Source organism: Bubalus bubalis, chromosome 1 (genome assembly GCF_019923935.1).
Source record: "Bubalus bubalis isolate 160015118507 breed Murrah chromosome 1, NDDB_SH_1, whole genome shotgun sequence".
NCBI lineage: Eukaryota > Metazoa > Chordata > Mammalia > Artiodactyla > Bovidae > Bubalus > Bubalus bubalis.
The window spans coordinates 151368430-151945145 of NC_059157.1; the positions used below are offsets into that span (position 1 = coordinate 151368430).

Here is a 576716-nt window from a genome sequence, read left to right on the forward strand (position 1 = left end):
TTTCTGCTTTATTGACTATGCCAAAGCCTTTGACTGTGTGGATCACAATAAACAGTGGAAAATTCTGAAAGAGATGGGAATACCAGACCACCTGATCTGCCTCTTGAGAAATTTGTATGCAGGTCAGGAAGCAACAGTTAAAACTGCACATGGAACAACAGACTGGTTCCCAATAGGAAAAGGAGTTCTTCAAGGCTGTATATTGTCACCCTGCTTATTTAACTTCTATGCAGAGTACATCATGAGAAACGATGGACTGGAAGAAACACAAACTGGAATCAAGATTGCCAGGAGAACTCTCAATAACCTCAGATATGCAGATGATACCACCCTTATGGCAGAAAGTGAAGAGGAACTAAAAAGCCTCTTGATGAAAGTGAAAGAGGAGAGTGAAAAAGTTGGCTTAAAGCTCAACATTCAGAAAACCAAGATCATGGCATCTGGTCCCACCACTTCATGGGAAATAGATGGGGAAACAGTGGAAACAGTGTCAGACATTATTTTTCTGGGCTCCAAAATCACTACAGATGGTGACTGCAGCCATGAAATTAAAAGACGCTTACTCCTTGGAAGCAAAGTTATGACCAACCTAGATAGCATATTCAAAAGCAGAGACATTACTTTGCCAACAAAGGTCCGTCTAGTCAAGGCTATGGTTTTTCCTGTGGTCATGTATGGATGTGAGAGTTGGACTGTGAAGAAGGCTGAGCACTGAAGAATTGATGCTTTAGAACTGTGGTGTTGGAGAAGACTCTTGAGAGTCCCTTGGACTGCAAGGAGATCCAACCAGTCCATTCTGAAGGAGATCAGCTCTGGGATTTCTTTGGAAGGAATGATGCTAAAGCTGAAACTCCAGTACTTTGGCCACCTCATGTGAAGAGTTGACTCATTGGAAAAGACTCTGATGCTGGGAGGGATTGGGGGCAGGAGGAGAAGGGGATGACAGAGGATGAGGTGGCTAGATGGCATCACTGACTCGATGGACATGAGTTTGAGTGAACTCCAGGAGTTGGTGATGGACAGGGAGGCCTGGCGTGCTGCGATTCATGGGGTCACAAAGAGTCGGACACGACTGAGCAACTGATCTGATCTGATCTGATCTAGTAACCTCCAGTGATAACCAGTGTGTGTGTGTTTTATTGGAGTATAGTTGATTTATAATGTTGTATTTTAGGTGTGCAGCAATGTGAATCAGTTATACATATATCCACTCTTTTTTTTTTTAAGATTCTTTTTCTATATAGGCCACTACAGAGTATTGAGTAGAGTTCCTTGTGCTATATACAGGGAAAACAGGTAACTATATACGTTAGTTATGTATTTTATATATAGTAATGTATATATATCAATCCCAATCTCCCAATTTATCCCTCCCCCCTTATCCCCTAGTAACCATATGTTTGTTTTCTATATGCATAACTGTACTTCTGTTTTGTAAATAGGTTCATTTGTACCTTTTTAATTTTTTTAGATTCCAATTATTAGTGGTATCATATGATATTTGTCTTTCTGTGTCTGACTTACTTCACTCGGTATGACAATCTCTAGGTCCATTCATGCTGCTACAAATGGCATTAGGTAACCAGTGTGGTTTTGTTTTTTAACTTTTGTAATGGAAAATACATTTAAAATTTTTCTTTTGTTTATTTGTATTCAAAAAGAAGCCATAAGTAGAGGTTTAGATTAAGTAAGTAAGAAGAGTTGAATTCCATGTGCAGAGGAGCCTGGTGGTCTGCAGTCCATGGGGTCGCTAAGAGTTGGACATGACTGAGCGACTTCACTTTCAGTTTTCACTTTCATGCACTGGAGAAGGAAATGGCAACCCACTCCAGTGTTCTTGCCCTGGAGAATCCCAGGGACGGGGGAGCCTGGTGGGCTGCTGTCTATGGGGTCGCACAGAGTCGGACACGACTGAAGCGACTTAGCAGCAGCAGCAGCAGCAAAAAGAGTTTAACCACAAAAATTGCTTCCTTAGGGAGGTAAAAGACTATGGTAATTAAAATAACTAGTGTGTTTTTGAAGCATTATCTTGAACTCAGATTTATTTGTATTTGACATTTCGATCCACTGCAGTCATTATCCTGTTTTCACTTAACTTTTAAAGTTTTACACTTGTATCTCTTTTACTGTGCAAATCTCAGTTTCTAATAGCATTAACACAAGTATTTACTTGAGTTCCTTTTTTTTCTTACATCATGTGGCTGTTAGTGTTACAATAGGAACATGGTACCACTGGACCACCAGGGAAGTCCTACATTTTAAATAAGGGATTATTTTCTCTGTGCAGTTGTGGCCAAAACTGATATATGGTTAGGTTCATTTGTTTCCAATTTGTTAGGGATTTTTTTCCCCACCATCTTTGAATTATATAAACAGCTGGTAAAAATCTGCCTGCAATGCGGGAGACCTGGGTTCAGTCCCTGGGTTGGGAAGATCCCCTGGAGAAGGGAAAAGCTACCCACTCCAGTATTCTGGCCTGGAGAATTCCATGGACACGGGGTCTCAAAGAGTCCGACAGGACTGAGTAACTTTCACTTTCACTTTATATGGTTCCCCAGCCACAAAATGCACCCATACGACTTTTTCTACTCTCCTTGCCCCTTCATCCTGCACCCTCTTTCACAACCTAGGAAACCATTTTTATTAGTTTTTGACATACACTCATTGTTATTTCTTGAAAAATATAACAAATATGTTTCTTTTCCACCATTTCTCACACAAAAGGTAGCATAAGATAAACACTGTCTAGTATTTTGCTTTAATTCACTTAACAATCACCAGTCATAGTTCTTGCCTGGAGAATCCCAAGGATGGGGGAGCCTGGTGGGCTGCCGTCTATGGGGTCACACAGAGTCGGACACGACTGAAGTGACTTAGCAGCAGCAGCAGTCATAGCTCTGTACCAATACATGCAGGTCTTCCTCATTCCTTTTTATGGTTGTATGGTTCTTCACTATTTGGATGCCCCAGAGTTGACTAAACCACTTCCCTATCACTGAACATTTGGATTGTTTCTAGTTCTTAGGTTTTTTTCCTACTATAGCAAATAATGCCACCATAATTAGCTCTATGCCTACTCCAATAATTTATAAGTTATAACAATTTTGTATTTTTGCAAGGATATCTTCAGGAGATATTCCTGAAGGTGAGTGAATGTTGGGTCAAAGGGTAAGTGCTCATGTTATTTTTCAACACATTGCCAAACTTGCCACCAGAGGGGTTATACTATGTTTCTTTTTGCCTTGCCACTAACAATAAGAAGGCCTGTTTCCTCACAGCTTCACAGGATCAAACTCAGACTTCTGTCAATCTAATGGGTGAGAAATTGCATCTCAGTGTGGTTTTCATTAGCATTTCTTTTTTTTTTTAACTTATTTTTTACTTCTTAAAATATTTTTCATTGTGGCAAAATATACATGTTTTATCTTTTTAACCACTTTTAAGTGTACAGTTCAGTGGCATTAAGTATATTCACACGACCGTGCAATCACCACTGTCCATCTACAGAACTTTCATAAAGCTGAAGCTCTATACTCATTAAATAATAACTCCTCACTCCTTCTTTCCCTCATCCCTTGTAACCTCTGTTCTACCTTTTGTCTCTTCCTATCTGAGTGTTTTAGATACGTATTTAGATAGTATTTTAGATACATATTCCATGTAAGTGGAATCTTAAAGTATCGGTACATCTGTATCTAGTCTATTTCACTTAACAGTATATCCTCAAGGTTCCGCCATGCTGCAGCATGTATTAGAACTTCATTCCTTTCTATGGTCGAATCATATTCCATAGTATGCATATACCTCACTTTGCTTATTTATGCATCCACTGACAGACACTGGGGTTGTTTCCATCTTTCATCTATTGTGAATAATGCTGCTATGAACATTAGGTAACTAATATCGGTTCAAATCCTTGCTTTCAATTCTTTTGTATATATACCTAGTAGAATTGTTAGCAATATACATGCATCTATATACTGATGTTTGCAATTTCTTTCGGAGAAGGCAATGGCACCCCACTCCAGTACTTTTGCCTGGAAAATCCCATGGACAGAGGAGCCTGGTAGGCTGCAGTCCATGGGGTCGCTACAGTCGGACATGATTGAGCGTCTTTACTTTCACTTTTCACTTTCATGCATTGGAGAAGGAAATGGCAACCCACTCCAGTGTTCTTGCCAGGAGAATCCCAGGGACGGGGAAGCCTGGTGGGCTGCCATCTATGGGGTCGCACAGAGTTGGACACAACTGAAGTGACTTAGCAGCAGCAGCAGCAGCAGCAATTTCTTTTGAAATGCACCAAAAATTAATATGGATTGACAGATGGATAGAGAGAAATTATATAAGTGATAAAGCAAGTATAGTAAAACATTGATGGCAGAATCTAGGTGGTATGTGTTTTCCACAAAAGTTTTTCAGATTTGCTATACGTTTGAAAATGTTTAAAACTGTGCTCATTTTACCAGCACATATACAAATGGAAAATACATTTGGGGAAAATATTTGCTCGTTAATGGTAGACATTACAAATATTTTCTCCAAGTTGTCAGGAGTTTTCACTTGCTCGTAGTTTTTTCCTCATGAAAAGTGGTTTTTTTTTTAACTTATATATAAATGCATTTATGTATCTTTTATTGCTTCTTAATTTTGAATCATATTTTATGGAGTTTTCTCTTTCTTATGTCATATAGCAATTCATTCATGCCTTTTAATACTACCTGCATTATTTTCTTTGTGTGCATTTAAGTCATTGATTTTTAAGAAATAAATCACTGTAGATTCAGTGATCTGCCCTCTGTCACGCTAGTCTAGTCTTTGACCCCTTACCCCTCATTAGAGGTAATCAGTCCTGTGTTTGGTTTTGTATGTTTTATTATATATGATATATGTTTATAATACACATATATATTTACAAACAATTATAACTATGATTTTCACATTTATAAAACATTATAAATTATATAAATTTTAAAACATTATAAAACATCCATAAATAACACCTTTCTGGAACTTGCTTTCTCTGATCAACATTATATATTTTAAATTTATCCAAACTGAGAAATATAGCTCTAATTCATTCATTTTAAATTATTACATGAAATTCTTCCTAAAGCATGCTGCATTTATTTATCATTCCTCCCATTTGTGCATATTAGTTTGTTTCAGATGCCTTTCAGTTAAAAGAAAGCTACCATAAACATTGTTGTACACACCTTCTCATGCACACATGCAAGTTTCTCCAGGGAGGACATCTAAGAGTAGAACCACTGGATTACAGGATATGCACATTTTCAGTTTTACTAGAGAAGTGATTTATATAATCAGCAGTGATTACATCCTGACAACTTGATATTATTGGACTTTCAAATTTCTGACAATAAGTAGGTATGAAATTGTATATCATTGTGGCTTTAATTTGCATTTCCCTGGTTCCTAGGAAAATGTACATCTTTTCAGATATTTACTGGCCTTGTAGATTTCCTCTTCTGTAAATTACTTCCTCATATCCTTTGTGAATTTTTCTACAAGTCTAAACAGGGCTATTTGCATGGGCCTGGAAACTGCATAGTCACACAGGGCCCTGCACTTAAAAGGGCACTGTATTTTGTATAATGTTCTGCTGTTATTGTTTTGAAATTCTTAATAATTTTTTTACAAACAGTCCTGTATTTCATTTTGCACTGGGCTCCATGAATTATGTAGCTGGTCTTTAGGCTGAACCATGTTTGAACTGAGTTTTAACAGATGAAAAGGGACTCATATAGATCTGTATTATTCAATATGGTAGGGATTCATACAGAAAGGTATTATTCAATATGGTGGCTACTTAAATTTAAAGTAAGTAAAATTAAAAATCCATTTCCTCCATGTCATTAGCTACACTGCATGGCTCAGTAGTTACAAATGATTAGTGCCTATGGTACTGGAAAGCAGAGAGCATTTTTATCATCACAGATAGTTCGACAGAGGATGAGATGGTTGATGGCATCATCAACTCAATGTTCATGAGTTTGAGTAACTCCAGGAGATAGTGAAGGACAGGGAAGCTTGGTGTGCTGCAGTCCATGGGGTTGCAAAGAGTCCAGCATGACTGAGTGACTTAACAACCACAACAAATGGTTCTATTAGATGGCACAGTTCTAGACTCTTGCTGGAGTTAGATTTGAGAAGTACTACTATAGAAGTTGTGAGCCTTGGGTGAGGCAGGTGGTGTGGCTCTGGGGTGCAGGGAATCAGGAAGTGAAAGTGTATTCTGATGGGGAGGTGGGTACAAAGACAGGTGCATGAAAATGGACTGAGAGCAGGAACCAGAACAGCAGGAGTTTGCTGACTGAGCCAGAATAAAGAGCTTTGTAACCCTTTAGACCGTGCCCTGTGGAGAGCCACTGACCTATTTAAAACCAGAAGTGCATGGAAAGATGTGAGTTTAAGGAAGACAGTCCTCATAGTAATGAGAAGGATCGGATGGGCAACTCAGAAGTCAGAGGAACAGACAGAAAGCTCTAACACAAACCCAAGTGAAAAATGAGGTTTTCTGGGGAGCAGGGGATGGATCAGAAGGTCCGGTTTCAGAGAGAAAGAGAATCCACAGGGTCTTGGTGACTGTTCTTGTGGAGTAATGCAGAGGGAAGAATTAAGGATCAAACTTGGAAGACTGATAAATGAGACTGCTTTAACCGAATTTGGAATCTAGGAGAATAAACAGGTTTTATGGGAAGGTACTGAGGTTAACTCGAACACATTCAATTTGAAATATTCTAGAATATTTGTTTATCAGTCTCCCCACCTGCCAAATGAGGTGGTGGTAGCATCATCCCACAGGACTGATGTATTAATAATCAACTGACAGAGTATATGTGAATATACTTTGTTCATGCCTAAGTGCCATGGACTTGTTATCTAGCATCAGTCCTGTATGTATCTGTGGTCTGATGGAAAGAAGCAGCAGGGGAGTGCAAAATGCCTGCGTTTGCACAAAAGCAGCACCATCCATCTAGTTCAGTAAGACAGGAGACACTGAGGAAAATGCCAAAGAGAATGATAAATGTGGACAGTCAAGTAAGAAATATCGGATAACAAATCATCAATTAGAAATACACCCCAGCTGCTTCTAAACATAATAAATTGTCAAAGCTTTCCATCAAGTGGGAGAAGACAAGTGGAGTTACAATGAGATCTTGGAGAAAACACATATTGAAAAATTCAACTGAGTAATTAGTAGCAGCATTTACTGCAGATTAGATACCTTCTCCAGAATTAGTTCTGCCTTGGAACATACACAGCCTATATATTATAAACTGCTGTTACTTTTTGATTTTCATCTGCAGACACATTTAAAGTTAAATGTAATATGTCCTTAAAGATGGTTGCTAGTTCAAACTTGTCATTAAGCATACTGCTTCTTAACACTTAATTATATGTTTGAAAAACTGTTAGGAACCTTAACTATCTGATTAGATGGTATTCCGGTGTGAAACGTGACTCTTTGATACATGATGTTCTTTCAGAATTTGGAGGCAGTGTAAGACTCTTAAATTAGTTTTGCTTTTGCAAAGTAAGCAAATAACCTGATGTTAAACCTCAGTTGCTGCTGCTGCTGCTAAGTCACTTCAGTCATGTCCAACTCTGTGCGACCACATAGACGGCAGCCCACCAGCCTCCCCCGTCCCTGGGATTCTCCAGGCAAGAACACTGGAGTGGGTAAACCTCAGTTAGGTTATTTAATTAAATTTCGTATCTATCTGTTGAAGATTTGTCACAGTAAGGCAGAGTGGTCGGGTGTGGTCCTTCCTTCATGGAGCTGGTATCTCCTAGCAGAGACACCTGTAAACTGGTACAAGGGAAAATGAGTGAGTGCTCACAGAATTTGAAACAGGCTGGGGTGATAAGGGCAAACAAGAGCTTAAGAGCAGTATCTGCCATCAGAGGTTATAAATCCACAGTTTTATGACTCAATCTGAAGTTATCTGAATAAGGCTCTGAGAGCCAATCTAATGTCAAGGTGTCAGCATCAGCCTTCCATCTCCCAGGGTGGTGCAGACAGTAGAAATCTTCCACTTAGTTTAGCTAGCTGTGGCCCCAATATCCACAGCTGTTCCTGCTGACAGGGAATCTAGTAGCCCATCCCTTCAATCTGGGTTGGCCTCATGGTCTCTTCTGATCTACAGAATGTGGCATATGTGACCCTGTGTGACTTCCCAGCTATGCCCTAACTCTGACCACTTCCACCTTCATACTCTTGGGTGCTGCCCACAGACTGAGAATGGAGCACATGGAGGATGAGAAGCCCTGAAGATGCTCCAGAAGAATCATGGCCAGCAGTGGATGGCATCACCAACTGCCAGACACATGCTGAAGCCACCTTGGACTTTCAGCTTAGCTGACTCTCCAGTTCAGGGGTTGGCAAACTATTAATACAAACATGACCCTCAGCCTGTTTCTATGTAGGGCCCTTGAGCTAAGAATAACTTTTGCTTTTTAAAGGCTTATAAAAAAATTAATAAACAACAGAAGAATATGAACTGAAGTGAAAGTCGTTCAGTTGTGTCCAACTCTTTGCAGACCCCATGGATTGTACTCTGCCAGGCTCCTCTGTCCATGGGATTTCCCAGGCAAGAATACTGGAGCAGGTTGCCACTTCTTTCTCCAGGGAATCTTCCAGACTCCAGGGATCGAACCCAGGTCTCCCATGTTGTGGGCAGACTTTTTACTGTTTGGGCCACCAGGGAAGGCCAATGAGACAGAAACAAAAGCTAAAATGTGCACAATCTACCACCCTTTGCAGAAACTTCTGCTGACTCATCAACATAACTATGTGAGTAAATCCAGATAAAACCACAGAGGAGTCAAGCAACCAACCCTAAGAATTGTGAGGAATATTAAATGGATATTTTCAATATATGGGATGCAATCAGTTCAGTTCATTTGCTCAGTTGTGTCTGGTTCTTTGTGACCCCACGAACCGCAGCACGGCAGGTCTCCCTGTCCATCACCAACTCCCGGAGTTTACCCAAACTTATGTCCATCGAGTTGGTGATGCCATCCAACCATCCCATCCTCTGCTGTCCCCTTCTCCTCCCGCTGTCAATCTTTCCCAGCATCAGGGTCTCTTCAAATGATTCAGCTCTTCACATCAGGTGGCCAAAGTATTTGAGTTTCAGCTTCAACATCAGTCCTTCCAATGAACACCCAGGACTGATCTCCTTTAGGATGGACTGGTTGGAGCTCCTTGCAGTCCAAGGGACTCTCAAGAGTCTTCTCCAACACCACAGTTCAAAAGCAGCAATTCTTTGGCGCTCAGCTTTCTTTATAGTCTAACTCTCACATCCATACATGACCACAGGAAAAACCATAGCCTTGACTAGACGGACCTTTGTTGGCAAAGTAATGTCTCTGCTTTTGAATATGCTATCTAGGTTGGTCATAACTTTCCTTCCAAGGAGTAATCGTCTTTTAATTTCATGGCTGCAGTCACCATCTGCAGTGATTTTGGAGCCCCAAAAAATAAAGCCAGCCACTGTTTCCACTGTTTCCCCATCTAATGGGATGCAACAAGATAACTGAATCACACACTGAATAAATGCTACACAAAGAAATAGGAAACTGCCTTGAAGGAAATAATCTTTTGAAGGTTTTGCAACTTTTCTTCTCACTTATTTCACTTGGGAGGATTTCTTCCCCCTAGTCTGCTGTCCATGGCTCTGTTTCACATCCTGGGGAGGTTTTGCCATCTATGAGCACATATACCCACTCATTATTCATGGGACATTCAAAACATTTTAAAAACAGGAATTGGAATATAACTTTTCAAAAATAAAAATACAGAATTCGTAAGATACAGTATAAGTGTCCTAAAGCATCCTTCCAAATACAGAGGCTGATTTTTTTTTTCCCCATATATTACTGTATTTGCAATGGAGCCTTCCTAGTTTTGTTACCAGTGGACTTTCTTTACTTGGTGAGGTGAGCTGTCAGCCAAGGTGAGGTGAAGAATGGCTATGATAAAGGCACCAGCAGGCAGCAATCACTTTACATTTTGCAAAGGGCACAACTACCTGCCAGGGCTGGAGCAGGAAAAGAATCATAACCACAGCTTCCAATCTGAATATTTACAGAGTGTCAACCAAGTCCAGTGTTTGGACCTACACTGCTACTATCCGAAAATAATTTTGTCGTACACCCATTTTTAACTCCTATATCCAACTCAAATCACCATAAATAATTTTTAAGTGTATATTTCACATCCGTATTCTTCCTCTTCTGTAGGGGAAAAAAAATCCACTTTGATAAAGGAGAAGCAGTTGAACCAAAGAATCTGTAAACAAAAAGAAATATGGCCCCATATCTATAGTGTTGATGAAAATATATAGATCACAGTTGGGAGTGGGTAGTTATGACTAGTGTGAGTGTGTGATTAGTTGCCCAGTCGTGTCCAACTGTTTGTGATTCCATGGACTGTAGCCCACCAGGCTCCTCTGTCCATGGGATTCTCCAGGCAAGAATACTGGAGTGGGTTGCCATTCCATTCTCCAGGGGATCTTCCCAACCCAGGGATTGAACCCACGTCTCCTGCATTACAGGCAGATTCTTCACCAACTGAGCCACCAGGGAAGCCCCGGTTATGACTAGGTTTGAAGTTAAATAGATGATCCAGCCCCACCTGATTTTAAGCAAAGGACCACTATGATGAAGACTACACATTTAAGTTTGCATTTGGCCGAGAGGACTGTGGTAGCTCCTTTCCAAATATGTTCCCTCCCCACCCCGACAATGAGCCTCATCTCCTGTTTATGCCTTGTCTGATCTTCTCCCCTTGAATCTTTTTTTTCTCTCCTTGAATCTTGAATAGTCCTATGCTTGCTATTGATCAATAAAATGTTATCTAAAATGATGTTACATAACTTTCAAGGCTAGCTTCTTTTTTATTTTTGGCTGTGTTCCATCTTCATTCCTGCATGGGCTTTTCTCTAGTTGCAGCAAGCAGGGGTAACTCTTCATTGCAGCACACAGATTCTCATCGCAGCGGCTTCTCCTGTTGTGGAGCACGGGCTCTAGGGCTCATGGGCTTCAGTAGTTGCGGTTCCTAGGTTCTAGACCACAGGCTCAATAGATGTGGCCCACAGGCTTAGTGGCTCCGAGACCTGTGGGATCTTCCCGACCCAGGGATCTAACCTGTGTCTCCTGCATTGGCAGCAGATTCTTTACCACTGAGCTACCAGAGAAGCCCCAAGGCTAGCTTCTGCCTTGGACTCTTAGAAAGCTGACTCTGATAAAATTCAGATCAACTGGCAGAGGGATGAGCAGACACTCATTTGCTGATGCAAACAAAAACCATTGATATGATCCACTGACTTAGACTGACTTACTAAAAATTGTCGAAGTGGCCATTGTTATACAGTGTAAACTTGACCTAGATCTCACCCAGTGGAGCTTATGAGCATAAATGGATGAGCTCACACTCCTGGGTATTTATGATATGAGCCACAGACTGAGACTACATATATATATATTATATATTCTTGAGATTTGTTTCTGTTATTGGAATGGAACTGGGAGTTTAGTTCAGGTTTGCTCAGTTAAATACAGGAAACTTCCCTTGGATTTTATCAAGTCTTCTTAAAACATCACAAGATGTCTTCTTAAATACATCACAAGACCTTGTAGAAAGTATCACTATTTTTTACCAGTGAGCGAGTGAAAGTCAATCGGTCATGTCCGACTCTTTGCTATCCCATGTACTACACAGCCCATGGAATTCTCCAGGCAAGAATACTGTAGTGGGTAGCCTTTCCCTTGAATTATCCATAAGAATGGGCTTCCCAGGTGGCACTAGTGGTAAAGAACCTTTCTGCTAATGCAGGAGACAAGAGATATGGCTTCAATCCCTGGCTAGGGAAGATCCCCTGGCGAAGGAAATGGGAACCCACTCCAGTATTCTTGCCTGGAGAATCCCATGGAGAGAGGAGCCTGGAGAGTTACAGTCCATGGGGTTGCAAAGAGTTGGACACAGGAGCCTGGAGAGTTACAGTCCACGGGGTACAAAGAGTTGGAGACAACTAAAGCAACTTAGCATGCACACATACATCCAAAAGAACTCTAAGGTGGCTCAAACTTCACCAAGTACAGAATTTTACTGTTCTTTGAATGAAGTGAGTATGTAATTTAATGAGGCTTTTAACATTAGGTGATCTGAAATAGGAGGTACCAGAATAATCCAAATGATTACTCCATCTGCCTAGGTGAGTAGATTTGTAACCTATGTTCTCCTTGCAGGGATCTAGGACCTTCTCCTCCAAACATTTCCAAAGTCCCCACTCCACTGATCACTCATTAACTACAAAAGAGTAAATGGACTTTAATAGAGAATCTGGAGAACACTTCAGATTTCAGTGACCACTGATACTGGTACAACTTAATATTATGCATATAAGAATAACAGGTGCTTAATATTTAAAATGTTCTTCCTGAAGGAAAACAATAAGAAGAGCACCTCATAAAGTGTGCCATCTTATAAGGGTTCTTGCCATCTAATCAAACCAAAGAATTGATGCTCTCAAATTGTGGTGCTAGAGAAGACTCTTAAGAGTCCCTTGGACAGTAAGAAGATCAAACCAGTCAGTCCTAAAAGAAATCAACCCTGAATATTCATCAGAAGGACTGATACTGAAGCTCCAATACTTTGGCCACCTGATTCAAAGAGCTAACTCATTGGAAAAGACCCTGATGCTGGGAAAGATTGAGGGCAGGGGGAGAAAGGGGCAGCAGAGGATGAGATGGTTGGATAGCATCATCAACTCAATGGACATGACTTTGCGCAAACTCCAGGAGATAGTGAAGGACAGGGAAGCCTGTCGTTCTGCAGTCCATGGGGTTGCAAAGAGTAGGACGTGACTTTGTGATTGAACAACAACAATCAAACCTCTTAACCTTTCTTCAAGCTTACAGGCAAAGTGGTATCTAATTTTTTAGAGAAAAAAATGAAATGACATCAGAAGGAAAACAAAGTCAGACAAATTAAGAAAGAATCCTTTGGTTAAATAATTGGCACACACTCTTCAAAAACGTAATACCACAAAAACAGGTAGAGGGTTTATTTTCTATTTATCCTCCAATAAAACAGACAACCATAACAACAAAAGCATGCATGACTCTTTATTGGGCTATTTCTCCATAAAACCAAGACAAAACTTTTTTGAAAACTGTATAAATTTGCAAATGGGCTAGATATTCAGTTCAGTTCAGTCGCTCAGTTGTTTCCAACTCTTTGTGACCCCATGAATTGCAGCACTCCAGGCCTCCCTGTCCATCACCAACTCCCGGAGTTCACTCAGACTCATGTCCATCGAGTCGGTAATGCCATCCAGCCATCTCATCCTCTGTCGTCCCCTTTTCCTCCTGCCCCCAATCCCTCACAGCATCAGAATCTTTTCCAATGAGTCAACTCTTTGCATGAGGTGGCCAAAGTACTGGAGTTTCAGTTTTAGCATCATTCCTTCCAAAGAAATCCCAGGGCTGATCTCCTTCAGAATGGACTGGTGATATTAGGTGATATCAAATTACCAAGTTTCTTAGATGTGATTTAGTTTCTAATGTGGTTGCACTGAAGAATGTCTTTGTCTTTATTTAGGCAAGAGACAGCATAGAAAGAAAGCAAAATGTTAAGAGTTACTCATTTCTTGGAGGAATGGACATGGGCGTTCACTGAACTATTCTTCCAGCTTTTCACACTGCAATGGTGCAGCCAAACGGTTCACAGTACAACAGAATGGGAAGCAGTTTTCAGATGGCACTACGTAAGGGTGCCAAGAGAAGAGAGGAAATACTATTCCTGTGTTAATTCAACAACCACCACCCAGAGATGGGTACAACCAGAGGCATGCCTCAAAAACAGCACACTCAGCTCCCACGCCTCAAAGCCTCTCCATTCCTCCCAGGGAGCAGCAGTTTGGTGGGACAGACTTCCTCTGAATTCTCCAGGGCAAAGGAAGAGTCAGTTCAGTTCAGTTCAGTCGCTCAGTCGTGTAGGACTCTTTGCGACCCCATGAATCGCAGCATGCCAGGCCTCCCTGTCCATCACTATCTCCCGGAGTTCACTCAGACTCATGTCCATCGAGTCAGTGATGCCATCCAGCCATTTCATCCTCTGTTGTCCCCTTCTCCTCCTGCCCCCAATCCCTCCCAGCATCAGAGTCTTTTCCAATGAGTCAACTCTTCGCATGAGGTGGCCAAAGTACTGGAGTTTCAGTTTTAGCATCATTCCTTTCAAAGAACACCCAGAGCTGATCTCCTTCAGAATGGACTGGTTGGATCTCCTTGCAGTCCAAGGGACTCTCAAAAGTCTTCTCCAACACCACAGTTCAAAAGCATCAATTCATTGGCACTCAGCTTTCTTCATAGTCCAATTCTCACATCCATACATGACCACTGGAAAAACCATAGCCTTGACTAGACAGACCTTTGTTGGCAAAGTAATGTCTCTGCTTTTGAATATGCTATCTAGGCTGGTCATAACTTTTCTTCCAAGGAGTAAGCGTCTTTTAATTTCATGACTGCAATCACCATCTGCAGTGATTTTGGAGCCCCCAAAAATAAAGTCTAACACTGTTTCCACTGTTTCCCCATCTATTTCCCATGAAGTGATGGGACCAGATGCCAAGAGTACTGAGCGGCATTTCACCAGAGCGCGCGACGCCAGGGACTTATGTTCACACCCTGGACCATTGTAACCCCGACGTATCCCCACCCTCCGTTTTCTATAGATTCTAAAAGGAAAACGTGCATTTCTTACGCGAGAGCAAAAGAACCCCCCAGGGTTTCTTCTTTCCTTCCTAGCTCTGTGCGGAGTGCAATAAGTAAATCCCTCCCAGATTGCCTCGAGGCCGGACATTTACGCAACTTGAAAATAGGGCTAGGAGAGCAAATAGGAGCGTGTCTTAAATCGAAATCCTTTCCGAAGTCGGCCACTACATCGACTCACCCCGGCTAGGCTCAACTGTAAATTGCCTACCTAGCAACCCGGTGCGTGACATGCAAACTGATGGCGAGGATCCAGAGCGCGCGCCCGGACCACCGCGGAGGGCTGGAGGCAGATCCCCGCGCTCTCTAGCTGGGTTCGGGGCTCGCGCGTGCGTACGAGCGAGCTAGCGAGGGGCTCCCGGGCGCCGCGCGTGGTCTGCGCGCGCCCGGCCGTGCGTGTGGCTGCGGGAGGCTGCGTGTGCGCGCAGGGAGGGACAGTCCGCCGTCCGCCCGCGTCGGAGCAGGGTGCGCGCCCTGCGCGGGAGGTGAGTGTGGGCAGGGGCTCTACGGAGGCGCGGAAGCCTTGGAGAGCACACCCTCCCGCCCCGACTCCCCGGGTTGGGTGGCGGGCGTGGCCCTAGGGCCCGCTCATTCCGCGCCGCGCCCTCTTCAGGGACACCCGGGCCGGGGCGGCTCGGCTGAGAGGCGGGCAGGGCGGTGCTCCCTACTCCTCAGGCCCTCTCCCGGAGCGCGGCTGGGGTGGAACCGCGATCAGCCGAGCCCTGGGGCTCTGGCCTCCTCGACGTTCAGCTGCCCCACAGGGTGAGCGCGGGAGATGGGGCCCCGTGGGGCTGTGGGCGACATCGCGGAGCGCCGGGCTGCGTGGTGGGGCCAGGCCGAGGCTAGAAGGAGCCCGCTGTCCTCCCTGACCCGCCCCAGGGCGCAACCCGCCCCAGCCCGTCGCCTTGGGCCGCTCAGGTGGCACATTCTAGGAGCAGCCGGTGGCTCTTTGGCCGAGTCGGCGGGGGAGGAGACGGGACGGTGTTTCGGTGTCGGATTCCCCAGCAGGCCTGGGGTAATTCATTGCCCAGACTCTGGGGAAGGGCCCAGAAGCCGAATTGTGGGAATCCCTCCCTCCCTGGGGACGGATCGGAAAGAATATGGACCTAAGAAGGATGGGCGGGCTAATTGGCAAGAGGGAGGAGGAAACCTCCAGGGGCTGGGGCTATGTGATTTTTAAGAGGCGGTCTTAGCAAGCCTACAAGTCATTTTAAAGGAAACCTTGAAGGTGTAATGGAGCCTCACTTTTTCAAGCAGTAAGTAATGATACCAGCAAGAAGCAGGAGTAGCATTCCGTAGTCCTTCTTTCTCTTCCACTTCTCACTGCTTTTCTAGGAGGGAAATTTGCAAAGCAGAGATGGTTTTCTTTCCTCTCTAGCGTTTAGGAGGTGGCTTCTTTGTCAGCCACAAGTTTTTTTTTTTTTTTTTCCCTTCTGTTTTTAGAGTTAAGGAAGATTTGAGTTTGCAGTCCTCAGCTGGGAACGGCTTTGTGTTTGGCCCTTTTTTCCCCAGGCGGCTTAGACAGAGGTAGGGAGCTGAGTTTTTGCTCTCAAAATGTGTTGATGCCTGATAAAAGCATACGTTGAACCTGTATCAGTGTAGAGAAAGGAACTATTTACTATTTAGAGGTAAGAGTCTAAGACTCTTTTTTTCTCCTCAACAGAAAGTTCATTCAAACGAATGGTTGTTGGGTAATTTCAGTCCTGAAAATAAAACCTGTTATCTAGACAGTTGTTCAGTTGCTCAGTGGTGTCAGACTCTTTGCGATCCCATGGATTGCAGCACGCCGGACTTCCCTGTCATTCACCATCTCCCAGAGCTTGCTCAAACTCAGTGTCCATCAAGTCGGTGATGCCATCCAACCATCTCATCCTCCGTCATCCCCTTCTCCTCCTGCCTTCAATCTTTCCCAGCATCAAGGTCTTTTCCAGTGAGTCAGTTCTTCACATCAGGTGGCCAAAGTATTGGAGCTTCAGATTCAGCATCAGTCCTTCTGGTGAATATTCGGTACTGATTTCCTTTAGAATTTACTGGCTTGATCTCCTTGCATTCCAAGCGACTCTCCAATACCACAGTTTAAAAGCATCAATTCCTCACTGCTCAGCCTTCTTCACTGTCCAACTCTCATATCCATACATGACCCCTGGAAAAACCATTGCTTTGACTAGATGGACCTTTGTTGGCAAAGTAATGTCTCTGCTTTTTAATATGCTGTCTAGGTTTGTCATAGCTTTTCTTCCAAGGAGTAACCATCTTTTAATTTCATGGCTGCAGTCACCATCTGCAGTGATTTTGGAGCCCAGGAAAAGAAAGTCTGTCACTGTTTCCATTGTTTCCCCATCTATTTGTCATGAAGTGATGGGACCAGATGCCATGATCTTTGTTTTTTAAATGTTGAGTTTTAAACCAGCTTTTTCATGCTCCTCTTTTGCTTTCATCAAGGGGCTCTTTAGTTTCTCTTCGCTTTCTGCCATAAGGGGTGGTGTCATCTGCATATCTAAAGTTATTGATATTTCTCCCGGCAGTCTTTGATTCCAACTTGTGCTTCATCCAGCTCAACATTTTGCATGATGAACTTTGCATATAAGTTAAATAGTAGGTTGACAATAATCAGCCTTCATGTACCCCTTTTCCAACTTGGAACCAGTCCGTTGTTCCATATCCAGTTCTAATTGTTGCTTCCTGACCTGCATACAGGTTTCTTAGGAGGCAGGTAAGGTGGTCTGGTATTCCCATCTCTTTCAGAATTTTCCACAGTTTGTTGTGATCCACACAGTCAAAGGGTTTAGCATAGTCAGTGAAGCAGAAGTAGATGTTTTTCTGAAATTCTCTTGCTTTTTCTATGATCCACCGGATGTTGGCAATTTGACCTCTGATTCCTCTGTCTTTTCTAAATCCATCTTGAACATCTGGAAGTTTGTGGTTCACCTACTGTTAAAGCCTAGCTTGGAGGATTTTGAGAATTACTTTGCTAGCATGTGAGATGAGTGCAATTTTGCGGTAGTTTGAACATTCTTTGGCATTGCCCTTCTCTGGGATTGGAATGAAAACTTGCTAAATTTTCCAAATTTTGAGTGCTGGTATATTGAGTGCAGCACTTTCACAATATCATCTCTTAGGATTTGAAGTAGCTCAGCTGGAATTCCATCACCTCCACTAGCTTTGTTTGTAGTGATCAAGACAGTGGCCAAATATAAATCCAGATGAGATGCATGAAGTGATTTGAGAGCAAGGAGAAAGAGAGGATCAAAGCTTTAACAGAAATGAAAATAATGTTGATAATAGGTATAGAGCATTAATTTTATGAATTTTTTAAACATTTTATTTTGTTTGGGGATGTAGCTGATTAATAATGTTATGATAGTTTCAGGTGAACAGCAGAGGGACTCAGACATACATATACATGAATCCATTCTCCCCCAAACTCCTCTCCCATCCAGGCTGCCACATACCATTGAGCAGAGTTCCATGTTCCTTACAGGAATAGGTGCTTGTTGCTTATCCATATAGCAGTGTGTACATGTTGATCCCAAAATCCCCAACTATCCCTCCCCTTCCCCCACAACCATAAGTTCGTAGAACATTAATTTTAGATGTTATCATGTCCAGTGTTGTTATGACTGAAATAAATTCTTTTTCTGTTCTTCTGTTCAGTAGTTCATGGCAAACCTTGTAATTAAAGCATGGAATATGGAAAACAAAACACTTCAGCTGGTACTTTAGTCTCATGTGAAATTCTACAGGTAAGCCCATCTTATTTTAATTGAGAAATTATCCATATTGGTTAAAATTGCATATAATAGTCTCCTTTATAAGATTTTAAGGATCATTTATGCAGCTGCAAGTTTTGTTGTATATTCTAATATATTTCTTTCCCTAAAAGATTTGAGGAGTTTAAAGAGTTAAGCTCAATTAAACCATTTAAGATTATATAAAGATATATGTGTGTGTGTGTGTGTGTGTGTGTGTATATATATATATATATATAATCATCATAAAACACCATGGTATCTCAGGAAAACATAGCTATATATACACTAAATTTAGTGGTCATATTCAACTCAAGATCAGACTCAACTCTCTTTTTCCCTAAAAAAATACTCCATTGAATATTTCTCTCTTTTTCTTCCCTTTCGCATGATTTGCCTTGTCTCTGTGTCCAGTCTTCAGCTCTGTTCTGTTCACTATTGGATAATATAGGTAGAACCCTGTTTTAGGAAATGCCTTTATCCCTTCTGCCACCATATATAATGTCCAGGCCAAATACACTTTTCTGTTGCATCTCTAACAGCTATCATCGCTCAGCCCTGCTCACTGTGTAGTAGGTACCCACGCTACAACTTCATGAATGAGATTCACAATGGGAGAGTCAAACAGGGTGCTTTTAAATGGCCTGGCACAACAGATTCAAGAGTTGCAATCTGTTTAATAGGCTCTTTGGCAAATATCTATTTTGAGTCTATGAGCATTGATTTTGTTTTAGTACACTGCTGCATATAATAAATATTGATTTGCTTTTGCAACCAGAGCTTTTGATACATTGTGAATTAGAAGAGAAGGGAAGGCATGGTAAAGCTAGAAGTGACTTGTAGGGGGTCTTCCTCCATCTTCTCCAGGTGGGCTTTGCTCATAATGTTCAGTCTGTTGTGAACCTTCCTCTACACTCTGCATTGTGTTTGAAACTTGAGGGCCAGGCAGCCCAGTCTCTGTCATAGGTCCAGCGTATTGAATGAATGAATGAAATACATTCAGATAGCTAAGGACAAGAGAAGCGGTAACTTGGTTTGACAGACAAGAGTGACAAGAGATCTGTTAATACTCCTCATCTAGGGCCACAATGGGAAGAAGTATTAACTAGAGCAGCTTTCACTGTCTATTCCTCCAACGAGTGAAGCTCTAACAAAACAGAGACAGGCAGCCAAGCTGTCAAGTCAGCCTTGGTGCTACTCTGCCTGACTTGCTACTCAGTCTTTGCTGCACTGGCTACTTGCTACTCAATCTTTGCTACACTTCCAGTTTTTCTAGCTTTTCTGGACCTGGTTATCCTGTTGCTTCTTCCCACAGGCTACTCTGTCATGTGACTCCCTCAGACTGCCCACCACTCAGGGCAGAGTTGTGTCAACTTTTTTGTACACTTTGTTCCCGGCACCAGAATCTGGAAAGGCTGTGAGGTTGGACTCTTCTATAGGCCTGTGCTCTAGAGAAGGATCATAGCATTTAGAGTTGAACCTGAACTTGGGTTCCAGGTCCACCTGTTCTTGGGCTGCAGTGGTCTCTGAAAAAATGACATGGTGACACCCATTTTACCATGTTGTGAAATGTGCTTTGTAAATTGCTATTAAGCCCAAATGTCCACTTAACCTTAAAACAAACAAACCCTGCTGACAACATTGTAAATCAACTATACTTCAATTCAAAAAATAATTAAAAAAATGTTTTAAACCCTGCTTAAAATTCTAACATGTATTACAAATTACAAAAAGTACACTCTGTGTGTGTATGTGTGTGTGTTGGATACAGTTGCATATAGGGCAAAAGCAAAGAGAAAATTGCAAATGAAAAGCAAAGAGAAATTGCAAATGAAAAGCAAAGAGAAAATTGCAGATTGGCAGGTCCTGCTACTTTTGACCGCTCTTCAGGTCCTGCTGCTTTTGACTGCTCTTCATCTTTCTCAGCCTAAAGATCCTACACTCCACAACTGCAGAAATCTGTGAAATACAGATGTCCTCTATCTGCAGTTCTAGGGCTTCCTCAGATACCAAAATGCATCACAAGTCCTTAAGATGGCATAATAGTTGCATATAATCCATGCACATCCTCCATATACTTTAAATCATCTCTAGGTTACTTCTAATACCTAATATAAATGTTATGTAAATGATAACATTTAGTTATGTTATTTGTAAATACAAGGTAAATTATATGTAAATAGTTGCCAGTGCACATGGCAAATTCAAGTTTTGCTTTTGGGAACTTTTTGAATTTTTTTTTTTTACATTTTTAATCAAAAATTAGTGGAGCCCATGGCTGCAGAGCGCTGTATTCCCTCCTATTGTTATTCCTACACTAAAATACCTTGTTTATAAACAGTGTATGCCTTTTTAAAATATGTTTTTAAAAGCCCAGGTGTCTTCTACCTCAATAGGCAGAAGACTGGAGGCTTCTACTCTAATGAGGCTGGAATGAAGGGCATTCCTCCCACACATCTGAGTATCTGAAGGTGGTACTGCTGCCACCTGCAGGGGGTGCAAGGGCAGAATGGGGCAATGGTAATGAAGCTTTAGGTATTTATACTCACTGTCTACCTCAAACTGTATAACAACCACAGAGTTAGGCTTAATATGAATGGTTTTCTTGAACTCATTGTACTTCAAATCCATTCTTAAAAATGGAACAACTTTAAACTGTTATGCAAAATGAAGCCTTTTCTATATCCTACATTTTATTTTATTTTTAACGTTTATTTATTTATTTGGCTGTCCTTGGCCTTAGTTAACGGCATGCGGGATCTAGTTCTCTGACCAGGGATCAAACCTGGATCCCCTGCATTGGGAGTGGGGAATCTTAGCCACTGGACCACCAGAGAAATCCTCTATATACTACATTTTAAACATGAATAGCAAAGTTATGGAATCTTGAAGTTGGAAGGGACCTTAGAAGTTATCTAAAATAACTTAAAATTCAGTAAGGAATTAATCTTTGAAAATTTCTGCCTACTGCTTCAAGATTTCTGTTGGTGAGGAGCAGCCCCTTCTAGTACAGTCGTCTGTACTGAATCTTCCCACTGATTTTTATCCTTAGGCTTCCATCTGCCCCCCAGAGTTATACTGATGTATTGTTCAAAGTATCTGAAAGCATCTATCATGGTCCTTCTAAGCTTTTGTTTTCCCCAGAACAGAATATGCCCCAGTTGCTTCAGCCACTACTTCATACAGTCCTTATTATGGGAGATGATAAACCCCTAACCTTCCTCTGCACTAAATCTAACTTGTCAGTTTTCTTTTTAAAATGGAACATATATGTGGCTATAGGATTATGATCCCTTTTGCCCAGACTTTTTCCTGTTTCTTGAACCTAAGAGTGTATTAGGGGTTTTAGTGTGTGTGTGTTTTGGCAGGACACATTATGGTATTAACTTGTAGAATTTCTGTAAGCATTGTCATTCATTTACAAGCACTTGGGAAATGCTTTCTGTCCTAGACATTGGGGACTCAGCAGCTGTAAAAATGAACATTGTCTGTGTTCTGCTGGAACTAGACAGGGCCTGAGAAGTATCTGGCCCACTCTCTTAAAGATTCTAATGAGAGAAGCAACGCCCAAAATTCAGTAACTTGTCCCCTTCTTCAGCCCTTGGAACTAGAATCCTTGTGTCCTCAATATCCAGTTACTCCTTTACATCACCAGCTTTCTTCATATTGAGTGCACACTCAACTAAAACATTTAAGTCTTCATAACTTCGACTGCTGTTAAAATGATCTCCCATCCTTTCTTGTACAGTTGGTTCTTTGAACTCTGACACAGATCAGTAAATTTGTTTTCACCAGATTTCATCTTGCTTTGGTTCTATTCTAAGCTGTTGAAAGTTTTTTAGATTGTAATTATATCTTCTAATGAATATGCTATTTTTTCCCTGCTTTCTCCTGTCTTCAAAATTGAACATTATCTTTCAGCTTTTATTGTCTTTGTTTTTGCATTCACAGTTCTCTGATGAACATACATTTGTAATTAGAAACATTGTATATGTTTTTTAAATAATTAAATTAATTTTCACTTTGCAGAAAATAAGCAATGTTTTTGTACCCCAGGGAAGAATATCAGATTATTTTGGCTTAAATAATTATACCATTGCCATAATGCTCTTTTCCATTTCCCTGGAACCCTTGTATTTGACCTGATCCCTCCACCCATGCCTCCAGTTTATTTTCTTGTACCCAGCATGTTTCTGATGCAAAATGAAAGGTCCATACCTGCATGAATTGTTAGTTATTATTTTTGACTGTTATTAATAACTCATATGTCAGGTTTTGAGAATGGGCATCTTGAGTCTTGCTGTATAAAGATGGTAAGGCTGTGATGCCACTTTACTGTTTCTCTCAAGGTTCAGTGATTAGAAGATGTTTCACCCCACTCAGGGTAGCTCTGGTCATGAGGGTTGCAGCAGATGCCCGAGGATAGGAAGGGCAGTGGCCAGGAATGTGAGGTTTGGAGTTCTATTTGATTTTGGTTCTACCTGTGTTTGTATCTGTGTTTACCTTTGTTTATAGCCTGTGACTTTGGGCAAGATATCAAGTCTTCCCTAAGCCTTAGTTTACTCACCTGTTAAATGTGAACAGTAAAGGTCCTAAAAGCTCCTTAAATCGTAGACTCTCTTGAAGATGACATGACTTAGTGCCTGGTGCTCTTCCCACAGTTGGGACACCCAGGGCCAGCGTATCGTGTGGACACCTGCCTACATAGATTGCACACGGTATCTGAATAAACAGATAACTGATTGAACTGCCAAGCTCTTTTTACCTTTCTGTTGGAGTATGGTGTGCAAAAAGAAAAGTGTACAAGTTAGAAGATAAATTATTAGAGTGACCACACCTGTAGCCACCATCTAGATACAGAAATAGCACATGGCCAGCACCCCTAAAGGTCCTCTCCAGACTCTCTCAATTGTATTTCCTCCCTCTCCTCAGGGGTTACCACTGTCCTGAATTCTAACACCATAGATTACTTCTTGGAGAAGGCAATGGCAACCCACTCCAGTACTCTTGCCTGGAAAATCCCATGGACAGAGGAGCCTGGAAGGCTGTAGTCCATGGGGTCGCTGAGGGTCGGACACGACTGAGCGACTTCACTTTCACTTTTCACTTTCATGCATTGGAGAAGGAAATAGCAACCCATTCCAGTGTTCTTGCCTGGAGAATCCCAGGGACGGGGGAGCCTGATGGGCTGCCGTCTATGGGGTCGCACAGAGTTGGACACGGCTGAAGTGACTTAGCAGCAGCAGCAGATTACTTCAGCCTGCTTTTCAACTTTGTGTAAACAGCATCATAATGTCTCTTCTTCAGGCACCTGGCTTCTTTAGCTCACCATTATGGTTGAGAGATTCTCCATGGTGTCATGGGAGGTTGTAGTTTGTCTTCATTTTGCATAAAGTGCTATTCTCTAAATTTCTTTCTCCTATCATGGGTTGTTTCCAGGTTGGGGCTGTTATGAATAGTGTGCTATTAAGAACTTTCATGAACATTTTTGGGTGTCCTTAAACAGACGTACCCATTGTTGCCTGTTCTACCTGAGGTATAGTAGCCATGTCATTGGGCTACTCAGTTGTATCTCAGTGAAGATTTTTCAGTTTCCATTAATTGAATCAGTTTGTTCAGCTTTTTGTTTTTGTTTTTATTTCAACTATTTAAATATTTATTTGTTAAATTATTAAAATTAGTTTCACAATTCAGTGAATACAAGATGTTCTAGGACAGGATTTCCCGAAATGCAAAATTCTAGTCTTGCCAGAGGCTGTGAAATTTAAAATAGGTTCTTTGTTCAGATAAGTTTGAGAAACGTTGCACAACATATCCTCTTCTCAGAAAATGTACATTAATATGTTAAGAACTCTGAAAAACTCTCCATATGTACACTACTGTGTGTAAAATGGATAGCTAGTGGGAAGCTCTGTACAGCCCAGGGAGTTCAGCTCGGTGCTCTGTGGTGACCTATGAGAGTGGGATAGGGGGTGGGAGGGAGGTTGAGGAAGTGACAGTCTCTAAGTTATGTCCAACTCTTTGCAACCCCATGGAATATATGGTCCATGGAATTCTCCAGGCCAGAATACTGGATTGGGTAGCCTATCCCTTCTCCAGGGGATCTTCCTGAGCCAGGAACTGAACCACAGTCTCCTGCATTGCAGGTGGATTGTTTACCAGCTGAGCTAAAGTTGAGGAGATAGGAGATATATGTATAGTTATAGCTGATTCACTTTATTGTATACCAGAAACCAATACAATTGTAAAGCAACTACACCCCAATAAAAAAATAGTAATAATAGTTTGAACGAAAAAAAAAATAGTTTGAATGATTTCCAGTCTTTTTGTCACAGCCCTTGTGAGGTTCTGTAACCCCTGAAGGTAAGACACAGATGCAGCCATCTTTGGCTGCCATAAAGTCCTATGCTTAATAACTGAGGCACCAGTTCCTTCTCTGAGGATGGTGGTTTGGATATTTAAAGTATTTGCATACTTAATAATCTAGAAGCTGACCACTGTTTTGTCTCTGGAGGTTTTCTGGGCTTTTCTATCATTTGAGATTTGTCTTCAGCTGTCGTAGTGATGATAATGCTGAGTTGCTTCAGTCATGTCCGACTCTGCAACGCTATGGGCTGTAGCCCACCAGGGTCAGGCTCCTCTGTCCATGGGATTCTCCAGGCATGAGTACTGGAGTGGGTTGCCATTTCCTTCTCCAAGGGATCTTCCTGACACAGGGATCAAACCCGAGTCTTTTATGTGTCCTGCTTTGGCAGGTGGTTTTTTACCACTAGCACCCCCTGGGAAGCTGTCGTACTCCAACCACCAAATCAACAAGTAATTAGTGGTAACCTGCTGTGTACCCAGCATTGTGCTAGACTTGTGAGACAGAGAAGATGGTTTGCTTAGTGTAAATTATTTAGAGTCTAGTTGGTGAATGCCTGTGCAGTTAATACAATCACAAGTTTATTTTTTTTTAAATGGAAAGTATTTTAAAATTATAATTTATTTCTTGACGGTGAAAAGTGATATTATTATTTAAGAAGTCAGTAATAAAATCATAGTGTCCATGTTGGGCCCTTTTGTGTTTTTCTATGCATTAATGTTTTAGGTTTTTCTTTCTGTCCCTGTCTTTGGGCATGGGGTTTAGAACAGTGTCAGTGTTCATCAAGCCTCCTGCTCAGCCTTCCTAAGTTGCCCCAGCTGTCACAGTATAAGCTGCTTCCAGAGCTCAGGTGGGGCCAGCTGGATTTCTGCAGCATTACAGTATAGGCCTTTGTCTGCATGGCTGGATGTCATTTACCTTCAGAAACTGCTGAGTGCCCCAGTGCTGACTGGTTAATTCATGCTCCCCACGTAAACCTCATAATAACCAAATTGGTATCAATGCTTGATTTATATCTGGAAGAAGATGCTTTTGAGAAGTTAACTTCTCCAAGGTCACGCAGCCATTAAGTGCTGCAACCAAGATGGACAGTGAGCCGTCTAATTGCATTTTTGTTATTTTTTTTCCTGTTTTGATAATTTGAAATACAAAGAAAACTATGAACATAAGAGAAAACCTGCATGTCTATCACCCTGGGTTAACAACTGCTAATACTTTATAGTATTTGTGTCTAATCTACTTTTTCCCATGTTTCCCACATGCCTCCTTCATTTTTTCATAGTAACACCCACACTGCTTAGTGTGGAAGGTGTTCCTTTAAAAAACAGTTTTATAGCTGCTTCTAAAAACTCGCTCTTTCCCGTGTACAGTTTACAACTGTTTATCTAAATGGTATTATATATGGTGTATATATAATGGTGTAATCATTCAACTTATATTTTTACTCAACATTTTAATTTTGAGAACTGTTCAAATGAACACACTATGTGCAAATCCAGTTCATTTCTTTTAACTGTCTTGTCGGATTCCACTGAAAGACACACAGGTTTTATCTGTTATCTTTTGTTCATTGTTTAGTTGCTAAGTTATCCTTATTGGTTTTTTGTTTTTCATTATTTTCTATCTTATTATTCCTTTTATTTTCTTAGTAGTAACATCGGAATTTTTTGAACTTCTTGTACTCAGATCATTTATTTTCAATCTGTTTTTTAAAATAGTGAAAGTGAAAGTTGCTCAGTTGTGTCCAACCCTTTGCTTCTCTATCCATGGAATGCCCCAGGCAAGAATTCTGGACTGGGTTGAAGTGAAGATTCTCTTCTGCAGGGATCAAACCTGGGTCTCCCACATTGCTGGCAGATTCTTTACCATCTGAGCCATTATGTTATCTGTTAATGCTGATGAAAGAAGACATACTAAAAAAAGTCTTCATAACATTTTATTTCATTTATGTGCTTTCTGGTAAAGACAAAACTATAGGGATGAAAAAATCAGTTGTCGCCTGGGGATTGGGGGAAGAATTGATTACAAAGGAACGCTAGTAGATTGTTGTGATGGAGCTGTTTGGGATCTTGATTGTGTTGGTGGTTACATGAGCATCAAAACTTACAGAATAGTACAATAAAAATGATGAACTTTATGTAAACTATATGCCAGTGAAAATATATCACATGGATACAAAAAATACATAAAGTAATACTACTTTTTTTTGAAAAAAGTACGTTATTTTTAAAAGTTAATTTTCTGTAAGGATTGTTTTAGTTATACCCAGTGCATTCTTATAAGCAGCACTTTTTTAAATGGGGAGGGAAAAATTTTATTTTCCTTGTTTTGAATTGTAATGTATTCAAGTATCAAGAATCAAAATGATATTTAAAATATGTATAAGTAATGATGTAATATAACAATATAATATTACAGTTAGTAGTTATAATATTAGTGGTGATGGTTTAGTCCCTAAGTCATGTCTGACTCTTGTAACTCCATGGAGTGTAGCCCCCCAGGCTCCTCTGTCCATGAGATTCTCCAGGCAAGAATACTGAAGTGGGTTGCCACTTCCTTCTCCAGGGGATCTTCCCCACCCAGGAATTGAATCCCGGTCTCCTGCATTGCAGGCAGATTCTTTCCCAACTGAGCTATAAGGGAAGCCCCATAATATTAGTAATTAATTGTTACTAAATTACATTGTTACTTAGTAATTGCATTGTTAATGTAAAAGTAATATTACAAAGTAATACAAAGTTGGATTGAGTAATCTAACAAAGTGATAGCAAGTAGTGTAACAAAGGAGTACAAAAAGGAGTGCTCTCACCTTTCTTTCTTCTCTACCCTGTTCCTCTCTGTTCACTATATGTGTATCTGGACTGTTTTTCTTATGTACATACAAATGTTTGCTCTCTTTCTTCTTCCTTTGTAACACAAAAGTTAACATAAACATTGTTCTATACTTCTTCACTTATATATATTCCATGTCAGTTCTTAGAGAATACGGGCTTCCCAGGTGGTTCAGTGGTAAAGAATCCACCTGCCAATGGAGGAGCCGCAGAAGACGCAGGTTTGATTCTTGGGTCGGGAAGATGCCCTGAAGGAGGAAATGGCAGCCCACTCCAGCGTTCCTGCCTGGAGAATCCCATGGACAGAGGAGCCTGGTGGGTTACAGTCCAGAGAGTCGCAAAGAGTCAGACACAACTGAGCACAAGCATATTGAATATAGTTCTCTGTTATGTAGTAAGCCCTTGTTGTTTATCTGCTTTACATATAGTTGTTTGTATCTGCCAGTCCCAGACTCCTCATTTATCTCCTATCCCTCTTCCCCTTTGGTAATCATAAGTTTGTTTTCTATGTCTTTGAGTCTGTTTCTGTTTTGTAAATAAGTTCATTTGTATCCTCTTTGAGATTCCACATATAAATAATGCCAGATGGTATTTGTCTTTCTCTGACTTCACTTAGTGTGATAATCTCTAGGTCCATTCAGGTTGCTGTGGTTAGCATTATTTTATTCTTCTTTACGGCTGATAATTGTCCACATTTTTTTTTTAATTCATTCCTATTTTGGTGGACATTTAGTTTGCTTCCATGTCTTGGCTATTGTAAATAGTGCTGTTATAAACACTGGGCTTCATGTATCTTTTCAAGTTAGAGTTTTTTCTGGGTATATGCCAAGGAGTAGAGTTGCTGGATCATATTGTAACTCTAGTTTTAGTTTTGTGAGGAAGTTCCATGCTGCTTTCTATAGTGGCTGTACCAATTTGCATTCCCACCAACAGTATGGAGAGTTCCCTTTTCACTATACCTCTTCAGCATTTGTTACATATAGACTTTTTAATGACCTGTTGAAGCGATACCTAATTGTAGTTTTGATTTGCTGTTCTTTAATAATTAGCAAAATTGAACATCTTTTCATGTGCCTGTTGGCCATCTGTGTGTGTTCATTAGAGAAATGTCGATTTAGGTCTGCCCATTTTTGGATTGCATTTCCTTTTTTGTTATTGAGTTGTGTGAGCAGTTCGTGTATTTTGGAAATTAAGCCCTTGTCAGTTGCATCATTTGCAAATATCTTTCTCAGTCTTGGGTTTGTCTTTGCATTTTGTTTACAGTTTCCTTTCTTTGCAAAAACTTGTAAGTTTAATTAGATCCCATTCATTTATTTTTGTTTTTATTTCTATTGCCTTAGGAGACAGACCTAAGAAAATATTGCTACAGTTTATGTTAGAGAATGTGTTGCCAGTGTTCTCTTTTAGGAGATTTATTGTGTCATGTCTTGGGCTTCCCTTGTGGCTCAGCTGGTAAAGAATCCACCTGCAATGTGGGTAGACCTGGGTTCAATCCCTAGGTTGGGAAGATCCCCTGGAGAAGGGAAAGGCTACCCACTCCAGTATTCTGGCCTGGAGAACTCCATAGATTACAGCCCATGGGGTTGCAAAGAGTTGGTCATGACTAAGCAACTTTCACTTCACTTATATTTAAGTCTTTAAGCTGTTTTGAGTTGTATTTTGGTGTATGATGTGAGGGAGTATTCTAATCTCTTTGGTTTACATGCAGCTTTCCAGCTATCTCAACACAATTTGCTGAAAAAACTATATTTCCTCCATAATATATTTATTCTTGCTTCCTTTGTCAAAGATTCAACAACCATAGGTGTATGGATTTATTTCTGGCTCTCTATTCTGTTCCATTGATTCATATATCTATTTTTGTGCCAATACCATGTTGTTTTGAACATTGTCACTTTGTAATATTGCCTGAAGCCTGGGAGGGTTAAGCCTCCAGTTTTGATCTTTTTCCTCAGGATTGCTTTGGTAATTCTGGGTCTTCTGTGAGTCCATATAAATTTTAGGATTATTTGTTCTAGTTGTGTAAAAAATGTCATGTGTAATTTAACAGAGATAACAGTCCTGTAGATTGCTTTGGGTATGGTCATTTTAACAATATTAATTCTTCCCATCCAAAAGCATGGGCTTTATTTCTTTGAATCAGCCTCAGTTTCTTTTAGCAATGTCTTATAATTCTCCACCTGTAAGTCTTTAACCTCCTTGGTCAAAGTTTTTTTGTTTGTTTTTGATGTGATTTTAAAAGTTACACTGTCAGTGTGAAGAAATGCAGGTCTCCCACATTGCAGGCAGATCCTTTACCAACTGAGCCACCAGGGAAGCCCAGTGTAAAGAAATGCAGCAGATTTCTGTATGGTAATTTTGTATCCTGTTACTTTACTGAGTTTGTTTATCTAGTAGTTTTTGTGTGGCGTCTTTAGGGTTTTCTATATATAGAATCATGTCATCTGCCTATAATGACAGTTTTACCTCTTCCCTTCTAATCTGGGGACTTCCCTGGTGGCTCAGACAGTAAAGCGTCTGTCTGCAATACAGGAGATCCGGTTTCAATCCCTGGGTTGGGAAGATTCCCTGGAGAAGGAAATGGGAGCTCACTCCAGTATTCTTGCCTGGAAAATCCCATGGACCGTGGAGCCTGGTAGGCTACCATCCATGGGGTCGCAAAGAGTTGGACATGACTGAGCGACTTCACTTTCACTTTTCTAATCTGGATACCTTTTGTATCCTTTTCTTGTCTGACTGCTGTGGGTAGAACTTCCAATACTATATTGAATAGAAGTGGTGAGACTGGGCATCCTTGTCTTATTACAGATTTTAGTGAGGGATGGCTTTTAGCTTTTCACTGTTGAGTATTATGTTGACTGTGGGCTTGTAATAAACAGTTTCTATTATATTGAGATGTGTTCCCTTAACACCCACTTTGATAAAGAGTTTTTGTCATGAATGGATGTCGAATTTTATCAGATGCTTTTTCTGCATCTGTTGAAATGATTATGTGGTTTTCTCTTTTCTTTTGTTGATGCGGTGTATCACATTGATTGATTTGCGTACATTGAGCCATCCTTGTGACTTGGGGATAAATCCAATATGATTATCTCATATGATCTTTTTCTTGGATTTGATTTGCTAATTTTTGTTGAGAATTTTTGCATCTGTATTCATCCAAGATATCAGCCTGTAATTTTCTTTTTTGGTATCATCTGGTTTTGGTATCAGGGTGATATGATGACTTAAGTTCTTCTTTATATGTTTAGTAGAATTCCCCAGTGAAGCCACCTCCATGTTCTGAATTCTTAAATAAAGTGTTATATAGCCTGTGTCAGTACTTTCTTTTTATAGCTGAATAGTATTCCATTGTGTGGATTCTCAGTTAACATTCAGTTCAGTTCAGTTGCTCAGTCGTGCCCGACTCTTTGCAACCCCATGAGTCGCAGCACGCCAGGCCTCCCTACCATCACCAACTCCCGGAGTTCACTCAGACTCATGTCCATCGAGTCAGTGATGCCATCCAGCCATCTCATCCTCTGTTGTCCCCTTTTCCTCTTGCCCCCAGTCCTCCCAGCATCAGAGTCTTTTCCAATGAGTCAACTCTTCGTATGAGGTGGCAAAGTACTGGAGTTTCAGCTTTAGCATCATTCCTTCCAAAGAAATCCCAGGGCTGATCTCCTTCAGAATGGACTGGTTGGATCTCCTTGCAGTCCAAGGGACTCTCAAGAGTCTTCTCCAACACCACAGTTCTAAAGCATCAATTCTTCGGCGCTCAGCCTTCTTCACAGTCCAACTCTCACGTCCATACATGACCACTGGAAAAACCATAGCCTTGACTAGACAGACCTTTGTTGGCAAAATAATGTCTCTGCTTTTCAATATGCTATCTAGGTTGGTCATCACTTCTCTTCCAAGGAGTAAGCGTCTTTTAATTTCATGGCTGCAGTCACCATCTGCAGTGATTTTGGAGCCCCAAAAAATAAAGTCTGACACTGTTTCTGCTGTTTCCCCATGCATTTCCCATGAAGTGATGGGACCAGATGCCATGATCTTCGTTTTCTGAATGTTGAGCTTTAAGCCAACTTTTTCACTCTCCACTTTCACTTTCATCAAGAGGCTCTTTAGTTCCTCTTCACTTTCTGCCATAAGAGTGGTGTCATCTGCATATCTGAGGTTATTGATATTTCTCCCAGCAATCTTGATACCAGCTTGTGCTTCTTCCAGCCCAGCGTTTCTCATGATGTACTCTGCATACAAGTTAAATAAGCAGGGTGACAATATACAGCCTTGCCATACTTCTTTTCCTATTTGGAACCAGTCTGTTGTTCCATGTCTACCGGGGTCCAGCCCCGGTTGGATCCAGGGGTTCCCTCAGGAGAACTGCATCAGCGAAAGGATAGCAAAGGGGAGGGAAAGGGGAAAGAGGCTTGATCTCACTGGTTTACGCGGAAAGCCAATAAAGCCCATGACACCGGACTTGCACTGACCACGGAGGCCACAGGAGCCCTCTCGAATAGCTGAAGGTGCCCCACCTTAAGCACCTTCTCGAGTGGGTCTTAGAAGCCAGGGCAGGTAAGTGGTCTCAGAGGGCCCCCACGCTCCAATTAGTCATCCTGAAGGAAGAACAGAGAAGAATAGGAGAGAAAAGGAAACAAGAACGACACAGGGAGACCAAGCCTGATGAGCAAGGTCCATAGCTTTATTTTCAAAAGGAGCTTTTATACCCTAAATTGTACATAGAGGATAATAGGGGGTGTAGAGTCATGCAAGGTCAGCAGTCCTTGACCCTTATCGAAACCAGGCTTTCTTTCTGCAAACTTATAATATACAAAGGCTTTAGGTGATTTACATCATCTTCTGGTCAGGAGGCCTGTTAACATTTTTCTTCTGATAAAGGTTGGTCAACCAGAAAAACTTATTTTCTCCAAAGGTGATTTTTCTAAAGTTTGGTACCACTCCCTGAAAGCACTAGATAGAGTTGCATTCCTATCGGGCAAAGGTGCAGTGGGGGATAACAAGGAAATAATTTATTGACTCAAGAGTCTAAGGTTGTTAACATCAAAGCTACTACTTATGTTTCTATATACCAACTATATTAATCAATACACTCCCAAGGACATAGTGGGTAAGGGATACGGAAACTTGGCAGCAAGCATTAGCTCAACAAAGAAATCCTCTACTAGTTCTATTCTAATAATTTTAACTCTCCAAGAAGCTCTGCATTGTTAGAATATTTTAAGCTTCCCGTGCCTCTCGTGGTTCGGAGGCTGTGAACAATCACATGCGTAGCTGTAGGAGTCCGGAAACCTGTCAGGCAAGTTAGAAAGCTATCCGAGGGATTTGCATTGGAACACACCTATTGAACCCAGGAGACTTATTAACTACAGCTCTAAGTTGATTTCCTTCAGAGAAAGGTGGTCGGGGATAGCCCCCTGTTAAAATTAGAGGAGTTGATGAAAGTTGTAAAATAGTAAAACAGACAGATTCTGGTTTTGGGGTAGATGCTCAGACAGGTCCAGGGGGCCCCGTCGAGTCCTGACTTGCCTTGCCCATCAGGCCTCTCCCACATGACCTTGTCATGGGTGGGAACTCCCGTGCTGGCTCCCGGCACATGTCCAGCTCTAACTGGTGCTTCCTGACCTGCATATAGGTTTCTCAAGAGGCAGGTCAGGTGGTCTGCTTTCCCATCTCTTTCAGAATTTTCCACAGTTTATTGTGATCCACACAGTCAAAGGCTTTGGCATAGTCAATAAAGCAGAAATAGATGTTTTTCTGGAACTCTCTTGCTTTTTCCATGATCCAGCAGATGTTGCAATTTGATCTCTGGTTCCTCTGCCTTTTCTAAAACCAGCCTGAACATCTGGAAGTTCATGGTTCACATATTGCTGAAGCCTGGCTTGGAGAATTTTGAGCATTACTTTACTAGCGTGTGAGATGAGTGCAATTGTGTGGTAGTTTGAGCATTCTTTGGCATTGCCTTTCTTTGGGATTAGAATGAAAACTGACCTTTTCCAGTCCTGTGGCCACTGCTGAGTTTTCCAAATTTGCTGGCATATTGAGTGCAGCACTTTCACAGCATCATCTTTCAGGATTTGAAATAGCTCCACTGGAATTCCATCACCTCCACTAGCTTTGTTTGTAGTGATGCTTTCTAAGGCCCACTTGACTTCACATTCCAGGATGTCTGGCTCTAGGTGAGTGATTACACCATTGTGATTATCTGGGTCATGAAGCTCTTTTTTGTATACAGTTCTTCTGTGTATTCTTGCCACCTCTTCTTAATATTTTCTGCTTCTGTTAGGTCCATACCATTTCTTGTCCTTTATTAGCCCATCTTTGCATGAAATGTTCCCTTGGTATCTCTAATTTTCTTGAAGAGATCTCTAGTCTTTCCCATTCTATTGTTTTCCTCTATTTTTTTGCATTGATCGCTGAGGAAGGCTTTCTTATCTCTTCTTGCCATTCTTTGGAACTCTGCATTCAGATGCTTATATCTTTCCTTTTCTCCTTTGCTTTTTGCTTCTTTTCTTTTCATGGCTATTTGTAAGGCCTCCCCAGACAGCCATTTTGCTTTTTTGCATTTCTTTTCCATGGGGATGGTCTTGATCCCTGTCTCCTGTACAATGTCACCAACCTCCATCCATAGTTCATCAGGCACTCTATCTATCATATCTAGTCCCTTAAATCTATTTCTCACTTCCACTGTATAATCATAAGGGATTTGATTTAGGTCATACCTGAATGGTCTAGTGGTTTTCCCTACTTTCTTCAATTTAAGTCTGAATTTGGTAATAAGGAGTTCATGATCTGAGCCACAGTCAGCTCCTGGTCTTGTTTTTGTTGACTGTATAGAGCTTCTCCATCTTTGGCTGCAAAGAATATAATCAATCCGATTTCAGTGTTGACCATCTGGGTGATGGTGATGTCCATGTGTCGAGTCTTCTCTTGTGTTGTTGGAAGAGGGTGTTTGCTATGACCGTGCATTTTCTTGGCAAAACTCTATTAGTCTTTGCCCTGCTTCATTCCATATTCCAAGGCCAAACTTGCCTGTTACTCCAGGTGTTTCTTGACTTCCTACTTTTGCATTTGAGTTCCCTGTAATGAAAAGGACATCTTTTTTGGGTGTTAGTTCTAAAAGGTCTTGGAGGTCTTCACAGAACCATTCGGCTTCAGCTTTCTTCAGCATTACTGGTTGGGGCATAGACTTGGATTACTGTGATATTGAATGGTTTGCCTTGGAAACAAACAGAGATCATTCTGTCGTTTTTGAGATTGCACTCATGTACTGCATTTCGGACTCTTTTGTTGACCATGATGGCTACTCCATTTCTTCTGAGGGATTCCTGCCCACAGTAGTAGATATAATGGTCATCTGAGTTAAATTCACCCATTCCAGTCCATTTTAGTTCGCTGATTCCTAGAATGTTAACGTTCACTCTTGCCATCTCTTATTTGACCACTTCCAATTTGCCTTGATTCATGGACCTGACATTCCAGGTTCGTATGCAATATTGCTCATTACAACATCGGACCTTGCTTCTATCACCCGTCACATCCACAGCTGGGTATTGTTTTTGCTTTGGCTCCATCCCTTCATTCTTTCTGGAGTTATTTCTCCACTGATCTCCAGTAGCATATTGGGCACCTACTGACCTGGGGAGTTCCTCTTTCAATATCCTATCATTTTGCCTTTTCATACTGTTCATGGGGTTCTCAAGGCAAGAATACTGAAGTGGTTTGCCATTCCCTTCTCCAGTGGACCACATTCTGTCAGACCTCTCCACCATGACCCGTCCATCTCGGGTGGCCCCATGGGCATGGCTTAGTTTCATTGAGTTAGACAAGGCTGTGGTCCTAGTGTGATTAGATTGACTAGTTTTCTGTGATTATGGTTTCAGTGTGTCTGCCCTCTGATGCCCTCTTGCAACACCTACCATCTTACTTGGGTTTCTCTTACCTTGGATGTGGGTTATCTCTTCACGGCTGCTCCAGCAAAGCGCAGCCACTGCTCCTTACCTTGGACAGGGGTATTTCCTCACTGCCGCCCCTCCTGACCTTGAACGTGGAATAGCTCCTCTAGGACCTCCTGCGCCCGCGTGGCCACCGCTCCTTGGACGTGGGGTAGCTCCTCCCGGCCGCCAACCCTGGCTTCGGACGTGGGGTAGCTCCTCTAGGCTGCTCCTGCGCTGTTGCAGCCTGGCACTCTCGGCTGCGCCCTGACCTTGGACACAGGGTAGCTCCTCTCGGCTGCCGCGCCTGACATTATCACACCTAACAAAATCAGTAATCCTTTTTGCATCACCTAATATCTTAATCGTCTTCAATTTCTCCAAGATCCAGTCTGGGATCATACATTGCGATTGTGTACATTCCCTTAATTTTCTTTACTCCAGAGTCATTCCTTGTTTTATGGGATTGACTAGCTGCAGACACCATGCTAGTTATCAAAGAATACTCCTGGGTTTGTTTGAGTGTTTCCTTGTGGAGTTCTTAGCTTTTTCTTCTGTCTTCTGTATTTCATATAAAATGTGATTAGATTCCTGTTAAACATTTTGGCTAGGATGTACACTTCATTGTATCTCATTGGGAAACATATGATATGTGTTTCATTATTTATAATGCTGAGATTAATGATTGAATGAGAGTGGTAGCAGTTTGATTCCTCCATTGTGAATTTTATCTTTTTTCAGTCCTTACAAGTAAGAAGTAATCTTTGTTGTATTACTTTGGTATCATACAATGTCTAATTCTCCATCAGTCTTTTGTTTGATAATTAAAACACTGATTGATAATCATTGCCTTAATCAGTAATTTCATGAAATATTGCAACATAATAATTTTCTTATTCTGTCATTCTACCTACATTCATAATTGTCATTTTTCTATAAAGAAGAGCTTTTCCTTTTTACTTGAAGCTGTCTGCCTCTCCTGAACCATAGATCACTCTTTGAAAGCAAAACAACAATCAAAATTTACTTGTCTTCTCCCCGGTAGATTTTAAGGAAAGGGTTGATGTTAATGCTGCCTCCTTGAAATTGAAATTGCTGGCATTCAGTTGCAGGCATTTTGGAATTACCACTGTGGTGTTCTGTTTAAGTTTATGGATTAGACAAAGGTTGGGTTTGTGAGAGTTTTGAGCTTCCAGACAGGTTTCTTTTTTTGTTTGTGTTTTTCAAGTTATGTTTTTTTTTTAATATAAATTTATTTATTTTAGTTGGAGGTTAATTACTTTACAATATTGTATTGGTTTTGCCATACATCAGCATGAATCTGCCACAGGTATACACGTGTTCCCCATCCTGAACCCCCCTCCTTCTTCCCTCCCTGTACCATCCCTCTGGGTCATCCCAGTGCACCAGCCCCAAGCAACCAGTATCATGCATCAAACTTGGACTGGCGATTCATTTCATATATGATATTATACATGTTTCAATGCCATTCTCCCAAATCATCCCACCCTCTCCCTCTCCCACAGAGTCCAACAGACTGTTCCATACATCTGTGTCTCTTTTGCTGTCTCGCATACAGGGTTATCATTACCATCTTTCTAAATTCCATATATATGCGTTAGTATACTGTATTGGTGTTTTTCTTTCTGGCTTACTTTACTCTGTATAATAGGCTCCAGTTTCATTCACCTCATTAGAACTGATTCAAATGTATTCTTTTTAATGGCTGAGTAATAGTCCATTGTGTATATGTACCACAGCTTTCTTATCCATTCATCTGCTGATGGACATCTAGGTTGCTTCCATGTCCTGGATATATTGTATAATATAATATATTTTATACAATATATAAAATATAATATATTTTATACAATACATATTATAGTGTATATATATTATACATTGTATTATATATTGTATATATTATACATTATATATATATGAAAATAATACTATGATCAGACTGGGGCCTGTGTTAAATTGAATTTCAAATTTTAGAGACAGCTTATGTAACCTAATATGATCAGTTTTTTAATTAATGTTTTCATGTGGTCTTGAAAAGAATATTCCTATTCTTTTTAATTGAATGAAAAGTCCTAAATCAAGACTATTAGTAATTTTAATAATGTTATTTGAAACACTCATATCCCTATTTTTTGTCTGCTTGATCTATTAGCCATTTAGAGAGATTTGTTAAAAATTTCCTATTAGGATTATAGATTTTTCCATTTGTACTCACACTTTTCAGGATTTACTTTATATATTTTGAGCCTATGTTTCTATCTTTATGTAGCTTCATGATTGTTAAATTATCTTTTGGGATGGTTCCTTTTATTAGCAACAAAATCTCCTTGTCTCTCTTTTAAATTTATTTATTTTTAAAATTTGTTTTTGGCTGTGCTTTGTTGCTGTGGGTTTTTCTCTAGTTGTGGTGAGTGGGCCGCTCTCCAGTTGCAGTGTGCAGGCTGCTCATTGTGGGGGCTTCTCTTGTAAAGCACAGGCTCTAGGCTGGAGGGCCTCAGTAGTTGCAGTACCTGGGCTCAGCAGTTGTGGCTCCCATGGTTTTGGAGCACAGACTCAGTAGTGGCTCACAGGTTTAGTTACTCTAAGGCTTGTGGGGTCTTCCTGGACCAGGGGTGGAACTCATGTCCCCTGCATTGGCAGGCAGATTCTTTACCACTGAGCCACCAGGGAGGCCTGCCTTGTCCCTTTTAAAAGCTGCTCATTTAAAATACATGATATTAATAAATAACCACAGCAGATTTCTGATGGGCATTTTCCTCATTTTTTAATTTTTGTGTTGTTTTGTTTTAGGCATGTGTCCTATAAACAGTATACAGCAGAATTTTAAGCCAATCTGAGAGTCTCTGTTTTTCAGTGAGTTTACATTTATATTTACTCTAATGATACATTTGAATTTAGTTTTCCCATTTTCTCTTGTGCTTTTCCATTTGCCATGCATTTTCTCTGCTTTTTTTTTTCCCTCTTCTCCTGTCCTCTGTTGAACTATTAGCTTGCTTTGTTTCTTTTATTTCTTAATTTGTGTGGAAATGTATATGTTCCATATCTGTTCTTTCAGTGGTCACTCTGAAGGTTAATATGCATTAAGTGAAACTCTCTTTGCAGCAACCATGTCATTTTTATATAGTTGGATTCACTTTTTAACCACACCAAAAAGTACTTATTGTGCTCTCTCTTTTACTCTGTATATTTGTTAGTTTTCATTATCTTTCAATAATCTCTTTATTTACCTTTGTTTCTTGTATTCCTTTCCTTCCTCCTGAGTTCATTTTTCTTCATACTAAAATACATTCCCTTGATACTTCTTTTAGCTAGAGTTTGTGCACTTTATAAGTCCTAATCTGTTTCAGAATGTTATTTCATCTTCATTTCACCTGAACTCTCTAACATTCACCTGTAAATTATGTACAGTAAAGCCAGTTGGCCCACAGTATAGGATTATTGAGAGTAACTAATAATATTTGTTGAAACACTTTATAAACTGTTTTGTGTGTATATATAATGCTATTATTATTAGCTCATAAACCTCCTGAAAGTGAAAGTGTTAGTCGCTCAGTTGTGTCCGATTTTTTGAGACTTCATGGACTGTAGCCCACCAGGCTCCTCTGTCCATGGAATTCTCCAGGCAAGAATACTGGAGTGGGTTGCTATTCTCTTCTCCAGGGGATCTGCCCAACTCAGGGATCGAACCCAAGTCTCCTGCACTGCAGCGAATTCTTTACCATCTGAGTTATCAGGGAAGCCCAATATATATCCTATTAGAGTTATATTAAAATTACTATGTTTTGAATGGATTTTAAAAAGCATCACTTACTGTATTGATACCATATTTACTAACATAAAAGAGAATAATAACTACTAGAAATACCATGAATTGTACTTCCTCACACCTTGGGAGAAGAGCAGCTGGGATAAGATGAAATTAGGGGTCCTAACTGTCAACTTGAAGAAGGCAATGGCACCCCACTCCAGTACTCTTGCCTGGAAAATCCCATGGACGGAGGAGCCTGGTAGGCTGCAGTCAATGGGGTCACTAGGAGTCGGACACGACTGAGAGACTTCATTTTCACTTTTCATTTTCATGCATTGGAGAAGGAAATGGCAACCCACTCCAGTGTTCATGCCTGGAGAATCCCAGGGACGGGGGAGCCTGGTGAGCTGCCGTCTCTGGGGTCGCACAGAGTAGGACACGACTGAAGTGACTTAGCAGCAGCAGCAGCAGCAGCAGCATCAACTGCCAACTTAGGGTTACTATCATTCAGTAGAACTTTGAGACATGCAAGCATGAAGTGCAATGTTTTTACTTTGTTTTTATCTACTTACAAAGACAATGCACAAAGGGTGTGGAAATTCATATGATAAGAAAAGAAGAGGAAAGAAAGAAATCTTTCCAGAAATCCCACAGAATTGAAACTGTTGACATATTGGAACACATACTTCTAGAACACATATTACTCTGCATGTGTAGCTATATGGATTTATAGAGACTTGCCTTTTCATCTTTCAAAAGTAATCAAATATGATTACTATAAAAGTACTATATATGCAGTTTTGCTACTGCATTTCTCACTTAGTAATTATCAAGGGAATATAAATGAACATCGTTGTATATAGCATTGAATAAATGTATAGGGTCAAGAAGATCTGGAGGAGGGCATGGCAACCCATGCCAGTATTCTTACCTGGAGAATCTCATGGACAGAGGAGCCTGGCAGGCTATAGTCCATAGGGTCGCAAAGAGTTGGACACAATTTAAGCAACATAGCATGCACATACTATTGTATGGATGTGTCATAATTTTATTTAATCCATTCCCTATTGTGAGGCTTTAAAATTATTTTTATTTTATAAAGTATGCACAGTTGCCTGAAAATGTCTTTAAGATAAATTGCTTGCAGTGATATTAGTCAAAGAGCATACACATTCACGTTTTTTCTACATATTTAATTTTTCTCTCCAGAAAGTGTCCAAGAATGTCTCTGTTCCTCACACAAACTGAGTATTGTCATTTTTTCCCTTTAAGTTTCCAGTTTGAGATTTTTATCAATATCTCTGCTTATTATCATTTGAATATCTTACTGAGTGAGTTTGAGTATCTTGTTTTATTGATCTTTTGTAATTATTTTGAAAATTTTCCTTTTGGCCATTTATTCTCTTTTTGCATTTATCCATTGCTTATTAAGCTATGTGGACCTTTTTCTTAATTTGGCTTATAAATTCTTTATTATAAATATCCTGTTTTTTTTTAATCTTTCAACTTTGTGCTTTTTATTATGTTACTGTTTTTTGTATTTTTGATTTTCAACCTTGTTCAAGAATTTTTTGAAATTTTTATTTGATCAAAATTTCCTTTATGAGTTCTGGGTTGTTTCCTTACATGGGATAACTGAAAGTTCTTCCCCACTTCAAAATTATTAGAATGTTCACTCATATTTTCTTTTCATGCTCTTACCAGTTTATTTCTCTCCCATTTAGAATCTTTAACCCACTTGGGGTGTTTTTGGTATAAGGAGTGATACATATATCAGTACCTTCCTGTTTTTGACATTGTGTTCTGCTTTTTAAACTTGACTGATGAAAATCAAAGTACATTGCGCGTCCTGAATCGTGGCAGGAAGTGAGATGTGCTGTATAGTTTTCAGTTTACTAATGTGTCTTGGGTATTTGTGAGCAGAATTGGAGGTTCAAAGCGGGAAAGAGTGGATTGGGAAGAAGTTGACAGTCTCATGTCTGGGTTACCTTATATGTATGTGTGTGAAAAAGAATTAAAGAGAGGATACAAGCAAAATGTCTCTTAGAAGTTTTGTGTTTCACTTCTTTTAGTGACCCTGAGTTCTTTATCAGGGCAAGTGGAACTGTGGTAGGATGACATGGGACACCAGCTGACGTGAGGACTTAGAGGGTTTGCGTCTTGAATACCAAGTGCCCTTCATGATGAATCCATGAACTTTCTGAATTCTGTGAACTGGTAGGGTTTTCTTTAACTATTTTTTCAGCACATGTTTCACTTTACAAACAAATTGGAATAGGGAAGGGGGTTCCCTTTCCCTCTCTGACCTCTGATCCCCTGACCTATAAGTAAATGCTTGTTACACTTCTTGTATATCTTACAGAAATTGCAAGCGTTATTTTGACTGCTACTTGCTATCAAATGCTCAGGTGGTGAAATTGAAGGTCTTTCACTCAGAAGAGAAAAATCAAGAAAGAAGGTAAGAAATAGAAATCTGTTTATGTCTTTGAAACATACATTTCTTCAAGTTAAGAAGAATTCATCAAGATAATTTCTTTAGGACAATCCCTTTCAACAATAAAAATCAATTTCATGAACATAAACAGGAAGAAACAGATGCCAAGGGTGGAATATGGCTCGTGATAACAGCCTCTGTTTGAGTGTACCTGACACTGGCCAGTGCTTTGCACACACTGTCACTAATTCACACCGTATTGAGATCTTCAGTGCAGAGATGAAGAAACTGGGGCTTCTAGAGAGAAATAACATGCCCCAAGCTTGCCCTGATTGGTAAAGGACAGAGCTGGATTTGGACTCTAGTCTTCACCTTTGGAGCCACCTGTGTTGTGGGTAACCTGAAGTCTGTTCCAGCCAGTCCTGAAAGACCTTCCCCCCACTTTTGGATTAGACCATTCCTTTTCTTTTTTCTGCTATTTTGTTCATAGGCCCATAAGCAATAGATGTAATAACACAGACACAATTTCACATTAGTGAACTATGGCTTGTAGAATGCATATAGGATAACTTTTATAGTAATATTTGCTGTTTTGAATTCTTCCCATCACTGAAGAGTATCTGGGTCTCCATTGCTGTATGTGCATTACTCAGGATCCTTCTATTTGTCCGTAATTTGTTATAATGTGTTGATTCATTAGGATGAGATGTAAAATTGCCATTTGATAACTGTTGTAATTAATGTACAGGCATCAGTGGCTGAGATTAGATGGTGCTCGCCCCCTAGGGTTATGCTGTGTCTAGTGGGCAGGTGGGGGAAAAGAGCAAGAAGATATTAATTTCTTCCATAATTCTCATTCAAGGTCTGTTCTGTTTCAGGTTTCTCTGGGAACTGGCTGGGTAAGACTATTAATGGGGAGAAGGAAGGATGGGGGTGGGATGGGCAGACCTATATTTTATCCTTATACAAATAGAAATGTCGTATCAAACAAGTCATTGTTCATTGCACTTCTACTGTAGGTCTCTCTGTCTTGTTCAGTTGTTAACTCATGTCTGACTCTTTGCTCATGGACTGCAGCACACCAGGCTCCTCTCCCTTCCTTCATTATCTTCCAGACTTTGCTCAAATTCATGTCCATTGAGTCGGTAATGCTGTCTAACCATCTCATCCTCTGCCGTCCTCTTTCCTTTTGCCTTCAAATTTTCTCAGCATCAGAGTCTTTCCCAATGAGTCAGCTCTTTTCATCAGGTGGCCAAAGTATTGGAGCTTCAGCTTCAGCATCAGTCCTTCCAGTGAATATTCAGGGTTGATTTCCTTTGAGATGGACTGGCCTGATCTCCTTGCAGTCCAGGGAACTGTGAAGAGTCTTCTCCAGCCCCCATAATTCAAAAGCATCAGTTCTTCAGCACTCAGCCTTTTTTATGGGCCAAATCTTATATCTGTACATGACTACTGGAAAAACCATAGCTTTGACTATACAGACCTTTGTCAGCAAAGTGGTATCTCTACTTTTTAATATGGTGTCTAGGTTTGTTATAGTTTTCCCTCCAAGGAGCAAGCGTTTTTTAATTTCATGGCTTCAGTCACCATCCGCAGTGATTTTGGACCCCAAGAAAATAAAATCTGTCACTGATTTTGCTTTTTCCCTTTCTATTTACTGTGAAGTTATGGGACCGGTTGCCACAATCTTAGTTTTTTTTCATGTTGAGTTTTAAGCAACTATTTTGACGCTTGTCAAAAGAAAAGCATTCTTTGCCAATAAGGTCATAGGATATAAGTAGAAAGGCAAGACACATAAACAAACATTAAACCAAACTAGAGAGTGTGCCGAAGCATTCTACTGTACTATGGGACTTAAAATATAAAAAACATTAGAGATAGGAAAGATTATTGGCCATAAGTAGTTAGGGCAGCTAAGATATGGCCAGATGGAAAGGAAAAGGAGTCTTGAGATCCTGTCATTTTTATATGTATTAAGAGACTGGAGAGGGGCTTCACCGATAGCTCAGTTGATAAAGAATCAACCTGCAATGCAAGAGATCCCGGTTTGATTCCTGGGTCAGGAAGATCCTCTGGAGAAGGGACAGGCTGCTCACTCCGGTATTCTTGGGCTTCCCTTGTGGCTCAGCTGGTAAACAATCTGGCTGCAATGCTAGAGACCTGGGTTCAATCCCTGGGTTGGGAAGATCCCCTGGAGAAGAGAAAGGCTACCCACTCCAGTATTCTGGCCTGGAGAATTCCATGGGCTGTATAGTCCATGGAGTTGCAGAGTTGGACACGACTGAGCAACTTGCACTTTCACTTTAAACAGACAGAAGAACTGTGTGTCCAACGACCTAAGGTAAACCCAAGGGTAGAACCCTTGGTAAACCAGTCTTTCTAAGTAATGACATTAATGTATGCCCTCCACAGCAAATTCCGGGTTCCCAGGAGCCCTTCCCCCAGATAACTGTAGGTGAAAGGTCATCATCAAGAAGCTTCCTCAGCCTGCCCTTTGTGTCGGTTGATCTGTCTTATTCTGAAGTCCCTTGGCCCTTGACGTAAACAGTTTGTACTACGTTATTGTGGCATGTTTATGTGTTGTTTTGGAATCTGTTCTCCTCCATTCCTTCTTCCTTTGGCCTCCTTAGTGCCTGGTGCAGTCTGTGGATGTAGAAGGTCTAATAACAGTGCATGAATGCCTTTGGACTGAGGCCCATGATCTTGGCACCAGGAAAGCCCTGTGGGGTCCCGAATTATAAACCAACTTCATCCTTGAGATCCAAAACAGAGCTGAGCTTGAGACTGTGAATGCACCATGTCTCCTAGCTCTGCTTTCTTGTCTCAGATGGAATTTCTGTGTTAGAGTTCTAAGAGATTCCATCCCATCCTATGCAGGATTTCTGAACAGATTAGAATGGGAAACATATGAAAACTCATACTACAGACAGACCTTTAATTTAAGCACTTGTTGTCCAGACTGATCATTGAGTTTAGCAAGTGAGTTAGAAAGGGGACTGGGGTGGTATTTGAGGCAAGAAAAAGCTATTTTATAGTCTTGTACATTAAAAACTCCAGAGATGGTTATTCTGTTTATGTTTAGAAGACTTGCCTTTCAGAGGAACTGTCTCCACTTTTATCTCATCCCATATCAAGCAGGTCACCAAGAACAATTGTAGCCCTTTTCTTACTCTAGATTTGCTAGAATCACATCAGATCACACAGCTGAGAAAAACCCTTGGTGTGTTAGGACATGTCGCTGATAATATCTCTTCATGTTAATGGTTTTGTTGCTGATTTCTTTGCAGTAATGATTTTATCCTGGATATCCAGAGGGACAGAAAGAGATGAGTAATGGGGGAGTAGAGTTACAAAATAAATCTACAGTAAAAATAAATTGCTTCTCTACTATTATGAAAAAGAAGTAAAGAATTATTTCAACAGTTATTTATGTCAAGCAGGAAGTATTAATTTTCAAATAATTAAGACTATGTTTTTAACATTGGTCTTGATATAAAATGCTGAAATATACTTTTGGTTGTGGGTATCCATTTGCTTATAGTTAAATGAAGTTAAGCAGACTCAGGTCAGGGTATTTGATTTTGCTTTGACGCATTTGTTTTCCCAGTTCTTTTTCTTTTAAGGAGGTGATCAGGTATCATTTGGAAATGTGTTTCAGGTGATGGCATACTAAGCAGGCCTTTGATAAATCTTCCAGAACCCAAGGCTTGCATGCTTCTGAGCTGCTGTGAATGGCCCCGGCACTCCTGACCACCCTTCCAGCTAGGATGTCACTCAGATCCCTGAAATGGAGCCTTCTGCTGCTGTCGCTGCTGAGTTTCCTGGTGATGTGGTACCTCAGTCTGCCGCACTACAACGTGGTAGAACGTGTGAACTGGATGTACTTCTATGAGTATGAGCCCATTTACAGACAAGACTTCCGCTTCACACTTCGAGAGCATTCAAATTGTTCTCATCAAAACCCATTTCTTGTCATCCTGGTGACCTCACACCCCTCAGATGTGAAAGCCAGGCAGGCCATTAGAGTTACTTGGGGTGAAAAGAAGTCTTGGTGGGGATATGAAGTTCTTACATTTTTCTTATTAGGCCAACAGGCTGAAAAGGAAGACAAAATGTTAGCATTATCCTTAGAGGATGAACACCTCCTTTATGGGGACATAATACGACAGGATTTTTTAGATACATACAATAATCTGACCTTGAAAACCATTATGGCATTTAGGTGGGTAACTGAGTTTTGCCCCAACGCCAGGTATATCATGAAGACAGACACTGATGTTTTCGTCAATACTGGCAATTTAGTGAAGTATCTTTTAAATTTAAACCACTCAGAGAAGTTTTACACAGGTTATCCTCTAATTGATAATTATTCCTATAGAGGATTTTACCAAAAAACCCATATTTCATACCAGGAATATCCCTTCAAGGTGTTCCCACCTTACTGCAGTGGGTTGGGTTATATAATGTCCAGAGATTTGGTGCCGAGAATCTATGAAATGATGAGTCACGTAAAACCCATCAAGTTTGAAGATGTTTATGTTGGGATCTGTTTGAATTTATTAAAAGTGGACATTCATATTCCAGAAGACACCAACCTTTTCTTTTTATATAGGATCCATTTGGATGTCTGTCAGCTCAGACGTGTGATTGCAGCCCATGGCTTTTCTTCCAAGGAAATCATCACATTTTGGCAGGTTATGCTAAGGAACACCACATGTCATTATTAATTTGACATTCTACCCAAAGCCTAGAGAAGGGAGGGATACTTTGTGGAAAGTGTTATTGTTAGACTATGAAATTGCCAATGAAAAACCCATGAGAAGGTCACTGTGTGGCTTACGCAAAGCTGAAACTCATGTAGAGCCTATAGACTGGAGACTGGAGGGTTGCGCTTGGCCTGTGGTTTATTATGACAACAATCAAGTCAAGCCTTTTAAAGGTGATATTCAGAGGAATGAAAATCTTATAAAGGAATGGGAGGGTTTTTTTTAATAAAACTAATAGGACCAAACAGTTTGAACGTGTCATTCTATAGTCTAGAGCTTCTTAAATGGGTTTCATTGAGTTATAAGCTAAAGGAATGGGAGGGTTTTTTTTAATAAAACTAATAGGACCAAACAGTTTGAACGTGTCATTCTATAGTCTAGAGCTTCTTAAATGGGTTTCATTGAGTTATAAGCTCATTTATCCATAACAACAAAACAGTGTGGAGTATTATTCATTGAGACATCTAGTCAGTTCAGGGTTTTGTGTGTATCTTACATGGATTACTAGTTTCTTTAAATATACAGTTTTGTGTAAAGAAACTGAAGTTATTTCTGAACAAAGTTTAATCTGTTTTTGGTCATTTGGAGATATTTCAAGATGTTGCAGTATTAAAGAGTTATTAATTATTATTATTACACTTTATGGATGTTTGAATGTTTTGGTTGTTTCAATACTGCATAAACAGAATAAACTTTTTTTCCAGTTACTTCAGTGATGAATTTATGATGAATAGCTCCATTAATGTATAGTCATTATTGTATATCAATAATCTCTTAGACTTTGATAAATATTTCATCGTGGTCATATAGAGAAGAATTAAAGCAAGAAGATCAAAATTATTGTCTTGTTTTTAAAAAACATAATCCCTGGTATTTTTAGATGTCACTTCATTTGTCTCATTTTTCTGCCTGGAAATTTGGAGTAATATAGAATGCCAGGTAGCATGTTTCCTTTTAGAAAGGACTCTGAAGCCCAAAAAGAACGAACGAACGTGATGGCCAGAATATCATGGAAAGGAGTATTGTATTTCAGTGCTTGAGTTGGAAAGAGAAGACTAATATTTGAGTTGCAGTTAACTGTTCTGTGTTTTTTTCATTAACAATCAGTTTGAGAATAAAAAAGAATAAAGAAAAAAGCACTGTTGCTGTTGTTACCAGTTTCACATCAAGAGGAAAGACCTACTACGTGGTCTAAAGTCAAGACTTAATTTTCATGTTGTAGAGAAATGCACTGTTTCATAGGAGTGGTGACGTAGGTCACCTTTGACCTACTCGGTCCAAGAAGAGCACTCCTTGCCCCCATATTCTTGGGGCTGTGCAGTTTCCCATTATGCCTGATATGGGACAAGTGACTCTTTCTCTGGATTACATGATGGCAAAAGATCAAATCTGTTGGGAGAAAATATGAACTTGAAAGTATATAGTCAGCTCTTAGAACACTCATACATTTGTAATTTTCCTGTAAAAAAGCTTAATTTGAATTAGAAGTGCCATAACGTGTGATTCCTTATAACAAGGCTGTTTCCATTTCCCTCATCTCAGACCTGATCCAATCACAATAAAATCATAAAATAAATTAAATATTCTGTGGAATCAATCCATGCCCTTGCTAATTCCCACCCATCTGGGAGTCACTTTCTCTTAAGACACAGGTGGTAGGTTTTTTTTTTTGTGGTAGGATTAGATTTGATTGAATTTGCGTTGTTTATATTCGTGTTTGGGAAGCTAACTCAAAGAAGTTTTAAAGAGAACTTGTGAAATAAAAGTGTCCCTTCACTTTTAAGACTAAAAAAAGAAGTAAAATGTAAATAATTGCCAAGTTTTAGAAGATTTTTCCTTTTCAACTACAGATTGGTGCTTAAGAAATCTCTAAAAAATTAAATGATTATGAAAAACATTAAGAGGTTGGGTCATTTTTTTTTGTTTTTAACTTCATGTTTGTTTCCAAGTAGTATTAGTCAGCTGTATTATTAAAATCTTGGCCTCTGATGTTTAACCACATCAGCAGCACTTTTTATTTTAACTGACAACAAAGTTCAATACTGGAGCCTAACCTCAGGCTGCTTCTCTTCTACCATCCACAGCCCTGCCATCCCCATGGTCTTACATACTCTCTGTGTCACTCATTTACTTTGCTTGCCCCATAAGCATTGAATGTGGGACCCAAGCATGTTAACTTCTGCCAGAGTATCCTGCAAGAACAGATCCCAGAAGTCGTTAACAACCGTGTGTCCTTTTCATTCATACTGCACGCCACTGGTTACCTTGCCATGCTGCTGGTTACTGTGTGTGTCTTCTCACCTCAGGGTGTGGTTGAAGGACAGCCCTTGTCTGGAGCATGATATCCTTATCAAGGGAAGGGAAAAAGAGCTGGTGGAAACGCTGGCATCTATATCCACTGACCAAAGCAAATCTCTTGCCAAGGCTAAGTGTCACTGGTGGCTAGGGATGGGGGGATTTAGTCTCACTGGAAATAGTACAAGTCATGTTTTGGCAGCCAGGAGTATTTTGTTCTTTTACAGGATGGGGAAGGGATAGTTGGGTCCAATAATCTGCTTCCCTGGTGGCTCAGATGATAGAGAATCTGCCTACAGTGCAGGAGACCTGGGTTCAATCCCTGGCTTGGGAAGATCCCTAGGAGGAAGGCATGGCAGCCCACTCCAGTATTCTTGCCTGGAGAATCCCATGGACAGAGGAGCCTGGCGGGCTACGTCCATGGGGTCCCAAAGAGTATGACATGACTGAGCGACTAAGCACAGCACAATCTGCCACACCTCGTGTGTGAAAAGGAGAAGGGGCTCAGGGATCTGGAATCTGGAATCTGAGGCCAGCCCCAGTGGACCAGAGGTTTTCTGGCTCACTTGGAGAGGGTGCTTTGAGCCCTTCCCTGAGAGGACTGCCTTTTCACCCTCCTTAATATCCCCCCAGCTCTTGCTTAAGTGATCTTGGCATTATCATGTTCCAATCAACTCGCCAGATGAAGAGCAGCCAGAGTTGAGCTATTTATAACAGTATTTCTGACTGTGAGGTTGGGGATAAAGCTCTCTTCTCTTGGGGTCTGATAGGCAGTTACTTCAGGATATGGAGTGGGAGAGAGAGGCATTGGAAGGGGGCCAGCTTTGAGGCTGGAAGGGTGAATGTAAAATGTAGCAGAACCCCATCTTTGGTGTTCTTTTTATCCACTGGGAATTTATCTTAAGCCAACTCCTTTGGATTTTGTGTAAGCCATTAGAACCCTCTCACAGTCTCTATCAGTTCCTATGTGTAGTTAATACAGGACAGATCCTTTAAGGAGTCAAAACACGTGGCCTGTGGTGATGGAGGTGTTGGTAGGAGACAGAAGCAAGCATGGGAATATGGGCCCTGAGAGGCAAGAGGCAGTTTGAGTGGGCAGTCCCTTGGCAGACCCTATGCCCATGGGAAGAGGCAACTCATGGGTCTTATAAAGTCAAAGGAGGGCCCAACAAGAACGGGTACCATCGCTCTGTATTTAAGGTAAATGACAGGCACAGAACTTGCACTCGGATAGTCTCCCCTCACATCTAACCTTTCTTCCACGTTTGCAAGCCCTTACCCCTCCTTTAGGTTTTCAATGAATAATTTCTACAATGTCTTGTCAACTTAGCCCTTTTCATGCTTTCCTCTCACCTGTGGGAGGAAGGGGGGAGGCCAGTGCTACACATTTTACCCTTCAAGGCCCCCTACACAACACTGTTCCAGATTAAAAACCAAAGTCCCTCATGGTGAATTACATCATTCCTTTAAAAGGTTGCAGCAGCTGCACCCAAGGTTTTAAATCACACTCTTCCCCTTCTCCCTAACACATGTAGAAACCACACACAAACAAGCAGAAGAAAACATCAAACTGGTAACAGGAATTGCCTCTCAACAACTTTGCTACCTTTAAAGTACCTTTTATCACTTCATTCTCAACAACAAGGATGAATTATTTTTATAACATAAATGTTTTAACCATATATTAACAAATTTGTTTTTGTGTTGTGCTTAGTTGCTCAGCTGTGTCTGACTCTTTGCAACCCCATAGAGCAAAGGCTATGTAGCCTGCCAGGCTCCTCTGTCCATGGGATTCTCCAGGCAAGAATACTGGAGTGGGTTGCATGCCCTCCTCCAGGGGATCTTCCCAACCCAGGGATCAAACCCAGATCTCCCACATTGTGGGTGGATTCTTTACCGTCTAAGCCACCAGAGAAGCCCATTAACAAATTTAGGAAAAGACAAAAAAGCAGGGTCAGAAAATGTCATGGTGAAAAGCTGGTGGGGTTCAAGGTCAAAGACTGGGCTTACTGCTGAGCCGCCAGGCCCTTCTGCCCCACCCCCTTTCTCCCACAGCTGAGGCTTGTGAACAAATCCGAACAAATCCAAGGCAGTAGGCTCCCAGGTGAAACCAAGCAACTCTGACTGGGACTTGAATGCACTTGTCTTTTAGTCAAAATTGCTCCTCTCGAGTCAGGACTTACTGAAGCTCAGGTTTTCTGTTCGCAGAAAGAGTTCAGTGAGAGACAAAGTGATAGGAAGAAGTGGATTTATTAAAAGAGATATATAGTCCACAGACAGAGCGTGCTCCGTCTCAAGGCACCAGGGTCTGGGATCATCTTGGAAAGTGAGAGCGGCCCTGGGAGAAACAGACTGCAAAGACAGAACCCAGACCGTCTCAAAAGGTAAGAGCATCCCTGGAAGTTAGTTTTTGTGGGCTGTGTCATTTCTTACGCTAACTACATTGGGAGGATTATTTCAAGTCTTTGGGAAAGGAGCAGAGATTTTCAGGATTTGGGCCACTGCCCACTTTTTGACCTTTTATGGTTGGCCTCAGAGATGTTATGGTGTTGGTGGTGTGTTATTTAGCTTGTGCTAATGTATTACAGTGAGTACATAATGAGGCTTAAGGTCTGTGGGAAGGTGAACCTTCCGCCATCTTGGGCCTAGTGGGTTTTAGCCAGTTTATGCCATATTTTCAAGGGCTGTGTTATTCTTTTAAAGGTTGTGCCCTGCCCGCTTCCCTCCTGTTTCACAGGGACTGTCTACTGGGCTCCTGTGGACTGTTCTGGCCTCATTAAAAAAAAAAAAAAACAATGCCTCCTTCTCCCTCATCAGTGGTTCCATCTACACTGTTTGGACCTGCAGCTTCCATGCTGATGCCTGAGGCTAAAGGCCAAGGCAGCAAGCTGAAGCGGCAAGCCTGGGCTGATATTCTTCTAGACTTTGGGGGTGTGTCATAACCAAACCTTGGGATGTAGTGGGTCCAGGGGTCAGTTCCTCACAGCTGAGGGGAACCTGACTAGGGACATGGGAACAGTTTACCTGCCCGGAGTGGGTTGTGCTCATGGTGAGTGGGAAGCTGTAAGAACATAAACATTCCTCTGGGGTAGAGAGGAAACGGCTGGTTCATGACTTGGGAGCTCTGGGGCTCCAGTGTGGATTGTGCTGGGAACCAGCACCCAGGCTGCAGGAAGCCCATGGAAATGCAGTGGGCACTTTTCTCTGGTGCTGGTCTACGAGGTAGGGCAGTGGGTCTGTGGGGGCAGGGGAACAGGAGGTCAGGGAGGGAGCCCTGAGGAGTCTTTATGCATCTCACCGTGAAGCCGGCTCTTCTCATTTGGGAGAAAAGATGTCAGGGCCTCATTTGTTTGCCTTTCATGGTTTACTCCCTGTGTCATCCGAGGAGGTTTGCTTTATGAACTTGGCACAAAGTAGTTTCAGGGTTTGATGATAATACCATTCACTCTGCCCTCTTCATAAATGAGAAGCCAGAAAATCTCTAGGTTTTGGTAAATTCACAATGAAATGACCAGTGCTCTGGACCCAGGTCTTGCCATTCTTCTGTGCCCCGGGACTGCTGTGATTTCTTTAAAATGGAAATGTCTCAAGGTTTCAGGAAAAGAACTCTTGAGAAACCATAAATGATTAACTTGGTGTTCAAAAGGTCAAGTGATAATCAAACCTGTCTCTTAGGTCAATGACTATGAGGAGGAGGAAAGTAACAACCTCACTTTTGTTATTGACTCTCTTTTTATATGAATCTTTAAAAATTTCTGCACATTTTGTTTCTCTTTCCTTTAGTGAACCTTAACATAAAAATGAAGTAAAATTTTAAAAAGCATTATATATGTAAAAATTAAAATTTTTATTTCTCAGCCTTAAATTCAAAAGCAAATGGACAGGCAGTTATTATTTTGTCTGTTGAACAACCTCCTGGAGAATTTCTACTTCTGAGAAATGTCTTCTCCACTAACTCCATCTGCATGGTCAGTACAGTGTGACTCAAGCCATGAGGATTCCCCCAGTCCTAAGATCCCAGCTCCCTGGAGACAGCCCAATGATCAGCTTGACATTATTGGGCAATTGCAGTTCCTCTCAAAGAATTTAGAATTAAGACTAAGCAATCTAAGTCTGAGCATTGTCTTCAACTAAGGAGATATAAATCTGGGAAATTTTGACATTTGTTGTTCAGTCACTAAGTCATGTCAGCTCTTTGTGACCCCATGGACTGCAGCATGCCAGGCTTCCCTGTCCTTCACCATCTCCCAGAGTTTGCTCAAACTCATATCCACTGAGTCGATGATGCCATTCAACCATCTCATCCTCCATCGTCCCCTTCTCCTCCTGCCTTCAATATTTCTCAGCATCAGGGTCTTTTCTAAATGAGTCAGTTCTTCACATCAGGTGGCCAAAGTATTGTAGTTTCAACTACAGCATCAGCCCTTCCAATGAATATTCAGGGTTGATTTTCTTTAGGATTGATTGGTCTGATCTCCTTGCTGTCCAAGGGACTCTCAAGGGCCTTCTCCAGCACCACAGCTCGAAAGCATCAATTCTGGAACACTCAGCCTTCTTTATGGTCCAACTCTCACATCCATACATGACTACTGGAAAAACCATAGCTTTGACTATTCAGACCCTTTTCAGCAAAGTAATGTCTCTATTTTTTTATATACTGTCTAGGTTTGTCATAGCTTTCCTTCCAAGGAGCAAGCATCTTTTTAATTTCATGGCTGCTGTCACCATGCACAGTGATTTTGGAGTCCAAGAAAATAAAGCTATTAAAAAATAATAATAAATTTCATTTTTTTAGAGCAATCTTAGTTTCACAGAAAAACTGAAAAGAAAGTATAAAGATTTCCATATACTCTCTGCCCCCACAGACACACACTCTCGCCCACCAGGAACATTCTCCACCAGAACAGTCCATGTATTACACTGGCTGTCATCACAGGGACACATCGTTATCACGCAAAGCCCACAGTTTACACTGAACTCTTGGTGGATTGTCAGTGAGGCTAAGACTATAATCCCTGGGGAAAGCTCCAGAGCTGAGGTCTTCAGCTAGTGGAAGGGCAGTAGTTTACAGAAACAAAAAAGGCTGACATTCAGATAAGCCCTTTGCCAGGGCCAGTCCCCTTTCCATGCCTGACCTAGGGCGGGGCTGGTGGACCTGCAAACCTCCAGACCTCACATGAGGCAGCAAGGCTTCCTATGGATGCCAACCCCAGGCTGGTGTCTGTACCAGGTGGCTGCTGCTGCTGCTAAGTCGCATCAGTTGTGTCCAACTCTGTGCGACCCCACAGACTGCAGCCCACCAGGCTCTCCCATCCCAGGTAGGCAGGAGGGCAAAAGGGTAAATTTGACATTTGGAGGTCAACAGCTTCAGGGGTTTGGTTTCGAACTGCAAATGAAGCCCAGCACTGCCCGCTCCCCGCCCCAACCTCCGCCCTGCGCCTCACACACCAGTCTTCTTCCACCCTGCCCTTTATTTCTCAGGTGCCCGAGGCCCATGTTGGCCCACCTGCCTTCATCTCAGCACTTTACCTGGAGTGTACTTTGCTTTTTCTGGGTCTCTATTTCCTCATCTGTAAAGAGGGATAGTATTAATAATTCTCATTCTCTTCAGAGTCAGATGATGATTTAAAGATGCTTGGGCCATCAACCTGGAGAAGAGAAAGGCTTGTGCAGAGAAAACAGCCAGAGTGACTCTGGAAAGTAGGACCAAGATAGTAGGGGGTGTTAGCAGGGAGAGATATTTTAGTGCAGGACCAGAGAAAGCCAGAGAGAGAGAAGGCTGCTTCAGGAAAGAGTGAATTCCCAACCTTAAAGGAAGTAAAAGAAGCTGGAGAGTCCTTTGGTAAGGACGCTGGAAGTGGAGAATAAGCAGGGTCTGGACTTAAAAAGTCTCCTCTGAGAGAAATACCAGTGTCAGCTTTGGAGTCGCACAGACCTGAGTTCAAATCTTAGTGCCACCTCTTACTAGCTGGGTTACCTTCTCTCAGCCTCATTTGCCTTAATGCACCAGGGAGGTAATAAGTGTGTCTGGCTTGTAGTGCTTTCTGCAAGAATTCACTGAAGTAGGAGATGGGACGGAGAAGGCAATGGCACCCCACTCCAGTACTCTTGCCTGGAAAATCCCATGGATGGAGGAGCCTGGTAGGCTGCAGTCCATGGGGTCGCTAAGAGTCAAACACGAAAGAGTGACTTCACTTTCACTTTTCACTTTCATGCATTGGAGAAAGAAATGGCAACCCACTCCAGTGTCCTTGCCTGGAGAATCCCAGGGACGGGGGAGCCTGGTGGGCTGCTGTCTATGGGGGTCACACAGAGTCAGACACGACTGAAGTGACTTAGCAGCAGGAGATGGGAAGGACCCTACGAAGTAGGTACTCAGTACCTGGGAAATTTCATTAAATCACCATTTGGTTCTAAAGAATGATTGTAAACAGTGGAGGGCACAATGGAGAAGACGTAGTTGCTGCTCCCAGGGCCAGAGTCTGGAAAGATTGCCAGCAGGAAGATAGAGATTGGAAGCAAGTAGTGTGTTCTTTGCAGAGGAACGAGGGAAAAATGAATGGGGAGATATGTATATTGACTTTTTTCCCCCTGAACTCTAATTCTGTTCCATAGCTCTGTAAATCTGCTTTTCCATCACTGCCATACTATCTTGATTACTCTGGCCATATACTAAGGTTTTTATTTTTTTAATTAAAAAATTTTTTTGGCTGTGCTGGGTCTCCGTTACTGTTTTCTCTAGTTGCGGTGAGCAAAGTTTACTCTCTAGTTGTGGTGCTTGGGTTTCTCACTATGGTGGCTTCTCTCATTGTGGAACTGGAGCACGGGCTCCAGGGCATAATGGCTTCAGTAGTTGCTGTGCATGGGCTCAGTAGTTGCGGCTCACTGAGGCTTAGTTGCCCCTTCAGTTCAGTTCAGTCACTCAGCCATGTCCAACTCTTTGCGACCCCATGGAGCAGCATGCCAGGCTTCCCTGTCCATCACCAACTCCTGGACCTTGTTCAAACTCATGTCCATTGAGTCAGTGATGCCATCCAACCATCTCATCCTCTGTCATCCCCTTTTCCTCCTGCCTTCAATCTTTCCCAGCATCAGGGTCTTTTCCAATGAGTCAGTTCTTCACATCAGGTGGCCAAAGTATTGGAGTTTCAGCTTCAGCATCAGTCCTTCCAATGAATATTCAGGACTGATTTAGTTGAGGGTTGACTGGTTTGATCTCCTTGCAGTCCAGGGGACTCACAATAGTCTTCTTCAACATTCAAAAGCATCAATTCTTCGGCGCTCAGCTTTCTTTAGAGTCCAACTCTCACATCCATACATGACTACTGGAAAAGCCATAGCTTTGACTAGGCGGACCTTTGTTGGCAAGGTAGTGTCTCTGCTTTTTAATATGCTGTCTAGGTTGCTCATTGCCCGGAGAATCCCAGGGTCGGTGGAGCCCGGTGGGCTGCTGTCTATGGGGTCACACAGAGTCGGACACTACTGAAGCAACTTAGCAGCAGCAGCAGCATGTTGCTCATAGCTTTTCTCCCAAGGAGCAAGCATCTTTTAATTTCATGGCTGCAGTCACCATCTGCAGTGATTTTGGAGCTCCCCAAAATAGTCTCTCACTGTTTCCTTTGTTTCCCTACCTATTTGCCATGAAGTGATGGGACTGGATGCCATGATCTGGTTACCCCTTGGTATTTTTTATGCTCCTGGTCTTCCCGGACCAGGGTTTGAACTTGTGTCTCTTGCATTGGTAGACAGATTCTTAACCACTGGACCACCAGGAAAGTCTGCTAGGTCTTAAGATCTGATAATATAGATCCTCCAACTTTCACAATGTTGTTTTTGGCTATTATATGACCTTTGAATTTTCATGAAAAGTTTGGAATCAGCTTGTCAGTTTCTATGACAGAGTTTTCCAGGCTTTTGATTAGAATTGTATTAAGTATAAAAAATGGGGGGAAAGGATATTTTCATACTATCGAGTCCACCAGTTTATGAATGTGGTCTATCTCTCCATTTATTCAGATTTCCTTTAATTTTTCTCAGCAATATTCTGAAGTTGGTAAAAATGTTACAATCTTGCATATATTTCATTAGATTTATTCCTAAGTATTTTATATATTTTGATGCTATTGTCAATGAAAGTTTTTATAGTGGTACAATTAACATACAATAAAATGTACAGAACTTAAGGGCTCAGTTCAATAACTTTAGACAGTTTTATACATCTGTACAGCCATCACCTAAAACAAGATATAGAACACTTACATCATCCCAGAAAGGTTTCTAATGCCACTTTCTAATCCCTACTCCTATGCCACCCCCACTATAGAGCAACCATTTCCTGGTCTCTTTCACTATAGATTTAGTCTTGCCTATTTGGGATTTCATATAAATGTATTCATGCAGTGTGTATTATTTGAAGTCTTGGTTCTTTGATTAAACATAATGTGCTTGACATTAATCCATGTTTTGTGTGTCAGAAATTTCTTTCAGTTGTTGAGTATTATTCCTTTACATGAGTGAATGGCAATTTGGCTATCCATATGGGTTGTTTCTAGTTTGCAGAGATTATGAATGACTGCTATAAAGATCTTTGTATTAGATTTTTTGTATATTTATATTTTCATTTCCCTCTGTAAACACCTAGGAATGGAATTGCAGGGTCATAGGGTGCATGCGTGGAGAAGGCAATGGCAATGCACTCCAGTGTTCTTGCCTGGAGAATCCCAGGGACAGAGGAGCCTAGTGGGCTGCCATCTGTGGGGTCACACAGAGTCGGACACGACTGAAGCGACTTAGCAGCGGCAGCAGGGTGCATGCGTGCTTTGGCACTTCAGTCGTGTCTGACTCTGCAACTCCATGGACCATAGCCAGCCGGGCTCCTTTTTTTACAGGATTTTCCCTGCAAGAATACTGGAGTGGGTTGCCATGCCCTCCTCCAGGGGATCTTCCCGACCTAGTCATCGAACCCAAGTCTCCTCCATTGCAGGTGGTTTCTTTTTTTTTTTTTTTTTTTTTTTAAACTTTACAATATTGTATTGGTTTTGCCAAATATCGAAATGAATCTGCCACAGGTATACCTGTGTTCCCCATCCTGAACCCTCCTCCCTCCTCCCTCCCCATACCATCCCTCTGGGTCGTCCCATTGCACCAGCCCCAAGCATCCAGTATCATGCATCGAACCTAGACTGGCGGATTCTTTACCACTGAGCAACCAGAGTTTTCTATGAGATGCCAAATAGTTCTCAAAAGTGTCTGTACAATTGTGTATTTCTACACAGTTTTTCTTTTATGGTTTATGCTTTTTGTGCCTCACCCAAGAAACCTTTACCTACTCCAAAGTGAGGGAGATCTTCTCCTATGTTTTCTTCCAGAAGTTTTATAGTTTTAGGACTTACATTTAGGTCTATGATCCATCTCCAATTAAAATTTTTATTCAGAGTGAGTGAGAAAGCATTTGAAATTCATTTCCCATGCAAATATCTAGTTTTTAAATATCAGCAGCATTAAAAAAAAAGACTTTCCACATTAGTGAGTGTTTAGTCCATTTTTATTTAATATAATTTTTATGATTGGTTTTAAGTGTACATTCTACTTTGCACCTCTGTGGACCCTTTCTTGCCTTCTTTTGAGTTAAGTGAGTAATCACTAGCTTATCATTTAATTTCCTTGATTGCTGTCTTAGCTATTCATTCTTATTTTTGAAATTAATTTTTTAATTGATTGCTTTAGAGCTAGACTTCTCAACCTTGGTACTATTGACATTTTGAGTCAGATAATTCTTTGTGGGTTGTGCTTTATTTGTATTTTGCTTCATTGTGGTTTGCTGATCTTGCTTGTTTCATACATTGATGTTTTTCATAACTTTGAGAATTCATGGTCACTATTTCTTCAGTTATTTTTCTGTCCCATCCTCACTCTTGACTCTTTCTGGTATTTGAGTAACGTGTAACTTACACTGTTTTATAGTCTCCTACATGTCTTTGTAAAATGTGTTCCATTAATTTTCCTTTAATCTTTTTTCTTCTTTTCTTCAGATCAGGTAATTTGTATTGATCAAATTCACTCACTCCTTCTTTGCCATCTCCAAGTTCTGTTAAGCCAGTTCAGTGAAATTTTCATTCCAGTTTTTTATTTAACTGTACGAGAATTCTTATTTTTAATTTTTCACTTCTCTATTTTATCTATTTTCTTATTAAGACCATAGTGGCCTTAAATTCTTTGATCATATTTATTGTTGCTGCTATAAAATCTACCAAGATCAATATCTAGGCTTCTCCAAGTTGAATACCATCAGCAGCTGTTTTTTTTTTGACTATCGTTCACATTTTCCTGTTTCTTTGCATGTCTAATAGTTTCTCAGGTTTATATTGTACTAGGAAAAGTGAGTAAGATGTTGAAAATCTGTAAATATTCTGGATTCTACTGTTTACCCCTGAAGATTTTTGATGTTTGATTTTTGTTCTAGTAAGTAGTTCAGTTACTATCTAGTCATCTTGATCTTTTTTTAAGTTTTTTTTGATGGAAGTAGCAGGGGGAACATGTTATAGTTTGTCTCAGCAAGTCTGTAAAAGCCTGAGGTGTTCCCAAGACCTTTCAGTTAGTTGTTACTCAGCTTCCCCATTTTCTCTTGTGGATCTTGTCAACACTTGAATTTAGGCTCAGTTAGGTCTGGAGAAGGCAATGGCAACCCACTGCAGTACTCTTGCCTGGAAAATCCCATGGACAGAGGAGCCTGGTAGGCTGCAGTCCATGGGGTCGCTAGGAGTTGGACACGACTGAGCGACTTCCCTTTCACTTTTCACTTTGATGCATTGGAGAAGGAAATGGCAACCCACTCCAGTGTTCTTGCCTGGAGAATTCTAGGGATGGCGGAGCCTGGTGGCCTGCTGTCTATGGTGTCGCACAGAGTCGGACACGACTGAAGCGACTTAGCAGCAGCAGCAGGCTAGATCTGAAATGGGCCTTCTTTGAGAGAGTGGTCCTTACTTCTAATACACAGCCTAAGTGTCTTCACTGGATGTCCCTCCACTCTGTTTTGGCCAGAACTTGATATTCCCCACAACACTCATTTACAGCGTCTCTATTCCACTCTCAGCCCCACAGCAGCCACTTGCAGCTGAGCCTTGGATTCTGGCCCCTGTGCACATCCAGTGATCCCTCAGCTAAGGGCTCATGAGGGGCCCACACGTAGACTTCCAGGGCTCCCCCTCTGTTAAGCTCTCCATAGACTCCAGCCACATCCTTTATCTTCACTTCAGTCTATCTCAGCTTGTACTCCAGGTTACTGTGCCACAGTCAGAAAAGTGTCTGCTCACAGAGAGCTGAGGTGATCATGAACTTGTGACTGCTTCGCCCAAGGATGCTCTCTTGCACTCCCTATAGTCCAGTGTTGCCCAATGTCTGAACACAGTTGCTTAGCACAGTTTATCCAGTTTCACAGTTTACTATTTACTGTGGATGGCCTAGTGCAATACCACTTAACCTGTGAGAGCTGGAAGAGGAAACCCCTGGAGACTCCTTGAAAGTTTTGAGTCTTGAGTGTGAATTGTTCCGGAGGCCTCACTGAATTCCACGAAAGGGAAAGTGTTAGTCGCTCAGTCGTGTCCGACTCTGCGACTGCATGGACTGTAGCCCACCAGGCTCCTCTGTCCATGAAATTCTCCAGGCAAAAATATTGGAGTAGGTTGCCATGCCCGTCTCCAGAGGATCTTCCCAACCTAGGGAAGATCCCAGGTCTCCCTCATTGAGGGCAGATTCTTTAGTGTTTGAGCTACCTGGATTCCATGAGGCACCACTAAAATCCTTAAAGTCCCCTTTCTGCTTAAACTACCAGGATCTGTAGCTGTTAACCTCAAAACTCTGAATAGATTGTCACCACTCTATTTCTAAAAATGGAAGAAAAGAGAGAGAATATAACCAGTCACTGAAGTGAAGGTGGGGTTTTGTAATTCTTGATTCCTATTTCCTTAGATCTGTGGTTGATGTTGGAAATGTCCATAGTTCTTACTCTAATCCAGATAACAAATGCCTGTCCCAGAACCTCTAATCACATCCTTCATATTATGTTAGAAACTTTCTATCCAGAGAAAGGAGTGGAAGACAAGACTTTGCAGACTGCATGTTCTAATCTGGCTATCAAATATTATTTTTAATGAAAAGGATAAAAATAATCCAAAGCCACATTTTTTTTTCCTGCTTTGTTATACCCAATTACAAATTTAGTAATCTGGTGATTAACTTTTATTGTTGTTCTTCCAAGTTTCAGGTGCTGTTCACATCTAAGCATTTCACCTAAACATAGTATTACAGGTGTGCATGGGTGTGTGTATATATTTATTCATCTCTAAATTCCACTGTTCCTTCCTGCATCTTGTGAAAACCTTTGCAGATGGATATTCTCTACTGAACAGTTTTCCCAGAAGTGTGACATGTCATGTTGCTGAAGTTTACATATGTGTATAGCTAATCTAACTTTATCACCTAATACCAGGTATATACTTTGTTATTGTGGTATAAAGCTGGGTGAAAGTTGTGTTAACCCTAAACAATTTTTATTGCATACATTTTTTAAAGTTATCTCATTTTGAGTCAAAGCCAGGCTTATTCCTGTTCCAAATGAAAGCACCCAAATTCTCGATACCTCCTATGCTTCTGTTATGCTTTTATCTTATCCTCAGGCCATGAACTCTTCTTTTTTCTATGTGGAATCCCAACTTAACGGCCACTCCGACCCAGAAGCATTGAGAAATTAGAAAATTCCAGGATAGGCATCAGAATGTAAAATGTGTTTAACCAAAAGAAAAAGAGCAGCAGTCTCATTTGTAAAGTCCAATAGCTTTAATGTGTTTACTCTTGCTTTAATCTGGTCATCAAGGGTGTATTTTTAGCTGTTCATTTGGTATACAACACAGAATCAGTGATTGCATGAACACATTAGTCTCTACAAGGCTAAACCTACCTCTAGCACACATCCAAGGGACCTGAGTGACATCCATGCATCTTCAGTGACCGTGCACTCCCATGTACTCCAAGCTTAGCACCAAACTGACATTTTAGCTTTATTTCAAATGTCTCTTAGAGACAAACATAGACTAGTAGGTATAAAAACCTCTGAAGAGTACCAAGAGCGATGAGGTTTTGCCAAGGTTTTGTTGTGTTTTATGGACAGTTTTCAGGGACTAACTTACCAGAAAGTCTGATGGATTTGAGCAGTCATTTTGATCTGTGATTTAATTATTAAAATACAGTTGGAAGGTTCCTAAAAGGAAACATGGTTGAATATATCCTGCTACCTTTTTATAAACCCATAATATCTTATGATTTTTAAAATAGCAAGAAAACACTGGTGGACAATTTTCCTTGATGTTAAAATGGGTATAGTAAATGCATTTGCAAAGTCCTGTTTCAAACTTCAGCAGGGAACAAGGGCAGAGCTTTTGAGATATACAGTTCATGAAAAATACTTGTCAGTTATGTGAGTTTTTTTTCTTACTCCATCCAACCCTCCTTTCCTTTCTTTATAACTGGACTCCCCCTATGGTTTTAATCTTAGCAAATCAGAAATTGGTTTCTTTTAATTTGCATTTCCTTTTGTATATTCTCTTGATTAAAAACAACAAAAATTCCACTGCTGTCCACAATGAGATATTCCCAATCTCTTACTTACTCTCTATTATTTTAATTCAATAGGATTCTAATGTAATTTGGCAACAGCTAATATTACTTGGATCAAGAAGCATTTGGCATAAACAGAAAGAGATGTCTAGGGAAGATGACCAAGCAAAGAATTTAGAAAGAAGGGATGGCCTCCGTGGTTAAAAATAAAAGTCTTTTTTTTTTTAATATTTTATTTATTAGTTATTTATTTATTTGACTGAACTGGGTCTTAGTTGTGGCATGTGGGATCTAGTTCCCTGACCAGGAATCGAACCCCAGGTCCTTTGCATTGGGAGCTCAGAGTCTTGGCCACTGGACCACTGGGGAAATCCCTAAAAATAAAAGTCTTGTATTCAGTTCTGCTTTACTGTGCAGAAAATAGATACTGTTGTTATTCAAAATATAAAACTTAAATCCCATGCTTAGATTCTGGAATATCTAAAGTAACTATGGATACCAAATTTATGATTAAAAACAAAATCTTACACTTAGTCTTCACATTTAAGATCAAGACATAATTGTATTTCTGAAATGTGTTAATTTTCTATATAATAAATTCGCTCATTTATCAAGGAATACTGATGATAAAAACTCAGTTATGGGTTCTCATCTGGGACATGAAGCTGGGACATAGCCTCTTGGGAATAAAAATAAAAACAGGTCGTGGAGAGGTGTTTCCTGTCTGCCTTTGCTGTAATTCTCTCTTTCCTCCAGAGGACCCTGTAGGGAGATCCCTGGCTTGGATCTCCTGCTGAGCCGTTGTATGGCTATTGTTCCAGTGGTTATTCCTCAGTGGGACAGCCCTACCCATGCCCACTCCCCAGAAGCTCCCTGTCTCACCTCCCCACTCCATACTTGGGAAACTAGATGATCTAATGTGGAGTAATTATCTGTGCAATTTGCTTGGGTGGTGGCAAGATATTCCCAATCTGTTACCATTTGCTGTCTGTCAAGTGTAATAAAGAATGACTCTAATTCTGCCTTGTCCTTACACAACTAAGTCACTGGAGAAAATCTTGAAAGATGTGTTTTTACCCCATTCAGCCAATACTGAGCATTGCAATATCCATGAAGCCTCCACAGGCCTGAAAGTGACAAGGCAGGAACGATGCCTGAGTGCTCACCTCTGGATACACTCCCTTAGGCTATCTGCACTTGGTAGGTGCTCAAAAAGGTCATAATAGTAATGGAAAGAATACACAAGCAGGTTTATTTACAGCAAAAATAGTGGCTTTCTCAACTAAATCTAGTGCAGATCAGTGTTTTATGAATCCAGTGATGCTTATGTGTGTGTGTATATATATTTATATATTTAAAAACTTATGTATTTGGTATATAGAATTATGTATGTAAGCATAATTCACATTGGGGTGTTTTGGAACAAACTGTTTCACTACTATTTTTCAGGCTTGTTAGAATAATTATTCTTTTGAACTCTAAAATGTCTTCTATTGCTTTTGTTTTCCTTTTCCTGGCTGACCAAAGGAATATTGAAGCATTGCAAAACAAATTTCAACTCTTTATAATCTGAACTGAAATTGTGTGAGTGCTATAAAGCAAAGCCACTGGCTTTAGTAATTGAAAGAGTAACAGTGTTCCAATGTGAACGTGTATTTCTGATAAAATGTTAAAAAAGCAAACTGCTTTCTAAAGGAGGAGCAAAAATTATTGGATCTTCTCCCATTCTTTATTTACTACTCCATTTTTCTGACTATATGCTTGAGATAAAGGGTAATCAAGATGAAAAATACATAGACACTTATAGTCTTGGAACCTGAATAGGGGGAGTATTCTTGCTTAAAGTCCCATGGTTATAGTTTTCCCCCATGGCAGGATTTATATCTTTTCATTATTACACTAAGCAGTCACTGTTTGTCTCTGCATACACTGGGAGACAGATGGGGATATCAAATGTGCACAGGAGATACCATTCTCTTTAGTTAGAGATGTCTAATACATCATTTCTATAGGATTTTAAAAAAATTATATGAGCAAACATGACCTTTGTAATTATATGAAAAAGTCTCTAGGAAGCAGGAACATTAAATAACCCTGTGCTTTGTCTTTGTGAAATGGTCAGTTTTAAATTGAATACTCACTGGCATTCATGTTGGTGTTTGAAAAATTATCAAATTTAGAACTCACCCCCAGATGTAGCTGTGAGCGACTTTATCTGACTTCAGTTTTACTGAGACACCCTAAAATATAGGGTCTATCATTTAGTGTCTCTTACTATTTGAAAAAAAAAAAATCTTGAAAGGAGTATTCCCTCCTTGAAATGCACAAATTCTTAGGATTCAGGGTAAACAATGTCTAGCATTTGGAATGGAGAAGGCGATGGCACCCCACTCCAGTACTTTTGCCTGGAAAATCCCATGGACGGAGGAGCCACCGGCTGCAGTCCATGGGGTCGCTAGGAGTCGGACACGACTGAGCGACTTCACTTTCGCTTTTCACTCTCATGCATTGGAGAAGGAAATGGAAACCCACTCCAGTGTTCTTGCCTGGAGAATCCAGGGACAGGGGAGCCTGGTGGGCTGCCGTCTATGGGGTCGCACAGAGTCGGACACGACTGAAGCAACTTAGCAGCAGCAGCAGCATTTGGAAAGCAAACAGTACTTAGGACAGTGAAAGTGGCTTAGGAGAGCAGTAAATAAGACCACGTGTATCTGTTTTCACTGGCAAAGAATGGAACAAGGGTGGTAATTTTACTAACTTTACAAATAACTCAGGATTCATTTTTACTTCAATGTTATCTACTTAACTTCAGAAAGAGCACAAATATTAGAATGATTCATGATGTTAATAAAATATAATGTCTCCTTAATTGAAAATATTTTATTTTTCTTCGGTTTTGTCTTAAATACTTTGTTGAAAATGCTATTCTTTACATTCTGACTTTGATCTCATTGGAAATTAATTGTTCACTTTTTAAAATTAAAAAAATGCTTCAAGCTATATTTTCCTTATATATTACTCTACCTAGGCCATCAGTCATACAAAAAGAAGATTTAGAATTGTATTTATTAACATGTAAGCAAAGCTTTAACCAGTACTGTAAATGGGAAGCCTTGAATTTGAGTAAGTGAAAAGTGAGAAAACCTGCTTTCTCAGGTCTATGTGCATGGGCGTACCAGGCAGCACAGTGGTAAAGAAGATGCCTGCCAGTGCAGGAGATGCAGGCTGGATCCCTGGGGCAGAAAGATCCCCTGGCATAGGAAACAGCAACCCACTCTACTATTCTTGCCTACAAGATTCCATGGACAGGAGTCTGGTGGGCTATAGTCCATGGGGTCACAGAGAGTCATATACAACTGAGCACATGGGTCTCTGTGCAGGGGTCAACAACTGCTATTAAATGCAACATATGCAAGTAAAATTCTAACAATCCAAATTTTTGGTAACCAACTTTTTACATTATTAATGTCGAAAAAGCAAGAGAGTTCCAGAAAAACATCTATTTCTGCTTTATTGACTAGCCAAAGCCTTTGACTGTGTGGATCACAATAAACTGTGGAAAATTCTGAAAGAGATGGGAATACCAGACCACCTGACCTGCCTCCTGAGAAATCTGTATGCAGATCAGGAAGCAACAGTTAGAACTGGACATGGAACAACGGACTGGTTCCAAATAGGAAAAGGAGTACGTCAAGGCTGTATATTGTCACCCTACTTATTTAACTTCTATGCAGAGTACATCATGAGAAACGCTGGGCTGGAGGAAGCACAAGCTGGAATCAAGATTGCCGGGAGAAATATCAATAACCTCAGATATGCAGATGACACCACCCTTATGGCAGAAAGTGAAGAGGAACTAAAAAGCCTCTTGATGAAAGTGAAAGAGGAGAGTGAAAAAGTTGGCTTACAGCTCAACATTCAGAAAACGAAGATCATGGCATCTGGTCCCATCACTTCATGGCAAATAGATGGGGAAACGGAAACACTGCCTGACTTTATTTTTCTGGGCTCCAAAATCACTTCAGATGGTGATTGCAGCCATGAAATTAAAAGATGCTTACTCCTTGGAAGGAAAGTTATGACCAACCTAGACAGCATATTAAAAAACAGAGACATTACTTTGCCAACAAAGGTCCGTCTAGTCAAGGCTATGGTTTTTCCAGTGGTCATGTATGGATGTGAGAGTTGGACTATAAAGAAAGCTGAGTGCTGAAGAATTGATGCTTTTGAACTGTGGTGTTGGAGAAGACTCTTGAGAGTCCCTTGGACTGCAAGGAGATCCAACCAGTCCACCCTAAAGGAGATGAGTCCTGGGTGTTCATTGGAAGGACTGATGTTGAAGCTGAAACTCCAATACTTTGGCCACCTGATGCGAGGAGCTGACTCATTTGAAAAGACCCTGATGCTGGGAAAGATTGAGGGTGAGAGGAGAAGGGGACGATAGAGGATGAGATGGATGGCATCACCGACTCAATGGACATGGGTTTGGGTGGACTCTGGGAGTTGGACAGGGAGGCCTGGTATGCTGCGGTTCATGGGGTTGCAGAGTCAGACACGACTGAGCTACTGAACTGAATGTCAGATTACTCTAAAGGTTTTTTTCTCCCTAGTTCCTTGACTATTACTTCTACCTTTGTTTCTGCATGAGCACGTTTAAAATTATGCCTTGTCTAATTAGTATAGAAATATGTTGAGATACTACTGCGTGGCCTCACATTTAACCTCTGAATTTCTTTATGACAAAAGGTAATGGGAGAATGTGGCTGAAACATGGTCCCTTTCCTATGAAGAAGTGACCCAGGCAGACTGCCCTGCCTCCTAACCCTCCCCCCACCACAATCTGCCATTGAAGCCCTCACAGTAGGGCTGTGCTCAAAGCTAGGGACTCTGGTTCTTAGAGGTTTTGAGATTAATTTGGATTCAGCAAATGTCAGAGGGGATTTCTGTGATAGTTAATGCCAGATTATAGGACTTCTAGAGTAAATAGGGACTTCCCTGGTAGCTCTGGAGAAGGCAATGGCAACGCACTCCAGAGCTCTTGCCTGGCAAATCCCATGGATGGAGGAGCCTGGTAGGCTGCAGTCCATGGGGTCGCTAGGAGTCGGACACGACTGAGTGACTTCACTTTTACTTTCATGCATTGGAGAAGGAAATGGCAACCCACTCCAGTGTTCTTGCCTGGAGAATCCCAGGGACGGGGGAGCCTGGTAGGCTGCCGTCTCTGGGGTCGCAGAGAGTTGGACACGACTGAAGCAACTTAGCAGCTGGTAGCTCAGATGGTAAAGCGTGTGCCTACAATGCAGAAGACCCGGGTTCAATCCCTGTGTTGGGAAGATCCTCTGGAGAAGGATATGGCACCCCACTCCAGTACTCTTGCCTGGAAAATCCCATGGACAGAGGAGCGTGGTAGGCTACAGTTCATGGGGTCGCAAAGAGTCAGACAAAACTGAGCAACGTCACTCGGTAAATAGAACCACATCTCTAAATATAATCCACATTTTTGCAACTTGCTTGCTTTTTGGTCATCATTTTTTTTTTCAACATTTTTTTTTAATTGTAAAATACACACAAAATGTGTCATCTTAACCGAGTTCCCTGTGCTGTACAGTAGATTCTCCTTAGTTATTTATAGCGTGTATATGTTAATCCCAGTCTCCCAATTCATCCCACCTCTCATCCCCACCTTGGTATCCATATGTTTGTCCTCTACATCTGTCTATTTCTGCTTTGCAAATAAGGACATCTATACCATTTTTCTAAATTCCATATATATAATATGATATTTGTTTTTCTGACTTACCTCACTCTGTATGGTAGGCTCTAGGGCCATCCATGTCTCTGCAAATGACACAATTTCTTTCCTTTATACGGCTAATATTCCAGTGTATATATGTATCACATCTTTTTTTAATCTGTTCCTCTGTTGATGGGCATTTAGGTTGCTTCCGTGTCCTGGTTATAGAATACAGTGCTGTAGTGAATACTGGGGTGCATGTATCTCTCTGAAGTATGCTTTTCTCTGGGTATATGCCTAGTAGGATTGCTGGGTCATTTGGTAATCCTATTTTTAGTTTTTTAAGGAACCTCCATACTGTTCTCCATAGAGGCTGTATCAATTTACATCTTTTTTGGTGGAGTTGTGAATTGTGCAAATGCCGGTGATGATCTGTTAAAATGAACAGTTACTACATGCTCTCTTCAAAGTCCTTAACTTGGATTTATTGAAGTGATTGTACAAATGAAGGTGTGGTTATTACTAAACACACGAACATGATCATAATCAACCCTTGGTTAAACAGTTTGCAGCTTAACAGTGGTAAAAATAAAAAATAATGGACAAAGCCTCAACATTATTAAGAATTAGCAAATAAACTTACATACTAGAAAACAAGTTTAGAATCAGGTATATAATGGAAACCTCACAATCACTTGCTCTGTGCAATCTGTCACCTAGTCTAAGTGGTCTTACTTTCAGTTTTATGCTATTTTGGATAAAAACGAAAGAGTGTATTCCTAAATACTGGCTGTAATTTTAAGATAATGACTTTACTGTAAATTCACTTTGTACCATGTTTTCAACTAGATTTATTTCCTCTGTGGTGTGGATTCTCTCTCAGAGCTTTCTGAACATATTACCCAGGCTGAGAGTGACAATTATGGAGCTATAGTCAAGCCTTACATTTTAGGCAAGAAATAACTTGCCAAACTTAATTATATATATAAAACGTGAAAGATGGGACAACATGGGATAGGGATTTTAGAATGAATAAGAAAAGAGAGTAAATAAATGTAAATAGTTTACATTTCCATTATTATACAATGGATACATAATTTTTAAAAGTCTAGTTAGAATTTAAAAAATGAATTAATACCAAATCTGCTATCCTCCCTTTTCTATTATTTTAAATAGATTTTCTTACTCTCACATAGTGATAAAATGTAAGTATTTATTTTGATTCTACCTGAAAAGCAAAGATAACTTCAAAAAAGCAACTAAAAGCTCTTGGAACGAATTTTAAAAATCCTTAGCTGTAGCAAGGTTTTTGCTTATTATTCATACAAAAAGAAGGGACCCCATGTTTAGAGTTTCAAGCAAGATCACCAAGCTTCTACTATCAATGTGAGGCTGCTGAAGGTCAAAGTAAATCATACTATTTCTTAATACTGCTTTCATTAACAAATCAGCCTCTTCCATGAAAGGATGAGTGCTTCTAAATATTTGGCAAACTATGCTGCAACCACTAAGAGTCACAGTGAATGAGAAAACAGTAATATTTCCATAGAGCAGAATTTCCCAAAGGGCTTCCTATGGAACACAGGCTTCTTGGAGTGTTACTAGGTATTACTCAAAAAAAAGTTTCCATGGTCAGATGAATCTGGCAAACACTAGAACTACATATGCGGTATTTTTTTTTTTTTTTTTTTAGCTTTCTTCAGAGGATATTTAAATTAGAACCTTCAATGTACTAACTTTCTAAGATAGTATGTTTTCCAAAATTCTTTTGACCCTGGAACCCTATATGAGGAAGAGTATCTTTGGAGCTTGTGTCCTGTGGAACATGCTGGGGGAACACTCCTGCAGTGCTCAACTAATTAGCTTCAAAGTCTAGATGTGAATGAGTTAATCCAGGGGCAATTAAAAAGGCTCTAGTCTAATGGGCTTCCCTGGTGGCTCAGACGGTAAAGCGTCTGTCTGCAATGCTGGAGACCATGGTTCGATCCCTGGGTTGGGAAGATCCCCTGGAGAAGGAAATGACAACCTACTCCAGTACTCTTGCCTGGAAAATCCCATGGACAGAGGAGCCTGGAAGGCTACAGTCCATGGGGTTGCAAAGAGTTGGACACGACTGAGCAAATTTATTTTACTTTACTTTATGGTATCTAATGGTCATGTCATTTCTGCAGAGCTAGGTCAGGAATGCTGGTGTGATGAGCTAAGGCAATTTAGGGGAACATCAAAATCAGTCTCATACTGGGTCGAAAGAAGGAAACAATTTTCTGAGATCACTGGAAAATAAAACCTTATCCAGAGTATGGATTACTGTACCTCCAAATGTACAATGAACTGTTGCCCTTTCTAAACTTTCTGTGTTCCCAGTTGCAAGAGAGTTAGATCTAGCATCAATTCGGGGGAGGGAGGGGGAGTCAGGAAAATCAAAGTATACTTGGCAAAGGAAGAAGTGATCACTCCCTTTGTGAATCCCTCATGTATGGATGAACATTCCAGTGATCCAATTCAATTGTGTAATCAACTTCCTAGAACCACTTGAGATAGGGTTGGTGATGCCATCACTCACATAATCCTGTCTGCACAAAATGTTCATGGGTTGAAATCACATCAGTTGTATGCAATAAGGCCCATTTTAAATATCCAAATTGCATGGGCTCCCTGGTGTTCAGACGGTAACGAATCCGCCTGCAATGCAGGGAACCCAGGTTTGATCTCTGGGTCAGGAAGATCTCTGGAGAAGGCAATGGCACCCCACTCCAGTACTCTTGCCTGGAGAATCCCATGGATAGAGGAGCCTGGGAGGCTCCAGTCCATGGGGTCGCAAAGAGTGGGACCCAACTGAGTGACTAACACTTTCACTTTCATATGCTCCTTCACTCTGTAAAACACTCTGTAATACTCTTACCACATAGACAAGACGCTAGAGGCCAATGCCTTCAGTCCAAGGCTAGGAACAGAATGTAGCCTTGGTTACCAGGAACATGTACAGTTATGCTGTGTTAGAATGGTGACCTCAGAGTCAAGTGCTTTGGGCAAGTTGGTCACATAAAATAAATGCTGGTCTTGGGAGCTAGTTTCAGAATTTTCCATGTAAGTATTATTTATTCCTTTCACTAGAGATCTGCAAATACAGTGACTTTTAAAAAAAAAGTTTCCGTGCCTTCTCCCCTCCCCGCCACCCCCCACCCCCCACCAAATTCTGAGCCGTTGTAAGAGTACAAATTGCCACCAGAGCAGCAGGAAAGCAGCGCATTAATGAAGACCTGGGCTTGGCATCTTGCTGGGGGGGTCATAAGCACATGATCATTGGTTCCCAGCTTCATTTCTTAAAGACTATAAAACCATTCCACAATTTGGCACCATGGGGGCTATTGGCAACGCGAACTCGGGCTGGGAAGCTGGGGTGATGGTTCCAAAGCTTTGGTAGTGCTATTTCAGGAAGCTTCACATGCAAACTTCTCAAGTCAGTTTCCCTAATTAGACTCAACCTTCCTGTCCCTAGAAAATGGGGCGGCTGGCTGAAGAGCCACAGGGCACCCCGGGTGAGGTCTGCAGACCCCCAGAGGCTGGAGGCAGCTGAGAGAGAGAGAGAGAGAGAGCTAACAAGCTCCAGGATAATGGGGGAGGGAACAAAGTAGCCTGACTTGAGACATAACTATTCATCAAATTGCAGCTATTTTTGCCTGTTTCAAAAATCTACAAGCCAAACTGGGAGAAAAAGAGGCAGTAAAAAATACACACACTACTTGGTTCAAGTCAGGAATGGGTTCATTTCTACAAAGAAAAGTTTAGAAGATGCCTTGTGAACCTCAGTCAGAGGGAAAGCCACACACTCCTGCACTCAGCACCATCTACTAAAACATTTCACAGGGCAGAGAAACACTGATTTACTAATTTAGTAGCTTTTCTTCTTCATCTTCACCAAAACAGTACCATTTTCATTTTACACAATAACAGTGATCACAGAACTTAAAAAGGTCTTTCCATGGTTATTTATGAATTCTGGGTTAAGTTAAAAATAGAAAAAGGAAAATTAACTATGTACTGTAACATGCTGACACTGGTTACTCCTGGACTCCAGGTAGAGGGTGGGCTCCAGTAACTTCATAATCAGAATGTCCCGAATCCCCAGACTCAGGCCACCTGGCCCGACCATCCCATCAATGGTCATAACCAGCATGTTTCCCACAACTCCCTCCCCACCCCCACCTCAAATACACACATCCAAACGTTGTGCCTCTCAAGAGGCAGAGACTCCAGTCTAACATGGAGGCAGGTATTTTGTACTGGAACATGCTACACTTAAAAAAACCAAAACCAAGGTTCTAATTCTAATATCGTAGATTCCAATGTTAGTTTACAAAAGTAAGTACATCGCTTGGGACACCATTATTCTTTCAGTTAAAGAAAGGTTAAGAGCTCAGAGGGATCCAGACAGATCCCAGTCCTCGGCAGCCACAAGGGGATCTTTGCATCCTCCCAAGTTCTCTCCTAGGACCTTCCACATTTGAAGAAGGCAGGGGATGAGGTGGTCAGCGAATGGGGCCTCGGAGAAGCCATAAAGACAAATGCCCACTCTGGAAGGACAAAACCAGGTGGATGCCCTGGTTTTTCAGACACAGACTGGGTGGGGATGCCATGAAAATCTTGTTTGGCTCTTTGAGCCCAGCATTTTCCATAATAAAATACTGAGATTGGAAACGTGACATTGGTGATAAGAAATGAAAAGTAGCAGGTCTGGCCCCAAAATAACTCAATGGTTTGCAACCAAACATTAAAGACTGCTGCCTTTCCACCATCTAGCAGAAGCACATCCCAGTAATTTACTACCAAATTCCAACAGGAGGCTGGGGACTCTGAATGGCTTCAGGGGGCACACATGCAGTTCTATGCAGCTGCTTCTCAGAACACTTGAGAGACACTCAAAAGCTACTTGGAGAGAAAGAAATGCACAAAACCGGGCAGCTGGCACTCAAGTCAGGAAGGCAACCTCAGTAGCCTTCTCTACCAATGCAAAGCAGCAAACTTCCCAGGGGATGCTGTGCCTTATTTGGCTGTGATTTCCCCATCTATCCTTAAAGGTAAAAGGAATTACGGTATTGCGATTTGCTTTTTTCCACTTGGTACTGTAAAAAAATCACGGTGTCTGGTGGTAAAGTTTAACAGCTGCCTATTCCATTAGGTAAGGTGTAAGCAAAAGGTTAAGGCCATGCACGATTAGGATAAACACACAAAGACTGGTTGGGTGGTATACAAAGTCTCTTTAACTAATGAAGGCGGGGGAAGGTGACTTCAGGGGTGCACGTGGTTCTCCTCCTCCCCACTTCCCTCAGCCTTCAAGAACAGCTGTGGAATAATAAACCATTTTCAAATCTGTTTCTGGGCTGCTGCAGAGCAGAAAAACTGGGCTTAGGAGGACAAAGCACCCTAGGGACAGCTCTGCCTCTCAGCAAGGGGCCACAGTGGCTCTGACTCATGAGTTACCCACAGCTTCTCCTGGGAGTCCTGCCCTGCTCATTGCTCCAGCGAGAGGACACAAAGTCTGATGATCGGAGGGCCCTGTAAGGGATCTTGAAAGCAAATGTCAAAGGAGAATATATGGCACATACACCTTTCACTTCATACATGGGACTCTACAGCTATATATATTTGGACATTGGATGAAAGAGTTGGGAAAACACGAAGAAACCACTTTCCAGCATCTCAACTACATTGGCCAAGAGCACCCTCTGTTCACACAGCACATAGACTTAAGACAGTTGGGGACGGGGAACCCCATGTCTGGGATGGATGATCCTAATTGTAACTCCACACCTTTCACTACATTAAAAGAGACCAGTGTGTTGAAAGTCCTTTAGTCTAAGGCAGCTGAGACCCCGAAGGGTTCACTGCTCTTCTGTTTTGCTGCTATTCCTGAACTTCACCACCATGACTGTTATATTGTCAGGGCAGCCTCTGTAAAAGGACTGTAAAACGATGCTCTTGGCCCCAAAGTGAGGTTCATCCAAGCGGTCCTTGATGAATCGAACAGCTTCCTCGTTGCTGAAAGCATCCCAGAGGCCATCTGATGCCAAGATCATGAACTCGGGCTGGAGCTTGTCCAAGTCAAAGGTCAGGATATCTGGGTCTGGGATGACCACATTGAGGTTTTTCAGTGGATAATCCCCCAGCGATCGAGACATGGCCAGGATCCCCTGGACCCTCCAGGAGCCATTGAAACTGATAAAACCACCTGGAAAGAGACAATGAGCCCATTAGCTTGAGCAGCTGTTCCCTCTCATCCTGGTGTGATTCGTGTGCACCTGCAAAGGGCTGACCTACTGTGTGTGACCTGTCATACGTGCTCCTGCTGGCACTGCCAGGAGGGAGCAGTGTTCCTCCTGCATGGCTTGACGTCTGATCCTCTACTAGTAGATCCTCAGGCCCTCATCCTTGGCATCTTAAAGGTCTTCAAGACTAAATCAGTAGGAATATTGAGGGCAGAAGGGATGGATGGGTGAGAGCATCAGTTTTTATTAATAACTAAAGGACAACTTAGCAGTTCAGTGACTGATAGTAGGGAGCCCCAGGGAGAGGACTCAGGGACAACAGCAGAATACCACCAAAAGGCATGTGGCTGGTACCAGATACAACCACTGGGATCCATCATTAGCATGAGGCCGCCCTTGGTTGTGCCTGTATTGATTGCAAACAGCTCCCCGACTAGGATAGAGATTAAAGAATGGTGTACTTAAGCACAGTTGTTAAAGGCTCAGGCTCTTGGGTCAGTCTACTAGGATCTGATTCCTGGCTCTGTTACTTCTAGCTCGAAGTGACTTTGGATGAGAAACTCTCTAATCCTTGGTTTCCCTGGTTGCAAAATTTGGACAATAATAGTATCTATTCCATCGAGAAGCTGTGAGAAATAGAGTTATTCTATATTAATCAGTTGGCACAGTGTCTGAAAATAACATGCACTCAGTATTACACAGTGGCTCAGATGGTAAAGAGTCTGCTTGCAATGAGGGAGACCTGAGTTCGATCCCTACCTAAGTCGGGAAGATCCCCTGGAGAAAGAAATGGCTACTCACTCCAGTACTCTTGCCTGGAAAATCCCATGGCCGGAGGAGCCTGGTGGGCTACAGTCCATAGGGTTGCAAGGAGTCAGACACTACTGAGCAACTTCACTTTCACAGTCCCTATCTATTATTATGTTTTCTTTAAGGGAACTAGAACTTTGTTCATTTGCATGTTATGTCAGATATTTATTAAATATATTCTCCATGCAGGGCAGTTTGCAGGCTATAAAGTTGGACAAGATCTAGACCTTTTCCTAAAGAAGCAGAGAGTCTGGCAGGAGGGGAAATCCACCTGCATTAACAGCTACAAGCACAGAGCAGTATTTTTTCAGGGAGAACCTAGCACCTGTTAAATGCTATAGGCAGATAGAAAAGAGAGGGACGATTTCCAGTTGTGATAATCAGGGCAGAGTGAGCATTAAAGCTCAGCTCTGAACAGAACGATAGGTAGGACTTCCATGAGCAGGGATGTACAAGAACATTCCAGGAAGAGTGGTTTCCCGGGCAAGAGTATGGGCTCTGGAGTCACTGGGGTTTCAATTCTGGTCTCACCATTCACTAGCTGTGTGTCCTTGGGCACACAAGCCTCTCTGAGACTCCATTTCTTTGGCTGTAAAATGAGAATAACATTATCAACCTCATAAGGTAGGGAAAGAGCAAGTGTATGTAAAGCACCCAGCTTAGCTCCCAGCACAGAGTGAATGCATGGTAAATGGCAGCTGACATCACTGCTGTTGTACAAACAGCTTAAGGCAGGGAGACGGAAAGATTGACGTGTATTTTGACCTAGACTGGTTGGAGGGTATTGCGACACCAAACAGGAGGGGGATAGGTGTCCAGAAAGGAAGGCTGAGGCCAGAGAAAACACACATAAATATAATAAAACCAATCATCGCTCATTAAGTCCTGCTGTAAAGTACACCCTCGACACAGCAGGTGAGATTAACCTCCTTGGAGACTCGGTCTGAATTTGCTCCTATAATCACTTCCGGGTGGGGGCAGGGAGGAGGAGAGAGGATAAAATGGGCTGACATGTCAGAAGAGAGCTTTAAGGTGGCTTCTCAGGTGTACCGTATACACATCCCCGCCGTGCTTCCTCAAGAGCAAGCTGACTGTATCCCAAGTCCAGGGTCACAGTGGATGACTGAGGAGATGCTGTCTTCATAAGCAAGGAAACTCATCAAAGCTTGACAGATGCTCTTAAAACACTGTGCCGTCCCATTGACAGAAAACCCGACCAGAGCTTTCATTAAAAATTATTCTGCATCTCAAGTAGTCACTGAAGCAGGAGGTTGTAATAAAATTCAACGATTTTGGATTCAACAGTACAGCTTCCCACTGTGAGAACTCAAATGTTGATTAGGTTCTGGGCAGAAGCTGGTATGCAGAGATTGAAGGTCAATCTGCAGACTCCCCCAGCGGGCAGGGGCACTTCTTGGGCAACCACCTGGGGGACCTGAGCTCCCTTGGACAACAGGGCCTGCCACATGGCATGCAACACAGGGGCTACAAGCTGTGGTGGTCAGTTTGGGGAGAGAAGGGGTCCTCCCCTGCACAGGTAGAAAAAACAAAAGTGTTAGTTGCTCAGTCGTGTCCAACTCTTTGCGACCCCATGGACTGGAGCCCACCAGGCTCCTCTGTCCATGGGATTCTCCAGGCAAGACTACTAGAGTGGGGTTCTATTCCCTTCTCCAGGAGATCTTCCTGACCCTGGGATCGAACTCAGGTCTCCTGCATTGCAGGTAGACTTTTTACTGTCTGAGCCACCAGGAAAGCCTACAGGTAGAAAAGAATCCCCCCAAATTAACTATGAAAATGTAATCATCAACTGATAATCTTTCTTCAAGTCTTTGCCAATGTCACCTTAGTGAGGCCCACACTGACCACCCCAACACTCCTCTTTCCCTAACTTGTTCTGTGTCTCTCCATAGCAGTTATCACCTTGTAATAGGCTAGATAATTTACCTGTTTTAACTTATTTATTAATAATGTCTGTCTACTCCATCCTCTACCCCATCTCAATCCCAGGATGTCCATTTGTACCTCCAGCCCCTAGATGCTGAAAAAATAAAAAAGGGATTCTCTCCCTCCTCCAACTGACATATATACTTGGATCAGGCATTGAGCTTGGAGTTGGGAGTATACAGATGAACACACCAAAGTTCCTGCCTTAAAGAACTCATGATCAGGAAGGCAAGACAGAGGAAAGGGCCAGATATGTCCACATCCTGCGAAAAGTGACCCAAGAGGTCCACACAGGATGCCAGGGAAAGACTGAAGGGGTACCTAAGCCAGACTGGGGAAGCCTTTGGCTCAGTGTGACAGGGAAGGCTGCCAAAGGACATCCCGAAACCAAGTCTTAAAGGGCAAGGTCATTATTGTCCACTGGACAGTGTGGGCAACACTTGCAAAGGCACAGACGTGTCAGCTCCATGGTTCATTTGGTGGTTAGTAGTTTGGCATGGCTGAAAGGAAGCAGAGTATGGCAAGCAATGGCCCAAAGATCTCATTAGCCTTTAAACTAAGGGCTTTTTTTGGCTGTTGTGGACACGTTGGCCATGAAGAAGGGCAAATTCAGTGGCCACGCATTTGATGGGAAATGTTACAAAGTCCAGTCCCAGCTGCCTCAGCCACAGCCTCTACACTGATTTGCTCTTCACTGGGTAAAGGAGTGTCTCTCCCAACCACCTTGGCCACTTGAACAAGACAACACACAGTCCTTGGAGGCACTGATAAGCTCACCGGCTCTCTTTATCCTCTTCCTCTCCTTCAGCTGGTAGGGTTTGTGATCATGAGACAAAGGAATGGCGTTCCCATCCTTGTCACATAGGACCCCACGCGAGTCACCCACGTTGGCCACAGTGAGGTCTTTATCTGATAGCAGAGCAATCAAACACGTTGTACCTGCAAAACAGAAGAGAGAGGCCACATGGGCGGTCAGCAGAGCTTTGAGGTTAAGCTGCTTCTCGAGGTTACTGGCGTCTTCAGGCATTAAGACCGCTCCTGCTGGGTGAGCATCTGACTCCAGCCACTCCGGGAAGGAGGGCTGTTCACTTCAACAACACTGATCATATCTGACAGTCAATTTTCTTAACCATGTTGGAGTGTCACTGAAATCGGCTAGGATAAGATGATCATTTTCCCAAATCATTGTTGTCTCTGGTTCTCTTGATTTAAGTGCATATCACACTTAAAAGGATTAGGAGAGAATCAGAATCGGCTTGAAGCTTCAGACAATGGATACTTATTTTCTGCTTCTTGTTGGTGCTTAGGTTCTGTGAAATCCCAGTTGAAAGTGGGAAGAATGGGGGGGGGGGGGGTCTCTCAGTGGGAGCACCTGGACAGACCAGCAAATGACAGATGCTATGGAGCCAGGGGCGCAGCCTATGCAAAGTAGTCTATACAGAGTCTTAGAGGAAAGAGCAGTGGCCAGAAATAGGTCGGCTCCAGGGTGTGATGTGGCAGACCATCGAGGGAGAGGCAGGAAAACCTACTGTGATGAAGGAAATGACACCTAGGCCAATAGGAGGTGGGGCTTGGAGGTGGTCAGAGTCAGAAGCGAAGTAAGAGTGAAGAGCTGTTTGCCTGGGGCCCAAAGACACAAAAGGACACGCTCCCTCTCCTCAAACTCTTCCTGGAACAAGAATGGATAAAAGCAATAGAACTACAGAGTCTGGTCTAGTTGGAGGTCATCCTTCTTACCTGCCCATTACCCTCTGTTTAGCCCCTCACCTTTCTCCCCCGGCCTTCTGACAGTGTCACTGAATATGCAAATACCTGCTGAAACACATAATCCATTAAGCTCTTGCTTCAAATTGATAATGACCTTCCTTGTTAAAATTATGCATCAATTAGTCTTCATTAATATTTAACCTCCTCATTAAGAAGGTCATATTTCCTAACAGAATGTAAACTGCATCTAAACAGCTCTTGCTCTTCATAGAACAACAGCAAAGGCTAAATTCTTAAATAGACATAAAGAATAAATACAGGTTGATATCAAGAGGGAGGAGAATAATCAGTATATTCAGCTATTATATAGTTCTATTCAAAATTCCATGCTAAAGCCTGTGTAGCTCAAAAGTGCCTTGATTAGAAATGGGAATGCATGAAATGTTGGTTGTCTCAGGATGTCTGATATGAAAGGCCTTGTGAAAGGAAAAAAGACTAATCTCAGGATTATCAAAGCAAATCACAAACCTTTCATCTTAAAAAAACTGTAAGAATGAACATGTAACCATAAGAACAATCCATATGATTAGAAATTGTTATTCTTAGTTTTTGATATTAGCTGCATTCTGGTGTTCAACTGGCCTCACTTTGTTTTCAAGCATCTGCTTGTGTTAACCTGGTGATCACAGACAGCACAAATTCTCCTAGAAGGCACACGCTCGGAAGTTTGAAAGGTGAAATGGAGACACTACGTTATTGGGGTACTGCATGGTTTGGGGGCATTATTCAACTCAAAGACCCCCTTTTCTTCTCACTTGGTGCACTTTGAGAAATCATAGCCCAGAAAGGACTTTGAGGTCCCCATATGAGGGAAGCAAAAGGATCCACTTGGATGAGCTATGAGCCCCTTCCACACCCTCATTTCAGTCATTGCAGCTCTATATCCATTGTTAGCTTAATTGAGCTGCCATGTATCTTTTTTTTTTTTTTTTTTTAAGAGGAGAGAGGTCATTCCTATGGTCAGAAAAAAAAAATTGAGATTTAATTGTATAAGGGTTTAAAAACCCCTGAAGGATTTTAAGCAGGATAGTGATATGATGAGATCTGTGTTCTATAAGATCACATCAGTGGCTTTGTGGAAGGTAAACTGGAAGCAGGGAGAACAGGGAGAGTTCATGAGAATCTGAATTACTGTCGTAAACAAAAGGATCGAGGATCAGTGACAGATTATTTAAAATCAGAATGGACAGGTCATAGAGAATAAGGACATAAAGGAGAAGGCAGAAGTCTAGAGTAATGTCCTGGTGTCTCGAAGACAGTGGGGAGGGGCACTGGGTGCTCAATGGACAAGCACTTAAGGAAATGTCTACTTGGGCTTCTGGGAAAGGCTTTCTCTCTTACTGAAGGAGACACCATGCAGAACGCAACCCATTTCCTTGGCCTCGTGTGGCTCCTGTGTTTCCTGGAGGGGTGGCAGCCATGTTGCACCAGGAGTGGCTACAGCTCAGAGTCAAGGCTCTGTGCCCAGGAAGGGGAGCCAAGGGGTGAGAACCTGAGTCCCTGAGACATCACAGGACTTCTGAACTAGCCTAGACTTGCCCTGTTCTTGTTCTTGGAGACACCAAATGTCCTTACGTTTTAAGGCTTTTTATGTTGGATTTTGTGGTTATTTCTTCTTGTGGTATCCTAACTGGTTCAAGGGCTCATTGTTCAATAAGGGGGTTTCTGGATGAGAGATTTAGTGTGACTGCTTTGCTTCCCTCACACATGAAGATTCATGGCTTGCCAACTTCTCTGTCAAGAAAACAATCCCATTGTTTCTATGGGTCAATAAAATCTACCTCCTGATGTGGATTTCAGGAATGTACAGCTTTGAGAAAGCGGAAACTGCCTGTGTCAACAATGGACTCTTAGACTGGGCGAAAGCGGTGAGCCCCAGATGGCAGAACGAGAGTTGCAGGCAGCACTGAGGATCACTGAAATGTTACCATTCTCCCTCCGCAGAAACCTGCCTGTGTCCTGGGTGGAGGCCCAAGCATGATCGGAAACAAAACACGATGCTTCACTATAAACAACTTGTTTGGAATCTTAGCCCAGGATTACAAGAGATAATTTATACTCTAATCTTACATAACAGCAGAATGTAACTACCTGGTGAATGAAAAAAATGCCAGAAAAACATTATGCCCAAGAGGAAACACGCCAAGCCTTTTGTCTTTGGGCCTCTGTGTTCCCTCTGCCTCGCACAGTGCCTGGTCCTTGACACTGGCTGAATGATTCAGTTCAAGCGTGACATCTTCAGAGGCCTTCTCTGATGGGGGATCTAATTTCCTCTTGATGTCCTTTATTGCCCTCAGAACACATAATTATGTAAATATCTTGTTTATTTCTTTAAGCAATTTATTTAATGCCAGTTTTCCCCTGTACAACGTAAACTTCACAAGAGTAAGAATATCACCTGTTTGTTCTTCCTCCTGTAATGCTGAAGTCTGGAATACCACAGACCTCGATATTTGCTGAATAAACACATTAACAGAGGAGTGATAAATAATCACACACTCTCTTTGGTCCTGATCTAATACGCTAAGCACCTGCCGTCTTGCTCTGAGTATATCAAACCAGTTCAACAGCACACTGTACAACATCTTCTAGATATTGCCACAGCAGGGAGATACCCAACTGTAGCAAAATACATTTTTTACACTGATAAAAACATAAGGACCCTCCTGTACATGTATAAGCATGCTCACAGGCACACTGTTAGCAAGCAGACCGAAGTTCAGCCTAGGCCTGGCCCTGGCTCTTTCCTCCAGTCCAGGCTCCTGGGCCAATGCAAATGAAACATGGGTAGGGTGCCCATCCTCAACAGCTTCCAAAGCCATAGCACATTGGGAAGCAATGAAAATGCATCATGGTGACCATTACATGAGCAATCTGTGTCTACTTCTGACCTCAATTTGTACTTCAACAAAGCAGGCACGTTTTTGTGTTGTTCTATTCTTGTTTTCCTTAGGGAAGAACACACAAAAGCCAATTACTCATTAGCCTATTCCTCTAAACCAGCATGTTCTCTCTTCATTTAATTTCTAGGATGCAAAGTAAAAGTACACAAGAAAATCTGTTCTGGACTTACCTAAATAATTTTTATTGGCTAACATTATTCAGTGAATTCATCTGATGAGTTGAGCTGGAGAAAAATGTAAATCTTAATGAGGGATCAGTAGTTTGGGACATCTCAGCCATCTTTTAAAACCCTAATTTAAAACTTTCCCAGTGAAACTAATAACAAAGTAGTAACAGTTTGTTCAGCACTATGAATGCCACTAGCGTCAGTCACTCGGTCGTGTCTGACTCTTTGCAACCCCATGGACTGTAGCCTACCTGGCAAAGAACACTAGAGTGGGTAGCCGTTCCCTCCTTCAGGGGATCTTTCCAACCCAGGGATCGAACCTGGGTCTCCCACAGTGCAGGCAAATTCTTTACCGTCTAAGCCACCAGGGAAGCCCATGAAACTACAAACACACTTGCAGTTGATTTCCTGACACCTTATGGTCGAGAAGAGGTAGGTATTATTCTTCCATTTAAGCAGATGAGAAAAATGGGACTCAGAGAATTCAAGTGTCATATCCATGATTACATGACTCAGTGCATATGTAATGAAAGACCAAACTGACTAAAAAACCAGGGAATCCAGAATTATTATTAGTAATAATAACAATGATAGACCTACTGTTTATGCATTTTACTATAATGCTAAGCGTTTTATTTATATTATGCAACTTAATCTGCATTACCTATCAGAAGGCATAATTATCTCCATCTTACAGATGGGGAAACTAGGTCTCAGACAGTACAGCAACCTGTCCAGGTCACTCCCGTGGACTGTCTGATTCCCTGGGCCAAACCTTTGATAACTGGCACTCCTTCTTGTTCTAAACTCTTCTCTTCCACCTCCAAGAAGGAATGACTTCTGTGGCCAGTTTCTGCATTTCTGTGTTTCGAATAGTCCCCATCAACTTGCCCCCTTTTGTAGTATAGACTAGTGCATGTTACAGAAATGTTTGTAAACCAGAAAAAATTCTGATTAGTGTGATATGAATTTCCTTTCATGTAACCGTAAGTCTGGATTAACTTAAAGCTGATACATTTCAAATTCTCAATAATGATCAATCAGAAAGTATCTGAATTTCTGCAGGTAAAAAGTAAGCAACTTGGATTAGCTTTAAATCCTTTCCAGCTTGAACATTTTGCTGGTTTTGAATAGGAACTGCAAACTCCTATGCCTTCAGGTATAAGAAAAAGCTTATGATCCTCTTGGAGTAGCTTTACTCCTGTACTTCTTACGGGATCCTGGGTTCTGAAGATGTTTTTCTACTCTAAGAATGGGCAAGCATGAAGATAAGAGACAACTGACATCAGGTTTCAGTGCTGGGTCCACAGCAAGCAGTGGTGGGGCTTGTGGCAAACTACAGAATGCATGCTATGGGGACGGCATTTCCTCTGCAATGAAAATGGCTGCCATGGGGGAATGAAGGCCCAATGCAAATAGTTATTCAGATTTTTCAAGAGAAGCTGTTTTTATGTGAACTCTGACTTATAATGTTGACCACTTTTATTTAAAAAGAACAATGCAGGCCACATAATGCTATATTTAAAATGGATAACCAACAAGGTCCTACTGTACGGCACAGGGCACTCTGCTCAGTGTTAGACGGCAGTCTGGATGGGAGGAGAGTTCAGGGGAGAATCGATATATGTATATGTGTGGCTGAGTCCCTCTGCTGTCCACTGGAAACTATCACAGCATTGTTAATTGGCTATACTCCAAAATAAAATAAAAAGTTAAAAATAATACAGATAACAACAATTAAAAAAAAACCCAATGCACGCCAAACAATAGGCAACTGTAGGTCAAATGATTCTTTGACCCATTAGACTGGTAACTTCTTTTTGACCCAGGGTGACACCTTATTTACTGCAGTATTCTTATCACAGTGCTTCGTACCCTGCACAGACCCTAATGTTGGGAGGGATGCTAAGGACTGAAGTGGTGGTAAAGAAAGTGGGGGTGCTTATCAATATACAACTTATACTAATTGTAGTATTTACATAATTCACATCTTCAGTTCAGTTCAGTCGCTCAGTCGTGTCTGACTCTTTGCGACCCCATAAATCGCAGCATGCCAGGCCTCCCTGTCCACCACCAACTCCTGGAGTTTACTCAAACTCATGTCCATTGAGTTGGTGATGCCATCCAGCCATCTCATCCTCTGTTGTCCCCTTCTCCTCCTGCCCCCAATCTCTCCCAGCATCAGGGTCTTTTCTAATGAGTCAACTCTTCACATGAGGTAGCCAAAGTACTGGAGTTTTAGCTTCAGCAGCATTCCTTCCAAAGAATACCCAGGACTGATCTCCTTTAGAATGGACTAGTTGGATCTCCTTGCAGTCCAAGGGACTCTCAAGAGTCTTCTCCAACACCACAGTTCTAAAGCATCAATTCTTCGGCGCTCAGCCTTCTTCACAGTCCAACTCTCACATCCATACATAACCACTGGAAAAACCATAGCCTTGACTAGATGGACCTTTGTTGGCAAAGTAATGTCTCTGCTTTTTAATATACTATCTAGGTTGGTCATAACTTTCCTTCCAAGGAGTAAGCATCTTTTAATTTCATGGCTGCAATCACCATCTGCAGTGATTTTGAAGCCCCCAAAATAAAGGTGTGAAAAAATTCACACCTTTGTCCTATGTAAATATATATACTGTTATTTTTTGAAAAATGTTAACAGTTATCCAGTTGATGAGATGTTAGACCACTTTGTTTTCCTCTTTATACTTTTCTGCATTAAGATGAATTTAACATTACTTAAAACCACAAATTATTCACAATGTTTCAGAAGGCATATCCCCTAAATTATTCACAACATTTCGGAAAGTATATCCACTGCACGAAGCAAAGTATTCAAGACATAAAACAGAAAAAGCAGAGCTGACAGTCATGGTATTAGGGTGGTACAGTTAGAAAAAAAGACACAGAGGAACAGCAGTAACAAACGATGACAGCACCACTGTTGATAATGGTCAAGTTCAAGTTCAGATCGGACCATCAGTGACTATCCATCAACGACTCAGTGACAGACAAGGGAACCTCAGCTGCCTTCAGGCTCCCTGCACAGCCTCACCTCACCTCTGCGCAGGGCTATCTACAATTTCTAATCAGAGCAAAACACCCAGCCCTGAAAGTGAAGGTGAAAGTGTTAGTCTTTCAGTCATGTCCAACTGCGACCCCACGGACTGCAGCCCACCGGGCTGCTCTGTGCATGGGATTCTCCAGGCAAGAATACTGCAGTGGGCAGCCATTCCCTTCTCAAGGGGATCTTCCCAACCCAGGGATTGAACCTAGGTCTCTCACACTGCAGGCAGATTCTTTAATGTCTGAGCTACCAGGGAAGCTCCACTAAGCCTTGAGTTCCCATCAAAAGACAATACCTTCAACCCTTTGCACTCCCCTCCCCCTCTTCCTGTATGCAGACAACTATGATTTTAAAAAGTGGAGTAATGAGAATCCCTATTTTATGCAAGTTCAGCTTACTGCAACATCTTATGTGCCTGATGCTTTAGTTTCACTTTTTCTGGTGAGGGAGTGGGAGGCTGGGCTGAGTGGAGAAAGCAGGAGGTGACTAGCTGGGTGCGATTAGCCGGTGCTTGCGTGCTTCAAAGCAGAGGATGTTTTCCTAGTGAGGCACCACACCCTGAATGCCACTCGCTCAAGCTAACAGTGATTTCCCTCTGTGACAGAAAGTCTTTTGTAAGAGAATTTAATTTTTTTCCTTTTTTTTTTTCTTCAGAAAAGAGAGAAAGAAATTGGGAGATAAGTGGAGAAGAGGTGACAAGGGGAAAGGGAAGGAAGTGGACACACACACACAGGAGCAGAGAGAGACTGAGAGAGAGAAACAGAAGGAGGGAGAGAGAATGAATGACTATTTCGGTGAAGGTGCTACAGCTGCCTAAAAGCCATTCTTTATACACAGCAAAGGAGAATCAATACATTCATATGATAAGCAAAGATAGGTTTATCTTGAAAAGGTTTGACAATGAATGTGAGTTAAATAACACAATTCCAGAGCCTAGATGACATCAAGGCCTGGTAACTGAAATTATATCGGTGGGCAACATATTGGAAAAAGAGCAGGCAAAGCCAGCCATTAATGAAAGCATTACAGGAAATGATAAGATCACTGTCGGCAGGGGCTTCTAGCCCCTACCTCCCACAGCCAACTTTGTGATGAGCCCTGAAACACAGATAAAGTGTCAGGCAGCTTGCAGATAAGGCTCCTGGGCCCCATCCCCCATCTGCACAATCTCTAAGTCAGCCAAAGTTTGACTTGCTTGGAGCCTGCTCACCAGTCCTGTAATTGTTAATTCCATGGCAGAGACACACCTGTCTGGGACAATCCATTGTCTGAAAAACTAAAGAGTAAGCTCTAATCTTTCCTTCTTTATTCCTTTTCTCTCATTATTGCCTGAGTCTTTGCATCCCATGCTCTAAATCCTCAGACCATCTTTAGAATTTTTATATTAATGTGCATGGCTACGGCTACTAAATTAATAGTAATTAACTTTTCAAACCATAAGTCAATAACTCTACTGTAATGAGTCTTGAGTTTGAAAGCTATTTTATGCTACGAGAGCCTTGAATGGAAAGCAACTGGAAAGAGATCTACGTGCAGAGAGACACGTGTAGGTCAAATTGTGAGAGCTGCTATATGCTGTCCATGCACCGTGAAAGCAAGTGAAAGTGTTAGTGCTCAGTCGTGTCTGACTCTTTGCGACCCCGTGGACTGTAGCTCACCAGGCTCCTCTGTCCATGGAATTCTCCAGGGAAGAATACTGGAGTGGATAGCCATTCCCCTCTCCAGGGGATCGATCTTCTCGATCGAGGGATTGAACCTGGGTCTCCCACATTGCAGGCGGATTCTTTACCATCTGAGCTACCAGAGAAGCCCCCATTTGCCATGTGCAGAGGTAATTTCTTTGATTCTAACAGCATATGAGGTACTATTGTCTCCATTTTACAGATGATAAAGCAGAGATTAAAAGATCAGCCCAAGATCAGGCGGCTAGTGAGGGACAGAATTTAACTAGTCTGTTGCCGGAGTGTTGCTTTCAACCTTGAAGCAGGCTGTGGCTAGCCCGTGGTTCTTGTTTCTGTGCAAACCAGATGCCTTAAGGCAACTCTTCCTTAAGAGATTTATTAAGGAGATTACCATCTTCAAAAAAGGGCCGTAGTACATGTTCAAGTTGACAATGACTACAGTGTGAACAGTGCCTCCTAGAACCTGTGGGCAAACAATGCATGGTGATGTGGGCAACCCTGCTTCTGGGCTATACCCTGGCCCCACCACCCCATACCCCCTGTCCCGGGAGGGAGGATACCAGACGAGAGGGTTGCTCAGTGAGGAGTTTCAGCAGAACAGCTGAACGTGAGAGGTTTTCAGCTTCACATGAAGACTAGCAGTAGTCCAGAAGCCCAAGCTGGAAGAGTGAAATAGTGACAGTAACACACATGCGGCCACATCTGGGTATTACCGAGAGTACATTAAGGCCTCTTCCATGAAGGCCTGAAGTATTAGTACTAAGAAGGCAAACTATCTCCGTGGCTTTCCAGACACAGAGAGCAGTGATAGGACGCACCACACAGAGAGAGAGGCTCATGTGAGCCCCCCCAGGCATGGCACCCTTTCGGGCCTCCTTTATAACCGAGGCTGTCTCAACTTCCCCTCATCACATGCTGGAGGGCAGAGTGGCAGAAATAACATCGTGTGAGAAAACAAGTTCTATTACCAATTGTAATTTTCTTTTCCTCTCTGAGACTTTTGCATAAGCAAAAATATCAGCCATTGAGTTTGACACTGGCTGACTGTGAGGCAATCAATTTGATGGCAAATTCTATTATTTTTAAACCCTAGGTAGTCTAATTCCAGATTTAGGTTTATTTGGGCTCTTCCTTGGCAGACATACAGTAATTAATAAAATGACAAGAAGAAATAAGAAACCATGTACAAGTGCCAGAAAGTTCTTTCCCACAAATGAGCTGTGCTATCCTAAATAAGATAATCTATTTTATGGGGGAGGGAGGTTAGGGCTAGGGTGTGTGATCCGTCACTTCAGTCATGTCTGACTCTTTGCGACCCTATGGACTATAGTCCTCCAGGCTTCTCTGTCAATGGGATTCTCCAGGCAAAAATACTGGGCTGGGTTGCCATGCCCTCCTCCAGGGGATCTACCCAACCCAGGGTAGATCTACCAAACCATCTGCTGCACTGCAGGTGGATTTTTTACCCACTGAACCACCTCAGTCAAACTTTTAGAATCCGATGGAGTATTCATTAAATTTTCACACCTCACCAAAGTTAAAATTACAGATACGTTGTCTGACCCTGTTGAATAGCATTTTAAAATTAAAGTGTTCTTCAACTTCACATTTCAACTGTAGTAGTTCAGTGTGGACATGTTGAAGAGTCACTTCCTGTTAAACTGGTCACATACTGGGGGGCCTTAGAAAACCACAGCAGCAGGTCCTCAGACTTGAGGAGCCTCCATCTTCCTCTCCGACGTGACTATTCTGAGGTATGAGTAAGCACACATGCTTTTCTGAAACTCATTAACATCCTGCTCATTATCATTACTCTGGCTGACATTTAGTTCAGATGATAACATGCTGCTGAAATTAATTTCTAATCATATAATCACAACCTGGATTCTAAGTTCTGTGTCTTTTAATGGTAAATAAAATCAATTTCATGGTTCTTTGACTCTTCCTACATAAGCCAGAGATGCAATACTATATTTTTTTCATGTCTTCATGTTATATCAGAATTCTTCAGTGAGATATTTCATTTCTTTTTAGGGCTCCCAGCCTTAAATTACAAGTACTGTTTCTGCTTCTTTATGAATGCTATGGGAACAAGGTACAATATGAACTTCTGAAATTGAGCTTTATTAAAAGGGGCATTTGCTTTTTAATAAAAGGCAGAGCAAAGAGGAGAAGGCTGGGAATAAGAGGTGCAGCCTGATTCATTTGGTGCTCGGCAGAGATTTGCACTTTCTTTGACCTTTTCTTTTTTTTCCTCAGTGCAGAATCAACCCTTTTCCCTATTCTTTCCATCAACAACAAACCTGATCTTTGAGGTTATTAAGCTGGAGCTTCCCTGGTGGTTCAGACAGTAAAGAATCTGCCTAAAATGCAGGAGACCCGAGTTTGATCCTTGGTTTGGGAAGATCCCCTGGAGAAGGAAATGGCAACCCACTTAAGTATTCTTGTCTGGAGAATTTCATGAACAGAGGAGCTTGATGGGCTACATTCCATTAGGTCTCAAAGCATCAGACACAACTGGAGGTTATTATCTTTACTTAAATTACCATATAGCTATCTACCTATCTACCTACGTACGTGTGCATGTGTCTGTGTCTGTCTGTGGGGGGGGTCCAGGTGTGTTGGAAGGATGACACCTGGAGATATTAATGGAAATTCCCGCCCCATGTATGGACGGAACCCTCTTTCACTCAGTGTGAGGCACTCATTGTCCCAGGAAAGATTAGCAGTACTGTGGTTGAAGTGCAAGGAGACAGAAGTAGTCAGATTTAGCTCCTAAGGTTCAAAGAGATTGGAAACTCACAAAAAGACAATGTTCTCAAGAGAAAAATCTTCTTGAGCATCCATCAGCCTTGGTTCTTGGATAAACCACAGGCATATGAAGGTGGAGCAAGTTCTCCTGCCCACAACTGCTCTCTTCCTGCTCCCCTGACATGTAAGGCTGGGCAGGCAGGAAGGTTGTGATGGGGGGAAGTGGAGGGAAGACAGAATCTTTGATGTGTGGAGCTCCAAGAATGATATGGTGCTCAAAGCACAAGAGACTTGACCTTGCTTTCCAGGGTAGAGTCCAAGGGTAGAAACCTCTGCCCCAGTGTAGAGAGGCAATGGCTGAAAGAGCCCACTGGGACAGCCCAGTGTGGAGCAGAGAGGACAGCTGAAGACTGCTGGGCTTGCCCTGAGGGAGGAAAGACACCTCTCAGGAGCATAAGATACTTCCAACCACAGGTCCTGGAGACCCTGGGTCATCCCAGCAAGTGCCAGGATAGTAACAACGACTTGATATGTAGATCACTCCTGGAGGAAAGGGGTGTGAGCACATGGCTCAACTTGGTATTTACACTTAAGAACCTGAGGAAAAATCAGGAAATTACAGCATATATCTGCTAATGAATATGGTAAGATTTTAGTAATAGATCCAATATGGACTCAAAATCTGTTACATTCAGTTCTATGGAGACAAATTAAGTTAAATTTCACGTTTATTTTGTAACTGTGCAATGTGTGTGTGTGTGTGTGCATGCGTGCATCTGCCTCTTTATTGGCTGTCGCACATTGCACACGTTAAATTTTACCCTGACTTCTGTTCAGTTCAGTCGCTCAGTCGTGTCTGACTCTTTGCTATCCCATGGACTACAGCACACCAGGCTTCCCTGTCCATCATCAACTCCCGGAGCTTGCTCAAACCTCATGTCCATCAAGTTGGTGATGCCATCCAACCATCTCATCCTCTATTGTCCCCTTCCCCTCCTGCCTTCAATCTTTCCCAGCATCAGGGTCTTTTCAAATGAGTCTGTTCTTCGCATCAGGTGGCCAAAGTATTGGAGCTTCAGCTTCAGCATCAGTCCTTCCAATGAATATTTAGGACTTATTTCTTTTGCTGCTGCTGCTGCTAAGTCGCTTCAGTCGTGTCCGACTCTGTGCGACCCCATAGACGGCAGCCCACCAGGCCCCGCGGTCCCTGGGATTCTCCAGGCAAGAACACTGGAGTGGGTTGCCATTTCCTTCTCCAATGCATGAAAGGAAAAGTGAGAGTGAAGTCGCTCAGTCGTGTCCAACTCTTAGCGACCCCATGGACTGCAGCCTACCAGGCTCCACCGTCCATGGGATTTTCCAGGCAAGAGTACTGGAGTGGGGTGCCATTGCCTTCTCCCTGAATTCCTTTAGGATGGACTGATTTGATCTCCTTGCAGTCCAAGGGACTCTCAATCTTCTCCAGCACCACAGTTTAAAAGCATCAATTCTTTGGCACTCAGCTTTCTTTATAGTCCAACTCTCACATCCATACATGACTACAGGGAAAACCATAGCTTTGATTAGATGGACCTTTGTTGGCAAAGTAATGTCTCTGCTTTTTACCCTGACTTAGTCATTATGAAATCAGCTAGTACCAACAATGTTTGACAACCAAACAAGACTTCCTTGGGCACTGAGTTAGTTAACACATATCTGAATTATTACTGTATTACTGTGTTGGTCACTCAGTCGTATCCAACTGTTTGCAATCCCATGAGCTGCAGCCCGCACCAGGCTCCTCTGTCCATGGAATTCTCCATGCAAGAATACTGTAGTGGGTAGCCATTCCCTTCTCCATTAACATATACCTATTACTGAGGAATTCCAGATGGAAGGTGAAATTGTTTCCAAAGACAAATTTGCCATTATTGTGAGGCACACCATTGGTAGGTTGTGCAGCTACACATAAGTTATTTTCAAATGATCTTTTCCATTCAAACAGAACATAGTCACTTATATCCCCATTTAAAGGGACAAAATAAAAGTTGTACAATTATGTTTATTTAGGATAATTAAATCTGATTTGGGGCTAATTTGATTCAATAAATATTAATTCTCCAGTTTGCTTTTGGTTCAGTGGACTACAAAACTGACTCTAAATCGACGTCTCCGGGAAAGCTGCATCTTCACAGATCTGATAAAATCCTGACTTTAATTCCATCTGGCCCATGCCCAAAAGTGATATTCCATCTCTATACCTATAGCCAAGAATATCCAACCATATTCCTTCATGATAATGACCATCTTTCTTCTCTTTCTCTCTCATACCTCTATGTTCTGTACCTAATAATAATAAGACTGGAAGTGTGTATGTGTTGATGAAATAGTTTTATGGCTTTTGTTCCCTTATTCTGTGCCTGTGTATGCATGTGTGCATGCTAAGTCGCTTCAGTCATGTCCTACTCTTTGCTGCCCTATGGACTGTATCCCTCTAGGCTCTTCTGTCCATGGGATTCTCCAGACATGAACACTGGTATGGGTTGCCATATTCTGTGCCTACTGTGTATAAGTTACTAGGTTTGGTGCAGGAACAATAAAAATGAACAAGATACAGTCCTTAACCCCCAGCACTTACTGCCCAATGGCAAGATGGAATTAGACACTTAGGATCCAGTATGGTGAACGCTCTGACAGTATTATGAATGGAGGAGGAAATGGCACCCACTCCAGTATCCTTGCCTGGAAAATCCCGAGGACAAAAGAGTCCGGCAGGCTACAGTCCACGGGGTCACAAAGAGTTGGACATGACTGAAGTGACTTAGCATGCACGTGCTGTGGGAGCTGGGATTGTGGGTGAGGTGACGATGGCAGAGGGGGCACGGCTCAGGCTACGGAGATGCTGGGTGGTGAGGAGATATGCAGGGAGGATGACTGGGAAGATGTGAAGCCTGAACGTTCTTGAAGATGCAACAGGGTAAGGAATTCGTGTAACTTAATTTGGTTCTTGGCACAAAGGAGGAAGTAAAGAAAGAATCTGTAGGGTAAAAATGGGTGATGAGAGTAGCTCTCTGAAGGAGATTTCTTTATAGTTCATTTCAAAACAAAGTCTAGAACAAACACTTGTTTATACTCTAACCTGATAATGCCAATTCTTGAATTTTTTTCCTAAGGAAATAATCAGAGATATGAACAGAGCTTCATATATAAGGATTAACCTCATAGAATTCAGACAAGACAATAGAAATAACCAAAATGAACAGATGTATAACACATCATGGAATATTCAAATAATAAAAGCACTCCAAGGACATTAAATATAGTGTTTCTGAAGAACATACACTGTGCTTATAAGTGAAAAATAAAAACTGTACATAAATTTCTTTAAAATATAACACATTAGCATTTTATTTGGAAAAAATGATATATATATAAAATATTTCAATTGCAATTACTCAATAAATACATGTGTGTAAATGTATGCAGAAAAATGTTAGAAGGAAACAAAAATAGATTATTAAAGTTTTTTTAAAAAGATTGTTCTGAATTTTCCTCAATTTTATTCATTTAATGTGACTCATTTATAGAAATTATTTCACTTTTTATCAGATTCAGTGCTTTTTACTTTCTTGTTCCTTTATGTTATTAGGCACTTTTATCCTTCCCACTGAGGGTCTTCTGTTTTAGTCTACAATGATTTGACTGGATTTTCAGTTGAGCTATTTGATTTTACTCACTGAACCAACTTGTTAACTAACAAGACTGCGGCTCTGCCTCCACTGGTTCCATTTTGGCTGACAGCTAATGCAGCTCTACAAAAAGAAGCAACAGTGTCGGGGGACACCAAGCCCCAGACTCATGACGGGTAGGGCTCAGAACGCTCCACGTTTGTGACACCACATTCGTGTGACACCATCATCCTACATGATTAGATGCTGTTGCTCAGAAAGTGACAAGGGATGACTGTAGAGGGCAGAGGGCAGCAGGAACAGGCTGATTATGACGCATTTCCTGCACAGGAAGCCTTGACCAGGGAGAGCCAGTTCCCCAAAGAACTGGCTTGGGGAGGTTAGGTCTATTCTTGTCTTAGCAGGTGGTTAGGTGTGTTCTTGTTCTCACCATTGCTGAGTGGGTGTCATATTACAGGAAGTGAGGCTGATGAGGGGAGCGGGGGAAGGAGGGGAGGGCAGGAGACAAAGAAAAGAGTCTCAAGATGCCCAAATCTCAAGTCACAAAGGAAAATGTCATTAACTAAACAAGTTACAGTGGGCCAGGCACTCTGCTTGCTGCTCACACATGCCTGACTTCATTTTATTTTCACAAAAATCCTGCAAGGTGTACACTGTTCTCATCACCGCCACCCCCATCTCTCCATTCTACAGATAAGACACAAGAGGCTCACCAAGGTCACACAGCGTTTGAGTGGAAGTATTGGAAATTGAACCCAGATCTGACACCCTCAATCAGGCTTTAAAAATATTCTCTCAGAAAATTTAATCAGGACTGTGACAAGGAAGCAGTCAGTTTTGCAAGCAAACAGCTTCATTTTAGGATTCTTTAAAGTTTACATTTGCTTCCATTGAGGAACAATACAGAGAAATACACAAACCAGATATTCAAAGAAACCTTTCTGGTACAGTATACAAATGATGTATAAAATATTTTTAAAACCTGTTTTCTAATTCATGACTGAGTTGGAAGATAAGTATGTGATTTTCCTGGAGGCTAGAAACAACATGAAGGGGAAAAGCCCAGTGAGGAAGAAAGATCTTCTCCGGTCAGTAAAGAGTAAGGAGATTCTATGATTAGTTAGAGAACACTGGGCTCTAAGTAGGTTTAAATCCCCTCTTGACCCCTGACTGCTTAATATGTGAACTGCAGGAGACATCTTGTGAACTGAAAAATAAGACCCCATCAAGGAGCATAACCTCCATTTGTTTAAACACTACTCTCAGGATTGCTACAAGGTCCTCCCTCCAGTTGATGGCTGAGAAGTGGAGCTTCTCACAGCCACACTGCCCTTCTGCACCAACCCTAAGTTGAACTGGCTTCTGAAGGCAGTTTTTTTCACTTGTCTCCAGTCTATTTTCCAGGCAAATGTGATGAAGTCACCTCTGACTTGAATACAAAACAAGGTTGTTATATATTAAGCACGATTCATGGAATTGAATTTTGCCTAAAAGGGCTTCCCTGGTAGCTCAGCTGGTAAAGAATCTGCCTGCAATGCAGGAGACCCCAGTTCAATTCCTGGGTCAGAAAGATCCCCTGACTGAGCAACTGACACACACATACCTCACCTCTGCATCCCAAATCAAGCTTTGCCTGGTAACACATGGAGTCACAAACAGACACGCCTGAGTGACTCAACAACAACAAAAGCCACACACACACACACACCCCTAACTCCAGTATTCTTGGGCTTCCCTGGTGGGTCAGCTGGTAAAGAATCCGCCTGCAATGATAGATTCAATCCCTGGGTTGGGAAGATCCCCTGGAGGAGGGCATAGCCACTCACTCCAGTATTCTTGCCTGGAGAATTCCACGGACAGAGAAGCCTGGCAGGGTGTACAATCCATGGGGCCACAAAGAGCTGGACATGACTGAGCGACTAAGCACAAGGTTGCTAAACATTAAGTACGATTCATGGAGTTGAATTCTGTCTAGGGCTCTTCCAAGGGGACTGCTTCTCTCTACCTACTTCATGGAGTTCCTGAATAAGCAAAAAGTCTGTAAGAGCCTCGCTCACACTGAGCTGGTTGTGGGTCTACAGACTGCGCAAAACTGGTAGGCAGCAGGGGGAGGTGGGAAGGCATGTGGTTTCGGTATTGGTTTGGCCTCATACAGCCTCTGAAGGTGCTCTAAACCTCAGGGTGGCACTGTCATAGACTTGCTGGGTTCCTACCACTCTGGCTGAGTTTATAAATGATGCTTATTTAGCCTCTGAACTCCTCTGCTACCTGGCCCAGAGGCTAGAGTTATTCATTCATTTAGAAGGCTTTTAACAAGCACTTTCTGCTGTGCTAGGCATTCTGATAGGAGCTGGGGACTCAAACAAAAGATGCAGTCTCTAAGTGAAGAAGTCAGAGGGGAGAGAAGAGAAAAACAATTCTATGATGGTTGGAAACCGAGAGAGGAAAGCACAGAAACCCACCTGCAATCATATGAAGAGCAGGGGTTTGAGCTGAGTTCTGAATGATGAACAGAAGTTAGCCAAAGTTGGCGGGGGAGGAGGGGAGGGGGGAGGGGAAGGAGGGGTGGGAGAGTGGTGGAGGGGGGCAGGGGGGAGGAGGGGTGGGGGAGGGGGGTGGGGGAGTGGTGGGGGGAAGGAAGGCTTTGACTTTGTGTGTCTTCCATGTGTCTATGTATAGAGTGGGGGGAGATGCATAAATAAATGAATGAAAGGGGACTTTTTTTTCTCTCCTACACTAGAGAAAGATTTTTAAAATATTCTTTTATTGTGATGAGTAGGACATCTGATTTAACATGAGTCCAAATATATCAAATCTCAATATGGAAATTAGTGACATTAAGAAATGTCAAAGCTCTCAAATGTTGCCGAGTTGCAAATATGATTATATAGACCCACATGCTGTTTAAGAAAATTATGTTTAGAAAGAAAACACAATAAAGAAGCAAATTCCCAACTTGACTTTAGAATGTTCACAAATCATCCATACGGAACTTTCTGTGATTACTTAATTAATAGTAAAGAGTCTCACCATATGCTAGAGTACCCCATTTCAGCACTGTAGATAGTCAATTATTGTACTTAATTTTGCTCTATTTTCAATTCATATGTTTATAGAGAGTTAGGGAACATGTGCTCTTCCTCGCTTGCAAATGGATGTGTAATGGGAAATCCCCGGCCTTGAAGAACTTAAATCAATAGCACATGTTGTATCATCCCTTGTTATGATGGCTGGATGACACCCAGCTGTGGAGTTCTGAAAAAGGAGGAGGAGTGTCTAAGCACCACTTATTAACTAAATCTCCAAGGCTATGGTTTAAAAGCAATTCTAAAAGTACTATGTATTGTATTTGAAAATCTTGATTAAAAATTGCTGAACTGTCACTCCTTGAAGAAATATCTTAAGGTAAAGAAGAAAGTAAAAGGTTATTCAGAGTTAAAAGAATGCATTTCAAAGCACCAAGCCATTGGCCAGCTAACACTTTTTAAAGTAGGATCATGAACTCTGGCAAATTCTTATCGCCTTATGATACACAAATGGCATAATCCATCTTAGACCCAAATCTGGTAGATTTATACTCAGTTTCCAAAAGGAGTATATATTGTATGAGATCCAGGATCAATTTTCCAGAAGTCAATGTTTAAAGATCTGAACACTTGTGGAATCAGATTTTAGCATTTATATTGGAGAAGTTTAAGTCAGGCTCCTTTTTGCTCAGCAGATGGGATGCAGTTTCGCTCAATGCTTTGTACCTAAATTTACCAAATGGTAGAAATTTAAAATATGATGAGGTATGAGCTTCATAAAATTCCAAGAGAGAAACTGAATGTTGGAAGTGCCAATGCTGAACAGCAAATGAAAAAAATCCATGACTCCTCCTGATGGCTTCCCCACTTAAACACCCTGCTTTCTAAGAGGGCAGGGCATTAAGAACTTAGATCATTTTTCCTGGAGAGTCCCCAGGGCTGTCTCCTAACTGATGAAAGGTGGAACTGCTGAAGAAAATGGAAGGATATTTGCATGACTTTCAGACTAATCACTGAAGAAGAAGACTGGGTTATAAAACATATCAAGAAAATATGCTTATGATTAAGAATGAAAAGATGTAATGATAGAATCAACTTTGCTTTTTAAAAGAAAATAAAACTCTTAAATATACCTGTTGTTATATATATGCAACCTAAAACTAGCCCTCTACTGAAAATTTATCTGAGGTGATGTGACTTAGTCTCTTGCTGAAGAAATGGACACAGGAATAAAAGTGTTAACCACTTGTATCTTGGCAGGAAAAATGTACTTGACACTTATAATCTTAATGAAATCCCTTAAAATCTCTGAATCTCTGCTCTGAAAGCACCCTTGAATTTGCAGCATTGTGCAAATCCATGTCTCTTAGTTCCCTGACCAGCGTTCAAACTTGGGCCCCCTGCATTCGGAACATGGAGTCTTAGACATTGGACCACCAGGGAAGTCCCACAAGAGGTCAGTTTTTAAAGTACTTTCTTTAACTAGTATCAGTCGATTTATCCAAATGGGTAAAGTGGAGCCAGGCCCTTTCCCCATAAGTGGAAGCAATGGAATTGCCTCCATTCCCTCCTGTTGGGTTGGGTATTCCAGTATTTCAAAGAGTTTCTACTCTCACTTTGGTTCATTGTCCATCACTCAATAGGTCACTCCTGCTGCTGTTGCTAAGTTGCTTCAGTCATGTCTGACTCTGTGCGACCCCAGAGACAGTGGCCCACCAGGCTCCCCTATCCCTGGGATTCTCCAGGCAAGGACACTGGAGTGGGTTGCCATTTCCTTCTCCAATGCATGAAAGTGAAAAGTGAAAGCAAAGTCCCTCAGTCGTGTCTGACTCTTAGCGACCCCATGGACTGCAGCCTACCAGGCTCCTTCGTCCATGGGATTTTCCAGGCAAGAGTACTGGAGTGGGTTGCCATTGCCTTCTCCAGGTCACTCCTGAGCAATCTGTAGATACCCAAAGTGATTCAGAATTTTATAACAAGGGCTTGAGGATTGCATTGCAGATTCCTGACCTAGTGTTGGTAGATCAACTTTCTATCACTCAGTGTTCACCTAATACCTAGGCTCTTCAAACTAAGGTAATAGCAATCCTAGGTGGGAGCTGTGGAGATGAAGGGTCAGAAAAGTGGGAGATTTTGGAGGCTTGGAGCATTGCTTGTGCAAACAAACCTGAATATAGCGGCTCAGTAGGCAGAAAACCCTTAAAGTGTTGGGTGCCAGGGGATGGAGATTTGATCTCTGGTTCCTCTGCCTTTTCTAAAACCAGCTTGAACATCTGGATATTCACGGTTCACATATTGCTGAAGCCTGGCTTGGAGAACTTTGAGCATTACTTTGCTAGCATGTGAGATGAGTACAATTGTGTGGTAGTTTGAGCATTCTTTGCACTGCCCATGAACAGTATGTATGCTCAGTCACGTCCAACTCTTGCGATCCTATAGACTGTAGCCCACTAGGCTTCTCTGTCCATGGGATTGTCCAGGCAAGAATACTGGAGTGGATTGACATTTCCTCCTCCATGGGATCTTCCTGATCCCAGGGACTGAATCCTCACCTTCCATGTCTCCTGCATTGGCAGGCAGATTCTTTACCACTGCCCTACCTGGGAAGCCCAACTATTTCTCTGTCAACAACTAAAAGAAGCTGGATCTTGTCTTTAAATTATGAGACACAACCAGCTGTCTGCACTTGTGAAGACAATCAAAACCACTTTCTAGTTACTTGAAAGCAACGTTACTTCTCTCAGAATTAGATCTTCCCCCTTTAGCCAAGGGGCCCTGTACCACATAAACCATGGAAACTCTATATGTGTTACATCAAGTTTAGAGCTTCCTGCATTGCCAGCCACTTTCTTTAATTTAGGTTTCTTACCTATTCAATATGCAGAAGCAAGCTCAGGCAAACTGTGAGGTGTCTTAATTTTGTCTCAAAGGATCTCATACTCTCTTTCCTCCTTGGAGGTGGCAGTGGGGTTGGGGTAGGGACCTTAATCCCATCCCCTGGCACCCAACACTTTAAGGGTTTTCTGCCTACTGAGCCGCTATATTCAGGTTTGTTTGCACAAGCAATGCTCCAAGCCTCCAAAATCTCCCACTTTTCTGACCCTTCATCTCCACAGCTCCCACCTAGGATTGCTATTACCTTAGTTTGAAGAGCCTAGGTATTAGGTGAACACTGAGTGATAGAAAGTTGATCTACCAACACTAGGTCAGGAATCTGCAATGCAATCCTCAAGCCCTTGTTATAAAATTCTGAATCACTTTGGGTATCTACAGATTGCTCAGGAGTGACCTGGAGAAGGCAATGGCAACCCACTCCAGTACTCTTGCCTGGAAAATCCCATGGACGAAGGAGCCTGGTAGGCTGCAGTCCATGGGGTCGCTAAGAGTCAGACACGACTGAGGGACTTTGCTTTCACTTTTCACTTTCATGCATTGGAGAAGGAAATGGCAACCCACTCCAGTGTCCTTGCCTGGAGAATCCCAGGGATAGGGGAGCCTGGTGGGCCACTGTCTCTGGGGTCGCACAGAGTCAGACATGACTGAAGCAACTTAGCAACAGCAGCAGGAGTGACCTATTGAGTGATGGACAATGAACCAAAGTGAGAGTAGAAACTCTTTGAAATACTGGAATACCCAACCCAACAGGAGGGAATGGAGGCAATTCCATTGCTTCCACTTATGGGGAAAGGGCCTGGCTCCACTTTACCCATTTGGATAAATCGACTGATACTAGTAAAAGAAAGTACTTTAAAAATTGACCTCTTGTGGGACTCCCTAGTGGTCCAATGTCTAAGACTCCATGTTCCGAATGCAGGGGGCCCAAGTTTGAACCCTGGTCAGAGAACTAAAGAGACATGGATTTGATCCCTGGGTCAGGAAAATGCCCTGGAGAAGGAAATGGCAACCCACTCTAGTATTCTGGCCTGGGAAATCCCACAGACAGAGGAGCCTGGCGGGCTACAGTCCATGGAGTTGCAAAGAGTCAGACACATCTGAGTGACTAAACAACAAAAACTAACATGGGGAACTAAATCCCACATGTTGCAACTAAAAATCCCACATGCCACAACAAAGATCAAAGATCCCTCCTGCCACAGCGAAAACCCAGTTCAGCCCCCGAAAGAAACAAAAAAAGACCTTTTGTGTTCAAGCCCTAAAATGAAATGGGCTGGGGGTAAATCAGAGTGGGGAGACAGATAAGGAGGAAGAAAGGCCAGCTCTGTTTGATTCCACTCTCTCTCCCCCTTTTCTCCCTAGGCAGAGAAAGATGCTACCAAAGCCCCACCCTCGTTGCCCTATTTCACAGGCCATGGCCCCCACAGATAAGCTGCTTGAGATGCAACAGCGCCATCAGCAGGTGGGCTAAATCGGCTGAACCCTCATCACAGAGTGCTGCTGCTGCTGCTGTTGCTGCACCAGGATGCACAACACAGGGCTACTATAAACAAAAACAGGGAAGAGCTGTTCCGCCGGAGAGTGACGGAGAGAACTGGAGCTTTAGATGGGACAGCCGAGCTTCACCATCTAGTTAAATACCCTCAGGCAAGTGAACCAAGCTCTCTCGGTTTCAGCAGTACACAGCAATGCCTGAGAAATTATCTGGCACAGTCTTTGCTCAGTGGTTGTTTGCTACCTGTGTTTTTCTCTCCAGATCATTACAAGGTCACCCTTACTGCCAGCTTGTACCTGTGGTATCTTCCAGAACTTTCTGCCTTCACTACACTTGACCTTTTGCCTGATGACACAGATAAAGGCCATTTGATTCTTCCTTAGTACTTCTCAGAAACATAAACTTCTTACCTGCCTGAATTCCTGCTGGAAGGGACCTGGTCGTCTAGTCTGTGATTATAGTTTATGAAGGTAAAGAAACAGAACAGGGGTGAATCATTTTGGTTCCCATTTCAGGAGGCAACCTGGAGTATAGTCTTTATGGTCAAGCCTACTTGCCTAAGATTTCTTTCTTCTGTTCTTTTACTCAAAGTCTGGTTTGACATCCTGATTCTTCTCTAAAGTCTGATGAATTACACCAAAGGAATGACCTCTGCTAACCTTCCTTTCTGGCTCAAAGGGGGGCTGTTTCTATAACCTGTATGATGATTAGTAAGTGCACTAGGGGCTGCTTTCTTTCATTTCATGTAATTTAGGATTTTGATATGTGGATTCTGCTTACGGGGAGGCCATATATAGCTTTGAAAAACACATTTGGAAGCAAAAATGTTGGAAGCCTGGGCCCATCCACAAGTCTGACTCTGGTAGTTCTCTAAATACCTAAATTCCTACTGTTGTATCTCTCTCTTTAAAAAAAGAAAAACAAACAAACAAACAAAAAAAAACAACTATTTGGCCCCACCAGGTCTTACTTGGGGCACAAGGGGCCTTCAATCTTCGTTGTGGCATGAATGATCTCTTAGTTGCGGTTTGTGGGATCTAGTTCCCTGACGAGGGATCAAACCTGGGCCCCCTGCATTGAGACCAAGGAGTCTTAGCCACTGGACCACCAGGGAAGTCCCACCCACTTCTGTATCTCTTGATAACAGATATGACTGTAATGGTGACAGGAAGCAATTGCTGATTGGTAAATGGAGAAGTTATTATAAAAGGGAAAACAGAGTCTGGAAGATTTTATTTGAGATTGGCATGAAACAGCTAACAGTGTGGTCTCATGGTATCAGTAGGCAAGAACTCAAGAAAGTATCCCAAGCCTCCAGGGTTAGTCTTTTTTTCCATTGTTTCCCAGGACCTCAGGGAGGCCCTAGGGTGGGAGTGGTGGGGGTCCTGATACCAGGAATCAAGTCACATCCTTTTGTAAAACAACCACCAAGGTAGAGGTTAAAGTCTCATTCTCTTTAGGTTTCTCTTCACCAGTACCACCATACATCCTAGCAGGATAGCCAGGAAGGGAGAAATGCTATGGAGTGTGTGTTAGTTAAGGGTCACGGTAGCAGTGGAGGGTCAAGGGGTGGTTTCCACAAAATGATTTGTATGAAACTGAGCTCCTGGGGTTAGCGATAAACAGCAAGGTCAAGCAATGGCAATATATTAAAATTCTCTTCTGGGCGAGGTGGGGCTAATAAGAATGTACTTTTAGAGATTATTTTGAAGTGTCTTTTATGTTTTCAGCTACTACTTTTGATGTTAATAATGGAAACTAAATATATCCTTCCTACATACGGCTTGTTTCTCTTAGTGCTTTCAGCTTCCTTATTTATTTGAATTTTATGATATACTTCTAAGGCAGGCAGTCTGATTTCATATGATTCCATCTTGGTGTCATTAGTGGAAATCATTAAGCTTTGAAGTGATATGGGCAAGTGTTTCAAATTTTAGCTCCTTATTTACTAGTTGTATGTCCCTGACCTTGGCAAGCTATCAGCCCTCTGAAACTCAACTTTATTTGTTCACTCAGTCTGGCTCCTCTCATAACTGCCTGAGAGGGTGCTCCAGGGGCTACAAGGAGATAACCTCTGTAAAATGCTGGCCACAATGAGCAATCAGTAATTGCTATTTCCCCTTTGCCGTCTCACACGCGAGCAGACTGCACGGTGAGGTTTTTTGTTTTCTGTGTGCTGGCTCTGACACTAGAATCGAGATGGGTGAACACCAATGCTCGCTAGGAATGCTTAATGCGCTGAGGGTAATAAAAACCACAAGCCATTGAATGGATGAATTAGACTTCTATTTGTACAGATGACCTCCCTGAATCCACAGACCAAAGTTCATCAAGATTACTGCTATCACATGGAGCCGCATGTTAGAGAGTACGATCTCACCAATTAAAAATTTGTAGGGTGTACACACTGAAAGTCTGTCAGCATCCTGATAACTTTTTATTAATGAGTGTCTCAGACTTAGGGCGCCCTCTCCATTGTGTGTCTGGGAGAACCTTCCTGTCTTTGGTCTCACGTAGCCCTATTTATCGGAGAAGGCAATGGCACCCCACTCCGGTACTCTTGCCTGGAAAATCCCACGGACGGAGGAGCCGGGTGGGCTGCAGTCCATGGGGTCGCTGAGGGTCGGATGCGACTGAGCGACTTCACTTTCACTTTTCACTTTCATGCATTGGAGAAGGAGATGGCAACCCACTCCAGCGTTCTTGCCTGGAGAATCCCAGGGACGGGGGAGCCTGGTGGGCTGCTGTCTATGGGGTCGCACAGAGTCGGACACGACTGAAGTGACTTAGCAGCAGCAGCAGCAGCCCTATTTATACACATATCTGTTTACTCATGTAGGGGAGATGGCAGGCAAAGGGATGGTTATCAGCCTCTGCAGGATCGATGATCTGCTCCTGGACTTCTGGGCCACACCTCCTTTCCTTTCCTCCTCTGTCTCTGCTCAGTGTCTTTTTCCAGTCCACTTTGCAGAACGTGTGTCCTCTACCAGTTCCCCAGGATTTTGTCCTCGGTTCTGTTTCTTTTTTTAAAATTTACTTTTAAAAAATTCTATTTATTTTTAATTGAAGGATAATTGCTTTACAGTATTGTGTTGGTTTCTGCCGTACATTAACATGAATCATGCTGATAGGTATACATATGTCCCTTCCCTCTTGAACCTCCCTCCTACCTCCCTCCCCAATAAATCTACTTATTTTCTTTAAATACTAGGAACTATTTAAAAATTTTAACACCACAGAGGTGGTTAGATGGCATCACCAACTCAATGGACACGAGTCTGCGCAAACTCCAGGAGATGGTAAAGGATAGGGAAGCCTGGCGTGCTTCAGCCCATGGGGTCGCAAACAGTTGGACACGACTGAGTAACTCAACAACAACAAAAGCCATACACACACACACACACACACACACACACACACAGCTCACCTCTGCATCCCAACCCAAGCTCTGCCTAGTACCCTATAGGAGCTTGCTGAACTGCCTGATCACCACACTGCAAAATAATGTCAGTCCCCTTTCTAGTCTTCTGTACTTGCAGAGGGTGGTCCAGCCATACCGGTACCTTTAGGCACACCCAACTGTTGATGTCTATTCACCATATCTGTATTTTCAGCTTGAGTATCCAACTTATCAAGGCTTTGTATTCTGATTTCCTACAGGGACCTCAGAGATTTATTTTAAAAATCTAAAAATTAATTTACAAATGTCTTTGCTTTACACTTGCTTCCTCACTGATGTAGCTTGAATCAAAGAAGCACATCAACATTAATCCACATTCAGAGACCTGGGAGTCAACATCAACACCTCCCTCCATGCCCAGAGCTAATTACCCAGTGCAGGCATGTGTGCTAAGTCCCTAAAGTCGTGTCTGACTCTTTGTGACCCTATGGACAGAAGCCACCAGGTTCCTCTGTCCATGGGATTCTCCAGGCAAAATACTGGAGTGGGTTGTCTTACCCTCTTCCAGGAGCTCTTCCTGGTCCAGGTATCAAACCCGAGTCTCTTATGTCTGCTGGCTCCTTACCACTAGCGCCACCTGGGAAGCCCAATTACCCAGTATATCTTGCTAATTCTATCCATTTACTGTCTATGAAATACCCCCTTTTCTCTTGGCACTTTCTGATTAGGAGAGGAAACCATAATGGGTTTGGGGCTGATTCCTAGGGTTTCTACTTAACAGCTGTGTGGTTATAAGCAAAGACCTTAGCCTTTCGGATCCTTGGTTTCTTCATCTGTAAAACACGAGTAACATCTGATTTGTTGTTTAAATGAGTTAGTGTTTGGTATGGAGGCCATGAAGAGCTCTGGACAGTTACATTTTGAATGGTTTCTCATGTCTTCTCAGTTACACCAGTGCTTTGACTTGGTTGCACATAAGATTCACCTGGAGGACCCCATCCTAGGAAATCTGTATATCTAACAAGTACCTAGGTGATGCTGATTCTGCAGCTCCCAGGCCCACACCTTGACTAAAGAGAGGCCCCTTGGCCTGCAACCTTGCCATTCCCAGCCCCACCTCCACCCTATACACAGCCATCTTTAACAAACATCCTCTGATCTTTACATAAAAATTACTTGAACTTCCTAGTAATTATTTAGCACTTTTTCTGCGCTCGAACTTCCAAGTAAGAGCTTAAATGAATGAGCTTATTCAAAGCTGGTAACAGCCTGTGAGTTGGTACCTCCATTCTACAGATGAGGAAGCTGAAGCACAGAGAGCTTAAGGAATCCGTCCAAGGTGACAAAGGTGGTAAGCCTCAGAGATGGAATTTGACACCAGATTCCAGCCCTTGACTCCAGAGGCCAGAATCTTTTAAAAAATTTATTTATTTGACTGCTCTGGGTCTTAGTTGTGGCATGTGGGATCTAGTTCCTGACCAGGGCTTGAAACCTGGGCCCCCTGCATTGGGAGCAGGAGTCTCAGCCACTGGACTACCGAGGAAGTCCCAGAGGCCAAAATCTTAAACACTGTACTCACTGCCTTTCTGCCTTGTCATTTCCTCATCTTAAGATCCTCCAAAAAACAACAGTCTACAGGATTTAAACCCATCGCTTTGCATAGCCTATGTGACCCCAAAGTCTCCTTCTGCACCACTCACCACCTTGTTCCCTGACCTCTAGACATCATAAACTAGTTTATTAAGTACACTTCCCCTGCATGAAACATCTCTCGACTACCTCTATTCATTCTTTACAAAGTTCAGCTAAGATATTACCTCTTTTGAGAAGTCTTCCCAGCTCTTCCTCACCAACTATGGATTAAAAGTCACTCTCTGAAAGCTCCCCTAGCACGTAGCTCTCTTGGAGCTACTCCACACACACTTGCTTACTGTTGGACCCTTTACCAAACAGTAAGCACCCAGTTCAGGGCACTGCAGACTCCTGTCAGTGCACCTAGAAGGCAGATCAAGACCACCTGTTCAGGAGTGACATAAACTACATCCAGTGGCACTCTCAGGCCCTCTCCTCTTAATTCTTCAGTGGGTTCTTCCTCTGGGCTCCCTCAGGCCTGTGTGAAAACCAGTCTTGATGACATTTCTTTAAAAGAGTTTTAACTTAGCTTTATTGTTGAGAATTTCCCTCAAGAATAAAAGTATTAATAGCAAATATCCATATACCTGCCACACAGCATTTTTTTTAATTAAAATACTTACCAATGTTTAAATTTACAATATTCTCTCTGTTATGATGTACAATATTGTGTTCATTTCAGGTGAAAAACAAAGCGATTCAGTTATGCATTTTCAGATTATTTTCCGTTATAGATTATTTCAAGGTACTGAATCTAGTTCCCTATGCTACACAATAAAGCCTGGTTGCTTCTCTATTTTATGTATAGTAGTTTGCATCTGTTAGTCCCACACTCCTAAATTATTCCTCCCTCACCCATTTCAATAACCATAAGTTGGTTTCCTATGTCTGTGAGTCTGTTCCTGTTTTGTATATAGATTCATTTGTATTATTTTTTACATTGCACATACAAATGATACCATATTTGTCTCCATCTGACTTCGGTTCAGTTCAGTTCAGTTCAGTTGCTTAGTCGTGTTCGACTCTTTGCGACCCCATGAATCGCAGTGCGCCAGGCCTCCCTGTCCATCACCAACTCCCGGAGTTCACTCAGACTCATGTCCATCGAGTCAGTGATGCCATCCAGTCATATCATCCTCCGTCGTCCCCTTCTCCTCCTGCCCCCAATGCCTCCCAGCATCACAGTCTTTTCCAATGAGTCAACTCTTTGCATGAGGTGGCCAAAGTACTGGAGTTTCAGCTTTAGCATCATTCCTTCCAAAGAAATCCCAGGGCTGATCTCCTTCAGAATGGACTGGTTGCATCTCCTTGCAGTCCAAGGGACTCACAAGAGTCTTCTCCAACACCACAGTTCAAAAGCAGCAATTCTTTGGCGCTCAGCCTTCTTCACAGTCCAACTCTCACATCCATACATGACCACAGGAAAAACCATAACCTTGACTAGACGAACCTTTGTTGGCAAAGTAATGTCTCTGCTTTTGAATATGCTATCTAGGTTGGTCATCACTTTCCTTCCAAGGAGTAAGCGCCTTTTAATTTCATGGCTGCAGTCACCATCTGCAGTGATTTTGGAGCCCCCCAAAATAAACTGTGACACTGTTTCCACTGTTTCCCCATCTATTTCCCATGAAGTGATGGGACCAGATGCCATGATCTTCGTTTTCTGAATGTTGAGCTTTAAGCCAACTTTTTCACTCTCCGCTTTCACTTTCATCAAGAGGCTTTTGAGTTCCTCTTCACTTTCTGCCATAAGGGTGGTGTCATCTGCATATCTGAGGTTATTGATATTACTCCAGGCAATCTTGATTCCAGCTTGTGTTTCTTCCAGTCCAGCGTTTCTCATGATGTACTCTGCATATAAGTTAAATAAGCAGGGTGACAATACAGAGACTTGACATACTCCTTTTCCTATTTGGAACCAGTCTGTTGTTCCATGTCCAGTTCTCACTGTTGCTTCCTGACCTGCATACAGGTTTCTCAAGAGGCAGGTCAGGTGGTCTGGTATTCCCATCTCTTTCAGAATTTTCCACAGTTGACTGTGATCCACACAAAGGCTTTGGCATATAAAGCAGAAATAGATGTTTTTCTGGAACTCTCTTGCTTTTTCCATGATCCATCGGATGTTGGCAATTTGATCTCTGGTTCCTCTGCCTTTTCTAAAACCAGCTTGAACATCTGGAAGTTCATGGTTCACATATTGCTGAAGCCTGGCTTGGAGAATTTTGAGCATTACTTTACTAGCATGTGAGACGAGTGCAATTGTGCAGTTGTCTGAGCATTCTTTGGCATTGCCTTTCTTTGGGATTGGAATGAAAACTGACCTTTTCCAGTCCTGTGGCCACTGCTGAGTTTTCCAAATTTGCTGGCATATTGAGTGCAGCACTTTCACAGCATCATCTTTCAGGATTTGAAATAGCTCAACTGTTATTCCATCACCTACACTAGCTTTGTTTGTAGTGATGCTTTCTAAGGTCCACTTGACTTCACGTTCCAGGATATCTGGCTCTAGGTGAGTGATCACACCATCGTGATTATCTGGGTCATGAAGATCTTTTTTGTACAGTTCTTCTGTGTATTTTTGCCGTCTCTTCTTAATATCTTCTGCTTCTGTTAGGTCCCTACCATTTCTGTCCTTAATTGAGCCCATCTTTGCATGAAATGTTCCCTTGGTATCTCTAGTCTTTCCCATTCTGTTGTTTTCCTCTTTTTCTTTGCATAGATCGCTGAGGAAGGCTTTCTTATCTCTTCTTGCCGTTCTTTGGAACTCTGCATTCAGATGTTTATATCTTTCCTTTTCTCCTTTGCTTTTTGCTTCTCTTCTTTTCACAGCTATTTGTAAGGCCTCCCCAGACAGCCATTTTGCTTTTTTGCATTTCTTTTCCATGGGGATGGTCTTGATCCTGTCTCCTGTACAATGTCACCAACCTCTGTCCATAGTTCATCAGGCACTCTATCTATCAGATCTAGGCCCTTAAATCTATTTCTCACTTCCACTGTATAATCATAAGGGATTTGATTTCGGTCATACCTGAATGGTCTAGTAGTTTCCCCTATTTTCTTCAATTTATGTCTGAATTTGGTAATAAGGAGTTCATGATCTGAGCCACAGTCAGCTCCTGGTCTTGTTTTTGTTGACTGTATAGAGCTTCTCCATCTTTGGCTGCAAAGAATATAATCAATCTGATTTCGGTGTTGACCATCTGGTGATGTCCATGTGTAGAGTCTTCCCTTGTGTTGTTGGAAGAAGGTGTTCTATGACCAGTGCATTTTCTTGGAAAAACTCTATTAGTCTTTGCCCTGCTTCATTCCGTATTCCAAGGCCTAATTTGCTTGTTACTCCAGGTGTTTCTTGACTTCCTACTTTTGCATTCCAGTCCCCTATAATGAAAAGGACATCTTTTTTGGGTGTTAGTTCTAAAAGGTCTTGGAGGTCTTCACAGAACCGTTCCACTTCAGCTTCTTCAGCATTACTGGTTGGGGCATAGACTTGGATTACTGTGATAATAAATGGTTTGCCTTGGAAATGAACAGAGATCATTCTGTCGTTTTTGAGATTGCATCCAAGTACTGCATTTCGGACTATCTTGTTGACCATGATGGCTACTCCATTTCTTCTAAGGGATTCCTGCCCGCAGTAGTAGATATAATGGTCATCTGAGTTAAATTCACCCATTCCAGTCCATTTTAGTTCGCTGATTCCTAGAATGTCAACGTTCACTCTTGCCATCTCTTGTTTGACCACTTCCAATTTGCCTTGATTCATGGACCTGACATTCCAGGTTCCTAGGCAATATTGCTCTTTACAGCATTGGACCTTGCTTCTATCACCAGTTTCATCCACAGCTGGGTACTGTTTTTGCTTTGGCTCCATCCATCTAACTTACTTCACTTAATATGATATTCTCTAGGTTTGCTCATGTTGGCCCAAATGGCAATATTTCATTCTTTTTTATAGCTAACATTCCATCATGTGTGTGTGTGTGTGTGTGTGTGTGTGTGTGCACGTGCACACATGCACACGTGTATGCCACATCTTCCTAACCAATTGTCTGTTGGTAGGACTTGGGTTGTTTCCATGTCTTGACTATTGTAAATAGTGCTGCTATGAACACTGGGGTGCATGTATCTTTTCAAATTCAAGTTTGCCTCTTTTCTGGAGGCATATATCTAGGAGTAGGATTGCTGGATCATATCTATTTTAGATTTTTAGGGAAACTCCATACTGTTTTGGAATATTATGTACCCTAATGGGTATACCAATTTACATTCTTATTAACAGCGCATGATGATTCCCTTTTCTTCATATCCTTGCCAAAACTTGTTATTTGCTGTCTGTTTGATAATACCAAGTCTGACAGTGAATGAGGTGATAATTCACTGTGGTTTCGACCTGCATTTCCCTGATAAGTGATACTGAGCATCCTTTCATGTGCCTGTTGGGCATCTATATGTCTTGTTTGAAGAGATGTCTGCTTAGGTCTTCTGCCCATTTTTCGGGGTGGGGGGTGTTATACTGAGTTATACAAGCTGCTTGTATGTTTTGGATATTAACCCATTGTTGGTCTCATTGCAAATATTTTCTCCCAATCTGTGGGTTTCTTTTTGGTTTAGTCACTAAGTCATATCCAACTCTTGAGACTTCATGGACTGTAGCCTGCAAGGCTCCTCTGTCCATGGGATTCTCCAGGCAAGAATACTGCAGTGGGTTGCCATTTCCTTCTCCAGGGGATCTTCCCGACCCAGGAATCGAACCGGGGTCTCCTGCATTGTAGGCAGATTCTTTACTGACTGAGCTATGAGAGTGTCTTTTAGGGGTGATGAAAATATTCTAAAATTGAAGAGAGGTGATAATTACACAACTCTGTTGTGTAATTGGACACTTAATTGGACACTTCAAAGGCACATATTTTATGGCTCAAAAATACAGTGGAGCTGTCTTAAAGATAAACAAAAAAACAAGCATGTATACTTCAAATTACTCTGGCATCTCCTGAGACCCTGAATAATACTTGCTAGGAGGCAAAAGTCAGACATCACATTTGTTCCTTTAGAAAACTAAATGTATTTGTCAACTAGAGGTTAAGCACCCCAACTAGAGGTCTGTGATGAGTTTGCTTTCATCATCTCACTCTTCCTGCAGCTGTTTACACTGACCATTTGGTTGATCCCCCTCAATCTGGACCACACACATTGTGCAGAGGCTGTCTCTCTCTTCCCCTTTCCCAGTCTACTTTCTGTGTGTCTAGTAGCCCAGGGCCACATTTATCCAACTTAAGTCAAATTCAAGAGGAGATGCAGAGGACTGTAACATCAGGAATGGCATCTGTAATTGAAGCCTGGATGGCAAAATGCTCACTGGAAAGCAAAACAAAAGAATCAATGTAAGTGAACCTTTATATGGTATTAATATCTTACAGAGTACAGTCAGGAAAGTGTTAGTGGTCGCTCAGTCGTGTCTGACTTTTTGTGACCCCATGGACTGTAGCCTGCCAGGCTCCTCTGTCCATAAGATTCTTCAGGCAACAATACTGGAGTGAGTTGCCATTCCCTTTTCCAGAGGATCTTCCCAACCCAGGGATTGAACCCCAGGTCTCCTGCATTGCAGGCTGATTCTTTACTGTCTGAGCCACTAGTCAGGAAAGCTCATTCCTAAATAGCAGAATGCTTTTGGGGGCCTTTTCACCTTCTGAATGTTCACTCCACAGAGGGACCAAGCAATTTATTTCTGAACACTGGTAAGAGGACAGCGATGAAACCAGTCCTTGAGCCAAAGGTCAAGATTAAGCTCTTTTCTATTACTGTCTTTATATTAGTTTTTTTTTTAGACATACCTCTAAGCAACTGAACATAGGTTTCAGGCTTTAAAGAGTAGAAAGGATGTTTGGGTTTGCTTAGTTCTGTGTTTGCTTTTCCTCAACTGTGATCCAGGGACTCTGACGGAACCCTATTTTCACTTGAAATTCTAAGTGCTTGTAAACAAATTCCTTTTGGTAGCAGTAACTTATTTTCATCACATTCATCTAATTTTGTCTCTGGTTGAAATAGCCCAGGTAGGCTGCCGCAATCTAGAGAACCTAATTGTTAGAAGAGCTGATGAGCAATGTCCTGTTGAACACGGCATTTCCAGGTATAAGACGTGCTTTGAGTGTAAAAAGCTCTAATTATAAAGCCCCGGGAGGGTCAACCACAGTAGCAGCTGCAGGTATTAGTGACGTGTGAGTGTTTTGTACTCCTGCCACTTCTAATGTTTCAGGGTGGTGTTTCTGGAATCACATTCAACTAACTGTTGCCAAGTCACTTCAGTTGTGTCTGACTCTGTGCAACCCCATAGATGGCAGCCCAGCAGGCTCCCCCGTTCATGGGATTCTCCAGGCAAGAACACTGGAGTGGGTTGCCATTTCCTTCTCCAATGCATGAAAGTGAAAAGTGAAAGTGAAGTCGCTCAGTTGTGTTCGACTCTTCGCAACCCCATGGACTGCAGCCTACCAGGCTCCTTCATCCATGGGGTTTTCCAGGCAAGAGTACTGGAGTGGGGTGCCATTGCCTTCTCCGAACTGACTGTTAGGATAAACAAATTCCACTTTTTGACAGCACATAAGATAACATCAATGGCCTGGCTCAAACGTACAGGGAAATGCAGGCCTAAAAACCTAATCTGCTTCCTCCACTACCTGCTTTCCTTGTACACATAATGATACATAAATCGGTTTAGAAGAACCTTATCATTTCTGAACAGCAATTTAGTAATTCAGACAGAGTATCAACTTCTAGTGAAACCCAAGATTTTATTTATGTAGGATGCTAATGAGTGTGTATGAGAAAATGGAAGAGTGGGTGTGTGACAACAGGGAAAGGAAGAGATTCCAGCATAATTACCTTCTCTCTCCCACTCCTGAGCTTTAGTCCAAGAGCAGAGAAATTACCATGTGGAAATTTGTCTCTACTGTTAAATAGCGAGCTCTTTAAAAAGACATTTTCTTTCACTGCAAGCATGGACATAGCACAGCGTCTGCACAAAAAAATGTTACTGAAGGAAGGGAAGAAAGGGAAAGACAGGTAAAAGGAAGGAAGCTTGATGTGTCTTGCCTAGTGACTGGTGTTAGCATTGATAGCCTCTCTCTGGCACATGATGAGGCTGTTTCTTGGGGAGAAAGGAAGAGAGAATGTCTAGAGTATAGGCTTTAAACAGTGGCATTCTTTTTTCTTTTTCATGATGAAAGAGATATCAGCTCTTACTTGGACCCAGAAACTGATAACTCTATGGAAATGTGGAGAAAGGAAAGAAAGGCAGGCCAAAATAGATTATATGAAACTAACTTTAGATACAAAGTTAGTTATTGGATCTAACTTTGCAGCAGTTAGATACAATAACAGAGGGTGTGGTCATTTTCCCTTGCTACATAAGAATTTACTGCAAATTCAGCAGCATAAAACATCACACAGCAGTTACTGCACAATTTATTTGGGTCCCCATGAGTTTGAATACAGCTCTATGGGGTCCTTCATGCAGAGTCTCCCAAGGATATAGCCAAGGTATCAACAGAACTGTGGTTCTCATCAAGACCTTGGTGTTCTCTCCAAGCTCATTCAGGCAGAATTCAATTCCTTGAAGTTGTAGGACTGAGGTTGTCATTGTATTGTTGGCTGTTGGAAGGGTAGGGGATGGAGCCCTCTTAACTCCTAGACCTCACTCTTAGTTCCAAGTAAATATACCCCTTCAAAATGGTAGCTTCAAAGCCAGCAGGAGCAGTAGTCTTATGTAACATAATATCACCCTGGTATGACTGCCCATCACCTTGGATTAAGATTTTCAGCATCATATATAGTATTATCTAAAGTTGGTAATCAACCAAATCTATCAAATAACCTTATATTACACTCCAGTGTTTCCTAAAGTAGTTTCCATGGAGTACCAGTTCAGCTTTATGTAAACAGAGGTCATTCACTTAAAAAGGTTCATGTCTTAGTAAGTTTGGGTAAATCAAGTTACCACAGTTAAAACAGTTAAACTAACAGTCTTTATAAAGCCTTTAATGTACTGTCCAACAGTGGATCCAAGTAGAAACATGGTTATGCAAGATACACCAAATGTTTTTCCTAGAACACCTGGGTCCCAAAGAATATACACTGGAAATGTGCACAGCTTCCTATTTGTAATAAGATTCAATAAATTTTCTTGACCATTAAGTTATACTTTAAAAGAAATATTATTCTTGGATATAAATTTTTTATCAGTTTTATAGTAATGGGCAGTGTGTAATAAATATTTACACTACAAGAAAAATATTCACACTCCTATAATTGTACAAACTTCCTTTTTAAAAGGATATTCAAATTCATTAAAATGCTAATTAAGTCTAATCCTAATTATTCTTTGTCATCAACTGCAGCTTGACTTTTATATAATACCAAATAATAAAAAGACCCAAAGCAATAATATTGGACTTTCATTTATAAAAGTAGTCATGTTATCTTGCCTGTTAATAGAAAAAATGAAAGAAGCTATGAAAAGTCACTCGATAGTATTACTTTTGAAGAAACAAAATACATTTGAAGATTTCTACTTGAAAATTCTTGCTTAGAGTCAATTTACTTGTAAAATGAGAAGAGTGCTTTTTAAAAATTGACTGTCATGGTCTTTTACATGTAAATCCAAATCCTGTATTTGTGATTTGCTATGGAGTATTCTTCTCTAAGGATGGTCCTTCCTGCTGCAGAGAATGGGTTAGCCACCACTTAATCTATGAGGAAGCAAGCACATTCACAGACAGTCTACAGGCAAACTTAATCTGGTTTATAATCTGCTCCATTTCTTTGAAGACTGATAGATGAATAATGTCAGGATATGTGCCCCATTTACTCTTATAAAGTCGGGCTGGCACCTTTGCACCAAGGACAGAATGGGACATAGCAGAGGATTTAAATGAGTTAATTACTCTCTCTCTCTTTGACCATTGAAATGTTTTCAACTTCCCATGACAATTCTAAGCTTAGTAAAATTGTAACACAGTAGGGCATTTACTTTGGAGGCTAGCATTTACATACAAAGGTAGAACCCAATGGACTTTCAATAAAACACCCAAATGTAGGCATATCATTAAGCTATGTGCTAGAATCGTGAGGGTCTTCGGAGAATAAGAAAATTGGTGAAGAAATGAAAATGCTACTGAAGAGCCAGTCAACATAATAAGCTGGGTCAAGATGCTCAGACTCCATGACTGGGCTTAAAAAAAAATTATAACCATACTCTATATCTAATCTCCCTCAAACTCCTTACAGTTCTGACAATTTGCTGTTTATTGTATTCTGCAGCATTGACATTCCCCTTTCTCTTTAATTTTCACCATGGCATTGATTCAAATGTTCTTTCACTTGGGATCATTTGGGAAGAGTTTTACCATGTTCCCTGAGCTAGCTGGAGACACACTCAACTCTCTCTTTCTAAAGAGTCACATGCAAAAATGAAAGCTATGAATCATCTCTATTCACAGTTCCACTTTAAAAATAATGACATATTCCATAAATCTATACCTTTCCAACTAGAAATACCAGCTGAAATATTTTAAACTAGTTCTTAATGATATGACAAGACAGGTATAAAAAGAAAAAAAGTGAACTGCGTTTGGTTCAGACAACATTCCAATCATCTTCTAGAAAACTGAGAAACAGACTCTTCTCTTTCAGATGAGTACTTAATCCATGTACTGTCCTTAAAGATTCATTTACTGTTTAACCTTTAGAAAGTTTCCAAATTATGGACATATCATTCTATATAGTGAAAGTGTTAGTCGCTCAGTCATATCTGACTCTTTTGCAACCTCATGGACTGTAGTCCACTAGGCTCCTCTGTCCATGGAATGCTCCAGGCAAGAATACTGGAGTGGATTTCCATTTCTTCCTCCAGGGGATCTTTCTGATCCAGGGATTGAACCCGGGTCTCCTGCATTTGCAGGTGGATTCTTTACTATCTGATCCAGCAGGGAACCCATCCTAATCAGGGCCTCCTCTACATAAAACAGACAGTAAAACTGTTCTCAACAAGTTCCCTGTTCCCTAACCCAGTGTCCTGTCACTGAGTTCTTCATGCTCAACCCCATCTCTCTCTTCTACCAAAACCTATTTGTACTATGCCTTACTTCAACAGAGACGTGAGGAAATAAGTTTCCTGTAAGAAGCAGTTCCTTGTGTGTTTCCTAAGCCCTATTTGGAACTGCCCACTAGACAACACAACCTGGATGCCCTGCAAGCACCTGAAACCCAAATGAACATCTCTCCCTGCATCCCACTTCAGCAACCTGTTCCTACTTCTGGGTTCTGGATCTTGGCTAAGGCATCATCATCCACTCATCTGCCTCATTGAGAAATCTGAGAGCCAACTGATCATGTCGTAGTAGAATTATTCGTTTGCATAAAAGTTTCATCCATAAGACTGTTTCTTTTTTTATTGTGATAAAATACACATATTTATCATTCTTTTTATTGAAGTATAGATGATTTACAATATTGTATTAGTTTCAGGTATGCAACAAAGTGATTTGGTTATATATATAGTCTTGATTCTTTTGCATTATAGTTTATTACAAGGTATTGAATATAGTTCCTTATGCTATATGGTAAATCCCTGCTATTTATTATACATGTATTAATGTGCATCTGTTAATCTCATACTCCCAATTTATCCCTCTTCCCCACTTCCCCTTTGATAACCTAAGTTTGCTTTCTATGTCTGTTTCTGTTTTTGTAAATAAGTTCATTGCTATTATTTTTTATTTTCTACATATAAATGATATCATGTAAGTTTTCCATTTTCTGTCTCACTCACTAAATATGACAATCTCTAGGTCCATCCCTGTGGCTGCCATTGTGTGTGCGTGTGTGTGTATATACACCACTTCTTTATCCATTCGTCTGTCAGTGGACACTTAGGTTGCTTCCATGTCTTGGCTATTGTAAACAGTGCTGCTATGAATACTGAGGTGCATGTATCTTTTTGAATTAGAGCTTTCTGGAAAAAACAAAAAGACTGTTAGTTCTTTAGAGAAATATGATAAGTCTCTCCCAGAATACAACACCAAACTATACTGCCTAAGTGAATATGTATTTAATGCTGATAGAGATCATAGTCAAATGCAGTTAACTATCATATATGTGTGTGTGTATATATGTGTGTGTGTGTATATATATATATATAGTTGTTATTTAGTTCCTCAGTTGTGTCCGACCAACTCTTTTTGCAACCCCATGGACTGTAGCCCACCAGGCTCCTCTGTCCATGAAATTTTCCAGGCAAGAATAATGGAGTGGGTTGCCATTTCCTTCTCCAGGGAATCTTCCTGACCCAGGGATCGAACCTAGATCTCCTGCAATGCCAGCAGATTCTTTACCACTGAGCCATTAGGGAAGCCCTTGGTCAATTTTTTAAGTTAGCAGCTAGAACGCCCTCAAAGGAATTACAGCATTGGTAAAGTTTTCATACCTGGGTACCCACTTTGCATGAAACCTTGATAAATGAGGATAAATGGCTAATTCCAAAGCATCTCAGGAGGCCAGATGTCATAGGTGGTACAGCCACATCTCCTGTTGCCCTGGCCAACCACGAAGTTAAAAGCAGGACAATCCTTTCCATAGGATTCGGTCAAGACTGGAAATTCTGGGCACTCCTCTTTCCAACTGGGGATATACTTTTCACAAGGGCATGCAATAAAAGGCAAATGCTGGATTCAGATTGAATGAGAGTAACTCACAATACCCATCTGTTCTAATCAATAAAAAAGGTACTCCAGTTCCATGAAGGGCAGTATTTGGCTTGGAGGCTGCCTGCATACATACTGATCAGGTTTTAATTAGCCACTCCAAACAGCAACTAGCTTGGTAAACTGATTCTTGCTGGCGAAATAAAGCAAACCAACCAGAAGACCACTGAATCAGTTGGATAAAAAAAGGCAGAACTAAAATATTTACTCTGACATAAAACAGGAGGGCCCAGACCAGGCTCAGCTGCATGACACAGGAAAGCCTTTGTCTGGAGACAGGTCCCAGGTGGTAGGTGTTGGAGCTAAGTCGGGGGATTTAATTAGGGAATGCAGCTGAAGGATATAAATAATGACCAGTTTAGAGATGCCGCTCGCATCTCCTGATCAGTTGGCGCCAGCATTAATAGAACACATCTGCTAGAAAATCCCCTTTAGGGTTTCAGATCACATTAGACAAATTGCTTTTACTATAACCGCATTATCTCCAGGCCCTGGCACAGAGGTTTTATGAAGAACTTGCACGTATCAGTGGCACAACCATATTTCAGGCCACCGCTCACGTCACTGAGGTACCCTGTAAATACCTAGTGTTCCAGCGAGTTTGGAAGTGAAAAAAGAATCACCAGCATCTTCTCAAAAATGAGACTGGGTCTGCAGTGAGATTCTGGGCTCAAACTGCTAATACCTGGAAAGCAGACTCAATATAGTGCATGAGAAGGCAATGGCACCCCACTCCAGTACTCTTGCCTGGAAAATCCCATGGATGGAGGAGCCTGGAGGGCTGCAGTCCATGGGGTCGCTGAGGGTCGGACACGACTGAGCGACTTCACTTTCACTTTTCACTTTCATTAATTGGAGAAGGAAATGGCAACCCACTCCAGTGTTCTTGCCTGGAGAATCCCAGGGACGGGGGAGCCTGCTGGGCTGCCGTCTATGGGGTCGCACAGAGTCGGACACGACTGAAGTGACTTAGCATAGCATATGTTATAATGCTTTTAGTGTGTGTGTGTGTATGGGGGAGGTTCTGCATCCAGTAACAATTTTCCCCCATTCACTCCCCCTTTGCTCCTCTACCAGCACACACCTAGATTTATTGCTCCTTGATTTATAACTGTGACTCTCCCCAGGGAGCAGCCGTCTCCTATGATAACTCCTTAAATATGGAAATAGAGTTGCCAGCACACAGCACAGGGGAAACTCAGGCACACTTCTTTTGCTCCAAGCCTGGTAGTATTCAACTGCTTAGAGGTGGTACACTATAACTCTCCCAGATATCCCCGGCCAGAAGATGAAGGCAAAGACAGAGAAAGATGAAGAGTTAGTGCTTATCCTACTTTCTACTACTATTAAAAATCTTAACTTGGAAAAAGGAAGTGATAGTGTTTGGCTTTATGAACCAATGGCATCAGTTTCCTAAATCTGAGAATCTGGAGCACAAAAACAACATGGATATTTAATATTTGGAGGTTGATGTCAGAAACAATTCTGTTCAGTGACACACCAAATTTGAATATCTTCTGTAGTAGAATTACAAGGAGAGATAAATCCTGGCAAGCATCGCTTTCTGTGCTGAACTAAAAGTGTGTAGCAAGCCAACAGGTTTGCTTTTCAGGTATAAAGGATTCAGTTGGACATACAGCTTGCAGCTGATTTTGAGCTTTGCTTCTGTGCCTTTTCAGTTTAAAAAAAAAAAAAGAAAAAACCTTTGGGAAATAATAGAAAAGGACTGCCTATAAATAGTCTTTTTATCTGACCACCTTTTCTGACTCAGACTAATTTGTGGTCAGAGGCAAAGGAGGGAGGTGGAAGGAATGAAATCAATAGGTTCTTACACTGTATTTTAAGAGGCTGCAGAAATGTGGTATTGACTTCAGAGGATGGGAGATGAATGACAGGAGGGGTTAGGTAACAAATCTGGTCAACCAGATTTCCAAACATTTTCATTGAGATAATGTAGAAGGTCGATTTGCATCCAATTAAGAAAAAAAATGAACAAACACTGCATCTTTAAATAGTATGGGTACTATGTGGTCATGTTTTTTGTTTTTTTTTTTTTTAATTTCTGAGTAAATTTAACTTTCTCTATATAAGCCTCGTGCTGCTACTGCTAAGTCGCTTCAGTCGTCTCCGACTCTGTGTGACCCCATAGACGGCAGCCCACCAGGTGCCCCCATCCCTGGGATTCTCCAGGCAAGAACACTGGAGTGGGTTGCCATTTCCTTCTCCAGTGCATGAAAGTGAAAAGTGAAAGTGAAGTCGCTCAGTCGCGCCTGACTCTTAGCGACCCCATGGACTGCAGCCCACCAGGCTCCTCCGCCCATGGGATTTTCCAGGCAAGAGTACTAGAGTGGGGTGCCATTGCCTGCATGGCACTGCCCAAAAAAATTAATTGAAAAAAAATATCATTACTCGTTCCCCCACTTTTACTGACTTTAGAAGAAGAGGGGAACCCTGAGACTAGTCTAGGCTCTCCCAGGTCATCATGCTACCCCATGTTGGCCCATTCCCCCAGGACCTCCCGTCTCTTAAGGTCCTGTTCACACCCTTGTTAGCAGTGGATCATTATGGGAATAGCAATAGGCAGCCATGATGGTGTGCCCACCTCCTGTGTTTGCACCCTCCTGCCCAGTGACACTCTCTGTTCCCAGCCTAACGGAAACAGAGAGTGTACATTACAGTAAATGTTTCATTCTGAAAAGGGGAAATTGAAACCACCTTTGGGGACAACACTGTGGGCAAACTAGCCAGCACACTGCAATTTCCCATTTATCACGACCACCCGGGCACTGGCAACTCACAACACACTATAGAAATTCCTACTAGGAGTCATTTGCAAAGGGATGTTTTCTGAGACATCCTCCTCCTTCACTGGCAGCTCCTCAAGCCTTGCAGCGTCTTCCTTATTTCCCCATGTTGAAGTGGGCAGTCTAGGGCTCAAGTCCACAGAACTCTTGCTCAGTTACACTTATGCCCTAGCTGATCACATCCAGTTTAATGGCTGTAAAATCCATCTCTCTGCAGGTGATTTCCAAACTTTTGTTTCCAGCCCTGATCTTTCTACTGAACTTCAGACTCATTCAATTACCTACTTAATCGAACTTAGCATCTCAGACTTAACACCTCCCAGACTAATATCCCGAGTATATTATTCCAGGAAATGTGTTGCTCTTGTATTCCCTGCCTCAGTACACAGTGACTCAGTACATAGCAGCTTGGGCCAAGACACCTGGAGTCATCCTAGACTCTTCTCTCTCACTGCACATCCAATCCATTAGAATCCCCACTGGCTCTACCTTCATAACCAGATCTCACACCTCTGTTGCTACCATTTGGTTTTAGTCACCTTTGTTTTCCTCCTGACTTGATTCTCTGCTTTCCTCTTCTCCCTCCTACAGTCCATTATCTGCTGCCAGAGAGACCATGTTGCTCAGCATTCCCCAATGGCTCCCATCTGATCATAGTGAAAACAAGGTCTATATAATAGCCCACAAGTGCCCTGCCCCCAGCTACTTCTCTGATCTAATCTCCGATTCCATCCCTTTCCCCCTTGCTCTCTCTCCTCAAGCTACTGGACTCCCTGACCTTCTCCCTCAAAATCAAGCTGCTCCTCCCTCTGGGCTTTCACCCTAGATGGTCCCTCTACATGGAAGAGTCTTTCCCCAGATAGCCACTGTTCATCTTCCTCTGTTTTCAAATATTCCTGCTCATGTCTTCTACATGAGGCTTTCCTTGGTTACACTATATATAATAGCATTCCTCTTTTGTCCTGGCATTCCTCCCTTCTCACCCCCAACAATCTTTTCTCGAGCGCCCTTAACACCATCTGGCATACTGTGTATTTACTTGTTTATTACCTGTCTCCCCCTATTAGGCTATAAGTCTGCAGGTGTAAGGATTTTGTTCTTACACAGTTAAATCCCTGTCTAAACAAATAGCACATAGCATGAGCTCAATAAATATTACATGACAGAATGACTGGGATGGTAAGAGGAGTAATTAAAAATGGCACATTTTCCTAATGGTAAAGGGAAGGCGTCGCATTGGAGAGGGTAGGATTTCAGAAGGTATTATATGGCACAAAAGCTTCAAGCACCAGAGTGAAGAAAAAAGAAATGGGATTTTTAAGGAAAATCAATTATTAAAAAATTTTTTCCACTTCACCTTCGGCATTCTTCAACATTTAGATTAAAAATAACTTTTTTAATTTAAAAAACTTACAAAATTCTCTCTCTAAACTGTTTCTTCATCATTTTTCTAAATTGTAGTTGATTTACAATATTGTGTTAGTTAGTTAGAAAGCACCCAGCATAGCCTTTAACATGGTCATTGATGGATCAAGGTATATAGCAAAGTGTTTTAGTTAAATATACATGCATATTTTCAGATTATTTTCCACTAGAGGTTATTATGGAGAAGGAAATGGCAACCTGCTCCAGTGTTCTTGCCTGGAGAATCCCAGGGATGGGGGAGCCTGGGGGACTGCCGTCTCTGGGGTCGCACAGAGTCGGACACGACTGACGTGACTTAGCAGCAGCGGCAGCAAGGCTGTTGAAGATCCCTTTTTAAATCCTCATGCTATACAACCCTCTCAACTACCACACTCTTTCCATAAAGCTTTCCCACATTGAGTTTGAGGTGGGTCTCTCCTTTCCCTAAACTCTAAAAAACCTGTTCTCACTTTTTAAAATCTTAGCTCATAAGTTAGTTGTATACATTTCACGCTACTTTAAAAAGTAGTAGCTTTCATATCTAATTCTCCTTATATTCCTCAAACTAGTATTATGCAGAAAGCTTACTAAATATTTATTGAGTGAATAAATACATAAGTTAGAAAAATACTTAAAATGTAAATACCTTAGGAGGGCTCATACAGAAATCACATTAAGTTATGAATAGGTGATAAAAGGTCCCTTCCATTACAAAGTAGGAGAGAGAAGAAAGCTTGAGGGCACTGATAGCTAATGATGTTTAGACAGAAGGAAAAAAGAAGGCCTGGAGGCATCTTAAATTACATTTAAGATTTATACACACACACACACACACACACACATATATATATGTATTGTTTTATGACTGGGCATTGATATATAAATATTGGGTTGGCCAAAAAGTTTGTTTGGGTTTTTCAGTTTTATATATTTTCCTATCATTGGGAAAAGCTGGGGTTGTTTGCTTTTAAACTATAGGGCTTTAGTTCCTAGGGTGTTTCTTCTGCAATCTAGTCTATAGGGTCCTCAGAGAATTGCCCGAACAGCAATTGGCTTGTGATTCATAGAAGAATAACAAGTGAAAGGAAGAAACAATTACTGTTATGGACAATCAGAAATTATAATTATTTATAGATGGTCTTAAATCTTAATAGTTTGAAGCAGACTCAAGCCATGTTCTTGAAAATAAATTCCTAGTAAGAGTTTATAATACACTTAGATTTGAGGAAGTAAAATTAATTCTTCAGTGAGTTGGTATCTTTTTCTCAACTGAGGTATAATTGACGTACGACACTATATTAATTTCAGGCGTATAATGTAATGATTTAACATTTATACATATTGCAAAATGATCACCACAGTAAGCTTAGCTAACATTCGTTGCCACCCAGATGTTTTTTCTTGTGAACACTTTTAAGACTTTCTTCACTTAGCAACTTCCAAGTATGCAATATAGTACTAACTAAATATTAACTACAGTTGTTATGCTGCATATAACTCTACCTCTACAACCACCAATCTGTTTTCTGTTTATATGAGCTTGTGGGTTTCATTTTTGATTCCTCATATAAGTGAGAAATAATCTGGTATTCTTATCATTCCCTGAAAGAAAGCACCCAGCATAGCCTTTAACATGGTCATTGATGGATCAAGGAGATTTTAATTAGCTGTATCTTTGAGCTCTGTAAAGTGTTGACAGAAAGAAAAAAAAAAATCCAGTGATTAAGTGATTTAAGAATGTGCTCTGCTCAATGTTATATGGCAGCCTGAATGGTAGGGGAGTTGGGGGAAAATGGGTACATGTATATGTATGGCTGGGTCCCTTCGCTGTTCACCAGAAACTATCACAACACTGTTGATCGGCAATACCCCAATACAAAATAAAAAGTTTTTTGTTTTTTTTTTTCTAAAAAGGGGTCAAAGGAGAAGAAGTCGGAGAAACTTATAATGGTATACAAAATATTTTTACCAACCTCAAAAATTAAATGCCAGTGGCATTAAAAAAATAAAATTCTTTCAGGGAAAAAAAAAAAAAACCAGGTGCTCTACACAAGGCTACTGTGTTTTAAGCAAAAGTCTTAAAATGATTCCAGGGGGAATCAATCCAAATGATTGTTTTTAATTGGTAAATATCTCCAGTGAGTCTTATAAAAATGGCAAAAGGCTACCTATCGGGAAACAGTTTTTGTTAGAAATCAACACAGTGAATATATATAAAAATGTGAAACAAATTATTTCACTGGAAATGTACTTTTAAAGGCCTCTAACAACATTTTGTTGTTGCCAAATTCACTGGCCTTCTTGCCTTTTTTCTTGATTTGCCTTATATATCTGATTATTTACTTGTCATGTGATTGTTGGATTTTACTGGTCACATTTGTGTGTGTCATTTTTTAAGTTGAAGTACAGTTGATTTACAGTGTTGTGTTAATATCTGCTGTATGACAAAGTAATTCAATTATACACATATGCATTCTTTTTTTTTTAATTCTTGTCCATTATGGCTTATCATAGGATACTGAACATAGATCTCTGTGCTATACTCGAAGGCCTTGTTGCTTATCCATTCTACATAGTAAAGCTTATATCTGCTAACCCCGACTTCCTATACCATCTTTCCCCCAACTCCTTCCTTCCTGGCAACCAAAAGTCTGTTCTCTGTATTTGTGTTTCTGTTTCAAATATTTGTTCATTTGTTATAATTTAGTTTCCACATATAAGTGATATCATATGGTATTTGTCTCTTTCTGACTTCACTGAGTATGATAAGCTCTAGCTGCATCCATTTTGCTGCAAATGGCATTCATTTGTTCTTCCTATGGCTGAGTTGTGTTCCATATGGACTCCAGCTTCTTCATCCATTCATCTGTTGATGGACATTTAGGTTGCTCCCGTGTCTTGGCTATTGTCAACAATGCTGCTGTGAACATAGAGGTTCATGTATCTTTTTGAATTACAGTTTTATGCCCAAAAATGGGATTGCTGGATCATACGGTAATTCTATTTTTAGCTTTCTGAGGACCTTCCTTATTGTTTTCCATAATAGCTGCATTAACTTGCATTCCCACTAACAGTGTAAGAGGGTTTCCTTTTCTCCACACCTCTCCAGCATTTATTATTTGTAGACTTTTTAATGATGGCCATTCTGACAGGTGTGAGGTCATTGTAGGTTTGATTTGCATTTCTCTAAGTTGATCATCTTTTCATGTGCCTATTGGCCATCTGCATGTCTTTTGAAGAAATGTCTATTTAGGTCTTCTGCCCATTTTTGGATAGGGTTGTTTGCTTTTTGGTTATTGAGTTGTATGAGCTGTTTATATATTTTGGAAATTAAGCCTTTGTCAATCACATCATTTACAAATATTTTCTCCCATTCCATAGGCTGTCTTTCGTGTTTATGCTTTCCTTTGCTGCACAGAAGCTTGTAAGTTTGTTTAGGTCCCGTTTGTTTAGTTTTGTTCTTATTTCTATTGCCTTGGGAGACTGTACTCGTCAGTTTTGAAACTCACTTCTTTCTTAGCTTCTGATAGATGCATGTTCTTAAACTGCTTCTAACTTCTCTGAATGCCACTTCACTAGCTCCTTTTACTAGATTACGTTCTCCTAAACTTTATGTGTTTTCTTCAAGTTTCACTCTTCTTCCCCATCCTTCACTGCTTTTCTTTTTAAGACATACTTTGAATTACAGCTTCAATTTCATATTCTTTATTGGAAATCTGAGAGTCTGTATGCATAGCTCTGATTTCTTATCCAATTTCTGACCTCTGACCTCTAATTATTTAAAGCACATGTGTATTTGTTCATTATCAACTTGCTGTATTAAAGAGTAATGACCTGTTTATTTAATCGTCTGTTCATACAGCAGACATTTACTAAATGTCTGTGCTAGATTATGTGGCTGCCGAGGTGAACACAACTGATCCTGTCCTGGAGTACTTCAGGCTTGGGAAGCAAAAATACCTAAATTAGTACTTAGAACACAAATATACATTTTAAGGATTACAATTAGAATTGGGCTGCACATCCTCTCTTGATTCTGGGAAGGAGATTTTTAGTGATCCAAATATAAGAATCTTTGCCTTGTTTTTGGTGAAAACCTGAACAAGCAAAATAACCCAAATTATAGAAGCTTCAGACCAAGGTATTAGCATCATAAGCTGGACAGGTGAACAGGACTTTGAAAGTTACTAGGTGAACTCTGAGGAATTACAGGAAGCTGTATCATTCCTGAGGTCTGAGTTGGGGGATTAAGGTGGCTGCTGCTGCTGCTAAGTTGCTTCAGTCATCTCCGACTCTGTGCGACCCCATACACAGCAGCCCATTAGGCTCCCCCGTCCCTGGGATTCTCCAGGCAAGAATACTGGAGTAGGTTGCCATTTCCTTCTCCAATGCATGAAAGTGAAAAGTGAAAGTGAAGTTGCTCAGTCGTGCCCAACTCTTAGCGACCCCATGGACTGCAGCCCAAGGTGGCTACATCCAATAAAAAATTATGCCTGGTTAGCAGCAATCTCCTCAGAGTGTGGCAGATGTGAGGCAGGAAGAAATTTTCCTCTACCTTCTAAATTCTTCTGGCTGGCCTAGGAATGAAATTGACAAGTGACAGATTAACAAGAGAAAATCAAACAAAAGTTTAATCAAGTGTATACTCAGACCTTCCAGGTGGCATTAGTGGTGAAGAACACTGCTGCCAATGCAAGAGATGTAAGAGATGGGGGTTTGATTCCTGGGTCAGGAAGATCCCCTGGAGGGAGGAAATGGCAACCCACTCCACTATTCTTGCCTGGAGAATCCCATGGACAGAGGAGCCTGGTGGGCTATAGTCCATAGGGTCGCAAAGAGTTAAACATAACTGAAGCAACTTAGCAGGCATGCATACATGGAAGAGACCCAGGAAAACTGAGTAACAATGGCTGAAACCCTCCCCTTAAATATCATCTTCAAGCTTAAACAAAAGATGTTGGGAGAGTGGTTTGGGACATCAAAGGGTAGGAAAGCAATTCATATGGAGATAAAAAAGCAAATGTTTGGTAAACAAAAGTCTGCTGGGCCTACAGAGACAATGGGACACACTGAGTTTCCCCCAGGACACAGGACCCATGTTCTCCACATGTGTCTCTGGTGGTGGCTTTATTCCAGGAACAGCTCCTGTATCCAGATTCTTTTAGGTGATTAAAGGACAGGTAACAAGACAGATTCTGTTCTGTTGTTGTTTTTTTTTTTTTAATAGTCAACCTAAATTAATCTTTATGCCAGAGAGACATATTTTGAGGTAGCCAATTTTCCTCCCTGAACAGAAATCATAGCAGCAAGGTGAGAAGGCTGGGAAGAAAACACTGAGCTCATGAGTAGCACATGTGAAGTGATACCCTGGGAAGTAGGAGTTGTGGCTTGAGGTTCTAATTGCCCTCTGTCCTGTTGGTACAATGATCTGGATTTAAAATGAATAATGAGTCAATAATAATGAAATATGGCTTCCTAAGTACAACACACTATGACATCAAGCTTTACTAGGCCTTAGGCTCTAGAACCAAACTGCTAGCAGTGGAAACCCAGATTGGCCACTTATAGATGGGTCATCTTGAGCAAGTAACTCTGCCTTTCCATGCTGCAGTCTCTTCATCCACAAAAATGAACATATTAGTTCGTCCTTCCTCATAGGGTGGCTGTGAAGATTAGACAAGCTACTACATCTAGAATGCATGATAGAAAGGCACATCGAATGTGCTAAAAAATCTAAGCTATTATTAGTAATGTTTGCATTTTATCCCACACTGCGTCATAATTGTTTTGCAAAGAGGTAGCAACTATGTCATATCTTGAGTGGCCTTTACTGTGAAAACATAGCTACTTTCACAACCAGCTTTTTAAAATTTCAGTAGAGTCATAAAAAGTAAAATCCATTCTCTTAGAGGGCAAGTAGTTTATTAAAAAGCCACATGCCTTTGTGAAGTGAAAGTCGCTCAGTCATTTCTGACTCTTTGTGACCACTATTCTCCAGGCCAGAATAGTGGAGTGGGTAGCCGTTCCCTTCTCCAAGGGATCTTCCTAACCCAAGGGTCAAACTCAGGTCTCCCGCATTGCAGGCGGATTCTTTACCAACTGAGCCACAAGTGAAGCCCACGTACCTTTGTAACTCACTATTAATAAGTCCAATTATGAAATAACTTTCTGGTCAACCCTGTCAGGCTACTGGGCTACTGGGATCATATCACTGTCTACCCACAGTGCTTCACAAATGATCCCTGTAATACAGTGCCAACTTAATGGTCAATATTTATTCTTGCTTCATAAAAATGTACACTAAAGAAAGGACTTTTAATAGTCTTGCTCATACTGTCAATGAATTTATTCACTCGTGCTCAATTTCCTAAAATGTCATGTAGGCACTCCAAGTCTCCCCAGACATCTCTTCAAAGATGCCTGTCAAAAATCTCCCTAAAAAAAGTCCTTGTGAATTTTGTGACTCTAATGAAGGTGATGACAAAGTCACCTTTGTGGTTTGCTACGAAAGAAAAAAAAAGGGAGGGAATGGAGAGTGAAGTATAAGAATAACAATGATAAGAGCCACATCAGATTAAATAATATTTTATGTGTTTTCTTCCAGTTATACTAATTTGTACATACTTTTTGTTATTTTGGAAAGTGAATACATATTCTAGCAGGGGTGATAATAAAAAACAGTAACAACCAGCAAAGCACAGATGCTAAACAATTAGAACAGATGCTGGCTGTAAACAACTGGAATAGTGAGTCCCAGGTGAAAATCAATTCTGTTGTACATTAGCATGGCATTTGTGGTCATTTCAGTACAATGTGGGGCACTTTCATTATGTTGGTTTCAACGTGGAAACTGGATTGTGGAAATGTTGTCCAACAGAGGGAAAATTTTCCAGTAATGTTATTTGTCTTGACTGCAAAAGCTACTTATATATTCAAAGTAATTTGACAGTAAGAGCTTTTAGTTACATATTACTTTCCTTCTATTATATTTTCTATTATATTCTATTATAGCCTTCTATTATATTTCCCCAATAGGCTCTGTGATATGCTCTTCTGAATTTTTTCATCAATTTTTTTGCTTCCTGTGGTCCTCAGTCATTCTAAGTCCTGGTAGGTTCTTAGCACATGAATAATTTTCTTTTGAGATTATTTGTAATAGGTTATTCTTATTTAATATAGAAGTAATTTATAATACTAGAAAAGCGAAACTGAAAGATAGGTCTGCTTCTTTGCTTCCTACTTTCCAGCTGACTTTTCCCCCCCTCTTTAATCTCATCAAGAGAATGTTCGAGCCAGAATAAAACCATCTACCAGACCTGGAGTTATTCAGTCTTATTCCAGCCTGACCTAAGGTTGTCCTTAAGATGACAAGTTAGTCATTAAACCAGCCCATTTGGCATCTGACAGTGTGACTTCTTGGAACCACCCAGGTTTCCTATACCTTACTTAAATAGCCATAACTGACACATGTAAGAGAATACAACAAAATAGCTTCCCAGTCTGTTTTTTTCTTGACAGCATCCTAACTGCTGCCAACAGCATTATCATTCTCCCTTTCACTCAAGGTCAAAAACTTGAAAGTCATCTCCAATGGATATTAAACAAATATGGAGATATTTATCACTTTAATAATAGGTGGGAGGCAGAGTCCACCCCCTGCTATTGACAATGAATAAGCCCAGATACTCACTTTCTTAACCTCCCTTTAGTGTCAGGAAACAAAATTTGCCACACCAAAATATCTCTTTGACATGCAGATTATTATGAGCTGAAAACAATCAAGACCCAAAAGACTCAGGAAGACTCAGGAACCTAGACCTTCTCCCTTGACTGCCTGAAAGAGTTTAAAATACAGGGCCTGTTCCTGGACTAAAACTTTCACCAGAGATATCTGCAAAAAATATGGGCCAAGTGTGGTGGGGTAAACAGCAAGGCCTAGAAATCAAGTCCATTTTATGTCCCCTTGTCTCTGTGGTCACCCAATAAACATTTGTGTACCAAACATCTGCATTTTCACCTTCATGTGAATTGCCTTCTTCCCCTTTGAGATCCCAAGCATCGTTTTTGATGTTTAGCTGACGACGATATCTAAGGGGAAGGCTTCAGCCATTGTTACTATTTTCCTGTTTTCCTGGGTCTCTAAGGACATTAGAAACTCGCTTAGCCAGCATATTTGAGACTGGTGCGTGCATGCTAAGTTGCTTCAGTTGTGTCCGACTCTGCGAACCCATGGACTATAGTCTGTCAGGTTCTGTCTGTCCATGGGATTCTTGAGGCAAGAATACTGGCGTGGGTTACCATGCCCTTCTCCAGGAGATCTTCCTGACCCAGGGATCGAACTTGCATCTCTTAGGTCTCCTGCATTGACAGGCGGGTTCTTTACCACTAGCACCACCCGGGAAGCCCTTTGAGACCAGTAGCTGCCTAATATCCCAGTTCCAGGTTGTCTTTTCACATAAACCATATCCATCAGATATTATCTAGGACAGTTCTTTTCAAAATGTGTTCCCTGGACTGGCAGAGTCAGTATCACCTGGGAATCTGACAGAAATATACATTTTCAAGGCTCACTCCAGACTTAAATCAAACCCCAAGGTGGGGCCTAGCTTTCCAGATGACCCTGAAGCATGCTAAAGTTTGAGAACCACTGGTCTTAACTATCTAGTTTCAGATTCTCTAAGCAGAGTAAAATGTCATCCCTTTAAAGACAAGAACAAAAAACAATCTGCAAGCAGAATACTTCTTGATTTTTTTTTTTTACATATTCCTCCTTATTTGTTCATTCAGTCATTTGATAAATGCCAAGCATGTTCTAAAGCACTTAGGATTTAAGTTAAATAAAACCAACAAAAGAACTAGCCCTGGTTGGAGCTGGCATTCCTGCAGACTATGTTCTAGAGAGCAGCTGTCTTCAGTGAGGATTCAGCTTCCCATGGGTGTTGGTCAGCATGTCTTAAATGAGGGCCAGAAACATTCAGTTAATCTGACAAGTCAATTGAGTGCATGTTAGTTAACAGAACCTCCTACATCAACTTAATTTTTAAAGTACTGACTTATTTATTTCTGATCTTTCACATAATTCCTAATTCATGTTTGACCAATTATTTCTGTGGTCAACAGTGAAAAGTAAGAGCAATCTAAATGTGTAACAGTAAAATGAATGAAGTGTGTGTGTGTGTGTATGTGTGTGTTTAGTTGCTCAGTTGTGTCTGACTCTTTGCAACCCCATGGACTGTAGCCCACAAGGCTCTTCTGCCCATGGGATTTTCCAGGCAAGAATACTAGAGTGGGGTGCCATTTCCTTTTCCAGGGGATCTTCCAACCCAGAGACTGAACCCGCATCTCCTACGTTGGCAGTGGATTCTTTACCACTGCACCACCTGGGAAGCCCCAAATGAATAAGTCACAACAAATTAAAGGTAATAGGGATTTGTTGTAATAACCAAAATACCCAAAATTAGTGGGTGACTTAAATAAATGATAGTTATAAAACATTACAGAATGATTCTGTTAGGTAGGTAGAATAGGGAAAAAGAGTCCAAAATGGCGGTGGCTAAAAGACAAGGAAGGGAAAAGCCTGCGAAAATAGAACAAAAGAAGGTCAGAGGACCGGAGTGAGGACCTCAGGTAAAACAAACAACACTCCCGGCTGGCCCAGGGAGAGATCAGGGAGAGATAAACATATACAATAGAAGAGCCAAAGCGAGCCCCACCCCGCTCTTCTCCTCCTCGTGTCTTTGGATCCACGTGCCCTCACTCCTCGAAAATGGATTTTCCTGCTATCTTCTAAATAAAATAGAGCTGTAACACTGAGCTGTAACACTGATTTGTCTAAGAGCTATAACATGGTCCATTCGAGACCTGAGAGCTATAACAAGGTCTATCCAAGACCTGAGAGCTGTGACAGGCCGAGGGGGCTTTAATGTCCGTCACTCCAAATCTTCGTTGTGATGAGACAAAGAGCCGAGGAACATACACTCACGTGACGATTCCAATTTTTAGAAAATAATAATATATAATCATGTACATATACAAAAAGGATTCTGGCAAAAAATATATATGATGGTAGAAGCACTATTAGTCTCTAAATAGAATTGTGGATTTTTAAATCTATGGTTGTCTGTATTTTCTGATTTCACTAGAACAAACTTCCATTGCTATAAATAAGATAAAGCATTAAAAAATGAACCACAACACCCCCACCCCTCTGCCAAATCTGAGCTTATAGGGGATTTGTAGTATGTTTTCTATTTTAAATGTTTTTGTAATTCACTTTAAGGCAACTACATTTTCTTGCGCTTATTTGTTTATATTTTCAAGTTTTATGTGTAAGGTTTTATGTATAAGGTTGAAGTACACTTAGGTCATTCTGATTTTCTGATTTTTAGACATTTTGTTTTTCCACCTAATCTCTTATTTTGAAGGACTGAAGTTGTTCTGACTAATCCTCAGTGAGTGGATTTTTGGCTTATTACAGGTCACTTTGAACCTTTAGCTTACTATAATTCTTCCCTACTGTTGGGCATGCATATTGCATGCATGACTTGATGCCATTGCATGCAGTCCAGAAATCTGTTGCATTTCTTTACACTAAGGATGAAATATCAGAAAGGGAATGTGAAAAAAACATACCTTTTAAAATCACACCAAAAAAAGGAAATAGAACAACTTAGGAATAAACCTGACCAAAGAGATGAAATGCCAAGAACTATAAATCATTAATAAGAGAAATACAAACATTATTCAAAGAAATGGAAAGATTATCCATGCTCCTGGATTGCAAGAATTAATATTGTTAAAATAGCCATATTACCCAAAGCAATCTACAGATTTAATGTGATCCCTATTGATTACCCATGACATTTTTTACAGAACTAGAGCAAATTATCCTAAAATTTACATGGAAGCACAAAACACCCAAAATTGCCAAAGCAATCCTGAGAAAAAAGAACAAAGCAGGAGGCATAACTCTCCTAGACTTCAGACAATATTACAAAGTTACAGAAATTAAAACTCTGTGGTATTGATACAAAAACAGATATATGGATCAATGGAACAGAATAGAGTCCAGAAATAGACTCATTCACCTAGTTCAATTAATCTTTTACAAAGGAGATAAGAGCATACAATAGGAAATAGTCTCTTCAACAAGTGGTGTTGGCAAAGTTGGACAGTTGCATGTAAACCAACCAAGTCACTACACACCCTCTTACCAAACACAAAAATAACTTCAAAATGACATACACTTAAATATAAGACATGATACCATAAGACTCCTAGAAGAGAATATAGACAAAACATTCTCTGACATAAATTGTACCAATGTTTTCTTAGGTCATTCTCCCAAGGCAATAGAAATAAAACCCAAAACAAATAGGATATAATCAAACTTACAAGCTTTTGCATAACAAAGGAAACCATAAAATGAAAATGCAACCTATGGAATGGGAGAAGAAATACGCAAATGATGCAACCAACAAGGGCTCAATTTCCAAAATATATAAACAGCTCATATAACTCAACGACAACAACAAAACAATCCAATTGAAAAATGGGCAGATCTAAATAGACATTTTTTCAAAGAAGATGTATAGATGGTCAAGAGGCACATGAAAAGATGCTCAACATCACTAATTATTAGGGAAATGCAAATCAAAACTACAATGAGGTACCACCTCACACCAATCAGAATGGTCATCATGGAAAAAAAAAACTACATAACAAATGCTGGAGAGAGTGTGAAGAAAAGGAAACCCTACCACACTGTTGGTGGGAATGAAAGTTGGTATAGCCACTACGGAAAACAGTATGGAGGTTCCTCAGAAAACTAAAAATAAAACTACCATACGATCCAGCAATCCCACTCCTGAGCATATATCTGGACAAAACTATAGTTCAAGAAGATACATGCAACCCTATGTTTATAGCAGCAACCAACCTAACTGTCCATGAACAGATGAATGGATAAAGAAGACATGGTATACATATAATACAATGAAATACTACTCAGTCATAAAAAAACTGTCATTTGCAGCAACATGGACAGACCTAGAGATTATCATATTAAATGAACTAAGTTAGACAAAGAAAAATATCATAAGTTATCACTTATATGTGGAATCTAAAAAAAATTAATACAAATGAACTTATTTACAAAACAAACAGACTCACAGACTTTGAAAACAGACATGGCTACCAAAGGGGAAAGGTGGGGAGGGAAGGTGTATTAAGAGTTTGGAATTAACAGATACACACTACTATATAAAATAATCAACAAGGACCTACTGTATAGCACAGGGAACTCAACTCAATATTCTGTAATAACCTAGAATCTGAAGAAAAAAAAAAGGATATATTTATAACTGAATCACTTTGTTATATACCTGAAATTAACACAATATTATAAATCAAATCAACTATATTCCAATACAAAATAAATACAAATTACTTAATATAAATAAAACATAACACAAACGAACCTAACACAAATGAACCTATCTACAAAACAGAAAACAGACACACAGACATAGAGAACAGATTTGTGGTTGCTGGGCTGGGGAGGGGCGGGAGTTTGGGGTTGGCAGATGCAAACCATTAAATTCAGAATGGATGAACAACAAGGTTGTACTGCATAGCACAGGGAACTATACTCAATATCCTGAGATAAACAATAATGGAAAATAATAAAAAATATGTATATACAGCTATATAAACACATTTATATGTATAGCTGAATCACTTTGCTGTACAGCAGAAACTAACACTGTAAATCAACTATATTTCAATTTTACAAAAATGAAAATATCACCATTCACCACTTTGTATATTCCTGTTTTCCCTGTCATCATAAAAAGTCCAAGCCTCGCTATCAGGACTCATCCCAATTTGCCTCTGTGTATCCCCTAAGCTGTCTCCCATCTTCTATTTCTCCCTTTGGCTATCTCTCTTCTAACCTTTCTACTACGTCCACTGGAACTTCTTACCAGAAAATTATCCTGATGCTGAAAACTCTTTTTTGATATTCTCTTCACCTCCTTGTTCCAGCTGAAGTCTGGCTCCATCTTCTCTCACACCCCCAACACTAAAGGCTCTAAGGGGAGGGCCCAGCTCTTCTTTGTCTCTTCCCTCAGGGCTGCTTCCACCCGACTTCCCTTCCTGCAAACACTGAGCTCCTAGGAAGAAGCGATAGGTAGACCATCCAAGCCCCCTGCTCTATGCTGCCTCCCGGTGGACAGGAGGGCGAGCACCTCTCCTTCTATCACCTCTCACCCGCTGCCACCATCACTGAGAAGCCCTGCCTCTTAGTGAACCTTGAACCACCTTGGGAATCTTGACTTGAAGCTTGTTTTTCTCCAACCACCACCTCCTAACTTTCCATATCATTCCCAGTGGCACTTGGACTCCAAAAATTCTTCAGCCAGCCAGATAGTCTATCAGCTCTATCCCTTTTGCACTGTCCCTCACATACCTGTACCCTGCCCAACATGGAAATTTTTCCTGTGTTCGTCACTCTGTTGCCCTGTCTGGAAAATCTCCAAATCTGGTTAATCCAACCCTCTTTTGACTTCATATGTGCACTTTATAAACAGAATTTTCCCTACTGTCTCACCTTGAATTTCTGATCATAAATCTCAGAACACTCATCACTGCATTTTCACTATATTACCCTAGTTAATTCAGTCTCTCCATCTCTGAGTGGACTATTTCATATATTTCCTTCTTTTCTCAGATTCCCCAAACCACTCTCTTTATCCTTATTCTCAACTCATGACCTCATCTATTTTACTAAGAAAAAAGATGCAATCTAAGAAAATGAAGCTATTCTCCCCATGATTAATTTATTAACCAAGAGAAGCAAGAAACTCTTGCCTGCCTTCTTGTTCCTATCTCTCTCACCTACTCAAGAGCTCTCATCTTATAATTATTAATATTATCCTCTCTCCTGCATCATCAATTTCTTCTATTCTAGAGGGTCATTCATTAGCATATCAGTATGCTTTTATTTCTATCATCTTAAAAAAAACTGTCTAAATATCTAAGACCCTCTCACTACTGGTACATCTTTTTGCTCATCTTTATGGCAAACTGCAAGAAAAACTCATCTTTACTTAAAATTTCCACTTTTTTACCTTCCACAATTTCCTCTTAACCCATTTAAAGAGGTTTTTGTTCTCACCAAAACTGCTCCTGTGGAGGAACTGACAACGTGTATTTTGTCAAAGCAACTGTCAACTTCTGTTTTTCATCTTATACCACCATGAAGTAACATTTGAAATAAGCCTCAGGACTCTCCTTGTCCCTCCAACCTTACATCCTACCATCCTCTGCCTTGCTCATTCTGTAATTCCTTGAACAAGGCACACTTATTCCTGCCTCAGGGTCCGTGTATTTGCTGGTCACTGGGCTTGGGGTGCTCTTCCTGCAGTTCTGAGAAGGGCTTACTCCTTCAGGCCATCAGGTCTTTCCCTGCCTGCTGCTCTTGGCCTCCCTGGACCTTGCTGACCAGCTCTGGTGCTCTGTCCCACCTTGTCTCTGCAGCGCTTACCTCCATTCTGCAGCGCTTACCTCCATTCTGGGTGCTGTCCGTTCATCATCACGCTGTCTCCTTCACTACACTGTAGGCTCCATGAGGGCAGGGAACGTGTCTGGCTCGCTCACAGCTGAATTTCTAGAACCTGTGCCTGGCACTTAGAAAGTGCCAAATAACTATTTTTTCAATGAATGAGTAAAATTTCTCAACTATGGTTAAGGTTATTTTTATTCCTGAATAAATAGAATATTTCCCCTCCCAAATCAATCTTGAGTAAGATTTGCAAAAAAAAAGAGACCAGAAAAGGTGTCAGGATGAATTTACTCATATGCATGAGAAAGAAAATGGAAATTAGCTGAACAGTGAAAGAAAAAAGGGGAAATGGAGTGGCAATTGGTACGGGGCAGGAAAAAGCAGGCCTCGTGTGTATCAGTCCCTGATGAGAGATAAATGAGCTAACAGTGTAGAATGGCTCTGTCTTCAAAATGAGGGACAGGAGAGAACTCCTCTACACCTGGTGATACCATTCGAAGGTTGTTTCTATGGCCTGAGTGTGCCTGAACTGCTGACCTGTGTTTGTACCATGGCATTGGCTCCTGTATAAATCACAGAGGTTGATTATTGTAGTTCTCATGTCTGGCTGCATACCACTCATCCTGTGAATCTGGGTCTCCAGGACCCAGATCAAGTCTACCAAATCAAGTCTCCAGGATTGAGGCCTGCGAGCTATAGTTTTAAAAAGCTCTCCCAGTCACCCAGTGTAGGCAGACTGCTGCTGATGGTTTAGAATCATTCGTATAGTACTTTCCAACTAGCAGACCTGGCGCAGGCAAGTGGCAGCTTTTCCACCACCTTGCGATCATCTCTACCCTGACCCTCTTCAGTATGAAATGTTATAGTTCAGGTCCCATATTTTCTGACCTGTTTTCCTTTTCCCCTACCCAGCTCTGTTGTAGAGAATCAGACAATTTATCAAACTCTAGAATTTAATCAAGATTAGGAAATCCTGCTCCATAATTCATCTAGTTGCTGACAAGCCTTGGGATATTGTTGCTAGGCATCCCCTGAGACCAGAATACACTGTAATTTTTCACTAGACATTCATTATTGAGGCAATAGCAGAAATATCACTTTTACTTATGAGCACAGAATAACATCAGCTAACAATGCCAGGCACTGTTTATAATTCTATATATTCATGTATAAAACAAAACAAAAGAAGAAACATCATTATAATGGAAGTAAACACTGCATTGTGGATCAGCAATTCAGGTACAGCTTGGAGATGCTGCGGCCTGGCAGTGCAGAAATAGTAGTCAGTCAATTTCTGGCTTAGTTTGTGTCCTGGAAACAATCACATGTTGTTTTGACCTATCCAGCATTGCTCTTCCCTAGGGAGCCACCTGTCTTCTAAGCCATGAGGCCCACTTTGCCTGCCTACCCTCCCACAGAAAGCTGAGGTGGATGAGCAAATGGATCAGGCTGGCCCGAGTTCTTCCTCCTTGGCCACAGCTGGTGGGTTCAAAGCTGAGCATGTGACCCACACCGGCCAATCAAAATCTTCCCTGTGGATACCAGAAAAGAGAGTCTCTAACACTGGAATCCGGAGAAGGCAATGGCACCCCACTCCAGTACTCTTGCCTGGAAAATCCCATGGATGGAGGAGCCTTGGTAGGCTGCAGTCCGAGGGGTTGCCAAGAGTCGGACATGACTGAGTGACTTCACTTTCACTTTTCACTTTCATGCATTGGAGAAGGAAATGGCAACCCGCTCCAGTGTTCTTGCCTGGAGAATCCCAGGGACGGGGGAGCCTGGTGGGCTGCCATCTATGGGGTCGCACAAAGTTGGACATGACTGAAGCGACTTAGCAGCAACACTGGAATCACAAGCTGTAAATATTTTTTGTGGCTCCAAGAAGGAAACTATTTTCAATAGACAAGAATAAGGTTAATATGCAAAGAGAAGCAGAGCTCAGGGAGAGAGAGAGAGCTTCGATATTCTTTGAGACTTGGATCAAACCATTTATAAATCAAGAGTATCTCCTGGACTTTTTCACTTATGAAATCAATAAATTTCACATTCCATTTTTTTTTCTTTGCTTAATTCAATTTCTGTCAATTGGAAAGGAGAGTCCAGGGCCCCAATTTTGATGAATCGAGTGAAGGTGACACTTGCCATTTTCACAGTTTTACAGATAGTTCTGTTCATGTGCTTCTGGTTACACTGAAATTAACAATGGGAGTTTTCTGTAGACACTTAAGGAATAAAGCTATAACCGCACTATCAGCTTTCTTAACCATTATCACCTCCAAACATTTAGCTTCATTAGACTTGGGAGCAGGATAAATTTAAAAGGTGCCTCTTTGTGTATTCTGAATTGCTAACCCATGTCCTCAGTCTTGCTGTTTCTTAAATATGTGTAGTATAATGGCTCAGAGCTCGGATTCCAGAAACAGACTGCCTGGGTTCAAGTTCTGGCTCTGCTACTTGCTAGTGAGGGAATCTTATGCAAGTTACCTAACCTCTTCATGCCTTAGTTTCCCAACATAAAAATTGCCCATGAAAAATAATGATACTTATGTTCTAGGGCTGTTGAGAGAATTAACCATGTGAAGTGCTTAGAACTGTATCCAGTACATAGAAGTAGTCAATAATTGTTTGTCATTATTGGTTACTATATTACCTAGGGAACCTAGAGATGGTGCTCTCTTCATAAATTTACTGTAAATGCATGTACATATATCTATAAATGCATATACTGACTGCAACATAATGAGATGGATGATACCTATTGATATTTTTAGACACTAGGCTGGTCAATTTCTAGGCAAGCACTTTGGGTTCTCATTAGTACATCAGTGGTTTCAGGCTCCTCCTGTGGGTCTCTCCTACAGGCCATAGCCCTTGGGCTACAGTTAAGGTCTAGGTTCCAAAAAGTGCACAGGAAATGAGACAGTGTTACCATCAGGAGATTCTAATAGACACACAGTGGATCTCCGAGTACTCCTAGAAAGATATATATACACTTTAATTTCATGAAATAGTTACATAATTGCCCAAGATACAACTGACTCCATTTTTTAGATTCCTTAAAATGGTGCTTAGGCTTGAACCAATATCTGCCATTGGGAATCCTCTTTCCCTAACCAAACCACAGGGATTCTAATGAAATAGATTTCTTAATATTTCTTAATCTGTTTACTTATCTGTCCATTTTTCTCTTTCCCCCTTTTAATTTTTATAGAACAAAATCCCATAAAACCAACATTTTGGTTGCCCTGTAATACATTCCTCTGTAGTGGGAAGTCAGAGAAAAACAATTTGAATATTTTTTTCCATTCTGTTAATACTCTAAAACAGTAATTCTCACCTAGATTAAGAAATATACTCAAATAGTTTTGTGAAAGCTATAAATTTAATGTGCTATATCTAAACAACATCTTTCTTTTTCCTGAGAAGATCTTATGCTCTGGAAGTTCCAATATTTGAAAATGGAACAGTGGGTCTCGCATTTCAAAGCCAAAGAAAATGAATCAAAAACATTCAAACTGTACTCAGAAAGACTAACATCTCTCACCTAAACTTAATTCTTCATTTTTGTTCCAGATTATCTAGAATACTGGCTCTAAATGGGGGCATTTTGAATATTTAGAGGTGCAGTTTCATTTGCCACAATGACTGCGTGTTACACACATACACACACATGCAAAGGATAGGGACAATAGAGTTCTTGCAACACAATTTACGGTCCTGCAAAACAAGGACTTTTCTACATCCCACACGATTTTCCAGTAACAGAGGTGAAAGCCTGTTTATAATCACATGAGCCTGGACCTTCTGTTTTATGTATAAACAAAATATATTTTTGGAATGGTTTTATTATACAATGAATTTTCCTGGAATGCAACTACTGTGTGAATTAAGACGAACTTGCACGTTGTTTAGAACTTTATGAAGAGTTAATCTCATCATGGAAAAATCACTTCACCAACAATAGCACCACTCATTGTATTGGAGTTGTCAAAGTAATCCACGGTCAGCCTGAGCCTGTAGCTGTTGTTCTGATGGAGGGAGCTCCGGCATCAGGTGCAGGCATCTGACAACGCCATTGTGATTTCTAATGTATCGGGGCCTGAATATTTATAAACTGAAATACATGCAATTTTACTATACATTCCTTTCCTTTGTTTTCCCCTTTGTATTATTAGGACATTTCAGTGACTTTTTAAAACATTATGCATATCAGTAGATTATATTATCTATGAATTTCATTTTGGGATGGTAAATAGAGTGCTAAAAAGTGGTTTTTTTTTTTTTTTTTAAAGTGCTGGTTTGTAAAGGTGAGAATTACTGTTTTAGAGTATTAACAGAATGGAAAGAAATACTCAAATTGTTTTTCTCTGACTTCCCACTACAGAGGAATGTATTACAGGGCAACCAAAATGTTGGTTTTATGGGATTTTGTTCTATAAAAATTAAAAGGGGGAAAGAGAAAAATGGACAGATAAGTAAACAGATTAAGAAATATTAAGAGGAAAAGAAAAACTGACTTCAGCATGAGGCAGTGAAGTCCTTATGCTCTTCAAGTGTCAGATTTTCCTAAGGAATTGTTCCTTTTGTTTCAGCCTGTTTTTTTCTTTCTTCCCCTTGACATAAGAAGTGAGTAACAGCATTCACTTAAATCAATACATTGAGTTTTATATTAGCCAGCTCTAGTTTGATCTGTTCTACAAAAGAATGATGACTTCTCCCTTCCATAGCAAAAACCTTTTTCTAGTAAAGGTCTGATTACCCTTAAAATCTGCTGCTCATGAGATCCGTAGAACTGGTTTATAAAATTGGAGACATTTCCTAGCTTCTTCTCAAGCATAAAGAATCATACTAACTGCACTAACATATAAATTCTATCTGAAGCAGGTTAGTAGTGCATAAACTCTGGCTCCCAGGATAGTTTCAGTAGTTAAGGACTATTTTCTTCTAAGTTGTTCAGAGATCTTGAGAAAGTTATTTAACCTCCCAAATTTGTTCTCCCAGGCAGAAAGACAGCTTAGAAAACATTCTTTTCTTCTTTAGAGCCCGCTCTTGTAGTATCACACCAAAATTAGAACCATGTTTCCCTGTGCTTACCACCTTAGGGTGCTCAGCTCAACTAAACTTACCAGATTAGGTAGCTTGAGAATCTCAGAGGAAAGATCTTTCATCCAATGCTGTTAACTATTGACTGGAACTGAAAGCCAAGAAAATCTGATATTTAACATCTGCCTCTACAAGTTGGAAATCTATAGCTGCTGTCAAATGGTTCTTTTGTTTTTTATTTTGCTCAAGGTCAAATTTGTTCTTGTTTCAAGAACAAGGTTGATTTTCTCATATCATTCACTTACTGCTTACCTAGAATGCTTCCAGACTTCACTTTCTTGTGGATGTCATATAAATAAATAACTCAAATGCCATGTTCCTGACAGAACTTATCTCCCATAGGTTTCCGTCACCCTATGGCATTTTCCTTATTTCTTTTCTCTTGCCCGGTTCCCTCTGTTCACCAAAGTACTTATGAAAGGAAATAATATGGTTGCCATTCTTGGCAGTGTCCACACTAGAGATCTCGTTATTTCTTCCTCAGTCTTGAACTCTTTTTAGAGAACCTGCCTATTTCAGAGCCAGAGAAAAGTTTTACTAAATGGGGAAGCCTGTCCCCTTTGCCAGAGCTGACAGGACAAGGGGAACTGATCCATATAATGAGATGAGTCAAGCAGGGTCTCTAGGTCAAGAATTTAAACCAAGAAACAAAGTGAAGCTTGTAGCCCAGAGTATCAGTTGTTTTAAATGGTACAAATGCTCTGATACTCCTCCCATGAAGAGGTGGAGCCTCTGTTCCCTCCTCTTGGACCTGGGTGGGCTTTTGACTGCCTCCACAAAGAGAATTTGGCAGAAGTGACTCCCAGGTTAGGTAAAAAAAGAAAAAAGGCATGCAACTTCTATCCGGAACTTTTGGGATAATTACTTCTTAGACCTTCCCTCTTAGGACACTCCCTCTCAAAACACTGCACTGCCAAATAAAGTCTATCTTTTGGCCTCCATATTAATAAGTCCATGTGTAGGCACTCAGGCCAACAGTCCCAAGGGAAGCCCAACACTTTCACAGTTCTTACCAAGAGGCCAAAAGTATGAATGAAGAAGCTATGTTGGAAGTGGCTTCTCCAGGCCCAGGTCCCCAGCCATTTGGGTCTCCCACAATCTCTTTAAAGAGGCTGGATGTTTTCCAGGGTTCCACAACCTGACCTCCACTAAGGCTTTGAAACAAGTGTGGAAGAGGACAGTTTTATTGTTTACTAGGTAGGTGTGTACTGGTTTTTATAAACGGAATGGTTTTTACTATATAGTAAATTGTTAGTAATAGACTACTTAGAGTAATTGTTCAATCTACCCTGTCAAAAGCTTTGAAGTGCATTTATGATTTTGGGGGTTTCCTGAAAACCTGCATCATCAATACAGGCATCTGAAATAAAAAGCTATACATTATAATAATAATACTTGGAGAATATATATCTGTTTAGCATGACTATCTATGCATTGGGAGACTCAGTTTTTGGTGAAAGAAAATAGTGAAGAATGGAGTACAAGGGCAAAAATTCGTATAAAATATTCTTAAGATAAGAGACTTAATATTCTATGCTTTGCACAGCACATCCATTCAGGTAGATACAAATGATGAGACTTGTTCATCAAGTAAAAAAGATACACGAGAAACCTCCAAGGGAAACAAATCAACAATATTCCAATCTCACTCCAAATGTTATCTGAGAGAACTTTATCCATTAAAACTACTAGTAAATACCTGCTATCACCACTTACCAGAAGGATAGAAAGAACCAAAGGAAACAAACTTCCAACATGGCAATGATAATAGCAGTGCCTCAAGTGTTAAGCATTGGCTTTAGAGAATATAAAATGTTGTTAAAAATTCATTTGAACCTTACTATCATACTATAATGGGACATTGCCCAACACATCAAACCATATCTTAACGATGTCCTTTCAGGTACTTGAACAAGGAAATTATCTGAGATGATGCCTAACCTAGTCTTGCCCTCTAAAAATGTTTGCTGTAGAGTAGGCAACCCACTCCAGTGTTCTTGCCTGGAGAATCCCAGGGACGGGGGAGCCTGGTGGGCTGCCGTCTATGGGGTCGCACAGAGTCGGACATGACTGAAGCGACTTAGCAGCAGCAGCAGCAGCAGTAGTTCTCAACCTTGGCTGTGTACTTGGATCACCTTGGAAGGTTTTAAAAATACTGAGGCCTGGGTCCCACTGCTCAAATACTCTGATTTAATGGACCAGGGTGCCAGACTGGGCATAACACTCCCCTCAGCCCCCACCCCTCACTGCCCTGCCCCAGGGAAGGTTGAGAAATATTGCTTCAAGTAGTTCTAAGACCTCAGCACTATCAACATTTACTAGTACAGTACAGTGCTAAGTTGCTTCAGTCATGTCTGACTCTTTGAGACCCTGTGGACTGTAGCCCTCCAGGCTCCTCCGTCCATGGGATTGTCCAGGCAAGAATACTGGAGCAGGTTGCCATTTTCTCCTCCAGGAGATCTTCCCTGACCCAGGGATCAAACCCGTGTCTCTAAGTCTCCTGCATTGCAAGCAGGTTCTTTACCACTAGGGCCACCTGGAAAGCCCCTGGTGGCCAACCTTTGGGGCCAGAGAATTCTTTACTACAAGGGCTGTCCTGTGCATTACAGCATATGTACCATCATCCCTGGCTTCTACCCACTAGATACCAGTAGCCCTCACTCCCACTCCCCTTCCTCCGTTGGGACAACAAAGAACACCTCTGCTGCTGCTGCTAAGTCACTTCAGTCATGTCCGACTCTGTGCGACCCCATAGATGGCAGCCCACCAGGCTCTCCCGTCCCTGGGATTCTCCAGGCAAGAATACTGGAGTGGGTTGCCATTTCCTTCTCCAATCCGTGAAAGTGAAAGGGAAGTCGCTCAGTCGGGTCCGACTCTTAGCGACCCCATGGACTGCAGCCTACCAGGCTCCTCCGCCCATGGGATTTTCCAGGCAAGAGTACTGAAGTGGGGTGCCATTGCCTTCTCCCAAGAACACCTCTAGGCATTGCCAAATGCTGGAGGAGGTGGAGGCAGGTTGGAAATTGAAAACCACAGCTGTATACAGAGACTACTATAGTACATGGATTTGATTACTTGAAGCCGGTAGAAAACAATTCCTGACAAATAAAAACAGAGTATAAGAGAAGCTCACTTTAGACTCCAGTTAAGTAGGACCCAGCGGGTACCAGGGAACAGGGCACTGATTGACAAAGCATAGAACACAACCGAGTGCCCCCAAAAGCTGCAGAGATGTGGAGAACTGCTGAAGACATCATAAATTCAGTAACTTTTCAAAGTCTCCATTTTAAAAATTAGCACAACTACAGGGATTTACAGATTAGAAGTGGATTTGACTGTATCTGTAGTATTTGAACTCATTCCATTTTGTAAAGCTTTTGTGTTAGTGGGGTGGGGTGGGAGTGAAGGAGTTGGAGGGTGGGGAATCTGCTAAAGTCTTATCAACAAGCAACTATTTTTAGACAAGCTCATTTTCTTTGGTGGCTCTGAAATACTGATTTTCCCTACAGGGGAAGGTTTACAAGGAAGTACAGTCAACCAAAGAGGTTACTGACATTATAACAAAAAGGGAAAATTAACCAACCTAATTGGGTTACCTAATTATACTCTGAGCACTAGAGCTTCCTGCATTTTATTTGCAAATGCAATTAAACCAGGCCCATAACACTCTCAGGTATGATTTTAAAACACATGCAGGCCTGAAGACAAGTAGGCAAATTTGGCTGTGTTTATTTCTTTCTATTTACATGGGCCAATACTTTTCACAAGCCAAATCTTAAGTGCAAAAATCAAATACATCTCTAATTCTGTGAGGGCATTTTCATTTTTCCTAGTTCCTAACCTCAGATTGAATTTTCTGTAGGTCAGAAAGCAACTTGAAGAATGGAAGGTTAAAAATATATGAGTTTTTCTCAAAACATTTTAAACAAATCTAGCCTCAAAGAAACAGTCCCTAGGAAATGAGGGGACAGTTACTTGTTAGTTCTATCCATGTTTTTTTCCTACAAATGCTGACACAATGAAAGACTCACTCATTTACTGCTGTTTTCTTTAAGAACAAAGAACTTAAGGTAGGAGTTCAGTAGAGAAGTAGAAGATCACAAAAAAAGGAAATCAGGGCATTGTAAACAGTGGAAGAGACAGCCAAGATCTTCAGTGACTTTCTCATTTTTACATCTTCACTTTTTTCTTATACTACAGAAGAAACAGCCAAGAAGCAATAAAGAAAGAACAGGAAACTTCTTTTTTTTCTTACCGAAGATAACAGCTGAGTCAAATACAAAAAAATTTTTATCATTATTCTACCCATCCATTTTAAAAATGAACAGAACAAGTCATCAACATTTTTAATAAATATAAAAATTAAAAATGTAATGAATTTTAGAACAGCCATTTAAATGAAAGAAACAAAGAGAAAAATAAGGCAAGGGGTGGGGAGTGAGAGATTGTTGAAAGCGAGAGAGAGAAAGAGATGGAGACGATGACGACATTACCAGCTAGAAGGTAATGGCTTAATTTGAAGGATTTAGTATACTGCTGAGAAAACTAAACTGCAATTTCACAATTGTTGAGGTACTCGGGTCCCAGGGTCTGAATGTTTGTATCCGCCCCATGAATTCTCAGGTTGAAGTCCTAATGCCCCCATGAAGGTATTACGAGATGGGCTTTTGGGGGCGATTAGGTCACGAGAGCAGAGCCCTCATAAATGGGATAAGTGCTCTTATAAAGGAGGCCTGAGAAAGCTACATAGCCTTTACTCCATGTGAGGACACAAGAAGTCAAAAGAGGGCCCTCAGCTGACCGTAAAACTACTCTATCTTGGACTTTCAGCCTTTAAAAACCATGCAAAATAAATTTCTATTGTTTATAAATCACTTACAATGGGGTTACATTCTGATCAGTCCACTGTAAACTGAAAATACCATTAAGTTGAAAATGCATTTAATACATCTACTGAACATCAAAGCCTGGTCTAGCCTACCCTAAAAATACTCAGAACACTTACATTAGCCTATGCTTAGTGGCTTTGTCATGTCCAACTCTTTGCGACCCCATGGACTGTAGCCCACCAGGCTCCTCTGTCCATGGAATTCTTCAGGCAAGAATACCAGAGTGAGTTGCTATTTCCTTGTCCATACATTAGCCTACAATTGGGCAAAATTATCTAATACAAAGCTGATTTTATAATAAAGTGTGAATATCTCATGTAACTTACTGAATACTGTACTGAAAGTGAATATCAGAATGGCTGTCAGCAAATTGGTCGTTCACTCTCACGATCGTGTGGCTGGCTGGGAGCTTCAGCTCGCTGCCCTACCCAGCCTCGTGAGAGAGAACCCTACTGTGTATGTCTAGCCTGGGAAAAGAGCAAAATGCAAAATAAAAGTCCAGTTTCTTCTGAATACATATCACTTTTGCACCATCATAAAGTCAAAAGATTGTAAGTCAAACCATCATAAGTTGTGGACTGTCTGTATTTTATTATAGCAGCCTGAACGGACTATAGCAGTGCTGCTGCTAAGTCGCTTCAGTCGTGTCCGACTCTGTGCGACCCCAGAGACGGCAGCCCACTAGGCTCCCGCGTCCCTGCGATTCTCCAGGCAAGAACACTGGAGTGGGTTGCCATTTCCTCCTCCAGGGGATCTTCCCAACCCAGGGATTGAACCCAGGTCTCCCACATCGCAGGTGAGTTCTTTACCATCTGAGCCACCAGGGAAGACTGGGGTTCAATCCCTGGGTCAGGAAGATCCCCTGGAGAAGGAAATGGCAACCCACTCCAGTATTCTTGCCTGGAAAATCTCATGAACAGAGGAGCCTGGCAGGCAGCTACAGCCTATGGGGTCTCAAGAGTCAGACACAACTTAGCAATTAAACTACCACCACCACCAGGATGCCCTCATGAGCACCACCTCCTGGCAGTCATACCCTTGTTTCTCCCCTCCCACAGTCAGTTAGTGTTGGGCTGTGTAACCAATGGCATATGAATTTGAATGAATCAGAAATTATAATATTTTACTTCTGATAAGAGATTATGCAAAACTTCAGTTCCATCTTGGGTTCTCCTGGGCTCTCTCAGGTCACTTACACCAAGGGAAGCCAGGTAGCAAACTGCCTTATGGAGAAGCCCATGTAGAAAGGAAGTGAGGCCTCCTGCCAAGAGCCACGTGAGTAAGCTCGCACTTCTAGCCTGCCTTTAAAGACTAGCTGACAGCTTGATTGCCACCTCATGAGAGAATCAGCCAGCATTCTGGGCCCTCAGAAGGTGTGTGAAATAATAGACATTTATTGTTTTAAGCTACTAAGTTTTGGTACTTTTAAATAAACTTGTAGATAAATAATTATTTATTGTTTTAAGATCCTAAGTCATTTATTAGAGAGCAGTGGTTAACTAACACATAGCATTAGAAAAAGTGAAAGCAAATATATAAAAACATAGTACACATACACTAAACTCAAGGGATTGCTTTTCCATCTAGGGCAGAGCATGGAATGAACAGAAGGTTGACTGAGCCATTATTTTGGTGATTGCAGTTGTGTCCTGGGTAAGAATCAAATTAATTTATGTGAAGTGCATAATAGTTAATCCTCTCTACCATGAAAGCGATTGGAAAATACACCTATATACCAAGCCAAGTATATGGCAAGTTAAGCGTATTTCCTATCAAGTTGTTTAAAGACTTCATTTTGATGCTCATACAGCACACCTCCTGCATAGCATTTCACACACTCTTGGTCCCAGCCACTGTAGAGGGACCAGAACAGCCAAATGCAGCCCTGACCTGAGCCCTTTATCCCTTGCTCCCTTCCCTGGAGCTTCCCTGATGCCAAGGTGGGCAATGTCCCCAGAACCCACGCAGCTCTCAGGCATACACAAGCCAGAAGTGTGGGTCAGCTAATGTCCATGGAGCTCCCCTTGACAAACAAGGGCACGAGACTAGATGTTAAATGCTTCTCCCTTCACCTCCTGGTAGACAGTTCTGAGATGCCACTCATAAGCTTCCTTAGTCAGGTACTAAGGAAGCCACACTCAGTGGAGACCAGCTTCATACTGTGTCCTCATGGTAGCTTCCCCTTCTCTTTCCCTTCCTTCCTGGTTCACTCCCAAGGGCTCACACTCCTGCCCCTTCGGTTACATTCTTAAATTGTGACACACACAGTAAAGAGTCCACCTGCAATGCAGGAGATTTAGGCTTGATCCCTGGGTCAGGAAGATCCCCTGGAGGAAGGCATGGCTACCCACTCCAGTATTCTTGCCTGGAGAAATCCATGGACAGAGGAGCCTTGCAGGCTACAGTGTATGGGGTCACACAGAGTCAGACAGGACTGAGCGACCAACACTTTTACTCTTGCCTTTTGTTTCAGCCTCTGCTCTGGGGAAACTCAAGCTGAGACAATGTTGCTCAATGTCCAAAGTACAAGGTACCTTGTGGTAAAGGCTCCACAAACTTCAGCTTTAGGAGTTGTCTCCATGGAAAAACTGTTTCATTTTGTCTTTTCTTTATGGTTAGTGCATTTGTTTCCTTCCTGGTTTTTGTCTTTGATCTTCTGTTTTTATTTTAACATTACTTCTGCATGTATGGCAAATCCTACTTTCAGGAAGCTGCTGCTGCTGCTGCTAAGTCGCCTCAGTCGTGTCCGACTCTGTGCGACCCCAGAGACGGCAGCCCACCAGGCTCCCCCGTCCCTGGGATTCTCCAGGATATAAATAACAGACATGTGATTTGTGTCACTTCCTTTAATAAGAAGGATTGAGATAAAAGGAACAGAAGGCCCTGGCTCAGAGAACGAAGAAGCCAGCTAAGGTGTCATTTTGAAGCACCTCTTAGAGGAAAGATTTATAGAGACAGTACTCAAGATGAGCAATAAATTCAAAAGGAAAAGACCTCTAACTCGACTGTCCTGCCCCATTTCTTAGATTCTCAGCACTTAGCCAGAACCTGGCACACAATAAATGTTTGTGTTGAATGAACAGTGATGGTCCTAGGGATTTCTCTGTAGCTGATATCATTTCCTTTGACTGACTGCAGAACTACAAGAGTACATTCAGGTGCTTCCTGAGAGTCTATACTACAGAAACTCCATCAAACCACCCTCAGAGATGGCCTCAGCCACACAGCCTTGTGACAAGGACATTAACAAAACAAGAAACACTGAGAGTATTCCTCTGGGCACTAGAAGGTGGCTTAAAAACAACACCGTTCAGGAGGCAATTTACCAGATGAGATGTCAGAGTATCCAGCAGCTCACCAAGATTGAACTTAACATTCTTGCAAAATGACATTAAATGGCAGTCCAGCTGCCTCCAATTACAGATCTTCTGAATTTGAAAGTCAGCCAGAGGATACATTTTCCTTACTTCTCACCACTACAAATGGACGGTCACAGTACATGAGAAATTCCAGTGCTTTAAAAACCACCTATCGTTCCCTTCATACTGAAAATCTTACGATTAACTTGGAGTTCATTAAAATTTATTACAAGCATTCCAACAAGGCCTCACAGAAGCTCGGTTACCAAACTCCCATGGTACAGAAAGGAAAAGATACAGATGGCATCGACACCCAGCCCCTAGCTGGTCAATGCAGTCTAAATGGTGACCACCTGGTACAATTATTTTCTTTGAAGTAAACACATTTTCTCCGGGCCTCGTAATCAAATACTACTTCAGAGCAGGTAGTAACATTACTTCCTTTGTGACAAACAATGACAACTTGATTAGGAAGATAAACACAGCTCCAGTCAAATGTGTTCATCACCAGAGGCGGCACATCTTGATTCTAAATCTCAGTGTTAGCCTGTAGTTTCCAGTATTCTCAGCAAAGTTCTCTAAAATTTAACATTTTGTTTGCCCACTGCAAAACTTGGATCAATGTATTCTCAAAGTGCATATGAGGCCTTTTATTAAAGATAAGATGAAGTTGGAAAAATGTGATTTAAAAACAAAATAACTTCCCATCATATTGTGTTTATAAAATTTAGTCTGAATTATCACTTTTTTTAAGGGGTAGGGGTGAGACCTCATAAGAAAACAGGTGATGCTGATAAGTATATTAATATAAGCTAATTAAGTTATGACCAACCTAGACAGCATATTAAAAAGCAGAGACATTACTTTGTCAACAAAGGTCCATCTAGTCAAAGCTATGGTTTTTCCTGTAGTCATGTATGGATATGAGAGTTGGACTATAAATAAAGCAGAGCGCCAAAGAATGGATGCTTTTGAACTGTGGTGTTGGAGAAGACTCTTGAGAGTCCCTTGGACTGCAAGGAGATCCAACCAATCCATCCTAATGGAAATCAGTCCTGAATATTCATTGGAAGGACTGATGCTGAAGCTGAAACTCCAATACTTTGGCCACCTTATGAGAAGAATTGACTCATTTGAAAAGATCCTGATGCTGGGAAAGATTGAAGGTAGGAGGAGAAGGGGACGACAGAGGATGAGATGGCTGGATGGCATCACCGACTTGACGGACATGAGTTTGAGCAAGCTCTGGGAGCTGGTGATAGACAGGGGAGCCTGGCATGCTGTAGTCCATGGGGTAGCAAAGAGTTGGACACAACTGAACGACTGAACTGAATTAATATAAACTAAAACTAGTTGGAGAGTGACATAGAATGTGGAAGGTGATGTTACAGCAAAGGTTAAGAATAGGTCTGTATAGATGGCCAATGCTGCTGCTGCTAAGTCACTTCAGTCATGTCCAACTCTGTGCAACCCCACAGATGAGAGCCCACCAGACTCCTCCAGCCATGGGATTTTCTAGGCAAGAGTACTGGAGTGGGGTGCCATTGCCTTCTCTGATAGATGGCCAATAGGCACATGAAAAGATGCTCAACCCCACTAATAATCAGAGAAATACAAATCAAAACTACAGTGAGGTACTATCTCATACCAGTCAGAATGACCATTATTAAAAAGTTTACAAATAATAAATGCTGGAGAGGATGTGAAGAAAACTCCTACATTATTGGTAGGAATGTAAATTGGTACAGCTACTATTGAGAACAGTATGGAGGTTCCTTAAAAAACTTAAAATAGAGTTACCATATGATCCAGCAATCCCACTGCTGGACATATATCTGGAGAAAACTCCAATTTGAAAAGAAACAGGTACCCCAGTGGTCATAGCAGCAATCTTTACAATAGCCAAGACATGGAAGCAACTTCAGTGTCCATCAACAGATGAATGGATAACGAAGATGTGGTATACATATACAATGGAATATTATTCAGCTATAAAAAGAATGAAATAACGCCATTTGCAGCAACATGGATGGACCTAGAGATTATCATACTAACTGAAGTAAGCCAGACAAAGACAAATATCATGTGATACTGCTTATCTATGAGTTAAAAAAAAAAGTATAAATGAACTCATTTGCTAAACAGAAAGAGACTCACAAATGTAGAAAACAAATTTATGGTTACCAAAGGGGAAAGGGAAGGGAAGGATAAATTAGGAGTTTGAGATTAATATATATATACTACTATACATAAAATAAAAAAGCCCTGCTGTATAGAATGGGGCACTATATGCAGTATCTTATAATAAACTACAATGGAAAAGATTATTAATATTATAAACTATAAAAGAACTACCTTGCTGTACACCAGAAACACAACATTGTAAATCAACTGTACGTCAATTTTAAAACATTTATTTTCAAAAGAATAGGTCTGTATAAGGTGCTGATACATAACCACGGTTACTGAGCAAAGAAAAAAAAAGCATCACTCACAATAAACCTGCCTTTAAAACATGCAACTGATGTTATAGTTCAAGATGAACAGTTCAAGAGACTTACAGGTTCTCTTACCACTTTCTGATTTATTTAAGAACTCTCCCAATCCCAGTTCCCTCCTCCTCTACCCATCACCATCCCCTGAGCACGCACCGTAGCACCAAGTGCACCGCACTGTAGTTATCTGTTCCCACCACTGCGTCTCTGGCCTCCCGCCCCCACACAAATGTGCACGCGTGCACACACACCTGGAGGGAAGGGCCATGTGGTCATCTGGGCATTCCCAGTGGCAGGCACGGTGCCTGGTTCCTGGGCACTTAGTCAGTGTTTACAGAGTAAAGAAATAAATGAACCAGTGAATGTTAAATGAACTGAAGACAAAAAATCACACACTGTTGAAGCTGGGAGAGCCATAAGGAAATATCCAATCCATTGTCCTTCTTTTTTTTTTTTTTTTACGGTAAATGAAACCAAGCAGAGATAGGTGCAATGTCTTGCCACAAAGATGGAAACCAATCCCAGCGCTGGTGAATCATGCATTTGGATCCTTCCCAACAGCCATGGCAGATAGTCCCCTAGTTTATAGATAGCAAAGTCACTCTGTTAAGTTGCTATTCCTTCGCCCTTTATCTTTTGGCCTTTAAAATCCATGCTATGATGGGAAAATATAAGAATTATATGAAATTCAAATCATCTTGGTTAAAAAGACTGGTATTATTGGCTATAAAAAAATTCAGTTTATAAATAGATTTTAACTAGCTATTTTCGTTCCCTGCTCCCACTGCTGTATGACTAACAATTGGCTGCCTTACAAAGTCTTCATCACGTTTTTGTTAGTCATACTACCATTCTCATCTTTTCAAGTAAGAAAGAGACCTCCAAATTCAGGGATTCTACATGGTGACAAGAACTAAAACAGGAATAAAAGAGAGGGGCCATGCTGAAAATGTTCAAAGGTTATGGGGACGGTAACTGTGGCAAATCCATTCAGTAGGATATTATGCAGTCTTTATCAATTACTTTTATGAGTAGCTTGTTAGAGCACTGAAAAATGCAATTATATTTCATTGTCAACTGAATAAAAGGTATCAAATGGGGCACAAATTATTAAAACGCAGCAAAGAAAAATGACTAGAAATAAATATACTAAAAGATGGTCATTATGTTTCGGTGGTAGAATTAGAGCTAATCTTTTCCTTTTCTATTTTTTCATAGTTTAAAAATGTTCTAAAACATATTTATATTACTCTCAAAATGGAAAAAGTGAACATATATAACTTTTTACAGAAATTTAGAAGTTTGTATCAGAGGTTACACAACCAATATGAAATTTTCCTTTACAACATTTTTCTTAAGTTTCCCTGTTTTTCTCTTCCTTCCAAATCCTGACAAAGCCTCTGGTGAGAATGTCTTCTGAGCTTGGAAATAAGGTTCTGATTGAAGACATAAATTAAGGAAACCTAAAGCCACCTTTTCCCTTAGGACGTGTTTGAGAAACATACTGAGAAATTCACTGTATTTATTAGAGTGAAGAACTTCCTGCAAAGGCCTTTTACTGCATTTTTTATGTTCTTGGAAAACTTGGAGGGCCCGAAATATTTCACAATCTCTTTCCTGGGTTTGGTTTCTCAATGTGTGTTCAATTTTTTTCTCCATGACGGTAAATGGCTTTCCTTTTGAGATCACTGATTACTCTGACAGTAATGGCTCAATTAAATCAGAGATATAACTTTTAGGTACCATCTATATTAAGAAGAAGAAAATAAGCTTGATAGGAGGGACCCCTCCAGCTACTTCCTAAATTTCTTACAGCACATTCGCCACGCTTTTAAAAAGCTATTTCTTAAAAAAGTACATTACAGTACTTGGTGTGTCTTCATGGCAGGTAGCTTTGCTGGGGCACAGCTCTCAGGAACTCCTACTGGAGGACCGCATCAGGCAATCACCAAGCAAAGGACAGCTTCATGCTGTTCCTCCTTCCTTACTTCCTCTGGGAAAGTTGTATGTGACTGCCTGACACTTGTCAATGGATCTGTGGGCCCCCAGCCTGAACTGATGCCCAGATGAACACAGTGAACAGCTGACTGAGTTCTTTCCCTACCTCATCTGCACTGTCTGGCCCATTTTTTACCTGTAAGTGCTTTTTCTACGTGGTAGACAGATGTGCTCCTTGGAAAGCTGTCTAGGTTTCTAGTGGACTGTAGGAACAGATAAAACCTTCACCAGTCTTAGGTTTAACTCTGAGAAAGAGATCAAAGCATCAATTTAGACAAATGTTTCCAGACCCAAAACAAGATTCCACTGCTGGACAGTCCACCCACTTACAGGCAGACTCAGCTCTTCCCAGAGGGAAAAGGAGGTGCTTTCTACTTCTGTTTCGCATGTCTTGGGGTTCTTGAGTGTGCAAAGAGTATCATTCTCAAATAAATGGACCTATTCTCACAATTCCCTCAAACACAAGGCATTATAAGTCACACTACTTTATCCTTAACAAGGGAATGTGTAGATTATTAATTCATGCCCAAACTTTAGAAAAAAATTATAAAAAATTTGAGGTTACTTAGAGAGACATGAGGAGAAGGCATTGGCAACCCACTCCAGTACTCTTGCCTGGAAAATCCCATGGACGGAGGAGCCTGGTAGGCTGCAGTTCATGGGGTCGCTAGGAGTTGGACACAACTGAGCGACTTCACTTTCACTTTTCACTTTTCTGCATTGGAGAAGGAAAAGGCAACCCACTCCAGTGTTCTTGCCTGGAGAATCCCAGGGATGGGGGAGCCTGATGGGCTGCCGTCTATGGGGTCACTCAGAGTCGGACACGACTGAAGCGACTTAGCAGCAGCAGAGAGACATGACCTGGATAATCAGGGTGGTGTGATCACTCACCTAGAGCCAAACAGTGTGCCACACTTGGAGAGCCACACTTGGAGTGTGAAGTCAAGTGGGCCTTAGGAAGCATCACTATGAACAAAGTGGAAGTGATAGAACTCCAACTGAGCTATTTCAAATCCTAAAAGATGATGCTGTGAAAGTGCTGCACTCAATATGCTAGCAAATTTGGAAAATGCAGCAGTGGCCACAGGACTGCAAAAGGTCAGTTTTCATTCTAGTCCCAAAGAATATTCAAACTACCACACAATTGTACTCATCTCACTTGCTAGCAAGGTCATGCTCGAAATTCTCCAAAATAAGCGTCATCAGTATATGAACTGAGAACTTCCAGATGTACAAGCTGGATTTAGAAAAGGCAGAGGAACCAGAGATCAAATTGACAACACCTGCTGGATCACAGAAAAAGCAAGGGGATTCTAGCAAAACATCTACTTATGCTTCACTGACTACACTAAAGCTTTTGATTGTGTGGATCAAAACAAACTGTGGAAAATTCTTAAAGAGATGGGAATACCAGACCACCTGACCTGCCTCCTGAGAAATCTGTATGCAGATCAAGAAGCAACAGTTAGAATCAGACATGGAATGATGGACTAGTTCAAAATTGGGAAAGGAGTATGTCAAAGCTGTATATTGTCACTCTGCTTATCTAACTTACATGAAGAGTACATTATGCAAAATGCCAGGCTGAATGAAGCACAAGCTGGAATCAAGGTTGCTGGGAGAATTTATCAATAACCTCAGACATGCAGAGGATCCCACCCTAATGGCAGAAAGTAAAGAGGAACAAAAAAGCCTCTTGATGAAAGTGAAAGAGGAGAGTGAAAAAGCTGGCTTTAAACTCAACATTCACAAAACGAAGATCATGGCATCTGGTCCCATCACTTCATGGCAAATAGATGGGGAAAAAATGGAAACAGTGACAGACTTTCTTTTCTTGGGCTCCAAAATCACTGCAGATGGTGATTGCAGCCATAAAATTAAAAGATGCTTGCTCCTTGGAAGAAAAGCTATGACAAACTTAGACAGCATATTAGAAAGCAGGGATATTTCTTTGTTGACAAAGGCCCTTCTCATCAAAGCTATGATTTTTTCAGTAGTCATGTACAGATGTGAGAGTTTGACCATTAAGAAAGTTGAGAACCAAAGAATTGATGCTTTTGAACTGTGGTGTTGGAGAAGACTCTTGAGAGTCCCTTGGAGATCAAACCAGTCAATCCTAAAGGAAATCAACCCTGAATATTCATTGGAAGGACTGATGCTGAAACTGAAGCTCCAATACTTTGGTCACCTGATGTGAAGAGTCAACTCACTAGGAAAGACGCTGATGCTGGGGAAGATTGAGAGCAGGAGGAGCAGGGGGTAACAGAGGATGAGATGGTTGCATGGCTTCATTGATTCAGTGGACATGAGATTGAGCAAACTCTGGGAGATAATGAAGGACAGAGAAGCCTGGCATGCTACAGTCCATGGGTCACAAAGAGTCGGACATGACTGAATGACTGAACAACAAAGAGAGACATGAATAACATATAAGCATAAAAGTAAATAATGAGGAAAAAAAATTCCCTCTCGGGCTATTTCAACCCTTCAACTTTTGCCCACTCTGTGAGTGTTAAATCGCTTCAGTCGTGTCTGACTCTCTGCAACCCTATAGACTGTATCCCACCAGACTTCTCTGTCCATGGGATTCTCCAGGCAAGAATACTGAGTGGGTTGCCATGCCCTCCTTCAGGGGATCTTCCTGACCCAGGGATCGAACCCACATCTCTTATGTCTCCTGCGTTGGCAAGTAGGTTCTTTACCACTATTGCCCACTATGATAAATACACTAAATACTTAGGTTAATGATGCTCTCTGAGACACTGTGGAATGCTATTTTGATCCCTTCAAATCATGCAGCTCTTTTCCTTGGAAATTTCTCTCTGCTAAATCCAATCTATTGAAATGTGTATGAACTTGTACCTCCCTTCAAATAAAAACATTAACGGATCAAAAGCTAACCATATCTTCTCATGCTAGATTTTGCTTAGTATTAATAAGTGCCAATAAAAAAAAATCTAAGCAGTCTTATCAAAAAGTCTACAAACAATAAATGCTGAGGAGGTGGCAGAGAAAAGGGAACCCTCTTACACTGTTGGTGGGAATGCAAACTAGTACAGCCACTATGGAGAACAGTGTGGAGATTCCTTAAAAAAACTGGAAATAGAACTGCCATACAACCCAGCAATCCCACTGCTGGGCATACACACCAAGGAGATCAGAATTGAAAGAGACACATGTACCCCAATGTTCATCTCAGGACTGTTTACAATAGCCAGGACATGGAAGCAACCTAGATGTCCATCAGCAGACGAATGGATGAGAAAGTTGCGGTACATATACACAATGGAATATTACTCAGCTATTAAAAAGAATGCATTTTAATCAGTTCTAATGAGGTGGATGAAACTGGAGCCTATTATACAGAGTGAAGTAAGTCAGAAAGAAAAACACCAATACAGTATATTAATGCATATATATGGAATTTAGAAAGATGGTAACAATGACCTTATATATGAGACAGCAAAAGAGATAAAAATGTAAAGAATAGACTTTTGGACTCTGTGGGAGAAGGCGAGGGTGGGATGATTTGAGAGAATAGCACTGAAACATGTATATTATCATATGTGAAACAGATCGCAAGTCCAGGTTCGATGCATGAGACAGGGTGCTCAGAGCTGGTGCACTGGGATGACCCTGAGGGATGGGATGGGGAGGGAGGTGGGAGCGGGGTTCAGGATGGGGAACACATGTACACCTGTGGCTGATTCATGTCAATGTATGGCAAAACTAATACAATATTGTAAAGTAATTAGCCTCCAATTAAAATAAATAAATAAATATTTTAAAAATCTAAGCAGTCTTAACAAGAATCCATGAATGATGGCTCAGAACCTTTCCTCCCAAAATCTGGTTTTGCCTCACTCATACAGTCTCACTCCCTATCTTACCAAAAAAAGCATGCCTGAGCAAATTCATGTGCACATGCCAAAAAAGCTAAGTGACAGTTGTCTTCTAGTCAGTTTTTAAACAAATTACATGGGATATCTGTGAAGAGAGGAGAAAGGCAAATGAGCAGGCAGAAGATTCATGAAGCAGCTACCTGCAACCTTCCAGAAACCATGGCTACCTGAGTTTTCGATGTCAAGAGACCAGAATCACAGTTTTAGAAACGGAAGACATCTATGAGATCCTGTTCACACCTTCCATTTCTAGGGAAATAGGCTTTAGGGAGGTTTGGTGACTTAATCAAGGTCACATACCTGGTTGGCAGCAGAGCTAGGAACAGAATCTGGGTCTTCTGGCTCCAAGAACTCTTTCAATTATACCAGAAAAATCTTTATTCCTATAACAGTCTGACTTAAAAATAAACCAACCAGATGAAAATCTAAAATGGTTTATATTCATACAATTCCTATTTTTATATACAGAATATAATTAACATTATTGAACCTTTTCTCTGTGAATGAAGGTCACTGTCAAGCAGACCAATGATGTCAGCTCTATAATGCAGGGTTTGTGAATGCTGATTTGAATTAGAGTGTAGCACCATATGATGACTACTTTTTATGGATTTACTTTTTGCTCTTATTCCTTGCTGCTCTGAGGCTCTGCTCTAAGCATCATCCCCTCCCCTACCTTCTAATTCTAAATTCATGTTTCTGAAAGTCTGTTCCCTAGAGTAATATGAAATGTAGACAAATGTTTATATTCATTGCAGCATTATTCATAATAGCAAAACCAAAAAACACCATAATCGTCCAACATAAGAAATGCTTAGTGAGTAGCAATTTCAAAGAATAGAACATTATGCAGCCATTAAAATTACCTTCCCATGAAGAGGTTTTAATAAAATGAATAGCCACTTTCACTGCTCCTTTTCTCCACATACCCTCAGCTTAACTTTAACAGATTATGGATATTATAGAGTGTACATATTCCAAATGGTCAGGAATTTTTCGCTAGAAGCCATAAATCTATGTTTTAACATAAACATAAAACATAAGTCTATGTTTTAGCTAGATTTCATTATGTAAGGTCTCTGTTTTCTATATCTCGATTCCTTTCTGCCCTTTCTATGCTTGTCCCTCTTTCTTACAACTGTCAAGCATATTGCTATGCATTCCACAAATGCCAACGGAGTGAGTGACAACCTGCACGAATATGGTGACAGCCCAGCTTGTTTAGTAGTTAGGAGACTGGAATTCCAGCTCTATAACTAACTGTGTTACTTTAGACAAGTCTCAGTTTTCTCATTATAGAATGGTAATGGGCAATCCTAAAATTTATATGGATGCATAAGACCCAGAATTACCAAAGCAATCCTTAAGGTGGAGGGTGGGGAGAAGCAGGAGGCATAACCCTCCCAGACTTCAGACAATACTACAAAGCTACAGTAATCAAAACTGCATGATATTGGCACAAAAACAGACATATGGATCAATGTAACAGAAGAGAAAGCCCAAATATCAACCCACACACTTATGGACAATTAATCTTTGACAAATGAGGCAAGAATATACAATGCAGAAAGGACAGTCTGTTCAAGTGGTGTTGGGAGGGTGGGACAGTCACATGTAAATCAATGAGGTTAGAACACATCCTTTCACCATACACAAAAATAAATTTAAAATGGCTTAATGAAATATAAGACATGACAGCGTAAAACTCTTTGAGGAGAACACAGGCAAAACATTCTCTGACATAAATTGTACCAATGTTTTCTTAGGTCAGTGTTCCAAGGCAATAGAAATATAAGCAAAAATAAACAAATGGAACCTAATCAAGCTTATACACCTTTGCACAGTAAAGGAAACTATAAACAGAACAAAAAGACAACCTATGGACTGGGAGAAAATATTTGCAAATGATGTGACCAGTGAGGGCTTAATTTCTAAAACAGATAAACAGTTCACATAATTCAATAACAAAAAAACCTAAGCAACTAAATTGAAAACTGTGCAGAAGACCTAAACAGACATTTCTCCAAAGAAGACATAAAGATAGCCAATAGACAGGTGAAAAGATGCTAATGCTGGAGAGGATGTGGCAAAAAGGGAATCCTTTTATACTGCTGGTGGGAATGTAAATTGGCACAGCCACTGTGGAAAAGTGTGGAGGTGCCCCTCCCCCCAAAAAAAACAGAGATGCCATATGATCCAGCAGTCCCACTCCTGGGCATATACCTACCCAAACAAAACTATAATTTGAAAATACAGATGCACCTCAGTATTCATAGCAGCACCATTTACAGTGGCCAAGACATGGAAACAACCTAAATGTCCACTGTCAGATGAATGGATAAAGATGTGGTATACATATACACACACACACACACACACACACAATGCAATGTTACTCAGCCATAAAAAAACAAAACAATGCCATTTTAGCAACATTAATGGACCTAGAGATTATCATACTAAATGAAGTAAGTCAGAAAAAGACAAATAGCATATGATATCACATATGTGTGGAATCTAAAATATGACACAAATGAACCTATTTATGAAACAGAAACAGACTTACAGACTTGGAGAACAGACTTGTGGTTGCCAAGGGGGAGGAAGAAGGGGTTGAATGAACTGAGAGTTTGGAAATAGTTGATGCAAACTAGTATATATAGAGATAGATAAACAATGTCCTACTATGTAGCACTAGGTACTATAATCAATTTCCTGTGATAAACCATAATGGAAATGAATATGAAAAAGAATATATATACACATATAACATAATCACTTTGCTGTACAGCAGAAATTAATACAATATTTAAATCATCTATACTTCAAATAAAATTTAAAAAATGGTTACGGGGACAGGAAGCAGATGGACTGTCTGAGTTCTATAATCTCTGAGAATCTTGAAACTTTAAAAATTATTCTGACAGGGCAAGGTACATAGCCTTACGTTACTCCAAGAGGCTGAGAGAGGAGATGACTGAGCATTCCAAAGAGAAGAATGTTAAAAACAAGACAAATACAGAGGCTAAATAACCAAAAGCCCAACAGGCAGAAGAAAGTCACCATGTCTTTCACACAATCAATAAAGCAAAGAAGAATCAGAGAGAGTAGTGATGTCCTGGGCAAGCCTAGACATGTGGATCTACCCTGTGAATATAAACAGGTTAGAGGTTTGAAGGAAAATGTGGACAGCTTAATCACCACAAAAGGTGCGTCGGTGGTTAGGCATGTGCAGAAAAAAATTTTTTAAGGTTTGCTCTTCTGTTTGTTATTTAAGCTTGAAGTCAAATGTTAAGAATGTCAGCACTGACACTGTTTAGATCATGTGAAAGAAAATAAGATGCATAATAACAATTCCTTTGTAGAAATAAAAACAGAAGATGCTGGCATTAAAAAGGGGATTAATACTACTAGTGTTTGACCATTAGAAACCTATTTTTCCATACTTCTTAATCCATTTTGTGGGAGGGTGGGATGCAGAGGTGGTATGATCATTTTAATCAAGATATTTCTCCTGAATAAGTTTAGTTTTATTAAAGACTTTAATAATTCCAAGTAATATGGCACTGGTTTCATTACAATTAGGTTTTAGCTGACAGACCATGTAATAGATAAAATGGTATTACAAGGGAGGTCAATCCAGGCCTTCACTAATAAGTTCCTTCATTAAAAAGCTCTTTTGGATAATATGAACTTACAGAAGGCAGTAAACCAAAGTGTCCAATGTGGTGTTACGGACTAGGATTCATCTGAGGAGCTAAAGGAAAAGAAAGTCAAGTTCAACTTGAAACTTCAGGGGCAAAAATGATACCTCTTCAGAAAAGAAAATTTCTGAAATTAAAAAATAATACTTGAAGCAACTAACACTTCTTGGATTATTGGATGTAAAAGTTTTCAGCTCACATCTAAAATTGAAGAGACACTTTAAAAGATTAAATCAGTAGAAGCATATTGCTGATAAAAGGCCAGAAAAATTCCATTTAAAAAAAGAGTAAAAAATTTTAACGGAATTTGATATTTAAGAGCCATTTTTAGAAATCTCTTGATTAAAGTCTTTGATACTAAAACTTCAGAGATGAAACTTACTGCTAATCCATGTTATATAACTTTGAATCCAGTCTGTCTTTCTTCTTCTATCAAAGAAAAGGACCTAAATGTAACCAAAATCTAAAAAAAAATTTCTTTAGAAGAAAGCATTGTATGTGTGCATGCATGTGTGTGCGTGTATGTATTAAAGACCAACATACCTGCTTCATCATAGGATACAGTCAATTTTTCTAGCATTTCTCGGTCAATTGATAGAATCTGCTGTTCAAGAATGGTCTGGTAAGACAATACACTATTTTCTTTGTCTTTCTCGTAGTCTTGAAGATGCTGCTTAAGGGCCTCTGGGAGTCGAGATTTTACATATTCAGCTGCTGTCTGCAGATAAAACAGAGAACTCCATTAGTATTTCTCAACTTAGGTTTTTCACTTCCCCTTAGGTGCTGTAGTGAGAACTCAAGAGTACTGTGGAACCAGCTCTTTACGCAAACACGTCCTCGTCACTGCCGTTGTCATTTGTAGACTCCACTGTACCAAGTCAAGATGCCAAATACACAAAATCACAGACTTTTAAGAGTTTTCCATCAGGTTTAAAGGTATAAAAGATGTGGACTGGCATTTAAGGAGTGAGAGCTCAGAGTTTCAACTATTCCACTGAACCTGGAAGACCCAGTGATAGTAATTCTACTGGGGATAATCTGACTCACCCTTGTCTAGAATTCAGAAGCTCGTAACTCATCAGAGCAGGAAGCCCTACCATGCTGTAGCATCCACATCTCTGCTTTGCTTTCTTGTTCTCTGCTCATTAATGCTTAGGCAGGAACTCTTGTGAAGCAAATAAAAAGGAAAGCCCTCTGCTAGGGTTAATAATGGAATAATAGGAGAAACAGAAAATGAAGAGATCTAAAACAATGATGCCTCCGTCTGAACAAAGAACTATTTACCACTAAAATACCTTGGCCTTTATATATATATACACACACACACATAAATGTATGTGTGTGTGTGTGTGTGTGTATATATATATATATATATACATATATAAAATATATTTTCTATTATATATAAATAATATATCTATATATTATTCTGAACTTTTTTTCATGCTTCTGGACTATCTGCGTAATAAACTCTCAACTAGTGACACCCAAAATTATACACAATGACTTTCAACCAAGTAAGCAAGCTTCCCTTAAGAGGTAGGAAGGAAGACATCTGAAAAAGATCTTCCCAAAGATTCTGATACATTCTTCTGCTGGACTGAGGCCATAGCACACTTTTCTCCCTTCCAGCTAAGAATCACAGTTAAAGTCAAGTAGAACTTCAAGGGAGAAATTAAGTAATAGAGCAGCATGTATGACTCAGAAGAACTGAGTTCTTAAATTCTTAAAACACATCTCTTGAGAATGCCAAGAGTTTTGGCATCTCCTTACAGTGCAGTCCTACATCATACGTAGAGGGTCTAAAGTTGATAAAATAAATGAAGGGATATATCAATAACCTCATATATGCAGATGACACCACCCTTATGGCACAAAGTGAAGAGGAACTCAAAAGCCTCTTGATGAAGGTGAAAGTGGAGAGTGAAAAAGTTGGCTTAAAGCTCAACATTCAGAAAACGAAGATCATGGCATCCGATCCCATCACTTCATGGGAAATAGATGGGGAAACAGTGGAAACACTGTCAGACTTTATTTTTTGGGGCTCCAAAATCACTGCTGATGGTGATTGCAGCCATGAAATTAAAAGACGCTTACTCCTTGCAAGGAAAGTTATGACCAACCTAGACAGCATATTCAAAAGCAGAGACATTACTTTGCCAACAAAGGTTCGTCTAGTCAAAGCTATGGTTTTTCCTGTGGTCATGTATGGATGTGAGAGTTGGACTGTGAATAAGGCTGAGCACCGAAGAATTGATGCTTTTGAACTGTGGTGTTGGAGAAGACTTGAGAGTCCGTTGGACTGCAAGGAGATCTAACCAGTCCATTCTAAAGGAGATCAGCCCTGGGATTTCTTTGGAAGGAATGATGCTAAAGCTGAAACTCCAGTAACTGGCCACCTTATGCGAAGAGTTGACTCATTGGAAAAGACTCTGATGCTGGGAGGGATTGGGGGCAAGAGGAGAAGGGGACGACAGAGGATGAGATGGCTGGATGGCATCACTGACTCGATGGACGTGAGTCTGAGTGAACTCCGGGAGTTGGTGATGGACAGGGAGGCCTGGCGTGCTGCAATTCATGGGGTTGCAAAGAGTCGGACACGACTGAGCAACTGATCTGATCTGATATATTATTTACAATTATATTCACAATTACTAGAAAACTAAAATAAGAGAAATTGTTAAACAGTATTGCCTCTGGGGTATGGGCGCAGAATAAGGTGAAGACACATTTACATATTTTTTTAATTCCCATAATTAAAAACATTATCTTTAAAATATGTTTTTTTGAGGGTAACTTTTGTAGTTTTCCTTCTAAAGGTTAGCACAATTTAGGATGAAAAAAAAATTGCCAGAAGAACGACAACTGACTCTCAGGAAAAACCCACTGGGAAGTGGTGGGAAAAGCTATATTTCAGTCTTCAGAGCAGCCAAATATAGCATACAACACTTCATTTCCAAATTTAAATTTAGATCCTCTAAATCGGTTGCTGATGAAATTGCAACTTTAAAATATCACCAAACACCGCTCATTTTCTCTGCCAGCCAGCTAGCTAGTGCAGAACAAATACAATTACTCCGAAAAATGTAAAAGGACTCAGCACATTAGTATAACATACTTAATTCTAGAGATTAATAACAATTTTCTCCTGACAATGGAAAATGAAGAAACATACTGCAGAATAACTATTTCAAAATTCATACTACCTTACTATTCAGTGTAACACGTGTCTTTGATTTTTTTCCCTTGGAAATACCTATGAAGTACAGGAAATAATTCTATAACGCACACGAAAAAGTATTGGTGTACTCAGTTTTACTGAAAGCAAACCACACATTTTCTTCCCACTGTGTCCACTGATATACTCTTCTAATTAAAAACGTGATGTAGGTCTTGGAACAGAGCCAATATTTTTTACTAAAGTGGAGTTACATTTTGGCATTTCATTTCTAAAGCAGTATCATTTCATGGACAGTCAGCCCTCTGTATCTGCTGCTGCTGCTGCTGCTAAGTCGCTTCTGTGCGACCCCACAGACAGCAGCCCACCAGGCTCCCCCGTCCCTGGGATTTTCCAGGCAAGAACACTGGAGTGGGTTGCCATTTCCTTCTCCAGTGCATGAAAGTGAAAAGTGGAAGTGAAGTCGCTCAGTAGTGTCTGACTCTTAGCGACCTCATGGACTGCAGCCTACCAGGCTCCTCCGTCCATGGGATTTTCCAGGCAAGAGTACTGGAGTGGGGTGCCATTGCCTTCTCCGGCCCTCTGTAGCTACAGGTTCCAAATCTGTGGATTCAATCAGCTGCAGGTGGAAAACATATGGAAAGAAACCTGCCCCACCAGTCTGGGTGAGTGCCCTCGGCCAGCACCAGGGCCCCTCCAACGTGGCCCACAAACTTGCCAGCCTGACTAGGCACCCTTGGTGGGCACCAGCATAGCCCCACAGTGGGTCTCACCCTAGGGGTCATACCAGAACATTTGCAACAGTGGCAACGAGGCCTTACGGCCAGCCCCAGCACCAGCATGCCCACAGGAAGAGGACCGTTGTCTTACACCATATACAATAATGAACTCAAAATGGATTACAGACTTTAAGGCCTGAGACCATAAAACCCCTAGGAGAAAACACAGTCAGTATGGTCTCTGACACTGATCTTAGCAATATTTTTTTGGCCCTGTCTCCTCAGGCCAGGGAAACAAAAGCACAAATAAAACTACATCAAAGTAGAAAGCTTTTGCACAGCAAAGGAAACCATCAACAAAACAAAAAGACAACCTACTAAACAGGAGAACATATTTGTAAATGGTGGATCCGATAAGGGGTTATTATCCAAAGTATATAAAGAAGTCGTACAATTCAATTTTTTAAAAATCCATTTAAAAAATGGGCAGAGAACCTGAATGGACATTTCTCCAAAGAAGACATACAGATGGCTGGCTAACAGACACATGAAAAGCTGCTCAAAGTCACTAATCATCAGGAAAATGCAAATCAAAATCACCATGAGCTATCACCTCACACCTGTCAGAATGGCTGTCGTCAAAAAGACAACAAATAACAACTGTTGGTGAGAATATGGAGAAAAGGGAACCCTTGAGCACTACTGAAGTGTAAGTTGGTGTACTCACTGTGGAAAACATGAAGGGTCCTTTAAAATTAAAAATAGAGCCCCTAGGCTTCCTGGTGGTCCAGTGGTTAACAGTCCACCTTGCAATGCAGGGGACATGGGTTCCATCCCTGGTCCATGAAGATCCCACATGCCACAGGGCAATTAAGTGTGTGTGCTGCACCTACTGAAGCCCAAATGCCTAGAGCCCATGCTCCACAACCAGTGAAGCCACCGCAGTGAGAAGCCTGTGCACCTCAACGAGAGAGTCGCCCCCTCTTTGCTGCAATTAGAGAAAAGCTTGTACCCAACAATGAACACCCAGCGCAGCCAAAGACAAAACAATAAATTAATTTAAAAATACTATTAAAAAGCTACCAAACAATCTAGAAATGCCACTTCTGAGTATTTAACCAAGGGGAGAAAAAACCCACTAACTCAAAAACAGCCCTATGTTCAGTGCAGTACTATTTACTATGGCCAAGATATGGAAGCAACCTAAATGTCTGTTGGATCACGGACAAATTCCACACAACCATAGGGACAGTTCCAGCAGCCTATCTTGTGTATTTGCGTGTGTGTGAGTCACTCGGCTGTGTCCGACTCTTTGCAACCCCATCCACTGTAGCCTGCCAAGCTCCTCTGTCCATGGGATCAAACCTAGGTCATCTGCATTGCAGGCAGACTCTACCATCGGAGCCACCAGGGAAGCATAGCCAAGATATGGAAGTAAACCAGAAGTTCATTGATAGAAGAATGGATAAAAGAAGATGTGGTATATATGTGCAAAGGAATATAACTCAGTCGTGAAAAAGAATAAAATTTTGCCAATTGCAGCAAAATGGTATTACGCTAAGTGAAATAAATTAGACAGAGAAAGACGAATACTATGTGATCTCATTTACATGTGGAATCTAAAAAACAAATGAACAAACCAAAGAAGAGAAAAACAAACTCATGGATATAGAGAGGTGGAAGAGACAGAGTGGGAGGTTAGGTGAAATAGGTAAAGGGGATTAAGAGGTGCAAACTTCAAGTGATAAATAAATCACGGAGATGTACTATACAACATAAGGAATATATAGGCATTCCTTGTTTTACTGTGCTATCATTTATTGACCTTTTTTTTTTTTTTAACAAATTGAAGGTTTGTGGCAGCCCTACATTGTACGATAGTGGTCAGCAATTTTTAGCAATACAGTATTTTTAAATTACTTTGCCAACAAAGGTCCATTTAGTCAAAGCTATGGTTTTTCCAGTAGTCATGTATCGATGTGAGAGTTGGACCATAAATAAGGCTGAGCACTGAAGAACTGATGCTTTTGAACTGTGGTGTTGGAGAAGACTCTTGAGAGTTTGTTGGACTGTGAGAAGATAAAACCAGTCAATTCTGAAGGAAATGAATACTGAATATTCATTTGAAGGACTGATGCTGAAGCTGAAGCTCCAGTACTTTGGCCACCTGATGCAAAAAGCCAACTCATTAGAAAAGATCCTGATGCTGGGAAAGATTGAAGGCAGGAGGAGAAGGGGACGACAGAAGAAGAGATGGTTGGACGGCATCACCGACTCAATCAATGGACATGAGTTTGAGCAAGCTCCAGGAGATGGTGAAGGACAGGGAAGCCTGGGTGCTGCAGTCCATGGGGTCACAAAGAGTCAGACACGACTGAGCAGTTGAACAACAACATTTTTTTAATAAAGGGTATGTACACTGTACTTTTTTTAGACATAATGCTACTGTATACTTAATAGACTATAATAACTTTTATATGCACTCAGAAACCAAAAAAAAATTGTATGGTTCACTTTATTGCAATATTAGCTTTATTTCAGTGGTCTGGAACCAAATCTGCATTATCTCAGAGCATGACTGTAGCAGATAACACTGTAATAATTTTGTGTGGTCACATGGTTACTGGACTTACTGTGGGGATCATTTTGTAATACATTTAATTGTCAAATGACTATGTTGGACACCTGAAACTAACATAATGTTGTGTGTTAACTATACTTCAATTTTTACAAGTTAAAAAAAAATTCAGAAAATTCCATAAAGCAAAACTTGAATCTGCCATGCCAGCAACTGTTTACATAGGATTTATATTTGTATCAACAACTATTTACATAGCATTTACATTATATTAGGTATTATAAGTGATCTACAGATGATTTAAAGCACATACATAAGTTATAGGTAAATACTACACCTTTTTATATGCAGCTTGAGTGACTTGGATTTTGGCATCTGAGAGGGTCCTGGAACTAATCCTCTGTGGACACTCAGGGACTACTACAGAGAGTTCTTTCCACTGGGAAAGATTTTTAAGAAGAACGGAAAGAAACAAGTCTAGCAAAATTTAGCTTCTTTCAAGATATTTCAAGAAATCACCTTTATACTGAGGTGATTCTCTAAGTGTATTCAAATGTCAGTTAAAACCTTACATTCTAGCAAAAACCTATGCTAAAAAGTAGGCTGGCTGTCATAAAAATACCACACGATCTCACGTGTGAAAAATAAAAACACAAAAACCAAACTCACAGATACAGAGAACAGATTGGTGGTTGCCAGTGGTGAGCAAAATGGGTGAAAGTAGCCAAAAGATACCAAACCTCCACTTATAAAATAAGTCCTGGGGTTATAATGTGCAGCATGGTGACCACAGTTAATAATGCTGCATTGCATCGTTGAAAGTTGATAAAACAGATTTTAAACGTTTTCATCAAGAGAAAAATATGCATAATGATGTGTGATTAACTAGACCTTACTGTGGTGATCATTTCACAATATACACAAATACTGAATCATTCTATTGTACATGTGAAACTAATAAGTCAATTATATCGCAATAAAAAACAGGTGTTCATAATAACTGAGACTAACTATTGCACAAGTAATCACACAAAGAGCAGCTCAAATTTTAAACTTTCACGAGTTCTAAAAGTGAAGTGAAAAACAAAATAAAAAAATAGGATTACTTATCTATTCTTTCATCATTGGTAAGTGCTACTGGAAATTTAAGTCCTAAACTAACTGTTCCAGAAATACTACTTTGTTACAATCTTGAGTCTTGCATTTGTGTGTTACTTAATGCTTTTCTCAGCAATTTAGGTTGCTAACATTCTGTGTCTTCACAATAACTTTGAGTGAAAGTAGGCAGAATATGGGCTTCCCTGGAGGCTTAGCTGGTAAAGAATCTGCCTGCAATGTAGGAGACCCCAGTTTGATTCCTAGGTTGGGAAGTTCCCCCGGAGAAGGGACAGGCTACCCGCTCCAGTATTCTTGGGCTTTCCTGGTGGCTCAGAGAGTAAAGAAACCACCTGCAATGTGGGAGACCTGGGTTTGACCCCTGGGTTGTTAGGAAGATCCCGCGAAGGAGGACATGGCAACCAACTCCAGTATTCTTGCCTGGAGAATCCCCATGGACGGGCTACAGTCCATGGGGTTGCAAAGAGTCAGACACGACTGAGTGACTAAGCACAGTACACAGGCAGATTATGGATTTGGCCAATCCTTCACATCCTTTAAAGTAGGCTCAAATGTTATAAATTCTGTTAGTGAACCCATCTAATAGCAGCCAATAGTCTTTCAAGTATTTATAGAGGTACAGGTATTTTAGCTCCCCAGTTTGGCTGATGTAAAGACTGTATCTTATACATCCTTGTATTCCCCCAGCACCAGGTTCAGTGCTCTCGACCACAGAAGCTTAATACCTTTACCATATCCAAGAATCAGGGACTTTGAAATCGCTTTCAGAGAAAACTTCCAGACAATTCATCATTCTTTGTTTGCAATCAGAACTTCCTTTCACGACTCAAGAAAGGTGTGGTCTTCTACTGGCAAATGGAACTACACTTTGTCTTTAATTATTATTGGAGCCATTATTTTTAGGAAGTAAACAACTTAACTCCACAACATCATCCACATGCCAACATGGTCAGTTATGTACTTCATATACCAAGCCGCATATGAAGCTCTATTTAACAACGTCCTCTCCATAGCTGTTTGATCTTGTCCATTCTTACCTTTATTTCTTCATTTGGGAATGAACTCAATTCTGGTAGGGGCTCTCTGAGCAGTCTATACATAGAGTCCCTCAGGATAGTGTTCCTGAGTGAAAGGTTGCCTTGCGGGGTGTTAAAGCAGCCCCGACATTCAGGTTTTGCTTATCTGAACTGCTGAGTAGGTTCACAAACATACTTCAGGAGGTGGCAGAGAAACCTCAGAGCAGAAAGTGGACGATACAGGTTCACAGGTTCTTTCGGTTATAACTGGGAAGATAGTGGAATAAAAAGATGGGCTAAAAGTTTTGAGGCCATGCACACAAGGTGCCCAAAACTGCTTCTTACGGACTTTGCATACATTTTTATTACCCATGCCAACTTCATTCTGGAAGACGGTAAAAAGCTGGAGTAAACCCTGTAAAAAGACTCAATGAATGAAAAAGATAAAAGAAGCAGAACAATTAAGGATCTAAATTCTGGGAACCTACCAGGTAGAATGCTCATACTGGTCATTATGCAAAAACACTACTAACTCTAACAGTTGTATGTTCTTTAAGAAATAACCAATTTCTATGAAATCATTTTGCAGGGGATGGGGAGGAGTATGCAAAAAAAAAAAAAAAAAAAAAAAAAACCTAGTGTATTTTAAAAGCTGCTAAATGCTTCACAGTTCATCTTAAAAAAGAAAACCTGTCAGCCAGCCAGTTCTAATTAACTGAGTGTCTGGTGAGTGAAGCACATTAGATTTGACACTGCTGGGAGAACAAACCTCTGCCACAAACCTGCAGTTTTAACATGCAAACAACACACAGGTGAAACACTAGAAAAACGCATTTCACAAACCAATACAAAAATAGATGTGAATCTTGAGATAAATTACCATTTGTTTAACATATGAGCTATGATAAGTGCCGAGCAGCCTTTAGGGAAAGAAATTAAAGAGGGCACAAGAAAAAGAATCAGGAAATCATGCTGATGGAGGATTAGTTTAAGGATCAGTTTTGAGGTTGAAAACTCTTGTTGGAGGAAAGAAAAACAATCTATAATGTAGTGAATGTGACTTCATGGGGAAGAATAATAAAAGAAGTTGATGAAACTAGGAGTATGAGACAGCCGGCAGGTGAAGAAGTTTCAACCCCCTGTTAAACCAGGGAGTTTTGACTTGTAGAGGTTAGTAAGAAGAAACAGCCGAAACATCAAAGAGAGTGAATAAATTATCAAATCTTGTTTGAGGAAGAATGTGCTTGAAATCAGAGTTTACAATGCATTGAAACAGAAAAACGATTAAAGCAAGGAGACAAAAAGCCTGAAGTAAAAGAAGACTGGCCTTCTACACTGTGATTGGAATATAAATCAGACAATCTTTTTGGACAAGCAAATGAAAAAGTGGAACCAAAACTTTAAAGTAGTTTACACTTTTAACTTAGTAATTGTCCTTCCAAGAATTTAAGAAAAAGTTAAAGATGAGCATAAAGAGTTGTGTAGCAAACTTGTTTATCAATCAAAGTATTATTCAAGATAATGAAAGTCTGTCTAGAAATTGGTTGATTACATTATGGGATGGCTGAGAAATGGAATACAATGCAGCTATTATTAAAAGTCATGTTATGAAAGAATACTAATAATGTGAGAAAACATTCATAATGAAAAACATTACAAAGCAGTTTGCTTACTACACATATGAGGGGGAAACGGCTGAATTACATTAACATGTATCATTAGTTATCTCAGACTAAAGAGTTTGGTTGATATTTCTCTATGCAGTTTTCTTCATTTTCCAAATTTTCTAAAATAAAAAACAGAAAAATGATTATTTTCCGTGTGCTAAGCACTGTGCTGAATGCTTCACACGTGTTTGCTTATTTCATCCTTACAACAACCCTTACTGGGTTTTTCTAGATGAGGAAACGGACTCAGAGAGGTTAACAAATTTATCCTTGGTATACAGTGAGTGGTGGACTGGAGCAGGAATCAACAAACACTTTTGAACCAGAACAGAAAAAAAAAAATCATATTTTACAAAGAAGACAATGCCTAATGTGGTCCCTTCTTTGTAGGGTAAAGCAGCCCAGGCTAGGCTAAAGCCCTTGACAAGAGAAGGAGAGCACAGAAGCAAAGCTTGGTGACTCATTGAAAAGAAAAACCCATAAAATGGTCTCAATGTTGCAAAACTGTTAGTTAAAGATGATGGAGATGCTATAGAATATAATGGGAAAAGAGAGTAAAGTGAACATTAAATTTACTTTGAACATTTAACTGTAAGCCTGAAAACGGTCCACCTCTGTATTTTACAGAATATCTACCACTCCCTAAAAAAGAAAAACTTCCAGGAGGAAAAGTATTAGACTTATTTTAGAAAACTCCAAAGAAAAATATAAGACTAATGATTTTGGTTATAAGTTTCCAAGAGGCAAAAGCTATTTTCAAGAAGATATTAAGTGATATTGAATTCAATTCTAATACAGCCTCCATTAGAGAAAGATCATGAGTAAATTAGCACTATGTTCAAATCACTCTTAGGATTTTTCTCTAGGAATCTGCAAAGAACAAGTTACTATTCATTTTAACTTTAATAGATATAAAAATAGGCCTCTGATGTCCTTAACTATGGAAATATGCCTTACAATTTTTATTTAATATTGCATATTTCATAGATGTGGGAAGCTTTTTTGCCACCTTCTTTTAAATCAAACGTTCTATTTTACGACCAACTCTAAGACCCTATCGGAGAAGGCAATGGCAACCCACTCCAGTACTCTTGCCTGGAAAATCCCATGGACGGAGGGGCCTGGAAGGCTGCAGTCCATGGCATCGCTGAGTCAGACATTACTGAGCAACTTCACTTTCACTTTTCACTTTCATGCATTGGAGAAGGAAATGGCAATCCACTCCAGTGTTCTTGCCTGGAGAACCCAGGGACGGCAGAGCCTGGTGGGCTGCCGTCTATGGGGTCTCACAGAGTCGGACACGACTGAAGCAACTTAGCAGCAGCAGCAGCAGCTAAGATCCTATATACAAAATCCAGTTTTACATTTAAAAAATTAGGTATGATATTTAAAGGAAATGTAGTGTTCAAACTCAATTCTCACTTAGAAGATATTTTCAAAGCCAAGGAATGGATTGTATCATTAAGTGTGTAATGAGTTGTGTTGTAAATGAGGATCCTGATGTAAAGACCCAATTTTAAGCAATTTTGAAAAACCAACAGATGAGATTCTAAGATTATTAAACCTGGAAATTCATCTTAAGAAGAAATAGCCACTTTTGCTTCAAGGATGGTCCAACTGTGCTTTGCCAAGATAAAAAAAAATAAAAAGTTCTGGAATTTTCCTATCTTTCAAATTATCTGATTTCATAAATTACCCTTCCCCTTTCATTTTATTTAATGTATGTATGTACACACATTCACACACACTGTAATTTGGCAGAGACACATCCTCAAGCTCCACTGAAATGAATGGGACCAATAATTGATGGCAGTGCCTTTCAGTTTATATTTACATGGCATGCATGCCTGCCTTGCAACACACACTGCTACTGTTTCTGATAGTGTCAATCATGGACAGACCCAGGCTTTTAAGACTGGATCAAAAGGAGACTAAAGCAAAGGGGCTGACCCTTGGACCCATGCTAAGGGTGAAGTGCACACTAATCCCCCACACAATAAGGTGCTATCTCTGGCTCTGAGTGCATCTGAGCAGTTGACCCTCTGGGGAGAGGAAGGCTTTGACACTGAGGATGACACAAGGGAGGTAAAGTGGGGGATCACTTCTGTAAATGCTGAGTAGAAAAGAGCTAAATTTTAGGAATAGTAACTCAGGGATGATGGCTATGCATTCAGCAGATAAAGGAGATGCTTCAAAATTCATGCCACAGGAAGACAGAGAGAGAAGGGAGTAATATTTTTATTTGCAGACAAGGTTGCCCTGCCCTTGAAGGGAGATGAACGTCCATGTGCTGAGTTGGCAGCAGCCAGCATGGACCACAGGTGAATTTACTTAGGTCCACCTTGACATCCATCTTTCTTGGGGGAACATATCATTAACTCTTGACAATAGCTCTTTGGCTGCAGACAGTTCAAAACAACATCAGAGTGAGTGTCCTTGCCCACCAGAAGAGGACAGAAGGCAAGGGAGTTGTTCCCATCTCTCACCTGCCAAGAGCATCATTTCTTGCCATTTTCAGTCTTTGCCACTTCTAACCTGGAGGGGTTATTTAAATAAGAAAAGCATCTTTCACAGGACCATCTTGCATTTCTGAATTCATAATTATGCCTCAAGGAGGCAAATTTGATTCCTTCTAGACACAAAGCATCAGGAAAAAGTCTCAGGCTTAAACCTGAAGTATGTAAAGGTTACCCTATGCTTATTATGGAGATTTGCAATTGCCCTGAAAAACCAAAGCTGTGGACCTGCAAATGCTAGTCAGTCGGGTGGCAAAATGACCACAGAGGGTGACTCAGTATGTTAGGGACATGGAGTCATATAATCTAACCTATTTAATATGGAAATTGAATTTTTCATTGATTTTAAATATTAAAATGATGACAGCTAAGTTATATGTTTTTCATGACAACTCCTCTGGGGTTCCTCAAGTGACAAACCTTTGATAAATAACTATCAGTCATCTGACTCATATGTATTCTGAGGCATAGTCATGTGGTAGTGCCAAGCATACCACAGTGTGAAAATATAATGCAAACTCCACCTCCTGAAGGACTGCTTCCCTGATGACAGATGGATGTTTTTATATAGGATGTTTTTAAATATATATATGTATATACACATACATATATAAATCACAATAAGGTATCAAATACTGTTTAGCCATGTGGTCCATTTTCCTAAGCTTATTATCTTGGTCAAATCTACATTCACACTCTAAGGGGTTCTATCTCTTTACAATCTAAAGAAAAGTGGAGGTTATTTCACCACTGCTGCTGCTGCTAAGTCGCTTCAGTCGTGTCCGACTCTGTGCGACCCCACAGATGGCAGCCCACCAGGCTCCCCCGTCCCTGGGATTCTCCAGGCAAGAACACTGGAGTGGGTTGCCATTTCCTTCTCCAATGTATGAAAGTGAAAAGTGAAAGTAAAGTCACTCAGTCGTGTCCGACTCTTTGCGACCCCATGGACTGCAGCCTACCAGGCTCCTCCGTCCATGGGATTTTCCAGGCAAGAGTACTGGAGTGGGGTGCCATCGCCTTCTCCGTATTTCACCACTACTACTTACCAAAGTGATGATTAATAAACTGGATCTCAGTTACCACACATATTCGAGAGTCACGGGACAGACCATACTGTACTAGTTCCATGACTATACTAGTTCCTTCGTTTTATTTTCTTAAAGCACATACACACATTCAAGTTCTCCTGAGAGATGGCAACATAAAAACAGCCAGCCAGTAGAGTTGTTTTTTTTTTAATAAATCTATTAAGAAAACAAGCAGAACCCAGTCAGAGTGGTCTTCTGTGTAATACGTGAGTCCCTATCTCTTCAGCAGTTATAAAAAGACATAATAAATTGTTTCATACTCTATATACTTGAGATCTATAGAAGAAAAATGTTTACAGACAGGAAAATGTTTCCTATTCAAAGGAAATTATGGTTAATCACTGATAAAATTCCCTTTCATTTCAGAATGTTGGGGCTAGAAAGCCTGAGGAAAATTTAACTTCTGTGAGCACTATTCAAGTGTATTCTAGAAAGTTCCATGCATAATGCTAACCAAAAAATGCCCTTGGTGATTCAGGAAGCCAATGGGACCAACTGTTACAAATGAATTATAAAACCCTCATGAACAATTCATTAAAAACAACTCTGTAGCTATGAAAATACAGCAGTCCCTCAGGGAGACAGCCGAAGCACAGTGAGACAAAATGCTCCTTGGCTGGCAACAGGGCCAGAGGACCCCTCTTGGAACTCATCTGACTCCTTCCCATGATATCCTATCAGGCTCTTTTGGGAGGACCTCCAGAGAGCTAGTGAGGCCACGGCAGCAGGGAAGCTGAAGACTGATGCCAGTCAGTGGATGTCCCCAGTCTGACATGCTTGGGGGAAGTGTCCTCAAAAGCAGCATGAGACTTAGGCTCCTTGTATGTGCAGTGGGGGATTGGATAAGGGTCCATCTTTCTGTCCAGGAATCTGGTCTTCTGTAATGTGATTTAAGGATCCCAAAAAGGACCTCTGCCCCCAAACCATTTTCTCTTTTGGCTTTGAACCCTGAAATTCTATCATTACAACTTTCAATCCCTGGTTTACATCAGTTCTTCCCCTTCCCAAAAGGCAAATATTCTAAAGAAAATTAATACAGTAAGAAATGTTCAGTCTTAGTGTGGACACGTTGATTAGATTTTTACACACAGGGAAGGGGAATGAGAGGGCTTCCCAGGTGATGCTTGTAGTAAAGAACCTGCCTGCCAATGCAGATAGGTGTAAGAGATGTGGGTTCGATCCCTTGGTCAGAAAGATCCTTGGAAAAGGAAATGGCAACCCACTCCAGTATTCTTGCCTGGAGAATCCCATGGACAGAGGAGCCTGGCGGGCTACGGTCCACAGGGTCGCAAAGAATCAGACACGACTGAAATGACAACATGCGCGCATGCAGGAAGGAGAATGAGAAGCAGAAAAGCACCCAGGGAAATTACTGGAAATAAGAGGTAAAATTGTCAAGTGAAGGTCAGGAAAGACAAACGTTGTCTACTCTGAAATTTAACCATGTACGGAGGGAAACACAATAATCTGTACTGTTTGAAGGTTTAATTTACTCTTCACCACCACTGGCTCCACCTGCAAGGCCAACTATCAAAACTATTTTAAGGTTAACCTGAGAAGGAAAACATAATTTGTTGCATTTCACATGTTGATCAATAAAGAATGCATTCAGTGACATCTACAGCACATTATTTTAAAAATTTTCTTGTTCAGATAGTAGGCATTGCTAATGCAGCACAAGTATCTTCTAGAACAAAAGCCACTGCTCCCTCAGCAGGGCTGCCACAGCACTGTCCTGCATCAGACCTCTCCTACAGTTCTCAGTCACTTCACAGTGTCTCCATCTAGCTATTTGGCTCCTCACTAGTTTGTGAGCAACTAGCAGGGAGGACAAAAGTCTTTCACATACAAAGATTTCCCCAACATCTAACCCAGTGCAGGGATGCCAGAAGAAAGTGATGGGGAAGGGGTGCTTCAAAACTAGGCTTAGAACCTTATGAGTGATAATCCTGTATAACCACAAACATGAAAAAAAGGACCAGGTTCCCTGTGTTTCCATCACTCTGACATTTGTCATAGGCTAGCAATGTTGTACTGTTTTATATTTCTTAAGCACCAAATCCTGTTTAATTCCACAGAAACAGGACAGCTGCTTTGGGCAGAGCCAAAGCTTGTTGTATCTCAAACCAAGAAAGTGTTCCCTGCTATTTTGGGATAATTTTGAACCTAAATGAAAATCTGATGAGTGCCATGGATCCTCTTCCTAAACATGTGTGCACACCCACACATACACACACATGTGCATGGGACTCTAGAGTTAGAGTCCCATTTTAGGAATCTGAGTATGAAGTTCATGAACCAGGTCACAGTGAAGGCTTATTAGATGCATGCATGCATGAGAGGGGCACTAGGTACAGGGCTGTAGTTTTTCTACAAAATGATGTGGTTAGACTTGATCGGTATTTCTCAAGGGTGGTACGCCAACCAACTGCTTCTGAAGCACCTGGGAGAGGGAAAGGGGTGTCTTAAAAATGCATAATATGGCTCCTGCTTCATATTCAGTAAGTCAAGGTATTTCATAAGGCACCCTAGAATCTGCTTTTTAAACTTGTGCTACATTTCAGCAAGCTTACTGAGGAGTGAAACCCACAACATCTACCCCTGAGAGTTGTGATTTTTTAACACCTAGTCACATATATTTTCACAAAGTTAGACAGCACATTCTGATGGACATCCAGAGTTGTACCAGATTCTCCACAATAAGAGCCCTCTGCATCCCCCAGGACTCAGTTTGGCAAGTAAGTATTTTTAATTCTTGTAATAACCTTGACGGTGTGCAGTGACATTCCCATACTGCCTGTCTACCCTCAGTGCCACAGGCTTTTCTTTTTCCTCCATCGAACTGCAAATCTGCTCAGCCTCTGAAAGGCTACCCCTCCCTAAAGCAAGCTAAGTGACCTTGAGTCTTTCTGATAGCAGCAGCACCTGGAACCCTTTTCCAACAGCTTGTGGCCAATCAAGCAGATCTCAGCAAGCTGTGTGAAACAGGCCACAGAATGACCTGTGGCAAAGCACCTTGAAAACACCATGATTTCCTCTTGACCAAGCCGGGCATGATCAGAACACTGAGCTGACCTCTGCTGGGGACAGTTAGTAGAATTGGGAAGCCTGGGGAAGAGCAACAAAATGCGGCAGAAAAGAAAGCAAATCAGCATTTCCAGCACTGTTGCAGAACTTTGCATACAGAGTTTGAAAGGTACCTTATTTTAGCAAGAGAAAAATGGAATACCTAATTGCATGGAAAAGCTATAATTTCAGCAGTGAACGCACCTGCTTGCGTAAATATAAAATGACATTTTAAAATCTGAATGAGCAAATAGCTGACAGAAAAATGTACCCTTTCGCAAGTCCTGCTTCAGTTCCACATGATGACAGCTGGATGGGCAGGCAAGCTGTAGTGGGGTAGAACTAAACCTTTCAATGAATACAGCAGGGTCCACTGTGTGCCAGGCACTGTGCCAGCTGCTAGGAATAAATGGTGGGTGCATATCAACAGGCCTCTGCCCTTAGGAAGTTTATCATCTAGTGGAGAGATAAGACTTAACCAAATAATCACTTACGTGTAGAAGCAGAAGTGCTCTAAGGAAAGGAACAAGGTTCTTTGAAAGGATCTAACAAAAGAATGGAAACAGCCTGCAAAGAGGTTTCCTGAGAGACTGACACTTAGTGGAGATCTAAGAAATGATGAGGAAGGTCACAGCTAAGGAGGGTCACAAGATGAAGGAAGGAAGAAGAGGCCAATACACGTGAGACACACAGTCTATTTTATTGATAGGAATTTGCCAAAATGTGGATAAATGAGAGCCACAGGTGAATGAAAGTTGAATTTAAGGATACAGGCCTTCAAGATGGACGTGTGCTCTGAGATGTTAAGATAACCAGTCACTGGGTCTGTTGGGGAACATGAGGGAGGGCTCCGTGTTCACTACACCTGCCCAAACAAAACCAGAAAAAACTTTCTGTTGTTGTGGGGGCGATATTAGTTTCTGAATTTCTTTTCATTAAAATAGCTTTTATAAAGAATCTGAGTTAAAACATCACTAATTATTAGAGAAATGCAAATCAAAACTACAATGAGGTATTACTTCACACTGATCAGAACGACCGTCATCAAAAAAATCTACAAACAACAAATGCTGGAGATGGTGTGGAGAAAAAGTAACCCTCCTACATTGTTGGTGGGAATGTAAACTGGTATAGCCACTATGGAGAACAGTATGGGGATTCCTTAAAAACTAAGAATAATTCAACTACCATACGACCCAGCAATCCCACTCCTGTGTGTATATCTGAAGAAAACCATAATTTGAAGGGATGCATGCCCACCAATGTTCATTGCAGTATTGTTTACAATAGCCAAGACATGGAAGCAACCTAGATGTCCATCAACAGAAGAATGGATAAAGAAGATGTGGTACATATATACAATGAAATATTGTGCTGCTACGTGTGTGCTCAGTAATGTTCGACTCTTTGTGAACCACAGAATTTGCCAGGCAAGAACACTGGAGTGGGTTGCCCTTTCCTTCTCCAGGGGATCTTCCCAACCTGGGGATCGAACTGGGGTCTCCCATGTTGCAGGCAGATTCTTTACCTTCTGAGACACCAGGGAAGCCTAGTGAGCAACTAGTGTGGTTTTATTTTCTCCTCCTCACCTCATCCTCACACTGTCACTTCTCTTTGTTTAATTCAGGCCACTGGTAGAGCCCTCAGCTCTCCTTCCATGTAAATTCAAACGTTGAATGTACACCAAGTTTTGACCTTCTTACAAAAATATTCAGAGTTATAACATATCTGGGTGTCTTATACAAGTGATTTCTTTCAAAAGTCAGCTAAAATAGCATCAATTGCTAAGTATAACTTGATTGGAATCATTTGTCCCAAGTTGTAAAATTTTTGCCCTCAAATTCAGAGGAATAAAACTAAAATGAGCTTTTCTCTTTTAAGAAATGTACGTCTCAGTAGGGTAAGAAGGAAGCCAAATGGCCTTTCCATTCCAAACTCCACTTTCATTATTCTGTGTTGATGTATGATCCTATTCCACGCATAAAGTTCCCCACAACCAGAAGAGTAGGAAAGAAGACTCAAATGCATAGTGTGGCCTAGTATTTCCCACAGAGACAGACTCAGAAAGATAAAATCTGAGTAACTGAGAGAGTGTTCCCATCTTTAGTGTTTCCGCCTACCAGGGAGAAGAGGCTGAAAAAAATCATAAGTAATGTAGTTCACCTTTCTAAGTGGGTTGGGCCAGCTCTTTAGTAAGCATATATTTAACAGCTACCATTTATTGAGTACTTACTGTGTGCCAGGTAGTATGTTTGGTCCTTTATATAAATTACTTTATTTAATTCTCACAACAACCCTGAAAGGTAGGTATACTTATAGATGTTTTACAGATGGGCCCCTGCATATTTCCTACAATCCTTTGCTCTTCAACAAAGTCTACAGTGTCATAAATATTTTGTGTAGGTAAATTTTAGGAAATTGAGACTAAGAAAAAAAGATAGTAAAGTTGAAATGAAGCCCAGGGATAAAGTTGAAACACAAAATATATGCCTTAAGATTCCTTTGATTTGTTAGTGATGAATTAAAATCTGAGTCCCCAGCACCCAAAGCAAAGAAATAAAGGCTATCATCTTTACAGGTCATAGTATCCTTAAAATATAGGAAGAATCAAAAAAATGCCTATGGGAGACAATATTAATCAATTAAAGAGCTATTTGCCATTGTGCCCAGACATACCCTGAGAATTCATCTCAATACAGTGCTCCAGGCAGCAACCAATCAACCAAAGTTAGCACAGGAGATAAAATGCGTTCATGAGCCTTGGTCTAAATCAAGGGTCGCAAACTACAGTAAAAAAACCTATTTTGTGAATAAAGTTTCATTGCAACATGGTCTCACTCAGTTGTTCACATATTGTGTATGGTTGCTTCTGAACTTCAGCGGAAGCATTGAGCTATTGAGAGAGAGTTTGTGAAACAAAGCCTAAAACATTTACTGTATGACTCCTTATAGAAAAAGTTTACTGAACCCTGATATAGATGCATTATCAAACTAAAGCAAAATTAGCAGGTCTGTGTGTATACAACTGACATTGTTTAACTTACATTTATTATTTCCCCTCAGGTATTGAACAATGTGTTGGGTTTCAGGTGTATGAAAATAAGTTGTACAGAGTTGTTACCATGAAAGAGTTCACAACCTAGTTACAGAAATAACTAAACATATAATCACAAGACAATTTGATTTGTTCTAAGATATAAGTCGGAGAAGGCAATGGCACCCTACTCCAGTACTCTTGCCTGGAAAATCCATGGACGGAGGAGCCTGGTAGGCTGCAGTCCATGGTTCTTTCACTCTGTTTCTGGAAACCAACATTAAACAGTGGGAAATTCCATATTAATGAGTAACAATCACTTTAACTTCCATATGGTTTTGGTTAAGCATGAGCCTTAGGCTCATGTGGTTTTGGTTAGCCTTAGACTCATATGGTTTTAGGCTCATATAGTTTTTGCTTAAGCATGAGCCTTAGGCTCATATGGCTTTGGTTAAGCATGAGCCATCAGGGTCTTGGAGACCCTGGTGCTGCAAAAGATTGAAGGCAGGAGGAGAAGGGGACGACAGAGGATGAGATGGTTGGATGGCATCACTGATTTGATGAATATGAGCAAGTTCCGGGAGTTGGCGATGGCCAGGGAAGTCTGGCGTGGGGCAGTCCATGGGGTGGACGACTGAGCAACAGAACTAACTGAAGCATGAGTCTGTAGTTACCCTTTTGTCCACCAGATGGCATTCATGAATCAAGAGAAATACCTAAATAAAATGATACTCGAGAGGAAAACAAAAAACAAAAAACAAAAAAAGGGGTCGCACAGAGTCAGACACGACTGAAGCAACTTAGCAGCAGCAGCAGTGAAGGATGGCTGTCCTCTTCTTGACCAGATGAGCTGTTGGTAAAATTCAATTATGATAAGCAGATACCTGTCTGTACTGGGCTGCAAAGCAAGCCTAGTAATTCACTCATCTATGTATTCTTATAACATAATGACCATGGGTTAACAATGCTCCTAGCATTATGGTGAATATAGAAAGCAAGAAAATCCTTGCCCTCAAAGAGCTTATGATTTAAGGAAGCAGATGAGTGGCAAATAGATAACCACAAACGAGAGTAGTAACTACAAACAATAAATTCTCTGAGAAGCCTTGGAGACACCATGTCACAAGGGATGTACGAGCTGAATCTTGAGAGATGCAAGGAATCAGCAGAACAATGGACTGTGTAGTAATCCAGGCAGAGATCACAGCCCACACAAAGACAGAGGCATGAAAAAGCCTAGTATGTTTCGGGCTAAAATTGGGTTCTAGGGCTGCAGTGGACTGTACCAAAGGGGAGGAAAACATGGAAGAAATAGAAGAAGATTAAGAACTAACAGCAGACTGGAACCACATATGTATACTTAGGAATTTTCATTTTAATTTTAATTCTATGAAAATAATAAGTAGGAATAGCTAATATTTATTAAAAATCTTTCTAATGCTGAACACTAGGCTAACACTCGAAATGTTTACTTCTTATTATAACTCTCAAAAATATGTACTATTTTTATACCTATTTTTCAAATAAGGCCAAAAATATTACTTAACTTGCTTAGCTTACTAAATGGTAAAGCTGGAATTTCAACCCAAGTCACTATTTGATTCTAGTCCAAATTATTAAATCCATAGCTTGAAAAGCTGGCAAGGTAATGCTCAAAATCCTTCAAGCTAGTTTTTAGCCGTATGTGAACCAAGAACTTCTAGATGGGCAAGCTGAATTTAGAAAAGGCAGAGGAACCAGAGATCAAATTGCCAACATCTGTTGGATCACAGAGAAAGCAAGGGAATTCCAAAAAAAAAAAAAAAATATGCTTCACTGACTACACTAAAGCCTTTGACTGAGTGGATCACAACAACAAACTGTGGAAAATTCTTCAAGAGATGGGAATATCAGACCACCTTACCTGTGTCCCCTGAGAAATCTGTGTTTGGGTCAAGAAGCAACAGTTAGAACCAGACATGGAACAACAGACCAGTTCAAAACCTGGAAAGGAGTATGACAAGGCTGTATATGGTCACCCTGCTTATTTAACTTGTATGCAGAGCACATCATGTGAAATGCCAGGCTGGATAAATCACAGACTGGAATCAAGATTGTTGGAAGAAGTATCAACAACCTCCAGATATGCAGATGATACCACTTTGATGGCAGAAAGTGAAGACAAACTAGTCTCTTGATAGAAGAGAAAGAGGAGAGTGAGACAGCTGGCTTAAAACTCAACTTTCAAAAAACTAAGATCATGGCATCCAGTCCCATCACTTTATGGCAATAGATAGGGAAAAAGAGGAAACAGTGACAGATTTTATTTTGGGGGGGCTCCAAAATCACTGTGGACAGTGACTGCAGCCATGAAATTTAAAGATGTTTGCTCCTTGGAAGGAAAGCTATGATAAACCTAGACAGAGTATTAAAAAACAGAGATATCACTTTGCCAACAAAGGTCTGTATAATCAAAGCCATGGTTTTTCCAGTAGACATGTACAGATGTGAGGGAGGGACCATAAAGAAGGCTGAGCATCAAAGAATTGATGCTTTTGAACTGTGGTGTTGGAGAAGACTCGTGAGAGTCCCTTGGATTGCAAGAAGATCCAACCAGTCAGTCTTAAAGGAAAGGAGATCAAACCAATCAATCCTAAAGGAAACCAACCTTGAATATTCATTGAAAGGACTGATGCTGAAGCTCCAATACTTTGGCCACCTGATGTGAAGAGCCGACTCACTAGAAAAGACCCTGATGCTGGGAAAGATTGAAGGCAGGAGGAGAAGTGGATGGCAGAGGATGAGATTGTTGGACGGCAACCACCTCAATGGACATGAGTTTGAGCAAACTCTGGGAGATAGTGAAGGACAGGGAAGCCTGGCATGCTGCAGTTCATGGGATTGCAAAGAGTTGGACATGCCTTAGCAACTGAACAACAAGCTTGAAAAAAGACTTCAAACCCCTAAAGTGTTTTAAACAAAAGAATGGACCACTACAACTGTGATTTAAAACAGCAAATGGGGCGGTAATGAGGAGGGTGCTATGATGTTTAAGAAGATTCTGCCAGAAAGGAAATCTGAGGTAGATAATACTAAGTTAATCATATTAAATTAGATAGAAACAGACAAATCATTTTCAAACACACTTGTCTAAGGATGCCTTAAACTTTGTCATATTGAGATTAAAATGTTGTTGTTGTTTTTTAAACAATTTCCAGACTCCACAGTTAACTATGCTTTGTTATTTTGTCACTAAGTCATGTCCAACTCTTTTTTAACCCCATGGACTGCAGCCTGCTAGGCTCCTCTGCCCATGGGATTTACCTGGCAAGAATACTGGAGTGGGTTGCTATTTCCTTCTCCAGGGCATCTTTCTGACCAGGGATCAAACCCAAGTCTCCTTGAGCCACAAGGGAAGCTCTAACTGTACTTTGGGGCCTTATAAAGTAAATATTTCTTAGAGAGATTCCAAGGTATTATGATTGAGTCAAGTTTCAGTTCAGTTCAGTTCAGTCGCTCAGTCGTGTCCGACTCTTTGCGACCACATGAACCAGAGCACGCCAGGCCTCCCTGTCCATCACCAACTCCCGGAGTTCACCCAAACCCATGTCCATCAAGTCAGTGATGCCATCCAACCATCTCATCCTCTGTCGTTCCCTTCTCCTTCCATCCTCAATCTTTCCCAGCATCAGGGTCTTTTCAAATGAGTCAACTCTTCGCATGAGGTGGCCAAAGTACTGGAGTTTCAGCTTCAACATCAGTCCTTCCAATGAACACCCAGGATTGGTCTCATTTAGGATGGACTAGTTGGATCTCCTTGCAGTCCAAGGGACTCTCAAGAGTCTTCAACACCACAGTTCAAAAGCATCAATTCTTCTGTACTCAGCTTTCTTTATAATCCAACTCTCACTGGAAAAACCATAGCCTTGACTAGACAGACCTTTGTTGGCAAAGTAATGTCTCTGCTTTTGAATATGCTGTCTAGGTTGGTCGTAACTTTCCTTCCAAGGAGTAAGAGTCTTTTAATTTCATGGCTGCAATCACCATCTGTAGTGATTTGGAACCCAGAAAAATAAAGTCAGGCACTGTTTCCACTGTTTCCCCATCTATTTGCCATGAAGTGATGGGACCGGATGCCATGATCTTAGTTTTCTGAATGTCGAGTTTTAAGCCAACTTTTACACTCTCCTCTTTCACTTTCATCAAGAGGCTCTTTAGTTCTTCTTTTTCTGCCATAAGGGTGGTGTCATCTGCATATCTGAGGTTATTGATATTTCTCCTGGCAATCTTGAGTCAAGTTCCAGTTGTTCTTTTTTTTTTTTTTTTCAGGTTGAGGTATAATCAACATGTAAATTTGTAAGATATTTAAAGTGTACATCATGGTGACTTGATATTTTTTTTTACAATGTGAAAGGATTCCTCCCATCTAGTTAATTAACACATCCATCACCTCATATTTTCCTCTTCCTTCTCCTCATCCCCTTTCTCGTCCTTCTTCTTTTGTGGGGGTGGGAACATTTAAGTTCTACTCTGTTAGCAAATTTCAACTATACAATCCAATTGTTCTTTAAGTGGGCAATAGTAGGGAAAGTGTGAGTCACTCAGTTATGTCAGACTCTTTTTGTGACTGACTCTTTTGTCACTCCATAAACTGTAGCCTGCCAGCCTCCTCTGTCCATTGAATTCTCCAGGCAAGGATACTGGAGTGGGTTCCCTTTCCCTTCACCAGGGGATCTTCCCAACCCAGGGATCAAATCCAGGTCTCCTGCATTGGCTGGCAGATTCTTTACCATCTAAATCAGGCAATAATTGGGAAGAAGTGACTTCCCAATTGTGACTTCCCAATATACGATAACTTACTTTTCTTATACACTTGGTGGTAGAAGGAAAAACTATAACATTCTTGTTGAGTTACCTCATAGATTTGTGAATCAAATATGATAGATGAATCTAAGTGAGACTGCATGAAGAAATGGAGTTATTTTCTCTATGACCTTAAAAGAATAGTTGAATCAATTTATGGATCTTACTTTAAAAAATAAATTTCCTAGCAAGTCCCCAGCATTCTAAACAGTATGTTGTTGGTCTGTCCTTAGGTTCCCACTGTGGACCCTCTGTAATAACTGTTTCTCCCTACCACCCACCTACTTTCAAAACCTTTGGAAATGGCTAGGCATGCTTTCCTTGGGGAAGTAATTCTACTTCACAGTAAACTATGGGACAATAAAGTTTTCCATTGTTCTAGTTTCCTCTGGAAGGAGTCCCCAGCAGGACTATGAAACACGGGTTCCTGTTCACATTGCAACTGGCCAGCTCTGTGGCTATGTGCTCCTGCACACAGACTAACCTCTCTGACCTTCGGTCCCCTCATCGATAAGATAGGGGAGTGGGCTGGAGGGAAAATACTGGGTTGGAGGATCTTCAAATTCCTTCCGGTCTTAAATTTTATTACATGAATTTTTAAAATATATGTATGTTTGCAAGTATTTAATGTTTCCCTCTGTCACACCAAGTGGTTCAGCGGTAAAGGACCCGCCTACCAACGCAAGAGATGGAGGAGATGTGGGTTCGATCCCTGGGTTGAGAAGATCCCCTGCAGGAGGTACTGGCAACCCACTCCAGCATTCTTGACAGGGAAATCCCATGGGCAGAGGAGCTGCTGGGCGGGCTACAGTCCATGGGGTTGCAAAGAGTCAGATACGACTGAGGGACTGAGCACACACTCACACACACATCTGTTAAACCATCCTATTTTGGAGGTGCTAATGAGTAATTTAAGGCAGGATACAAATTTAAAAATCTATAAAACCTATATAACCACAGAACCCGAGAATTCACTATAATTCAACAGACTAATCACAGAGAAAAAAAATAGTAGTTTACAAGCTGCTTACATCCATTTTGCAAACTTTCTGTTTTGCAGGTATACTAAGTAGTAATCTCTCAAAGTTAAATAGTACAAGCCTAATGAACAGAAGGCACATTGATTATCCAGATGGTTAAAAATATGCTCATATTTTTGTATATCATTGGAACAGAAGTATTTTAAAACCTCTGTTAACTTCAGTGACTTAGCAGCCATCCATTGGCAGTATTACTGAATTAACAGAACCAGCTCAGAAATCAGAAATCAGATGGCTTCAAATTCCTGCTGACAGCTAGCAACGATGAACAAATCCATTTATTAAATAACAGCAACTCTCTTGCTGAGTCTTAACTAAAGCAGCAAAAATGAGACATAGTGTGACTGATTTTCAATATTACGGGAGTATAGTGTTAATAAGCAGTCATGATTTAAGAATGAAGCAGAAAAATACTTGTAAGAATTTAAAAACAATACTTTAAGGCAAGCACTCAATACTAGTCTTTAAAAAAAAAAAGACTGACATACCAGACTTAAACCACACAACGCTTCATTTTAGGTAGATCTATACCTATAAAAGTATTCAGCAATAATTATGTATTGAAAAACTTAGAAAATATCCTGAACTTGTGACATAACACTTTCCATAGCTCAGTGATTCTCTATGCTAATTCATTGCCCCTTGGAGCATAAAACATTGTATGAATCTAGAATTTTAAAAATAGTACAAAGTACTGAAGTGCTTTAACCAGACAATAGGCATTTTTACCTATTGTGTCAAAGAGTTCCCTCATGTGGTTTTGCAATCTTTTATCATTAAAGAAAATGGATGATAAATGAAAAGAGTTTTAATTCACAGATGACTATGAAATGAATTTAAATTATTTTACTAGCTCCTGGGAAACACATTTTATTAAAATTTATTCAGAGTTCACTTTTAATTCTGTGAGACTCTGTAAATACTTGGAGATTTAATTATTTCAAACAAAAACATACAAGCTGCTGCTACTAGAGGTAAAAAAAAAAAAAATGAGCAGAAATATTTCAGTGAATATAATGAAAATGTTCACAAGTGCTACTACTTATTGAACATTCACTATGGGCCAGAAACTTAGCTAAGAAGTATACATGTATATTCCTGCAACGAAAGTAAACAAAAATTTAAGAAAAAAAATCTACTTGGCCAGTCCCAATATTACACTAGATTGGCTTTCTTGAGTGAAATTCATCCCACTTCAGAGTTATTCTATAAAACACTGCATAATTATTACTCCATATGGGGCTCCACCTACATGAAATAAAACAAAAAACAAGAGTAATTTAAAAGGTCATGATTAATAATTACGGTGACCAATAAATTAAACTCTCCTAAAAAAGAAATAAAATAATATTAGGCAGGATTTATTAAGTCCATTAAGTGAAAGTTGCTCAGTCATGTCTGACTCTTGGTGACCCCAGGGACTACACAGTTCATGGAATTCTCTAGGCCAGAATACTAGAGTGAGCAGCCTTTCCCTTCTCCAGGGGATCTTCCCAACCCAGGGATCGAACACTGGTCTCCTGCATTGCAGGTGGATTCTTTATCAATTGAGCTATCAGGGAAGCCCATTAAGTCCATTAGGAAACATAAATCGCACACTATTTCTAATACTTCATATTTTAGGATATTTTGCATTACAATGAACCTGCCAGTAGCTATCTGGTACAGTTACACAATACAATGACTTATATGTTAAGAAACAATTCTGTTGATGCTGCCACCATATTTCAAAACGTAAGACAAACACACCATTGGGAATACTAACCATCTGAGAAACTCTATTCACTTACAGCTGTTTAAAGAAGGCACCATATAAGTTTCTTCATGTGTTGTCAGACTGATAACTTAGGACTGAATGAATCTTGAGCCATTAAAACAATGTCAAAAAAATCAATGAAAATTCTCTCCCAATTCCCCATACATGACCGTTATAATAGAGGAGAGGAAGAAACAGACAAACAAAACACCTAGGTAGAATCCATCTCAAATGTGGCTCAGAGAGTCTTAGGTTATTACAGGACCTTCGAATATGTTTCTTCAATAGGACTTGTTAGCCACTGGGAGAGCAAGAGTGGCCTAGGACACAGCAGCTGGCACCTCCAACTTTACTGGACTGTCAAAATGTTTCTCTGATCTTTCTATCATACAATAAGATATGAACCATTCAAAGGGAAAAACGCATTTTTTACGAACAGATTTAGTGCAAGGGCCTGATGACATTTTCTAGCAGTGGAACAGCTAGTAATTAAATATCAAGAAGTTAATGACCTGGCTGACTCAACGAGCTTTGATTTGGTGCAATTAAGACTCCTTCACTAAGGCTCATTCTTCTCTGGGGTTTCTGAGGTTCAGAGCTCCAAGTCCCAGGACAAGTCGCTGGGAAAAGCAAACAGAGGAGCAGCAACTTCTACTGTTTATGCAACGCCGCTTCAGTTCTGCCTAGGCATACACCATCTCCATATTTTCCAGTGTCTCTGCTGCAGTGCAGATTTCTGGCCTGGCAAACTGGAACTGATGGATCACTATTCCTTCGACCACACAAAACCAAACATAAGAGCCATTTATATACATATGCATACACAAATGTATGCAGCTAGTCACTCCCAGCCTCCTTCCTGCCAGAAAGGTTACCCCACAGCTGTCACAAATCACATTATTCACAGATGGAGCTTGAGGAGAGATTAGATTAATGGATTAGAATCTAAACTACATCCTGTAAGATCAGAGAATTACGTGACTGTCAATATGAAGTTTATTTACAATGTAAAAAAAAGTTGAACAGTCCCACAGACGACACATTCTCATGACTTTAAGGAAAAAACATTGTACAGAAATTGTCTTGTTCACTTTGAGCAATGACAGTGAGAAACCCTATTCCCAGAAACTTGTTTTAGCCACGAAGGAAGGCACCAGACATGAAAAAGAAGAGATGGAACAATCCAGACTCTCCTCAAAGTCTTAGCAGTTCAGCTCCCTGGACATTCCAGCAGCCCAGGCTTCAGTGAGTTACACCCAGGTCTTCACAGGTGCATCAACTGTGCACTCACCCTTCCATGGCCTGTAACTTACCTTCAGAGTTTAGGGTGTAAGGCTTTTGTTTTCAAATAAATATGTTGTCCCTGTCTACATATATTTATATGATGGAACACAACACAACCATCAAAAATGATGTAAAAGAAGTTTTAATAATGTAAAAAATTTACAGTACTGCTCCCTGAAAAAATGTTTATCAAACTGTCACTCTGGTGTGAACTCACATACACATAAAACAAGGAGGTATACCACTACACAGAAGGACTCTCAACAGTGGTTGTCTCTGGGTAGAGGAATTACATGTGATTTTTTTTTTTTTTTTCCTCCTCAAAGTTTTTTGTATTTTTGAGGATTTCTACAATGAATACATATTACTTTAATAAAAAAAAAAAAAACATTGGATGAAAAAAAGGGGAAAAGGAAGAAAAAACAATAGGTAGATAGGAGGTACCATGGGAACACTGAATGTGCTATCTCTTAAATTAACCTCCTTAAATGTCAGGCTTCCCTCCTTTCCAATCATTTTGACTCTGGTCACAGCAGGAAATCTACCAAAAAGGCATGTGTGGTAGGGCAGAGCAGAACAGGAACAGATGTAACCCACAGAAAATCAAAGTCTAAAAACAGAAGAGGCAGCTGAGAAGTACACTATATAACACCAGCCCAGAGAGGGAAGGCATGAGGCATGTAGTTTAAACATAGCTTAATGGTTTTCACTTTTTAAGAAACTGATCTAGATTTCTTGTTTTTCATATCCTCATCTTGCCAACTTACATTTAAAATGAATAACATGCTGAAGTTGAAAACTTTAGGAAAAAAAATAAAAGACCAAAGACCAATTCCCTGTAGGAACAGGATTAATGACATATGGTAATTACACCAATAGGCTGAAATATCCATAACAACATAAACCTCCATTAAATACATTTCTCAAGAGGCACTGTTATTAAAGAGAGATTCAGCCATTTAAAATTCATAAACAGAAAGTTTTGGGTCAAAAAACCTTTTCTCTGTAATCAGACTGTCTGAAGTCATTTGTTCTAACATTCCTGGCCCAGATTTCAGATAAAGAGAGAAAGTTAGGTTACAGCCCAGGCAAGACAGTATGTGAAGCTCTCAATTCAGGAAAAATCGTCAAGGCAACAGAAAGAATGTACACTTTCTATTTGTGTGCTATAAATTCTTGGTCAGCTGTGGGTCATTTCCCACCAAACTCTCAGGCTCCCAAGTCTCCCATTCTTGCAAATGATGAGTGGGTTGGGCATATAGGGAGGTGAAGACACTTACAAGAAAGACAAGGAAAACTGACGGTCAAGAGACAAGAAATGCAACAAAGTAGCGCCCTCACTCTCCTCTTTCCTTGGAGGTCAGGTTTCCAAAAATAACTCCTTTTTGTTTTCTTTTGGTTTTCTAATAAATTTAATTTATTCTTTAAATTTTATTTTAAATTTATTTTTTACCTATCTGGTTTTTGTTCCAAGTTCCTTATTACTTTGTTTTCTATTTGTCTGAATTTTATAAACAATTTAAAACTTTTTCTTAAAATAGGTAAATTACTAATAAAAATCATTTATTTGGGTCATAACATTTCAAGTGCTAATAAAATCAAAATGAATTGTTTCCTATAATATTTCTAAACAACAGCTGTACTCAGTTCATAATCAGTACACAATACAAAACTACAACGTTTAAAAATATGATGTTATTAGAATCCCTTTTAAAATTCCATCAGAAAAATAAAACATTTAGGAATAAACCTGACCACAGAGGTGAAAGACTTACATGCTAAGAACTAGAAAACACTGACAAAAGAAACTGAAGATGATTTAAAGAAATGGAACAATATTCCATGCCTTTGGATTTGAAGAATTAATATTGTTTAAATGGCCATACGACCTAAAGCAATCTACAGATTTAATGTGATCCTTATCAAATATTCCATGCTGTTTGTCACAGAACTAGAACAAATAATCCTAAAATTTACTGCATAAATTGCACCAGTGTTTTCTTAGGTCAATCTCCCAAGGCAACATAAATACAGGCAAAAATAAACAAATGCAACCTAATCAAACTTATAAACTTTTGCATAGTGAAGGAAAAGATAAACAAAATGAAAAGACAACCTATGGAGTGGGAGAAAATATTAGCAAATGGTGCAACAGACAAGGGCTTAATTCTAAAACATACAAATAGCTTGTACAACTCAATAACAACAACAAAAAATCAGATAACCCAATCAAAAGAGGGCAGAAGATCTAAACAGACGTTTTTCCAAAGACAAACAGATAGCCAATAAGCACATGAAAGGATTTTCAACACTGTGAATTATCAGAGAAATGCAAATCAAAACTACAATGACGTACTAGCTCACACTGGTCAGAATGTCTATCATTAAAAAGTCACAACAAATGCTGGAGAGGGTATGGAGAAAGGGAACCCTTACACACTGTTGGTAGGAATGTAAATTAGTGCAACCATATGGAAAACAGTATGAAGATTCCTCAGAAAACTAAAAATTGAGTTGCGATATGATAAAAGAATCCCATTCCTGGACCTATATCTGGATGTAACCTTAATTTGAAAAGATATATGAAGCCCAATGTTCACTGAAGCAGTGTTTACAACAGCCAAGACATGGAAGCAACCTAAATGTCCATCAACAAATGAATGGATAAAGAAGATATGGTGTGTGTGTGTATTTTACACACACAATGGAATACTACTCGGCTACAAAAAGAAATAATTCCATTTGCAACAACATGGAGGGACCCAGAGATTATCATACTAAGTGAAGTAAGTCAGACAGAGAAAGACAAACATATGACATTGCCTATACATGGAGTCTAAAAAAAAAAAAAAAAGACACAAGTGAACTTATTTCCAAAATAAAAAGAAACTCACAGACACAAAAAAAACAAATTTCTGGTTACCAAAAAAGAAAGGAGGGTGGGGGAGGGATAAATTAGGAGTTTGGGACTAACATATACACACTACTATGTATAAAATAGATAGCAAACAAGGACCTACTATATCACAAGGGACTATGCTCAAAATTATGCAATAATCAGGGGAAAAAATCTGAAAAAGAATATATATATCAGTTCAGTACAGTTGCTCAGTCATCTCCAACTCTTTGCGACCCCCTGCAGCATACCAGGCTTCCCTGTCCATCATCAACACCCAGAGCTTACTCAAACTCGTGTCCATCAAGTGCGTGATGCAATCCAACCATCTCATCCTTTGTCATCCTCTTCTCCTCCCACCTTCAATCTTTCCCAGCATCAAGGTCTTTTCCAATGAGTCAGTTCTACACATAAGGTGGCCAAAGTATTGGAGTTTCAGCTTCAACAAAAGTCCTTCCAATGAATATTCAGGACTGACTTCCTTTAAGATTGACTGGTTGAATCTCCTTGCAGTCCAAGGGACTCTCAAGAGTCTTCTCCAACACCACAGTTCAAAAGCATCAATTCTTTGGTGCTCAGCTTTCTTTATAGTCCAACTCACACATCCACACATGACTACTGGAAAAACCATAGTTTTGACTAGATGGACCTTTGTTGACAAAGTAATGTCTCTGCTTTTTAATATGATGTCTAGGTTGGTCATAACTTTCCTTCCAAGGAGTGAGCACCTTTAATTTCATTGCTGCAGTCATCATCTGCAGTGATTTTTGGAGCCCAAGAAAATAAAGTCTGGCACTGTTTCCATTGTTTCCCCATCTATTTGCCATGAAGTGATGGGACCAGATGCCATGATTTTAGTTTTCTGAATGTTGAGCTTTAAGCCAACCTTTTCACTCTCCTCTTTCACTTTCATCAAGAAGCTTTTTAGTTCCTCTTCACTTTCTGCCATAAGGGTGGTGTCATCTGCATATCTGAGGTTATTGATATTTCTCCTGGCAATCTTGACTCCAGCTTGGGCTTCATCCAGCCTGGCATTTCACATGATGTACTCTGCATATAAGTTAAATAAGCAGGGTAACAATATACACTGTTGATGTACTCCTTCCCCAATCTGGAACCAGCCTGTTGTTCCATGTCCAGTTCTAACTGTTGCTTCTTGACCTGCATACAGATTTCTCAAGAGGCAGGTAAGGTGGTCTGGTATTTCCATCTCTTGAAGAATTTTCCAGTTTGTTGTGATCCACACAGTCAAAGGCTTTGATGTGGTCAATAAAGCAGAAGTAGATGTTTTTCTGGAACTCTTGCTTTTTCGATGATCCAACTGATGTTGGCTCTGAATTTGATCTCTGGTTCCTCTGCCCTTTATAAATCCAGCTTGAACATCTGGAAGTTCACAGTTCACATATTGCTGAAGCCTGGCTTGGAGAATTTTAAGCATTACTTTGCTAGCTTGTGAGATTAGTGCAATTGTGCGGTAGTTTGAGCATTCTTTGGCATCGCCTTTCTTTGGGATTGGAATGAAAACTGACCTTTTCCAGTCCTGTGGCCACTGCTGACTTCCAAACTTGCTGGCATATTGAGTGAAGTACTTTAACAACATCACCTTTTAGGATTTGAAATAGCTCAACTGGAATTCCATCATCTCCACTAGCTTTGTTCGTAGTGATGCTTCCTAAGGCCCACTTGACTTCGCATTCTACGATGTCTAGCTCTAGGTGAGTATCACATCATTGTGGTTATCTGCGTCATGAAGATCTTTTTTCTGTAGTTCTTCTGTGTATTCTTGCCATCTCTTCTTAATATCTTCTGCTTCTGTTAGCTCCATAACATTTCTGTTCTTTATTGTACCCATCTTTTCATGAAATATATATATATATAACTGAATCATATACATATAGTATGTATATATATGTATATACACACACACATAGCCTACAGGGCTTTCCTATATGTATGCGTGTGTGTGCGTGTATATATATATATATATATATATATGTGCATACATGTACACACACATAGCCTGTATATATACACACACAAACACACACATATATATATATGGGCTTCCCAGGTGGCACAATGATCAAGAATCCTCCTGCCAATGTAGGAGATGCAGCCTGAAACCCTGAGCCAGGAAGATCCCCTGGACTAGGAAATCGCAACCTGCTCCAGTATTATTGCTTGGGAAATCCCATGGACTAGCCTGGCAGTCCATGGGGTCGCAAATAGTCAGACATGATTGAGCACACATGGATACACACACACACATATATATATATATAGAGAGAGAGGCTTCTCTGACCAAATCTTTATGCTATATACCTAGAACTTACAGGATACTATAAATCAACTATACTTCAATTTTTTTTAAAGGATATATATACCCACAATGTTCATAGCACTATTTACAACAGCCAAGACATGGAAGCAACCTAAATGTCCAGAAATTAATGGATAAAGATGTGATATATACCATACGTAAAATAGATAGTCAGTGGGAATTTGCTGTATGAGTCAGGGAACTCAAACAGGGTCTCTGTAACAATCTGGAGGGGTGGGATGGAGAAGGAGATGGGAGGGAGGTTCAAGAGGGAGGGGACATGTATATACCTATGGCTGATTCATGTTGATACCTGACAGAAAACAACAAAATTTGGTAAAACAATTATCCTTCAAATATATGGTATATATCACCAATTGGAGAAGGAAATGGCAACCCCCTCCAGTACTCTTGCCTGGAGAGTCCCGTGGACAGAGAAGACTGGTGGGCTGCTGTCCATGAGGTCACACAGAATCAGACATGACTGAGGCAACTTAGCATGCATTGGAAAAGAAAATGGCAACCCACTCCAGTGTTCTTGCCTGGAGAATCCCAGGGACGCAGGAGCCTGGTGGGCTGCCGTCTATGGGGTCACACAGAGTCGGACACGACTGAAGCGACTTAGCTGCAGCAGCAGCAGCATATCACCAATCCAATGGACATGAACTTGGGCAAACTTGGCAGACAGTGAGGGACAGGGAGGCCTGGCGTGTGTGGTCTCTAAGAGCGAGACACCACTGGGCGACTGAACAACAACAACAGATACACACACACACACACACACACACACACACACACACAGCACAAGGAACTGAATTCAATATCCTGTAATAAGCCACAATGTTAAAGAATAAGCATATTTGTATAACTGAATCACTTCAGAAATGTACACCAGAAATGGATATGACATTGTAAATCAATTGTACTTTAATAAAAAAATAACAAAAAAAATATGCTGTTACTAGAAAACAAACGCAGATGTGCCTCACTTTCTCAGCTACAGTAAACTTAAAAAGAGAAACTGAATTTATGATAGTCATACCCCTTCATGAATGCTTTTATAGGGGAAAAAAAAACATGTTTTGCAAATATTAGGTTTCATAGGAGGGATTCCCCAGTGGATCAGATGATAAAGAATCTGTCTGCAATGCAGGCGACCCAGGTTCGATCCCTGGGTTGGGAAGATCCCCTGGAGAAGGAAATGGCTACCCACTCCAATATTCTTGCCTGGAGAATTCCATGGACACAGAGCCTGGTGGGCTTCAGTCCATGGGATTGCAAACAGTTGGACAGGACTGAGCAATTCACACACGCACACACAGGTTCCACAGTGGTAGTTTTTTTTTAAGGGGAAGAACACTAGCACTTAGGCTTTTAAGCCTATCATAACTAGCAGTGGGTTAGGTGCTTTCATCATTTTTATCACTTAACACTCAAAACCATTTCACAGAGGAACCTGAAGCACAGAAAGAGCAAAGTCCCCTAGGGTCATTTAGCAGTGACCGCTGGGGCTCAAATTCACACCCACTTCTTTTCTGCTTCAAAAGACAGACTTTTCTAATACACATGACTCTCAGGAATATTGCAACAGGAACAGTCACATCATAAGATGTTTACCCAACCAGGTACACAGGTAAGGTGTCATGAATCTTGGCCTCAGGATAAACAAGCTTGGGGACAACAGTTTTGTAGACGAAGATCCATCATAAGCATAAAACTCAAAACCAGCAAATGGCAATGATAATAATTCATCAGATGTGAAGGTTTTTATTATAAAAAAAATATTAAGGTTTCTTCAGTTCAGTCGCTCAGTCGTGTCCGACTCTTTGCGACCCCATGAACTGCAGCACGCCAGGCCTCTCTGTCCATCACCAACTCCAGGAGTTCACTCAGACTCACGTCCATCGAGTCAGTGATGCCATCCAGCCATCTCATCCTCTGTCGTCCACTTCTCCTCCTGCCCCCAATCCCTCCCAGCATCAGAGTCTTTTCCAATGAATCAACTCTTTGCATGAGGTGGCCAAAGTACTGGAGTTTCAGCTTTAGCATCATTCCTTCCAAAGAAATCCCAGGGCTGATCTCCTTCAGAATGGACTGGTTGGATCTCCTTGCAGTCCAAGGGACTCTCAAGAGTCTTCTCCAACACCAATTCTTCGATGCTCAGCCTTCTTCACAGTCCAACTCTCACATCCATACATGACCACAGGAAAAACTATAGCCTTGACTAGACGAACCTTTGTTGGCAAAGTAATGTCTCTGCTTTTGAATATGCTATCTAGGTTGGTCATAACTTTCCTTCTAAGGAGTAAGCATCTTTTAATTTCATGGCTGCAGTCACCATCTGCAGTGATTTTGGAGCCCAAAAAAATAAAGTCTGACACTGTTTCCCCATCTATTTCTCATGAAGCGATGGGACCAGATGCCATGATCTTTGTTTTCTGAATGTTGAGCTTTAAGCCAACTTTTTCACTCTCCACTTTCACTTTCATCAAGAGGCTTTTGAGTTCCTCTTCCCTTTCTGCCATAAGGGTGGTGTCATCTGCATATCTGAAGTTACTGATATTTCTCCTGGCAATCTTGATTCCAGCTTGTGTTTCTTCCAGTCCAGCGTTTCTCAAGATGTACTCTGCATATAAGTTAAATAAGTAGGGTGACAATATACAGCCTTCACGTACTCCTTTTCCTATTTGGAACCAGTCTGTTGTCTCATGTCCAGTTCTAACTGTTGCTTCCTGACCTGCATACAGATTTCTCAAGAGGCAGGTCAGGTGGTCTGGTATTCCCATCTCTTGAAGAATTTTCCACAGTTTATTGTGATCCACACAGTCAAAGGCTTTGGCATAGTCAATAAAGCAGAAATAGATGTTTTTCTGGAACTCTCTTGCTTTTTCCATGATCCAGCAGATGCTGGCAATTTGATCTCTGGTTCCTCTGCCTTTTCTAAAACCAGCTTGAATATCAGGAAGTTCACGGTTCATGTATTGCTGAAGCCTGGCTTGGAGAATTTTGAGCATTACTTTACTAGTGTGTGAGATGAGTGCAATTGTGCGGTAGTTTGAGCATTCTTTGGCATTGCCTTTCTTTGGGATTGGAATGCAAACTGACCTTTTCCAGTCCTGTGGCCACTGCTGAGTTTTCCAAATTTGCTGGCATATTGCGTGTAGCACTTTCACAGCATCATCTTTCAGGAATTGAAATAGCTCAACTGGAATTCCATCACCTCCACTAGCTTTGTTCATAGTGATGCTTTCTAAGGTCCACTTGACTTCACATTCCAGGATGTCTGGCTCTAGGTCAGTGATTACATCATCGTGATTATCTGGGTCATGAAGATCTTTTTTGTACAGTTCTTCTGTGTATTCTTGCCACCTCTTCCTAATATCTTCTGCTTCTGTTAGGTCCATACCATTTCTGTCCTTTATCGAGCCCATCTTTGCACAAAATGTTCCCTTGGTATCTCTAATTTTCTTGAAGAGATCTCTAGTCTTTCCCATTCTGTTGTTTTCCTCTATATCTTTGCATTGATCGCTGAAGAAGGCTTTCTTATCTCTCCTTGCTATTCTTTGGAACTCTACATTCAGATGTTTATATCTTTCCTTTTCTCCTTTGCTTTTCGCTTCTCTTCTTTTCACAGCTATTTGTAAGCCCTCCCCAGACAGCCAATTTGCTTTTTTGCATTTCTTTTCCATGGGGATGGTGTTGATCCCTGTCTCCTGTACAATGTCACAAACCTCATTCCATAGTTCATCACGCACTCTATCTATCAGATCTAGGCCCTTAAATCTATTTCTCACTTCCACTGTATAATCATAAGGGATTTGATTTAGGTCATACCTGTATGGTCTAGTGGTTTTCCATACTTTCTTCAATTTAAGTCTGAATTTGGCAATAAGGAGTTCATGATCTGAGCCACAGTCAGCTCCTGGTCTTGTTTTTGCTGACTGTATAGAGCTTCTCCATCTTTGGCTGCAAAGAATATAATCAGTCTGATTTCATTGTTGACCATCTGATGATATCCATGTGTAGAGTCTTCTCTTGTGTTGTTGTAAGAGGGTGTTTGTTATGACCAGTGCATTTTCTTGGAAAAACTCTATTAGTCTTTGCCCTGCTTCATTCCGTATTCCAAGGCCAAATTTGCCTGTTACTCCAGGAGTTTCTTGACTTCCTACTATCCCCATAACACTCCTGAGAGACAGTGAGGCAGGTTTTAACACTACCCTCCTTCTTGTAGCCAAGGAAACTGAGGTACAAGGCACCAAGTGACTATTCAAGAATAACCATTAGTGAGGGGCAAAGCAGGAGCCAGAACCCATGTTTCTTAATGTGCCATCCGTGCTACTTCTCCTGTGTCATACAGCATTCACAAAATGGTTTTTATCAAAATGAAACTGACAACTGACAGTCTCAACAGCTGTCAAGCATTCTCTGCAGTTCACACTTGAAGCAGGTTTTGCACTGCAGTGGAAATACAGGCTCTTTCTCAATTTAGCCCATGTCTGTCTAGCCAAATTGTTCTATTTCACAATATGCTCATAACCATATTCACTTTCTTGCTGTCTTGAAGAAAACCTCAGGTAATCTGTCTTGGAGAAAACATTATTATTAGTAAACTATTCATTGCCAAAGAGGCTTTCCTCATTCATCTTACTGACCCTCTCCATTCCCCTGGGATCCCTGCTATGAAGTAGAATAAATAGAGGGATTAACCACAGAGAATAAGAAAGCAGAAAACAAAAGAATGACTCCTCTGTGAGCACTCTTTAGGTTTCTGATGACAAGAAGCTCTGAGAGGCAGATTTGACCACTTAAGAAAAAATATGATACACAAACTTCTGTTCCAGTAAACACTGATGATTTCCAAAGTAGTCTTTTAAACAAATTCTAAGCTCTACTTGGGAAAAGAGTCAAGCACCATTTGAAGAAGACAACATTTTGGAGGAAAAGGCTTGAGTTGTACTCCTGTAAAACACTGCACTCTAATCAAATGGAATATTTCATTTAGTATTGCTGACTTGTTGTTCAGTCGTCATCTCTGACTCTTTGCAATCCCATGGACTGTAGCCTGCCAGTCTCCTCCATCGATGGAATTTTCCAGGCAAGAATACTGGAGTGGGTTGCCATTCCTTCTCCAGTGGATATTCCCAACCCAGGGATGGAACCTGGGTTTCCTGCATTGCAGGCGGATTCTTTACCATCTGAGCCACCAGGGAAGCCCATGAACTGCATACACAAACAGTGATCCCTACCCTTGATACTTCCTCTGCCAAGAATGTCTCCCTCAACCCCAGACTAAGATAGGTGATCCCGGCCCTCCACCCACCCCCTCTCCATGCTACCACTTTTTTCTTGCCCCTTGGCCCAATTTTCAATTGTGCCCTTAAGTGTTTGATGTTTGTTTCTATTTGTAAGTTCTGTCTGTTTAACTTATCCTACAGACCCAGTGTCTGGTATAAATGCCTGGGGAAACTAGATGTTCAGTAAATAATTGCTAAATAAACTTAATAGACAAAGGAGAGACATGTAAATTCCAAGGACAGGTGCAGCTTCCCACTGAATCTCTACTTTTTTCGGACAACTTCTCCAACCCTTGAATGAAGAACATTCTTCTCTGAGTCAGCTATGGACTGGAATCAGTCTGGGCATCTTGGCCAAGTACCACAACCATAGAAGCCTCCACTGAGCATGTGGACGTGGTGTGTATTTATGCAGACAGAAGGCTTCAGAAACTAAAAGGGAGAGAAATACCGGCTCCTTGGGTGACTCTCATTTTTCACTTTAAGTGTTTGTCCCCTACCGTCTTGATTACTGCCATGTATACGTTTAGTTGGGAGAGCAGCACAAATTGAAAGCTATGTATTATGAACAATTCTACCTTAACTAAGTAATAAAGCATGCGTTAATGAGACACAAAACAAAGTCCCCCCAACAACCTCTATAAATCTGTTGGAAATGTCTGCTTTGTCAAGGACAGCCACACTGTATTTTCTATTTCTGGCACATTCGGTCCCTGTAATGCATCAGAGCAAAGGGAGTCAATTCCCTACACTTGTGCAGCACTTCACGGTTTAGAGTAATTTTTTTTCCTAAGGTCTAAATCTAAATTGGAAGTTTCCACTGAGATACCATGTAAGTGAAATTCCCACTTGAATTCCAGGCCCATGGGCAAATTTGTAAAAGAAATTCTTAATAACTCACTTGTGATTCTAAATAGACCTAACCCATGTGCAAACTGAAAGGGTCAAGAGAATGACAATTAAGGGTTTCCAGGGAAGATTTCATGGGGCAGCACTGTTTCACATGTACCTTCCCACACATAACACAGAAGGTGGGTGCAGGTGGTGGGTACATCTCCTTTCACGTCATGTCACGAAAGAGGGGCTCCAAAATGTCATTTGGACAGCCTAGCATGTGTCCCCCCATTTGGAGTTTGGGCAAAGGAATGGCTGGCTCCCTCTTGAGAGAGCTAAGAGCACAAGAACTGAAGGAGAGGTGGGAGGACAAGGTGACCAAGCTGGCCTGGCCTGAGCCCCAGCACTTGTCACAGGATCCCCTCAAGTACTTCCTGTGGACAGATGTGAGCCCCAGGGCAAGAGAGCTAGTGGGAGAGAGAAGACAATGGGTCCTGCCCAGGAGGATGGCTTGCAGGGGCAAAAAGACTCCATACAGTCTGTATGATATGGACGACTGAGAACAGGAGGTAAGGGGAAAGCAATGCTTACAGCATAACTAAGTAAAATGTAAGGTCAGGTGAGAGGCTGAGAAACTCACACAAGTGGCCAGGGAAGAGAGAGTCTTCAGCTTTTAGGAGGCACTGAAAGCATGAAGCCATTTTGTGTCACCATCCATCAAGAGCACTTCCCTGCCCCTCCCTTTTCCTGCTTAGACCTTGGCAAGATGAGAAACTTAGAGCAGGGTTCCCAATCACAAAGGTCTTAGCTGAGTGAGGGAAACTGGAAGATCTCATTTCAAATCAAGTTTGAAGTTTTGATGACCTTATCAAACTGCTCATTTAATCCTCTGACCTGAGATTGTACTTGCAACTTAAAATTTCCCATAATCAAGGATGGGTACACACTGGGAAGTAGTGTTAGTCATTCAGTTGTGTCCGACTCTTTGTGACCGCAAGGACTGTAGCCTGCCAGGCTCCTCTGTCCATGGGACTTCCCAGGCAAGAATACTGGAATGGGTAGCCAGTCCCTTCTCCAGGGCATCTTTCTGACCAAGGGTTTGAACCCAGTCTCCTGCATTGCTGGCAGATTCTTTACCATCTGAGCCTGCCAGGGAAGCCCAATAATCAAGGATATTACTTGTAAATTGTCAGAAAGTCACAGGACTGCCTAAGTTTTCATCCCGGGGTAGGGGAAGAACTTCCCTCACCGAATACATTCTAACTGGACAGTGAGAAGCAAACATCAAGATGATTTCTGATTAGATTCCACCTTGTTTGTGGTTACTAAATTAACTGAAACTCTTTCAGTAGCAAGTCATACCTGAAACCCAACAAAATACCTTCCACAGACTGAGTTGTAGCCCCTACAACTTGTATGTTGAAATCCCAACTCTCTGTATATCAGAAAGTGGAGGTATTCAGAAATAAGGCCTTTAAAGAGGTAATGGAGTTAAAATTAGGTCATTTACATGGGCACTAATCCAATATGACTGAAGTCCTTACAAGAAGAGATTAGGACACAGACTCACACAGAGAAAAGACCCCTTGAAGACACAGGGAGAAGACAGCCAGGCGTGTGCAAGCCAAGGGGAGAGGCCTCAGAAGAAGCCAATCCTGTCAACACCTTCATTTTGACTTTCTAGCCTCTAGAATTGTGAGAAAACAAATTTCTGCTGTTTATTCCACACAGTATGCGATACTTTGTTACAGCAGGCTACAAAAATCACATAAAGTGGAACAGTTTTGCCACCAGCATGTATAAGTCTCCAACACAAAAAGAAAAAAATTCATCAGCATCAGAATGCAGACACAACTACAAAGTCAAGGTGGAAAACAAATTTTATGTAGGTTATTTTTTAGGACTTAAAATGTGGTTGTTCAAACAGTTCCTCTATTTATCACTTCATAATTCTCCCTATTTTAAAAATATCCACAGTAGGTATTAAATACCCATGCTATCACACCAGACAACTTCAAAGACAAAACTGGAAATTATTTTGCTTTTCCAACTGTACAGACAGTTGGAGCTTCTGGTTAGAAGAGATAACACAGCTGGCTTTGATTCTGGGCTTTTGCTGAGGTTGGGATATTAAAGCAACACAGGTTAGGATTTTCTAGCTTTACTTTCAGGCTTGGGACATTCCTTGTACACATATCTGGCAAAGGCAGAGATGCAGAAAAAGGCCTCCTGCCCCATCAACCTTCAGAGCATCTCTTTGATGACATCAACCCATTTGCCTTAGGTAGCAAACCTAACAACTTCCGCTTTCTTGATTCATCTGTAAAACAGAAATAGTTGCTGTGAGGCATCCTGGGAGGATCAATGATTATTTATAGGTCTATAACGAGCTCCTTGGAATATACTTGAAATAAAACAAGTGCGAGTGACTTGCTTCTTAAAGAAGTTCCTCCATCAATTCAGGCTCTACCCAACCGATATTCAAGTCAGGAGGGCCCAGAAGAATGTTGTCATGGTCCCCATCTATTTGGGTCAGAGTGCAGGCCTGAGACAACAGTATCTGACTTTTTAACCCATTACCCACAGCCACCATTGCCACAGCACATTCATAATGAAGACAGAAAAGAAACTTCTCAAACTGAAACAAATATCCTCCCACTTGGTTGAAGGGAGCCACACAGCCAGTACAGCTAGCAGAATGCTTTTGCTCTAAAGGCAACTCAGTATGCATTTCCATGACTGTGGAATTTTCCAGCACTGTGTAGCTATCCTGGGAAGGTCTAAGAAGTCCTTGTCCTCAAAGAGCTTAAATTCTTGGTATGGAGTCAGGCTTATTGAAATGAAATCTCAGAGAGCAATCACGTGCTGGAAAGAGATATAAAACACCTCTGGTCCCAGGCCTACTATATTTATTAGCTGTTTTGTCTCAAGTTTCCTCACTCCACTCACCTTTGAATAAAGAACCTGGCCTAATGGTCAGTAGACTTCAGTTCCCAAATTCTAGAACTCTAATCAAGCATCAAAATGCATGGTACAATCTATCATGGTTCAGAAGTCATAAAGTGAGATGCCACTGGGGCCCTCTAGAAATAGAGGGAATCGCTGAGTTGAGATATGAATTAGCAGAGAAAAGGAATCAGACTAAACTAGAGCAAAGGGGCACTAGTTACAGAGCCCGCCTTCCTGGCTCCTCAATGTTAGGTTCCTGAAGGAGCCTTGTCTCAAGGGCTGTATCTCTTATCCTGCTTCCGTCACCTGTACCTCCACTTCTGCCAGCATCAGGGGTCCTAGCTGCTAGAGTACTGAATCCAGAGGTTTATGGCCATGAAGTTAGCTTGCCTCACAGCTCCAGTAGGCTTAATTTTCCACCACCATCACCTTTGGCATGAGTATCCCATAAAGAATACTAGTGCCTTGTAAGAGAGGGATGAGCAGAACTAGAAGGTGGGATTTCTGTCCCCTCTGGCCCTACACTTCACTAACTCTTCAACCCTGGACCAGTCATTTAACCTCTCTAGACTTCAATTTACTCCCTCATAATATCTGCTTTCATTATGAAAATATCACCACTTTCATCTGAGGAAACTACCTGAGATAACAGGCATGATTAAACCTTAATTCTGGAAACATTAAGGTAGTTATTTTTATTCTTATTATTAGTGGCATGGATGTGAGGGCTTATTAAGGTGATGAATTAGAAGAGTTTGGTATTCTGCTTCCAGTAATAGTAGACTCGTTTACAGCAAAACCATCAGCCAGTGTCCTGAGAAAACAAGGACTCAGTAAAACACTTTATAACTGCTGAAAAAGTTGAAGACCACAAATTTTTGTTAATAATGACAAAATTAGAACAATTAGGCCAAACTCAATTGTTGTTTTGATCACCAAATGGGTAGTTTAAGTAAAACTATATTGCATTTCCATCTATGTGCTCTACAACATACACATACTACATAAATTAAAAATCTCTCAAAACTATAATGATTCCTACTTCCAAAACTCACTGGCAGCATGAACTGGAATGAGAAATTCAAATTTATGCATGCAAATGTGACACTTACAAATAGGGATTTTAGTGAACTGGTAAATCAGATTTGCCGAACAGCGGCTGTTGCAAATGGCCGTGACTGCTTCTTGTTTGATAACAACGTGTGGTTTCCACATTTAGAATTCGAAAAGCTGACTTCCATGATTAGAAGTAGCTTGCTGATTTTCAGAATTTTACAAGTTGAGTGTGTTTGTACAGAAGCAGTTTATTCTTAAACAGAATATAAAACAAACAGCAGAGAATAGTCATTTTTCTATTTTTGCTGAGCAAGATAAAAATGAACCTCAATGGGGTTTTATGTCAATAAACATCTGACAGAGAGTAACAGATCTGAAAGGAAATCTAAATGTGAATTATTTTGTATCATCAGACGTAAGTCAGAATCTAGCTTGTCACTTTGCAAGAATATCATGTCACTGACCTATCTTGGTCCCGTGTGGAGAAGTCAGTCCACTATACGACTGCTCTGTGCCTTACAGTATGTCACAAGGTGTTACATATTACATATTGATTGTGGCGGGCATATGCCAGTATCTCTACCAAGCCTTGAAATAGCAAATGTTTTCCAGGAAGCCTACTATACTTAGGACACTATATTTTTCTAACACTTATGCCCCATGGCTGCTTAAACTATTTTATTCTGTTCTTGAGAACAATATATAGTAGGTGCTGACTTCCATATCAAGAAGTTGCCGCATTCGTTATCAGGATAGATTTTGGCTGGTTAGACTTGATTCTTTCTCCCTAGAATAGAACTTGCCAAAACTAAAGATGATTTTGTCTCTGGGCTGGATCTTCCTTTAATTCTAGAAGTTTAAGAATATGAAGAGATGGAGAACAGCCAAAAGTTTTTTATGTTCCTCTCAAAAATAACACCAAGCTATTACCCACACTACTGTAACCCTCTGCAAGACTAGATTCTTCAATGTATCCAACATTTCTAGGCTTCAAGCTGATGTGGCTGGGTTTTCCTCATAACTAAGTGCTGTGGAATAGTCAATTGACTGTGCCTAAGACAATAATTTTTTTTCATAGGGCAGAAATCATGGCTCAATGACAATAACCAATCACATCCTCCTTTGTCATTTAGGAGAGAGGTTAGACCTTCACTAATTTCTTATCTAAAATAAACAGAGGACTTCCCTGGTGGCACAGTGGATAGGAATCTGCATAACAATTCAAGGAAAACTGGTTCAATCTCTGGTCTGGGAAGATTCCACATGCTGTGGAGCAACTAAGCCCTTGAACCACAGCTACTAAGCCCGAGGGCTGCAACTAGTGAAGCCCACGTGCCTAGAGCCTGTGCTCTGCAACGAGAGAAGCTACCATAGTGAGAGGCCTGCACAAGCCCCCACTCACTGCAACTAGAAAAAGCCCGCACAGAGACCCAGGGCAGCCAAAAACAAAGAAATTTAAAAAATTAACAGAATGAGTGAATATAACTTCTGAAGAAAGACCTTCAACAAGGCATGTGTAGGAAAATTTTTACCCCCTTTGCTCATTCTCTGGGAAAGGGGCATACAGTTCGTGGTTAGTATCAGATAACAGAGTTGGATAATTCCACCCACTTCCCTTGAGAAGAATAAAAAATCATCTTCTGAAAATGTTAGGAGTCCCAGAACCCAAGAAGATTGTCCTGAGACTTTATCATGCTCACAAGGTTCAACCACACCCAAACAAGCTTTGTGGAAAAAGACTATTTTGCCCAGCAGAGAATCATTCTGGGGTCATATCAAAAAAGGGTAGGCTCTCTTACACTGTCTGAATTTCCAACTCGGCTTCAATAGTCATTTAAAAGTGAGGGTCTGAGGGAAACTGGCATTTCCTTATGGCTAACTACTTTTTTTTTTTTTTTTTTAATGAAGTATAGCTAACTATTTTTCTATTTAATATTCTAGCACCCAGTCCAATATTCTTTGATGTGACATGCTTTGAGAGCAGTGGTGAGAGAAGAAAGCTATTTCACATGTTGTCATGAGTTAAACCCACTTAATAAACCAGCTGCGTGTACTATGCAATGACCTACAACTTGCTAAAATAAGGCCACATTTTCTAAGTCATCTGACTAACTCCTAAAGCCCTTTCTTAAGAATCAGGAAATAAAGCATATGGTTCTCATGAAGCTCTTCCAGAATGATAAAACATTCATTCAAAAAAAAAAAATATCTTAAAGTGGAAATAAGGCAGAAATCAGTCTAACTAGGTTCTGACTCATTCCAATTTCCTGACGGACTTCAAGGCAAGATGCCGAAACTCCTTATGATCAAGTTTTATTATGATATTTAAAGTGAGATCTTAAAAGGCAGATGACTTCATTTTAAAATAAAGCTCATCAATGAATAGGGAATATATCGATTGCTTTTAGAATTGGACTTGTTTCTTTGTTCCTTGAGGTTATTCTTGATGTAACCAGACAGAAATTGTAGTCACTTTGCCAGTAAAAATCTCTAAGTTAATTTTATAGCAACTGCAAATTGGACGGGCATTAGTTTCACTCCAGAGAAGGGGTAAATTAGTACCTTTGGACGTTTATTCATTGGGAATTTACTGTTAAAACAGGCCCAATATACAAATAACCTGTCCTTGTATTACCTGAATTTCACTTCTAGGATATGGTCAACCTCACTTTATCACATGCTTTATGAGGAGAGAATTCATGACTGTCTTCTTTTTGCCTAGCACAGAGCCTGACACATATACCAACTGTATAATAACTTTTATTTTTTAAGAATCATCTAAGTTTGCTTATCTGCACATACCAAAAATGCATAAATTCTTTCAGCTTTTACTGCTGTGGGAATGACTTCAAGGTACATACGAGATATCCAAATTCAATCTACATCAGTTAAGTATCTTTTAGAGTCGTATGGTCCTAAGACTATGAAAGACTATAAGATCCCATCAAGTTCTTTGATATAGATGGGAGGGTCAATTATATAATAGGAACCAGAAAGATGCAAGTGATGAACCTGGTAGATGACAGAGACATTTGGATCATGTACAGTCAGTTTCTAGTGTATGAAGACAGTCCGGGGAATGAGCAAAGTACCTTTATAATATCAGCATTCTGAGACAAAGATTCCCCCACCACCACCCTCTGATTTATAAAAGAGATTGTCCAAAACAAGCATTCTCAGGCCTTTAAAAATTGTGTGTGAGTGTGTGAGAGAGAGGGAGAATGGCACACCAGTCTCTTTTTAAGATTATATAACACACTTGCAAGGCATATGAGATCCTAAATTCTTAAGTTGCAGAGCATGCATAAGCCTTGCAAAAAACTTGGCGGGGGGGGGGGGGGGGAGGCGGGCATGGAATGTGAGTGACTGAGGATTTAATGTGGCAGGATATGAAAACTAAATGCATAAATGCAACTGCCGGGTTTCAGCTGTCTCAACAAAATATGCAGTTCACCCTTGGGGGATGGGAGACCATGATACTGCATTCCTAAAAACTAAAACCGTCTTATGCATAGGAAAGTAAAGAGGCTTTTGTGGTCCTAGAGTTTTATCCATTTAGAGCTTCCAGATGGGTCATAAACCTCATTGTAAAAGACAAGGCAAAGCAAAGTCCTTCCAGAGTGGAGATACCAGGAGCCTGCGGAGGGTGAGAGGCAGGCTGGGGATGCAGTGGATCCCTCAGGTCAGTCTGGAAGGCCTGGCCCTTATTTCCATAAAGCCCTCAGAGGTGGCAGACTTCTGAATAGAGTGACCACAATGAGTGTTCTAGCTCTGGGGCATACTGCCCTTGGCTGGCACCACAGAGCCTGTCTGCAGGGACAAAGACCATGGGTGGGCACTTCAGAGAGCCCCTCACAGTGATAGACCCAGGCAGGGGAGTGCTACTCCAGCCTTGGCAAAGTAAACAGAAGAAGCCATGGTGACCACGATGACAGGTGAAGGCCAGACTTCTCCTTGTGTTCCCAGGACCATTTAAACCCTGGGAGACCAGGACAAGACAGTGCACAGAGGGGTGGGCGGGGGGAGGTTGGCAGCAGCACTGGAGGAGAACCTCAATAACAACTGACATCAGATTCCTCACCAACCCTGACAAGAAGGGCTCAAAAACCAATTTAACTTGAGCGATAAAAATAAGGACAAGTAATATTTTCCTGAGCCCAAGTTTCATAGAGCAATTCACACCAGCTACTCACTTATTAACGTTCTAACACAAAACAGAACAAAGTATATATATGACATTTGGATGCAGCTACTTCCGCCAGGAGAAAAAAATTTTCTTCAGCCTGAAAGCAAACTATTAGACTTTTAGCTTTTGTATAACAGGCAGCTCTCCCTTTCTAACAGCCTTCTCTATGCTTGAGCTGATGAAGGTACCTACCATGAGCAGCATGAGAACACAGCCCAGGTATACCTATTAGAGCCATTGGTTATTTTTTTATCTTTAAGACAGCCTGTGAAATGGTCACAAGTAAATACCCTATTTTGTAAGAAAGCCCAGTTCTTAAGTTGCCTCAATTATGACCTCAGATAAATGAAAAAGCAGAACACAGTTGTCACAGGCCAAAGGGAGAGGAAAAGAGAAGAAGAAAAACGGCCCTCAGAAAAGGCTTCTCGGTCAGTCCTCCTGCTGAATCAAAGGATGCACAGAGCTGGCCCTAAAAATATCTAGTCTAACCAGACTCTTCCTGTCTTTAGTGGGTTTCACCAATTTTATTCTAAAGCTAAATAATACTGGTGGTTATGATTCTCATGCATATAAAAAAAGGGGGAATATTTCAAAGCCATTATCCTAGTCTGAGAAGATTTCACAATTTTTTTCACTAACTACCCAGGGTTTAATAACCCTTTGCTCTAATCTCTGTTTTATTCCTGGCACTAAACTTTAAACTCAACTTCCCTTCATTTGCATGTATCACTGTGCTTCTAGGTCTAATGACTTGAACATGGCATTTTGAAATTTAAGGCTATCACCTAACATTATCCGTGTCCTCTAATTTCTGATTATTAACAAACCTGTTAGTAATGAGTCTTGTCTCTTTGCTGGGTTAAAATTATTCCAAATGACAGTATTTTATTACTGACTAGATCTATAGCACATTTCTTATTGTTCTCTCTCAGTCAAGTCAATGGTGAACTATTCAAGGTTCTCAAAGTATCATTTTCCAAAATTATTTAATTATAGGAAAATAATCTATCCAATTGTGTGATGCGGTATGGGCATTTTTAATACCAAACAAAAACCATTAAGGACAGATACATTTAATCTATAATTCTTCTATTATGCTAGAATATTTACACATGGTACAACTTTTTAGATTCAGTTTGTCTTTCACATCTGAAAGACATCCCTGATCCTACTCTGAATTCTTATCTGCTGAGATTTGTGTAACAGATATTTCCATACAGATGAGAACACACATTTTCAAAAGGTTTGGGCAGGCTACTTTTCCAAAGTACTGTACAAACAAATCTTGGCTCAGTCCAGTTCAGTTCAGTCACTCAGTCGTGACCGACTCTTTGCGACCCCATGAATCACAGCACGCCAGGCATCCCTGTCCATCACCAACCCCCGGAGTTCACTCAAACTCATGTCCATCGAGTCGGTGATGCCATCCAGCCATCTTATCCTCTGTCATCCCCTTCTCCTCCTGCCCCCAATCCATCCCAGCATCAGAGTCTTTTCCAATGAGTCAACTCTTCGCATGAGGTGGCCAAAGTATTGGACTTTCAGCTTTAGCATCATTCCTTCCAAAGAACACCCAGGACTGATCTCCTTTAGAATGGACCCCAGAAGTTATTCTGGATTCATTCACATCTGTTCAGCCATTCATGTATTCAAGAACTATTTGTTAAGCATCTATTCTGTGCCAGTACTACTGCGCTAGGCATATATATCAGTGAATAGCTTTCAGTCTGGTGCAAAAGCTGAGCAAGTAAACGGGCAATTACCATATGGTGCTCTGAATGTCACGAAGATACATACAAGCAAAGGGTAATCAAAGAAGGGGCAGTTATATCAGTTTTCCTAAGGAAAACACCCTTAGCAGGTGAGTCCTGGATAAGCAGGAGTTAGTGTGCATAGTGTGTGTGTGCAGGGCATGGGGTCGGGGGGGCACAGAAGAATCAGGACAGGAAAGAGGAGAAAGTTTTCCTGATGGCCAAAGCCTTAAATCTTGATGTATAATAACATTTACTTAATGATTTTGGTTTGAAATCTACCTACAATTTTATTACAAAGAACACAGGATTGCTTAATATTTTCTTTATGACTCAAGACCATCACGTCACTGGTATGACTTATATCACAGGGATGTCCTTGGGGCCCAATGGGATTTGCTACATCCTACTATATGATCCCAAATTGGTTTTGAAAATCATGTCCTTTTTTTTAATATGATGGTCTCTTCCTCTGATCTGCTATCAGTGTTTCTGCATATAGGAGTCCCTCACCACCTCACCTTCCTTTTTGCTTTTAATAGCCGTGGACCTGGAAACCAGATAACCAGACTTATGAAAGTCATATTTAATAGAAAACATAAGCTCTGAGTGAAGCTAGAGGAATTCTGCTAGGCCTAAAGTCTGTGAGATAGGAGGAAAAGGTATCTATTTTAGTTATCCAGGAATCACATCACTTACTGTCCATTGATTAGATATATTCAAAGTAATCAAGGCCAGAAATATAAATTCTAGAAAGGTCAACAATTTCTAAAAGAAGAAACACTTTCACTGATCTGTCATTTTATAGTTTACATAACAATGCAAGTTTAGATGAAGCCAGCCAGAACAGCCTATACCTAGACTGGGAGGCTTCTTTAATACCTTTCAGCAACAGGGGGATCGTAAGACCAAATATGTCACACTAATGCACTGGCAGAATGCCTATTCCATCTCACTGAACCAAATACTGTCCTGTGAGCCACTATGTCAACAAGAGCAGATGACAATATGTGGCAGGAGGGACAGAAATGAATGGCATTAGAAGCATTCAAGAAGCCTAATTCCTTCTCTTGCCCTCAGCATCTGTTCTCTAAGTACTCTTGGGAATTATGTCTGTGTTCTCCACCATGAAGTTAGGCTTTAGGGCAATGTACAGAGACAGCACAAGGAACAGCTGATGAGCAAGTGGGTCACAAAGACTTGGACACAACTGAAGCAATTCAGCACAAGTGTTCCTATAGCTTAAAACTTAAAGTCGCTGACAGAAAAGAGGGATGGCACTATATGTTCCTAAGTCACTTTTTAAAAATTGGTAGCAGGAAAGTTCTTTTTTCCTTACTATTAGAAAGTGAACAGTTGGAGGGCATCACCGACTCAATGCACATGAGTTTGAGTGGACTCTGGGAGTTGGTGATGAACAGGGAGGCCTGGTGTGCTGCAGTCCATAAGGTCGCAAAGAGTCGGACACGACTGAGCGACTAAACTGAACTGAACTGAAAAAGTAAAAATCATTCAGTTGTCTCCAACTCTTGCAACCCCATAGACTGTAGCCCACCAGGCTCTTCTGTCCATGAAATTCTCCTGGCAAGAATACTGGAGTGGGTAGCCATTCCCTTCTCCAGGGGATCTTCCCAACCCAGGGATCAAACCCGGGTCTCCTGCATTGCAGGCAGATTCTTTACCATCTGAGCCACCAGGGAAGCCCTCCCTCCAACTTGGAGGGTCTGATTCCTCCAAGAAGCTCCATGAACTTAATCATGCACATAACCAGCCCAAGTGCCTTCCTGACACCTAGAAATGGAACAGGAGGCATATGGAGCAAAAAGCAGTGGCTGAAGTTGGAAGCATATGTTTCTCAAAGGTGTTGCCCGGGAAAAAATGGAATGTGAAATTAGAACTCAACTGGCAGCTGTCTAAAAAAATAGATACTTTAAAAAAAGGGTGGATTTCAGAGTGTACTGAAAAGCGATATGAAGACAGGCCTCTTGTTTGAAATCTGATATCATTAAATTGAAGATGACAAAAAGTATTTTTAATCTACATTTCTCTATTATACTCAAATGAGCTACATCAGAGCAAATGTATTACATTTTAGCAACCAGACCAATATTTTTATTTTGATTATGTATTGAAACCACTACTGTGGCAAGATTTTCAGTAATTTCTTATAGTCAAAAAGTACTTTGAATATTCATGATATCTAATAAAGAAGTTATATCTAGAATATATAAAGAATCATTACAACTCAACAAGAAAGTAAACAACATTATAAAAAAAATGACCAAAGACATGTCACTTCATAAAAGTAGATATATGCAAATAGACAACAAGCACATCATTAGTCACCAGGAAAACACAAATTAAAACCACAATAAAATACCACTACACGCCTAATATACTGGGTAAAATTTTGAAAGAATGACTATGCCAAGTGTTCACAAAGATGCAGGGAAACTTGAACTCTCACTCACTGCTGCAACAAAAAATGGTACAACCCCCTGGAAAACAGTTTTTCAGTTTCCTAGAAAGGTAGACATATACGTAGTATACAGCAAGCAATTCCACTCTTAGGTATTCATCCAAGAAAAATCAAAACATATTTCTAATCAAAAATTGTACATGGAAGCAACCTAAGTGTCCATCAACAGATGAATGGATAAAGAAGCTGCATTTTATATATATATATATATATATATATACACACACATACATACATACACACACACACACACATATATACACAGAGATATATATACATATACATGGAATATTAGTCAGCCATAAAAAATGAAATAATGCCATTTGCAGCGATATGGATGGACTTAGACATTATCATCGGAGAAGCCAATGGCACCCCACTCCAGTACTCTTGCCTGGAAAATCCCATGGATGGAGGAGCCTGGTGGGCTGCAGTCCATGGGGTCGCTAGGAGTCAGACACGACTGAGCGACTTCACTTTCAATTTTCACTTTCATGCATTGGAGAAGGAAATGGCAACCCACTCCAGTGTTCTTGACTGGAGAATCCCAGGGACCGGGAAGCCTGGTGGGCTACTGTCTATGGGGTCGCACAGAGTCGGACATGACTGGAGCGACTTAAGCAGCAGCAGCAGACATTATCATACTAAGCGAAGTAAGTCAGAGAAATAAGATAAGTCAGATAAGATATGATATCACTTATATGTGAAATCTAAAAAATAGACAAATGAACTTATTTATAAAACAGAAACAGACTCACAGACATAGAAATCAAACTATGGTTACCAAAGAGGATGGGGAGATATAGATAAATTGGGAGTATAGAATTAACATAGATATACTACCATATACAAAATAGACAGCAAGCCTTCACTGTATAGCACAGGGAGTTATGTTCAGTATCTTATAATAAATGATACTGGAAAAAATTGGGGAAAATAATATATATATATGTATAACACACTTTCCTGTACACCTGTTACCAATACAATATTTTAAATCAACTATATCTCAATAAAAAAAATTGTACATGAATGTTCACAGTAGCTTTATTAACAGTAGTCAAACATTGGAAACAACCCAAATATCCATGAGCAGCTGAATGGATACATACTTAGAAATGAAAAGGAAAGAATTGCTAATATACAGATCGACAGGACTGAATCTCAGAAACACGCTGAGCAAAAACAAGCCAGACAAAAAGAGTACATGTGGTACGACTCCTTTCAGATGAAATCCTAGAAAAGACCGATCTAATCTACAGTGACAGAAAGTGTATCAGCAGTTGCCTGGGGCCAAGAGCCAAGGTAGCAAATAACTGAAAAGGGGCACAAGGGAACTTTCTGGAGTGATGAAATATTCTATATTTTGATTGTGGTGATTACACAACTATACCAATTTACCAAAACCCACTGAAATATACTTATAATGGGTTTGCTTTATTGTAGATGTATTATGGGAGAAGGCAATGGCACCCCACTCCAGTACTCTTGCCCGGAAAATCCCATGGATGGAGGAGCCTGGTAGGCTGCAGTCCATGGGGTCGCTAAGAGTCAGACACGACTGAGCGACTTCACTTTCACTTTCCACTTTCATGCATTGGAGAAGGAAATGGCAACCCACTCCAGTGTTCTTGCCTGGAGAATCCCATGGACGGAGAAGCCTGGTAGGCTGCAGTCCATGGGGTCACACAGAGTCGGACACGACTGAAGCAACTTAGCAGCAGCAGCAGCAGATGTATTATACCTCAAAAAGGGTGATTTTAAAATGTTTCATGTTAAAACTAAAAATATTACTGAAATCATATTTTCTTCAACTTCTGACAATATGGTTCTCTACCTCTAAACAGCCTAGGTTCCCTACACTTGTCTGAAATAAAAAATTTACCCATTTTGCAGCCACCTAATTTCACTTTTTGTACATTACCACCCTCAAAACTCATGAATCCAACTCTACTAGCTGTTGAGGGGCCAAGAATTCCATACCCTTATTTGAACCTCTGCTCTTTCTCTTTTTAAACATAGCCCCGAGATAACTCAAATATTTTGAAAAATTCATAACGCATTTGCATGGAACATAGATATGTTATCCACAGAACATCTTAGCTACAGGGCATCCCGCTAAACATCCCATCTGTCCCCTGAAAACCTGGTTCATACTCAAGTTACCCCATCACAGAATGTAATGCTGTCAAATACACATCTCAAAATAGTTATCAAATCCAAGGTTTACAAGAAAACTCAGGGTTATTTCACTATTGGGGATATCCCAAATATCTCTCTCTCTCTGCTGGAGGGTCTCTGACTACATTATAAAATCATTTGGGAAGGAATCATTTATTATCTCCCATTTACCCAGGTGGCACGCACTAGTGGTAAAGAATCCACCTGCAGTGCACAAGACGCAGGTTTGATCCCACTCCGGTATTCTTGCTGGAAAATCCCATGGACAGATTAGCCTGGTGGGCTACAGCCCACAAGGTCACAACAGAGCTGAACACAATTGAGCATACACACACACACACTTCATGACTCACAGCACCCACAGCAGCCCTCTGAACTTCATAAATACTTAACAACCGTTTGTCATATCAATTAGTACATCGACCTATTAAACAACCTGCTGTAATTAACACTTCAACAATTTCTATCAGACACACTTCAATTTGAGCAAATAACTCTCCAGCATGGACAGTCACATTGTTATAGAAGGTCATAGGAGATTCAGAGACGTGAACTGGTAGAATTGGGGAAATTCCAGGCTTTAGTAGAGGAACAGGAATGCCTTCAGAATCCCTCTGACAATTGCCTCTCAGTATCTTTTCCCTATTTTTAAGAGTTTGCTCTCCCAGTGCAGAATCCTGTTAACAGAAGGCAGCTCTGTGGTGTTACAGAGTGCACCGATGCTAAATTTAAGGCTTTACTTAAAGTGTTTCGGTCTCTTCCTCTGTGATTAATGGGTAGGGTTAAAAGTTAAGGGGAAGCTCTTTGAAAACACAAAACCAGCAATTATAAAGGATTATTTTCTAACAAGTAAGAGGTGAAGAGGCATGGATTTGCTCAGAGAAGGCAAATAGACCCCAGCTTGCATAATAATTTGCCTGACTGAAGCACTTTTTTAGGAAAAGCTGAGAGTTGGGTTTGTCCCAGGATTTATTTAGGCTTTGTCCTTTAGGCTTGAAGAATAAAAACACCAGGTGATCTCTAAATTCCATTCAATTTTCAGGGCATGTGGTTCTATTTAAATCCCAACGATCCCTTCTCACTACTGATTTAACACAGATTAATCTCATAAACTGAGAAGTCTTTACCACCAGCTTCTCTGCTTTCCTTCCTGAATGTAGAGATACAAATAACCTGTAGGGGTTCAAGACTCTCCCTCCACCATCAAGAGCAGCAGAATTGGTATCGATATGAGATCAAAGCCAAATAGCCCCCGTGTTTGAAAATAGGACAGATCAAAGTTCTTGGTCTACTCTGCATGCCCCTTTTGTATTTCTCTACCAGAGTTTATGGGGCTTCCCAGGTGGCTCAGTGGTAAATAACCCACCTGTCAATGCAGAAGACTCGGGTTTGATCCCTAGGTCAGGAATATCTCCTGGAAAAGGAAATGGCAGCCCATTAAAATATTCTTGGCCTGGGAAATCCCGTGGACAGAGGAGCCTGGTGGCCTATAGTCCATGGGTCAAAAAGAGTCAGACACGACTGAGAACACATCACAGTCTATAGACGTTACTAATCCTCCCTTGAAGTGCCTTCTCTCATGTATAATAAGGCTGCTCCTGCCTTGGGAGGACCCTTGCCTCTCCTGTGCTATGATTACTGTTTCCAAACATAAGGTATGCTTTTTAAAAAGGAAAGTAGTCGTATGTAGATTACATATATAGTCACAACCTCTGTGCAGAGACTTTCTCCCCCATTTTCATGGGTATTTACAAAGTAGCATTCAGGGAAACTGAGAAACAACTATCCAACAAAAAGTATTTCTTTGTATAAATATCCCATCCATTTTTATTGGTCCAAATGTAATAAGGATCCATATTTCTTCTTTATACGTCATTTTAATGTCAAATATCCAAAGTAAAAGCCACTCTTAGGTCATGACTTCCATCATAAATAGAACCTAATAAAAACATGATCTAATACTTTAAAAAGCAGTTCTTGAGTTGGCTTTAACAATTTAATGGCCATTCAAGTTTGAAGACTAATAAAAACTGACAACTTTTTAAGGGCAAACACATTCAAATAGGTTTATATTTCAAACAAGAACCAAATAAAAAAATAAAAAGATTTTCCTTCTTTGCTGAATATTCTCCTTCTGTCCCTCCAGAATCATTCTCCACCCTCTATGGTGCTCTGTCCTGAGCTGCTGATCTGTACAGCCAGCAACAACTGGAGTCTCTTGCCTTCTAGATTCTCAATGGGTTTGACTAACGTAAAGTAGGAGATTTGACTAAGGGGACTGGAATGCAAAAGTAGGAAGTCAAGAAACACCTGGGATAACAGGCAAATTTGGCCTTGGAGTACAGAATGAAGCAGGGCAAAAGAGTTTTGCTAAGAGAACACACTGGTCATAGCAAACACCCTCTTCCAACAACACAAGAGAACACTCTACACACGTACATCACCAGATGGCCAACAATGAAATCAGATTGATTATACTCTTTGCAGCCAAAGATGGAAAAGCTCTACACAGTCAGCAAAAACAAGACAGGGAGCTGACTGTGGCTCAGATCATGAACTACTTATTGCCAAAATCAGACTTAAATTGAAGGAAGTGGAGAAAACCACTAGACCATTCAGGTATGACCTAAATCAAATCCCTTACGATTATACAGTGGAAGTGAGAAATAGATTTAAGGGCCTAGATCTGATAGATAGAGTGCCTGATGAACTATGGATGGAGGTTCGTGACAATGTACAGGAGACGGGAATCAAGACCATCCCTAAGAAAAAGAAATGCAAACAACCAAAACGGCTGTCTGAGGCCTTACAAATAGCTGTGAAAAGAAGAGAAGTGAATATCAAAGGAGCAAAGGAAAGATATAAGCATCTGAATGCAGAGTTCCAGAGAATAGCAAGGAGAGATAAGAAAGCCTTCCTCAGCGATCAATACAGAGAAATAGAGGAAAACAATAGAATGGGAAAGACTAGAGATCTCTTCAAGGAAATTAGAGATACTAAGGGAATATTTTATGCAAAGATGGGCTCAATAAAGGACAGAAATGATAGGGACCTAACAGTAGCAGAAGATATTAAGAAGAGGTGTCAAAAATACACAGAATAACTGTACAAAAAAGATCTTCACGAACCAGATAATCACGATGGTGTAATCACTCACCTAGAGCCAAACATCCTGGAATGTGAAGTCAAGTGGGCCTTAGGAAGCATCACTACGAACAAAGTTAGTGGAGGTGATGGAATTCCATTTGAGCAATTTCAAATCCTGAAAGACAATGCTGTGAAAGTGCTGCACTCAATATGCCAGCAAATTTGGAAAACTCAGCAGTGGCCACAGGACTGGAAAAGGTCAGTTTTCATTCCAGTAACAAAGAAAGGCAATGCCAAAGAATGCTCAAACTACCACACAATTGCACTCATCTCACACACTAGTAAAGTAATGCTCAAAGTTCTCCAAGCCAGGCTTCAGCAATATGTGAACCGTGAACTTTCAGATGCTCAAGCTGCTTTTAGGAAAGGCAGAGGAACCAGAGATCAAATTGCCAACATCCGCTGGATCATGGAAAAAGCAAGAGAGTTCCAGAAAAACATCTATTTCTGCTTTATTGACTATGCCAAAGCCTTTGATTGTGTGGATCACAATAAACTGTGGAAAATTCTTCAAGAGATGGGAATACCAGACCACCTGACCTGCCTCCTGAGAAATCTGTATGCAGGTCAGGAAGCAACAGTTAGAACTGGACATGGAACAACAGACTGGTTCCAAATAGGAAAGGAGTACATCAAGGCTGTATATTGTCACCCTACTTAGTTAACTTATATGCAGAGTACATCATGAGAAACGCTGGGCTGGAAAAAGCACAAGCTGGAATCAAGATTGCTGGGAGAAATACCAATAACCTCAGATATGCAGATGACACCACCCCTATGGCAGAAAGTGAAGAAGAACTAAAGAGCCTCTTGATGAAAGTGAGAGAGGAGAGTGAAAAAGTTGGCTTAAAGCTCAACATTCAGAAAACTAAGATCATGGCATACTGTCCCATCACTTCATGGAAAATAGATGGGGAAACAGTGGAAACAGCGGCTGACTTTCTTTTTCTGGGCTCCAAAATCACTTCAGATGGTGACTGCAGCCATGAAATTAAAACATGCTTACTCCCTGGAAGGAAAGATTTTTTTTGTTTTTTGTTTTTTTTTTACAGAGATTACACTCTTCTGATTTATTTCTTTTTTCTTTTTTTTAAATTTATTTTATTTTATTTTTATACTTTACCTAATTGTATTAGTTTTGCCAAATATCAAAATGAATCCGCCACAGGTATACATGTGTTCCCCATCCTGAACCCTCCTCCCTCCTCCCTCCCCATTCCATCCCTCCGGGTCGTCCCAGTGCACCAGCCCCAAGCATCCAGTATCGTGCATCGAACCTGGCCTGGCAAAGTTATGACCAACCTAGACAGCATATTAAAAAGCAGAGACATTACTTTGCCAACAAAGGTCCGTCTAGTCAAGGCTATGGTTTTTCCTGTGGTCATGTATGGATGTGAGACTTGGACTATAAAGAAAGCTGAGTGCAGAAGAATTGATGCTTTTGAACTGTGGTGTTGGAGAAGACTCTTGAGAGTCCCTTGGACTGCAAGGAGATCCAACCAGTCCATTCTGAAGGAGATGAGTCCTGGGTGTTCACTGGAAGGACTGATGTTAAAGCTGAAACTCCAATACTTTGGCCACGTGATACAAAGAGCTGACTCACTAGAAGAGACCCTGATGCTGGGAAAGACTGAGGGCAGGAGGAGAAGGGGACGACAGAGGATGAGATGGTTGGATGGCATCACCAACTCAATGGACAAGGGTCTGGGTGGACTTCAGGAGATGGTGATGGACAGGGAGGCCTGGCGTGCTCCGGTTCATGTGGTCACAAAGAGTCAGACACGACTGAGCGACTGAACTGAAGTGAACTGAAGAGGCTGAGAGGACAGTTAGGTTGAGACATTTATCTCCTTGGTCTCCTCCCTGTCAGACCACAGACTGGCAGTAGTTACATTCCTGTTCCTGTTGAACCGTCAGCTTCTCACATCTCCAGCTCTTGCTGGTTTCCAATAACAGGATACCTCTTCCCCTTAAGGCTTAGGAGTAGCATCAGCTTCCACTGTTGCTAGCTCAGGACTCCTTCACCATCCCTTTTTGATTTCTCTTGTCTCTGCCACACTGTTATAAATGGTCCTTTCATTAAATGGGCTTCCCTGGTAGCTCAGCTGGTAAAGAATCCACCTTCAATGTTGGAGACCTGGGTTTGCTCCCTGGGTTGGGAAGATCCCCTAGAGAAGGGAATGGCTACCCACTCCAGTATTCTGGCCTGGAGAATTCCACAGACTGTATAGTCCATTGGGTTTCAAAGAGCTGGACACGACTGAGCACCTTTCACTTTCACTTTTTCCTTAAACATAGTGACAATACTTGGAAAGGAATTGGCAAGATGTGATGAAGAAAATAAATGAATCTCAGCAATAAATATAACAAAATATAATACACACATGTGTGAGTGCTCAGTCACTCAGTCATGTCCAAGTCTTTGGACTGTAGCACGCCAGGCTCCTCTGTGCATAGGATTTCCCAGGCAAGAATACTGAAGTGGGCTGCCATTTCCTTCTCCAGGGGATCTTCCCAATCCAGGGATCAAACCCAGGTCTCTGGCACTGCAGGCGGATTCTTTATCACTGAGCCACCTGGGAAGCCCCAGTACATACATAACTAAGAGCAAAAATATTATATTGCCAATTCAGTAAAATGAAGAAGCACAGAACAAATAAAAAATATAAACCTGAGAGAAAAAGAAGCATGCAGATACTTTATATGATAACCTCCTAAATATTATTGCTTAATTATTCTTAGTTTTTGATGTGAAAGGTCAATATTCCACATTTATCAATGAACCAGTGTCAACTGTAAGAACATAATGATCCCAGGTGAACAGGATTCAGTGTGGAGTGTAACGAGATTGAGAATGACCAATGGACAGAACATGCTGTATAGAGCTGGAGTAGTAGGGCCACAACAAGAATATTTATCCAGAAAGACACTGTTGTATATTAGAACTGGAAGAGAAAATGCAAAAGAAATTCAGTAGAGGTTAGGTTAACCTTATATGAGGTTAGGTTACCAAATCACATAGTTAAAATTACCCTTAAGATCCTTAGAAAGGGTCAGAGAAACACAATAACGTCTCTGTTGAGTCCAAGTCAGCCAGCCTTTCCTCCAGCACTGGAACAGACCTTTATTTTTCTGCTGGGAACCAGATGAAAAAGTTGGAGCACGTTGTACAGAATCACATATCTTTCAACACCAAAATCACACCCAGCAAGGCAAGAAGTTCACAACCTAAGAGACACCAGGCCAGCAAGATGACTTAGGAACAGCAGGTACACATCTCATGTGACAGGTGCACTCCAGGAACAGCACAGGGGAATGAATGGCTCACACCATGAACGATGTTGCCTGTCTATCTCCCTCTCCTGTCTCTAACTCAGTCTCTGTCCCCCCACCACCCCGTTCCCTCCATTTCCTTCCTTCCCTTTCTCCCTCTCTCTCTCCACTCCCAAAATATAATGTGCATATGACAATAAGCTACTGCAGTCAAACATGGTGGAAAAGATCTAGTTATAATGACAGATGATAGCAATGTAGCACTGAAACTTTTAAAAGATAAGGTCAGTAAGAATTTGGCCCAATGATTTGAGCTCACCTTCCCAATGCAATAGACTGTATTCTTACCCTTATCATCTTTCCCTCTTCTACACTAGAATTCTACGAAATATTTCCCTGCAATGGAGGGGAGACACATCATGGTGCGGGAGGGTGGGGGGGCCGGTGGTGGTGGTATGGAAACACTATGGCTCTAAAAGTCAGGAGACCTGGGCTCCAGGACGGCTGCACCCTACTAGTTTTGTGAACACGAACATGTCCCAAGACTTTTCTAGGCCTCAGGTTTTTATTTTTAGAAATATAAGCGTATTATCCTAGACAGTGATTTCTCTACAGTAATTTTCAGCTCTGCATTATGCCTTTATTTCCCATACACCAAGTTTTGAAATCTTTTTTTCCTAGTACATAATGAATCTCTTGTGAAGTGTTACAGCCAAATGCTTAAGAGCTTGGGCTCTGAAGTACAAAAAATCTGGGTTCAAATCCCACCACTGTCACTTTCCGTGACAACAGGCAAGGTTGCTAACCTCTCTGACCTTGTGTTTTCCCTTCTAAGATGCAAGACAATGATATTCCTTTTGCAATAGGACTGCTATGAAGACAAAGAATACATATGAGTCACCTACTATAGTGTCTTGTAAGCTTTAAATAAATGTTATTATTGATGATGTTGTTGTTATTAGAATAAAAATGGATTAAATGTTCGGTTAAAATGAAGCCCCAGAGGAATGGGAAGCAAGTGATTCCTAGGGTATCAAACCAACACCCTTGCCTCATTAGCTCCTTGTGCCAATCCATTAAGCTCTCAGATCAAATCTTGTCCAAGATATTGTGTCTATTCTGGCTTCACAGTCTAGGATAGGCTTCCAAAATATGGACAGCAGTCTGTGCTTAAATGGAAGCAGAAAACCTATTTAAAACTGAGATTATTTGCTTGTATGAGAAGAGGTCAAATAAGGTTATCTAGGATTTTATTCTGCTATAAAAATCACACATACTCCTCGATTTTTCTTTTAAGTTTAAAAAGTATATTTTAAAAGAGAGAAAAAGAAAGAGGTGAAATACCTAGAATTCAACTTCTACTAATAGAAAGGTTGAGGACAAGAACTTACATGGCGTACAAGAGAGTTAATAAAAGATACAAATTATTTGGTATTATGATATTAAATGACATTAATAATATTAAATGATATTAAAGCATGTTTATTTTCATTAGCTCTTGCCCACTGAAGAGCAATTTAATCCCAAACACAGAATCACTTCAAATTTGAAGAAAGCTGAGCGCCGAAGAATTGATGCTTTTGAACTGTGGTGTTGGAGAAGACTCTTGAGAGTCCCTTGGACTGCAAGGAGATCCGACCAGTCCATCCTAAAGCAGATTGATCCTGGGTGTTCTTCGGAAGGACTGATGGTAAAGCTGAAACTCCAGTACTTTGGCCACCTCATGCAAAGAGTTGACTCATTGGAAAAGACTCTGATGCTGGGAGGGATTGGGGGCAGGAGGAAAGGGGGACGACAGAGGATGAGATGGCTGGATGGCATCACTGACTCGATGCACATGAGTTTGGGTGAACTCCGGGAGTTGGTGATGGACAGGGAGGCCTGGCGTGCTGCAGTTCATGGGGTCACAAAGAGTCGGACATGAATGAGCGACTGAACTGAAGTAATGGGGAACATTGAGAAGTGAGATGAAAAAGGAAAAACCTAAGAGGTGGGTCCATAGTGGAAAGCCATGGATACTGGAACTAAACAGACCTACCAAATCTGATTATTCTGAGTCTTCTTCCCCACCTCTATAATTCTGTACAACTGTTGTAAAGATTAGAAACTGGAAATACAAGACAGTTAGTAGGGAGTCTGGCAGATAATAAGTGCACATAAATAGTGACTCTTGTCATTACTCCCACATAGCCTCAATTGTGAGTCTTCATGAAGGACTGCTGAACTGAATTAGAACTTTATTGTCAGAATCTCACTTTGCTGTCCTACCAGGTGGCACTGTTGGAAAAGAATCTGTCTGCCAATGCAGGAGACACAAAAGACATGGGTTCAATCCCAGGATCAGGAAGATCCACTGGAGAAGGAAATGGCAACCCACTTCAGTATTCCTGCTTAGAAAATCCCGAGAATAAAGGAGCCTGGCATGCTACAGTCCACAGGGTCACCAAGAGTCAGACACGACTGAATATGCACATCACCGGGCACTTGGGTTAGCCTGGTCCCCTGATAACCCAACAAGAAAGAGAAATGACAGCAAGCTATCAATTTAGTGAGGCCAGGTCTCAAGACTCTATCCCAGTTTGTGCCTGTGGTTCAGCAGAGGTCAGAGTAACTGAGGCCTCAGGATTAAAAAGCAATCTCATGTGAGGCTGTTTCGCTGAATAATTTGTTAGGAATCCTTTTCGTGAAGTTAGATCATTTAAATTGGCACCACAGCCATGTCTGAGAGAGCCCAAGGCAGGTCTCACTCCTCATTAATATAAATTAAATTCCTCAGGAGACACTGTGAGTCTTCCCACCTGACAAACAGTGTTGACATTTGCTGGATTTCCCTCTGACCTTTCTGGACTTAAGAAATTTCTCCAAATATTAGCTATGAATAAGCTATTGCTTTGGTTTGTACTTCACCTCTATCCCTGAGAGTAAAGCATTTTTGTCAACTTTGTTTTTTTAGAATGACCCTTCATCTAATGTGTCACCTTCCTTTTATGCTCACACGTGAGGTCGTACATGCCAGAAGAGGAGCAAGTGTGAATGGAATAACAATTCTGAGGCATGATGCTTTATTGGAGATCTTTTTTTCCTCCATCAAGTAAAGACAGGTGATTTTTTTTTCTTCCTGAAAAGTCAAAGCTAAACATCTTTCATTTGGTATCTCAAATCCTAGAAGTAATATTAAAAGGTATATTAAAATAGCACCTTTTCTCCATTTTGTTGGTATTAATAGAGCTCATTAAATTACACAGTTGTAAAATGTTAACGGGGAGAAAGGTTCTTGCTAAGTGAGTGACTGGGTGGAGGTGGGATGCTGAGAATATTGTTACTAAAATATGCAAACATGAATGTTCACCGGGGATAGTGTCGACTAGAGCTTTTCGCAGTGCCATTTCCCTGTACCCAGCTATCAGTCTTGCTAATTATCACACCGCCATTCTGGTAGATGAATTTTGATGAATTATAAAAGAAGGGATCTTTGAGATCAGCTAATATAACCCACATATTACAAATCAGAAAGATGAAGTCTGAAGAGGAGAAGTCATTTGCTCAAAGCTTTAAAGCCCATTAGCTGTCACAGCCAGTGCCGGCACTGAGCTCTCTTGGTCTCTTTGCCCAATTCCACACTCCTTTATTATTAGGAATAAGGGTAAAGGCTATCTCCACTGTAGAAATGCATGGAGGTGTGGGGGTCAGGAGACTAAGAAAAGCAAAAAAGCACTATCTAATCAGAGACTTCAGAGGCATCATCTGATGATGAGGCCCTACAAAAGTCAATACTATGAGAAATGTCACCCATTCATCGTGACTAGGGTAGTAATCAACCCAGCTGTAAGAAGTGTTAACAGTCAAAGGAAGGGTGTACATAGAGCTACACTCACTGTGAGCACCCAACAGTAAAAACACAAAAAATAAAGCACTATTTCTACTTGGTCATGTAACCATCTGACTATCTAAATAAAATTTCCAAATGACCTTCTAATAAGGCTAGAGAAGACCATAATGATTCCCATTAATGTCAACTTGAATTATGATTGTGTCAAAATTTCCATCATAACTCCAGGCAAAGCATCAGAAACACAATGCTCTCAGCCAATAAATATCTTTCCATTTTTGACCATAATATTGTAAAGAATGATTTTTGTCATTTTAAAACATTTTAGTAGTGGAAAATGAAACGTAAAGCATCATTGCTCACAATGGCTCCTATACTTACTTTTTAAAGGGAGTAGGAAGGTTATAATCTCGAACATGTCATCAATCTTCATGATGACATATTTCTACCCTAAGATTTGATTTGCTATGAGTAAATGGAAGGAAACTTCCTTTAAAAAATAAATGTAATTTGATAAATTATTTGCCCAAGATTCAGTTCTTAACTTTGAATACTTAAGTACAATCACTAGAGAAAAAAGAAAAACACAAATGGAAAATAAAATTTAAGTTTTAATTAAAAAGATGTGCAGCTGAATTGATTTATAAAATAAACTATAATCCTCTAAAATACTACTTTTCTGCAACTTACAAAATTCAAGTTAATACACTGAAAGGCATTGGAAGTTAAAGTTTTTTTTCCTACACACTATTATTTGTATGTGTGCATGCAAGCTCACTCTCTCAGTCATGTCTGACTCTTTGTGACCCCATGGACTGTAGCCCACCAGGCTGCTCTGTCCATGGAATTTTCCAGGCAAGAATACTGGAGTGGGTAGCCATTTCCTACTCCAGGGGATCTTCCTGACCTAGGGATCGAACCCATGTCTCTTGCATCTCCTGCACTGGCTGGTGGATACTGCACCACCAGGGAAGACCCTCACACTATTGTTTAATTCTAGGTAAAATTATAAGGAAGGAATTGAGGGAAAAAATACTAAAAATGCATTTTCCCCAAAAATCAATTCAATATATATTACTGAACAAGCTATGACATGCAAAGCTTTCCTCTAGATATTTCATAAAATCCCTAAAGGAACTTTCAGTCTAGCTCTGGACTAAATTAAAAAATAATAGTAGTAATAACTATGATACTCAGTGTAACATGGGGGCGGGTGAGGTGATTCACCTTCTCTGAGGTGAATCAGAGAAGCTTAAAGAAAAAGCAGCATTGGAGAGGGGACTTTAGGAAGGTAGACATTAGTAAAGATAGGAGAGGACAACAAACAGCAAAGTGGAGCAACATCTTGGTACTCAGACAGCCATTAAAAACTTTGGCTGGGGCTTCCCTGGTGGCTCAGTGCTGAAGAGTCCACCTGCCAAGGCCAGTGCAGGAGACACGGGTTCAATCCCTGCTCCAGGAGGATCCCATGTGCCGCAGAGCAATTGAGCCCGTGTGCCACAACTATTGAGCCTGTGTTCTAGAGCCTGGGAGCTGCAACTATTGAGCCCATGAGCCACAACTATTGAGGTCCGAGAGCTCCTGCTCCACAAGAGAAGTCACTGCAATGACACTGTGCATCACCAATTAGAGAGCAGACCCCACTTGTAGCAACTAGAGAAAAGCTCAGGCGCAATGAAGACCCAGCACAGCCAAAATAAAAATAAGCAAATAAAATTATTTTTAGAAGTTTTGGTTGGTGGAGGAGGGTCCTGCTAACAATATTAGACCTTACACTGTTGTGAAACTACATTTCTCCATTTATAAAGCATTTTCTCCTTTTCTTCCCCCTCCACCTCCCCCTCTTCCCTATCCTTCTTCGTTAATAGATAGTAGGGGTTTGGGTGACACTCCTGATGTCCTTACTGAGACGGCATACCCAAAGGATCAAGAACCCCAAACAAAGCACTCTTCTAAAAATTTCTCAGAAACTCTATGAGTGTCACATTCTAAGGTACAGAATGGACAACTATTATTCCCACTGGCCACAAAACAAGTTCAGAAGGCACAGTGAGGACCCAAATGAAAGCTGTAGGTGAAGAGTAGCACTGCAGGAAATCTGGCAGGTCTTCAAAACTGACAACTTAAGAGCTTTTCCCACCAGGCTCACCAAAGTGAGGACAAAGTTCAGAGTGAGGCTTTACACAGTAAGGTCCCAAGACACATCTAACCCCTGTTCTTAAGCAATAACGTGAATGTAACATCAGATAGAAGCTATGAAAACTGACTTTACTCCCCCAAGGCACAGGGTAATAAAAGACACAGGAGGAAAAAAAAAAAGACATGTAGTTTGGCAAAAAGGAATAAAAATAGGTAATAATAAGTTAACAAGGTCTTATAAAGTGAATTACAATATCATAGTAATCTAGAATTTAAAAATCATTAGATCCATGTTTCTGAATTGATCATAATGCCTGGTTATGGGAAAATCAAATCCAACTGTAGCTCACCAGGCTCTTCTGTCCATGGGATTCTCCAGGCAAGAATACTGGAGTGGGTTGTCATGCCCTCCTCCAGGGGATCTTCCCAACCCAGGGATTGAACCCAGGTCTCCACAATGCAGGTGGACTGGACTGACAGGCATGTATATTTTTTATACAAAAAGAAAAAAGGTCACTAACAAAATGGGCAAAGCCAACGTCCTTTGTGGTTGTTTGCCCTGTTGCTAAACAAGATTCTATATCTATTGAACTGAAGAAATGAGTAGTATGCCAGGGATCTGGGGATTAGATGGTTCCTATCTCAGCTCCACTAACTGGCTTTGCAATCTTGGGCAAACTACCTCACCTCTTCAGGTCTTTGTTTCTGACCTGAAAAATGAAGCAATTCGCCTGAGTTATATTTATGGGTCCTCCTTCTCTAATGGAGTCTATTCATTCCCAAGTTTTTGGACATATGAGAAAGAATTCAAAAGATTACATGAGCCATTTTCCCTTAGTATATTATTACAAAACTTGTACATATGAAAATCTAAAATGCATACAGAACAGATGAGTCAAGCTCCACGGACCCAATATAACACCCAATACTTACATAGCACTTTAGCGTTTCAAAGTGCATTTTCATGCATCTCCCACACCTTAAAGGCACACTCATACATACTTGCAACAGAAACAGAAAGCAATCTACATTTTCCTTGCAACACTGGAGATATTAAAATAGCAATAGAATTTCAGTGTAGTGTTTCTATCAGTGCTAGAAGTGCATGCTACAAGGTCCATCATTTTTTACTTCATTTTTACACCATAATTTTACTTTGGCAAAATATACAAAACAAATTACATACCTCAGCTAAAATGTCCTTCAAGTATGGTACATTATCTTAAACTACACTGAAGGTTAAAGATAACTTAGACACTCATAGGGTCAAGCCTTTACTTTGGGATCATTGACCAACTTATTGGGGGATGGACAACAGGGGATAATCTTGGTCCATCAGTTTGACATAGGAAGCTCTATAAATAAAAACAATTTCATCCACGTTCACCTTCATATTTTGACATCTGGAGGCTGGTTTTGGAATCAGGAAAACGACAGATAAGACTGAAGAGGAAATGCTATTTGGTTCATGTCCCAGGGATATTATTTAACAAAAGGGCTGAGTGAGCTATTTCAATAGCTCAGCAAGAGAGAAGGCAAATGCACTATATGCTACTTACGATGCTTTTAGAAACATCCCAGGAGGTATCCATTTTGGCAACTTATACACATTCCTTTAGGCATTTTCCTGTATTGGTTCCCTGCCTTCTATATAGAGAAAAGTTTTATCCATTGCAAGAAAGAGAGGCAGCAAGAAGTATATGCATTTTGATGATGACAAGAAAGCAAGTGCAATATATTTTGAGATACATGGTCAGGAAGTGAAGATATCTTGCTTCTGTGACTTGCTGAACACAGCCTTCTTTGATCTGCTATGTGATATTTTACATGCATTGATTATATATATACATATTTTATAGGTTTATACATTATATGTTATATTATTACACAGTTTTACCTGAAAACTATTAAGAAAAAATTATGAGGATCTTTTTCAAAATACCAAAAACTTAGATTAAAAAATATATATAGTGATACAGCAAAAAAAATTTGATTTCTACTGAAATGACTGATATTTATTATCCTACTATCAATAAATTTCAGGAATCTAATTGTAATCTCCCCTGTTTCCAGAAATGAAGATATATGGTAAAAAACCTAAATTCTATCTTTCTAATCTCCTTGAAAGTGAAAGTGAAGTTGCTCAGTCGTGTCCAACTCTTTGCGACCCCATGGACTGTAGCCTAACAGGATCCTCTGTGCACGGAATTTTCCAGGCAAGAGTACTGAAGTGGGTTGCCATTTCCTTCTCTAATCTCCTTAAAAAGTTCTAAAAACTTAAAAGAAACATTCCAAGAGAAGTAATATCAGTTGCTGAGTAGATCCTTGATCATTCTGAGCCAAATGATAAATTTACTTTACTTAAAATCTGCAGCAGAGAGTTTTCTACACATTGCATTACTTGGTTTGAAGATACATTAATGTCGGTTTAAAATATCCATGAGATTTTCCTGGTAAAGAATCCGCCTGCAATGCAAGAGGCTTGGGTTCAATCCCTGGATTGGGAAGATCCCCTGGAGGAGGAAACGGCAACCCACTCTGGAATAATTGCCTGGAGAATCCCATGGACAGAGGAGCCTGGCAGGCTATAGCCCATGGGGTTGCAAGAGTCAGACATGACTTAGTGACTAAATAATGACAACCAAATATTCATAGAGAAGTTAATTAGGCTTAGAAATAAACTTATAAATTCTAAAATATATTTCCATCACATAATAACAGTCCAGGTATGCCACGTCCAGCTCTTTGCAACCCTACAGACTATAGCCCACCAACTACTGTGTCCATAGGATTCTCCAGGCAAGAATACTGCATTGGATTGTCATTTCCTACTCCAAGGGAGCTTCCCAACCTAGAGATGGAACTCCCGTCTCTAAAATCTACTGCATAGACAGGTGGGTTCTTTACCACTAGCGTCACCTGGGAAGACCCAGTCCAGGCACCTTACAATCTATTCTGATCAGTTCAGATTCTCAGTCATGTCTGATTCTTTGAAAACTCATGGACTGCAGCACACTAGGCTTCCCTGTCCATCACCATATCCTGGAGATTTTGCAAATTCATGCCCATAGAGTCAGTGATGCCATACAACCATCTCATCCCTGTTGTTCTTCTCCTCCTGCCTTCAATATTTGCCAGCATCAAGGTCTTTTCTAATAACCCTGCTCTTCACATCAGGTGGCCAAAGTAATGGAGCTTCAGCTTCATCATCAGTCCTTCCAATGAATATTCAAGACTGAAATCCTTGCTGTCCAAGAGATTCTCAAGAGTCTTCTTCAAAACCACAGTTCAAAAGCATCAATTCTTCAGTGTTCAGCTTTCTTTACGATCCAACTCTCACATCCATACATGACTACTGGAAAAACCATAGCTTTGACTAGATGGACCTTTGTCGGCAAAGTAATGTCTCTGCTTTTTAATATGCTGTCTAGGTTGGTCATAGCTTTCCTTCCAAGGAGGAAGCATCTTCTACTTTCATGGCTGCAGTCACCATCTGCGGTGATCTTGGAGCCCCCCAAAAATAAAGTCTGTCACTGTTTCCATTTTTTCCCCGTCTATTTACCATGAAGCGATGGGATTGAATGCCATGATCTTAGTTTTTTGAATGCTGAATTTTAAGCTGGCTTTTTCACTCTCCTCTTTCACTTTCATCAAGAGGCTCTTTAGTTCCTCTCCACTTTCTGCCGTAAGGGTGGTGTCATCTGCATATCTGAGGCTATAGATATTTCTCCCAGCAATCTTGATTCCAGCTTGTGTTTCATCCAGTCCAGCATTTCACATGATGTATTCTGCATATAAGTTAAGTAAGCAAAGTAAGTGTCACATACAACTAAGTGACAATATACAGCCTTGATGTATTCCTTTCCCAATCTGGAATCAGTATGTTGTTCATGTCTAGTTGTAACTGTTGCTTCTTGACCTGCATACAGATTTCTCAGGAGGCAGGTAAGGTGGTCTAATATTCCCATCTCTTGAAGAATTTACCACAGTGTGTTGTGATATACACAGTCAAAGGCTTTAGCGTAGTCAATGAAGCAGAAGTAGATTTTTTCTGGAACTCTCTTGCTTTTTGGATCATCCAACAGATGTTGGCAATTCAATCTCTTGTTCCTCTGCCTTTTCTAAACATGGCTTGAACATCTGGAAGTTCTCAATTCACAGACTTTTGAAGCCTGACTTGGAGAATTTTGAGCATTCTTTTAGTGTGTGAGATGAGTGCAATTGTGTGGCAGTTTGAACATTCTTTGGCATTGCTTTTCTTTGGGATTGGAATGAAAACTGACCTTTTCCAGTCCTGTGGCCACTGCTGACTTTTCCAAATTTGCTGGCATATTGAGTGCAGCACTTTCACAGCTTCATCTTTTAGGATTTGAAATAGCTCAGCTGGAATTCTATCATCTCCACTAACTTTGTTTGCAGTCATGCTTCCTAAGGCCTACTCGACTTTGCATTCTAGGATGTCTGGTTGTAGGTGAGTGATCATACCATCATGGTTATCTGGGTCACAAAGATCTATTTTGTATAGTTCTGCTGTGTATTCCTGCCACCTCTTCTTAATATCTTCTGCTTCTGTTAGGTCCCTACCATTTCTGTTCTTTATTGGGCCCATCTTTGCATGAAATGTTCCCTTGGTATCTCTAATTTTCTTGAAGAGATCTCTAGTCTTTCTCATTGCATTGTTTTCCTCTATTTCTTTGCATTAATCACTTAGGAAGGCTTTCTGTCTCTCCTCGCTATTCTTTGAAACTCTGCATTCAGATGGATATATCCTTCCTTTTCTCCTTTGCCTTTTGCTTCTCTTCTTTTCTCAGCTATTTGTAAGGGCTCCTCAGACAACCATTTTGCCTTTTTGCATTTCTTCTTCTTGGGGATGGTTTTGATCACTGCCTCCTGTACAATGTTACAAACCTCCTTCCATAGTTCTTCAGGCACTCTGTCAGATCTAATCCCCTGAATCTATTTGTCACTTCCACTGTAAAATCATAAGGGATTTAATTTAGGTCAGACCTGAATGGTCTAGTGGTTTTCCCTACTTTCCTCAATTTAAGTCTGAATTTTCTAATAAGGACTTCATGATCTGGGCCACAGTCAGCTCCCAGTCTTGTTTTTGCTGACTGTATAGAGCTTCTCCATCTTTGGCTACAAAGAATATAATCAATCTGATTTTGGTACTGACCATCCGGTAATGTCTATGTGTAGAGTTGTCTCTTGTGTTGTTGGAAGAGGGTGTTTTCCAATGATCTACTACTATTTTCTGGTGGCTCAGGCAGTCAAGAATCCTCCTGCAATGGAGGAGACCTGGGTTTGATCCCAGGTTGGGAAGGCCCCCTGCAGGAGGGCATGGTAACCCACTCTAGTATTCTTGCCTGGAGAATCCCCATTGACAGGAGCCTGGTGGGCTACAGTCCTTGGGGTCACAAAGAGTCAGACATGACTGACGACTAAGAACACAGCACTGCTAATCTAGAGGTGATCAATAACCTACTTGGCCTGCTTACATGTATATATTTATATTTTTCTTCACAAATGATTTTTGGACCACACCATGCTGCTTGTGGATCTTAATTCCCCAACCAGGGATTGAAACCCAGGCCCCAAGGATGAAACCCTGAAGTCCTAGGACTGCCAGGCTTCCCCGGTAACACTAGTGGTAAAGAACCTGCCTGCCAATGCAGGTTCGATCTCTGGGTCTGGAAGATCCCCTGCAGGGAGGGCATGGCAACCCACTCCAGTACTCTTGCCTAGAGAATCTCATGGACAGAGGAGCCTGGTGGGCTGCAGTCCATGGGGTCACAAAGAAGCGATATAGCATGCATGCATGTAGGGAACTCCCCACAACTTTTTAGTAAGGTTTTTATTATAAAATTTTAGCAATTAGGGATTAGGAGAGGGAGCCCTTACTGTTCATGCAACTGAAGAATAATTTATGATACGTTAGGTTGGGTCAGAGAAGGGGTGGAGATAGGGAGTGGGAGGCTGGAGGCATGGACAAAAGATATGAGGATGGCCAGGGTGCCCACATTGCTCCTGCCCTTTTGAGCACCTGTCCCACCCCTACCAGGCTCAAAATCTGATATGCTGGAGGGGATACAGGTAAGGGAAATGGTAAGCAAACCATGTGCTTTGTTAAAACTTTCATTTAATTGGCAGATAATTACTTTACAATATTGTGATGGTTTTTGCCATAGATCAACATGAATCACCCATAGCATACATGTGTCCCCTCCCCACTGAACCCCCTAACCTCTTCCCTCCCCACCCCATCCGTCCTGGTTGTCAGAGAGCACCAGCTTTGGGTGCCCTGCTTCATACATCAAACTTCCACTGGCTATCTATTTTACATATGGTAATGTATATATTTCAATCATACCACCCTCTCCTCCTCCCACTAAGTTCAGAAGTCTGTTCTTTACGTCTGTGCCCCCTTTGTTGCCCTATACATAGGATCATTGGTACCATCTCTCTAGATTCCATATATATACGTTGCTGCTGCTAAATCACTTCAGTCGTGTCCAACTCTGTGCGACCCTATAGACGGCAGCCCACCAGGCTTCCCCGTCCCTGGGATTCTCCAGGCAAGAACACTGGAGTGGGTTGCCATTTCCTTCTCCAATGCATGAAAGTGAAAAGTGAAAGTGAAGTTGCTCCGTCGTGTCCGACCCTTAGCATGGACTGCAGCCTACCAGGCTCCTCTGTCCATGGGATTTTCCGGGCAAGAGGACTGGAGTGGGGTGACATTGCCTTCTCTGCATATATAAGTTAATATATGATCTGATCTGACTGCTCAAGATTATAGGACCTCAGAACCCTTTGTTCCCTGAGTTTGTATTAACATCTCCCCAAGATGTTCTCTTCCAGTCATCAGGGTCAGTGTGGAGCTTTGTCAAAAGATGGAATATTACTCAGCCATAAAAAGGAACACATTTGAGTCAGTTCTAATGAGGTGGATGAACCTAGAGCCTATTATATAGAGCAAAGTAAGTCAGAAAGAGAAAGACAAATATCATATATTAATGTATATATATGTATATATTATATATATTAATGTATATATACATATACGTTATATATATTAATGTATGTATACGTATACGTTAATATATATAGGTATATATGTTAACGTATATATACGCATATGTTATATATATTAACGTATATATTAACGTATATATACCTATACATTATATATATTAACATATATATGTTAACGTATATATACATTAATATATGATACTTGTTTTTCTCTTTCTGACTTACTTTGCTCTGTATAATAGGCTCTAGGTTCATCCACCTCATTAGAACTGACTCAAATGTGTTCCTTTTTATGGCTGAGTAATATTCCATCTTTTGACAAAGCTCCACACTGACTCTGATGACTGGAAGAGAACATCTTGGGGAGATGTTAATACAAACTCAGAGAACAAAGGGTTCTGAGGTCCTACAATCTTGGGCAGTCAGATCAGATCAGATCAGTCGCTCAGTAGTGTCTGACTCTTTGCGACCCCGTGAATCGCAGCATGCCAGGCCTCCCTGTCCATCACCAACTCCCGGAGTTCACTGAGACTCACGTCCATAGAGTCAGTGATGCCATCCAGCCGTCTCATCCTCTGTCGTCCCCTTCTCCTCTTGCCCCTAATGCCTCCCAGCATCAGAGTCTTTTCCAATGAGTCAACTCTTCGCATGAGGTGGCCAAAGTACTGGAGTTCCAGCTTTAGCATCAGTCCTTCCAAAGAAATCCCAGGGCTGATCTCCTTCAGTATGGACTGGTAGGATCTCCTTGCAGTCCAAGGGACTCTCAAGAGTCTTCTCCAATACCACAGTTCAAAAGCATCAATTCTTCGGCGCTCAGCCTTCTTCACAGTCCAACTCTCACATCCATACATGACCACAGGAAAAACCATAGCCTTGACTAGACGGACCTTTGTTGGCAAAGTAATGTCTCTGCTTTTGAATATGCTATCTAGGTTGGTCATAACTTTCCTTCCAAGGAGAAAGCATCTTTTAATTTCATGGCTGCAGTCACCATCTGCAGTGATTTTGGAGCCCAGAAAAATAAAGTCTGACACTGTTTCCACTGTTTCCCCATCTATTTCCCATGAAGTGATGGGACCAGATGCCATGATCTTCGTTTTCTGAATGTTGAGCTTTAAGCCAATGTTTTCACTCTCCACTTTCACTTTCATCAAGAGGCTTTTGAGTTCCTCTTCCCTTTCTGCCATAAAGGTGGTGTCATCTGCATATCTGAGGTTACTGATATTTCTCCCAGCAATCTTGATACAAGCTTGTGTTTCTTTCAGTCCAGCGTTTCTCATGATGTCCTCTGCATATAAGTTAAATAAACAGGGTGACAATATACAGCCTTGACGTACTCCTTTTCCTATCTGGAACCAGTCTGTTGTTCCATGTCCAGTTCTAACTGTTGCTTCTTGACCTGTATACAAATTTCTCAAGAGGCAGATCAGGTGGTCTGGTATTCCCATCTCCTTCAGAATTTTCCACTGTTTATTGTGATCCACACAGTCAAAGGCTTTGGCATAGTCAATAAAGCAGAAATAGATGTTTTTCTGGAACTCTCTTGCTTTTTCCACGATCCAGCGGATGTTGGCAATTTGATCTCTGGTTTCTCTGCCTTTTCTGAAACCAGCTTGAATATCAGGAAGTTCATGGTTCACATATTGCTGAAGCCTGGCTTGGAGAATTTTGAGCATTATTTTACTAGTGTGAGAGATGAGTGCAATTGTGCGGTAGTTTGAGCATTCTTTGGCATTGCTTTTCTTTGGGATTGGAATGAAAACTGACCTTTTCCAGTCCTGTGGCCACTGCTGAGTTTTCCAAATTTGCTGGCATATTGAGTGCAGCACTTTCACAGCATCATCTTTCAGGATTTAGAATAGCTCAACTGGAATTCCATCACCTCCACTAGCTTTGTTCGTAGTGATGTTTTCTAAGGCCCACTTGACTTCACATTCCAGGATGTCTGGCTCTAGGTCAGTGATCACACCATCGCGATTATCTGGGTTGCGAAGATCTTTTTTGTACAGTTCTTCTGTGTATTCTTGCCACCTCTTCTTAGTATCTTCTGCTTCTGTTAGGTCCATACCATTTCTGTCCTTTATCAAGCCCATCTTTTCATGAAATATTCCTTTGGTATCTCTGATTTTCTTGAAGAGATCTCTAGTCTTTCCCATTCTGTTGTTTTCCTCTATTTCTTTGCATTGACCACTGAAGAAGGCTTTCTTATCTCTCCTTGCTATTCTTTGGAACTCTGCATTCAGATGTTTATGTCTTTCCTTTTCTCCTTTGCTTTTGCTTCTCTTCTTTTCACAGCTATTTGTAAGGCCTCCCAGACAGCCATTTTGCTTTTTTGCATTTCTTTTCCATGGGGATGGTCTTGATCCCTGTCTCCTGGACAATGTCACAAACCTCATTCCATAGTTCATCAGGCACTCTATCTATCAGATCTAGGCCCTTAAATCTATTTCTCACTTCCACTGTATAATCATAAGGGATTTGATTTAGGTCATACCTGAATGGTCTAGTGGTTTTCCCTACTTTCTTCAGTTTAAGTCTGAATTTGGCAATAAGGAGTTCATGATCTGAGCCACAGTCAGCTTCTGGTCTTGTTTTTGCTGACTGTATAGAGCTTCTCCATCTTTGGCTGCAAAGAATATAATCAATCTGATTTCGGTGTTGACCATCTGGTGATGTCCATGTATAGAGTCTTCTCTTGTGTTGTTGGAAGAGGGTGTTTCAGGAGGGTGTCCCTCCACGGGACTTGGCATATCAGCACAGTAAATTTTCCAAGGTTAACAATAAATCCTATTATGAGTATGGGTACTTTAGTAGAGTGACCAAACTTTTAAGAACATTAACTGAAAACTAAATTTTCTTCAAGTACAAGGTTATTTACTTGGTAATGGTGCCACAGAAAGTATTAAATGCATTAGTCTACTCAAGAGCCACCAACAGTCCTGCTAAAACAATCTCTACCACCGAGGTCCTACAGCACACAGGCCATAGAGCAAAATGACTGCTTAACTGCTAATGTCTCTGGAGAAATAAAGCCACCTGCTACTCCTTAAATGTCTTTTCTTTCCCGTCACCAAACCTTTGCTCTTGCTTTTTGCTCTGCCCCAAATGTACTCCCCTCTATTATGTCTCCAAATGTCAGTCTTACTTTCCTAACTCATATAGACCTGTCTACCTAAATGCCAGCTTCTCCATGAAGCTTTTCCAGATCGTCCACGATTGGTTGGCTTCTGCCTCCTTTAAAATACACCCCGGGACTTCCCTGGCAGTCCAGTGGTTAAGACTCCAAGTTTCCAATGCAGGCGGCATGGATTCAATCCTGGTCAGGGAAATTCCTCACGTCACGCGGCCAAAAGAATAAATAACTAGAAATCTAAAAATAAAACAGACCACCCCCTCCAACTACTGTGTCTATCTCTTAAAGCAATAATCTTATTCTTGTTTCATGACCACAGTTCTTCTAATCTCATCTTCCCATTAGATGATAAATTCTTTAGGGATAGGAACTATGTCTTCCCCCTATATAGATCAAGAAAAATGTAGCCGTAAGTAGTAGCACCAACTTCCATAGTTGCTCAGATGGTAAAGAATCTGCCTGCAATGCAGGAGACCCAAGTTCAATCCCTGGGTTGGGAAGATCCCCTGGAGAAAGGAATGTCTACCCACTCCAGTATTCTTGTCTGGAGAATGCCACGGACAGAGGAGCCTGGCAGGCTACAGTCCACCTGGTCACAAAGAGTTGGACGTAACTGAGCGACTTTCACTTTTCACATAACTAGTACATGGCAGTGTTGGGATTCACACTAGACCTGTCTAATCTCCAAACCCAGGCTCTTTCTCCTATCCTCTATCCTCTCATAACCTCTCAGACAGCAATGCAGTGGTTCCTATGGCAATAAAAAGAACACAGTCTCCTCCTATTAGGACAGGCGGGAGAAAAGTTCTACTTTTCTGTCCTAACGCAGTGCCTGGCTTCTGACTCAATGTTTTAACTCTACCTTCTGCTTTTAAACCTTTATTTCTCCAAACATATTCTGGAAAATAAAAGCAATGAGAGGTGTAATATTTTTTTAAATAACTTTATGAGCAACTGCAGGCTAAACAAAGTTAGACATGTTGATTGCTTACTGCAGAACTCTGCAGATCATTTAATATGCTAAAGGAGATCAGTTCTCTGTGTTCATTGGAAGGACTGATGTTGAAGCTGAAACTCCAATACATTGGCCACCTGATGCAAAGGGCTGACTCATTTGAAAAGACCCTGATGCTGGGAAAGATTGAGGGCAGGAGGAGAAGGGGACGACAGAGGATGAGATGGTTGGATGGCATCACTGACTCAATGGACATGGGTTTGGGTGGACTCCGGGAGTTGGTGATGGACAGGGAGGCCTGGTGTGCTGCGGTTCATGGGGTCACAAAGAGTCGGACACGACTGAGCGACTGAACTGAACTGAACTGATGCAGCATTATGCAGTTTTAGTATATATAATTTCTATTTTAGAAGGTATAGGATCTTAACACATATTTTATTATGTATGAATGAACAGAACTATCCTTCATCAATTTCACCTAATAGAGCTGTACTTTATTTTAACAGCATCATTTTACTACATAATAGCAACAAATTCATTTCAAAACCATTTAATGACACATATATAAACAAGAAACCCCATAACCAAATGCTGTAGGATTTAATATTACTAGTATTTAAAACTAGCAACAACCTACTTTGTGCCAGCAAGCGAGTGATTAAGTGCTACGCATACCATGTCTGACACTTAATGAGGGAGTCACATGGATATAGAATATGTTTCACTCCATGATTAATATAGGTTCACTATATTTAGTTTGTACTTGAACATTTCATCTTTTCTTCCCATCGCTGAACCCAGCCGAGGACATGGGATAAATGTGATGACTAAAATCAGGAAGTTTTGATGAATTAAACAGATGAGAAAAAGATTGACTCTTCAAGGAGAAAATGAGACTTTTCCCCCATTATCATTTTTAGACAAATTGCAGCTATTTAAAATAAACTAAAATAACATTGGTAACCTCTGAGGAGGGCAACTGAATGACCTGGGGATAGCAAGAGATATAAACTTTTCATATATACACTTTTATATCTGTATGGATAGAACTGTGGTCCCCTAAGAGAGATCTGTTCAAGTGTTAATACCCCCTGATATCTGTGAACATGAGGTCACAGTGCATTGAGGTGGGCCCTGATCCAATGACTGATGTCCTTATAAGAAGAGAAAACTAGATATGGACACAGAGTGGTGCACAGGGAGAACCCTTTTGGCTTGCTTAAGGATGTAAAAATATTTTTATTAGACTTTGTTTTTTTATTAGACTTTGTCAAAGGCAGAGACTGTGGTGATACAGTTGCAAGCCAGGGAACACCAAGAATACTGCTCAACCAGCAGAAGCTAGAAGGCAAAAGGAAAAATTCTTTACTAGAGCTTCTAGAGACCGGGGTCCTGCCAACATCTTGACTTCAGACTAGTAGCTTTCAGGACTCTGAGAGAAATTTCTGTCACTTAAAGCCACCCTACAGTCTGCGTTACTGTGTGTGGCAACCCTAAGAAACTAATACAAATGTTTTATACAAAGTGACAATACCATGTGTTCAAAAATTAATCAAATTAAGATAAAGTAAGCTCAAGGGAATGAAAACACAAGCCACAGACTAGGAGAAAATCAAAAAGATATATCTGATAAAAGACTTTACTAGAAATATACAAAGAACTCTTAAAATTAAACAATAAGAAAACAGACAATCTGACTAAAAATGGGCTAAAGACCTTAATAGACACCTCACAAAGAAGATATATAGATGGCAAATAAGTATATAAAACAGGCTCCATTCATATGTCCTCAGGGAAATGCAAATTTAAAAACAAGATACTGCTACATACCAATTTGAATAGCCATATCTGGGACAGTAACACCAGAGAAATACTGGTGAGGATGTCAAACAACAGAATTCTCATTCACTGCAGGCGGGAATGCAAAATCATATAGTCATTTTGAAAGACAGGCAACGTCTTACAGAACTAAATATACTTTTACCACACAGTCCAACAATCGTGCTACTTTGTATTTATCCAAAGGAGATGAAAATTATATCCAGACAAAAATGTGCATATGGACAGCTATAGTAGCTTTATTCATAATCACCAAAACTTGGAAGCAACCAAGATGTCCTTCAGTAGTTAAATAAATAAGCTATGGTACATCCAGACAATGGAATAGTATTCAGCACTAAAAAGAGAAGAGCTACCAAGCCATGAAAAGACATGGAGGAACCTTCAGTGTACATTACTAAGTGAAAGAAGCCAATCTGAAAAAGATTCCAACCATATGACATTCTGGAAAAGGTGAAACTCTGAAGACAACACAAAGATCAGTGATTGTCAAGGGTGAGGGGAGGGGGAGGAATGAACAGGCAGAGCACAGAGGGGTTTTAGGACATGAAACTCCTTTGTACGGTATTACCATGGTGGATGTATGTCATTACACATTACACATTTGTCCAAACCCACAGAATATACAACACTGAGGAGTAAACCCTAGTGCAAACTATGGACTCTGAGTGATGATGCGTCACTGTAGGTTCATTAATTGTAACAAATATATCACTCTGGTGGGTGATGTTGATGATGACAGAGCCATGCATGTGTAGAGACAGGGAGTGTATGGAAAATCTCTGTACTTTCTACTTAATTTTGCTGTAAATATGAAATTGCCCTAAAAAACAAAGTCTAATAAAAATATTTTTACATCCTTAAGCAAGCCAAAAGTTCTACCCATTTTTATACTACAGTTTAGTAATCATCTTGAACCCATGACTAAAATATGCATACTTTTTGTCAAAGCTTTCCATGTTCCTTTGTTCATTCATTCAAACTTCAACTAAGTACTTACTCTGGGCCAGATGTGGTAGACTGGAAAAGGTTCCAGAGAATCCAGAAATAAGATATTCCTGGTCCTTTAGAATGATGTCTACTCTTAAAAATAATCATAGAGGAAATACATCAATTTAGAAGCAAAAGCATTACTTATCTATCTTGGGGAATTAAAATAAAATTACACTGTTGGTGGGAATGCAAACTAGTACAGCCACTATGGAGAACAGTGTGGAGATTCCTTAAAAAACTGGAAATAGAACTGCCATATGACCCAGCAATCCCACTGCTGGGCATACACACCAAGGAAACCAGAAGGGAAAGAGACACGTGTACCCCAATGTTCATCACAGCACTGTTTATAATAGCCAGGACATGGAAGCAACCTAGATGCCCATCAGCAGATGAATGGATAAGAAAGCTGTGGTACATATACACAATGGAGTATTACTCAGCCATTAAAAAGAATACATTTGAATCAGTTCTAATGAGGTGGGTGAAACTGGAGCCTATTATACAGAGTGAAGTAAGCCAGAAAGAAAAACACCAATACAGTATACTAACGCATATATATGGAATTTAGAAAGATGGTAACGACAACCCTGTATGAGAGATAGCAAAAGAGACACAGATGTATAGAACAGTCTTTTGGACTCTGTGGGAGAGGGAGGGCGGGGGATGATTTGGGAGAATGCCATTAAAACATGTTTTTAACTATTAAAAAAATTTTTTTTCAAGTGCTATTCAACCATGTACATGAGACAGATTATATTTCTTCTCCCCTCTGCTCAAAGATTAATGATATCAAAAGTATACTATTTACTTGACTGGTTCAAGAAGCATCTTGGGCAATAAGACAAAAATTACAAGAAAGTGAGATCATTGGATATGTACCACGGCATGAAAACACTGAAGACCTCTGAAAAAGGAAGACGTTAAAAACAAAGCAACAAAAAAGCCACTTAAGAGAATAGTTCAAAATGGAATTAGACTCTGAAATCACTAAAATTCTACTGTTAGAGAATGAAAACTGGAGGTGAATGAGTCATATGACATTGGAGGATTCTTCTATATTAAAAAAGAAGGGAAGGAAGGTCTTAAAATTATTCTGAAAAGACACAGGTCAAGAACAGAATCAGGTACAAATCAGGCTCCACTGTCCTCCCCTAACCTTCTGTTCCCGTGCTCTTGTCAAATTAAGAAAAAATTGATAACTCGGTTTCCAGAAATTGACAGTAATAATTCATTCTCATGAAAAAAAAAAAAAAAATGGAAGGAAACATTTAGAAGAAATGTGACCCTCTCTTGGAACCAGGTCCTCAATCTTCTTAAAGGAAAAATAGAACAAAAGTAATAATGTAACACACATCTTCATATCCAAAAGATTACTGCTCAATCCTGTAGTTAAAATCTTTGCAAAAAAATAGCACAGTCCTCCTTAGTGCCTAATTAGATGTATGCATTGGTATGCTTCAAGATAAAGAAAAACACTACCTTAGAGAGAATGGTATTTTTTAAATGGCTAAGAAGAAAAAAAGCCCAAGCTACTCTTTATATTAAGAATCACATGCTAGCAAACATTTGAAAAATTACCATAAAGAAAAACACAGAACTACTGTCCTATGAAATATACACCAAGTTTCACTATATCCCCAAATCCTAGTATCACTATATCTAGGGAGTTGAAAGTGTATCACTGGAAGATAACAGAGGAAAGGGATAAAGCTGCAAACTGGGTTGGAGGGGAGGAGGGCTGTCGGGCTGCACTCCGCAGACCTACAAGGCTGTGCTTGCCCAGCTTCAAGACTGAAGAATGAGCCCAGGATCCTCAACAGAGACATTAACGGTTGAATATGGATGGGGGAGCTTACATGTCTGACGCAGGTCCTGGTGCAACACACCACCGTGTACAGCTAACAGCACGCAGGATATGGCAGCCATCTTGGCTCCCGGAGCAGGAAGGGGAGATTACCAGTTATAGTTATAGGGGAATTGATGTCAGGTGGGCTCATGAGTCACCAGAGAAAGCAACAGAGGGGCATGCCTCTCACTGTCCCTTTGATAAGAATGCTCATTCGCTGGGGTCTGGGGAAAGTCCATAGGAAGGTCAGTCATGTATCAGGGTATCAGTGAAGCAGGCACTGGTCAAGCAGGGGAATGTACAGAGAACAAGAGAGCAACCATCTTGAGGGGCCTGACCGTACAAGGACCTGTGGTAACGTTTTCTGGCTCAATATCAGCAATGCCCAGAATCAATTTTATTAGATCAACCTTAAACTGCTATCAGATTAAGAACTGGTTTCAGCAGAGGACAGAGATACTGTAGGAAAACTTTCTCTCTCTCTGTACTGGTATTTAATAGAAACTTCAGATATATCTAAGTAACAATTCAAGTACATTTAAGACTTCTTACTGTAAAAAAAACAAAAGAAAGAAAAGAAACTTCAGAATGCTCTTTCCCAACTAATACAAAGTAGTAGGAATACATATTTGGGAGCAGAATCATTTCAACTGCTAACTTAATAGCAATGAAACCTCCACTTTGCTGCTAGTAAAACATTATGGCAACCCCCCTTCCAGAGGCTGTTATTGCATTTCTCCTTCAGAAATGTATATAGTCAATCAGCAAGTGTTCTCAAAAAGTACCAAATAAGCCTTTCCAAGGAAGCTTGTTTTCTGAACTCTTCACCCTACATCATTTTTAATTTTTTTTCTCCTCTCCATTTTCCTAATTTTAACTTAATTGGGTGTGAATCCAAAAACATGTGTTTCCTATTTGCATTTGGCTGCAGAAAAAAATTCTTAATGTACTTTAGGGAATGTAGGGGTGAATGCTGAAAGTAAGAGAAAGTAAAAGAATAGTAACAGCTAAACAAAACCAAGAATACTGTTTCTCTCCTTCTACTTTGGCCAAGAATATGGCATAAATTTCCTCTCCCTGTGGAGAATTCCATAATTATAGGAAAAAGCAGGCTCCCTGCTTATGATATCAAAAGTGGATATTTCAGAGTGCTACAAGCTGTCCTCTTAAAATGAGGCCAGAAAAGAGAAGTGTGGTAACTGCAGTACTTGGGGGGATGGACCACCTCAGTACACATCAATCACACCTTTGTGTCACCTCTCTTTTCCCTGACCTCTGAGAGGAGCAGTTAGCATCATGGTCTTCAGGTCAGGAGCATCAGCACCAGCTGGGAACTTAGAAACCCAAGTCAGCAGGCCTCACCCTAGGCCTACCACCTAACCAGAAACTCTGGGGGTAGGACTCTGGAGTCTGTTTCAACAAGAATTCCATGGGATTCTGACCTGATGAACCATATCCAACAGAAACATGGGCTTCCCTGGTGGCTCAGTGGTAAAAAATCCACCTGCCAATGCAGGAGACACAGGTTTGATCCGTCAGTTGGGAAGATCCCCTGGAGAAGGAAATGGCAACCCACTCCAGTATTCTTGCCTGAAGAATCCCACGGACAGAGGAGCCTGGCGGGCTACAGTCCGTGGGGTCACAGAGTCGGACATGATTTAGCGACTAAATAACAGAAACTTACTATCTTCCAATTCATCCTGGCTTTTAATCACAAGCAACCAGAATTGTTACCAAACATTTTCATGTGTATACATTGTCCAACTAATTTATATGATTCTTGGGGCAAAAATTCTCTCTCTTCCCTTGTCCCCTTTGCTTTCCCTTGCCCACCAATATCCTACATGGAGCCAGTAAGCAAACGGAAACATAACGAGCATTCACAAAGACAGGAACAGGGGAGGGGTCCCCAAAGGAGAGCTCTCCTTTTGAATATGACATTCTCATCCAGCTGAGGCAGACCTATTTCCCTTAATTATGACCTAGGAACAAAAGGGCCCAGTTCCCCAATATAGTCTAGAGAGGATTCAGTCATTGTCAAGAAGGAACTGCTCAGCTTCAGAATTTGGGTAATCCAACTGAAAATCAAATTAAAAGTTGCACAAAATATTTCCCCCAAAAGGCTTGGCAACCTTGAATACAGAGTGAAAAAGGAGAGGTAACACTTCTTTTTCAGAAGCACACAGTAGGGGTCACATACATGGGAATGTTCATTAGTTACCACTGTGGCTGGATAAAACCTTCCAAACTCTTTTAATATGAAAATACCATTTTGTTTGCCTTCTCTTTCTTTGCCACGTCCAAAACATAAAAGGCAAATAGTTCCCCTCACACACAGGGTGCCCTCACTATCCTTGAGCAAAGTGGAACTAGTCATTTAGTTGCTAATGATTCAGGTTCTGAGTTGAATAAAAGTCAGAGCTTAGCGGTGGTGGTTCCTGCAGAGGCTTTAACCACAGGGGAATTCTTCCACCTGGCCTAAATAAATAAAATGTGGTCAAATGTGTTTGTTAGCACTGAGCATGTATCCTATTGAACTGAATGTGCAGAGATGTTCCACATTATGATAGAAAGAATCACCTGTGCTTCCCTTGTTCTGGACCTGATTTTTTTCCTGAGAATGGCAGGGGGTGAGATTTATACAATTTTTTTTTTTTTTTTTTTTTGTAATTGAAGTTAGTTGATTGACAATATTGTGTTAGTTTCAGGTGTACAGCAAAGTGGTTCAGTTGCATGTTTGAGTGCGTGTGTGTTCAGTCACTCAGTTGTATTCAACTCTTTTCAACCCCATGAACTGTAGCCCATCAGATTGTAATAACCTAAAATGGAAAAGAATCTGAAAGAATATATATGTGTGTGGGGGTATACATCTGAAAGAATATATATATATATATATGTATATATACACATATATATATGTATGTATATATATACATGTTTATATACATATATATAGATATATATACACACATATATTCTCTTTCAGATTCTTTTCCATTTTAGGTTATTACAAGATGTTGAATATAGTTTCCTGTGCTATACAGTATGGACCTGATATTTTTTAAAAGTATCTACACACTAAAGAGAGAGGCTTCCATTTCTAGGTTCTTCCATTTCTCCAATGAACACATCTGTAGGTTCTTCAAGACAATCTGAAAAGGGGCCCTATTTTGGACTAAATGTTTGTGTGCCCCCAAAATTTACATGTTGAAGCTCTAACCCCCACAGCATTTGGAAGTGGGGCCTTCAGGAGGTAATTAGATTTAGATGAGGTCATGAGGGTGGAGTCCTCATGATGGAATTAGTGCCCTAATAAGATTGCAGAGAATCAAGTCACACTGAGATCTCGCTCCCTCCACCACGTAAGGACAAAGCAAGAGGGTGGTTGTCTGTAAACCCAGAAGAGGGCTTTCACCAGCAACCAAATCTGCCAGGACCTTGATTATGGACTTCCCAGAACTGTGAGAAACTGATATTTGTGGTTTAAGCTACTTAATCCACTGTATACTGTTATAGCATTCTGCACAGACTAATATAGACCCCAGCCTGGAACTTTCCTTTCATGGCTTCTTGCTAGACCTCTGGCCCCAAATTCTTAGTAAAGATAGAAAAAGGTTTTGTTTGCATATGCTAGTGTACACATCATATGAGCTGACTCAGTTACATGCAGTCCAGGAGGGCCAACATAAGCCATGACTTCTGGAGAGAAGATGGTAGGCACTGAGTGCCTAGACTCAAAATACAAAATAATTTCCATGAGCCAGGCATAACCAGAAAGTCACAGAGCTGCCAGACCTGAAGAGGAAGTGCACACTGAGGTAAGAGGCATCTCAGCAGAAATCACTGCCATCTCCAGCTTGCCATGAACTTGGAGTTGGAAGAACTCTAAAACTGACAAAGGCCAAATTTCTCTGCAGCCTGGTGGAAACGGGGAAGGTCCTCTGCTGAAAATTAAGCTATTCAAAAAGAATTTTTTAATTGTGAATTTTCCTAACCAATCTGACTTTGAAGACTGATTTATACCTATGACACACATGGCTCATAATAAATAGCCCTTAGAGGAGTATTCATGTCAAATCTAGGTCTCTGCAGTGAAACACCAGAGCAAATAACAGACTGAAAAAAATACTGCAAAACTTTGTCCTTGGAGGGATTCTTGCAAACTTAGACTCTCTAGAATGTGGTAATGTCCCTTTCTCTATAGGTAATTAGTAGAATTTTCCTTTTCCTCTGTAGTTAGGGGTCTTCAGCCTGTGATTGGTTGTCTAGGTGCAGAAGTCATTCTCAAAGGATATAAAAAGAGCAACAACTTTTTGTCACTTGCTAGGCTCAAGTTCGGAGAAGGCAATGGCACCCCACTCCAGTACTCTTGCCTGGAAAATCCCATGGACGGAGGAGCCTGGTGGGCTGTAGTCCATGGGATCGCTAAGAGTCAGACACAACTGAGCGACTACACTTTCACTTTTCACTTTCACTTTTCACTTTCATGCATTGGAGAAGGAAATGGCAACCCACTCCAGTGTTCTTGCCTGGAGAATCCCAAGGACGGTGGAGCCTGGTGGGCTGCCGTCTATGGGGTCGCACAGAGTCAGACACGACTGAAACGACTTAGCGGCAGCAGCAGACTCAAGTTTGCTGTTTGAAGACAAAAACACAAAGTCGTTTTTCATTACCTTCTGCATCATTAGGGAAAATGGGATATACCCATCTCCCAGTAAGACAACTTTGACCATTGTGGCTACACCTTCATGAAGCATTTGTGTGGAAAGGACTTCTGGCAACTCAATGCTGAGTATTTAGAAGTGCTGAGCTTCCAGGGGCTTGTTGTTTGCTAGAAAATCAATTCCTCTAAGTATAAAATTCAGTGGTGCTGACATACATAATAGCATAGTGTCTGCAGTAATGTACAGGGGCACTTTCAGAGAGGAGATTCGGGTTTTGGCAAGGACCCTGATGTTGGGAAAGATTGAGGGCAGGAGGAGAAGGAAGCGACAGAGGATGAGATGATTGGATGGCATCACTGACTCAAAGGACATGAGTTTGAGCAAATTTCGGGAGACAGTGAAGGACAGGGAAACCTGGTGTGCTGCAGTCCATGGGGTTGCAAACAGTTGGATATGACTGAGCAAATGAACAACAGAGATGAATTTTTTCTAACATCTTGTTTGCCAATTTTCTCCTATAAATCATCTATGCTGAGGAAGCTAAGCATGATGTACATACTATAAACACACACACACACACTAAAGTAATCAGGATCAAGATACTTTTCTTTCTTCTCTCTTCTTAACTCTATGTCAGCATAGTTTGCTGACCTCGTTCCACACAACAAGTGTGGCGGGGAGAGAGCACACACACAACACACAGAACAATCGTCTCCATGTCCTTCCCTCAGAAGCCCTCAATCCCTTGAACGACTGTCACAAGTCACTCAAATTTGAAGTATTAGACATAGAAATCTTCTACCTGAAATACTTAACCATTAGTGTCATTATGAAGGATAAATTATTTTGCATCATTTGCATACAACTTGTACACTTCCTACACAAAGCAGACTTGATTCAAAGAACAGCTGGACACAGCTGCCACAGAGCCCATCAAGATTCCCATACAGTTTATGTTCTCACACTTTTCCTAAGAATGTGGAGCCGCTGAAAACATAGCAAGACCAGGGCTTGTGGCACATGGGAGAAGGTGTAAAAAGGGTATTTTTGATTCTGAAAGGGAAATGTATGAAAAGGGCGAGAGTGTGTGTGTGTGTGTGTGTGTGTGTGTGTACAGTCATTGGATACAGGGGCCTTAAAGGTAATCCTGAACAAGTAAGCTAAAATGCTGAAGCACCACTCATAGCCATTCTGGCTGTGCAGCATGGGGGTTACAAATACACTGACCCTAAAGACACATGCAGTCCTAGGTTCAAATCCCAGCTGATAGCTACGTGACCTGAGCAAGTTTTACTTCTCTAAAATGTGTTTCCTCACATGTAAAATGGAGTGCAAGTAATAAAATCTTCCTCATAAGATTGTTGTGATGACTAGATAAGCAGTCCTGGAGGCACTCAGCATAGTGCCTGGCACACAGAAAATCCTCAATAACTTTTAGAAATTAAATAAAATGAGCCAAAACTCCCTTTAAATTCTACTCTGTTAAGTGGGACATGCAACCCAAGAAAAGAGCTTTCATCTTGCTTTTTGAAAGATGTGTTAGAGTCTTAATAGAGGGCATGAATTTACATTTAAAGACATACACACAGGACACTGCCAAGCAACATTTTATCATGGCCATAATGGAATGAGATGTAAAGCTGCTACAAATATCCAGAAAACTACTATTTTTAACATCTCAATATTGAAGATAGTCTTGATATTTTATAAAGCTCTATAATATTATTCTAACCAAGTTTGCTCTACAAAAGACCAAACAAGTACCACTCTCTTAACCTATAAAATGCAAAAGGGAAAAACTAGATCAGTAAGTTCCTTGCATATCAATAACTCTGTCTTTTGAGAATCTTAAAGCATGATTCTATGCTAAGCATTAAAGCTCGGGTCTTCTAGTTGGAATAGCTATAATAGCCAGAGTTCTGGATACATAATGCTATATAATAAACCCAAAGTGGCTTCAAACAATAGCAATGTTTATTTTCTTCATGAATCTGCAATCTGTACAGGGCACAACCAAGACAGTTTATTTCTGCTCCACTCAACATCTGCCGGGCCAGCTTAAAGGCTGGTGGCTGAAATCCTCTGAAAAGCTTACCCGCTCTTCTGTCTTCTATGTCATCAAAACTGGGAAAACTGAACCAGCTAGCGGCTGGAACAGCTGGGGCTCTTCTGGCATCCCTTCAAACTCCAGGGAGTCCTCCCATGTGATCTCCCTAATATGATGGATTCAGGGTCTCTGGACTCAGGGCTCACAAGGCACAGGTCACAAGAAAGGAAGAGAACCAGGAGGAAACTATTGTCTCTCGTGGCCTCACCTAGAAAGTCACTCAGTAATTCCACTACATTCCATTAGTCCATCAGATTTAAGGAATGAGAACACAGATCCCCACTTCTCATGGAAGGACTGTGAAATTATACTGTAAGAGCATTATGTTGCTGTTTAGTCACTAAGTCATGTCTGACTCTTTGGCGACCCCATGGGCTGTATGTAGACTTGCCAGGTTCCTCTGTCCAAAAGATTTCCCAAGCAAGAATACTGGAGTGGGCTGCCATCTCCAGGGGATCTTCCCAACCCAGACATCAAACTTGTGTCCCCTGCATTGGCAGGTGGATTCTTTACCACTGAGTCATGTGGGCTTCCCAAGACAACATTATAAATCAATTATATTTTAATAAAAAGAAAAAAAAGCAGACAGTTTGCTCCACCTGATATAAGAACATAACACAATCTATAAAGCAATCCTGCAGGGAAGGAAGAAAATTTTAAACCATTAAGCCTCGGAGAAGGCGATGGCACCCCACTCCAGTACTCTTGCCTGGAAAATCCCATGGATGGAGGAGCCTGGTAGGCTGCAGTCCATGGGGTCGCGAAGAGTTGGACACGGCTGAGCGACTTCACTTTCACTTTTCACTTTCATGCATTGGAGAAGGAAATGGCAACCCACTCCAGTGTTCTTGCCTGGAGAATCCCAGGGACGGGGGAGCCTGGTGGGCTGCCGTCTATGGGGTCACACAGAGTCGGACACGACTGAAGTGACTTAGCAGCAAGCCTATAGAGTCAACTGTGAGCTTGCAGAAAATACAAAGAGAATAGAAGAACATGTTAAACTATACTATAGGAATGCAATCAGTAAAATCCAGACTGGGAAATTACAGGACTAACAATCCTTTGAGACATACCTAATCATCCCACATCAATTTAAAAGCTATCCAGGAAGATTCAACATTCTACAGTCTAGTCAGATTAATAGGGTAGAATTATCGGTATTCTTAGTCTTGTTTAAATGCTTGAGGTACTTAGTTAAACAAACAAGTATTTCTACAGGATTCCTTGTCTAATCTTAACCTCTCTGTATTTCAGTTTTAAAACAGTTTCCTTTTATTTTGCCCTTAGCAGAGATGAAGAACAACTGATCCTCAAAGGCTAAAATCAAAACACTTCATGCGTATGAAAGCTTTTATGATAACATATCACCTTTGTACTTTTGCTCTTCTGGTATAAATCAGATGTGTCCCTTCAACCTCTTTCTGTTTTGGTTTTTTAGACCCCATTGATAAATACTTCTTGATTCTTTCAAACCACCTTCTCCTCCCACTCAAGCTCAAATCCAAAAAAGAATAAGAACAGTGTCAATTATAAGAAAACAGTTTACAGAGGTATAACAGCAGATGTTGAAACTGAAGCCTTAATATTTACATATAAATATATTTTTAAATATATATATTTAAAGCTGAGGTAAAATGGGATAGAATTTCTAAAGCATCCCAGAAGAGATCTTTGGATTTCAAACCAATTACTTTTAAGTTACCTATTTAAATTTCCAGCTCTGGATTCAATCAAAGGGTCATGCTATTTAATTTCTGAGAAATTACAAAGATGTGCTCAATACATGAGTAGGCAAGACCCACTCATATACTGAGATTTAAAAATAACTACTCTTTAACATACCTGCCTTCACTTTTATGATTATTATTATTACTATTACAAGATTTGCCAAGAACTAAAACCATGCTACAACACTTGTTTAAATGAAATATTACAAATATAAATTTAAATAATTCTCTATTATTCTGTTTTCATAAACTGAGTATAAATGCCTGTCTTATGTGGGAGGACCTCAGGAAGTCTAATTATCAGCTTCAGACAACAAATTATAACCTTAAGCCTTTAGATTCAATGGCTATAAAGCTACCATTACCTGCCCAAACATGGAAATGACACAAAAATGTCACAGTTCATGAATTACTGTGAAGACACAGCAATGTTCCGTATGTGTCCACCACCATGTCTGTCTGTATTGTGGACCTTAGGCCACTATGACATCATCAGCTAATGATTTGTTAGTAGTTACTATGGCCTGTGCCAGAGCATGTGGCTTTTAATTATTATAATGGCATGATTTTTTTTTTAATGTATAATGAATTTAAAGACCTTTTTGAACTATTTAGACACTTCTAGTATCTTTCCTCACAAGGAAACAATCTTGTATTATATGTTTATATATTCTCAGGTTACTTTAGAAGGACAGTTGCTTGTTGGCCTTAGACCAACTTTGACTCAGTTTTGGTGAGGAAGGTAGGACAACTTTTTTACCGTGGTGAAAGGAAAGTTACAGCACTCTGCCCAGACAGCCTTTACCTGGTAACTCAGGCGGTAAAGCATCTGCCTGCTATGCAGGCAGACCGGGGTTTGATCCCAGGGTCAGGAAGATCCCCTTGAAAAGGGAATGGCTACCCACTACAGTTATTCTTGCCTGGAGATGAGGAGCCTGGCAGGCTACAGTCCATGGGATTGCAAAAGAGTCAGACATGACTGAGTGACTAACACACATTTTTGAGCCTTCTACTGTGAAGTCTGCTTTACAGAGTTCGTCATCTCCTCCCCCTCCTTCCCCCATACTTAGTGGCAGGTGCTGGCAATAAATACTAATCCAATCCTCAGGGCAGCTTCTGAATCGTTACTGACACAGAGATCCATATCAAGAGGGACCGAGTTACAGTGACCGCTGGACAAGAACAGCATGTGATTCTGGCAGCAACAGACAAAGCAAGACTAAAGCATCCCACAGCAATACCTGAAGTCCATGCCAGGGCTTCTGAGCTCTACGCAACTACATGCTTCCTAGAATTTTCTTGACTAGAGAGAACACTCACATACCCAATCCTGTCTGTAATATCTTTATTTTGAGTACTGAAAATAAGCCCAATTTACATACATACAAACATTTGTATACACACACACACACATACAAAACCAAAGGTAGGAACCATAAAAGAAAAGATTAGTATTCTATTTTATTGAATATGACTTGGCTTCTTCACACTTTGGACATCTCTAAAAGCAATATATGTCATATAGTTGACAGTTCTTATATCCAAAGAAAAGCAACATATCTCATGAAATGATAACAGCTTAAATTTCTACATGGCAGAAAACACCATATATACCGTGAAAAGCAAGGCAAAAAATATATATAACATGCCTAAACCTAAAACATTAAATATAACCTAAATCTACAGACATAAGGTTTATATCCTAAACAACCAGCAGCTTTTACAAATCAAACCCAAAATGAGCAAACAATAGGGAAATGGGCAAAGGATATGAACAGGAAATTCACAAAACAGAAGGCAGAAAATTTTATGTCTTGTTATGTTTTTACTATTATGATAATGTGGAGTAGGAAATGGCAACCCACTCCAATATTTTTGCCTGGAGAATTCCAAGGACAGAGGAGGCTGGTGGGCTATAATCCATGGGGTCGCAAATAGACACAGACACGACTGAGCATTATGATAATAATCATTTTAAAGCCCTCCCTTTACCCTAATGCTCCTAAAAGTCTAGTTATTAACGTAGGCTGGAGAAAAGAGAAAAAAGAAAGACCTTCTCTGTCCCAGGCACTGTACTACCAGATTTCATGAACACCAAGTTCATGAAAAACCTCACAACACCCTGAGGAGCTAGATATCACTGTACAGATGAGGAAATACGGCATTAGAGAAGCTCAAGGACTTAAGCAAATTGTCTAAGCAAGTGTGGTAAAGCCCAGGTTCAGAGCTTTCATACAGCTTCTGCTCACGGCATGACTAGAAATCCTATTCAGACAAAGGATTTCCCTGGAGAACAAGGGACTGGACCTCAGATTTTTAAACCCAAAGCACTTACTGAAGGTCAAAGGCATCAAGTTTCATGAATATGAAAAGCTAGTATCCAGCTACACAGGAGATTTCTTAAAGTCCTGTTTATAATTTTCTTACTTTGGAAAAGAAGAAATTAAGTGTCATAAAATATGTTTAGATGCAAAGATTAAGTACATTTGATTTAAAATACACATAACTTTGTACTATGAGTGAAACCATAACTTGAAAAAACAAAACAATTCTTAAGTGTTACTACAATTTGTCCACCTCAATAAGATAAAACAGTTGCAATTACCAGATCCCTCCCTATTCATTAGATTTAGTTTTAGGTAGAAATAGCAAAGAGGAACCAAAGGGCCGCTTGATGAAGGTGAGAAGTGAAAGTCTCTCAGTCATGTCCGACTCTCTGCAACCCCATGGACTATACAGTCCATGGAATTCTCCAGGCCAGAATACTGGAGTGGGTAGCCTTTCCCTTCTCCAGGGGATCTCCCCCACCCAGGAATCAAACTGGGGTCTCCTGCATTGCAGGCGGATTCTTTACCAGCTGAGCCACAAGGGAAGCCCAAGAATACTGGAATGGGTAGCCTATCCCTTCTCCAGCAGATCTTCCCCACCTAGGAATTGAACTGGGGTCTCCTGCATTACAGGCGGATTCTTTACAAACTGAGCTATCAGGGAAGCCTGATGAAGGTGAAAGAGAATGAAAAAGCTGACTTAAAACTCAACATTCAAAAAACAGTGACAGATTTTATTTTTCTTGGGCTCCAAAATCACTGCAGATGGTGACTGCAGCTATGAAATTAAAAGATGCTTGCTCCTTGGAAGAAAAGCTATGACAAACCTAGACAGTGTATTAAAAAGCAAAGACATTACTTTACCGACAAATGTTGGTAAAGTCAAAGCTATGTTTTTCCAGTAGTCATGCATGGATGTGACAGTTGTACCATAAACAAGGTTGAGCACCAAAGAATTGATGCTTTCGAATTGCGGTGTTGGAGAAGACCCCTGAGAGTCCCTTGGACTGCAAGGAGATCAAACCAGTCAATTCTAAAGGAAATCAATCCTGAACTGACATTGGAAGGACTGATGCTGAAAGCTGAAGCTCCAATAGTTAGGCCACCTGATGCGAAGAGCCAACTCATTGGAAAAGACCCTGATGCTGGGAAAGATTGAAGGCAAGAGAAAAAGGGGACAACAGAAGATGAGATGGTCGGAGCAATCAGAGCAGAAAAAGAAATAAAAGGAATCCAAATTGGAAAAGAAGAAGTAAAACTCTCACTGATTGCAGATGACATGATCCTCTACATAGAAAACCCTAAAGACTCCACAAGAAAATTACTAGAACTAATCAATGAATATAGTAAAGTTGCAGGATATAAAATCAATACACAGAAATCCCTTGCATTCCTATACACTCATAATGAGAAAACAGAAAGAGAGATTAAGGAAACAATTCCATTCACCATTGCAACGAAAAGAATAAAATACTTAGGAATATATCTACCTAAAGAAACTAAAGACCTATATATAGAAAACTATAAAACACTGGTGAAAGAAATCAAAGAGGACACTAATAGATGGAGAAATATACCATGTTCATGGATTGGAAGAATCAATATAGTGAAAATGAGTATACTACCCAAAGCAATTTATAGATTCAATGCAATCCCTATCAAGCTACCAACGGTATTCTTCACAGAGCTAGAACAAATAATTTCACAATTTGTATGGGAATACAAAAAACCTCGAATAGCCAAAGCTATCTTGAGAAAAAAGAATGGAACTGGAGGAATCAACCTGCCTGACTTCAGGCTCTACTACAAAGCCACAGTCATCAAGACAGTATGGTACTGGCACAAAGACAGAAATGTAGATCAATGGAACAAAATAGAAAGCCCAGAGATAAATCCACACACATATGGACACCTTATCTTTGACAAAGGAGGCAAGAATATACAATGGATTAAAGACAATCTCTTTAACAAGCGGTGCTGGGAAAACTGGTCAACCACTTGTAAAAGAATGAAACTAGAGCACTTTCTAACACCATACATAAAAATAAACTCAAAATGGATTAAAGATCTAAACGTAAGACCAGAAACTATAAAACTCCTAGAGGAGAACATAGGCAAAACACTCTCCGACATACATCACAGCAGGATCCTCTATGACCCACATCCCAGAATATTGGAAATAAAAGCAAATATAAACAAATGGGACCTAATTAAAATTAAAAGCTTCTGCACAACAAAGGAAACTATAAGCAAGGTCAAAAGACAGCCTTCAGAATGGGAGAAAATAATAGCAAATGAAGCGACTGAAAAACAACTAATCTCAAAAATATACAAGCAACTCCTACAGTTCAATTCCAGAAAAATAAATGACCCAATCAAAAAATGGGCCAAAGAATTAAATAGACATTTCTCCAAAGAAGACATACAGATGGCTAACAAACACATGAAAAGATGCTCAACATCACTCATGATCAGAGAAATGCAAATCAAAACCACTATGAGGTACCATTTCACGCCAGTCAGAATGGCTGCGATCCAAAAATCTACAAGCAATAAATGCTGGAGAGGGTGTAGAGAAAAGGGAACCCTCTTACACTGTTGGTGGGAATGCAAACTAGTACAGCCACTATGGAGAACAGTGTGGAGATTCCTTAAAAAACTGGAAATAGAACTGCCTTATGACCCAGCAATCCCACTGCTGGGCATACACACCAAGGAAACCAGAATTGAAAGAGACACGTGTACCCCAATGTTCATCGCAGCACTGTTTATAATAGCCAGGACATGGAAGCAACCTAGATGTCCATCAGTAGATGAATGGATAAGAAAGCTGTGGTACATATACACAATGGAGTATTTCTCAGCCATTAAAAAGAATACATTTGAACCAGTTCTAATGAGGTGGATGAAACTGGAGCCTATTATACAGAGTGAAGTAAGCCAGAAAGAAAAACACCAATACAGTATACTAACACATATATATGGAATTTAGAAAGATGGTAACAATAACCCTGTATAGGAGACAGCAAAAGAGACACTGATGTATAGAACAGTCTTTTGGACTCTGTGGGAGAGGAAGAGGGTGGGATGATTTGGGAGAATGGCATTGAAATATGTATAATATCATATATGAAATGAGTCGCCAGCCCAGGTTCGATGCACGATACTGGATGCTTGGGGCTGGTGCACTGGGACGACCCAGAGGGATGGTATGGGGAGAGAGGAGGGAGGAGGGTTCAGGATGGGGAACACATGTATGCCTGTGGCAGATTCATTTTGATATATTGCAAAACCAATACAGTATTGTAAAGTTAAATAAAATAAAATTAAAAAAAAAAAGAAGAAGATGAGATGGTTGGATGGCATCACCAATTCAATGGACATGAGTTTGAGCAAACTCTAGGAGATGGTGAAGGATAGGGAAGCCTGGCATGCTGTAGTCCATGGGTTCACAAAGAGTTGGACACGACTGAGTGAACAAAGCTAATGGGAGAAAAAATATACTTTTACTGAAACATATTCAAGGAAGAGGGACCAGTGACAATTAGGTCCTGCTCTAGTGTCCCAGAGGGAAGAATTTCTAAAGAAGGGCTGACACAGGCCAGGATTCCTCGAGGCAATGTTATGGTCTTGTTGCACAGGTAAGGCCTAAAACCTGACCCCAATGATCCAGCTTCCCCAACACTCAAGTCTTGGCTGGGCGCCTTATCCACAGTCCAGGAAGTCAACAATAGGACCTCTGCTGCCAGCCACCCCTCTCCCAAGGTGAAAAAACACAGAATCTTCATTCTCTGTGTCCAGGGTTAGGAGAACAGAGACAAGCAAGAGATGTCACTTGCATATCTGTCCACTGTACACAGAAAAATAGGTCTCTTATCCTTTCAAAAATACCAGGTGTTAAGGGTGCTCAGTATGATGTATGTGGCTGGGTTATAAAGGATTAAAACAGGATGCCTCCAATTTCCCAGTCTTAGAAGCCATTCTACAGTATCAGCCTAGGGTTTATATAATACTTGTCAACTTCCAATAAAGACTGATATTTCTCCCTAGTCTTTTTGTAGACCAGCCCACTCCTTTAAAAACCAATTTTATTTTTTCTGGACAATCAAAATGTAATCAATAGGAAATCAAGTAAGTTAGGTTTGTTTAGCTTGAATTCTGATCATTTTTGTGAATATGTTAAATGTGTAAAGTGTGGCAGGCATTCTGTCCTGAAACTCACCCTCCAAAAAAGTGGCCAGTTAAAAGGACTAAACCAAAATGACTCCTTTCAGCCCAGTTGTTTAAACTCTAAACTGAGAGCATGCCACCACTTGTGCTGTGTCAGCTGCATTTCACCAGCCATTCATCAAAATAGTATCATTATTTTTCAACCATCAAAACAAAGGAGAGAATAAATCCTATTTTCAAGTACTTTATCTACAAAGATGAAGTTTACGATTGTCTGTTTGTGACACTGCCTAAAAAATATTTTATTCAGGACAAAAGTTTCTTCTAGATTTAAATATTTAAGGAAAAGGGAAGGAAGGGAAGAAGGCTAAGAAATACAAGATCTCAAGAAAACTTAAAACACAATTGTAGTTACACCATAATAGTGCAGAGTGTATGTTGTGGGAAGGAGGAAGGTAAAGACAGAGAGCCTAGGGTAACACTTACATATATGTCCTCAAAATTTGAAATAAAAGGATAGAGATACAAACAGCTTAACAAGCCTATTTGCCCTACTGTAAGAAATAGAATGTGAAACTGATTTTGGGCCAAAATGTAAACAGGAATCTTATTCGAAGATTCCTGCTAAACCAATTAAGGCTACAGATACTTTTAAAAGTTCATGAAAAATTTTAAAACGGCCTAGTAATTTCCAGTAACAATATATTATTTGCTGATCATCTTTTCTTTCTGTTCTTTTATAAGTTGTAAGGTAAGTGGATTCTAAGAGTCTAAAAAGCCAATGAGAAAAAGCTTTTGTTTGAGTCTAGAAATTAATCTGAGAGAGTATAAATGAGAAAAAGAGAGGTAATCAGATGTCTTATTAGTTACTCAAAATACCTGATGATTAAAGATAAGGCACCTCTAATACAAGGGGGAATGAGTTCTTTGTGTGGGGACAGATGGTTTACAATTACCACATCTTTGTATGGTACCATGAATATCACTTTCAACTTTTAAGACAGATTTATTACAGTGGTTTTAAGATGAAAATCTTAAAGACATTCAATGCTTATATTGTGATGTGAAGTGAAAGTCGCTCAGTCGTGTCCGACTCTTTGCCACTCCATGGACTATATAGTCCATGAAATTCTTCAGGCCAGAATACTGTAGTAGGTAGCCTATCCCTTCTCCAGTGGATCTTCCCCACCCAGGAATTCAACCAGGGTCTCCTGCATTACAGGCAGATTCTTTACCAACTGAGCTATCAGGGAAGACCCATGCTTATATTATGTAGTGATATATATCATAATTTCAGTATTAACGTTTTCATCATGTATACATCATTATCTAGAACAGTAAGAATCAAGTACTGAATATTTCTAAAGGAAAAAGTCATAAAATGTGCATAGGGCACAAATCTTTACAACAAATAAGAATGAAATGAACAGCGGTCATATTTTCCTGAACTAGGGCCTCACCAGCTTGAGCCTATGATAAAATCTAGCAAACAACTCCACTGGCCTCTATAATTTATAAAACTAATAAAGTTAAATCATCCCATTAATATTAAAATCCCAAAAAGTTTGTCTTCATGACCATTCTGCGTAGCACTAAATACAAAGCAGATACTTTGTAAATACTGATATTCAGAAGGACTTTAGCCAAGTACCTTTCCTGAGCATGAAAAAGAGAAAAATTCCCCATGTCTGATAGGAGAAGGAAATTTAAAAAAAGCCACAGCAACTGTAATAGTTCAGGATAACATAAGAGATGCCTTATTGAATGAGACCAATAGTCAGCTTGGTATTTGGTCCTGGGCAGAAATATCAAAACACATTTTAAGAAAAAAATACATTGGCTCTCTATGACAACTTCTGATGCTAAGAGACACATATTTAACATGATCTATTTCTTTAATATTCCACAAGGAATCTACTATCCACATAAGTACATATCACCCACTGAGATAAAGAATTTCCTAGTTGTATCTTAAAATCTGCTAAAAGAGTCATTTACCATATAACTACATTCACAAAAAGGCAGAACAATTTTGAAACTAATCCAAGGGGGGTTAATTACTACAATAGCAAAAGATATTTATCCTAAAGTGGTTTCATCTTAGGCAATGTTACAGTTTAGACTTGAAAGTGTTAGTTGCTCAGTCATGTCCGACTCTTGGCAACCCCATGGACTTTAGCTTGCTAGGCTCCTCTGTCCGTGGAATTCTCCAGGCAAGAACACTGGAGAGGATAGCTATTCCCTTGCCCAAGGAATCTTCCTGACCCAGGGATCAAACCCAGGTCTCCAGTATTGCATGCAGATTCTTTACAGTCTGAGCCACCAGGGAAGCCCCAAGAACACTGGAATAGGTAGACATTCCCTTCTCCAGGGGATCTTCCCAACCAAGAGACGGAACCGGGTCTCCCACATCACAAGCAGATTCTTGGTGACTCAAATGGTAAAGAATCTGCCTGCAGTGTGGGAGACCAAGGTTCGATCCCTGGGTTGGGAAGATGCCCTGGAGAAGGGAATGGCTACCCACTCCAGTTTTCTTGCCTGGAGAACTCCTTGGACAGAGAAGCCTGGCAAGCTACAGACCATAAGGTTGCAAATAGTTGGACACAACTGAGAGACTAACATTTTTACTTTCAGACTTTAAAGCCAACAATAAAACACAATCTCCATGACTTTTCAAAGACCCTAAAGTCACTTTTTCAAAGTTTTAAAATATTTTTATAATTTGAGGAATAAGTTTATATTTGCCTTATTCACCTACCTCTTGATTTCATAAACCTGGCTCAGGTCTCCCCTGGGACTCTGTCTTTCTGGAAAGTCAGTCTTCTTGGTTAGTCTTTATACTGAAACTACTTTAAAGCCTCAATTATTGACTTTTCCAGAACACCACAGCTCTCTGCTTTCTGGTATTTGCCATCAGAACTGGATACCTTAGACATAAATTATGGCTAAGATAAAAATATTAGAACTTTTTAGATTTTCCTTTTTTTTTTTCTTCAAGAAAACACTTCTTTGGCTGGTTTTCACTAGTCTGTATAAACTGCTACAGTGTACTGTCTTTATCTGTAGATAACACTCAGTAGATTAAAGTGCTGGACTTTCACCTGAAGCTTAGACACTTGACAGATTAAAGCGCATCTTTTTGGATTTTTCAGAATATGCATTTATTCAAACTTGCAACTCTGAATTCATTACCAATTTATCTACCCACTCCTAAGATATAAACTTCCTAGACAATCTTGGTTAATACTTTATCCCGAAATTTCTGCAATCTGCTACCTCTTATTTCCTGTTGAGAATAAATTGCTCTAGTTTCCCCAGTGAAGACTCAGCCTTCCTTAGACTGTTCCCTGGGGATAGGTTGTATTTCCTCTTTCTTTCAGGAAATGGCACCATATCTGCAGTGACAGTGTCCATGAAGATAAGATTCATGTCTTATGGATCTGTTTATGCCCAGCACCAGCAAACAGTTGTTCAATAAAATAATTGCTAAAAGAATTGATCAAGATTCTAAATAAACTATATGAAGTAGAAATAAATGGATTATTCTGGAATTCTAGTATTTATTTATATAACCTTTGACACCTATCTTCTGGAGCACAAGCAAACAGTGGTCAAGAAAAACAGAGGAAAATGAGGTTCTAAGATCTTCTGGGGACGTGGCTTTAAAAAAAGTCAGCTGGACTCCTATAGTTCAATATGGGTCATGGGAGGCTATTTTGTCTTCTGTGCATTAATACCAACTCTTATGTGTTTCCCAAGTGGCACAGTGGTAAAGAATCCTCCTGCCAATGTAGGAGACTCAAGAGATGTGGGTTCAATACCCGAGTCAGGAAGATCCCCTGGAGTGGGAAATGGCAATCCACTCCAGCATTCCATGGACAGAGAATCCCATGGACAGAGGAGCCTGGTGGGCTACCGTCCATAAGTTTGCAAAGAGTCGGATATGACAGAGCACACACACTTCAATATAGAGTGGTAGCCAATGTAACAGAATTCTGAGTGAGGGAAGACCTGAGATGGTCTGTCAGGTTACTTTCAGGAAATTCTGAAATCACTTTCTTTACCTACTCAGGCTTCCTTCATCTTCCTACATCCGTCCAAATGATTTTTCAAACTCAAATATTTCAATCAGTTTAACTTCCTCACAGAATGAACATTCTCACCCTGAGTTCTCCTTGGGGGTTCCCAGGGAACAATGAAATCCCTAGAACTGTACCCTTGACACCTGGAGGAAATGACTTCTCCAGGAGAACAGAAGGGCCTAAGATTTCAAGCAGAAGGAAGAACTGCTTAGGAATTGGGCTTGTGTGATCAAAAAACCAACTACTGATGACAGACTGTTAAGGTTCAAACTGCAGCAACATACATGATAGCTGTCTAACCTATACAGTGCCCGATCAGTCTAATAACTTCACACTTTATGCAGGTGCCTGTTTAGTCGCTTCAGCCATGTCCAACTCTGTGACCCCATGGACTGTAGTCTGCCAGGCTCCTCTGTCCATGGGATTCTCCAGGTATGAATACTGGAGTGGATTGCCATGCCCTCCTGCTGTGTCTCTTATGTCTCCTGCATTGGCAGGAGTTCTTTACCACTAGCACCACCTGGGCTTCCCAGGTGGTGAGAAGGTCCCACATTTATGCAGGTCCCAGACACTTTTCACAACAGCACATGACCTAAATCAGGCCTAGGACTGGGGGCTGGAGCTTTAAGTAGAAATGTCAACCTGTTTCAACCACTGGGTGATGAGAGCAAAGCTTTCTCCAGATGGCAATCATGATGGATGGTGTTAAATTTCCGTAGGAAACAATAATTTTAAAATGAAAGGCATTTAGAAAGGTGACAGGGAATATACAAGGGCCAAGCAGAAACAAGTGGCTTTAGCTGACTGGTAGGTACTGATTCTGCAGAAGATTTCCTGATGCTGGGAAAAACTGAAGGCAAAAGGAGAAGAGGCGGCAGAGGATAAGATGGTTAGATAGCATCACTGACTCAATGGACATGAACTTGAGCGAACTCTAGGAGATAGTTGAGGACAGGGAAGCCTGGCTTGCTGCAGTCAATGGGGTCACAAAGAGTTGGACATGACTTAGTGACTAAACAACAGAAAGCACTGGGTAAACCAGGAGCTGAGAAAGAAGACTGGAAGGCTAAGGCAGAACCAGAAAACTGAGAGCCTCTGGTTTGATACAGAGTGCTCTGAATGTGGTCTTCAACTCTCCATTTTTTAAATGCTACAAACTTCACTTTAAAGTCACTGTTGTAATAGGTGGTCTTTTATTTGAAGTAAAAAAATAATTTATACTTGTCATAATTGACCAAAAAAACCCCATATGTGAAAATGTATCAGTGAAAGCATCTGACAAAATAGAAGTCATACAGGTATTGTGTCTAAGAAAGGCCAGTAAGAGAACGCATTGAGTGACTGTCAAATCACTGCAGTGTCCTCCTGCCATAGGACAATTTGTCGGATTTGTGTTTTTAAAGGAATTGACAGGTTGTTCTTTATTCTTCTCCTTAGCAGACCTATAATTTATAACAAAATGGAAAATTAAAGCAAGAGGTATCTTTACACTAGTGTTTTTAAAAAGCTAATCACCATTTTATTCTATTGTCATTTCACTCAAGCTTTTTTTTTTAACTACCTTCCCAATTATGACCTCTTCATTTAAAAAAAATTTATTTATTTATTTAGCTGTGTTGGGTCTTAGTTGTGGCATGCAGGATCTTTGATCGTGGTTGCAGCAGGTGGGATCTTTAGTTGTGGCATGTAGGATCGAGTTCCCTGACCAGGGATCAAACTCGGGGCCCCTGCATTGGGAGCGTATAGCCTTAGTCACTGGACCACCAGGGAAGTCCCAGACCTCTTCATTTTTTATCCATGGTTTTTCCTGCAAACTAAGACTCATTTAGGAATTTGACAAGATTACAGTTTCAACAGTCCATGGGGTCGCAAAGAGTAGGACATGACTTAGCAACTGAACAGTAACAGTTTCAGAAGTGTGTGTGTGTGTGTGTGTGTGCGTGCGTGTGCATAGAAACAGGGATAGAGACTAAAACTTTCTGTGCATCCTCTGTATAATACTGTCTTCTCAGTTCAATATTTCAAATATGGTTATTGACCCTCTGCTATGAACAGTTACTTTATCTCATTCTAAATCAAACCCTGCCTGGCTTCTCATCTCCTCATTGCCTTCTTTGTCACTTGTGCTAGATTGAGAGCTGGGTTTTTCTCCCAGAAAACATGATTGTACATTGCTGCCTTTTAATGCCTGAATCAAAAGGATGACGAATGTAAACATTCTATGACTTTCCAGGCAACCCTGTAAAGGAAGACATTTTCGATCGCAAGGTAAAGATGCTTTTATCAAACCAGAAGTGCCATTCTCTTATTAGGCCAGCCTGGCTCTTCTTATGTGCTTTTGGATAGAAGAACTTATTTTCTTTGATGAAATACTAGAAGAAATTTTGGGAACAACTGAAATATTAATAGGAGTAGCTACTATTCCTCATCATCTTCATTAGTATCATTATCATCAGTGTGGTAGGCAGAATAATGGTCCCCTGCTGCTACTGCTAAGTCACTTCAGTCGTGTCCAACTCTGTGCGACCCCACAGATGGCAGCCCACCAGGCTCCCCTGTCCCTGGGATTCTCCAGGCAAGAACACTGGAGCGGGTTGCCATTTCCTTCTCCAATGCATGAAAGTGAAAAGTGAAAGTGAAGTTGCTCAGTCGTGTCCGACTCCTAGCGACCCCAAGGACTGCAGCCTACCAGGCTCCTCCACCCATGGGATTTTCCAGGCAAGAGTAGTGGAGTGGGGTGCCATTGCCTTCTCCCATAATGGTCCCCAGAGATGTTCAAATCCTAACACCTGACACGGGTGCATGTCACCTCATATGGCAAATGGGACTCTACAGATGTGATGGTGTTAAGGATCTTGAGATGAAAGATTATCCTGGATTTTTTACATGGGCCCAAGATAATCACAAGGGTCCTTCTGAGAAGGAAGCAGGAATATAACAGCCAGAGGAAAATGTGATGACAGAAGCAGAAGTCGGAGTGACACCAGTGCTGGGAGGGGGCTATGAGCCAAAGAACGTGAGCAGTCTCTAGAAGTTGGAACAGGCAAGAAGAAAATTCACCCTTATTCTAAAGGAACACAGCCTTGCTAATCCTTTTAGCCCCATAAGATCCATTTTCAGAAGTCTGACCCCTAGAACTAAAACAATAAACTTGTATTTTCTTATTTAAGTGACTATATTTTTTAGTGATTTCTTCAGTAGAAAGAAACTAATGTTTCTAATAGGTGTATTAACTTCCAGAGCTTGCTCAAACTCATGTCCATTGAGTCAGTGATACCATCCAACCATCTCATCAGACAAGGAAACTAAGGCTCAAAGGCACTTCAGACAGCAAGTAACATAGCCAAGAATCAAATTCAGTACTGTTTGGCATCAAAACTCACATTCTAAATAAACAATTATACTATAATGGCTATAAGACCAGTTGGTAAGAGGAAAAAATGATTAAATATAAAGCATTTATATTTAATATAAAGCATTCTTTATACCAGCCACTAAGCCCTTGATAAGCCAGCTTTCCCCAGTCACCTACCCTATCTAAATGGCCCAATATCTTGGCCTTCTCATGTCAAAGATACATGAGAGTTGTCTCCATCCACTAGTAGGTAATTACACTATAGTCTGTGTAGTACATAGTTGATCCTCATCATAATCCTTACCGATATTAAAGTTTCCACTGTTAATAATCACACGAAGGTTGTATGGTGGAGAAGAAAGAACACTGGCCTTGGAGTCAGCAAATAAACATTCTATACCTAGTGCTGCAACTAACAACATACTATGTGACCTTCCACTTTGAGTCAACCTTTTAGCTAAAAAAAAAATCAAGACCAAATGATGTCTTAAGGACCTGCTATTGACTGAATATTTGTATACCCCATCCCTGACCAAATCCATTTGTTGAAGCCCTAATACCCATTGTGACAGTATCTGGAGATTGGGTCTTTGGGAGATAATCAAGTCATGAGGGTAGCACCTTATGCATGGGATAAGAGCCCTCAAAAGAGTCATGAAACAGCTAGCTTCTTCTCTTTCTTTTTGCCATGTGAAGCCATAGCAAGAAAGCAGCTATCTGCAAATCAGGAAGAGGGCTCTCACCAAACTTTGAGTCTATCAGGACTTCTGAGTAACTGTGAGAAATGTTTGCTACTTAAGCCATCCAAGTCTCTGGTTATTTCCTTATAGCAGCCAAACTGATTAACTTGCTTTGAGATACAAAGATTAATGACTTCATAACTTCTAGATCTATATACGGACTCCATTCCTCCTCTAAGTGCTATGTCTAAATCTGCAACTTCTGATGCAATCATCCCAGCTGGGTGTCTTATCACCCATCATGGACCCCTTATCAATCTGCCTCCTGTTAATAATACCACCACTATCCCAGTCTCTCAGATATATTTTGCCCAGTCCTATCTTCTGTTCTCCATATTTTATCAGACACCACTTTCAGCTGCCTTATTACATAATTAGGGTATATTATTTTAAGGAAGAAAAATGTGGCAATAGGATATTGGTTATAGAACAGACCGGCATCCACAAGGTGAGTCACGAGTTTGTACTGTTTGTGGGAACGAACAGACAAAATCAAAGTTTAAGATATGATCTGGAGGAAGATATCTGGAAGTAGTAACTAATATTTGCTTTTTTAAACAAGTTTAAACTCGTCAGCTGGATTTCAAAATCTGAAACTACCTTCATATCTATTCTTATTAGATATTTCCCAGATTAAGTCTTCATTGTTCAGATGGTTCGAACCCAGTCTCCTTTATCCAGAGATGTGTATAGAATCTAGCCCAGCCAATTAATTGCCAGTCTGCTACTCCTGTGGCCACTGTGGTTGGTTAGAGTTGACAAGAAACCCAGGCTGGATGAATCAAAAGTCAATTTCTGAGCTTTGTCTGGAACTGTTGAAAAGAAGCTTACTTTTCAATAAAGTTTCTTATATTTCCTAATCTGTCGCTTCTGGTACAATTCATCAATGAAACTCACTGAATAAACTAGGTACATTCATTCCTAAATGATCTCAGTCATCATCATGTTTTACATGCAAATGGCTTCCACAAACATTAAATACCACATCATCCTCATGAGTACCCAATATCTGAAAGATGAGCGAAGCCTATACAACTTGATCAAGGTTACCTGGGCTTCTGCATCCATGTTCTCTCCTTTCTGCTTCACTACCTCATGAACTTCTCATAAACGTTTATAAATTTTCACGCATGCCACAGGTGTTCTTTTCTCCATTCTTATGCAGTATTCTTAAAAAGTCATCATCACAAAACGCACATATTATCCTAAGGGTGGGGAGACTCAGAAAGGGATCAGTTCTGAATGTGATTCAGAAAGGGATAATTTTTCACATCAAGCAGAGTTTTGCTTTTCTTTTTTGTTTGCTTGTTTTATTTCATAGGGTCTAATGAATACAACTGGGCCAAGGGAGGGTAAGAGTCATAGAAGGTCAAGTATGCTATAAAATGAAGATAAATAAGATCAAAATCTAGATCAATTTGATAAAAATAAGATCAAAATGTAGAACAGCTACTCTTGACCTTCCACTTATAGTTCTCAGAATGGAGAAATTACTTCTGAGAATTTTCAGTTGTTACTTGCCTAACCTCTATCGATGAAAGTAATATAACTTGCATATGATACAGGAAGGCAGAGAATCATAGAACATTGAAATGGAAAGGCCATGGAGGTTAACTAACCCAACTGAATTAGCCTGGACCCTGCCGTTTGCATGTGGCAGAAGAAAGGACAATTCAAACTGATTTTAAAGCAACAACAAAAACCCATTATTGGTCAAGTATCTGAAAAAGCAATAGTAGCTCCAGGTATATCCTGGACCTGTTTTCCTCAATAAAATTTCCATCTCTAGTGCTCCTCCTGTGGAGCTTTCCCACAATTCCAGCCTTCCATTCTACTTAACTTAGGGACCTTATTGAAAAGTAAACTTCTCAATAGTGCAAGACAAAGCCCAGAAGTTGACTTCTGATTCCTCCAACCTGGGTTGCCTGTCGACTCTGTCCATCCATAGTGATGGGAGGAAGAAGCAGGTAATTGGCTGGACTGGGTCACATGTGCATCTCTGGATAAAAGGGACTGGGCTGGCCTGGAACCATCTGAACAGTAAGGATTCAATCTGAGAAAGCAGCAACTCCTTAAGGACAGTGAGGAATGGAAGCTGAGCAGAACAAACAAATGTCTACTACACTAACCCCTTATTAAAGATGAGAAAACTGAAGTGTCCAAGGTCAGAGGGTTAGGACTCTCCTTCACTCAGTAATTCATTCAGAATTTAAACAGAATTAATACCACCTACCCCTGGAGAAGGGCATGGCAATCCACTCCAGTATTCTTGCCTGGAGAATCCCATGGACAGGGGAGCCTGGCAAGCTAGTCCACAGGGTGGCAAAGAGTCGGACATGACTGAATGACTAACACACAATACCACCTACATAGACGACCTTGGATTTTATTTACCTGTGCTGCACTGTTTAGCAAACACTTTCTTAAAACTGTATTTTCACTAATGTAAGTAATATGAAATAAAGGTAGAGATTTACCTTTAAGGGTAATATATTCCCTTTCATTTAAAAAAAAAAAAAAATCATAAAAATAAAGAGCTAAGGCTCCACTATGAATCATTACACATGAAGCTGCTTTGAAAGTTATTTGTCCTAAAAGGGAGGCACTGCTTTACTTAAATGCATATACATGTGTGTGCATGTGTTTGTGTGTGTGTGTGTGTGTGTGTGCTTATACATATGTATCTGGTTCCATATTCTAAAAATAGTTCGCATCATATAATATGGATAAGTAGGACTGTAGGCTCTACCATGTTTCATATCAACTGCAACACCCTAAATGCTTCCGAAATAAGGAGAGACATTATTTTTCTCTCTGCTAACACTTAAAGGCAGAGCCAGGATATTAGACAGTGCTACCAAAAAGAAGAAGAGGAGATACAGGAAAAGGCTTTCACACCTAAAATGAGGAAACCTGGAGCAGAAAAGAATAAGCAAGCAATATCTCTATGTGTGTATCCAAAAAAACGTTGAGAGACAAGGAGAAAAGATCCACAGATAAAGATTCATAAATAATCAGTTGGGAAATGTGGGCTAGAGGGTTTAAGCAACAAGGAGGACTTTGTCTTATCACTATAACAGCATTTATTATTTTAGGCTGTAATTATTTGTTTATATGTCTGCCTCTCCCACAAGCCTCTTTAAGAGCAAGGATCATGCCTTTCATTTCTGTATTCATAGGACTGGCACAGAATAGAGACTCCACATGGGTTTCCCAGGTGGCACTGGTAGTAAAGAATCCACCTGCCAATGCCGGAGACATAAGACGCATGGGTTCAATCCCTGGGCTGGGAAGATCCCCTGGAGGAGTGCATGGCAACCCATTCCAGTATTCTTGCCAGGAGAATCCCGTGGACAGAGTAGCCTAGCTACAGTCCATGGGGTCAAAAAGTGTCGGACATGACTAAGCGTGTGGGCACGGCACAAGACACAGAACACCAAAGAACAAACAAATAAACAGAATGTAAATGGAGTCTACACAAAAAAGGACTTTAACACATATGAAGTTCAGAAAACAATATGGTCCCAGTTGCAAGACAAGAGATGACCAGTTATTTGCATTATATTTTTAAAGCAGCCACTTAAATTATACTACTCACAGAGTCTCCCCTTGATGATCCAACCAGAAACACAATTTTAGCTGTACATCAAAGTTGCGGTTCTGCTTTTTTATTTTTTTTTTAATTCCAAACTTGTGATTTTTCTGAATAATGGTTTAAGACCTAATGATTGTTAAAGCAAAAGATCAAATGTGTTGAATTTAATGAAAAATACATTTAAGAGTTATGATAGTACAAATTTCAGGGCCCACACTGTGAGGATTTTAATTAGAAGAAATCATGACCTTTTGGAAGCAAAATTTCCGTATTTTGTCTGAAACAAAAGGCATTTCTTAAAAAGAAGCATAACATAACATGAAGAACACTGACCTCTTTCTTTTTTTTTCAAGTGGTAAAACTTTCAAAATGGAAAGTTCAGGGTTTGTTTGTTACTTTTGGCAAAAAAAAAAAAAAAAAAAAAAAAAAGACTGGAATTCAGAATCAAAAATCAAAATACACTCTTGGAAAGGAGTTTCAGAAATTTGTTTAAAATTATAGAAAGGAAAAAACTACCAAAAAATCAACTATAAAAATAGTCTAAATAAATCTACTTTTGTGTAAAAGGAAATATATATGGAGGAAGAGATCACATGAAGAGGGAAAGGATTAGGAAAAGAAGAAAATCCACATTTCTAACCCTAGTATCCAAGGCTTTCCATGATCAGACTTCCAAGAATGGCTCCAGCCTTACCTTCCACTGTTCGCTACAAATGCCGTCTGTGGCCCCCAGACAGGCGTATCCTAAAAATACCTTTACCTTGTACACTTAACGCCTACATAAAAGGACTGGAAAAACACCACTCAGACAAGAGTATAAGATCAGACCCCAGAGATATACTAACTGGCTCTGGCTCCCTCAAATGTGTTCCCCGAACTTCAAGTAAACAAGGGCAACCGGGCAATTCTTTCCCCCGTCTTCATTTTTAAATTGACTGAACCCATAATGAGGGTTAAGATATCTGTCTGGTTTACACGTCTCAGACATTTCTACAGTCTAAAAGACAGATCTCTCCAATCAACTTGGCACTGCCGCCTAGCATGCCAAGATCACCTGAGAATTCAATAAACCTTACTAGCTGGGTACACACTAACTTGACACTGTTGTCAGCAACTGATATATGTGGATTGCAGTTATAAATAGCTGTAGAGAAGTCCAGACTTAGGCAGAGGGGTAAATTAAGGTTTAACATTACATGTTCTCTTCTTTCTGAGAACTATGAAAAGGAGAAGCGTTTTGCGGGCATCTGTCAAAAATGAATTAAACTAGAAACAAATCTAGTACAAACTATCTTTAGTTTCACAAATATTAATACTTTGTATTAAAATACTACTAATAACTCGATCATCATGTATGTACCTTTTGAATTATTTATTGACAAAATTTCAATCCAAAATAAATTATTCTCAACATTCATTCAATATAACCCAAATGTACCCTTTATCACCCAATATTTTCCAGATGTATAAATGATGGTAAGGATGATTTTAAATATTTTAATGATTAATATTGTCATACTTGTACAGTTGACCAAGATCAAATATAATGATACTAGGATTATTTTCCTTTGCATATTTTCTATTTTTAATTTCACTAGTATGATCTACAGCATGAAAAATTAAATCTAGGTTGATTACTGGGAAAGGTAAAAAGTTCATATTTTGATCTCTATCTGAACCTCAAGATTTAGAAAGATTATGATGGTATATTCCAAGTGTAGGTAGAATAGGTATATTGAATATTCCAAATCTTACAGACCAATAAGAAAGAAAAAAGCACTTTTTCTGAGAAAAAAAAAACCTTTTAATTTTGTACTGGGACTTCCCTGGTGGTTCAGATGATGAAGAATCTGCCTGCAATGCAGGAGACCTGGGTTTGATCCCTTGGCCAGGAAGATCCCCTGAAGAAGGGAAAGGCTACCTACTCCAATATTCTTGCCTGGAGAATTCCATGAACAGAGAAGCCTGGTGGGCCATAGTCCATGGGATCACAAAGAGTCGGACATGACTGAGCAACTAACAGCAACAACAAAGGCCTAATAACAATGTTGTGATAGTTTCAGGTAAACAGCAAAGGGACTCAGCTATACATATTCATGTATCCATTCTCCCCCAAACTCCCCTTTCATCCAGGCTGCTATATAACATTGAGCAGAGTTCCATATGCTATACAGTAGGTCCTTGTTGGTTACCATTTTAAATATAGCAGGATGTACATGTCCATCCCAAACTCCCTAACTATCCCTTCTCCTCATCCTTCCCTGGGGCAACCATGAGTTCATAGAAAGAACAAAGTACTTTCTTTGAACAATGCCCCCCCCCACCCCAAGAAAAAAAGATATGTCCATGTCTTAACCCTGAGCACATGTGACTTTTACTTTATAACCAATATGTATGATTAAGATTTTGAGAAGAGGGTGGATCATGAGGGTGGGCACTAAATGCAATCAGAGGGGATTTTCAGAGGAGGTAATATGACCATGGAGGCAGAGACTGGACTGATGTAGCCACAAGCCAGGGAATGCCAGGAGCTTGATGAAAAGGCAAGTAAAGGATGCAACTCTGGAGCTTTCACAGGGACCACTGCCGTGCCAACACCTTGATTTCAGACCTCTGGCCTCCAAAACAGTGAGAGAATTAATTCCTATTGTTTTAAGTCATCAACTTTATGATAATTTGGGAACAGCAGCCACAGGAAACAAACATAATTGAATTATAGTTAATTCACACTATTGTATTGGCTTCAGATGTGCAGCATATTGATCCAGGTATTTTTTTTCTGCTTATATTCCATTATAGAAATTCAGATCAGATCAGTCGCTCAGTCGTGTCCGACTCTTTGCGACCCCATGAATCGCAGCACGCCAGGCCTCCCTGTCCATCACCAACTCCCGGAGTTCACTCAGACTCACGTCCATCGAGTCAGTGATGCCATCCAGCCATCTCATCCTCTGTCGTCCCCTTCTCCTCTTGCCCCCAATCCCTCCCAGCATCAGAGTCTTTTCCAATGAGTCAACTCTTCGCATGAGGTAGCCAAAGTACTGGAGTTTCAGCTTTAGCATCATTCCTTTCAAAGAAATCCCAGGGCTGATCTCCTTCAGAATGGACTGGTTGGATCTCCTTGCAGTCCAAGGGACTCTCAAGAGTCTTCTCCAACACCACAGTTCAAAAGCATCAATTCTGCGGCACTCAGCTTTCTTCACAGTCCAACTCTCACATCCATACATGACCACAGGAAAAACCATAGCCTTGACTGGACGAACCTTTGTTGGCAAAGTAATGTCTCTGCTTTTGAATATGTTATCTAGGTTGGTCATAACTTTCCTTCCAAGGAGTAAGCGTCTTTTAATTTCATGGCTGCAGTCACCATCTGCAGAATTACACGATATTAAATATAATTCCCTGTGCTATATAGTAAATCCTTGTTGCTTATCTATTTTTATGTATTGTAACTTGCATCTGTTAATTCCATACCCCTGATTCATCCCTCTCTCCCTCTGCTTTAGTGACCATAAGTTTTCTATGTCTGTGAGTCAGTTTCTGTTTTGTACATGGATTCATTAGTAGTATAGTTTAGATCCCACACGTAAATGATATCACATAGTATTTGTCTTTCTCTGTCTGAGTATTAGGCATAATATTCTATATGTCAATAACATGAAACTTTGATGGGAGAAGAAAAGATCAAAATTTTAGAAAACAGGACTTTATAAAGTGGATATCTTGGATTAAGTGCTTAGTAGTACATTAGTTGGAGCCTCCCAGGTGGCTGGTAAAGAATCCACCTACTAATGCAGGAGATGTAGGTGTGATCCCTGGATTGGGAGAGATGCCCTGAAGAAGGAAATGGCAACTCACTCCAGTATTCTTGCCTCAGAAATCCCATGGACAGAGAAGCCTGGTGGGCTACAGTCCATGGGATAACAAAAGTCAGATACGACTTAGTGACTAAACCACCACCACAACAAGGACATTAGTTAGCTAGAGAGAAAGATCAGATACTTGGAGAATGGAGAGAGAAGAAGCCAGGAAAGGGGCAGGAAGGTGGGAAGGATACCCTGTCATTATTCCTTACAGTGAGCCTTGCTCCGTTCAGTTCGATTCAATTGCTCAGTCGTGTCCGACTCTTTGCGACCCCATGGACTACAGCATGCCAGGCCTCCCTGTCCATCACCAACTCCTTGCTGGAGCCTGTATTTTCTAAGCAAAGACTTAAATTCTATAATAAACCACCTGAAGTACCTAATTATTCACAGAATACAATTGGAGAAGTACAATATTAAAAGCAAAGTTGCTGACTGAGAGTCAGCAAAAAGCTGGGATCCTTTCAAATAATTTGTTCAAAGGAGATGAGCTGAGTTTTTTTGCAGTATAAGATAAAGGGTCTGATTTTTTGCATTCGGGTCATATGCTTCATTGGATGAACAAGGTCAAGAAAAAATAACCAACCCTCTAAATTCTAAATGAATAGATTACTCATACATAAGGGTTTTATTTGAGGGGGCAGAAATAATAAGACAACAATTGGGGGAAGCTTTCTCACTGGTATCCCTTGTCATTTAACTGTCTACATCATGAATTAACATGCTTCATTAAAAGAGTAGGCTTTTTAAAATTAAATATCTTCCTTAATTCCTTTGCAGAAGAAGACTACACAAATACATTTTTTTTTTTTTTTTTTTTTTGGTAACAGAAGACTGCACAAGAAAAATCTACTTGTCCCATTTGCCCTTGATTGTCCTGGAGGTTCAGATGCCCCAGGCTCTCTAGCTCCTGATGCTGCCATAAATCTTACTTCTCAGAATGGTTTCTTATCAACAGTTTCCTTCTGAGGAGCGATAACAGACAGCATCTTCCTTTATGAAACACTTGTCATGAACATTAGGCTTACAGAGTTTAATACATCCTAACTAATCTTCATTTGCCCCAAAGATTAAAGCTGAATTTCACTTGACGTTTCAGAAAATGATTATCTATAAAACAGACTATAGGACCTTTTCTTCATCAGAGAGTTCTAATTATCCATCCCTTGAGGGGGGAAGTGACATGATGTCAAAACCAACAATGAACTCATTGCCTTCTATGAAGAGCAAAACCAGAGCTAATACTTGTCAGAGAACAGAGGTCTTTGCTCAGAAAACACAGGCTCCAGCAAGGCTCACTGTAAGGAATAATGGCAGGGTATCTTGTCCTTGTTGTGGTTGCTGTTCAGTCACTAAGTCGTATCTGACTCTCGTTATCCCATGGACTGTAACCCACCAGGTTCCTCTGTCCAGGGGATTTCCGAGGCAAGAATACTAAAATGAGTTGCCATTCCCTTCTCCAGGGGCTCGTCCCAACTCAGGGATCAAACCCGCATCTCCTGCATTGCCAGGCGGATTCTGTACCACTGAGCTACCTGGGAAGCCCCAACTAGTGTCCTACTAAGCACTTAATTAAAAATACCCCCTTTATTAAAACTCCTGTTCTCTGAAATTTTGATCTTTTCTTCTCCCATCAAAGCTTCATGTTATCGATCTACAGAATACTATGCTTAATACAGTAAGTTAGACAGAGAAAGACAAATACTATATAATATCATTTACATGTGGGATCTAAACTATACTAAAAATGAATCTATATATAAAACAGAAACTGACTCACAGACATAGAAAACAAACTAAAGGTCACTAAAGCGGAGGGAGAGAGGGATGAATCAGGAGTATGGGATTAACAGATGCAAGTTACTATACATAGACTAGATAAGCAAGAAGAATTTAAGTGGCTCAGATGGTAAAAGTATCTGCCTGCAACACACGAGACCTGGGTTTGATCCCTTGGTCGGGAATATGCCCTGGAGAACCGACTCCAGTATTCTTGCCTAGAGAATCCCATGAACAGAGGAGTCTGGCGGACTACAGTCTGAGGGTTCCAAAAAGGCAGACACGACTGGGCAACTAACACTTTCACTTTCACAGGGAATTATATTTAACATTGTGCAATGCCTATAACGGAATTTAAGCAGAAAAAAATAACTGAATAGGTATTTTTCAGAAAAAATAACTGAATACGTCTGAAACCAACACAATAGTGTAAATCAACTATACTTCAATTTAAAAAAAATGTTTCTTAAAAAGTTTCATATTAGATGTTCAACAAATGTTTTTAATATTTTAATAAACCCTTTTATTCAAAGATGAAGTAGGTACCTCTTCCAGGAATATCTAACTTTCTAAAAGGAACAATTTACCTCAACTTGGAAAGCATTGTGCTGAAGCAAATTACCCCTGCCAAGCAGCCACGGAATCTACTGGCAGAGGTAATTTGCCTCTTAAAAAAAAAAAAAGGGCATCTGAATTGATGATTTTCACATAGTTTGGCCTTGTGCTTGGACACACACCTTAGCTTTTCAAAGAAAAGAAATAGTCCCTGCTTTGATGCCTTTTATAACCCTAGATGATCAGTTCAGTTCAGTCCCTCAGTTGCCCTAGATAATAGCCAATCAAAAACACATCTACTTAAGTAAATACAGATTAATCAGAAGCAGGTACTGTCTTTAATTTTTAATCATCTCTGATGGAAGGGGCTACACCTCTGACATTCTAAACAAGATTCCATTATCCCATTCTCCTATTAAAAAAAAAAAATTCTGCCTACAAGATCAGGGAAATTTAACATCTCTCAGGTCTTACAAGCTGTGCAATATTTCAAATCCTTTGTGATGGAAGGAGGAGAATAAAATAATGTGTAGAAGGACATTTACAAGGATGTCTCCTGAGGAGCGGGGACTGAGGAGATATCGAAACCCCTGCAGGAATGATTGGGTAAAGAAACTGCTCTCTGACAAGTATGGGGAAGGACAAAGAGAGAATGACGACCAAAACACAACCTTCCTGAAATCCAAAAGAGGAGAGGACATATGTTTGCGTATGGCTGACTCGCTTTACTGTACAGCAGAAACCGACACAGCAGTGTAAAGCAACTATGTTCCAATAAAAAAATCATAAATAGAATAAAGACAAAGAGCAACCCTCCTTAAAGTGCAGTAAGCTCCCTCCTCCTGTGGATTCAGCAATGAAGACATGACATGGTGTTACAGACTGAGGGCCAGCTAAGCAGTCCTGTTCCCCGAACGGCACAGGGGGGAAAAAAATTGAAACTATCCCCAATTCCCTGATAGCTCTGTTGGTAAAGAATCTGCCTGCAATGCAGGAGACTCTGGTTCGATTCTTGGGTCGGGAAGATCCACTAGAGAAGGGATAGGCTACCCACCCCTGTATTCTTGGGCTTCCCTTGTGGCTCAGCTGGTAAAGAATCTGCCTGCAATATGGGAGACCTGGGTTCAATTCTTGGGTTGGGAAGATCCCCTGGAGAAGGGAAAGGCTGCCCACTCCAGTATTCTGGCCTGGAGAATTTCATGGACTGTATAGTCCATGGGGTCACAAAGAGTCGGACATGACTGAGTGACTTTCACTTAACCCCAACGCCAGCCCAAGATCTGGGACAAACTAAATTGCAGGTCTCCTGGACATACCAGAGGCCTCTGCCTGCCACTCAAATACAGGGTATGCCAAAAACAAGAGACAGTCTTGAGAACATCCCTACTGGACAGGAAACATGGCTCTGGAAAAGATGAGAGTCTTTCTAGGTCTAGGGCAGCCCAGAGAATTCTAGGGCAGTCCAGGCCAGCCAGAAAATCATGAAATAGTGCACGGAGAAGTGAGGAGGAAAAAATATAGCGTGATCTCAGAAATGTGATGACTGGAAAACAACACATACACTGGTGATTAATACCTGCCCATATAATTGCTAAGTCTTAAATCACTAACCTGACATAAAAAATAAAGTCACCAGGCTGGGGAGTGTAAATTTCTCCACTCCCCAGAGGCACTGTCTACTCTACAGCAGTACTGCAGAGAGAAGACAGTAGTTTTGGAATAATGCAATTAATTTGTAAAATTTCTGGGAATGAAACTGAGAGGTCTTCATGGGCAATTTGAAAGGGATCACCAAGGAAGAAGAATCTTGGAGAAGAGCTAGATTTCTAGCTTCTGTAACTGAGTGGATGGTGGTTTCAACAATGGTGGAGAGCGATATAGGAGAAGAATGAATTCAGCAGGGAAGAATAGGAATTTCGTTTTAGATATGTAGGATCTGTGAAGCCTGGGACTATTCCAGGGCAACATCAAGGAGAGAGGTGCCAAGATTAGAAGGCTGCCCACTCAAGACCCCAATCTGAGGATTACAGTCAGAAAACAGAATCAGGGAGTGTGGCTGACATGCCCCAGTGTGTACACCAAAAGGCAGAAACCAAAGACACAACCTGGGGACACCACCAAAAACTTAAGATGCAGACAGAAGAAGAGGAGCCTGTAGGGACATGATGGTTGACATAAGGAGATGTGGGAGAGCACACTGTTCCACAAAGAAGAATGAAGAGCTACAAAGTGAAGAAGTTACAATAGCATCAGACACAGCAGACAGCTCTAGAAAAACAGCAACGAGGGGGAAAGACACAATGGATTTGGAAACTGGGTCACTGTTGGCCTGGCAAGAGCAATTTCAGTACTCTGTGACATGCTAGAAGCCTAACTGCAGTGCATTGAAGAGGGAATAAAATGTACAAAAACTCCATTTACCCTGAAATTTTTGAAAACATTTACCAAGGCCCCCAAACAGAATTATCTGCGAGGCCTGGCGTGCTGCGATTCATGGGGTCGCAAAGAGTCGGACACGACCGAATGACTGATCCTGTCCTATCCTATGCTCCACAAATGATTGTCACCTCATTCATTAATTCAAGAAAACATTCAGCAAATATCTACTATGTGTCAGAACCCATACAATGCACCAGGATATACAGATGAATAAAAGATGAGCCCTGCCTTTGACAGTCTACAGTAACAGAGACATACATCCACTATCAACCCACATGACTTAACCAGACTGCTTGAGACTCCACGGCGATACATTGTGCTAATTACAACAAATGCAGGAAGAAAGTACCTGGAGAACACAGCACAGGGAGACACCTCGACAGAAGTTACACATGAACTCAGAATGGAGGAAGGGGAGGGGATGGGGGAGACAGGAAGGGTCAGGTGGGGTTGACAGTGGGAACATTCCAGGCAGAAAGAATCTGGAAAGGACTGAATACTGACTAGTCCACATTTGTGAGAAATTTAGCAGATTTTTATACCAACCTAAGGATTTGGGGGTAGGGTTTAGGGGGATGGTGGGTTGTTTGGTTTGTGTGTGTGTTTTGTTTGGTATGCCAGAACTTCACCATTATTTCCAAAGTGGAAACACCAGTGGCAAAGACAGAACATGTGCTAGGAAAGGTAGAAGAGTTCCTAGGATCAGACCTTTTATAATTGAGATCAAGGGATGGTATGGGGAGGGAGGTGGGAGGAGGGTTCAGGATGGGGAACATGTGTATACCTGTGGCAGATTCATGTTGATATATGGCAAAACCAATACAATATTGTAAAGTTAAAAAAAAAATAAAATAAAATAGAGAAAAAAAAAGAACAACATTTATTTGAAATCTTATTTTGTATTTCATGCAAATTCTGCATTCTCCACTATATGGTAATGGTGGTGGTTTAGTCACTAAGTCGCGTCCAACTCTTGTGACCTCATGGACTGTAGTCTTCCAGGTTCCTCTGTCCATGGAATTATACCAGCAAGAATACTGGAGTGGGTTGCCATTCCCTTCTCCAGGGGATCTTCCACACCCAGGGATCGTACCCAGGTCTCCTGTCTTGCAGGCAGATTCTTTACCAACTGAGCCACCTGCGAAGCCCCTCCACACTTTATACATTGTCTATATTGAGAAATGTTTTAACTTAATATAAAATATTGGTTTTCCTCTAAAATTTTTAGGTAAAATTGATGTCACAAGCAAATGCACCATATTTACACCCTTCACACACACACCCCTACCCAGCCACCAGTTTCAATACACATCATCTTGAATGATCTCATATAACAATTTCAAACATGCCTTCTGATGGTGGGAAGCAAGAGGGAGTTTTAAAGAGGAAAGCACTGTGATGTGACTTGGTTTCAGGAATATAATTCTGTATCCTTAATAGAATATGAAACACTCCCTGTAGCTCAGACGATAAAGAATCTACCCGCAATGTGGGAGACCTGGGTTTGATCCCTGGGTCGGGAAGATCCCCTGGAGAAGGAAATGGCAACCCACTCCAGTATTCTTGCCTGGAGAATCCCATGGACAGAGGAGCCTGGTGGGCTACAATCCATGGGATTGCAGAGAGTCGGACACGACTGAGCAACTGACACTTACTTACTTACTTATCTAATAAGGAGTTTTAAACTTTGCTTAAAAGCAATATTACATTAGCTTCAGTGTGAGTTTTTAGTATATTTATTCCTCCCTTCCCACTAATTTTTTTAATTAGTTTATTTAATTGGAGGCTAATTACTTTACAATATTGTAGTGGTTTTTGCCATACACTGACATGAATCAGCCATGGTATACATGTGTCCCCCAACCTGAACCCCCCTTCCACATCCCTCCCCATCCCATCTCTCAGGGTTGTCCCCGTGCACCAGCTTTGAGTGCCCTGTTTCATGCATCAAACTTGGATTGATGATCTATTTCACATATGACAATATACATGTTTCAATGCTATTCTCCCAAATCATCCCACCCTCGCCTTCTCCCACAGAGTCCGGAAGTCTGTTCTTTACATCTGCATCTCTTTTGCAGTTTTGCATATAGGGTCATCGTTACCATCTTTCTAAATTCCATATATATGCGTTAACATACTGTATTGGGTGTTTTTCTTTCTGACTTACTTCACTTTGTATAATAGGCTCCAGTTTCATCCACCTCATTATAACTGATTCAAATAATGTTTCTGATCTCTTATACTAACCTTGTTATAAGCCTGTTGTAAACCACCTCAAATCTATGTTGAAGTAAACCAGACAAAATTAGCAAAACAAAGAAAATAAGTCATATGAGATTGGCAAATAATACCATGATGTTCTAGAATTAGATACTAGCGATGGCTGCACTGATTTGTAGATACACTAAAAACACTAAACCATACATTTTAAAAGGATAAATTTTATAGTATGCGAATTATAAAATTATATGCCAATAAAAAATCTTTTTAAAAAAAGAGCATAGCAAAAGCACCGTGCAATTGTTAATGTCAAATATATTTTATAACTAACCAACCAATTTCACTGATAACCCACCTACAGTTACACGGTAGTTTTCAGTTATTCAGCTATGCTATGTAACAACAGGAGGTTGTACTTTTAAAAGCTTATCTTAATGTCATAATCATTTTTTAAAATACCTGAATGATATGAACTTTTAAAGGAACACAATGAGTTATAAAGTCATCTAATGCATGACTGTAAATCTGCAGAGACAGTGAGTAATATGAAACAAATATAAAGTATCTTCAGAGGTTTCCCAAGACAAAAAGGCCAATTTTTATAAAACAGAAGTTTGTCTTAAAGCAAAATAACGACAAAGAAAGAGACAAAAAAACCCATGGAAAATTTATATTCTATTAATGAGGTATAACTTCACCATAGGTCCACCAACTGTTCACAAACTACCTAATTAAAGCCATGGATGAACAAAGTTCCAGACAAAAAGACTTGAAATATGAAAAGTCAAGTCTTTTTATTGTGGTTCATTATTTTAGCTTAAAGACTTTGGAACTTTTAAAATAATATCTGTGTTTTCATCTTCAAGGAGAAACTTGCTTTCCACTTTATGGGAAGATAATCTAATCAAATGCTATTCCATTTGTAAGACTTTCAAGTCACATTTATAAATAAATGGACCTTATAAAAAGAAATTGGTGTTTCTGATTTTAATGCTTATTTTTTTATTTTTACAAGAAGTAAGTATTATCTCCCTCTTGTAGGTGGAAAAACTGAGGGGCTTCATCTACATCTTAATTTCTTGACACCTCTACTTCCTATTTAGGTTTTTTTTTAGAGGCTAATAGTTGGACGATTCCATCTCAGATGTATTTCCTTCTCAGAAAGAAAACTAATTAGAAGTCTAACTGCATCTGAGACAGTTAAAATTTAACCTAAAGTCTGCAATCGAGTTCAACAAATGGTACTGGTACAACTGGACACACTTTTTACAAAAATTAACTCAAATGGGTAACAGATTTAACAAATACAATGAGTAAGTTCTGAGAATCTAGGGCACAGCATGGTGACTGCAGTTACCAATGTTATATTACCTGAAAGTTGCTGAGAGTGGATCTTGAACATTATCGCTACAAAGAAAAATTATAATTATGTGAGGTGATAGAAGTGTTAACTAACCTTATTGGGGTAATCATTTCACAGTACATATGTGTATCAAATCATCATGGACACCTTCAACTTACACGATGTTATATGTCAATTATATCTCAATACAGCTGGAAAAAAAATTTTTAAGTGTTAGAAATATTTACACCATACCCAAATTTAATTGAAAATGAACCATAGACCTAAATATAAATGTAAGAGTTAAAAATATAAAACTCTTAAAACATTGGAGGAAATTTGTGACACTGGATCAAGCAATGGATTCTTAGATATAACAACAAAAGTACCCACAGGACAAATATATATATATATATATATATATATATATATATATATATTCCCCAATGGACTTCAATGAAATTAAAAACTTTTGTCCTACAAACGATATCAAGAAAGTGAAAAGAGGGAGCTGCTGGAAGATGGCGGAGGAATAGGATGGGGAGACCACGTTCTCCCCCACAAATTCATCGAAAGAACATTTGAACACTGATTAAATTCCACAGAACAACTTCTGAATGTTGGTAGAGGACATCAGTCACCCAGAAAAACAGCCCATTGTCATCAAAAGGAGGTAAGAAAAAATATAAAAGATAAAAAGAGAGGCAAAAGAGATAGGGATGGAGATCCATCCCGAGAAGGGAGTCTTAAAAAAGAGAGAAGTTTCCAAATACCAGAAAACACTCGCACTGGCGAGTCTGTGGCAAACCTTGGAAGCTCAGAGGGCAACAAAACAGGGAGGTAAAATAAATAAATAATTAAAAGCCACAGATTACATGCCTAATGGCAACTTCCAGCAGAGAAGCAGCCTAGACGCTCACATCCCCCACTAGCAAGCAGGGGCTGGACAGGGGGGTGCAGGCTGCATTGATTAGAATAAGGACAGGGCCTGAACGCCCTGAGGGCAATCTGAGGGAACTAACTTGAGATAGCAAACCAGACTGTGGGATAGCTATCCCACAAAAAGCCCTAACCTAAGACACCACCAAAGCCTTTGACTGGTGTGGATCACAATAAACTGTGGAAAATTCTTCAAGAGATGGGAATACCAGATGACCTGACCTGCCTCTTGAGAAACCTATATGCAAGTCAGGAAGCAACAGTTAGAACTGGACATGGAACAACAGACTGGTTCCAAATACGAAAAGGAGTATGTCACGGCTGTATATTGTCACCCTGCTTATTTAACTTATATGCAGAGTACATCATGAGAAACGTTGAGCTGGAAGAAGCACAAGCTGGAAACAAGATTGCGAGGAGAAATATCAATAACCTCAGATATGCAGATGACACCATCTTTATGGCAGAAAGTGAAGAACTAAAGAGCCTCTTGATGAAAGTGAAAGAGGAGAGTGAAAAAGTTGGCTTAACGTTCAACATTCAGAAAACTAAGATCATGGCATCTGGTCCCATCGCTTCATGGGAAATAGATGGGGAAACAGTGGAAACAGTGTCAGACTTTATTTTTGGGGCTCCAAAATCACTGCAGATGGTGACTGCAGCCATGAAATTAAAAGACGCTTCCTCCTTGGAAGGAAAGTCATGACCAACCTAGATAGCATATTCTAAAGCAGAGATATTACTTTGCTAAAAAAAGGTCTGTCTAGTCAAGGCTATGGTTTTTCCAGTGGTCATGTATGGATGTGAGAGTTGGACTGTGAAGAAAGCTGAGCATCGAAGAATTGATGCTTTTGAACTGTGGTATTGGAGAAGACTCTTGAGAGTCCCTTGGACTGCAAGGAGATCCAACCAGTCCATTCTAAAGGAGATCAGTCCTGGGTGTTCATTGGAAGGACTGATGCTGAAGCTGAAACTCCAATACTTTGGCCACCTCATGCAAAGAGTTGACTCATTGGAAAAGACCCTGGGAGGGATTGGGGGCAGGAGGAGAAGGGGACGACAGAGGATAAGATGGCTGGATGGTATCACCAACTCGATGGACATGAGTCTGAGTGAACTCTGGGAGTTGGTGATGGACAGGGAGGCCTGGCATGCTGTGATTCATGGGGTTGCAAAGAGTGGGACACGACTGAGCGACTGAACTGAACTGAACAGGAGAAAAACTATTAAAAATTCCAACATATGGAGGCTGAACAACACACTCCTGAATAACCAACAAATCACAGAAGAAATCAAAATATGCATAGAAACAAATGAAAATGAAAACATAACCCAAAACCTGTGGGACACTGTAAAAGCAGTGCTAAGGGAAAGGTTCATAGCAATATAGGCATACCTCAAGAAACAAGAAAAATGTCAAATAAATGACCTAACTCTACACCTAAAGCAACTAGAAAAGAAAGAAATGAAGAACCCCAGGGTTAGTAGAAGGAAAGAAGTCTTAAAAATTAGGGCAGAAATAAATGCAAAAGAAACAAAAGACCACAGCAAAAATCAACAAAGCCAAAAGCTGGCTCTTTGAGAAGATAAAATTGACAAACCATTAGCCAGACTCATCAAGAAACAAAGGGAGAAAAATCAAATCAATAAAACTAGAAATGAAAATGGAGAGATCACAACAGACAACACAGAAATACAAAGGATCACAAGAGACTACGATTAGCAACTATATGCCAATAAAATGGACAACTTGGAAGAAATAGACAAATTCTTAGAAAAGTACAACTTTCCAAAACTGAACCAGAAGGAAATAGAAAATCTTAACAGACCCATCACAAGCACAGAAATTTAAACTGTAATCAGAAATCTTCCAGCAAACAAAAGCCCAGGACCAGACAGCTTCACAGCTGAATTCTACCAAAAATTTAGAGAAGAGCTAACACCTATCCTGCTCAAACTCTTCCAGAAAATTGCAGAAGGTAAACTTCCAAACTCATTCTATGAGGCCACCATCACCCTAATACCAAAACCAGACAAAGATGCCACAAAAAAAGAAAACTACAGGCCAATATCACTGATGAACACAGATGCAAAAATCCTTAACAAAATTCTAGCAAACAGAATCCAACAACATATTGAAAAGATCATACATCATGACCAAGTGAGCTTTATCCCAGGGATGCAAGGATTCTTCAATATCTGCCAGTCAATCAGTGTAATACACCACATTAACAAATTGAAAAATAAAAACCATATGATTATCTCAATAGATGCAGAGAAAGCCTTTGACAAAATTCAACATCCATTTATGATTAAAAAAAAAAAAAAAAAAACCCTCCAGAAAGCAGGAATAGAAGCAACATACCTCAACATAATAAAAGCTATATATGACAAACCCACAGCAAACATTATTCTCAATGGTGAAAAATTGAAAGCATTTCCCCTAAAGTCAGGAACAAGACAAGGGTGCCCACTCTCACCACTACTATTCAACATAGTTTTGGAAGTTTTGGCCACAGCAATCAGAGCAGAAAAAGAAATAAAAGGAATCCAAATTGGAAAAGAAGAAGTAAAATTCTCACTGTTTGCAGATGACATTGTCCTCTACATAGAAAACCCTAAAGACTCCACCAGAAAATTACTAGAGCTAATCAATGAATATAGTAAAGTTGCAGGATATAAAATCAACACACAGAAATCCCTTGCATTCCTATACATTAACAATGAGAAAGCAGAAAGAGAAATTAAGGAAACAATTCCATTCACCACTGCAATGAAAAGAATAAAATACATAGGAATATATCTACCTAAAGAAACAAAAGACCTATATATAGAAAACTATAAAACACTGGTGAAAGAAATCAAAGAGGACACAAATAGATGGAGAAATATACTGTGTTCATGGATCGGAAGAATCAATATAGTGAAAATGAGTATACTACTAAAAGCAATCTATAGATTCAATGCAATCCCTATCAAGCTACCAATGGTATTTTTCAGAGAACTAGAACAAATAATTTCACAATTTGTATGGAAATACAAAAAAAACTCGAATAGCCAAAGTAATCTTGAGAAAGAAGAATGGAACTGGAGGAATCAACCTGCCTGACTTCAGGCTCTACTACAAAGCCACAGTCATCAAGACAGTATGGTACTGGCACAAAGACAGAAATATAGATCAATGGAACAAAATAGAAAGTCCAGAGATAAATCCACACACCTATGGACACCTTATCTTTGACAAAGGAGGCAAGAATATACAATGGAGAAAAGACAATCTCTTTAACAAGTGGTGCTGGGAAAACTGTTCAACCACTTGGAAAAGAATGAAACTAGAACACTTTCTAACACCATACACAAAAATAAACTCAAAATGGATTAAAGATCTAAATGTAAGACCAGAAACTATAAAACTTCTAGAGGAAAACATAGGCAAAACACTCTCCAACATAAACCACAGTAGGATCCTCTATGACCCACCTCCCAAAATATTGGAAATAAATGCAAAAATAAACAAATGGGACCTAATTAAAATCTTCTGCACAACAAAGGAAACTATAAGCAAGGTCAAAAGACAGCCTTCAGAATGGGAGAAAATAATAGCAAACGAAGCAACTGACAAAGAATTAATCTCAAAGATATATAAGCAACTCCTGCAGGTCAACTCCAGAAAAATAAACGATCCAATCAAAAAATGGGCCAAAGAACTAAACAGACAGTTCTCCAAAGAAGACATACAGATGGCTAACAAACACATGAAAAGATGCTCAACATCACTCATTATCAGAGAAATGCAAATCAAAACCACAATAAGGTACCATTTCACGCCAGTCAGAATGGCTGCGATCCAAAAGTCTACAAGCAATAAATGCTGGAGAGGGTGTGGAGAAAAGGGAACCCTCTTACACTGTTGGTAGGAATGCAAACTAGTGCAGCCACTATGGAGAACAGTGTAGAGATTCCTTAAAAAACTGGAAATTGAACTGCCATATGGCCCAGCAATCCCACTGCTGGGCATACACACTGAGGAAACCAGAATTGAAAGAGACACATGTTCCCCAATGTCCATCACAGCACTGTTCATAAATGCCAGGACATGGAAGCAACCTAGATGTCCATCAGTGGATGAATGGATAAGAAAGCTGTGGTACATATACATAATGGAGTATTACTCAGACATTAAAAATAATGCATTTGAATCAGTTCTAATGAGGTGGATGAAACTGGAGCCTATTATACAGAGTGAAGTAAGCCAGAAAGAAAACAGCAATACAGCATACTAGCGCATATATATGGAATTTAGAAAGATGGTAATGATAACCCTGTGTGCGAGACAGCAAGAGAGACACAGATGTAAAGAACAGTCTTTTGGACTTTGTGGAAGAGAGCAAGGTGGGATGATTTGGGAAAATGGCATTGAAACATGTATATTATCATATGTGAAATGAATCACCAGTCCAGGTTCAATGCATGATACAGGATGCTCGGGGCAGATACACTGGGATGATCCAGAGGGATGGGATGGGGAGGGAGGTGGGAGGGGGGTTCAGGATGGGAAACACATGTACACCCGTGGAGGATTCATGTCAATGTATGGCAAGCCAATACAATATTATACAGTAATAAGCCTCCAATCAAAATAAATAAATTTATATTTTAAAAAAGAAAGTGAAAATAAAGCCCAAAGAATAGTAAAAAATATTGCAAATCATATATGTGATAAGATAATTATACCCAGAATATATAAAGAACACTTACAACTCAGCAATGAAAGGATAAATCAATTTAAAAATGGGCAAAGAAACTAAACAGACATTTCACCAAAGAAGATATACCATCTTTTCTTCATGTGCTTATTGTAGATGTACACCATCTTCTCTTCACGTGCTTATTGTAGATGTGCATGCACACACACACACACACAGAGATGGGGGGCATGGGTAGGGAGAGAAGGAGTCTCACTAAAGAAACATTAATCAAAATCTCAATAAGAGATCACTACCTGGCATTACTTTTCTCATAGGAATATAAAGTGCTCGAGCCTCCCTGGAAAAAGAGCATGGCAGTTTGCTGTAAAACTAAATATATACTTCTTACACAACAAAGCAATACACTCTTGAACATTTATCCCGCTGCTAAGTCACTTCAGCCATGTCCGACTCTGTGTGACCCCATAGACGGCAGCCCAGCAGGTCCCCCCATCCCTGGGATTCTCCAGGCAAGAACACTGGAGTGGGTTGCCATTTCCTTCTCCAATGCATGAAAGTGAAAAGTGAAAGTGAAGTCGCTCAGTCGTGTCCGACTCCTAGCGACCCCCTGGACTGCAGCCCACCAGGCTCCTCCGTCCATGGGATTTTCCAGGCAAGAGTTCTGGAGTGGGGGCCATTGCCTTCTCTGAACATTTATCCTACCGAAAAGAAAACTTATATTCATAAATGTTCATAGCAGCTTTACTTGTACTAGCTGAAAACTGAAAACAATACAAATATCCCTCCAAAGGGTGAATGGTTAAATGAAGTGTAGTATATTCACATCATGGAATACTACTCAGCAATAAAAAGGAATGAACTATGGATGTGCATAATTTGAATGTATCTCAAGGGAATTGTACCAAGTGAAAAATTCAATCTCAAAGCCTTATGTGTATAATTATCACAATAAAAATGTCAATTAACAAAAAACTAATGCGTACCATATTTATGTATTTTCATAAACAACTGTGTGAGGAGGGACGCTATCTAGAGCCTAGAGGATTACCTGTTCTTTGTCCTCTCTATGGTATATGACTAAGACTTAAACAGTGGTTCTGAGGCCTGGACTGCTTATCAGGAAAAAAAAAAAAGTAGATAACATACTGTATGGTCCCATTTATATAATATTCTTGAAATGGCAAAGATTGAGAACTGACTGGTGGTTGCCAGATTGAGAACTGACTGGTGGTTGCCAGAACTAGGGGGAAAGAAAGGAAAGAAGTAACTGCTAAAAAGGGTAACACAAAGGAGTCTTGTGTTGATGGTAGTGTACTGACAGTGGTGTAATCACATCAATCTATACATGTGATAAAACTGCACAGAATTACACATGCATATACACACTCACTCACTCACAAATGAGGACATATAAAGCTAATGAAATCGGCATAAGCCTTGTGGATTCCATTAAAGTCAATTTCCTCATTGTGATAGTATACTCTAGCTATTCAAGATGTTACTTTAGGGAGAAAACGGGTGAAGAGTATATGGGGTATCTCTGTATTGTTTCATACAACTGCCTGTGAATTTACAATTATCTCAAAATAAAAATCTTTTTAAAAATTCAGTTGAAAACCTAAACGGATGATGAAAAATAAAAAAAATCCACATGTTTTTGCAACAGCACATCTCATTACATGAAAGTATTTTTAGATATGTGGTCATTTTCATATATTTGTTGTGGCATATAAGCACTGTGATGTGGCATATATTTTACTGAGTCTGACCCTTGGAATTCTAGAGGTAATGACCTGTACAAGTATCTGTAACTGCAAAGCAGAAAGTAGCTCCAAGTGTGTGTCAATGGAGTCTGTGAGGGCATGCTCTGTTGAGATCATATCCCAAATTCTAAGACTTCACTACTATAAAATGAAATAAAGATAACAGACTGAATGATTACAGATAAAATCTTAACCTCTTTAATTGGAAGGTTAAAATGCATTACAGTAGATTAAAAACTAAGGGTAAAATATTCTATATAAGAATATCAGTGAAATTAAAACACATTTATGGAATATTTAAGATGGTTATATGTCCATGAGAAAAATATCACAATTGGTCTCATTTCCATGGTGACACTGGCCTAAGATACAGGAACATACTGAGGGGCTTGGCAGAGGTTGTTGGCTATCCATCAAAATCTTATCTTCCCTCTTCCACAGTAATAGCTATGCAGGCAGGAGACTACATTTCCCAGCATCCACTGCAGCCAGGCATAACCATGGGACTAAGTTCTGGCCAATGGGATGGAAGTACATTATGTGGTAGTTTCCTGGCACCTCCCTTAAAAGACAACTCTGATTCCTAAGGGTTTTTGTTTTTTCTTCTAGCTCAAGATCCTAGCCTCTGAACACATCCATACCCTACAGGGTAATAGAAAAGGAAATAAAGTATGTGGAAAAGAGTCGCACAGCTAAAAACCCAAATTAATGTAATTAAATTGCTGCTGCTACTAAGTTGCTTCAGTTGTTTCTGACTCTGTGCAACCCCATAGAGGGCAGCCCACCAGGCTCCCCCATCCCTGGGATTCTCCAGGCAAGAATACTGGAGTGGGTTGCCATTTCCTTCTCCAATGCATGAAAGTGAAAAGTGAAAGTGAAGTCACTAAGTCGTGTCCAACACCTAGCAACCCCATGGACTGCAGCCTACCAGGCTCCTCTGTCCATGGGGTCCGCCAGGCAAGAGTACTGGAGTGGGTTGCCATTGCCTTCTCCATAAATTAAACCTATCCAAATTCCACCAACCACAATACCAACAGCTACAATTCTACTGAGTGTCCTAACCAAGTGTGAATGAGTGAAAGTTGCTCAGTCATGACTGACTTTTTGTGACCCCACGAACTATACAATCCATGGAATTCTCCAGGCCAGAACACTGGAGTGAGTAGCTGTTCCCTTCTCCAGGGGATCTTCCCAACCCAGGGATCGAATCCAGATCTCCCACATTGCAGGCGGATTCTTTACCAGATGAGCTACCAGGGAAGCCTAGTCCTAACCTAACATTGTGCTAAATTATCCATTTTTATCTCCATAATAGCCCTACAAGGTAAGTAAGTATTATTCCTCATTTTAAAGGTGAAGAAGCTGAGGCTCAGAGATGACAAGGGCTTGGAATCTGGGGAGACATAACCTTTAATTCTGTTTTTACCCAGAGACTCTCTCTAGCTAGTCTGTATCCCAATAGGTCAAACAACATGTAGTAATAGTAATACACTCAGGTCACCCAGGGAGTGAGTGGCAGAATGGGGATGTAAAAACCAGATTTTTCTGACTCCAAAGCCTGCACTATGATCTACTTATACCCACATCACAACACCTGCTGCTAATATGGATGGTGTCCTTTAGAACTTAATTTTAGATGTTTAAAAGTCTAACTTCCATCAATGGCTTACACTTCAAAAAAATTCCATTTCTGTAACTTGTAAGATATGAAATAGGAGGCCCTGGAATTAAAAAAACTCTTTAAAGAATTGCTACCTAATATTTGGAGGAAGTCTTTTTATAACGTTTTAAGTATAGTGAAAGCCAAACACTACTCTAGAAAAAAAAAAAAAAAATTAGAGTGCAGAGGGATCTAAATATTCTTGGCTCTGGGTTATATGCCTTTTGAGTCTGAAAGATCCAGACAAATATTTAAGCAGAAAAGAAAAAAAAAACATATACTTTTACTTAAATGGTGAGAAAGATCTAGGCCACATTTCATTTTCATGTCCTGAAATGCTTAATTTAGAATTGGATTTTAAAAACAATCCTCCACAGGCCAGGTCTGCCCCTTCCAGTTGGCACCTGGACATCAAACTCATGACAATCTAGAACAACTGAAAATAGCTCTGGGTATTCAAACTATCATGCAGTAAGGAAGGTCAAATTTGAATTAATGTATTTTAAAAGCCTGAAAAGAGTTTATACAAGCCTTAAATGAGAACAGGAAAGATAAAGAGAGGAATGACAATTAAGCAGTCAACCCAACCTACATCCCCATCAGCAGTGAAGCCAGACCCTGCTCACATTTTCTCCACTGTCTGCATCAGAAGATACCACAGTTCACAGCTGTGTGCAGCTGCTCTAACTACAAAGCTGTTTCTTGCATTTTCTACTTATTCCTGTCCAACAAGTTTCACTATTTATATATCTTCTACCAAATAAAGTCCAAATTCCTTTGTCTAGAATTCAAACACTTTCCGATTTGAATTCAACCTACCTTTCCAACTTTATTTCCCATTATTCTTCATTAGTCCCCTATTAGATCCAAACAAGTCTACTCACTGTTGAAAAGGCAGGCACATTCCAGTCCAGCCATCTTTGGTAATGCCATCATCCCTCCTACCCTTGTCCTCCTGGCTGAATCCTTCCTATTTCCAAGGACCAACTCAAGGCCCAGCTCTTGTATGAGTCGTCACCAGCCACATCAGGATGCATAAAAAGTCTCTCTCCCTTTGAAGTCCTAAATTAGGTTATGTAATATTCAAAACCACTCATTTGGGGCTCAATATAAACTCTCTCATACTAATATTTCTTTATCCTATTTCTATGTCTTAAGTCCTCAAATAAATCTTAAGTTCCCTGAGGGAACAGACTTCAGTCTTCTTTTTCACTATATTTTATATTACCTCTAACCAGTAACAAATTAATATTACATGAGCTTCAGATAATAGGATTTTAAAGCATTCATGCCAGGATGCTAAGCAAGTTACTATTTGTAAGCCAAACACGGGAGTATATATCATCAGAAAATTTCATTATTTCATTGTTTCCACATGTCATAATATAGGACAACAGTTTCTTAAAATAAAACTATAGAAGTCCCAATGTGTTCTCAAGCCAGGAAAGGATAACTACTGAAGACAAAACTATTTCCACCTGCTGAAAAAAGCAGCAATAAGTTTAATCGCAGCAAGTAGTTTCTCTGCTTGACTCCACATAAAATATGACTGTGCTGCACCCTGCAGTCTATGGAAAAAAGGGATTATAAGAAAGCCTATTCAAAGATTAATCAATGTTTGGGCAGGAAATCATTTTCCTGCTGTTTTAGAAATACTAATCAATTTCCTTTCCAATGTTGTCATTACACACTGAGAATACACAAAGGAATTGTACCTGTAATCACCATTTCATGTTTGGAAATAAGAGTTCTACATTCATTTTCCTTATTCTAGAATCAAAGAAAATGAAATGAGTGTCTATAAAACCACATTACTCTATAATATGACCTTTGATCCTCTGAAAATAATCTCAATAGTTAACTACTGTGTTCACTAAGTCCTCCCTGTGAGAATACGGCTGAATTCTGGGAAAGGCCTTAACAAGCAACTTCCCAAGCTCTCTTTTAAGAAAGTATGCTATCAGGAGAAGAAATATACAGATAAAGGAAGTCTTGGACTCTGAGAACTCCACACTGACTTACAATCAGTTCAGTTCAGTTCAGTTCAGTAGCTCAGTCGTGTCTGACTCTTCGGGACCCCATGAATCGCAGCATGCCAGGCCTCCCTGTCCATCATCAACTTACAATACGTAGATCCAAATTCCCAACACCACGTTGCCAAATTCCATTTCTGCCCCGGGGGGCCACACTGGGATAATTCCATCTGGTAAGTAAATGGTATTCCTGTGGATTCCAGAACACTCAGGTAGACCTTAGGGAACCAGATGCAAACTGGGATTTAATAAAATGTCCCCAAGCTGTTCCATGTTTTCCACCTAAGAGGATTCCAGAAATACCTCATCAGTGCAAGCTTAACACCATGTTTTGCAACATAGTGTTTTCCAAAGTCACTGCCAAAGGAAAGATTTTAAAAGTATCATTAGCAAATGAAGTTGGTGTTCCTATTGAAGAACACTCTTTAAAAGGTATGTGAAATCTAAAAAAAAAAAAAAAAAATCATACAAATGAATCTATATACAAAACAAAAACAGACCCACAGACATAGAAAACAAACTTGCAGTTACCAAAGAAGAGGGGGCGTAAATAAGAAGTTAAGGATTAACATATATACACCCTCAGTTCAGTTCAGTTCAGTCGCTCATTCATGTCCAACTCTGTGACCCCATGAATCTCAGCACGCCAGGCCTCCCTGTCCATCACCAACTCCCGGAGTTCACTCAGACTCACGTCCATCGAGTCAGTGATGCCATCCAGCCATCTCATCCTCTGTCGTCCCCTTCTCCTCTTGCCCCCAATCCCTCCCAGCATCAGAGTCTTTTCCAATGAGTCAACTCTTTGCATGAGGTGGCCAAAGTACTGGAGTTTCCGCTTTAGCATCATTCCTTCCAAAGAAATCCCAGGGCTGATCTCCTTCAGAACGGACTGGTTGGATCTCTTTGCAGTCCAAGGGACTCTCAAGAGTCTTCTCCAACACCACAGTTCAAAAGCATCAATTCTGCGGCACTCAGCTTTCTTCACAGTCCAACTCTCACATCCATACATGACCACTGGAAAAACCATAGCCTTGACTAGACGGACCTTTGTTGGTAAAGTAATGTCTCTGCTTTTCAATATGCTATCTATATAAAATGAGATAACCAACAAGGACATACTGTATAGCACAGAGAACTATACTCAATATTTTGTAATAACCTATAAGGAAAAAGGATCTGAAAAAGTATGTGTATATCTGAATCACTTTGCTATACACCTGAAACTAACACAACATTGTAAACCAACTTTCGATAAACAAACAAATAGTTTTCCAAACAAAGCAGATGAAATGCTCTGGAAAAAGTCCTCCTAAGAGAAAACAACTTACGTTCACTTACGCCAGCATGTCCCCAGCTTATTTGAAATCCTACAAATACTTTGGACTTCCCTGTGGCTCAGACGGTAAAGCGTCTGCCTACAATGCAGGAGACCCAGGTTCAATCCCTGGGTCAAGAAGATCTCCTGGAGAAGGAAATGGCCCACTCCAGTATCCTTGCTTGGAAAATCCCATGGACGGAGGAGCCTGGTAGGGCTACAGTCCATGGGGTCCCAAAGAGCTCGACATGACTGAGCGACTTCACTTTCCTCCTTTCTTTTAGGGCTTCCCTGGTGGCTTAGAGGATGAAGCGTCTCCCTGCAATGCAGGAGATCTGGGTTCGATCCCTGGGTCGGGAAGATCCCCTGGAGAAGGAAATGGGAACCTACGCTGGTACTCTTGCTTGGAATATCCCACGGATGGAGAAGTCTGGTAGGCTACAGTCTATTGGACCACAAAATGTCGGACATGACTGAGCGACTTCACTTTCACTTTCAAGTATCTCATCTCTACTACTAACGAATTCAAATAGGAAAGATGCATACAGTCAAGTTATATTTTTAGTGTCACAGGGAAAAACTGACAAGGCAGCTCCCAAAGTGACATTCATTACTTTGGCAAATTTGCCATAGTATAGAGCCTGTGCGAATTCAAAACTGACTGTGTCAGAACACCAGAGAGATTCCGAATTTAACTGGCAGATCCACAGTATAACCATAGTCATAAGCACAAACCCAGAATGTCAATTTATTAAATTACAATTAGCAAGGGACTTCCCTGGTAGACCAGAGGTTAAGACTCCATGCTGCCAATGCAGGGGGGCCCAGGGTTCAATCCCTGGTCAGGGAACTAGATCTCAAATGCCACAACTAAGATCCAGCACAGCCAAATAAACACCTAAATAAATAATAAATACTGAAAAAATCAATCAATAAATTAAAAATTACACTTAACAATAAGTACTCACAGCAACACCAACATTCTAATCTGCAGAGCTTACCCACTGCCTTCCCTCTGGTAGATTCACTTTGGGAACCCAAATCATAAAAAATTGCTGAGCACACAAACGGGGGAAAAATGATTAGATGAATGCATTTTTAATGGCATCAGACTAAGAAAGAAAGTCCTAAAACTCTTCTGTCCATTCCTGCAGATGGGCAAACGTTGTCTTTGCAATCTTATCTAAAGTGTAGGGAAAATCATTAGAAAGCTGAGTTAATTTTTATGATCTATGTCATAAAATTTGAGTAAAAACAGTGAGTTTACTATGCAAACACAGCTCCAAAACAGGTCTCCCAAAACCAATCTTCTTGTTAAATCCCAAAGCCCCACCAATACAGAAAATTTGGAACTCCTTTTGTATCATAAACCTTAACATCTATTGGCAACTCTTGCTCAAATTCTATCTCCTTACTAGGGATGGCCTCATCAAAGATATTAAAGTTAGATCTATTACTATGGCTGCCTCCCCTAAAAAATTAATTTGGTCACGTCCCATGTTTACCTCTAGAAAACAAGATTGTTGTTTTTAAATGTCTATTTAAGGACTGAAATGAATTCAATTTGATAGTATTTTTCTTTAATTGGAAAATATCCCAGCCAAGGGACCTGCCTGGAGGTCCAGTAGTTAAGCATATGCATTGCAATGGCAGGGGATGAGGGTTGATCCCTGGGTGGGAAACTAATATCCCACATGATGCAAACCAATGAAACCCACCACCGCAACTACTGAGCCTGCCCACTCCAGAGCCCAACTGCCACACCTAAGACCCAACACAGCAGACAGAAGATAGACAAGTAGATAAATATAGATCACAGTCAAAAAAATCAAGGTTTATAGCTCATCCTACAGTATCTGATGGCCAAGGAGCTGTGGCTGTGCTGGCGAAGGAGGGCCGAAAGGACCTACTCCACGTTCAAGGTCAGGAGGGGTGCCCATGAGAAGTTACATTCGTCCAAGGTAACGAGCAGTGGCTGCGCTTTCCTGGAGCAGCCATGAAGAGATACCCCACGTCCAAGGTAAGAGAAACCCAAGTAAGACGGTAGGTGTTGCGAGAGGGCATCAGAGGGCAGACACACTGAAACCATAATCACAGAAAACTGCTGTTGCTAAGTCGCTTCAGTCGTGTCCGACTCTATGCGACCCCATAGAGAGCAGCCCACCAGGTTCCCCGCCCCTGGGATTCTCCAGGCAAGAACACTGGAGTGGGTTGCCATTTCCTTCTCCAATGCATGAAAGTGAAAAGTGAAAGTGAAGTCACTCAGTCGTGTCCAACTCTTCGTGACCCCATGGACTGCAGCCCACCAGGCTCCTCCATCCATGGGATTTTCCTGGCAAGAGTACTGGAGTGGGGTGCCATTGCCTTCTCAGAAAACTAGTCAATCTAATCACACGGACCACAGCCTTGTCTAACTCAATGAAACTAAGCCATGCTCTGTGGGGCCACCCAAGACAGGCAGGTCATGGTAGAGAGGTCTGACAGAATGTGGTCCACTGGAGAAGGGAATGGCAAACCACTTCAGTATTCTTGCCTTGAGAAACCCATGAATGCTATGAAAAGGCAAAATGATAGGACACTGAAAGATGAACTCCCCAGGTCAGTAGGTGCCCAATATGCTACTGGAGATCAGTGGAGAAATAACTCCAGAAAGAATGAAGGGATAGAGCCAAAGCAAAAACAATACCCAGTTGTGGATGTGACTGGTGATAGAAGCAAGGTCCAATGCTGTAAAGAGCAATATTGCATAGGAACCTGGAATGTCAGGTCCATGAATCAAGGCAAATTGGAAGTGGTCAAACAGGAGATGGCAAGAGTGAATGTCGACATTCTAGGAATCAGCAAAATAAAATGGACTGGAATGGGTGAATTTAACTTAGATGACCATTATAACTACTACTGTGGGCAGAAATCCCTTAGAAGAAATGGAGTAGCCACCATGGTCAACAAAAGAGTCTGAAATGCAGTACTTGGATGCAATCTCAAAAACGACAGAATGATCTCTGTTTGTTTCCAAGGCAAACCATTCAATATTATGGTAATCCAAGTCTATGCCCCAACCAGTAATGCTGAAGAAGCTGAAGTTGAAAGGTTCTATGAAGACCTACAAGACCTTTTAGAACACCCAAAAAAGATGTCCTTTTCATTATAGGGGACTGGAATGCAAAAGTAGGAAGTCAAGAAACACCTGGAGTTTTAGGCAAATTTGGCCTTGGACCATGGAATGAAGCAGGGCAAAGGCTAATAGAGTTTTGCCAGGAGAATGCACTGGTCATAGCAAACACCCTCTTCCAACAACACAAGAGAAGACTCTACACATGGATATCACCAGATGGTCAACACCGAAATCAGATTGATTACATTCTTGGCAGCCAAAGATGGAGAAGCTCTATACAGGCAGCAAAAATAAGACCAGGAGCTGACTGTGGCTCAGATCATGAACTCCTTATTGCCAAATTCAGACTTAAATTGAAGAAAGTAGGGAAAACCACTAGACCATTCAGGTATGACCTAAATCAAATCCCTTACGATTATACAGTGGAAGTGAGAAATAGATTTAAGGGACTAGATATGATAGATAGAGTGCCTGATGAACTATGGACGGAGGTTCGTGACACTGTAGAGGAGAGAGGGATCAAGACCATCCCCCAAAAGGAAAGGCAAAAAAGGAAAATGGCTGTCTGGAGAGACCTTGCAAATAGCTGTGAAAAGAAAAGAAGCGAAAAGCAAATGAGAAAAGGTAAGATATAAGCTTCTGAATGCAGAGTTCCAAAGAACAGCAAGAAGAGATAAGAAAGCCTTCCTCAGCGAGCAATGCAAAGAAATAGAGGAAAACAACACAATGGGAAAGACTAGAGATCTCTTCAAGAAAATTAGAGATACCAAGGGGACATTTCATGCAAAGACAAGCTCGATAAAGGACACAAATGGTATGGACCTAACAGAAGCAGTAGATATTAAGAAGAGGTGGCAGGAATACACAGAAGAACTGTACAAAAAAAGATCTTAATGACCAAGATAATCACGATGGTGTGATCACTCACCTAGAGCCAGACATCCTGGAATGTGAAGTCAAGTGGGCCTTAGAAAGCATCACTACGAACAAAGCTAGTGGAGGTGATGGAATTCCAGTTGAGCTATTTCAAATCCTGAAAGATGATGTTGTGAAAGTGCTACACTCAATATGCCAGCAAATTTGGAAAACTCAGCACTGGCCACAGGACTGGAAAAGGTCAGTTTTCATTCCAGTAACAAAGGCAATGCCAAAGAATGCTCAAACTACTGCACAATTGCACGCATCTCACACGCTAGTAAAGTAATGCTCAAAATTCTCCAAGCCAGGCTTCAGCAATACATAAACCGTGACATTTCAGATGTTCAAGCTGCTTTTAGAAAAGGCAGAAGAACCAGAGTTCAAATTGCCAACATCCACTGGATCATCAAAAAAGCAAGAGAGTTCCAGAAAAACATCTATTTCTGCTTTATTGACTATGCCAAAGCCTTTGACTGTGTGGATCACAATAAACTGTGGAAAATTCTGAAAGAGATGGGAATACCAGACCACCTGACCCGCCTCTTGAGAAACCTATATGCAGGTCAGAAAGCAACAGTTAGAACTGGACATGGAACAACAGACTGGTTCCAAAGAGGAAAAGGAGTATGTCAAGGCTGTATATTGTCACCCTGCTTATTTAACTTCTATGCAGAGTATATTATGAGAAACACTGGGCTGGAAGAAGCACAAGCTGGAATCAAGATTGCTGGGAGAAATCTCAATAACCTCAGATATGCAGATGACACCACCCTTATGGCAGAAAGTGAAGAGGAACTAAAAAGCCTCTTGATGAAAGTGAAAGAGGAGAGTGAAAAAGTTGGCTTAAAGCTCAACATTCAGAAAACGAAGATCATGGCATCTGGTCCCATCACTTCATGGGAAATAGATGGGGAAACAGTGGAAACAGTGTCAGACTTTATTTTGGGGGGCTCCAAAATCACTGTAGATGGTGATTGCAGCCTTGAAATTAAAAGACGCTTACTCCTTGGAAGGAAAGTTATGACCAACCTAGATAGCATATTGAAAAGCAGAGACATTACTTTGCCAACAACGGTCCATCTAGTCAAGGCTATGGTTTTTCCAGTGGTCACGTATGGATGTGAGAGTTGGACTGTGAAGAAGGCTGAGCACCAAAGAATTGCTGCTTTTGAACTGTGGTGTTGGAGAAGACTCTTGAGAGTCCCTTGGACTGCAAGGAGATCCAACCAGTCCATTCTAAAGGAGATCAGTCCTGGGTGTTCATTGGAAGGACTGATGCTAAAGCTGAAACTCCAGTACTTTGGTCACCTCATGTGAAGAGCTGACTCATTGGAAAAGACTCTGATGCTGGGAGGGACTGGGGGCAGGAGGAGAAAGGGACGACAGAGAATGAGATGGCTGGATGGCATCACTGACTCGATGGACATGAATTTGAGTGAACTCCGGGAGTTGGTGATGGACAGGGAGGCCTGGCATGCTGCAATTCATGGGGTCATGAAGAGTCAGACACGACTGAGCGACAGAACTGAACAGTATCTGAAGAGTTTATCCCCACTGGACAAAGACAAGGCTAAATACAACATGGCAATAACAAGCTGAAGCAGAACATTTTTCCCTTCATGTGCGTCGTGCTTTCTCTGGTGCTTACCCTGACTGCCCTCCACTCCCTGTTGTCTTACAGCCACTCTTGGTAGATATCTACACTTGCCAGCCTGTGCTTGATCCAACATGGGTTGATTGAATTCACAGATATTGTATGTATTATGGCTCAGATGGTAAAGATTCTGCCTGCAATGCAAGAGACTCAGGTTCAATCCCTGGGTCAGGAAGATCCCCTAGAGAAGGGAATGGCAACCCACTCCAGTATTCTTGCCTGAGAAATCCCATGGACAAAGAAGCCTGGTGTGCTACAGTCTATGGGGTCATAGAGTCGGACATGACTGAGCAATTAACACTATAACTTTCTATCTTCACTTGCAGTGTTTTCAAGTTCTTAAGGGTGAGTGCACTGCACTGCTTAAGTTTTCCTTATATAAATTGCACCATTCCCTCTGTTAATCTACAACCATGAAGGAAAGGCAGGAAGGCAGAAAGGCAACCAGACCACCTGGAAGTTTAAAGCAAAAGGAATCCTGGGATCCAGTGTTGGATCCCTTAAGCTAAGGTCAGTTAGAAGAGATCTACCACGTAGTAACCGAAACCTCCTTTTTGCCACTCATTTCTAACAAAATGATGTTTTGTTTGGGCCTTAAATGCCCAAATGCCCTTTTTTTTCCCCCCAAATGACTATTGCTTCTTTGAATAACTCTGGAGTCATAGACCATATAGATGTAAATGCCATGCTATACATCTTGTCAAGAAGGCCAGTCTTTGTGCCAGGGAAAGAATTGCTTGCCTTTGTTACAGGAAACACAGTCAGAAGCAAATGAGGTCAGATTCAGATTGCCAAGCCAAGGGCAGGACACTTGGAGGCCACAAAGAGATTGTAGAGGTCGATTAGAAAAAAGGAAGAGGGTAGAGCTGGATTCATAGGCATGTGACCCGTGTGGCTGAACAAATTCCCATGTTTAGAAGGGCATACTTGGTTTAATGCTGAGCTGTCCTTGTCTTGTAATTTGTTACAATTGTTTTAATTTGAAAAGGGGCCCTGAATTTTCCTTTTACACTGGGCTCTGCATATATAGCTAGTGCTCGGGATAAGAGTTGCTGCTGCTGCTGCTAAGTTGCTTCAGTCGTGTCCGACTCTGTGCGACCCCATAAACGGCAGCCCACCAGGCTACCCCGTCCCTGGGATTCTCCAGGCAAGAACACTGGAGTGGGTTGCCATTTCCTTCTCCAATGCATGAAAGTGAAAACTGAAAGTGAAGTCGCTCAGTCGTGGCCGACTCTTAGCGACCCCATGGACTGCAGCCCACCAGGCTCCCCCGTCCATGGGATTTTCCAGGCAAGAGTACTGGAGTGGGGTGCCATTGCCTTCTCCAAATGTAAGACCAGAAACTATAAAACTCTTAGAGGAAAACATAGGAAGAACACTCAATGACATAAATGAAATCAAGATCCTCTATGACCCACCTCCTAGAGTAACAGAAATAAAACAAAAGTAAACAAGTGAGACTTAAAAGCTTTTACACAGCAAAGGAAATTATAAGCAAGGTGAAAAGACAACCCTCAGAATGGGAGAAAATAATATCAAAAGAAACAACTGACAAAGGATTAATTACAAAATATGCAAGCAGCTCATACAACTCAAGGCCAGAAAAATGAACAATCCAATTAAAAAGTGAGAAAAAGACCTGAACAGGCATTTCTCCAAAGACGACATACAGATGGCTAAAGATGCTCAATATTGCTTATTATTAGAGAAATGCAAATCAAAACTACAGTGAGATATCACCCCACACCAGTCAGGATGGCCATCATCAGAAAGTCTACAAACAATAAATGCTGGAGAGGGTGTGGAGAAAAGGGAACGCTCTTGCACTGTTGGTGGGAATGTAAATTAATACAGCCACTACGGAAGACGGTATGGAGATTCCTTTAAAAACTAGGAATAAAATCACCATATGACCCAGCAATTCCACTCCTAGGCATATATCCTGAGGAAACCAAAATTGAAAAAGACACATGTATCCCATTGTCCATTGCAGCACTATTTACAATAGCTAGAACATGGAAGCAACCTACATGTCCATCGACAGATGAATGGATAAAGAAGTTGTGTTACATATACACAATGCAATATTACCCAGCCATAAAAAGGAACTCCTTGAGTCAATTCAAATGAGGGGGATAAACCTAGAATCTATTATACAGAGTGAAGTAAGCCAGAAAGACAAAGGTAAATATCATTCTAACACGTATATACAGAATCTAGAAAAATTTACTGAAGAATCTATTTACAGGGCAGCAATGGAGAAACAGACATAGAGAATAGACTTATGGACATGGGGAGAGGGGATGGGAAGATGAGATGTATGGAACAAGTAGTATGGAAACTTACATTACCATATGCAAAATAGATAACCAATGGGAATTTGCTGTAAGGCTCTGGAAACTCAAACAGGGGCTCTGTATCAACCTAGAGGGGTGGCACAGAGAGGGAGATGAGAGGGAAGTTCAAAAGGGAGGGGTTATATGTATACTTATGGATGATTCATGTTGAGGTTTGACAGAAAACAACAAAAGTCTGTAAAGCAATTATCCTTCAATCAAAAATAAATAAATTTTTTTTAAAAGTTAATTCCGACCACACACAGGTTAATTTTTAATCATGTGGACAGTGATGAAAAACCAGATTCTCCCTGATTATTTAAACAGAAACTATGTTTAAATAAGTGCATTCCAATACACCTAATATTCAACCCTCTTCAGTGCTGTCCAAGGTAGGTACAGGCTATCGCTGGTACTATTCAACAGAACTCCATTCCCAACACCAGTTTCTGGCATGGAACAGGAATTTGGAAAATGCTTTGCTGATTTATAATCTGTGCTAAAGTGGGCAATTAGAAAGTTTCTTTAAATAGTTCCTAAACACTCTTACTGTAACCTTAGGCATGTTTACAAGGAGCAAACTCAAAGCTATTTTTAAACTATTTAAACTAGTTTTGAAATTACATAAGAAAACATACCATCAAGATTCATCAGAAAATAATCTGGAGTACACTTTTTAGGTCTTAATTTTCCCCACTGTAGAATGCGTTACTGTAGACTGAGGATATGATCTGAATTATCAATCTCACATGGATCTTGAGGCTGAAAAATTAATCAATAAATGTAGACTAATTTTCAGAGCAATGAAGTATAATTATGGTTTCTCTTTTATGTAAATCCAAACTCCTCTATTCCATTTAGAAAATGAAATACTAGACTTTTAGGTATTATGGGGGGCTTCCCAGGTGGCTCTAGTGATAAAGAACCCGTCTGCAAATGAAGGAGATGTAAGAGACACAGGTTTGATCCCTGGGTTGGGAAGATTCCCTGCAGGAGGGCACGGCAACCCACCCCAGTATTCTTGCCTGGAGAATCCCATGGACAGAGGAGCCCAGCGGTCTACAGTCCATAGGGTCACGACACGACTGAAGCAACTTAGCAGCAGCAGGGTACTGTGGGAATAATATAAAATCTTCTTACTCCCAGGGAAAAGTGTATAAATTACTTCCCTCTGTAGTTTTACCCTACGTCAAACTTAATGCCTCCATAGGAAAACTCGTATGGTTTTCCTTCCCTTTCATATGGTACCAGATTGTGATTTAGAACTCAGGGTCAAAAATCCTTCCTTGGGAAGGTTACAGGAGGATCACACGAGCTAATCATCATAAAGCCTACAGCTGTCTGTTGACATTCAATAAACAGCAAAAGGGCAACAAGAATGAGAATGATGATGAGACCAGGACAAATCTTTAAGTGTCATTTTAAATGAAGCTAAAAAAAAAACCCATTGTACCCCAAGAAATGCCTAACAGTGAGGAAGCAAAGTTTACCCAGCCAAGATTCATCATGACAGGCTTCTGAAATTCCTTCTTGTTTTCTCAACTCACCTAAGAATTACAGTTCTGTTTATATGGCAGGTCAATCCACTTGTGTTTCCCAGGCTGAGAAACAGCTGTTAGGCTGCAGCTTCGCAGGCTGAGGTGCAGCATGTGTAAAGGACACTCTACTGTTAAGGAACACAGTACGGAAAAGTATGCAGGTGATGGGACAAAAGCCTGAGATTTCTACTCTCTTTAAAGAACTGGAAAATATCTGTATATTCACCCTGCACCTCCCACTCCCTGATAAACCAAATGCTGCTGCTCTCTTAAGAACTCTAACTCCCAAACCCTTCTTAAAGCTCAACCATGTCTCTGTCAACTGATGAATCGAGCTGACAGGCTACAAATGAAATCCTATTCTAGCTTGTCTACCTGCAGATGCCAAGGGAGTAGTTAGTGAGGCAAGAAGGGAAGAGGAGGCTCCCAATCAGGAGGGGAAAAAAACTATCTTTTACAGATAGATGGAAAAGAGGAAACTATTTGACATCCACTTAAAAAATATGAAAGCAAAAGTGCCTTCCTCTCAGGTAGTTGAGTTAGTTGTCTGGCAGTCTCCTTAACCACAGTCTTGCCTTGTTTTAATTAGAGGAATGTGAGAGGAAAGAGAATCTAAGCAGGTGAGAAGTGGAACAAAGCCTGGAAAGGCCACTTCTAACAGCTATTTGTGGACTGAAAAGTAAGATGGGTAAAGGCCAGGTGTCCTCCCCTCTCTTATCCCGTTCACACATTCATGTAGCACATTTACTGACCACTTACTGATGCTGAATACCACAGAAGCTGTCAAGGACACAGAGAAAAAGAACTGAGTCCCTGTCCTCCAGGAGATGGGTGTTGATAAACAAAAACAAGGCAGGAGAGCATTCCAGGTTTAAAAACAACAACATTTAACTGGTAGAAAAAATAACACATGCAGAGGTAGCCAGCAAGTGCAGAGCATATTCTGGAAGACTGAGGAGACCCGATACTTCTGCTTGCTCGTCGTTGAGCCAGTAAATGACATGTATCATGTTCTCACTGAGCAATATCCCTGCCCTGGAATTAGTTGTTGTTCAGTCACTAAGTTGTGTCCAACTCTTTGTGACCCTATGGACTGTAGCATGATAAGCTTCCCTGTCCTTCACTATCTCCTGGAGTTCACTCAAACTCCTGTCCCTTGAGTTGGTGATGCCATCCAACCATCTCATCCACTGTTGCCCCTTTTCTTCCTGCCCTCAATCTTTCCCAGCATCAGTCTTTTCCAATGAGTTGATTCTTCGCATCAGGTAGCCAAAATACTTGAGCTTCAGCTTCAGTAACAGTCCTTCCAATGAATATTTAGGGTTGATTTCCTTTAGGATTGACTGGCTTGATCTCTATGCTGTCCAAGGGACTCTCAAGAGTCTTCTCCAGTACCACAATTTGAAAGCATCAGTTCTTTGGTGCTCAGTCTCCTTTAAGGTCAAACTCTCACATCGTCTGTGACTACTGGAAAAATCATAGCTTTGACTATACAGACCTTTGTCAGCAAAGTGATGTCTCTGCGTTTTCCTTCTAATCACTGGTCTCCTTTATTAAACTAAAATGGCAATTCTATTGGAGGTACAAAGATTCAGACTCCAATGTTTGAGTTAAGGGCAGTTTCTTTTCAGTTATACATCTCTCTCAGGGTATCTCGATATTTTCTACTTAGCTGTTTTGGTAGACTTGGCTATAAATAAAACGTGTTTAGGGCACTGTCCTTTGGTTTAGTTTTTAGTAGTTCTACCTAACTCTGTATGCTGAAAGAGTTCCTCTTCTTGAAGTTAGAGCAAGTTATGGAATCTAAGGAAATAATGAAGGAGATCTAAGGACTGTGGGTGGGTGGAGCACAAAGCGGGTCCATTATCATATGTTCCAGATATGAATGTGTTTCACTCCTTATCAAAAATAATAATCCCCACACACCCCCAGTACCACCTGCTACACCCTTTCAATATACTTGGTTTTATCCCTAGTACCCATCACTATCCAACCTATCCTTCTTTTTATTAACTTATCTATCTATAATCCATTTGACCCTTCTGAAGAGAAAGGATTTTTATTTTTTATCACCACTGCATCTCTATCATCCATAGTAGTACCTGGCATAGAGTAGGCATTTGATAAGTACTTGTTGAATGCATGCTGAATAAATGAATTCTATGGGACAGTCCCAATTCTAAATACTTGGTCACACTGTCCCCATAAACATAACCCTACCTACATCATATGATGGCTACTCCATTTCATCTAAGGGATTCTTGCCCACAGTAGTAGATATAATGGTCATCTGAGTGAAATTCACCCATTCCAGTACATTTTAGTTTGCTGATTCCTAAAATGTCAGTGTTCACTCTTGCCATCTCCTGTTTGATCACTTCCAATTTGTCTTGATTCACGCAACTAACATTCCAGGTTCCTATGCAATATTGCTCGTTACAGCATCAGACCTTGCTTCCATCACCAGTCACATCCATGACTGGGTGTTGTTTTTGCTTTGGCTCTGTCTCTTCATTCTTTCTGGAGATATTTCTCCACTGATCTCCAGTAGCATACTGGGCACCTACCGACCTGGAAAGCTCATCTTTCGGTGTCCTATCTTTTTGCCTTTTCATACTGTTCATGGGGTTCTCAAGACAAAAATAGTGAAGTGGTTTGCCATTCCCTTCTCCAGTGAATCACATTTTGTCAAAACTTTCCACCATGACCTATCCGTTTGGGGTGGCCCTACATGGCATGGCTTATAGTTTCACTGGGTTAGATGAGGATGTGGTCCGTGTGATTAGATTGGTTAGTTTTCTGTGATTGTGGTTTTCATTCTGTCTTCTCTCTGGTGGAGAAGGATAAGAGGCTTATGGAAGCTTTCTGATGTGAGAGACTGACTGAGGAGGAAACTGGGTCTTGTTCTGATGGGCAGGGCCACGCTCAGTAGATCTTTAATCCAATTTTCTGTTCATGGGTGGAGCTGTGTTCCCTCCCTGCTATTTACCTGGGGCCAAACTATGGTGGAGGTAAAGAAAATAATGGTGACCTCCCTCAAAAGATACCATACATGTACTGCTACACTCAGTGCCCCCAACACTGTAGCAGGCCATCACCAACTCACGCCTCTGACAGAGACTCCCAGACACCCACAGGCAACTCTGGGACAGTCTCCTGTGAGTCACTGTCTTTTCTCCTGGGTCCTTGTGCACAAGGTTCTGCTGTGCCCTCCAAGAGTCTATTTCCCAGTCCTGTGTCAAGTTCTGGCAGCTCTATGGTATATGGAATGCAAGGAGAGATAAGAAATCCTTCTTCAGTAATCAGTGCAAAGAAATAGAGGAAAACAACAGAATGGGAAAGACTAGAGATCTCTTCAAGAAAATCAGAGATACCAAGGGAATATTTCATGCAAAGACAGGCTCGATAAATGACAGAAATGGTATGGACCTAACAGAAGCAGAAGATATCAAGAAGAGATGGCAAGAATACACAGAAGAACTGTACAAAATAGATCTTCATGACCCAGATAATCATGATGGTGTGATCACTCACTTAGAGCCAGACGTCCTAGAATGTGAAGTCAAGTGGGCCTGAGGAAGCATCACTACAAACAAAGCTAGTGGAGGTGATGGAATTCCAGCTGAGCTATTTCAAGTCCTAAAAGATGATGCTGTGAAAGTACTGTAATCAATATGCCAGCAAATTTGGAAAACTCAGCAGTGGCCACAGGACTGGAAAAGGTCAGTTTTCATTCCAATCCCAAAGAAAGGCAATGCCAAAGAATGCTCAAACTACTGCACAATTGCACTCATCTCACACACTAGTAAAGTAATGCTCAAAATTCTCCAAGCCAGGCTTCAACAATACATGAACTGTGAACTTCCAGATGTTCAAGCTGGATTTAGAAAAGGCAGAGGAACCAGAGATCAAATTGTCAACATCCACTGGATCATGGAAAAAGCAAGAGAGTTCCAGAAAAACATCTATTTCTGCTTTATTGACTATGCCAAAGCCTTTGACTGTGTGGATCACAATCAACTGTGGAAAATTCTTCAAGAGATGGGAATACCAGACCACCTGACCTCCCTCCTGAGGAATCTGTATGCAGGTCAGGAGGCAACAGTTAGAACTGGACATGGAACAACAGACTGGTTCCAAATAGGAAAAGGAGTACATCAAGGCTGTATATTGTCACCCTGCTTATTTAACTTATATGCAGAGTACATCATGAGAAATGCTGGGCTGGAAGAAGCACAAGCTGGAATCAAGATTGCCAGGAGAAATCTCAATAACCTCAGATATGCAGATGACACCACCCTTATGGCAGAAAGTGAAGAAGAACTAAAGAGCCTCTTGATGAAAGTGAAAGAAGAGAGTGAAAAAGCTGGCTTAAAGCTCAACATTAAGAAAACAAAGATTATTGCATCTGGTCCCATCACTTCATGGAGAAATAGTGGAAACAGTGAAGACTTTATTGTGGGGTGGGGGGGGGGGGGGGGCCTCCAAAATCACTGCAGATGGTGATTGCAGCCATGAAATTAAAAGATGCTTACTCCTTGGAAGGAAAGCTATGACCAACCTAGACAGCATATTAGAAAGCAGAGACATGACTTTGCCAACAAAGGTCTGTCTAGTCAAGGCTATGGTTTTTCCAATAGTCATGTATGGATGTGAGAGTTGGACTATAAAGAAAGCTGATAGCTGAAGAATTGATGCTTTTGAACTGTGGTGTTGGAGAAGACTCTTGAGAGTCCCTTGGACTGCAAGGAGATCCAACCAGTCCATCCTAAAGGAAATCAGCCCTGAATGTTCATTGGAAGGACTGACGTTGAAGCTGAAACTCCAATATGTTGGCCACCTGATGTGAAGGACTGGACCATCTCATTTGAAAAGACCCTGATGCTGGGAAAGATTGAAGGCGGGAGGAGAAGGGGTCGACAGAGGATGAGATGTTTAGATGGCATCACCAACTCAATGGGCATGTTTTTGAGTAAACTCCAGGAGTTGGTGATGGACAAGGAAGCCTGGCGTGCTGTGGTCCATGGGGTCGCAAAGAATCAGACACAACTGAGTGACTGAACTGAACTGACTTGATAGGGACTTCCCAGATGGCTCAGTAGTAAAGAATCCACCCACAGTGCAAGAGATCCAGCTTCTATCCCTGGGTTGGGAAGACCCCCTGGAGAAGGGCATGGCTACCCACTCCAGTATTCTTGCCTGGTAAATCTGATGGACAGAGGAGCCTGGCAGGCTACAGTCCATGGGGTTGCAAAGAGTTGGACACAACTAAGCAACCAAGCACACACACATATACTTCTAAAAGGGGGGGGAGGGACGGGGAGGGAGAGTGTATCAAGAAGGAAGACTATTGTCACTTCCAATTAAGCCTCTTTAAACTTTAAGATTTTAAAAAGAAAAAAAAATCAGCTTATGAAAAAGAATATCTGGGGAGAACAGGATTTCTGCTGCAAACCAGCCCTCGCAGAGGCTGATCATATTTGCAGAGGCAAAAGTCCATTATTTCCCCAACAACTTCAGAAATATTATTCTCTGGACAAAGGACCAGAGAGTGAGAGAGGGGGAACTGTCCTCCTTCTAAATGGGGAAGGAAAGCAGCCAAGCAAAAAGAGCTGGGAAAAGAACAATGGCCTCCTCGTGAGAAAGCGTGTTAAGTAGGTTGGTATTGGATCCACATTTTGTTGCACACAAATCCATCATTGTTCCTTTGTATTTTCTTTTCCTTTTCTTTCCCTTTTTTTTTCCCCCTGCCCTATTCACTATTACTGTCATCTCACATGAGTTTTTTTAAACCATGATGTATTTGCTCAATTATCTGTAGACCTACAGCCTCTTCATCAAATTAGCTGATCTCTATTTATAGCTGATAATTCTGTACAGGAGATCTAATGAAATTTCCTGAGAGTGAGAAAACTAAGTAAATTTTGTGTTGCTGTTTTTGACCCAAGGATTGTTGCCACTAGCCAAAAATTTGTTTCAATGAGTGTTATAAATTTATCTTTTTAAAAAGTAGTACTTTTCAAAAAGAAAAACTGGGCTGAGTAGTATCAGGAGATAACATTTCCACAATTTCCTTCACTCTCTACTTCAAGATCATATTATCTTAAAAAATTAATTTTGAGAGACAAAAAGAGAGAATAAACCTAAACAGACTTTGAATAATGATTCTATCAGGAAGGGAAGTCATCTGTACCTGCTAAGTATAACTGCAGAAAATGTGCTGATATATCTCCAGCAATTAATATGTAAAACTGTCAAAGAAACTCAACTGTAATACTCAGTACTCCAGTGTGACATTTTTGTTGTTCATAGTAATACATTTTCATAGCAACTATGAAACAAAACATTTAATTTCATTTACTATACTAAATTTATCCATTGTCTTAATGGCTTCTAATGATATTAAAAAGTGTAATAAAGAAAAAATTAAAACATATAGCATCATTGAGCCAGGGTCTAACAAAGACTCCAACCACATTCTGAGCAATGGATCAAAATCTATGTTAGGGCTTCCCTGGTGGCTCAGTAGTAAAGAATCTGCCTGCCAATGCAGGAGACATGGGTGCGATCCCTGGGCTGGGAAGATCCCACATGCCATAGAACAACTAAGCCTGTAAGTTGCAACTACTGAAGCCTACATGCCTAGAGCCCATGCTCCACAACAAGAGAAAGCAATGAGAAGTCTGCCCACCACAACTAGAGAGTAGCCCCCACTCACTGCAGCTGAAGTTTCAAAAGTCTAAACAGAAAGACAAGTTCTTACCTAGAATATTCAAAGGTTGACGAAACAACCAGAATGAGAATTAATACTAAACCCTGCTCATCTGGCAGAACTTAACTGCACCCTGCCCTGTTTTAAAGCTGTTACTAGGTGTATTAAGGGTTCACAAAAATCAGTCAAAAAGAATTTAGAAGCCTTTGTGCACTTCTCTTCCAACTGATGATAAAATTATTTCACAAGACCAATGGCTCAAAAAAAGTGTCAAAGATGATACTGGCTCAAAAGTGTCAGAGCTGTTTTAACAGTCAAATATTCTTATCTTCCTTCTCGTCTTGTCATATTCTACTGACTCAATCAGCCCTGCCAGTCAAAATAATGAGGGAGTTAAACATTAGCTAAGAGTGCTACTCTAAGTGACTTTGAAAAAGCTACTTAACTTCTCCAACCTGTTCCTCTGTCTGGGAAATGGAGAAAAATAATACTTTTCTCACTGAGTGGGAGGATGCAGTAATGCATCAAAGTAGGACTTTCCTGGAGGTCCAGTGATACTGTAACAAAGTCAATAAGGACTTTAAAAGTGATCCACAACAACAAAAAAAATCTTTTAAAAAAGGCATGAAAGCATTTAAGACAATCCAGGCATATAGTACAAGCAATCAATGTAAATGAGCTGCTGTTGTTATCAGCATTTTTTGGTTAAACCATTAAAAATGTCATTTTTTAGACAGCTACATGCAAAAGAATCAAACTGGACTACTTTCATACCATATATAAAAATAAACCCAAAGTGCTGTAAAGACTTAAATGAAAAATCTGGAATCATGAAGTTCCTAGAAGAAAACAGGCGGTATGCTCTTTGACATCAGTCTTAGCCATGTATTTTTGGATACGTCTCCTCAGGCAAGGGAAACAAAAACAAGAATAAATAAATAAGATGACATCAAACTAAAAAGCTTCTGTACAGTAAAGGAAACTGTCAATAAAACAAAAAGGCCACCTACTGAATAGGAGCAGATATTTGCAAATATCTCAATATCCAAAATATACAAAGAACTCATACAACTCAACATCAAAAGAAAAAACAGGCCAACTAAAAATGAACCCAGGATCTGAGTAGACAGTTTTCCAGAGAAGACATATAGATGGCTAATGGGCACATGAAAAGACACTCAACATCATTAATTATCGGGAAAATGAAAACCAAAACCACAAGGAGATACCACCTCACACCTATCAGAATGACTACCATCAAAATGACAACAAATAACAAGTGTTGACAAGGATATGGAGAAAAAGGAAGCCTGTTGGTGGGAATGTAAACTGTTGTATACTATAGAAAATAGCTTGGAGGTTGCTCAAAAAATTAAAAATAGAACTACCATACAATCCAGCAATTCCATTTTGGGTACTTTTCCAAGAAAAACAAAAACACTAATTCAAAAAGATAACATACACTTCAAAGTTCACTGCAGCATTATTTATAACAGCCAAGATATGGAAGCAGCCTAAGTGGCCATCCATGCTGCCACTGCTGCTAAGTCACTTCAGTAGTGCCCGACTCTGTGCGATCCCATAGACGGCAGCTCACCAGGTTGCCCCATCCCTGGGATTCTCCAGGTAAGAATACTGGAGTGGTTTGCCATTTCCTTCTCCAGTGCATAAAAGTGAAAAGTGAAAGTGAAGTCGCTCAGTTGTGTCCGGCTCTTAGCGACCCCACAGACTGCAGCTTACCAGGCTCCTCCGTCCATGGGATTTTCCAGGCAAGAATACTGGGGTGGGTTGCCACTGCCTTCTCTGAAAATGGGACTAAGCAATGAAAAATGGGACTAAGCAACTGATAAAACCAGTAACTTGGATAAACTGCAAAAAAGATTATTATGCTGGGCAAAAGAAGTCTGACACAAAGAAGTGCATACTGTTATGAGCCCATTAACATGAAGTTCAAGAACAGGCAAAACAAATTTGTACCGGTAGAAGTCAAAACAGTTTTATCAGAATACAGATTCTGTAAGCAAAGGAGTATGGGAGAACTTTCTGGAGTGATGGAAATTCTCTATATTTTCATGTAAATATGGTGAATGCATATGTAAAGTATTCTTCAAGGTGTACATTTAAAATATTTGCAACTCATTGGATATGACATATACCTCAGAGTACACACAAAAATCCATTATATGTAAACCAGAATGGTTAACTGAACAGATTGACAATTCCAAGGCTTGGCAAAGACATGAAATAATAGGAATTCTCATACACTGCTAATGAATGGATAAAGAGGATGTGGTGTGTGTGTGTGCATGGGTGTGGGTGTATATAGACTCATAGATTACAGCGAACAAACTGGTGGTTATCAAAGGAGAGGGAGTCGGGGGAGGGAAGATAAGTGAAATAGGTGAGGGAGATTAAGAGATACAAACTTCCAGCTATACAATAGATGTCATGGGGATGTAATGTACAGCATAGGGAACATAATCACTAATATCATAATAATTTTGTATGATGACTAATATTAACTAAACTTATCATAGTGATCATTTTGTAATGCACAAAAATATCAAATCACTATGTTGTTCATCTGACATTAATACAATATTGTAATCAGTTACAATTCAATTTAAAAATGTCATTTCTATAGGGCAAAATGGCCTAATATTGGCAATTTCATATGGTTCACCCCAAATTTACATTAATTATAATCAATTTATTCACATTAATAACAGTAGTAGTACTGACAAAGATTTTTGACTTCTTACAGTCCTACTTTAGGTTCCAAAATGTTCTCATTTTAGTTTGGAAATGTAGACAAATAGAAACTATTCTATTGCAAGTGCCTCTCTATTGATCTGTCTTCCCAAAAAGTTGTGTCAAAGTAAGGAAAGCCAGGCTACATCAGGATGCAAAAGATTAAAAAAGAATGAGATGACCACAAGATTTTTTTGCTCTTATATAGTTTAACCATTTGAGCCACTTGCCATGCTTATGACACTGTCCTAGGTCCTGGAGCCTAGGAATTTAAATTAAGGAAAGTTAAAAGAAAACATGGAAGTTTAGAGACCTCAAAAGGTAGAATTTCAAAAATTAGGGTGAGTTCAAGGAAAATAAAATGAAGCCCAAAGGAGAAGGAACATGTAAAAATACGGGACTAAAAACATGTTTCTGTATTTAATATTTTTTATTAAAAATAAATATATATTATTTCTGTGAGGCCTTCTGTAATGGAGCTTTGATTTGCAGCCATCATCCTAGTGATGTAGGTGCACTGAGCCATCCACATCCTCACATTTGGTTCCCCTTATGTCCAAATGCCCACTTTGTCAGGTGGGAGCCAAGGTTAAAAGGGCAGAGTTTGGCTCTAGAATGAGCAAGGGAACTGATACCCACAGGATTCTAGCCCATGACTTATCTCTCGTAAGGGAACTCCCTGCCCTAATCACAAACTAACTAGGCTAAAATGTGTTTAAAATGCCATCAACTTTATGATTTAGTACTTTAATGAGCACTCATAAATAACCCTTTTGAAATTTAATTAGAATCTTAAATCTAGATGTGAACCGCATAATAAAAATGAGAGCTCTCCTGGTCTCTGAATATCATGCACACAAAGATTCAAACAAACCAACTTTAGAGTAAACCTGGTCATCTACACTAAATAGTGTCATTGTCCAGGGTTCCAATATTAGACTGCCTAGATGTAAATCTCAAGCTTAGTAGCTACAGTAACTTAAACAAATTGTTTAACCATTTTGTGCCTCACTTTCATCATCTGTATGTAAATGGGGGGCACTATTAAGGCTACCTTATGCACTCTTGTGAGAATTAAATGATCTGACATACAAAAAGTACTTAGTAAGGTACCTGGCACATAGGAAATGTTGACAAAATAGTAGCAGTTAGTATTATGGTCATACTAATTACTCTGGTTATATCTATATTAATAATGATGTTATGAATATAGAAAACTAATGATGAACATTAGTAAGAATCATATTTTATATATATTTTATTTTATGGGGCTCCAAAATCACTGCAGACGGTGACTGCAGCCATGAAATCAGAAGATGTTTACTCCTTGCAAAGAAAGCTATGACAAACCTAGACAGTTTATTAAAAAGCAGAGACATCACTTTGCCAACAAAGGCCTGTATTAGTAAAAGTTATGGTTTTTTCTAGTAGTCATGAATGGATGGGAGAGTTCAACCATAAAGAAGGCTGAGTGCTTAAGAATTGATGCTTTAGAACTGTAGAGCTGGAGAAGACTCTTGAGAGTCCCTTGGATTGCAAGGAGATCAAACCGGTCAATCCTAAAGGAAAGCAACCCTGAATATTCATTGAAAGGACTGAAGCTAAAGCTGAAGTGCCAATATTTTGGCCACCTGATGCAAAGAGCTGACTCACTGGAAGACTCTGATGCTGGGAAAGATTGAAGGCAAAAGGAGAAGGGGGCAGGAGAAGATGAGATGGTTGGATGACATCACCAACTCAAGGGACACAAATTTTTTTAATTATTTATTTTTTTACTTTACAATATTGTATTGGTTTTGCCATACATTGACATGAATCCGCCATGGGTGTTACATGTGTTCCCCATCCTAAACCCCTCTCCCACCTCCTTCCCCATCCCATCCCTCTGGGTCATCCCAGTGCACCAGCCCCGAGCACCCTGTATCGTGCATTGAACCTGGACTGGCGATTCATTTCACTTGTGATAATTTACATGTTTCAATGCCCTTCTCCCAAATCATCCCACCCTCACTCTCTCCCACAGAGTCCAAAAGACTGTTCTATACATCTGTGTCTCTTTTGCTGTCTCACTTACAGGGCTATCATTACCATCTTTCTAAATTCCATACATATGAGTTAGTATACTCGTTGGAAAGACTCTGATGCTGGCAGGGATTGGGGGCAAGAGGAGAAGGGGATGGCAGAGGATCAGATGGCTGGATGGCATCACTGACTCGATGGACGTAAGTCTCAGTGAACTCTGGAGGTTGGTGATGGACAGGGAGGCCTGGCGTGCTGCGATTCATGGGGTCGCAAAGAGTCGGACACAACTGAGCGACTGATCTGATACTGTATTGGTGTTTTCCTTTCTGGCTTACTTCAGTCTGTATAATAGGCTCCAATTTCATCCACCTCATTAGAATTGATTCAAATATATTCTTTTTAATGGCTGAGGTCAGGAAGCAACAGTTAGAACTGGACATGGAACAACAGACTGGTTCCAAATAGGAAAAGGAGTATGTCAAGGCTGTATATTGTCACGCTGCTTATTTCACTTATATGCAGAGTAAATCATGAGAAACGCTGGACTGGAAGAAACACAAGCTGGAATCAAGATTGCCGGGAGAAATATCAATAACCTCAGATATGCAGATGACACCACCCTTATGGCAGAAAGTGAAGAGGAACTAAAAAGCCTCTTGATGAAAGTGAAAGTGGAGAGTCAAAAAGTTGGCTTAAGCTCAACATTCAGAAAACGAAGATCATGGCATCCGGTCCCATCACTTCATGGGAAATAGATGGGGAAACAGTGGAAACAGTGACTGACTTTATTTTTCTGGGCTCCAAAATCACTGCAGATGGTGATTGCAGCCATGAAATTAAAAGACGCTTACTCCTTGGAAGGAAAGTTATGACCAACCTAGACAGCATATTGAAAAGCAGAGACATTACTTTGTCAACAAAGGTCTATCTAGTCAAGGCTATGGTTTTTCCTGTGGTCATGTATGGATGTGAGAGTTGGACTGTGAAGACGGCTGAGCGCCGAAGAATTGATGCTTTTGAAGTGTGGTGTTGGAGAAGACTCTTGAGAGTCCCTTGGACTGCAAGGAGATCCAACCAGTCCATTCTGAAGGAGATCAGCCCTGGGATTTCTTTGGAGGGAATGATGCTGAAGGTAAAACTCCAGTACTTTGGCCACCTCATGGGAAGAGTTGACTCATTGGAAAAGACTCTGATGCTGGGAGGGATTGGGGGCAGGAGGAGAAGGGGACGACAGAGGATGAGATGGCTGGATGGCATCACTGACTCGATGGACGTTGAGTCTGAGTGAACTCCGGGAGTTGGTGATGGACAGGGAGGCCTGGCGTTCTGTGATTCATGGGATTGCAAAGAGTCGGACACGACTGAGCGACTGAACTGAACTGAATATTCCATTGTGTATATGTACCACAGCTTTCTTATCCTTTCATCTGCTGATGGACATCTAGGTTGCTTCCATGTCCTGGCTATTATAAACAGTGCTGCAGTGAACATTGGGGTACACATGTCTCTTTCAATTCTGGTTTTCTCAGTGTGTATGCCCAGCAGTGGGATTGCTGGGTCATATGGCAGTTCTAGTTCCAGTTTTTTAAGGAATCTCCACACTGTTCTCCATAGTGGCTGTACTAGTTTGCATTCCCATCAACAGTGTAAGAGGGTTCCCTTTTTTCCACACCCTCTCCAGCACTTATTGCTTGTAGACTTTTGGATAGCAGCCATTCTGACTGGTGTGAAATGGTACCTCATTGTGGTTTTGATTTGCATTTCTCTGATAATAAGTGATGTTGAACATCTTTTCATATGTTTGTTAGCCATCTGTATGTCTTCTTTGGAGAAATGTCTGTTTAGTTCTTTGGCCCACTTTTTGATTGGGTTGTTTATATTTCTGGAACTGAGCTGCAGGAGTTGCTTGTATATTTTTGAGACTAATTCTTTGTCAGTTACTTCGTTTGCTATTATTTTCTCCCATTCTGAAGGCTGTCTTTTCACCTTGCTTATAGTTTCCTTTGTTGTGCAGAAGCTTTTAATTTTAATTAGGTCCCATTTGTTTATTTTTGCTTATTGGAAAAGAAGAAGTAAAATTCTCACTGTTTGCAGATGACATGATCCTCTACATAGAAAACCCTAAAGACTTCACCAGAAAATTACTAGAGCAAATCAATAAATATAGTAAAGTTGCAGGACATAAAGTCAACACACAGAAATCCCTTGCATTCTTATACACTAACAATGAGAAAGCAGAAAGAGAAATTAAGAAAACAATTTCCATTCACCATTGCAATGAAAAGAATAAAATACATAGGAATATATCTACCTAAAGAAACAAAAGACCTATATATAGAAAACTATAAAACACTGCTGAAAGAAATCAAAGAGGACACTAATAGATGGAGAAATATACCGCGTTCATGGATCAGAAGAATCAATATAGTGAAAATGAGTATACTACTCAAAGCAATCTATAGATTCAATGCAATCCCTGTCAAGCTACCAACAGTATTTTTCAGAGAACTAAAACAAATAATTTCACAATTTGTATGGAAATACAAAAAAAACTCGAATAGCCAAAGCAATCTTGAGAAAGAAGAATGGAACTGGAGGAATCAACCTGCCTGACTTCAGGCTCTACTACAAAGCCACAGTCATCAAGACAGTATGGTACTGGCACAAAGACAGAAATATAGATCAATGGAACAAAATAGAAAGCCCAGAGATAAATCCACACACCTATGGACACCTTATCTTTGACAAAGGAGGCAAGAATATACAACGGAGAAAAGACAATCTCTTTAACAAGTGGGGCTGGGAAAACTGGTCAAAACCAGTTTTCACCAGTTGTAAAAGAATGAAACTAGAACACTAACACCATACACAAAAATAAACTCAAAATGGATTAAAGATCTAAACATAAGACCAGAAACTATTAAACTCCTAGAGGAGAACATAGGCAAAACACTCTCCAACATAAACCACAGCAGGATCCTCTATGACCCACCTCCCAGAATATTGGAAATAAAAGGGACACAAATTTGAGCAAACTGCAGGAGACAGTGAAAGACAGGGGAGCCTGATGAGCCGCTGTCCATGCAATCACAAAGAGTCAGACACAACCTAGCAAATGAACACACACACACACACACACAACATATAAAAAGTATAACCATTTAAATTTTTCACAACAGATTTAGAGCCTCAACATTACTTTACACTAATACACCGCTCATCAACTATTTTTGAAAATGCCCTCACTCTAGCCATCTGTAATCAAGAAGAATATTTAAAAAGATCAAGCAAGTAAACAGATGAAAAAAGAAAACAACACTGACTGGTTTTCTGTAAATTAGAACTCCCTTCAACTTTGTCTCATCAAAGGCTATCCTGGCAACCATCCAGGCAGCCAGTGCCTGTACAAATTATGCATGCTAATTTATTTAAATCAAGCTAATCTTATTCTCTTGAGATTAGAGAAGACAGTTCCATCTTATTGTTATGAGTAGTGATATTTTTTACTTCATCTTCTACGATTCACTTTTCATATTCCTTTTGTCTCACGGGTTTTTGTCTATTTTCTCTTCTTGATCTCATGTTATTTTCCTTAAACATAGCTTTTTTTCTAGACATTCTAATTCATCTTTCCTTAATTTAACCTTCAAGTTATTTTATCTCAGGCTTCCCTGGTGCCTCAGGGGTTAAGAATCTGCCTGCCAATGCAGGGGACCTGAATTCAATCCCTGAATTGAGAAGATCCCCTGGAGAGGAAAATGGCAATCCACTACAGTATTCTTGCCTGGAGAATCCCAGGAACAGAGGAGCCTGGTGGGCTGCCGTCTATGGGGTCGCACAGATTTGAACACGACTGAAGCGACTTAACAGCAGCAGCAGCTTTTAGAAAGATTTCAAAAGAATGACAATTGTGTTGGGTGATTTCTCCTTAATGTTAAATAGTTTATAATTAACACTGTTATCAAAATGTGCAAAAATAAACATACACACACAGTATTATGAATCTTTTTAAAATTTCATTTTTAAAAAAGCCCAGAAGACTTTGTGGTATAATGGGATGAAAACAACCTTCATAGCCAAAGGACCCCAGTTCTAATTCAGCCTTCAGCTTTTTGCTCCTAAAGCTATAAAGGGAATTAAATAAAATTACAGAGGTAATATATTTAGTGCAGTACCAGACATCTAGTAAGGGTTCAAAAAATAACAATACCATTACTATTAAATTAAGGCATATTAAGTATGTAATTCATTTTGTATCCTCCTCAAATTGTTCTAGAATGTAATGGGATTAAAAATAAAAAATTAAACCCTCAAAAGTAATGAAAAGAGAAGACAATAACAACAAAATCGTGGAAGCTTGTAAATAGATGGATGAGTCGTAACTAACCTACCAGAGCTGACAAAGCTAATCCTAAATCCTTCGCAGGACTAATCCTAAGTCCTTCGCAGGACTCTTAACTGTGCTGTTTCAAACTACAGCTAAATATTTATTATAGTTTTATTATTATTGAAACATCCCTATCTTTAAAACACCAGCTAAGCAGAAAAGTTTTTAAGATTATTCATGAAAACTACAATCATTGCTTCTGACAGTATAGGACAAGAATACTGGAGACAAGGATTCTAATATATTTCAATTGTTTTAAACTACAGAATTAAAGAAAAATATGATTAGGATTGGGTCTGCTGCTGCTAAGTCACTTCAGTCGTGTCCGACTCTGTGAGACCCCATAGACAGCAGCCCACCAGGCTCCTCCATTCCTGGGATCCTCTAGGCAAGAACACTGGAGTGGGTTGCCATTTCTTTCTCCAACAGTGTTAGTGAAAGTCGCTCAGTCGTGTCTGACTCTTTGCAATCCCACTGACTATACAGTCCAAGGAATTCTCTAGGCCAGAATACTGGAGTGGGTAGCCTTTCCCTTCTCTAGGGGATTTTCCCAACTCAGGGATTGAACCCAGGTCTCTCACATTGCAAGTGGATTCTTTACCAGCTGAGCCACAAGGGAAGCCACTAGGATTGGGTAGAACATCCAAAAAACAAAAGCAAATTAAAATGAGGGGTTACCAGGGCTTTATAGATAGCAATAAGCCACTAAGTCAATCAGTCACTAATTTGAAGGTTCTCAAAGTGCTAGTTCAGTTCAGTCGCTCAGTTGTGTCTGACTCTTTGCGACCCCATGAACTGCAGCACGCCAGGCCTCCCTGTCCATCACCAACTCCCCGAGTTCACCCAAACCCATGTCCATTGAATCGGAGATGTCATCCAACCATCTCATCCTCTGTCGTCCCCTTCTCCTCCTGCCCTCAATCTTTCCCAGCATCAGGGTCTTTTCAAAGGAGTCAGCCCTTTGCATCAGGCGGACAAAGTATTGGAATTTCAGCTTCAACATCAGTCCTTCCAATGAACACCCAGGACTCATCTCCTTTAGGATGGACTGGTTGGATCTCCTTGCAGTCCAAGGGACTCTCAAAGAGTCTTCTCCAACACCACAGTTCAAAAGCATCAATTCTTCGGCACTCAGCCATCTTCACAGTCCAACTCTCACATCCATACATGACCACTGGAAAAACCATAGCCTTGACTAGATGGACCTTTGTTGACAAAGTAATGTCTCTGCTTTTCAATATGCTGTCTAGGGTGGTCACAACTTTCCTTCCAAGGAGTAAGCGTCTTTTAATTTCATGGCTGCAATCACCATCTGCAGTGATTTTGGAGCCCAGAAAAATAAAGTCAGTCACTGTTTCCACTGTTTCCCCATCTATTTGCCATGAAGTGATGGGACTGGATGCAAAGAGCTAGTAAGGCTCACCATGTAAGACTTCTCATAAATTTCCCAGTTCATTCCCAATACCAACAACACATACACACCAAGGGAGTCAAAACCTAGAGAGAAACAGAGGGAGGAAAAGGTATGTGTCTTGGGAGGTGATTCTCAGACATCACATACTGCCTTGCCCCTGTTAATAAGAAGCACCAGTCTACAAAATACAGGTTCTCTTTCCAGCAGTAAAGTTAAGGTGCACTCTCTAAAATGCATTATTGACAGGAGTGTAACTTGGTGCAACCAATATGAAGAACAATTTAGTAATATCTAGTAAAGTTTAAGGTGTGCATATCTTATTACCTAGCAATTCCATTCCTGTAAATCAAAAATACGCTCTTGCATATGTACACAAGGAAGTAGGTACAAAAATGTCCATGGCAACACTGTTTATACTACCAAAACATAGAAACACTGAAATGCCCATTAACAAGAAAAGAGACAAATAGATCATGGTATAATGTCACAAGGGACAGCAGTGAGAAAGCACGCTACATGCATCAACATGAATGAATCTCATAAACAATTCTGAGCTAAAGAGAGCTGCCAAGGAATAAATAGAGCATTATGCCATTCATTTAACATTTAAGACCATACACAGCAATATAATTACATTTCTTAGAAACACAAACATAGGTAGTAAAAGGTTTTTTGGTGGTTGTTTTGTTTTAAGAAGGAATGACAAACAGCCAATTTAACTAGTGGTGTTACTACTGAGACTGATGAGAAAGAAATGAAATCAAGCAACAGAATTATAAGGGCTAAAATGGTTAACTTCTTATACTAGGTAGTGTGAATAGGAGGGTCCAATGCCTTAAGTATCTTCCTGCTTTTTACATCTTAAATATTTTATAATAAAAATTTAAATCTCGAATAAAAATTCTGAGATTCTCTAGGTTTGTGGCACTAAATATGGAAAGTACAAAAACAAATAAGCCAAGAAAGATTTCCTCATCATGCACCTTATCTAAATACACAGGAAGAGCTGGTGAATGCTAATCTTGTGCCGTGATGACAGTGCAATAATGTCTTTTCTCGTAAGTCCAATCCCGTCCAGCTGCGTACTTCACTGTCACTGCTAAGGTTATATGAACCTCATTACCTCTCCCCGCTAAGTGGTCTCCTCATCTAAGTCTCTGCTCACCTCCCACCTGGACTCCACCTTGCCCCAATTCCTGCTTTTTAAAAATCACTTTAAGATAAGGCACGAAGAGAACTTACCTAGGATCAAGATTGACAGTGTTCCAGTTCTTGGCCTTGGTGATGGGTACAAAGATTTTCCTTACATTGCTAGTACATAAATAAACTAACCATAAAATGACCAAGGATGCAGTCTGTCATGAGGAAAGAACTATTACTAATCAAATCCTATATACCTAAGATCTACTTGAAAACTAATGATGATAAGGCCAATTTCACTCTCCAAGCTCCCTCCCCTCATGAATCTTACATGACAGTGTATAAAGATAATTAACAAATAAATACATAAAATGTACAGTATAATAGACAATGAAACATTTATTTACTGACCAATGACCCTCTCTAGAATATAGGCTCTAAGAGGGCAACAATTTTTTCACTGCTGTATCCCTAGCACCTAGAATACTGCCTGACACACAGTAGCAAAGCAGTAAATAACTGTTGAATGAATAAACAATATATGGCAAAATAAGTGTTTAATGTTACTTGCCATTGTTATTATCACCATATCTGTAATATGGCCTGGCCTTCCCTACTACACATATAGTGTTAATGAATGGAAAATGACTTTTGGAAAAGCAAATCACCTTGCCTTCCGAGTAAGTGTGCATGCTCAGTCTTGTCCGACTCTTTGCAATCCTATGGACTGTAGCCCACCAGGCTCCTCTTTCCATGGGATTTTCTAAGCAAGAATATTGGAGTGGGTTGCCATGTCCTCCTCAAAGAGATCTTCCCCACCTAGGGATAGAACTGGTGTCTTCTTTGCCTCCTGCATTGGCAGGCAGATTGTTTTACCACTGAGCCACCTGGGAAGCCCATGCCTTCAACAACGGTGGAATCCAAATGAAAATTGGATGTCTACAGTCTACCTCCATCAAGCGGGTCTTAAGACTCAGTTTCTTATGCTTTTTTAAATGACACTATGTAATGTTACTAAACCACACATTTCAGTGTACACCAAGTTGATTAAACAGCAATATGTCTATCACTTTCGACCAGACTCTAAATGTCAAGGCAAGACTGCTGGCAGCTCACCAAAAGAGACAGGGCAACAGAAGTCAGATCTGTGCACAAGTGAAAGAAACAAAGGAAGGCTTGTTTTTGCTTGTCCCAAAACATATCAGGAGGTACAATAAAATGAGAGCAAAAGAAAAGCAGTCTGACAAGACCAGCTAAAGTTGAAAGACAAGAAGAATCAAATTTTTAATAGTAGAACTGTAGCATTTTTCTGTGGGCTATAATTTTCAGAGTTAAAAAACTACCAATTGATTATTTTATTCATTATTTTGATATACTAGGAATGCTACTAAACTGGATAAGGAGTTTCAAAGAACTCCTTCAAATTGAAAGAACTGTAGGACAGTGAGCTCAATAACTCAGTTAGACATCAGATCAAAGGCATTTAAGTTTATTAGAGCTATGTCGCAAAGGCTTATGTAGGTAGGCAAAGGCTTTCAAATAAATATACTGTCCCAGCAATCTGTGTGAAGTACTAATTTCAAACAAAACATGTCCTGGACTATTCTTCATATTAAGTTTAACCAACTACTGTTTTTTTTGGGTTTTTTTTTGGCTGCACCACACGGCATGTGGGGTCTTAACTCCCCAACGAGGGATGGAACCTAGAGTGGAAGCTCAGAGTCTTAACCATGGGACTGTCAGGGAAGTCTCACCACCAATCATTCTTAAACTGCAGTTTTGTCTTTGCTCCATAACCTTTCCTTTGTGTTTGATATGACTCTTGAAAATTTCCTAACCTCTTGCCAAATCCAATGTGCTTAGTTCACTTTGCCATCTTTCCAGCATCTGTCAATATTAAACTTTTTCTTTAAATTCTTTCCTTGTTGAACTTTCCTAACTTGTACATTCTGGTTTTTTCTACTACAATTCTATTTCTCTTTAAACATTCCTGTTCCTTCCAACTTCTAACTATCCCTTGATGAACTATATTCCATGGTTTTAACCAACAACTCCACACAGTTGATTCTCAAATCTCCAGTTAATTCCCTGTCTCTAGTATCCACTCCAGGCTATAACTAATAAGAGACACTAATCTGGCAAACAGTCTCCTAAACCCAAATATGTACATCTAAACCTGAACTCCATCTTCCAAAACACGCCCCTCCCTCAGTCAAACCAACCCCCTTTATCAACTTCCCTGTCTTCCTCAATGGTAGCTAGACAGGGCCCTGGTTTTTCCTCCGGTGTAGACATATATCAGATGGAAAAGAACTCAATACAAAATTAAGGAACCTTGGGAAATGTTTACATTATCTTCCCCTCTCCCCATCAGACCAAGGCTATCCTGTCCTTACAGAGCCTGTAATTAGTTGGGACTGGATTTAAAAAAACAAACAAACCTTCTCTTCCTTTCTTAAATCTCAAAAAATTTTAACTGCATTTTCTTAGGCCAAATTGTACAATGAAAGTGAATTTTCCTTTCCTGTTCATAAAATGTTCCAAATTTCACAGAAAAGAAACAAAACAAACAGTTCTCCCTATACTCACAAATATTTAAAGTCCCAATCTACAGGTTTCACCTAAAAATGAAATTGCTATTCATCGTAGATATATCATACTCACACATACACACACAATTCACTTCTTTCTCCTTTTTCCTGATAATTTTTACTCTAAAGAAGGAGAAATCAGTTTATCGATAGCTAGGTATTTTAAAACTTCACCTTTCCTCTGTTTCTTCCTTCACTGAAGGAAAAATTGAGGGTTCGGTGTAAAAGGGAAGGTTGTTTATATTTTGACAGCGTATTTTTGTGAGAATGCAAAGAGTAGAAGAGGAGTAAAAGATGACGTCCAGGTAACTGAAAAGTAGTGTTTATACTTAGTATTTCTCTTCCTTTCAGTTCTTGCCATGTAACTTGAACACACTCTCCTTCCTAGGGAAAAAGGGCCCAAAGTATTTTTAATCTTTCACAGCTCCAGTATCTGTCTACAGGATTCAGTGTATGCCCTGCCCTGAGCAAACTGCAAAATGTTTGGTTTCTTTTAATAAAGGTTTTTTCTGCAAACTTCACCCTTTCCTTTCTCTCTGATTTTAAGTATATCTCCCAAAAATCTGGGGCTCTCTGCACAGGCCCTTGGAATAATTCCTAATGGTAAAGTGGCAGTTAGTAAGGCCAGTAAGTCATTGAACAAAGTTTATTAAGTACCCATTATGGACAACTTGGACCTTCCTCAATATGTCAATCATTTTTCCTGGGAAACAAAGACTCTATAATCTAAATGTTTTGTTTTTTTAACACTGGATTAGCAGGTTTCTCAGAACCTATAATATGCTAAAGAGCACCTGGGACTCTTTAAGAGTCCTGGCCAGCAGGGATTCCCAAACTTACTGACCAGCGACCAGCGCTGCTTTTATTGAACACCTATTTATGGTTCTGCAACATGACTGGGGAAAAGTTGTGCTTGGAGAATTCAGGGAAGGCAGAAAGCATCGCTATTGGAGTAGACAAATTAGAAATTGCTTCATGGAAGACCATTTGAGCCAGGTCCTGACGGATGGGTAAAGTGTGACTGCAGAAATGGGAAAAGGTCACTGAGCATGGGAAGCCCTGGGCAGTGCCTCTCTGGTCACTCTCTTTGGGTCATCTACCCACTTCACTTAGGGTGAAATCAGTCTGCCTATGCCCCAGGCTGAACCTACTTTGGAGAAATCTCTATGGTTCAGACCTACCAAGGTTCACTGGTGGCTCAGAGGATAAAGAACTGGCCTGCAATGTGAGAGAGCTGGGTTCAAGCCCTGCGTTGAGAAGATCCCCTGGAGAAGGAAATGGCAACCTAGTCCAGTATACTTCCCTGGAGAATTCCATGAACAGAAGAGCCTGGCGAGCTACAGTCCATGGGGTTGCAAAGAGTCAGACACAACTGAGCAACTAACACACACACATACACCAAGGCCCCAGATGCCCAGCCAGGCATGAAGACCCAGCTCTGAGGAGCAGGGGAAGGCAATGAGACGGGAGATGGAAGGTTGTGAGCTTCCTTCTCATCCTTTCCCTACCTGCTTCCAAAGATTTCCCTATTTAACTCTCTTTTGCCCTAAGCAAGTTAATATATCTTGCCAGTTGCAGATTTCAAAAAATAAAATTCTTGAGAATTAAAAATCTTTAATTTTCATGTATCTCTAAACAAAATTTCCCAAATGTGTTAACTATACTATTGCCCCTCTTTGTCTCAGATGTAGAGATCTATAAGGCAAGTTGTCAAAAATTATTGCTTTTTATAATAAAGTAGGTGTACAGTGTGTGAAAATGGCACCACTTAATCAGACTCATTCCCTTCACTTCTGAATCTCTAAGGCAAGGGTTATTAGAAAACAGTAGTTTTGAATTGTTTTTTTAAATGTGTGGCTTAAATACAGGCCTGAAGTTAAACCAATGTGAAGGGATAGAGAGTACTTTTGGTGGCTGTAGAACAGTGCTAAAAATTTTTTTTATCTTATATAAATGAATGCCTATTCATCATTAAAAAAAAAAAAAAAAAACCAAAGCAACAACTGAAAAATGTAAAAAAACCAAATAAGAAAATTAAAACTACCAAGACAATTTAATAATTGCTTTAAAATTGTATTCTGACCATTTACAATAGACTTTTAAAAATATAGTATAATATACACAACATGAAATGTACTCTCTTAATGTAATTTTTAAGTGTACAGTGCAGTGGCATTGAGCACATAAAAGAGATTTTGATGTCCAGAACACTTGGGTTTCTCGAGCCATTTGAGGGGGGAAAAAAAATGCCATTTGGCCCTTAAACAACAAAACACTCTTCATTAATACTGTGTAAGAGAGCTGGACTATAAAGAAGGCTGAGCACCAAAGAACTGATGCCTTCAAACTGTGGTGCTGGAGAAGACTCTTGAAAGTACCTGCAAGGAGACTAAATTAGTCAATCCTAAAGGAAATCAACCCTGAATATCCATGGGAAGGACTGATGCTGAAGCTCCCATACTTTGGCCATCTGATGCAAAGGGCTGACTCACTGGAAAAGACCCCAATGCTGTGGAAGATTGAAGGCAAAAGGAAAAGATGGCAGAAGAGAATGAGATGGTTAGAGAGCATCTCCAACTCAATGGACAAGAGTTTGAGCAAACCCCAGGAGACAGTGAAGGACAGGGAAGCCTGGCATGCTGCAGTCCATGAGGGGGTCGCAAAGAATTGGACATGACTTGGCGACTGAACAACAAGTGGATAAAAAGAAAACCCTTACATAATATTTAAGTAACATCTTAATAAACCCTTCTGTACCTGAAGGGAAAATGCCACATAAATAAAAGGCATTGTAAACATCACCTTCTTTCTTCTAAGGTTGGCAGGGACTTTCTCACGTGTGGCTTTCTTCACTTCCTGCTAAATACAGCCATGTGTTACAGATGGAGAACCCTAATTTAGCATTTGCTACCTGTAATCAGAGTGTTAGAAATCCTGGCCAAAAGCCTCATCCCTAAGCACACCAGTAAGATCGGACTTGCCAAGCAGCCCCACCCTCCCAGGAAAAGGAGAACAGCCTGATCTTTGTACACCCTCTCAGTTCAGAAACTCATTGTTGAGTGCAGGCTTCCAAAGGAATAATTCTATCATACTTGTCCTTGTAAAATCAAGCAGTATATAATTACACAGAGAACTTCTGGGCCCCAATTATTTCAAAACAGCAAGCATAAAGAAGATTTGTGGCTCAGTAAAGCATCTGCCTACAATGCGGGAGACCCGGGTTCAATCCCTGGGTCGGGAAGATCCTCTGGAGAAGGAAATGGCAACCCACTCCAGTACTCTTGCCTGGAAAATCCTATGGATGGAGAAGCCTGGTAGACTACAGTCCATGGGGTCGCAAAGAGTCGGACACGACTGAGCAACTTCACTTTCACTTTCACACCCATAACTTCAACCTCCACTGAAAGTTTCTCAGGCAGAATACAATGCTTCTGAGTCTCCTAGGTACAAAGCAGAGAAGTTATCTATTTCATTTTCTGAAAAAAAGGAAAAGGAACAGCAGTTTAAATCCCTCACCAGAAGTTACCTGGAAATCACAGTGACACCTTAGGAAAGGGACAGTTAAGGACCATATTCTTTTTGACCCAATTAATGGATACACTGTCCTTTCGGAAAAGCAGGAGAGAAGAAGAAAGAACAGTTCTTGGCAACAAATCAGCATCAAAGGTTCAAATGTTCACAAGTATTTGGATGAGTGCCCAGTGCTTAGGCTCAAAGACATAAACTCTCCTGAGAATCTCAGGTAAAAGTCACGCAGCCAGGATTCAGAACCAAGTCTGCATGACTCTGAGGCCCATGCCTTTTCCACTCTTCCACTGTGCTAATCTCTCTGAGGACACAATCTAGGGCATTCAACTTAAGCTCATAAAGAGAAATAACTTATTGGGAGACTGGGATTGACTGTAGCCCACCAGGCTCCTCTGTCCATGGAATTCTCCAGGCAAGAATACTGGAGTGGATAGGCAATCCCTTCTCCAGGGTAGTAACCTAAATGGGAAGGAAATCTAAAAAAGAGGGGATATAGGTATACATATAGCTGATTCACTTTGCTGTACAGCAGACTGACACAGCAGTGTAAAGCAACTCTGTTCCAATAAAAATTTTTAAATCAGAGAGAGAAAGATCTTATTTATAACATATTAAAACAGAAGTTGACCATGTTTTTCTGTAGAGGACCAGTGAATATTTTAGATTTTGCAAGCCATGTAATGTTTCTATTGAATATTTATCTTTGCTTTCTCTTGCAACTTTTTAAAAACATTTTTTTAAAAACTCCTAGCTCATAAGGCTGTACAAAAACTGGCCATAAGCACAATGTACCAACCCCTGGGTTAGAAGATGAGGTCCAAGCAAGGCTAAGTGATTTTGAAGGATGAGAACTGTATCACTGACTCAGTTTCTTGATTTACCAAGGCACTTTTCACTTCAGAATGGGGAGAAAAAAGGGAGGCCAGAAGATCAGTATTCAATCCAGTCAATTCTTATACATTCCATTCTAAAGTAAAGGGTAAAGAATAGCAGTCCCCTTACACAGACTCCTTCATTAGAATAGTTTTAGAAGCTACTCAGCACTTATTTCATTTATTTCTTCATTCTATTTCCATGCCTTTGCATATTCCAACTTAGGCATTAATCAGTGACTGAAAATCAATGCTTTCTGCAGTCTAATTAAAAATGACTATTTCAGAGGGCCAAAACATAATGAACAGAAACCTAGGGAGATTCAAGTTGACCAGGGGCTCTTTCAGTATGATCAAAGGCCTCGGGGGTTCTGCGATTTGAAATTATAAAAAATATTTTCCATTCACTTTACGACACTTGTAAAACAGGCTTTTGAACACTCCCTGCAATTTGCAATAATCATCAAGTCACCCTAACAGATGTTGCAAACAGGATCCAGTTCATCAACCCTAGAGCACATAATGAGATGCATTTTAAATGACATTCAGATTTCACTATACAAGCAAAAATAATCTACAACTTATGACCTCCTTAATATTTTCTTTAGATATTAAAACTTGCATCTAGGACTTGCTCTCAGACCATCCTTAGCATATGCAAGCCATGTGCCCTGTCAGTTGTTGGCTGGCTGACCTCTGCCTTGGTCTGGGCAATGCAAGCTTAGTGCCAGCTCCAAGAGTCTCTGGTTAAAATATTTTCAACTATGCTGATTCATGCCCAGCTGTTTGGGAGCTACAAAGTAGAAACAGAAGATGGCCACCAGGGGCCAATTTAACAGCAACAAATGTTATTTTCTCTGCTGAACTAAACAAGTTGGAAACCCAAGACTCCAGATTCCAAAAGCTGGCACCTAATTTCAAAGATGGCATGTGGAACCACAAGTCCAGTCCACAGGTAAATATATACAGGCCAATTTTGATCACAGAGACAACCAGCAAATTAGGGTAGGAATGAGAGCAATGAAAGCAGCTCCCTTCTTGAATTTTGCCCCTTTTGTCCAGTTGCATAATCCCCTCTTATGAAACCCAAGACTATCAGGAAAAAGACCTGGCCCAAGACCTACTAACAGATTAAACAGGACTAGAAAAAACTGACCAACTGCAAAAGCCGATTAATTACAAAGTGCAAACAAACATGGAAAGTGCTTCCTTGTGTACAGAGGGCATGGCAACCTCAGTCATGATGAAGATACAGCACCCCAAGGCTTGAAGGTATGTATTTTACATTCAGTATATCACATGATCATCATAAACTTGTAAGAGAGGAAACAGCACCCCCAATTTAGAGATGATAAACTGAGGCTGGGGAAAACATATCCAAAATCACACAAGTAAGAAAGACAAGCTGGGGAGTTCCAACTGTGTCCGTCTGGGATCAAACTTGCCCTTTCATTTCATCAGGGTTTATCTCCCACAAGAAAAATAACAAAACAGAGCATAGAATAGAGAACATTCAGGAGTTATACAGACAGGTGGTATTAGTAAGCAGCAGGGCTCCAAGCTCAGGCCAGACTCTATCACTCTATCAGAGAGACAGCAAGAGCAAGCCAGAATGCAAAGGCCATAGTTACAAATAACATCATACTTGGCAACAACCATCTTCCCAAAGTCAGTTCCCTACACCCAGCACTGTCAACATGAAGCTAGAAACCAGGTACAAAGTGTGGAGAGCTGGGACTCAGTTGGCACCATGGGATTCCAGGGTAGGGGGTTGTCACTTGCCAGGAAAGGTAACCTGGACCCCATCCACCAAGAGGCTGAAGCTGTTTAAATACTGTCTGTCTTGGCTCTGCTGCTGCTGCTGCTGCTAAGTCACTTCAGTCATGTCCGACTCTGTGCGACCCCATAGACGGCAGCCCACCAGGCTCCCCCATCCCTGTCTTGGCTGTAAGGTAGTTCAAAAACTAAAGTTGAGCCCTCAGGGGAGAAACTCAATGTGGAAAGGGAGAGGGCAGGAGTTTTAAGACAGGACTGACAATTTTTTAACCTCAGGACCAGGGCAAATACAATCAACTTTCCTTTCCACTTCTTCACATCGATGACCTTCACAGAAGGCCAAGTCTCCACAACCAAAAGAATAGAGAGAATCAGGATAATAACCTAAGAAAACTTTAAAAAAAGAAAAAAGAGAGAGAGAGTATTTTGCCAGAATTAGATCAGAATTTTGTATTTCCAAACACCAACCCCATGCTGACAGAGCTGGGCTCTGGGAGCCAATTCTGAGAGAACCGTGGTGCCAGGCACGCCAATATTAGCAGCTGGCATTCCCCAGCCCTTGCTGCTGGCACTCTCACCCTTGTGAGGGCTACTGCCACACTTCTTACCCAAGGCCCCCAATCAAACAGATGAAGTCAGCCCTCGGTCGTGTGAGGTGGAAAGCAAGGAAGCTGGCAGCAGAGGTGGTGAACAGAAGGGCAGGTGGCCAGGAAGGTGAAATGCCCTCACTGGTGGCCTTTCCCTTCTGTCCAGAAAGAAGCTGCTCTACAAATACATGGGTAGGGGGAAGGAAGTGGCAGGATTTCAAAATTCAAGCCCTGACTCACTAGGCTCTGACTGAGGAGAGACCCAGCTGAATGCACTGGGCTGACTACATGATTAATCAGTCCCTTTTTCTGCTCTGTGACTGAAGCCATGGTCTCAAGACTTGTAATTACATCCCAGGTGTCCTTGGGCACCTGAAGGTGATAGCCAGGCTGGGCAGAGCTTCAGATCTGGCCCTCCTGGAGTGGCTGACTCTCCCACCGGGTCAAGTGATGCCACTGCTACAGGTCTGAGAAGAAGCCAGCCAGGTTCAAGAGTGGGGTTGGGAGGTGAGGGCAAAGCTCCTCAGGCAGCCCCACTAACCTGACTCTCTCCAGAAGCCCAGCACCACCTCTCTCCTCCCACAAGGAGGAGAATCCCATTGGAGGGAGAGGGGAACAACCAGAGGCCTCCCCTCTAGCCTAAGAGGGAAACAGATGTGAACCAACAGAAAATCTTTAAAACATCTAAAATCCTATACCAATAAAGTCCAATTGCTGGATTCAATTTAGATAAATCAGCTTTCTTGTTGAGATAAATGGGCAGTTTGGAAAAGATCATTGGCTTCTGATACAAAAGATTAATTGGAAGAGGTGTTTTTGTTTTGTTTTGTTTTGATCATAGAGATAAAAGAAATCTCAACAAGTTATCTGCTCAGACAGGCAGCAGTCAATCTTCTTCATAAAGCTCTCCTAGAAAAGAAATCACATGGTTAACACCACTATCGAATAGTCTTTAAACAAGAAATGATTCTTTAGACATAAATCTCTAAAACTCCTTTAACTTTAACCGAATGCCTACCACTTCACTCTCAGTGGAAACAAAAGTTACTATCCACAAAAAAATACCCATACAGAAATTTTTTCATCTGTCTATTCTCCAAAATAAAGACATCCCAATTCATAAACATTTCTTTAATTTTTTCATTATTTTCCTTTTTTTTCCCCCGAACCCTCTCCAAACTAATTATGGTGGTGGTTTAGTCGCTAAGTTGTGTCCGACTCTTGTGACCCCATGGACTGTAGCCCACCAGGCTCCTCTGTCCATGGGATTTTCCAGGCAAGAATACTGGAGTGGATTGCCATTTCCTTCTCCAGGGGATTTTCCAAACCCAGGAATCAAACCCAGGTCTCCTGCATTGCAGGCAGATTCTTTACCAACTGAGCTACAAGGGAAGCCCACTAATTATTACTCATAACTAATTATGAGGCCAGGAATAATCATTTAATTATTAGACAATACAGCTGATGATACCTTCCACCAAGTAAAAGTGGTTTTTATCTCGCGTGTTTTCCACGCAATGTGTTGTTTTGTCTATTTTCCAACTAGATGTCCCAATATAAAACAAGGAAGAATATGGAGAAAAGAAAAGCAGTTGGTGTTGGAAACTCAACAAATGCCTAAGCTAATTTGCAGAGATTGAAAATAATCCACTTAAATTTCAAATCAAAATGCAACCATGTGGAAAATGGCACGTGGCTACACAACATAAACTAGCAAAATTACAAAAAGCCGTTAATGCACTGCAATGACATCGCTGCTGAGCTATCTGTCACCACTTCAGTTTCAACAATGATTTCACTGTCGTGGGAGAAACTGATCTTTTGAAGACAGGCCCCTATTTGTTGAAACACCTATGTGCTATCATAGTTAAATAAAGATGTTCATCACAGGTGGACTTGCCTAAAATCATCATGAAATATTATAATCCAAAACTAAAATCATGGCAAATTACTTGCCTTTAGATGACCCTGCTGCTGCTGCTGCTAAGTCGCTTCAGTCGTGTCTGACTCTGTGAGACCCCATAGATGGCAGCCCACCAGGCTCCCCCGTCCCTGGGATTCTCCAGGCAAGAACACTGGAGTGGGTTGCCATTTCCTTCTCCAATGCATGAAAGTGAAAAGTGAAAGTGAAGTCACTCAGTCGTGTCCGACTTAGCGACCCCATGGACTGCAGCCTACCAGGCTCCTCCATCCATGGGATTTTCCAGGCAAGAGTACTAGAGTGGGGTGCCACTGCCTTCTCCGTTAGATGACCCTAGTCACAGGTATTAGACCGGTTTCTGTTAAGTTTGGCTGCACACTGGACTCACCTGAGGAGCTTTAAAAACTACTGGTGACTGAGCCCCACCCTCAGAGATTCAGATGTAATTGGTCTAGGGTGAAGCTCAGATCCTGACAGTTTTTAGAGCTCCCCAGGTGATTCTAACATGTGGCTAAGGCAGAGAACCACTGCCTTAGATAAGTATCAATTAAAAATAATGTATCACAAGCTTACTAGGCTTCCCAAGTGGTGCTAGTGGTAAAGAACCCACCTAATAATGCAGGAGACTTAAGAGATGTGGTTTTAATCCCTGGGTCAGCAAGATCCCCTGGAGGATCTGGCAACCCACTCCAGTATTCTTGCCTGGAGAATCCTATGGACAGAGAAGCCTGGCAGGCTACAGTCCGTGGAGTCACATAAACAAAGTCAGACAGGACTGAGACAACTTAGCACGCCCGCACAAGCTTAGTACGTGCCAAGAATTGTGAGTTACTGAGTAAAAGAAGTGTAAGACAGACCCTGCCCTCAAGACCCCCAGTCTCAGGGAGAGAAAGACATGTAATTCAACAGCTACCATAGAGGGTGCTGAGTGCTAGGATCAAGGAGCAGAAAGCAGTTAAAGAGCCTGGCAGTGGGGAATGTAACACAACCAGGCAAAGAGGGAGTGGTGTTAAAGGCAGCTTCTCCAACACCGCAATCAGGCTGGGTCAGCCAGGAGAAGTATGGAAAGGTGTCTCAGGAAGAGGGACCAGAATGTGCCAAGGCTAGAGAGAAGCAGGGGTGTGCGACTCCTTCCTCAGAGCTCTGCACGTGGCTCTCTACCAGTGAGGCAGAGGGTGGGTGTGACTACAAGAGGGAAATGAGGCTGGAGGGGTTTTCCAGGGTGCTGAGAGAGTAATGCGGAGAAGGCAATGGCAAGCCACTCCAGTACTCTTGCCTAGAAAATCCCATGGACGGAGGAGCCTGGTAGGCTGCAGTCCATGGGGTCGCTACAAGTCAGATGCGACTGAGCGACTTCACTTTCACTTTTCACTTTCACGAAATGGAGAAGGAAATGGCAACCCACTCCATGGTTCTTGCCTGGAGAATCCCAGGGACGGCAGAGCCTGGTGGGCTGCTGTCTATGGGGTCGCACAGAGTCGGACACGACTGAATCGACTTAGCAGCAGCAGCAGCAGCAGAGAGAGTAATGTGAATGGACTGAGCAATCTAAACTTCAGGCGACAGCTGGTATGGTGGACTGCCCAACCCAAGACAGAGATGGGGAGGGGTGATGACTGTTGCTTCTTAACTCCAGTCAATGTAAGAATAAAGGTTCAATAGTGACATATCCTCCAGATTTTCAATGCATGCCGAGAATCTAGTACTGAGGTGAAATGTGCAGGTTTTAAAACCTAGAGAAGGAGAACTACGTCTGCAGGCCAGATACTGCCCACAGAGCTGCAGGTATGGCCCACACCTTTTCACTACATTATGGAAAACTACTTAAGGCTGTTAAGGGGGGAGGGCAGCAGTATCCAATTTAGATTCAAGTACATCTTTAAACATGAAATTGAACTGCAGTGTCGCAGACAGCAATCTGATAAGTCCAATTGCCTAAAGCTTTCCTCCCCACAGTAATGCTAAGTCGAGGTGCCACTGTCTTTAAATTAGGCCCCTGCTGCTGCTGCTAAGTCACTTCAGTCGTGTCCGACTCTGTGTGACCCCATAGACGGCAGCCCACCAAGCTCCCCCGTCCCCGGGCTTCTCCAGGCAAGAACACTGGAGTGGGTTGCCATTTCCTTCTCCAATGCATGAAAGTGAAAAGTGAAAGGGAAGTCGCTCACTCGTTCCTGACTCTTAGCGACCCCATGGACTGCAGCCTACCAGGCTCCTCCATCCATGGGATTTTCCAGGCAAGAGTACTGGAGTGGGATGCCATCGCCTTCTCCGAAATTAGGCCCCTACTTATTCATTTTTCAAATTCAATACAGGACCTTCTTACTTTTCACCATAGAGAGGGAAAAAATCTGGTAAATATTAAGATGCAGGTCCAGCTAACATAAAGTATAGTCAGATTTGAATTATACATGCAGCTGGAGTACTGAGGTGGTCATCAAAAATCACAGATGATCCGCCAAGCTTGGCTAGGGCTCCAGGCCCTGGGCAGTGACCCTCTGCAGGCTGGGAACACAGCCAGCTGTCCAAGCAGGACAGCCTGACAGGGGGAGTGGAAAACCCAGATGCCAGGAGAAGGTCATCCAGTCCCCAGGGAGGACTCTGGGCACCACCTCGACCTCCTTCCCAAGGTCAAGTTCCCAAATATAAGGGAAGAGACAGATCCCTCACACAGGATGATGGGTTGTAAGGGTCAACCACGAACAGAAATCCTGCACTCTCTCTAAGTGAGTATCCATTTAAAGTCACAAGGCAAAGCTCCATGCATAGCAAACAGAGCGCTCATAGAAAATCTATAAAAGGCACTTGGCTAAATGTCCAAAGGTATATTTCACAAACATAGTTGTCTATAAACAAAATTAGGAAGTGAGAACATTTGGATGACCTTATAGATTTTTAGGGGAAAGAAAATCCTAACTCAAAAACTGGGCAGTGGTAAGGAACACGTGATAGGAGAAGGCAATGGCACCCCACTCCAGTACTCCTGCCTGGAAAATCCCATGGATGGAGGAGCCTGGTAGGCTGCAATCCATGGGGTCGCTGAGGGTCGGACACGACTGAGTGACTTCACTTTCACTTTTCACTTTCATGCATTGGAGAAGGAAATGGCAACCCACTCCAGTGTTCTTGCCTGGAGAATCCCGGGGACGGGGGAGCCTGGTGTGCTGCCGTCTATGGGGTCACACAGAGTCGGACACGACTGAAGTGACTTAGCAGCAGTAGCAGCAAGGAACACGTGATAGACACATGGCTACAACTGATTCTCAAATCAAATAAATGGACAGAAGTATTGTCCAAAGAAAGACAGACTGTTTATCTAGTAAAATGCTAACTGATTTTTTTTTTTCCTTCAGGTTTTAACAAAAAGAGAAAACATATCATTACCATGTCTGGTAAAATGCCTGTAGTCTCTACATGTCATTTCTAATTTTAGATATGGAAACGGGTTTCTCTCAGGCACTCTGACTTCCAAAAAGAGGTTGCCAAACTGCAAGATATTAGAATCTCTGAAGGCTTGGAAATTATACAGTAACATTTATAATTCAGCAAAACCAGTGGTCCTTTTTTTCACAAGGAAGAGGCTATTTAAAGTTAAATTACATTTAACAATCTACACTGAGTCTCTCAGGTATTTTTTAAAGATTAAAATTACACAAACTCATAAAATATCTCTAAAGGCAGAGAAGGAAAAGTACCTTTAAATATGAAAACTCAAAATTTAATTTGAAAAATTGTTCTCCATCCACCAATTGTTGTGCACAAACAGCTAGATGAAGAAATCACAGCACTAACATCATTAGAAGAGTTTCTTTTTTCAGCAAGAAGTCACCTTAGTGAACCCACAAAGCATGTATTAGAATGTATTCTATGTGAGAATATATCAATAACAAATATTTAAGTCTCATCTAAACACATCCAACATACAATCATATTTTTCCTGATACAGAAATTAATATTTGTGGGACATCCCTTGTGGTCCACTAGCTGACTCTGTGCTGACAATGCAGGGGTTTGATCCCTAGTCAGGGAACTAGATCCTACATGCTGCAATTAAAGATACTGCACACCTCAATGAAGATCAAAGATCAGGAATACCACGACTAAGACCTAGAGCAGCCAAGTAAATAAATATCAAAAAAAAAGGAAAGAAAGAAAGTAATACTTGTGTCAATTTTTACCAGTGGTTTCTTTTAAATATGACACAAGTTCTTAATTTCTAAAGTTGCTATTCAAAGAGGATGTAACCCTGATTAAACAAATCATTAGAAGCTGATATCGGGATGGTCCTTCCAAGGAGAGAGGCCTAGATTAATGACACCACATAAGAAAGAAGGAAAATGGATTATACAACTGCCTACTAGGGGCAGGAGGGGTGGGCATACAAACAAACATATGTCTTTCTACTGGATTAGCTTTTGAAAGCAGCCTAAATTTCCCCTTTGTGTATTTCACTCTCAAGTGTTGAGTTACCCCCAGGGGTCACTTTAATCTAGTAAAATGCTAACTGATTTTTTTTGTGGCTAGATCAGCAGGCCACACTGTTTCTTCCATTTTCACCTGTTGGGGCTTACTGGAAACTTTAGGAACCTTGCACTTAATCCTCAAGGGAATTTAGCATGAGTGCATGCTCACTCAGTCATGTCTGACTCTCTACGATCCCATGGACTATAGCCCACCAGGCTCCTCTGTCCATGGGATTCTCCAGGCAAGAATACTGGAGTGAGTAGCCATTCCCTTCTCCAGGGGATATTCCTGACCCAGGGATCGAACCCAGGTCTCCTGCATCAAATTCTTTACCATTTGAACCACCAGGGAAACCCAAGGGAAATTCTCCTTACTAGCATTCATGTTCTACCTCCAAAGGGCCTGAACCAGTGGTATGAGTAGTGAGATTTTTTAATTTTGCTTTATTTAAACCAAAACTCTCTATTATATTTTTTCTTTAAAAAATAACTTTTCAAAAATACTTTACCCCAGAAGGACTATTACTTTTGCCTAAATAAAAGTGAGATTTAAATTCGGATCTCTGTGACTTTCCAAAACCCATCCCATACCGTTACTTTCTATCACACCACACTGTCTTCTAGTGTGACTTTGTTGGGTACATTTAGAATTTACAATATAATGTGTGCAGGTGTTTATTGTTGTTGTTGTTATTATATGTTGTCCATATATTGTTGTTGTTCAGTCACCCAGTCGTGTCCGACTCTGCGACTCCATGGACGGCAGCACACCAGGCCTCCCAGTCCCTCACCATCTCCCAGAGTTTGCCCAAATTCATGTTTATTGCATCAGTGATGCCATCCAGCCATCTCAGCAATATATACGTTTTCTTCTAAATGCTTTTGCCAGTCACTCACTCCTCCATAAGAATACTGGGGGCTGAAAGAGAAAAGGACTCAATAAACATTCACGCCCTTCCTAAGACCCAGGTGCCCACCTTTTAAAATGAAAGAATTCTAACACAGAGTGGATGGCTCACCTGCAGAGAATCATATCTTTAAACCTTGTTTCTGAATTCTGGTTTATAGATTTCGAACCACTTGCTTAGATGGATGGCATACCGCAGCCAAACCACACAATGACCACATCCCTCTCTCCTACTCACACCACCAGGCATGACCACAGAGCCCAGAGAACACCTGTGAGATAAGCCAATACCTGGGACCCTCCCCCTCCCAGGGACTGCACCTGGACAAACAGATTACAAAGAAACCATAAGGAACCAAAAAACAATAGTGCATTTTGGCAGCTTGGACAATTAGGAACAGTAAGATACAAAAAGGCTACAAACTGACTGCCATTTCTTTTTTTTTTCCAATCTTCAATCTGTATTTCTATTACTTAACTGTCTCCAGAAACAGAGTATTTAATACAAAATATAAACTCATTTTTTCACTAGACAATTCCATAAGATTTTGGTGAATATTTAACATTCATTATCTTTGTAAATTCCATGTAATTATCAGTGGCTACCAAAGGTTTCCTAGGTGTGATTTTTATACTTTTGCACAATCCTTCATATAAACTATGTACTGGGAGGAAATGTGATAAGAAATACCCAAAGGACAACTATTCCTCTTTCCTGAAACAGCAAAATCAGATTAGACCCTATCTCACACCCCACCATGCCATGCAGACAGTTGTTGCTTAGTCACAAAGTCGTGTCTGACTCTGTGACTCCATGTACTGTAGCCTGCCAGACTCCTCTTCCTCGGGATTTCCCAGGCAAGAATACTGGAGTGGGTTGCCATTTCCTCCTTCATTGACTGCCATTTCTGAGGTGCTGGTAGCAAAATCAGGGCACTACACCTGATTCCCACAGACAGCACCACCGAGGGGGTGGGCAGACCACTTAAGTTACACCTTCTGCCCAACCCATGGAGCCCAGTTATTACCCATTTAAGGGCCCCAGCAGCTCCTCTACGGAAGCAAGCAAGGGCACCTGTTTCTAGTTTTCATTCCCTTATGCGGCTGCCCAAGTCCTTATAAACCCTTATCTGAATCTCCTGCCTGGCCTCTTATCAATTTCTCTGGATTAAAGAGTCCAGGGTTGGTAACACCTGGGGTGAGTTTGGGGACCCAGGGTAAGAGACAATATTAATAGAGCAAAAACATGAGGGCAGGCTGTGAGGAAAAAAAAATACAGGTTTCCAAAACCTTATGTAACCAAAAACACAAAGATGAGGCTTTCCAAGGTAAGGAATCAGTGCAGGGAAGAGGACAAACATCCCAGAAGATGCCTTAATCTAAGTAGAAGATGCTGTCGTAATTCCTAGGACAGGACATCTATGGAAGGGATGCTGGCGGAACACAATGAGACACCAAGATGCCTTCTGTGAAGAGACAAGGAAACCACTTCTGAAGTTACAGATGGGAGGCAGGCTGGAGCGTACTTTCCCAGTGACCAAAGCAATGGATAGAAATAGCTGCAGCCCAGATTAGACAGTAGCAGAAAGTAAGAAAGCGGAAGGAAAGCTGGAAATGACTATATAAGTTCAAACTATGTGTGACACAGAGCCAGTGAGAACTGAGCAGTGTGAATCTATACAATATTCTAATCTGTAGATAGGTCCCCAAGTTCTTCTTCACTATTGAGAATTAAATTATCTCAGGCTGAGACACTGTGGGAGAGGAAAATTACAAACAGAGAAACACCCTAGGGGCAGAGGACAGAGTTTGGAAAGGAAAAACAAAAAAACACTGCACACATCCCTTGAGTAAATTCGGGACAGTACAAGTTACCTCGGCACAAAGAGCCAGATACTGCTGTGCTGAGGACTGTACTGTGCCAAGCTTCATCACATCAACACAAGAACCCCCTGGCACATGAATCATTTGCTGATGTACATAAAACTGAGAAAACGTCCATGGTTCTGCTTTAAACACTCCCCCTCATGTGAATGGCTGTGAACTGGCAGTCTTAAATCGGACAGTGTTCTCCGTCCAGGCTGCAGAAATTAAATATTACTACTTCTCCAGCCCTGCAAGACATAAAATCCATTTACTTAAATTTTGCTTTGCTCCAAGTGCAAAATGTCCTTCAAAGCATAGGTTTTATGTTCATATTCAGAAAGTTATTTGGCTCTAAGACGGATAAACCTCTGAGACAAAAATCACCAGTATTTGAGATGATCTAGGTAGGTATGATAAATAACCTGGTAAATATTTTTGTCTTTCCTTTCAGCATTGCTAAAAGGTGCCTTGTGAATATTACTCAACATTCAATAAATCTCATCAATACCACACTGAAAAGACTTATTTGTAGGATTATGTTTTTTCAAACAAACTGTGAAAGCTGACTTACAGCTTACACTCTCTGGACAAGCTTTATACACAGTAATAAATAGGAAATTAAAACTGAGTGCAGTTGTATTTAAAAGAAAAAAAGAACATGTGAAGTAGCACATTTAAAAATCTATTTTATCAAAATTTGTTTCAAAAATTGTTTAAACTGCTAATCACTGTTCCCTACCCAAAATAAAAATACAAAAAATATGTGAATGCCATGGACTGATAAGCATACCAGATATTCCTGTTCTTAGAGTACTTTATTAACCCAAGGGCGTCTAGGTGCAGAATCAGAGGTGAAGCATCAAATAGGGTGCAAATAAAACAGGATCTCAGGTGAGTTTTAAAGATACATGGCAAAACACATATCTGGCAAGTGAAATTATCATCAGAATTGCTAAAATAAAAATGACCATGACTCCAGTTGTTTAAATATTCCATGCTATTCTTTCAGAGTAAACAGAAAAAAAAAAAAATTTTTTTTTTAATTCAGCAGCTTTTCCCCTACAGTGGCAACAAAACATGTCTTTACACTATTTTCAGTTAAGAAATCTACCTCAATATATTCATGTATTTTCAGAAAAGAAAAAAGTACTGGGATTTTGACAATCAGCTGAAGGTCACAAAAATTGATATAAGTAGAACACAGGTCTCTCTCTGTTTTCCCAATTCACCACACAACAGTGACCTACAGACAGGAATGTTAATGATACAATTAAAAGTTCTCTAAAATTAAAACTGTATGAAGGGAAAAGCCTCAGAAGAAATCATATTTTAATATAAAAACAGTGAAGGTGAAAAATGGTTACCTTTGAATTAAATAATATTCTGAGGTGATAATAATGAGACAATTTAAATATTTTACTTTTTAAATCAGTATACATGTTTTTTATTTAAAAAAACTGAAAAAAGTGTAATAAATAATTTGAATAAATAAATGTTTATTGAGAACCAAATAGAACCCAAGTATTGTCCTAGGCACTGAGCACACAGCAATTAACAATGAGTCCCTGACCTCAAGAGGCTTATTTTAGTGGGGGGAGACAGATAATACAGAAACAAAAATCTGCCAATAGATGCTGAGTGGCATACAGAAACATAAGCAGGGCAAAGGGGAGAGGAAATAAAGAGCAAGTCCTATTTTACATAAGACTGTCAGAGAAGGCTCTTCTGATAGGTGACAGAGACCTGAAGAACGTGAAGGAACAGGCCTGGTGAACATCCAGTCCAGGTAAAGGGAATAACAAATGCAAAGGTCCTAGGGCATGAACTTGGGATGCTGAGAGAAAGGGTAGGCAGAGTGAGCATAGCGGGGGTGCGGTAATAGGAGATATACTTTTGTCTATTCTGTTTATCCATAGCATTTGGAGTGAATTGGTTTCAAAAGGTAAAGGGTAAAAAAAGCAGATGTGATTGTAGAGACATGGATGGACCTAGAGAGTGTTGTACAGAGTGAACTAAATCAGAAAAAGAAAAGCAAGTATCATATATTAACACATATATGTGGAATCTAGCAAAATGGTACAGATGAACTTATTTGCAAAACAGAAATAGAGACACAGATGTAGAGAACAAATGTATGGATACCAAGTGGTGGTGGGAGGAATTAGAAGATTGGGATTGACACATATACTCTATTGATACTATGTATAAAATAGATAACTAACAAGAACATACTGTGCAGCACAGGGAACTCAACAGGCTGTGGTGACCCAAATGGGAAGGAAATCCAAAAGGTAGGAGATACATGTATATGCATGGCTGACTCACTGCTGTACGGTAGACAGTAACATAATATTGCAAACCAACTATACTCCAATAAAAATTAATTAAAAAAATAAAAATGAAAACAGTAAAAACAGAATTAAAAAAAAGAAAAGCAGGAAGTGAGAGTGAAAAGACAGGAAATACATTTCATTGTACTCCTATTAAGTGACTGATAAAGGACATTATCTCACTTAACCCATTTCTATTACAGGTGTTGTTACAGATGAAGCACAGGGAAGTTATGAGACAGACAGCAAGCGGAACCTAATTTAAATGCAGAGCCTTCCAACTCTAAGTTGAAGTCCTTAATCATTATGCTTCTCTCTTTCCCTTAGACAAAAGTATCAGCTATAAAGGGGAGAATCTTCAAACTAACTGAGGTCCTACAAAGAGAAAAGCAAAATTCCACAGCTGATACCCATGAGATTCTTCTGTGTATATTATTGTCATGGTTTCTTATTTTTCAGATCACCCAAAACAAGGCACTTTATATGCTAACTGAGGTAAAAGATACCTTCAGAAACCAAGGATGACGGATGAATTGAGAATCGAAGTAACAGAGATGCAGCCCAAAAATACCTGCCACAGAGTCTAGGTAGCTCTTTCCTCCCCTTTCCCAGGCCCCAACTCTACCTCCAGCCGCTTGGCAGATAAAACCTCTGAGTGGGTGAAATATGGGAAGTTATAAATATGGAAAAATTTGAAGAGAGTTAGAAATACAGAAATCCAAAAGGAAAACGTGATGGAGGCAAGAGATGCTTGCCACTTTTCTTTTGCTTTACTCCATTTTTACATAAGGCACCCATGGAAACACCATAAAACTTTATCTACAACGTACATAAGATATTCAAAGAAAGTAGTAGAGATTCATTCCCGTAAAGATTTCCAGACCAGCATTTCCTCAGCTCTCAGCTTTGAATTACGAGAAGGCTGAGAGGGGGAAGTCTTTGGCCCTTTGTTTGTTCCCTCATTAAAAAGAAAGTATTCCCTCTCTCTGTTCTAAATTCAGCTTTGGGAGAAAGTAGTAAAGGGATTTCCCTGAGACCAACCTCTACCAGAACTTTCTCTAGGGAAATAACTAGTTGAAATCACTAGCATGGATTAGCAAAGCCACCTTGAGATCAAAGAGCTGCAGACAAAAACTGCTTGGAGAGCCCTGTGAGGCTCTGCAAAGAGGTAAGTGCAGGAAAGTTTGCAGTTTTCCTAAAAGTAAAATAATAGCAAGAATACAATTAAGCAGTGACTGATGATAGTTTAAATTCACTTGAGGAAATGTACTTGCAAATATGATTTGGATTACTTTAAAACCGTTCCACATTGTGTCAAGATAAATTTGCTACACACGGTTATTCATTAGTCCTTCATTTTCAAAACCAAACTCAGAAACACCATGTACTATGTATGTGTGTGCTCGGTCATGTCGGACTCTTTGCAACCCCACAGACTGTAGCCTGCCAGGCTCCTCTTGTCCATGGAATTTTCCAAGCAAGAATACTGGAGTGGGGTGCCATTTCCTACTCCAAGGGATATTCCCAACCAGGGATTGAACCCACATCCCTTGCACCTCCTGCATTGGTAGGCAGATTCTTTACCAGTAGTGCCATCTGGGAAGCCAAAAAAAGTGATGAGCGCAAACATCGCAATTTTGCAGGTAGAGAAAAGGGGACTGACTGGTGGTGATACATGACACTGCCAAGTTGCCCATTATGGTCAAAAGTGGGGTCTGAAGGCTGCAATGCTAACCTTAAAACAGTCATTCTCACCTAAGGGCAATTCTGCTCCGCAAAGGATATTTGGCAATGTACAAAAACAGTTTTGTTTGTCACGATATGGGGTAGGAGGGCTGAGCCAGGGATGCTGCTAAACATCCTACAATGCACCAGACAGTCTCCATAACAATAAAGGATTATCCAGCCCCAAATGTCAATAGTGTCCAAGTTGAGAAATCCTGGTCTAAACTAGAAAAGGGGAATATCTGTTGTTTGAAGTAGGAGGGGAGAAGGGGGGAAAAAAGACAAAGTTGGGAAAATTACTGGGAAAAAAAATACTGATGGATCAGCATTTTGTAGCAAAAGTATGGCAATACATTACACAGTCTGCTATCCAGGTGGTACTTTCCCATCTTTCAGTCCACAAGTAATATTTCTCCCTAGAAGTGCTATTCCCTGCAAGGTAGGTGAGGTCCACCAACTACAGCAGAAGCAGCTTTTCTTTTCAGTCAGACATGGACCCAGTCAAGACAACCAAGTCTAATCTCCCAGGTTCAGCCATTGCCTCAAATCAGATCATTTTACTGTCATCCCACGGGTTTCTTCTTTCCATAAAGTGAAAATAACACTCTTGCTCTTGGAGACTGTTATTTGGATTAATCAGCCCATTAAGAACATCATATTTATAATGAAGACAAGAGGAGCTAAGTGTTTTTAGATGTTACAAATGATGCTGCTTGAAGCACTTGAAGGAAAAAATAATAAAAAAATGCAAATCAAACTACAAGGTGAATAACATTTTTTCCTACCCCTAAACCAAATGTTTTTCAGTGAATATTCCAACTTAAAATGTCTTATGATTTGCATATGGCTGGAAGCTAGAGTTTTATCACCAGGAGAGCTGTTTGCAGAAGGACATCAGTCACAGTAGGGTTCTTAAATCCCTCAGCCAACTCAGAATGCCCTTTTCTCCACTCTGCAACTATCAGATTTAATACACTGCTCTTCTTTTCTCCAAGTAGTTCTACAAGTAATCTGACATGCCAGACCACAGAACCTGAACATACATAAAATATTAAGGCAATCCACCCATTAATCAAAGGTGAATCTTCCCAGATAAAGACAATAGCAAAAATCTCCAAAATTCAACACCTATGGAATTCTCGCATGGAAGAATTAAATTTCATGGAAACAAACGCAGAGGAGCGGAATTTGCCACCGCAAAATGTGTCTCTTTGGTGTATGAATTAGTTTAAGATGATTCTTTTCTAAGAAACAGCAGACATGAGGAAAACTCTGAAAATGAAGTAGGAGTTACCCTGTTCTTAAAAATATTTATCTTTGAAAGGAAAATCTCCATCTGTAACGGTGTCTTCCTCAATGTACCAAGAAGAGAAAGATGGCCAAATCTCCAGAAATTTATCAGTGGGAAAAGCAACAGCTTAACTCTGCATAATAACCTTGCCTGTGTTTACTGTGGTCTTTCTGGTAATTTCTCATAACTGATTCTCAACATCTTCTTTTGGCCATTTTGAAGAGTTACTCAGTTCTTCTGTGTCTCTTCCAAGTTATACATGTTATTAAACTTTGTTTAATTTTCTCCTATTAATCTGTCTCGTGTCAATGTAATTTTAGTTCAACCAGAAGAACCTAGCAAGATAAGAGGAAAATTTCCTCCCTCCCAAAAATACACGTGCACAACACTTTACTCAGCTGAAACTAAATAACACGAACACAACATTACAAAGGAAAGAAGCAGCTCTTTTCCTATCACAAAACCCATTAGAAAGCTGTGGCAGGGAGAGGCAGGGAGGAGGGGATAACAGCTTTTTATTTGGCAGGGGCTTCCTTGGTAGCGCAGTGGTAAAGAATCTGCTCACCAATGAAAGAGGTGCAAGAGACGAAGGTTCAATCACTGCATAAGAAGATCCCCTGGAGTAAGAAAAGGCAACCCACTCCAGTATTCTTGCCTGAAAAATTCCATGGACAGAGGAGCCTGGCAGACTACACTCCATGAGGCTGCAGAGAGTCAGACACAATTGAGCACACACACACACTACTCACTACACCTTAAGGTACCTCATATCCCACATAAGGCAGCCTGAGGCAGAAACCTGCAAATGTAGCACTTGAATCATCAAAATCCCTCTTTCCAACAGTGAACTCTTCATCTATCAACATCTAACTCTATGACCCCTCCAAGTTTGCTTATTTTAAGAAAAATCCCATTCAGCTCTCAGGATTCCACTTTTTGAACATTTGAAAAAAGTAACAGATTCTTAAAGATTTACAGATTTCAAATCTTGGGCTTCCCTCATGGCTCAGAAGTAAAGAATCTATCTGCCAGTGCAGGGGATGGGTTCGATCCCAGGTCTGGGAAGATACCATTAGCCTGCAAAGCAACTAAGTCCCTCTGCCACAACTATTGAGCCTGTGCTCTAGAGACTGGGAGCCACAACTGCTGAGACCACATGCTGCAACCACTGAAGCCCTAGAGCCCATGCCCCACAAGAGAAGCCCATGCACTGTAACTGATGAATAATCCCTGCTCACTGCAACTAGAGAAAAGGCCACGCAGCAATGAAGACCCAGCACAGCCAAAAATAAATAAATGAAATTATTTTTTTAATTTCAAATCTTTTCTACCAAAAATACCTTTATCAAAAAAAAAAAAACCTTTATCCTACTTCATACGCAAGGTGATAGAGCATACTCCTTACTCCTTAAGTGTGAGCTGCACATAGTAACTGCTTTCCAAAGAGTACAATAGGAAAGTGGGGGCTAGTAACTTTACAGTGGAGAAAACTGATAAAACTATCCACCTGATGATTAAGGTCAGGATCAATAGTCATAAGTCATATTGGTCATGGACCCTTGATATGATGGTGTAAAGAAATGTTGCCTGCCATTCCAATTCTATGAGGATCAAACCATTAGCCACTACAGTTGCCCACCAACAGTGCACCCTGAGGGGAATATGGGATGAAGAAATACAAGAAGCATTCTGTGCTTTGGATATACCAGTGCCTAGTTAAGAGATATAAGGAAAAATTTCAGTGACCCAGATTCTTGCATCTTCCCATACATAGAAAAGCACTAAAATCACTGAATTGAGATACCTGTTCTTTGTGATTAGTAGTAATATTTTAATGTTCAACTACATGTGTGTGTATGTGTTTGTGTGTGTGTTTGGCAAAAAGAAATTATATATATCCTGGCTCCTCCTGACTCCTTTGGAGCAGTTCCTCAGAGCTATCTGAGAGGCTGTCTACCGGACTAGAGTCCTCTCTAAGGTCCCTGAATAAAACTTAACTCACAACTTTTATATTGTGCATTTTTGTCTGCAGTTTTGGCAACCATGATGGAACCTAGAGCAGACATCTCTCCTTAACCCGAACTCTACAAGGATCCTGAGTCTTGGTAACAGCAAGGGCCACCTGTGCCTTTCCACCTCTTCAGTGAGTCCAGATGATTGGGTGAATCTCTCCTGGGTCTTGGATCTCCCATTATTAGCTGATGATCCTAAGATCTATTTGGTGGTAGATAAAAAATTACCTGACTCCTCAGTTGAGAGACATTGAGGAAAATATATTCAATTGAAAGACACCAGGGAAAAATGCCTCAGTTGAAACATGAGATTAACTAGTATTAATTATGTTAGCAAGGGAATAGGAAGAAGCTGGAAGGAAAGTCAAGTGGCTTCTTCTCAAGAAGGTGAAAACTTTAAAGGGACTTGTCCCAGAAAGACGAAAATCTTTACATGCTTATTAAGAAAGAGGATAAATAAAACAGATGTTGATGGGATTAGAACAAAGGTTTTAATACAGTATTACTTAAGATTGGGTCAAAGGAACAGCCTATTGGTCCTAATATTAAAGGGCCCCAAACAAGCCCACTCCTTTTACTCAATTTAAAAATAAATAAATAAATAAGGCTAAAAGAAAACTACACTAAGATACCTGACCAGCAATTGACTGGTGCCATTAATCAAGGTACAGATTGACCAAAGGGCCTGGGTACCTTGTCTCAACCCCTCACTGGGCACTCCAGGGCTTTTTATATAAATAGATAAAATGGCAGGGAATAAAAGGAAAGTTTCTGGGACTCTTTGTAAGACCAAGACTTGCTGATGGGATCCCAATGGAAAATAAAGTTAAAGGTATAAAAGTTGATAGACTTGAGATAAAAATTTATTAAAAACTGGGGTGTATTTGAACAGGCTTTATGTAAGATGATTACATCTTTTACCTAATTATATTGCGGGACAGACATTACATCTCACTGAAAAATGCTTCCTCTGCATGGTATTATAAGACAGGGCATATCAATGCCCCTCAGACAATAATAATTAGACATACTAAAAGAAACTAATAGGGTAACCTAAGCCCACATAGCATGGAGTTAAAACTGAGGTGTAATATTCAGGGTATAATAAGAGCAATAATGGAGATTTTTTTTTTTAACCCCCAGGGTAAATTGGTCTGAATTTGACTTGTACACACAGATAGAGAGCCTGTGTTGAACACCTTACACAAACCTTTGAAAGCATGATATACTGAACCCTATAGTTCTAGAACATAAAAATCTTTTGATTTCCAGTTTGGTTGGAAATCTTCTCACTGATAAAAAGAAACAAAAATTTTTAAATGTGGTAAAGCAAATCAATCTTTTGATATCATTTGGGCAATAATCCAGTTCTTTGGGGAACTAAAAACTGTCTTTATCTTGCAAGTATCTACAAATCAGAAATGTAAATTCAGCCCACAATGACCTGACACTGAGCTCAATCAGGTAGAATCTAAAACAACAACAACAAAAAAAGTAGAGGATAAGAGGCCTTTTCAAACTCAAACTGCTAAAAAGGCTCCCTCACACAAACTGTAATCCACAGCCTCCTTAAGGATTTATCAAGGACAAACACAAATCTTTAGTCTCTTCTGCAAACAGTATAAAGCCTTAGTCATACAAACAAATAAATTTAACTTATTACAATCATTATTTAAAAACTAGTACATTTTGTATGAAAATACCTGATTGATGACTAAGTTTTAAAATGAAGCTATGCAGTCTGTGGTTATGTCTGTTTATATGTTTATGCGTCCATTAGAGATATGTCTCTAGCTCCCAATGGTACTCTCAAAATTAATTTGTAAAAGAGCCCTATTTAATTGACTTAAAAGTAAGTGCTTATACTTGAAGGAAGTATTGAAATTATTATATGCCATTTCAATTTGCACTATTCAAAATAAGTACAGCTGGTCCTTGCCTAATCACACATTTGAGACTATCCAAACTGTTTTTTCTTTTAAGATCTAATCTAATTTCTATCTGCCAAATAAAGAATAAATCAACAACTGTTTAAAAAAAAAACACTAAGTGCTTATAAATTGAATATTTCTAAATGTAATAGAGACAAACCCAAATGAATTTTGAGTTCATGTGATTTAGGGAATATTCAATGTGTGCGTGCGTGCTCAGTCACTCAGTCATGTCTGACTCTTTATGACCCTATGGACTGTAGCCGTCCAGGCTCCTCTGTCCGTGGAACTTCTCAGACAAGAATACTGGAGTGGGTGCCATTTCCTCCTCCACAGGATCTTGTGGATTGGCATGCAGGTTCATTACCACTGAACCACCTGGGAAGCCCACAGAATATTCAATATTAAAGTTTAAAATTTGTTGGTGAAATTAATACAGACATAGCTTTTATTGTACTTAGGTTTACTAAAAGTCAAATAAGTCATATTATCTCTGTTACAAAACGTATCAGCAAGAAAAATGGCTTAGTCAAGTGTCTCATGAAATTTTCATGGGTGATTAAATAGTTGTTGGAAACAACTGAATTATGTAAATATAAATGGGGTAAGCAGAGTACATCATGAGAAACACTGGGCTGGAAGAAGCACAAGCTGGAATCAAGATTCCCAGGAGAAGTATCAATAACCTCAGATATGCAGATGATACCACCCTTATGGCAGAAAGTGAAGAGGAACTCAAAAGCCTCTTGATGAAAGTGAAAGCGGGGAGTGAAAAAGTTGGCTTAAAGCTCAACATTTAGAAAACAAAGATCATGGCATCTGGTCCCATCACTTCATGGGAAATAGATGGGGAAAACAGTGGAAACAGTGTCAGACTTTATTTTTCTGGGCTCCAAAATCACTACAGATGGTGACTGCAGCCATGAAATTAAAAGACGCTTACTCCTTGGAAGGAAAGATATGACCAACCAAGATAGCATATTGAAAAGCAGAGACATTACTTTGCCAACAAAGGTCCATCTAGTCAAGGCTATGGTTTTTCCTGCGGCCATGTATGGATGTGAGAGTTGGACTGTGAAGAAATCTGAGCACCAAAGAATTGATGCTTTTGAACTGTGGTGTTGAAGACTCTTGAGAGTCCCTTGGACTGCAAGGAGATACAACCAGTCCATTCTGAAGGAGCTCAGCCCTGGGATTTCTTTGAAAGGAATGATGCTAAAGCTGAAACTCCAGTACTTTGGCCACCTCATGCAAAGAGCTGATGCACTGGAAAAGACTCTGATGCTGGGAGGGATTGAGGGCAGGAGGAGAAGGGGACGACAGAGGATGAGATGGCTGGATGGCATCACTGACTCGATGGACGTGAGTCTGAGTGAACGCTGGGAGTTGGTGATAGACAGGGAGGCCTTGCGGAGAAGGCAATACCATCCCACTCCAGTACTCTTGCCTGGAAAATCCCATGGGTGGAGGAGCCTGGTAGGTTGCAGTCCATGGGGTTGCAAAGAGTCGGACACGACTGAGGGACTTCACTTTCACTTTTCACTTTCATGCACTGGAGAAGGAAATGGCAGCCCACTCCAGTGTTCTTGCCTGGAGAATCCCAGGGACGGTGGAGCCTGGTGGGCTGCCGTCTATGGGGTCGCACAGAGTCGGACATGACTGAAGTGACTTAGCAGGAGCAGTAGCAGTAGCAGGCAGGCCTGGCGTGCTGCGATTCATGGGATCGCAAAGGGTTGGACACGACTGAGCGACTGAACTGAACTGAACTGAAATAGGGTAAGAGCTTTTAGGTGAACTCTTTAAGAATAATTATGTTTTATGGTGAAGTGAAGTGAAGTTGCTCAGTCGTGTCCGACTCTTTGCGACCCCATGGTCTGTAGCCTACTATGCTCCTCCATCCATGGGATTTTCCAGGCAAGAGTACTGGAGTACTTCCCATGAAGAGTACTGGAGTAGGTTGCCATTTCCTTCTCCAGAGGATCTTCCTGACCCAGGGATCGAACCCAGGTCTCCCTCACTGTAGGCAGACGCTTTACCGTCTGAGTCACCAGGGAAGTCCTATGCCTACTTAAAAATAGTTTCTCCAGAGTTTTGGTAACTTGAAACTTTAGAAATTTGCTAAGTTAAATGAAGGAAGTTTATTAAGTACCTAGATCATTTCCAAATAAAATAAGATAGTGAAACATTAATTATGGATTAGAGGTTTCCTTTTAAAAAGAAACTAAAGATATTTAAGATAAATAATAAATATATTTGGTGCCACACTGAAAATCTTTCTGATAAAAACACATGTTCTTAGAAATTGTAAATATTTACCAATCTACAAAATGCTAATATAAAAGTTCATAATTGAGTCTCATTTTTCATTAGAAATTAATGCTTTTGAAGGTTAAGAATTCTGATTAAAATATGTAATTAAAACTATTAAGTTAATAAGGAAAACATCTTTGTACATAAGAAACAAAAAGGTACAAGTAAAAGAAATGCATTTTGTTAAGATAGAAGAAAGTAATTTTGCCCTGGAGAAAAAAAAAGGTGGGGGGTGGAATACAGGGAAAAATCTGAATAAAAAAGGAAGTTATAAAAAGGTTTTTGGAAAAGAACTCTGAAAAGAGCTTCATGCACAATCAGAACTCACTAAGAATGGAACAAAATTTAACTGAATAAATAAACTTTAATACTAAAAGTAAGCTAATACAAAACAAGAGTTTGGTTTTCTCTGTGTGTTTTCTTGGAATATTAATCTGCTTTTGATAACAAAAAAAAAATCTTTACCTTTAAAAAAGTTACTCTCCCTTTTAAGTCATGTTAATACTTTCTGTATTTGCCTTTAAAATCTTTTATTGTCACCTTGGTTAAGTAAATAAACAATGTTTCACCATGACCTATGATCCTATTTGACCAAGTATTTTAAAACCTTTTGATATTTTTAACAAACTTGCCCAAAGTCAAATTCTAAATGAAGTTCTTTGGACCTCAAGCTAACTCTGGGATGCTTCAGAGGACCCCTGAAGCATCCCAAAGAAAGATATTAAACTAATTAGTTTATTTGGTATGTTAAATACCATGGGAAACGCTGTCCAAATAGTGGTAATAAATTTTCTTGGGTTATACTCTATGTAAATGTCATTAGTATAGATATTGTAGAAATCATATGGAATTCCTAAAAATCTGGGGTGTCATGTATGTTCTGGTATGATTTTTTTTATTGATATTTTCTTTTTTTTTTTTTAGTTTATTTATTTTAATTGGAGGCTAATTACTTTACAATATTGTAGTTTTTGCCATACATTGACATGAATCAGCCATGGGTGTACATGTGTTCCCCATCCTGAACCCCCCTCCCACCTCCCTCCCCATCCCATCCCTCTGGGTCATCCCAGTGCACCAGCCTTGAGCACCCTGTCTCATGAACTGAACCTGGACTGGTGATCTGTTTCACATATGATAATATACATGTTTCAGTGCTATTCTCTCAGATCATCCCACCCTCGCCTTCTCCCACAGAGTCCAAAAGACTATTCTGTACATCTGTGTCTCTTTTGCTGTCTGTCTCGCATATAGAGTTATTGTTACCATCTTTCTAAATTCCATGTATATGCGTTAGTATATTGTATTGATGTTTTTCTTCCTGGCTTACTTCACTCTGTATAATAGGCTGCAGTTTCATCTACCTCATTAGAACTGATTCAAATGTATTCTTTTTAATGGCTGGTATAATCTTATCAGTCATAGTTCTAGTTATTATCTTAAACTGTTGTACATCACAGAAATAACCAAATTTCTCTGTCAATTGCATTTTAAGCAGATCTTTAATCATGCTATTTTTTAAAAGTAATAATCTTTTATTTACTGTTTGTTATTTTATAATTACCATTGTATTAATTCAACCATGTCATTTTAAGTCTTTTGTCATATATACTGTCATGATATATATAGTCATTATTTTCTCTGATTTTACAAAATGAAGATCTTAAAGAAGATTTATTAAAAAAGCTTTTCAACAAATACAGATTCCTGACAACTTTTAGATCATATCATTGAACTGGGTGAAAAATTACAACACTCTATTGGAAAACCTACTCACTTCATTCAGATCAACAAGCATTCATTATATGGGACTGAATGAACTAGTAAATAAGATTTATAATTTTTATGAATTTTGTTTGGAATATTACTGGCTTTTAATCCTTGTTTCCCAGAAAACCTTTTCTCTTATGCTATGACCTATAGCAAGTTGGTAAGGTATAGCTTTGTAAACAAAGATGAAACATTTATTGTTTTCTCTCTAACGTGATCCCTCCAGAATCTGGCTTCTCCAGCTGGCTCCCCTCTGAAATTCATGGCTGAGATTCAGACTGCAACTAGTTATACTAATAACTGTTTAACTGATTCTCCCTTTGTTGTTTTCAAACTACTTATGCTTTCTCTTTCTGCAGTGCTGCTACCTTATTAATGTTAATGTATATATTACATATATCCTATCTATTTTATAAGACTGTCCTCTTTTGTATGACCCAATGGGTAACCAGACCTCTGACAATATTAATGATCACTTGAGGCAATCATCACACATACAAGTATATAAAATTAATTGCAGTTGTGCAACTCTAAATATGGGAATAAGCAATGAGAAAAGATTACCCTAGATCATACCATACTGGTAAAACAGATGATCCAGAGAATTTTAGGTTATTAAGAGGGCCTAATCCAGACACAGCACATGACTGGCCCATCACTGAAATACTCGTCTGACTAAGAATAAGCGTTTCTAGCAGCACAGGACAAATTGGTCATGAAATGCCTCCTAGCCTTTGGTAGAATTTATGACTAACTGGTACTTAACAGAAAAAAATTGTTGCCTGCCATTCCACTTCTACAAGGATCAAGCCATTAGCCAATTTGAATGATCCCAGATTCTTGCATCTTCCCACAGGTAGAAAAAGCACTAAAATCATTAACCTGAGATGTCTGTTCTTTGTGATTAGCAGTAATGTTTTGATGATCTCTGACTACACCTTTTTTTCCAGCAAAAAGAAAGAAAATTCATTCTGGCTCCTCCTCTTCAAAGCAGTTCCTCAGAGTTATCTGTGAGGCTGTCTCCCAGGCTAAAGTGCTTAGTAATGTCCCAAAAGAAAACTTAATTCACAACCCTTACACTGTGCATTTTTCCTTTAATCAATAATAGGTTGAGAATGGCACTTTACCTCCGTGGTCTTCTTCCCCAAAACACCATAACCCCACATTAATCTGAGAAAAACATCTGACGAACCCAGATACAGGGGCATTCCACAGGGAGTTTTCCTGGTTGGTCGTCATATATCAATGTGTCTGGAGGCTGATATTTCCCATGGCCATGGAAGCTTCACATTTGGGGCACTCCCAGACTTCACCCTAGTAACCCACTTTTCTTCATTGGCTACTCCTGATCTGCATCCTTTATAATAAAACTGTAATCACAAGTATAGCAGTCTTGTAAGTTCTGAATAATATTAGAACAGCAATCCCCAACCTTTTTGGCACCAGGGACCAATTTCGTGGAAGATGATTTTTCCATAGACAGGGTGGGGGGGAGGGGGGGGTGTTTGTATGATTCAAGCTCATTACATTTAGTGTGCACTTTATTTACATTATTATTTCATCATCTCCATCTCAGATCATCAGGCATTAGATCTTCAAGACTGGGGACCCCTGTCTAGAGAATTACTGAACCTGATGAAGTAGTGGAAACCCCTTAATTTTAGCTAGTGGGTCAGAAACACAGATGGTCTGGAAACCCCAAAGCTTACAGCTAGTATCTGAAATGAGAAGTCCGAAAGTCATGTTTGACTCTTTGCAACCCCATGGACTGTAGCCTGCCAGGCTCCTCTGTCCATGGAATTCTCCAGGCAAGAATACTGGAGTGGGTAGCCATTTCCATCTCCAGTGGATCTTCCTGACCCAGGGATCAAACCCAAGTCTCCTGCACTGCAGGACGATTCCTCACCATCTGAGCCACCAAGGAAGCCCTATAGTCTGTGGAGGACTATTAATAATAGCAGAAACTGGATGTGGATTATATGGAAATTCTCTCTGTAACTCTTCCGCAAATCTAAAACTATTCTTAAAAGTTTACTTTTAAAAATATACCTTTATCCTAATTATAAGCTACCATCAAATATGAGTAGTGTTCAGTACAAATTTGTTACCTAAGTGGTCATACTGTTTATATCATGCCACAGTATCCCAAGAATAACCATAAACTAAATGGCACTAAGAAAAATAATTAAAAGTTAATTATATGAGCATATTACTTTAATCACCTCTCATTAGCTAACACAAAAATGTTATGTATAATGGGCCTCACTTTGATTTTTAATCTACTTGCTTCACTATATTAAGATAAGGCTCTCATTCTGATTCTCCTCAAAGGATAATATTATGTATACTATCCAGGTACATGCTGAGATCAGACTATCACCACAGTAGTTCTGCTATGAAAATTAACATATATCCATAGATCTGAGGCTTAGAAGAAATTTCAAACTCCCCTCATAGCAAACTCCAAACGCTGATCTGTCAGTAAAGTCGCTCAGTCATGTCCAACTCTTTGCGACCCCATGGACTGCAGCACACCAGGCTTCCCTATCCATCACCAACTCTGGGAGCTTGCCCAAACTCATGTCCACAGCATCGGTGATGCCATCCAGCCATCTCATCCTCTGTGGTCCCCTTCTCCTCCTACCTTCAATCTTGCCCAGCATCAGGGTCTTTTCCAATGAGTCAGTTCTTCCCATCAGGTAGCCAAAGAATTGGAGTTTCAGCTTGAGCATTAGTCCTTCCAATGAATATTCAGGACTGATTTCCTTTAGGATTGACTGATTTGATCTCCTTGTAGTCCAAGGGACTTTGATCTGTGAGATCCCTCAAAATCTTGCCCTTGTCTGAACATCTCCATCCTTCTCTTCCTACAGCATAACAAATTCACTGCCATCTTTGTACTATCTGCTCCCTCTGCCTACAATGTTCTTCCTCTAGCTCTTAACATAGCTGGCTCCTTTTGGATATTCAGGTCTCAGTAAAATGTCACTTAATCAAAGAAGGCTTTCCTGTCCATCCAATTTAAAATAGTACTTCTAACACTCTATTTCCATTTCTCCTTATTTATATTTTCTATTGTGATGCTAATAACCACATGATATTTTCTAGTTTATTTGGTTTTCACTGTTTCTCCCTACTCAGAATGCAAGTTTCATTGAACAGAGACCTTACTTACCTTGATCTATGTCTGTCTAATCCCAGCCCCTAGAACAGTGCCTGACAGAGCAGGTTCTCAACAAATGTTTTCAGAATGAATAAATGAATGAAATGGAACCAGACACAGAAAATCATGCAATAAGACTATAACATAAGGTATCAAGAAAAAGAGGAACTTTATTAAATAAGCAAACATTAAAAGCTAATTATGCTACCTCGTTCATGGATTGACTGGTTCAAAATTGGGAAAAGAGTATGACAAGGCTGTATATTGTCACCCTGCTTACTTAAATTATATATAGAGTACATCACGTGAAATGCCAGGACTGGATGAATCACAAGCTGGACTCAAGATTGATGGGAAAAATATCAACAACCTCAAATACGCAGATAACACCACTCTAATAGCAGAAAGTGAAGAGGAACTAAAGAGCCTCTTGATGAGGGTGAAAGAGGAGAGTGAAAAAGCTGACTTGAAATTCAGTATTCAAAAAACTAAGATCATGGCATCCAGTCCCATCACTTCATGGCAAAAAGATGGGGGAAAAGTAGAAACAGTGATAGATTTTATTTTCTTGGCTTCAAAATCACTGCAGGTGGTGACTGAAGCCATGAAATTAAAAGACACTTGCTTCTTGTAAGGAAAGCTATGACAAACCTAGAGAGTGTATTAAAAAGCAGAGATATCACTTTATCAAGAAAAGTCCATATAGTCAAAGCTGTGGTTTTTCCAGTAGTCATGTACAGATGTGAGAGTTGGACAATAAAGAAGGCTAAGCACCAAAGAACAATACTTTTAAATTGTGATACTGGAGAAGACTTTTGAGAAGACTTTTTGGACTGCAAGGAGATTAAACCAGTCAATCCTAAAGGAAATCAATCCTGAGTATTCATTGGGAGGACTGCTGCTGAAGCTCCAATACTTTGGCCACCTAATGCGAAGAGCCAACTCACTGCAAAAAGAGAAGAGGGCAGCAGAGGGTGAGATGGTTAGACAGCATCACCAACTCAACGGATATGAATTTGAGAAAACTCTGGGAGATGGTGAAGGACAGAGGAGCCTGGCATGCTACACTCCATGGGGTGGCAAAGAGTAAGGCACAACTTAGCGACTGAACAACAACAGCAATTATGTTCCAGGTTCTTCACATACAATATCTCACTAAATATTCATAAATCTACAAAATACATAATATTAACCATTTACAGATGAAGGCTAGGAGAAGTCTAATAAGCAGTTCAGTGAAAAAAGTGACATGGTTTCACTTATGATTGACTCTAAGCCTGTGTTCTTTCCATTCCTTTTTTAATGTATAAACCCAACCCAATTCTTCATTTTAGGACCCTCTTTTTTAAATGGTCTCATGATAGTTAGGAGTTGAGCAAAATGCTGATTGCCATGAATGTGACCTTAGCTGGATAAAACCAGTGAGTAAGACCAGATGATAGAGTAGCACCAATTCAACTGGGCACAGTGAATGAAAATACTGTGAGCTGGTGAGATGTTTACAAGTCAAAGACCTTCTGAATTTCTCTCCTGGCCGAAACACTTGGCTCAAATTCAATTGAAAGGTGACATAAAGAAACTTCCTAGAGCCTAGAATCCTCTAAGAACACTGTACAACCTAAAACTCACAAAGCAACAGGCCCATAGAATTATACAGATGAATTCTACCAAATCTTCAAAGGAATGGATAATTCCAGTGTTTATGAATAAAAGGTAAAGAGATTTAAAATTCTTTGTATACAGAATAAGTCTGTTACAAATACCTTTTAAAAAAGATAAAAGCCCATAGAGCCATCTCACTTATGGATATCATATGATTCATACTGTTATTTAGATTAAAATATCAGTATAGAAATCCTGATTGAAAAATGAGGCAACAGAATCCATTAATACTTTAAAAGAATAACACATGCATGCTCGTGTGCAGGTCACACTAGTAAGACAAAGACAGTTCAATATTAGGGATCTACCAATTTAGTCTACTTACATTAGCAGGTCAATGGAGGAAAAAATGATAATATTTCTAAATTTGAACACATGTTTTATAAAATTCAAAATAAATTTCTGATTTTAAAAATTCTTAGTAAAACACAAAAGTATATATACTGAGTGACTAACACTTTTCTCTTCATATATATATACACACACACACACACACACACACTGCTGCTGCTGCTATGTCATGTCAGTCGTGTCCGACTCTGTGCGACCCCATACGACGGCAGCCCACCAGGCTCCGCCGTCCCTGGGATTCTCCAGGCAAGAACACTGGAGTGGGTTGCCATTTCCTTCTCCAGTGCATGAAAGTGAAAAGTGAAAATGAAGTCGCTCAGTCGTAACTGACTCTTAGCGACCCCATGGACTGCAGCCTACCAGGCTCCTCTGTCCATGGGATTCTCCAGGCAAGAGTACTGGAGTAGGGTGCCATCACCTTCTCCAATATAAAAGCTACTGTACTGAATTCTCTTACTCTTTGTTATAGTTTTTCTAGTAGATTCTCATAGATCTTTTTGTTATTTAATATTAGCTGTAAATACTGATAATTTTGCTTCTTCCTTTGCTATTTATAGCTCTCATTTTTTTCCCTCTGTTCTAATTGCATTGACTTAGAATTTTAGAATACTGTTAAATAATAATGGTGATAACATACATCTGTGTTTTGTTCCTGAGTTTAGTAGAATTGTTTCTAGAATCTCATCATTAATCATGATATAAGCTTTGGACTATATCTGTATTTATATACCTTGGCCACCTCATGCGAAGAGTTGATTCATTGGAAAAGACCCTGATGCTGGGAGGGATTGGGGGCAGGAGGAGAAAGGGACGACAGAGGATGAAATGGCTGGATGGCATCACTGACTCGATGGACATGAGTCTCAGTGAACTCTGGGAGTTGGTGATGGACAGAGAGGCCTGGAGTGCTGCGATTCATGGGGTCGCAAAGAGTCGGACATGACTGAGCGACTGATCTGATCTGATCTGATATATATGTGTGTGTGTATATATAAAAACAGATATAGTCCAAAGCTTATATCATGATTAATGATGAGATTCTAGAAACAATTCTACTAAACTCAGGAACAAAACACAGATGTATGTTATCACCATTATTATTTAACAGTATTCTAAAATTCTAAGTCAATGCAATTAGAACAGAGGGAAAAAAATGAGAGCTATAAATAGCAAAGGAAGAAGCAAAATTATCAGTATTTACAGCTAATATTAAATAACAAAAAGATCTATGAGAATCTACTAGAAAAACTATAACAAAGAGTAAGAGAATTCAGTACAGTAGCTTTTCTGTATATAAGAAAAAAATTAGAAAACAGTATGCCTGAAAAGAGCTCATTTGTAAAAGTAATAACTAAACAGAAAAGTCCTAAGAATAAATTTAATAACTTATTCTTAAATGTAAAAAATCTATATGAAAAACTCTGTGTGTGTGTGTGTGTGTGTGTGTGTTTGTGTTCAGTCATGTCTGACTCTTGGTGACCCCATGAACTGTGCCCACCATGGACTTTTCTGTCCATGTATGTCCATGGAATTTTCCAAGCAAGAATACTGGGGTGGGTTGCCATTTCCTCCTCCAGGGGATCTTCAGATCCAGGAATCAAACCTATGTTTCTTGTGTCTCATGCATTGACAGGTAGGTTCTTTACCACTGAGCCAGCTGGTAAGCACATGAAGAACTTTAGGACTCTAAAATAGGCCATAACAAAAGTCTCAAATAAATTAAAGAAGTATCCTCTTCCTGGGTATTGTAAAATTATCGATTTATCTCAACTAAATCATAAAGGTAATGAAATCCTGACAAGAATACCAAAAGAATTTTTGTCATTGTTGTTTGAAACCAGATAAACTGATTCTTAAAGTCAGACAGTAAAATGAAATACACTAAAGTAGCCAGGACAATTCTGACATTATAAAGCTATAGTAATTAAAATCATTTGTACTCAGTGTAATGAAAAGCAATGAAATAGAAAAAGTCCTGCAATAGACCCAATAATATTTTTTAAAAATTAATAAATGATAAAATTGCACTTTAAACTGCTGGTGAAAAAAATAGATTATTCTAGTAGGCTGGAAAAATAAAACTAAATGCCCTTCTTACAACATAATAATTTTTGATTGATCAAAGGTAAAAAGAAAACAATATATAATCTTTATCTCTTCAAAATATAAATGTGTTTTCTAAGTGAAACATAAAATCCCAAAACTATACAAGAAAATAGCTAAATTTGACAGCAAAAGAATTTGCTTTAATCTGTAAAGAACAAAATGCCATGAGTTAAAACAAAAACAACAAAAGGCAAAAATATAATGGCAGCACATATGACAGAGGCAATTTTTCTTATAGAGAGAGACTTATTACATGGTCAGGAGAAGGCTAACAGTAGGAAAAAGACAAAGAACATGAACCAGAAGTTCACAAAATATAAATACTAACAAATGGCTTTTTATCCACAAAACTCAACTTTAGTCATGGTTAAAGAACTGACTATTTTAATGAGATACCATTTTTACCTAACCAACAGGCAAAGGTCAAAAAGTTTGAAAATAGAATGTTATGGTAAGAACATGGGGATTCAGGAACTATCACCTCACACTAACGGAAGTATACACTGGTCAGCCCCAGGAAGCTCCTTTTGACACTATCTATCAAACTAAGAACTATATACTCCTTGACCTAGAATTCTCTTCAAGGGCTTCCCTTGTAGCTCAGTTCTTAAAGAGTCTACCTGCAATGCAGGAGACTTGGGTTCGATCCCTGGGTCAGGAAGATCCCCTGGAGAAGGAAATGGCAAGCCACTCCAGTATTCTTGCCTGGAGAATCCCATGGACAGAGAAGCCTGGCAGGCTACAGTCCATGGGGTCACAAAGAATCAGACACGACTGAGCGACTTTCACTTCAATTCACCTCTTCTCTTCTAAGGATGTACGCTAAAGATACATACTTGGGAAAGAGATATCTTTAAAAAAAAAAAAAAATCAGTGTAGCAAAGTCTATTGGAGCAAAACCTGGGGAAAACTTAAATGCCCATTAAGATTAAATAATGAATAACAGTTCACTCATACAATGAAATATTGAGCAGCTGGTTTTTAAAAAAAAATGCAGTAGATCTGAAAATGTACCAGGATCAGAAGAGATTACATAATATGCTCCCATTTGTATGAAAAGGGGCCTGGAATCACATACATATATTTGTACATGCTTAAACCTTTATTTAAAGGTGCAAGAAAAACTGACAGTGAGAGTTGCTTTGGGGGAGGAAGTTTAGAGTCCTGGAGACCTTCTACTCTAGGGAATTTAATTTTTTATTAAACATGTTTTTACAGTGTTTGAATGTTTTAGTTTGAGCATTTTTTAATTTAAAAAATAATATAACTTTCACTTTACTTTCAGGCTTAAGGTACTTAAAAGTCACCAATGTTTCTTTTAAATTTTTTTCTTTTTTTTTTTTAACTTTTTCCTGGAATATAGTTGATTTACAATGTTGTGTTACTATCTGCAGTACAGGAGATAAAGTGTTTTCTTTTTAAATGAATAAAATAATCATTTACTATTTCTTATACAAAGCTTAAAATTATAAAGAACATTCAATGTTCTCAAAAGTGAACTCCTAAAACTCTCCTTTAAAAATGTAGATCCTTAGACCCTTTAAGCATAATCCTAATGATTTAACCACTAGTTTGGCAGATCCCCTGGAGAATGGAATGGCTACCCACTCCAGTATTCTTGCCTGGAGAATTCCATGGACAGAGGAACCTGGCGGGATACGACTGAGCAACCAACACTGAGACTGAGACTTCAAATACCTAACACACTGGTTAACAAAGAGTAGTAAGCAAACACTTTAAAAATGCTTGTTGAATGAAATGAAAAAGAAAACATAAACTGGATGAAACAAAATATTCTCCCCAGTACTAGTCTGTAAATACGAGAAATAACTTCTGATTGTGTCAAAGGCTTGGAGAGTTTCCAGTCACCCTCAGAACCACCGCAGAGCCAGATATACTGGTCAGAGTGGTTCCTTGATAACAAACTCTTTCCCAAACAATCAATGCTTTTCTCTTGTCAGTCCTAGCTTGTCGAAAATCAGCATATCTTTTCTTCCATAGGTTTATCCCATAGGTAAGGTTTATCTGGACAAAAACAGAAGTACTTTCTTTTCAACTAACCCAACTGATGATTGATCTATCCAAAATTCATAGCAGGAGCACAAATAAGGATTTGTTGAGATAAATTACTGTTTGACAGGGAGATTACATAAGGCAATGAATTTGCCTTTGGGTGACAGAGTATGTCAGGGGGAAAAAAATAAAAACAATAACAATGTTTTAAAATACTATTTATGTTACGTATTAAGTCCAACTTCTTGTGAAGTGTTAAACACACAAGGTAAGCTTCAGAGCCTACACACTCACTGTTCTCTGTTTCCTGGGAAAACAAAGTGTGTGTAACCTGACCTCATTTATACTGTGTGGGTGGCTTGGGTTTGTTTTTGTTTTTTTCCATTTTCTCTTTCACTAGTGAGTGCTATCTATTATTCACTAAGGCTCCAGACTTTTCTGCAAGATACTCTTTATTCCTGATTAACTATTCATATAGTAGAAGATGGTTTGCTTGGCCTTTTACAACTTTTTCCAGTCCATTATCAATATCAAATCATGTTCCAATAGCCACATCACTCTAGCAAATAATACTACATATGAAGGAAACAGTATAGTGAGGAGATAGTATTGAACTATTTTAAAACTACAGTGATGATACATATATATACATTAAATATCCTAAAGTGAATTTGCTACAAGTTACCTTAGTAGAATGAAAATATGGTAAGTTCAAAGATGCTAAATCCATTATTAGGTAGTTGCTAGGCAATAGCTGAATCCAACTCATTTAAGTACTAGTTCATGTAAATTATATATTCTTTCTAGATACTTCTAACCTAAAGTAAGTATAAGAGTCTCTTCCAAATGCCTTTTTTGGTACTTGAAAAACTTAACTGCTAGAGCCATCTTTACCTGTAAGGTTATTTCTGTGGTCCTATACCTGATTCCCATGAACGAAGTTCTAAAATTAAGCATCTCTACATTTCTCCTGGGAAACTGCAGAAGACATCGCAGAACACTAGGATTATTCAAGAGTGAAAAAGGAAATATGGTAGAGAAACGGTCAAGTGAACACTGCAATAAAATATGCGTATTGTTTTGTGTAATAAAATACGTAAAAGTTTGTTTCACAAGTGAAAAGGAGAGACATTCAATATGGGGGGGAAGGTTCTAGTGATTCCAGTCAACCTCAGAATCTTGACAACTCCACTATTTAATTTCTATACATAGTATATAATAAATACCATTCTTTTCCTGAGAATTACTAAAAAGTGTGCTTTACAACCAAATCACCATAATGAAATATCTGTACTTGAAGATATGCAGACAAGAATTTGGCAGTCATTTGGTCCTGAAGTCTTTGGATAAAAGCTGCTCTGAGAGATGAGGCCTCTTAAAGAGTTCTTAAAGAGTTCATGCAGCCTTCTTTGATGATAAACAGACCCAGCTTTGGAAGTATGTATATTTCCATAGTTTCTCAAAAGTTCCGCTGGACCATGAACAAACCAAAGTAATTTTTAAGAAATATTAAAGGTTTTGGGTTTTTTTTAAGCAATCACTACTTTGAAAGAAAAAGTTTTAAACCTTCCCAGAAACCTAAAAGCAGTACACAATTATAGAACACAATTCAACTTCCACAACTGCACTCCCACTGTATATTTAAAACTTAAGTAAAAATTGGAATATGATTGATAATTTATAATGACTTTGTATAGGGACAGTTGGTTACTAGACTTACTGTGGTAACCATTTCACAGCATATGCAAATGTGAGATCACTACACAGTACACCTGAAAATCAACTTTATTTCCATTGTTTTAAATATTGAAAAAAATCTTGAAAATAAAAATTTTAATGATTGAAAACAAAAAAAAATTAAAATTGAACAGGCTATATTTAGACATAAAGATATTTGACACATAAACTCTGTAAACTGAGAGGAAGGATGACAACTCTTTCTTCATTTCACAACTCTTCTATGGTCTACACATTTAGGAAATGTTTTCAACCAGCATCTGTTACTTTTGAAATAATAAAAGTACAGATTCAAAAAAACATTTTAGTCTAAATGAGGTTTTTAAAATAGCTCAATCACGTTCATTTAGAAATAATCTATTTTAGGCCTTCAACTAAGAATTAATACCAATAAATTTTATGCCTCCCCCCACCCACGCCCCCACCAAAAAGTAGGTAGTTGCAGAAGCAAAGAAACCTAAACCTTTCCACAGAGGCCAGAAGAACTGATTTCTCAATCCATTAAACTCTTAAAATACAGGTTGGCTTTGGCAGATTATTATAGGAGCCACGCTGTTGTTCACATGCACTGAAATTTTTTTAAGTGATTGTGACTAACATACTGTCATTTTATGTCTTATAACAGTTTCAGTCAACACATTATTTGTGATACTGCTGGAAAATGCGCCCCCAAGTCCATTTGATGAATATACTAAAAACCGCCAAACTGTGTATACTTTAACGGGGGGGGAGTTTTATGGTATGTGAATTATATCTCAATTTAAAAGAAAACTAACTAAATAAATCTCAAGAAATAAAATAGTAGCCAAAAATGAGGAATGACATTCTGAAATGCATGAACAATATTTTAGCAGAGCTCTTAGCTGGGCCCAGTAAGTTAAACAAGACGCACACAGCAAGGCTAACCTGCTGGTGATTTCAGAGTTAATGTGTTTCTGTACTTTGATTTCAAAAAGAAAATAGAGAGCCTCAGACTCAACCCCTGAATTTTTATTCTTCTTCTGAGAAGCTTCCATGTGAAAAATTACTATTGGTTTTCTAAATGTGACCAGACAAAAGCAGGGTAAACACACTACAGTCCATTACTTGCAGAACTAGCTAGCCCTTCAGCCTAACCATGTGGGTCAATGGCAGGAGATGAGGACATACAAGTGTACCCAGCTTTGTACAGCCTTCCTTCACCACAGGATATCTTTCATGTCCCCCGAACTCTATTGAATGTGGAATGCTTTTAGAGAGGACATCTAAGAGGTCTGTGTAGCCGAGCTATTTTCCTTTTCTTTTAGTACAATGGACTCCTTTTTGGTTTCAATGGACTTTTACAGTATAGACAAATAAAAGCAAAGAATACATCACTCATTTGCAGAGGGAGAGCTACAAGATGACTCAGTCTATCCATGTCCAAATATAACAACAGCCAGGTCTGAAATCCCTTTCCAGAAGATGTGCTTTTTAAAGCAAAATAAAATAAAAGCATATAATAAGGTCATCCCTAAGGCTAGAAGTGTCAGTCACACATATTAAGAGTTTACATAAAGCCATATGTAGCTTTGAATGTCACTAAAGGGAAAAAAAAAATTTTTTTTTCTGTTAAAAACTAAAGGATAATGGCCAGAAGGGAACAAGAGTACAGTAATGGTAATATTCTGTTAAGTGCTGACTGCATGAGTGGGTTCAATTTGTGGAAATTCATTAAGCTATCAAATTATGAGGTGTACTTTTCTGAATGTGTGTATGTCCATAAGAGTATTTTTAACACTAAAAAATAAAGTAAAAGGGAAATTGAGTTGCTTAAAAGTAAAGAGTTTATTTCTAAACTGAACTAAAACATAAAATTTAAGAGTAATGATGAGTATAACGAAGATGACTATGATGACATCAGCTAACTCTTGTTAATAAAAAAGCTCTACAATAAGAGCTAAACCCTGTGTATATACTTTACCTTGCAATTAAATAATATATTCTTGCATTTATAAAGGACTGCACCATGTGTGACCTATAAACATGTCCATCTAAAACCCGATACCTGCAGGAACTGGTCAGTCAGTTCAGTTCAGTGGCTCAGTCATGTCTGACTCTTTGCGACTCCATGGATTGCAGCAAACCAGGCTTCCCTGTCCATCACCATCTCCCAGAGCTTGCTCAAACTCATGTTCATCGAGTCCATGATGCCATCCAACTATCTGGTCCTCTGTCGCCCCTTTTCTCCTGCCTTCAGTCTTTCCCAGCATCAGGGTGTTTTCTAATGTGTCAGTTCTTCACATCAGGTGGCCAAAGTATTGGAGCTTCAACTTCAGCATCATTCCTCCCAATGAATATTCTGGCTTGATTTCCTTTAGGATTGACTGGTTTGATCTCCTTGCGGTCCAAGGGACTCTCTGGAGTCTTCACCAACACCACAGTTCAAAAGCATCAATTCTTCAGCACTCAGGAACTGGTAGAACCCAATATTTGGTTCCCCAGAAAATTATCTTTGAGTGAGTCTAAATCTCATATACTATCAAGGACAGGACCTGTTCAGCCACCGGGATACACAGTCACATTTCAAGGATGAACACAGAGTTTAAAAAGAATCAAGTTTTTCTGCTATTTCCCCGCTTCCTCTCCACTGAGGGTAACTTCATGAAGGCTAGACTAGGAAAACAACTGTTTCCAATCCAAACCCCTCCTCACCACTCCATACGTTCAGCTGACCCATAATTCCACAGAACCCTGGTCTCATAATTCTGCAAAAGTCTGGCTAGGCCTGCAATTCTTGAAGCACATTTTTGAACAAGAATCCAAAGGAATCTTTACCAGGTACAAATAGGAAGCAAGAGAACGACCAGTTTCCTTTTTGTATCCTGGAATCATCTTAAAATCAAATGCCCACTCATTTAACTTCAGGAGCTACTGAAATTTTGTTATAATGGCATTTTAAGAAACTGTCTGCTACCAAAATTTAAATTTTAAAAAACCAGTCATCAAGCACATTCTATTTGTTCAACACTACAGTGTCCTTTATTCCTTAATCTCAAATAAACCCCCAAAATAGCTAACTATTTATTGAGTGCCTACTCTGTGCCAGGCACCAATTTAAGTGCTTTACATGCATTATTTCATTCAATGTCAGAACAGCCCTATGCTGTTGCTGTTGTTTAGTTGCTGAGTTATGTCTGACTCTTTGCATCCCCATGGACTCTAGCCCACCAGACTCCTCTGTCCATGGGATTTCCCAGACAAGAATATTGAAGCAGGTTGCCATTTCCTTCTCCAGGGGATCTTTCTGACCCAAGGATTGAACTCGTGTCTCCTGCATTGGCAGATTCTTTACCATTGAGCCACCTGGGAAGCTCAAAAATCCTGTGAAGTAAATACTATTATATTTCTTCTCATTTTTCGAATGAAGAAACTAAGGCCTAGAAAGGCCGAAAAACTCATCAAAGGACACACAATGAGAGGCAGCAGAGCGAAGATCAGAGAGGCAACCAATTAAATGTGAGGGTTCACAGCCTTAACCACTGCACTCCATTGCCCTTCATCACTCAGCAAAGCAGACATTATACCCTAGGCAGAGAAGACAATAGAGTTCAGAGAACATACTGTGTTTGCCCAAAGTCAGACAGCTAGTAATGGACGGGCCTGGAATCAAATCCGGGTCCACAGGATGCCAACGCCCATACTATTTCCACTCTCCTCCCAACCTACTGGAGCAAGAGATAAAAGACAGCTGGCAACCAGCTTCTCTGCAGTGAATGAGAATGGAAAGAAAGCCACCTAAGGCACCTTTCCCCAACACCACTGCTTTCTTCCTCTAGGCATCAAGACAAGTATCTAAGCATCAAGCACAGTAACATTTGCTTTTTTCAGAATTTACATAGCTTTTCTGCAGCAGCAAATGGCAGAGAGAAGAGAACACGGTAACAGAAACATGTGAGCTACAAGTGACTGCAATGCAAAATAACACCAGGGAGAGTATTTTTAGACTGTTCACTGTGGAAAATTTATAGTAAGAAGACCAACTAAGTTCCCTGGTTGTGGGCTATACATAAAAAAGAAAGAAAATTTTTTTCATACCTATTCTTTAATTAAGTAGTCTTCATTGTGCTATCCAAGTGCTTTGGACATGTTTGACAGAGTTTCTAGGCCCAAAGCCTTTAAAGCTCTCAAGACAGGTTTTCTGCAAAGTCTGGTTCCTGGGGATAGGGCAAGAGTTCTCTGCTTTGGCACTATTAACATTTTGGACTGCATAATTCTTGATAGTGAGGGGCTGCCCTATACACTGCAAGATGTTAGCAGTACTCCTGGTCTCTACTAGATGCCAGCAGTACAACTTTCTGCCATGCACCCTGAAGTGATGCCAACCAGTGAGTCTCCAAACACTGCCAGAAGTCCTCCAGGGGACAAAAAATCCCATGTTTGAAAACCACCAGGACAAGTCTCCAGTTCTAATAACGCAAGTTATTCCTACTTTTGGCCCCTTCTCACTTGTGTTCCTATCTATATAATTCTCATCTGTACTTGCTGCTTTATGAACATTCTTATTCATTTTCCATGTTCAAACAGGGACCATGTTTACATTTTTATATCTCCCATAGCCACAAGTAGTTCATTCTGTTTAGAAGGCTCACTAAAATGTCAAGAAACCTAGGTGGTCCTTCAAAAAACCAGTGATTCTGCATAAAGAGTATGCAAGAGTTCCCTGTACTAATCTTGCAACTTTTCTGTAAGTTTGTAATTATATCAACATAAAAAGTTACAAAAACATTACTAGAAATTTGGAAGAAAATATCTGCAAGTCAGTTATTTAGTAAGGGGTTAATATTTAGAATATATAGAACTATTAAAACTCAATAACAACAAAAATAGATAACCTGATTTTAAAATGAATGAAAGACTTGAATAGGCATTTCTCCAAAGATGATATATGAATGGCCAAAAAGTATATGAAAAGATATTCACGATCAATAATCCTTAAAGGAATGCAAATCAAAATATGAGCTATCACCTCATACCCATTACAATGGCTGCTGCTGCTAAGTCACTTCAGTTGTGTCCGACTCTGTGCGATCCCATAGATGGCAGCCCACCAGGCTCCTCTGTCCCTAGGATTCTCCAGGCAAGAATACTGGAGTAGGTTGCCATTTCCTTCTCCAATTACAATGGCTACTACTTGAAAAAGCAGAAGTGTTAGTGAGGAAGTGGAAAAGTTGGAACCCTTGTGCACTGAGAGTAGGTGTAAAACAAAACAATCACTATTGAAAATAGTATGGCAGTTCCTCAAAAAATTAAAATAGAACTACCATTATGATCCTGGCGTGATGCAGTCCATGGGACCGCAAAGTTGGACATGACTTGGCAACTGAACAATAACAAGCATGTAATCCAGCATTCTCACTTCTGATTATATATCCAAAAAAACTGAAAGCAAGATCTCAAAGACATATTTACATACTCGTGTACATAGAAGCATTATCACAATAACCAAGAGATAGAAACAACCCAAATATCCTGTGATAGATGAGTGAATGAACAAAATATGGTACATACAATACAAAAGATTATACATTCTACAACATAGATTAAACTTGATGACATTTTGCTAAGGGAAATACGCCAGTCACAAAAAGACAAATACTGAATGATTTCACTTACATGAGTTCTCTAAAGTAGTTGTTCATAGGAACAGGAAGCTGAATGGCAGTTAGAATAGGATGGAGATAGACAGAAATAGTAATTACTGTTCAATAGACATCGAGTTTCAGTTTTCCAAGATGAATAAGTTCTGGAGATCTGTTGTATAACAACATGGATATACTTAACACTACTGTTCACTTAAAAATAGTTAAGATGGGAAATTATATGTCATATAATTTTGCCACAATTTTTAAATATTTTAAAGAAAAAAAACATTTTAGAAATTATTTAGATAAAATCCTCATTGTAGAAGAAGTCAAAAAGCTACCTAAGAACTTTCATAATACTAATCTTCTCTGATTCCCTGATGAGATGAATCTGATAAACATTTATGGGGTATGTATAAGGCGCCAAGGTAGTACGGTATATCTGAAAGGAGACATACAATAACAGTTAAAAACAGGCATAATGCTAACCCAAACATTCATAGCCATAACTTCTACCCAATTTCAAGAAATTAAAAATGTTTTGGGTATTTCCATGACCATCCAGTGGTTAAGACTCCACATTTCCAATGCAAGGGATGCCAGTTCAATCCCTGACCAGGAAGCTAAGATCCAATACCCCACATGGCAAAAAAATAATAATAATAATAAAAGATTTTAATAGAATACTCATTTTTTAAAAAAATAAGAATTTTTTTTTTTTTTAATGAATTTCTACTCAAACTGGACACTGCCAAAGAGAAATTGGGCTTCCTTAGTAGCTTAGATGGTAAAGAATCTGCCTGCAATGCAAGAGACCTGGATTCAGTCCTTGAGTTGGGAGGATCTCCTGGAGAAGGGCATGGCAACCCACGCCAGTGTTTCTGCCTGGAGAACTGCCGTGGACAGAGGAGCCAGGCAGGCTACAGTCCATGGGGGTCACAAAAAGTAAGACACAACTGAACAACTAAACAGAGCAAAGGGAAATTTAATGAATTGCTTGAGGAAATAACATGTTTTCATCCTATGTGGCCTGCTTCTCTCTGGAGTGGTGATCAGTGACTACTGCATGGGTGAAAAGAACCATAGAGCAATTTCTGTTTCCCATGGTTGGAAGAGCTGAGGAAGAGGTAGCTAGTGGAGCTACCTGTTAAGAACTGAGTTACTTGAGTTCTGAATATGAGTCAAAAAGCTCCCCAAAAGTTGTCTACTTCTCCCCAAAGTAGAAAATGTCCATTTTGTACATGAGAAATCTATCACCCCCTCATGCTGGATGTTTTCTAACATGCCATTCTTTTAACTCAATAGTGTAAAAGAAGCATATATTTTCATGACATTAGGCAAAATAAGATAAAGTTGATGACGTTCACTTCTTCCAAAGGTATTCTCACACTATCAGTAAGCTATTTTCTCTTCTGTCATGCAACTTATCTGATGCCTCTCTCCTCTCGAGTACAAACCAAGAATGTCTGAGTTCCAAATCTCAAGTCTGTTTCCACCCCTAGGCAGCCAAAGTTGTTCATTTGTACTCTCTGATACTCACTAAATACTATAATTTTATTTTGCATGATGCTCTTGGGATTCTCTAGAATGTCCTTTTGTAGTTACCTTTGAAAACTGAGGCATGCCTAATGCCCTATAATCCGTAACAACCCAGCAAAATAATTGAGCCACCTTGGGAAGGGAAGACTGAGTTAAATCAGAGAATCTTGGTTGCCAGCTTCTTTTGAAAAGCCGGCTTCAATTTTCAAAATTCCTGCCTTACAACCAGATATAGGATCACACCTGTCAAACTGATGAAAACCACTCGCCTAGGCTCACCTTCAGAATTCTATATATTTAATCTGCATTTTTCTTGGTCATTATTTAAACAGCTTTTGGATGGACCATACATTGCACAAGTCACAAGAGTTGATGAGAAAAAGCAAAAAGTAAATACAAGTGAATGATGTAAATAAATTACTTTATTTCCTCAACTTGATTCCATTTCCATGTACTTGAAATATCCATTACAGATAATCTAAAATGGTAGAAACTGAGAGCTAACAGTACCTCAGAAATAACCCCCAGGTGAAGGCCCTGCCAAAACTTGTCGTTGCCTATACAGACAGTGTGGTACAGAGAAGGGGGATTTGGCAATGGGGCAGACAAGAGAAATATTTTCATTCCAGCCCTTCCACTTAGCAGTTGTGTAACTCTGGGCACACAGTAGTCTGAGCATCAGTTTCCCCATCTGTGAAATGAAGACAACCACGGGCATGCTAAGTCACTTCAGTTGCATCCAACTCTGTGACCCTTAAGACTGTAGCCTGCCAGGCTCCTCTGTCCATGGAATTTTCAAGGCAAGAATACTGGAGTGGGTTGCCATCCCCGCCTCCGGGGGATCTTCCTGACCCAGTGATCAAACCCTTGGCAGGCAAGTTCTTTACCACAACTACCACCTGGGAAGCCTGAAGAAATCCACAGCAGCCCGCAAAGACCATGAGGATTCAGTGAAAGAGCATCAGGGAAAGCATCTGGCATGTCGCAGGCACTTGGTCAGAATGGCAGAGCCCTGTGGTTTCCAACTGGTGGAATGATAACAAATGCAGTCACAGAAGTTGGTGTTGCCTTTTCATCTGCAAGGCATCATTATTTCCAGGATTATTGTAAGGCGTTGTTATTACCAGAATGCAAGCATCTGGAACAGTGCAGGCACACCTTAGGGATTTGAGAGAGACATGAAACTCAAGGAAGCTGAACTCTGGCTGAAGAGAAAAGGTACCTTAAAAATGAGTAATAATACAAGAGAGAGTCCATGGGGTTTGCAAAGAGTTGGACATGACTGAGCAACTTTCACTTTCACTTTTTTTTTTTTTTTTTTTGAATAAAGATAAAACACAGTTATGAGAAGAGGAATAGGAATCAGAACAGAATAGAGCTTTTCACAAGCAGCAGCAGTGGGCATGTGTACCTGTCACGTATTTGGGGAATAATAAAAAGACTAGTTCTGCTGCAGTGCAGAGTTTTGTGTAGGAGAGCGACACAAGAGAAGGTTGAATAAGGTAAAGTAGTCAAGAATGTTGTTAAGAGTATCCCACAAATAAATTCAGAGAAATGTATCATGGCTGGTCAGAAGTCAAAGACTTTTTAAAAGAAACAAAGTACCAGCCAGTGAGCTTAAAAGACTGACCTATCAAAGATATCAGTGCGTAGATTGGCAGGGAGAGTGAGCAGAGACTAAGTAACCCATGAGGAAGCCACAGTCACAATCCTAGCAGGAAGCAATGAAAGCCTGAATTAGGATGGTGGCTGTGGGACTATGAAGATGGAGACAGAAATGAGACGTATGATACAGTCTCACAGACTTGAATGAAGAGAGAAGAAACAAAAGTAGCAGTTTCAAGAGTGGGAGACTGAAAACAAGACAGTAATGCCATGACAGAAAGAGACAAGTCTGAAGATAAAATTAATCTATGAACACAGCAGGCAAATTTGGTTTCAGACAGGTGGCTACGGAGGTGACATCAAGAAATAAAAGTCAGTCAGCATGAAAAGATGTGGACTCTAGATGGGAAGGAAAGCCCTCTTCTCAAAGAGGATGGCTGAATCCCAGGAAGCTGCAAAGATACTGGTGCAAAGGAACAGAATGGGACCAGTACACTGAGGAGAGCTGTCCTCAAAACCCAGGTTCATAAGGAAGTGAAAACCTAAGAGAAGAGAAGGCAAAAAAGAAAAAAAAACTTAAGTGTCACTAAGGCTAGGGAGACAAGTCTTAAGACATAGGTGGTCAGGAAAGCCAGATCCTACAGAAAAATCTAAGATGAGGACTGAAATCAAGTCATCACATGTGGCAGTTATGAGGCCTCTGGAGACCACCAAAAAACCAGATTTGAAAAAGTTCAGATGACAACAGGAAATGATAAGTAGAAAGAAGGCAGAAGCAGTATCTACAGTCTCTGTTTTCAAAGGCATTTAGGAGAAGTCTCTTGCAGATTTTTCATTTGAAATACAAGAACATGTGGTTTTAAGAACATGAAAGAATCGGATAATACAAACTGTCCTTAGTGGTCACTGGCCTCGTCTTTCTTTTCTGCTCTCCTTGTTTCATCTAATTTCCTGGTTATCCTGCACAGCCTCTCAACACCTCTTATTTTTGGCTGTACTCCTAGCCTCTCTCAGTAAGAGACAGTCATGTCTCATCACTCCTTTCACTTCTTATTCTCTTCTTTCACTCACACCAAAGAGAAAAGGATTAAAAGTCAGATTTCACAAGAAAACCAAAATTTAATAACCACCTTTTTCTGTTTTCTAAAAGAAGACCATCTTCCCCAAAGCACATTAAAAAGATGCTCAATATCATTAGTCATTAGGAAAATGCAAACTAAAACCGTATTGAGCAACCAATTCATGACTACTAGGAATTATATTCAGAGAAGGCAATGGCAACCCACTCCAGTACTCTTGCCTGGAGAGTCCAGGGATGGCAGAGCCTGCTGGGCTGCCATCTATGGGGTCGCACGGAGTCGGACACGACTGAAGCGACTTAGCGGCAGCCGCAGGAATTATATTGGGTTGGCCAAAAAGTTTGTTCAGTTAGTGAATACATTGTTCAATAAAGTTCTTAGTAAATAGGAAAACTATGTCTTTTTTTACTTAAAATTGAATGAACTTTTTGGCCAACCCAAAACTAAAATTCAGAAGACTGGCGAGTCTATGGAGCAACTAGAACTCTCATACACCAATAATGAAAATGTAAGACAGTACAACCACTTTGGAATAGCAGTTTACCCAGCAGTTTCTTAAAAAGATAATATAACACCTACCATATCACCCAGTCCTTCTATTCCTAGGTATTTACCCAAGGGCAATGCCATGGACAGAGGAGGCTGGTGGACTACAGTCCATGAGGTCACAAACAGTCAGACGTGACTGAGCATCTGAGCACACCCACATACAATGAAGGCATATGTCAGTACACATACTCACATGAATACTGACAGGCAAAAACTGGCATCAATTCACTGTCCAGGAACATGTGAATGGATACTGAATTGTTGGTATATCCATACAATAGAATACTAAGCAATAAAAATGAATTTAATTATTGATGGATACAACAACACAGAAGAATTTCAATAATTATGCTAGGGCGGGGTGAGGGAAAGCAGCCAGGAAAAAAGGACATACATACTGTATATTTCCATTTATATAAATTACATTTACAAAGTGCAAACTAACTCTATAGTGACAGAAAGCATATCCAGTGATAAAGGGATGGATTGGAGAAGAACATTAGAATAAAGGTATTACAAAGGGGCACGAAGAAACTTTTGAGGGTGATGGAAATGTTCATTATCTCATGGTAGTGGATACATTCATTATCTCTATGGTAGTAATGGTTTCACAAGTATCTATCAGTTCAGTTGCTCAGTCGTGTCTGACTCTTTAAGACCCCATGAATCGCAGCACGCCAGGCCTCCCTGTCCATCACTGACTCCCGGAGTTCACCCAAACTCACGTCCATTGAGTCGGTGATGCCATCCAACCATCTCATCCTCTGTCGTCCCCTTCTCCTCCTGCCCTTAATCTTTCCCAGGATCAGGGTCTTTTCAAATGAGTCAACTCTTCGCATCAGGTGGCCAAAGTTCTGGAGTTTCAGCTTCAACATCAGTTCTTTCAATGAACACCCAGGACTGATCTCCTTTAGGATGGACTGGCTGGATCTCCTTGCAGTCCAAGGGACTCTCAAGAGTCTTCTCCAACACCACAGTTGAAGAACATCAATTCTTTGGCGCTCAGCTTTCTTTATAGTCCAACTCTCACATCCATACATGACCACTGGAAAAACCATAGCCTTGACTAGACGGACCTTTGTTGGCAAAGTAATGTCTCTGCTTTTGAATATGCTATCTAGGTTGGTCATAACTTTCCTTCCAAGGAGTAAGCGTCTTTTAATTTCATGGCTGCTATCAGAATCTGCAGTGATTTTGAAACCCAGAAAAATAAAGTCAGCCATTGTTTCCACTGTTTCCCCATCTATTTCCCATGAAGTGATGGGACTAGATGCCATGATCTTAGTTTTCTGAATGTTGAGTTTTAAGCCAACTTTTTCACTCTGCTCTTTCACTTGCATCCAGAGGCTCTTTAGTTCTTCTTCGCTTTCTGCCATAAGGGTGGTGTTATCTGCATATCTGAGGTTATTGATATTTCTCCCAGCAATCTTGATTCCAGCTTGTGCTTCTTCCAGCCCAGCGTTTCTCATGATGTACTCTGCATATAAGTTAAATAAGCAGGGTGACAATATACAGCCTTGATGTAGTCCTTTTCCGATTTGGAACCAGCCTGTTGTTCCATGTCCAGTTCTAACTGTTGCCTCCTGACCTGCATACAGGTTTCTCAAGAGGCAGGTCAGATGGTCTGGGATTCCCATCTCTTTCAGAATTTTCCACAGTTTATTGTGACCCCACACAGTCTAAAACTAATCAAATTGTATATATTAAACATATGCAGTTTATTGTATGTCAATCATACGTAAAGCTGTTTTTAAAATGAACAGTTGGGATGATTGGCAAAATTGGAATACGGACTGTGTATCAGATAATAATATCACATCAATGTTAAATTTTCTTTAATGAAGAAAGTCAATATCCTAACCTCCATTAACAGACAGTCACCATGAAGGCTAGAGCTGAGACTTCTCTCAGGTAAAGTGAAAATATCAGTTGGGCACTCCCACTGTTATCCTACTTTTGAGAGACAGAAAAAAACTAACAGCCCTTTCCATCAAATTTAGGCGATATTGCCAAAATACATGCCTGTCTGTGCTATTTCATGTCTAAACTACTTGCATTACATAAGTCTTTGGGAATAAAAAGTTTCCATCACTGTGTGACTCTGTGAACCAGAGCAGGGTCTTTGACTCTAACAAGAAAGGGTAGAGAGCTTCTCTGGCCCCCGTTAGAATGCCAGCTCTTTACCCATGTGATTTCTTCAGCAGCAGCCACTTGGTTCTCACAGCTATTTAAAATACAAGCTTCCTTTCCAAGAATTCCTTGCTGCTCAAAAAGTCTTATTCTTAGACAAACCCAGGACCAGACATTTATCAAACGAATTTAGACCTCAAGTACCATATCAGATTGGGATTTCCCAGGTAGCACAGTGCTAAAGAATCCACCTGCTGATGCAGGAGCCACAGGAGACACCAGTTCAAATCATGGGTCAGAAAGAACTCCCTGGAGGAGGGCATGGCAACCCACTCCAGTATTCTTGCCTGGAAAAAATTCCATGGACAGAGAATCCTGGCAGACTACAGTCCATAGGGTCTCAAAGAGTAAGATACAGCTGAACACAGCACAGCACAACCATATCAGATGCTCAGGAAAGGCACTAGGAAAAGTGGGAAAGGTCAGAATTCCTGATTGGTCTACTCTGAAATTGCTGGAGAATAAAATCCCCCAAGGTCTCAAGCCATAGGCAAAAAAAGAAATAGCAAGTATAAACTACTTCTATGTGTTAATGAATACAAATTACCATGCTGGGTACCCATCTCTATATTTCCATCTGGTGTCAAAGATACGGCTGGCACTTAGATTAAAAATAAAAGTATTCAATATGGCATTATAATTATCCTTCTAAAACCGACTTTCAAAATAATCAGGATAAATTCAACCTGACTCCAAAAAACCAGATGTTTATTCTGCTTTGTATTTTTAAAACTTTAAGAAACTAAATTTTCTCAAAGTGATCACACAGAAATATATAACACACTCTCTCTCTAAAGAAAATAAATTCCTGTTGTCACTTGAAAATCTCAAAACATTCTTCAATTTCTTATCCTATTATCTTACAGAAGGTACAGTGAAATGATACTATTTACAAATTTACACAAATTCAAGATACTCTTTTATAATCACTTAAAACACCTTAAACTATATTTTATATGCACATCCTGTACTTTATGCTTAGTTGCTTCAGTCATGTCCAATTCTGTGCAACTCCATAGACTGCAGCCCACCAGGCTCCTCTGTCCATGGGATTTCCCAGGCAAGAATACTGGAGTGGGTTGCCATTTCCTTCTCCATCCCATACTTTATACTCTACATGATTTGGGCTTCCCTGGTGCCCCAGAGGGTAAAGAATCAGCCTGCAATGTGGGAGACTTGGGTATAATCCCTGCATCGGGAATTACCCTGGAGAAGAGAATGGCAACCCACTCCAGTATTCTTGCCTGGAGAATCCTATGGACAAAGGAGCCTGGTGTGCAATGGTCCATGGTGTCACAACTAACCACAGCACAGCACATACATGACTTGGGGATATTATATATTTATACCTAGATACTGCCCTACAGAATAAGAAATACAACATCATAGACACCATTCTCTATAGTCAACTTGAGGGATCATTCCAAAGAGATTTTGGCTATACATGATCTTATATTTTTAAACCAACTTAGAACCCAACTCCCTCCACCCTCCATAAGGGACTCTTCCACAATCAGCTGCAGTTTTCTTACAAGACATGTAGTAGAAATTAGAGCAAGAATCTTCTTGAAATCTCAAAGGAGGAAAAAAAAAGAATAACCTTCACCAAAACCAGCAGAGGTACCAGGGTAAGATGGCTCCAGCACTCGCCCACCTGCTCCAGCACTCGACAATTCCTCTGGAACCATGGTTTCCTTCCAGGCAAACCGTCCTAAAGCCAATTTGAAAATAAGATGGTTTACCCTTTTCTAAAGTCTTCTAACTTTTTCCCTCATGTCAGTGTTACACACTTCATAGCAACATTCTTCAATGAGGTTGCTAATGTGTAGATAAGAAATGTTCCAGGCCACCTTCTCTGAACCCTCTTCAGACCGTGTGTGTGGCCCAACCAACAACCCTTCCCACTTGCCTTTCTTCTAGCTAACAAAACTCAGGCCTTGTTCACCTTCCTAGGCTGTCCATGATCTCCAAAGGAGGCTGGGCTCTTCTCCAGAACCGAGGTGAAATATGTTGGGTCAGAGATCATCACCATGGTGATAATTTTCCCATGGCCCATTCCCAGTTGAGCCATGGAAAACAATTCTAGCCTAGGAGATGTAAGCTGTAGTTTCTAGATAGGCTTTCCTCAGGCTTTAAGAATGCAGGACAGGTACAGTTTCTTTTTCACGTCTCTGGATGTAGTTATACAAAGACTTGAAGTCACTGAGCTACTGAATCAAACCTTGGAAACACGTAGTTCCAGGACATTTGGTACATGAGATAATAAATAAACCTAGAGTTTAAGCTGCTTCCACTTGAGTTCTATGTCACCTACAACCAAAAACTTCCAAATAATGCACTAGCTAGGTGTATAGCTTGAATTTACTTCTGCTGCAGCCTAAGTCTCTGACAATGAATATGAAAGACAAAACCAGCCAATCTGTAAAACTGGAAGAGGACATTTCCTTTATTGCCCAACTGGCTCTTTAACAAAGAGGAGGTATTATTGATTATCTGGAAACATCATTCTGTCTTTGGTTGAAATTATCTTGTATCACCTTTTTCCAAGATGAATACTTCTTCCATAAATTTGATGTACCTGTTTAATACAAGGGAAGGAGATTTCTGATTACCTTAATCTTACTGATTTATGAACGGTAACAACCTAATCCTACATTATCTCCATTGAGGCCAGACTAAAAGAAATACACTTAAACCAACAGAATGTAATTCACATATAAAGATGATTTTCCTGAGAGAGGATTATAGAGACAAAAATTCTCCAGGGACAATGTGAAATCTCCTTGATGAAAGTCTTTAAAAATAGATTATCCATGTAGCTGTGAAGCTTTAGGTACTATATTTGGATTATATGACAATTCACTATCTCTGCCAAGCCTATCTAAAGAGAAAATTTATCTTCTTTCTAAACAGAAATTTAGAAAAACATCTGAGAGTTAAAATAAAAGAGAACTAAAAACTTCCTAATCCCAAATTCTAGGACAGTTATATTTATCATACGCATATGCAAATCAGTTCTTACAGCAAATTCAACTCATCATATTAAGGATCAAAAAGGCAAACAGTATGATCGAAATCCTACTATGTCTCAATTTCTATAAATCCTGACAGTGTCAGTTAAGAGCCTTACTGGCTAGAAAATGTCAGTGACTAATTTAACTAAGAGTTAATCTATTTAATTAAAAAAAGAAACAAAACCACTCAGTAGATTAAAAAGAAACAGTATATATGTATCAGAATAAAATAGTTTCTATTCTCTGGCAATTCTATAAGGAAGAGAATAAAAATTTCTTAACCTTTTTAGGTGTAAACTTTACCACTAATGCTAAATATAGACTGTCCTATAAAAAAACACCATTTGAAATATTTAAGATTTATAGCTTCAGGGCATTAAATCCCCATTCACATTTATAATGACCAATAACTTTGAAAAGCAAACGCAAATAAGTGTTTACTTCTCCAGGGAAGTCATAAAGTTTGCTGGCATAATGTGCGGTGAATAACTGGCCTTTGGCTTAGCAAACTAAGACATACAGATTATCTGTCACCTGCTCACACAGAAGCGAAACAAGGATGGATGGTATGGTAAAGAATGTGAGTCTCAGAAGTCTAGCCTATTGTTATGGTGACTTTTATAGAAATTTTTAAAAGGCACCCTTTCTAGGTGATTACAGGCCCACAGATACCTAGCTTGGGAAACAGACAGTTCCTCTGTACACACAGAAAAGGGTGTCTCTCTACCTGGCACCATTATACAGTTTACATCTTACACAATTATACACAATGGCACCAAACTTACCTTTGGGTGGTCCATCTGCAGTAGCTGACAGGAACTTCCTTGTCTTCTAGGAATGGAGGAAAGTAAGTCTCATTCTTTCCTTAACAGACTCAACTACCAAAGCCCTCCCTCATTCTTAAAAAATTGGAGGCTGCTGATGTTCCATTAAATTGGGTCCCATTCTCACTAAACAGAGAAAGGGGGAAAAAAATTCCCCAGAGAGACCAAGAAAGTGAGATTTTTATAGATTTATTTTTCAGATGTAAAGTATCATATCTTCACTTTCTAAGCATAGTATTTCATAGTACAGACCTCAACTTTATTGAAAGTTACTTTATTGAAAGTTATTAACATATCAGAATGCATGGTTTCTCTCCATATGAATATTTACTTTAAATGCTTTGTACTTTTCAAGGAAGGGCCTATAACTATAAAAGAAAGCTATAAGGGGACTACAGAGCCACTCTTATCTTTAAAATAATGTCTTCCTTTGTTTACTTAAACTTTGCCTTTGAAGATTTATATTAAAAATAGATTATCTCTATCACAAAGACTGGGCTTGAAATAAGGCCAACTAAGAGAACAAAGTTTTAGGGAGCCTTCTGAGATGGAAACGCAAGACTTCGCACATACTCAAACTAAACATATCAACTCAGTATTAAAAACAAATGAAAAAATGCTACCTTGCTCTTTAAAATTAACAATCATTTACATATTAGGAAGTTATTGATCCTCCAAAAAAAAAAACAAAACTGTGCTTCAGTATAAAAGAGTATAAAAGAGAAATTATGCAAATATATACATACACAAAAACCTACATACTTATTATAAATTCAAACCTTTGGTACTTTAGAATAAAATAAAATATAAATCATTATTGTTTGTTGAGAATGCCTACAGAAGCCTTTCATGAGCTAAGAGGCAAAAATGTTAGGGATTCTCTATAGTGGGATAGAGATTCTGCCAGCAAAGAAGGGGAGTAGCTGAGAAAGACTAAGCGTGAGTCACCACCTGCTCTGACTTCTGACCCCTAATTTATTTAACTTCAGGACTTTCCCAGGTAATTATAAAATCTACCTACCAAGGTACCAGCAAAGAGTTTTCAAAAGCAACATGTCTAGGGACACAGGGACACAACCATAAAAAAGAAACTCCATCTCTTACCAACATGAGAAAACCAGGCACTGTCCACCTAACAATGCTATCTGCACTTTATTGCTCAAATTTCAGATTTGTAGAGCTTCGATTGGAAACTGACAGCACAGGCTTTGGAGGTAAATAGCTCTAAGTTTGAATCCCAGTTTCAAATTCTAGTTTCACCACTTAGGAGCTGTGGACAGTCCTTGGGCAAATTACTTAACCTCTCAGAGCCTTAATTTCTACTTATGTGCGTATAACACAGTACCTACCTCAAAAAAGTGTCATGATCATCAAAATTTGATAATATATATAAAGTACTTAGGCTTCCCTAGTGACTCAGATGGTAAAGAATCTGCCTGCAATGCAGGAGACTAGGATTCAATCCCTGGGTCAGGAAGATCCCCTGGAGAAGGGAATAGCTACCCACTCCAGTATTCTTGCCTCAAAAATCCCACAGACAGAGGAACCTGGAGGACTACAGTCGATGAGGTTGCAGAGAGTCAGACAGGACTAAGAGACTAACACTTTGACTTTCATAAAGTACTTTAAATACTCCCTGGAATATTATATACATTCAATAACTGTCAACCATTATTATTATTATTATTATTACCATGAATAGTGGTTTCTTCACGTCTTCTCTGATCCAGAAATCCCACTTATGGAAATCCACCCTGGAGAAATAACCCAAACTACAGTAAAAGCACAAAAATACTTATTACAACCATATTTACTGTTTACAATGGTGAAAAATCAGAGGAATCTAAATGTATACCAATAAGGAAGCGATTAAGTAATTCATCAAATATCCAGTAAAATATTAGTCCATCACTAAAAAATACATTAGAAATATAACAAAGAATTATGGAGCAAAATATCTGAGTCTATACAAAGTGGGAAAAAAGCCAAGATGTAAAACTATATGTATATCATTATAACAATGTAAAATAATATTTTAAAACATATAAAAGAAGATGAACAAGTAATACACCAAAATCATAATAGTGGATGTGACAGAATAATGAAATTTGGAGTGATTTTTTTTCTATGCGATCATGTAGTCATACTACTTTTATAATTTTAAAATTATTTTTAAATATGTTTAGTTTGCTGCAGATTTACTTTACCATTTATTAAATAGAATTATTAAACTGGTAATAAAAATTAAACCACAAAAATATATTACTGAAGTAGTTCAAAATCAAAATAGAAATTAGGAATAAAACAAATGCTTCAAATATTAACATCCAAATTTAAATATTACTTTTTTAAAAATCTGAGTCCCTATGGAATTATGTGCTTACATTTAAACTGGACAGAGCCTGGGAAACATTTTCATCTGAGACTGGATGATATACATATTTTTAAATTTAAAATAAGTGTCAGTGAAATGAAATCATTTAAGATATATAAAGATATCCTGTTGTTTTTTAGTCTTAGAAAAGCTATACCTCATAACAAAACCTAAATTATTCCTAGTAACAAAGTAAAACAGTAATAAGTGCCTTTCTATTTGAATAAATCAGATATTATATACGATGCCTATTTTCACTGTTTTAAAATGTGTCCATTTAGATCAGGTATGACAGAAATAACATTTTACAAACTGGGGTGCTAAACAGTCAACAAACATTTTATGAATCTCAGAAAATGTCTAAAGATAACCAAAAAAAATTTATAGGCAAACTCACACTATTCTCACTATTGCCCAAATTTGCTCTTCTATCAGCTGCCATCTCTCATGTCAATGGTGCCACACTGGGAACCCTGGCAGCAGCCTCGCTACTTCAGAGGGTCTCCAATTCATCTTTCCCCCTCTTCAGCAATGACCCACACACCCCAGGGTTTCCTCTTCTCTGCTCTGGCCCAGTCTTCCTCAACTGACACCACCCGCCACACACACACCCCCTTTCCATCGTATTTATTCATTGGTGGTTTAATTGCTAAGTCATGTCTGACTCTTTGCAGTCCCATGTACTATAACCCACCAGGCTTCTCTGTCCATGGGGATTCTCCAGGCAAGAATACTGCAGTGCATTGCCATTTCCTTCTCCAATCAATCCTCTATATAGATTAGAGGGATTAGGAAACCACGGATTTAAAAGCCATTCCTTTGCTCAAAAATATCTATGGTTCTCCATTAACCACAGCATATGACCCAGGCTCCTCAGCGTGGCTTTCAGTGTCAGGGCTGACAACCGTTCCAGCAGCATCTCCAGCTCCTCACCTGTTTAAACCACAAAGTCCAGGCTAAGACTCCTCAACCGCAGCCCCAGCACAGCTGTCATTGTGTATCTTGTCATTGTAAGTAATCACAATTTGTGACCAATAATGGCTCAAGTACCAAAACTGAAGAATTATTTACTTTTTAAACTAAGCTAGAAAGGATTCAGGCTTATTCCTATAATATCTCCTCATTTAACTGCAACAGAAAGAGGGATGGAATTTCCACTAGAACGCTGTAAACTGCCTATAATTCTGGGTTCCCCATGGAGGGATGTTACACATGAAATCTTATCTGTCGCATGAGTCAGAAAGCTGTTCCCAATCAAGGCTCCTCACAGAGTGGCCTCACTAGAGGCACCTTCCACCTGAAAAGGGAACAAGCGGCCTGCCTCACTTCAAATTGTGGCCAACAACTAAACTTTAAAAGCCACCTTTCTGCTCATAACAAGCGAAGGGAGGGGGACAGAAGGACTCCAGAGGTAACCAGAGACTAAGAGAAGAACTTGTTTTAGAATCACTCTACTCCATCAAGATGAAGACAGCTTATTAGCAGATTGGAGGCCAAGAATTTCATTTTCTGGGTTTTCCACTCATAGCGCTGAAATGAAGTTTCTTTTTTAAACAAATATACTTAACTTTGAAAAATAGATGATCTAAAAAGCAATATAAAGTATATCATAAAATAGAAGGTATTTAAATAAAGAAGAAAATGTGTGGGCTTCTAGATCGCAGCAGATGGGGAAAGCCTGCTCTAAACAAACAGAGCCACCTGCCTTTCTTCTCCCGTGCCTGCATTTTACGTCTATACCACTTTCACACTTTTTCTTTCACCTGTAATGTTATCTTTTCATTCTCCCTCCACCCAATCTCTGTCTACTAAAATAGGAAGATACAGTCAAATGTCAGTTCCTTTACAAAATTTTCCAGGACTCCCCAAGCTCCCTTAGTCAGGCCAACACTCTTCTTGCAGGTAGTCCAACTGCATCTTGTAGTTCTGCTATTTCTTTAAAAAACTTATCTCTTCAAGTAGATGGAATGCTCCCTGAGGGCAGAGAATGTACTGATGTCTATGGGCATCACAGAGAACATAACTCTTGTTTGCCACAAGCCGCAGACTATACAGAAAACGCATGTTTAATTAAACTGAATTCCTAAACAACCTGTTCAGAAGATACAACAAAGTCAGCAGTCAGGATCCTACCTTCACCTACAAACAGCCACTGAGCACAGGACAGGGGTGGATTATTAAAGGGAAAGTGCCTCCCTCTTTGGGGGCAGAAAGGTTAATGTGCCATTGAAAGCCAAAACAATCTGACTTTTCTCTTAAACCATAAGGTATTTGTCCACACTAAATCTACAGGCTTCTAGTATGTCAATAATGTGGGAGTCCAAAATTTACTAATAGCAGCAGTAATGTCTGAAAAGCAGATCATTCATTGTGCCACTTATAATTTATTTATTTGGAACTAGTAATGTCTTATTTCAGAAATATCTAATGAAACACATAAACACCTATACCACAAGATAAACTGGCATATCTAAAAGGAGAAAGAGAAAAATGGGACAAAAGAAAAGTAAACGTAGGAAATTCAAAGTTTCCTGGGAGTAAGCCTCAGTTGATGTACCAAATTAATAAAATTCTCCACTCTTGCTAGAGGTAGGTCAGGGGTTTGGCTCTAACACTTCTGGCAGCCAACAAACACAAGATAAGCCAATCATGATTCAGCATCCTTTTGATAAAAACAAAAGGCACTCAGTGAACTCTCCCTCCCTTGGTCCTTATCAAGAGAATACTATCTAAGGTAACAAAGTCCTCAATGACATCCTGCAGTTGATCTGTCAAAACATTTTGGAAGACCATCCTTCATACTAATCCTCACAGGCAAATGCCAGCACACGCATCAGTAAATACAAAATGACAGAGAAGGTGATCAGGGCAACCGAAGTACACTGCTCCCTGCAGGTCTAGATCTATCAGAAACAGATTTTATTCTATCTAGACTAAACCTAAAATCCAGAGGTTTCAGGCATCCAATTCTCTTTGAAATTATAAACAAAACTTGATGCTCATGTCCATTTTTCTGGGGGATATGTCTATAGTTTCATAACATCTTCAAAGAGAAGCATGACTTAAGAAAAGTTAAGAACCACTGATCTAAAGAACCAGACTGTATATATCCTTCAGGCAACCCTTCGTAAGCAGTTTTTCTTCTGAGCTTCTAAGTGCTAAGCCTCAAGACTATAGCTTCTGACAAGCATCTGAAGTATAGCTTCTCTCTGAAGTTATGTGTGGAACTCTAAGCTTAAACCACTGGCCAAATGGTGTGTTAGTTGTATGCTACAATGATACATGACTTTGAATACAGTAATGCCCATAAGCATACAGAGTACATAACAATTATTTCTCTACATAGTTTCAGCCATGAACATTGAAAAAAGTGCCTCAAAGGATCAGTGGTATTTCTTCTAGTTAATATAAAAAGTTTAAAAACAAAAAACACCTTTTGCCTGTGAATAAAAATTACAGATAAGTGCCAAAAACAATTTTCCTAGATAAACAGTATTTTATAATCTTAATCTTTCCACATTCGTTGATACAATCTACACTTTTTTTTTTCCTTTTTGTTGCTTTAATTTGCATTATACAGCAAAACAGTCATTGCGTTGACTTTAGACACACACACAGAGTCAACCATCTACCTATAGTATGGTGGTCAGAATGTCTCAAGGGCCCAAGGGCATCAAGTGAGGAAGTCGGCCCATAGCAACTCTAAAAAAAACATGGCTCATTACGATAGCATCCATCTAGAAGCCACAGCCATTCTGGGTCTGGTCCTCAGTATAACAGGTCCAGAGACATAGCTTTGTCAAAAATAAATAGTGAATAGACTCAAGAGAACTAACTCATGTTAACTTAACTCATAAGAGGCTAAAGTACAAATCAGAATACCAATTTACCAATTAATCATAAAGAATATTCCTTTTTACTCATCAGAAAATTTTCACCTGAAGTCTGGATGCTACTTCCCCAATGCTGCTGCTGCTGCTAAGTCACTTCAGTTGTGTCCGACTCTGTGTGACCCCATAGACAGCAGCCCACCAGACTCCCCAGTCCCTGGGATTCTCCAGGCAAGAACACTGGAGTGGGTTGCCATTTCCTTCTCCAATGCATGAAAGTGAAAATTGAAAGTCAAGTCGCTCAGTCACGTCTGACTCTTCGCAACCCAATGGACTGCAGCCTACCAGGCTTCTCCGTCCATGGGATTTTCCAGGCAAGAGTACTGGAGTGGGTGCCATTGCCTTCTCCATCCCCAATGCTAGGATACCTGAAATTCTAAATAAATAATTGGTTCACCAAAAGTTCGAACAAGCAGTGCTAAAGAGTTTGGTAGATACCTAATGAACTATCTATTTCCAATATACAACTTTCTAGTGATCAAAGTTGTGGCTTTCATGGGTAGAGTCTCTTTTCTTCTGTTGAATACTGTTGCCCCAATACTGCGGACTTCTTGGTCTCTAAGCCTTCTTCTTCCACATCCTTCTATCCATCAAGTACTTTTCTAGACAGGCTATTAAATAACTGATGAAGGTGAACCTCACATGCATTATTATCCATATTTTTCAGACTAAAAACTCCCAGATAAAGTTGCTTAAGCAAACTTGCCCGAGGTCACAGACAGTTTAAAGCAGAGCGCGGACTGAAAACCTATACATTTAACCTTGCAGTAAATGCAGCTTCAGGGTGTCTTTCCCAGGGCCTCTGACCTCCCAATTTGATTAAAATGACAATGTTCCAATAAGACCCTAACTATAACTGCAGTTCAGTTCAGTTCAGTCGCTCAGTCTGTCCGACTCTTTGCGACCCCATGAATCGCAGCACGCCAGGCCTCCCAGTCCATCACCAGCTCCCGGATAACCGCAAGCACACCATAACTATAATTTCTGGTATACAAGTCTATCTCTCTTACCAAATTAAAACTCCTTGAGGAAAGGAATTGTATCTCATTCATCAGTGTATCCCTAATGTGATATCTATTTACCTAGGTAAATATGCAAATAAATTTGTCCACTGGTTTAATATAAAGATTATCAAACTGAAGGCCTTGAATAAGCCACGCAGTCTTAGGAAAGTCACAGCTTCTCCTGCCATCAGTAAACATACCATCTAAAAAACAGAATGAAACAGATATACAAGGTGGCTGAGGTTCTTTCCATATCTAAAAGCACTACCATTGAAGATGGGTCCTGATTTTTAGCAGCCTATATTATTAGTCTGAATTATTATAAATAAATTAAATTCCTCATTTATCTTCCATACTACACTACAGACAACACATAGTTATATACACAGAGTTCAGAAAAAGCCTCCTCTTTTCTGATAGGTGATAACCATCATCTATACCAAAATCAAACAGTGGCACCCTCCTCTGGTGAATATTAAAGGAGTTAAATCACACAAAAGACAAGATTTAGATGGTGAGATTTTCTTTGAATGAAAGAAAAAGCAACAGAGAAGCTACCTAATATTATTTGCCATCACATTCCCAATAGCAATTAAATAGCTCCTTTTTATAAGTTCATTTTGTCCTAAAACAAAGCCAAAATGAATGAACTGGCTACAGTCTGTACAATGTCATACAGAGAACAATTATTCTACTTTTCAGTGTACTGATAATACTTATTATTTTGCAAATAGCAAACTTTTTAATGGAAGGCACAATGAAACTCATTTCATAGTCTGGCTAACGATGATCTCCTTTATTATTTAAAAATTTAATGAAAAGCCTTATACAGGTAAAATACTTCCAATTAAATAGAAGCATTTATTATGACCCTTTTCTAACTGATACATCTACCAGAAGATAATACTGAATTTTTCAACCTGAAATCTGTTGGAGTCTTCAACATTTAAGTTTTAGAATATCAACTTGGAAGAAAAGTTTAAAACACCCCATTTACTCACATGTTCAAAACATAACAATCCAGCACACCCAGACAAGCACAGCCCAGAGTTTCACAACATTAATACTACATCCAGACCTTTAAATTAATAAAACTGTACTTTCTAAGACAAGAATCAGACCTGCCAACAATTTTAATGTAAAAGTATGTAATAAACATAATCTTTATTAAATGATTTATAAGAATCGAGGAACAGTGGAAACCTACATTACCATATGTAAAATAGATAGCCAATGGGAATTTGCTGTATGACTCAGGGAACTCCAACCAGGGCTCTGTAACTACCTAGAGGGGTGGGATGGGGAGGTAGGTGGGAGGGAGGCTCAAGAAGGAGGGGACATATGTATACCTATGGCTGATTCATGTTGACGTTTGGCAGAAACCAACACAATTCTGTAAATCGATTATCCTTCAATTAAAACAAATAAATGTAAAACATTTTTTTTTAAGACATAAAATGAAAATATAGGCATTCTGACTCAAACCAGGAAACAAATCAGTCATTATATTGGCAACCTCCTCCTTCAGATATGTTTTTACCCAAGTACACAGTGGCTCTTCCCTCAATTAACTTCACATCTTGGCCCTTCCCTCAGTTAACTCCACACCTTTCACCTACTCAAAGGAAAAGAACCCCAAGCTATATAAGAGGCTACAAAATTACAATCCGTCAGAAAACTTCATTTTGAAACACAGAACACAGAAAGGCTAGGATGGATGAAAAATCGCAAAAATTTATTTCAGCTCTACCAAATAAACTTTCCAACTATTAGTAAGTTGTCATTCCTGGCAAAGTTGGTTCTACCAGGCAGTTAGATGCAGTATGTTGTAAAGATTAGCCGAGTGGTGGCTGAAGTGACTTGGTACCAAAAGAGACAACCAATTGAGAGCTCTCTCAGTGTTCACCAAAAACAAAGAACAAGCTTGAAAGAGAATTCCCGCTACAGCCCACCCAGAGACCATAAAATGAGGGGAGGGTTGGATGGGAGTATGGGGTGGAGGGGAGTGATGAAGAAGGGGTGGCAAAGGTGGGGGGAGGGGCGGGGATATGAGTAAGAAAGTACGCTTAAAAAAGAAAGTGTGCAGCAATGAAACACCATTCCAAACTGCCAGATTTAGAGATGGGGTGGCTGAAGCACGTTTGCCACTCACTTCGCCTGGGCCGATGCCCAAGGACCAATGCCAATTCTCGCTCCGACCTCCAGGAAATCTGAGCCCCAGCAAGCAATCAGGATGCCGCAGAAATGCTGGAGAGCGACCTGAACCTCTAACGTCATCTCTTGCTCCCGCATGAACCCCGAATAAAAGAATTTAGAAGCAGGGAGACGTCTCCGTCCCACGCCGGCTAGGGGAATTTCGCAGAGATGAAATCTGGGCATCGCTACCTCTGCGGGCTTTGCCACCTCTTCTAAAGCCAGAGGGACCTCGGTCCCGCGCCTCGATCCAGCTAAAAGCGGCCGGCCAGCTAAGCGCAGCTGTCAAGTGGCCGGATTGCACATGCAAAGTTAATGGAATTGGGAAGGAGCCCAGCGCTGCCCCCTCGGGTTACTCCTCTGGGAGAAGGACATGGAAAGGAATCACAGCTTCCTCCATCCTCACTAAGCACTCACTGACTCGTATCTGCAGATGTTATCTTTTTCCTAACAAGAATCAAAGAGACTTTATTCCTTCTTTGTGCCTTGTTCGGGTTCCAACCCATAACAGGGGCGCTGAGGCCCTGGACCAAAGTTAAGACAGTAGAAACCATTAACTGTCCCAGGAAAACCAGCACAGTCATTTGCTGCGTTCTGGCCTTGAAAAACTTCATAAATTATGAGGCACGAAATAGGTTATAGATGACCCTCCCTCCCTCGCATAGGACCCTCTGTACAAGAGGTCTGGATCCGGAAGTGTTTTTAACAACTTGGTCATATATGGAACTAGTGGCTCTGTCCAACCCACCACCAGGTAGGTCATCACCACGCCCCTCGCACCCAGTCCTACTGCGCACACAACGTCCTGTAGTTCACACACACACACACACACACACACACACTCAAACAAAATCTCAGAGAATTCCTACCTCGCCCCCGTGCCCGTCGAAGATCCCGAAGATAGAGGGGTGAGTCTTGTTGGCTAGGTCCGTAAGAACTTCGAAACGGTCCTCCATGTGGTCTCTCCGACCCTGGATGGAATACACCGCCACATTGTGGCTCTTGAACTCCCAGGTCTTGGAGAACTCAGCCTCCAGCACGTCAAGCCCCCCTAGTCGATCGTTCTGCATGATCTCGGCCACCTTGCCCTTCACCATCTTCACGGCGTCCCGGCTGGATTTGACGATAGTCTTCACCTCGTCCGTGTGGAAGAAGTAACTCCACAGAGCCAGGCTGATGCACAGCAGGAAGAGCGTCTCGGGTCTCAGCAAGAAGTAGCGCATGATGCGACCCAGGAGAGATAGCAAAGTCATTGTATCCTCTATCATTTATTATCGCTAGAGCCCCAACCACCAGCAGCGACGCGCGCCCCTAAGGCTGGCTGGGTCCCGGAGCACTGCGGGGACAGCCCGCGGGGAGGGAGGCGGAGCAGCAGACGAAGGTAGGCGAGGGGGAGGAGGCTCACGGAGCCGGGCGGGAGGCAAACGATCCGGCAGCTCCGAGCCGGTCCGACGAACAGAGGCAGTTTCCCTTTTGTCTCCCGGCCTCGGCGGCCCGGAGGCTAGCGCCCTGCGTACCGGCGCCGGTGCCCGCCGCCTGCTACCCCTCCCTACGCCCCTTTGTGAGGCGGCGGCTGCGGCGGCCGAGACGCCAGCGGTGGCAGAGCAGCCGCGGGTGCCGGGGCTGGACGAGAGAAATCAAGTTGAAGTTGAACCGGGCGGGTCTGCGGCGGTGGGCTGGAGAGTTTCTGGGCGCCGGCGCCCGCGCGGCCCCTGGGCTGGGGCCCCTCGCCGCTCCCGGGAGCGATCTGCAGGTGAGGAAGCGCGAGGCACGAGAGCCCCGCAGGCGAGGGATGCACGTCCCCTTGGTCGCCGCCGCAGGGGAGCGCACAGCGGGCCAATCGCTCCGAATCCTTCAGACACGCAGGAGGGGCCTCAGAGAATAAAACTTTTGCGGGAGCCTGGGCAGAGGCGGGGATACCTGGAGCCGGGGACGCAGCAAGAACGGCGCGGAGCCGCAGGCGGCCGGCCGGGCTCTGCCTGCCTCTCCCCAGCACCTCCCAGCTCCGCTCGGCTCGGCTCGGGCGCTCCCTCCTCGCGCCGCCGCTCGCGCTCGCCCCGCCCCGCGCGCGCTCGCCCCGCCCCGCCTCGCTCCGCCCCCTGGGCCGGGACTAGAGGCCTGGAGGTGCTCGCGCCGAGCTGTCAAAGGCCGAGGCCGCTCTGCCGCGGCTGGCGCGCTTGCAGCTGCCGGAGGTCCGGACGAACCGAAGGGGAGGGAAGGGGTGCGTCTGCAGCGGAGCTCGAGTGGATGGTCTTGTGTGCCTCCTGTGCGAGCTCTCAGGACAACATAAACTGACCCTGCTGGTCTGATCGGTGGTTTTCTGGGAGCCACGGCTACCGGCTGGAAAGCAGAGGGTAGCACTTGAGCGTCCCCCCCTCTGGCTGGAGGCATGGTAGTGCGGTCCCCGCCTTGCCAGGCATAAGGCAAGCGAGAAGGGACGCACTTCTTGCTCGCAAAGCAAGGCAGAGAGGCTCGGACCCTTGGTTTTCAGTGACAGAGGCCTACCAGGATCTCCCGAGAGTCTGAGAGAGATCGTCGGACCTAAAAGGCTTCTCTCGGCGAGAAAAGATCGAAAACAGCAAGATATGAGGATTCAGGGCCACGTGGGAGTACGTTCTGATAATAACCTCGGGAGAGTTAAGGATGGGCTGGCCCCTCTGCGAGCCGCAGCCACTGGAGTGGGGACTTAGCCATGAAGGCCTTTCCGGGGTCGCAACCCTTCCGCAAAGAGACACAGAGTCAGCTAGAATACGGAAACAAGGGAGCCTGAAAAGAAAATATTGTGTTGCTACCCCTGTCCAGGAAGACAAGTGCTGATCTGCAGCTTCCAGTCCGCTGGAGAATAGAAGCTGTCTTATTCCCAACCCAGCCAGAGGCTGTCTCCGCAAGCACTCCTGACTTAGAGTGATCCCGACTACATTTTAAAAAAATAAAAGGAGTAAAACACAGGAGGAAAATACACCAAAATGTTAACGATGATTAACTACAGTAATAAATTGTATGTGGTTTTCGTTTTCTGATTTGAACTTGTGTCTGCTTTCTACAACTTTTCCAACGATTTTACAAATGGCATAGATTGCCATCTTAACCCGAAAAAAAAGGAAACTTTGACATTTCAATGACATATACAACATGATCTCAATTATATACATATGCATAGAAAAGGAAGGAAATGAGAAGAATTGTTAACATTGTTCTATTTTTGACAGCTCAGATTTGGTCTCCTGTTCTAATTTGCACTTTATGGTATTTTCCACATGATAAATAGAGAAAATAAGCAGTTTAGAAATGAATGAGATCATTCTGTTCAAAAGTCATAAATCATGAAATTCGAAAATGAGATAATGAGTTCAAAAGGCTTCAGGAACTCTAAAGCAAAGGTAATACATTAGTGTTATAATGAAGATAAGTTTATAATATTTCTTGCTGTAAATTAGCAAATGAATTTAGTGTGCATTATCAGTCTCTCTGTACATGAATCTATTTCTCTGTGGCAAAGGCAACTTGCAGGTAAGTTGATCAAGACTTCAAAACTACAAGTCAAACCAGGTACCAGGGAAAAAATTCCAAACCTAGGGGTCCATCCAACCTGTCCATAACACTACTACATTGATGACAGCAGCAGACATTCATGAGAGGCATACCTAAACAAAGAAGAGAAAGGACTGTACTGGTCTCTCTGGAGTTAAATAGCAAAAGGAGGATTTGACTTGATTACAAATATAGATATCCTGCAGGTTCTGTGGAGGTTTTTCATGACATTTACATCTAAGTAGTTCATGTGTGCATTCATTTGTGTGTAAATCAATAAAACGATTTTTCAAGTGGACCCTAAAGGCATTTTCTTATTTCTATTAAGAAATTAATCTAGTTTACAGAATGATTTTTTAAATGTCCTAAGTAAGCTTTTTGTTAATTTACTGTGAATTTTTTTACTCTTTATAAAGCCATTGTTTATTGTATGACAGATCTGAGAAACTTTAGGAAATTATATTTGAAATTTATGTCTTTTTAAAATTTTTATTGGTATATAGCTGATAAGTCAGAGAAGGCGATGGCACCCCACTCCAGTATTCTTGCCTGGAAAATCCCATGGATGGAGGGGCCTGGTGGGCTGCAGTCCACAGGGTCGCTAGGAGTCGGACACGACTGAGCGACTTCACTTTATTTTTTCACTTTCATGCATTGGAGAAGGAAATGGCAACCCACTCCAGTGTTCTTGCCTGGAGAATCCCAGGGATGGGGGAGCCTGGTGGGCTGTCGTCTATGGGGTTGCACAGAGTTGGACACGACTGAAGCGACTTAGCAGCAGCAGCTGATAAGTTGTGTTAGTTTCAGGTGTACAACACATTGAATCAGTTCTACGTATACATCTATCCACTCTTTTTAAGATTCTTCTCTCATATAGGTTGTTACAGAGTATTGAGTAGAGTTCCCTGTGCTATACAGTGAGTCTTTTTTAGTTATCTATTTTATGTATAGTGGTTGGGAAGATCCCCTGGAGGAAGGCATGGCATCACCCTCCAGTATTCTAGCCTGAAGAATCCCCAGGGACAGAGGAGTCTGGGGGGCTACAGTCCATAGGGTCACAAAGAGTCGGATACAACTGAGTGACTAAGCACACATGGTGTGTATATATCTACCCCAATCTCTCAATTTATCCCTTCCCCTGTGAATTTTAATATATATGAAAAATAAATAAGATCTTTCTCTAGTGACTAACTTTAGCTTATTACTTGAGCTTATAAAGGTTTTTAATGTGCATCAACTTATTGCCATTCTTGTAACAATTCTATGAAGAAGATAGAAGAGCTACTATCTCTGTTTATAAATACAAGGAAGGCGAGGCACAAAGATACTAAATAAATGTCACAATTCAGCAAATATGAAACTGGAAACTCAAACTCAGTTCTTATGACCACCAATTCAGTACCCTGACATCCATTGATTGCTCAATGACACTGAGATGATTAGTCTAATTTTTATACTTCTCTATATTGTCAAGATTGCCGGGAGAAATATCAATAACCTCAGATATGCAGATGACACGACCCTGATGGCAGAAAGTGAAGAGGAACTAAAAAGCCTCCTGATGAAAGTGAAAGTGGAGAGTGAAAAAGTTGGCTTAAAGCTCAACATTCAGAAAACGAAGATCATGGCATCTGGTCCCATCACTTCATGGGAAATAGATGGGGAAACAGTGGAAACAGTGTCAGACTTTATTTTTCTGGGCTCCCAAATCACTACAGATGGTGACTGCAGCCATGAAATTAAAAGACACTTACTCCTTGGAAGAAAAGTTATGACCAACCTAGATAGCATATTCAAAAGCAGAGACATTACTTTGCCAACAAAGGTCCATCTAGTCAAGGCTATGGTTTTTCCTGTGGTCATGTATGGATGTGAGAGTTGGACTGTGAAGAAAGCTGAGCACCAAAGAATTGATGCTTTTGAACTGTGGTGTTGGAGAAGACTCTTGAGAGTCCCTTGGACTGCAAGGAGATCCAACCAGTCCATTCAGAAGGAGATCAGCCCTGGGATTTCTTTGGAAGGAATGATGCTAAAGCTGAAACTCCAGTACTTTGGCCACCTCATGGGAAGAGTTGACTCATTGGAAAAGACTCTGATGCTGGGAGGGATTGGGGGCAGGAGGAGAAGTGGACGACAGAGGATGAGATGGCTGGATGGCATTACCAACTTGATGGACGTGAGTCTGAGTGAACTCCGGGAGTTGGTAATGGACAGGGAGGCCTGGCGTGCGGCGATTCATGGGGTCGCAAAGAGTCGGACACAAATGAGCGACTGATCTGATCTTATCTGATCTAATATTGTCAGTCTGCTTATTTAACTTATATGCAGAGTACATCATGAGAAACACTGGGCTGGAGGAAGCACAAGCTGGAATCAAGATTGCCAGAAGAAATATCAATAACCTCAGATATGCAGATGACACGACCCTGATGGCAGAAAGTGAAGAGGAACTAAAAAGCCTCCTGATGAAAGTGAAAGTGGAGAGTCAAAAAGTTGGCTTAAAGCTCAACATTCAGAAAACGAAGATCATGGCATCCGGTCCCATCACTTCATGAGAAATAGATGGGGAAACAGTGGAAACAGTGTCAAACTTTATTTTTGGGGGCTCCAAAATCACTGTAGATGTTGATTGCAGCCATGAAATTAAAAGACGCTTACTCCTTGGAAGGAAAGTTATGACCAACCTAGATAGCATATTCAAAAGCAGAGACATTACTTTGCCAACAAAGGTCCGTCTAGTCAAGGCTATGGTTTTTCCTGTGGTCATGTATGGATGTGAGAGTTGGACTGTGAAGAAGGCTGAGCACTGAAGAATTGATGCTTTTAAACTGTGGTGTTGGAGAAGATTCTTGAGAGTCCCTTGGCCTGCAAGGAGATCCAACCAGTCCATTCAGAAGGAGATCAGCCCTGGGATTTCTTTGGAAGGAATGATGCTAAAGCTGAAACTCCAGTACTTTGGCCACCTCATGGGAAGAGTTGACTCATTGGAAAAGACTCTGATGCTGGGAGGGATTGGGGGCAGGAGGAGAAGTGGACGACAGAGGATGAGATGGCTGGATGGCATCACTGACTCGATGGATGTGAGTCTCAGTGAACTCCAGGTGTTGGTGATAGACAGGGAAGCCAGGTGTGCTGCGATTCATGGGGTTGCAAAGAGTCGGACACGGCTGAGCGACTGAACTGAACTGAACTGAAAGGGTATCTTACTTATATACAGTCCTCTGGTACTTGTTTTTTCACTCAGTATTATATTTCTAGATCATTCCACATTATTACATATAGTTCAATCATGTCACTGCTATATAATATCCTACCATGTGACCAATCTATAATTTATGTGTTCATTTTCTCTGGACATTTGAGTTCTAGTTTTTTGCTACCCTGATCAATGATTTCATTAGTTATTTTTGTGTTAGCTCGGTGCATATGTGCAAAAGTTCTCTGGGGTGTATAACTAAGAATTAAACTGCTGAATAGTTGGGAATGGAAAATGTTCAACTTTACAATTTAGAGGCAAACTGTGTTTGAATATGTATTGTTCTTGGATCAAAGCACCTTAATATAAAGGACTATTACTATAAATTCTATCTTAAAAGTGATTTTCAATATTGGTCCCTTCAGAAAATGGTTAACAATGATCATGACTATTAACCCATTTTAAATGTTCAAGTGCTTCTCAAACAACCTTTTTAGATGCAACGTTTAACAATACATATTCAGTTTTAGGGGCTTCCGAAGAGGCACTAGTGGTAAAAAACCTGCCTGCCAATGCAGGAGACATAAGATACATGGGTTCGACACCCGGGTCCCTGGAGAAGGAAACGGCAACCCACTCCAGTATTTTTGCCTGGAGAATCCCATGGACAGAGGAGCCTGATAGGTGCGTGCTGGTGGCTCAGATGGTAAAGAATCTGCCTGCAATACAGGAGACCTAGGTTCAATCCCTGGCCCAGGAAGATCCCCTGGAAAAGGTGCCCTTTACAAAATGAATCTGTTTTAGAAGTACAATTAAGAAAATAAATCCATTATTTAAATAAGTATAATAATATGTCAATCTGGACTTATAATTTTAATGTCAGGTGTTCTGTCAAATGAACGACAGTGTCAGAAGACGCCAACCATGTTTAATATCATTTTATTTCACTGGAATCCAAAGCACAAGGTCCTTTTCTACAACTCAATTTTTTATATTAATTACAGAGACATATTACGGATACTTGTTTTATGAAAACTTGTTTTGTACCATTGCACCAAGTCTGTTTACAAAAGCCACATTTATCCTAAGAATCCTTCATCTAATTGCCCTAGGCTTCTCTATGATAATTTTCAAAGAAGCTTTCTAAATTATAATATTAATCTAAAGCATTACCTAAATTTTTTATTCTAATTAACACATATCAACACTATAGCTGATTCCAATAGTTGAATAATCCTGCTTAAAACCATCAAATGACCTCTCACTACTTTGAGAATAAAGACAAAAGTCTTAACTATGGCTTTCTTCTCCTTCTCAGCCTTTTCCCATGCCACCGGCTCCCTCAGCCCATCTACTTCAGCACATCTGACTTCTTACAATTCCTGTAGAGCACCCAGCTTCTTGTTGACTGGGGTCCTTTATTCATGCAGTTTCATTTAGCTGGAATGCTGGCCTTTCCCTAACCCACTCTCCCACCTACACCCTCCTAGTTAACTATTATCCCTCAGATCTAGCTCATACTTCTCTCTCTCAAGAGCCTTTCCTGACCATGTGGTCTAAGTGAGGTCCTTCCTCCCTCTTTCATGGCACCTTCAGAGTGTTCATCAAAGTTGTAAATATATATGTTGGTGATTTTTAAAAATTAATGTCTGTTTTTGACATAACAGACTTTTGGTTGCGAAGGGGAGGTGGGGTTGGGGAGGAATGAGTTGGGACTTTGGGATTAGCGGATACAAACTATAGAATGAAAAAGCAACAAAGTTCTATTGTATAGCCCAGTAGTACAGGGAACTATATTCAGTATCCTATGATAAAACATAATAGAAAAGAAAATAAGAAGAATGCATATTATGTATAACTGAATCACTTTTCTGTACAGCAGAAATTAACACAATATTTTAAATCAACTATACTTGAATAAAATAAATTTTAAAAATATTAATGTCTCTTTTCTCCAACTGTCACTATAGTTTATATGCTCCACAAGGGCAGGAGATGTGTCTGCTTTGTTCTCCACTGCAACTCCAACACCTAACATGATGCCTGGCACCAATTCTATGGAAGTCAAGCTGAAACCAATGAGACTTTAGCACCAGAGTAAAAGATACGAGTGACCTCAAAGGTTGTGGCATCCAAACATGAAGTGACTGCATTTAGGATTGATGTTGAAGTCATTATCCCTTTTGGGAGGAGAAAGGTGTCAGCAGACGTAATGTAAGTGTAAAATATCACTCCATTGTGATTGTAAACTCTTACTGCTCAGTGAAAATATCTTTTGACAAGAATCCATGCTTGCTAGCTGAGACCTAGGGTTAGAAGTTGAAGGGAAGATCTAATTGCTATGATTATATGTTTGGATCTAATTTTGAAATGCCTGTAACCTGAAAATAGAAATATCCAAAGGTTTGGGACCTTAAAAGGGGAATGCATTCTTACTTGGGATTCATCCTAAGATTAACAGGTGTGGTGCTCATGAGTGGTGCTGTGAGCTGAGAGGACTGGAGTAGCTTCTGCAGAAACCCCAAAAGCCACAACACAACTTGAGTTCACTGAGTGAAATCTTTGTGCAGCCTATGAGAATATGCTTCATGCTAGGCAATCTTCCTAGAGGGTCATCAGTTGCTTTGAGCAGGAAGCCATCTAGAAAGTCTCATCAACTCAGTCTAGTCCACACTCAACTAGAAAACAGAGAACAATGCAAGGCAGCACAGGTGTATTCCACAAAGCAGTTTCCCAGTCAGCATTTTCCTGGTCGACTACCTCTTGATTTCAGTGGTCTTGTGCAGCCACCACAACTATTTAATTCCAGAATATTTTTTATCACCACACAAGAAAACTTGCAGGCATTAGCTATCACTGTCATTTGCCCTTCCTCCAGCCCCTGTCAACCACTAACTTATTTTCTCTGTCTATATTTGCCTGTTCTGGACATTCCATAAAAATGGAATCATACAATATGTGGCCTTTTATGAATGGCTCCTTTTACTTAGCATAGCTTCAAGGTCCACCCACATTGCAACATGCATCAGTGCTGCATTCCTATTTATGGCTGAATAATATTCCATTGTCTGTATATACCCCCATTCATCAATGCTGATGGACATTTGGCTGTTTCCACCTTTTGATATTTCTGGATTCTTAATGCTTACGTTTTTACAATGGCATATCTCTTGAAATGTTTTTCAAAGATGTTTATATAAGAAAAATGTCCATCCTCAAAACTTAATACATTTTAAACAAATTATGTAGGAGGAAAGTAATGATGTATATTCCAAATAAAATTGGTAAAATGTCAGAATCACACATAAATGCATTGAAAAGCATGTGGAGTATCAGTAAAGGGAAGGTCCATCTGGGATATTGCTAGAACAAAACATCATAGTCACCCACAGTACATAAAGTTTATGGTAAAAAAAAAAAAAAAAAAAAAGGCTTGGCTTAACCTCCTTAAAAGCAAAAACCTAAGACAAGGTCTCAAGTGCAAATACTTTATTTGCAGGGATAAGGAGTGGAGTGTGTGGGGGAGTTTAAGGGAACATTTGTCTTTATCCTCCCACTCCAGGCAGTCATTGGGCGAGAACTGCTCCCAGAGGGCATTAACTAGAAGACAAAGTCCTAGCAGCTAGAGCAGACTGTGCAAGTCCACAGGCAAAGAATCTCAGGTGCTGGCTGCTGGAAATCAGCTAGTTGCAGGAATGGCTGGAGAGGTGTGGGTAGTCACAGACTGTATTCTACTGTTTTAGTCAAGGTTCTCCAGAGAAATAGAACTAACAAAACCAATCTATGAGGATATATAGGAAACATAAAAATTGGCTCACATGGTTATAGAGGCCAAGAAGCAGGAGGAAAGCGGGTGGTGTGAGTTCACGTTTCATTTTAGGAAATGCCTAAGCATTGACCAATAGCCATTACAGTTTTTCCCATTGAAAATAATGGCAGTAGGACCTAGTTAGTGTCTGCTGCATATATCATCTAATTTTAAGGATTTGAGTACCCATGTTCAGAGGGAGAAGCCCTATTTGTATAACTAAGTCTTAAACACTGTTAGGTCAGATCCCATAATGGAGAAAGAGATACCCTTGCGCAGTGTTGTCGGTGGGAAGTTCTTCACTGAAACAGCCTGAGAGGAGAATGTCTGATAAGGATGAAAGCAGAAGGGCCGTGATGCAGGTGTGGCTGGGTAGAACGTATTCCTGAAACCCCCTGTGTTGCAGCTTGCCCCTGTGCACTGAGCTACCCTTCACCAGCAAGCGTTTCATCTTGTCTTCTGCTGAAAGCGTTCTGTGGCCCACAGAAACTGGGCTCTGTCCAAACGACCATGGGAACTATATATGAAACAACTTTGTCCTCTGAATTTTTAAGACAAATCACAGAGACAGATGAAGCAATTTATCAGATACTGAGCAACTTTGTAAATCCTTAATAAACCATTTATAAAAGATCACTCCCAACAATTTACTCATACAAGAAATATCAAAGCAAAAGATATTTTTTCTATTTCCCAGGTTCTCAACCCCTTTCCCCATCTCAGAAAAAGTGAGGGCCACGACACACCCTGCCAGTTTCTGGGATTGGGGCAGTGCTTCTCTTCCAGGCAACAGGTCCCCAGGGCTGCTAATGACATTCGGAGTTGGGGTGGCGGGGCTGGGGCTGGAGGTGGTGGAAGAGGCAGCAAGGCAGCTCCGCAGTGATTCCATACCCAGTCTGTGGCCATGAGACTGCACCTCTCTGCCAACTACCACAGAACTGACCAGGGGCCCTGCGCCTAAGTCCACGGCTGGGATTGTGCAGAGGCCAGGCTTCCCTTGAGCTGTTCTCCATGACAAAATATTAAATATTTAGGGCTACAGGAATACTAAAGACCAAGGCAGGCCCAATCCTGAGAGACTGGACTTCCCTGGCTGGTGACTTTGACTCCAGGACTCATTGACAGCCTTGCTGAACATTCCTTGATCTACAGGTGACCTGGGACATTTCCACTGACCCTTCTATCTCCATCCTTGAGACTCACACCACAGGTTGACGTTCTCCTGGCTTATCTGCTTTCCTCCCCATTTTCTCTCACACAAATGTTTCCCTTAATAAAATCCTTTCACTTCAAATCCTGTTTTGGCTGATTCTCGAGGACCTAGAATAACGCACTTTTGTAGTTTATCACTACCGATTTAGATTCTCTTTATCCAGAATTTCTGGCATTGCCTCAGAAATAGAAAGCTTATAATACTCCACTGTGCATGTTCTTCAGAATATTCCTCTAGCCAGGTGGCTGCTCTTCTATGAAGTTATCTGCTACTCTTTACAGCTTGCCCTCAAAATAAGCTCTTCCAGGCTTACTTCCTCAATTTTAATTCAACTGGTTAATAATTATTCTCTAAATGGTGTCAGAGTCACAAAACCTGAAAGGAAAAAAGAAGCAGTTGGTTTCCTCTACACTTCCCTCTTTAAAGCAAAACAATCAAAAATACGTTTCTTTCTCTGTTACATTTTTGCTCACTGAGATTTTTTAAATGTCGACAAAAAAGATGCACAACGTGAGAGTTGCAAGTCAAGTTTTATTTGGGGCAAAATGAAGACTGCAGCCCGAGAGACAACACCTCACAGAGCTCTGAGAGATTGCTCTAAAGAGTCAGGCAGGGAAGGTCACTGTATAAGGTTTTGGTAAAGAGGGAGTTCAATGGGCAATTAATTACTTTGCAAAAGGTTTTCTGCTAGTCACCAGGAGCTGATGTCACCATGAAGGGATTTAGTGATTTTCTAGATGAAGACATGAAAGGATTGAGATCATGAAATCAGTTTCTGAAAACATCCAACTATCTAAAAGACCTGTTCCACCAGATTCTCTGGAGCACAGAGTGCCTCACTCCACCCAGAATTCCCTCAGGGAGTGTTAAAGGTCAATAGCCGCAGCAGCACAGGGTTCAATCTCCGCAGAATGAATGAATGAATGCAAGTCACTCAGCCGTGTCTGACTCTTTGCCACCCCATGGACTATAGCCTGCCTGGCTTCTCTGTCCATGGAATTTTCCAGGCAAGACTACTGGAGTGGGTTGCCATTGCCTTCTCCAAGGGATCTTTCTGACACAGGGATGGAACCCAGGTCTCCTGCACTGCAGGCATATTCTTTACTCTCTGAGCCACAAATGCCCATTGTTTAGTCATTGGCAATGCTCATGGCAGGTGCCAATTTGTAGTCAACAAAAACAAAACAAAAAATACCCGCTAGGTTCTAAAACACTATTAATGTGGTGTTTCTCAAATTTTATTAGGTTTAGAAACCCTTCAGGGATCTATTACTGGCCCCAGAAAAACTTACAGTGGCAAAATTTTACACAAAAACTCTAAGCTAATGGTCTTTGTAGGCTAAAGGGCATTTCAGATGGCCTATTTGAACACACTGATTCAATGGACTCTGCATTAGTCAACGTCACACCAAATGTAAATCTATATAACTTAAATATAACTGTAATAATCATTTTTCACGAAATCTTCCTGTCTGAAGCAGAGAGTTTATGGAGGAGAGTACAGAAGATAATGTGGGATACAGGCTCTGGAGACCGACTGCTTGGTTTTAAACTGCACACCACCCTTTCTTAAATATACTGAGCACTCTCTCCCATCAGGGCTTTTTCACTTGTTATACCCTCTTTCTGGATACCTCTGCTTTCAAATATTCCCATGGCTCATTCCCTTACTTCTCTAAACTCATTTCTCAAGTATGATCTTATACAGAGGAGCCTACTCTCCATCACTCTCTACTCTGACTCTGCTTCATATTTCTTCATAGAACTTATCACCACCTGACATATCATCTATCTACAGTCTGTGTCCTCCTGAAAGGATATAAATCCATGTCAGCAAGGATTTTACCCACATGTGCATGCACACACACACACACATCAATCCAATGCTAGAACAATACCTTACATGTGGCTATCTGTGTTTAGTCACTCAGTAATGTCCAACTCTTTGGAACCCCATGGACTGTAGCCCACCAGGCTCTTTTGACCATGGGGATTCTCCAGGCAAGAATACTGGAATGGGTTGCCATGCCCTCCTCCAGGGAATCTTCCCAACCCACGGATCAAACCCAGGTCTCCCACATTGCAGGCAAATTCTTTACCATCTGAGCCACCAGGGAAGCCCTTACATATGGTTGATACTCAATAAATATTAGAAAGAGTGTTTGTGTATGCAAACATTCCAAATGTATATTATTTACCATTTAGAAAATATTTATTACACATGGTTGGTGCTCAATAAATATTTGCTAAATGGTAAATAATAAACATTTTGGAATGTTTGCACAAACACAGACTACTTCTAATATAACATTCTAAATTACTTTTAATGACAAATATGCCATTCATCTTTTGATAAGAGACTTGAGTGACTTCAAAGTAGATACTCTTGTCTGCAAGCTTATATAGTATGGAACTTATATTGACTTAGTTATCTTGGGATTCCAATAAAACTTCTTTCAGTAAATATATCTGAAAGTTCATAAATAATTATAGCTAATGCTAAAATAGTGCTTGCTGCTTCAAATGCTTCAAACGAACATATGTTCATTTCTTAAATCCTCTAACAGCCATGACATGGGTAGTTATTATCCCATTTTACAAATAAAGAAGCCTAGGCACAGAAAATGTATAATGTATGGAAGATCATCCAGTTAACGAAAGACAGAGCTAGGATTCAGCAGTTTGATCTGGATCCAAGCTCTTAACCACTACCTTGTACACCCTTTTTAGTATATGAAAGAGGAAAGCTGGAGTTTATGGTTGGGGGAAATCTCAATGTTTTATGTTACTTGCACTTTCTACCTACAGTGTGAATATAGCACTGCTGTGGTTATTTAAAGTGCCCAAATTGTCTTCTCTAAAAATTCAAGGGGAAAAAAAAATCAAAGGTTAATTGCTCAAGCCACAGAAATCTCAAAACGTTAGTAAAGAATTATCATTGGCTACCTCTTTTCTCCCCATCATAACGAACTTATTTATATACACATTGCACCATGTTGGATTTTCAAAATATCCTTGCAGTTCATCCAGGAATACATTTCCATAATAAAAGTAATTAGCTTGTAGAATTGCTTTCTAAAAGAACGTAGCAAAATCGTTATAGCTTTGGGCATGGATAACCTCACCTGTCTAGGAATGTTTCTGAGGGAAAATCCTGGATGAACCAACCCCATGACCACAGCTTCTCCATTTCTAGTTTGAGTTGCTCTTTTCAAAATGATAAGGACTTCTCATCAGGTCCTGCTCATTGGGTTCCTTTCTGAGACATTTTTAAAAACTAGTTCCAGATGTCCAGTGAATTTGAGAAGTGGATTTACTCTGATCTATAATTTTGTACAATACATAGGAATTTTTGCCAAGTCCACCTGGAAAAACAAGTTGACAGTACTTCCAGATTTCAAAAGCAGGTGTGAAATAAATGAACACTTACAGGGTGATGAACAGCTAAACTAAGCTCTCAGAGGACCATGATTTACCACTGAGCATCACATGTCAGGAACCTGTGCAAACTTAGGCTGTGTATTTCAAGTATGTCTGCAAATATCTGGTTGTGTATCCTGCCAATTTTGCTCCATTTTCTGGTGTAAATGACAGCTGTGCCAGTAAGTGTCTGTGGATTTGACTGAATTGCATTGCATTCTTTTTTTATGCTAGTAATTTTGGATTTCAGAAAAGTGAAAGTGTTGAAAACAGTTCACAGATTCTAAATTTTTTTCATTAACATTTTTAAAGAGCAAAGGGTTTGACATTTCTCCTGAAGCAGCTGTTTTAAATCACAATTAATTGCCTTGAAATCTAGTATTGGTAATAAACAGAAGTCCTATCTCACCAATGTTCAAACCAGGAATGAGCAGAGATTCTCAGACAATCAGGTTTATTCTTAATTCCTAAAGAACTCACTAACTCTTGTGCTTTATTGATAATCCATTGACCTAACATCATTGGTTATCTCCATCTCACATTCTTTTGAGAGTAGATAGAATATAAATCCCAAACATTTTTTAAAGTTCCTTTGCAGTATAATTCTCAGTCCATGGAATAGACACTTCATCACTGGGTCTCAGCATTTCGTTTCTTCTTTCCAATCTCCAGTTTGGATTCATGAACTTCTGGGAAATCTGAGCCTAAACTCCGCCTGAGATTGAGCTTGTGACTTAGACTAAGCCAATCAGAACATTTCAGCCCTTTGGCCAATCAGATGCCTCAGCCAGAGTTTGTGGGAGTGTGAGCTTTGAAACTCTTGCAAATGTTTGGCTGCTTTGAAGAAAGTCAACCTGAAAAAGAAGCCAAAAATTGAAGGACAGAGTTGAGAAACTCAGGCAGCAAAAGAAGCCGGGTTACTGATAACATCAAGATAACATGTGGAGCCTGCAACTAATTCCGTTCCACAACTACCGAGCCTGTGCTCTGGAGCCGGTGAACAGCAACTACTGAGCCAACATACCACAGCTACTGAAGTCCTGGCACCTGGAACTTCTAGATCATAGTCCCTAAAGCCTGCTCTACCTCGACACTTCTCAATTTTATAAGCCAGTGAATTCCTTTTCTTTAGATGTGAGTTGTGGCTTTTGTGACATGTCATTTAAAATATTTTCAGAAATAATCCCTTGCAAGGCATCAAATGGTACATTTAAGAGACAGTTTCTTAATATTGGAGCCCTATCTTCCCCATTTTATGGAGTAGGAGACTTTCAGCTACAACCTTAGAAAATCTTTATACAAGTGGCTTAAACAGTAAGACCCAGGACCACAATATTGTTCAGATGTGAATGGCTCCCCCTGAAGTTATGCAATATAGTAGCTCTGACAAGTCTATTTATGATATCACATAATAAAAACTTCAGAGGTGGGCCTGATGCAAGGTCAGTTAATTTAACAGCTCAACAAGATGGCCAAAGACCTAGATTCCTTCATCTTTCCATTTTGTGGCCTGAGTATGTTGGCTCATTCCTGGTAGTCCCAAGATGACTGACAAAGAGGAAGATTTTCTCTCAGAAGTGCCCTGCAGACTTTGCTTATATGTCATTGTCCAGAACTGGGTCATCTACCTATGTAAAAGCAGGGATAAACCAGAATGGGCAAATTATAGGTTATATTTGGGGGCTCAGGAGGAATCCCACCTTCCCTATGTACATTGCCATCTGATAATCTGAGGAAAAAAATTTAGGTTTTTAAAAGACTGCATTGACTTAAGACTTAAGTCTTTGCATAAGACTTGAAGAAAATTCTAACAAACAATAACTTAAGAAGTGACAAATAGGAGAAATAGAAAACATTAGAGAAGGAAAAGAAAATTAATGTATATTTTCCAATTGACATTTTCTTAATTGTTTAGGGTTTGTTTTTGTAAAGAAAAGGAAACTGAACTAAAGCAAAAGGGAAATAGAGAAAGGGGAGCAGTAAAAATATTTTTCAAAATGTATATATGCCTGCTATATAAACCAGCCAAATATAAGTGATATCTATGCTTTCAAAGATGCTACTATTCATATAACACTTATTAATTTTCAGTTTTTTAATACCGACAATCTTTCTTTATAGAAATTACATTTGACATGCCTCATTTTTAATCTGTATTAAATTATTCTAGCAATAATCAAAGACATGCTCTTGGTTTCTGTGAATGTTCTGAGGTATCAGTTCTATTATTTTGATTAGTATGGTGGTTTTCCTGCTGGCCCAGAATGATATCTAGTAACAGAGAATTTGGCTTTGGCTTAATATTTAATACTTCTACTTTTCTAATAGCTTGCTCTTAGACCCTGCTTATTTCAATACACATCTCCTGCCATTTTGTTGTTTTGTTGTTTGCAAATAATTTTTTTGAGTTTTTTTGCAAAAAACTCATTTGCAAACTCTATAGGGAAAAATTGATCTAGTATAAAGAAATTCTATAATTATCACAGTGTATAATAATAATAATTGTATTGTGGCTTCTCCTTGTTTGATATAAGTCTCCTTATATTTGTTAATTAAAAGTTTAATAACTATGTTGCAAGTTGTTGCTTCTGGGATGCACCATTTTCTAGTGTCACATCCTCTACATTTATCTCTTTTTGATAGGGTTAAATTGTGGCATATTTCTCAGTGTCCACGTCTACTGGATGGATCTAAAACTGTGGCTGCAGTAATCATAGGTGTAGCTTTTCAATGGCATTTTAATTGATACTCAACTGGAAAAAAATCTGAGATAGTGGTTGTGATAGCCCCTAAGATAACCCCAAATAATTCCTTCCTCCCAGTATTCACAAACCTGTACAGTCCCTCCCTTTGAGTGTGGGCTGCATCCAATGACTTACTTGTAATGAATAGGATATGGCAAAAGTAATGGGATTCCACTCCTGAAATTGGGTTGCAAAAGACTCTGAGGAAAGCTAGCTTCCATGTTGTGAGTACACAGTGGAGAGGACCACTTGGCCAAGAACTGAGGAAGGACTTGTGCCCATAGCCAGCGAGGAAAGGAAGCTCGTCACCCTACAACCCACGAGGGCCTGAATACTGCCAATGACCACGTGAGAAAGCATGAAAGGAGATTACCCCATCCTTAAGCCCTTAGATATTAACCTAACTGCAACTTGAGCCAGAGCTACCCTGCTAAACCACACCCAGATATCTGACCCAGAGAAACGTAATAATGAACATTTTATGTTTTCAGCCTATAAATTCTAGGTCAACTTCTAGATAACCGATATAGTGGCCAATTCAGTCCTTTTATCCCCTAAAAAAAAACTGGACTGAGAATATTGGGAAATGGTCTACCAACTCTGAGAAAAAGGAGATTGCTTCAAGATTATCCACTCATTTTTTGAAGTAGCCCCACTCTCTTCATTTTAATGGAGAGGTAGGGGTGGACCTATTTCAAATTCTAAAAGATGATGCTGTGAAAGTGCTATACTAAATATGGCAGCAAATTTGGAAAACTCAGCAGTGGCCACAGGACTGGAAAAGGTCAGTTTTCATTCCAATCCCAAAGAAAGGCAATGCCAAAAAATGCTCAAACTACCTCTCAATTACACTCATCTCACAAGCTAGTAAAGTAATACTCAAAATTCTCCAAGCCAAGCTTGAGCAATACATGAACCGTGAATTTCCAGATGTTCAAGCTGGTTTTAGAAAAGGCAGAGGAACCAGAGATCAATTTGCCAACATCCGCTGGATCATTGAAAAAGCAAGAGAGTTCCAGAAAAACATCTATTTCTGCTTTATTGACTATGCCAAAACCTTTGACTGTGTGGATCACAATAAACTGTGGGAAATTCTGAAAGAAACAGGAATACCAGACCATCTAACCTGCCTCTTGAGAAACCTGTATGCAGTTCAGAAAGTAACAGTTACAACTGGACATGGAACAACAGACTGGTTCCAAATACGAAAAGGAGTACATCAAAGCTGTATATTGTCACCCTGCTTATTTAACTTATACACAGAGTACATCATGAGAAACACTGGGCTGGAAGAAGCACAAGCTGGAATCAAGATTGCCGGGAGAAATATCAATAACCTCAGATATCAAGAAGACACCACCCTTATGGCAGAAAGTGAAGAGGAACTAAAAAGCCTCTTGATGAAAGTGAAAGAGGAGAGTGAAAAAGTTGCTTAAAGCTCAACATTCAGAAAACTAAGATCATGGCACCCGGTCCCATCACTTCATGGCAACTAGATGGAGAAACAGTGGAAACAGACTTTATTTTGGGGGGCTCCAAAATCGCTGCAGATAGTGACTACAGCCATGAAATAAAAAGATGCTTACTCCTTGGAAGAAAAGTTATAACCAACCTAGACAGCATATTAAAAAGCAGAGACATTACTTTGTCAACAAAGATCCATCTAGTCAACGATATGGTTTTTCCAGTAGTCATGTATAGATGTAAGAGTTGGACTATGAATAAAGTTGAGCACCAAAGAACTGCTGCTTTTGAACTGTGGTGTTGGAGAAGACTCTTGAGAGTCCCTTGGACTGCAAGGAGATCCAATCAGTCCATCCTAAAGGAGATGAGTCCTGGGTGTTCATTGGAAGGACTGATGCTGAAGCTGAAAGTCCAATACTTTGGCCACCTGATGCGCAGAGCTGACTCATTTGAAAAGACCCTGATGCTGGGAAAGATTGAGGGCAGGAGGAGAAGGGGAGACAGAAGATGAGATGGTTGGATGGCATCACTGACTCAATGGACATGAGTTTGAGTAAACTCCAGGAGTTAGTGATGGACAGGAAGTCCTGGCGTGCTGCAGTCCATGGGGTCGCAAAGAAATGGACACGACTGAGCGACTAAACTGAACTGACAAAGCAGACTAAGGGGGTGGAGTGGTACGGAAGAGCATTTTACATAGGGTGAAGAGAAGAATTTTCTACTAGGATAACTTTGAGCAGAGACCTAAAAAGAGTAAGAAAGGGGACTTCCTTGGTCATCCAGTGGTTAAAACTACACATTCCCAATGCAGGGGGCTGAGGTTCCATCTTTGGTCAAGGAAATAGATCATGTATGCTGTAACCAAGACCCAGGGCAGCCAAATTAAAATTAATTAATTACTAAAAAAAAAAAAAAAAGTAAAGGAGCAGAACTCCTGGGGAAGAACATATCAGAAAGAGGAAACAAAAACAGAAAGGCTACAAGACAGGAACTTGAGGAAATTGCAGGTTGTTTGAGGAACAGCAAAGAGGCCAGTGTGGCTGGAGTGGAGGAAGACCAGGAAAGGAAATGAGTCTGAACACTTTTAGAAGGTGATGGGTGTGGATATGAGACCTCCAAGGAGGCTTGCTCAACGAGCAAAACTCATCACTAAATTTCTTCTGAGATGTATAGGTATGTGTGATTTGGCCAATGCTGAGTTTTCCAAATTGCTGGCATATGGAGCACAGCATTTTCACAGCATCTTCTTTTAGGATTTGAAATTGCTCAACTGGTATTCCATCACCTCCACTAGCTTTGTTCATAGTGATGCTTCCTAAGGCCCACTTGACTTCACATTCCAGGGTGTCTGGCTCTAGGTGAGTGATCACACCATCATGATTATCTGGGTCGTGAAGATCTTTTTTGTACAATTCTTCTGTGTATTCTTGCCACCTCTTCTTAATATCTTCTGCTTCTGTTAGGTCCATACCATTTCTGTCCTTTATCGAGCCCATCTTTGCATAAAATGTTCCCTTGATAGCTCTAATTTTCTTGAAGAGATCTCTAGTCCTCCCCATTCTATTGTTTTCCTCTATTTCTTTGCATTGATCACTGAGGAAGGTTTTCTTATCTCTCCTTGCTATTCTTTGGAACTCTGCATTCAAATGGGTGAATTTGAATTTCCTTTTCTCCTTTGTTTTTCACTTCCCTTCTTTTCACAGCTATTTGTAAGGCCTTCCCAGACAGCCATTTTGCTTTTTTGCATTTCTTTTTCTTAGGGATGGTCTTGTTCCCTGTATCCTGTACAATGTCATGAACCTCCATCCATAGTTCATCAGGCACTCTGTCTATCAGATCTAGTCCCTTAAATCTATTTTCTCCCTTCCACTGTATAATCGTAAGGGATTTGATTTAGGTGATATCTGAATGGTCTAGTGGTTTTCCCTACTTTCTTCAAGTCTGAATTTGGCAATAAGGAGTTCATGATCTGAGCCACAGTCAGCTACTGGTCTTGTTTTTGCTGACTGTATAGAGCTTCTGCATCTTTGGCTGCAAAGAATATAATCAATCTGATTTCTGTGTTGACCATCTGGTGATGTCCATGTGTAGAGTCTTCCCTTGTGTTATTGGAAGAGGGTGTTTGCTATGACCAGCGCATTCTCTTGGTAGAACTCTATTAGCCTTTGCCCTGCTTCATTCTGTACTCGAAGGCCAAATTTGCCTGTTACTCCCGGTATTTCTTGACTTCCTACTTTTGCATTCCAGTCCCCTGTAATGAAAATGTTGCAGGAAAGGGGACCCTTTCCAGGACCCAAAACTGGGCTCTTGTCTAACACTTGGAAAAGAATTGTCCAAGGAGACACGTGCTGACAAAACAAGAGATTTTATTGGGAAAGGGCACCCAGGTGGAGAGCAGTAGGGTAAGGGAACCCAGGAGAACTGCTCTGCCACGTGGCTCGAAGTCTCGGGTTTTATGGTGATGGGATTAGTTTCCAGGTGGTCTTTGGCCCATCACTTTAATTCAGAGTCTTTCCTGGTGGTGCATGCATCGCTCAGCCAAGATGGATGCTAGCGAGAAGGATTCTGGGAAGTGGACGGACACGTGGTGTCTCCTTTCAACCTTTCCGGAACTCTTCCTGTTGGTGGTGGCTTATTAGTTCTGTATTCCTTATCAGGATCTCCTGTCATAAAACAACTCATGCAAATGGTTACTATGGTGTCTGGCCAAGGTGGGCGGTTTCAATCAGTGTGCTTCCCCTAACAAAGCGGATATCTTTTTTGGGTGTTAATCTGCTTTACTCATGTTCATAGCTCTTATCACTCTTGCATTTTCTGTATCTACTCTGTATTGTCTATGACCCCCACTGGAATGTAGTCTCCGTGAGAGCTGGGGCTCTGGTATTTTGTTCACTACTTATCCTCAGCATCTAGGACCATGATAGGCACACAGGAAGCATGCAGTGAATTTTAGTGACTCAATGAGTGTATGCTTTCCAACTACCTATAATCCTCTCCCAGAGAAGTTTTCATAAATCATTGTGTTACATTGTCACAGATGTATGTACAATCCAGTCGTCTGGAGAGTTTTCTGGTACCTGGGAAGCTCTTTGCTGGCCCTCTGCTTGTTACTTTTTTTTTTTTTTTTTTGGCTGCTCTCGATCTCAGTAGTGGTGTGCAGGTTTCTCTTGCAATCCACGGAGAACAGGCTCTAGTGGGCTTTAGTCATTGTGGCACACAGGCTTAGCTTTCCCGCAGTGTGTGGGGTCTTAGTTCCCCAGCTAGAGATTGAACCCATGTCCCTTTTATTGGAGGACTGATTCTTAACCACTGGACCACCATGAAAGTGGCATGATTGGACTTTGAGTAGCCACAGATTTGACCTGTGTATGCTTATTAGAGGGTCAGTAATATCTTTTCCATTGCCCAGAACTTTACTTCTCCCAATCTGAATCTAGTTCTCTCATAAATAATAGGTTTCAGTGCTGATGTTTTCATATTTATTTTAGCCCTAACTGTTCAAAGGATAAGCAAGTTCAACATATAAAAACTAAATTAAGCAGCTATGCTCCATTCTGGCTCCAAACTCATCCCTCTACTGCCTACAACTCCCAAGGGGGCTCCACAAACTCCCTGCTTTTCTGAGATCACATAGTGTGAAGACACATGTCTCCAGGCATATATTATTCGTACTAATCCCTCAATTCAGGGCTCAATAACAATAGTCTCCTGAGCACTGTCTACAGTGAGCATTTATTACTGATTTACTGCTTATCAGAATCATGGAAATATGTCTAGAGGGTAAGAATTTATGGAGTTCTCCTGTCCCTTTCTTTTGGCAGAGAAGTCCTCTGGGTCTCAGTGATCCTGGGTCTGCTAATCCTTTCTCAGATTCCACAACATCTGCCAAGAGGCTTATGATGTCTGAATTCAGGAAGCATGAATGAGACAATATCATTAAGAAAATGAAAGTTCTACGTAGGTTATTTTCTTTCTGTCACAGAAGTTGCACTCGGTTATTGTAAAAAAAAATTTTTTTTTCATGGAACAATACAGAAATGAATGAAATAGGTATGACCCACTTCACCAGTTTGAAGTACAACTACAGTAACATCTCTTTTATTTTCCCATAAACACTCATCAGTTCAGTTCAGTTCAGTCGCTCAGTCATGTCTGACTCTTTGCGACCCCATGAACTGCAGCACGCCAGGCCTCCCTGTGCATCACCAACTCCCGGAGTTCACTCAAACTCACGTCCATCAAGTCAGTGATGCCATCCAGCCATCTCATCACTCATAGGTGCCCCCTAAGCACCTATAAGCAGGAAGCCCACATCTTACTGAAGCTTCCTTTCCTTCTTCTCCTTTGTCCAAGAACCCTAGACTCACTCAGAAATATCAGACCTGCTGCTTCCAAACAGGACACTATCACCAATGAATACCTGACCTCTTTTTTTAGCTGATTTTCTCAAGTAGTGGTTCCCCAGGATGGCTGTGACAGTAATGGTGTGCTGCCCTTGAAGATTTACACTTTTTTAAAAATTTGTCTATTTACTTATTCCTTCAGGCTTCCTGGTGGCTCAGATGATAAAGAATCCACCTGCAACGTGGAAGACGCAGGTTCAGTCCCTGGGTTGGGAAGATCCCCTGGAGGAGGGCATAGCAACCCATTCCAGTATTCTTGCCTGGAGAATCCCCAAAGACAGAGGAGCCTGGTGGGCTAAAGTCTGTGGGGTTGCAAAGAGTTGGACATGACTGAGTGACTAAAAGCACAGCACAGCACAGCACAGCATTTATTTATTAGGCTGCACCAGGTCTTATTTGTGGCATGCAAACTCTTAGTTGAGGCATATGGGATCTAGTTCCCTGACCAGGGATTGAACCCAGGCCCCTTGCATTGGGACCTTGCATTGTCTTAGCCACTGGACCACCAGGGAAGTCCCGAAGATCCACACTCTAGACAAAGTCCCTGGGGTCCTTGCATCGTTCCCCAGCAATGTGCATATTCACCTGATGTACAAGGGACCAAATGTGGTCATTTAGGCAGGGAGGAAAGACTCAAATAAGAGCTACTCCACAGAGGAGTTCCTACCATGGGCCCTCAGATGCCTGATAGTCCATTCTAATTAGTTTTCTTTGACATTATATGTTTTAATTTCATGTTCTTACAAATGTTATTCTGAGGAGAAATCCCTGGCCACCCAGTGTTTAAGGACTTGGCACTTCCCTGCCAGGGCCTGGGTTTGATCCCTGGTTGGGGAACTAAGAGCCTGCATGCTGCCTGGCAGTTTTGATTGCAAAACTGCTGTCTTGTCAAGAGAAGATCAAGGAGTTTTTAGCCAAAATATGTATGGAAAAAAGTATCCTGGAGGTGAGTGAGGCAATTAGTTAATAAATATATCAATTTCCTAGATTGTTTAATTGTTTGGGGGCCTGTCTCGTGCTTCTTTTGCATGGCTTTGCTGCTAAGCAAGCAAGCTTGGTTTTGTGGTTAAGCAAATAGCTCTCTTGAGTAGTCATTAACTTACATGGGTCTTCCATAATTTTTCTACTTGCAATACCCTAGTGGGATTAGCTCTTTAATCACTTACTTGTCCCTTTACTCTGCCTTTATCAGTTTGTGGTACATGCTAACAGAAACTTTGCTCCAAAGATGATATTTTCTAAGATTTTCTCCTCTTACTTCAATGTTTTTACTTTTATATATAAATCTTTCAAGTTCTTCATAACTACTTAATATATGATATAAAGTAGTAATATATGTATTTCCTTGGATATTTTAATATATATTTCAAATGGCTATCAAATTTAGATAGCACTATATTGAAAAATCTGTGCATTCTTCCATTGACTAGAAATATGGAAATGTAGTATCTTTATTATATTCTTTTTATATATTTGACAATATTTAGAATATAATTTCTGAGTTCACTTTGTACTGATTCTTGGGTTAGTACCAAACTGTTTAATAACTATAATTTAAAATATAGCTATATGTTTTGATATAGGGCAAGTCCCCCATCATTAATCTTTGTTTTTGAAATATTTATGTTTTAATAAGTTAATTTATTCTTCCAAAGGAATTTTAGAATGCATATTTCTTCCCTCTTCTCCACATCCCGCCACACTCTTTTTGAGGTTTGGGAAAAGACATCATTGAATTTTGGGGGGAGAATTGTTATAGTTAGCAATATTGAACTTCCTCATACGGTAGTATGATATATATTTCTCAAATTATTTGTCTTCTTTTACTTACTCATTTATCATTTATTTATGTGTTTTTGGCCACACTGCATGGCCCATGGCAGTGAAAATATGGAGTCCTAATCACTGGATCAGCAAGTAATTCCCTTGTCTTCTTCTAAATTCAGTATATTTATGTCTTAGATATTCCTTGGTTTAAGTTAATTCCTAGGTATTTTATACATTGTTATTAGGGTTCCCCCCCCCACTATGCTTTCTTAGGAATTATAGCTAACAAAAGCTATTGCATAACTAATATTGCTTTGTGTGTGCATATGTGTGTGTGTGTGGTCTTATTCTAAACTTTATCAATTTTTGTGTTAACGTTATAGCAGCCATTTGTGCTAGATATGTTTATCATTGTTTGCCAACCTGTAACAGAGAAGGCAATGTCAACCCATTCCAGTACTTTTGCCTGGAGAATCCCATGGACGGAGGAGCCTGGTAGGCTATAGTCCATGGGGTCGCGACTGAGCGACTTCACTTTCACTTTTCACTTTGATGCATTGGAGAAGGAAATGGCAACCCACTCCAGTGTTCTTGCCTGGAGAATCCCAGGGACGCGGGAGCCTGGTGGGCTGCCGTCTATGGGATCGCACAGAGTCGGACACGACTAACGTGACTTAGCAGTGGCAGCAGCAGCCAACCTATAATGCCTGTTTAGTTCATGTAGCCATGCTATATAGTCAGTTTTTTAAAAATACTTATCTCATGTCTAGATATATGATCTATTTATTGGTCTTTTTTTTTTATTATAAGTTCTTATAGTAATTCTTGTCTAATATGTTTTTAAATTGACTGCCAGATATTCCTAAGTATATACCCTGAGTATATCATTTGCAAAAAATGATTTTGCTTTTCCTTTCTGATGCATGTTTTTTGTCTATTTTTCTAATAACATTGACTGAATGTTAAAAATAGCAAAAATGTTTGATAGCCCTACTTTTTAAACTTTATAGAAATAAGTGTAGTCTAATATTTCACTCGAGTACAATGTCTGTTTTTGATTCCTGAAACATAATTTTGATCTCATTAATGTAATTGTCTTGCCCCAGTTAACAGAGTCGATTTTAAGTTTGTTTTTTTGGGTGCACTTCATGGCTTACAAGATATTGGTTCCCCAAGAACTGAACCCAGGCCACCTCAGTAAAAGCACAGAGTCTTAACTGGAATGCCTGGAATATCCCAGAGTTGATTTTAGGAGTCAGAAGTAAATATTTAATTTTATCAAATGTATTTTTTCACCTATAGGGAAAATTATTTATTATTTTTTTCTTTAATTTGTTGACTATAATAATTAATTTTTAAATACTGAAGCATTCTTACTTTCCCTTAAACATTCTTACTTCCTTGTAGTATGTAGGATCTTAGTTCCCTGACCAGGGATTGAACCCGCATACCCTGCATTGGAAGGTAGATTCTTAACCACTGTCCCACCAGGGAAGTCCCTCTGGCCAACTCTTTAAATTGCAATCTTCACATCATCCCTCTCCCACTCTTTTATTTTATTTTCTTCTGTGACACTTAACCTCCTAACATACAATATAACTTATTTTGTTTTTTAATGTACATCTCACTCCACTAGAAAAATGGCTCAAGAGATTGTTTTTTCTCCCCTTTAGCTTTATTCTTCCCATGAGAACTGAAACCTGGTTCTGAGCTTCAGCTGCAGAAGGTTGGGTTTTTGAATTGTTAGGGATGCCTTTGATTAGTCACCTGGTCCTCAAACTTTCAAGGGACATGCAAGCAGGGAAAATGTAAAGAAAAATGATTTCCAGATCCTTAACTTCCAGAGATACTCTTTCCCAAATCTGATGTATCAGAGAATGTGCCTGTGTTCAATCAGCCCTTCACCCACTTTTTACATACAGGCACACCTCTCACCCTTACCAAGTCTTCAGTTCAGTCCGTCCCTCAGTCGTGTCCAACTCTTTGTGACCCCATGGACTGCAGCACACCAGGCCTCCCTGTCCATCACCACTTCCCAGAACTTGCTCAAACTCATGTCCATCGAGTCAGTGATGCCATCCAGCCATCTCATCCTCTGTAGTCCCCTTCTCCTCCTGCCCCAATCTCTCCTAGCATCAGAGTCTTTCCCAATGAGTCAGTTCTTCACATCAGGTGGCCAAAGTATTGGAACTTCAGCTTCAACATTAGTCCTTCCAGGGAATATTCAGGACTAATTTCCTTTAGGATGGACTGGTTGGATCTCCTTGCAGTCCAAGGGACTCTCAAGAGTCTTCTCCAACACCACAGTTCAACAGCATCAGTTATTCAGCCTTTAGCTTTCTTTAGAGTCCAACTCTCACATCCATACATGACTACTGGAAAAACCATAGCTTTGACTAGACAGACCCTTGTCGGCAAAGTAATGTCTCTACTTTTTAATACATTGTCTATGTTGGTCATAGCTTTTCTTCCAAGGAACAAGCATCTTTTAATTTCATGGCTGCAATCACAGTGATTTTGCAATGATTTTGGAGCCCAAGAAAATAAAGACTGTCACTGTTTCCATTGTTTCCCCTTCTATTAGCCATGAAGCGATGGATACCAAGTCTTGCAGTGAAGCATTTCTTGGAGTGTAAAAACCCGCAAGGGGGCTAAACAAAGGAGCAGACTCCTTTAATGGTTAATTAGGATATAAAAAACACTTAGAGTTTCTTGTGTTTCCCAGCTCTATACATATATTTTTGTTAAGAGTAAAACTTTGTGTGACAAACAGCATTTTGGCCTTAGATTCTGATATGCAGTAGTATGATAGTGGGACTACTAAAAATTCTCATGTAAGGACTGCTTCTTTCATTCTCTGCCTACTCCCAAATAAATAAATACATAAATAAACATTATTGTGGAACAATACATGAAAACAAAGCAAAGAAAGAAACAAGATGTATTGAATGCTTAAAAAGAAGGTCCTCCCCCACATGTTCAAACACAAAGTATTCTTTTTTTTCTTTCTTTGATTTTTAAAAATTTATTTATTTTAATTGGAGGCTAATTACTTTACAATATTGTAATGGTTTTTTCCATACATTGACATGAATCAGCCATGGGTGTACATGTATTCCCCATCTTGAACCCCCCTCCCACATCCCTCCCCATACCATCCCTCTGGGTCATCCCAGTGCGCCAGCCCTGAGCACGCTGTCTCATGCTTCGAACCTGGACTGGTGATCTGTTTCACATATGATAATATACATGTTTCAATGCTATTCTCTCAAATCATTCCACCTTCGCCTTCTCCCACAGAGTCCAAAAGACTGTTCTTTACATCTGTGTCTCTTTTGCTGTCTCGCATATAGGGTCATTGTTACCATCTTTCTAAATTCCATATATATGCGTTAGTATACTGTATTGGTGTTTTTCCTTCTCACTTACTTCACTCTGTATAATAGGCTCCAGTTTCATCCACCTCATTAGAACTGATTCAAATGCATTCTTTTCAATGGCTGAGTAATATTCCATTGTGTATATGTATCACAGCTTATTCATTCATCTGCTGATGAACATCTAGGTTGCTTCCATGTCCTGGCTATTGTAAAACAGTGCTGTGAAACTGTTTTGGCTATTGTAAAACATTGAGGTACACGTGTCTCTTTCAATTCTGGTTTTCTCGGTATGTATGCCCAGCAGTAGGATTGCTGGGTCATATGGCAGTTCTAGTTCCAGTTTTTTAAGAAATCTCCACACTGTTCTCCATAGTGGCTGTACTAGTTTGCATTCCCACCAACAGTGTAAGAGGGTTCCCTTTTCTCCACACCCTCTCCAGCATTTATTGCTTGTAGACTTTTGGATAGCAGCCATTCTGACTGGCGTGAAATGGTACCTCATTGTGGTTTTGGTTTGCATTTCTCTGATAATGAGTGATGTTGAGCATCTTTTCATGTGTTTGTTAGCCATCTGTATGTCTTCTTTGGAGAAATGTCTGTTTAGTTCTTTGGCCCATTTTTTGATTGGGTAGTTTATTTTTCTGGAATTGAGAGCTGCAGGAGTTGCTTGTATATTTTTGAGATTAATTGTTAACACAATACATTCTTTTCAGATATTGTCTCCCAGGATTCATAATTATTTATAAAGAAAAGCACCTTAAAATATGCCAAAGCTGAATAATTAACGGATTAGTTATCTATTGCCAAGCAACAAATTCTGGAATTTGTTGCTATATAACAAAAACTGGAATTCCAGTTGAGCTATTTCAAATTCTAATGAATGATCCTGTGAAAATGCCACACTCCATATGGCAGCAAATTTGGAAAACTCAGCAGTGGCCACAGGACTGGAAAAGGTCAGTTTTCATTCCAATCCCAAAGAAAGGCAATGCCAAAGAATGCTCAAACTACCACACAATTGCACTCATCTCACATGCTAGTAACGCAATGCTCAAAATTCTCCAAGTCAGGCTTCAACAGTACTTGAACTGTGAACTTCCAGGTGTTCAAGCTGGTTTTAGAAAAGGCAGAGGAACCAGAGATCAAATTGCCAACATCTGTTGGATCATCAAAAAGCAAGAGAGTTCCAGAAAAAAAAATCTATTTTTACTTTATTGACTATGTCGTAGCCTTTGACTGTGTGGATCACAATAAACTGTGGAAAATTCTTCAAGAGATGGGAATACCAGACCACCTGACCTGCCTCTTGAGAAATCTCTATGCAGGTCAAGAAGCAACAGTTAGAACTGGACATGAAACAACAGACTGGTTCCAAATCGGGAAAGGAGTCCATCAAGGCTATATATTGTTACCCTGTTTCTTTTACTTATATGCAGAGTACATCATGAGAAATGCTGGGCTGGAAGAAGCACAAACTGGAATCAAGATTGCTGGGAGAAATACCAATAACCTCAGATATGCAGATGATACCACCCTTATGGTAGAAAGTGAAGAAGAACAAAAGAGCCTCTTGATGAAAGTGAGAGAGTGAAAGAGTTGGCTTAACGCTCAACATTCAGAAAACGAAGATCATGGCATCTGGTCCCATCACTTCATGAGAAATAGATGGGGAAACGGTGGCTGACTATAATTTTTTGGGCTCCAAAATCACTGCAGATGGTGACTGCAGCCATGAAATTAAAAGACGCTTACTTCTTGGAAGAAAAGCTATGACCAACCTAGACAGCATATTAAAAAGCAGAGACATTACTTTGTCAACAAAGGTCCATCTAGTCAAGGCTATGGTTTTTGCAGTAGTCGTGTATGGATGTGAGAGTTGAAGTATAAAGAAAGCTGAGCGCCAAAGAATTAATGCTTTTGAACTGTGGTATTGCAGAAGACTCTTGAGAGTCCCTTGGACTGCAAGGACATCCAACCAGTCCAACCTAAAGGAAATCAGTCCTGAATATTCATTGGGTGAAGTTGAAACTCCAATACTTTGGCCACCTGATGCGAAGGGCTGACTCATTTGAAAAGACCCTGATGCTGGGGAAGATTGAAGGTAGGAGGAGAAGGGGATGACAGAGGATGAGATAGTTGGATGGCATCACTGACTCAATGGACATGAATTTGAGTAAACTCCGGGAGTTGGTGATGGACAGGGAGGCCTGGTGTGCTGTGGTCCATGGGGTAGCAAAGAATTGGACACAACTGAGCAACTGAACTGAACTAATACAACAAATTACTACAAACTTAGCAGCTTAAACCAATTCTGATTTATTATTTCACAGTTTCTTTGGGTCAGGGCTCTGGTCAGAGTTCAGCTGAGTCTTCTGCTTGGGGTCTCACAAGGTTGCAATCCAGGTGTTAGTCAGGCTACATTCTCATCTGGAGAAGGATTCACTTCCAGTTTCACTCAGATTCTCGGCAGAATTCATTCCATGCAGTTGTAGGACTGAGGGCCCTGGCCTCTTGCTGGCTGTCTGCTGGCAGCAGTCCTCAGCTTCCTGAGACCATAGTCAGCTCCTAGAAACCACCCACAGTTCTTTGCCACATGAGCTTCCTCAATATGACCAATGTATATGTGCCTGTGTGTATGCTAAGTCACTTTAGTCGTGTCTGACTCTGTGCAACCCCAGTAGCCCACCAGGCTCCTCTGTCCATGGAATTTTCCAGGCAAGAATACTGGAATGGGTTGCCATTCCCTTCTCCAGGGAACCCTCCTGACCCAGGGATTGAAACCATGTCTCTTATGTCTCTTGCATTGGCAGCCGGGGCTTCTTTATCACTATTGCCACCTGGGAAGCCCCAGTATGGCCAATTCCTTCATCAAATCAGCAAGGAGAGGCTCAGCATGTTTCCTAGCAACACAGATATCTTATATGGCTTTACATAATCAAGGAACTACTTCCCATCACCTTTGCCATGTGTTGCTGGTTAGAACCAAGGGAAGGGATTACACACGAATTCATGTGACAAGAATCATGGGGGATTCAGTTAAGAATCATTGATTCTTCATGTGACTAAAATGTTTTCTTGAACTAGCAAGATTTTAATGACTCAGTGGATAAAAATGACACATAAAACTTTACAAAAATTTTTAAAAATTGATTTATGTTATTCAATATGGAGTTATAATCTATTTTTATCAAATCAACAAAGTATTTACTTCAGTTGCATTTTATCTTAAAACATTTAGTATTTTCTTTTTGAAAAAATAAAAGTTAGCTGCTGAATTGATTATTTTTAATAGTGCTATTTATATTTCTTTAAATACATAGGAAAGCTTGATCATGATTTCTAACAACACTAGTGGAGTTAGTTCTCATTTTATATATGATTCTTATTTAGCTAATCCCAGAAGCTGAACAACAGCCTCTGAGCATACTTCTTAATCATACTCTCTACCTCATAAATAAGTAATATTTTAAGCTACAAATTACACTGCATCATTATAAATTAAGTAATGAAAAATAGCATTTTGATTTATTATTTATTTCCTTTTTATAACTTGTTCTAACATTGATGAATTAACTATGTTAGATCTATAACATTTAAATCTTGACTGTTCTTGGTAATCTATTTTACAAAATGTATTCTATAACCTTTCCCAGTGGTTTTTATACATTTTTGCAAATGTATAACACATATAAATTAAACTGAAAAATGAGATCAGACTTTTTCTGACAGTAATCTGATTGGAACTAATAGATTAAAAAAGATGACTGGTTTGCCAAATAAAGTTTTCAGTTCCAACATTTAGTTGAAAGTATGCATAAGTGGTGTGATAAAAGTATTTTATAAAACATATTGCTTTGGAAAAAGCGTAGAAAAAAGCAATATTTCAATTTTTTCAGTTCTGTTTGGGTGAAAGTGAAAAGTGAAGTCGCTCAGTCATGTCCAACTCTTTGCAACCCCAGGGACTGTAGCCTACAAGACTCCTCCATCCATGGAATTTTCCAGGCAAGAGAACTGGAGTGGGTTGCCATTTCCTTCTCCAGGGGATCTTCCCATCCCAGGGATCGAACCCGTGTCTCCCTCATTGCAGGCAGACGCTTTAATCACCTGAGCCACCAGGAAAGCTGTCTCTTTGGGTATATCAAGTTAATTATAATATCTCAAACTGAAAAAGTAATAAGTTTAATTAGTAATCATTTGCTAAGTTTTGTAAATCCTTTTTGATATATTTGCAAGAAATTTGAAAAACCAAATGCCTGTGACGGCTGAGCAACAATTACTTTGCAAGTTGTATAGTTTCCAATTCATTTCGTTTGCCAATTTGAAAGATGATCTAATTAAATCATCAGTTAGTAAATGAGATAAAATAATTATTTATTATTATTATTTGACACATAGTTCAGAAGGAGCTCAAAGTATTGAATAGTCTTGTTATTATATAACTCACTTCATTTTTGCTACTTATAAGAACAATATCTCCTAGCACATTTTTAAGGAAAAATGGAAAAAAGCAACAGAATTAATACAAATTCTGTCTCATTCCAGCAATAAGTAATAATTGTTCATAGATTCATAGATTAATTGGAGGAAAAAACCCAGGTATTTCATTAAAAATTGGATTTCCAACAAAACTTTAATTTTATATTTACTGATTATTTATCAAAAATTATTATTTTTATATTGTGTTATGTACTGGTCATGGCTATAATAACTTAATCCAAAAGAAAAAACTTTTTAACCATATACCTGTTAAGAAGACAATTTTTAAGTTATATATATATGTTTATTTATATATATATATATTTGCAGAAAAGTAGTACAAACAATAAGACTTTCATGCCTAAAAATGTATTACTTGAAGGTTAAATTCTGTGGGAGAATTAAAATGTAAATGTGAGTTCAAGGAAGAAAAGAGAAATGTGCAAATTTCCAACTATTTTAAAAGGACCCATTCATGAATATGTAAAGACGTGACGTGTATGTGCTAAGTCCTTTCAGTAGTATCCTACCCTTTGTGACCCCATGGACTGTAGCTCGCCAGGTTCCTCTGTCCATGGGATTCTCGAGGCAAGAATACTAGAGTGGGTTGCCATTTCTTCCTCCAGAGAATCGTCCCAACCCAGGGATGGAACCCTCATCTCTTATGTCTCCTGCCTTGGCAGGTGAGTTCTTTACCACTAGCACTACCTGCTAAGTCACTTCAGTCGTGTCCGACTCTGTGTGACCCCATAGACAGCAGCCCACGAGGCTCCCCCGTCCCTGGGATTCTCCAGGCAAGAACACTGGAGTGGGTTGCCATTTCTTTCTCCAATGCATGAAAGTGAAAAGTGAAAGTGAAGTCACTTAGTCGTGTCCAACCCTCAGTGACCCCATGGACTGCAGCCCACCAGGCTCCTCCGTCCATGGGATTTTCCAGGCAAGAGTACTGGAATGGGGTGCCATGAACCCTAAAAGACATGGTACTATGCTGTGCTTAGTCACTTAGTCATGTCTCACTCTTTGGGACCCCACAGACTGTAGCTCACCAGGCTTCTCTGTCCATTGGGATTCTCCAGGCAAGAATACTGAAGTGGGTTGCCATGCCCTCCTCCAGGGGATCTTCTCAATCCAGGGATTGAACCGGGTCTCCCACATTGCAGACAGATTCTTTGTCATCTGAGCCATGGAGGAAACCCCAGAATACTGGAGTGGGTAGCCTATTCCTTCTCCAGGAGAACTTCCCAACCCAGGAATCGAACGGGGGTCTCCTGCATTACAGGCAGATTCTTTACCAGAAAAGACAAGTAGTGGATATCAAATCATTATAATACTTAGATTCCACTGGACACTTTAAAAAGAGTTACTGAACAATTTTATTTTAAAATATTAACATACTGCAAAATGTTCAATGCTACATCTTTTGCAATTATTTAAACTGGTGATGAAAGATTTTAGATGCTAACTTAAAGATGTGTGTGGGAGTTTATAATTTTTCAAAATTAATTTGAAAGTTTTAAGTTAAAAACTTAAAGACTGCTGCTCTCTACAGCTACAAAGTGCTGAGAACCGCTTCTGTTCCTAAACCCCATAAGGCCTCTCTTACACAGGCACCTTGATGGGAGGCCACTAACAGCCGTTCAGATTTGCCGACCACCCCTTCTAGAACACCAGACCAATTGCAAAAAAGAACAGGCCACTTCCAGCCCCTTTTCTCTTTCCGTCAGAGTGGAGCAACTGCTGCCTCTCTGCTCTGTAGTAACTCAGCTTGTTCAGTACCAGGCAAGAGCATGGTGTGGACTTGGGCCATGAAGAACCGGTCTCTTGGGCAGGTACCAAAACCTCAGACAAGGCAGGGTTGAGATAAGGATCCATTTCTGAGAACATGAATTAAAGACAAGGACTATTTCAGAGAACCTGAAAGGGATTTACTATTAAATAATAATAAATTGGGAGAAGGAAATGGCAACCCACTCCAGTGTTCTTGCCTGGAGAATCCCAGGGATGGGGAAGCCTGGTGAGCTGCCGTCTATGGGGTCACACAGAGTCGGGCACGACTGAAGTGACTTAGCAATAATAAATTGATGATGCAAAATAGCCATGCTAAGTGCCTGGGACTCCTGAAATTCCACCTGGTTTGGAACAGGATTTTCCCTAGGACCTGGGAAAGCAGAAAGCCTCAGACAATGCTGAGACATCCTGACCTGACTAAATGAGCTAAAGGAATTCAAACCCAGGATTTCCCTGGTGGTCCAGTGGTTAAAACTCTGTGCTCCGCTTTAAGGCAGCTAAAATCCCACATGCCACTCTGAGTGGCAAAGAATTCCACGGACAGAGGAGCCTGGTGGGCTACAGTCCGTGGGATCACAAAGAGTCGGACACAACTGAGCGACTAACACTGTAGGTATGTTCAAGTCCTTATCCACGGAACTGTGAATGTGATCTTATTTGGAACTAGAGTCTTTGTAGATTTAATGGAGATATAAATTAAAACGAGATCCTCCTGGATTATGGTGGGCCCTGATCTAATCATAGGCATCCTTAAAAGAGGAGACACAGAGAAAACAGACACACAAAGAGGGAAGACAGAAAAGTGAAGACCAGCATAAATTGCAGTGATACAGCTAAAAGCCAGGAAACACCAGAGATGCTGGCAGGCACCAGAAACTAGGAAGAGGCAAGGAAAGGTTCTTTCCTAGAGCCTTCAGAGGAGTCACAACCCTGGCAACCCCTTTATAGGGCCCCTGGCAACATCCTTCTAGCCTCCAGGACTGGGAGAGAATAGATTTCTGTCGTTTCAAGGTACCCAGCTTGGGATCACTTGTTAACAACTATCATAGGGAACTAATACACATTCCTGTTGAGAGGGTATAAGAAATCTCAGGGAATCTGCCACTCACCTACTATTTTGGTTTTATGCTCTCAAAGTTGCTAACCTTTCTATAGAAATTGAATTGAGTTATAACTCAATTCAATTCAGCCCAACATTTATTTACCGCATACTTAGGGCCTGTCAGTGTGTATCACGCACTTGCACGATTGTCACCATGGTGAAAAAGACAAGACACACCAGTTCCCGACTCCGTGGAGTTTTCAGTCTAGAGAGGGAAAGACTGGAGGCTAAACAAAAACTGTAAGTAAAGAGAGTAACTTCACGTCGTCTCAGCGTCATGCTTGGTCAGCATTTAATCAGGCCTGGCCCGGAACTCCTTCCCTAGAATATACCTTTGTTTGACTTTCCAATTTGCTTTTTGATTAGAGGCCCCAAAATATGGAGTTACATTTTAACTTGAAGATTACTGTCCAGTACAAAAATAATAAAAACAAAGGTAACCATTTTATTATCTGTAGACATTAACAATCTTTTAAGGATTCTTTTTCTGGTATGCTACATACACCCCTCTTCCTTAAATGGTCTTGGAAATCAGTTTTCCCATCTTACTAGTTCATTCATAATGAGTTGAATATATTTTTGACACACATTCATTATATCTTTCTGTGAAAATCATGTTTTTAACTTTTTTTCAATTTCACATCATGTTTTTAACTTTTTGAGAATTGTACTTTGATGTGGAATGATTATAAAACTCAAGTGATATAATATGGAAAAGATTAATATGGTTCCTGGGACACGGTAGGTGGTCAATGAGTGTGAGCTCTCCCTCAGCAATGAGAAAAGCCTGGAAGATTCAGGAGAGGCAACATATTAGGGACTCTCTCCACTCACTGCCAGGCTTCAGTGTACACCAACACAACTGTGGATGTGCCTCGTTCTTTTCTTTGTTCTCTCCCTACTGCTCATCTTATTCTTGTCTTTTACTAAGGCAGACACCTAAACTGAATTTTTTTTAAGTTCTTAAGTCTTCTGTGTTGAGAAGCTGAAAATTTTACCCATCTCACCACTTCCTCCAGCTCTGAGCTCTTAGACTCCTCTTCCCAGCTTCAGGAATTACTCATGGTCCAGCCATCCACCCCCATGGTTACTTGTCCATCTTCTGTAGGGACCTCTTAGACAGCATACTAAAAAGCAGAGGCATTACTTTGCCAACAAAAGTCCGTCTAGTCAAAACTGTGGTTTTTCCACTAGTCATATATGGATGTGAGAGTTGGACTATAAAGAAAGCTGAGCAGCAAAGAATTGATGCTTTTGAACTGTGGGATTGGAGAAGACTCTTGAAAGTCCCTTGGACCGCAAGGAAATCAAACCAGTCAATCCTAAAGGAAATCAGTCCTGAATATCCACTGGAAGGACTACTGCTGAAGCTGAAGTCCCATACTTTGGCTACCTGATGCAAAGAACGGACTCATTAGAAAAGACCCTGATGCTGGGAAAGATTGAAGGCAGGAAGAGAAGAGGACAACAGAAGAAGAGATGGTTGGATGGCATTACCAACTTGATGGGTGTGAGTTTGATGATGAACAGGGAAGCCTGGCGTGCTGCAGTTTATGGGGTCGCAAAGGGTCGGACACAACTGAGTGAATGAACTGACTGACTGACTGAGGGACCCCTTGATTATTAAAAAAAAGTCTGATCTTATTTAGCATTCTTTTTCTTAATTCTTTGGACGTAGTTTATTTTAAACTATAGGGCAAAATTTTATTGCTAAATCCAGAATTGTTGGTAAGTGTTAGACAAGTCTTGGTAATCTTTGCCAAAGTGCAAAAGTAGTAAAATAGAAGCAAGTTTTCTGCAGGTTAAAAAATATGCAGGGACAATGCTCTACATTGTTTCTAAGACACTCAAGAAATGTAAGTATTTTCAAAAAAAAAAAAAAACAAACAAACTAGGTAAGTTACACTTCACCTCACTAGGACAGCTTCATCCCTGAGCTTGTAAAGAACATTCAGCAACAATTTCTAAAAAATGGTGCCCTTCTTTAAGAGTTAAAAAGACTAGAAACAGGGATGAATTCCAGCATCCACAGGCAAGTATAAGAAGCACAGTGTAGTTTCTGCACAGATAGAGATGGCTGTAGAGAAGAGGGAACAGAAGCAAGTCACTGAGAACCTGAACCTATGGGACTCGTTAACATTGAGGCCAAGAAGTAGGGCCAAGTGTATGGGAAGAGCCCAGAGAAAAGACTTTGGGTGAACAAATTATATAGCTAGGAACCGTATAGGGCAGGGATAATCCATTTGTTTATCTAACATTTGCACAGAGGTAAATTTTGTTTCAGAAATTTAGTAATGTTTTTCAAATGCTGTTTAAAGTAAAATTTACAGTGCCATATCTAATAATATTAGTGAAAGCAGATACGTAATTGTTTTTTCTTTTCCTCACCATCAGTGTATTATTCTCTCCTTGATATAGTTATTTTAAAATTTTGTTGTTGTTCAGTCTGTAGTCGAGTCCAACTGTTTGAGACTCCATGGACTGAAGCACATCAGGCTTCCCTGTCCTCCACCCTCTCCTGGAGTTTGTTCAAATTCATGTCCATTGAGCTGATGATGCCATCCACCCATCTCACCCTCTGTCTTCCCCTGTGCCTTCTGCCTTCAATCTTCCCCAGCATCAGGGTTTTTTCCAAAGAGTCTTGGCATTAGGTGGCCAAACATTGGAACTTCAGCTTCAGCATCAGTCCTTCCAATGTATATTCCATGTTAATTTCCTTTAGGATTGACTGATTTGATCCCCTTGCAGTCCAAGAGACTCTCAAGAATGTTCTCCAGCACCACAGTTCAAAAGCATCAATTTTTTGGCACTCAATCTTCATTATGGTCCAAATCTGACATCCATGCATGACTACTGGAAAAACCATAGCTTTGACTATGCAGACCTTTGTTGGCAAAGTGATATCTCTGCTTTTTAGTATGCTGGCTAGGCTTGTCATAGCTTTCCTTCCAAGGAGTAAGGGACTTTTAATTTCATGGCTGCAGTCACTGTTCACAGTGATTTTGGAGCCCAAGAAAATAAAATGTCACTGTTTCCACTTTTTACCCTTCTATTTGCCATGAAATGATGGGACCAGATGCCATGATATTAGTTTTTTTAGTGTTGAGTTTTAAGAATAGATTTATTCTATTCACAGGATAGTGGATGAAGATGTGTGCCTGAGTCCTGCAGATAAGAAAATTGGACCATGGTAACTGTTGCCACCTTGTGGTAGAGTGGAAGAAATTCACAGCATCTTGATGCTTCAGCACCCAGGTGTTCTTTCACCGTTGCATTTGACATTTACTCTTCGCTAGGCCCTGGCTAAGATAATCAAGGTGTGTAGAATGCAGAATGCAGTCATCCAGACACAATTTATTGTTGAAACATTGTCGTAGGAAACAGCACTTTTTTGGGGTGGGGGTGATGGAAGAACCGGAAAGACTTTCCCCAAAAAGCAAAATCCAAGATAGCCATTATGTGTAACCAGGCTGACTCTAGTCTATGTGGCTTTCTGTGATGAAAGTAATTTCCTAAGCAGGAATTTTTTTGCCCATTCTTACTGGTTCTTTTTCAGTAATAAGAAAGAAGAGATTGGGAGTTTGGGATTGACATGTACATCCATTGTATTTAAAATAGATAATCAACAAGAACTTACTGTACAGCACACAGAATTCTGCTCAGTATTCTTTAATAACCTCAATGGGAAAATAATTTTTAATTTTTTTAAATAAATACAGTATTTTTTAATTATAAAAGAAGAAGAGGGAAGATGCATTGCTGACTAGCTTCAGAACCTCAGAGAGCATGGGGAGTGCTCTCTCCGTTTCTTTGCCTCTCCAGATACATTCTCCACCAACCTTCATCCTGCCTTGCCCCCAGAAGGCTGACCAGTGCCGACTGCCTCTGTCCTCTGTGTCACACACTGACGTAGTTCCCAAGCAGAGAATACTTGTAGAGTGGAGGCATTGGCAAAAGATCTGCCAAAGGAAGGAGAATTCAATCTGGCATTTATGCCCAGATTCTCTCCCATCCAGGCAGGGATACCACAATGAAAAGTCTCAGTTTTTCTCCCCCTTTCCCTTCAGAGCCAGAGGTGGTAACCGGGACTGGCTGTTGTTAGCTCCAGAGTGTTACACTTCAATTCAGTCCAGTCCCTCAGTCGTGTCCGACTCATTGCGACCCTGTGGACTGCAGCACACCAGGCTTCCCTGTCCATCACCAACTCCTGGAGTTTACTCAAACTCATGTCCATCAAGTCCGTGATGCCATCCAACTATCTTATCCTCTGCCGTCCCCTTCTCCTCCTGCCTTCAATCTTTCCCAGCATTGGGTCTTTTCCAAATGGTCATTTCTTCACATCAGGTGGCCTAAGTATTAGTCTTGCACTAATCCTTGTGGTTTTCCTATACTCTACAAATGCCTTTGTAAATAATCCCTTCAATTATCCTGATTTAAATGTGCCATTGGTTTCCTGCTTCCCTGGCTAACATAAAAAAATTAATTAAAAAATTGTTGAGTATATAAATTCTATGTAAACAGGTACTTCCCTGGTGGTGCAGTGGTTTAGACTTTGCCTTCCCTTGCAGCGGGTGCTGGTTCAATCCCTGGTTGGGGAGCTAAGATTGCACATGCTTCATGGCCAAAAAACTAAAACATAAAACAGAAGTGATATTGTAACAAATTCAATAAAGACTAAAAATGGTCCACATTTTAAAAATCTTAAATGTTATGTAAATGAATTCAATAACTGAATGAATAAAGGCATGAATGAATGAATGAGCATTGAGATCAATGTGTGAGAATTGAATGCAGATGGGTAGAATGTATTAATATTTCATGCAGGAATAAGTGAATGACTAAGCAAATGAATAATACCTATGTGAAAACATGAATGGAAGTGTAAATGAAGAATGAACTCATAAAAACATGAATTGAGACCAGTTTGAATCTATCTGAATGCTTGACTTCACCACCTCCCATGCTTCCATCTGCTAGAACGCTGCAAAGAGAAGGAACGATGAACTCCCTAAAACAGGACTGTTACACAGAAACAGAGTTTAGAGAGAGGCACTCAGAGCTTAGGTTAAGAAAAAAAGTTTCAAGAAAAGACTAAGCTAACTTTTAAAAGGGCAGAGAGTAAAGGTAAAGGTATCCATAGAGGGGCAGAAAACACAGAATGGAAGGATTAAGCTCATTTGTCCTAGAAGGAAATTAATAGTTCAGAGACTCAGAGACAAGGAGCCATGGGATGTGCAGCAAGCCAGTAACTATTTTCTTCTTCTTCTTTTTTTTTTAAAGAGCATCTACATTTTTAATAAAACCAACTAGAACGACTTTGAAGTTGAATGACATTGCATAATTAACTCATTACAGAATGAAACTTTTAGGAAACAAAATGTAGAATGGATATAAACAACACTTTAAAGGTTCACATGTGACTTGGGCTCAAAGTCTAGCATTGGAATACTGTTTCAAGGATGACTGAGCCATATTAGTGAATCACCAAAGGAATAAAATGCATAAAAATTCTAGGTAGCTCATTCCTCTGCCTTCAGATAAAATCCACAAATTGGCCTAGGTGATGTGATTATTGTCTATTTTAAGCAGTCCTAGGGAATTGAAAGGTTGTTGTTGAATCACGCGAATACACCGGGATTCTTGGCCCCCGGAGGAGAAGAATTCAATCCAGGGCCAGAGACAAGGCTTGATTGCTCAGAGCTTTTGTGTAATAAAGTTTTATTAAAGTATAAAGGAGATAGAGAAAGCTTCTGACATAGGCATCAGAAGGGGGCAAAAAGAGTACTCCCTTGCTAGTCTTCAACTGGATATTATATAGTCACTAGCAGTCTGTTAATGAAAGAAGGGAATGTCTTAAAATTCAGAATGGCATCAAATGGTTTATCCTGGGCCATAAAATGATTAACTTGAATCTTAAAGAAGGGCAGACTACCATACAAATAGTTTCATTTACATAGATTAGGGGAACAATATCTGAGTATAACATAGTGGTTTGTCAAGTAGGTTCTGGGCCAAGAGGCGGAACCGACTTGGAGACAGAGTTTGGGGTAAAGGCATAGTACATTAGCATAGCTTAAGACAAACATTTCCATAAGAAAAAGGCATTGGTTATCTCTAGGCTCAAGAAAAGCTAACTTCAGGCGAAACCAGGTGTCATTATGGCAACACAGTATTTTAAGAGAAACCTCTCTTTAAATTTGTATAGAGAAGGAAAAAAATATTGCTAGTTTGTTTCCTCCTGCCGCTTAAGAGAGATAAAAATGTCTGACACTTGCAGGCTATTTCTTCCATTTGGAGACCCCTGGCCTTCCTGCCTGTTACCCTCTCAGAATGAGCCTCAAACAAATTTTCTTGAAGTACAAAAATTTAAAGGTAACGTTCTACCCATAGACTACATATTTAAAACATGTAGTTTAAACATATTAAACATACTAAAGCAGAATCTAGTTGTTTATAAGACCTAATCTCAAACATGTTTAAACATACATATTTAAACATATTAAACATACTAAAACAGAATCTAGTTGTTACAAGAATTAATCTCAAAATATACCTACGGGAATTTACAGATATTTAGAAGTTCTCCAAAATCTATGTGTAATCTAGTTGTTGTTTGGCCGGTGAGTCATGTTTGACTCTTAAGACCCCTCTTTTGAGACCCCATGGACTATAATCTGCCAGACTCCTCTGTCCATGGGATTTTCCAGGCAGGAATTCTGGAGTGGCTTGCCATTTCCTTCTCCAGGGGGTCTTCCCAACCTAGGGATTGAACCCAGGTCTCCTGCATTGGCACGTGGACTCTTTACCACTGAACCACCAGGGAAGCTCATCTGTAAACTAGGAGGTGAAGAAAACTCGTCTTTGCCACTAGAGCTTACTGCTGCAGGCTGGCTGTGCCCAAGGGTACGCAGCCATATATCCGTCCCTCCCTCCCACTCGAGCTGCACTGATGGTCTGGGGAAGAAGCTGCTATCTGGGTTTCTTTCCTTTGGGCTGTTTATGGCAGAGGTACATTATGCTCGATCTCAAGCCAGGAAAGAATACAATGTCCGCCAAGTTTCTGAAGAGTGAGCTGACTACTGGCTGCTTGAGAGTACAGGCGCTAATCCTCGCGGGCCCTCACTAGGCTGAGCTTCAAAGCACCTTTTGGTTTAGGATTCCACATGGTCGTCATCACTCTCATCGCTGTTGTCATTCTCCTCCTCTTCCCTCTTCAACATTTTCAGATATCTACTAGCTAAAATCGTCTTTGATGGTGTATGTGCAAGAGGCTAAAAATTTCCAATTCCTCTGCGGTATTTGATAAATCTCTGTGAGTGCTTTCTTTTCTTTTCCACTCGGGTTGCTACAAGAATAGGTGGTGAGATAGTGAACAGTGTTGCATGACCTTGGCCGTGAGCACGAGGGCTTCCTGGACACCTCACGGGGGAGCTCTTTATGAAGACTCAGATGTGGGACAAGGACAACGACAGCAGCCGCTGCTCCCTGCACTTGTCCTTGCCCAGGACCACGTCTGCCTTCTCCACTCCCCGCCCCCACAGCAGCAGCCACGAGGGAGTTACAGTGTCTGGCCAGCAACCATTGCCATGAGGATCAGATAAGATATAAACGTGATAGAAATGGAAGCATCTAAATGCTACATCTGGGTGCAGAGGTGGGGGGATCAATGAAATATTTTTCTTAAGACTCAGGTATTATCCATTCAACTGTGGGGTCATGTTGCAGAAACCCCTTTTCAAAGGATCATGGCCCTTACATGGGCCATGTAAGGTCACAGTACAAGGTCACTGATTTAACTGACTTGTTCTGAAAATGAGACCCTTGGTTGAGATCCAGTGCTGCTGTATTCAGGCTAAAACATGCAGAGGATAGAATTAAAAGCAATTTCAGTCACAAAGCACCAAATGATCATCTGAGCCCATGTTTTCTAATTTCCTCTTGCTTGAGTTCAAATTCCTATTTAATAATTAAAAGAGATTAAAGGACACATCCATATTTACAAATATAGACTGGGGAGTACACAATTCTCATGCTAGAAACTTGTGGTAAAGTCTAGAAAATATAAAAAGTATCATTCAGGAAAAGGGTCATGACTGTTGCTCTAGAAATCCAATTTTTCTAGGAATGTTCTTAAGAAGATAATCACACAGATATAAGAAGATATAAGGGCAAAAAGTTCACTGCAATATTTCTTACACAATTAAGAGACCAATAATTTAAATGCCCATTATTGGGAGACTATAAAGCAATAACTAATAACAACAAACCTTGTCAAGCATTGATCTAAGTATATATTAACTCATTTAATTGTTGCAATAATCTTGAAAAGAAGATAGCGCTGTTTTACCCAATTTAGAGATGTGGAAACTGAGACATAGAATTCAACTTAATTTCACAAAGCTAGAAATTGATGGGACTAGCATTTGAATTCAAGCAGTCTGGTTCAACGTCTAGGTGCTTAAAACTATGTCATGCTGTCTCTATATCTTCAGAACTCTCTAGCATGTTTATCTTTATTGATAAGGAAAGATGACTACAAAATATTGGCCTAAAAATATAGTTAAAGAATAACACATACAACCAGATCCTACACATGAAAAATTATAAGCAAAATCACAGAGAGAAATCTGGATGAATGGTCCCCAAAATGGTAGTTTTTTACAATTACTATGTATCATTGTAACAAAACTGATAAAGTTAATGTTCCAAAATTAAGCACCACCTCACTTGGACACTCACCCATCTCACATGTAGGAACATTGTCATCTTTCAGACATCGTTGTAGATACTGTAGACCAAGGCCCCACAGCACTCTGGCCTTGCTGCAGTAACTACACAGTTTTGCCTCTGATACTCAAATGCTATCTACCTCTACCATTCTAGAATCCCAACATCCCCATTGATATCTAGGAGTTCCATTTCAAGATACCAACCATACAACTTGCAGAAAACAGCAATGACCAGACTTTTCGGGTAAATGTCAGTGGCTTCTCACCAGGGCATTTCTTATTATCTAAGTAAAGCAAGTGCATCTGGCCCTCCTGGGGAACACAGGTTAAGAGTTCTTAGACTTTCCATAGTAAATCTATTCTAATATTTCCTATGCCAAGATCCAACTCAATTCCATGGCAAGGAAGTTCTGGAAACTCCACTTCAGTTATGGTAAGCTTTCATTATGTTCAGGTTTCAAACCACCATCACAACACTTCAAACTGATTCCAGTGTCTCTGCCAGAGGTTAAGTCTTGAGTCATCAGTAAGTACCTCCATGTCAACAAATCCCCTTTCTCCAGAGTTCGATGGTAATAACAAGATCTACTCATGTATCTTTCCCCTCGTTCTTTTCTGATTGCATTAGCAAAGTTCTGCAATTCCTTTGGTGGATTTTTTATTTGTTTCTAGAATAAGGCTCGTGTTTCACTTCTAAGGCTGGGCCTAGAACTGACTGGTTATAAGCCTGGAGATAATAAGGGGTTGTAGCGGAAGGCCTTGAGGAGAACCAGCATCATCTTGTGAGATATGGGGATCACAAAGGGTCATTGCCTGCTTCTAGGCAAGAGAAAGACAGAGCTGTTTCATTTATTATTATTATTGAAGTATAATGGCTTTACAGTGTTGTGTTAGCTTCTGTTGCACAACAAAGTAAATCAGCTCTGTGTATACATATATCCCCTCCCTATTGTACCTGCCTCCTTTGTCCCCCATCCCGCCCCCTAGGTGACCACAGAACACCAACTGAGCTTCTTGTGTGATACAGCAGGTTCCCATGAGCTATCTATTTCACGCATGGTAGTGTATCTATGTCAGTGCTACTCTCCCAATCATTCCATCCTCCCCTTCCCGACCCCCACCCCATGTCCACATGTCCATTGTCTACATCTGCATAGAAGCAGCCTGAATGTCCATCAATAGATGAATGGATAAAGAAGATGTGGTACATATAAAAAATGGAATATTAGTCATAAAAAGGAATGAAATTGGGTCATTTGTAGAAATGTGGATGGACCTAGTCTGTCATACAGAATAAAGTATTAATGCATATACATGGAATCTAGAAAAATGGTACAGATAAACCTAGGGGCAGTGACCGAGAGGAGCTACCCCACGTTCAAGGAGCAGTGGCTGCACGGGCGCAGGAGGGCTGAGAGGAGCTACTCCACGTTCAAGGTCAGGAGGGGTGGACGTGAGGAGATACCCCTCGTCCAAGGTAAGGAGCAGCGGCTGCGCTTTGCTGGAGCAGCCTTGAAGACATACCCCACATCCAAGGTAAGAGAAACCCAAGTAAGACAGTAGGTGCTGCAAGAGGGCATCAGAGGGCAGACACACTGAAACCATAATCACAGAAAACTAGTCAATCTAGTCACACTAGGACCACAGCCTTGTCTAACTCAATGAAACTAAGCCATGCCGTGTGGGGCCACCCAAGATGGGCAGGTCATGGTGGAGAGGTCAGACAGTATGTGGTCCACTGGAGAAGGGAATGGCAAACCACTTCAGTATTCTTGCCTTGAGAACCCCATGAACAGTATGAAAAGGCAAAATGATAGGATCCTGAAAGAGGAACTCCCCAGGTCGGTAGGTGCCCAATATGCTACTGGAGATCAGTGGAGAAATAACTCCAGAAAGAATGACGGGATGGAGCCAAAACAAAAACAATACCCAGCTGTGGGTGTGACTGGTGATAGAAGCAAGGTTCGATGCTGTAAAGAGAAATATTGCATACAAACCTGGAATGTTAGGCCCATGAATCAAGGCAAATTGGAAGTGGTCAAACAGGAGATGGCAAGAGTGAACATTAACATTCTAGGAATCAGCAAACTAAAATGGACTGGAATGGGTGAATTTAACTCAGGTGACCATTATATCTAGTACTGCAGGCAGGAATCCCTAAGAAATGGAGTAGCCATCATGGTCAACGAGAGAGTGTGAAATGCAGTACTTGGATGCAATCTCAAAAACGATAGAATGATCTCTGTTCATTTCCAAGGCAAACCATTCAATATCACAGTAATCCAAGTCTATGCCCCAACCAGTAATGCTGAAGAAGCTGAGGTTGAACGGTTCTATGAAGACATACAAGGCCTTTTAGAACTAACACCCAAAAAAGATGTCCTTTTCATTATAGGGGAATGGAATGCAAAAGTAGGAAGTCAAGAAACACCTGGAGTAACAGGCAAATTTGGCCTTGGACTATGGAATGAAGCAGGGCAAAGGCTAATAGAGTTTTACCAAGAGAATGCACTGGTTGTAGCAAGCATCCTCTTCCAACAACACAAGAGAAGGCTCTATTCATGGACATCACCAGATGGTCAACACCAAAATCAGATTGATTATATTCTTTGCAGCCAAAGATGGAGAAGCTCTATACGGTCAGCAAAAACAAGACTGGGAGTTGACTGTGGCTCAGATCATGAACTCCTTATTACCAAATTCAGACTTAAATTGAAGAAAGTAGGAAATACCACTAGACCATTCAGGTATGACCTAAACCAAATCCCTTACGATTATACAGGGGAAGTGAGAAATAGATTTAAGGGACTAGATCTGATAGCCAGAGTACCTGATAAACTATGGATGGAGGTTTGTGACATTGTAAAGGAGACAGGGATCAAGACCATCCCCGTGGAAAAGAAATACAAAAAAACAAAATGGCTGTCTGGGGAGGCCTTACACATAGCTGTGAAAAGAAGAGAAGCGAAAAGCAAAGGAGAAAAGTAAAGATATAAACATCTGAATGCAGAGTTCCAAAGAATAGCAGACAGAGAAAAGAAAGCCTTCCTCAGCGATCAATGCAAAGAAATAGAGGAAAACAACAGAATGGGAAAGACTAGAGATCTCTTCAAGAAAATTAGAGATACCAAGGGAAAAATTCATGCAAAGATGGGCTCAGTAAAGAACAAATATGGTATGGACCTAACAGAAGCAGAAGATATTAAGAAGAAGTGGCAAGAATACACAGAAGAACTGTACAAAAAAGATCTTCATGACCCACATAATCACGATGGTGTGATCACTCACCTAGAGCCAGACACCCTGGAATGTGAAGTCAAGTGGGTCTTAGAAAGCATCACTATGAACAAAGCTAGTGCAGGTGATGGAATTCCAGTGGAGCTATTTCAAATCCTGGAAGATGATGCTGTGAAAGTGCTGCACTCAATATGCCAGCAAATTTGGAAAACTCAGTAGTGGCCACAGGACTGGAAAAGGTCCGTTTTCATTCCAATCCCAAAGAAAAGCAATGCCAAATAATGTTCAAACTACTGAAAAATTGCATTCATCTCACACGCTAGTAAAGTAATGCTCAAAATTCTCCAAGCCAGGCTTCAGCTATACGTGAACTGTGAATTTCCAGATGTTCAAACTGGTTTTAGAAAAGGCAGAGGACCCAGAGATCAAGTTGCCATCATCTGCTGCATCATGGAAAAAGCAAGAGAGTTCCAGAAAAACATCTATTTCTGCTTTATTGACTATGCCAAAGCCTTTGACTGTGTGGATCACAATAAACTGTGGAAAATTCTGAAAGAGATGGGAATACCAGACCACCTGACCTGCCTCTTGAGAAACCTGTATGGAGGTCAGGAAGCAACAATTAGAACTGGACATGGAACAACAGACTGGTTCCAAGCTGGAAAAGGAGTACATCAAGGCTGTATATTGTCACCCTGTTTATTTAACTTATATGCAGAGTACATCATGAGAAGCACTGGGCTGGAAGAAGCACAAGCTGGAATCAAGATTGCCAGGAGAAATATCAATCACCTCAGATATGCAGATGACACCACCCTTATGGCAGAAAATGAAGAGGAACTAAAAAGCCTCTTGATGAAAGTGAAAGAGGAGAGTGAAAAAGTTGGCTTAAAGCTCAACATTCAGAAAACAAAGATCATGGCATCTGGTCCCATCACTTCATGGCAAATAGATTGGGAAACAGTGTCAGACTTTATTTTCCTGGGCTCCAAAATCACTGCAGATGGTGATTGCAGCCATGAAATTAAAAGGTGCTTACTCCTTGGAAGGAAAGTTGTGGCCAACCTAGATAGCATATTCAAAAGCAGAGACATTACTTTGTCAACAAAGGTCTGTCTAGTCAAGGCTGTGGTTTTTCCAATGGTCATGTATGGATGTGAGAGTTGGACTGTGAAGAAAGCTGAGTGCCAAAAAATTGCTGCTTTTGAACTGTGGTGTTGGAGAAGACTCTTGAGAGTCCTTGGACTGCAAGGAGATCCAACCACTCCATTCTAAAGGAGATCTGTCCTGGGTGTTCTTTGGAAGGATTGATGCTAAACCTGAAACTCCAATACTTTGGCCACCTCATGCAAAGAGTTGACTCATTGGAAAAGACTCTGATGCTGGGAGGGATTGGGGGCAGGAGGAGAAGGGGACGACAGAGATGAGATGGCTGGATGGCATCACCGACTCAATGGACATGAGTTTGAGTGAACTCTGGGAGTTGGTGATGAACAGGGAAGCCTGGCATGCTGTGATTCATGGGGTTGCAAAGAGCTGGACACGACTGAGCGGCTGAACTGAACTGAACTGAGACCTATTTGCAGGGCCTGAATAGGGACACAGCTGTTTCTGATAGTAAGGCTCAGGGAAATCTGAGATGTAAGGTTCTCAGACTCATACCCTCAATCCCAAGTTCAGGCCCCTTTCTTTCCTATCAGGGCCCTGACTTGGACATAGGAGATCTGGTGAAGCTGTGCATCTAGTCTGTCTTCTTGGCGCTCTGCCACCCTTCTAATCAGATCTGAGCCTGATTTCCAGGACAGTCTGATACTCAGGAGCTCCTTTAGTGGGCTGTGTAAGAGTGACTGACTTGTCTAAAACCATATCAACTATGGCCACATTCATCAGGGCTCTGGCTTAATTTCTCCCTGGCAGAAGTCTAGGACTTTGCCTTCTCCTGAACCAAGACTCAGGAAGGATGTTTAGATGTGAGGGTGAAGGCAGTATCTCTTCCTGTAGCAGCCTCTGCTAGCTGGAAGAGGACATATTCTGAGGGTACACGGGGAACAGGGGACACTGGAGACCCCAGACTTTGCAGCACACACTACTGTGGCTCCTTATGTTCTGGAGGATCCAGCCATCCTCACAGTTTGGCTAAACCCCTCTTTAGCTGCTTATACTATTCAAGTCCCAGCTTTTAATAATAGCTGTCCTGCAGAGTTATTTGGAAAACTAGAGATTAAAAAAATAGATATGCTGCAGTATTTAATAAAGTATATAATCAGAAAAAGTTGCTACAGTTATTTTGATCTGGAATAGAAATAGCAACCATGAGTGGTGGAAGGGCAATGCTGTGCCCAACAATTAACACAAAATTAAAAAAAAATCATTTAGAGTAAGAGTCATTTTTGGAACCCACAACTCTCATTAGGGTTGTGTTACCCCCAAACTTGGTTTTGCCCCTTTTGTGGGTGTCAAGCCAAAGAGTGGGAGAAAGGAGGATTTATTACTCCCAGTAACTAGGGAGTACACTGGGATCTTTCCAAAGCAATGTCTCCCCAAGCAGCAAAACTGGGGAAGTTTTAAGCTAAGGGTACCTGTATACTCATGAAAGGGTTTGGTTGGTTTATTCATACTGATGAAGGGGCTTAAACAGAGGAGAATTCAGCATAGCATTAAGGCAAATGTTGATAGAATCCAGGCTCTAGTTAAAGTCACCAGGGTCAGCAAAGTCAGCATCATCATTCCTTAGGTTCCAGTTAGTCTAGTGGCTGCATGTTCAAGAAGGTTTAGATCCTGCAAAACAGCTCAAGAATGTGTTTCAGGCTAATCTCTACCTTCAAAACAGAACTAGGGCTCTTTGCAACTGATATATTGTCTTTAGTATGGTTAAATTCCTGGAGAAAGAAATGGCAACCCACTCCAGAATTCTTGCCTGGAAAATCCCATGGAGAGAGAAGCCTGGCAGTTACAGTCCAAGGGGTCACAAAGAGTTGGACATGACCAAGCACACACACACTGTTAAATTATTTTCTTGGCCTAATAGCAATTGTTTATTCTTACAATCATTTTGTTTCCTTAACTTTCTTTCCTTATTAACTATGGAGATCCATTCTCCTGCAAAAGCAAGCACTGTGGCCAGGCTTAGATCCCAAAATGACTTAGGCCTAACATGGCTTCTCTTATGTTAAGAAAATTATGTCTAGCTCTTTTCCTTCCAGACCCCCTACCCTATTTGCCTACAGTTGTGGGTATAGTAGCGGGGCCTTTCAGGGCTCTGGGAGCTATGAGAATAGCCCAGAAATGGGGAAATGGCCCTGTCCTCACCAAATTCACAAGTTTAATGCTAGAATCCTGCTACTGTTGTTGTCAGATCATAGCTCTGTACTCACACCACGACACCCTCACCCCTCAACACTCTGTCCTCATAATTGGTGTTCAGGACTTTGCATACCTCTGCCTTTTACCCTGGGACTGCTCTTAGCTGGCTGCTGATGAGGGGCTGGAGGGCTGGGCCCTGGAAAGAGGGAGAGAAAGTACTACTGTGTAGGACATCCCTGGTGGTCCAATGATTAAGACTCCACACTTCCAATGCAGGGGGCTTGAGTTTGACCCTTAGTAGGGAGCTAAGATCCTGGGTTTGATCTCTGGTGGGGGAACTAAGATCCCATAGGCTGCCTGCAGTGTAACATAAAAAAAAAAAATTTTTTTTTTTTTTTAAGTATTGCTCTGCAGCTATAAATGGCCATTTCTGAGGAGCCTGATAAAACTGTGCTTGGTACTCAGAAACAGGGGCTTCCCAGGTGACTTGGTGGTAAAGAATCCACCTGCCAATGCAGAAGACTCAGGTTTGATCCCTGGGTTGGAAAGATCCCCTGGAGAATAAAATGGCAACTTACTGCAGTACTCTTGCCTGGGAAATCCCATGGACAGAGGATCCTGGTGGGCTACAGTCTATGGGGGCCACAAATCAGTCACCCATGACTCAGTGACTTAGTGACTACATAACTAAGACAGAGCCATACACCCCATGTCTCTGTAGTTGTTCCCTCCTTCCAGCTCCTCTCTCCTGCTGGATGCACCCCAGAATCGCCCACCATCCAGTTTGCTGATTCCCGTACGTGCTACTTCTTATACTACTGTCTCTATACAGTCCCTACACATAATTAAGGCATTGATGAAGTTCAGGACATACTACCCCAAACTATGGCAACTTGGCATATTAAATGGCTTTAGCTGAATAAAAATTTTAAGAAAGGTAGATGCCGGAATTTCACTCTGACCTACCCGTTTCCCCTACTTCCCTGAAATAGGTCATAAAACTCCCGTATGAGAGGTACTCTAGGAGGAGCAAAGACATTCTTATTATTACGATGGGAATTTGGAGCCAAGAAATTTGTACAACCTAACGTGGAAAATCCAATGGGCGGAGGAGCCTGATAGCCTGCGGTCCATGGGGTCGCGAGGAGTCGGACACGACTGAGCGACTTCACTTTCACTTTTCATTTTCATGCATTGGAGAAGGAAATGGAAACCCACTCCAGTGTTCTTGCCTGGAGAATCCCAGGGATGGGGGAGCCTGGTGGGCTGCCGTCTATGGGGTCTCACAGAGTCAGACACGACTGAAGCGACTTAGCAGCAGCAGCAGCAACCTTATTAAAGTCAACCTTTATGCAAACTGGATACAGCCACTATGGAAGACGGTATGGAGATTCCTTAAAAAGCTAGGAATAAAACCACCATATGACTCAGCAATCTCATTCCTAGGCATATACCCTGAGGAAAACAAAATTGAAAAATACACATGTACCCCAATGTTCATTGCAGCTCTATTTACAATAGCTAAAACTGGAAGCAACCTAGATGTCCATCAACAGATGAATGGATAAAGAAGCTGTGGTACATATATACTATATACTCAGTTCAGTTCAATTCAGTTGCTCAGTCGTGTCCGACTCTTTGCAACCCCATGAATCGCAGCACGCCAGGCCTCCCTGTCCACCACCAACTCCTGGAGTTCACTCAAACTGATGTTGATCGAGTCGGTAATGCCATCCAGCCATCTCATCCTCTGTCGTCCCCTTCTCCTCTTGCCCCCAGTCCCTCCCAGCATCAAGGTCTTTTCCAATGAGTCAACTCTTCGCATGAGGTGGCCAAAGTATTGGAGTTTCAGCTTTAGCATCATTCCTTCCAAAGAACACCCAGGGCTGATCTCCTTCAGAATGGACTGGTTGGATCTCCTTGCAGTCCAAGGGACTCTCAAGAGTCTTCTCCAACACCACAGTTCAAAAGCAGCAATTCTTCAGCGCTCAGCTTTCTTTATAGTTCAACTCTCACATCCATAGATGACTACTGGAAAAACCGTAGCCTTGACTAGACGGACCTTTGTTGGCAAAATAATATCTCTGCTTTTGAATGTGCTATCTAGGTTGGCCACAACTTTCCTTCCAACGAGTAAGCGTCTTTTAATTTCATGGCTGCAATCACCATCTGCAGTGATTTTGGAGCTCAAAAAACTAAAGTCTGACACTGTTTCCACCATTTCCCCATCTATTTCCCATGAAGTGATGGGACCAGATGCCATGATCTTAGTGTTCTGAATGTTGAGATTTAGCTAACTTTTTCACTCTCCTCTTTCACTTTCATCAAGAGGCTTTTTAGTTCCTCTTCACTTTCTGCCATAAAGGTGATCATCTGCATATCTGAGGTTATTGATATTTCTCCCAGCAATCTTAACTCCAGCTTGTGCTTCTTCCAGCCCAGCGTTTCTCATGATGTACTTTGTGTATAAGTTAAATAAGCAGGGTGACAATATACAGCCTTGATGTACTCCTTTTCCTCTTTGGAACCAGTCTGTTGTTCCATGTCCAGTTCTAACTGTTGCTTCCTGACCTGCATATAGGTTTCTCAAGAGGTAGGTCAAGTGGTCTGGTATTCCCATCTCTTTCAGAATTTTCCACAGTTTATTGTGACCCACATACTATATACTACTCAGCCATAGAAATAAATACATTTGAGTCAGTGCTAATGAGGTGGATGAACCTAGAGCCTATTATACAGAGTGAAGTAACTCAGAAAGAGAAATATAAATATCGTACACTGATGCATATATATGGACTCTAGAAAGATGATACTGATGAATTTATTTGCAGGGCAGCAATGGAGAAACAGACATAGAGAATGGACCTATGGACATGGGGGAGGGGGAGAAGGGAAAGGGTGAGATGTATGGAGAGAGTAACATGGAAATTTACATTACCGTATGTAAAATAGATAGTCAATGGGAATTTGGTGTATGACTCAGGGAACTCAAACATGGACTCTGTGACAATCTAGAGGGGTGGTTTGGGGAGGGAGATGGGAGGGAGGTTCTGGATGGAGGGGACATTGATGTATCTATGGCTGATTCTTGTTGATGTTTGACAGAAAACCACAAAATTCTGTAAAGCAATTATCCTTCAATTAATAAAATGGCAAAAAAAAAAAAAAAAACTATGAATCCTGTCCCTTTGATGCAGTAAGCTTTTTTCACCTTCTTAGGGTCCCTGGCTGGGTCTAGAAATTAACCTGACAAAGACAAAGAGGAGAAAAACATGTAAATTTTATTGAATTTTTACATGTACACAGGAGACGTCATGAGAAAACACAGGGTCAGAATAAGTGACCAGAGCAGGAAACTCATAACTTTTGGACAAAGAAACAATAAATTTGTGAACAACTGCCAAGACAAAGGGGTTTGGGCTAGTGGTAGTAAGTGGTATAGAAATAACTAGATGATAAGGGTGACTTTTTTTTTTCTTTAACTTTTTCCCCCCAGAATTTTAAATTTATTTTTCTAATTGAAAGATAATTGCTTTACAGAATTTGTGGGGTTTCTGTCATACATTAACAAGAATCAGCCACAGCTTCTTTATCCATTCATCTGTCAGTGGACATCTAGGTTGCTTCCATGTTCTAGCTATTGTAAATAGTGCTGCAGTGAACATTGGAGTACATGTGTCTTTTTCAGTTTTGTTTTCCTCAGGGCATATGCCTAGGAATGGGATTGCTAGGTCATATGGTGGTTTTATTCCTAGCTTTTTAAGGAATCTCCATACTGGCTTCCATAGTGGCTGTATCAATTTACATTCCAATCAGCAATGCAAGAGGGTTCCCTTTTTTCCACACAGTCTCTAGCATTTATTATTTGTAGACTTTTTGATGATGGCCATTCTGAATGGTATGAATTGGTATCTTATTGTAGTTTTTATTTGCATTTCTCTAATGAGTGATATTAGCATCTTTTCATGTGTTTGTTAGCCATCATATGTCTTCTTTGGAGAAATATCTGTTTAGGTCTTTTTCCCACTTTTTGATTGGATTGTTTGTTTTTCTGGTATTGAGTTGTATGAGCTGCTTGTATATTTTGAAAATTAATTCTTTGTCAGTTTTTTTTCCTTTGCTATTATTTTCTCCCATTCTGAGGGTTGTCTTTTCATCTTGTTTGTAGTTTCCTTTGCTGTGCAAAAACCTTTAAGTTTAATTTTGTCTCACTTGTTTATTTTTGTTTTTCTTTCCATTACACTGGGAGGTGGGTCCTAGAAGATCTTGCTTTGATTTCTGTCATCAAGTGTTCTGCCTATGTTTTCCTCTAAGAATTTTAGTTTCTGGTCTTACATTTAGGTCTCTAATCCATTTTGAGTTTATCTTTGTGTATGGCATTAGGAAGTGTTCTAATTTCATTCTTTTGCACATAGCTGTCCAGTTTTCCCAGCACCACTTATTGAAGAGGCTATCTTTGCCCCATTGTATATTCTTGAGGAGGCGGATATTTTTGAAGAGGAAATAACAGAAAGAGGTAAAACAAAACAAAAATGGTGTGTTAGTCACTTGCTTTGGAACTTTGATTTTTGCTAAAACAAAAATCATCTTGAAATTATTGAGAATGTATCCTTGTCCTAAATGACCAAATATCAGTGAACTCATTTATCTTTTAAAATGTATTGCTAAAGAATATATATTTTTTAAATGTCAAAACCATGATTCTCATATAAATATAAAATGAATATGCATCCAAATTCTTCTTTCAATGTGTTATTCAATAATTAATGAAGAAACCAGTAAGATATTATAACTGGTTCAAAGGAGAATTCAAAGTGATAGATAAGGAATGCTGACATGAATTGACAACGATACAAACTCAGTTTCTCCACAAGGGTGGGGAGAGAAATCAATTGTCCCTCCACTGGACAGAATTCATTTGCCCATTTTTGGACAAGAGTCATTTGCATTGTCCTCAGTGTCTACATTTACAGAGTTGTAAGTAGTTCAGAGAAACTCAGAGGAGATAATCTAGGGGGGACGCATGAGACAGAACACTCAGTTACCTTTTGTTGCCATTTCAAAATCTTGCACAAATTTTAACTGAATGTTGTCAGGATACTTAATTCTCTGCCCATGGTATACAGTTTATATTTGTTTTAAAAAAAAATCTGGTATGGCTTTTTATTACTTATTCAAAATTATGAGGACAGGAGTCCTAGTTTTGTATTGATGGGTGCAATTCATTACCTATAAAATTCTTTTTCTGAAAAAAGATAATTATCACTGTAAAATATTACTTTTTTGCGAATCTGACTGTGTTTATGTATGCTACTAAGGAATATGACTGTTGGATATAACAATGGTAGGGTGGCCAAGAAAAATACAGAATTAATATTGTTTTAGTGTAAGTATATGTCAAATATCAAAAGAGGCTAAGATGGCGGAGGACTAGGATGGGGAGACCACTTTCTCCCCCACAAATTCATCAAAAAAACATTTAAACGCTGAGTAAATTCCACAAAACAACTTCTGAATGCCGGCAGAGGACATCAGGCACCCAGAAAAGCAGCCCATTGTCTTCGAAAGGAGGTAGGAAAAAATATAAAAGACAAAAAGAGAGACAAAAGAGGTAGGGACAGAGCTCCATCCCAGGATCAGATCAGATCAGATCAGATCAGTCACTCAGTCGTGTCCAACTCTTTGTGACCCCATGAATCGCAGCACGCCAGGCCTCCCTGTCCATCACCAACTCCCGGAGTTCACTCAGACTCACGTCCATCGAGTCAGTGATGCCATCCAGCCATCTCATCTCTGTCGTCCCCTTCTCCTCTTGCCCCCAATCCCTCCCAGCATCAGAGTCTTTTCCAATGAGTCAACTCTTCACATGAGGTGGCCAAAGTACTGGAGTTTCAGCTTTAGCATCATTCCTTCCAAAGAAATCCCAGGGCTGATCTCCTTCTGAATGGACTGGTTGGATCTCCTTGCAGTCCAAGGGACTCTCAAGAGTCTTCTCCAACACCACAGTTCAAAAGCATCAATTCTTTGGTGCTCAGCCTTCTTCACAGTCCAACTCTCACATCCATACATGACCACAGGAAAAACCATAGCCTTGACTAGACGGACCTTTGTTGGCAAAGTAATGTCTCTGCTTTTGAATATGCTATCTAGGTTGGTCATAACTTTCCTTCCAAGGAGTAAGCATCTTTTAATTTCATGGCTGCAGTCACCATCTGTAGTGATTTTGGAGCCCAGAAAAATAAAGTCTGACACTGTTTCCACCATTTCCCCATCTATTTCCCATGAAGTGATGGGACCGGATGCCATGATCTTTGTTTTCTGAATGTTGAGCTTTAAGCCAACTTTTTCACTCTCCACTTTCACTTTCATCAAGAGGCTTTTGAGTTCCTCTTCACTTTCTGCCATAAGGGTGGTGTCATCTGCATATCTGAGGTTATTGATATTTCTCCCGGCAATCTTGATTCCAGCTTGTGTTTCTTCCAATCCAGCGTTTCTCATGATGTACTCTGCATATAAGTTAAATAAACAGAATGACAATATACAGTCTTGACGAACTCCTTTTCCTATTTGGAACCAGTCTGTTGGTCCATGTCCAGTTCTAACTGTTGCTTCCTGACCTGCATACAAATTTCTCAAGAGGCAGATCAGGAAGGGAGTCTTAAAAAGAGAGAAGTTTCCAAACACCAGGAAACATTCTCATTGCCGAGTCTGTGGCGAGCCTTGGAACCACAGAGGGCAACATAACTGAGAGGAAAAATAAATAATTAAAACCCACAGATTACGTGCCCAATGGTAACTCCCCCAGCAGAGTAGCAGCGCAGACGCCTGCACCCGCCACTAGCAAGTGGGGGCTGGGCAGGGAGGCAGGGCTGCATTGCTTAGAGTAAGGACCGGCCTGAATGCCCCAAGGGCAATCTGAGGGAACTAACTTGGGCTAGCAAACCAGCCTGTGGGATAGCTACCACGCGAAAAGCCCTAACCTAAGACACCATCAGGCCCTCTCACAGAACAAAGGACTGAACAGAGCTAGCTGACTGCAGACCATCCCCCTCCGGTGACAGGCAGCCAGAGCCGGAAGAGGGTAATGGCAGCCCCAGAGAGGCATTATCTACCAAACTGCAAGCAGGCTTCATTGCTAATTAAGACTTCTTGGGATTCTGGATGGTCAAAATCCGCCTGAGAAGGTGTGCCGGTTGTACACCCAGAAAACCGAGCGGCAGCAACAGGGGAGCCAATAAGTTGCAGCGACCATGCTCGCCAAACACCTCATCACCTGAGCTGCTCGGACCTGGGAAGGGCACAAAACACAGGCCCAACCAAGTCTGTGCCTCTGAGGACTGCTGGAGTGCCTGAACCTGAGCAGCTTAGACCAGGGAGGTGCATGCAACCGGCCTCGGACAGTTCCAGAGGAGCAACCTAGAGCCTGAGCAGTGTGGGCAGGGAGGGCACATGAGCTGTGAGCTGGGGCAGGCCCAGTGTGGCTGAGACACTGTGAGCACACACCAGTGTTATTTGTTTGCAGTGTCCCTCCCTCCCCACAGCGCGACTGAACAAGTGAGCCTAAAAAAGTGTCACCACCGCCCACTTGTGTCAGGGCCAAAATCAGACACTGAAGAGACCAGCAAACAGAAGAAGCTAAAACAGAGGGAACCGCCTTGGAAGTGACAGGTGCAATAGATTAAAACCCTGTAGCTAGTACCAACTACACAGGAAGGGGCCTATAGGTCTTGAGAAATATAAGCTGGACCAAGGAACTATCCGAAAATGAACTGACCCCACACTGCCCACAACAACACCAGAGAAAGTCCTAGATATATTTTTACTATCTTTTTTTTTTTTAATTTTTAAGTCCTCTATTACTCCTTTAATTTTCATTTTTATAACCTACTATTACTTTGCAAATAAAAAAAGAGAGACCCTATTTTTTAAAGCAAACTTTATATATATATATTTTATAATTTTTGTGACTTTTTTTTCCTTCTTTTCTTTAATATTGTATTTTTGAAAATCCAACCTCTACTCTAGATTTTTAATCTTTGCTTTTTGGTATTTGTTATCAATTTTGTACCTTTAAGAATCCAATCTTCAGTACCCATTTTTACCTGGGAGCGAGATTACTGGCTTGACTGCTCTCTCCCCCTTTGGACTCTCCTTTTTCTTCACCAGGTCGCCTCTATCTCCTCCCTCCCCCTTCTCTTCTCTACCCAACTCTGTGAATCTGTTTGTGTGCTCCAGATGGTGGAGAACACTTAGGGAACTGATTACTGGCTGGATCTGTCTTGCTTCTTTTGATTCTCCCCTTTATCCTCCTGGCCACCTCTGTCTCCTTCCTCCCTCTTCTCTTCTCTGTATAACTCTGTGAACATCTCTGAGCGGTCCAGACTGTGGAGTGCACATAAGGAAATGATTACTGGCTAGCTTGCTCTCTCCTCTTTTGATTCCACCTCATCTCATTCGGGTCACCTCTAACTCCCTCCTCCCTCTTCTCTTCTCCATGTAACTCTGTGAACCTCTCTGGGTGTCCCTCACTGTGGAGAAACTTTTCATCTTTAACCTAGATGTTTTATCAATGGTGCTGTATAGATGGAGAAGTCTTGAGGCTACTGTAAAAATAAGACTGAAAACCAGAAGCAGAAGGCTTAAGTTCAAATCCTGAGAACACCAGAGAACTCCGGACTCCAGGGAACATTAATCAAGAGGCCCATCAAATGCCTCCCTACCTACACTGAAACCAAGCACCACCCAAGGGCCAACAAGTTCCAGAGCAAGACATACCACACAAATTCTCTAGCAACACAGGAACACAGCCCTGAGCTTCAATATACAGGCTGCCCAAAGTCACTCCAAACCCATTGACACCTCATAACTCATTACTGGACACTTCACTGCACTCCAGAGAGAAGAAATCCAGCTCCACCCACCAGAACACCGACACAAGCTTCCCTAACCAGGAAACCTTGACAAGCTACCCATACAACCCCACCCACAGCGAGGAAAGTCTACAATAAAGAGAACTCCACAAACTGCCAGAATACAGAAAGCCCACCCCAAACACAGCAATATAAACAAGATGAAGAGATAGAGGAATACCCAGCTGGTAAAGGAACAGGATAAATGCCCACCAAACCAAACAAAAGAGGAAGAGATAGGGAATCTACCTGATAAAGAATTCCAAATAATGATAGTGAAAATGATCCAAAATCTTTAAATCAAAACGGAATCACAGATAATAGCCTGGAGACAAGGATTGAGAAGATGCAAGAAAGGTTTAACAAGGACCTAGAAGAAATAAAAAAGTCAATATATAATGAATAATGCAACAAATGAGATAAAAAACACTCTGGAGGGAACAAATAGTAGAATAACAGAGGCAGAAGATAGGATTAGTGAGGTAGAAGATAGAATGGTAGAAATAAATGAGTCAGAGAGGAAAAAAGAAAAATGAATTAAAAGAAATGAGGACAATCTCAGATACCTCCAGGACAATGTTAAATGTCCCAACATTCGAATCATAGGAGTCCCAGAAGAAGAAGACAAAAAGAAAGACCATGAGAAAATACTTGAGGAGATAATAGTTGAAAACTTCCCTAAAATGGGGAAGGAAATAATCACTCAAGTCCAAGACACTCAGAGAGTCCCAAACAGGATAAACCCAAGGCAAAACACCCCAAGACGCATATTAATCAAATTAACAAAGATCAAACGCAAAGAACAAATATTAAAAGCAGCAAGGGAAAAACAACAAATAACACACAAGGGGATTCCCATAAGGATAACAGCTGATCTTTCAATAGAAATTCTTCAGGCCAGGAGGGAATGGCAGAACATACTTATAGTGATGAAAGAAAATAACCTATAGCCCAGATTACTGTACCCAGCAAGGATCTCATTCAAACATGAAGGAGAAATCAAAAGCTTTACAGACAAGCAAAAGCTGAGAGAATTCAGCACCACCAAACCAGCTCTCCAACAAGTGCTAAAGGATCTTCTCTAGACAGGAAACACAAAAAGGGCATATAAACTCGAACCCAAAACAATAAAGTAAATGGCAACGGGATCATACTTATCAGTAATTACCTTAAACATAAATGGGTTGAATGCCCCAACCAAAAGACAAAGACTGGCTGAATGGACACAAAAACAAGACCCCTATATATGTTGTCTACAAGAGACCCACCTCAAAACAGGGGATACATACAGACTGAAAGTGAAGGGCTGGAAAAAGATACTTCATGCAAATAGAGACCAAAAGAAAGCAAGAGTAGCAACACTCATATCAGATAAAATAGACTTAACAACAAAGGCTGTGAAAAGAGAGAAAGAAGGACACTACATAATGATCAAAGGATTAATCCAAGAAGAAGATATAACAATTATAAATATATATGCACCCAACACGGGAGCACCGCAGTATGTAAGACAAATGCTAACAAGTATGAAAGGGGAAATTAACAATAACACAATAATAGTGGGAGACTTTAATACCCCACTCACACCTATGGATAGATCAACTAAACAGAAAATTAACAAGGAAACACAAACTTTAAATGATACAATAGACCAGTTAGACTTAATTGATATCTATAGGACATTTCATCCCAAAACAATGAATTTCACCTTTTTATTAAGCGCACACGGAACCTTCTCCAGGATAGATTACATCCTGGGCCATAAATCTAGCCTTGGTAAATTCAAAAAAATTGAAATAATTCCAAGCATCTTTTCTGACCACAGTGCAGTAAGATTAGATCTCAATTACAGGAGAAAAACTATTAAAAATTCCAACATATGGAGGCTGAACAACACTCTACTAAATAACCAACAAATCACAGAAGAAATAAAAAAGAAATCAAAATATGCATAGAAATGAATGAAAACGAAAACACAACAACCCAAAACCTGTGGGACACTGTAAAAGCAGTGCTAAGGGGAAGGTTCATAGCAATACAGGCATACCTCAAGAAACAAGAAAAAAGTCAATAAATAACTTAATTCTACACCTAAAGCAACTAGAAAAGGAAGAAATGAAGAACCCCAGGGTTAGTAGAAGGAAAGAAATCTTAAAAGATTAGGGCAGAAATAAATGCAAAAGAAACAAAAGAGACCATAGCAAAAATCAACAAAGCCAAAAGCTGGTTCTTTGAAAGGATAAATAAAATTGACAAACCATTAGCCAGACTCATCAAGAAACAAAGGGAGAAAAATCAAATCAATAAAATTAGAAATGAAAATGGAGAGATCACAACAGACAACACAGAAATACAAAGGATCATAAGAGACTATCAGCAATTATATGCCAATAAAATGGACAACTTGGAAGAAATGGATGAATTCTTAGAAAAGTACAACTTTCCAAAACTGAACCAGGAAGAAATAGAAAATCTTAACAGACCCATCACAAGCACAGAAATTGAAACTGCAATCAGAAATCTTACAGCAAACAAAAGCCCAGGTCCAGATGGCTTCACAGCTGAATTCTACCAAAAATATAAAGAGCTAACACCTATCCTACTCAAACTCTTCCAGAAAATTTCAGAGGAAGGTAATCTTCCAAACTCATTCTATGAGGCCACCATCACCCTAATACCAAAACCTGAAAAAGGTGCCACAAAAAAAGAAAACTACAGGCCAATATTACTGATGAACATAGATGCAAAAATCCTTAACAAAATTCTAGCTATCAGAATCCAACAACACATTAAAAGATCATACACCATGACCAAGTGGGCTTTATCCCAGGGATGCAAGGATTCTTCAACATCCGCAAATCAATCAATGTAATACACCACATTAACAAATTGAAAAATAAATGATTATCTCAATAGATGCAGAGAAAGCCTTTGACAAAATTCAACATCCATTTATGATAAAAATTCTCCAGAAAGCAGGAATAGAAGCAACATACCTCAACATAATAAAAGCTATATATGACAAACCCACAGCAAACATTATTCTCAATGATGAAAAATTGAAAGCATTTCCCCTAAAGTCAGGAACAAGACAAGGGTGCCCACTTTCACCACTACTATTCAACATAGTTTTGGAAGTTTTGGCCACAGCAATCAGAGCAGAAAAAGAAATAAAAGGAATCCAAATTGGAAAAGAAGAAGTAAAGCTTTCACTGTTTGCAGATGACATGATCCTCTACATAGAAAACCCTAAAGACTCCACAAGAAAATTACTAGAACTAATCAATGAATATAGTAAAGTTGCAGGATATAAAATCAACACACAGAAATCCCTTGCATTCCTATACACTAATAATGAGAAAATAGAAAGAGAAATTAAGGAAACAATTCCATTCACCATTGCAACGAAAAGAATAAATACTTAGGAATATATCTACCTAAAGAAACTAAAGACTTATATATAGAAAACTATAAAACACTAGTGAAAGAAATCAAAGAGGACACTAATAGATGGAGAAATATACCATGTTCATGGATCAGAAGAATCAATATAGTGAAAATGAGTATACTAGTCAAAGCAATCTATAGATTCAATGCAATCCCTATCAAGTTACCAACGGTATTTTTCACAGAGATAGAACAGATAATTTCACAATTGGTATGGAAAAAAACCTCGAATAGCCAAAGCAATCTTGAGAAAGAACGGAACTGGAGGAATCAACCTACCTGACTTCAGGCTCTACTACAAAGCCACAGTCATCCAGACAGTATAGTACTGGCACAAAGAGAGAAATACAGATCAATGGAACAAAATAGAAAGCCCAGAGATAAACCCACGCACCTATGGACACCTTATCTTTGACAAAGGAGGCAAGAATATACAATGGAGAAAAAAAAATCTCTTTAACAAGTGGTGCTGGGAAAACTGGTCAACCACTTGTAAAAGAATGAAACTAGAACACTTTCTAACACCATACACAAAAATAAACTCAAAATGGATTAAAGATCTCAACGTAAGACCAGAAACTATAAAACTCCTAGAGGAGAACACAGGTAAAACACTCTCTGACATAAATCACAGCAGGATCCTCTATGACCCACCTCCCAGAATATTGGAAATAAAAGCAAAAATAAACAAATGGGACCTAATTAAAATTAAAAGCTTCTGCACAATAAAGGAAACTATAAGCAAGGTATAAAGACAGCCTTCAGAATGGGAGAAAATAGTAGTAATGAAGCAACTGACAAAGAACTAATCTCAAAAATATACAAGCAACTCCTGCACTCAATTCCAGAAAAATAAACGACCCAATCAAAAAATGGGCCAAAGAACTAAACAGACATTTCTCCAAAGAAGACATACAGATGGCTAACAAACAAATGAAAAGATGCTCAGATCAGATCAGGTCAGTTGCTCAGTCGTGTCCGACTCTTTGCAACCCCATGAATCGCAGCACGCCAGGCCTCCCTGACCATCACCAACTCCCGGAGTTCACTCAGACTCACGTCCATCGAGTCAGTGATGCCATCCAGCCATCTCATCCTCTGTTGTCCCCTTTTCCTCTTGCCCCCAATCCCTCCCAGCATCAGAGTCTTTTCCAATGAGTCAACTCTTTGCATGAGGTGGCCAATGTACTGGAGTTTCAGCTTTAGTATCAGTCCTTCCAAAGAACTCCCAGGGCTGATCTCCTTCTGAATGGACTGGTTGGATCTCCTTTCAGTCCAAGGGACTCTCAAGAGTCTTCTCCAACACCACAGTTCAAAAGCATCCATTCTTCAGCACTCAGCCTTCTTCACAGTCCAACTCTCACATCCATACATGACCACAGGAAAAACCATAGCCTTGACTAGACGGACCTTTGTTGGCAAAGTAATGTCTCTGCTTTTGAATATGCTATCTAGGTTGGTCATAACTTTCCTTCCAAGGAGTAAGCGTCTTTTAATTTCATGGCTGCAGTCACCATCTGTAGTGATTTTGGAGCCCAGAAAAATGAAGTCTGACACTGTTTCCACTGTTTCCCCATCTATTTCCCATGAAGTGGTGGGACTGGATGCCATGATCTTCGTTTTCTGAGTGTTGAGCTTTAAGCCAACTTTGTCACTCTGCTCTTTCACTTTCATCAAGAGGCTTTTTATTTCCTCTTCACTTTCTGCCATAAGGGTGCTCAACATCATTCATTATCAGATAAATGCAAATCAAAACCACAATGAGGTACCGTTTCACACCAGTCAGAATGGCTGTTATCCAAAAGTCTACAAGCAATAAATGCTGGAGAGGGTGTGGAGAAAAGGGAACCCTCTTACACTGTTGGTGGGAATGCAAACTAGTACAGCCACTATGGAGAACAGTGTAGAGATTCCTTAAAAACCTGGAAATAGTACTGCCATATGACCCAGCAATCCCACTGCTGGGCATACACACCGAGGAAACCAGAATTGAAAGAGACAAATGTACCCCAATGTTCATCGCAGCACTGTTTATAATAGCCAGGACATGGAAGCAACCTAGATGTCCATCAGCAGATGAATGGATAAGAAAGCTGTGGTACACATATATACAATGGAGTATTGAGCTGCTGCTAAGTCACTTCAGTCGTGTCCGACTCTGAGTGACCCCATAGACAACAGCCCACCAGGCTCCCCCATCCCTGGGATTCTCCAGGCAAGAACACTAGAGTGGGTTGCCATTTCCTTCTCCAATGCATGAAAGTGGAAAGTGAAAACTGAAAGTGAAGTCGGTCAGTCGTGTCCGACTCTTAGCGACCCCATGGACTACAGCCTACCAGGCTCCTCCATCCATGGGATTTTCCGGGCAAGAGTACTGGAGTGGGGTGCCATTGCCTTCTCCGATTACTCAGCCATTAAAAAGAATATATTTGAATCAGTTCTAATGAGGTGAATGAAACTGGAGCCTATTATACAGAGTGAACTAAGCCAGAAAGAAAAACACCAATACAGTATACTAACGCATATATATGAAATTTAGAAAGATGGTAACGATAACCCTGTATGCGAGACAGCAAAAGAGACACAGATGTAAAGAACAGTCTTTTGGACTCTGTGGGAGAAAGGAGAGTGTGGGATTATTTGGGAGAATGGCATTGAAACATGTAAAATATCATATGTGAAACAAATCACCAGTCTAGGTTCGATGCATAATACAGGGTGCTCGGGGCTGGTGCCCTGGGATGACCCAGAGGGATGGTATGGGGAGGGAGGTGGGAGGAGGGTTCAGGATGGGGAACACATGTACACCCGTGGTGGATTCATGTTGATGTATGGCAAAATCAATACAATATTGTAAAGTAATTAGCCTCCCATTAAAATAAATAAATTTATATTAAAAAAAAAATCAAAAGAGGAAAAATGGCTATGGCTGTTGAGTGGACAATCTAGTATTTCTATCTCACTAAGCTAGGTTTTACTTTGATTTTTCTAGTTTTAAAAATGATGGAAGATCAGGACATAAAATAAGCTGCAATTTTAAAATTTTATTATATTATTCTTATTATTGGTGAGGCCGCATGGCATGCAGGATTTTAGTTCCCCAACCAGGGATTGAACCTGCACACCTTTTAGTCGAAGCAAGGAGTCTTAAACATTGGACGACCAGAGAAGTCCCTGCAATTTATTTTTACACAACTTTTATTACCTATTATAGGGGAAGACAAAGTTTTCCTCAACCTTCTTAGGGTCCCTGGCTGGTCTGGAAATTAAACTGATAAAGACAGATTAACAGGAGAAAAACATAAACATTTATTTAATATAATTTTTACATGACACAGGAGTCTTCATAGGAAAATGATGACCCAAAGAAATGGTTCATCTGGCATATTTTTATGCTAAATTGATGAAGAGTAGACAGTCTTGGAGAAATATAATAGGTCAAAGAGTCTGAGGTAAGTGTAGTAAACTGGGGCAAACCATTCATTTGGATTCTTCTCTAGCCCTTTGTCTACAGAGAGAAGAATGCTCTTTTCCCAGGCAAGGGAGAGAGCCCCTCACAGGAGGGTCAGATGACCTGTTTCAGGGAAGAAGTTGGGAGAGGAGGTTCAAAGTGACCTTCCTGCTTTTGCTCTTTTCCCTAACTTCTCAGCTTACAATATTCATTATGGCAAGGTGCCATCCTGCACATCCTGAACCTCATCTAACACTCCACTAAGCAATAGTTATGACTTGCATTTCTGCATGAACACCACCCAACCCAACTGCCCAGGAGGTGAGTGATCTGACCACATGATAACTTTTTGTGAGGCCAGAATGGTGAGCCTGTGGTGAGAGCCCATCACACCCTGCTTTATATCACTCAATAGAGTTTCCATTATGCATAGTCACAACTTTCTAGCTCATTAAAGACACCGAAGGACACATTCCTCCCTCTTTTCTAATAAAAACTAAGTAGCTAAGCAAGCATAACTCTTGGATGCAGAACACCTCACAGAAATTTGACAAATATGACATGTTTTCTCCCCTATTATATTATCATAATTTATCTTTTAGGACAAGGTCACACAGACCTCGTTCTCCTCAAGTGTGTTAATTCTACCTACTCAGCAAAACAAAACAAAAAGCTAACATCAAGCAAGGTCATAATAGTTTGAATAAAGAAGAGGATAAAATTCTAGAAAAGTTTTAGAGGTAGAGTTAATAATTTGCTGTGTGATTAAATAGAATAAATTGAGGCAAGAGTGGAGAATGCTGCCCAGTCTTCTGGACTACTGTATAGTCCAGAATTCCATGGAATTCTATACAGTCCATGGAATTCTCCATGCCAGAATACTGGAGTGGGTAGCTTTTCCCTTCTCCATGGGATGTTCCCAAGCCAGGGATCAAACCCAGGTCTCCCACACTGCAGGCAGATTCTCTACCAGCTGAGCCACAAGGGAAGCCTGAATACATGGTGAGGCCATCACTAAAATGGAAAATCAAGGAGAAGCAGATTTGGCTTTTATGTAAAAGAGACTATAAAGGTGAGATTTGAATTTCATACTTTACTGTTTTGCACATTTTCCTTCCATTCAATGGTATTTCCACATTTTGGATAATTTTACTTAGCAAATTACATTAAATTTCAGGTCATTTTCTCTTTAAGGAAAAAAACCAGATACCTCTATCATCTCATCAGAGCTTTTGATCAGCCTGAGATGATCAGTGTTCTCATAATGAGTTCTTTTAAAATTCCAATCCAAAGAAAATAAACGTGGAATTTTAATCACCCTATTCAGCCTCATTGAGGGGAAATGCAGTTTCCTGTTAGGTCTTTTGACATAATGAAAATAGCTTCAAGGTTCCCTTCTGCCCCTCCCCTACCACATGCCTGATCATGCATGTGTGCCCGCTTGCTCATGTTCCAGGCAAGAATACTTGAACAGGTTGCCATTTCCTTCTCCAGTGGATCTTCCCAACCCAGGGGTTGAACATGCATCTCTTGCATCTCCTGCATTGGCAGGTGGGTTCTTTACCAGCTGAGCCACCAGGGAACCCCCTGCCTGATCATGAGTGGTACCCTATAAATTACTGCTAAAAAATAAATATATCTTCTTTAATATATCATTTGGCTCTAATGTGCAATTCTGATGTCTACTAGAAGATCTTTTAGTTCATAATCATCTACTGTTACCTGGAATATATAGATGTTAAGTATGTAAGGTTTATTTTGGTCCACTTACATAGCTAATGTTGTCCAATGAGTCGTGATGTTACCTATTACAACAACACTAACAACAGAGGAGAAGACCCTACACATGGACATCACCAGATGGTCAATACTGAAATCAGATTAATTATATTCTTTTTTTTTTTTTTCAGGAAGACGGAAATGTTTATTATTCATTAATCTTTTGATTGCAACCACTATAATTTTTTTGGTTTAACTTGGTAGCAAACTTGATTAATAACACTTCCAGGAGTTCACAATTTCAAGGCTAAGGTTCTGATTAAGGTAATATGGTTATCAATTTAATATAAATGAAGCTTTTTAAAAAGGGTGAAAGCAGTCTGCCTCTTACAGGAAAATATAAATGATCCAGACTTTAGTCCTAGTAAAGTAAGTACACTTTAGTGTTACAATAGTTAAAGGCAAAGATCTTAACTAAAGATCAGAAAGGAGCACTGCTACGTTCTTCTACAACATTTATGTTTTGGCCATAGCATGCTAGCGTGAGTAAGGCAGTGTGCTCAGCACTGGCGTGCAGAGTGCGGTAAGCTGCGCGGCAGGAAGGCAGTGGTGACGGCGGACACGGCGCCGGGCGGCTCCCCAGGCTCCCGTCAGTCATCTTCGCCTCCACAGAGCAGCAGGAGGGCTTTCTTATAGTCCCCAGACGTGTCCACCTTAATCATGGAATAAAGAGAGGTGCCAAAATTGTTCCTAAACTCCTTCCTAATGTTATACAGATCAATCTCACTTCTGGAAACCACAACTCTGATTATCTGTTCCAGCTCCCTTCATAGCATAGTAGAGGGTTTCTGCAAGGTAGGCAGGTATACTGAGAATGGATTTCACAACAGCAAGGAGAAGCTGTTCCAAATTGCTGGAAGTCTCTCGGTCAATGGTTTCTTCAATTTGAAACACGGATATAGTCATGTATTTGTCAAACACTTTTCTCAAGTGAGATACACTTCGTGTTCCAAAGATGGTAATAAACTTTTCTTCATCTGTTCCCCATTTCAGTTCTCCAGCCTGGAACAAAGCCTGAGCGTCTTGTTCAACCTGTGCTTCATCAATTCTAGTGTCAGGGTCTCTATTAGCCTGAAGGAGAACCACCAACATCCTCTGGTAGTACCCTGAAGTATCCCCCACCACATCATCTTCCAGGATCGAGCCATACTCTTCTTCATAAACTTGTTTTATGGCTCTCAGTTCTTCAGGTGTCCTTGACGCAATCATTTCTGTCAGGACTTTTTCATCTGTCCCAGCTCCCTTAAGAGCATGCTTCAGTTCATAGGCATCATAAAGCCGAGAGGGTTTCATCAGAGCCACGATTAATTTTTCAAATTTTCCAGTCAGTTCTGATTTCAGGTCATCCAGAAGGTCCCTGCCAAACAGAGTTTTAAAAGTCACAGCAATCTCCTGGTGCTGAGCATTACTGCGGGATGTCAACAGAGTCAGGATGCTCTCCTCATCCGTGCCCAGGCCTTTCATGGCCTTCCGGAGAATTTCTGCATCCTCCCACTCATCGAATCCAGGGAAGTCAGTCACGGTGCCTCTGAGAACCTGTGCCATGGCGCCTGCCCAGGTCAGGAGAAGGTGAGCGACACAGGACCAGACCAGAATTGCGGAAAGACCGACGGGGCCTGCAGAGCCGGTGAGCATGAGCAGAGGACGCCGCGGCAGCTGCTTGCTCTGATTATATTCTTTGCAGCCAAAGATGGAGAAGCTCTATACAGTCAGCAAAACAAGACCATGAACTGGATATGACTCAGATCATGAACTCCTTATTGCCAAATGAGTGAAGTTGCTGAGTCGTGTCTGACTCTTTGTGACCCCATGGACTGTAGCCTACCAGGCTCCTCTGTCCATGGAATTCTTCAGGCAAGAATACTGGAGTGGGTTGCCATTTCCTTCTCCAGGGGATCTTCCTGACCCAGGGATCAAACCCAGGTCTCCTGCATTGCAGGCAGAAGCTTTAACCTCTGAGCCACCAGGGAAGTCCGCAATTCAGACTAAAATTGAAGAAAGTAGGGAAAACTACTAGATCATTCAGGTATGACCTAAATCAAATCCCTTATGATTATACAGTGGAAGTGATAAATAATTCAAGGGATTAGATTTGATAGAAAGAGTGCCTGAGGAACTATGGACGGAGGTTCATGACATTATACAGAAGGCAGGGGTCAAGACCATCTCCAAGAAAAAGAAATGCAAGAAAGCAAAATGGTTGTCTGAGGAGGCTTTACAAATAGCTGAGAAAAGAAGAGAAGCTAAAGGCAAAGGAGAAAAGGAAAGATATATCCATTTCAATGCAGAGTTCCAAAGAATAGCAAGGAGAGATACGAAAACCTTCCTCAGTGATCAATGCAAAGAAATAGAGGAAAACAATAGAGTGGGAAAGACTAGCAATCTCTTCAAGAAAATTAGAGATACCAAGGAAATATTTCATGCAAAGATGAATCCAATAAAGGACAGAAATGGTATGGACCTAATAGAAGCAGAAGCTATAAAAAGAGATGGCAAGAATACACAGAAGCACCCAATAAAAAGATCTTAATGACCCAGATACCCACAATGGTGTGATCACTCACCTACAGCCAAACATCCTGGAATGTGAAGTCAAGTGGGCCTTAGGAAGCATCACTATGAACAAAGCTAGTGGAGGTGATGGAATTCCAGTGGAGCTATTTCAAATCCTAAAAGATGATGCTGTGAAAGTACTATACTCAATATGCCAGCAAATTTGGAAAACTCAGCACTGGCCACGGGACTGGAAAAGGTCCGTTTTCATTCCAGTAACAAAGAAAGCCAATGCTAAAGAATGCTCAAACTACTGCACAATTGCATTCATCTCACATGCTAGTAAAGTAATACTCAAAATTCTCCAAGCCAGGCTTCAGCAATACATGAACCGTGAACTTCCAGAGATGTTCAGGCTGGTTTTAGAAAAGGCAGAGGACCCAGAGATCAAATTGCCAACATCCGCTGGATCATCAAAAAAGGAAGAGAGTTCCAGAAAAACATCTATTTCTGCTTTATTGACTATGCCAAAGCCTTTGACTGTGTGGATCACAATAAACTGTGGAAAATTCTGAAAGAGATGGGAATACCAGACCACCTGACCTGCCTCTTGAGAAACCTGTATGCAGGTCAGGAAGCAACAGTTAGAACTGGACATGGAATAACAGACTGGTTCCAAACTGGGAAAGGAGTACGTCAAGGTTGTATATTGTCACCTTTAACTTCTATGCAGAGTACATCATGCAAAATGCCAGGCTGGATGAAGCAGAAGCTGGAATCAAGATGGCCGGGAGAAATATCAATAACTTCAGATATGCAGATGACACCACTTTTACGGCAGAAGTGGAGAAGAACTAAAGAGCTTCTTGATGAAAATGAAAGAGGAGAGTTTAAAAGCTGGCTTAAAACTCAACATTCAGAAAACTAAGATAATGGCATTCAGTCCCATCACTTCATGGCGAATAGATGGGGAAACAATGGAAACAGTGACAGACACTATTTTCTTGGGCTCCAAAATCACTGCAGATGGTGATTGCAGCCATGAAATTAAAAGACGCTTACTCCTTGGAAGGAAAGTTATGACCAACCTAGATAGTATATTGAAAAGCAGAGACATTACTTTGTCAACAAAGGTCCGTCTAGTCAAGGCTATAGTTTTTCCAGTGGTCAGGTATGGATGCGAGAGTTGGACTGTGAAGAAAGCTGAGCACTGAAGAATGGATGCTTTTGAACTGTGGTGTTGGAGAAGACTCTTGAGAGTCCCTTGGCCTGCAGGGAGATCCAACCAATCCATTCTGAAGGAGATCAGCCCTGGGATTTCTTTGGAAGGAATGATGCTAAAGCTGAAACTCCAGTACTTTGGCCACCTCATGCAAAGAGTTGACTCATTGGAAAAGACTCTGATGCTGGGGGGGATTGGGGGCAGGGGGAGAAGGGGACGACAGAGGATGAGATGGCTGGATGGCATCACTGACTCGATGCACATGAGTTTGAGTGAACTCTGGGAATTGGTGATGGACAGGGAGGCCTGCCATGCTGTGATTCATGGAGTCGCAAAGAGTTGGACACGACTGAGCAACTGAACTGAACTGAACCTAGACAATATATTAAAAAGCAGAGACATTACTTTGCCAACAATGGTCCGAGTAGTTAAAGCTATGGTTTTTCCAGTACTCATGTATGGATGTGAGAGTTGGACCATAAAGAAAGCTGAGCACCAAAGAATTGATGCTTTTGAACTGTGGTGCTGGAGAAGACTCTTGAGAGTCCCTTGGACTGCAAGGAGATCCAACCAGTCAATTCTAAAGGAAATACTTCCTGAATATTCATTGGAAGCAGTTCCATGGGGTTGCAAAGATTTGGACACGACTGACTGATTGAACTGAACTGACTGAACCACAGAGGACCATGTCACAACCCCATTTCAAATCTCTGTTGGCTTCCCCATAGAATAAGACCCACACTTTAAGTTCCTTGATAATATGACTCCTGGCTATCCTTTCAACTAATTTCATTTATATTCTTCTTCCAAACAGAACTTGTTATCAAAGCAAATTTGAGTCCATGGGCCAATCTACTGACACTGGGTTGTGGTGAAGGAAACTGCAGCACTTATTGTAGGGTGCTGTACAAGCAGTCCAGGACAGTTCAGTTCAGTTCAGTTCAGTCGCTCAGTCATGTCCGACTCTTTGTGACCCCATGAATCACAGCACGCCAGGCCTCCCTGTCCATCACCAACACCCAGAGTTCACTCAGACTCACGTCCATCGAGCCAGTGATGCCATCCAGCCATCTCATCCTCTGTTGTCCCCTTCTCCTCCTGCCCCCAATCCCTCCCAGCATCAGAGTCTTTTCCAATGAGTCAGCTCTTCACATCAGATGGCCAAAGTATTGGAGTTTCAGCTTTAGCATCAGTTCTTCCAAAGAACACCCAGGACTGATCTCCTTTAGGATTGTCTGGTTGGATCTCCTTGCAGTCCAAGGGACTCCCAAGAGTCTTCTCCAACACCACAGTTCAAAAGCATCAATTCTTCGGTGCTCAGCCTTCTTCACAGTGCAACTCTCACATCCATACATGACCACGGGAAAAACCATAGCCTTAACTAGACGGACATTTGTTGGCAAAGTAATATCTATGCTTTTGAATATGTTATCTAGGTTGGTCATAACTTTCCTTCCAAGGAATAAGCGTCTTTTAATTTCATGGCTGCAATCACCATCTGCAGTGATTTTGGAGCCCCAAAAAATAAAGTCTGACACTGTTTCCACTGTTTCCCCATCTATTTCCCATGAAGTGATGGGACCAGATGCCATGATCTTAGTTTTCTGAATGTTGAACGTTAAGCCAACTTTTTCACTCTCCTCTTTCACTTTCATCAAGAGGCTGTTTAGTTCTTCACTTTCTGCCATAACGGTGGTGTCATCTGCATATCTGAGGTTATTGATATTTCTCCTGGCAATCTTGATACCAGCTTGTGCTTCTTCCAGCCCAGCGTTTCTCATGATGTACTCTGCATATAGCTAGTGCTCAAAAAGTCACAATTCCCCATAGGTTTCGACAAAATATTTTCAAAAGCCAGGTGAGGGAGGGCCATCTCGTGTGTTCAGCTCATGCACAATTCTCTGATTGGTTGATAGTGAGGTAGCAGGGTGGTCACAGGAGTTACCATTATGATCCTTAGGCTCTGGTAGGCCTGTGGGCCATGTTCTTATGAAAATCAAGTAGTTTCTTCCACTTGGTAGGGGTTTTCATGTCAGTAAAATAACACAGGAAATGTGCATCAGATACTATTATCTAGGTACTAAAGCGGAAAGGAACTAAAGCAGACAATATGGAGAAGGGGTCTGTCCTTGGAAGGCCCCATAGGGTACTGCTCAGTTACAAATTTACACCTCTGCCTAAACTGCCAGTTTCTCTCCTTGTCACCTACTCATATTTTCAGTCTACTCACATTGAAAGTCCAGACTCAAATGTCACCTCTTCGGGTTTTATTTGGAATTCTCCAGTATCCTATATAGGCTTCTCTGATGACTCTGGTAAAAGAATATGCCTGCCAATACAGGAGATGCAGTTTTGATCTCCAGGTTGGGAAGATCCCCTGGAGAAATAAATGGTAACCCACTCCAATATTTTTGCCTGGAAAATCCCATGGACAGAGGAACCTGGCGGGCTGCAGTCCATGGAATCGTAAAGAGTTGGACATGGCTTAGCAACTGAAGAACAACAAGGATCCTACAGAGAGTTTGCCCAAAGATACATGCAAAAAAAAAGTCTGTTTTTTTAGAGTTTCATTCCAAGTATCTTGGATTGAATTATTAAGCCAAATTTCTTTCACTAGACTGCAATTCATCTAGACATTTAAAAAACAAAAAACTGCTAGTATTCTTGAAAAGAAAGTCTTTGATAATAATTCTTCTGACATCAAGCCCAGAAAATATTTTTGACACTATCTTTCTTTAATCCAAAATATTTTTCATCTAACATAACCGGATACATTTTGTAAACATCTCATGAAACACTTGTTTTTAAATAATTTATGCAATTTCTGTTATGACAATTAACCACTTAAATGATTAAACTCCAACTAGGGTATAAATAACATGCTGAACTTGTGTTCTGCAAGCTGAGAATACATTGGTACACAGTATAGATAAGTGCTTTTTGGACTGAATTTACACACTTGGATCTCAACTGGGGAGTGGAGAGATGAACAATGAAAAATGAGTGTCATGTATCAAAGTGATTAAGGCTCTATAGAAATTTAAAATCTTAGATATATGATTGAGTGGCCACTTTAGAATGGAGGGCCTAGGAAGGCTTCTCTGTGTAGGCTATTCTCAAACTGAGATCTGAAGATTCTTTTAAGAGGCAATAAAGTGAAATTTAGAAGAAAGGGCATTCCAGCCAGGGGGCTCCACAGCACAGCAAGGGAGACAGAAAGTAGTAGATGGGGTAGGTGAATAGGCACCCATAGATCATAAGGTTCTTTGTAAGCAAGCATAGTGAAAGTGAAAGTGAAGTTGCTCAGTTGTGTCTGACTCTTTGCGACCCCATGGACTACAGCCCACCAGGTTCCTCCGTCCGTGGGATTTTCCAGGCAAGAGTGCTAGAGTGGATTGCTATTTCCTTCTCCAGGGGATCTTCCCAACCCCAGAGTCGAACCCAGGTCTCCCACATTGCAGGCAGACGCTTTACCATCTGAGCCACCAGGGAAGCCCTAAATTCACCTAAGCAAGCATAGGTGAATTTAAATCTCCAAGCAAAGGAGAAGCCATTAGTATATGTTTGTTCCTTTTAGAAGCCTGTAGTGAACAGATTGGAGAGGGAGTGAGGCCCATTGGAAGATGATCCACAGATAATTTCAGCTCAGACTAAAATGGTATTTGTGAAAATGGAGAGTTGAATGCAGTTTTGTAAATGGAGTCAAAATAACTTGCTGATCCACTGGATGAAGGGGAAGAAGGGGAGGGAGAGCTATAAATTCACTTCAGAATATAGACTATTTATGTTCTTTGGGATGCTTTGCAATGTCTGGTGTCTTCCTCACTAAGGATTTAAATTCTTGACACATTTTCATTTTATATTTATATATTTGCATGAAAATATACTTGTGGGTTTTCACCTTCCACCAGGGCCACACCTTGAGGGTTTCATTTTGGCTTCCCTGGTAGCTCAGCTGGTAAAGAATCTGCCTGCAGTGTGGGAGACCTGGGTTCAATCCCTGGGTTGGGAAGATCCCCTGGAGAAGGGAACAGCTACCCACTCTAGTATTCTGGCCTGAAGAATGCCATGGACTGTACAGCCCATTGGTCGCAAAGAGTCAGACACGACTGAGCGACTTTCATTCACTTCACCTTTCAAACACAATCTTTAACAGATGAAATGAAGAGTGAATTGGAAATGAGGAGAAGAGATAACACCTGTCTACACTCAAAGAAGTTTGGATTACAGATCTTGTTCTTCCATTACCCCATCCAGAGAAGCAGAACCTTCAATTGCTCTCGGGAACTACCCAATCATTACAGCGTGCTGCCTCAAGGCAACCACCAGACAAGATGCTCCTCGGTCCAGATACATCCCGATAAGGAGGTCAAAGCCATGCTGCTGCTGCTGCTGCTGCTAAGTCGCTTCAGTCGTGTCCGACTCTGTGCAACCCCATAGACAGCAGCCCACTAGGCTCCTCTGTCCCTGGGATTCTCCAGGCAAGAATACTGGAGCGGGTTGCCATTTCCTTCTCCAATGCATGAAAGTGAAAAGTGAAAGTGAAGTCGCTCAGTCGCGTCCGACTCTTAGCGACCCCATGGACTGCAGCCCACCAGGCTTCTCCATCCATGGGATTTTCCAGAAAAGAGTACTGGAGTGGGGGCCATTGCCTTCTCCGGATGTCACACTGACTCCACGCAAATATCCCGTTTGTTCCTCTTGCAAACTGCTTCGGAGATCTTTGGAGGAGAGAACCCCAGCGGAGTAGAGTAAGAGCCAGAGGAGGCGGGGAATTGTGTGATGTCAGTGCATCGCGCGGCCCAGGGGCGGGGTCTAGTTTTTCCTCGGTGCCTGGGCGGGTTTAGGTGTCTGTGGCATGATGTCATCTCAGTGTCATCTCACTGCAAGACCTAGAGCTGGGCTTAGTTCCCGCCCCCACCTCTGGTTTGTCGCCCTGGCAGGTGTGACGGGGGAGGTGGGGCACTGTGTTTGTAATTCTTGCACTGTGTTTGGTTGCTGTGGCCTTCTTCCAACTCTTTGGTCCTCCTCAGTTCAGTTCAGTTCAGTTTAGTCGCTCAGTCGTGTCCGACTCTTTGCGACCCCATGAATCGCAGCACGCCAGGCCTCCCTGTCCATCACCAACTCCCGGAGTTCACTCAGACTCACGTCCATCGAGTCAGTGATGCCATCCGGCCATCTCATCCTCTGTCGTCCCCTTCTCCTCCTGCCCGCAATCCCTCCCAGCATCAGGGTCTTTTCCAATGAGTCAACTCTTCGCATGAGGTGGCCAAAGTACTGGAATTTCTGCGCTAGCATCATTTCTTCCAAAGAACACCCAGGGCTGATCTCCTTCAGAATGGACTGGTTGGATCTCCTTGCAGTCCAAGGGACTCTCAAGAATCTTCTCCAACACCACAGTTCAAAAGCATCAATTCTTCGGCACTCAGCTTTCTTCACAGTCCAACTTTCACATCCATACATGACCACAGGAAAATCCATAGCCTTGACTAGATGGACCTTTGTTGGCAAAGTAATGTCTCTGCTTTTCAATATGCTATCTAGGTTGGTCCTAACCTTTCTTCCAAGGAGTAAGCATCTTTTAATTTCACGGCTGCAATCACCATCTGCAGTGATTTTGGAGCCCAAAAAAATAAAGTCTGACACTGTTTCCTCTCTTTCTCCATCTATTTGCCATGAAGTGATGGGACCAGCTGCCATGATCTTCGTTTTCTGAATGTTGAGCTTTAAGCCAACTTTTTCACTCTCCTCTTTCACTTTCATCAAGAGGCTTTTTAGTTCCTCTTCACTTTCTGCCATAAGGGTGGTCATCTGCATATCTGAGGTTATTGATATTTCTCCCAGCAATCTTGATTCCAGCTTGTGCTTCTTTCAGCCCAGCATTTCTCATGATGTACTCTGCATAGAAGTTAGATAAGCAGGGTGACAATATACAGCCTTGACGTACTCCTTTTCCTGTTTGGAACCAGTCTGTTGTTCCATGTCCAGTTCTATCTGTTGCTTCCTGACCTGCATACAGGTTTCTCAAGAGGCAGGTCAGGTGGTCTGGTATTCCCATCTCTTGAAGAATTTTCCACAGTTTATTGTGATCCACACAGTCAAAGGCTTTGGCATAGTCAATAAAGCAGAAATAGATGTTTTTCTGACCAGCCTCCAATCCTTACCACTCTCGGTGTAAGTAGTATTTTAAAGCTGAAGGACCCAAGGCTTGGAGAGTTGAACTTGCACAGGATATCACATCAGAGTTGGATTCTAGATAGTCTTCTAATAATTCTCCTCACTGTAAAAGGAACCTAATCATAGCTTACTTGTGGAATGTTTTGAGGGAATGCATGTAAAGTTCCTTACATGCTCATTACCTATGCTGGGGACTAACCATCCTCTCCAGGGCAGGGACCAATTTTGCTTTCTAGCTAGGGCTCCACCGCCTCGGTACCAAAGAGCCTAGTATCCTGAGCTAAAGGCCTGAAGCCAAGACTGCAAAAGGTGAGGTCAAAATGTAGGCGTCTCAGCTGCACTCTACCAATCACACACATAGGCACGAATCCAAATGTGCACTTTCTCATCTCACTTTTTTCTTTTTAATTGGCAACAACCTTCCTCCACTGACCCAGAGGTAGTCATACTGCTCCCCTGCACATCTGATTACTCACTGACTCTCCTCTCCTGTTTCTTCCCTGTTCTCTTTCTACTAGATGAGACTTTATCAGATGACCTCTTATTCTTTTGAATTGATTCATTTGTTCAGTTAATAAATATTTTGTTGTTGTTCAGTGGCTAAATTGTGTCCAATTCTATGACCCCATGGACTGTAGCACACCAGACTCCTTTGTCCACCACTGTCTCCTGGAATTTGGTCAAATTCATATCCATTGAATCAGTGATGCTATTTAACCATCTCATCCTCTGTCTTCCCCTTATCCTCCTGCCTTCAATCTCTTTGAGCATCAGGGTCTTTTCCAATGAGTTGGCTCTTCCCATCAGGTGGCCAAAGTATTGCCGCTTCAGCTTCAGCATAAGTCCTTCCAATGAATTTTCAGGGTTGATTCCTTTTGGATTGACTGGTTTGATATTGCAGCCCAAGGGACTCTCAAGAGTCTTCTGCTGCTGCTGCTGCTGCTAAGTCGTGTCAGTCATGTCCAACTCTGTGCGACCCCATAGACGGCAGCCCAATAGGCTCCTCTGTCCCTGGGATTCTCCAGGCAAGAATACTGGAGTGGGTTGCCATTTCCTTCTCCAATGCATGAAAGTGAAAAGTGAAAGTAAAGTCGATCAGTCGTATCTGACTCTTAGCGACCCCATGGACTATAGCCTACCAGGCTCCTCCATCCATGGGATTCTCCAGGCAAGAGTACTGGAGTAGGGTGCCATTGCCTTCTCCAAAGAGTCTTCTACAGCACCACAATTTGAAAGCATCAATTCTTCATTGCTCAGCCTTCTTTATGGTCCATTTCTCACATCTGTACATAACTACTGGAAAAAGCGTAGCTTTAATCATTAATAAATTCTGCAAATGCTGCCAGTTTTAACCCTCCCCAGTTGATAGTGGGATTATACTTCCTGGTCCTAATCGATGAGGTATGAATAGAGGTGACCCCTGTCACTCTCAGACTCAGCCTTTAATTGCTGCTTTGAGGTGCTCCAGAACTCTTTTTCCCTCTTGCTTAGCAGCAGGCAACATTTGAAATCGTGGTAACTGCATTGACCTGTACCCCTGAATGGCTAAGATAAGCAGAGACCAACGCTGATCTATGTAGCATGGGAAGGAAATAAACTTTTGTTTTAAGGCACTGAGACTTTAGGGGTATTTGTCACCACAGCATAACTTAGCATGTTCTGATTGATACAAGTGTATGCAGGAGTGAACAAAAACAAATTTGTTCTCTGTACTAGTGGAGCTTATACCAGATGTATCTCTATAAAATACAAATTTGACTATGTCCCCTTCCCTGCTTTAAAATTTTATTTTAAAATATCTTCCCATTGCTTGAAAGATTAATCAAACTCTTAGTCTGAATGGCCCTTTACCAGTTGACCCAAATTGCACTTCTATTACCCTTTCCCATCTATTTATGGTCCAGCCAAACTATACCGCTGGCTATTTACTGCATTAATCCATATGCTTTGAAACCCCTGCCTGAACTTTCACCCAGGCCAAACATGCCGTATCTTCAAACTGGGCTGCCTTCCACCCATGTTTGTATATCCTGGTTTACTGCCCTGTGCTCACGAGTTTCATGCCACCCGCTACTAACTCGTGTGTATGTGTTAATTTGCTTCTGTCATGTCCGACTCTCTGTGACTCTATGGACTGTAGCCCCCCAGGCTCCTCTGTCCATGGGATTCTCCACGCAAGAATACTGGAGTGAGTTGAAGAGTACTGGAGTGGGTTGCCATGCCCTCCTCCAGGGGATCTTCCTGACCAAGAGATCAAATCCATGTCTCTTGTATCTCCTGCATTGGCAGGTGGATTCTTTACCACTAGCTCATATCAATCTTAATTACATGTTTCAGTGATTGTCTTCCTCCAGAGCTGTAAACTCTTTGAGAAGTCCATCTTATTCAACATTGGTTCTGGCATATACAAGGATTTAAACATTTGTTAAATGAATGAATGGCTTGTTGGATCCTTCAGTCCTCACTAGAAATGCTGTCAGTTCCGCGTATTAGTTTCCTATTGCTATGGTAACAAATTACCACACAATTAATGGCTGAAAACAATATAAACTTATTATTTTATAGTTCCTTAGGCAGGTCTGTATTTCTTTCCAGGTTCTAGGGAAGAATCTGTTTCCTTGCTTTTTCTAGCCACTAGAGGCTGCCCACACTCCTTGCATTGTGGTCCCCTTATTTCATCTTCAAAGCCAGCAAATGTTGCACCTCTGAGCATTCTTCTATAGTCACATCCTCTAACTATGAGTTCATCAGGGAATTCCTACAATTGTAAGGATCCTTGTAATTAGATTAGGCTCACCTGGATGATCCAGGATAATCTCCCCATCTCAGCATACTTAATTTAATCATATTTTCCTTTTTATCCTGTAAAGTAACATATTCACAGTTCCAGGGACTAGCACCAGGGTATCTGTGGGGGGCCATTATTCTGCCTACCACATTGTAGAGTCTTTACTTGCATCTCTCTCTCTCACTTGACATTTACCTTTCAACATCAGCCAAGTCAAGTTTTCCCTAAGGAGCGTCAGGAGTCTCCTTGAAGTAGGGTAACCAAATATGGTCCAAACTTAGACACTTTTAAGAGTGAAAGGGAGTACCTTAACATTTACACGAGGTCAACAGGTGTACAGTAGTCTGACCAGACACAGTAGAATGAAATGGATATGTGGCCTGTGGAGACCCTGCCCTGAATTGAAGCACCATTATTATAGACTTCTAGCCTGGTCTCTTGGAAATCAGGTAGATGTTGGGAGGTTTTACTTTCCTCAGAAGATTCATGCTTTAGACTGGAATTGGGATGCTTTATTTGGCTCAGCAGGCTAAACAGAATCTTTTCCCTCTACAGCTTTAACAACACATAAATAACAATACATAAACAACATAATATTTATATCAGGGACATGAGACTTTATGATGTTTATTGTTTATATATACATCAATTATATGTGCAAGTATATATCAAACTTGCAATTTGACATTTGTCTTTCAATTTCATTACTGATGAAGCCTCTTTTAGTGGATCCTTCCAATACACCTTGTAGCCACATAAGAAAAGATGAAAAGAATTCAAGGTCAGGACACTGAGGACTGTACTTGTAAGCAGTTTTCAGCTTTGGGAAGAAGGAAAAAGCATGCTAAAATAAGGATTCCATCGCCTTCCCTTATCTGATCAAGGTTTTCCATTTCAGTCTTTTGATCCTAGATCACAGATAAAGCCAGAATATATTTCAGGAAATCATTTTATGATCTTACTATACAAATAAGTTGAGTGTTATACTCAAGACTATTAATAGCTATTACTTTGCAGTTGTAAAATAGTGGCTTTCCAATTCTATCATGCCCTTGACATTTTTCTCCGTAAGAGAGCTTCCCCCATTCCACATCTTTACTTTCGTTTTCATCTTCTTATATTTTTAATATCACTGTGGACTTAGAATTTTATTTTTGTTTATTCAGTGTGTTATAATCCTTTGTCCTCTGTATTCTTTTTTGCTGCCCAGATTATCTCCAAGTTGGCCAATGAGTCCATTTAAGCCGCTACTGTAACCTTTGGACCTATCTCCATCAGCTTTTAAGTTCTTTTTCACTCCCTGGCATGAGATATTTCATGCCTACCTCTACTTTACTTGCCCCAGATTTGAACAGCCATTTTTCCAAGGAGCTCTGGCTTCCTTCAGTGAGGTATTATGTTTACAAACCAAGATCTGGACCTCAGGTGCACTAGTTGCTACTTAGCCCTGTTAATTTCCCTTTGGCATGTCCCCTTTTTGATTCTTTTGTTTGGCTGAGTAGTATTTCACTCTGGGAATATACCTTTTTCTTTTTTAACCAGTCTCTAATGGAAGCGCTTGGAGTGTATTTTTATTTTGCTATTACAAATAATGCCACAATCAATAATCTTCCACATATGTTGTTTCAGATTTATGGTTGTGTATCTTCAGGGAAGATTCCTACAAGTGAGACTGCTAGATTAAAAGGTAAGTACACCCAATTGGATGAGATTAACTGTTTTGATCAATGGCCTGCCGTATTTAAAAGGAAATGTCTAATTTGAAAGATTTAACCTAAGGAGAACTTCAATAAATCATTTGATTGCGTTAAAAAGGTAAGCGTAAATGTAGCATTGTTGGAGAATGCCAGATTCTCTACAGAAGTCATATTACTTTCTATTTCTACTAGCACTGGAAGAGATTATTCGTTTTCCTAGTTTCAACCAACAGAATTACAGAATGTTATCAAACTTTTAGATTTTTGCAAACATGATAGACAAGAAATGGTATTTAAATGTAGTGTTAATTTGCATTTCTCTAATAGTGAAGCTAGAGATATTTTTCATTTGTTTAAAGATGATTGAAATATTATTGTCAGCAGTGTATGTGTCTTTTGTACATTTTTCTATAGAGTTTTGGTTTCTTTTTTCTTGATTGTTAAGTGTTCTCTTATGAACATGTTTATGATATATATTGCAAATATTAACACCCAGTTTGATAGTTGTATTTTGACTTTGTTTATGATGTTTGCCTGGAGAAGGCAATGGCAACCCACTCCGGTACTCTTGCCTGGAGAATCCCAGGGACAGAGGAGCCTGTTGGGCTGCCATCTATGGGGTCGCTAAGAGTCGGACATGACTGAAGTGACTAGGAAGCAGAAACAGCAGCAGCAGCATGATGTTTGCCAGGCTTCCCTGACAGCTCAGCTGGTAAAGAATCCGCCTGCAATTCAGGAGACCCTGATCCTATTCCTGAGTTGGGAAGATCCCCTGAAGAAGGGATAGACTACGCACTCCAGGTATCTTGGGCAGGGACGGTAAAGAATCCACTTGAAATGTGGGAGACCTGGGTTCGATCCCTGGGTTGGGAAGATCCCCTGGAAGAGGGCATGGCAACCCACTCCAGTATTGCTGCCTGAAGAATCCCCACGGACAGAGGAGCCTCGTTGGCTACAGTCCATGGGGTCACTAAGAGTTGGACATGACTAAGTGACTAAGCACAGCACAGCACATGATGTTAGGCATAACTTCCATTTTTATGTAGTTGAATTTATCACTGTCCTTTTATTATATCTGGATTTTGAGTCGCAATTAGTGAAAGCTATTATAAATTTTGGCATTAATTTTTTCCTGTCATAAGTGATTTGAAATCTACAAATCTAACTACTGTAACTACTCATGTTGATTCTTCAACACATAAGGCTATAATCATCAATCACCTAATAGCTAAAAGTTTTTACATCTGTTTTTTCTCTTATTTTTAAAGAATCCATCTAGAATAACCTGATTTTAACCTTTTAGAAAGCAGTTTGACAGTATGTATTGAGGCATAAGATTTTGCAGCCTTAAAATACTATCCTAGAGGAAAATGTCCTAAACCCAGAACCTAATATAGTGCCTGGTATTCATTAGCTGTTCAGGCAATAGTTGCAGAATAGGGCAATAAACATGAGGGAGGGGAAATATACATATGAACACGTTTGTTGCTGAATTACTTATGTGAAGAATTTGCTGTAACCTAAAAAAGACAATAGTAGAGAAATGATTGAATAATCTATGGTATACCTACTTCATTGAAAATGATGTAACACTGAAATGGTGGTTCTGAAAGATATATAGTAATATGGTAAAGATACATAATACATGGATGTGATAATAGATGAAAAAAGCAAATTACCCAATTATCAAAAAAGATGTTTTGAATATATATACATATGGAAGGAAAAGACTGGAAGAAAATGTCGCAAAATGCTAACAGAGTGGGATTTTCCTATTTTCCAAACCTCCTATTTCTGATTAAAAAAATAAATAAATAAAAAAGTTTAAGTATTCATTCTCTACTCTCTAACTGTTCTTAGACCCAGAGTGCAGCAGTAGGGAAATCATTTGAGAATGTAAAGTAGGCTTTAGTAGAGAATTGCACAGAGGCGTGCTATAGAATTGTCACCAAACAACTGTCAATAGGAGCTTGATTATATAGAAAAGATCATGGTAAATGCTTTCACAATTTTAGGTGGTTGTGTGGCTAGGACTCTTAGATCTCTTAAGTGAGGATAATAATGGTACTATCCCATAGAGTTAATGTGAGGATGAAATGAGATAATACATATAGATGTTTATAACAGAACCTGGTCGACAGTGAGTGCACACTATGTTTGCTGTTTTGGATTTTGGTTTCGGGGTTTTTTTCCCTGAGATTATAAAAATTTGGTTACAATGCCCCCATGTGTCTGTGCTTTGCAATATTTCTGGTCATTAAAAAGATTCCATATTACTTGAGATCAGTGCATTTGAAATGACAGTTCTAGGTCCATGCATTGTCTACTCATATTTTATATAGACTCTGAAGATTAAACAGCTTTTTTGAAAATAATATTTTATCTCCTGACTATGAAAGTGACACATGCTCACTATATAAAATTTGGAAAATACTAGAACTGTAAGGAATTATAGCCATCTATAATCTAACTGCTCAAATATTTTGATGTGTTTTATATGTTCTATGTAAATATGTATACGTGTGTGTGTGTGTGTGTGTATACATATGCTTCCTTTTTTACATAGGGTTAAATTTTAAAATAAATGTAAAATGTATCTTTTACCTTTTTTTGGTTAAAAAAAGAACCATCCAAAATTTATTCCCCAACAGACAGCATCAGCAAGTTAAAAACTACAGGGGTTTCTCTGTAGATCATACATTCATAAGACTTTATTAACTTAACAAGTGAGAATGCCTCTGGTGTAATTTCTGTGACAATATCCACTTCACAGTATAAACGGTACTCTTATTGTATTCACTTACCATTCCAGAAGGAAAGGGACAACTCGGCAAAACAGAAAACATTTTTGGGGTGCAATTACAGAGAGACAGACTTGAGAACATTCACCATCCACTCTTCTTCATACAGGGGCCAATGACTTCTCCACCGAGAAGTGTGAGTCTTTCTCCTTCCTTGTTAAATCGTCAAGAGTTGTGCTTCATCGTCTGCTTAATATCACATATGTGCTCAGTCACTCAGTTGTGGCCAATTCTTTGTGACCCCATGGACTATAGTTCGCCAGCCTCCTCTGTCCCTGAAATTTTCCAGGCAAGAATACTGAAGTGGGTTGCCATTTCCTTCTCTGGGAATATTACATATATAAAAGGGAGATTAAAGAAAAAAAGAATCACAACGACATCTTGAACTTCAGCTGCTCCCACCAATACATCAACTCCTAGGTTTACGACAGGGCCTGGGAACACTTCAGCCGTCATCAAACAGGAAAACAGACACTATAGTTGCAAAAATAACACATGAATGAGGTAGATGAATTAAAACTTTAACATCCAGGACTTGCCAGTTCCAACTTGGTAGCCTTCATGCAATACTCAGAAAAAGAAAACTTCATAATTACTTGGCTTGTCAGTCAAGGAAATTTTGGTACAAATTAGTATAAGAAGTTATTAGTATATAATTAGAAAACACACCCTTCCATGAGCTTGTTTCTTCAAGAATGGGAACCCAGCTCTTCAACAGAGTAGAAACTGGTGAACTAAATTTTGTCACCTGAGATTCCCTGCTCAGGTGTTCACCCTTTCTGGTTTTAGGAAGAAGAAAGCATCTGGAAGGTATAGGGAAGACCTTGGCATGCTTGGGGTTTCAATGGTGTGTGTGTGTGCTCAGTTGTGTCCAACTCTCTGTGACCCAGTGAACTGTAGCCCACAAGGCTCCTCTGTCCACAGAATTTTTCAGGCAAGAATACTGGAGTGGGTTGCCATTTCCTCTTCCAGGGGATCTTCCTGACCCAGAGATCGAACCTGCGTCTCTTGTGCCTCCTGCATTAGCAGGCGAATTCTTTAACACTGTGCCACCTGTGAGGGAGAAGGCAATGGCCCCCCACTCCAGTACTCTTGCCTGGAAAATCCCATGGACGGAGGAGCCAGGTAGGCTGCAGTCCATGGGGTCGCTAAGAGTTGGACGCGACTGAGCGACTTCACTTTCACTTTTCACTTTCAGGCATTGGAGAAGGAAATGGCAACCCACGCCAGTGTCCTTGCCTGGAGAATCCCAGGGACAGGGGAGCCTGGTGGGCTGCTGTCTGTGGGGTCGCACAAGGTCGGACACGACTGAAGCGACTTAGCAGCAGCAGCAGCAGCACTGCCACCTGTGAAGCCAAGCAGCAACACACGTACTAAGGACTAAAATCTGTCCACTTGAGGGCACTCTACCTCACGTTCCAAGGTTGAAAAAAATTTTGGAATTTTTAAACTTTGGTTTGAAAAAAAACGTACACTCATAAAACAAAAGAAAAATGGGTTCAGAGTTGGGAGAATGCAGAAGTGAAGTAGCTCAGTCGTATCCGACTCTTTGCGACCCCCGTGGATTGTAGCCTCCCAGGCTCCTCCGTCCATGGGATTCTCCAGGTAAAGTACTGGAGTGGGTTGCCATTTCCTTCTCCAGGGATCTTCCCAACCTAGGGATTGAAGCCGGGTCTCCCGCATTGCAGGCAGACGCTTTACCGTCTGAGCCATCAGGGAATGCAGAACAGGTCCCTAAATAAATGATAGATCTTGTCCATTTACCCACATACAGTCACAGCAGAAGTAAGTATACAGTTCCCCCATCTCACCTCCCAAACAGGGGAAACAATTGTCTTCTCCACAGTGGTTCAGTACATTACAACTTGAAATAGGTGACAGTCTGGAAAGTTACGCTACTTTGTACAAAGGTGTTATGTATGTAGTTTGTTGCAAGTAACAAAACTTTCTTTGCAAGACCTACTTCTTCCCCCCCAAAAAATACTGTCTGTATTTGTTTTAATATGATTCTTTTGTTGTTTTTTTTCTTTGTTTTTGTAAAGCAGCATAGCAACATTGTAATTGTAGGATGTGCCTAAGGTCGTGATCACAACTGTAAGCATGATTCACACATCAGGAAGAAAACTGAAGGAGACAGGAGGTCTTTAAAAAAAAAAAAGACAAAAATGGTACAGCTCTAGAGAAATCACTGTCTGCACTGTTCCTTCCACGTGTGTTCTCCTGTTGTCTGCTGCTGCTGCTGCTGCTAAGTCACTTCAGTCGTGTCCGACTCTGTGCGACCCCATAGATGGCAGCCCACCAGGCTTCCCCGTCCCTGGGATTCTCCAGGCAAGAACACTGGAGTGGGTTGCCATTTCCTTCTCCAATGCATGAAAGTGAAAAGTGAAAGTGAAGCTAATGTCAATCTTGTTTTCCTCCAGGAAGTGAAGGTCTTTTACTTTAAAACAAGAACAGACAGGTAGCTATGTAGATAATGGTGGTTCTCGCATGGTAAGCAGAGGATTGCATCTCATTGTCACCAGTCTCTCATGTTTCCCATTAAGGGGCAGCTACCATAGGTACATTGAACTAGAGTGGAAAGATGCCTTAAAAATGCTCTGCAGTAAAAGAAAATAAAATGCGATTTTGAAGGGAATGGCAACCAACTCCAGTATTCTTGCCTGGAGAATTCCATGAACAGGGGATCCTGGCGGGCTACAAGTCCATGGGGTCGCAAGAGTCAGATACAACTGACTAACACTTATAAATAACTTGAGGAGGAATGTGTAAGAATCAGTTTATTATGCTAAGAAGCCTTCCTTCTTTTTTTTAATTAATTTTTTATTTTTTGGCCTGTGCCAGGCAGCATGTGGAATCTTAGTTCTCTGACCATGGATTGAACCCACTCCCCCTGCATTAGAAGTGGGATGGAGGTGGGGGGAGTTTAACTGCTGTAGCACCAGGGAAGTCCCTCTTCTTCTTTAATGTAATAATGAGTTGGTAGCAAATCTCTGTTTTAAAATTATTTCTTCTCTGTGTATAAAATGTGGCATTTTGTGTAAGAAGTAGGAGAAAATAAGGATGTAATTGTATCTATTTGATTATCCTAATAATGAAAAAGCAAAGGAAGGCTAAAAAAGAAAGAATGAAAACAGTGAAAGACAGGGAAGGTGGCGAGCTGCAATTCATGAGATTGCAAAGAGTCAGACACGATGTAGCAACTGAACAGCAACAATGAAAATAATTACAGGTTACGGCCAAGTAGAAAAGGTTAAAATGTGAGCCAGACTTCTCTGAATATACATTTTCATATAATTGTCATTTTCAAGGCATGTAAATATTCTATGAATTTAAAAATTGAGATTAATATTAACCCAAAAGATAAAGAAGTGTCTAAACTTAAAATTGAATACAAATCGCAAAAATCAACCTAAAACCAGTATCATGTTTATAACATAGTCACAGAAAAAAAAAGTAACTTTTGAACACAGCACTCTGAATAAATTCAAAGCTGAAAGAACTAAAAAGTCTTGAACTTTCCTGAATGGGTTTATTAGAGATGGCAGTTTGGTATAGTGATTCTGAAAGTATTTTCTTGTGTTGTGCATATGTATGCTAAATTGCTTCAGTTGTGTCCGATTCTTTGCAACCCAGTGGACAGTAGCCCACCAGGCTTCTCTGTCTATGGGATTCTCCAGGCAAGAATACTGGAGCAGGTTGCCATTTCCTTCTCTAGGGAATTTTCCTGACCCAGGGATCAAACCCACGTCTCTGGTGACTCCTGCAATTGGCAGGCGGATTCTTTACCAGTAGCACCACCTGGGAAGTCTTGAACTTTCCTGAGTGGGTTTATTAGAGATGGCAGTTTGGAATAGTGATTCTGAAAGTATTTTTTTGTATTGTAGCACAGCAAATGAGTAACTGCGCTAATGCTTTTTAGAACCAGAGTTCTTTGTAGGAGAAGAGGGATGCAAATAGAAATGAGGAAGGTAAGGAAAAATCCTATGATGTGCATTCAATCTGGAGGTGTCAATATTATATGTATATCTATACATTATGTATAAATATTTCCTTGCTTTTTCTATTGAATGGTCCCATAAGCAGTGACATCCAGGAACAGTGAACACAGCTGGCAACACTATTCGGTTTCTAAGTACCATTCTGGAATGGAAGGAACCAGTAAATTAACCATTTCCTGGGAGAAATGGTTAATTCCAGGTCTGAGGCAGCTGAGTAGGGAAAGTATAAGATGACTCAGTGTCCTCCCAAGCAAGGAATTACTCAAAGACAAACAGAGATGTCAATAGAACATAGAGGCTGCTTCACAGAGCTTCTTCTGGGCAAGTGCAGGACAGTTTGAACATTAAAAAGAATTGTACAGAAATGGATTATAGTAGTCTCAGTAACAACACAAATTCCAGGAACTTCCTTCACATACACGTCCACCCACTTACCCCAAATATTCTGACTAATAGGTCTGGGATCAAATTTGAGACTTTACATTTGGTGGGGGGATAGGTGGAAAGCCTATCATGCTGCATATAGGATCTTAGTTCCCTGACCAGGGATCAAATCCTCACCCCCTGCATTGGAAGTGCAGAATCTTTACCTGTGGATTGCCAGGGAAGTCTTGAGAACTTACTAATACTTTTCTAAGCAGTTTGCAGATGCTGCTGTAGATTATGGACCTCAGTTTGAGTAGTACTGGATTATAAAAGTTTGAATTTGAAAAGTATCTATGAGTCTATAACAAAAGAGTAGGGAGAGGGGAGATTGCTTTCTTATGGAGAAGGGGATTAAAAAAAAAAAAGCTCTTTTTTATAGAAGAATACCAGCTGATAAATGTAAAAGAAAAAACACGTTTAGCAAATCACTATTTTGCAGTTCCTAGTGTAATAACTGACTCAGAAAAGGCTTGTCAATGGGTGATAAAACCATTAAGAGAACGGCTTTAGGGGAAAAGAATGTTCATACAGTCTCAAAATATCATACTTATCATGTTAAATTACTTATTAAGAACAGAGGGGAAAATTATATTTTTTTACCATGGAAAAATCTAGTGGGCACTATCATAAAGGAAGTGACCAAACAGCATCATCAGTAACAGTGTGACACTGCCTACTACTGGATATAGTGGGAACTACAACAGCATCTATGCAATGTTGTCCAGTTGCTAAGTTATGTCCAACTCTTTGGACCCCACGGACTGTATAGCATGCCAGGCTCCTCTGTCCTTCACTATCTTCCGGAGTTTGCTAAAATTCATGTCTACTGAGTTGGTGATGCTATCTAATCATATCATCCTCTGCCGCCTCCATCTCCTTTGCCTTCGATCTTTCCCATCTTCAGGGTTTTTCCAATTGAGTCAGCTCTTTGTGTCAGATAGCCAAAGTATTAGCACTTCAGCTTCAGCATCAGTTCTTCCAATAAGTATTCAGGGTTGATTTCCTTTAGGACTGACTGGTTTGATCTCCTTGCAGTCCAAGGGAATTTTAAGAGTCTTCTCCAGCACCACAATTTGAAAGCATCATTCTTTGGCACTCAGCTTTCTCTAGGGTCCAACATTCACATCTGTACATGACTACTGGAAAAACCATAGCTTTGACGATTCAGATCTTTGTCAGCAAGTGATGTCTCTGCTTTTCAATGCACTGTCTAGGTTTGTCATAGCTTTCCAGGAGCAAGTGTCTTCTAATTTCATGGCTGCAATCACTGTCCACAGTGATCTTGGAGCCCAAGAAATAAAATCTAACACCACTTCCACTTTTTCCCCTTCTATTTGTCGTGAAGTAATGGGTATGGATGCCATGATCTTATTTTTTTTTTATTGTTGAGTTTTAAGCTAGCTTTTTCACTCTCCTCTTTCACCCTCATCAAGAGGCTCTTTAGTTCCTGTTCACTTTCTGCCACTAGAGTGGTATCAGCTGCATATCTGAGGTTGTTGATATTTAATCTTGTCAAAGATGTTTACTTGAATTTAGTCATGAAGAAACAATCAAATAAACCCAGACTGTGGGACATTCTTTAAATTATCTGGATTGGGCTCTTCAAAAATTTCTAGGTCATGAAGAAATAGGAAAAGATAGGGGAAATATTCTAAATTGAAAGTGACAACCAAGTGATACAGATCTTAGATTTTTTTAATTCTATAAATTAGATCTGTTTGAGGAAATTTAACTATGGACTATTAGATGATATTTAATTAGTGCTTAAAATTCTATGTATAATGTACTATGGTTACATAAGAGAATATCCATTTTAAGGAGTCAGATGATAAAGTATTTAGGCGTGAGGTGTCAAGATGATTGCAATTGTATGTATGTATAAATGGCAACCCACTCCAGTTTTCTTGCCTGGAAAATCCCATGGACAGAGAAGCCTGGTAGGCTACAGTCCACAGGGCCGCAAAGAGTCGGACATGACTGAGCGACTTCACTTCACTTATGGGAGTGTAGAAAGAAAGAGCACAAATATGGCAAAATTGTTATAATTATTAAAGTGAAACATATACCTGTGTTAATTTTACTTTCAAATTTTCTGAAGGTTTGAACTTTTTAAAAATAAAACATCAAGGAAAAATTAAATCCCTTTCCCTTCCTGTTTTGGGGTGGTTCAAACAGGGCTCCTAAAATGGATGGGGGGGGGGGGCAGGGAAGAGGGGATTTGTGCAGAAAAGAAGACAGAGAAAAGGAGTGTTTTGGAACACATGAGAGGATCAAGAAGTATGATCTTCCTGTATTAGGTAATGAAAAGCCGGGCTGTAACAACCTCCAAATCTCCAACACAATGAAGGTTTGTTTCTTGTTCAAGTCACTGTTCTAGCTGAGAAAACTGAGGCTTACAAAGATAAAGCAACCTGCTTAAAAGCCAGCAAGAGACAAACTGGAATCCCCACCCAGATGTCACTCCAAAGCCTATATGTTGGTTTCAGTGCAGGACACTGCCCCTGAGGTTAGCGAAACTGGCCTAGGTCCACATCTGCCATTCTTTTTACTCTCCAACACTTACGCACTGGATCCATATTCCGTCCCTTAGAGGTGGCCTCAGGCCCTGACAAGACCTCCCCTGAGGATTCAGACCATTTATTCCTTCCTTCCACAAGTATCTTTTGAAATACCTTTTATGTCCTAAGCACTATTCTAGGATACAACAGGGAACAAAGTCCCTGCTCCCATGAACTTACCTTCTAGGGAGGGAAAGGTACAATAATTGAGTAAATGAGTAAATGATACAACTTGAGTAAAGGCTATGAGAAATGGTAAAGCACGGTGAGAGGTAGAAAGTAGAGGGATGAAGAGCTTCATTTAGATAAGGATTCAGGGAATGCCTCTGCACATTGGTTGGACCCGAGGAAAGTGTATTCTCAGCTCGGAAAATAGCAAGTTTAGGGGTACTAAGACTGTAAGAAATTAGCAGCAAAAGAGCAACATTAAGGCAATTGTGGCTGGAGAGGGACAGGGAGAAGAGAGAAGCACAAGGCAGGCCCAGGTAGGGTAAGAAGTGAACAGAAGCATTAAGACAGGGCAGTGATGTGGTCTGATTTTCATCTTAAGACCTCTCCTGCAGAATTCTGTATGGATAATGCAGCCATCTGGGTGAGAATTGATGGTGGCCTGATAGCAGTGATGGGAACTGGAAATTGGCCAGAAGAGATGCATTTTGAAGAAAAAGCTGACAGAATTTGCCATAGATATGGAATATGAGATGGAAAGGAAGATGCCTTCTATGTTTTTAGCCCAAGAAATACTCTGATACACAGTCCCATAGGTTTATAGAAACAGAAATTTAATGGTAAAAATTGTATGTGCCACATTATTGTTCAATTCATTGTATAATACTTACATGTGGTTTTCTTTTTGAAATCTTGGAAACTGGAGGACTAGGTTTAATAAGTGCTTAATCAGTTCCTTATTTCTTTAAAGTGGTATTGATAGTATTTGTTATGCTTCCCCATAAGACTTTGTGAGAACAAAATGAGGTAATGTTTGTGAGTATACTACCCATATAGTTATCATCTAATAATCAACTTTTGTATTTGTATGATATTTTCAAAGCAAAATGTGCTTTCTTGTGCTAATTTTCTAACGTGCTTTCTAATCTGCTAATAGGTAACACTATGCTAAAAATCTGTGGAAAATTCTGAAAGAGATGGGAATACCAGACCACCTGACCTTCCTCTTGAGAAACCTGTATGCAGGTCAGGAAGCAACAGTTAGAATTGGACATGGAACAACAGACTGGTTCCAAATGGGAAAAGGAGTACGTCAAGTATTGTCACCCTGCTTATGTAACTTCTATGCAGAGTACATCATGAGAAATGCTGGGCTGGAAGAAGCACAAGCTGGAATCAAGATTGCTGGGAGAAATATCAATAACCTCAGATATGCAGATGACACCACCCTTATGGCAGAAAGTGAAGAGGAACTAAAAAGCCTCTTGATGAAAGTGAAAGAGGAGAGTGAAAAAAGTTTGCTTAAAGCTCAACATTCATGGCATCTGGTCCCATCACTTCATGGGAAATAGATGGGGAAACAGTAGAAACAGTGAGAGACTTTATTTTTGGGGGCTCCAAAATCACTGCAGATGGTGACTGCAGCCATGAAATTAAAAGACGCTTACTCCTTGGAAGGAAAGTTATGACCAATCTAGATAGCATATTCAAAAGCAGAGACATTACTTTGCAAACAAAGTCCATCTAGTCAAGGCTATGGTTTTTCCAGTGGTCATGTATGGATGTGAGAGTTGCACTGTGAAGAAAGCTGAGCGCCGAAGAATTGATGCTTTTGAACTGTGGTGTTGGAGAAGACTCTTGAGAGTCCCTTGGACTGCAAGGAGATCCAACCAGTCTGTTCTAAAGGAGATGAGTCCTGGGTGTTCTTTGGAAGGACTGATGCTAAAGCTGAAACTCCAGTACTTTGGCCACCTCATGCGAAGAGTTGACTCATTGAAAAAGACTCTGATGCTGGGAGGGATTGAGGGCAGGAGGAGAAGGGGACAACAGAGGATGAGATAGCTGGATGGTATCACCTACTCGATGGACATGAGTTTGAGTGAACTCCGGGAGTTGGTGATGGACAGAGAGGCCTAGCATGCTGCGATTCTTGGGGTCGCAAAGAGTTGGACATGACTGAGCAACTGAACTGAACTGATGCTAAAAATCTGGTGGACACTATATCCCAAATTATGTTAAAATACTAACACTGCCAAAGGAAACATCTCTCTGGTTTCTTTCTGCTTCTCAGTCTCTGTCTGTCTGTCTGTCTGTCTCTCTCTCTCTGTAAAAGAGCTCATGCAAATAAGAGCAGGCCAACCTCAGGGCTTACAGAAGCCTGACAGATGCTATTTGGGGGCTTCTCTGGTGGCTCAGTGGTAAAGAATCCCAACTGCAACGCAGGAGACCCAGGTTGGATTCCTGGGTCAGCAAGATCCCCAGAAGGGAGTGGCTACCCACTCCAGTATTCTTGCCTGGAGAATTCCAAGGACAGAGGAGCCTGGCAGACTGCAATCCATGGGCTTGCAGAGTCGGACACAACTGAGAGACTATCACTTTAACTTTTTTTTCCTACATTCTCAACACACTGATGCCTCTGCAGATTGTCCCTTGGTGTGACATTACAAGGGACAAGCACTTCAGGACATTCCCTCTGAAATTCCCTGTCTTCCTTGGTTTGGCAGAACCCAGTTTGTTCATCCTCAGAACAGCACAATGTTTAGCTTTTTTAAAATGACAAATGAGTTTTATCGTGTGTCAGTTACTGCTGCAAGTTTGTTTAGTTGCCATTCTTTGTTCTTATGCCCTGTAGTCTTTTTGTTTTCTCCACCTGTGAGTTCTTAAAATCAGGTAAAAATATTTAACTGATATTTACCTTTCAGTCTCTACATCTTGAACCAAAGAACATTTCAAAAGTGTGATTTTGGTTGCTACAGATCCATGGCAGCATGCTATTTTAATGAAAGTTTTGCCTTGTTGCACATAGAAAATAAAATGTATGACAATAATAAATATCAAGGCATGAATATTCACAGCCTGTTTCCTCTCACTTGCTAAGGAATGTTTTGGTGTTGTCCATCTAATCCTCTTCCCGTCCTTCAAATCTGGGCTTTACTAGGTAGATCAGAATGAGGAGTGTGGTGTGTGTGTGGGTTTGTATTTTGGAAGGTATAGAAGAGCTTGCCAGGGAGAGCAGAAGGGAAGTGCTGAAGGAAGGAAAGATTGGTAAAATTTATATTGAAAGGCAAGCAAATGACTCATGGAAGATAGACTGAATCCCAAGGAAGCAAGAATAAAGCATGAGAATGTTGAAGTTTCTTAGCGAATATTAGTAGAGATTTTGAGAAACTGCTGCTTATGGGAGAGAGATGTTGAAATGAAAGATAGGAAAAAGCCACTGTATAAGTTTTGCTCTACACTAAGGATGTATCTTCTCACCATATCCTCCACAGTTAACCTGGTTTTCTGAAGTAAAGATTTTAATTGCTTTCCATTATTTTTCAGTCTGTTTTCTCTGAATTTTACGTTATGCTATGACTAGGCCTCAAAGGGCTAAACTTAATTCAAACTACCAAAATACTCAAGAACACCAGGAGACATTTTCTATTCTGACAATTTTTTATAGATTATTAGGAAGGTTTTTCTTTTTTATAGCCCCCCCCCAGTTTTATTGAGAAATAATTAACATATATCCCTGCATACGTTTAAGGCACACAGCATGATGATTGATTTACATAATATTATGAAATGATTACCACAGTGGTTCAGCTAACATCCATCATCTCATATAGATATAACAAACAGAAAAGAAAGAAGAAAAAAGGAAAAAATTCTCCTTGTGATGTGAATTCTTAGGACCCTCTTAACAGCTTTCCTGTATATGATATACAGCAATGCTAGCTATAGTTATTCTGTTTTACATTATGTCCCTAGTACTTATTTATCTTTTAACTGGACATTTGTACCTTTTGACTACCTTTCTCCAATTACCTCTCCCCACCCACTATTCTATACAGTCAGCAAAAACAAGACTGGGAGCTGACTGTGGCTCAGATTATGAACTCCTTATTGCCAAATTCAGACTTAAACTGAAGAAGGTGGGGAAAACCACTAGACCATTCAGGTACGGCCTAAATCAAATCCCTTAAGACTATACAGTGGAAATGAGAAATAGATTTAAGGGACTAGATCTAATAGACACAGTGCCTGATGAACTATGGACGGAGGTTTGTGACATTGTAAAGGAGACAGGGATCAAGACCATCCCCATGGAAAAGAAATGCAAAAAAGCAAAATGGCTGTCTGAGGAGGCCTTATAAATAGCTATGAAAAGAAGACAAGTGAAAAGCAAAGGAGAAAAGGAAAGATACACCCATTTGAATGCAGAATTCCAAAGAATAGCAAGGAGAGATAAGAAAGCCTTCCTCAGCGATCGATGCAAAGAAATAGAGGGAAAAAATAGAATGGGAAAGACTAGAGATCTCTTCAAGAAAATTAGAGATACCAAGGGAACAATTCATGCAAAGATGGGCTCAATAAAGAACAGAAATTGTATGGACCTAACAGAAGCAGAAGATATTAAGAAGAGGTGGCAAGAATACACAGAAGAACTCTACAAAAACGATCTTCATGACCCAGATAATCACGATGGTGTGATCACTCACCTAGAACCAGACATCCTGGAATGTGAAGTCAGCTGGGCCTTAGAAAGCATCACTACGAACAAAGCTAGTGGAGGTGATGGAATTCCAGTTGAGCTATTTCAAATCCTGGAAGATGATGCTGTGAAAGTGCTGCACTCTATATGCCAGCAAATTTGGAAAACTCAGCAGTGGCCACAGGACGGGAAAAGGTCCATTTTCATTCCAGTCCCAAAGAAAGGTAATGCCAAAGAATGCTCAAAGTACCACTCAATTACACTTATCTCACATGCTAGTAAAGTAATGCTCAAAATTCTCCAAGCCAGGCTTCAGCAATATGTGAACCGTGAACTTCCAAATGTTCAAGCTGGTTTTAGAAAAGGCAGAGGAACCAGAGATCAAATTGCCAACATCTGCTGGATCATAGCAAAAGCAAGAGAGTTCCAGAAAAACATCTATTTCTGCTTTATTGACTGTGCCAAAGCCTTTGACTTTGAGGATCACCATAAACTGTGGAAAATTCTGAAAGAGATGGGAATACCAGACCACCTGACCTGCCTCTTCAGAAACCTGTATGCAGGTCAAGAAGCAACAGTTAGAACTGGGCATGGAACAACAGACTGGTTCCAAATAGGAAAAGGAGTACGTCAAGGCTGTAAATTGTCACCCTGCTTATTTAACTTATATGCAAAGTACATCATGAGAAACGCTAGGCTGGAGGAAACACAAGCTGGAATCAAGATTCCCGGGAGAAATATCAATAATCTCAGATATTCAGATGACACCACCCTTATGGAAGAAAGCAAAGAAGAACTAAAGAGCTTCTTGATGAAAGTGAAAGAGGAGACTGAAAAAGTTGGCTTAAAACTCAGCACTCAGAAAACTAAGATCATGGCATCCAGTCACATCACTTCATGGCAAATGGATGGGGAAACAGTGGAAACAGTGCCTGACTTTATTTTTTGGGGCTCCAAAATCACTGCAGATGGTGATTGTAGCCATGAAATTAAAAGACGCTTACTCCTTGGAAGAAAAGCTATGACCAACCTAGACAGCATATTAAAAAGCAGAGATATTACTTTGCCAACAAAGGTCCATCTAGTCAAGGCTATGGCTTTTCCTGTGGTCATGTATGGATGTGAAAGTTGGACTGTGAAGAAAGCTGAGCGCCAAAGAATTGATGCTTTTGAACTGTGGTGTTGGAGAAGACTCTTGAGAGTAAGGAGATACAACCAGTCCATCCTAAAGGAGATCAGTCCTGGGTGTTCATTTGAAGGACTGATGTTGAAGCTGAAACTCCAATACTTTGGCCACCTGATGCAAAGAGCTAATTCATTTGAAAAAACCCTGATGCTGGGAAAGATTGAGGGAAGGAGGAGAAATGGATGACAGAGAATGAGATGGTTGGATGGCATCACCTACTGAATGGACATATGTTTGAGTGAACTCTGGGAGTTGGTGATAGACAGGGAGGCCTGGCGTGCTGCAGTTCTTGGGGTTGCAAAGAGTCGGACACAACTGAGCTACTGAACTGAACCCCCCATTCTCTGCCTCTCGTAACCGTAAGTCTTCTCTCTCTCTTTTTTTTATGAGTTTTGTTTTTAGGTTTCACATATAAAAGAGGTCATATAGTGTTTATCTTTCTCTGTCTGACTTATTTCACTTAACCTAATATCTTAAGGTCCTAGGAAAGTTTTTTTTGTAATCAAAGAAGGACAATGGTAAGGGGCAATGCACTTTTTAAAAATATGCATATTTCCCATATTAATAATTTTGTGAAACTTAGGAGGCACCCCACTCCAGTACTCTTGCCTTGAAAATCCCATGGATGGAGGAGCCTGGTAGGCTGCAGTCCATGGGGGTCTCTAGGAGTCGGACAGGACTGAGTGACTTCACTTTCACTTTTCACTTTCATGCATTGGAGAAGGAAATGGCAACCCACTCCAGTGTTCTAGCCTGCAGAATCCCAGGGACTGGGGAGCCTGGTGGGCTGCCGTCTATGGGGTCGCACAGAGTCGGACAGCACTGAAGCGACTTAGCAGCAGCAGCAGCAGGAAGAACTGTACTATGAAGTATTTAATATTGCCATCCCCCTAAGATCTTCCTGAAATCAGAAACTCCTTTGCCACAGTCTTTCAGCATGTTTCTTACATCTCTGTTACTGTACTTCATTCATTCTACCTAACTTGTTTTTGCAAAGAAACTTCTTAATATAAAAGCAATATATATTGGCTTGGATTCCCCCCCTCCACTTTATTGAAGTATAATTGACAGATAAAATTGTAATACATTTTACATTACATGTATAATAATAAAGTACACAACATGATAATTTGATATCATATACATTGTGAAAGGATTTCCACAGTCAAGTTAATTAACACATCTTCCTTCACCTCACATGGTTACTTTTTTTGTGGTGATTGTGGGACTATTTAAGAGTTATTCTCAGCAAATTTCAAGTATATAATACAATTTTGTTCATCACAGTCACCATGCTGTACATTAGATCCTCAGAATTTGCTCATCTTATAATTTTAAGTTTGTACCCTTTTACTAACCTCCTCCATCAGCCCACTACCACCATCACTACCCCTTGGCAACCACCAATCTACTTTCCATTTCCATGAGTTTGGCTTTCTTAGATTCCACATGTAAGTAAGATCATAAGTACTTGTGTTTCTCTGTCTAACTTGTTTCTCTTAGCATAATTCCAAACTCCAGGTTCATCCATGTTATCACAGATGTCAGGATTTCTTTCTTTTCATGGCTGAATAATATTCCACTGTATATATACACCATATTTTCTTTATCCATTCATTTATTGATGGGCATTTACATTGTTTCCATGTCTTAGTTAGTTCAGTCACTCAGTCGTGTCCGACTCTTTGCAACCCTCATAGACTGCAGCACACCAGGCTTCCCTGTTCATCACCAACTCCTGGAGCTCACTCAAACTCATGTCCATTGAGTTGGTGATGTCATCCAACCATCTCATCCTCTGCTGTCCCCTTCTCCTCCCACCTTCAATCTTTCCCAGCATCAGGGTCTTTTCCAATGAGTCAGTTCTTCACATCAGGTGGCCAAAGTATTGGAGTTTCAGCTTCAGCATCAGTCCTTCCAGTGAATATTCAGGACTGATTTCCTTTAGGATTGACTGGTTTGGTCTCCTTGCAGTCCAAAGGACTCTCAAGAGTCTTCTCCAACACCACAGTTCAAAAACATCAGTTCTTCAGTGCTCAACTTTCTTTATAGTCCAACTCTCACATCCATACATGACTACTGGAAAAACCATACCTTTGACTAGACAGACCTTTGTTGGCAAAGGAATGTCTCTGCTTTTTAAGTTGTCTAGGTTGGTCATAGCTTTTCTTCCAAGGAGTAAACGTATTTTAATTTCATAGCTGCAATCACCATCTGCAGTGATTTTGGAGCCAAAAAAAATAAGGTCTGCCACTGTTTCCATTGTTTCCCCATCTATTTGCCATGAAATGATGGGACCAGATGCCATGATCTTAGTTTTCTGAGTGTTGAGTTTTAAGCCAACTTTTTCACTCTCCTCTTTCACTTTCATCAAGAAGCTCTTTAGTTCCTCTTCACTTTCTGCCATAAGGGTGGTGTCATCTGCATATCTGAGGTTATTGATATTTCTCCCGGCAATCTTGATTCCAGCTTGTGCTTCATCCAGCCCAGCATTTCGCATGATGTACTCTGCATAGAAGTTAAATAAGCAGGGTGACAATATACAGCCTTGACATAATCTTTTCCCAATTTGGAACCAGTCTGTTGTTCCGTATTTAGTTCTAACTGTTGCCTCTTGACCTGGGTACAGATTTCTCAGGAGGCAGGTCAGGTGATCTGGTATTCCCATCTCTTTTAGAATTTTCCACAGTTTGTTGTGATCCACACAGCCAAAGGCTTTGGTGTAATCAATAAAGCAGAAGGAGATGTTTTTCTGGAACTCTCATGATTTTTTATGATCCAGCGAATGTTGGCAATTTGATCTCTGGTTCCTCTGCCTTTTCTAAATCCTACTTAAACATCTGGAAGTTCACGGTTCATGTACTGTGGAAGCCTGGCTTGGAGAATTTTGAGCGTTGCTTTGCTTGCATGTGAGATGAGTGCAATTATGCAATAGTTTGAATGTTCTTTGGCATTTCCATGTCTTGATTTACTATAAATAATGTAATGAATGTGGGAGTGCAGATATCTCTTCAAGGTAATGATTTCATTTCTTTTGGATAAATACCTAGAAGTTGGATTGCAGGACCATAGTGTTCTATTTTTAGTCTAGCTTGGATTTATTTTTTATATTTATATATTTATTTTATTTTTCTTAAAGTGTAGCTGTTTTACAATGTTGTTTTAGTTTCAGGTGTACAGCAAAGTGATTCAGTAATACTTACATATAATATATCTCTTGTTTTAAAGATTCTTTTCCTTATAGCTTATTATAAATATTGAGTATAGTTTCCTATGCTATACAGTAAGGCCAGGTTGGTTATCTATTTTATATACAGTAGTGCATGTATGTTAATCCCAAACTTGGTAATTTATCACTCCCTCCACCCTTCTCCCCTTTGATGACCATAAATTTGTTTTCCATGTCTGTGAGTCTATTTCTATTTTGTATAAGTTTATTTGCATCCTTTTCGTCTTTTAGATTCCACGTATAAGGAATATTATATGATATACATCTTTCTGTGTCTGGCTTACTTCACTTAGTAAAACTTGCAAGTCCATCCATGTTGCAAGAAATGACATTATTTCATTCTTTTTTATGGCTGAGTAATATTTAGCTTGAATTTATCCTTTTTTAAAAAATATTCTTATTTTTGGCTGCACTGTCTTCATTGCTGAACCCGGGCTTTCTCTAGTTGAGGTAAGCGGGGGCGACTCTTCATTGCAGGGTGTGGGCTTCGCGTTGCAGTGGCTTCTCTCATTGCAGAACACAGGCTCTAGGCACGCAGGCATCCGTAATTGTGGCACACAAGCTCCATAGTTGCAGTTCAGGGCCCTAGAGCACACACGCTTCAGTGGTTGTGGCTCGTGGGCTCTAGAGTGTGGGCTCAGTGGTTCTGGGCCATGGGCTCAGTTACTCTGCAGCATGTAGAATCTTCCTGGACCAGGGATCAAACCCATGTTCCCTCCATTGGCTGGCAGAGTCTTATTCACTGTGCCATCAGGGAAGTCCTGAATTTATCTTGACTGAGCTCACTGAAGACAGAGGCCATACCTTATTTACAAAACAACATCACAGCAATTAACAGCATAGGCTTTGAAGTGCCTATTTCCCTCCAGGCAGTTATGAACATTAAGTGAATAGATGTGTGAAAGTGTTTAACACAGTTCCTGGCACACACAGTATTCAACCAATGGTAACTGTAATTAAAGATATATCTACTTTATTACTTGAATCCCTGCCATGCAACACAGAAGGATTTGTTGCCAAACAACAAATCAGGGCTAGGGCGAGAGAAGAAAACTACAGAAGGAATCCAGGAGCAAGCACTGTACCTTTACAATTATTGCTTTACTGTACCTTTATTTTCCTTTGTGACCTTACAGTTTGGAGTCCCTGAGGCTGCACTGGGGACTTGAGGCCTGCTTCTAACCCAAATGAGCCTTGTTGGTGGTAGGGTAGAGGGAAAGAGTGTCTTCTGTTAGTTCCAGGGCCTCTCTGGGACTTCTGAACCTCTCAGGGGAATTCCAGTTCAATCTCCAGTTCTTTCTCCCCTCTTCCCCTCTCCAACAATGTCTCTGGAGAATCTCCAACTGATGGGACCTTCCAGTGACTAACCTGTACGTTCAACGGGGTCCCCCGGAGTTGGGGACTTAACACCACCTCCTGCATGAAGCACTTCTTGTTTCCCCAGGTCAGAATGAGGCTCTCCTGTTACAGCACTTAGTACTTATTGCCGTATTCTATCTGCTGGCTTTATTTTGTTTGTCTCCCCTGTGAATTGCCAGGTCTCTGAGAGCAAAGTATGGCTCTGGTCCCTGTTTGATCAGTAACAGTGAGCTATACATACGTTCCCAAGTAAAAACTGTTATATTGAATTCTACCGAAGCCAGTCTTGGAATTGCAGCCTCCAGCTGAACGATAAGTCCAGACCTTACCCTAAGCTCTAAGATGGTCTCTTAATCCCCAGAGCTCTAAGATAAAAACTTCTGCTCCCTATAGGAGAACACAGCCACTGGGCAATTGACAGCCTGCGGTTCATGGTGGACTCACTGTAAGAAGTTTCTAGCAATAGATTTCAAAAACCTAGCAGGAATACAGTAAAACAAAACAAAACAAAATCCCTTTATTTAGGAAATAGGGATTTATAAAATATTAACAGCAAACATTTTCCTCTCATAATTTAAAGTTCATTTTTTTATGCCACACAGCTATTACACAGAAGCATTGTGGAAACTGAATACCTGTAACAGCTGGAAACAGTCTGAAAGAAGTCTGACTCTATTAGCAGCTTAAACTTTGTTCTAGTAGTTACATAAAAATAATAAGGCAAGACTTTATTTGTTCCCAAATATGATTATTTGGAATCATCAAACATGCACAAAATTGTAACATTTTCATTCACAATTATCATTACCACATAGTTTGCTAAAGTGCTTGGCCCAAAATAACAATTATTCTGAGAATAATAAATAGATATTATTCTGAGTTTAATGGAATTTAGGTGAAATAACATTTCAGGAAAAGTTTGTCAATTGGACAATTTGCTTTTCTTACTTGGCCTGGAAAAAAAATTACCCTTTCAACTTCATCAGCGTCTGTTCCTCCACTTGGACCTCAGTGCTGCTTGAAGAATGCTAAAGTGTCTCCTCTTGATTTCATGTGGCTTTTCACAAATCCAGTTAACTTCTGGAACCCCTCCATTAGCCCGTCCCCAGTGACGGCACAGCAGGGCTGCACGCACCAGTTCCGGTCACTGCAGAGTTGCTTCACTTTGAACATCCTGGTGATGTCCTCGGCACTTAGAGCTCCAGGCACATCTTGTTTGTTGGCTAACAGAACCACAGGCACATTTTTAATGTACTCATTCTTCAAGATGTGCTCAAACTCTTTCCTGGAGTCTTCAAGTCGCTGTGTGTCGGTACTGTCCACAACATACACTAGCCCATCAGTGTTCTCACAGTAGAGGCCCCACGTGGCTCTCATTTTCTCTTGTCCTCCAACGTCCCAGACCGTGAGCAAGACACCCTTTGCCAACTCAATCATCTCCACATTGAAACCTACTGTTGGGATAGTCACAATATCCTTATCAAGCTTCAATTTGTAAAGGAGAGTAGACTTCCCAGCAGAGTCAAGTCCCAGAAGAAGAATTCGGGCTTGCTTGGCTTTAGGCTTTTTAGAATTCAACAGACCCATTTTAGGCTTTTTAAATTTTTCTTTGAAGACCTTTTCTTATGGCTGGAGCCACTGTTTCCTTTCCAGGTCCTGCATGAAAATGTTAAGAAAGAAGAGAGCAAAGGCTTCACGATATAGTCTCTTAGAATAGGAACTTACATGCATTTATGTTGTAGCTTATCGACTTGATTATGGGCAAACAATGTTTTATTTGCAGTCCCAGCCAATCCTGAGGAATCTACGGTGTGAGTAACCAGCCAGTGTCATAGAAGCTCAAAGGGGAAATTCTTTGTAAGTGAGTAGGACTTAGGAGGGGCCTGCCTGTGTGACGCTGCAGCTTGTTCTCCTCCCAAAGTTGGGAAGCTAGAGAAATCAAAGATTTGGACAGAGCATGGTTTTGGTAGCAGGATAAAAACTTAAATGTATAAGTGGTTTGTAGCAGTTCTCTAGTTGTTTGACTGTTTATCTTACCCCAGTTGCAAATAAATAACCAGACTTTTGAAGTCATGAAGGGAGAGTTTATCTCACACTGCCCTGAGCAGTATCTTTAGTACTTTCCAGATTACTCAATAAGAAACCTTAAACCACCCAAAGTTACCTGAACCTTACTCCCATAATCATATAGAGAATCACTTCTTCAATCTTCTTGGTAGGAAGTTTACATTATTCACAAGACCAGATTTATAGGAGAGGGAAGTTTGTAACACAAACACTTTAAAAATTAAGCAGTCCAATTAAAGGTGGCAAATTGAATACATGTATTTATCTCCTCTCCTTCTCAAGACTCCACCAAAATGATGGTAAAAGAGTAAAAAGAAAATATAAACTCACACCAAGAGCAGCAGAGTCCATTGGAGGATGAGAGATTTCCACATCTCTCTGGAAGGTGAAATGTAGATAGAAGATGAATAGTAACTGATGCAGCAGGATAAAGCTGAGGCTTAGCGGGCTGACGCAGAGGATACAGAGGGAAGGGGTGAAATGCATGACTGAAAACAGAGGGTTAACTAAAAGTCTGAATAAGGAACAGAAAACACACAAACACACACCCCTCTGCTGGGTGACCATTCAGAATGAAATGTTACTCCCTAGGCCAAAAATAGAAAGGCTTTTCTACAAAAATTGTATGATGTCAGAGAAGAGACCTTTATGTTTTGACAGTTGGGAGTTTCCACATCATAATACCTAACTCAAAATTTAATTAACCTATAACCAATCTGGTAGTTGCATGTACATGGAGTTACCAGTCAGCCTTCAGTGCACAGAGGTTTTCATACTTAATGTATAACATGTCTTCAAATGAGGGAAAGCCCAAGATAAAAGTAAGAAGGTTTTAAGAAAGCTTTAACAGAGGTAATGCAGGGAACAGAAGAAAATTTTTTGTAAGTTCTAATATTTCCATGAAAAAAAAAGGGAAAGTGTTAACCACTCGGTTGTATCCAATTCTTTGTGATACCATGGACTGTAGCCTGCTAAGCTCCCTGTTCATGGGATTCTCCAGGCAAGAATATTAGAGTGGATTTCCATTCCCTCCTCCAGGGGATCTTCTCGATCCAGGGACTGAACCCAGGTCTCTTGTGTTGCAGGAGAATTCTTCACCATCTGAGCCAGTATTTCCATAGAGATTTGAAAATTATTGTATCCATAAAACAAGAAATGGATGTTATTTAAAAGGCTAATCAAAAAACAAAAACAGAACTCTTGGAAATTAAGAACATGGTTTCCAAAATTTTAAAAGATCAATAATAGGTTAGAAGAAAACCTTTTAAAAAGTAGAAGGTAGAAAGTATGAAAGAAAAGATGAGATGTAGAAAATCAATCCAAAAGTTTCAAAGTCTGACTTTTAGGACTTTATTCCAAAAGGAACAGAAAACATGCAAAGAGGAAATTATCAAAGAAATAATATGACTATTTTTCAAAGCTAAAGAATAAACTTTCCAGGTTGAAAGGCTTCCCTCAATGCCTTTTAAAAGAACTGTACTAAGGCATAGGGCTTCCCCAGTGGCTCAGTGGTAAAGAATCTGCCTGCGATGTAGAAGACGCAGGAGATGTGGGCTCAATCCCTAGGTAAGGAAGATCCCCTGGGGGAAGAAATGGCAACCCACTCCAGTATTCTTGCTTGGAGAATCCCATGGACAGAGGATCCTTGCAGGCTACAGTCCATAGCATTGCAAAGAGTCTGACACGACTGAAGTGAGTGAGCACGCTCTCACATACTAAGGCATATAATATACATGTTTTGTTTTCATTAAAACTAAAATTTTATTTTTTAATTAAGTAGACTATTCTGGGTGTAGAAAATGCACTTGTGATGAAATTAAACTTTTAAAAAACTATTAAATTCTTAACTAACTCACTGTATCTCTGAAACCAGAGGTACTATTTTCATTCATTTATTCATCCATCCATCCATTTTTTCAACAAATGTATATATTGATTGCCTACTGTGTGAACTACGATGTGCTAGATTTCAGGGAGGACACAAAGATAAATTAGACCTGCCCTTAGGTGGCTTTCTTTGGGGAAAAGTTAAAAGATGTGAATAAAAATAATAATGCAAAGTTTTTAAAAATGCCAATGCTATTAGAAGAGGAAAGCTAATATATTCTGGAAATTTAAAGATTACTTCAGGATGGAAGGCATTAGGGAAATCACTGTAGAGAAGGTTCAACCTCACACCAGGCCTCCTAGAGATGGTGTAGGAGAAGTGTATTAAAGAGATGGTCTGTATGAGCAAAGTCTCAGAAATGGGAAAACATAGATGTATATGGAAAAACAACAGGATGCAAGCATGCATGTATAGTGTTTTTGTTCCTAAAACATGTTTAACTATCATGAGAAAACCATCAGACAAATCTAGACTGTAGGACATGCTACAAAAAAACACACCTGGAGTTCAAAATACCTCCGTGTCATGAAAGACAGAAGAAAAAAAAAAAAAAAGGAGCAGAAGAATGATCTAAATTAAGATACACTTAAGATACATGACCCCCAAATGCATTGTGTGATCTTTGGTTTGATCCTTTGTCCAAAAAAACTATTATTATTATAATTGGGGGCATTTGATGATGACTATCCTTCATATATTATTATATCTATAAATTGTGTATTAGATGGTGTTATTTATCAGTGTTAAATTTCTTGAGAGAAATGATGATATTGTGGTTATGCATGAGGATGTCCTTGCTCTAAAGAGATACATGCCAATGTACTTAGGGATGATACCAGCGAGTTAATTTCAATTGGCTCAGCACCCACAAGCGCGTACACACACGGAGAAGAAATACGGCAAAAATCAGCAACTGGTAGTTTAGGTGAGGAGTTTTTGGTGTTCATTATACTATTTTAAAACTCTCCTTTAGTTTTGAAAATCAAAATAATATGTAGAAAAAAAAGAATATAATTGAAATAAGCTAATCAAATAAGGCTGCAGTCTGCAGTAATGTAAAGAATAATTCAGCTTACACATGTGGTCAGACCGTATTTCCCAAGATGAATTTAAGGACTCTGCAGTACCAGCTCGCCTCCATCTCTGTACTTTCAATAAATTAAATTTTAAAAGAAAAAGCGTAACACATATTTCATATTAAACTTGTTCCTTATGAGATCTGATGTTAGTACTGGGGTAAAACTTTTATTTTTGCCTATAATGAGGATAATCATGCATAAATGCATTTACTCTGTTTCCCATTTAACCAATTGTACCTTATTTTCAAGGTAGTCAACCTGATAAGGGGTTAAATTCTGGATGAATATTATATCCAAATGAAAATATGATTTCTGTAAAAGGGAGTAATTTCTTTCTCAATGTTAATTTTCATGAAAAATTCTACAAATGTTTCAACATTCTTTCCTACTGTCCTACAACACTTAAGGATTCATTTGTCCTGGCCAAACCTGAGGAAAGGCAAGGTATTTGTTTTCTGTGAATCATTCTGAGATTATGCAAATAAAGATAGGATTGCAAGAGTGTTACTGGCAAGCTCTGTTGTATCACCAAGAAATTTGTTTTAAAATTCAGGAATGAAGGAAATTTTTTTAAAAATTTCTTACTGTGGAGATGGGAGGTCTGACTTGAGAAACTCTACCATGTACTGACCAAGTGAAGATAATAGAAGCTCATCTCTTAGAAGACAGTGGCAGCTTATTCTATTAACTTTATTTTTTACAGATAAAGAAGAATTGGGATGTGGTTGTGTGACTTGCTTAGTTTATGCAGACTTGAAACACCTCTAGTTTTCTTGTGATGACTTTTTGTTCGGTCTTTTTAAAAACGAACTTTTGGAAAACTGAATTATAGCATACAGGTAGAAATATGCAAAAATCATAAACCTACAGCTCAATGAGTCACAAACTGAAAATATCCATATATCTACCAGTGAGACCAGGCTTAAATTTTAATTTTCCATTTTCATTGCAAGTAAAAAGTCCAAACCTCAAGCATTTCTCTACTGAGCTGTCAGAAATATGCTCTGTTCTCAAAAAGATGTCATGCGAACAACAGGTATTTATTATCCCAGTTGAGATTCTTTGATGCTGCAAAAAATGATATTCCAACCATGAAACTCTTCCAAGTGCCATTTTCTCCAGGAAAGAACCTGCACTTACATTCACATCACCAAAGGAGGAGAGCTTTTCTCTCACATGGGCAGACCGCTGGATCTGAGCTCATATCCAGCCCCTGGCACTTACTAAGTGCTGAATGATGACAAAAGCAGGGGTGTTGTGATAGTTTATTATATTACATTTTATAAATGTGAAAACATATCACAGAACATGGCACATGGTTGATGAAATTTTCTTCCTCTCCTCTGACAAGTTTTGTTTATCAGCTAACATTTTAAAAGACCTGCAATCCTTGCTTATGATGATAGTCATTTCATGATGTATGTTAAGTCAAATCATTATGCTGTACACCTTAAACTTACACAGTGCTATAGGTCAGTTATAGCTCAGTAAAACTGGAAGGAAAAAAAATCTGCAACTGCCTGTCCTTTTCCAGACAAGGAACAAGTTCAGAGTCCTATCAGAGTACTGTATTCCCTTGGCAGAATAAAACACTGTGTGCTGAACCCCTTCCCCAGCACCCCAACATTGTTATCCCGCTTCCCAAATAAGATGAAAATGAACAAGGGTGCAATACAATGCCATTGAAATGAGCAGAGGGACAGTCTGAGGGCTGTGTCTGGAACTAGGGAGGGGCAGTCACTCTTCACCTTGATAAAGATGGGCATTTATACAAGGACAGATGACTCAGATATCTTTGGCCCTAGCTACATGCGAAGCTCTCAGTATCCTCTGAATGTCTGCCCAGCCAGCAGCAAGGGGAACCCGAAGAACTGGGCCATGCAACCTGACCACCATGAACCGAATTGACTCCCTTTTCATGTCAATCATCCAAATCATAGGTTTGTATAGGTCAGCAAATTCTTTTAAAAATTATTTTAAGATCCCCATTCTTTATAGCCACTCATTTCTCTTCAAACACACAATCAATCTGTGATTCTTCATTCAATATTTATTGGGTACACACAAAATGGCAAGTACTGTATATCTGCTACAAACAGAATAAGTGAGACTTCACCCTTTAAGAAGCAACTGAGGATTGAACTATTTTTAAAAATATTAAAAAAAAATACTCTATGATCAACCTTGCTATTTATAAAATATTTTATTATAAAAACAATATTAAAATGTTTAAAAATCATCTGAAACATTTACAAATCTGATTATGAATTTACTTTTGTTTATTTTCTATCTTTGTTTATATACATATATAATTTAATCTTGATACACTTTATTCATCAAACTTATATTGAGAACATAATATATGTAGATTTAATGCAAGATGTTGGCAATACATACAGTTCAATCAAAACAGTCTCCATTTTCAAGTAGTCTAATGAAGAAGATAAATACGTGGTGTGAATATTGTTATAAATAAGGTAATAGAACCTTAAGGAAGCACAGGAGCCATCAAAAATAAGGGTGAAATAGCACATTGTGTCCAGGGAACTGGAAGCATTTCTTAACTGGAGCTGAGAAGTATGAGGGCAGTAGAGTGAGGGGAGAGGGTCTGCAGGTCAGTGTCCAGCACCGTGGCTCAAGCTTGGGGCATCCACATCATTTATCATCCACACTTGGACAGTTTTGAAAGTGGAAGTGTGGCCAATAATGAAGATTCCAGAAAACCGGTGTAAACAAAGATAGCCCTTGAATAACTGAACTATATGGTCTTACCCGGCTTCATGAGAGGACACTGGTGTCAGCTTCAGGATAAAAAATCAGAGGGCCAGATCTGCATAGCTGCTTCTCACATACTTCTACTGTCATTCACTGACATTCTCCTTTCCAGTCTTTCTAGAGGATAAACTAAGAAATCAGAGTTGTACACTAGAAGAAGCTGAATCCTAATCTGTCAATGAGGGAAACCAAATTGGGAAACCTACGTCATGCAGCAGAATCAGTCCTTAAAGACTCAGAAATAGACTGAATCAAGCCAGAAACTGGGCTAAGGGAAGATAATTAAAACAAAATGCTGAGGCCTTGTCAGTACAAGTGGGGGTAAAATACAGGACACCAGATAAGTGTGAATTGCAAAAGAACAATGAAGAACTTTTTAGTGTAAGTATGTTCCAAATATTAAATGGGGTATACCTAAAATAAAGGAGCATTCATTGCTTATCTTAAATTCAAATTTAATTGGTTGTTGTTTATTTTTATTTGCTGAATATAGCAACCTTACTTGGGATGGACACAGACCCCAGGAATGCTTCTCTACAGAGGAAAGAGAGAGGTGTAGAGAAAACAAATACTGGCTTCTCCCCTGTCCCTGCCTTGTGAGTTTCCAATGGTGTTTCTTACTAGCAGAATCTAACTGGAAGCCAACTGGCAAAAAAACACTTAGGAAATGTTGGATTTCAGGCCCCTAGTCACAGCAATACAGAGCAGAGGATAGAATAAGGCATCTGGAGATAACATAATTAGAAATCCTTTACATGAATGAAATAAAATTTTAGTTTAAAATACTTATGAAAACAAAGATGCCTCTTGGTTAATGTCTTTCTGGACATGCTTTTGATTGCCTACTTTGGTGCTCAGACATTTTGACTACTTCTTTTGAAATGGGTAAAAGACAGCAATAATAACTGGAAAATGCTGCTGCTGCTGCTGCTGCTGCTAAGTCGCTTCAGTCGTGTCCGACTCTGTGCGACCCCATAGATGGCAGCCCACCAGGCTCCCGCGTCCCTGGGATTCTCCAGGCAAGAACACTGGAATGGGTTGCCATTTCCTTCTCCAGTACATGAAAGTGAAAAGTGAAAGTGAAGTCGCTCAGTTGTGTCCGACTCTTAGCGACCCCATGGCCTGCAGCCCAGCAGGTTCCTCCGTCCATGGAATTTTCCAGGCAAGAGTACTGGAGTGGGGTGCCATTGCTTTCTCCGAATGGAATGTGAGGTGTCATAAGAAAAAGAGGTCCACTCGGAAGTACCATAGGAATGCACAAGGACTGTTCATTCTGACCAGAAGTCCTTTTCAGGATGAGTGGCCTTTGAATGATATCTCATTTGCATAATGAAAGAGGAGGAAAGGGAAAGGCCTTCCCAGATGGACAATGAAATTGAAATCAGAGGAGAGGAAGTGTGCAGTGTGTTCTGAGAAGAGCTGAGGTTTGATATAGCTGAGTAAAGAGGATGTGTGGGTGTGGGATGGGGATCAAATCTGGTCATGTGTGAAGAGCACCTTGTTTGGAGGATGCTTGAATACCAAATTAACAATTTGGTTTTTGATCTGCCATATAATGCATAAGCAATGGGGACTCATTCAAAGACACTGAAGCCAAGGAAATAGTTAGATTTGAAGCACATGTATTTGAAGCCAGATTAATGGATGAGATTTCTCAGGAAGCAAATATAGAGAAATGGGTCTCAACCTTGTAGAGCCCATGGCCCTTATTGATAAACAATAAATATTCACAGATACCCATCTTGGGGAATCTTTATGACACTTACTATAAATCACTGCTTTCTTCTGCTTACCCCTGCCACATCCAGTTTTGTCAAAGTTTCTTTTTCTAGTACTTTGAAATAAATAATAAGCTTCTCTCTCCTAAATCAAAATATGTAATTCCAAAAACGTTTTGTTTATCAAATTCTATTAATGCCATACTCATAAGCTATTTGGAGAAGGCAATGGCAACCCACTCCAGTACTCTTGCCTGGAAAATCCCATGGACGGAGGAGCCTGGTAGGCTGTAGTCCATGGGGTCACGAAGAGTCAGACATGACTGAGCGGCTTCATTTTCACTTTTCACTTTCCTGCATGGGAGAAGGACATGGCAACCCACTCCAGTGTTCTTGCCTGGAGAATCCCATGGAGAGAGGAGCCTGGTGGGCTGCCGTCTACGGGGTTGCACAGAGTCGGACATGACTGAAGTGACTTAGCAGCAGCAGCAGCATAAGCTATTTGAGGTAATTGTTCAAAGTTATTTCATGAACAGTTTGGCAAAGCACATTATTTCTCATTGCAGTTAAAAAGAAATCAAAGTTGTAAGAGGACAGGGTGGGATAATAACATCTACATGATGTAGTTGTTATGACTTCATGCTTCTTCCAAGTAAAATGGAGCAGGACCCTATGGTCCTTGCCTTCCCCCACCTTCATCTCCTCTGTCTGCTTTTTGTCTGTGGAAAATTTTAGTCAAAGAATAAGTTTAATCAGATAAATGAGAAATGCGGAAACAAAGGAAAACAGTCAAAGGAGACAGTAATGATCATGTAGTCATTAAACCTAGTCAAGGGCCTTTAGTTCTTTCTCAAGGACTATAGATAATATTCTGGGCCATATTCATATTCTTATAGACACTGAAACCCCAGGGTGGAAAAGTTAACTACATGATGACCAGACTGTACCCAGGATATGAGCTTCCACAATTCTGAGAATTGGCCACAAAAAAATGGAAACAAATGGACCCTGGAACTGAAGATTGTTTTATTATTGGTCATGGGAATAGCAGACAGGTTTATATTTGCTTTGCCAAACGAATATTCATTGGAAGGACTGATGCTGAAGCTGAAGCTCCAATACTTTGGCCACCTGATACAGACACATTGGAAAAGACTGATAACTCATTGGAAAAGACTCTGTGAAAGATTGAGGGCAGGAGGAGAAGGGGACCACAGAGGATGAGATGGTTGGATGGCATCACCAACTCAATGGACATGAGTTTGAGCAAACTCTGGGAAATAGTGAAGGACAGGGGATCGTGGTGTCTCACAGTCCATGGGGTCTCAAAGAGTTGTACACGACTTAGCAACAGAACAACAAAAACAATGAGATTTATTGTTAGCAACTTTTTTGAGAGGTAATGTAAAGTTGTATCTTGGCTCCTTGCAAAAGAGTACTATGCTCCATTTCCAGTGTCTGATGGTTAATTTTATGTGTCAATTTAAAGGGGTATGCCCAGGCAAAACATTACTTCAGGGTGTGTTAGTGAGAGTATTCCTGGAAGCGGTTAGCATTTCAGCTAGTAAACTGAGTAAAAAAGTTTGTCCTCACTAATGCAGGAGGGTATCATCCAATCCATCAAGCGCTTGATAGAACAAAAAGGCAACTGCTGCTGCTCAGTCACTTTCGTCATGTCCAACCCTTTGTGACCCTATAGGCTGTAACCCACCAGCCTCCTCTGTCCATGGAATTCTCCAGGCAAGAATACTGGAGTAGGTTGCCATGCCCTCCTCCAGGGGATCTTCCCAACCAGGGATTGGACTTACATCTCTTGTGTTTCCTGCATTGGCAGGCAGATTCTTTACCTGGGAAGCGGGCACAGAGGCTACTAAGAAGCCTAGTGGAAGAATCTGTGACTCTGTCTCAGGTCAAGGGAGCCTTCCCAGGGCTGCTGCATCGTGCTGAGTCTGAGGCCCAGTGCATCATGCATGTTAGAGACAAATGGTAATCCAATATTCTCCAAGACTTGGACCTTTCTTGGCGAGTTCAGCTTGTGGGGGGCTTCCTTTCTTGAAAGCCACAGCTTTCTTTTCCATCAAAGTATTCCTCCTATGGAGAGTTGCTTCCCTAGAGGTTTGGGCAAAAATGGCCCTGAACAGAATCTTGATACCTTCTCTATGTCAGCTACCCTCCAGAGTTTCTATTTCAGGTTGGAGAACTGCCTCCATTCCTCAGATCATGTGTTGGAGCTAGCTGGCCAACATCAACCAGTTTGATGACCTGACCAAGCTTGTCCCCAGCTGGGGTTATTAGCTTCTTGCTTTTCCTCAAATGTTTACTGATGATGTTCGCTCCCACCCACATATACATGGTCTCCAGAATCCTTGTTACAGGCTCACAATAATCCAGTATCTGACACAGCCTATGAATAACAAACATCAGTTTCATAAGGAAAGAGGAGGGACATAACCTCTCAGCTGTGATCCAGAACACCAAATAAGTACATTTGTAGTATAGAAATAGCATAAAATACTAATTTAAATAATGTTCAGGGAGCCCCCAAATTATAAGCCAGTCACCCAAGAATCCCAAGTCACAGGGAAAGGCAAGGAAATTTGTAGACAATGTGACTGCATACCTACAAAACTCAGAGAACTGAACGACAAACGAAGACATTCTGGCCAAGACACAAGATCAACATACAAAGATAGTAGCATTCCTCATAGCCAGCAGTAACTGAGAAAAAACATTCTCAATAGCAATAAAAACTGTAAAATATTGAGCGGTAAACTCGGTAATATGTACACAAGGCCTGTATGAAGAAAATATTAAATCTTTACTGCTGGTCTTTAAAAAATCAGCCAAATAAAGAAAGAGATATAACATTGTAAAAATGCCAGTTCACTCCTAAAGTAATCTGTAAATTAAATTCAGCCTCAGTCGAAATCAACCAGTAACAAATATTTGTATAACATTTAATTATGAGTCAGTTACTATTTTAAGCATTGGAGGTACAGTGATGAGTGACACAGCATCTCTGCTCTCACATTTACATTCTAATGCAAGGTGGGTGAAAGTCAAAGTCGCTCAGTCATTTCCAACTCTTTGCAACTATACACAGTCCATGAACTATACACAGTCCCTGGAATTCTCCAGGCCAGAATATTGGAGTGGGTAGCCTATCCCTTCTCCAGGGGATCTTCCCAACCCAGAGATGAAACCCAGGTCTGCTGATCCAGGGATCGAACTCAGGTCTCCTGCATTGCAGGCAGATTCTTTACCAGCTGAGCTACAAGGGAAGCCCAATGCAAGGTGGGAGCGGGGAGATAAATACATCAACAAATAAACAAGATGCAAGATTTCTTTCCTCATTCTGGGACCCAGGCTTATGGAGCAGCCACTGCCATGAACACTGCCGGTCACTATCTGAGGGATCTTACACAGCCAATTAAATGTTCTGGGCCACAGGCACCCCTTGCACTTCTGCTCACAATTCATGAGCCAAAATGAGTTCCATGGCCTCATGTGACCACGGGGAGGCAGGAAGTGCTGTCCCACTGTGCACCCAGCAAGGGGGCAAACCAGATCAGTTTGGCAAATAGTGTGAAGAACTACCTCATCCTAACGATGGTCTGATTTTTTTTTTTTAATCATTCTGCTTTTTAAGTTTAGATTCTTAATGTCTGGAATTTCTTTATGAACAGTATATCTGGTTTCCAAATGTATAGTAAATCTTTTCAATATTGCAAATTTAAAAGACCCCTATTTTTTAATAATTGTGTTTGGTTTCAAATAACAGACACCAGGAAAAAACCCAGGTGGTCAACAACTTAGAGGTTCTATTTTGCTCGCATGCAGGGATTTTTTTTTTTTAAAGGATAAGGACATATTGCCACTACTAGTAAATTTATTCGTGTATGTGATCAGATTTAAGATACAATTTGGAGGCAGTAGCCACAAGACTTGCTAATGAATTAGATATGAGTGAGAGAGCATTCAAGATATTAATAACTCCTAAGTTTTTTGACTAAACTAGGAGGATAATGATGCCATTTACTGAGAAGAGGGAGAACTGGGCTTTAAGGAGAAAAGCCATAGTTAAAATGTATGTCCTTTAATAAAATTTGACAAGCTGATTGAAATTTGGTATAGAAGAGAAAATAGGCAAAAAAAAAAAAAACACCCCACAAATAATCAATAATAAGCAGTTTAAAAACCTTTACATAGTGGGAGGTGCAGAGACAAGTACATAGTACACTGACACACACACACGCACACACGCACACACACACACACACACAGTGTAAGTCAATCCCCAGGAGACAGGTAGCATAAGCATGAAAATATACAATTGTTGTTGTAAGCTACCAAGAATCTAAGTTTGTTCATTACTATTGCACAGCCTAGCTTATTCTGGTTGATATACTATGAAAACACACACACATCAGAAATGTGTGTGTGTACTTATAAAGAAAGTTTGCTAAGAGATATTATTAAGGGAAAGAAATTCTACAATAGTACAGCTGGTAAAATAATACTTTATGTTAACCTCCATCCCACAAAATAGTACACTATATGTTTCTCAGATATATGTATGTTAATGTAAGGAAAAAAAATCTAGAAAAAGACACATGAAACTGGTAAGAGTTTGTCTTCCTCTGAGGGAGGCTTGGTTATAAGGAGATTTTTGCTGTGTCTGCATTTAAAAAGTACAGTAAAAAAAAAATTAACTAAAAAGTGCAAAACATTACAATATGAAATAAATTATATACTGTATATACACATTAAAAGAAAAGAAGAAGGGAATTCCCTGGCGGTTCAGTTGTTAGGACTTCAGCGCTTTCACTGCCAAGGACTCAGGTTCAATTCCTGGTCAGGGAACTAAGATCTTGAAAGCTGCACAGCATGGCCAAAAAGAAAATAGTAAGAAAGGAAGAAAAGGAGGGAGGGAAAGAAGAAGAAGTAAAAGGGTAAATGGTTACCAGGGTCTCTCCCACTCAGTTAAGGAAATAGAACATCGCCTATACCATGAAGACCTCTGGGGGCCCCTAAATGATTGTTTCCCCCTCCTCACCCAGAAAATAACTGTTAACCTGTAGCTAGTGTTACTCACTCCTTGCTTTTGGTTTTAGGTTTTTTTCTATAGGAAAAATATTCAGCATTATATAAGTAACATATAAAAAATAATACTTATTATTATTTTTACTATACTATACTCTTACTATACTATTAAGTATTAATTATTACTTAATTACTATACTTACTATAACTATTAAGTAATAATTATTTAATTACTATAACTTACTATAAATAAGTTACAGTACTATAACTTACTAATTTACTATAAGTAGGTTATAGTACTATAACTATTAAGTAATAATTATTACTTAAGCTGTATATTGTTTACTAAGTAATAAGACCTAAGTTATATATTACTAATGTATAAAAAGTAATATATATATTTCTAAGTAATATATCATTTAGTTTATTTTCTACTTTATTAATTTCTGTTTTTATCTTCATTATTTCCCACATTCTGCTTTTTCTGCTTTGTCTCTTGTTTTTGTTGCTTGTTTATAATATCTGAAAATGAGTTCTCATTTATTCTCATCTTTTTCTTTTCCATATAAGCATTTATCTGTAAATTCCCCCAAAGTAACATTTTAACTGCATGCCACACATTTTTACTCATTTTCTAATTACCATTGTAATTTTTTCCTTTGACCCTTCAGTTATTTAGAAGTTTTTTTCTAAATTTGCAAATATGTGGAAGTTTTATTATTTTTTTCTAGTTTAATTTTATGCTGGTCAAGAATACTGGTTCTTGGACATTTATTGAAATACTTTATGTCCTAGTATGTGGTAATTTTTTGTAAAAATTCCACATACATTTGAAAGGGATGTGTATTCTCTAATATTTGGGTACAATATTCTATGTCTGTTAGGCCAAGTTTTGTAATTGTTTCTCAGAACTTGTCTGCATAATCTATTGATCAAAGAAAGAAGAATGTTAAAATATTTCTAACAGTGATATGATCATTTCTTCTTCAACTTTTGACAATTTTGCATCCCATATGTTGAAAATATTTTAGGTGCTGACAAAGTTAAAATTTTTATATCTTGCCTATGGATTGAATTTTTTTTCAATATGTAGTGACCTAGTTGACCTCTAGCAATACTTTTTTCTTGAAATTGAGTTTGTCTGTTTCTGCTTTAGCCATCTCAGTTTCCTTTTGGTTAGTGTTCGCTTGCATTCCTTTCAAACTTTCTGTGTTTGTTACGGTGAGATGTGTATCTTCTTGAAAGCAAAAAGTTGAACTTTTAAAAAATTCAACTGCCAATCTTTGACTGCATCAGAAGAATGTAGTTTCTTGAGATTGGCTGTGATTTAGTTATCATTTTATTTTTATATTTTCCATGTACCCCACTTTTCAATGTTTTCACTCTTTGTTTTAGTTGACTATACTTTTTTCCTTTTTTTATTCTTTTTTCACCTTTATTGGTTTGGAAAGCATAGAATCAATTGTACTTCTTAATGGTTACTGAAAGAGGCAGAGTTCTGAGATAGCTCCTCCTGATTCCCATCCTGTCATGTATAATTCCCTTTCCATGAGTGTAGGTGGGGACTGTAAATATAATGGATATTACCACCTTGATTAAATCATATGGCAAAGGTGAAAGAATTTTGAAAATACAATTAAGGTTCCACTTTTGTTGACTTTGAGTTGATTAAAAGGGAGATTATCTTGGTTGAGCCTGACCTAATCAGGAGAACCTACTGTAGGAAAGGGTAGGTACTTCCAGAAAAGGGAAATTTGAAGCAGCAGACTTTTCTTGCTGGCCTGGAGGGACACAAAGAGTCATATCGTGACTTCCCTTGAGGGCAGCCTCTGGTAGCTGAGGCCTCTGGCCTACAACCACAAGACACTGAATACTGCCAGTAACCTGAATGAACTGGAAAAGGACCCTGAGTTCCCAGTGAGAATCCCAGCCTGGCCAACACCTTGATGGCAACCTTGTGAGAGAGACCCTGAGCAAAGGATTCAGCTATGCCCTGCCTGAGATCCTGACCCACAGAAACTGAGAAGCAGATATATATTATTCTCAGCAGATAAATTTGTGGGAATTTGCTAGGTAGCAATGCATATGAATGAATATACTTACCTTGGAAATTTTAAGTTTATATTTAACTTAATGCCTGAAGAATAATCAGTGTGGTTATCCACGCTTAGGAAAATTAAAGAACCTTAGAATGTTTTAATTCCTTCCACCACTCTCATTATACATTCTGTTGTTGTCTAGGTGTGTCTAGCTTCCCTTATTTAACCCTCAAAATAAACATTATCATTGGTTTATTCAATAAATGTTTGCTTAGATTTATCGACATGTTTACCATATTCTTTGCTCACTATTTTTTCTTATTCACTTTTCTCTTTCTGTGCTTTTTATCCCTCATCCTAAAGTGCATTCTCTAGATCTTCGAATAAAGGTTTGCTGTAATAAAAACTCTCAGTTTTTTCAGTCAGAAATTACTTAATTTTAACCTCATGTTTGAAAGATAATTTTGCTGCATATTATAGGATATTTTGACATTTATCTTCTCTCAGCACATTTAATGTACCATTCTGCTGTCTTCTGGCTTCCTTTGTTGCTATGGGAAAATCCTTCAGTCTAAATACAGTTCTTTTATAGATAACACTGTCTTTTTCTCTTCATGCTTCTAATATAGTCTTCTTCCTATGGCATTCTAAAATGTCACTCTAATATGACTAGTTGTGGATTTCTTTTTACTTACACTGTCTGCAGTTCTTTCTGTTTTCTGATCTGTGTATTGGTATTTCTCATCAAGAGATGAAAAGAAGAAATTCTCTCCTCAAATTTTAGGATTTTCAATATTATTTCTTGGAATAGTATAATTTCTCCCTTATTTGTTATCTCCTCCTGAAACTGCAATTAAACATTTCAGAACTTCTCTGTGTGTCTCTTAATATTTCTTTTGTAGTTTCATTCTCTTTGTCTTCTGAATTTGTTGTAATTTCCTCCAATCTATTATGTATTATTTCTTCAATTGAGCCTAATTGACTCTTCAAGATTTCCGTTGAGTTTCTAATTTCAGTTATTACATCTTTAATATGTAGTAGTTCTTTTTGGTTCTTTTTCAAATCTCTGTGGCCAATTCTGATAATTTATAGTTTGGTATTCTTTCAATAATCTTTCATATACATTAAACATATTGGTACTTCTATTTTATTCTGTACCAGGTCATTCCATTATTTGAAGACTTTGATGCCTGACTTGGCATTGTGCTATTCTGCTATTTCCTCACATATTGCTTCCTCTTGGTATTAGGGACACTCCCAAGTACCTTTCTTAAAAGTCTTTTGTATTTATTTATTTCTGACTGGGCTGGGTCTTCGTTGCTGCGTGTGCTACTCTGCAGTTGCAGGGCACAGGCTTCTCATCTCAGTGGCTTCTTTTGTTACGGAGCACAGACTAGGGTGCACGGGCTTTGGCAGTTGCGGTACGTGGGCTCAGTAGTTGTGGCACACTGGCTTAGTTGCTTCACCTCATGTGAAATCTTCCTAGACCAGGGATGGAACCTCTGTCTCCTGCACTGGCAGGAGGATTCTTTACCACTGAGCCACGAAGGAAGCCCCAGCTTCATTTTTGGCCTGGGGCATTTTTTTTGAATGTACAGTTCTAAACACATGTGGAAGTAGGTTGATGAGTAAGAATTCTCAGGCCTTTCTCTTCTTGCTTCAGCTCTGCCCAGAGCCCAAGTGAGATTGGCAAATATTACCACTAACCCTCTGCTGTATGGGATTTTTCTAGTTCAGTCACCAGAAGAGTCATCCTTGAAGATACCCCATCCTAGCTCCCATCTTACTTTGGACCTTGGTATTCTCTTTGTCCCTGAAGCACTGGGCCCATTAAAACTTGGACTGTTGGCCACTAAGATCACGTAAACACTGAGGGCTTTGCTATCCCTCCAGATTTTGCTTTCTTTTCACCCAGCTTATAAAAAATTCCCTTAATTTCTTACCAGTTCAGCCTCAGACAAATATACATAAAATATTTTTGTTTGTTTTGATATTTTATATGGGATTTTTACATGTGCTATACTGGGAAGGATTTTACTTAAGGCCTAGTTCATCATATTACTAGAAATTGTTTACAGTTTTGTGAGAATGTACTCATATTTTAGAATTTTAAAGACATTTAAAATATTAGAGGAAAATGTTGAAGAATATGTTAATAACATTGGTGATACACAGCCTTCTTAAACTAAAATTCCAAAAATTATAAAGCCTATAAAGAGTTAATATTGATAGCTATACTTAATTAAATCAGCATTTCTGTATTAAAACACCTTAAATAAAATCAAAAGAACAAAAGAGCTTTAGGAAATATTAACAATATAGAATGAAAATTTCATATACATAATACCTAGTAAATTCATACGAGTCAACAAAGAAGAGGGGACACATGGTTTTGCAGCATTAGCCTGCTGTGGCTCCCTCTGCCTGGCAAATCAGTAAAGCTATTCTTAAAAGAAAAAGGAAATTCCCTGGTGGTCCAGTGGTTAGGACTCCATGCTCTCATGGCCGAGGGCCTGGGTTCTATCCCTGGTCAGGGAACTAACATCCCACAAGCCATACAACACAGCCAAAAAAAAAAAATGAATAAATAACAAAGATAAAAAAGACACACAAACAAATTAGAAAATGAGCTGAGGATATGAACAGACAATTCACAAGAGGATATACAGGTGGTGAGATATTATGTGAAAATATGCTGGATATCACTGGTCACTAGAGAAATGCATATTAAAATAGTAAGAAACTATTTTTCACCCATCAGACAAAAATTGATAATATGTTAGACTCAATCACTATTAGAGGGAGTACAAATTGATACCTGCCTTTTGGATGATAGTTTGGCAATGTATCTACTAAAATTTAAAATATATTATTTTGGGGGATTTTGAGCCAGTGGTTAGAGGATACACCCATTCCTGACAAATCCTCAGTAATTAGTAATTTCTTTATATAAATCAGTGAGTGAAAATTTTCTGAACTTCAAGAGACATATATCAGAAAAGTTTTTCAGAAAAGTCATTTTATTTCCTTTGCCAAATAATATTAAGTGCTCAGATATTACACACTTTGTTTTCTCACCACTTACATAGTGAAGTTTACCACATTAACTGTTGAGACATGTCCGTGGAGCAGATACAAGTCTTGAGGTCTATCACCTTGCCTATGACCTGGCAACTCTGATTCTCTTGATATGACCCACCTTCCCCTTCTTGAACAAGACGACAGACAGTAATGACTAATAACAACATTTCCTTTCTCATTCGGAGTATGGAAGGCCACTTCCTCTGTTCATTTATAAAGGTATCACAAAGTAGCAGGATGCAAAAATCTTTAAGACATAATGCAAATGCATGGGAAAGGGCTCTGAAGGATATTTTCCATACTGCTCTGCTGTGGAGAAAGACAACCACAGGATGGGATGTCAACGGGATGTTAAAGGACATCACGTGATTTTTATCTGTGGTCATACAACTTACATAAATTATCTCCTTGGATTGGGATAGTCTAAGTCTTGCCATGTCGTTCTGCCCTCATACATTTTAGCAAGCCTATGTGCTTTACAAGCAAGGAAACATTGCATGGCAAACGGCCAAGAAATCCTCCTTCTCAGGATATTCCCTAGAATTTACACGCACCCTTTAACCTAGCAAGTCAACCTCTAAGGATCTGTCATTAAAAAAAGCACTTGCACATGTGTCTAAAGAAACATGTAAATAAGTGGATGTTCATTGTTTATAAAAGTGAAAAATTACAAACAGTCTATAGTGTTATCAATAAGTGAGGTTGCTCAGTCGTGACCAACTGAGACCCCATGGACTATAGCCTACAAGGCTCCTCTGTCCATGGGATTTTCCAGGCAAGAGTACTGGAGTGGGTTGCTGTTTCCTTCTCCAAGGGATCTTCTCAACCCAGGGACTGAACCCGGGTCTCCTGCATTACAGGCAGATGTTTTACCATCTGAGCTACCATAGGGTCATCAATAAAGAAGTTAAATATATTTTAGATGTATTTTCTTTCCTCTGTGCTACAGAATACTTACAGCAACTAAAACAAGAACAAGGGAGATGAATGGGCAGTGACATAAAAGGATATCAAGTAATTTAGTGGGGGGGAAAAAAGCAAGTTGTTAAACAGTACACAACAGCATAAAATTATTTAGGTTAAATATGTATAATATGTATATTAACATATATAATATGGTGGTAATAATGTATTAATACACACATTTATGTCTATTTTAGTAGGTACATAACGCATCTATCAGATCAGATCAGATCAGTTGCTCAGTCATGTCCGACTCTTTGCAACCCCATGAATCGCAGCACGCCAGGCCTCCCTGTCCATCACCAACTCCCAGAGTTCACTCAGACTCACGTCCATCGAGTCAGTGATGCCATCCAGCCATCTCATCCTCTGTCGACCCCCTCTCCTCCTGCCTTCAATCCCTCCCAGCATCAGAGTCTTTTCCAATGAGTCAACTCTTTGCATGAGGTGGCCAAAGTACTGCAGTTTCAGCTTTAGCATCATTCCTTCCAAAGAAATCCCAGGGCTGATCTCCTTCAGAATGGACTGGTTGGATCTCCTTGCAGTCCAAGGGACTCTCAAGAATCTTCTCCAACACCACAGTTCAAAAGCATCCATTCTTCGGCGCTCAGCCTTCTTCACAGTCCAACTTTCACATCCATACATGACCACAGGAAAAACCATAGCCTTGACTAGACGGACCTTTGTTGGCAAAGTAATGTCTCTGCTTTTGAATATGCCATCTAGGTTGGTCATAACTTTCCTTCCAAGGAGTAAGTGTCTTTTAATTTCATGGCTGCAGTCACCATCTGTAGTGATTTTGGAGCCCAGAAAAATAAAGTCTGACACTGTTTCCACTGTTTCCCCATCTATTTCCCATGAAGTGGTGGGACCAGATGCCATGATATTCGTTTTCTGAATGTTGAGCTTTAAGCCAACTTTTTCCCTGTCCACTTTCACTTTCATCAAGAGGCTTTTGAGTTCCTCTTCACTTTCTGCCATAAGGGTGGTGTCATCTGCATATCTGAGGTTATTGATATTTCTCCCGGCAATCTTGATTCCAGCTTGTGTTTCTTCCAGTCCAGCATTTCTCATGATGTACTCTGCATATAAGTTAAATAAACAGGGTGACAATATACAGCCTTGACGAACTCCTTTTCCTATTTGGAACCAGTCTGTTGTTCCATGTCCAGTTCTAACTGTTGCTTCCTGGCCTGCATATAAATTTCTCAAGAGGCAGGTCATGTGGTCTGGTATTCCTATCTCTTTCAGAATTTTCCACAGTTTATTGTGATCCACACAGTCAAAGGCTTTGGCATAGTCAATAAAACAGAAATAGATGTTTTTCTGGAACTCTCTTGCTTTTTCTATGATCCAGCGGATGTTGGCAATTTGATTTCTGGTTCCTCTAGCTTTTCTAAAACCAGCTTGAACATCAGGAAGTCCATGGTTCACATATTGCTGAAGCCTGGCTTGGAGAACTTTGAGCATTACTTTACTAGCGTGTGAGATGAGTGCAATTGTGCAGTAGTTTGAGCATTCTTTGGCATTGCCTTTCTTTGGGATTGGAATGAAAACTGACCTTTTCCAGTCCTGTGGCCACTGCTGAGTTTTCCAAATTTGCTGGCATATTGAGTGCAGCACTTTCACAGCATCATCTTTCAGGATTTGGAATAGTTCAACTGGAATTCCATCACCTCCACTAGCTTTGTTCGTAGTGATGCTTCCTAAGGCCCACTTGACTTCACATTCCAGGATGTCTGGTTCTAGGTCAGTGATCACACCATCGTGATTATCTGGGTCATGAAGATCTTTTTTGTACAGTTCTTCTGTGTATTCTTGCCATCTCTTCTTAATATCTTCTGCATTTGTTAGGTCCATACCATTTCTGTCCTTTATCAAGCTCATCTTTGCATGAAATGTTCCTTTGGTATCTCTGATTTTCTTGAAGAGATCTCTAGTCTTTCCCATTCTGTTGTTTTCCTCTATTTCTTTGCATTGATGGCTGAAGAAGGCTTTCTAATCTCTTCTTGCTATTCTTTGCAACTCTGCATTCAGATGCTTATATCTTTCCTTTTCTCCTTTGCTTTTTGCTTCTCTTCTTTTCACAGCTATTTGTAAGGCCTCCTCAGACAGCCATTTTGCTTTTTTGCATTTCTTTTCTATGGGAATGGTCTTGATCCCTGTCTCCTATACAGTGTCACGGACCTCATTCCATAGTTCATCAGGCACTCTATCTATCAGATCTAGTCCCTTAAATCTATTTCTCACTTCCACTGTATAATCATAAGGGATTTGATTTAGGTCATACCTGAATGGTCTAGTGGTTTTCCCTACTTTCTTCAATTTAAGGCTGAATTTGGCAATAAGGAGGTCATGATCTGAACCACAGTCAGCTCCTGGTCTTGTTTTTGCTGACTGTATAGAGCTTCTCCATCTTTGGCTGCAAAGAATATAATCAATCTGATGTTGGTGTTGACCATCTGGTGATGTCCATGTATAGAGTCTTCTCTTGTGTTGTTGGAAGAGGGTGTTTGTTATGACCGGTGGATTTTCTTGGCAAAACTATATTAGTCTTTGCCCTGCTTCATTCCGTATTCCAAGGCCAAACTTGCCTGTTACCCCAGGTGTTTCTTGACTTCCTACTTTTTCATTCCAGTCCCCTATAATGAAAAGGACATCTTTTTTGGGTGTTAGTTCTAAAAGGTCTTTTAGGTCTTCATAGAACCGTTCAACTTCAGCTTCTTCAGCGTTACTGGTTGGGGCATAGACTTGGATTACTGTGATATTGAATGGTTTGCCTTGGAAATGAACAGAGATCATTCTGTCGTTTTTGAGATTGCATCCAAGTACTGCATTTCGGACTCTTTTGTTGACCATGATGGCCACTCCATTTCTTCTGAGGGATTCCTGCCCGCAGTAGTAGATATAATGGTAGAAGCTATTCCCACACTGTTGTGAAATGAAGGAGATTGCCATGGAGTTGTAACGGGCTTCTGCCATCTCTTTTTAGTTTGTTTGTTGTGTTTTTTGTTTGTTTTGGCTGTGCCTTATGGCTTGCAGGATCTTAGTTCCCCAAACCCAGGCTCACTTCAGTGAACTGCCAGGGAGTTCTCAATTTCTTCATATTATCTTATCATGTTATATTGATAATATCTTCATAGAGTACTTGCGTAATTAATTGACTTTTAAAAATAATTTGTTTTTGTAAAGGAGAGGTTGGTTGAGATTAAAGGAGATGGAGGGAGATGCTTGATCCATGTCCAGGCTAACAAAAAGGTAAGAGAAAGTCTGAAGTGAGGATTTGAGGGCAGAACTTGTTGGATTCATGCATTCATTTAGTTTCATTCCTAAAACTTCCATTGTACATTAACTATATACCAGGTATTGAGTAAAGGAATATTCAGGGTTCACAGAGAAGTAAATACAGATTGATAGTGCAGTGAGGTGAGCAGTAAGACCTAGCTATGCTAAGTGAATCAGAAAAGTACAAAAGATAGGAGAAGCTCCCCATGCCCATCCAAGCACAAGAGTTGGCTTTCTGGCATTCCACTGAATCTGACCACTGCCATGGTTGGAAGCCAAGACTGACCCTGTGTGTGCCCTGTGCATTATATCAGGAACTGTAGGACTTCTAGCAAAGTAAGATCTGTGCTAAGGGTGGACAATAAGATCTCCTCCATAGCTAACAAAACTTTCTGAGCTCTAATGACATGAACAACAGGATTTTAGTACCTTTACCCATCTCTCTCTACCATTACTATGCACTTACTGTGATATTTTCAACTTCTTTAACAGCTTATAGTATCTTTCATTATTAAAGACATGAAATTTTTAGTGAAAATGCTCTCTGAAAGCTATCCACACTAAAATATACATATCAATCTGTAGGCAACAAATAAGGAACAAATAAATGGATGACCAAATAAATAAAGTCAGATTCCTCCTGAAATTTGATAAAATGGGGAAAGAGAGAAAGTAACTGCTGTAGCAGATTAATATTATGATATCAATCATTTCCACCCCCCCCCCCCATACTTCCCATTTGTCCTGTGATCTCTCCCTCAACTTCAGGCAGCAGAGGGTAACTCCTTCTAAGGCCTTGGGGAAGGAAGGTCACAACAGAGACGCAAAGAGTCCATTTTCACTCAACTCTTGAGTTTCAAACCGGATTTTTAAAATGTCTGGCACAGACAGTTGATTAAGAGGAAGGGTTTTTAAGGCTCAAAAGCTAAAACCAATGCCATTGACATTTGGTTTTAAAAGAAGACATGATGTCAGAATGAGGTGTCCTTCCTCTATTAGTCTGCAAGGGCAGCTGTAACAGAATACCATGGACTAGGTAGAAGATAACAGAATATTAAAGGCAGAAACTGATATTCCCACAGTTCTGGAAGCTGAAAGTCCAAGATCAAGGTGCCGGCAGTGTGCCTCTGATGAGGCCTTTCTTCCTGGCCTGTAAACTGATGCCATCTCACTGTGTCTTCACATGGTCTTTCTTCTGTCGGTGCCTTCCTGGTGTCTCTTCCTTTTTTATATGGCTCTAATCCAATAGGCCCCACCCTTATGACCTCATTAAACACTAATTACCCCCTTAAAGGTCTTATCTTCAAGTACAGTTACATTGGGGGTTAGGGCTACAAATAGGAGTTTGCGCAATGGGGAGAGTCACAGTTCAGTCCACAACACTTCCTTAAATTTGTTAGATGAGCTCTGTCCAAAAGAAATACAATGTGATTTAAATTTTCTAGTAGCTACATTTTTTAAAGTAAAAAGAAACAAATGAAATGAATTGTAACACTATTTTACATTTAATTCAGCATATCCAAAATAGTATCATTTCGACATGTATGTAAGCTATATTAAAAATATTAATGAGATATTTTAGAATGTTTGCTTCAAATAAATCTTTAAAATTAGTGTGCATTTTTGCTTTGCGTCCATCCCATTTTGGACCAGCCACATTGTAAGAGCTCAGTAACCACACATGACTAGTGGATACTGTAGTGTTAGATAATCTCAAAGGAGAAGAGAGAAAAAGTCAAATATAAGACAGCAAGGGAGAGTAACTTAAGACTGAGGCTCCAGAGGCAGTCGGGTGGGGAGGAGTCAGGATGACTGTTAGAATCCTCAGAGAGTTTTGGGGATCTGAGAGCAGAGGGACCTGTGTTCACTTCTCAGGTGAGACCAAGGTAAACAGGAATGGGTAGAAGTAGCAACCAGATGTGTCTAAGACAGCCCCACAAGTCTCCAGAATGGCACCGGAGGACATCCAAGTTTCCCAATCCCTAAGAGAGGTCACCTCATGTGAAGAGTTGACTCATTGGAAAAGACTCTGAAGCTGGGAGGAATTAGGGGCAGGAGGAGAAGGGGACGACAGAGGATGAGATGGCTGGATGGCATCACCAACTCGATGGACGTAAGTTTGAGTGAATTCCAGGAGTTGGTGATAGACAGGGAGGCCTGGCATGCTGCAGTTCATGGGGTTGCAAAGAGTCGGACACGACTGAGAGACTGAACTGAACTGAACTGAAGAAAAGTGAAGACATGGCTCAGGAAGAATCACCTCAGTCAAGATAAGGAGCTGCTGGGACTTCCCCAGTGGTCCAGGGGCTAAGACTCCTCACTCCCAAGGCAGGGGGCCCCGGGATCGATCCCTGGTGAGGGAAGTAGATCCCACATGCCTCAACTAAGAGCTCATATTGCACAACTAAAGATCCCACGTGTCACAACTAAGACCTAGTGCAGCCAAATAGGTAAATGAAAATAAATTAAAAATAAACATACAGGAGAGCATAGATAAATTGAAATTTTTAAAGAAGATAAGGAGCTGCTATAGCAGGACTGATGACTGGGGATCACAGGAGCATGGACATGAACACTGAATGTCAGCCTAAAGGGGCATTTGTGAACCTGGTACTTCACCTTGTGTGGCACCTAGAACTTAGATGCCATTCTGGGGAGACGGGGGTTGGAGTTCTGATTTCATGGAATTTACCAGACATGGTGGAAAAAACTCAGAAGTCAACTTATCTACAATCTTCTGAACTATATTTTCATTATCAGGCAGAATAGAAGCCTGAAATAGCAGGTTCAGTGATCACTTTTTACGTTCAGTTTTGCTAAATGAAAACATAGCTCTGGCTGCTCCAGACTCTGTGCAAAGGGGAGCAGTAATTGCCAAAAAGGTGAAAGAGTCCCTCAAAGCGCAACCAGGGCTTTAAAGCCATGTAGCGGGGAGGCCTCTGTCAAGGCCCCAAGCCCAGCCCAGCAGAGGGAATGTAGGTTCAGGAGGAGCCCCAGGTCACTTTGTGGAGGTATTTTATTCTGATCATCTTTTTTTTTTTTTCCCCCACACCTTATTTCTTCTCTGTTGTCTCTGTATTGATTCCGCAGAATTAACTGTCCCTTCCGTTAAGTTGGTGTTCCTGGGACAGCAGGAAGTTAAGGTTGTGAAACTGTTGGAATTTATTGCCCTGAGCCAGAGAGGGTAGACATCAGAAAACAAAGGACTTCACAGTTTAGCTGTCAATGAATTTGATTGGCCTCTCCAACACTGGCTTCCAGATTCCCAGGTTTGTGGCCATTTCTTTGTTCCCTGGCACAGATCTTGTTAAGCCTTTTTCCCAGGGCTGGACTCCTGGAGTACCAAATACACCCTTACTCTTACACTGCCCACGAGAGCAGAGGCCTCCTTAAGCTTGTCACCCAAGGTACCGCACTGCCTCTGCCCAGCCTAGGCCCTGTGGCTTTCTCCTACCAGGAAGTAAAACTGCTTCCTGCCCAGCCCCTCCTGTGGTCTGCCTTTGTGGGCAGCCTTGCTGTTCTCTTCTCAGTGCCCCAGATCTCCCTTCCACACACATCTCATGCAACAATGAAGCAAATGCAAAGCAGCAGGAGGTCAGTCGTGTATATCATCCACTGGGTGGGTATGCATCACCCCACTTTTTTTCCTTAAGTTTTAGAATTACAGCATTTCAGACCCAAAAGAGACTTAACAATCATGTAATTTTATGTGCCTGCTAATATTCAGAATTTTGAGACTTTATATTTGTTTATTGGTTCATTTTACTTTGGAAATTCTCAAAGGGCTATTAATTAAGGTGTTTTTGTAACAAGAAGCTTAGAGAGGAAAAGTCATTCCCAGGACTGTCACCTGTTGAGAAGATAGTAAAATCCGGGTCAGCTCAAATCTGGAGCTCCCAGCAATCAGTGACACGATAATCAGAGCACTGGTAACAAGAGAGTTAAGGGCTTCCCTGGTGGTTCAGTAGTAAAGAATCCACCTGTTAATGCAGGAGGCTCAAGAGACTGGGGTTTGATCCCTGGGTTGGGAAGATCCCCTGTAGAAGGAAACGGCAACGCACTCCAGTATTCTTGCCTGGGAAATCCCATGAACAGAGGAGTTGGCAGGCTACAGTCTATAGGTCACAAAAGAGTCATACATGACTTAGCAACTAAACAAGAGTCATAACTAGACCAATATGTAATAGAATGATTGAGTTCAAGCAGATATGCCCTTAAGGATTGGATGGGACCAAAAGCAATATTAAAATAAAAAATTTGAAGGTAAAATTATGAAACCCCTAAAGGACCAGTTTGAACAACACTAAAATAAGTAAAGTCAACTACTGGAGTATGTAATTCTATATCTACACTCATTAGAGACTGACAGACTGTCATTGCTAAGTGAGTCTAACATAGCATTTCCCTCTAAACACCAGCAACTGGGCTCTGTATTTAACTAAGTAAGTTTCTTAATCCTGAGAAATCCATTCAAACATGACAGTAATGAGTGAGCCATTTTTAATATCTTTCTACTTTGTATATTGTGATCTAATAACATTCCGGACTTCTAACCTTCAAAGCATTTGTAAGCACTTGATAAAATACCTTTCACCATCTACCTAAGTCTAAAAATACCATTAATAACATTTTATGAGTAAGGATCTGATACAGAGACATCAGTGACTCATCATCAAGAGAGCCAAGATTTGCACCCAGTCATCTGGGTCTCCAGGCCAGTGACTACTTCATGTGGACAGCCTCACTTCCGCTGCCAAGAGATGAGTCAATTAATTAATCTGATGGCATAAACATCTTTACTAATTTGAATTTTCTCAATTACTTCTATAAAGACTAAAGTACATCGCACTGTATTTATCCAATAGAAATGTTTGAGTTTATGTATATATTAGATATATATGTTAAGTTTCTCAGTTGCATAAATTTATTTCCACTTATTCTGGATTTCTCAAGAAACCTCACCTTACATAAATATTTTAAAGAGGTAATTTAATTCAAAACATTAGATAAAACTAGTTAAAATATAACCATAGTTAATTTTAAGAAAACACCCTTAAAGGATGGTTCAGAGAAAAATTAACTGCAAAAGGGTCCGCCAATCTTTGTCAAGTAATGAAATTGTGTTCATTTGTTCAGTCATTGTCTTCATTTATTCAGTCTTCAATTGACTTCTCTACTATAATTTCTAAATTATACTTCAGAAAAATAAATAGATATCTATAAAATCATTAATAATCCATCTAAAGATTATTGTTCAGATTTTACTTAATAAAACATAATAGTGCTTCCATTATTGGAGTTTTATTTTTCTGATTCTAAGTGTACATGATGACATAGCTTCTTAAATATATTCTGCTGATGTTTTATTTCTTTGTAGCTATCAAAATAGTTGTCAAGTTATCATATGACCTAACATAAAATTTTAAATAAAGTTGGCACTTCATTTATAATATGATGCTGGAGAGTCTGCTTATTAACTACAAATTCAAAGTATTATGAAATCAAATATAAAATACCATGGTGTTATTTATTAGCCACATAACAAAGATTTACTACCTTCTCTTAATGGTATATTTTTCATTCAAACCAAAGACACGTTCAGCTTAGTCATGAGAAAGGTTAAAAGATGGAAGTTCCTCTTGCCAAGAATGAACAGTATAATGAATCAAAAAAATGTTGATTTAATAACAGGGACCAATGTTCAGGTGGAAATGGCTAGAAATCAAATATAGGAGGGCTTCTGTTTATAGGGAGAGCTGCAACTTCTCTCTCTTATTTCGCATCAAGCTTTATGCTAATACAAAAATGTAAAAGAGCAAGCCAAATGGTGGCAAGGAAGTCTGTTGGACATAAAATAGCATTGAGTTTTTCATTTTGAAATCAGTGCAAAAATGAAGAGCTAAAAACTTTTATCAATTAACTCAAGGGAGGATACTTGAAAGATCAAAAGGAGAATCAATTCCAAGAAGTAAATTGGGAACTCTAGATTTTTTTTTAAGACATCTCTATCACTGAATCATTTAAAAAGTAGGCTTTCTGTGATTATAGTTTCAGTGTAACTGTAAAATGTTATCATTCAAGGAATAGAGTTTCCCTTGGCTGTAAGTACAGAAAGTCACTGTATCACTCTGGCCAAGTAAATGTAGGTATCAACATCTCATTTTGCTTTTCTGTAAAATGGTGGTCTCCCCAGAAGCTGCTAGAAGAATGTATTAGGCAGTAATTGTAAAAGGCTTTGCCATCCTGATATACAGGTTGCATGCTAAGTAAAAATGATTACAAATGAAGTATCCTTCAAAAAAAACTTAAGGGATAAACAAAACTACTTTGGGGTTCCTCTAAAATGATAGTTTGAGCCCTGGGTCAGGAAAATCCTCTGGAGGAGGGCATGGCAATCCACTCCAGTATTCTTGCCTGGAAAAGTCCATGGACAGAAGAGCCTGGCAGGCTACAGTCCATGGGGTCACAAAAAGTCGGACACAACTGAAGTGACTTAGTACACAGGCTCACACGCAAGAATGATGGAGACTCAGAAAGAAACTTTGACTCAAATGTTCTTGAGCAGCCAGGGACTCAGCAGAGGAAGCTCTTCTTCAGCCATTTTTAGAGAATACTTGGAAAAGACAAAATGGAAAGGAAGTTATTTATATCCCAATAGTGATGTTTTCTACTAATGCCAGTGCATATTCATATATATTTATATAAAAATATGTTTTTTAAAAGACTATATTTTAAGTAAGACTGTATTTTTAAACTTTTCTGGAAAATCACCTTCATTCTCTAAGTGATTTTGCTGGTTTTGACTACACTGGGATATGAGAAATTAGTTCAGTTAAGTTAGGATCATTATCCTAATAGGAATATCAATATTAATTAAATCAGTGAGAAAGGTCTACAAGACAGGTTGGGATGGAAGGAGCATGGACTTTGGAGTCAGGCAGACCTGTGTTGGAAAACTGCCTCTGCTGCTTGCTAGCTTTGGACAAACTACTTAACCTCCTGAGTCTCAGTTTCCTAGTCTGTAAAACAAATACTATAATAATACCTCCTTCTTAGGGCTGCTGTGAAGGTTAGATGAGGTTACATTCGACAAGTACCTTACATATTCAGAACCTGCCTGTCCATTATGCACTTGTAAACAATAACGATTTTAGTTTTGAATCCTGTACTTAAACGTCGTGCACCTAAATGATCCTGTCTGAGATCATCTTGTCCAGAGGTTCATTAGCACTTTTACATGATGGAAGCAGGTCAAGATTTTCCTAACTCCAAGTGCTATAGAAAACTCTTAAGGGATAATTATTCTTTTCATGATCAATTTTAAGGTTCTACTAGTACTTAATGAATTTTATACAGGATACCCATTTTATAAGTTTTTCAAAGCAAATGTTATTTGTATATGAATTCCAGAAAAACATCTACTTCTGTTTCATTGACTGTACAAAAGGCTTTGACTCTGTGGATCACAATAAACTGGAAAATTCTTAAAGAGATGGGAATAGCAAACCATCTTATCTGTCTCCTGAGAAACCTGTATGCAGGTCAAGAAGCACCAATTAGAACCTTACATAGAACAGCTGACTGGTTCAAAATTGGGAAAGGGGTATGTCAAGACCATATATTGTCACCTTGTTTATTTAACTTACATGCAGAGTTATTGTTGTTCAGTCGCCCAGTCTTGTCTGACTCTTTGTGACCCCATGGACTTCAGCATGCCTGGCCTTCCTGTCCCTCACCATCTCCTGAAGATTGCCCAAGTTCACGTCCATTGTTTCAGTGATGCCATCCAGCCATCTTGTCCTCTGCTGCCCTCTTCTCCTTCTGCCTTCAATCTTTCCCAGCATCAGGAACTTTTCCAACGAGTCAGCTGTTCATATCAGCTGACCAAAAATACTGGAGTTTCAGCTTCAGCATCAGTCCTTCCAGTGAGTTTTAAGGGTTAATTTCGCTTAAGATTGACTGGTCTGATCTCCTAGGTGTCCAAGGGATTCTCAAAAGTCTTTTGTTGGATAGCATCACCGATTCAATGGACTTGGGTGAACTCTAGGAGATAGTGAGAGACAAGGAGGCCTAGCGTGCTGCAGTCCATGGGGTCACAAAGATTTGGACATAACTTAGCAACTGAACAAGAACAACATGTAAATATATACACATATAATAAATACATGTATATATATATTTTATTATTCTTTTTTGATAGAAAACCACTGACAGCCTGTAGGATATGTCCTGTATTTTCAGGATGTTAGGGATTAGACATTTGAACTCTCACCCAGTCTAACAACTTCTCTTTACCAATGAGGAAACTGAGGTCCAGAGAGTTTGAAAAACTTGTCAAAAATAACACAGTGCTAGAATTATGAATAAAACTCATGTCCCTTGACTATCAATCCAATTCTTTTAGTGCCTTTATTTTTTACTTATTTTTTATGTTTATTGAGATGTGATTTACATATCATTCACCAATTTTAAGTATATAAATTGATGACTTCTGACAAATGCATACAGTCTACATGTCTACCATAATAGATATGTCGCGCGAGTGTATGTTCCTCGGTTCTTTGTCTCGTCACAACAAAGATTTGGAGCGACGGACATTAAAGCCCTCAGCGTGTCACAGCTCTTGGGTCTTGGACAAACTGTGCTACAGCTCTTAGGCAAATCAGTGTTACAGCTCTATTTTATTTAGAAGATAGCAGGAGAATCCAAGACTTGAAGAGAAGAGAGTGGAGGAGTGCGTGGGGAGGGAGGGAGAGAGAGTGAGAGAGAGACGGAGAGAGAGAAAGAGAGAGAGAGATAGAGCACATGCACGCGGGAGAGAGTCCGTGAGAAAGCGCTTTGGCTCCTCCTTTTATATATGTTTTTTTTCCTCCACCTGGGCCTGCCCTATGCAAATTGGGCTTAGCCAGGAGTGCTGTTTGCTCTGCCTGAAGTCTTCACTCTGGTCCTCGGACCTTCCTTTGACCTTCCTTGTCTTTTAGCCACTGCCATTTTGGACTCCTTTTCCCTAGTCTACCTACCTAACAGATATAATCATTAGCATACCACTCACCATTCTTAAACTATTTGCCATATCCTCTAGTATTTTGCAATTAAAGAATGCATGTTTATGATTATTAATAACTTTTTTTTACAATTTTAAAGTCATAGTGTATATAAAATAAAATACAAGTATACATTATTTCACTCCCTATTCCACTACCCACAGTCAGCTCTCAAAAACTTCTGGAAAGTCTCAAACAAATACTTTACATCTTCTTAAGATAAATGATCAGAGAAGGCAATGGCACCCCACTCCAGTACTCTTGCCTGGAAAATCCATGGATGGAGGAGCCTGGTAGGCTGCAATCCATGGGGTCGCGAAGAGTCGGATGTGACTGAGCAACTTCACTTTCACTTTTTATTTTCATGCACTGGAGAAGGAAATGGCAACCCACTCCAGTGTTCTTGCCTGGAAAATCCCAGGGACGGGGAAGCCTGGTGGGCTGCTGTCTATGGGGTCGCACAGAGTCGGACACGACTGAAGCGACTTAGCAGCAGCAGCAGCAACAAGATAAATGATATTGTATTATATATTTTAATTAGAAATGTCAACTACAAATTGGAGCTTGCCAAGGGCATTTGCCATCTGCCTCTGAGGAGATTGAATCCTGGGCTCTGCAGCTATTGACCTTCAACACGCCCTGAAGGGAGTTAGGGTAGAGAATGAGGCACTTTGTGCTCCAGGGAAACTGGGGGAACAGGTCTTTTGATAGTTAGATATTTTTAGAAACTGATTTCATGATCCCAATCCTTGCATCTCCTCATATCTAGAAAACCAGGAAATCCCTTCATGGTGACATCAGCTCCTCGTGACTAGCAGAAAACCTTTTGTAAGATTAGTGCTCCGTTGAATGTCAACTCCCCCGTCACCAAAATCACATATATAGACCTTCCCCCAGTACCTTTTTGGAGCAGTTTCTCAGAGCTCTCTGAGGTGCTGTCTCCCAGGCTGCAGTCCTCATTTTGCCCCAAATAAAACTTGACTCGCAACTCTCACATTATGCATCTTTTTTAAGTGAACAGAAATTGATTATATTCTCTATTATAGATATACACATACAGCATAGATAGATAAATATTTTGCTCTATTAGTACTAAATATGTATAGTTTCCTAAAGAGTGACACAGAATCTCTCATTTATGCCTTTTCTATGCTCCCATAGGCCGGAAACTTATTTTCCCCTATCTTTCTTTGTCTAAAACAAAACTCAGTTTTAGTTAGTTTTGATTTTATATACCAAGAGGCACACTGTGCTTAATTATAAAATAATATTTAGTGATTTTTTTTTTCTTTTGTCTCTTTACTTCCTAAACTACTCTACTTTCTATAATCTTCTTTTCAGGGAGTATTTTATTATTCTTTGTATTCCCAAACCTAGAACTATTGGCAAAATAAACACTTGGGGTTTTTTTTTCTAGTTATATTGAAGTATACAGCATAATTATTTGACTTGCACACATCATAAAATTATTATCAAATAAGTTTAGTGAAAATCCATCATGTCATATAGATACAAAATTAAAGAAATAGAAAAAAATTTTTCTTAGTGCCTTTAAATGAAACTTAAAAGACAGTATAACACACTGCTGCTTTTTAAACTAAAGTTCCCGATCAGAGATTTTAAATGTCTCCTTGGCAGGCAGTATATGTGATACATCTTTGTGTTCACACTGGTCCTAACAGAGTTATTTGGAATAGTGAGTGCTCAATACAAAAATTAATGGATCTTTCTTAAGGTTATCAGTGTGTGTGACTTTTTCTCTTTTGAAGGGTGGGATAGTTCAACAAAATTGGATTTTGCTATATATAATGGTCAGAAATGACATCAAATTTATGATGACATAAGCAAATGAATAATAGAATAGTTGTCTGGAATTTTTCAAAATTACCTGGCTACTGTAACCAACCAGGACCTGGTGGGGCTCCTGGACATGGAAGCCTTTCTGTGCCCCATTTCTTGTTTGTAGGGAATGGATTCTAGCCTTCATAATCTTCCTTGAATTCCAAAGGTCAGATTTGAACAGTTATTAATCAAGGGAGGAACAGCCAAGAAACCACCTGAGATAAGATTAAAGGAACGTCATTAGAGGTTCAGAAAATCTCATCAAAATTAGGAGACCAATTGAGATGAGATTAGAGTGCTGGCCCTGCACACACATCTTAATCTTATCAGCCAACCCACCATTGAACTTTTACTATAAAACTCCTCATCAAATCCTCCTGGGTTGGGACACAATGGCTTCCCTGGTGGCTCAGAGGTTAAAGCATCTGCCTGCAATGCAGGAGACCTGGGTTTGATCCTTGGGTCGGGAAGATCCCCTGGAGAAGGAAATGGCAACCCACTCCAGTATTCTTGCCTAGAAAATCCCATGGACGGAGGAGCCTGGTTGAGGGACACAGGAGCCCTCTGTTTCCCCCTTTGCCTGACAAAGCAGTAAAGCTATTCTTTTGTACTTCACCCAAAATTCTGTCTCAAGATTTGATTTGGCGCTGCTATATAGAGGTCAAGCTTTTGGTATCACTACTAGTATGGATGATACTAAAAGTCCCTTTTTTCTAAAGAATGAAGATTGAGAGTCCCCTCGCAATCCAGTGGTTAAGATTCCATACTTTCAGTGCATGGAGCACGGGTTCCCCTGGTCAGGGCACTAAGATCCCGTATGCCTTGCAGTACTGCCAGAAATAAATAAAGAGTGAAGATTATGTTTTTGTACTTAACCAGTTGCCTACAAATTTCACATTTCTTTCCTTATCTGCATTGAGTCTTGGTCTGTGTCTTTCTGAGGTCATGCATCTTGATGAAAACTGGAAAATAAAGAAACCATCGAGATGTTGATACAATCACAGAATAAATGAACAAATAAGCATACAGTTGTGATCAGTTCTAGAAATTATGCCTATTGACTTGCATCACAGTATTATATTTACTTGGTAAATTTACATAGAAAAGCCATTCCAACCTTTGCAGTATTGCAAAGCCACTAGAAGGTAATGGCACCCCACTCCAGTACTCTTGCCTGGAAAATCCCATGGATGGAGGAGGCTGGTAGGCTCCAGTCCATGGGGTCGCTAAGAGTCGGACATGACTGAGCGACTTCACTTTCACTTTTCACTTTCATGCATTGAAGAAGGAAATGGCAACCCGCTCCAGTGTTCTTGCCTGGAGAATCCCAGGGATGGGGGAGCCTGATGGGCTGCCATCTCTGGGGTCGCACAGAGTCTGACTCGACTGAAGCGACTTAGCAGCAGCAGCAGCAGCAACAGCCACTAGAATCCATGATCTTGAAGATAATGTGACAACATGGGGGGAAATGTTTGTATTCTAATATTTCACTAGGAAATCAGTATTCATTGTCAGATAATTTTATAGAAGAGAATTCTGCATAGAAAAGGAGCAAAAAGGAAATATACCAAAATAATAACAGCGTCTATGTTAAGGTGGTGTCAGGCAGTCTCTACTTCTTTCTTATGTCTAGTTGTATTATTTCTGTAACAGAAAACAAATTTACAAGGGCAAAGAAAACGAGTTCTAGAAGAAAGTATAGGAAACATGTATAATATCATATAAGAAACGAATTGCCAGTCCAGGTTCGATGCAGGATGCAGGATGCAGGATACTTGGGGCTGGTGCACTGGGATGACCCAGAGGGATGGTACAGGGAGGGAAGTGGGAGGGGGGTTCAGGATGGGGAACACGTGTTCACCCATGGCGGATTCATGTTGATGTATGGCAAAACCAATACAATATTGTAAAGTAAAAAAAAAAAATAATAATAATATATAAATGATAAATGGTTAAAAATAAATAAATATCTGTTACACATGGCAGCCTTAAATCTGCTGAAAAACCACCCTACATCTTACATTAACAGTTCCCCACATTGTTTTATCCCAGAATTCTATTATCCCAGAGTAAATTCTAAAATTAAACATTTTGTAATCTCCCTAGCCCCTGACTCTAAGGTGAGGTCCCATACCTTAGTTTCTGCCTCTCAGTTGTGCCGGTCAGAAAATACCTGTAGAGTAGACAGGGCCCAGACATCCATTCTGCTGGCACAATTGGCTTCAGTGTCATGGTTCTGGGGTCAGCAGTGGGAGCAGTATCTTTCCCATTGCAAAAAAAGACTGCTGGGTTCTGGGGCTGCTGGTACTTGGCCTCGAACCTGTTCCTCCAGCCTTTCCGATGATTATCTGGGCTTTCTAATCTCCCTTCATAAATCCCTTCTCATTTAAATAACCTAGACTCAATTCTTTGTCTACACTTAAAAATGCTAACAGTTAGAGGAGGCTAACAAAAATAGAGTTCACTTAAGAAAAGAATAAGAAAGGGTGACATAATTAAAGACAAGATTATTCTGAATTTCAAAAGAACATTATGATCAGATTTCCCTGGCAGTCCACTGGTTAAGACTCCTATTCCCTGTGCAGAGGGCACAGGTTTGATCCCTGGTCAGGGAACTAATATCTCCACATGCTTCACAGAATGACCAAAAAAAAAAAAAAAAATTTGAGATCAAATAAAAGACCTTTACAGCAGATAAAAGTCATGAGTGACATTTCTGGCCAGAGCATCTAAGCATTGGTATGAGAATCTGCAGCTCTCTCTTCTGCTGCAGCAGCCATGGGATCTCATGTTCTAATAATGCAACAATAAGATATTGGACTCCCCATCAGTCCAGGTACTTAAGAGACTGTGTGGAAGAGAGCCCACCACTGACCCAGAGAGCACGGTTAACATGAGCAAGACAGAAAATTGTTAGGTGAGGCCACTGAGATTTGAGAGTTAATTTGCTATCATGACATAGATAGCCTAGCCTAACCAAAGCCTGATTAATACACAGTGGTATAAAAAATGGGATATATTCAATGATCAAAATAAATATATAAGTTTGAAAGTCTTGTATGATTATAAAACATTTTAATCTAATACAAGTAAATCAAGCAAAGCATGGATTAAGGATTCGTTGTCATTTTTTATCAAGTAAAGCTATCTGGGTTTACCTGAAAGTAATAACAACAGAAATGTAGCACATTGTGAAAATGTCTAAATATTTAATGGTCTTAAAAACAACAAATAGGTTATGCATTTCAATTCTCACATTATAAAAAGATAGAATTTGTGATACATGTTAATTTTATTAAAATAATCCTTCCCAAAGCAGTATGAAATAATAAAAAAGCAAATCACTTTTACTTATTGTGAAATTCTGATGATCTGTAAAGAGAATTGTGAGAAAATTGCTAGCAGGATTTATTGAAATTGCTTTGGGCAAAACTAAAAGAGACATGAACGCAACACTCACTGGGACAGATTCATCAATGTCTGCTTGCTTCTGCAGTCCTTTTCATTTCCAAATGTCTGCTTCAGCCTCTACAACAGTAGTTTTTCTTTTCTTTTTTTTTTTTGCTCAGTAGTAACAGACCTTTATTTCATAAAATGTGTACTCTGCCTTCACCTGAAATAGCCACTGACAAGGTTATTTTCTATCTGCCTGTTATAATCAGCACTGTCCTGTCTGCACTGAGTGACCTGGGCCACTGGGCCAACACCGGCAGAGGAAATCATCATCGCTGTTCTGTTGTTCGGATGCTGCTGCTGCTGCTGCCGCCAAGTCGCTTCAGTCGTGTCCGACTCTGTGCGACCCCATGGACTGCAGCCCACCAGTCTCCTCCGTCCATGGATTTTCCAGGCAATGTTACCAGTGTTCAAACACCTTGATAAATGATCCTTTACCATTTCTTAAAGACTAAAGGGGTTTTGAAAGAGTTGGCTTTGTTTTGTTTTGTCTGTAGTGTTGTGGTTGTTAAGTTGCTAAGTCATGTCCAATTCTTTGCAATCCCATGGACTGCAGCATGCCAGGCCTCCCTCTCCCTCACTGTCTTCCAGAATTCGCCCAAGTTCATGTCTATTGAATCGGTGATGCTATCCAACCATCTCATTCTCTATAGTCCCCTTCTCCTCCTGCCTTCAATCTTTCCCAGCATCAGGGTCTTTTCCAATAAGTCTATAGTAGAGAAGAGCCAATGAGAAAAAATGGGTTTAAAATAGGAGAGATTTCTACTGGACATAAAGAACTTCCAGACTACTAAAATAAAATGATACTGGAATGGGTTATTGAGGGAGACTGCCTGGTCTTTTGTCAGGCACATCATTAAGAAAGACTAACTTTTTAATAAAAGAAAAAAATAAACAAATGGGACCTAATCAAACTTATAAGCTTTTGTACAGCAAAGGAAACTATAAGCAAAATGAAGAGACAACCTAAGGACTGGGTGAAAATATTTGCAAATGATTCAGTCAACAAGGGCTTAATTTCTAAAATATGCAAACAGATCATACAACTCAATAACGAAAAAAAAAATCAAAAAATGGGCAGAAAACCTAAATAGACAATTCTCCAAAGAAGATATACAGATGGCCAACAGGCACATGAAAAGATGCTCAACATTGCTAATTATTAGAGAAATGTATATCAGAACTACAATGAGATACCACCTCACACTGGACAGAATGGTCATCATTAAAATTATACAAATAATAAATGTTGGAAAGAGTACAGAAGAAAGGAAACAGTCTTACATTCTTGGTGGGAATGTAAATTGGTGCAGCCACAATGGAAAATGATATAGATATTCCTCAAAATACAGAGTTGCCATATGATCCTGCAATCCCACTTCTGGGCATATCCCAGAGAAAACTATAATTCAAAATGACACATGTGCCTCAGTGTTCATAACAGTACTATTTACAATAGCCAAGACATGGAAGCAACCTAACTGTCCATTGACAGATGAATGAATAAAGAAGATGTGGTACATATATGCAACGGAATACTCAGTTCAGTTTAGTTCAGTTCAATCGCTCAGTCAAGTCCAACTTTGCGACCCCATGAACCGCAGCACGCCAGGCCTCCCTGTCCATCACCAACTCCCGGAGTCCACCCAAACCCATATCCATTGAGTCGGTGATGCCGTCCAACCATCTTATCTTCTGTCATCCCCTTCTCCTCCTGCCCTCAATCTTTCCCAGCATCAGGGTCTTTTCAAATGGGTCAGCTCTTCGCATCAGGTGGCCAAAGTATTGGAGTTTCAGCTTCAACGTCAGTCCTTCCAATGAACACCCAGGACTGATCTCCTTTAGGATGGACTGGTTGAATCTCCTTGCAGTCCAAGGGACTCTCAAGAGTCTTCTCCATCACTACAGTTCAAAAGCATCAATTCTTCGGTGCTCAGCTTTCTTCACAGTCCAACTCTCACATCCATACATGACCACTGGAAAAACCATAGCCTTGACTAGACAGACCTTTGTTGGCAAAGTAATGTCTCTGCTTTTCAATATACTATCTAGGTTGGTCATAACTTTCCTTCCAAGGAGTAAGTGTCTTTTAATTTCATGGCTGTAATCACCATCTGCAGTGATTTTGGAGCCCAAAAAAAACAAAGTCTAACACTGTTTCCACTGTTTCCCCATCTATTTCCCATGAAGTGATGGGACCAGATGCCATGATATTCGTTTTCTGAATGTTGAGCTTTAAGCCAACTTTTTCCCTGTCCACTTTCACTTTCATCAAGAGGCTCTTTAGTTCTTCTTCACTTTCTGCCATAAGGGTGTTATCTGCATTTCTAAGGTGATTGATATTTCTCTCCGCAATCTTGATTCCAGCTTGTGCTTCCTCCAGGCCAGCATTTCTCATGATGTACTCTGCATGTAAGTGAAATAGCAGGGTGACAATATACAACCTTGACGTACTCTTTTTCCTATTTGGAACCAGTCTGTTGTTCCATGTCCAGTTCTAACTGTTGCTTCCTGACCTGCATATAGGTTTCTCAAGAGGCAGGTCAGGTGGTCTGGTATTCCCATCTCTTTCAGAATTTTCCACAGTTTATTGTGATCCACACAGTCAAAGGCTTTGGCATAGTCAATAAAGCAGAAATAGATGTTTTTCTGGAACTCTCTTGCTTTTTCGATGATCCAGAGGATGTTGGCAATTTGATCTCTGGTTCCTCTGCCTTTTCTAAAACCAGCTTGAACATCTGGAAGTTCACTGTTAACGTATTGCTGAAGCTTGGCTTAGAGAATTTTAAGCACCACTTTACTAGTATGTGAGATGAGTGCAATTGTGCGGTAGTTTGAGCATTCTTTGGCATTGCCTTTCTTTGGGATTGGAATGAAAACTGACCTTTTCCAGTCCTGTGGCCACTGCTGAGTTTTCCAAATTTGCTGGCATATTGAGTGCAGCACTTTCACAGCATCATCTTTCAGCATTTGAAAGAGCTCAACTGGAATTCCATCACTTCCACTAGCTTTGTTTGTAGTGATGCTTCCTAAGGCCCACTTGACTTCACATTCCAGGATGTCTGGCTCTAGGTGAGTGATCACACCATGATGATTATCTGGGTTGTGAAGATCTTTTTTGTACAGTTCTGTGTATTTTTGCCAGGTCTTCTTAATATCTTCTGCTTCTGTTAGGTCCCTACCATACTCAGCCTTAAAAAAGAATAAATGTCATTTGCAGCAGCACGGATGGACCTAGAGATTGTCATACTGAGTGAAGTAAGTCAGAAAGAGGTCAAACAATACATGATATCACTTATATGTGGAATAAAATATGGCACAAATGAACTTATCTTCTAAATAGAAACAGACTCACAGAACAGACTTGCGGTTGCCAGCGGCAGAGGGTGGAGGGGTGGGTAGGGAGTTTGGGATTAGCAAATGCAAACTATTATATACAGAATGAGTAAACAACAAGGTCCTGCTATATAGCACAGGGAACTATATTCAATTTCCTGGGATAAAGCATAATGGACAAGATATGAAAAAGAATCTATATGTATGTATAACTGAATCACTTTGCTGTACAGCAGAAGTTAACACAACATTGTAAATTGACTACAATAACCCAGTTCTAAAATGGGCAAAGGACTTGGATAGACATTTCTCCAAAGCAGATATACAAATAGACAATGAGCATATGAAATGACTCTTAACATCGTTTGTTATTAGGGGAATGAAAAAAAAAAAACCTTAAGATACTTCACATCCACTAGAATGGCTATAATGATAAAAATAGAAAATAACAAGTGTTGGCAAGGATGTAGAGAAATTGGAATCCTTATAAATTGCTGATATTGTGAAAGTGGTACAGTCACTTTGGAAAATGCAGTAATTTGGCACTTCTTCAAAATTTAAAGAGTTACTGTGTGTGTATGCTAGTTTCTCAGTCATGTCCAACTCTTTAAAACCTCATGGATTGTAGCCCAACAGGCCCCTCTCTCCATGGAATTTTCCAGGCAAGAACACTAGAGTAGGTCGCCATTCCCTTCTACAGAAGATCTTCCAACCCAGGGATTCAAACCCCATCTGTTACATCTCCTGCATTAGCAAGCGGGTTCTTTACCACACTAGTGCCACCTGGGAAACCCAAAGAGTTATCATATAACCTAGCAATTATATGGAAGAGAAATAAAGTATATATTCATACAGGTATATACTCAAGAGAAATGAAAACATATAGTCATATAAAACTTGTATACAAATGTTCATAGCAATATTATTCATAAAAGATAAAAAGTGAAACAGTCAAAATGTCCATTAACAGATGCATGCATAAATAAAACGTGGTATATACATGCAATGGAATATCATTTTGCTATAAAGAGGAATCAAATACTATTTCATACTATATAACATGGATGACCTTGAAAACATAATGCCAAGTAAAAGAAGCTAAACACAATTGGCTATATCATTCAGTTTATATTAGACTCAAATCCATAGATATCGAAACTGGACAATTTTTTTGCCGAAGACTGGAGAAAGGGGCAAGGAGAATAACTGCCAACAGGTACAGGGCTTCTTTTGGGGGTGGTGGAAATGTTCTGGAATTAGTGGTAATGGTTGTATCCATTATGAATTTCTCAAAACCAATGAATTATACACTTTTTTAAAATAGTAACACATTATATACATCATATCTCAGTTTTCAAAACCGCTATTAAGAAAAGACAAAAAAGTTAAGTAGATCATGATCTCCCACTAGTTGAACCATGCAATAGCTTCCTATAGTACTCAGATAAAATTCAGTCTCCTCACCTAGTCGCACAAGGCCCTATATGACATCATCCTTACCTCCCTCTCTCATCACTCCCCATCTCTCAGTTGCATTCCATTCTGGGCTCACTGGCCCTCCCACTGCCAACTTTACACCAAACCCTTCTCCTACTTAGAGCATTCTTTGGGGCTTCTCATGGCTGCCTCTTCCTTGTCACGGAGGTCACACATCAATTTCACCTCTTTAGAGAGGCCTCCCTCAGCATCCCCATCACTGTCTATCATATCACCATGTATTATTTTCTTCATAGCATGTATCGCCGTCTGAAATTGTTTGTTTATACACCCATTCTCTGAGAGCAGAGATTTTGTCTACCTTGTTCACTTATATCAGCCAAGTACTAAGAATAGTGCCTGGCACAGACTAGATGCTCAAAAATTACATTTGAATGGGACCTAGTTTGTGAACTTTGGAAATTTAGATATTTTGACGGGACTTGGAGTGCTGAGAGCTTCAGCTGATTTTTGAATGAGGACCTCAGAAATTCCATTCCTGAATACATGGAGGCTACACATAAAGCCTCCAGGGAGAGTGGTAAGAAACAGGAGGGGTGGGGTTTCCTCACCATCATTTCCAAATTACCAAAGACAAAATTTTATAGTTGTGGAAACCATGATTTAAAAAACTGCACAAAGTTTATGAAATTGGCTGTATAAATCTTGCCATGTAATTCATGATTCTGCGTGTTCTCTGAGAGAGAGTTGAGGCACACACACTCTTGATATTGGGGCACTGGAGGAGATCAAAGGGAGCACAGCCACAAGGCAGCACAGTGAGGCGTCTTTGAGATTGCAGGGCTGCTCTGGCCTCATGCTTTGTTCCTGGGAAGGGGCAGTGATAAAGAACAGAGCCCCTGAGGAGTACAGAACACAAGGTATATCTGCTTGGGGACCCAGGAAGAGGGTAAGCTGGGAGAGCCGGGTGGCGTGACAATAATTGAGAGTGGAATCGAGGAGCAACCCAGAATATGCCTGTGTTGGGAGGGAGGGGGATGTCAGGGCAGTGGGGACCACAGGGCTGACACTGGAGGTCAAATGAGGCTGCCGGGAGCAGCGAGACAGCCTCTGTAGCAGACACCCTACTGTTTTGCGAAGGTCCTGAGGCCTGGAATTTCTGTATCTTGCTGATGAAGACTGAACCACAAGTGGCTGTTTCTTGTTTCATCAGTACAACCTACAGAAATGTGATGACACGTATAACATAGAGAACAGTGTTCATATTCCCTTATCCAAATGAGGAAAATATCCTTTTTTTTTCTGAGATAATCTATGAATCATATATCTGGAATCATTAAGTGGAAGCAACATTAGGTGGAGAACCATCTGCCACCGTATATTTTAGTGAATTTGATCAGGAGGCAAAAGATGCCTCTAAACTAAGCCAGGAAAAAGAATGTAGAGATAATTTAGGTTTGGATTATCAAAGGGAAGAGAAAAGGTTACTGAGGTAGGAAAGAAAACCTTGGAGGATTGAGAAAGTGAGGGAGTGCAAAGAAATCAAAGGCTGGTTTAGAAACAATAGCCAGTATTATGAAATGGAAAGAGTAGATTTTAAAGCTTAAAAAGTTAAGGCTTAAAAATTTTTAATAAAAGTAAGGCTTTATTTTAAATCAGTTTGAACATTTACATGCAAAGTATTGAAAGTAACTGAAAGTGATTTTTAGGAAGTTTAAATATGAGACAGTAGGCAAAACATGATGTGGCTCAGCTTGCCCTGACCCACTGAGGTCACATCCAGGGATGACTTCGATCATGAATTGGACACATGTCCGGTTCTAAGAACCTGGGCTTCCCTGAAATGCAGGAGACCTGGGTTTGAACCCTGGGTGGGGAAGATCTGGAGAAGGGAATGGCTACCCACTCCAGTATTATTGCCTGTAGAATTCCATGGACAGAGAAGCCTGGCAGGCTACAGTCCATGGGATCACAAAGAGACAGCTACAACTAACACTTCACTTTCAGGTTCCAAGAAAGAACCTGCTGCCAGCTTGCAGAGATCTGAAATTTCCAGAACAGCCTGCTGGATGGCCTCCACTGTTAAGCCATCCTGCACAATCCATTACCCAACTAATCTGCCCAAAGCTGGACTTTAATCACTTTAAAGCCTTCACTGTTTTCCCATGTCTTACAAAATCTACCCTGAACTCTGCCAGGATCTCTAGCCCCACCCTACCTATTCAATCTTTGCTTTTAGTTGTCTCCAGGACACACCCCTCTCAAGCTTGTCTCTCCACTTGTCCTACCTCTGGGTCTTTGCCCAAGATGCTGCCTGTGTGTGAAATGTACGCTGTCTCCCACCTGCCTAGCCAGATGCCATCCTTCTGTCCAGGTGGAGGCGATGTTTCAATTCCACCATGGGTCTTTCCTTGAACTCCTGAAATACAATGGCTCAGTTACATGCTGCTGTATATTATTCATTATTTTTATTTTTTTATTTATTTTATTTATTTGGCAGCACCAAGTCCCAGTTGTAGCACATGGAATCTTTAGTTGCAGCATGTGGGGTCTAGTTCCCTGACCTGGAATCGAACCTGGACCCTCTGCACTGAGAGCTCAGAGTCCTAGTCACTGGATTACCTGGGAAGTCCCTTATTTATTATTCTTATACATATATTAGCAGCAGGAGCTAGAGGAAAGAGAAAAGAGGAATTAATAACAGAGGGGAGTGAATTCCCCATTTTAGATATCCTGATTTGGAGGTGGGTGTCAGTAAAGGATAAGCACAGAAGAGTGATCCCAGAGGCTTTGGTGCAGAAAAAGAAGCAGGGTCAGCTGCAACAAGCGCCTTGCCATTCCTGTCACTTGGCAATAACCTCTCCAGTTTTAAGTTCAGCATCATGAGGAATGAGAAATTTATCCGGCTGCTCCACAGAATGAAAGCTTACCATGCAAATTCTTGGGTTCCACCCCATCTACTGAATCAGAATCTCTGAGGGTGGGGCCCAGCAAAGTTTTAATCACACTCAAGGGAATTTGGATGCATGATAATGTTAGAGAACCACTGCTTTAGAGTACAAAAGCTTGAAAATTACTTGTCTTTTGGAATGGAACAGACAAAACATAAAGTGGCCCTTTCTTGTGGGGCCATCACCATATGAACATGAATTCCTGCCCAGTGCCATTGTAAACAGGCAGCACACCAAACAGAATGCCCAGGCACCACGCTGCCAGGGCAACTGTCCACCTGGTCACCTCATTCAGGCAGCTGACCACAACTGTTGTTTGCGTCCACTCAGCCCTGATGGTTGTCTATAACAATACTGGAGGGATTCTTTCACTTGGGGCTTAATAAAAACAATAAAAAGACTAACTGAGTGAATCACAGTCAGAGAAAATGCATGCCTTTCATTAATTATACCCACACCTACAGGACAGACACTGGGCAGTGGTGTTCTGGTATCCTGCCTTCACTAAAGAAGTGGTGGGCATTCTTAGGCAACTCGCAAGAAATGTTTCTGTTCTCAACTGGATTGCACTTCTTACATTGTCCAGGCTGTACCAGTCCTCCCCTGAATAATTGACTCCATTTTTGCCACATACCAGTTTGCCCAGGAACAACAGCCACTTGACAAGTCCTTTAACAGAGTTTTCAGAATGTGTATTGGCAGTTGCTCAAAGTTCAGATTTACTGGAAGAACTCCCTGGACCTCGGCTGTGGACGCATAGCTTTCCTTGAGTACAGGGTGCCGAGCCTGCCACCAGCTTTGTACAGCCCCTTTGCCACACTCACAGCTTTGCCTCTGGCCAGCACCTCTGTGCTCTGCCTATCATGAGGTTTTCAGTGAGATTCATAACCAGCTCAGTTCCTTTTAGAAAGAAATAACTTCCAGATTGAGTCCAAACTGAAGGGAATTTCCTTGGGCCCCTATGAAAATTTGACAGACACTACCAAAACATCTCTCGGGGCGGGTTACCAATGTGTCCCAGAAACAGAGGTGTCTCACTGGCAGACACAGAAGTGTCTTCTTCCCGTGGATACTTCGCGACCTACGACATCTTCCCGTGCCAGTCACCACAAGAACTTCAATCATCTTTCTTCAGATGCTGGTCCTTCCTCTCAGATGCAGTTTTCGTTTTCAATTTAGTTCAAAGAATTGAATCGAGAACTTACTTTGAAACTAGTCCTCACAAGTATAAAATCACAGAGCTGGCTATGATATTTGTAATGACCTCTATTCTTTTTCTCTTTGAAGATGAGTCAAGAGTTTTAAAATCAAAAAGAAAAGAAAATTTTAAACGACCCTGCCCCTATTTGTGTAATAGAATTTGGAGTCTCATGTTATCTGTCTCCATACCAAGACTTCTCTTTTGTTCCTATTCATAGGAAAACACTGCTATTTATGGGAGTCAAAAGCTTACTTTGCCACAACAGTACTGTCCTACTCTTCATTTCTAATACAGCAGAAGTTCAAAAGTTAACCACTAATGCAGAATGTTAATTTTAAGGGAAACTGGACAGAAGAGAAGAAGTGTATATAGGATCCTTCTGCACTTTGTACACAATTTTTCTGTAAACTTAAAACTTCTCTAAAAAATAAAATTTATTAATTGTAAATTATGCAAATAAGTCTTTATTACCACTCCATTATTATAATATTTGTGAGATAGGATAAAACCAAATAAAACAAACTGTGTGTCTATTTCACTTCTTATAGAAGCTCCCAGAAGTTCGGTAACTGTCCTGATCACAGTGTTCTCTGGTGTAGTCAGGACTTAAAATCAAGTATATCTAAGAAAAAATAAAATTTCTAAAGGTCATATGCTGTGTGATTTCATTTATACAACATTCATTCATTTCATTTATACAACATCATTCATTTCATTTTGTCTTGAAATGACAAAATTGTGGGGGTAGAGAGCATATTATTTAGCTGGGCATTAAGGATGGTATTTTGTTGTTGTTTGGTTGCTAAGTGGTATCTGAATCTTTTGCGACCCCATGGACTGTAGTCCACCAGTTTCATCTGTCCATGGGATTCTCTAAGCAAGAATACTGGAGTGGTTTGCCATTTCCTCCTCCAGGGGATCTTCCCAATCCAGGGATCAAACCCGAGTCTTCTGTGGCTCCTGCATTGCAGGCAGATTTTTTTACCACTGAGCCTCTGTGGAAGCCCCCCTGGTTCACTGACCAGGGATTAAACCTGGGCCTTCTGTATTGGGAGCTTGGAGTTTTAGCCATTGGACCACCAGGGAAGTCCCTGGGCATATATCTTGCTTTGCTCCATGTATGTGTAACCAGACCTAGTTATGCACCTCAGCAAATTTACATGGCCTCCACTTATGCCCATCCCTTCTGCTACTTGTAGCTACTACCACTCCATCTTCTAACATCATCAACTTCTCAGTTCCCCTGAGGATGAGGGCTGGGCTTCAGCAAGAAGTCCAACAGATAAATTCTTTTCCCTCCCTCCATGCACTGTTCCGTGTTTCAGGAAGGTTTCTTTTCATGCCTCATTTCTCTTTTACCCTGACTCTTGCTCCCCTGAGACTGCACCACCAATAAACCCTTACGTGGTGGGTAAGGCAGAGGCAAACCTCTGCCTCAGGTTTTGTTTTCCAGGAAAACTGAACTGAGATAATGTGTGTTGCCAAAAAGTTATGCTCAAATCAAATTTAGTCAGATTGAATTATATTTTAAATGAATTTAGGGGGATTGTTCTGCTTAAAATTATTTTAATGGGATGAGAACCTTTCTGTAATTCATATAAATACAATCTACTGTCACATTCATTTTTTGTAAGGTTAGATTTTTGCCTATTAGTTTTTCATAATTAAGTTTATAAAGCACAGGCAAATGCCTCATACTAAAACAACCACAATTTTAAAATATATATGTTTCTAGGGACTTTCTTAGTGGTCCAGTGGTCAAGACCCTGTGCATCCAATGCAGGGGGCCTGGGTTCAATCCCTAGTCGGGGAACTATATGCCACATATGGCAACTAAGACCCAGCACAGCCAAAAAAAAAAAAATTTTAATACATTTTTAAAGTTTCTCCCCAGTAGCAACAAGCATGCCCAGTGTGCCCAGATTTTGAATTCTAATACATTCTCTAATAAAAAGAACCAAGGCTCCTTTACGAAATGGCTGCTTCTAAAGCTGGGACAAGGAAAATACAAGATGAAGCATGCTGTTGTACTCAAAAAAACCAAAAGGATGAAGCATGTCAAGAAGATATGGGAGCCAAGTTGAAGGAGCTCCCAAAACAAAGCTGGGAGAATTTGAGAGCAAAAATAAAGTAACATTGTACCAAAGTATACAAAAATGTCCAGAAGTCCATACTGATAAAAATAAATGGCTGGAAAAGCAAAAAAAAAAAAGAGAGAGAAGACAAGTCTTTCTTTCATTAGAAATCCAAGTAATTGTTGGGGATACTTCCCTTCAAGGAGGCTGAGCTTAATCTGTGTTCCTGGCTTGAATATGGGCTGAGTTAGTCATTTGCTTCTATAGAGTATGGAGAAAGGGGGAAAGTTACTTTCCAGTGAAGAAACCTGGCAAACACTACCTAAACTAAGTAAGCAAGGTTACCACAACTAGTGATTAAGTTCTATTGATAGTATCTATCCCTGATATGATGTGATGAGAATGGTACTTCATCTCTGTGGTCATCCTCTCCAAAACCTGTAACCCCAGTCTAAACACAGAAACAAAATCAAATTGAGAGAGATACATACAAAGCAACTGACCAGTACTCCTCAAAACTGTCAAGGTATGAAAAATAAGGAAAACCTAAGTAATTGTCACAGATCAGAGGAGGCTAAGGAAACATGATGACTAAATGTACAGTGTTGTCCTGGATGGGATCCTAGAACAGAAAAAGGCCATTAGAGGAAAAACTAGTAAACTTCTAATTAAGTCTGGAGTTTAGTTCATAGTAGTATATCAATGTCAGTTTTTCACTTGTGCCAAGGTAGCTTGCTAGTGTAAGATGCTAACAATAGGAGAAACTGGGTGAAGGGCAGACAGGAACTCTCTGTACTGTCTTTGCAACTTTCTTGTAAATCTAAAACTATCCTATGTGCACACTGCTATATTTAAAATGGATAACTAACAAGAACTTACTGTATAGCAGGTGGTACTCTGCTTAATGTTATGTGGCAGCCTGGATGGGAGGAGAGTTTAGGGGAAAATGGATACATGTACACGTATGGCCAAGTCCTTTCTCTGTCTACTTGAAAACGTCACAACGTTGTTAATCAGCTATCAGTTCAGTTCAGTCACTCAGTTGTGTCCGACTCTGCGACCCCATGAATTGCAGCACACCAGGCCTCCCTGTCCATCACCATCTCCCGGAGTTCACTCTAACTCATGTCCATCGAGTCGGTGATGCCATCCAGCCATCTCATCCTCTGTCGTCCCCTTCTCCTCCTGCCCCCAATCCCTCCCAGCGTCAGAGTCTTTTCCAATGAGTCAACTCTTTGCATCAGGTGGCCAAAGTATTGGAGTTTCAGCTTTAGCAGTATTCCTTCCAAAGAAATCCCAGGGCTGATCTCCTTCAGAATGGACTGGTTGGATCTCCTTGCAGGCCAAGGGACTCTCAAGAGTCTTCTCCAACACCACAGTTCAAAAGCATCAATTCTTTGGCGCTCAGCTTTCTTCACAGTCCAACTCGCACATCCATACATGACTACTGGAAAAACCATAGGTTAATGGCTATACCCTAATACAAAATAAAAAGTTATAAATGATAAAACTAAATTTAAGGTTTAAAAAAACAAAAATATTCTAGCTTACCAGTTGTGTGTGTGTGTGTGTTGGTCTCTCAGTCATGCTCAACTCTTTGCGATGCCCACCAGACTCCCCAGTCCATGGAATTCTCCAGGCAAGAATACTGGAATGGGTAGCCATTCCCTTCTCCAGGGGATTCTTGCCAACCTAGGGGCCGAGTCTGGGTCTCCTGCATTGCAGGCAGATTCTTTATCATCTGAGCCACCAGTGATGTTCTAGCTTACCAGGTACTTATAATTTAAAATCAGAAACCAGAAAGGAAAAACACTGCATACAGATTCAGCGGGAGAGGAGAAAAGATATTACTTATTTTTCACGTGAATTATTGTACACTTCCTTTTTAAAAATAGTTCTGTGATGATGTTACTGGAATATTGTAAATGAAGAGGAAAGCAGACATACAGGAGAGCAAGAGGCAAGATCAGAGATTATAGTGAAGGCTAGGAAGCCGGAGTGAGAGGTCAGAGGCTGTGAGCAGGCATCACCAGTTCCAGGGAGCCCACAGGTGCGCTGAGCAAAACAACTGCTTCACCTCTTTCCCCAGCAACACCAACCTTGCCCAACACAGTGACTTGGTTGGAACTGAGCTTAATAATGCAGAAAGAGACATTTTTGTGTCTGGGGGATGTCATTAGGATCTGGAAATCTCCATATCCCAGAATATCCAGAACTGTCTGGGTCAAAATCTGGATATTGGTGAGGGTGGGGGAGAAGGCAAGTGACTGAGGGGAAAATTCAGCTTAGATTGTAGTTACTGTTTTCCCTGCAGGAGCTCACCATGGTGCTGTCCAATTTTCTCAGATGCAGGATATTCAGAAATGGACAAACTGCAACATCATTTTCCCTTTCATGGAATGGTGGTGCTGATTCATATTCAATAAACTACTAAGAAAAAGTACTTACTCCCGCCAATAACACTGATTTTAATTGATTCTTGTAGTTTGTGTGCGTGTGTTAGTCGCTCAGTTGTGTCTGACTCTTTGCAATCCCATGGACTGTAACCCACCAGGCTCCTCTGTTGATGGGATTTCTTGTAGCTTAAGTGACTATAAATTCTACTCTGCAAGAGAATATTAAGTCAGAATTAAAAATTTAGCTTATCTTTACTTCCATGTTATAAATGGATCATCATATAAAGTTTATAGTTTAAAAAATCTTAGCTGATTTTGTTATATCAGTCCAGTGGTAGAATAGATATTGTTTCCATCTTATAAATGAGAAAATGTGAGGATCTGAATAATTAAGTAAATAGCATACAGCTAGTGAGTAGCTGATCACGGTTTAGACATTTAGGATCCAAGTCACCTGACTTTAGTTCTCACTCCATACTCTCAACCTGCCTAACCCTGCCAGTTCCTTTTATAGGCTCAAAACTTCTAGCTTGAATGGGGTGAAGGTAGAGTCTGGTACACTGTGTGAATAGGTTGTGCCTCTCACACTGGCGGGTGAGCTTAACCTCACAGTTCACGATGTCCTCATCATATGCTGTCAAGCAGTGGGGAGCTGGCTTTTTGCATAGCCGCAGTTTCACAGAAAACAGTGGCTTCCAGGAAAGGCAAAGGAGATTTCTTACACAGCATTTAAAGTGTCTCCAGTGAAATGATATGTTGATTGAGATTCTGAGATTTGCTTTAAAATAACTGAGCAGAGAGCAAAGGGGAGAGAGGATGCCAAAGACATGGAAATGGCCATAAATATGTAGGAAATGGCATACACACACACACACACAGGAAATAGAAATGGCCTGATAAACACAGTTTAGTGAAGAATATAGGGCTTCTTTAGGGAGCTAAAGTGGTGCTAGTGGTAAAGAATCCACCTGCTAATGCAGGAGACACAAGAGACGCAGGCTCAATCCCTGGGTCAGAAAGATCCCCTGGAGTAGGAAATGGCAACCTTCTGCAGTATTCTTGCCTGGAAAATTCCATGGACAGAGGAGCCTCATTGATTATAGTCCATGGGGCTGCAACGAGTCAGACACGACTGAGCGACTTGAACATAGGGCTTCATTATATGATTTCCTCTAATTTCATATGTTTGAAATTTTACAGAGTAAAAGCTAATAAATTACCAAATAGATACAGAAATAAATAACACCAAGACTAGAGCCTGGAGGGAAAATTAGGTATCTGAGTTTTGAAGAAGATAACTAATTAATTAGGGCAGGTTCACTTCTTTTAAAAGATAGTCACTTAATATAATGGAAGTTTATTTCTAACAAAGTTGTTCAGGGGGTATATTCCAGTCTGGAGGGATAGAGACTGTGCTCTGTGAATTCTTTCAGGGACTTAGCCGGCAGAGCTCTGCCATCTTCAACATGTGGCTGCCAAGTTCCCTACACTTGTTACCATCCTTGCCCCAGGAGAGGGAGGAAAGGAGTGTTAACACCCACTTTCTTGATTGCACAGTCCAGAAAGGAATGCAGTACTTCTGCTGCATTCCATTAACAAGAGCTTTGCCACATGAAACACTTAGCTGCAAAGGAGGCTGGACACTCCTGGCTGGACAGGCATGACCTAGTTACAGCCTCTATGGAAGAAAGAACAAATTATGCAGGGAAACTAGCTGTCTTTGCTGCAGCACTTTAATAGACAGCCATTAACATTGGCAGATACGAATTTATTATAAAGCTTATGAAATTCAAACTTCTAGGATTCTCACTTACATGGGCCTCTTCCAAGGCCCTGTGAGGGGCCTACATTCATTACCAGTTTCTTTTCTTTTTAAAAATTTTTATTTATTTATTTTTGGCTGTGCTGGGTCTTCAGTGCTGCTCAGGCTTTCTCTAGTTGCAGAGTGCAGGGGCTACTCTGTAACTGCAGCACGCAGGCTTCTCACTGTGGTGGCTTCTCTTGTTGCAGAGCGCAGGCTCTAGGGCTTCAGTAGTTGTGGCACATGGGCTCAGTAGTTGCGGCTCCTGGGCTCTAGAGCACAGGCTCAGTAATTGTGACACAGGGCTTAGTTGCTCCACAGCATGTGGGCTCTTCTCTCATCGGGGGTCGAATCCATGTCCCCTGCACTGGCAGGTGGATTCTTTACCACTGAGCCACCAGGGAAGTCCTACTTACCAATTTCTGTATAACAAACTGCTTCAAAATGTATCAGCTTAAAACAAAAGCCTTATTATTCCACACAGTTTCTGAGTCTGGGAGCAGAGAGCAGCTTTTCTGGGCTTTTCTGGCTCAGAGTGCCTCATGAGGTTGTAGCCAAGGTTGCAGTTATTTAAAGGCTTGACCAGAGCTGGAGGATCCCCTTCCAAGATGGCTCCCATGGCTGTGGGCTGGAGGCCTCAGTTCCTCACCATATGGGCTTCTCCACAGGGCTACCTGAGGGGTCTCACCACATGGCAGCTGGGTTACCCAGAGTGAGTGAATGATCCAAGAAAGAGAGGGATAGAAGTCATACTGTCTTTTGTAACCTAGCCTCCGAAGGGACATCACTTCTCCTCTATTCAGCTGGTCTCACAGACCAATCTCAGTACAGTGTTGGAGAAGTATTATACAAGGGCATGAACACCATGAGATAGGGACTATTGGGGGAAATCTTCATAAAGGGAGGGTGGCTACCACCAGGCCCCCAGCAGTTTGTTCACAGGTTCTTGTAACATTTGCAAAAGATACTTTTATATTGGTTCTCTTAATGAGCCCCACCCCCACCTTAATTATATAAACTTTTGGCCCCCTAAGGCCAAAAGGTTTGGTTGGAAGGATTGATGCTGAAACTGAACCTCCAATACTTTGGCCACCTGATGTGAAGAACTGACTCATTGGAAAAGACTCTGATGCTGGAAAAGATTGAGGGCAGGAGGAGAAGGGAACGGCAGAGGACGAGATAGTTAGATGGCATCACCGATTTGATGCACATGAATTTGAACGAGCTCTGAGAGTTGGTGATGAACAGGGAAGCCTGGCGTGCTGTGGTCCACGGGGTCACAAAGAGTCAGACACAACTGAGTGACTGAATTGACTTGGCCCCCGTAAAATATGAATCCTTATGTGACCTTGCTTGAACTTTAAGCATCATTTTAGAATTTGGTGAAACTATTTCATAAATCAAAGTCGTAATAATTAAATTTTGAAGGGAATGAAGTAATTTTTTTAAATGTGTTTGTTTTGATTACCATTAATTTTACCTGATTTGTACACTGCTGGTTCTGTTATCAATGCTAGACAAGAAGTTAGGAGATCTGGATTCTAATCTAGAGTCTTCTCTAACATACTAGGTGACCTCTTTTTCATAAGATGCAGCCTACTGTATAAGTTGGCTTTCTGTCAATATAGTGGGATTGCATTAACTAATCCATTCGGGGTACTGCCATCTAGTTCTTTAAAAGTCTATCATTTAATGATGTCTCTCTGTGCCACAAATTCTTCATCCCTAAAAAGGGCATAATAGTATCTACTTCATACAGTTGTAGTGATTATTAAATGAGGTAGCCTACATAAGGTGCCTAGAATATGCCTGGCAAGCAAAGCACACTCAGTAAATATTAACCAATCTTATTATCTTATGCCTAAAAAACAGCCTCAAGAAGCCTGTTTTGAATGCTTTTATACTATCACAGTAAGTTCAGTTTTCATCTTAGTTGTATAAGTTTTTATAAATTGGTAAAAGATAATATAAATATAAAGTAATATCAGGCTTCCCTGGTGGCCCAATGGTTAAGAATCCACCTTCCAGGGACTTCCCTGGTGATCCAGTAGCTAAGACTGTGCTCCCAATGCAGGGAGCCTGGGTTCAATCCCTATTCAGGAAACTAGATCCCGCATGCCACAACCAAGAGTTCACATCCTGCAACTAAGATCCAGAACAGCCAAATAAATAAATATTTAAAAATAAATAAATAAAAGAATCCACCTTGCAATGCAAGGGACACAGGTTTGATCCCTGGTCCAGAAAGACTGCACATGCCTTGGAGCAACTAAACCCAGGGGCCCCAGCTACTGAGCTGACGCTCTAGATCCCAGGAGCCGAAACTACCAAGCCCATGAGCTGCAACTACTGAAGCTCTCGCTTCTAGAGCCTTCCACAAGAGAAGCCACTGCAATGAGAAGCCTGTGCACCACAACGAAGAGCAGCCCCTGCTCGCTGCCACTAGAGAAAGCCCATGTGCAGCAGTGAAGACCCAGCACAGCCAAAAAATAAAAATAAATAAATCAAATAAAGTGACATCAAGAATGTGGAACAACTGAAACTCTCATACATTTATTGAGTATAATAAATTGGTATGGCTTTAGTAAAGTATTTGATAATATATTCACTTAAGCTGAACTTACTACATATCCTGGGATACAGCAAATCCTCTTCTAGCTATACACCCAACATAATAAGTGCTTATGTCGATCAACAGACCCATACAAGAATATTCATAATAGCTTTATAAATAACAGTCCAAACTTGAAATAAACCCAAATGTCTTTCAACAGTAGAATGGATAAAGTACCATGTAGTCATACAGTAAGATGAGTACAGCAGTGTAAAAGAATAAAACTCATCAATGTGATGTTGAGAAAAGGAAGCCGCTTCATTGTGTGGAGTTCAAAACCTGGCAAACGGGAGGGGGATTCAGGATGGGGGAACATGTGTATACCTGTGGCGGATTCATGTTGATGTATGGCAAAAACCAATACAATATTGTAAAGTAATTGCTGCTGCTGCTGCTAAGTCACTTCAGTCGTGTCCGACTCTGTGCGACCCCATAGACAGCAGCCCACCAGGCTTCTCCGTCCCTGGGATTCTCCAGGCAAGAACACTGGAGTGGGTTGCCATTTCCTTCTCCAATGCATGAAAGTGAAAAGTGAAAGTGAAGTTGCTCAGTCGTATCCGACTCTTCACGACCCCATGGACTGCAGGCCACCAGGCTCCTCCGTCCATGGGATTTTCTAGGGAAAAGTACTGGAGTGGGGTGCCATTGCCTTTTCCGGTAAAGTAATTAACCTCCAATTAAAATAAATAAATTTTTAAAAAAATCTGGCAAACAAATCCACGGTGATAGGAAGTCAGAAACGGTTACCTTTGAGAGGATGCTCTTTGGCAATGAGGGAACCTTCTGTGCTACTGGAAATGTTCTACATATTAATCTGAGTAGTGGTTACCCTGGTATAGAATATACAAAAGCCAGTCAAACTTTAGATTTAAGATCTGTACATTTTAAGATGTATTTCAATAAAACACTTTTTTTAAGTTGCTGTAGAGAAGCACACTGCTGATATCCTTGATGTAGAAAGAAAGGCTTGGTTATTTAGATTTATACAACTCTGTTTCATTTTAGCTAACTCTTTGATAATTATGTTCATTAGCCAGTAATTGATGAACAATTAATTATTTATTATTCCCCTGTGGTTTACAACCTTATTGTGTCAACTGTTCACTCATTTCACAAATATTTAAGTGCCCAAAACTCTGCTAGGTGATGGGACCACCAACAGTGAACAAAAGAGACATAGCTCATGCTTCCACTGAGTGAGGTCTATCGGGGAAAAACAGAAAAGTAAAATCAGGAGTTATAATTGCTTGCTGCATAAGTATAATGGAGAAGTAGACGGTGCCTCCCTGCTAATAGAGAACAAAGCAGGGGCAACAACCCAGAAGGAAAGACTTGCTAAAGAAAATAATATCTAAGTTCAATTCAGGGCCTTTAGAGTAGGAATACCATGCTGTTCCTCAGGCCAAAGAGACTGTGGCATATTCTAGGACCTGAGAAAACTTGAGTAAGACTGAACACAAACTGTGCTGGAAAGGAGGCAAGCAGTGCAGGAAATGGTGCTGAAGAAGTCAACCCGTGGAAGACCTTCCAAGCCCTTCTGAAAAAGGGGTTAGGATATTATTTATTCTATGGACAGGGGAAAGACATGACTTTGCATGTGTTCTGAATGTATCAGTCTATCTTTAATGTGAAGAATGGATTAGAAGGAGGAAAAGACTGGTTAGGAGGCAATAAACTAGGCTGGAGATGATGGAATCTAAAACTAAGGGGGACTTCCCTAGTGGTCCAGTGGTTAAGACTCCATACTTCCAATGCAGGGGACATGGGTTCGATCCCTGGTTGGGGAACTAAGATTCACACACTGTGGGGAGCGGCCCAAAAAATAAATACACAAATAAAATAGCCTATTCCCAGGCTCTCTTACAAAAACAAAAGCAAGAAAAAGACAACTAAGGCAGTAGAGATGAAAGATGTTTGAGAAGTAGATTTTGGAGGACTTGAGGAATCACTGGGTAAGCACAGGAAAGTGAAGAGGGAAGGCCAACACCCAGTTTCTGGCTTGAGCTCTCCTGTTGATGGTGGTGTTGGTGATCAGGGTAGGAAATATGATAAAGAAGTAGTTGCCTAGTTTGAAGGATTTTGAAGAGGTGAGAGGAGGAACTACTGAGTTCTGTTTTATATATCTTACATTGAAGGTGCTTTTGAGCCACTGAGGTAGAGATATTCAGAATGCAGCTGGTCCTGAGGAGAGGTAACTGTCCTGAAGAAATAAATTTGGAAGTCAGCATTGTACAGGAATTCATTAAAGCTGTGGGAGTAGAGAAAAGCTAAAATCACCCCTGAATACTATGTAGAGTAAGAAGAGGAGCAGATTTGGTAGAGAACACTGAGAAATACTCATCTAAAATGATCAGCAGCAGAGAAAGAAAGCCCTTCAGAAAATACTGAGGAGGAACAGAGAAAAAAGAAGGAAACCAAATGGCACACACAGCAGTTAAAGGAAGGGAGATTTTTCTATAACTTTTAGGTGGACAACAGGGTCAAATGTTGCCAAGAGATGACATCAGGGAAGTCTTGGTGATCTTAACAAAGGCAGTAGCAAGGGAGGTAGATGTGAGATTTCAGTGGTTGAGGACTGAATGGGAAGTAAGGGGGTTATTGTGTCTGAATCACAAACATTCACCCCCTCTCTGAAATTGGGGGATTCTATTGCTCTTGCACTGATTAGTTTAGAGACATATTCACTGGAGTATTCATTTTATACTACAGAGTACACACATACTAGTCGAAGCAGAAAAGGATTTATTACAGGGTACTCGTTAGTTTACAGGATGTCCAGAAGGCTAAGGAACCAACCTTGGCTTTTGCACAAGTCATTGACACCACAGCCACTTTACATCCATGGTTTCTGGACCCATGTATTGTGGGCATGGAAGATATGCATTTACTGCATCCTGACTGATAGCATTACCCTCACAAAGTATTATTTCCCAGCCTGTACCTTTACAGGATTTCCCAAAGGACTGTCTATCTTCCTAAAAGTCCATCCACTTCTAGATGATGGGCTACATGATAAGATCAGTGAATCACAATAGTATTAGTTCAGTGCTTTACTTCATTCATCAATAAACAAATTCCCTGGTTAGAAGCAATGATTAAATGGATACCACAACAATGAACTAGGTACCTAGTAGGACTAGAGATAATGGTACAGATAAAAATCTGGCATTCAGGGAAAGTAAACCTATATCTATAGTAAATACATATTCACAGTGAGGAAATATTGCTGCCCCCTCCATGATGGAAGAAGCCTATGTAACCAATCTGCTGCTAGATGGCTGGTAAATATTCCAGGGCTGGGGCTGGATCAGGGTTCAGTTACTGATCACTGCTGCAGGTATGTTAGGTACTCAGAAGGTGAAGTAGCCCAATCAGCCCTGCTGGAGGAAGTTGATGTTAGACCTACACATAATCTCCTTCCCTGCCACTATGCAGCTTTTTTTTTTTTTTTTTTTTAATATTTTGGTCATGTAGCCTGGCATGCAGGATCTTAGTTCCCCAACCAGGGATCAAAGCTGTGCCTCCTGCAGTGGAAATGCAGCGTCTTAACCACTGGACTGCCAGGGAAGTGCCTATGCAAGCTAAATCTCTTCAGTCATGTCTGACTCTTTGCAACCCCAGGAGCCCTGCCAGGCTCCTCTGTCCATGGGATTCCCCAGGCACGAATACAATACTGAAGTGGGTTGCCATGCTCTCCTCCAGGGGATCTTCCTAACCCAGAGTTCGAACCTGCGTCTTCGCCTTCTGCATTGGCAGGCAGTTTCTTTACCACTAGCACCACCTGGGAAGCCCCTTTTTATTTTTTAAATTTATTTATTTTTAGTTGAAGGATAATTGCTTTTACAATATTGTGTTGGTTTCTGCCACACATCAACGTGAATCAGCCATAGGGATACATATGCCCCCTCCCTCTTGAACCTCCCTTTCACCTCCCACCTCATCCCACCTGTCTAGGTTATGACAGAGACAAGTTTGAGTTTCCTGAGTCATACAGCAAATTCCCATCAGCCATCTATTTTACTTACAGTAGTGTACATGTTTCCATCCACTCTCTCCCCTGTGGAGCTTTTTAAAACGAGCCTTTTGAACAAACAATTAGATGCCTAGGGCAAGGCCATTTTGTCCACCTAAGTATTGAGAACCTTCTCTGCAGGAGTCCTTGGCAAGTATCCCCATGGGACAGGTATTCTCATAATCCAGGCACAACCTAAAGCTGTGCGTCCCTGCACTTCCTTCCTCGTATCTCCTTGTCATAGTTTTCAATCTTCTTTTTCCATGACCTGATGTAGCTCAGGAATCAGTATAGATCCATACCTCAGAACATCTCCTTCCATACAAAATGGACCATGAGATAGTCCTTCTAAAACACACATATGCATCTGCTTGGCAGAAAGAAGCTTCTTACACAGAAAACCTTGATGATGATTTCTTTTTCCCTGTAAAGAGGCAAAGTCATCTGATAAAAGTGAGGAAGAAAGAGACGGAATCAGAGATTTGAAGAATTCAGAAGTTTTAAAATAAGGAGAGAGCCAATTTGGAAAACAAATGATTTGGGAACCATTTCAAAGGTGCCAAGTTATATAGTTACGTCATTTTTCTCCAGAAGCCCTACTGTAAGCCACTGAGAAGCAAAAACCACGCCAGTGGATAAGTAAAGCCTATTTACTGCAACTTCAAGACTATCCATTCACCTGTGTTTAAATTGAATTCCCATTTCACAATATCAATTTACTGGTTCTGACTAAATCAGGGTTATTATTTAGATATAAGGTATGGATTTTTAACAGCAATTTTTGTCTACTAAGGCAAGGGGTAATATATAAAAATTATTTTTCTAAGTAAGGATTACTTGGGGTAATTATCTTTTAATCTGTAAAATCAATTGATAACGATGGTTGCTTCTGTGAAGGAGTATTAGGTGGTTGAAACATAACAGGAGAGGTTCATGTTTGACGTACATTCCTTTATAGCTTTGAATCTATACCTCTGAGTTTTGAATTTATATCAAGGTATAAAAATACATCGATAGTCCTTCAATGTGTCCAGCCCCACTGGATAGAAGTACACTTTTCTGAGAGGATGGTTTCTGTGCAGCTGTGGCATTCTGATCCTTCAGTTCAGTTCAGTCACTCAGTTGCATTAGACTCTTAACAACCCGATGGACTGCAGCACACCAGGCTTCCCTGTCCATCAGCAACTTACAGAGCTTGCTGAAACTCATGTCCATCGAGTTGGTGATGCCATCCAACCATCTCATCCTCTGTCGTCCCTTTCTCCTCCTGCCTTCAATCTTTCCCAACATCAGGGTCTTTACCAATGAGTCTTCAAATCAGGTGGTTAAAGTATCGGAGCTTCAGCTTCAGCATCATCCTTCCAATGAATATTCAGGACTTATCTCCTTTAGGATAGACTGGTTTGATCTTCTTGCTGTTCAAGAGACTCTCAAGACTCTTCTCAACATCACAGGTCAAAAGCATCAATTCTTCAGTGCTCAGCTTTCTTTATGGTCCAACTCTCATATCGATACATGACTACTGGAAAAACCATAGCTTTCACTAGATGGAACTTTGTTGGCAAAGTAATGTGTCTGCTTTTGAATATGCTGTCTATGTTGGTCATAGCTTTTCTTCCAAGGAGCAAACAACTTTTAATTTCACGGCTGTAGTCACCATCTGCAGTGATTTTGGATGCAAAAAAAATAAAGTCAGTCACTGTTTCCACTGTTCCCCCATCTATGCCACGAAGTGATGGGACCAGATGCCATGGTTTTAGTTTTTGAATGTTGAGTTTTAAGCCAGCTTTTTCTCTCTCCTCTTTCATTTTGATCAAGAGGCTATTTAGTTCCTCTTCACCTTCTGCCATAAGGGTGGTCTCATCTGCATATCTGAGGTTATTGATAATTCCCCCAGCAATCTTGATTCCAGCTTCTGCTTCATCCAGCCTGGTATTTAACATGATGTATTCTGCATATAAGTTAAATAAGCAAGGTGACAATATAGAGCCTTGATGTACTCCTTTCCCAATTTGGAACCAGTCCATTGTTCCATGTCCAATTCTGACTCTTGCTTCTTGACCTGCATACAGATTTCTCAGGAGGCAGGTAAGGTGGTCTGGTATTTCCATCTCTTGAAGAATTTTCCACAGTTTGTTGTGATCCACACAGTCAAAGGCTTTAGCATAGTCAATGAGGCAGAAGTAGATGTTTTTCTGGAATTCCCTTGCTTTTTCTATGATCCAATGGGATGTTGGCAATTTGATCTCTGGTTCCTCTGCCTTTTCTAAATACAACTTGAACAACTCAAAAGTTCTCAGTTCACGTACTGTTGAAGCCTAGCTTGGAAAATTTTGAACATTACTTGCCTAGAGTGTAAGATGAGTGCAATTGTGTGGTAGTTTGAACATTCTTGCACATTGTCTTTCTTTGGGATTGGAATGAAAACTGACATTTTCCAGTCCTGTGGCCACTGCAGAGTTTTCCAAATTTGCTGGCATATTGAGTGCAGCACTTTCACAGCATCATCTTTGACGACGTTAAATAGCTCACTGGAATTCTATCACCTCCATTAGCTTTGTTCATAGCGATGCTTCCTAAGGCCCATTTGACTTCCCATTCCAAGATGTCTGGCTCTAGGTGAGTGATCACACAATCATGGTTATCTGGGTCATTAAGATCTTTTTCGCATAGTTCTCTTGTGTATTCTTGCCACCTCGTCTTAATACCTTCTGCTTCTGTTACGTCCATACTGCTTCTGTCCTTTATTGTGCCCATCTTTGCATGAAACGTTCACTTAGTATCTCTAATTTCCCTGAAGAGATCTCTAGTCTTTCCCATTCTATTGTTTTCCTCTATTTCTTTGCATTGATCACTTAGGAAGGCTTTCTTATCGCTCCTTGTTATTCTTTGGAACTCTGCATTCAGATGGATATATGTTTCCTTTTCTCCTTTGCCTTTCACTTCTCTTCTTTATTCAGCTATTTGTAAAGACTCCTCAGCCAACCATTTTTATTGTGGATGATTTTGATCACTACCTCCTGTACAATGGTATGAACCTCCATCCATAGTTCTTCAGGCACTCTTTCTATCAGATCTAATCCCTTGAATCTATTTGTCACTTCCACTGTATAAGTGTAAGGGATTTGATTTAGGTTACCTGAATGGTCTAGTGGTTTTCCCTACTTTCTTCAATTTAAGTCTGAATTTGGTAATAAGGAGTTCATGATCTGACCCACAGTCAGCTTCTGGTCTTATTTTTGCTGACTGTATAGAGAGCTTCTCCATCTTTGGCTGCAAAGGATACAATCAATCTGATTTCAGTATTGGCCATTTGGTGATGTCCATGTGTGGAGTCATCTCTTGTGTTTTTGGAAGAGGGTGTTTGCCATGACCAGTGTGTTCTCTTGGCAGAACTCTGTTAGCATTTGCCCTGCTTCATTCTGTACTCCAAGGCCAACTTGCCTGTTACTCCAGGTATCTATTGACTTTCACTTTTGCAATCCTATCCCCTATAATGAAAAGGACATCTCTTTTTTGGTGTTAGTTCTGGAAGAACGTGTAGGTTTTCATAGAGCTGTTTAACTTCAGCTTCTTCAGTACTGGTGGCTGGGGCATAGATTTGGATTACTGTGATATTGAATGATTTGCCTTGGAAATGAACAAAGGTCATTCTGTCGTTTTTGAGATTGCACCCAAGTACTCCATTTTGGACTCTTGTTGACTATGAGGGCTACTCCATTTATTTTAAGGGATTCTTACCACAGTAGTAGATATAATGATCATCTGAATTAAATTTGCCCATTCAAGTCCATTTTAGTTCACTGATTCCTCAAATGTTGATGGTCACTCTTGCCATCTCCTGTTTGACCACTTCTAATTTACCACTTTCCCCCTCTGTTGGTCTCTCCCATCAGGAAGCTTTCATAAACCTCTTATCCTTCTCCATCAGAGGGCAGACAGACTGAAAACCATAATCACAGAAAACTAACCAATCTGATGACAATCACCACAGCCTTGTCTAACTCAGTGAAACCATGAGTATGCCATGTAGGGCCACCCCAGGTGGATGGGTCATGGTGGAGAGTTCTGACAAAACATTGTCCACTGGAGAAGGGAATGGCAAACCACTTCAGTATTCTTGCCTTGAGAACCCCATGAACAGTATAAAAAGGCAAAAAGATAGGATACTGAAAGATGAAATCCCCAGGTCTGTAGGTGCCCAATATATTACTGGAGATCAGTGGAGAAATAACTCCAGAAAGAATGAAGAGATGGAGCCAAAGCAAAAACAACACCCAGTTGTGGATGTGACTGGTGATGGTAGTAAAGTCTGATGCTATAAAGAGCAATATTGCATAGGAACCTGGAATGTTAGGTCCATGAATCAAGGCAAATTGGAAGTGGTCAAACAGGAAATGGCAAGAGTGAACATTGACATTTTAGGTATAGGTGAACTAAAATGGACTGGAATGGGTGAATTTCACTCAGATGACCATTATATCTACTACTGTGGGTAAGAATCCCTTAGAAGAAATGTAGTAGCCATCATAGTCAACAAAAGAGTCCAAAATGCAGTACTTGGATGCAATCTCAAAAACAGAATGATTTCTGTTCGTTTCCAAGGCAAACCATTCAATATCACTGTAATCCAAGTCTATGTCCCTACCAGTAATGCTGAAGAAGCTGAAGTTAAACAGTTCTATGAAGACCTACAAGACCTTCTAGAACGAACACCCAAAAAGATGTCCTTTTCATTATAGGGGACAGGAATGCAAAAGTAGGAAGTCAAGAAATACCTGGAGTAACAGGCAAATTTGGCCTTGGAGTACAGAATGAAGCAGGGCAAAGGCTAACAGAGTTTTGCCAAATAACGTACTGGTCATAGCAAACACCCTCTTCCAGGAACACAAGAGAAGACTCCACACATGACCATCACCAAATGGTCAATACTGAAATCAGATTGATTGTATCCTTTGCAGCCAAAGATGGAGAAGCTCTATACAGTCAGCAAAAACAAGACCGGGCACTGACTGTGGCTTAGATCATGAACTCCTTATTGCCAAATTCAGACTTAAATTGAAGAAAGTTGAGAAAGCCACTAGACCATTCAGGTATGACCTAAATCAAATCCCTTACACTTATACAGTGGAAGTGAAAAATAGATTCAAGGGATTAGATCTGATAGACAGAATGCCTGAAGAACTATGGATGGGAGGTTTGTGACATTGTACAGAAGTTAGTAATCAGTACCATCCCCAAGAAAAAGAAATGCAAAATCGTTGTCTGAGGATGCCTTACAAATAGCTATGAAAAGAATAGAAGTGAAAGGCAAAGGACAAAAGGAAAGATATACCCATTTGAATGTAGAGCTCCAAAGAATATCAAGGAATGATAAGAAAGCCTTCCTAAGTGACCAATGCAATGAAATAGAGGAAAACAATAGAATGGGAACGACTAGAGATCTCTTCAAGAAAATTAGAGATACCAAGGGAAATTTTCATGCAAAGATGGGCACAATAAAGGACAGAAGCAGTATGGACATAACAGAAACAGAAGGCATTAAGACGAGGTGGCAAGAGTACACAGAACTGCACGAAAAAGATCTTCACAACCCAGATAATCGATATGCTGTGATCACTCACCTAGAGCCAGACATCTTGGAATGGGAAGTCAAATGGGCCTTAGGAAGCATCTCTACGAACAAAGCTAATGGAGGTGATAGAATTCCAGTGAGCTATTTAACGTCGTCAAAGATGATGCTGTGAAAGTGCTGCACTCAATATGCCAGCAAATTTGGAAAACTCTGCAGTGGCCACAGGACTGGAAAATGTCAGTTTTCATTCCAATCCCAAAGAAAGGCAATGCCAAAGAATGCGCAAACTACTGCACAATTGTACACGTCTTACACTCTAGGAAAATAATGTTCAAAATTCTCCAAGTTAGGCTTCAACAATACATGAACTGAGAACTTTGAGTTATTCAAGTTATTTAGAAAAGGCAGAGGAACCAGAGATCAAATTGCCAACATCCATTGGATCATCGAAAAAGCAAGAGGGTTCCAGAAAAACATCTACCTCTGATTTATTGACTATGCTAAAGCCTTTGACTATGTGGATCACAACAAACTGTGGAAAATTCTTCAAGAGATGGAAATACCAGACCATCTGACCTGCCTCCTGAGTAATCTGTCATGTAATGCATGTCAAGAAGCACCAGTTAGAACCAGACATGAACAACACACTGGTTCCAAATCGGGAAAGTATGTCAAGGCTATATACTGTGAATTTGCTTATTTAACTTATATGCAGAGTACATCATGAAAAATGCTGGACTAGATGAAGCACAAGCTGGAATCAAGATTGCTGGGAGAAATTTCAATAACCTCAAATATGCAGATGACTCCACCCTTATGGCAGAAAGCAAAGAAGAACTAAAGAGCCTCTTGAAAGTGAAAGAAGAGAGTGGAAAAGTTGGCTTAAAACTCAACATTCAGAAAACTGACATCAGTGGCATCTGCTCCCTTGATGGGATCATGGCATCACTTCATCTGCTCCCTTGATGGGATCATGGCATCACTTCACAGCAAACAGATGGGGAAATAATGGAAACAGTGACAGACTTTATTTTTGGGTGCTCCAAAATCACTGCAGATGGTGACTGCAGCCACGAAATTAAAAAACGCTTGCTCCTTGGATGAAAAGCTATGACCAACCTAGACAGCATATTAAAAAGCAGAGATATTACTTTGCCAAGAAAGGTCCATCTAGTCAAAGCTATAGTTTTTCCAGTAGTCATGCATGGATGTGAGAGTTGGACTATAAAGAAAGGTGAGCGCCAAAGAATTGATGCTTTTGAACTAAAGCTGAAGCTCCAATACTTTGCAAACTCCAACACTTGATGCAAAGAACTGACTCATTTGAAAAGACCTTGATGCTGGGAAAGATTGAAGGTGGGAGGAGAAGGGGAGGACAGATGATGAGATGGTTGGATGGCATCACCAGCTCAATGGAAGTGAGTTTGAGTAAACTCCAGGAATTGATGATGGACAGGGAGATCTGGTTGCTACAGTCCATGGGGTCACAAAGAGTTGGACATGACTGAGCAACTGAGCTGAACTGAACTGAATTTACCTCGATTCATGGACCTAACATTCCAGGTTCCTATGCAATATTGTTCTTTACAGCATGGGACTTTATTTCCATCACCAGTCACATCCACAACTGGGCATTGTTTTTGCTTTGACTCAGCCTCTTCATTCTTTCTAGAGTTATTTCTCCACTCTTCTCTAGTAGCATATTGGGCATCTACTTACCTGAGGAGTTCATCTTTCAGTGTCCTATCTTACTGAAGTGGTTTGCCATTCCCTTCTCCAGTGGACCATGTTTTGTCAGAACTCTCCACCATGACCTGTTCATCTTGGGTGACCCTACACGGCATGGCTCATAGTCTCATTGAATTAGACAAGGCTGTGCTCCATGTGTGACAAGGGTGTGATCCAAGTGATCAGTTTGGTTAGTTTTCTGTGATTGTGGTTTTCATTCTGCCTGTCCTCTGATAGATAAGGATAAGAGGCTTGTAGAAGTTTCCTGATGGGAGGGAATGTCTGTGGGGAAATCTAGGTCTTGTTCTGATGGGTGGGATCCTGCTTAGTAAATCAACAATCCAATTTTCTGTTGATGTGTGGTGCTTTGTTCCCTCCTGGTAGTTGGGCCTGAGATTACTTAGGGCCACTCTATACCAAATGAAACATATTGGTGCTTTTCTAAGTCATTTCTTGACATCAGCTAACTGGAGGGATATTTTCCAAAATCTGTATAGTAGAAATACAGATATTCCTGTGATGAGAATATGAATTACTTATTTTTCCCTGTACTCTCCAAACTTTCTCTAATGTACATTGTTTTTTTGTTGTTGCTAGTTAGTCACTAAGTCATGTCTGACTCTTAGTGACTGTAGCCCATCAGACTCCTCTGTCTGTGGAATTTCCCAGGCAAGAATACTGGATTGCCATTTCCTTCTCCAGGGGATCTTTCCAACCCAGGGATTGAACCCTCATCTCCTGCATTGGCAGGCAGATTCCTTATCTGTGAGTCATCAGGGAAGCCCATTGTGTACATAATCAGGAAAAAATATATTATAAATATTTTGTCATGTATTAATTCATTTATCCTTGTATTTAATTTTTTGAGTACTAGTGAGCATGTATGTGGGGCTTCCCAGGTGGTTCAGTGGTAAAGAATCCACCTGACAATGCAGAAGATGTAAGAGACATGGGTTAAATCCCTGGGTTGGGAAGATCAATTAGAGGGGGAAATGGCAACCCACTCCAGTATTCTTGCCTAGAAAATCCAATGGACAGAGGAGTCTGGTGGGCTACAGTTCATGGGGTCACTAAAAAGAGTTGGACACAACTTAGCAACTAAACAACAACAATAATCAGTTCAGTTCAGTCGCTCAGTCATGTCCCACCCTTTGCAACCCCATGGACTGCAGCATGCCAGGCTTCCCCGTCCACCACCAACTCCTGGAGTTTACTCAAACTTATGTCCATCGAGTTGGTGATGCCATCCAACCATCTCATCTTCTGTTGTCCCCTTCTCCTCCCACCTTCAATGTTTCCCAGCATTAGGGTCCTTTCAAAGAGTCAGTTCTTTGCATCAGGTGGCCTAAATATTGGAGTTTCAGCTTCAGCATCAGTCCTTCCAAAGAATATTCAGGACTAATTTCGTTTAGGATTGACTGGTTCAGTCTCCTTGCAGTCCAAGGGACTCTCAAGAGTCTTCTCAAACACCATAGTTCAAAAGCATCAATTCTTCAGTGCTCAGCTTTCTTTATAATCCAACTCTCACATCCATGCATGACTACTGGAAAAACCATAGCTTAGACTAGATGGACCTTTGTTGGCAAAGTAATGTCTCTGCTTTTTAATATGCTGTCTAAGTTGGTCATAGCTTTTCTTCCAAGGAGCAAGTGTCTTTTAATTTTGTGGCTGCAGTCACCATCTGAAGTGATTTTGGAGCCCCCCAAAATAAAGTGTGTCAATGTTTCTTTTGTTTCCACATCTATTTGTCAATAAGTGATGGAACTGGATGCCATGATATTAGTTTTCTGAATGTTGAGCTTTAAGCCAACTTTGTCACTCTCCTCTTTCACTTTTATCAAGAGGCTCTTTAGTTCTTCTTCACTTTCTGCCATAAGGGTGGTGTCATCTGCATATCTGAGGTTATTGATATTTCCCCCGGCAATCTTGATTCCAGCTTGTGCTTCATCCAGTCCAGCGTTTCTCATGATGTACTCTGCATATAAGTTAAACAAGCAGGATGACAATATACAGCCTTGAGGTACTCCTTTCCCAATTTGGAATCAGTCTGTTGTTCCAGGTCCAGTTCTAACTGTTGCTTCTTGACCTGCATACAGATTTCTTAGGAGGCAGGTCAGGTGGTCTGGTATTCCCATCTCTTGAAGAATTTTCCACAGTTTGTTGTGATCCGCACAAAGGCTTTGGCGTAGCCAATAAAGCAGAAGTAGATGTTTTTCTGGAACTCTCTTGCTTTTTTGATGATCTAAAAGATCTTGGCAATATGATCTCTGTTTCCTCTGCCTTTTCTAAATCCAGTTTGAACATCCAGAATTTCATGGTTCATGTACTATTGAAGCCTGGCTTGCAGATGTTCAACAACAATGGACTAAGAGAAATACCCTTTAATCTGTCACTCTTGGGAATTCCCTGGTGGTCCAGTGACTAAGACTCTGAGCTCCCAGTGTGGCAGCCCCAGGTTCGATCCCTGTTCAGGGTCTAGATCCCACATGCTGCAACTAAGAGTTCACATGCCATAGCTAAAAGATCTTACATGCTGCAACTAAGACTTGGCACAGCCAAATAAGTAAATATTTTTTAAAAACTGTCACTCTCATAGCTGCTGAGGATTGGATTGGAGAAGAGGCAAGTGTGAACAGAGTGGCCAGTGAGACATTTTTTTCGGTTGTCCAAGAAGACACAACAGTGGCTTGGACCAGGGCAATGGCAATGCAGATGGAGGAGAGTGGACAAACTCAATACATATTTTGAAGGTAGAAATATCACTTACTGGATGTGAATAAGTGATCACAGGGAGATGGAATTTTCAAGCATGGCAGTCAGATTTCAGACATGAGCAACTGGGTGGACAAATATACCATTCACTGTTAAGAAGAACACCCAGATAGGCATAGATAAGGAGAGAAATTGAAAAGCCTTCAGTTAAAAGATGTGAGATGTTCCTTTCTCTTAACAATGGTAATAATAATAACAATAAAGAAAGAATGTAGTGATTAGGTAAGAATTGAGTCACAGGATTTTTATTTTCAAAATGAAATATGCCTAAAGAGTTAGAAGGTAGAAGTCCTAGTGTTTAGATGCTGCAAAAGCAGGCAAGGAAGTTACTGAACAAACTTTGAACTTTGAACAACTTATTTCTGAATGGAAATGCTAGTGACTGTATCTTAGGTTGGTAATATCTCATAATGAACATCAGCAAGTTAGTTCTAAGCAGACCGAGCGCCCCCAGTTGACCAATCATACCCTTGTGGATATAGTAGTTCCCAGAATGTAAAACCCTTGAAGCTAGGACCAAACAACTCTTTCAGCATTTGCAAAAACACAAGTTAGAATCATGAATGACCAGACATTTCTCTTCTGAGTAGGACAGAAGAATATTTCTGAGCTCTCATCCAATGACCTGAGAATAGCAGGTGATGATTTCTCTAAGCAAGAATAAAGTTTATTCTACTAATATTCTTATAATGTTTCACTGCCAAGTGGTGTCCATATTGTGAATGTATTTTCTATGTTCAGTTCAGTTCAGTTCAGTTGCTCGGTCGTGTCCAACGCTTTGCGACCCCACGGACTGCAGCATGCCAGGCTTCCCTGTCCACCACCAAATGTTCTGTGTTAATATATCATAAAATTGATTTGCTCAAGTGTGTTTTGCTTTCCCACATTGGTTGGCCTCTCAAGTCAAACAATGTGAGGTTACTAGAAACAGCACTGTGTCTTACCCAACTTCGAGTCATAGTGGATATTCAGTGAATGTTTGCTAGGTGAAGAAATGAATGTTTATTGATTGGAATAAAAAACACAGAAATATGATAAATGAATTCAATATAAATATTAAGGTAAATGCATTGGAAGAAAGTAACTCAGATCGCAGTAATGAAATACTGAGTTGTGACTTGTCAAAATACAACCACGAAAGTAATCCAGGACATGAAAAACTAGTTTATGGGAAATATCTATGCTCTGTTTTAATGCAATGAATTATAAACAGAGACTATATTCACCATTATTTTAGATATATAATATTCAGATATCGAAGACAAACAGGTACTAACCACAAAAAGACAATTTTTCATGTGAAAAAAAATCAAACAGTGAATACAAAACAAAGTGACACACTTACAATTAGGTTTATAAAATCAGAAAGTAGATTTATCTTGTAATATATCTATCTCTTTGGAAACTTCTTTCAAAATTAAACAGTCATTCAAATTCTCTGATATTGAGGGAGGAAGAGTATTTCGTAAAAATATAAATTAAAAGGAAATTGTTTCAAATCTCTGATGAATATTTTACTTATTACCGTTTGTTTCCATAGTTTAGTTTCTTTAGCATGGTTAAATTGTAACCTACATGGTACCTATTCAGTGATCCACAACAGGGCACTCTAATTTTTATTGTGCAATCATTTATAAACCTTGGATCACAGCCACTTTTCATGTAAATAACACCAATGATGACTCTTAGGAAACCAGTGCTGTGTGGTTCTTTCCAATAGTGCTGAGGCTATAGCCCAATGTGTTGTTTTTTTTGGTCCTTAAAGACTAAGACTGAGTTTCAAAAGGATTAATTCAGCACCTACTTATCAAGTTTAGCTTCAGAAACTTGTATTTTTCAGAGGGAAATGAAGATTGGGAAGAAGATCTGGGACAAAGATTTGGTTTTTATTGGATAACCTCCTAATGTTTGATTTTCTTTATGTACTTTTACCACATGTATGTATTATCTTACGGTAACCACAAGCCACAATTTTTTTTTTAAGTTAACTACATTTTTAAAAAACCTACAGAAGTGGGTTTTTTGGGGATTTTTTGGTTGTTGTTGTTTGTTTGTTTTTTAAATCTCTTCCTTGGAGATGGTCAGCGCTTTCCCCAAAGTTTCTGAGAATTTACTGATATTCTTACTGTAACACTCTCTATTATATTATGTAAAAATAAAGCTAAACCTCTGCATAGTCAATAGAAACGAGTTAATTCTCTGTATTCCCAGGATCATGATACCAAATATAAACTGGACTCTTCAAAATTCAGATCTCTTATTAATCACATGTTTTGATCCAACCTTTGTCAGACTTTATTTTTTGGGGCTCCAAAATCACTGTAGATGGTGATTGCAGCCATGAAATTAAAAGACATTTACTCCTTGGAGGGAAAGTTATGACCAACCTAGATAGCATATTAAAAAGCAGAGATATTACTTTGCCAACAAAGGTCCATCTAGTCAAGGCTATGGTTTTTCCAGTAGTCATGTATGGATGTGAGAGTTGGACTGTGAAGAAAGCTGAGCACCGAAGAGTTGGTGCTTTTGAACTGTGGTGTTGGAGAAGACTCTTGAAAGTCCCTTGGACTGCAAGGAGATCCAACCCATCCATCCTAAAGGAGATCAGCCCTGGGTGTTCTTTGGAAGGACTGATTCGAAAGCTGAAACTCTAATACTTGGCCACCTCATGTGAAGAGTTGACTCACTGGAAAAGACTCTGATGCTGGGAGGGATTGGGGGCAGGAGGAGAAGGGACGACAGAGGATGAGATGGCTGGATGGCATCACCAACTCGATGGACATGAGTTTGAGTGAACTCCAGGAGTTGGTGATGGACAGGGAGGCCTGGTGTGCTGCGATTCATGGGGTTGCAAAGAGTCGGACACGACTGAGCGACTGAACTGGACTGAACTGAACAACTTTTTGTTAAAGCTATTCATAGGAAATAAAACGAGGCTTAGATGAATTGACTTAAATTGTCTTTTATTTCTTAACCTCAAGCTCCAATCAGTGTGTTGTAAGCAGTGGAAATGAACTTAAAAAAAAAAAAAGGCAGAGACTCTGGATAAGTCACGAAAGAATTCAGTCACTGGATGGATAAGAAAGGACTGGCTGGCTGTGTAAGGCAGTGAGGTTAAGGCGCTAGGAAACAAAGCAAGTCGAAGTCAACTGGGGTCCAGGGTCCAAATTCGCCCCGGAAATGAGCCCCAGATAAATCAACTAATCTTATCTGTGCTCATCTATGGCTCAGTTGTACTAGTAAATTAACTTATTAAAAAATACTGGACAAAGAGATCTAGATCACCTCCACTTCCTTTCTCGATGAGGTAGGCCCACTTGGGGCTCCAAAGCCAGATCCAAAATTGTTATGGAGAAGTCCAAACCAGAACCTAGGACTTCTATGTTCATCAAAATTTGGTTTAAAAAATTATTTTCCTCCTCCAGTTCTATATTGGTTCAAAAATATGGAACCAGTTATGGAGAAAAATATTTTGTTGACAAAGTCATCCTTTTCTCTTTAAGACTTGTCAACATTCATTAGCCCAATGTTTTTATGAAAAAAAAATTAGGGATAGGTAAGTTTTCTAGGATGATCTACACTAAAATATACAGCCTCTGCACATAGTTAAAATCTCTCTCCAGTTAGCCTTAATATTTCATATTTGTGATTTTCAGTCAGGGAGGGACAGGCTTGACCTGTGTACTATAGTTTGGAAAATATACCACAGTGATTTGAATATATCAAGTCAGTATCTATCCAACTCTAATGAACACCCTCATGCGCAAGCACGAAAATCAGGGTCTATGTCAATATGTCTCAGACTTTATCATTCCATTCCATTACAGTGCCTTCTCACAGTTGAATAAGTCATCCACAACTGAACAGATTTTATCAAACCTAATTCTCTAAGGTTGTATTAGGAAAACAGTAGTAGTCATATTCAATACACTTTAAAAAATTACACATTCTCTCTCACTCTGAGAATAATTGTTCTAAGTTTACCCTTCAATTATTCTGCTAACAGCACCCTTTCTTAAATATATTTCTCACACCTTTATGATGGCAAAATTCCAAATTCATAATAATGCAATGTGACATTACAAAAGATTATTCTAATAAGTTTTGGGTGAGTTTCTACATAATGTTGCCATAATATATTGTGACATTTGCTGCCACTTATTAAATTCCCTTTTATGGTTTTGACTTTCAAAAAAATTTTATTCTCATTTCACAAAACTCCCATGTAGTAAGGCACAGCAGATTTTGGATTAAAACTATAGGGCCTGAGATTTAAATGATAATTTGCTACTGAATTACAAAATTATAAAGTGAAATTTTCATGTTTTATCTTAAAATAATCATCTTTACCAAATTTATTATTTTAAATTATTTTAAAGCCACTTTGAAAAGTGCAGTTGGCCCTTGAATAACACTGGAGCAAGGGATGCCAACCTTCCACGAAGTTGAAAATCTGCGTATGGTCAGCCCTCCATTTAATTGGTAGGGCTTCCCAGGTGGCCCTAGTGGTAAAGAATGTATGCTTGTTATTTTATTCCTTATTCTTTTTCCTTATAACAATTTTATATCACATCAGATCTTGATATGTACTTGTTGCTCATTTTTATATGAATTCAGTTTTACTGAATTTTAAGAAGAAAGCTTTGTTCAGAAAACTTTTATAGCTTTGTTCTAAATACAGCAGCTTGCTCTCAGATGTTTCCTGATATCTCCCCTTTCCCACATTAATTTAGGTCTTCTTTTTCTTTCTTTCCTTTTTTAAAAAATTGAAGTATGGCTAATTCACAATACTCTGTTAGTTTCAGGTATACAGTAAGGTGATTTAGTTATATATATGTTTTTCAAATTATTTTCCATTATAGCTTATTATGAGATATTAAATATAATGCCCTCTGGTATACAGTAAATCCTTATTGCTTATCTGTTTTATATATTCTAGTTTATATCTGTTACTGTCATATTCCTAATTTATCCCTCCTCCCACTTTCCCCTTTGGTAACCATAAGTTTGTTTTCTATGCCTGAGAGTCTGCTTCTGTTTTGCATGTAGATTCACTTGTATTACTTTCTAGATTCCACATATAAGTGATACCAAAAAATATTTGTATTTGTCTGACTTACTTCACTAAGTGTAATAGTCTCTAGGTCCATCTATATTTCTGCAAATAGCAAAATTTCATTCTTTTTATGGCTGAGTAATATTCCATTATAGTCACATATACACCACATCTTCTTAAGCCCATAATCTTTTAATGGGCACTTGGGTTGTTTCCATATCTTGGCTATTGTAAATAATGCTGCTATGATCACTGGAGTGTATGTATCTTTTCAAATCAGAGTTTTCTTTTTTTCTTTCTGAATGTATATCCAGGAGGGGATTTGTAGGGTTATATTGTAGCTCTATTTTTAGTTTTTTAAGGAACCTCAATACTGTTTTCCAGAGTGAAAAACAGTATGAAACTGAAAATATTCTCACCAACAGTGTAGGAGGGTTGGTTCCCTTTTTGATGATGACTGTTCCGATCAGTGTGAGGTAACATCTCATTGTGGTTTTGATTTGCATTTCTCTAATAGTTAGCAACGTGGAACATCTTTTTATGTGCCTGTGAGCCATCTGTATGTCTTCTTTGGAGAAATGTCTATTTAGGTCTTCTGCACATTTGTTGATTATGTTGTCTTTTTTTTTAATATATTGATTTTTATGAGATGTTTGTATATTTTGGATATTAACCTTTTGCTGGTTGCATCATTTGCAAATATTTTCTCCCATTCAGTGGGTTGTCATTGTTTTGTTGATGGTTTCCTTTGCTGTGCAAAAGCTTTTAAGTTCGATTAGGTTTGACTTATTTTTGCTTTTATTTCTTTTGCCTTGGGAGACTGACCTAATAAAATATTGCTACAGTTTATATCAGAGAATATTTTGCCTATGTTCTCTACTAGTTTTATGGTGTCATGTCTGATATTTAGACATCTTTCTTGACCATCCTTGTCCTGTTGGATTTTAATTATGCTTCCAGTCATTTCTCTTCAGTGTGAAGCCCCAGACTTGAGGTGAAACTGATGGGTCAGTCTTGAGAATTCATGGACTTACACCACCACTTCAGCCTGTTGGCTTTACCTAGAGATCCTCAGTTTCCTGGGCACCTACTAGTTTTGTGACCTTGGACAAAAATTGCTGTACCTTTCTATGCCTCCATTTCTCCATTTGTAAGATGAAAAAGTAATAGCCTGATGAGTTTTCATTCAAGGTGGTTAACACATTGACACTCAGTGATCACTTTTCAAATGTTTACTTAATAGGGAAAATATCCATCTGCTCCTTCTTTATGAATTCATCATTATGTTGTAGAAGCACTCAGGTTATCCAGTCACAACTATCCAAAGTCCCCAGTGCTTCAGGAGTCTGTTCATGAGCTGTGTGCTGTACTGTGCTAAGGCACTTCAATTTTATCTCGACTCTGTGTGGCCCCAAGGACTGTAGCCTCCCAGTCTCCTCTGTCCATGGGATTCTCCAGGCAAGAATACTGTCGTGGATTGCTATGCCCTCCTCCAGGGGATCTTCCCAACCCAGGGACCCAACCTGCATCTCATGTCTCCTGCACTGGTGGGCGGGTTCTTTACCACTAATGCCACCTGGGAAGCCCATTCATGGGCTGCTGCTACTGCTGCTAAGTCGCTTCAGTCGTGTCCAACTCTATGCGACCCCATAGACGGCAGCCCACCAGGCTCCTCTGTCCCTGGGATTCTCCAGGCAAGAATACTGGAGTGGGTTGCCATTTCTTTCTCCAATGCATGAAAGTGAAAAGTGAAATTGAAGTCACTCGGTCGTGTCCGACTCTTCGAGACACCAGGGACTGTAGCCTCCCAGGCTCCTCCATCCATAGGATTTTCCAGGCAAGAGTACTGGAGTGGGTTGCCATTTCCTTCTGCGATTCATGGGCTAGCCATAGTTTAATTTACCCACTCAACACACGTCACACCATTTGGTTACTAACAAAAGACTCAAGAGAAAGGAAAGCTCCTCACAATGTCATCCTACTAAGAATACAAATGCCCTTACTTTGGTGTTGAGTCATTTCATATTACATTTGTTTGGTTTTATTCCTCCCTAGGCTCTCTAGGAACTTGGAAATAACTTTATTTGTATATAATCAAATAGGACTTCTCAACACCTGATACTTCAGCACAAGTGCCAGTCTTTTTAGAACAGCCCTGGAGAAACTTTTCTTGAAAGTCCAGAGCATTCCTAAAAGGCTTTTGAAATTTTCATTTTGTATATATGATTTACTGCTGACAATTTGTATTATCTACAGTCAAAATGTGCCACTTCTTTAACCTGTTTGATTGTATGTTTTCCCCTTTTAAGCAACTTGGCTTGAAAACATAAATACAAAAAGCGCTAACCAACCAGGTTTTTGGAATTCAAGTTGCCAAAAAGTATTTTTCTACATTAACCTAGGATTTATCTAGAAAAATATGAGCCCAAAAAGTATGTGTATAGGGAAACTCACAAGAACTAAATGTAATGTGTGGTCCTGGTTTGAATCCTGGACCAGAAAAAAAAATAGTTTTCCTCTTTTTCTATAAAGTGTTGGGAATTGATCAAATTTAAATAATGTCTACAGAAACCAATATTGCATCAATTTTCCTGATTTAGATAAGCACACTGTGGTTATATAAGAGAATGAACACAAAACATTTGGGGTAAAGGGGCTTCGTGCCTGCATCTAAGTCTCAAACAGTTGAGATAAAAGAGAGGATGTGAAAGCAAATGTGATAAAATGTTAACATTTGGGGACTCTGGGTGAAGACTATATGGGAATTTTGTGTACTGTTCTGTTGTAACTTAGTCAAAGTCTGAAACTGTTTCAAAATAAAAGATTTTTAAAGGTTAGGGGTTAAGAACAGAAAGATAGGAAGATTAATGTTGGTAAGGGTTCTTTGAACATTTACAGTATCCATGAATATTACACATGGAAAGCAAAAGCCTTGTTTTAATAGAAAAGCTGGGAGCTTAGAGTGCCTTAGATATCTTGATTAGGAATTCTAGCATAAAAATCACCCCTCAGAAAGTATTCACTTTGATAGGCACACTGGGCTTGAGTCAATAAACTGCCAATAAACATGTTAGTTGAATCAGTGTTATCCTAGAGAACTAATAACTCAGGCTAAGGTTATTAGAAATAGCAAGTACTATCAGATTGACAGAGATGAAGTTATTATGCTCAGTAAGCAAGTGGAGCAGCAATAGTGCTTGTAATCTGTTGGTGGGATTTAGATTGGTATAGTCTGGTATAATCTTTTTAAGGAGCAATCAGATAGTATGTATTACATTTTAAATGTTCATACCCTTTGACTCAGAAATTTTATTTCTAGAAATGTACCCTAAGGAAATAGTGGGGTAAGTGAGCACAGATGTATTATATTCTATCATAGCAAAGAACAGGAGACATGATGCATCCATCAGGAGGAGATTAAATAAATAATGTTTATCCATACAAGAAACCATTCTTCAACTATCACAAAGTATGAGATAACTAACAGGGAGCAATATCTCTAATGTATTAATTAAAAAATAGGCTGCAGAGTAGTATATATAGTATGACATTATGTATATCTGTATTACCTATTTATGTTTAAAACAGAGATATTATACAAGCATTTATTTTTAAAGATTGAAGAAACATATGCTAGAATTTTGGGTGTAGAAAGTTAGAAGAATATACTTGCACTATCCATGGCAGATTACATAATTTGCAAGCCCAGTGCAAAATGAAAACGGGGAGCCCCTCAATAAAAAATTAAGAATTTCAAGATAGGGACAGCAGCACATTAAGTCCAATGTGGGGCCTTTTTGAATGCAGGTTACATGTCCACGAAGTTGACCCTAGCACTATACTATACACTTAGGTATATACTATACTCAGGGTCGCTAAGAGTTGGATACGACTGGGTGACTTCACTTTCACTTTTCTGCATTGGAGAAGGAAATGGCAACCCACTCTAGTGTTCTTGCCTGGAGAATCCCAGGGATGGGGGAGCCTGGTGGGCTGCCGTCTATGGGGTTGCACAGTCGGACACGACTGAAGCAACTTAGCAGCAGCAGCAGTATATACTACACTACGATGTATATACTAAGGTAAACACTACACTAAGCAATAGCATATTAAGGGTGGGTGGAAATATACATGCTGTCTGTCTGCTCCACACACCTCTTTGTTAATTTGGATATTATCATAAGGATAATACTTTGTGAGAAGGGCAATCCAGAGCATATTTAAATTATTCCTGAAAGGAGCTAGCACATTAAGGGTGCCAAGATTAGCAAATTTGTCAGTGTACGTTTTAGATCACTGTGCATGCCACAAGAGTGCCTCCAAGAGGACTGCCAGAGATTCGATAAGGAGAGAGAGAGATGTGCAGCTTTCAAAAGATTACTTTGTGGCAGATCTGAATTATTTTTAAAGAGCTTCCATTTTAATGACACTTTAATGACTTCCATATTAAATGATGAGTAATTTTTTTCCTCTTGTCATGTGGCAAGTAAAATTTTAAAAAAAGAACACGAAATATAAACGTGCATTTTTTATCTCTAGAAATTAAATAGCTCTTCAGGCCATCTGGGTATCCATAAATATTTTTCCACTGCTCTAAGGGTTCTATGATATCCTTGAATTAAGCAAATAATAGTACTGCTATTTAGTTGACTTCATCCGTCTACAAGTTAAATGTTCCTCTGATACTTCTATTTATAAGTAGAACTAAAAACCTGGGAAGTCTAATTTGGGATCAGCATGGTAGCTTATGTTCTGCCATGTAGAACATCAAGATTTGATTAGGCAGATCCTAGCGATGTAGCCAAAAGGCAAGAGGTTAAGACATTCTAACATCTAACAAGCTCTAA

At 40.4% G+C, this 576716-nt stretch overlaps 3 protein-coding genes, 1 long non-coding RNA gene and 1 pseudogene across 35 annotated transcripts; 2 read left to right on the forward strand and 3 right to left on the reverse strand.

The window, feature by feature from the left end:
- The first annotated feature begins 14974 nt into the window (after window positions 1–14974).
- B3GALNT1 (beta-1,3-N-acetylgalactosaminyltransferase 1 (globoside blood group)) lies at window positions 14975–46962 on the forward strand. 29 transcript variants are annotated; one of them, XM_044945317.2, is made up of 7 exons: window positions 15301–15558; window positions 18451–18539; window positions 38489–38551; window positions 41540–41663; window positions 41809–41904; window positions 42759–42779; window positions 45578–46962. In XM_044945317.2, exon 7 carries the CDS (start codon window positions 45612–45614, stop codon window positions 46605–46607), a length of 996 nt encoding a protein of 331 aa, XP_044801252.1. In that variant the 5' UTR covers window positions 15301–15558; window positions 18451–18539; window positions 38489–38551; window positions 41540–41663; window positions 41809–41904; window positions 42759–42779; window positions 45578–45611; the 3' UTR covers window positions 46608–46962. The 29 variants fall into 29 exon arrangements, with proteins under 29 accessions (XP_044801239.1, XP_044801257.1, XP_025144709.1 ...); XM_044945326.2 differs by lacking the exon at window positions 41540–41663 and adding an exon at window positions 16240–16323 and having other exon boundaries at window positions 15302–15558; window positions 45539–46962; XM_044945335.2 differs by lacking the exon at window positions 38489–38551 and adding an exon at window positions 16240–16323 and having other exon boundaries at window positions 15302–15558; window positions 41519–41663; window positions 45539–46962.
- A 3820-nt stretch (window positions 46963–50782) lies between these two features.
- On the forward strand, window positions 50783–100779 carry LOC123334190. The gene is made up of 2 exons (XR_006552029.2): window positions 50783–51325; window positions 100592–100779. It is a non-coding gene; the product is annotated as an uncharacterized LOC123334190 (long non-coding RNA).
- Window positions 68750–394203, reverse strand: PPM1L (protein phosphatase, Mg2+/Mn2+ dependent 1L). Of its 4 annotated transcripts, none has more exons than XM_006072835.4 (4): window positions 393782–394203; window positions 162274–162448; window positions 78084–78245; window positions 68750–74515 (listed from the first exon to the last, which is right to left on the reverse strand). In XM_006072835.4, exons 1-4 carry the CDS (start codon window positions 394178–394180, stop codon window positions 74169–74171), a joined length of 1083 nt encoding a protein of 360 aa, XP_006072897.1. In that variant the 5' UTR covers window positions 394181–394203; the 3' UTR covers window positions 68750–74168. The 4 variants fall into 4 exon arrangements, with proteins under 4 accessions (XP_006072897.1, XP_025144753.1, XP_044801312.1 ...); XM_025288968.3 differs by lacking the exon at window positions 393782–394203 and adding an exon at window positions 333515–334719; XM_044945377.2 differs by lacking the exon at window positions 393782–394203 and adding an exon at window positions 293689–295462.
- Window positions 394204–462597: 68394 nt separating this feature from the next.
- Window positions 462598–463650, reverse strand: LOC102403088 (annotated as a pseudogene).
- A 33475-nt stretch (window positions 463651–497125) lies between these two features.
- ARL14 (ADP ribosylation factor like GTPase 14) lies at window positions 497126–499463 on the reverse strand. Its single transcript, XM_044945398.2, has one exon. It carries the CDS (start codon window positions 498223–498225, stop codon window positions 497647–497649), a length of 579 nt encoding a protein of 192 aa, XP_044801333.1. The 5' UTR covers window positions 498226–499463; the 3' UTR covers window positions 497126–497646.
- Between the last annotated feature and the right edge of the window lie 77253 nt (window positions 499464–576716).

Bases quoted from the DNA above. Each gene is read 5' to 3' on its own strand.
- PPM1L (XM_006072835.4), bottom strand. From the start codon at position 394,180: ATGATAGAGGATACAATGACTTTGCTATCTCTCCTGGGTCGCATCATG. The intron at 162,449-393,781 runs GTAGGAATTCTC...TTTTATCTGCAG, and splicing joins TCGACGGGCACGGGGGCGAG to ACAGCAGCTGAATATGTAAA. The intron at 74,516-78,083 runs GTGAGCTTATCA...GTCTCTTTCCAG, and splicing joins GAAGAGGATAAAGAGAGCCG to GTGGTTTTATCAGTTTCAAT.
- B3GALNT1 (XM_044945304.2), top strand. From the start codon at position 45,612: ATGGCCCCGGCACTCCTGACCACCCTTCCAGCTAGGATGTCACTCAGA.
- ARL14 (XM_044945398.2), bottom strand. From the start codon at position 498,225: ATGGGTCTGTTGAATTCTAAAAAGCCTAAAGCCAAGCAAGCCCGAATT.